Raw genomic sequence first — 533,260 nt, 5'->3', positions numbered from 1 at the left:
TACCTAAAGAAGACCCGAGAATAAACCCTAACCCTTGTTACTAACTCCATGAGCACAGTCACAAAGTCTGAAGACTTTTCTATCAACTCCCATTGTAACGTTCCCGCCAAGGTATAACCTTGAGTGTCAGTCAGCACGACAGGTAAAGGTCCTAAGCTTAGATCACGCCTTGATAGCTAGGGTCTTGCGCTCAATCTGTAAACTTGACATGACCACGGTCACCAAACTCGCAACCGGGATACGCACCAGTTCCATCTGTACTGTCCTAGAGTAGAGGTATATTTCAACCGACTATGGGCATAGCTTTCCGGAAACCCCTCGCCGTTCAGTGTCTGCCTTGTAGCCTACCTCGGGCTCCTGCCAGAAAGAGGCACTAGTACATAGTTTCAGGAAGAGGATCCTCTTGTATCAAAAATGTTTGGTTGACCTACATAGACCCATCTACATGTAGCTTGCCTCGAGTTTTTCGAGGTACGTAAGGCAAGCAGCAGCAATGTGTGGACTCTCCCCTGATCCTAGGTAAGGGTTACATATGCTTTAGGTTATGGCCATTTGTACAGGATACGTCATGGCTGTTACTTCTGACTTTATGCAGATCAGTGGCTCTAAGGGCCGAAGTAGATGGAATACCATCCAGGATTAAGGAGACTCCTCTTCCTCCCTTGCTCTTATCACCAATTCGATCAGTCATTCATCATTTACCACTTAGTTTAAGAAGCGCCTTGGGCTGATAAGTTTAGCATTGAATTGAGCAATTATATCCCTTTCCTTCATAGCAGTGCTGTCTTGATATCTAACAAACTTCTTTGTCAATTCGGTGCGTAACGTGCCACAGGCGGTAAAAGGGAGCATTGATTTTACAAAGGGAGTGTGACAGAGCCTTTGAGTATTACTTGAAGCTGAGAGAGGTTTACAGATTGAGTGTTAGGTGTATGAGATTGGGATCAATGTACAAGGAGATCTGTCCGGTCGGTTTTATCTCCATACACCCTGGGGTCTACCGAGATCGAATGAGGACTGGCGGGTAGCGGAGGAGTAGAGGCCGGAGGAGGAACGTGGGCTACATACACTCTCAGGTTAGACTTGCAACGAAGTGGGGTTACATGTAGTCAAAAGGAAATCCTCAAGTATGCTCCCCTCACAAAGTTTTTTCAGATACAAGCTTGTTTTTGACGTGTTAATCGGCCGAATTCATAACCAGAGAAACCAGAGAATGCCCAGAATAAACCAAATCGGATTACAAACTAACAGCGGCTTTATTTAACTACGTACACCCTATTAACTTTCCTGTGAACTTCTACCAAGTGCACACGACCAAGCAGCAGAAGAACCCTAACAATTACCAGAGAAACCCAGATAAGTTTTCTTTTACATAAGAGCTTCAAAGAAAAACGGAACTCTCTTGGCCTTCGTTAGTTTGGTTTACAAGGCTACTAGCGCTCTCACGAGGCGACAACTACATCGGTCGGCCCCGACGTATTTCCTACGCCTTGAACGGATATCTGCCTTGGACTCCTCCTCCAAAGCAAACTCCTTCGGTTATATGCCTCATTATACCTTCTTCCCTCACAAAAGTACGGGAGATACTAAGGGCTTGGGAGACCCCAACTTTCTGCAAGCCACAAACGAGTGATAGCGCATGATGGTCGGTAAACCTGGGCATAAGATGTCGGTGCAAACTGTTTCAGGTTGTATTTGGTGTTTGACATCTCTTGCTGTTAACCGGTCGGTTAGAATTATTCTTTGTTTGACTTACAGTTGTGCTGTAGAGCCGAATACAAGTACTTTACTCGGCGTGGTGGTGAAACTACCTACCCTAACCCTAAGACATTGAACCGTTCTGTCGGGACGCCCCTAAGCCACCTCCCTAACACACGGCTTACATCATACACAGATTGTAAAAGCGGAGAGACCTCCGCTCGATATCTCAAGCACGCAAAAGGATAAATCACGAGAAACATGTAGAGTGGTAGAAGTAGGTACTTGCTTGCGATCTATATGTAGCTGACTTCCATTAACCTGTGCCATGGGATCTAATCTAGTTAATGAAGGATTGTTCAAAGTAACATGGTTTACCGCCAAAACTCGAAAAATTGGCTATCTCCGTCCAGGGATTACCACTTGAGTGATTGGTTGAATGGCATCGATCTGCACCAGAAGTTTCCCGTACAAGTAATTTTGATCTAGCCAATTTTTCGAGTTATGGCGGTATATGGCCATGGGCCAAGGCACAATCTAACCCTCTCCTTCCGCCATATTGCTCGCGTGCTATCGAGGAATAGAATAAAGTAGAGGAGCCCTCTTGGGGAGAGTCTAAAGAATTCACTGCCTGGCTAGAGAACTGGACGACATAGGAGGAGGGTATATGAGGTCATGACAAAGCAAAGTTGGGCTTGTGTCGCATGGGTGTAAAGTAGGTAACATTTAGGTTACCCCTCTAATCATAAACCTTTCTGATCTTAGATGCCGTTTCACCTCTAACCTCAAGTAGCCCATTTCGAGAGCTTGGTTGACGTCCATCCATATTACAAGCATTGTTTATCGGGCGGGATCGTGCGTTCCATTGCTCCCATACTACATACATCATTCGCAATGGGCCTCGGCGACTCCAGCCAATGCAAGCTCACTCGATTACAGAATGTGCAAACGAGCTGCTTGATGTTATTCCAAGACATTTGGCTACCCCCACCCCCCCTTACCCAGTGGACTGGGGTTGTCCCGACACCCGAGTGACATCTCATGATAAGCTAGCTCCAGGGTAGCGGGTGCTCGCGCCTTCTCGCTAAGGTGCGATAAATTTAGACTCCGTTTGTGTTACCTCACGCCACATTCACAAAACCCAAAATACATACATCCCATCAGAGAAGGGAAAGAAAGAAAAACGGTTTTTTATTATAAAACTCTGTGGCCCTTACATACTTGCTCTTATGACTTCACTGGATTTGCTCTCGAACCTCTGATCTGGCTATCTATCTGATGCAGCCGCCATGATCCCGGGAGATCATGTAGCCAAACCAATGGCAGGTAAGAAACTAGACCCTGCGAGCTAACCACATCTTAGTCGTTTGTTTTTATTCAATTAATTGAATATTTTTACAACTGACTTTCAGCTGATCCAAGTACCTACACAAGGAGATCAGACAAAGACCTTGCTAAGCTACCTAGCTACTAGCTACAAGAACCTCACCTTTGGCCTCTTCTCCCCCTTTGTAAATTCGCCGACATCACTCAGATAGGTATAGCGAATTTGGTATAGGAATAGGTCTCACCCCCCGGAACAGTCGGCCGAAGCCCGACTCCCGAACCAACCTCTTCGGCCCGCCTCCAGGTTTTTTTTGAGTTGATTAATCATACAGCTAGCTCACGTGCATCCCCTCTCAACATAACAATAGACGCACCTAGGGTCATTGATTTGCGAACATGACAACATTAGCCGCGATTGGACCAACGCAAATTATTAATGCGATACCCTTTCTCTGTTGACTCACTGAGAGAAAAGAATCCCTGCAACACTTTAAAAAAGCCTTTTTTTTTTCTTCTGGTTGCTATCCTTGGATCAGGGAAGTGGGGGCCGAAAGAAGGAAAAAAAAGTTCGAACCGAGAGATGCAGAAGCGTTTATTTAGAACATGCCACATGCGGGTGTGGGATCTTGTATGGGGGGGATCGGAATGGAATATTCGCCTTCTGCGAACTTCATCATGTTCGATGGGATTATGACGAATGGACCACATGGACGTCCGCCACGCCTAAAGGATAGGACGCCTTGCACTTGCGAATTGTCACAATGAGTGTTCTGTGGATGTATGTAGGTATGTATGCAGGTAACGGATCCTGAGGTGTCATATGGGAGGAGGATCTAACAGCAGTTTCTATCATTAGAACAGCACGTAGAAATCCCCACAAAGCAGTTGATTAACCCGCACCTCTTCCAATCAGGAATCACCGGCAAATTGTACCTACAATAGAGTAGAGCAGATGGAATCTATATTTATGAATCCCCCCACCCCACTCCCCCCTTAGAGATAGAGAGAGGAGAAGGGGGAAAAAAGAAGCATAGGTATTAGGTTTGATATTTCAAAAAACTCCTGTGGAATTCTTTTTTCTTTCCATTTGCTAACCAAAGTATTCCAACCCGGACCAATGATGAGACGAGAAAGTTTTAAACCCCCATATATACAAAAAAATAAAAAAAAAAAAAAAAACATTGAACGCCACTTCCCAAAATATACATTAAGTAAAAGTGAAAATAAAAAAAATATAAAAAAAAAATCATAAACTCCGTTATACCCCCAGGCAAACCGTCCAAACATAAGAAATCGATTAAGAAATAAAATAAAACCCCCTAGGATATCTAACCATAGAAAATGCACAACTAATAAAAAAGGGAAATATTAAAGAGTAGAGAGAATTGCAACAAAGGAGATAGACTCAGACAGTGAGGTGAGAACGAATTCTTGGGTTTCAAGGAGTGAGCATGAGTGAGGGAAGAATATGTAGAATACCGCTTTCAGGGCTGGAAAGTGAGTGAAAGGAAAAAGTGGTGATTTGACAAAATCGGGCTAAATTGTCGGCAACCCCGAAGATCTGAGGCGTGCACCCGTGAAAGTTGGTGAGACGACGGTAATGATTCGACTATTCGACCACACAGGATCGTGCGGAGGAAAGCAAAACCAACGGGTATGCGCCAAGCGGCTGTACCTTAAGTGTGGAAGTGTAACACAGGTAATAAATGTCACACAAAATGGCGAGGATGTGTGCGGGGGGCTGTGTCATAAGAAAGTTGCGACTGTTTCCGCGGAGACCAATCCATCCGCTCACGTAACCCTTCCATCGCCGTTTCCGTTGTACAGGCCTATCCGTGCCTCATCCTTCTCTTAAACCTTCGGAACCAATCAATGCCTTTAATTCCCTTCCTTTTTTTTCTTTTTCTTGATTTTCTTATGCAGCGACCATGTATGTCCTACATCGTCGCACAGTTCATGTGCATTGGTGAGTATTCGACTTTACGGCCATCTGCGGTGTACCAGGTCTCGAATGTGTACTCTTCTGGAGATTTTCGCGCGGAACTTCTTCTTCGGTAATGTGATTGGTGGGACGATGCTGTGGACTCTCCAGCAACCATGTTTGGTGATGGCCCGTAAAACGCCGATGCGGGGGGGTATCCTGAATACTTTGGAACAGAGCCGCTATCATTAGCGGGGGGTAATGGTGGCTGCTGTTGGTATTGCTGCTGCTGCTGCTGCTGCTGCTGCTGCTGCTGATATCGATTGAAATTGTAGACCTGATATGAATTCTGACTTGGCGATAATGGCTGTAGATATGTACTTGTGCTTGCAGGAGATGAAACTTGCGGAGGAACATGTCCATAACCATATGAAACCTCGTTTGGGGATGGCGAGTAATGACTATAAGGATCGTAGCTGGGCTCTTGTGTGTTTGGTGAGGGCGATGCTGGTTGAGTGTATGTGTAAGAAGTCTGCAGCTGCTCAATCTTGGGCGAGAAACCTCCGCTGCTACTAGGGGTTGTTGCTGGAGTGCTCACTGGGGAGTTACACCCTGGTGAGCATGCGCAAGAAGAGAGCGACGAGCGTTGGGATAGTGGAGAAGAGCAGTAGTCCATTGTGAGACGACGAATTTCAATAATTCTGGGATGTACGGGAGGCGTCAGATTGTTAAATAATTCAACAGAGACGTTGGTAGTTGGAGATGGTGGGTCTGTCTGGGGAACGTGCTAACGCGGCCCAGGAGGCTACCGGTGCCCTAATATATTCTTAACTGAACTTCTCGAAGGAGTCACAAAAGAGGGTGTATGTATGTATGTATGGACAGGGCCTTGGCAAACGAGAGAGAGTGGTACATAAGGTACATGTAGGGTAGGCAGGTAATAGGTATGGATGAATTGAATGTGGGTAGCTGGTTCTGCACATAATTAATTTCTGGGAGTAACGTGGTAGGATATTTACCAAATTGATTCGGACTTGGCCGTTTTCTGGGTTATTTTGGTTACTGGGACCTCGAGTCCTGTTTGAAATGTTCCCTATTCAGGTCCCCAGTTACTCGAACAAGGGAAAGAATTGGAGAGGGCGAGAGGGACGGGAACGGGTAGAGAGAGAGAATAGTGAACTGCGAACTGTGAGTGAGAGCTAACTAAACTGAACTGCACGGGCCTATCTCTTACTTTACCTATCCTCTAATTACATAACTCACCCCCTTCTTGCTTAAGCTGCCGGGCCCTAACCTCTCTGGTCACCTTCCTCGGTCACTCTAGTAGCCTTTCTTGGCCCACCCCCAGGCTTAAGCTGACGTCGGACCCTTGACCGAAGAGTGCAAATGCAGATCATCAACTCTCTCTGGTCCTTCTCTAAAGACAAACCACCACCCACCACTCACCACAGCCTTTCAAGGCATTTCCTCACATTTTTGGCGATGGCTGTTTGCTAAGTGCCTTGCCTGTTGGGGCCATGGTTGGCGAAGCATGGGTTGATCCCCACATGGCAGTTGAGCTTAAATGAATTTATGTGACTTGATTTCCAGCATGGAAGTACTCCTCCACCACAACCATCCAACAAACCACCCCCCCCCCCCCCCTTCTTCCGAAGATTTGGTTTTGTGCTTCGCCTCAATTCCTGGTAGATATCGCCCTCTGGGTCTGAGGGGGGGGCTATCGTTATCGACTGGCCATATGAAACGCAATGTGTGTGCGTGTGTACCTACATGTACTTACGTCCCCCTTCTCCAATGCGCCGCCGGCGGACGGCCTTCCGCCTTTTTAACGGTATTCTAGAATCAGAAATCTGGTCTTGCTTGCTTGGGCGTATCATACCATCTTAAAGATGAGCGTCTTGACTACCCCCTAATTAATCCCACGATGACCAATAGAATCGATATCCAGACTAAGCGTATATTGTAGCAGGAGCTTCATGAAAGTAAGCAAACCCAGGCGTGTCATGTTCTCACCCCCTCTCCTAGTTCTTCCGCCCCCAAAGGATTTTGACGGCGGACATGGCCCTCCAAATCCTACATTGTTGCCGTTGATTCATGGAGCTGAGTTTCTTATTATGGGTAGGTTCCTCCGAGATTGCATGCCTGGGAACCACTCGCATCTCGCGAAAGGCCCTTTTTGAGGAAAAGAAAAGAAGGATGGGAAAGAAATTCCCATCCACGAGTAGATTCTGGTGGTTCTTTGACTTGTCACGCTGGTTTCGTTGTTTCAAAGAAACTCTTGTGCCTGCGCCAGTAACCATGGGTGTGTATCGGATCGATTCCAGCTTGCGTTTCGGCGGCCGAACTCCGGTTATCGGGCGCGGGTTGCTCGGCCCCGGTGAGACGAAGATTAAACCCCGATTTTCAACGGGGACTGGCTAGGCGGAATTACTAATCAGCCTTCCTACGTACGCATCACTGCCTACTACCATGATAGTTGATAGATCGTGGCTTTCATAATGGGACTTTGCTTGTGACTTGTCTGAGCCCACAACGCTGATCAAACTAATGATTGGGTTACGGCAACCTAATGTGACTCCCCCCCTCCATCGGCATTTGGAATTATGCCTTTGTTCTAGCTCTTAAGATCCTCCTATTTAGGGACACAACAGTGTTTCCCCCTCTACCAAAATAGCCTTTTAAACTAGCTATCATCTCATAAAGCTGCATGCTAACAAACTTATGATAGGTGATAACAACGTCACTGGTTTCACTTCACAGTCCACAGTATTATAAATGGAAACTTTGCGCCCTGCCCTGCGATCGGCAATGGGCTTTGAGAGAGGGAGTCAGTCGGTCATCCCGATGACCATCACTGTGCGACTATCTATATCAAAGATCGTGGCAGAACTTTATCCAAACGCGATCAGATTCACGGCCCTAAACTGTTTCAAGCATACCAGTGGTACAAGATAATGGCTCCTTCAGCCAACTCGGTGTTTAGTCTGACGTGTTTGGATACGTCGAGTGTGCTTGTGTACTCTACTGGTGTCACCCGGCTTCTTCGAAGAACTTTCCATTCCCAGGTACAGGTACAGGAAAAAGGCTTCGCGGAAACTTTAAATATAGTATCTTCCTACCAGTTCCTGGTTGACAGGCTACCTGACTATCTCTCTATTTGCTTGTCTACCATACATACCCCCGCTACGGGAAAAAAAGATATAACATTCCGGTTGCTCATAGAATGAAACACCAGGCTGCATCATAAGTGGGTTACCATGGGCCGCTGACGCTAAAGCAAGGAAATTCCTCCCCCAGGTCACAATAGACGGGCTTGAAACTCTGTTGATTGGACCGAAATTCCAGGCCATTTCAACAACCTAGACGTGATTCCTTGCAGTTATTCAGCCCGCGGATCATGTGGTCATATGGAGATCGCCTTGCCTGCCTTACACATGTCAATAATATGCTGGTTGTTTTTGAATAACTCTACAGAGTGCTTAGTATGTTTTATTGGAGAGGGTCACTTTACCGCCGATCTACATATATAATCATGAATTATCACTCGAAACAAGGAAATGCGGTTTTTCGTGCCTAATGAATGAAAATCAAGTTTGACCAGTGTCACGATAGGGTTCCAATGTGGAACCATTATTTTTAGGATTAAGACGTGTAGAACGGGCGACTCAGCCTGGGGCCTGGGCCTATTATCGGAGCCTCAGCACTCTGGTCACGTGAAGCTATGGTATGCCTGGGACCGTTACTCAAGCAATCTTTCAGAACATCGAAAACACTTTAGAAAGTTTCTAATCTGTTAGCACCCCAATTAGGGATATCTAATACTGACGGTGTCTAGAATAAGAGGCCTTGTGGTTAGAATTAATGTTAAAATTCAGTCGGAATCATCTAAGCCTTTCCCGTACCAATTAATCTGCCTAAAGCTAATCTCCCATATTCTCTTACTACATCCGTTTCTACTAGCGAGTTACACTTGCCAGGATTCAACTTAATTTCCCATCGATCGATCAGTCATTTCAGTTCTGGAAAAAACTTGTTGGGAGAGAAAACCTATGGACAAACAGCTTATCTGGAACACTTCTTGTTTTGGAGATCGAAATATCTTCCCATGAGCTACAAGGGAGTACAAATCTCGCTAAAGAAAAGCTTCTTGAGCAAGTTTTAGTTCATTGCCAGCGATTAACTTTCTCCAGGCAAGCTAGGTTCTTTTGACTGTATTTAGTGGCCTTTGCCTGCTACAATCGTTCTCTAAATATAGGGCCACGGTCGCTTAATATTCAGCTGAACTAGGATCGAAAACTATGTTTCCTTTTTACAGATATCTGGATCCTATCAAGTTGACCAGGACCGCTAGTGAAAAGTGGCATTCAACTGACACAAAACAGCTCAGCATTCTGCAGCTGCACAGGCAAAAAAGGCGCAAATGATAAAGTACTGACGATGGTACTAGCTAGGTCAGTGATCATTTGTGATGTGGCATGACTCTTCTACTCTAAAGATATATATCTACCAGGAGGCCAGTATGCCAGTTCTTTTGTTGAGTCCTTTCATTCGGAGAAGCTTAAGCCCATATCCGGTTTTACGCCTTATTCCCGCTACGACCGGTTACGTTCGAATGACCAAAGATCTCCATGACCGGCATGAAAACCGTAACGGTCCTTTGCTTCTGTCTAATCAGCGAAGGGGATCACTCATCACCTGGCTTTCTAATGCGTTGTCCAAGTCTACTCACTTATCTACATGGTACCGCTAGACCAGTTATACTCGAGCCAAGGGATGTCTATTTCCCAGTACCAGTGTCCACGATCGCAATCTTCACGCCACTTTGTTCATTACCGTTGATCGTGGACGGTCATTTTAAAGTTATTGCCATTTTTGGTTAAAGCATGGACAAGGGTTTGTAAACCGGAAATTTAATTTCCGGGGGAAAACTTTAAAAACTTTATTTCAAGCACACCGGGCCCAAATCAGGCTATTTACAAAATAAAAGTCATGATAGTATCTGCAACGAGAAACCGGGGTTTAATGTATCAATAGGCCGAAAGAAAGAGAAAAAAGATTATGGACCCAGACCTTTACTGAGACATATACCGTAAGTGGGATTCGAGTTATCGGCTTTTGTGAAGACCAGCGTAATTCAGAGGAAGATTTTTATCCCGGTCTAAGTATGACTCCATGAAAGGCCTTATATAGATCATCAACTCGCGCAGCTGGCAACCCAAATTAATCGAGGCAACGCATATGGGATGTGTATACTCTCTTGACCTGGTGTAGAACGACACCGAGTGATCTCGTATGGACTATAAATTTTGTGTTTTGTGTGCAGCGTAGTGATCGATAAAACGAATGATTCGTGAACAAGAGGCAAAATATGCCGAACCAAGATTTGGTTTAGGTGTAAAAAAAAAAAAAAAAAAAAAAAAACAGGAAAGTACAGTGGTATGAAGAGCCAGATGAACACACTAGGGGACGTAGTGGAAGGTGCCAGACTAGACTTGTTTCACAAAGAAAACACAATATTACATATTTCCTGCTGCTTCCGTTTTTAGTGATGGGGGTGAGCCTGAGACCTCTCAGGAAACCCGTGAGACTTTTGGTCTCGAGAATTGGGAGAAAAGTCTCGAGACATCTCGAGACAGCGTGAGTTAGCATAAGCGAGGTAATACTAGTATATTTAAGGAAATAAGTGGGTCATTCTGATGAGAACACTCTCATAAAATCGTCTGTTATAATCCAATAAATTGTCAGAAAAGGAAGAGAACCCAGCAGAATGTTGACCTCAAGTATCAACTCTTTTCATATAAATTTTCATAGTATCTACAACTAGGCCTGCCTGTTGTTCTTTCCACTCGAGTTTTTATAGCAGGGTGTATTCAATACCAGACTGGATTAATGTGGTTGCAACGTTCTCATGAACCCATGAGAACGGGCTCATTATTGCTGAGAATTCTCAGACTTGGCGAGTCCGGTCTCGAGCAGTCTCACCCCAATCACTATCCGTTTTATTATCGTTTTTGAGAAGATTCTATGGCCGTGGCGAATCTATCTCTTTTTCGTGCTGTAGGTTTAGAAGGCGATATGTAGTTTGTAGATATTGGGAACACAAATGCTGTTTTTGCCAGCTCCGGCGACATCGTCTTAACTCTCAATTCCACCTCTGGAATGCAACTCAGTGCTATTTCTGTCGTAATCCCCCAACCAATCAATCCCCCATCAACCCCCTCACCCCCATCATAGCTGTCAGGATATGTAGTTCTTCTCCGAATGTAGTGTTTTAAAGAAGTTGAGAGCGTTCAGGACAACACTATCCCTCCTCGTCTCGCCCCTCAGAGAATTCGAGTGACCGGTTGTGTGCCAAGCAAGTACTGACCGGATGAGGTCACCTGCTCCTTGATATCGAAACCCAGATATTGTCCAATGGTGAAGTAAAACCTGCCGGTATATGCATGTATGGTTGGAAATCGAGTTTTATCCAAACCTTACCAGTAAATATTAACGGCACTTGGCATTTTTCGAGCCGGTTTCGAGACGGGTTCGCGAGACGTCTCGTCTCGTGGGAAGCACTCTCCAAACCCCCGCAATTGTCCCCTTAGACTAGGAGCTACAAGCTCATGCCTCGGCTCCACGATGAGATGCCCATCTCAAGTCGGCCACAGAAACATGGATATTGGAGCAGCCAGGAGTTACAGCGAGATCTTCTGCAAGAGAAGGTAGGCGCGCCTGGATTTTTTTTGTCAGTTGTCTTCATCACTACCATAGGAGCACTAATTTCAGATCATCCAGCTATAATCGACTTAACTAATATGGGCGGCGTTCTGGGAAACTTGGCTTACGAGATAATGGATGTCGTTACCGGGGCTTGAACAACAAAGAGGAACTCAATAATGCCCACAAGCTGGTAATTTGATTGAGGAGCTTTTGCGACAACTCACTCATGAAAACAAAAAAGTATTGGCTGGGTACGAGGCGCTGTGGTTGGGGGATATACGAACCAACAAGCAAAGATCCCCAGACCGCGTCGTCCATTTAATAAAAAGGTCATCATCAATCACTCTTCGAAAATTTACATAAGATACTAATAACATGGTCTAGATCTAATACCAAAACCCGAAGATATCCAGACTACGAATTGATCATTCTCATTGAGTTTGCATCGTCTTCGCCCCCAAAGCGATGCTGTCTCAACAAAATAAACCCTACCAATCAATTTTTTCCGATCTTACCTAGAGAGTTACTAGAGTTAGGTCTACTTAATAAGTAATGAGGGTTTTATTCCAAAGACTGCGGCACCTAGACCCCGGTGGAAGTCATAGGCATGAAATATCACTCGGACTTTTGCCGGAATGGAAAACATATTCGATAGAACGGATTCCAGCGTTCTATTTATCTAGTCGGGGAGCTGTGTGTTTCCCAGGATAGGTGAACGATGAAACGAAGTGTGGTCACCCCTCCCCCCCGGCGTGCAAAGACCTGCGGGGGTGGGAAGTGGGAACTAGTGGGAAGTGGGAAGTGGGAAGTGGGAAGAAAACTACTTGTATCCCTCTCGATCCTCACGCACAAACAACTGACTAATTAAGTGGTTGACTGCAAGTGCGCGCAGAATTAGCCCATTTTATCATCATTCAGGCGCGAATTCTAAGAAAGTTACGAAAGGGGAGAAACTTTCTATCTATAAAGGTACGATATGAAGCTAAATCAAGCCGGTTGTGATTCTTATTCTTAGAATCCATCGTATAAGCGAGAGGTAGAATTATTGTAGAAACAGGGGTCTAAAAACAGGGTTTAGGTGGCTGACTCGGCCAATAGGACTCTTCTCATGATTCTACAATAATTTTACCTCACGCTGTAGATTTGAAACTCTTAAGTGGTTGTAACGTACGTAAGTTCAGCCCCACACCGAATTCTGCACTTCACTCATCTCGAGAGTTATGTCCTGCTTCTAGGGTTCTAGAATGTTCTTTAATATATAGCTACCAATAACATTTATTAGGCACCAATGGCCTCTAATTCGATAAGGTATCGTGATGATGCAGACTTGGCCGACGTACTGACGCGACTTGAGACAAGTCGAAACTTTAATTCACTTCGCACCAGACTTGCACTAGTGGCGAGGCGGATACGTTTGTCTCCCATGACAATGGATCGAAACAAGAAAGCGAACTAAGATAGATGAGATGTATCGGTACCCGAGTTTTCATATAGGTACCCGAAGAACAGAATATAATGTATAATCGGTGCATAAGTTGCTAATGACTCATGCCAAGCATTAATTAATTGGAAAAATGGCAGTTATTACTCCCAGCCCGTCACGCAATGCAGAACGCAGCCTTGTAGCCTTGTACCGCCCTGCATTGAGTGACAAACATCTACCAACTTTTGAAACACGCATAATTCGACTCGAAAACATACCGTTAACGAGATGAAGTACACAGAGGTTCTCCTTGACTAGCCTAGATGCTAATAAGACAACGCACATCTCTCTCGCCTGACTCACGCAGGACTGGTTTTATGCCGACGTGTTCGCGGGGCTGAGAGAGGGCATTTCTACCCCTGACTAATGTTTGCTTCCATAGAAAGCCTCCCTCTATTTGCACAACAAGGCTGGTATATGAGTGATTCGTTATACTAGACTTCCCCATTCTAGGCGCCTTGAATCCTGTATACTCTCACTTATATAAGAGAATGCCGCGGCGCACGCCGACTGTGCCTCTTCAACCTCAACGGTCCTCTTACTATTACTTCTCCTGTTTTCTAACCACCTTGTTATCTTTCGATGATAAGCTTGTCGGATGCTAAGGGTACTTACCCCTTCTAGAATTCTCCTCAACCAGAACTGCAACCCTTGACTCCATATATCCACGAGACTCTGGACCTTGGAACATTGTTTCGCTTTTTGAAATTGGCAATGAGGTGGGATTATCCTAAGTTTTATTAGATTGTCCAAGATCAATTATTGACCCTTGAAAAATATATATATATCGGTGACGAGGATTTCTGACACAGTGAAGCACGTGAGATACTCGGCTTGCTACGGCTCTTACGTCAGTGGTTCGCAAATTTTGTTTTCATCCGATCTTCATGTTGGACGAGCGGTTAGGCGACCCCACCCATCGTCTTCATCGCTTAATCTTGAGACGAAAGCTTCTATCTGCCAAGGTCAGTCAACACCTTTTCTTCCCCGCTCAGTCGAATATCACAACTACAATAAAAAAATTCAATCTTTAATCATTTCTAACATTGTCCCGCATAGATTAAAGAAACATAGTGACACCAAAGTTTGAGAAAACAATAGGCCTAATTCGTGCCTACACATTTCTTTCAAATCCCGCCGGTTTGATTTTCTGACAGAGAGGAAGTGTTGATACCGGCTTGCAGCTTCACCACTAAAACAATCAATCAATCAATCAATCAATTATATGCAGCTCACCAGTCATCACTCGATATCAGTATACTGTTGCAATCAAGATTCGGGTTAAGCCAATGATAGGTCCATAACACCAGTCTCTTGATAGGATAATATGCACGTGCAATTATAAGATTCGCAAAACTCTCTACGGCCCTACAACAATTAACGTTTCAGTCCCGCCGGCCAAGTCTATATAGGGTCTTCATCCGGGAGTGCTTAGTGACAACGACTCTCAAGATGGTCACCCAAACACTCGACTGGTCTGTGTCAGAGTCTGGCACGGAAGCCTGCAGCTCTTCTCCCGCAATGTCGGACACGCACATTTGCCCCGGTACTTCTGTTGGGTTATATGATATACACGAGTCAGTATACTACTTGTCGCGGAGAGAGCTCGGGAGTATACGGGAGCCATTCTTTTTTTATGCCTCTCATTGAGGCAAAATACTATTATCATCATGAGAAATCACTCGCCGAATCGGTTTGATTGATTGACTACTTCATTAATTCGCCGAATCGGTTTACATGTGATGGCCTCTATCTTTCGACGTTGCTAACCAGCTCGTTAGATGAGATTGCGTTTACAACATCGCATGCATCTGGTTGGTATGTATATATCATCCGCAAGAAAAGAAAAGAGAGAAAAAAGTTCGAAGCAGACAGCACTTTTACAAACCAGTTTCAAAAACCACGCGTACTGAAATTTTCGGAACAGTAACTAGGGGAGAATCCGAGTCTGCCTCTCCTTTTGTTCTTTTCTTTTTTCACTTCTTTGAGCTCCTATTATACACTGGAGCGAGAGTGAGAAATATGAAACTAGGCCGTCTTATGCAATGAACACTTCATATGGCCATGGACCTCGGGGCAAACCAACCTCGGGCATATACTACAGCTATTGCATGTTATATTACCACCATGCATAGTCGATTTCCAAAACAATCTCGGGCAAAACATAGTGTCAGATGGTTTGTTACATACATACATACATACATACATACATACATACAGGAGGAGCCCCACATTCCTATGGCGAGTTGGTCACATATATTTGACCTCACTTGCCAGCCAGTTGAGAACGGACCTGAGTGGGGGGATAGGTACCTCTTTGAGGATCGGTATAATATCTCCCCTCACTCTCGAGCTACATACAGGATGTGAAACGCCATATATCATATCAGGTCCTACAAGGAAATTTCAATACACAAACACAAATACAGGGCCAAAGAAAGAAAAAAGATTTCGGAGATTTTAGGATCCAAACCGGCGGTCGGGGACCAGTCTTGGGTCATTCGTCCCATCTTTTTTTCTACAATACGGTGACGATCTGACATCATTTCATTAATCCAAAACCATAGCCTAGGGCATCTCACGTTTTGAAAGAATATCACAACTGATATCGAGTAACAGATGAGAGATGCAACATATAAACAAACGATTTGAGATGACTTCTTTCGGCGACCGATGATCTGATCAGGAGATATCTTTGCCTTGTATAGATGTACATACATCGAACAGGAAGAGAAAAAGCAGGAATTAAATAAATTAACCCAAGAGTTCGAAATTCAGGATGACCGGCGATTTTGCGAACAAAACGACCCAATCAAACGTTATTCACGGACATCGGGGAGGGCAGGAGAGGTGAGAAAATGTCAGAAGATAGCTTTATGTAGGTGAAAAATGATATGGGAAGCCTCTAGTCGATGACAAAGAGCTAACACCAGACAGTATATGTTGAAATAGTAATACCTATCGGTCCAAAACGAAATCACACCCCGTCACCCGACACCAGCTGCAGCTCCCAAAAAAGAACACAATAGAGCGATCGACAAAAAAAATAGCCCGCATGAGCGAGCCCGCCGATCGAACGAGATAGAAGAAAAAAAATTAAATTGTATTGTCCGCCTACCTACCTACATCCACATACATGTCTTTGTTGATTCTGCTCCACAGATTCCTCACAAGGTAGATATGATACATGGAATAGTTTAGGTAGCCAGTGCTCTGTACGACCTCGAGTATAGAGAGAGAGTGTGCTTACAGTAGGTATCACCAACTGCATAGCCACCAATAGTTCTTTCATCTCGCTACCAGTTTATTCTTGTGGTCTCGCCGTCTCTCCCCTGCCAAGGATAGTCCGAGCCATCAAGAGGTTTTTTACTCACACAGCACTGGCAAACGGCCGTTACACAACGGCCTCGGGGGAGAGACCTCTGCCTCTTGTATGCTGCGGGCTACTACTGCGACCACGGGTATGTAATGTACGCGATCAGAGTCATATCGTTATATATCGTATCGTGCAGGAGGAGCAATCATGGGGTACGAAACGAGAAGAATCCACAGCCACATAACTATACATACAATGTAGAGCGTGCATGATATATTGGATATCCTGTTAACCAGTCTCCATTGTGGCACGACGCCTCGAGAATGAAACAAGTCGAAGTTGGGGGGTGGGGGGTGGGAGGGAAAACGAATGAGAAGAAAAACAGTAAGCACCACTCACTACACTGAGCACCAGCTTGGGTGACAGAAAACCCCGGGCGCGCCCTACGTACCTACACTGGCGCGCAGCGGGTATTGCACATAGCCACAGGGTGTTCCAGTGGCCGCCTAGTGGGAGTAAGTTACAGCACTGTATCACCCCCACTAATCCCAAACGAAACGAAAAGCTTAAAGGCACAAATGGCGAATGCAAATGCCTGTTAACTTGACGCCTCCCCGTCAAAGCCTCAACCCTAGCCAAACAGCAACTCTCCAGGGAGGACCCTGACCCGGTAGAAGACGAAGAAGAACTGGAGGCAGAAGAGGGGTGAAGGAAATTAACCAGAAGGAAAGCCTCAGCCGTTCTGTTCGAGACCGGGAAACCCCTCTTCGACGTCACACATATTTCTCTCCCACCAGCGTTTGTCGTCGCTAGGTGAGGGTGGTGAGCAGCAGCAGTGTTAGTCCTGAGACGGACTGCGCCCCGGACCCCGGTGCGCACGATAGACAGTTCGCCAAAACGACGTCAACCAAGGTCCATCCAGCAACAAGTGAGACTTTCAGATGAGGTGGTTGCCGCTTGCTGGTCTGGCCATTCATTTGCTTCCGTTGCCTGAGGGCGCGCAATTCAACAACTGCAATCGATAATTAAATAAAAAATCAAATAAAAAAAAAGTTGGTGGTTTGGCCGATAGTGCTGATACCCGACCGCGATGACGCCAGATCTTCCCTTCTTGGTATCTCGGAGACGATAGCTCGAGCGTCAAGACATAACATCGTCAACGGTGGCCTCTCTCCCCGCCAGGACCCTTCCCTACATGTACATAGGTACTCTATCCAGGCAGAAAAATTGGCTGAATGACCAAAAAACGCGAGAAAAGAAATTTTGCAAAAGCGCTGGTTTAGGCTCTGATTGGCTGCCTTGGGCTCACCACCCACCCCACAGCACGTCACTACACCTCGCGCGTGAGCGTGAGGGTGTTGAGAGAGAGGTTGTTAGGTGTGTTGAGTGGGAAACAACGCGTTGCGCTCCACCCTCCAGGACCCTCTCCCCCCCTCCCTGGTAACTGTAGGTGCGCACCCGGGGATTTCCTATTATTTATCGGCCTTTCCATTCTCGCCAGCGTTGCAACCACCCTCCCCACCCTCCCTTTCACCCAATCTTCTGCCAGATTTGAGCCGCATATCTATCTAATCCTGCGGCGGGGCGCAGTGCAGCTGCTAAGTAGCAACAACAAGCAAAAGCATCAATGACAGACTGGAAACCAGGGAAACTTGATAAAGGTCATCGTCAGCAATCGAGATGGGTGAATTCACAAAAAGGGGTACATACAGGAAAAACAATATCTTTTTTTTATTTTTATTTGTTATTTTTTATTTTGTGAACAAGCTAATTAAACCCCATGTACCGAATACCTATGGGTCACTGATTTTGACTGGACTGACTGTATGTAACGCAAGTACTGAGTACCACAACCTACCCCCCAGGTATGTAGGTACTCTACCTGCCTTACCACCCAGCTAGCAGGGAGGGAGCGGAACCGTAAGGTACAATGATGAAAGACGACGATACTTCGCTAACTAATGTTTTGCGTGTTGTAACAACCTGTTTTTTTCTCGTTGCTTTCCCAACCATCAATATTCAGCCCTCACTTCTCTGTCCGGATTGAGAAGTTCGATTCTCGTCCTATTGGAACGGACAATACAGAATGGGTGCACCGCCCGTCCGCCCCGCGCGCGAGAGCTGTCAGGCATGGCATGGCGTAAAGCAGGAACAGAGCAGGACATAGAAACATACATACGCAGGCAGCAGCTAGCCAGCAGTGAGTGGCGAGAAACGGATGGAAATCGGAAAGAGAGGTGGAAATAAGGGGTGGGAGGGCGGGTATGCATATGTATGCAATCCAATCTGGGCAAGAGAGAGAGGTTTTTCTCATGCCTCTTTTTTCTCATGTCTCTTTTTTCTCGTCTCTTTTTTTTTTTTTTTTTTTTTTTTTTCCAAGAGGGACGATGGTGGGAAGCAGGCACAAAAAATCACAATCACCGGAATTGACACTCTCGCTGATTGATGGAAGGATGGAAAGATGATAGAAAGATGTCACGATGGAAAATGATGGAAGATGTGTTTTTTTTGCAAAAGAGTGTTTTTTATTCTTTTAAACCAGGAACCAAAACAAAAGAAAAAGGTCTTGCTGACTGATAACCAAACAATAAATAAAAAAAAGAACTCGATAGAGTGAATACCCTCAAGGCACCAAAAAAAAACAAAAGAAAAAACAAGCAAGCAAACTAAAAAAGTCCCAAAATCATCTCCCATATTCAACCCTAACCCTCCGCCTTTGCCATTCAAGCAAAACAAAAACAATCAAGTCTCTATCAAGAACTGTCCTTTAATCCCAACCAAGCAACTACCAGATAAAACTCTCTCTTCCCTGTATTCTCGAATCACGTTCATCGGCATTTACGCACGGACGCTGCTCTCTATTGGAAGGGTGTTGGCGGTTTGTTGTTGTTATTATGGGGAAGGAGGAAATCCCGTTCGAGGCAAAAAAAACCGCAAACAAATGCATGCAAAACCGTAAACGATATAGCCGGAGCCCTCTCAGTTTAGTGAGGCAGGCAGCACGGCTCTATCTCCTCCAGAATGGAGGAGTGTGTGGTGTAGTGGGGGGGGGGGGGGGGGAGGGCAGGATGGTTATCGTCAGGTAGGTAGTAAAACCCCCCGACAGCTCATGGTTCCCGCCATGGTGGTTTTTTTCGAAGTAGGACTTCTTCTTCCATCCCTCACTCTTCGTAGTATTGGTGGTAGTACTTTCAAGCACAACAGTAATCGAAGCCTCTTTTTGTTCAAAGAAAGGCCTCCCTTTTTTTTCCGTCGGGACCCGAGGTGTTCCATCTAGAAGTATCTAGTCTGGACCTGGGGGTTGAAGGCGACGCTCCTCCCGCTGCTCCTTGGGCTGGAGCTCAACTGCTGCTCCGCACCCTCAATCCTTCTTGGTGAAGGCGACCTCCTTGAGGAAGGAATGGGAGTAGCCTCAACCAAGCTCAAAGACGAAGTCCTCCTGGGGTCCATGCTGCCCCTTCGCCCGCTTCCGCTCCTGTGAGAGACATCACGCGCGTATGCCGAGCCCCTGTTGACTGGTGGAGGTGAAGAAGAAGTAGGAGTAGCTGCTGGAATGTACTGGACCCTCTCTCTGCTGGTCCTCAACGCGTCGTAGACATTGACGTCGACGCAGTTAGAAGGCTTTCCCTGCAACTTGTGGGTGATTGCGCGGATGAGGCCATCGACTGACTCCCAACCCTCGGGGAAAGACACCTCGATGACACCGCCGGTGGTAGAGCGCGCCTTGTCGTAAAGGTTAACGGCAATCTCAGTAGCAAGCTGGTGGCCGACGTCGCAGAGCTGACGGCTGGGCGACTTGTGAACGGCGTAGGGATCGATGCAAGCGGAGCAGGCACGGGCGTGAACGTTGAATGAGCGAAGGGAAGTTGAGAGACGACTGGAGAGTGCGTCAGTGGGAGCGGTGGGGGTGGTGGCCTGGTGGACCATAGCGCGGGAACCTGGCATGCGCATCTTGAAGATTGGTTAAAAGGTTGTTGTTTTTTGAAAGGATTGTTTGGTTAAAGTGAAGTTCTGTCTTGAAAGTGTCGAAACAGAGACAGGAAGCTGGATGAAGTGTGAACTAGTTGTATTTAACTAGAAGCTATAAGTAATAGTAGCGGTAGTAGTAAGGATGCTGTTTAGGTTCGATGTTTGGTTTACTTGGCTTGTTGATGATGATGATGCTGAAAAAAAGGATGGGTCTGTGGGGATGTGAGAGGGTTTATATCAATCTGTCTGCTGCCACCAGAGGTGAGTAGTAGTGGCTGGCGGCCAGTCGTGTGGGTCTCGCGTCGCAGCAAGCAGACGACCTGCAAGGAAAGGGATGTGTGAGTTAGTCCTCACCTACGCTGGATGTAAGTGTATGGTAGCACATACACCACTCTATAGTACATACATCAACACCCTCTGGTTGGTCAAGGATGCGGCTGCTTGGAAGCCCAGTATGACTGGAACAGCAGGCACATTACTCAAGACGAGACCCGAGCTGTGAATTAGGTCCTTCGTGAGCGACATCTTTTTTTTTTTTTTTTTGGAAAAGCAGCGGCATGACCTCGCTCACCACCACCCCCCCCCCCCCCCCCCCCAGCAGCAGCTCATCCATCACTCCCACACCAAAAGAAAAATAAAAAAAAAATAAAAAAAAAATAAAAATAAATAATCCTTCTCCCACTAAAACCATCACACACCATAACCCTCAAACACCCAGAGTCTCCAAAGAGCAAGCGCCTCCCTTTGCTGCTGCGGCACCTTCTCCCAAAAAGAGCATCTGTCATACCCCCCCCAATCGCACGCGCAGCTGCTCCTTGTGAACACAAGGCCTATTTTGCAAACTCACACACCGTGGTGGTGGTGGTGGTGGTGGGTTGCCTTGCTTGATCGCATAGAGCGAGTGAGCAAGTGTGTGATTGCCATACGTTCAAGCCACTCTAGAGATATGTACTCTGCGCCTCCCCATGATAGGTTGAGATGGGCAGACGGTATCCATTCCCCAAGAGGAATGGCCTAACGGCGTGCTTTCCCTGGGTACGTTGGTTACCGGAGGCCACCGAGAGCATACTCTACTCGTACTGTTTTCACAACTCATAGTCTATCCATCCTGGTACGTCTTTACCTACATACTTCATACATACATTTGACTGAACTGCTGCCATGCTGCTCCTGCTGCTGCTCAGTTAACGAAGCAAGCAGCACCACCAGCAGCAGCAGCAGCAGCAGGTTAAGGTAGAGTACAAGTAGTCGTAATCAATACGCCCTCTCATCTATTTTCCTTTTTCCCCTTCCACCCGCCCCCAAAATATCAAGGAAAAATAAACCCCGGAATTCAAAATATATCCCAAATGACATCCAAGGAAGGAAGGGGAAGGAAAAAGGAACACACATTCTCCGGATGCCCATGCCCGAACGTAATGTTCGACCCTTCATTTTACCCTACCCACACATACTGTCACCGTACCGTAGAATAGACCCATTCCAAACACAACTGGCAGCAGATGGGCTGGCCATGGCTTGTCCGTCGGTTCGGTCGGTCAGTCAGTTTCCTTTTCCACCGCCCCTCCGGGTCGGATCTGCTGCAAAACAAAATCACATTTCGAAGATGTGTGCCAATGATTTGTTTCCGGGTTTTCATTTCTCACCATCACTCATCTGGTTTATCCACACCCTTGGGATTGGAATCATTTTGTGAGGTATGTACCTGTGTGGCTTGGGCAGGACAACGACAGGAAATCGCGATACATGTATCGTTTTATCTATCCGCGCGGAAAGGTTTTGTTTTTGGATCGTTACCGGAAATACTCGCTACATGGTTATGGGAGATGGTAGGTTAGATGTAGCAGAGGTAGATGGCGCCTGGCGTTTTTTTTTTTGGGAAGGGAATTGTTCTGGAAACATTGAGTTTCCTTCCATGGCTGCTCTCCCACCCCCATCTAATAATAAACTAAACCAGACGAATGACAGCGGGGCATTCATCTCTCTCCACAAAATCTCCGCCAGCAACATACCCATGAGGTGTAGTAAGATAGAGCTGGGAAGATTGACGCTTTCTGGCCTGTAAACGGACGGTGAGAACCCGGGAACATTTCACTCTTCAACCTCACTCACTCACACACTTACACATTCACTCACTCACCTCACCTCATGTATGCTGCTGTACCTCGAGGCTAACTCACTATTCCCAGAGTAAACCACCACCATCAGCACCAGTACCCACCTAACCCTCTCTATCGCCGCCCAACACCTCAGAAGTAGCAGCAGAAGCAGGAAGTTCTTAATATGGAACAACCACTTGCCTTCAGAACGGCTAGACTCGCCTCACAGTCTCACTCGCTCGCTCGCTAGAGCAGAGCAGTAAAGTTACAGCACCGAGTTATCCGTCGAGACGACTCGTCTTGGAAGCGTGCAGTAAGCGGCAGGAGCAGGATTAGGAAAGGGAAGCCTCGGTTGGTTTGCCAGCCCCAGTCAGCCAGCCAAGACCAGCTTAGTTGGCTTCGCGAAAGGGAAAGGGAGAGGAGGGAGAGGAGGGAAAAAGGAAAGGTCGGCGCGCGCGCGGCCAGGACAGAACAGACAGACAGACAGCAGGTCGGAATTACCCTCCTGCTGCTGCCGCCATGCTGCCATGCTGCCATGCTGCGTACCTTCGATCTCCTCCTCCCCCCCTTACTATGTACCCACTACCCCCCCCCCCCCTCCCCCCTTCTTTCCCCTAGCCCTCCCCCGCATATGTATCGATAATGGTATTATTATTATTTAATTCTGCTATTATTTTATTTTATTTCAGAGTTTCGAATGCCGTATGTAGAGACGTAACCCGCGGTCGGTATCCTTCCTTATGCCAGCTGGACCCGTTCGGAATATGTGATATATCAAATTATTCCCGCGATACAATACCGACCGAGTCGACCCCTTCCCCTTCCCGGGCTTGAGTACATACTCACATACGTCCACTGTATCAGAAAGTAAAGTAAGGCTTGGTACCCACGAACACGACCACGAGAGAGAGAGAGAGAGAGAGAGAGAGAGAGAGAGATATTCCCTCGTCTCTCTGTAGCACACACACACGCACACACTCACAGCACACAGCTCACACGAGATGGAATCAATGGCCGTCTGTGGATCCATCTGCTTTTCAATCTACACAACCTACATACACACGTACGCTCATCATCAACCTGTAACGTATGTAGCTGTGCCTAGAACTTCTTTTTTTATGCCATTGGAATCCCGCATTCCCCATTGCTCTCTTCCCCGCCGCCTATTGGAAATACATCTTTCTCTTTTTTGCTTTTTTGCTCATACACCCTACTCTACCCCGGGGCTAACCTGCCTGGCCTGCCTGATCAATGATCCGACCTCTCGCCCTCCCCGCCGCCGAAGGGAAACTTCTTGCGGCGATTACCCCAGTTGGGGGGGAAGCATAGTATGTCGTGCAGGGACCACATCTGCTCTACATCTCTTTCCCTAGAGCATCCCATATGTACAGACAGCGCAAGACCAGAGAGAGAGAAAAAAAAATAGGTTCATTTGTATATTTTCTTTTTCTTTTACTTATTTACATACTACGCTGTGGAGGACAGACAGATCACAGACTAAGTACTCTATGCTGCTGTTTGCTCCCGAACCAGTAAGTTATTTCCCATCGGGACGCATGCTACGCTTTGGGATGGATGGGGAGAGAATGTGTGAGGGTCGAGCTGGAGGAAAGGGAAAGCAAAGAAATGCCATCCTCACATACATACATCTATTCCCGCCGCCCACACACCACCCAACCCATCCCCCCCCCCCAATCCCGCATCCGCTATGCATGCAGATAGATGGTGGATGCGCAAGGCCAAACCACCACCACCAAAACCACCCACAACCACACAACCACCGCAGAACTCAACCGAGTCAACCCTAACCAACATAAACCCCCTACCCTACGATGGAAGTAGGGTAGCGCAAAAGCAAAAGCAAAGGAGATCCTCCTGTCTGTCTGGTCTGTCCGTGGGAAATCGAAGGGCAATGCCATCCCGTCAATCACTTACTACTCCCCGACCCCTTCTTCGTTCGCGCGCTTCCCTCTCCCCCGTCTATAATACAACTGTAACCGAATTCTTGAAGGGAAATAACAAAAAGTAGAGATTTCACATCTGGCTGCTAGCTAGCCTGCTGGCTGCTCGGACCCCAGGATGATCCTTTCCTACTCTGGCCTATCGGGCTAGTTGGTAGAATAGTAGCAGGTAGGAGAACTGTAGGTACTAGGGATATCCGGATTCAAACCTCTCTTTTTTTTCTTTTCCTTCCCCGTCTTTCTTTTCCTTGAATCCCGATTCCCCTACCCTATGCCTATGTACTCCTATCATGACGATTCTCTCCTTGTCGAGTCGTCGTCCGCTGTGGTCTGGTCTGGCTGGTTGTGTAATAGAATGGGCTAGGCCACATCCACTCTCATCCATACACAGAGTAGAGCAGACAGTGTAGAACCACCGCCGCCAGCCAGCACCATGTACCACCGGCCACCGTTGAGATCCCACGAAGAGGGCGAACCAGCCCCGGCAGCCCAGCAGCCAGGAGTTCGAGTCGTTAAGCGTTACAGAATATGTACTCTCCGCCATTCCATGAATTGGCATAGCTGACTAGCAAAACCCTACATGATACCCTCTACGAGTACCTACTCACCTGCCCTACTGCCTACATAGATTACCTAAAGACCTGGGGGCGGGCGTCCCCCTCTCACCTGTTCACGATTCATGCCCTCTTTTTTTTTTTTTTTTTTCTTCTTTGGCTGTGCCATGGCCATAGCTTCGCCATGCTCCGTCGTGGGTTGTTAATTGCTCCACGTAGTATTGGGAGCTGGTACGTGCAACAACTATAAAAAAAAAAAAAAGGCTAAAGAGCCGGGTTGCTTTTAATTTTCCCCAGACTTTTCTGTGTTTTTTTTTTTTTTTTTTTTTTTTTTTCCTTTGAGTGCATACTCTCCATGATTGGGGGGCATATGTACCTACATACATACATCCATGATCAGGGCAGGTGGTAGGGGACTTGTGGCTAATGTTAGAGTTGAGTCTCGTAGCAAAAAGTCAAGCTCAACCGTCCCGCGTGCATCTCTGGCTGCATCCATCCGCGTGTGAAGTGGCTAGAGCTCCCTCTCTCTCTCTCACTCTCTCTCGGTGCGCGCCCTCTCCACATACTGAAATAATACGCTACCCTTATGTACTCTACATACCACACCACCACCACCCACCATAACCTAACCCCAACCTCTTCTTGCTCGCTCGTGGCAAGTTGCATGCGGAGCAGCGGACCACTTGTACAAAATGCTCATGTACCCTCAACCCTCCTGTTCCCATTTTAACTCGTTAGAGGAAGCTCTAACCCGTTTTTTTTTTTTTTTCTTTCCCTTCCTTCCTTCCCATCCTACCTTCCTGTCGAGTCGACAGTGGATCATCCACGAGGCTTGCAGAGGAGAGTAACCCTTTTTTCCTGGCTTGCTTGTGGTACATACGATGTTGAAGTACTTCCCAACCACCGTGTATGAGAAAGAGAGAGAGAGGGAGGGAGGGTAATACACTGAGCTAGAATAACCAGGTTAGAAGGGTGGCTTTAGCTCAGTAGGGTACCCTCCTGAAGATCTCTCTTGCTTGATGCTTGCTTGTCTGTAGCAGTGGCGGGCGGCGGATTATGTATGACCTTTTTTTTTTTTTTTTCCAATACCCGCCATAGCAGCAGTAGTAGCTGGAGCTAGCTAGCTAAGTAGAGTACTAGTAGATCAGAGAGTCAAGCGTTTTGGATCCTCTTCGTCCGATCACCTCGACCATCGTGAATGATGAATTACTCCTACTTGCGAGCGACATTGCGTGACCAGTACCTACCTACGCTATGTACTCTTCTACTTCCGCTCCTAGAGTAGCCAGCTAGCCTGTGACCAGCCGGCGGCGGCGGTGATCTGATCTTCGTGAGTTTTATAATAATAGCTGCACCGACAATCATTTCCCCCTCCACAACCTACCACCTCCCTCCCCTTCTCTCCACACTTGGGGGCCAGATCTCTGGCAGGTGGAAAGGGGGGGGGGGGGGGGGGGGGGTGGTATGGGCCGGCATGGGCAGGGGGGAAGCAGGTCAAAAAGGAAAGAAGATGCTCGCTCGCTCACACCATAACAGCGTACGAGGTACCTACGCCAGCAAAGACATCTTGACAGGGCACATCATGATGGCTAGCCACTTGCTCGCAATCGAGGGTAGGTAGGGTAAAGGGAAATCCTGATATTGCTGCTGACAAACCCTCCCCCTTCCCTCCGTGAGGGATTCGAAGGGGGAACGGATCTAATACCGGAGGAGGAAAGATAGAAGCGTGTACCTACATGAAGGGGAGGAACTTGCAGAGTATCATGTAGTCAAGCTGTCAAGCCTAGGTACTAGATACCTGTGTGCCCAGAGTAGGTACGACCGGCGGCGCAACCCATCTATGTTACCTGCCCTATCTATCACTGAATGAATTCGACGCTATGCGTCCTGTTCTAACAACAGTAATAATAGTAGTGAAGGGCACTCTAATAGATACTCATTGTAGGCATGCTAGGTACTCTATTTTCACAGAGCCAGCCAGACGTCCACTTTCGAATCGTGCTGCTCCTGCTCTATCTCTGCTTCTCTTGCTGCTTCTCTTTCTATTACCCTGACCCTGCCGGCGGCGGCCTTTCAAGTGCCCAGCCCCAGCCATAGCCAGCCAGCCCCAGTACGAGCATAGGTATATGTCGCGTCAGTTATTAATGTAGTCCGTAGGGAATAGGATCGTAACAACAATTTTCCGGGCGCTTCCATGAGCTTTACCCAAAGCGGGTTACTGTATGTAGTGAATATATAATACTTCCTTCTAGATATTCCAAACAGCACCGGGGAGGCGTTCCCATGAAACCTCAAACACATCGACAACCCCCCCCCTGGTTCCCATCCCATGTGTGGATGCTTGTTCCGAAGATCGATAGTAAACACATCTGATTTCCAGCGCTCCCCTTGCCTGGCCCAGGTCTTGAAGGGCTAAGATGTCTGTCGGCGTTCCCTGTCGCTGCTGTCGCTGTCCACGTTCCTGTTGTGTGTGGCCGGTGGGGTTCTGCTGCTTCTTGCTTGCTATGCCTTATCTTTTTTTTATCCGCACCCACCCAACCCAACCCCTCTTTCCCTCTCTCCGCTCCGGATGGACATACATAAGGAATAGGGAACATGTCGGAAAAAACACACACAGCTAACTTTTTTATAATTTTTTTCTCGATCATTCACATGTGAGCGATGAGCAACCGATTCTTGGTCGCGTTTGACATTTCAAGATCGCACGCTCACCCACCCTCTGCACTCTATCTGCTACAGAAGAGGTTCCGGGGACCTACGGGCGGTGGTGTTTTGGAGGACAGCTCACGGTGGGAAATCTGAAGGGCCGATAGATAAGGGCCGAGACACACGCAACACCAGTTGCACACGGTGTCATGAACTAGCTACCCAGCCAGCTAGGTAGCTGTTCAGCCCTAGCCCTGGCCGAGATAGAGAGCGAGAGAGTCAGAGAGTCAGAGAGTCAGAAGTGAGAAGAGGAGATGAGGATCGGGAGGATTACAATTTTGAAAGGCTTGGGTGGATGATCTGGTCTCTATTTTTTTTTTTTTTTTTTTTTTTTCTTTCTTACTCTCTCTCTCTCTGACTTTCTCGATTCCCGTATCTCTGTGTCACGGGGGGAGCAAGAACGGCGGTTTCAAAATGAGGGTTTTTCTGTCCATCCCTATTGCTCTTAATTGCTCTCTCTCTCTCTCTCTCTCTCTCTCTCTCTCATTCCCGTTCGTTCCTATGGGCCCGGGGAAGGGGGGGGCGAATTGTGGCTTGATCATATCATGGTTCTGGAAGGGCACGCAATTGTTGGCCAGATACCACCACAGATAGGGCTGCGCAATCAGGACACACAACTGGCGTGATTGGAGTGGGGAGAACGCGAGGGAAAAAACAGATACGCGTCTCTGCTTGGCTGGAACGACGGATGGGAATGGAACAAGCAAGGAAATGCGATGCAAACAAAGTTTATCTCACGCCGCGGGCTGCACTGCAGTCAACGTCGCCATCGATGCGATGGATGTGTATCAGGGGTTAATTAGTTGGTTGGTGGGGGATCCGATATATTCGACATAGGTATGTACTCTACAATACAGCCATCGTCACCCGGTAAGTGGTGGGCATACGCAATTCTTGTTTTTGTGCCTTGAGAATTCAAAACGAAACGGAAATCACGATGGGTCGAAGGTCTCTCATTACAAATTGGACAGGGCCGCGCAGGCAGGCAGGCAGGCGGGCAGCTCTGAGCTAGGTAGCGAGAGATCGCCATGACGGACTGACTGTACGTTGGTGCTGCTCTAGTACTGCAGCTGCAAAAGAAAGGGCTGAAATGTCATGTATCGTGACCTCTTGACAGCATGAGTAGCATGAGTAGCATCATCAGTAGCATGAGGTAGTAATAGTCTCTAGAGTACTATCGTGTGTGTACATGTGTCTAGTGAGGAATTCCAAAGCCACCTACGTAGTACTCGCCGACTCAACAAGTCATATCATAATTATATCCCCGGATCCACTAATATTAGCCCCCTCCATCTCCGGCCTCTAGTAAAGTACCTAGGATCTACTCTAGCTCCCTGAAGAGTCGCTACCGGGGAAACAAACGGTGTAGTGTAGGCTCTATTTCCTAAAAGGACCGTAGATCAACCCGTTACGGTCTCAGAGCAGCCACCAGGACAGCTCTGACTGGCAGCCTTACGAGCAAGCTGCTTTGTTTCTTCTGGACTGGCTGGGCTAGCTGGCTAGCTGGCAGGACATCATCTCGGATCCTCTCTTAGTAGAGCACTATCGCCTCTTTCTTCCTTTAACGTTCATGAGCCTCACTTCTTCACTTTCCTTACTCACTCACTGAGTCTTCAGAACGACGCGCGGAAACCCGAATGGCCAGGTCCATGACAGTTGCTTCTCTTGTTTTTTTTGTTTTTTTCTGCTTTGCTTGTTTTTTTTTGTTTTTTGTTCTTTTTGTTTCCTTTTTTCACCCCATGATGTTTCCAGAAACGTTTCACATGTTTACTTCTTCCTCACCAAAAATTTGTTTTCGTCCCCCTTCCCCCCCCTCCGTTTTCTTTTCGTTTGAGGAAATATCGCAAATCCTCACACCCCATCATGTTATATTAGCCTCATCCCTTATCCCCCCCCCCCCGCCTTGGCCCTGACCAGACTGCTGCCTACAAACAATTAAAAACGTGTTCGCGAAAAAAGGTTCGCGTTCTGTCATCCCCGGGCGCGGCCGCGGGCGCGCGTGACTGGCTGCTTGAGTCAGGACCAATCCAAGCCAACCCCCCATCCACGTACCCTACCCTAGCTAGCTAGAGACGGTGCGCAAGGCAAGGACATGGGCCATCATGGGCCGTGAGGATCTATGATGTGATGCGTTTTTCATCGATCTTGCGTATGTGTGGGTTGTGTGAGTGTGAGTGTGAGTGTGTTTGTTTGCCCGTCCCGTTCCCGCGGCGGGCGATTCGTTTGTGACCGAGTCTTCGTTTGTCACTGGGCGAGTGAGTAGGTAAGCAGGACAGGACAGGACAGGACAGGACGGGGGGACGGAATGGACAGGCATCGAGGGAGGGGGGCTAAAAACAGAAAATTGGCGGAATCAGCCCTAGCTGGGGAAAAAAAAAAAAAGCAAGCAACGATACGTACGTTCGTTCAAGGGAGAGAAAGAATAGAGTATTGAAATTAGTAGCGGTTTCATTTTTCATCACGGCAGCCCGTAAGCTGCTCTTTTTTTTCGTTCTCGCTTGCCGTACCGTACTGTATTAAGTAGCGTGGCTAATTATAACTGAGTAGAAGTACAGTTGATACAGTACTGTAGCCACCACCCGCTGGTTCGAGTAGTTAATAGTTACATAGCTGGTAGGTAGCTGGTGACAGGAATAGCTACATGTATATGGTAGGTAATGTCCATTGTAGAACTACGTAGCTGCTCTACTCTTTACAGCAGTCAAGCAGTCAAGCAGTCAAGCGGCCAGGTCAGGGCAGGAGAGCAGAGCTATCCATAGGCCACTCTGTCTACGTAACCGTGGTGCGCGTGTATATCTCTCTATGAATCACCAAGTATCACCCGCCCCCGGTGAACCTCCTTCACTCACCGTCGCTCACTCACTCCCCCCACTCTCCCTTCCCTTGCCCACTCCCATTTCCCATCCATTTCCCCCACAAATTTACACCGCCGCTTACCGAGGGTTAGGGCTAATTGAATCACAAACACACACACTCCCCTTTTTCAAAAGCAGCGGAAATGGATGACACACCACCCATTCCCCACAAACTGTACAAGTGTTTCACAGCATACCCCACGATACCTCTCACCCCCTTGTAGAAGTAACCCATGCCACACACCTACACACACACACACACACACACCAGACAAAAAAGCAAGCAGCAGCAAGCAACGCAAATCACTCACGTCATGCACGGTATTGTGACTCTTTCGACGTATGAGGGGGTCCCTTTTTTTCAGCTCGACTTGTTCCCCGACAATGATCGTCCCGGTGAAGGGTTCATGTGTGTGTGGAGGCCCAGAAATACCCATACTCTACTTTACACTCATACATACACCTAGATCCAAGTACACACAGGACAAACTGGACCCTTGCAGAGGATCGTGGATTCACGTGGTTGCCTGTGGTGGTGAAGACTCATAGGTTTTCGCGTTTCGCGGTAACTTTGGCGGTGGGAAAGCGGAATTGCGGTGACATTGTTGGTCAATTGCACGGCGACTGCACTGCCCATCTGCGCGTCTGCCTGGAAACTATGATGGAGATTGTGGTACCTGCTTCACCAGAATATACCCTTTTGCTGAAAAATTCAAGGTGATGACCTCGCTAATCTTTAATCTGCCCCTCTGCTGCCCCTCTGCCTGCCCCCCCGGACACTCTTCGCCTCTAATCATCCCATGCCCCATCCCATCCCATCCCATTCCATCCCATCCCATCCCATCCGTCCCGTTTCACTGCTGCTGCCTAGCACATACATGATACATACAAGTGAGGATCTAGAGCACCTACCTAGCGTAGAGTAGAGTAGAGAGGGTGGAGGAGTAGACCATGACCATTAGTGCCCTCCACAGCTGAACAAGGAGGCTTAACCACCGTCACACGGGCCCCATCCGCCGCAACCCCACGGTCATGTACAGGCGATCCCGCTGTAACTGCAACTTTAAGCTAGAGTAGAGTGCATAGCCCCAAGCCCTTCACGATGATTGCGTGATTTTGACATTTTTTTTCTTTTTTTTTTTCGCTTTGCTTGGACAACGGCCGCCGCCAGGCTGGAGGGAGGGAGGGAGGCTCTTTTCGCTAGCTCTGGCTCTATCTAGCACTGGTGTTTAGGCCGCAGCCATAGAGTACTCTGATCTACATACTGCGCCGGTACCTACATACTCTAGGCCCCCCCCCCCCTTACCTACTCAAGACCAAGCTTCCTGGGTGTGCACACACAGACAGACAGACAAACGGACAGACAGGCAGGCAAGCAGTGGGCTGTGAAGCGATCGCTCTAGAGGTACACCCTCTATTCTACACAGCACAGCCATCCAGCCATCCAGTGGCCAGTGGCCCCATCACACGACCCATCTACTGCCTGTCCTCTGTCCTGTGATCACTGATCTGATCAGATCAGTGATCACCAAGCATTGCCCAGAAGAAGCTCTGACCTCTCTGTCTGTATGTCTCTTATCGTGCCTCTATCGCGAATCCCCCCCCCCATAAGCTAAGCGAGCCCAATCGTGTGATCGCGCGCATTTTAGCCGGCGCGTACCCAATCACAAGCGCATTTCCCGCAGGGTGTGGTAGAGGAGGTACGTCGGCCAGTGGGGTGGGGGGTGGGGGGGATGCGCGCCCGGGTTATGTGGGTGAGGTATATTTAGACCCCCCCCACCTACGGATTGGAGGGATTGGAGTGGTGATGTAAGGTAAGGCAAGGCAAGGCAAGGCAAGGGTGTATGATGGATGGATATTGCAGTGTGTAGATTACATGTATGGTTTTATCGGATTGGAGGAGGAGGCTCTTAAGAGTCTACTCTAGCTGCCGTGTATGTACGTACGGACGGGACGAACAAGAAGAACAAGAACAAGATCTATCATACGGTGCGCGCCCGCGCTGGCGGTACAGAGTATGTATTTTTCACCGTACCGCATGCCACGCCCTTGCTATTATTATATCGGAAATTACAGGCACACATATCGACCGGTACGTACCGGTACCAATAGAGTTCCAAACCACAGAGCGGAAAAAAAAAAAAAAAAACCTTAACTCGGTGCTGGGATCGATACATTGTGAGCATTCCAATATCGGGGAACCCAATCGGACTGGCAGCTTCTTCTTTTTTTTTTTTTTGGGGGGGGGGGGGGGGGCAAGTCTTTTTGTTTTTGCGGCGCGCGCGCGCCTTGGGGGGAGATCTTGATGCTAGTCTTCCCGTGGGTTTGTTTTTGGATACTTATGTAGCTGAGTACCAGCGGGCGGCACGCAATGGAATGGGATCGGGGAAAAAAAAAAAAAAAACGAAATTAGAGGGTAGACCAGGCCAATCGGTGCAATTGGCATCTCTAGACAGAGGGTCAAAAATGTCGAATTGACAAAAGGTCAAGTCAAGATGCGACTCTCTCTCTCGCTGGTGTTTTGAACAGCCGCCCGCTCACCTGGTGCCTACATACCTACATGCCTTGGACCGGACTCCAAACCTTAGTTAACCTGCCCGACGGACATTCCACTGTTTCAAGGGCCGGGCCAGGACAAATTTAAAAAAAAAACACAAAAAAGCAAAAGGACAATAATGCAGTTTTCGGTTTTGACAGACGCTAGCGCGGGAGGTGTCGCAATCTGAATCATTGCACTTCACTTCGCAATCCCTCGCTCGGGTCATGTCGGGCGTCGGGCGTCGGGCGTCGGGCGGGTATGTAGGGGTAGGGTAGTAGGGGTAATGTAGGGGGGGGGGGGATGTGCAACTCGTTTACGCGCGCCAAAGGCGGCCAGCATATTGGAGCGATTAACTGCAGTACATAGTAGGGGCAGGGGCAGTGGCAGTGGCAGTGAAGCGGAGTGGAGTGGAGGGGGGGCGCGGTTAGGCCTGTACACACAGAGAGCAGATCAATACTATAGAGTCACGCAGCAGTCATGAGAAGGTATCTAGCGCCGGAGAGGTGAGCGAGCGATTCGTCCCAGATCGCGGTTGCTTGCTGCCGTAAAGTGCTCTAGAGTCTACGTCAAGCTCTAGCTACGTAAGTGACAGGCAGCACCCTGGGTCCGGCCAGACCAAGCTGCCACTCACCTCAGCATCACCAACATCACCAGCATAGCTAGCATAGCTTGAGCGGGATAACCTAGAACACTTCCATGGACATCCCCCACATCCTACGCCGTCCGATTCCTACATCACCACCTCGCTCGGGCAAAACCAAGTCTTGTTTCTATAGTGGAAGCTAGGGGAAGAGCTAGAGGGCATATCGCGATTACCGCCGGAATGGCATCCTGGAGTCGGAATCACACGCCATGCACGGGGGGGCATCCTTGGAGCGAGGCTGCGCTTTCGAGAAAGCCACATGACGCCACCTCTACATGTCTGACGTTTCCCAGGTCTGTTCCGTTCTTCCTTTCTCCCGAGAGTATCCGAAGCTGGCCGGAGCTGGCCGTATGACAGGTAGGTAGGTAGGTAGGTGTCTTTGCTATCTGCTATTAGCACTGTCAAAACGAGTTTGGTGGTTGTGGTGATAATATGTAATACTAGGCCTCAAACACACACAGTGCGATTCTTCAAACCTTAGGATTATAGCCTGCTTAGGAAACCCAAGCCTGAGATTCTCAAGTAATTACCCGAAAAAGTAATTTCAATTGCCCGGATAGGCCATCTTTCGAGAACCATACTACGAGTTGAGAACGTTTCCTGGGCCTAGCATTATGGAACGTGCTGTAATTAGACTACAACGTCTTTGCTCACTGTAAAAGGCGCCTGTTCCTTCTGTTCTCGTTAGTAGTCAATTCAATCATACCACAGTGCACGATTCTCTCCAGTCTCTTATAAGGCCGCGTCCTGAAACGGTACATGTACCTACAATCGGGGTACTTAATTTTTTATAGCTAAAGTAGCCCCCCCGAAACCACCACTTAAACTGATTGTAAAAAAAAAAAAAAATTACACGCTTCGTAGGAACATTAAAAGTCATCTAGAAGGAAACTCAGAATTTCAATCTCTGTTTTTGTGAAATTAGTTTTCTCGGATTTTTTTTTTTTGTATGGGTACGTACATAAGCTCCCCCCCCCCCAAAAAAACACATTCGATATCATTCCAAAAAATCTTTGCCAAATCTTGAAAAGCGTGGGAATTTTTTTTTTTTTTGGATGAGGGTGGGTGGTTTATTCAGGTAGCCCCCAAACATGGCTACTTTGGCTGTATGTAAAAAGGGGTATATTATAATTACCACGTAGGTGGTATATTGGCGATTTCACATCCCTAGACACAACCCCCCCCCCCCCCCCCCCAAAACCCCTGTCACACCATGTCACGGCGTGTCACGGCAACTACATAACGAACCTGCATATTTTCCAAAAAATTTCTCGTTTCGATACAGCAGATTATTCGGTACAGCAGGTAAAAATTCTATCATTTTTTCAGATTCGGATCACCAAAACCCGTTCGTTGTGGCCTTTTTTTTTTTTTTTTTTTTGGCAATTTGGTATGTATAGCGGAGGGGCAACACTGTAGGTAACACAGCTAGACAGGCACACGACACAAGTACACAGTTCACGACGACGCTCATACAGAAAATTAACCATTCCAATTCCTTCCAAATTATCCACCTTCCCTCCCTCCCTCCCTACCTCCTCCTCCACACACACATAAAAATAAGAACACACAAAAAAAAAAAAAAAAAAAAAAAAAAACAGAAAATCATCATAAACCTACACACACTTTCTAAAAAGGCCTCGTTTTTATAAATATAAAAAGAAAATCGCACTCACAGAAAAAAACAACTCACAAACTCAAAAAGAAAAAAAAGAAAAAAATCACACTCAAAAGAAAATCGAAAAAGAAATCGAAAAAGAGAAAAGATATAAAATATACACGCGCTCCCCATGCCTATATGCCTTGATGAAACCAAACCAAGCCAACCAAGCCAACCAGTTAGGAAACCCCCTCCTTACCGCCTCCAATCCAGTTCCGTTTCGATAGAATTTTTCAACGTCCATGCCATTCCTGCAGCAATACATACAAGACCCCCGCCCGCCCGCCCTCCCCCGCTTTTGTAGCTTTCAATCCCAGGTCCCGCACTCCCAACGTACAGCCGAAAAAACCTCACGTAACCCAAACTTCCTGTGAAAGAAAAGATAAAAACCGGTTGGCCAGACAGAGGTAAAGGCAAGAGTATGGAATAGTAATAATGAGAAAGATATAAAAATAAAAAAAAAAAAAACACCGTTCCAAAAAAGACGAGTGAGAAAAAAAGAAGTCAATCCTCCAAACCCAAGCGAAAAAAGCAAGCCATGTCAATGATCAATGAGAAACGAAAGAAAAAAAGCCAATGCCAAACAGCCTAATGGTAAAAGTAAAGTCCTAATGAAGAATTGTGAGAGTCGTAAGAATGAAGAAGAAAGGGGAAAACCATATTTATAAAAACCAACAAATCACATGACAAACCCAAGCGCCTCGACACCCTTCCACGCCGCCCCGACATGCCACGGCACCACGCTGCCCCGCCCCGCCATCTCCACCACGCCCTTAAACTGCCCCAACGTCACCAGATCCCTCCACGCCGCCAGCACCTCCCTCAGCACCCCGCTGCCCACCCCGGCACCGCGCACAACCTCCACGCCCAGCACAACCATGTCGTCCCCCTCCCCCGCGCCCCCGCGCTTCACAAGATACCCCATCCCGCCCCCTCCGCCAGCATCATCCAAGCCAAGCAGCAGCCCCCGCCGCCACCGATGCGCACACACCACGCCCCACACCTCATCGCCATAGTCCACCAGCGCCGACCCCGCATCCACCTCCGGCAGCAGATCCGCCGACGGCGTCCCCGCCGCGCCCCCAAACTGATCCGGCGACACGATCGAGCCCGCGCCGCCGCCGCCGCCGCCCGGCGTCGGCGTCGTCACCCCCGGCGGCGTCCCCGTGCCCTGCGCCACCAGCGGATTAAACGCCGCCGGCGCGATGTTCGGCAACACGGGGGTCACGGCCAGCGGCGGTGCAACATCGGCCGTCAGCAGCGTGAGCGTGTGCGTCAGGCTGGCCATCGAGGCGCGCGACAGGCGCGCCCAGGTGTCGATTTCGTCCGGCGGCATGGCGGGGCCGACCTTGGTGAGCATGATGCGCCAGGAGACGCGGCGCACGCGCGTGATGTCGAGCGTCCGGGCCCAGATGTCGCGGCAGACGTCGTCGAAGGGGCGCAGCACGGTGCAGTTCTTGCGGCCGAGGCAGTAGCTCTCGGTGGCCTGCAGCTCGCCCCAGGCGTCGGTCCAGGCGACGCTGACCCAGCGCTCGTCGAGGCTCTGGGCGTAGGCGATGTGCAGGATGGAGTTTTCGTGCAGGAGCGCGGGCGAGGGGTCGGTGGCGCGGAACTCGATTGTCTTTGGCGGCGAGCGGGCGAGGTATATCGATGGTGAGAATGTCTTTTGTGCCTGATATCCGGGGGTTCTAGTTAGCAAATGCACCACCGCACATCGGGGGAGGGGATTATAGATGGATCTGGGGACTATAGATGGATCTGGGGATTATAGATGGATCTGGGGGTTATCTGCACAGGCCCGGGCCTCTTCACTTCACTCCACATACCTCGTCCAGTGAGCACATCCCGTCCGTCGGCATGCAGCGATTGTACACCTCCGCCGCCAGCGCCGCCCACTCGCCCTGCCCGCGCCCCACGCCGCCCGCGCGCCTTGCCACGAACCCCGCCGGCACAATCTGCAGCACCAAGTTGTTGCGGCGCGCGCTCATCTGCACGCACCCGGCATAGACGCGGCACATGCGCACAAAGCCCGCGCAGATGTCGACCACGGCGCTCGGGTGCTCGAACGGGTTGACCACGTACACCACGATGTTCTGCAGCTCGTCGGCCACGCCGCCCGCCAGCACCGCGCCAAACTCGGCCAGCCCGTCCATCAGCGCCGCCACGCCCTTCTCCAGGCTGTCGATTATCGCCGTCTCGCCGCCGCCGCCGCCGCCGCCGCCGCCGCCGCCGCCGCCGCCGCCGTCCTTGGGCCCGCCGATGCCCAGCGCGCCGTTCGTGATGCCGGACGCGTCGAGGCGCCCGCGCACGTGCGTGCCGAAGCGCCCGGACTCGTACGAGAACGAGACGCGCTCCAGGAGGGCGTCGGCGGCGTCGTCCATGGCCCTCGACGCCGGGTGCAGGCAGAAGCCGATGACGCTCTTCGGGCCGGAGCACGGGCCGAAGCCGAACGTCTCCCAGAAGTGCAGCGCGGGCGGCAGGATCTCCAGCGCCTGCTCGGCGCGGTGGATGTGCACATGCGGCGGCGGCAGTCTGAAGATGGCCGAGTTGGCGGGCGTAGCTGGGTCGGAGGGCCGCTTGCTGAGCGTCGGCGTGTTGATGCCGCGCCTGGGCTGCGCGATGGGGCGCATGGACGCCGCTCTGCCGACCAGCAGCGGCGGCGGCGGCGGCGGCGGCTCGATCACGGCGTCGGCCACCGTCACGTATGTCTCGAGCGTGCAGCGCACGACCCCGCCGCTGCCAAACAGCGCGCGCGCAGCCTCCTCGACGACCTCCTCGTCCTTGCCCTTGCGCCGCCGCAGCAGGCACCACTCCTCGTTGTCGTCCTCGACCGCCGTCACCCAGGCACCGCCGCCACCGCCGCCGCCGCCGTCAAGCAGCGCGCCCAGCGGCTTCGACGTCCCGCTCACAACCTGCTCGCGCACCAGCTTGCTGACGGCCATGAACTCGGCCTCTCCCAGGCCCGCCAGCGAGATCGCGTCGGTCTCGAGCGTCATGGTTGAGAACACGCCCACGAGCGAGGCGTCCGTCGGGTCCGGCACCATGACCTCCCACGGCGGCGGTGCAAGCTCGCCCGGCACCTCGCCGCCCTCGCCGTCCGCACCCGCACCCGCGCCCGCACCCGTCTCCCGCTTCATCATCGTCTCCGCCACCGAGCTCTCGCCGTCGTCCTCAAACGCCCACTTCCGCTTCTTGCTCCCGCCGCCGCCGCCCCCGCCATACGCAGCCGCCAACGGGCTCGTGTAGTACCGTCCCCCGGCATCCGCCTCGTCCTCCTCCTCCGTCTCGTCGTCGGCGTCGCTCTCAACGCTGCTCTCCTCGGACCACTCGTCGTCGCTGTACTCGCCCGCATCGCACTCGTCGTCCTCCGGGCTCTCCGCCATCACCGCGTCGTCCGCCAGCACCACCTCGGCCACCTCCGGCGCCGCCGCCTCCGCGCCCTCCTCGACCACCACGGAGCGCACAAAGATCCCGCGCTTGCGCTTCTGCCCGCTGGGCGTGGGCGGCACCTTGGGCGTCTCCAGCTTGCCCCCCTGCTTGCTCTCAAACTCCTTCAGCTCCTTGTCCTTGATGCTCTCGGGCAGGAAGTAGCGTCCGCCCGGCGCGTATTTTCTATCGGCCATCTCGATCTTTGTCGTGAATGTGATGGGCGAGTAGAGCGACATTCTGCGCTTGGCTTCGCTGACGCCCCCGCTCGGGGGTGGTAGCGGTGGTGGCGGCGCGCCGTTGTTCTGCGGCGTCTTCATGGCCCCGCCGGTCGTTGGCGGCGTGGGGTGCGGCTGATTGTTGGGCGAGAGCGAGTACTCGGGCACCAGCAGGCGGATGGCCCGGTGCGGACTCAGCGGCGGCGTCTGGATGTGCGGCTCTCTCTCGGCCAGCTTGTCAGAGGCGCTGCCGCCGGAAAGCTTCGCGTCGTGGTGTCCGTCGGCTCTGCTCACGTCAATGTTGATAGTCGGCGGCTGCGCCATCATGGCTGCAGCGGGGCTGGATTCAATCACCATTTCTTCCCGCGCGTGCATGGGAATCTCCATGGTAAGGTCCATCTCGCCGCCGCCACCACCACCAGCTTGTGCATTGATATTGCTGCTGCTGCTGCCGCCCGCTCCTCCAAGATCCATATCCTCAAGTGCCATATTCACATCATCCTCCCCCATGCCCCCCAGATCGTCCCCAAAGTCCTCCAGGCCCCCTGGATTGTTGTCAAAGAATGCGAAATCGTCCTCCGTGATTGCGTGACCAAACATATCGTCGTCGTCCATGTCCCCGCCAAACAGATCCGCCTCTCCCGTCCCCCCCGCGAGACCCCCGATTGCCGCAGCATCGCTCTGTTTCCTTCCTGGCTCCGGCACCTGGTCCGCCACGCCCGGCAGCTCCGCCGTCCAGTCCAGCTCCATGTCCGTCTCTGTCGGCACCGCGCCAATGATCGCCTCTGCAGAAATCACCGTACTACTCGGCGCACTCCCGGAACTCGTCGACCCCGGCCCGCCCGTCCCGCCCGTCCCGCCCATCGGCTGCGCCGTCTGCTGCCCCCCCTCCGGCGGCGTCGGATACACGCCCGCGGGGTTCTTCTGCTCCAGCACCTTCAGCTTTGCCTTATCCTCCTTCGTGTCCATCGCCTCTGGCATCTCCACCTCCATCTCCATCTGCGCCTGCACCTGCGCCTTATCCTCCCCCTCCTCCTCCTTCTTCACCTTGACCCTCACGCTCTCCTCCTCGCGCTCCGCCGCCTGCCGCTCGGCCTCCTCCCGCTTCCGCCGCAGCGCCTTCTTCTCCTCCAGCCGCGCCTTGACCACGCGGTCGCGCTCCTCCCGTCCCGCGAGCCATTCCTCGGCCCACTCGACCGCCGAGGCCGTGGCCCACCAGTCGGCGCCGGTGTCTTTGCGCGCCCGCGGTAGCTGCTGCCCGTCTTCCGCAAACACGAGCGACGCGAGCGACATCGATAGGCTGCCGGATGCGAAGCGTCCATACTCTGGGTCAGCAAACACCGTCTTCCAGAACACGTTCTCGCCCTCAGCAGCATCTTCAGCCTGGGCCTCGTCCACGCAGGGAATAGTGTCGTCCTCGCTGGCCTTCATGAACAGCAGGGCCTCCGGCCACAGCACCTTGACGGCCATGCCCATGCCGGGGAACTCCTTGAACGGTATCCAGATCTCGATCCGTCGCCAGTCGCCCGCCTGGATTGCCTCTTCGAGCACGTTCACGGAGTCCCCCCGCCAGCCATTGCCCGGTGTGGAGAGGATGCCGCAGTCCTGTAGATACGACCTTACCGCGCCTTTCCACTTTAGCTCTTTCGCTGAAGTTGCCGGCTCTGTGGTGGGCGTGGAGGGTAGTAATCGCCCCCACTCGCCCCAGGGCGCAATGTATACGTCTCTCCCGTCCAGGCCCTCCTCCGCTCCCATACCCCGGGTCGCGCAGGACGACACTCGCCGAATTGCGGGCTGGACCTCTGTATGCGGAATTATAAGCAGCGTTCCGGAGGTGGTTAGATATGCGTCCAACGCGACCACAGTGGGCCGTATAACCTCCGGTACCACAACGGGTGTGCTGGGAAGTAGCTGTTGGTCCGCCTTGCCCGTGTCCTCCTTCTCGCCGCCGCGCTCCTCGGATATCGACAGCCGCAGGGACGCCGGCGAGACGAGTGTGCGGATGTTGAGCGGCGTGTAGCCGCTCCCGGCCGCCATCTCAAAGTGGAGGGACAGCAGCACGGCGGTGATGAAGCGCTTGTAGGCGGCAAACTGGTCTTCTGGCAGGGAGGCGTCTTCGGAAGCTCCGTCGTCGGTGATGTCGATCGCGGCAGGCGTGCTGTGCGATGAGGGAGGGAACATCCCGGACATGGGCGTTGGCGGGAAGCCAGGCGTGGCAGGACGCGATGACGAGGAGTGAAATGTTGCTGTGTGTGGGGGTTGAGGGGGTGCTAAGGCGGATGCGAGGAAGGTTCCGGATGACGATTCTGGGCGGGTATTGTTAGCATTGGTATAGTGAATTCTTAAAGGTAGATACGTAGGCAGCCTACCTCGAAGACCCCACTCATCGCGAAGTCTGGCGTCGATTCTCTTCCATTTCCCGCTCGTCTCCTCCTCTGCAATTTGGGCCTGTACCTCCCCTTCCATGCTATCGTCGCCGCAAGCATCTTTACCGTTGCCGGCGCCTCCGCTGGCGGTGTTTCCGGGTGGTGACGGGAAGCCTTCGATCTGGAATAGCCACAGTGTCACACTGTCGCGATCAGCATAAACGATGTTTCCTTCTGTGCGGAGGGTGCGTTCGGCGTGTCGAAGGGCGTTTGTTGTGTGGCGGTTTAATGACGCGGGAAGAAGTCTTGATTGCGATTGTGATTGTGATTGTGATTGTGGGAGTTGCTGTGGTTGTGGTTGTTGTGACGGTTGTGGTTGTGGTGGTTGTGGTTGTGGTGGGTTATCGTCTGACGGGCGGTAGAGGGTGTAGGGTATTCGAGAGAGGTTCTCCTGTCGGTTTTGCTATGGGTTAACATCATCACCGAGGATTGCGCAGGGAGGTGATGGGGGTGAGTAGGGAGGGGAAATGGGGGGAGGAGGAATGAGGGAGGAGGGGGAGGTATACGATCTTGAGAACGTTCGTTAGACAGGTTTCGGGGGATTCCATGCTTCTGTTCCCGAGGTCTTTGGGGTGCTATGATCCCCTGACCGTGATGTTTGCGAGTGATGGTTGGTGGTAGGTAGTTCGCGGCAAGGGTGTTCCGGGAAGGTTATTATTTGTTTTGTAGTATTTGTATTCGGTCGTAGCAGCAATAGCAGAGGTAGTGAGTGGGTGAGGTCGAGGTAGCAGTAGTAATAATAATAGTAGCACTGATATTTGTAGGGTATAATATTGCTCTATGGCGGCAGCAGTAATGGTGGGATGCTGTATAATAGTTGAGTTTGGGGTATCTATGCAATGGCTGTGAGGCTGCTGCAAGTTTTAGTCGTACAAGCAAGCACAAGTGTCTCTCTCAACCACGACCTTATTCGAGGATCGATGTGTAAGGATCGCCGCCTTGGGATGGAACAGAGTGAGGGGAGGGGGTGGTAGGGTGTATCGAGGTGCAGAAGAGCGCTGTCAGGCAACCGGTATTGTGGTTGTTGGGGGGGAGGGGCGCGTTGCTTGATCGTGATGAATGATATGGTGCTGCTGCTGCTGCTGCTGACTGGCGGTGGGCTATCTTCTTGATGCAATATACTCTTTTTTTTCTTTCTTTCCTTTCTAGAATCCCTCCTCTTATTGCTACTCTTCACCCTTTCTCTACTCCTTCTCTGCGTCTGTTGGGGTATCACGCCTCCTCTTCTTTTCCCAGTTTAACCTTCCCCAGATTTGAGGCTCTGCAATTCCTTCGACCAGTTGGTACCGATTCGATGCTATGGGTTGGGTTGGTACTTGGTACTGAGTGTGGTAGTATGTGTTACACTCTCTCTGTGTGCGCCGCTAGATGTATTGTAATTGGAACCAGGGCCCTCGCTATCAATCACGGTCAATCGCGTCTTCTCGGAAAAGGGCTTCTGCTTTGAAATCCAATTTCTCGGGAGCTGCGCGTGCAGATATGCTTTCCCCGAAAAGTAAACTAGGAATCAACAAAAGTCAAACTACAGATAGACTCGTTCCTCAGTGTCGCGACAGCAGGGTATAACCTCAAGTGCAGTGACCACAGTAGTATTCGTGGTAGTAGTAGCAGTAATAGTAGTAGTAGAAGTAGAAGTAGTGGCAGCAGTAGTAGAAGTAGTATTTGTAATAAAATCAATAGCAGAAGTAGCAGTAGTAGTAGTTGTGGAATATCCGCCAATGACCCCCGTGAACATTTTGTTCTCTCCTCCGGCACCGTAGAATCAGTAGGGCGCGGCAAACAACTGAAGTGGCCGTTGGAGTGCTATCGACGGGAACTGTATATCGGTGCAGTAGCACATTCTCTCTACCCACCGGGCAAGTGCTCGTTCAGGGCGGCGAGAGATGCCTCACACTGAGAGGCGAGTATTGTGCGTGAATGTGGTCGTCGTGGGAAGATCAGTCTGGGAGGGGGGAGGGGAGGGGGGGGTGTTTCTTTTTCTCCTTCTTCTTCACGGCGGTTTATTATCTCAAGTCGCGCAGCGCGGATAAAAACGAACGTTGAGTAAGTAGGGAAAGATTTCCAGAAGCCCAATCGAGTCAATCAATCAGTTGGGATATATGTATGTACACACGATACAGAAAAGGCCGTGGGTTGGCCCTATGCAGCTGTGTGTATGTATGGTATGGGTAGAGTAGAGTGGTTCGTTCGGTGTTGACCAACGGAAAGGACCCAGGCTTCCTGATTCTGCCCCCAAGCAAACCCACGAAGCGAAGGCTGACTGGCCCAGACTTGCACAGGGCTAGGGAAAATCCTCTGCCCCCCCCCCCCCCCCCCCCCCCCTTCTTCCACCCCATGTCGCGGAGCCGCGCCTTCCCCAGCGCCGGTACATGAGGTCGTTACTTGGGATGTACCGGTACTGTGCTCTACGCTGTGGTTATACATCCCTGGACGTACGTCACTTTGCTATTACTATTACCCGTCTGGTGGTACTGGCACTGGTAGAGAATGTTGGAGCTGGTGTGAGGATCTAGGAGCAAACAGCCAGTGTCGTCGACTCAACCAAAGCACGAGTGGGAGATATCACTTGTAGCTGGCTGGCTGGCTGGCTCAGGGTGCAAACAAACATGACGACTCATTTATTACAGTAGCGTGTGTGTCCAATGGAGTCAATGGAGATCTCGAGGTTGCATTTAAAACGCACCTCAAGATCGCACCAAGTACTCAAGTAATTGCACTACCCGGATAACAAAATCAGTATTGTGGGATTGACAATATCAATACCCATTGGTATTCGCAATAACATGATCTTATGAGGTTTGTACTAGGGTGTAGCAAAAGGTGATTAGAATCTGATAAGACAAACACGTATATACACGTATGTGTTCACCGCAACATTCACTTATCACTTACCCTCAACACCCGGTACAAGGTTCGAAATATAGCTAGAGAGCTTCGACACTGGACAAATCTTAACTGCATTTTAAGTGGTTCTAGCTTCTAAACCAGCAAAGGAGGCGCCAGTACTCTACTGCAGCTGGGCCATGTATACAGCTACATGTAGTGTACCCTCGATTCCCAAAGCTAAATTGGTTCTCAGGGTAGCTAGAGCAGTGAGATTGAAAGTATGAGATCTCCTTCGACAAGCTCGATCCTACGTGGTGCATGTAGCTTCTGCACCGCTGGTACATACGTGAGGATGTGTGGTCAAGTCAAGCATCTCACCCAACTGTTTTTGTGTCACCATAAGCTCTGAATGCAATGGTGGTACGTACTCCTACCTGGATCCGTGTGAATCGTGATGTTGGGTTGGTCCTGGTGGTAGTGGGGTTCAACCTCTTCCTAGAGCTCTGTCCATCACCGCTTTTTTGACGATGCAACATGATACATACACAAGTAGCTATCGACACTATCGATACATCACAGCAGCATCGCCATTGAGCACCCTTACTTTCCACGATACACGCCATGGCATCTTCTGATTCTTCTCGCAGCACCTGCTCCTACCAGACCCGGCGCCGATAACAGAGCGCACATAGCATGTATGTAGGTAAAACCCGATGAACCTCGAGTTCGTCCGCATCACGAGCGCTTTTACGGATCCGGAGTGGCTATACACAGCCAAGATAAAAGCAAAGACGTTGTCTTCCCACAGCTAGCTATGTAGGTGGGGGGACAGTAGAATATCAAAATTGCTATAGCGAGGAAGTGATAGCCACCGGTGATTAATTGCAATTCTTGGCTAACTACCGTTCGTTAATATATTGGACGTTACGAGAAACGTCTATAGAACAAGAATATCGACAGCGTATTGGCCGGTGACAGTGTTTGCCTATCCGCAGGGGATACGTACGGGAACTGGCAGAGCTCTGCATTTATGCGAAAGACTCTTCGTTATAAGCACTTATATATTCAGTGAAATAAGAAGAGATCATTATAATGATCCTAATCACCAATTATTAAGTGAGAAAAAGATTTGTTTGAGACATGGTCTGTCACTCGGCTATATAAACAATTTAAAACTCGATCATTGACTTTGAAGGTGAGAATGCCTGATGTTCGCACCTTCTATTTTAGATGATACAATAGACTGAAGACAAAGCTTGCGTTACATACATTTGTTTAATTTATCTGTCCACCAGCCCGTAGCCCCGCCCTTTAAATTCCGAAAAACCTTCCCTTCAGACACCCAATAGCCCTTACACAACGATGGTATAAGTAAAACAAAGTCTAACCAAATCGACCTCAAAATACTCGTATCCCAAAACGATATAAGATCTAAATCCTGGTTTGCAGGACTGAAAAAAAAGAAAAAACTCCTGGAAACTGATAAAAGACCAGCTACTATTATGAATTTATGCTGTTCCTGCGGCGAGTAATAAAAAAAGTCCAAAGCTGAAGTGATACGACTGAACAAATAAAGTGGAAAAAAAAAAAAAAAAAACTGCTCCATCCCTAAATCCAGACCCTACACGTGTAGGCTCTGAAAGGGTATTCGACATGTCCTAGGAAGGTTTGCAGGTCGCTAAATTTCGAGTTTGGGGAATTCTTTAAACCACAACTACTTCCGGGTTATGGGGATGTAGCATCTTCCGACCGGGGAGTTGAGCTCCCCGCTTCTTCTGGTGATCCTAAAAACCAACCTCCACGCTCCCATGCCCCCGGTTGATATGCAGCACCTTGCCTCGCATCCGAGTCCAGGATTCCTTCCATCAAAATCTGCAATCGCTTGAAGTCCACGGGTTTTAATATCCACCCATCAAACCCGAGCTCCATATATTCCTTGCGTCTCTCTTCGACCAGCGAGGCAGAAACTGCAAATATCGGAACACGACCATTGAGCAAATGCTTTGGCGGGATACCGCGCGTTGTATCCGATACTTCGTGGGAACGTATTCGAGTAGTGGAAGTTCCTCCATCCATGATGGGCATCTTTCAAACCTGTTAATATTCTATTTCGACTAAAGGCGCAATACTTAAAGGGGAAATACTAACCTGCATATCCATCAAGACAATATCATAGTCTTCTCCCGTTTTCGTGAATGTATCCGCACATTCGGCTCCATTAACTGTAAGGCAAACTTCGTGTCCAAGCTTTTCCATGCGCTTTCTGATGATTTTGCTATTTATAGGGTCGTCCTCCGCAACTAGAACCTTGAACTTCACTGGACCGTCTTTCACTGGGCCGTCTTTCACTAGACCGTCTTTCATTAGACCGTCCTTCACTGGACTGTCTTTCACGGGCTCCTTTTTCTTCAGGATTCGTGCAGATGACTGAACCACTGGTGTATCGAGAGCAGAATCGCTGCTAGGGATTAATGGTACTTCATCTGGTATCCGCACCGCTCTTATTGGTACTGCCGATCCCTCTACAGCCTCTTGACCGGGTTGAGATTGTAGTGATATTCTTGGAAGGTTTGGTGCGCCTGGTGGGGATGGGCTCGGTGGGCTCTTCGGCCCTGCGGTAACTGGTTTTGATGATGGTAGAGATCTAGCCGTCGATGGCCGATATGAAATAGGGGTTTCGTTTGGACTCGTGTTAAAGGGTGGGGCCGATATTGCGTGAACCAGCCTGTCAATCTCACTGCGCTCACTGCTCTGGGAGCCCAAACTTTTCATGCTGCCCATGCTGTTTTTTCTTTCCATACTCGTAGAGGGTTGCTTTTGAGGTGACGAATCTATCAACAATAACTCATTTGAGTCCTGATCTAATAACGGCGGCGTTGCACATTGGGGTTGCGGCGATGAATCTCTAATAGACATTGGTTGAGAACCGAACTCAACCTCTTCCTTCTCGGAGGGCAGTGTGAATGGAAGGCTTATCGTGAAACGAGAGCCTTTTCCCTCCTCAGATTTTAATCTCAGCTGTCCATTCATATTCCTAATTGTTCTGGCAACTACCGCTAATCCAAGCCCCAACATCTTCTGCCCCGGAATCTTTGAAAGCCCATCCAGAGTTTGGTCAACGCGAGGCTTATTAGGCATGCCCTCGATACCAGTAGGGGCACTTGACTCCTGATCCTCCTCTGTCTGCACCTGCTCAAATTCTCGGAAAAGCAAATCAAGCTTTTTGGCCGACATCCCAGCCCCAGTATCTTGAATAGCAATTTCAATTTGGCATCGATCATCGTCTGAGCTAGGCATCCATATCTCAATTTTGACCCCACCTTGATCGGTGTACTGAATCGCGTTTCCAGTGATGTTGGAAAGAGCCTGGCGTAACCGTGATTGATCTCCTTTAACGAACTTTGGTAAGCCGGGATATTCGACAATGTCTAGACTAATCTTCTTTCGCTCGATATCCGATTTAAAGATTGAAGTTGCCTCGTTGACCGTGTTGCAAAGATCGAAAATCTCATCCATTACTAGATCCTGTCCTTCCTCTGTTCGTGTGAGGTCCAAAAGATCATTGATTACATAGATCAAAGATTTTGAAGCAGTGTGTGATCTCATCAGGTTGTCTCTAGTTTCGTGGTCGAGAGGGCTCTCAAGAGCAATCTCAAGGTAATTGATTATGGCATTCAGAGGAGTTCGGACTATATTTCATTTTGAGCATTTGTACTAATAGGGTGGGGAGAGAGATTTGAGATATATCTACGTACCTTCATGAGATGCGTTGGCCAATAATAATTTTGTCAACTGGCTCTTTTGTAAAGCGGCTTCTTTCTGTCGCCAAACCTCGATAAACTTCCCATAGACCAAGCATAGAACGGCCGCCGTTTCGACTGTTCACCATGAATATTGATTAATGAGCCGTCAAGTGACCTATAGCTAATTACGCAATACAAGATAGAAATGGCTCACCTTGCTCTTCTGTCCACTCCCTGCTTTTCCCTACAACTGTTTCGCTCCAAATCCTAAAGCTTTGCCTTGGCTCCAAGCACCCTTGGGTACCCTCTCTCAAGGTCTTTTCGTACGGATTTCCAGCCCAATTTACTTGCCTTAATTGCCCTTTCCGGAAAAATACAATAAAGTCATGTCCACCAATGCTTAAAGGTACCAATAGCAGCCCGGCAATTTCAGAGAACCCTGGTGCATAGTTGAGGTCTGGAAAATCCACGGAGAGATCTTGGGAAGTGACAATAGAAGTAAAAAGACGTATGCGTAGGTATTCCACCAAAGCCAACGCTTCTTGAGAATGCTGCAAAGTACCGAGAACTTTAGTCTCCTCTCTTATCGATAGCAGTCCAAAATCAGCGTCGAAAAGTTTCAGTAGGTCGTCGGAACTTGCAACAATATACCCCCCAGGGTTTTGCTCTGTCGGAACTGTGTTGATCAACTTTCGTGCTTGGAGTCTTGATGCATAACTCAACCGCTCAATATTCCGGCTCATTGTCTCCCCGATAAGTCTGCACATTTTTCGAATGGGGAAGCTCACTCTCATCCCCTTCTGCCCATAAGTATGACAGGAAACAAGACCCCACAACTCGTCGAAAGCAGTGATAGAGATGCTCATACTTGCTCGTACAGACATATTTTTTAAGTACTTCAAATGTATCGGGCTCATGGCTCGGAGATAAGAATGAGTCATGTCCAAGGGCTTATCCAGAAACTCCTTACTTTTGCACACAAGCCTTGCAGTCTCTTGATCCCTGTCATATAAGAGACGTACTTTGTTGATCCTGTAAAGATCGCGGGCTTGCTTTGGGATATCTGAAGCTGGGAAATTCAGGCCCTTGTAAAGGTCCTTTGTGGCTCTTGGGTCAACAAGTTCAGTAACTACCCGCCCATTCCAGCTTTCGTCGAACTGATAGATCATTACACGATGGAAACCTGTAAGTTCCTTCACAACACCCACAGAAATCTTCAAGAATGCATCAAGACTTGTAGCCGAGGATAGTTGATCTTCCGGTAAAGAATGATGTCAGTATATATGATCAGAAAAAATCAAAATGGTATTGGTTTCTATAGTTACCCTGTATTTGGCTCATAAGGTTGAAAACCTCCATCGTTGCAGCTTGACCTCTCCGTTTTCTGGCACGACGTAATACCCGAAGTGGTCTGCTCATGCACAACGTACTTTCCAAGAAGTCTTCCTCCGATGGAGTTGAACCCAACGTGTCCTCTGGAATATTGAACACTTCATCTTCCGGGTTAAATAAAGGAAACAGCTGATCATCCTCAAGCTCAAACTCGCATACTATCAGGTCCGGGTTAGCGTCTGTTATGTGGATTGCACACCAGACTTTTATTCTTGTTGAGTCAGGTGCTGTGATGACTAGCGGGAAGACCTCTGGTCCCGAATTTTGTAAATCAGAAGAGTCGTCCCGAGCAAAGTCTAAATGTTCATATAGGTTTTCCGCCTGTTCCTCGGACAGAATATTGCAAAAGTCGCTGAGTGCGAATAGCTCTGCCGGTGAGTACCCGATTAACAGCTTGGAGTTCTGTTCTTGATCTTAGTGATTTCAATCGCAATCTACATCTGCAGCGATTTCTATGGGAACAAACCTCACTGGCGATCTTAACATCTAGTGCGCCACTGGCATCCTCCCGCAGTGCTAACAGTGCCCCAAATCCCTGGACGGCTCCGGGGATATGAATAGGCTCATCCTCACATCGTTGTAAAGTCTCAGCCCCAGAAACCCCAGTAACAATTGCATGGCCATCTTTTGTCATTTTGTGCTTGAATCTAGCAGTGATAAAGGTTTCTTCCTCGATCTTCTCTGATAATCGATCTCCTCTACCACCAAAAAACATTCCGCCACTCCTCGGCTCTTCGTAATCATCATCCTCGTCCTCCTCACCATTCACAGTCAAGTTATGTGCTATAGACCCCATAGAACGTTTTCTATCTGATCCTCCATCACCTAGATCCTTGATTGAGACGACTGAGGGTCGTCTATGCATCGAAAACCCTCGGGGAGACTTTGAATGACTCCTGCTATATAGGCCATGACCAAGGGATGCCTCATCTCCAAGTGGCACTCCACCACCAACGGACCCCGTTGTGCTATCGTTTGAACCCCAGAAGTTACTCGGAGATGTGGGCCTGGGTTGTACCTGTACCGGGTGCGATACGTTGACAACTGATTTGATAGGATATACTAGATCTGCGACATCTGGAGAAAGAGGTCCGAAGTCACTACCAGGTCCTGTAGTGGATGATGCTGGTGATGCATGTCCTGGGTTCTTTAAGTGAAAAGGAAATGAACCTGGCGGTGAACGTCCTCGCGGCTTTGGTGAACCGGCATCGTCATGAGCTTTCTCGGGGTCTTGGTTCGAAGAAGCTAAATTGAGCTGTACTGGTGCACCACTGGTCCGATCGTGATTGTAGGTCGTCATTGCGGGCATCGGGAAAGCCCTGGAATTGTGTATCGATTTTCAGCAGCACAATATAGAAATCACTCGATATACTGTGTGCAGAGGAGTTTATCTGGTAAACGTAAACGTGACTGTAATCGGATATAGAAAAGGCGCTTTTAGGTACAGAGAGTATAGTGAATGGATGTACAGAAGAGCTGGGCTTCTGAGGCGTTGACAAAGGTTGTATCCTATTAAGGATTTCCCCACCCTCCAATGGCGTCTTGTATGGGTTGAGGCGTAACGCCGCAAATGAACTTTAGTGACGGATATCGGGTCTCCTTTTTCTTCTCCACGCAGGCTTTCCAGTATCCAGTACCTTGGGTGGGTAGCGTTGGGGATAAAGCTACAGTAATTCTGAGGGTAAATAATATGAAAGGCTTGAGGGTCCTGGGGCTTACACGATGCTAGAACAGATTATCGCCCGAAGCTAGAATATTAAAATCAGAAAGAGACTGCGAGCTGCCCTTGGTTTCCGGTTCCAGTATCTGTGACCCGTTTGGAAGTATGTCTGGCGAAGAATAGGTTTCTTGTGAATTAAGTCTGGCGACGGCACAGTCCCCGGGTCGACACGAAAGCAGTCAAAACTCAATACAAAAACCCCGCGGTTCAGGAGATGCTCTTGGACACCTTTTTCTGCGGACATTTCGACTGCAGAACTTAGAGGGCTAACTGGGGAACTCTTCGGCCAAATGATCCGCGAACATGATGGCCAGTCGTTTCCCCGGCTATACTTTAAGAGGGATGATCATCCCTACCCCTACTAGGGCAGCGACTGGTGAGCACAAATCTAAAAGGGCAGTTTTCAGACAAAAAAAAAAGAAATTACAAAAAAAAAGGGTCTCAAAACAGAAGTGAGGTGTGATGGGGTAAGAAATAGCAAAGGGGTGTTGTTAACTTCCCTACCGTCTCTTCGGCATCCTTGGTAGAATATTAAATTCAATAGCCAGAAAAGCACACTCTACGGTTTGTTAAACAGAGCATGCCAATTCGAAAGTAAGGGCCCTGTTGATTCTTACAAGGGCTGCCACATAGCGATAACACCCTTCCCTGAACCGAGCCATTTAAATCCAAAGCCACAGGGAGACCACCCGGCTCTTGTCTGCTTGGCTCAAAATTGAATTCCCCCATGGCCATCCTAGATCAACATCGAATTTGTATTCTCCCATGCATGCCTCAAACGTGCTGTGACGTCACAGTGCCAAGGGGCTCCCAATGGTATTTCTCAAGTGCAAACAAAATCTTTACTACTACTAGCTCTATCGCCTGTAAATCATTGGCATGGTCGTGGACTTGGTGTTGAGTGCATAGATTTCCACGTGGGGTTGTGGTTTCTCGGTATGTAGATCTGGGATTGGCAATCACCGCATCTACAATCTACTCCTAAAGATGTGGCTGAGGAATAGTGTTTTCGCCACCAGAGAAGATATTACCTTAAGATTTCCTTACTCAGTCAGGGGGTGTGATAGGCTAAGGACGGGGCCTTGCAACCTTTGTCAACATGTTCGCAGATCTCGTTTGTGAGTCAAAATTCATGCTCTAGATACTCTATTTGCATAGAGTGCTTTGAGTGCTTTAGTAATTAAGGACTTTGAAATTCAATACCCTAACCCTCATAAACAAAAGAAAGTTGGTCTGTATCAGCGACCGCAGAAGACACAACAGGATTGATCAAGCATGTGGAAACCACACACACACACACCCCACCCAGAAACGGAACTGAGATCGAGCTAAACGTTGCAGCAGACCCGGATATATTTCTGCACGAGTTACCCTGCATATATCCGCCCGTCGTGGGCCAACGTCAAGTTACCCGCTTTGCATAACAGAGACCCACAAAAAACAATTTCATCATGCCGGCATGGCGCCAAGCGACAATCCACCCGCATCCCCGTTCAGACATGTCAGTGTTCTCGAAAATAAAATGCAGAACTCGTACAGCGATGGGGAAAATTATTGTAGAAGTATGGTAAGAGTCCTATTGGCCAGGGCAGCCACCTAAACCCTGTTTTTTGACCCCTGTTTCTACAATAATTTTCCCCATCGCTGTATACTAGTATCTTCCTGACGTTTTTGCTGGGCCATTATTGCATACACCCAAAATCATGAGCTTGGCGTATTTTTGTATGGCATGCAATATCAGTCGCGTCCACAAACGTCAGGAAAATATGAGTACAAAGTGGCTTTCAAGGACTCATGCATAACAACACAGACGTGGTAAGTACATCCATGCAACTCATAGGATTTCTAAAGTACCTACTACATGTAGTACCGGTCGTCGACTCTACATGTATGTACTGTACTCTACCTAGCTAGCTATCGTGGATCGTGGATCGTGGGTGCAAATATCTTCAAAGCGCATTGAGTTGGGCTCCAGAGTGGATAAGGGGTTGGCGCGCTAATCAGAAAATACAAATACATCAATTTTCTGCTTACTTTGGAGCCTCAGTAGGCCTACATTAACAAATCCGAGACCCAGGCTTCAGTCACGTTCAACTACCTCACCCATGCACAGTTGCTGTGCCTCCTACCTAGAGTTAATTTCGCTGCATACGTAGACACGAACAGAGTTAAATATGGTGCTCACCTGGCTTCAAGTAGGTTTTCCGTTCCCGAAATTTGAATCGTGCTGAGGCCTCGAGTTAATAATCAAATAATTCTGATAAGATAACCCTTACTAGGAGTTCCGTCTGGTCAGGTGCCAAGATTTATGGAAAGTCAGAGCGCTCTGCGCCTGAAAACAAAAGTATGTAAGAAATAGCTTTTTCTACATACAAACTCCTAAATACTTCAAGATTACGCGGGATTAGGAATGTCAAACCGTTAAAGAGATTAGGGGGGTTGGAATAAAAGAAAAAAAAATCTAGCAGTTTGGCTCAATGAAAAGAAGTCAATCTCGGCCTTCCCGGTATCAGCCCCCAGTCTAGTCCGGGATGCCCCCGTTCTCATTTACCTTCTCGCTAAAATTAAAAGAAACGAAAGTTCACAGATTGGCCATAGCTCCGGAAACCCTGACAGACCTTCAAGCCTTCGCTTTTGCAAAATATTATTTAACAGCCGGGTTTGCCTGAGGTTCGGTACATATGGTACGTCCCATTAAATTCATTTGACTTGATCGCTATCAAGACATTATTATACTGATGATGTTCTATTTATTGGATGGATTTCTCGAAAATGTATTCTTTTTTTAAAAAAAAAAATGCTGATACCCCATGTGAGCCACACATTAATAGCATGTGGTCCGTGGGCGAATCCCACAAGCAGAATTTTGACACTTGGCACCTCCCATTGGATTGGAGATTTGATTGCTAACACCGAACAGTTTGATTATCAGAGAAAACCTACAGCAAACCAACTTTATTAGATAGGGAATTTCCGGTATGCAGGGCCCGTATATCCCCACTTGAATGTTGGAATTCGGAAACTTCTCATTAAAACCCATAATCATTAACGACGCCAATAGCTAAGTCCACTAAGTACCTCGTTAGAGTACAAGGTTTTCCAGCACTAAGAAAGACACCCATACATACACACCTAGTAGCAGTTATCGTTGGATCTCGGATCAAGACCTCAACTACTTAACTGGAATCATATGTATTAAATTTCATAGACGTCTCCGCCACTCACTCGGATACCTCATCAATGAATCACTCGGATACCCTTTCATCGAGACAGATGATTAATCGAATGGACTTTGGAAATAGTTGAAATGTGGGTTTTCACCTTCCCACGATAGTTGCCCAATTGCGGGGGTGTCCGGCTAAAAGTGAGTAGCGGACACGTTTAATGAATTAGCAATACATCTAGAAAACCTACATATATACGCATATACTTGATTAGTACGCATGTCCTCAGTCCGGGCGGTTCGGAAGACAGGATTATTTTGTTCTTTGTAGGTCCGGGAATGTGAATGCAAGGAGAGACTTCATTGTTTTATTGCTACTGTAGGATAAGTAGGACTTCATATTCCCATACAACCCTTGGTATACACTACATATACCTATCTACTACTCGGGGCAGGTAAAAAGTACCGGACAATGCAAGTTTTGTCTCTGGGCTTTTTTTTGCAGTAGCTCACGCCTAGCACGCGCACCCATTAGTGAACCAAAAACCTGCATTATCCAGTACTTTTTACCTGCCCCGAGTAGGTACTAACACTACATATCTAAGTGACGGCTATACCTCCTCCTGGCCTTGGAGGTCAAAATTCAACATATCTTTTTGATTTTTAGCTTCCTAGTCTGGAAATCAATTCCTCGAACTGGATTAAATATTTACATGGGTTTTATGAATGCGCCCTGGGATTTTGTTCCGGGATTTTATATCTACCAAGTACTATTTTCCAAAGTTTTTTATGGACGGTAGTAGACAGCTATTGGAATATATTTTGAGTATATATGTACTATCCCTTCGTTCGTTTTGACCATAAACGCTATTGGGGGTGTTTAACTTGTTCCAGCCTTTTATCTCTAGCACACCTAACCCACACTCCGCGAACCTCTTTAGGCTCGAACTCACAGTTTGTGACCTCTTTTTCAATACATCTTTCCACTCCTAGAGGATATCCACTCCCTGTAGCAGTTAGTATTTTGAATATCAACTCGGCTATTCTATGTGAATCGCGGGCACGAACGAAGGGATAGTCTAGATTCATTATATCAGAAATAAAAGACATCGGGCTATATCTTCGTAAATATATGAGACGAGTGATAATACATGACTAAAAATGACAAATTGTCCACGCAATAGTGACTACACGCGTCATCACACTACGGCATCTCATATATCCGGCTAGTCTGAAAGAGTGACTCAATAGTAGCCCCCATGCCTAGGTTCCACTTTAATTGTCATGTTAAGACATACATCGTAGAGTAATCGTTAAGGGGATTATAATTAGCTCATGTTACGAAGCTTAAACTCTTTTATTTTTCGTCAACAACAAAGTACCTACACCTCTTTGAGCTGTCTTACACCCCCAAAGCCTTTTGTGCTAAGTACACAATGGGATCATTACGCCACCAAGCTGGTTATCATGTAAAACAGTACTAACCCACTTCAAAGTCCGGGTAACCGTATTTTGTTCCTGATCCGTGAAAAGCTTACCCCAACTTCACATCTGCAAAACATCCAATCCCCGGTACCCAGGACCTGTTACACATAAACAATGGCAAAAAAACGTTCGTTAACCGTCCTTAAGCCCTTCTATAAAAAAGAGTTATAAGCTAAAAGAGTAATGCAGCAAAATCTCGTACGGTTGCGGTGCGCCTGATCTCGATGGCGATGACGGGCTACTACAAGACATTCGTGCGGCCCCGAACTCACAGGCCTTTGTCAATGATCAAGTACGATCCAGTCGGTAAGGATATCCAGCGATTAGTCCTTAATTTGGCTTGAAAGGGTGGATACTTCTTTGCACGGGAAAACATTCAATTTGTGGAAATGGGCCGGAGGTGTGTGATCAATTACAAATGCTTATTCGGAGGTCCTAGTTCGACGAAATGTCCTTTTTCTCGAGGCGAAGCGCGGAAAGAGCGGATAGAATAGCTGAACCCCAAATATATACCTATCTGTGTATCTTTAGGGGAATGTGGTCTATGGTCAGATGTTGAGGCTGTGGGAAAAACGGATATAAAAGGTGATAAATTGTAAATACATGCATATCTTTGGAAACGGCGTCTAGAAACTACGCGCTAAACGCTACAGGGTTTAGTAGTGGGACAAATTATATATCCCCTTTTATAACGGCATGTACTGGCATCGACTTAATCCCCAGTTTGGATTCAGAAAATCACTGGTGAAACTTTTCTCCTGGCCATGGATGAGAATAAAACTGAGCATTTCATGGGTTCAGGAATCGGTATATTATCAAAGCGAGCTTTGGCAGCCGATGAGAACTTAAAAGCAAATATTATCACATTAATATTATACTAGTCTATCATCTACAAATTCCTTTTACCTCCTTTCTTCTTATCTTTAAAGCTCCTTAAGTTCTTCTTCATGTTCGGGGGTTCCTCTTTCACCTTACTATTCCTCAACGGCTCAGCTTCATCCTCCGACCATTCCTGGTCATCTTTATTTTTCTTCCCGCGGTCTTTTCGAGGGCGGTTTTGGAGTTTCTTGGTATCGTTTGTAGTCCCTCGAGTATTGCGATACCTTAAGGGTGTTTTCGGCCTGTTTGGGGTAGATGGAGTATGTTTCTCCGCCTCATTCTCAAGAACGTCAAGCATTTGAGGTCTTGGAGTGAAGGGTGTAAGAGTTCTTTTTTCAGGACAGGTGCTTCTTAAAGGCGGAATATCCACTGTATTGACGCGATCACCAGGGGACCCCTCGCTCATGATAACATCGTTGCTTTCATCATGCAGCATTCTGTTTGATGGCATGTGCTGTAAATCAAGTTTTGTGGCCTGGTTATCCCAAATGTCTAGGTTTTGCGAGCCCTTTGGCATCTCGACCTTAGGAGAATCGCTCCATGTCCGATGATCGATCTGCGTTTCGGGAATAGGCTCAGGTGATGTTAATGGGGAAAGTGATGAACTATTTGCAAAAGGGGACTCCATGATTTCGCTAGCTACGCGTGCGTAAGGGTTTTGTTTCTTCGCATTGAAATCCGGTGTATGAAGAGATATTTCCGTTGTAGGGGAAGCTTTCTTAAACACTCCAGTATGTTCATTGACAGCCCCTCCAGAATATCCCTCCAACTTTCTAGTTTGTTTGTTTGGAGAGTTATCTTGCTCTTGTTGACTAAAAACCGACTTTGATTTCCCTCTAGAGTCCCTAAGCTCTTTTAAAGCCTTATCTAGTGCTTTTGTTCTTGCCTCCAAAGCATTTATTGCACTTTCCTTCTCCATCCTACTCACCTGATTCTCTTTTTCTGATTCTTCCAGAGCTGCTCTCAGGTTTCTTTCGATAATACGAAGAGCGATTATATCTCGAGTAGTTGTTAAGATCTCAGATCTGTCGGATTTTGCGCGTTCTAATTCCTGTTCTTTAAGGATTATTTCTTCAGTGACTAGCTCTTTATCGCTCTGGAGAATATTTATTTTTTCTAAGGCCTTTGAAAGTTCATCCGCTGTGGTTCCAACGATTCTCTCAAGCGCACGATGGCTCGTATTAGACGTTTCTCTGAGTTGTGTTAAATAACTAACCGCATTCTCCAGGCGGATCTTTTCCTGTAGGAGCCCAGCGTGGGAAGCCTCAATGTCCGCATTCTGTAAAGTTAGATGATTTCAGAATATTCCAAGATATTCTTAACATACTTGTTTATTTAACTTTTCTATCTCGTTTCTAAGTTCAACTTCCTGCGGGGTCATTATCAGTAAAGGTTAGGGGAAGTTGGCGAAAAGGGGAGGGACACCTACGACGTTTGCTCTCCCAGCTAGCATGGTCTTAAATTCCTTATTGTCAGCCTCTAACTTCATCTTTTGTGCTTCGAGCGATTTTATCTGATTATGTAGCCGCGAGGTTTCCCGTTGCCGAAACATATTTGCATTTGTCTCTACCTCGATACGTTCTTTCATCTTTTGTTCCTCGGCGAGTGCCATGAACCCGGCCTTTTCTTCAACGAAACCCTCAATCTTTTTTTCTGCTTCTTTGTACCTCAAGTTGAGTGTCTCTAGTTCATATCGCAAAGTTTCAATCTCTCCATCCTTTGTCTGTGACGCGAGTATTGTATCCTGAAGGGTATCTCTTGTTATGCTAAACTCTTTTTCTAGATTGGAGTTCTTTTGCTTCAACATATTGATCGTTGCGACCATAGAAGGATCTTCTGCGGTTCGAGCTTCTAGGATACCAATGTTCTTCTTTAATGTGGAAATGCTACCCAGGTTGTTAGAATAACTTTCGAGATTTTATGGATTTTCTTTACTAACATTTCATTCAAAGTCTTTTCAACTGTATTGCCTCTCTGGACTTGAGTACTCATATCATCGCACTTCTTGAAAGCATCTTTTAACCTCAGCTCATATTCTTTTGTGATATGCCTCTTCTCGGCAGATTCAACCAATGAAACCTCATATTTTTCATGCATTCCCTTGAGTTCTGCTTCCAGATTTGTGATCCTGGAATTTAGATAGCTTATATACCCATCCGAGTATGAAAGGGCTTCTGCATTCATCTTATGTGTTTCGTGAAAAAGATCCATCATACTGACCGATGCGTTACTAACTCTTTTCTCCACACTAAGTAAAAGTTCTGTAGCATCTACATCCCGATCCCCCAACTTCTCGATAGATCTGGAACAACTATGGATCAAGTTCCTGGTAGCCTCGCCACCCTCCTCTAATCTCGTCTCCATAATATTTTGGGCCTTAACCAGTCTTTCCATTAGTTCAGGCTCGTCCTTCCCTTCAAGTGTTCCCCTGAGCTCTGCAAGTTGCTCAATTACCTCCACCTTCCCGTCCTGAATCGCTTTTAGAATAAGTTTGTTCCTTTCTCTGTCCTCCTGAATCTGGCATTCAAGACTTTGTGTACGATCCCTTTCAGCAGCCAATAAGCCTGCATTTTCTGACAGTTGATTATGAAGAAATTTTAAAGTTTCTTGAACTGTCACAAGTTAATACCATAGCTCTAACTAGGGGCGAGATATAAACTCACGTCTCCCAATCTCTTTCTGTGACTCTTTCAAGACAGCACCAGAATCCCCCCATTCTTGAATTTTCACCCCGGCCTTTTCTGTGAGATCTCTTACTTCTTTGAAGTTTTTCCGCAACTCGTCCCTATCCCAAGACAGCTGATTGATACTTTTGCTCAATTGTGTTTTCTTCTCATTTAACATATTGTAATCATTGCCTAGCCCATCCACGAACTTTTGGACCCCTAGCATTCTCTTTTTTAGTCCTGATACTGTATCTCTGTAAGTCGCAACATGGATTTCAAGTTCGGCATTCTTCTTCTCTGCGGCTTCTGTGCACAGGACCTGTGTGCTGAGAGACGACATTGTTTCACGCAATCTGTGTTCTAGAGACTGCTTCTCGGTGGTTAGTGCTGTTAAGGCCACCAATAATTTGTGTTCACCACTACTGCTTTGACCCGGCTCTTCACAAGAGACAGGTGTGTGCGAATGCAAGTGTGTTTTATAGTTGAGCTGCTGCGAGGAATTCTCGGGAATATGACGAGATTCTATAGGCATCCTTCCGTTCTTCGGTACTCCATTGCTTCCCACGCTGAGTCTGCTACTCGTGGAGGAGTGCCCATTAATTCGACCTGATCTGGCACTTGCATGCGTTTCTGAAGAGCTTATCATCCCATCTGGTAAATCCCGTATAGTACCATGGTATCGATTAATGCCTTTCGGAAGAGGCATATGCTGCTTTAGCGGTTGGTCCATGTACTCTAGGGTGTTTTTGTCTCGCCGATGTTTTTCATGATTATATACTGATTCAGGCAACCCCGGATTATGACTATTATTTGAATCTCTGCCCCGATGATCAGGTATTAAGACTTCAACTTCGGTTGGCTCAGGTTTAATGTCATCGTCCAAAATAATAACTTCAGGACTTTTGTTTCCATTTGAGGATTGATTAGCAGGGGACTCGTTTTGAGGTCTGGAAATTCCAGCTGATCTTTCATTTCCATTTGAGGATTGATTAGCAGGGGACTCGTTTTGAGGTCTGGAAATTCCAGCTGATCTTTCATGTCTTTTTCTAGGTCTTCTATCATCACTTGAGCTGGCTTCAGTAACCTTTCCTTCATTGGCTCTAATGGGTTTTCCTCTCGCTCCGGGGTCTTTCCCTCCAGATGCTGCCAGATACCCTCGTTGTCCATCTTCTCGAGGCAGCAGTCTCCCCTGATCGGATTGATCATGCTCTGAATCAGACCTAAAAGAACTAGAACTTTGCGTGCGTTTCCGTTTCTCTTTAACTGACCCCTGTAGAGGCATAGTCTTTCGCCCTCTTTCGATCGGGCGTATAGATTGGGATGGCGGTAGCATCTTCTCGCGCGGTGCGGAAGCCTCGGGGGGCAGTACCACTTGTGGGTTCAAGGGATTATGAAGTAGAGAAGGGACAGTAGTAGCAGCAGAAAATATTGGGACTTGAATTTTCATTGCTAGATGTCATTTTAAAGTGTTCGATTAGCCAACTGTGAGCTCTCGTTGTAGGTAAAAATGAAGCTCACCTTCCATCCCATCCTTGTCTTGCCTACCAACAGCACAGTCTACTCTACTCTGAAGGGCGTCATTATTCCCCATCCTCTCCCTAGTTTTGCCATTCCCATTCACTTGATTGCCCGTCTCCACAGCTGCTGCTACAGGGGGTTTTCTGCTTGTAGCGGCAAATTTGAAGCCCTGTACGATGCTGTCGATACCTGCACTCATAGGACGGTGGGACAGGAACCCGTTCCCGCCTGATACAGAGAGATTCGATATCTGTAGCGAGGACTCGGAGGAAGCTTCCTTTACTATTTCCATATTGTCAAATAAATAGGTAATAGGATAAAAGGCGATAGGGAGCTGTCAAGTATGACGAAATAATATTCGAATTCTTTATGAGGCTATATCTGATCTCAAAGGTAAAAGGCACAAGAGCTGAGAGGATGTATGTACATACATCAAAATAGAGCTGTGCTTAGTTGCCATGTAACACTGACCTAAATCTACATTGTATGTACACACATGCCCATATGTAGTATGTACTTTGAAATACGGTATAAATCAGCATGGCCAGTACCATAAGTCCTACGTATATATATACATGGGGTAATATACGTCACACCCCCAATCTGTAAGGAAATAGCCAGGTTAGGACACAGGATATGATATTGTACGTAGATGTACATGTTGTTATTCATACATGTATGTACCTACGTGTTAATATTTACGGTTATGTAAAACTCAAATACTACAATGAAAAGGGAAGAGAAACAGGAGCCTGCACAAAAAAAAAGTTGAAACAACGATAATAATAATGATGATATGATCAAACAAAAGGAATTCGTTTTGCGGCAACAACACAAGGATTGAGAATCTTCAAACCAAGAAGGAGTTAGAGAAGGACAAAATTGAAAGGTGAAGAAACTACTCGGACAAAGTATGAATATAGAACCAAAGAAAACAGAATAATAACGCCAGTCCCCAACCTTCAACATACACCAAAAGGGAACAAAAACCATTTAGACAAATTGAAAATCCAGGACAATAAAAAGAGCAAGAAATAAACTACAAAAGCCAGGTTTATTGGAGCTTAATACGTCACCAAATCAGTCACATGACATTATAGCCCAACGTCTTGCATCTGAGGTACCAGTTCCCCATATGCACATTCCACCCTCACCTGCGCGCTTCATCCCTCACCCATCAAGTTCCAGGCCAACCACCAATTTCCCCACACCTTTGACTCTCCCAACTTCCTTCACAGCTTCTTCTCCTCCCTTCAGGATACTATCCAACCACTCTCTTTCCTTTGCGCCCACAACAGCTGGGTCCAACACAACAGGCATTTCGGGCCCTTGTTGTGGCGGTTCTGTCTTTCTCAAGACAGAGCGATACCACTCACCACGACTATTTGGCGTGGCAGAAGAGGATGAGTGTGTTAGCATTGGAGGCGCGAAGATATCGATAAGGTTTTCCGATGTCTGCGCCACGAGGCGATCAAGATATTCACGCTCATGAAGAAGCGTCTGTGGGTCTACTGGGGCATGCGCGCCGTGTGGGGCGGATGGAGACATGAAAGCTCCCCCAGAGGTGTAAAGATGGTGCTCATTGTGTGTGGTAAGAAGACGAGTGTGCTCAGACTATTCAGGGGAAGTCAGTCATTAGTAAAGAGAAGAGACGCAGGATGAGGGGATAAGTACATCGTCTGATTTCCTTCGACCAAGGCAGGTGGAGCAGGCGGAACCCATATTATTCAAGTGAATGTGATTATATTACCGAGATGTAATGGTATTAAAGAGGTGGTAGTCGCAATGGTGATATGTGGACGTAGGTCGACTGAGATAGGGGATTCGTGCGGAGATGACAAATTTCCCGAAACCTTAAACTGCAACTGAAGAGGCGAGAGACTTCACTGACAATTAAGTAGTCCAGACTCTAGTTAAGAACGAAACGGACAGCCGCGTCTACGTATCGAAAGGAGATATCCGATTATCGCAATGTTGCCGTTTTTATCAAGATATTGAACAGCTGGTAGCCGTCACTATAAATTAAAGTTGCCAACCACGGTTTGTTATGATTATTACTTCGATACTGTTTATGATTCCCCGCGTCGTCGTCTTCGTCTCCGAAGAGATGTTGAATAGAGGATGTAGATATTATGTAGGCACGGCACTGTAGATGTTTAATGCCGAGACGCCGAGTGAGCAACCGTTGACTAAAGGGGGGTAAGAGTGCAAAGCAATTAATCCCGACGATGGCCCGCGTGACGTGACGGCAAAAACACGGGTGGCTGGATGGATGGTTACGATAGATGATAAAGTGAGGAGAAACGAGGGGAAACGAGGGGAAACGTTGTCTGGGATTATCAATAATAATATATTGTCACGTATACTGTAGGTACAAACACGGCGCTCAGCTGGCCTAATGCAATGAAGCAGATGTTGGTTCATGTTGTTGTAGGTATCGCAAGTATTTCGCACCGGTTACTACTCGTTTATTCGAATTCAAACCGTGGTTATATGCAACAGTGATCCCGAGGCTAACTTACATATATGTACTTACCGGTAAGAAGGGGGATTGCAATCAAGTCCGCCGTATCTTTGCCCTCTTAAAGCGTCGCGATGAAGATGGTCGTTGAGTGTCTGCTCTATCTATGGTTATCGTCCCGTCTCTCTGTTGCGGTGGAGTCTAGAGTAATGTTGCCCATCATATGAACCCTTCACTTTCCCGTTCCCGCATCCGGCTTCCCCTCTGATTGCTCGTCGGTATGCGATGTATGCAGGTAATATTTAGCTCACAAGGGTACCGTGGTTCCCGAGTCCGCGATCTCACTGCTTTTTCTCAATTTTGGAACATAGATTTGCTTTGATACGATGGCCTTGCGCGGGGTTTTCTTAAGTACCCTTTGGTAGGGTATTTCGTAAATTTCAGGCTGTCGGTGGCCTTCACAACTCGACCGTTCATGTGCTACTCAAGTGGACAACACTGAGGTGGGGGGATCTGTGCGCAGGGCTACAGGTTCGAAGTGGTTAGTTGGGGTGAAATGGTGGCCGCTCTCTCTTTACCTCTTTGAGATGCAGAACCTGGGGCTGTATGCGGCTCTGCTGCATTAGACGTCATCACCGTTATACCAAAATTAGAATGTACTTACTAGCTGTATTGTAGGTACTTTGAGTACATGTAGGTACATAAAGCATCATAACAGTAACCTGTAGGTACATGTAGGTACGTCTCTGAGCACTATCAATACTACATGTAGTACCCATATCCTACGCACCTAGGCTGTCTAAGGTCGATGGCAATTAATAACGATGACTAAGCAACTGAATTTGGAGTTTTAAGCTCGGGTGCCAGTCGACTTCAATGTTCCACAACGCTTCTTGTATACATATGTATATAATAATAAGATGCGATGGAATGTTTTTAAAATGGAAAGTGTATCATTTATAACCTCAATCTCAAGTCAATACATCATTAAAAATTTGATTGGCAGGGTCCTGATCGGAATCATGAGGAATCACTCGGGATTCTTCACACTCACTTAATGTATGCAGATCTATGTACAGCGACAGGTAATAAGTGATGGAACGGGCTGAGACACAGTGATACCTGTTTTGGGTAAAACGCCACCAACATACGGTGTTTGCAGGTATAACTGTATCTCAGGGCGTTCCATCACTTATTACCCACCGCTGTACGGCAGGAAGCCAATATTTTATATCTCAGCATATAAACATGAAAATTATCAACATGAATTATTATATTATTCGCTAGTCATTTTATTTATATCCACAGAATGCGATAAAAGTCTAGGAATAAGACTACATGTATCTTTATAGGAATTTATACGCTTCCATAGTTTTTAGGTCACGGATTGGGGAGACGTTGTGGTACATGTATCTCCAAGTTATCAGTTTACTACATGTACTATCACCTACATGTAACCCCCCTTCATCATCCTATCTCAACATAATCAGCACCATAAATCATCCTCATAATCTTATGTCTTTCTTCCCTGCACCGCACCGCCCGTTCTCTGAGGAGAGGCATCCTCCACCGAACCCGCCAGCCATCATAGTACCAACAACTCAACGTCGTAGAGCTGAGTCCCTCATAACAATCAACTCATTGAAAATTCCATCAAAAGATTCATCAAAAGAGTCATCAAAAGCTTCATCAAAAGATTCAGCAAATGCTCCATCGAAAGATTCTTTAAAAAATTCATCAAAAACCTCATCGAAGGCCTCATCAAAATTGTCATCTAAGGCTTCATCAACACAATCTCCAACAATTGCTTCAAAAATGTCTTTCACTCGCTCTAGAGCCCCCTCTACCGTCAACTCAACTATCTCTATAGCCTCTCCTACCCCTACGTTGGATTGCTTGGAGATTGTCTCAGTGACTCCATCCTCTACCGTCACATCCTCTTATATCTCGCTGGTTCTACATGTGCAGAATCCATTTGCAGATAGCGCTGGCATCACTCAGAATGCCGTTTTCCTCCGCCAAGAGGAAACCTCCCCTTGGTACATACCTCCTGTACCTGTAGACGACATCCCCACAAATTTTCCTATTCATTCCACTGCAGATTCTCCGGCACAGGTTCCTGACGAGTTTGGAAATCTCTCCAAGATCGTCTCCATGACCCCACAATCAATCATATTAAACGCTAATTTTGGCAATCCTTGGTATGTCCTTGAGATTCAAGAGATAAGCGACGGTGACCCATATTTTGCTCTGGTTGCGACATACTCCTACCAACTACTGTTGTCGAGTTTGAAATGCCCATCTCAACTAGGCATACGGACGTCCGAAGAAGACGATGAAGAACAGACAATTTGTGGCTTATACGAGCGTCACAGTCTAGCCTACCACGTAGAAAAACTGGGGAAATTGTCTCGTGTTGGTTATCTAGGAGAAGAGGATGTAGGAGATAACTCGAGGCGTGTATTCATCAAAATGCTGGACGTGGATGATGAAGTCAGGAAGAGAGAAGAATCCGCCGACCGAGATATAGCTCTTGACTTAATGCGTCAAGCAGACAAAATCTACAACGAAATAACTCTGTTGGACAAAATTCCTCTCCATCCTCATATCATGTCACCGATTGGATACGTCACTTTGGGAGGCGAGGAAGAAGGGGACAAGGATGGGGACAAGGTCGTCGGATATATTAGTGATTACTACAGGAATGGCCGACTGAGTGACTATTTGTTTCTTCCCAGTCTACCTGGCATGCCACGGGTCGCTAGGAAAATCAAACTTATCCAGAAAGCGAAATGGGCCTACCAGATTGTAAGCGCCGTAAAACATCTCCAGAGAATGGCTCAGAAATCACTGGGGGACGGAGAGCGTGGATTTGGCTTGGAAAGGTTCATGATCGATGAATATTTACAACTCCATCTCATCGGATTTGGAGATGATGAAAAAGTCTCAAGATTATCATGGAGAGTCCCCCCAGAGGCACGTATCAGGGGTGAATGGGATGTCACCGTGGAAAAATCTGGCGCGAAAAACAAAGTTGAGTGGAATAAGTTAATATGGAAGCGTAATAATTATGTTCGCTTGATGTTTGAAAAAGAAAACTTGGTAGAGTTGAAGGATATTAAGGATTTTGTCCCTAAATCACCCTCTGCTCTTTGCTCTACTATCAACTGTATTCCGGGCAATATCTGTAATAGCAGCAGAAGAGAAGACAACAATATCGATTGGGATCATGCCAGTACAGAGGATATTAGGAAGGGAATTAATCGGAGGAAACAGTACTTCAAGGACTGGTCTGCCTTTAAAGAATGGCGTGCTATCCCCGGAGCTCTCGAAATGGTTGAAACATACTCTGTCGGAATTATGCTATGGCTCCTATTTGAGCAGATCCCTCTCGAAACCCTGAAAGATGGAGAAGATATCCCGATAACCTGGACAGAGAGTGAAAGTTGGACGCAGTGCGGGCCGATTCCCCTGAAATGGCGAGAAATCGTCGAGGCTTGTGTGAGAGTCAATCCATCAGACAGAGTAGGCTTGGATGAAGTTCTGTCAACCTTTGTGAAGGAGGTGGGGAAACGCTGGGATGTAGGTTGGGCAATGGGATGATGCTTTGACACAAAATCGCATGGAAGTGTCGGTACGAAAACGGAGTCTAGGGTAAATTGCCGAAACCATTGTGTGGTGGAATGTGTCGGAGGAGTACTTAGGGCTTTGAAATTACAGTACCACTGTAAGAGATAACTAGTGGTAAGAGATTTCTTTAACACAACGCTATTTGGAGCTTTTAGAACCAGAATCCTGAATATCCACGTCTAACTGAGGGTATAGTTTAGTCGCTTCCAAGCAGACCAATCCCTATGTTTGCAAAGATTAGTAATAATGAAGTTTTATACCACAATCTGAAGTTTCTTTGATATGAGATCAAGCTCTTCACTTTCTCACCTCCTCTGCAGACCTAAAGTCTAGCTAAGATCTCGCGGCTGTAATAGTTAGTTTGATTTTATGAGATTGCTCGAGTTTGAAGACTGGCTTCTCTAAACAATTGGAAAATGGAGGATTATATTTTGATCTCATAAAACCTCATCCTTGTGGACCTGCCTTTTTCTTCTTGACTGAAGTACATGCAGTACATACATGTATGCATGTATGTGAGAATGAAGTGGCAAATTACATGTATATTGCACTATGAAACGTTACAATTTGAGGATCTGTTGATATGCATGTACGTGTACTATATGTGTAAATGCTTGAATGAGCTTGTCAGTTCCTAGTTTCTTTTCGGGGCTTGCGTGGGGCATTTTGCTGGGAGTGCTACGATTTTCGATCAATTGAGTTCGTCCACTAATAATTGACCTTTAACCTTATCTAAGCTGTTCGTGATATTTCTTGGCAAGAATTATTATGAACGAGATTGGCGAGTCGGTAATGATAACCGAGTGCATGTCTAACCCCACTTTAGCACTTAGTTCTTAGTTACAGCATCAATCAGCTCTAGATATGCCTCCTTCCACCGACGTCGCTTCCTTCCATACTTATCTCTCTTCTGCACACCGTATTGTCGCTTTATGTGGTGCTGGTCTCTCAGCATCCTCGGGACTGCCCACCTTCCGTGGTGCCGGCGGTATGTGGAGGAGTTATGATGTTACGCGCCTTGCGACGCCTGAGGCATTCAGGACGGATCCTGGATTAGTGTGGCAGGTGTGGAAGCTTGCATGTTTACTGCCGAGAACTCTATCTCATATTCTGGTGATATTAGTTCTACTCAATGCGCAGACATATGGCATTGCAAGTCGCACCGAACAAAGCGCATTATGCATTGGCAGAATTGGCGAGAAAACATCCGGCGTTTTTGACTTTGACACAAAACGTAGACGGTAAGTCCATACGTATAACGAAAGATGGTGTTATATTACTATCACAGGATTAATCAAATAATTTAATTGTCATGCTGTCCAACAGGGCTTTCGGTAAGGGCCAATCATCCGAATGATTCGATTCGTTATCTTCATGGATCTTTGTTTGCGCTCAGATGTTCTGGGTATCTCTGTGATTATGTGGACGATCAGAACTTTGTCGATCCAATTGTTCCCTCACTTGCGGTGCCTATGGCGAAAAAGACGGTTGAACAAAGAGCACCAGGACCTGCCAGCGGACAGTCAGACGGTGGAACCCCAACCAAAGAAACCCTTGTGTACGACGAAAGCGTAGAACTTCAGGCCTTACAGCTCTCAGATTTGCCCATGTGCCCAAAATGTAAGTAATGGGGCCGCCTCCATCTTTATATCCAACGAATTAATAACAAACATGTGAGCAGGTCAACGAAATATCCTACGACCAGGAGTCGTGTGGTTTGGCGAGCACCTTGATCCAGATATGATGGACGGGATCGAACATTGGCTGGAACAACCGGCTGATCTCTGCATTGTTATAGGAACCAGTGGATTGGTATATCCAGCTGCAGGGTGTGTTCTTTCTACCTAGACGTCTTCCCTTTGGGCCTTGGCATATGTTTTTATATGCAAGCTGACTACCTTCGAAACTCAATAGATATGCACAGAGAGTTAAAGAGTTAGGAGGTAAAGTCGCGATTGTCGACCTTGATGTAAGCAAAGGCGGCTGGAGTAGCAATGCGTTTGACTGGGTATTTGAAGGGGATGCAGCTAAGGTATGTATACGAGCTTCCCATCATATTATCATATGATCATGAAGTTTGAAAATCTCTGATATATGTGGGCACTAGATTGTGCCGGAGATACTTAAACCCTTAATTGGAGATATGTAATGCAGTACAATACTGTATTTGCCCATTTGTGCTTTTATCATGAATACATGTGGTAATCCATAAGGCAATATTTTTTTTGAAAAATTTCAATCGAGAGAAAAGTTGACATGTACTCGCGCATGGCATGCCTGTAGAAAACCCTACATGCACAGTGCAAAAGATGATTGAGCCTACGTGCCGTACCTTGCCTACTAGAACGGGCTACTACTGGTAGTGGCTTGCTAGAGTACATGTACTACATTTGAAAAGGCCTAAAAGCTACACCGGTGCTGTCAACTGTCGGCCGAGAATCTACCCATCCGTTGCGCAATATACCTCTCGCGCGAGTAGGTAAAGTAGTCTTATCGAGATTCGTGATCAGGAACAAAGAAAAGTCCTGTATGTAGTTATGACGCAGCCCATTCTTCGCCCAAATCGGACGCGTTAATACCGAAACACGGGGAGATTATTTTTCCGACTCCATCTCATCTAGGGTACAAGATCTACTACCTGCTTGTAAGGATTGGTTGCGGGTTACAGCCAATCAGCACCAAGTTCTGCTGGATCAACCCGAATTCGTCCTTGAAGTAGCCGCTTTAGTTGCCGATCTGGATTATTGGGACTAATAACAACAATCGCAAAGTTAGTCGCTATCAACAGGTTCCACAAATGCGCTTACTATTTTTCTTCAAAAGTCATGACGTTTATGTTAACGAAAATCTGCATAGAGGTTGATGTCCAGTGGCTCTTGTGTGTGAACCCTTGCGCTGCCCTTGTTGTATCCAATTAACCTCTTTTTTAGACTGCTCTGGGCTCTCACGTGCAATATGGACATCAAGGCTCTGAGTATAATAGAGACTATGAGGCCACCGAATCCTTTTCTTGTAAATCAATAGTGTACACCACTACTATTCCCTCTTTATCCCCATAATATATTCATCTACGGCCGTTGCTGCTGCTGCTGTAGAATCCAACAACACGGCATGGCTGCGCTTCCTACACCAAAAGGAATACCAGGTCGTTGGCCTTCGACCCCCGGGGTTTCTAATACACAGAATTACTCCTTCCCGGAGGCGGGATCCCTCGCAGCAGATTCCGATTTAGAGGCCGGTTTAGCACCTATTACACTTAACGAGGATACTCGGCGGCATTCAAATCAAACCGGGTCAGATCAAACAATTGTGAATGATTATTCCGGGACAGAAACAAAGGGAAATGATCCCACAAACTATTCTAGTGCATCTAGTAGTCTTCATGACCTTGCAAACATGACCACCACACAGCCCATCCGTCCAGCACCCGCTCGTAGAGAGTCCACACAAGTAGGACCAGCAACTGGGGAAGAAGAAATCTTTCGCATTCTCTCACGGCGGAGAACTAACGCCTCCTCGCATCATGAAGAGTTGCAGGAATCTAAACAAGAAATTGAGCAGCTTCTTTCATCTATATTCGGAAGTTCTCGTAAAAGCGATTCTCAGGAAGAGAAAACTCGTCATCTTGGTGTTGTCTTTAAGAACTTGACCGTAAAGGGCCAAGGATTAGGGGCCAGCATCCAGCCAACCAATGGAGGGCTACTTTTGGGTCCTTTCAGGGCACTCTGGGGGCTTCTTTCTAAGGGTTCTAAGGCTGGATTTGGGAAGCCACCAATCAGGACTTTGCTCAATAGTTTTACAGGATGCGTTAGACCTGGTGAGATGTTGTTAGTATTAGGGAGGCCAGGATCTGGTGAGCACAACCCGTACTGATAAGTGACTGAATTACGCACTAACAATGATAAAAGGTTGCTCGACATTTTTGAAGGTTGTCGGTAACCAGAGAAATGGCTATGAGAGTATTTCGGGCGACGTTCTTTATGGTGGAGTTGAGAGCAGCGAGATGGCCAAAAGGTTTCGTGGCGAAGTCCTCTACAATCCTGAAGAAGGTATTATCATGAGATATTATCAATAGGAGCATGCCTCTAACTTATTTTTATTAGATCTACATTATGCTACATTAACTGTAAAGGAAACCCTAAAGTTCGCTCTTGAGACGCGTACGCCAGGGAAGGCTTCCCGGCAGGAGGGCGAGACTCGAAAAGACTATGTCAACGAATTTCTTCGTGTCGTCAGCAAACTATTTTGGATTGAACACACCCTTGACACAAAAGTAGGGAACGAACTTATCCGTGGTGTCTCTGGTGGTGAAAAGAAACGAGTTTCTATTGCAGAGGCAATAGTCACTAAAGCCTCTTGCCAATGTTGGGACAATTCCACTAAAGGACTAGATGCCAGCACGGCAATAGAATATGTGGAATCGCTTCGCACTTTGAGTAACATGGCAAACATTTCCACCCTGGTTGCACTATACCAGGCAGGGGAGAGTTTATATAAACTTTTCGACAAAGTCATCCTTATTGATGAAGGGAGGTGTGCTTACTTTGGACCTACCGAGAATGCGAAGGCCCATTTTGAGAGTTTGGGTTTCGTTTGTCACCCTCGATGGACAACTGCAGATTTCCTGACCTCTGTCACCGACAAACACGAGCGACAAATCAAAGAGGGGTGGGAAGATAGAGTCCCACGTACAGCAGAGGAACTAGAAGCTGCATATGTTGCGTCTGAGGTTGCTGCGCATACTAGGAGAGATATCGAAGAGTTCGAAAGTACTCTCGAGGAGCAAAAGAAAGAAAGGAGTAAGGAGATGTCTAAGGAAACTAAAACCAAAAATTACACCATTTCATTTCCTAAACAGATTATCGCTTGCACAAAGCGACAGGTTAAGGTGATGAGAGGTGACCCACTGAGTTTGGGGGGTAAATGGGGAGGAATTCTGTTTCAAAGTTTAATCGTTGGGTCTCTGTTTTATAATTTGCCTAAGAATGCGGCCGGAGTGTTCCCTCGCGGAGGTGTCCTGGTAAGTTGTGACTTTTCTGACTCCACACGGCTTGGACTCATTGAAAACAGTTTTTTACCCTTTTATTCAACGCCTTGCTAGCTCTAGCAGAACTCACGGCGGCGTTCGATTCTATTCCGATCTTGATGAAACATAAGAGCTTGTATGATCCTATCTTTCAAAGAACTATAAAACTACATAATATATACTGACAAAGTTTATAGCTCATTTTATCGCCCATCCGCATATGCCATAGCTTTGGTCCTTGTTGATTTACCCCTCTGCTTTGTTCAGGTTTTCATATGGAACATAGTCATTTACTTCATGGCCGGATTGCAACGCACCGCGTCCCAATTTTTCATTAGTTTATTGATTATATTCTTCGTTACACTGTCGATGTATTCGTTTTTTAGAATGCTTGGGGCATTCTCTTCAAATTTGGATGCTGCTACTAGGATCACTGGCGTCTCAATTCAAGCATTGGTTGTCTACACAGGTAAGGCGATCCAGTATGCTGATATGGAATTAGCTATGCTCACGTTGTCATAGGCTATCTTATCCCGCCCTCATCTATGCATCCATGGTTCTCTTGGATAAGGTGGATCAATCCTATTCAGTATGGATTTGAGGCTCTCATGGCCAATGAGTTCTACAATCTGGAGATCGAGTGTGTGCCGCCGTATCTGGTACCAGTTGGTCCCGGTGTTCAGCCACAGTATCAATCTTGTCTTTTGCAAGGCGGTCGGCCCGGATCCACCACTGTGAACGGTGCAGATTACATACAATCGCAGTTTACCTATTCAAGATCACACTTATGGAGAAACGTCGGATTTATCATAGCATTTTGGCTTTTCTTCGTTTTTATGACAGCAGTGGGTTTGGAATTGAAGAAGCCGAATAAGGGTGGAGGAGCTGTCACTGTATTCAAGAGAGGACAAGCGCCAACGCATGTTGAGAATGCTATGAATAAGGGTAACTCCGTGGATGAAGAGGTTGCAGAGAAAGAAGTTGGCAGGATCGGCAATGAGGAAAGTAATAATCGCACCGAGGAGGCTGCAGTCGCAAAGAATGATACAATTTTTACCTGGCAGGGAGTTACATATACTATTCCAGTTAAAAATGGACACAGGACACTTTTACAGGATGTCCAAGGATATGTTAAACCTGGGAGACTCACTGCCTTGATGGGAGAATCAGGCGCCGGAAAAACCACTCTTCTGTATGATTCTTATACCTTTTTACCAAAAACTTACTAACGAAATATCAGCAATACTTTGGCTCAGCGCATCAACTTTGGTGTGGTTGAAGGCGCTTTCCTAGTTGATGGCCAGCCTCTTCCTCTCTCATTTGCTCGCGCTACTGGTTTTGCGGAACAACAGGATGTTCACGAGCCGACTGCGACTGTAAGAGAAGCCTTACGGTTCTCTGCTTTACTAAGACAGCCAAAGGAGGTATCTACTGAGGAGAAGTATGATTATGTCGAAGTATGCACCCAATAAAGTGGGAGATAAAAAGGAATACGAGCTAATTGGGTCTAGAAAATAATTCATCTTCTTGAGATGGACGAGCTCGCAGGGGCCACAGTTGGAACTCAGGGCAATGGCTTGAACCAAGAGCAGAGAAAGCGGTTGACTATTGGTGTGGAACTTGCGAGTAAACCGGAACTTCTCATGTTTCTCGACGAGGTAAGCCATCAGCAGGTACATTGCGGACAAAGGCCACATTCTAATAATATCGCAGCCAACTTCAGGTCTTGACTCGAATGCGGCGTTTAATGTGATACGATTTTTGAGGAAGCTTGCGGATTCGGGCCAGGCCATTCTTTGCACCATTCATCAACCGAGTGCAGTCCTTTTTGAGAATTTTGACGATTTGATTCTTCTGAAGAAGGGTGGACGCGTTGTCTATCACGGAGAGCTTGGGCAGGATTCTCAAAAGATGATCAAGTATTTCGAAGGCAACGGCGCGCCTAAGTGCCCTAAGGATAAAAACCCTGCGGAATATATGCTCGAAGCAATTGGTGCTGGAGATCCCAATCGGAAGGAGAAGGACTGGGGTGAAGTCTGGTCAAACTCCAACGAATACAGCGAGCGGGCACGTGAAATTGAACAAATTGTTTCGGATCGACGTTCTAAAGCCGATTCTTCAACACGAGATGACCGCGAGTTCGCTATGCCTTGGTTCACACAGGTTTTGGCGGTTGTGAAAAGAACGTTTGTGTCGTACTGGAGAGCACCGGAATACGTCATTGGAAAGTTTGCACTCCACATTTTCACAGGTCTTTTCAATGCCTTTACTTTCTACAAGCTTGGAAATACTTCGATCGATATGCAATCTCGACTCTTCAGTGTGTTCATGGTGCTCACCATATCCCCACCACTTATTCAACAGTTGCAGCCGAAATATTTGCATTTAAGGGATCTTTTCATGGCCCGAGAAAGCTCTTCAAAAATCTATCACTGGTCCGCCTTTGTAATCGCTGCTATTCTAGTAGAAATACCCTACTCGATTGTAGCTGGAACTCTGTTTTTTGTTTCCTGGTTTTTTCCTGTCGGGTTCCCAAGAGATAGTTTTACTGTTGGGTACACGTGGATGCTACTAATGCTGTAAGTTTGACCTAGTTATTTCATTGTCTACAGCGTGTTTGGAGAACCACAGAGCTAACGATACAATAGGTTTGAACTATACTATGTCGGCTTTGGTCAAGCTATCGCCTCGTTTTCGCCGAACGAACTCCTTGCCAGTTTGCTTGTGCCGGTATTTTTCCTCTTCGTCGTTTCATTCTGTGGTGTTGTCGTACCGTTTGCTGGTATTCCAAAATTCTGGCATTTCGTATATCGCGTCAGCCCATTTACCTACCTAGTCGAAGGCTTCTTGGGTGTCCTCGTCCACGACGTGCCTGTTAGATGTTCTGAAAACGAATTGGCGAGGATCCCGAAACCACCTGGGCAATCGTGTGAGAACTATACTACTGCATTTATTAGGCAAGCTGGAGGGTATGTTCAGGAGGTTGGGAATGAGTGCAGGTTTTGCCAATATTCTGATGGAGATGAATTCGTAAGTTTTCTTTCCATAATTACAACCACAGTGGCGCTTGTTTTTATTATACTAACATGCATATTTTAGGCAAGAAACTTTAATATCTATTATAGCTATCACTGGAGAAATTTTGGTATTTTCTGGGCTTTCATAGTCTTTAATTTTGCGGTCGTATTCATTTGCACTTGGTTATACTTAGGTGGTTTGAAGAAGATGCTGAAACGGGGCAAGAAGGTAGCGAAGAAGTGAAAAGAAAAAAAAGAAAAAAAAATATAGTTGGCAGTATACTTTGTACGCCTTTTCAAGGCCCCTCTTTTCCTTTGTTTTTTCATAAAAATACCCTTTTTAATGGCGGATAACACTTCCTTTATGTATGTACTACTACAATACACATTCATGTAATAATAAGATACCACGATCCAACTGAGACCTCGCTTGTATGCACATTAACAAGTCATTATATAGGCGGTAGAAACGGGTTTAGAGATTAACAGATGTGATATTATTATCATTGTCCAGAGTATCATAAATCATTGACATGAGGATCAAGCCCGCATTGCTTAGTCATCGTTGTGCTTTGTGCTCTCTCAAACCAATTAAAATGATTGCTATGAGTCTGGGACAAAATCACTTCGACCTGGGTAGCGAAACTATTAAGTCTCAATTAATATCCAAACCATATTCAGTGAGAGCGGCTCAGCCGCAAAGCTATGTAAATGTGCGAGAAAGGAAAACTGCGCAGCGGCTTGAGAGCCCGACTTCGAGCACTTGGAGAGGACGAGCCGTAATTCTTGAATAGTGTTTAATAATTACTATGGATCGAGACTCACTAAGGCGATTTTGTATGGGTGATCCGAGAGTAGAACATCTCAACCCTCTCATTCCAAGTTTGCTTCTGATCAAATGATACTTCCCTTTTGTGCGATTCTTTCTGTCAGATGAAATTCTTTCGCCCCTTTCTGGGAGCTATGCTGCCGCTCTCTCAATACTGCCAAGCTGTTGCAACTTGAGTACTAAAAAGACCGTTTTGGCGACACATTAAAATGTTTGGTGATGTTTCATGACTCCTCGAGTCATAATTGAGTAAACAAGTAGAGTAAAAAGAGATAACGGGCCCTAATCCGGGATTGAACCGGAGACCTCCTGCATTTAAGCTAACCCAAAGCAGGAATCATACCGCTAGACCATCAGGGCTTAATAGCATCGAGTAAATACAACAAATAAATAATATATCAAATTTGGAAATACGTTTATCCCTGCCCGTTGACAACGGAATGAACTCAAAATAATGATACTCTAACTACTAATACTCTCTACAGTAACAGTACTAGCCTATTTTTTTAATCCCACTAAAAAGGAAGTTGAAGTCAATCTCTCGTAGTGACATTTATCGCCTTCCAAAAGCATTATTTGCTTCTGCCGCTCTCCTCCTCTGACGCTGTTCCTCAGTTTCGGTATTAGTATATCTTCCTGGGACTTCACGACTGTACCCCACACCCCTCTCCCTCTCCCTCTCCCTATCATCACTAACCCTATCCTTGAGGACTCTTGCCCTACTTCCTAATCCCACCGTGGAAGCTGACCCGGGTCCTGAGGCCGTCTCTGCATCGCGCCTGAAAAGATATAGAATATCTTTCATGCTCAGCTTCGCAGCCTTTGCCTTTCCAAGTCCACCATCTCCATCTCCAAATGCAGCTTTGGCAAGGTCTCTTTTTTGCTCTTGAAGCTTCAAGATACGTTCCTCAACAGAGTTAGCGACAGTGAGCTTGTAGACAACTACATCTGTCATCTGACCAATACGATGGACACGATCGATAGCTTGCTCCTCAATGAACTAAACCCAGAAAGATAAGTTAGTGCTAGTATGGTTGATCAAATGGGTATGTGTACTAACAGGATTCCAGAACGGTTCCAATATAACCACCCTACAAGCAGCGATGAGGTTTAGACCTAGGGCCCCGCATTTCAAACTGCACAGAAGTACGCCACAGAATTCCTTTTCTACTCCTTTCTTATTTGCGTACTCGCCCTCTCCCCTCAACCTTCGCAGACTGGCCTCACGATCATCATTCTTCATACTCCCATCGTATCTTGCAAACGCAATACCCTCCCTGTGGAGGAAGGGTTCGATTAGGTCCAGCATACTTGTAAACTGACTAAACACGATTGTTTTGTTGTCTTCTTTCAACTCTTTCTTAAGAATTTGTAAGAGCCGCTTGATTTTCGTTGATATGACAAGGTTAGAATATTCATCTTCCTCCGAGTAATCCTCATCCTCATCCTCATCATCGTCGATGAATGAATCGACAACTCTGGGGCGTCGTCGTGTTTTCGGCTTGATTGGACCATCATCATCTGATGTGTCGGTCCCTTCTTCTGCCTGGCTGCCTCCATCGTCCTCGCTATCGTAATGCCGGGGTTTCGTATCTTCATCATCCTCATCTTCATCATCGTCCACCTCTTCTGCTTGGCTTCCTTCGTCGTCGTCATCGTTTATAAGCGTTTTTCCCCTTTCCTCCCTGGTACCGTTGCCGTAGTCGCCATCGTCCTCTTCATCTTCATCATCGCTGTCAAGAACCACTAATCTGCCTCTTTTGTTCTTCACATTACCATCTTTCTTTATGGTTTCCTCTCCACCTTCTCTTGATGCCTTCTCTAGCGCCTTGAGATCTTCTCTGCAATCCCTACACCTAGGTTCTCCCTTTCGTGTCTCCTCCTTAGTCAATGCTGAGAAACAAACATCACATTTCCTGGCGTCGACACTTAGTCCACCAATTAGGCCTGCAAGATCATCATCCAGAGCTTCGTCCTGCACTAATGATTTCGGTGCTTTCTTCCGTGGTGTAGTTAGACCAAGCCCAGAATCCTTGTCCTTAACAATTTTCCCAGCAACGAGAGTTGGATGGTTACAGGCTGCATGTATTAGTTTGGGAGATATTAACTCTAGTTGGCGAGAACATACCTTGTCGTAATCTTAGAAGCAGGAGCAAAGCGCTCGTCATATTGACACCCCCTAACCCTCTACCAACACCGAACCCGCTGAGCATCTTCTCAAGATTCTCCTCCGTCCTTGCTTCCAATTTTTCGTAAAACTCTTTCTCTTTTTCATCGAATTCAGTCACTACACTCTCAACCTTCCTCTTAACCATCTTCATCTTGTTTTCACCACCTGCAGCCTCTAGCTTATCACCATCTGACCTCAGCACGTCTTTAGTTCTCCTCAACATAATAGCGCCCAATACCACTCTGAGTCGTTCAATAGCTACCCCTTCACGTCCTTGACCCATAGGTCTTGCGATCTGCTCTTTCCACACACCAAGGTCATCGAAAGGCGCAACCTTTAGGAACTTGATTAGACTCTGCAATTCTTCGATCTTGTTTTGCAAAGGTGTGCCTGTAAGGCACCACCTAAATCTTGCCCGGAGAGCACAGCATGCCAATGATCCTTTCGCAAGTCTATTTTTGATTGTGTGCGCTTCATCGAGCACAATCCTCCACCAACGTAGCCCAAAACATCCAACGGGTCTTCCATTTCCTTCGGTATCCTTATGCTCAGAACGAATGACATCATATGTGGTAATAACGACATCGTATTTCCGTAGTAAAGCCGGGTCTTTGGCCCGTGATGGGCCGTGATGGACGCGAACACGCATTTTGTGAGAATCTTCGGTGCGTCTTTCAATTTCAGCTTCCCATTGCTTTATCAAAGCCAAAGGTGCAATAACAAGAGTCCCTTTCTCGAGGTCGGACGGAAGTTTTACGGCTGCTTTTTTAGAGTCTGGGGAGAGGGAAGAATTCCCGGCGATTGGATGCGAAGGATGTGTATGACAGAGTATAAGGGAAATAGTTTGTATTGTTTTTCCCAAGCCCATCTGTATATAGTTAGTTTAGCAGAAATCAATAGGTATACAAACGAGGATCCATACATCATCAGCCAATATCCCACCTCTTGCCTTTCCTTCTTCTCTACCACGAAGAAATTTCAATCCTCGGATTTGATGCGGAAGTAATTTGACGTTCAAACCCTCAACTACATCAGAGCCTTCCTCTTCTTCGTCTTCATCCTCCTCCTCTTCTTGTTCGGCTTCCCCCTGCAACCCCTCACCCAATGTAACCTTTTCTTCCATCATAGAAGCTAGTTCATCATCAACCTTCTTTTCTTTTTTGCCCTTCTTCTTCCTGAGAGGAACTGAATCATTAATCCCCTCCAATAATTCCTTGATGCTTTCGGTGGTCTTCTCGTGGTCTACATAAACTCCGCCATGATATGTTCCACTGGTACCTGGCACTGCACCACCGCTAGGAATAGAATATGTAGGTAGCTTCTTCCGACCACCCTCCGAAGGAAATCCACCCGTGATCCCTGATCCAATATCGTTCCTACGGTTAACAGAATGAAACGTAGGAAATGCTTGGGGGCGTTGGATGACAACAAGCTCGTCGTCATCATCGGATTTGTTTGTTAAATCGATAGTGGGAGGGTGTCTCCAGTTCTCACGGGAGTTTTTCAGTGGCAAAGGCTGAAGGAATTCTTCGGTACGGGCTTGAACCTTTGATATGAAAGGTTTTGGAGCCTCTTAACAACAAGTTAGGATTGTAATTGATGTACATATATAAAGCCTACTAGCTAGACGAACTTACGTTGAGTCCTTACAGGATCCTGAGGGTTTCGGTAGGGAATTGGACCCAAGTTAGACTTCATGGGCGTCGTCGACCCAAATTTCGGTGTAGAGTCATATTTTGGTGTAGAGTCGAATAATCTGGGAGTAGTTCCAAATTTTGGTGTTTCAAGTGTCTTGTCCACGCCATCTAGGAAAGATGGTTCGTGAGTTGAATTGAGATTATTCCTGGGCCCGTAAGGTCCAGCCGCAGCATTCTGGGTTGAGGAGGGCTTACGGGAGGGAGGTAGGTCAGGGGGAGAGCTCATGATTGAGGTTATCTTATGAGAATATGGAAATGGTGATGTTTGTGAGAGGAGATTAGGAAGATAACAAACGTTATCGGAAGGATGTCCCCAACTTTGCTAGGTGAGTAACTTATCGCGAGGTTTCCCTGACAACAAACAAACACCGCCACAATTATCTAGAATAGGTTAGATGTGGCGCGTCAAGCCACAGAGTGCCTGTAGATCATTAACGCATCACCGAAACCGGATATAAGACAGAATATTTCCTATGATAGTACAACTGTGACTATTCACGTTACCTTTGAATCACCGCTAGGTGTAGTGTAAGAGCTCAGTAAGTACGTACATAACATGTACTTATGCCCTATATTGAACTACATACTGTGGGCGCATGTGCAGACATGTCTCTTCTACTACAATTCCGATATAAAGCATGAGACACAATTGAAACGCAATCAGGGCCAGGTGGATAGCGTCTCTTACGGCTTATTAGTGAAACTTGGTTGGAACGGGCATTTGACGCACCACCCTTTTTTTGGACTGGCTCCCGCTTTTCTGGCTGGTCATTCGTCATCGCATCCCGCCAACGTCCTAGAGATGAATATATGTATACTTCCAGTGTTAGGGAAGTTATCCACGTTGTTTGCAGGTACGGAAGTGTGTAGGTAAAGTGAGACAATATCAATATGACGTGTACGAGACTTGATCTCTTAGTTGACTACTATGCGATAGAGAGGTCTTTATATACCTATACTCTATATAACTTTTGGTAGTATATACCCAGCAGCTTCCACCATTCACTGATATGTAGTGACGGGCACATAGAGGCGGAGGAGGTTAGTAGGGTAGTTCTGGGGTAGTGCGATATTGTCATAGCTTAAGGGCTGCATACAATTAATGAATTAAACAAAAACAAAAAAAAGTGACGGACACATGTGTTTTGAGAAATCGAGTGAGCAGCTGTGAGCCAAGCCCTCATAAAATTGCTCTTAATCATTGACCTATTTCCGCTTTCCGAAATCCTCATCGGTTCTTTCCTATTAAAACTGAAAAAAGAGATGTTATTTCTCCAAAGCATCAGGCTGTAGCTTTATAAGGTTTGCTCTTCGACGCTGACCTGTCTACCTGTATGTGCACGTATATAGGTGCGCATGCTTTAGGGATGCTGGCCCTGGGGTAATTCTTTATCTCCTTTCTGGTATAATCAATTGCAACTAATGAAAATATTTCATGATGATGAAGACGATTACATGTATACTGTAGATAAAATATTTGTATTTGGTAGGGATTTTGTCAATGCTCGTTGTACACCCGCAGGAAAAAAGTGAGGAAACAACGAGTAGCGTGACAACGAGTGCGTCTAACTTGACATCCCCGCACCCGCAATACAGCCCCGCGAGTATTCCCTAGCCATGCCTTTTGACAAGTCCGGAAAGCGAAGGGAGGCTACTCTGAATGAAAACATAAAAGTTATTGAAGCCCAAGCTAGGGAAGAGTGGGAAAGGCTAGATTGGGAAAATGTATATAAAATCATTGACAGCATACCAAAGAGAATTGCAGCAGTAGTAAAGAACAAGGCAAGTCATAAAAAGTGGTAAATATAGTTCAGAGGCCGTAGTATCTATTCTGTATCTCATTGTGTAGTCATATTACTTCTATTCATTTCCATTTTCACTTTTTCATTGGGGTTCGGATTGGTTGCACTCGTTGTTTCCTCACTTTTTTCCTGCGGGTGTACATAGCCTCTGATCCGGATCTCGCTAGCCATGTCAAGCCTTTCTAAAATCTCATACGATATGAGCGCCAATTTTCCTGGAGTCTTTTACTCAGATGGTTTTCGTAGCAAAAACATAAATTTTAAACTTTTAGCTATGCCTATTCTATAGACATATTTTTTTTTCTTTATCAGCTCCCTTGCCCTGCTACTACTGCTGCGCCTCTACTTGATTCGCCTTTACTCCTCCTACCTCTTCCGCCCTCTCCTCCGCCCCCTCCGCGCCCTCTTCGTCCACCTCTCTTCGGACCATTCTCACCTCCACCTCTACTACCTCTGCTACCTCCCCTACTTCGCCCACTCTCTCTAGTAGACGCCTGTTCCGCTTTCTCCGCTTCCAATTTCACTTTCTCGCTCTCCGCCTCCCACCATCTTAGGAATTCTTGCTCTGCCTGTATCTCCTGTAAGCTACGCTTTGCAACATGATCCCTCATGATCTCCTTATGAACCTCCTCCTGAGACATAATATCTGCAAGAGAGAGATGCAATGTCGCTTCAGAACGCTGCAAACGAGGAGAAGGGGTTGGAGGAACGAAAGCCGATGCCGATTGGGGTTGGGCTTGCGCCGTAGTTGAGGTAGAAGGGGTTTTCTGCGGTGTTGATTTACGAAGGGTTGGCGATGGAGACACAGGTATATTTGCCTGGGTCGATGCACTCATTATTGATTGTGGAGGCGTGGACATAGTTCTCTGTATTTCGGCCCTCGAGGAGCCAGGGCGAGCGGCAGTGGCTCGGGATGTTGTGGGCGAAGACTCCTCCATCAGAACTTCCTTCAAGCTCACTCTGGATACGGCGGTTGGTGTTTGCCACATCTTCGGCATCGGCTTTTCGGGCGTCAAAGCGATCTCAGGCCCAGCTGGTTGTTGACTCTGTAGTTGTTGCTGCCGTTTTCGCTCTTTCTGTGATATTTTTTCTGGTGTCGAAGATGACAATCCTAATGTGATATTGGACTTTCCAGTACTCGGGGAAGCGTGACCTAAGATTTCCTTCAATGGCAACTTGTCCGGCATCATCGTTGCACGCCATGATTTTGAAGCTGGACCTTCTGGGGTGAGCGGAGTATGTTTCGGAAACGATTTGGGTGTCACGATTGGGTCAAGGGCTGGTTGACGCGCGTTTTGGGACTGCGGCGAAGCGATTGCTTTGCCCTTGGAATTGAACCAAATTCCTTCATCAGGCTTCGGAAGACTCGACGGAGGGCTTGGAATCTGAATGCTCCCGTTGCCCCGTCCCGCACTCAGTGATGCATCCTCGTCATCCATATGGAACATTAAATCTCCACCGGCGTTTGAAGGCTTCAACAGTGGTGAGTTGCTTATCGCCATCTTTCCCTCCTTACTAGATTTTCTACGCGCCTTATTCGGAAGCTGTTGCGGAGAAGATACTTCTATCGGGTAGCTACCAACCTTTTTGAGCGCAGGTACCGTTGCCGGCTCATCTTCCTGTGCGGCATAAAAGGCAATCAAGGTTTTCTTCTCTTTTGCAGAAGACTCGACCATAGATGGGTATTTCCCAAGGAGCATTTCTTCTTGTCTGCCCGCTCGAGATTTGGGGTGACAGCGGCGCTGGTTGTCTTTAATGACTTCGTCAAGCTCAGACATCAAGTCTTCGTCAAGATCGTCTAAGAGACTATGATTATTAGTTGTTATAAATATAAAATAGGCGAATGAGAAAATTACTGATTTTCCAGCATAGTCTCAATATTCAAACATATGTACTGCATGCACATATCCTTAAAACTCGTCTCTGAACAGGCAGAAACTGCCATCAACAACTGTGCCGCATTTCTTGTGTTCACTAAAAAATCAGTATACCATTTCGCCCTCAAGATATAGGATACCACTACACACCATAGTTACCCAAGACCTTCTGGCATACTTGCGACAGTCGTTCCAGCATAAGCTCATTAGCAACACTCATAACATCCATCACATAATCCAAATAATCATCTATCTTGTTCTCTTTCACACCTACTCTCACGCCATCAAACCCTTCTGGGCCCCAATCTGTATACAACCATGTCACGACTGCCTCCATGACCGGTTTACCGACGTGCTTCATATCTACCTTGATGGCCTCCCCATCTCCACGACGCCCAAGTAACCACCGCCCATCAGCACCACCGCCATAAAGAGCATCAAAGAACGGACAGCGCGCCTTCATGATGGCCGAGTGAACACGAATACTCTCACTCTTCGCCAGTTCGATGATCAAGTCAGTACTTCTGACAAACTCTTGGGTGTTCAATGCCACCTCAAAATCCTTGTTAAGACTGCGTGCTGGATAATTCATCCTGCCGACGGAGTTTTCAAGGAGGGTCAGCCCAAGAGCTGATGCGACGGCTGCAAGTTCTGTCCGAAGAACTTTGAATTTCTGGGTTTGCGCAGCGTCGGTGCCGCGCTGGTGCCATAAGTCAATGACCGTGTCGATGTAAAGGTAGTACACCAAGTTAAGCACGGTAAGTAGGTCCACACCTTTCAATATCAAGCGAGGGTTGTTACCAGAGTTCTGTTGAAATTCTAGGAAATGTCCAATTTCTCTAGAATCTGCCTCCAACAGGGTTCTAAATACTGGCGAGCGGGCAATGAGGAGAACTTTGTGTATTGGAATTTCAACGCCATGACATGTATCCGTGGAGATGGTCATATCCCACTCTACTCCCGTTCCGCGGCGTAATGGAAGTCGTATCAGGAAGTCCCGTAGTTCTTGTTCCATATCCTTCTTCATGAACCACAATACAGCATCCTGATAACCCTCCGGCCTAGGCTTTGGTCCATAGCCCCATGCATCCGATACACGGCCATTATCGCCTCCTCCAACCTCACTATTGTCCTTCAAGAAAGCTCCCCTGAACGATAGCAATCCGGCGACATCGCTCCAAAGCATCTGAGGATGTACCAGGAGTGCCACTTTCATGATATCAGTGTCCCTCCTAATTGCCGCAAAAGCGCCAAACTTATTGGTTTTCACGCTGATGATCCTCGTCAACCCAGGTACTCTATCGAACTTATATCGTCCACTCTCGGTAGTGCCGAAGCCCTTCTCTTTCATCTTAGCCCGCTTGACCCGTTTCCAAACGCTGCCAGATTCTGTGCAAACGATGATTGACCCATCCTCTCCCACATCAGCGTCTCGCACCGCCATGTGAGTTTTACGCAAACTCCACGCCCTGGTTGTGGTCCATCCAACCTTAGCTCCCTTTTCTGCGCGTTCTTTTAAACAGGACTCTACATCGAGGGTGAATGCATCGCCGGTTCTACTCAACGCGCACAAAGTATCACCGCCCCCGGTGATTTTCCGGATGAAGTTTGGTTTATTGTCGTATCGTGTTATATTCATCCCATACAATCCCACCACCCGCTCAATTGGGAAAGACAGCCTGGAGTATCCATACCCGGCCAGGATCCAAACCTCATGATTTTCAAGTAAAACAGCCGTGGCTTTGTCAATAGCTGTAACCTGTGTTATTACAGTCCCAGCCAAGAAGCTAGCCGCGACCTTCCGCGCAGTAGGCTGACTGGCCAGCGTTCTAGCATCCGAAGAGTCCAGAATCCCTAGCTGCCCCTCGTTTTTACCGAACGTGAATAGCGATGTGGCCGTGAACACGGCAGTATGTATACGAGAAGCTGCACACCCAATTACTATCTCTCGCTTCAGGCCGTTAAAGACCTGTCGTGGAGTTGTTTGGATTGGATCTTCCTTTGTGGTCTTTTGCTGGAGGGCATATCCAAGTTGGCCCCATTTGTTCCCGCCCCAAGTCCACACCTCGCCACCCTCAAGAACAGCAACGGTATGGTCAAGCCCTAGAGCAACACTCTCAACTCTCTTGGGAGGCAGAAGCGGTGGGGAAAGGGGTCGGAGTGTAAACTGTGTGGATTGCTGGTCCCCGAACCCCAAGCGCCCGCCATGACCGAATCCGCAAATGAATAGATTGCTATGTGGATCAGAGGTTAGAACTGCGGTGTGTAGCTTGGAAAGCTGAATATCGCGGAAATGTAGTGGACTGAAAAGAGTAGATGCGTCGAGGAGATCTTCGGATTTCTTATCACTATTAAAATACTTGAGCTGTGCTTGTTCCAGCAGTAACTGCCGTGGACGCTGTATCTGCGGTCTTTCCGGGTAGGATCGATCGTCCTCATCCGGAAACCCGAGTGACAAGTTCTTGTTCGACCCAAACATGAATATCTCGTCGCCACCCGCAGTTTCCGACCTGTCAACCTTCCCCAACACTTCATCATTGTCATCGTCATCCGATTGTTGGTCTTCAACAACTATTCCGCGCTCCTCTGCAAGTAGACGCTCAATTCCTTGTATTGAACCCCCAAAGACTTCGAATGGACTGTCGCCGGCATGGTCTTTGATCTTTACAATCCCCCAATTACTCGGATTATGCGCCAGGATTGACCTAACAGCTGATATATTCCCATGGTAAAGTGCACGATGCATCGCTGTCCATCCAGACTCAGCATCAGGTGCTGAAGGGTCCGTATACGGGTGCTCTAGAAGCGCATCTACGAATGGAAGCCCCTCAGGATCACTGCAGGCTAGATGCAATACATTTCTTCCCAGGCTATCCAGCTCCCGTAGCGCCTGACGTGTAATTGTACCACTGCCATTTCCGCTTGCTCCAGACTTTTTTGAAGATGTCGCTGCTGTCGTGGTTACCCCAATTCCAGTGGATGCGACACCACCACCGCCCGGTCGTGCCAGAAGACGCCGGAACTTTGCGGCGTCATTCTCGAGATAGTAGCGCCACAGATTGCTGCTCATAAGCTGGGAGAAGAGAGCTCTCCTATCGCCTGTTTCACCTGCCACTCGTGTGGGTAGGTGAAGAGGCGAGAGAAGAAAGTGAGGTGGGATTGAGAAAGATGATCTCAATCCTCTAGTTTCCTGGGGCTGTTTTCTGACCGTTCGGGATCTGGGCTCGGGAGAGCGTTGAGAGGAATCCTTTGGTGGCGTTGGGTTTACGGGAAAGTCTATTTGGGGGGGGGGGGGGGGGGTGAGGGATATATAAAGAGTCTGATGGAAAGATGAGCCCTTGTTACAATTTCGGATCTTGAAATGCAAGGGACCAGGAATACGCGTATCTATCAGTGTATCACGAAAGGTTAATCCCGCCAGGTTTTATGCACGGGGGAAAGTTGATTGGTTGTTAATAGCCCGAGCTCCATTTGAGTACATACGAGGGGTAAAATCTCTCTACTGTGATGTAGGTACATACCAGTACTAATCGCTTATCTCTGTCAATTGGGTTTGTGGAGCAGTCACTGTGGCGCAGTCACTCAACCGAGAGTGTCAACATTAAAAACCCACGAAACAATGTGCACTACAAAGAACTAAGGCCCTGGAGTAAATACATGCATAAGTACATCTTTGTTCTATAGTTACTAAGCTCTTTATGATGACTATCTACACGCAATCTATAACATTAAATATGAATCATGACAGACGACTAGGTCAGATTGAGCCATCAAGGCTGGGTCGACTTTTAAATTTTCTTAAGAGATGAAGTACTACATAGGTGCCAGTAAGCTGGCTAGACCCCAAATGTCCCTGTGATTGGGATAATACTTCTGCTTTCTAACCGAATCATACTCCACGATTAGTGAAGTACCAATCAGATTGAATCAATGAAGCAGTGTTGAATTATTCTAAGGTGATTTCACCTATTATTCTGAAGGACGCGCTGGATACTCAAGGCTTCATGATTCATGGAATAATCAGCCAGTACTAATTGGTCGCTAAATACATATTATTGAGCTAAACTGTTATAGGAAGCTTTATACAATTCTACAGGCGACCCCTCTGTCTCGATCTCCAACATTCGGGGCATTCGGGGCATTTTTCTTTCAGTCCACATTTTTTTTTCCATCTCTTGAAATTAGATACCATCCGATCATGTCCGATATAAGTTGATTCACAAGTGTTCGAGAAATATGCAGTCAGGAGTTATGACTCAAATCTTACAGTTAGTAGGGAAACTAATCGAGCGAAGTGAGGGATTTAACTAAACCAAAGCCTGCGTATCTTGTATGACATGGTCGTTCTTCTGTGATGACTCGACTTCTGAATCTAATAAGATTTATTCATATATATAAACACGCTTACGTACTAATACGAATCAACACAGAATCTCTAGATGGCCAAGTTAGATATAATCGGAGGTCTCGCCGCAGTATATCGGAGCTAAAATATCGGGGGAAAATAGAATTCTTTATGTTCCACAGTAATTTTATTTCCAAGCGATCCTGGCGCTCAAAGCAGGACTCCCGTATCCAACGGGGGTGGGGGGTTGGGAGTTAGGGTGAAAGACGAAGATCGACCACGAAAAGACTGCCAATAAAAACTTTTGATGGGGTGACTACTCGGAATTGTGTGTATTTCAGTATATCTTCTTACACAGAGAAGTACGAAGCAAAAGCTGCTAGGATTGATCATTATGATAATGAATTGGTTATTGCAAAGAATTTTGTGGAGGGGCTAATGAATGAAACATTGTATGTAAATTGGGAAAGCTTAGAAGTACATTATTCTTTGACAGTATGCAGAATGAATTTAGTGCTCTCTCATATAGATGGCTTCCTCGTAGACACATGTGTGCACGCTCACACGGAGAGTCCCTGTAGAATCCAGTCTGATTACTAGATTATTTGAATAAAGTTGGGGTTAAAAACTGCGTTTGAGCCATTTGAATGACGGTCTGAATATGGTCTGTTGTTGATACTGGTATTCTTTTTGGGAACTGTGACCGCAGGGCGGATTAGAATAAGACTACATGTACTGCTTAAGTTGAGGTCCGGGCCGGGGTGACCAGATCGGTGGAGGAGCATGTATATCTTTGCTCACCCCCTCTAATTGATAGGTTTGTAGTTTTGAGCAGTAAGATACCGTTACTATAGGGCTGATGATACGACCAAGAATTTAAATGTAGACGTATGGATTCAAAGTGTTAAGGTCGTAGCACTGATAATATGCAATCGTAACGTACATCCGATTAACAGTGTCCCCGAGAGGGGCCCAGGCCATTCAAAACGTAAGTAGAAGGTAAAAGCAAAAATGTTCTCATCAAATTCCCTTACATGCCCAAGCTCTTAAGATGTCCCGAAGGTCCGTATCTGAATGGTAGGCGGTTCGGGAGTGTTTTGGGTGTACGTGTCACAGGCGTTGCATGCAGTACGGGCCCCTCGAAGGGCCGGGGGCTTGGCAATTACCTGTGGTTATTGTTATCTGGGTTGATGTCGATAGATACGAGGTGCAGACCAATGACGAAAGCGAGAAAGAGAGAAATACCGCAAGCTGATAGCTGAAGAAACAGATGGAACAGCCTCACGTTCCCGAACTCACGAGAGATAGAAGAAGCCCCTTACTCCTGTTTAATAGGTGGCCAGATCTAACGTAACGATACCACGACCACGGTTGTTAATATCGAATCGACCGTCACTCTCATGGAAATCCCTTCGCTCAGACATCATACCCTTTCCCGGATCCCCGGGCATCGAATGATGATTGATGGAAGCTCATAAGCCATGAGGCGGAGGTTATCAAACCCAGAGATATCACTCATTTGGTCTTCATTCCTCGATGTTCAGCTTTGGGGACGAAATACTGGTGCTGATTTGAGAAGGGTTTCTGTGTCAATACTGCTGCACAAGGGATGTTCGACTAAAATTTACAAACCTCTGGGGACAATCCGGAATAAATTGACGGAAAACTTTGGGAAAAGTCCTACGGCTTTGCTACCGAGCCTGGCCCCAGTGAAAGTAGGATCTAGGAGGAGTTGGGTCATGAACGATCACTCTATATTCTCCGTCACGAACCATCACTCATGCCTAAAGTTCGGTGCTTTTATAGGGACTAGCATTCCCAAAATACTCTCTGTCACTTATTATGGCTTCTACTTAAGGAATATGAAGTAGTAGCCAGAGGTCGGCCACTTCTCGGTAAACACAGTGCTGCTCCAGCACCCCTAAAAACTTGTGCTCTGTGAGAACATGGCCCATTACGTTCTATCTAAGCGTGTCTAAGAAGCTCCGAATTAATTACATGTTTTATACTTCCATATTTCGTTAGGTCCCGCTTATTTCAATCTGGCCTGGCACTCTATTGGATAAAATCCATACCATTAATTCTCGAATAATCCACTATCCCCGTATTTGTATGTATGTGGTAAGTCCGAACCAAGGCGAATTGGCGTATCAAACTTCACGGATTCGTGCAGATACATACTGTTTCTCATCCGGAATTAAGATTTAGCGAAGCGGGGATAGTCTTAAAGACAAGGGTTTTGGACTTTAGTCAGTCATGGATTATTAACCTTCTTCACTAATAACTAGTAAACCCTTGCCAAATCCCCCGCGATCCCCGCTCCCAAGAAAATCCCCCCGCACAAGTCATCCCTTTTTAATCCTACGGCCTCAGCTACAGCATATTTTATTATTCCGCCTCAAAGCTCAATCAAACCAATCAATGACTATCAACGTTGCCATCCTTGGCTACGGCCTTTCCGCCACGACCTTTCACATCCCCTTCATCACAACCACCCCCGGCCTGGCTCTGCATTCAATTGTCCAGCGCTCCCCCACAGACACGAATTCCGCCGTAAAGGACCACCCCAGCATCAAGGCCTACAGGTCCACCGCCGAGCTCTACGCGGCCCCAGAGACAAGCGAGGTTTCCCTGGTGATTGTAACCACCAGCAACACCACCCACTTCTCGTACTGCAAGGAGGCGCTCGAGAATGGCAAGAATGTCGTCGTGGAGAAGCCCTTCACAACTTCTTCAAAGGAGGCCGACGAGCTTATTGCGCTGGCCGAAAAGGTCGGAAAGACTTTGACCGTGTTCCAGAGTAATTTACAGCCCCTCCGGTCATTGACACCAACGTATGACTAGGCTCAATACTAATAACTATGTGTAGACCGTCGTTTCGATTCCGACTTCCTCAGCCTCCGTGCTCTGCTATCAGCTACGCCATCGCCCTTCGGTAAGCTAGTCTCCATCGAATCCCACTACGACCGCTTCAAGGCCATCGAGGTCAACCCGTCCGACGCCCGTGCCTGGAAGAGGGAACAATCGTATGGCAACGGGACATTATGGGATCTGGGAACACATCTCATCGATCAGGCGCTCACCCTCTTCGGGCTCCCCGCCAGAGTATTCGGCCAGATCCGTGATGAGCGCGGGGCAAGCGTGAACCCAAAGGCAACGTGGGGAGAGGACGGGTTTCTGGACGATTTCTTCGAGGCGACGCTTTACTATGACGGGAGGGAGGAGGGCGAACGGGGGTTCGTGGTGAGGCTGGAGGCGGGGACGCAGTCGTTGAGGGAGAGGCAAGTGAGGTTTATTGTCAGAGGATCGGAGGGTGGATGGGTTAAGGTGAGCCGTTTTTTTTGTGTTAGATCTTTGGTGGGGTTTGCTAAACGTGGATTAGTATCATCTCGACCCGCAAGAAGACCAGCTCAAGGGAGGGCTGATGCCCACAGAGGCGGAATTCGGAGTCGAAGACGAATCTATTCATGGTTTGACTCTCCCGCTGTAGAACCTCTTCCTTCCAGACCAAAAAGCTAACGTTTTACTCAGGTACATTCATAACACCTGATGGCACTGCCACAAAGACGCCCTCGCAGAAGGGCAACTACGGCAAGTTCTACTCAAACCTTGTATCGGCCATCAACGGCGAAAAACAGCTCGTTGTAAAGCCGCAGGAGGCCGCCGATGTCATAAGGTTGATAGAGCTCCTTGGAGAGAGTAACAGACAAGGCAAGATATTGGGTGTTCCACGGTAAAAAAGGATGGCTGCCGCCACACTCGTTTATTAGGATACCATCCACATTAAGTTGTAGAAATCTAGATATGCTGGTCTATCAATTCGATAGTAGGTGATCTGTGTGTAAAAAGAATAAAAACGAAGCTTTTGATTTTGAAAAAAAAGTAGATGCCACAAAGATATTTTCCATTCCATGCCCTAAGTCAAAAACGCCGCCTCCCAAACGTACTGCAAAGCAAAAAACACCACAAAATCTCGCCAACCCCCCCCAGTCCAGTCACCCAGCTAGCCCGCTATCTGCCACAACCACTTCAACAATACGCAACTGCATCCCCACTACCACCACAAACCACCGTCAGAAAACACCCCACACCCCACACCCCACACCCCACAACCAACAAGAAACAACCAGAACACTCACATCTTCCTACAACACTCATTACAATCGCTCCAAAACTGGCTTGGGTGCGCTGGGTTCCAGATACGCGTGCAGTCCTGCTGGCACAGCAGCAGCGCATCAATCTTTGCCTGGCGCGCCTCCGACTTTGACTCGTTCGCGCGCTGCATCACGGGCTTCTGGTAGAACTTTTCTCCCCACGAGCCTAGCATTCCGCGCGTTGCTTGCTCCGAGTCTCGCGCTACGAGGTACCCGACGCCGCCTATGTGGTGTTAGTAAGAAGTGATACAGGAGTGGGGGGGGGGGGGGGGGCGTACGGCTGGCTTGACGGAAGGGTGGTTGTCCCTTGCGGGATGAGGGGAGGGCGGCGACATAGACAGCAAGGGTGAGGAGGAGGAGGGTGAGGGATAGGAAGCGCATTGTGGCGATAGTTGACGGTCTGATGTGGAGAGTGTAATGAACTGTAGGTAAGTATACACAGGTAAGAAGTTCGAGAGAGCCAATGATCCTCGGATATATAAGCTCAAGATCAGATCAGCAATATCGCAATTGATCCTCTGCAGAGAGGAGCATCACGCTCCTTTATAACTAAACCACCGGCATACACCGCAGGTACAAAACGTTTCCCCGCAAAATCCTTAATTAATAAATGGCATGTTTGAAGGTCATGGATCCTCTTGGTTTCAGCATTTTCCCTAAGTACCCCGCCATGCAATAAGGTACAACGGGTAAAGAACCCGGCCTAGCACAGAAGCTTCCATCAGGAACGTCCCCGATTTTGCCGGATGATCGGGATGGCGGTCCGTGGTGCAAAGGCTCGGCGGAAAGGGTTCCGCAGCTGGATAGTCCTCAGTAATAGCGGTTTCGAAATTATATGATCAGTCTTCAGTATTAGGAAAGAACGAAAGTTACATGTTAATACGGCCCGTAGAAATACAAATGAAATAGCCAGTGTGCTGGTGGGGCTGTCATATCTATAAATCGACCGATATTGCATCATAAAAGACCGTCCCGAACGCCCCAAAGAAACCAAACCAAATATACAAAGGGAACGAAAACCACCATCATCTGAGCTGCAGTCCCTTACCTGCCTGGATCGGATCTACTTCCCCTCGGTGCCCATCCAACATCTCCATTTCTCACAACGCCATTAACACTACTATCCTTCTCCTCATCCGCCGAGCGCATCGCCATCATCAGGACCGTGCGCAGCTTGTACGTTGCAAAAGCCGCCAGACATGCGATCGAAAGGAAGATTATGACGATGATGGCTATCACGTAACTACACTCATCATACACTCTGTTATCCAAACTGCCACCGTGTTGGATGCATATCTAGATCACCGACAATCTAGTTTAGCTCATCGGAAGACTAGCTTAATAAGTAATGAGGGGAAGTTGAGTTAACGTACCGTGAGGTGCTTTTCTGTGAGAGGGAGGTGACATATTTGCAATTACTTTTCTTTCATTTTTTCCTCAATAACGGGTAAATGGAGGGCAGGGATTCTCCTTCCTCTCTGATATTGTAATAGCAAGCAAGTAGGCTAGCTAGCTAGCTAGCGGTATAGTATATATAAAGCAGTCTAGATGAAACACCCAGAATCAGTCAACCAGACTAGAGCGAAAGAGAGTATATGAGTATCCTCATAATCACCTTATCTCCACAGATCCAAAGACCGTGCGTTCCAAAGACCAAAAGGTAGTACGGGAGTCCAAAGTCCAAAGTCCAAAGCTCGAATACAAAAACCAAAAAAAAAGCACTGCCGACAATCTGCAAAGATCGATCTACCGCCGTCTATTTAAGCTTAACCCGCTACTTAGAGTAGCTATCCGGCCAGCCTCAACAATAAATGTCTTCTGGTCTGTCTGCCGACGCAGGTACCGGCCGCTACGTATGTAACTAATGTATCCGAGTGAGCTGGCGTTTTAAAGCTCCGACTGCCAGTACGGTGCTGCTGCAGGGTCCGAGGAGATTAAGGAATGCGCACAGAAAAAATATAATCGGTGCGGCCTGGTGTTTATTGGCCCGTGTTTTGGAATACTGGGCTTGATAGGATGCAGATGGGTATGGGTCGAGCTGTGTGGTTGGGATCGGAATCGTGGCGGCCGCGGTGATTTGGGGGAAGTGTTTGGCCATGGACACTGAGTAGTGAGTGGATTACGATGTGGACTGGCGGTGCATGGAGGAGACGGTGTACATGAGTCTCCATACATACGGTGTCCTGAATACTTGATCATGGGACAATTGGTATCGTTGGGATTCGACAGTTGACAACAGGCGTTATACGTAGCAAGACAGTTTCGTTGTCACAGCCTATCACTCGGTTTCATGGCAGTGTTGTAATTGTTGACTCACCACCTATCATAGACGGTCACTCGCGAAAGATATATGTCTGTTCCATACAGTATTACGCGTTCTTCAATTCGTTTCTCATGACTACTTTAGCACGCTAAAAATACACCTAATTCATGTCCCTCCCTTCTACTCCCCTCTACGGCTCCATTGATGTTTCGTAGTCTCTTTTCTCTCCTTCTCTTCATAAAGAGCCTTCGCGAGCTGCTTGTATAGGAACGGTGTCCCTCCATGGAAGTTGATGCTGTGGTCGCTATCCGTGAACCACTGCACCCTCATCTTCTCCGGAGAGACACCGGCAACCATCAGGGTATCTACAAGGGCGGCACTATTCTGGAAATGGACATTATCATCGCCGGTACCATGCTGGACTAGGAATCCGCCCGCAACGTTCTTGAAGCCTCCGGGTAGGGCGACAGCGGACTCTGCGTAGCCGGCTTGGTTGTCTTCAAGGGTGCCCATGTAGCGTTCTGTATACATCGAATCATAGAAACGCCAGTCTGATACAGGGGCGGTGATCTGTGGCCGTGTCAGCAGATATACAACTATGGGGGCGAGAAGGTTTGAAACTTACTAGGCCGAGGGAAAACACCCCGCTATCGAGCTCCAGCACCTTGCTGGTCAAATACCCTCCAAAGCTCCACCCCCATATCGCAATCTTTTTCTCATCAACATAACTCTTTTTGGCCCACTGTTGCGCCGCCCAAACCTGATCCTGTGCCTCTAGCTTTCCGAGTTGCCTGTTCACAAGGGTCCTGAATGCTCTTCCTTTAAAACCAGTCCCACGGTTGTCGACCGAGAGGATGATATACTCCAACTCTGGGTCGCTAGTGACGTACGAACTCCAACCTACATTTCGACGGAAGGTCTTGCCGGTTTCTTGAGAACCGGGTCCTCCGTATATGTCAAAGAGGACCTGATACTTCTTCTTTGGGTCAAAGTTAGGGGGAAGATACTCGACTACATTTAGTTCGTACCCGTCAGGATGTTTAAGAGTACTCCAAGATACAGTAGGGAGATTGAATTCAGCTAGCTTTGTTTTAAGCGCTGCGTTGTCAGTCATGGTCTTGATTGCTACATTGGTGTTGTTGACCGAGTACAGCTCCTGATGGGGTAAATCAGGGCCTCTGTATGAGAGAATGTAGTAGGCACCACCGTCCGAGAATGAGGCCGCCCAGTACCCATCTTTGTTGGTGTCTACGAGAGCCTTTTTGCCTTTTCCATCTAGACCGACAGAGTATAGGTGGCGCTCTGTGGAGTCACGCTCGGTTGAGAGATAGTAAACGACATTTCGAGAGACATCGACCTTGACGATCGAGATGACTTCATATTCTCCAGATGTGAGGACAATTGGGGAGCCGCCAGCAACGGGATAGAGATAGAGATGGGCATATCCAGTATGATCTGAGATATCAATGTACGAGGGAGTTGAAAGACCGGGGATGTCTATTACACGAGTCAGCTTCATTGGCAACAAGTAAAATATAGGCAGACAAAGGGGCTGACATTGAATTGCAAGATTGTTATCAATCCACCCATCTGTCCCATCTCTCTCCCGGACTACACTCGACTCGGCGCTTTTAACATCTACAACAATCAACTTCTCAAGATTCTGAACTCTGTTCATTGTGCGGAAGATGACAGCTTCATGTTCTTCGGCGACCCAAGCAACCTCCGTGATCAGTAGATCTTCCGGGGCAAAAGATTCAAACTCAATTTCCTGGGGACCAGCTGCAAGGTCCGAAAGATCGAGCAGGTGAAATGTTGCAGTGGGATTGGTTTCCCCTACTTTGGGATACCGAAGTTCGAGTTCTCTGGGGTATGGAGGGGCTTTTGATTGAGAATCCATGTAGTAGGGTATGGTGTAGGTTGGTACGCCTGTTTCATTGAAGCGCAGGAATGCAAGATTTTCACCGTCTGGTGAGAACCAGAGAACCTTTGTATCACCGTAAATCTCTACTCAGTATTAGTACGGTTCAAATAGCAAAGAAATGGGCCCCATTGCTATAAAGAAACTTGCCTTCCTCGTATACCCAATCTGGAACGCCATTGAAGACGTCCACCCCGCCATCATCTGTAATCTGCGTGACAGTTCCATTAACCCACATGAACAAATTGTTCCCCCTCACATACGCAATGCTATCCCCTCTAGTATTCCAACCCGCATACTGGATATCTCCAACCTGATCGTCTACAAGCGGTTTCAAGCTCTTACTAGCCCTATTGAATATATAGTAGTCCGCAAAGAACGAATATCTGTACTGCTTCGTATAGTTTGCCGAAAACAGCACATTGTCCCCCGACGGCTGAATGTAGTAGTCGTAAAAGGTAGAAGCCGCCTCCCCTATATCTGCAGCATCCACAAATGTCTCATTGGTGCCAGTAACAATGTTGGCAAACACTAGAGAACCAGTTGTGGGATCTTGGACCACGTATGTGCCATCGCTGGAGTCGGCGATCCATTGTACAGAAGTGCTGGAGACTGAATAGTTTCCGGAGAAGATGTCGGCGAACGTTACGAGTTTCCCTATCTTACCAGGTGCTGGGGCTGCTGCTACAGAGATCGTGAGGCCGAGTACTAGTGCACCCCTGAGTGACGAGAACGTATTAAGGTACTAGACCAGTTTGTGGTTAGTTTAGGGTTTTTTTCACTGCGGGAACCTACGGCGATAGATAAAGGGCTATTAGGAGAAGCAATTGAGCCTACTGACCTTCATCTCACTATTTTCGATTAATACGCACGCTCACAGATCAATCAAAGCTCAATTGCTTGCTCACTCACGCGTGATAGCTATTCCCTCAACCAGCTATGGTGGACACAGTGTGTAGATTTACGCAGAAGAGCAGGACACGATCGCCTTTTATTCCCTTCGCCCAATACATATCAAGGAGTTCCCGAGCTCATGTTGTGATCACCGGCACTGATCACCAATACATTGCTAGCTTTACCTTCCTGAAGCAGCGATCTACTCCGATAAGTGATTTCCCTGCCAAGAGATCACTGTACTCGTCTGTTCATAGCGTTTCCGAACACGACCAATATTGCATGACATACAAAAAGGTGGATTTGGCGCTTTTTATATGGTATGCAATAGCAGTCGTGTCCGGAAACGTCATGAATTTACGAGTACAGGCAGATCATTCGCTCGCCCGCAACATGTATCGTTAGGTACATTCTGAATATAGGTACCGATTATCTGGGCATGGAGGGATAGGAAGGTGAAGTGAGTATACAAGCTACTCTGCCGCCGGACTCCGCCTTTGCTTATGGCTGTTTCTTTTACCACATGGCTCTTGAAAGTGAAAGTGCAGGAGCGGTTGGAAACGGTCTTGGCGCTCTCTATGTATTAACAGGGGTCTTATCAGACAAACCTGTTCAAGGTGAAAATGAGTTCAGAACAAGGAACTACGAGAATTGGTCAGCAACTTCTGTGTAATTGACCTCTTGACTACTTGAGAATTTCTGTACTGATAAATTCTATTCGTACTCTAGAGTTTGGAGATGTTACACAGTTCGAAATCATGAGAGGAGAATTGAAACTTGCCAAGATATTATGGTACAAATTCGCAGTCTTGGCAGAATTCTTACTATTCGTGCAGATCGGGCTAAACTATACACGCTTCCCGAAGATGTACATGCATGTACCTAGACGTAAATGATGCTAAAGAGTCCAAATCATACTGGAATAGCCTCTTCCAATCCATTCTTAATTACGAGTTATTGGACTCTTGTGGAGTGCCCAAACAACAGTCTTCTCCAACCTGTCTACGAAGCATTCCTATTCGCTAAGCAGTAATTACAAGTCAGACTATGGGTGGTAGGTATAGTATCAGGACAGAGGTTTTGGTAATATACCCCTTTTACAGCCAAAGTAGCCATGTTTGACTACCCGAAACAACCACCCAACCTCATCAAAAAAATTCTATCTCTTCAAGGATAGTTGAAAATTATCTCAAGACGAAGCTCAGAGAATTCTGGAATTTTGAGTCCAGTCTTCAGGTGTGTGCAATCTAATTTTTAAAGTCATGATTTGAGTGTTTCTGATTTTGTATGGCGTTCCTATACAAATTTTGTGTTGCAACGGCAACCAAAAGTTACTACCCCGACTGTATATTAGTCAGTAATTAATTGCGGGGTACCACTCTTGATAACAGACCACACAAATCCACTGATGGGTATGTGCGGCCATGCCAGAGTAGTTGTGCGAGCAGTGGTGAAAGAATTCTCCCCACCCGCCTGGGGTCCGCCATACCCGCCGACGGAGCCTCAGAGCCAACATCAGGCAGCGTCGACCACTCGATCCACGGCCCTATCTCGCCCACAACCTGCGGTGCATGCGATTCCCCTACCTCCCCTCGTGGATTAGGCTTACTCCAAGGCAATGTTCATCGCTCCCATATATTGAAATTGCATATGTATATAGCTCAAAATGGTAATATATAGTCGTTTGTTGCGCACAGTACCTGCATTAGCTTGCAAAACGCACAACCGGATAAATCAATCCTGACCAGGCACATGGGAATCGGTGATGGGGAAACATGTTCGGCCTTGATTCTTAAGGAGCCCCTTCGAGGACCCGAGGCAGACAGAAGCTATGATAGAAGGAAATCGAAGAACCATCTCGAGGCATGGGAACGATAGCCATCACACAGAGCTATCAATAAGGTTACGCGCCTCTGCAAATGTAGTCAACCTAATCATTAACCCGTTGTTGTTTGTTGCAAAACCTTTGAATCTTCCAGGCACCGCAAGCCATTCTAACAACAAAAATATCTTGATAGACCCCCCATCACTCGCGGGATACAAGGCGAACACCTTAGAGATTTACCCTCCCACTCGTTTCGATTGGCCTCGTAGTCTGAATCCGATTTTGCCGTGAATTCGAGCCTCCAGCTTAAGCCAATTCCCCACATCTAATGATGATCTATCAGCCCTTCCAGGCATAACCAGACTCGGGCTCTACTACTTACGTATAACCTACTTAACTCTTCTGCTGATCTGGCCGACAACTAGAAACCCATACTTCTGCCACGGATAAACAAGGCTACTCAATGTCTATCAAAAGTTGTAATGAGTCAAATCTTGATCTGGTCCTCGATGGTTTCCGTATTCTAGTACATGGGGGCCAAGTGCGAAGTGCAGTTCGACAGCTCGTAACGCGGGGTTTGGGGGGGGGGGGGGGGGGTAATTGTTTTAGTGGGCGGGGTATTCAGATGAGGGTGGCGTATGTGGAGCGGGGGGTTGCGGAGTGCGTTTGAGGTAGGCTAATTACACGACCGATGGAGTATGTACATCAGCATGCAGATTGCGGGGTGTGTGCGGCCAAATTGGAATTGTTTTCCATGACCAGCAATTGGCCTGAAGGGAAGAAGATCTCGGGAGTTTTTTCATATTGTTTCTCTTGTAAGTGTTTTTTGGTACTCCTTGTGGTTGGTTTTTGGTAGGTACCAAAGCGGAGGCTGCCACTGGGGGAGTCTGACGAGTGATTTGCTGTAAAGCAGAGGTTTCGGAGTGTAGGATCTTTGTTTGAGATCATATAGATGGTAGATAAGACTTGCAACTTTTGCAACCGGTGTCGACCCTCGCTAAAAGTGTAAAACACCTTATTAGGATGTAGATGCATGTAGTACATACCTTGATCCAGTGTGAATAAAAGCTCTTTCAGCTACCACGTTAGCTCGGCATTGCATCTAATAGTGTGCGCACATTCATATTCGATCATAAGCAGACTAGACTCATAGTGAAACAGGAATTATGTACATTAAGTTAATTATGTTGTTGGTAGAAACATTACTGTCTACTTATGTACGTATGACAAGGTAGCACAGAGTGCAACTTGCGTAACCTGGTACTTGAAAGCCCTAGAGTCCCATGGGAATAACTCAATGTGTTTGGTAGTACACACGCATCTAGGCCCCGTTCTTTCTGATCGATTGTGTTTTGTTTACCGTGTTTAGGAGGTACATAGAAAGTGCTGATCTAGCTAGCAGTGAGCATCGATCGGATCCAATCCCATAACCTATGTATTAGCATGTTCGATACGTGTGAGACATTAAGACTACATGTATATACGTAGTGGCTGTAAACATCTGGATTACCTCTTGTGGATAAAGATAAGTATGATCACTAACCAAAACCACAAAGGTTGTACGTGACTTCGCACATTGTACGTAAAATTCCATAGCTGGGTTATATGTAGTTTCATGTATAAAGTAGTGATATATGGCGTACCGTAGGTTTATATATTGAGCCCTTTTCGCCCCTCAAGTTGTCATATTAGTACTTTCTAGTTCATCACTTTATTTGAACTCTCATCTTTAGATTATCCTTAAATTACCCACTATACTACCAAATTCAGAATCCGATGGCTACAAATTCTGAGAACAGTAGAAGAATTACCAGAGCTTCCGGGATTCATCCTCGCATGATTTTCGTAGCCAGGACCACCCTACCACACGACAAAGAGGCAAATCAGCGTCCATATCTTGCTATCAAGAAGATACATAACCAAATTATAGCACTGTACGTTGTTTCATCCTATGATGATATCTAGATCTATTATTGTATCTAATTAACAATCATTCGCAGGCCCTTGACCTCGCTGGAAAAGAAGATCACCGAGAATGAGACTTACAAAGAGATCTGTATCCGCCACAAACGTAGTGAATGGGATTACTTTGCTATAGCTCCCAACACAAACATCTACAATGATAGTATCTCGCAACCTGCATTCAGCTCCGAAATACACACCTATAGCAAGGGCTGGATCGACCTCATTACCCCCATGACTATTGGAACAAAAAACATCGTTACCGCAAAGCGTGTCGACGAGATATCACAGGTCGACCTAGAGAAAATCATAGCTGCCCATGTAGCTCGGATGGGGTTTCAACAAATTGGTGGTGGTGGGTGTTTGGGTATCGGTGCTCGAGCTTCGAATTCGGTGCTGGCTCAGGGTTTTCAAAAAATCCTGAATATAACGAAAGCCCTTCTACATGCCAGTGAGAATAAGGAGGCAACACAGGGAGAAAATGAGAGGAGGTATGCGGAAGTGATCGGTATATGCAATGATTTGATTGTAACATATCCACCCTCACCCCCACACGAAGCGATAAATCCATTAGATATACCTAGCGAAATTGATCTTCATGATCAGCTCCCTACTAGGATAGGCTTGAAAAGACGGCGAAGAAGGAATACAAAGTCGAATGGGACCTGTAACGATGGTCAATCGGAAACTCGCAGAACCGACGACCCAAATGGCGGAGGCGGGCCAAGTGGAGGCGGGCCAAGTGGAAGGGGACCAAACGGAGGCGGGCATGTTACCTCCCATACTGAGAACAAACCTCGGGTGGGAAAGAGCATAGGCGGTGAAAGCAAAACTTCAGCAAAGAATGCAAGCCCTGTACACTGTGCAAACCGAAATCTCGCAAGTGAATGGACCGACGCGGATTGGCAGCTTATAGAATACGAATACGAAGACGAAGACGAAGACGACGAGACTTCTACTGAGGAAATATCGGAGGAGCCTTGGCAGCTGTTAGATTATGAACTCTCATATTGCGACTCCGAGTCAGACTCGTATATTTCTTCGTCTGAGCTTGATGGTCCGGATGTTGAGAGTTGGAGGGAGTCCTTGCCTGATCCAGCCCAAACGTCATCTACAGAGGCCGCTGTTACGGTACAGAATAATCGAATGCTCATGATTATGCGATATCTTGATGCACTGAGGACATATAGGAGGGGCGAAGAAGGAATGCTTGATTCCAGGGCCCAAGGCTCTCCAGATAAGTCTCTTTTGTCTTCAAGCGAAATGTAAGCCCCTAAACATCAGAGGTTTGATCGGATCGTACTAATCCTCTAGGCTTAAACCTGGGTGCATTATAAGTCCGCCAGAAACCAATAGTTCAGACAAATCATTCACCAGTACAGAATTATTAAGTTCTGAGAAAAGCTTGCTTTCGAACACAATGGGGAAAAGGCCACAAAAAACAGCTACCACCATAAACGCTACCTGTCCCAAATGTAAGAAAACTATCACCACCGGAACTCACGGCAGTAAATTCTCCGTTGAAGCTTTCTGCGAGAAATGCAATAATAGTGTCAATGTAAGCCTACTTCATACTCCCTTACCATTACCGCACCAACACCAAAGCTTCAATGAACAGGAGGACGGAAATGTGAATGTGCAAGACAAGTATCGAATCGGGCGGGCCTTTGGAGAAGGCTTCGACAAGTTAATCTTGGTATATAAACTTCAATCCTTGCTGATTCAATGACTTATAAGTTTGCTGACATGATTATATGGTGGTAGAAGAAGTCTCCTCAAGCCGTATTAACGAACAACTGGTACTCGGGTCTAGTAAAACGAGTGTTGATGCAAGGTAAGTGTTTTGAAATTCGGGGGTGGGGTTAGGGCCAAGTAAGCCAAGTAATAAGAAAGTAATGCGTTCAAGCGAATCTCAAAGAACGGAATGTGCTTGCGGAATCATGCTCAAAAAGTTCCGCTTTTAGGTTTGTGTTAAAAGAAGAACACACCGACGAGCAAGAACGCGATAAGATTGGGAACCGCGCAATAGTCGATGGTTGTCAGTCGGTGCTTGAGGGGGAACATGATGAGGATATTCTTTGCTTTCTGGATGAAGCAGGCTATGTGGATTTGGGTAGAGATGGTGAGTCATTTAACCATCCGCATTGTAAGAGTCTGCTGCATGCAAGCTCGACGAGCAGGCATAATTGAATGGAATCAAAGCTCACATCAACTATTTTTTTTTTCTTTCTAGAATACGGAGTTGATTGCATCGCTTTAAGAAACTCGGCGAAGAACGAGCTTTCAAGGATCGAGCACGACACTAAAACAAAACTTCCAAGTTTTCCTTCCTCTGCCTTGAGGGTTACTAATCAATTTGGACAAATATCATCCACCAATACTGCAGGTCAGTTTAACCTAATCAAAATTTATAAAATACTAAGTCTTTCAGGTCGGCAGTCGGAAACCGGAGAGGCGTGTCAACTCTTTGGTTAGTAACAATCTCAAGTCGGAGTGCGTGTATAAGTACATAAGTCTCACAAGTCACTAGACAGATCTAGAAGCAATACCTCAAAAAGCTTTGAATCCGGACCAACTGACCAGACTCAGGCCCAGCGATTCACCTCTCCCGCTCTGCAGTACGCAACGGCTATTCAAAGACGATGTGATTATCTCCTTCGTTTGATCAATCCAGCACAAAAGTCACTACCCACTATACACACCATAGCCAAAAGACTTCTCGAATACGTTTGCTCGATCAAAAAGATTTCAAGGACGGGTGGCTGGAAAGATGCTGATTGCTTGGAAACGCTTCAATGCACCATTTTTCCAAAAGAATACCTGCCGGCAAACTCGGACGTACTCATTAATCTGCTTAGAAGCTATCCGCTAACAGATGGCGACCCTGATATTCAAGCTCTTGCTAGACTTTCCCTTACAAATGATAGCGACCTGTTGCTGGAACGGATAAATTTCGCGCTTCCAAGGACTCGTGATGATTGGCTAGCAACAGACAACGTCTGGAATCAGGAAGTAGTACAGTCTACATCAGAACAACGTCTTCTTCTTCAGCAAGATGGAATGATTAAGTGGATACGTTTCTTGATGTCGACCCTTGGACTAGGAGAAGCCCATACTAGAGAGTTCATGGAAGAGGAAGGATCTTCAAAGATTGAAAAAGACTTGTTATGTCTTCTTGATAGCTTAGGAGCGAATTTTGAGTTAGCTGTTGAGAGCGGAAGTGGGAAAAGGGATGGACAAGGGTAAGAACCTGCATTTCTCATACATAGTGCAAGCATGTAATAATTTTTATTTCAGGAAAATTCCGTCTATTGAGGACTTAGAAGAGGATATATTGGAAGAGAGGGACAAGAAATTGAAATGCGAGAATGAGCAATGTCGAAGGTGTATGTTTATGGAACGAGACTGGTGCTTTTCGAATACTTCCTGTATAAATAATTGTAGTAATCCTGAGGACTGTAACTGTGGAGAAGAGTCGTGACTACGTCATAAAGATATTATCTATTTTATAAAACCCCACAAACAATATCAACGTGCATAGTCTTCGTCAATGCAATAGTATGTATAATTTCGAATATTACATTACGTACAGCGATTACCCAGTTAATTCTTCGTATGTAGTACCTACATACATATACTTTTGCGGGGTGGCTGTACTTATATACATGTAATTATGTAGACTGGAGCTGCACTACGCTTAGTAGAGTCCTAGCTAGAGTATATGTATTAAGGTAAGTTTATAAAGTATCTACAATAGTACTGGGCATGTATGGAGCGGTAAATGTGTCAAAAGTAATTTTACCAACGGTAGTAAATTATTTACCACCGGTGGTAAAATTCCCCACCGGTGGACAATTTTCATATATATTGGCATTATATGGCCCCTTTTGGCCAAAATATCTGTGCTTTTATCATAAAAATTAGGATTCTAGGTATAAATACTGATATTATTTCACCACCGGTGGTAAAATAATTTACTACCGTTGGTAAAATTACTTTTGACACATTTACCGCCCCATAGGCATGGCCCCAAAACAAACTAATTACATATCGTTCCACACTCTTTCTGTCAGCAATATTTTCTGGTTTTATTGGTCAATAAGTGCGCATTCGCTATTGAACCGGGTTCGCTATTGACCCCCAAAGTACATAATCTCGAGACCAGGGTTAGGTATTTATCCTATAATATAAAAAACACAACTCCCATATCATTGTGGACATCGCCTGTAATTTATACATTCTGATTCGGTGCCTAGGCCTCACTACCACTACTTCATCGATTTTGGTTCGGTACTTCATAGAATCTGACTTGGTACTTTCTAGCACTAATCATGGAGTATAATTCGGTTAAAAACACATTCGGGGCCTTGCCAGCTTACTGGTAACTAGTGATTTTATGATATCACCATCACCAGCTTGTCATTTGACCTTGACCTGCAGTCTGAGGTTTCATGTTGAGGCCGCATAGTGATGACTAAGCAATACTAACTAACTTTCGGCACCGCGAGTACCTACAAGTGTCAACTAAGTAAACTGTGGCCTGCAACATGGCCTCTCCAGAAGAGCCAGTCAGGAAGGCATCAGCTACAAAACCTTCTCAGATCCAAGTTATTCAGGAAATCCTTCCATCAATTAACGACTTGAAAGAAATGATGCTCGCCAACGGCTTCTCCGGTCAAGATAGTGCGCCCCAACCCCTTGAAGGGATAACCGGGAATGCAGTCAACAGACCAAGAAACTCTGAAGATTTGAACGGGCTCGGGGATAAGAGCAATGCTGAGGATAATCTGGGACCTAAAGATATGCCAGTGGAAAGTACTAGGAAGAATAAGGAAAAGAGAAAGCTCAGCTCTCAGGCTGTGGTTCTGCCAGATCAACAGACCTTGTCGTCAGATAGCTCCTGGGTCTCTGAAACAGAAGAACCCCAAAATATTCAGCCCCGTGGTAGATCAAAGAGTAGGGGTAATTCCCTTTCAAACGGCGCCTCTCAAACGAACTCGAAGAAAATGCAGAAGCTTTCACCGACCCGGCTTGGGGAGCTATTACACGATACACCAACAACATTTTCCATCCAACCGTCGTCCCAAGATCAAGTACCACCCCTCATGTCTACTGTTTCCGTTACCTCTCCAACAAGGCACAGATCTATAACAAACCCAATCACTACTTCTCCGATTGGTGCAAAGGGTTTGCCATTCGCACGACCGCAATTGTCGGCCTTGGACCGAACATTGTCTGCACCTACGGGTATGAGACGAAGTAAATCTTTCCCCAGAGCGCTACAGCTAGATACCCAGAGCTCCCCTTCAAGATTACCGCAGTTGCAACAGTACCAACATGGAAAATCAATGGGAAAAGGAGGAAACCTAATTTCCCCTCAAAGAAATGCAATGCATACAATAAAAACCTTACATTCGAGTGCTCCTAGCTCGCATTTATCACCAAAGTCTGCTTCAACTCCCTCGGCCCGCAATAGCACACCTAATCGCCGCGATTTTAACAGCCCTCTTTCTGGTCATGCTCCCACAACTACCCATCTCTTGAAATCTGCAACGCCCACTCCGTCGTCATTTCCTCCATTGCCCTTACAGACATATCTCTCACTTGCGCTCTCATCTCCTACGTCCCATGCTAAGCCAACGACGTTTCCCTCCCCGCGAGAGCCTGAACATACCCCATCAACAAGTACACATTACCCTCCTCAACATCACCCAGATGACTCGGCGGCCATTGCATTTGAACGAATAACAAATTTCCTTCTCCTACCAGGCAAACTTGAAGGGGCACTGTGGTTTGGAATGTTGGCCTGTCTCGACAGTTGGCTTTATATGTTTACGATTCTCCCACTTAGATTTGTGCGAGCTCTTGGTGTTCTGTTTGCTTTTTGGTGGGGAGGCATAAAAAGTTCCTTGAGTTGGGGGAAAGGATCACGACAAAGGAGTAATAGCTCCGCATGTGGGAGTGAAGGCAGTTCGCCTGAGGTTTCCAAAAGAGAAAGTGCAAAGGGAAAAAGGGTAAAGATCGTGTCAGATCTACAGCCAAGTCACAAGGCAGATATATTAAGAGGTTTGGTCGTATTCACGAGCTGCTGGATTCTTATGAGATTTGACGCTAGTCGAATGTATCATTCTATCAGAGGGCAGAACGGCATTAAGTTATATGTCATATATAACATGCTAGAGGTATGAATACCTATGGTTGATTTATTGAAACATTGCTTCTCAGAATTATTCTAAACAGAACTCTGCATTGTGAACTGCCCAGCTAATTCAAGTCGTGGTTTAAGATCAGCGACAGATTATGCTCTGCGGTAGGGCAAGATATTTTTGAGTGTCTTTTCTCGAAAGAAACCTTGGAAAGAGGCCCAGATGGACGCAGTAAGGTTCTGAGGCCGCTTGGATTTTTCTTACTTGCATTGGTCTACAACAGTACTCTCCCTTGATTTTCGAGACATATGATAACACTGCTAATTTCAATAGCATTGCATTCTACCGCACTTTTTTACCAAGTGATAACGCTCAATGTTGCCGTAAACTCATATTCTAATGCTCTTGGGACTCTAATACTCTCTGTCCAATTCGTTGAAATTAAATCAACAGTCTTCAAAAAATTTGAGAAAGAAAGTCTTTTCCAATTGACCTGCGCTGATGTTGTAGAACGTTTTCAACTATGGCTCATGTTGGTCATTATTGCATCACGGAATCTAGTTGAGGTTGGAGTGTGGTCGCTCGCCGGTGGTGACAGTAGCTCTAGAAGTAGTGGTGGAGTCTTGCCTAGAAGTTTTACTATTTTTCCTGAGTGGACAGGTCAGGTTATGGGCCCTTTCTTAATAGTCCTAGGCAGCGAGATGCTAGTTGATTGGTTGAAGCATGCCTATATCACCAAATTTAATAATACCAGACCAGCCGTATACGAACGGTTCTTGGACGTGCTCTGCAAAGACTATTACTCACATGTACGACCAATCCTCCATTTTATCTGATATTCCAGGCTGATAATTATCTCTTCAGGCTTTCACAGATCAAAACTTGACCAAAAGGCTCGGTTTGCCCGTGATACCATTAGCATGTCTTTTTATCCGTGCAAGCCTTCAGACTTATCAAATGTTTCTTGCGACCCACGTGCCCTTACCGCTCCCTTCGGCAACAACATCTCTCTCGGAATCCGACGTATCGCCAGTAACGACAGCCGCTCTTGCCAATTTCGACGCTATACTACGTCGCGCACTAGGCGGGTCGCCGTTCGGGGGAAGTACGGGTTCGTCACCAGAATCATCCTCAGACAACCTGTTTGCCATTGCTATGCTACTCATATTCTTCCTTGGCTTCTTCCTGGTCTGCTTGGCGGTCAAGCTTGTCCTTGGGATCTGTCTCCTCACGTTTGCGCGCAAACGCTACAAGGGTATGAAGGAGCGTGCGGGAATGAACTTTATGACTGGGGCGAGGAAGGTTGGTGGTTTTGGACTTATCGATGTTTCGGATGATCAGAAGAAGTGGATCTATGCGGATGACCCGGCGGGCGAGAGGGCGATGAAGGAGAGAGAGAGTCGACCGCTACCTAGGGAGATCAACCTAGATGATGTGAAGAGGTATAGTATGGCTGCTAAGAGGATATGGTAGTGGAGGGTCTTGTTTCCTCAAAATGACGGGAACTATAATTCTGGATAATTCTATGATTGGCGTTTTTGATTCGGTCAGTGGGGAAGGGATTGTATACGAAAAGGTTTAGAAAAAACGGATAATCGGGTACGTGTATGTAGCTACATGAATTATGATGATGATTTGATGCGTACCTGAAGTCGTTAGCAGAACTCTTAATTCTGTACCAGTAGAGAGAAGGCTGGGCACCATGCTTGAGGGGGCCCCGTTTTATGATTAGAGCCCTCATATCACCAGTGCATGTCGTTCCGATAACTCCCGTTGCAAGTTAGTAACTGTCAGGGCTATCGATAAACTTCTGAGATAGTGAAAAGAACCAGTGTAGTGTGGAAGGGCCATAGCCTTTATCGTTCACATTGTGCTACTACATACACGCGCGAGGCTCAGAGGCTTGAGTGCCTTGTAACACTAGAAGATCTCCCGTGTAACCACGCACAGGGACACAAGCACAAACACAAGCAATGCCTCATGCCCCGCCAAAGACACACAAGGCAGCCTCATGGATCCATGGACGTGCCGATCTCGCTTTCTCTTGCGGCCCTCGCCAACGTGGGCTGTTCTGTCTGTCTACATGAGGTTACGCAACACCCACCCACGCACACCCACACACCCACAGACTGTTCTTACTGGAGGCTCCATCCAAATCCATTTCCACTCTCTGCATAGAAATATTTGTTTACTGTTTACCGTTTATCCACCCCCCCCCCCCCGGGGAGCCCCGCTATCAATCCCTGTACGATAACTAATGCACCGCTCGGCCCGCTGGTGGAGCTACTGCAGGTACGGCGTTTTCTGGACCGTTGACGTCGGCTGGTTCTTGCCGTGCATGAGGTTATCAAAGACCACTACAGTGCAGTGGGGAAAGGCGGGTTATTTCGCTTTGGCATGGGCAGATCGATTCCAGAAGAGCCATTTTGCCTTGGCGTGCGAGTGATGGGGTATGATCCGTAGCTTATAGGTACATGTAGGTGGCTAACATAACCCGCACTGCTGCACTTAGGGACAAGCTCTGCTACATGTAGGCTCAGTGGACAGGGAGTTTACTGTCTATATAAACACGCCTATAGTGGCTATAACTTGTAAGTCTACAACGCAAATCTCCTAGCCCCTTCTACCATAACAACGGTTCGGCCGCTCCCTCCCCCGCACAATCCTCCGCGCTACTACTCGGACGGGTGGCACTCATCTTCCTGGCCCTGTAAGAATCTGGTGCCGAGGATCCAGAGGACCCGGGGGAGTGGAGGAAGGTTTGGGTTTCTAGCGGGGTACTGTAATTATGGGCCTTGCAGACTGTGAGCCTTGGCCTTTGAAGACTATGGGCCTTGCCTTTGGAACTTGGCAACTACGGCTCCAAAAACCCCCGGCCCGCGGCATTTCAACTCAACTCATGTCCCCGCCGCGGCCTCATCTACTACCACCAAGCAAAAAACATCCAGGCCAAGAACGATCCGTACGGAGTACCGGTGTAGTGCCTCCATGTATCCTTGTCTCGACTTTTGAGCACTGTTCCGGGGGCCAAGACACATGACGCAATGGGTAAACCGGGCGCTGTACATACAGCGATAGGAATGATCTATGGAAAAAACAGTTATATGGTGCACAGATATTTCGCCATACAATTTCACCCCCCCTGTTTTTCCATAGATCATTCCGGCCGCTGTGCATACCGACCGAGCGTTGACAGATGCAGAGATATGCAGAGAGTGTCTTGAATCTGCCGGTGCAGAGCTCGTGCTCACTCACCGGGTCTCAGATTTTGAAGGCGGGTAGGTGGGTGGGTAATTGTAGAAATGCGCACGCCCCTGGTCTAATAATCAGTTGAGACGTCGGTCACGGACAGTCACTCGCATGGTTTCTCGAAATGGGAAAAAAAAAGTATCTAGATTGCTCCCCTCTATAGCTCCTCCGACTCCAAAATATGAATAAATAAAATAAAAGGAAATAAGCGATCCATGGCTGAAAAGGCCGTGTGCTGAAAGTATATACGCATGTGGATAGATAGTAAAAAGAAAGCATCTACCACATCACCCCAATCCAGGGAGAAGAAAAAAACAAGGCAATTTTGCACTGCCCAAGCAGTGTCAAGATGAAAAGAAGTGGACAAGAAATGAACCGGCCGAACCCCTGAGAAGAAAAGTCAAGAAAGGAAATGCACAAAGGGAAAAAAAGAGTGTCGTCAAGACATGATTGCTGGGATTCAGAACATGCTGCTCCCCTTTTTGGTCAGCTTCTTCTTTCTCTCCTCCTCGTTGGAGCTGCTGCTCGAGCCAAACTTCAAGCCAAGGAAACTCTTGCGACTCCCTAGCTTCTTTTCGTCTTTTGCTGCGCCCCCTCGGCCCCCCTGGGGTGGTGGCATCATCATACCACCGCTCCCGCCGACCACTGGTGGTCTTTGGTTCCGTTGCTGCGAGGAGACCCGTTGTGGCTGTGCAGCGTTACGAGCAGCACGGGCCATGTACTCTGCACGCTCAGCTTCATAGATCCGTTTCAGTCGCTCGGTTTCACGGTTGATATCTTCCTCGCGCTTACGGCGCTCTCGGCTCTCCTCCTCGGCTAACATTTTTCGAATGGCCTCCTGCTCCTTTTCAGCATTTTCAGCAATACGACGTTTTCGCTTCTCTTCCTCCTGTAAGCGGTGGCTGTACTCGGCGTCTACATTCATGGGGGTACTGTGCCGACGCTGATGCGACTGCTGCTGTTGCTGGAACCTTGCTGCAAATGAGGCATCATTCGGTGGGGGTTTTCCATGTTGCGGGGATGTTGTAGGCGGAGACCTAGGTTCCGGAGCAGACACCGCAATGGTCGGAGTAGCCGCCGCAAGCGGCATGGAGTTCTTCCGTCTCGCTGTTCCGTTTGCCGATCCCCGAATAGGCGGGTTCAAATTAAACATTTGGTTCGTAGACTGAAACCAAATGTCCCCAATCGCCATCGCAGACAACAGTAGCACAACCTCCAACCCCTTGAGATCTTCAACCTCCACGCGCTTCAGGTTGGACTGGATAATTGTGATCTCGCCGATCCCCTTCTTCTCGCCAAGACCTAAAAACATGGCGATCGGAATGTCGGGCTCGTTTGCGCCGGCCTTCTTGCTCGCCGAGGCAGTACCAGGGAGACTAGGTAGATTTGCCGGTGAGACGAGAGAGCATCGTAATTGCGGGCGGGTCATGAGACCGCCTTCTTTGCGCCACCGGAAGGTTGCGCGCGGGAGGTGAGCAATCGCCGCAGCAGCAGACGCGGCATCGAGTTTTGAGGATGTTGGTGGGAGAAAGGAGGTTTTGGGGAGTGCAAACTCCCAGTATGTTCCGCGAAGCGCCGAGTGGTGATGTTCGAGTATGATGGTTGAGTCGGGGTTGAACAACGATATCGCAAACTCGCTTGGTAGAAGGACCTTGGGTTCTGCCGGTGTACCGCCAGGGGATGTGGCCGACGAAGGGTGGATCTCCGGTCGAGCGTTTATGGATGCGTAGAGGATGTCGGGAACAAAGGCATCGTGTAGAGTAGTGTTGTAGGCATTCTGCTCTTCGGTGGAGATGGTCTTGACGTAGGTTGCCTGAGGGGACGAGCCATTTGAACTATATGAGAGGGTAGTTATGAAGGGTTCTCGGGGCCTAGGAGCGAGATGGAATGCTGCGGGGAAATTAAGGTTAATATTGGAGATGACCTTAATAAACGTCTGGAAGGAATGGAAGGGGTGAATGGATCGATATCTGCACCGATGGATCGCAGATGGGGGGGATGGGGTAAAGTGGAGAAGGCTGAAAGCCAGGGGAGAAAGAACAAGCAAGGGACAGGAATAAGAAATCCAGAGACGAGAAAAGTGGAAGCTTACTGGGTAGGTTGATATCGAGAGGCATACTGGATTCTCCAACAATCTGCAATAATAATTACAGCAGTCGTGGTGGCTGCTGTTAAGGTACGAGTGGGGAGGTAGGCGGACCGGATCAGAAGTAAAAAGAAACAAGAAAGCTTCTGGTTAGGATTCGTGGCAGACACCTATGCAGATAGAAACATTCACAAGCACTCGGCGTCCAGAAGGCTTGGTAGGAGGGAAGACGCAGGAACAAGTGTAGTATAAGAACAATTGTGAGTGCGGCAGGTATGGGTACAGATGAGAGCACGGGTATAGTATGGCATGTATGTATGTATAGATAGCAGAATACAATGTGGTCTGCAGAACTCTGTGCGTGGGTACGAAAGAGAGAGGAAGAGGTATCAAGTAGAGCAAAGTAAGTGAGGTAAGGGAGAGCTGGGGGAGGAAGAAACAGCGTCGTATGTATGCAAAGCAAATGTGAGTACATGTAGCCTCCCCCCCACCCCCGAACGATCTTTTACCGCTTGCACCTCACAGCCTCGCCCACCATGCATTTAGTTTAAATGGGAGGGGCTTCGAGTTACAGTGCCATAGGCTCATAGTCATAGCTTCCTTCCTGTAGCTGCACCCAACACCTGCTCTACCTGCATCCTCTAGAGAGTGCCTACACACTCACATACATATTTACCTACCGTACCTACCATACCTAAAGTACTCTATCTACGCACCCTTCTCTGCAGACAAATATAGCATCACACGAAGGGGTGAAAAAGCCGCCTTAGAGGACTCTGAGACGTTACGTATGCACGAGAGACGTGCGACAGGTTGCAGAAGAGAAAGGGTTCCCTTCCGAGAGAGCCGCAACGCTGCAACTGGAACCCCGCCCTCCAAACTAGCTGGTAACGGCTAGCCCTAAACCACAAGGGAAAATGTGCCTGGCTTGGCTGGTGAGTCTCAGAACCTAAATGGCACTTCATGTCTCAGTTGGGCGAGCTCTGTGTTACCTTGAAATACGACGCTCAGTCGACTCAACAACCGGCCTTTTTTTTGGGTAAGAAAGCGTCATCATCGCCTTCCTTAATAATGCATTCTCCGGTAAATCTTTTTTATTATATGATTACTTACAGGTACTTATAGGTACTAGTAGAGTATCACTGCTTGAGACTCGGTAAATAACACTCCGGATCGTCTGCTGAGTGAACTTTAAACAAGAACGGGATAAACGGTTTGCAAACAGTACCATGAGAGTCTGCAGAAAACACCGAGTTGAAACAGTGTTTTGGGGGGGGGGGGGGGGGGGGTACTCAAACTTTATCGGCACTGGCTCCCTATTACAGATCTCCCTATTAAAGATCCCCCTATTACAGATCTCACCTATATACTGTACCTACTGCACCACTGCACCACTGGGCTTTCCGTATATCGAGTCTCATCTCCATTTCCCCATCACGATATATTCCATTACGTACTGAACCACGACAGTCCTCGACCAACCCAAATTTATGCATATGTACTTTACACACCGACTAGTTTAAACAGGGTCCGCAACGGTTAATTTCACTGTCTTGGCTTGGCTTGGGCAAAAAAGTACGTTGCCAGTGGCGCGGTTACGCGTACTTATCAAGCCAAAGAGAGGATTATGGGTCTGGAGATGTGGTGTTTACAAACATTCCAAAGACAGTCATCTTAGACAGTAAATAATAAAGAGGTGAGAATGTTCTCCGTTGCCGAGTTACACAGAGCCGCCCTCTCCCATTGAGGAAGTTCCTCGCCGGTCTTGCCGTCTCGAAAATTGGCTCGAGGGACGTCTGCAATGCAGAAATAACAAGATTGTAATGAGAACATCATGTACTCGCTATCATCCATAAGAACCTGAAATAAGACAGGGATAATTTCTATGGGAGAACGACGCCACTACATACAAATAACCCTTGTAAATGTCACTTGCATTTTCAGGTTCTTATGGACGATAGCGAGTAGTTACATATTACCGCCGCATCGCAGGGGGAGGATATTATATGAAGGAGAAGGAAGGGATGGCTAAATGGGCTTGTGTAAGTGGACAACTTAAAAGCATCTAAAACATTCCGCCTGTATGTTGCCGTTGTAGTCTGTAGATCTGTTTGTACAGTAATCTACACCGGTGGGTAAAAAATGATGGAACACGCTGAGACACAGTGATACCTGTTTTGGGTAAAACGCCACCAACATACGGTGTTTGCAGGTATAACTATATCTCAGGGCGTTCCATCACTTATTACCTGTCGCTGTACTCGAGCGTTCATTAAATGGTCGGATATCGTTGCAACCAAATCCCTACTAAGAATTCCGACCATTAAACGCACGAGTACAAACGGCTACGTTGCGCCGTGCTGGGAAGCATAATAATTCTTGGCAAGCTGGCTTTAATCTCAAACCAACTTCATGATCACTTGCTCACGATCGTCATGCAGAAGCTCGAATTTTTACAATAAGGCTAGCTTTTTGTCACTGAAAGTCAAGCAATTTAAGGAGACTCGTCACATTTATTTCATTAACAAAAGAAAAATTATTTACATGAATGAATTGTTTGAAACACTACTCCCTAAGATGGCATCCTGTTACCTCTGGCCTTCTTAGTTGACACCCTGACGATGGTGAACGGAAGAGTAGGATCGGAGGTGGCAGCCTTTCCGATCTGGAAGTTGGCAACCAAAATATCGTTTCCATCGAACGCCGCAGTAGAAGGCAATAGCATCCCTTGGCCCTCAATGCGACGAACGTGCCTGCCGGTGGTGTATGGCTTTCGGATGTCGAAGACGTCGATAAAGGCCTGGGTACCCATTGTACTATCACCGTTGACGGCATAGAGGGTATTACCACGAATGAGCATACCGTCAGGCGAGCCAATCTAGAGAAGCGAGATTTATAATTAGTATGGAAGAAAGGTACGAAAAAGCAAGGGAGATCCATGCTAATGCTTACAGTTGCGTTGCCGAAATCTACCTTGGTGATGGTCTTGGATCCTAGACACAGTCTGAAGATGGCATGGCTGTTGTAGTCCCCGATGAGAACATTCTCCTGGTCTGCGGTGACAACAATTCCGTTGGAATTGAACTGTCCAGTCTCGTGCTCGAAAGGTGCTTCGAGCTCGGCGAACGTCTCGAGCTCCTGGTCGATGTTTCCGTTTTCGAGGTGCTGGGGGGTGATGACATACAACTTAGGAAGGAAGGAATCTGTGATGAAGATATTGCCGTTCTTTGCAACGACGAGGTCGTTGAGGAGAGCACCCTCTGGAGCCTGGAACCGGTGGGTCATCTCGCGGGATTCGAGGCAGATGACGAAAACCTTTCCGGTTGCTGCACCGGCGACGATGAGCATGTTATCGTTGGTGACTTTCATTCCACTGGCGGAGGTGAGGTTAAAGTCATTTCCTGCGGGGATGAAGACCTCGACATCAGGCTTGTTGACATGACCACGCCAGATGGTACCGGTAATCCAGGAACCGGTGTAAAAGAATGGAGAACGGGCCTGACGGGCAATTCCTTCGGGGAAGGAATTGTTGCCTGGTAGAGCCCAGGCGTTGATCTTTGACTGGGCGGCAGCCGTCAAGCCGAAAAGACTGAAAAAGAGCGTGGTGATGATAGAGGCAAGCATGTTGAGAATTGTGTCTTTTGAACTTGTGGTATGTAGTAAGATGGGGAGTTCTGAGAGAAGTCAATTGCGAGGGAAGTCTTTTAGTGATGTATAGTTGACTATTTAAGTGTGCGCCCATACTAAGGGAGACAACCCACCTCTGCATATGGCGCAAAAGGAAATCAGTAGGGCCATAAATGCTCCATCTCTCGGCGTTGCAGCTTGAGTGTAGCTCCAAAAGGCGTGCATACTCCCTATCATATGAGCCCTAACCCTCCTGCATATTTGGAGCAGATGCAGTGAGACGTATTGAGTTCATGAAATCATTGAATAAGACAGAAATATTAGTTATAACTTGTCAACCCAGCTTCTTCCCTTCGTTTATCGCTATCCCCACTAAAAATTGACCGCCCCTTCCTGCACATAATATGTTGAAAGTCTTGTTGACGCTCTATTTAGAGATTTCATTTCTTTAATGAAAATTTCTAAGGATACTCTTTGACGGAATAAGGCTCTTTATCGTACATGTGTACTGTCCTTACTATTCGAGCAGGTTCTGAGACTTCCTTTTAGATTAAAGTTGATACTCTAGTTGCATAGAAAGGTTAACATAGCCCATGGGCTAACCCGTTTCTTCTGCCACTAATGTAATGGATTACTATTACAGTCTTTTCTCCTCGTGATAAGTAAATCGAGGTAAAAATAACAAGCTCGTAGCCCAAAAACCTAGCTACGTATCCTGCATGCTGCAAACAGGGCTCAATTGTGCTATCCTCCCCACCGCTACACAGGTGAACATTTTAGACCCAATTGGATTCTTCCTCCCCCAAAAAACGTCCATTAACAAAAAAGCCACCGTCTTTATGTGGGCATTGAATTTTCCACGGCTGTCTGCATACATGGGAGAGTGGAATCCGGAAGACACAACGCATCAACCCACAACAAACAAACCTCAGCTTTCTCCCCAATTGGTCTATGTAAACTTATCTTGTCTTCCTCGGCTTAAGCTTGAGATGGTACATAAGCTTCTGATGCAGGCCGGTGGTAAGTGTTCCCTGGTTGCGGCGTAGGTCTTTAGGATAATCCTGGTCGGGTTTTGGTCGCCTAGTACAGATTGGGATTCTGGAATTTGGACTTCGAATTCTCATAGGAGCGGGTGATATATACTCCGGCTTGGGCGTTCTGGAAACAAGTGGGGAGGAATAACTAAATATTAGATTCCAGAATCGGATGGCCAGCGTCGGGATTGGCTGACAGAGTCAGCGTCTAGGGCACGATCGAAGTAGTCAAGGTTATTATAGTGATATTGTGCATCGAATTTTCCAATAAGAATCCTTGCTTGCGTCTTCACTCACCACATTTCGGTGTGGATATATCAACCGCTTAGTATGAATTCCACAGCACGCAACTAACCGTGAGGTACCAGCGTTGGAAGATTTGCATGGGTACTTTGTGGTTGGGTGTAGCTATCCACTTGATGTTTCAACGTTGTGAGAGTGTTGCCCAAGGTTGGTCGTCCAAGGTCCTAAGGTACATGTAACTTGTAGATTATAGAACTTATCTGGATATGAGACGGTGCGCGTGCGCTCAATTGGCCAGATCCCGCTTATCTAAACGTTAGGGTATACGTAAGGGCTCAACTTCTCGTCTTCCCCTCCCCACAAACAGGAAATCGGAAAAACAAGGGGATCAATCGCAATATTCCCCAAAGCGAGCCTGGGAGCAGATGAGAAAGCGGGTAAAGCTTCTAAGCACTTTCTAAATTGATACGAACGAGCACGGCATCGCTTGGAATGGCAGTGGCCTTGCTACGAGTGATATATTATGATTATAATAGGGATGCATGTACAACCGCCCTCCAATTTGAAGTTGCTAACACTCACACTACCACAAACAGCGGATCAAATAGATACTGTATTAGCACGCGGTGGCTTGAAGGTGTCGTATCATTCCGAAATTCCAACCCCGAATTTCATACAGCAGCAGTATTACAGACAGCCACCATGCGTTTCATGGTTCTTCGGCGAGGATGACAACAGGTAAGTAAGCACGAATAACGTCTCAGATCAATTATGAACTAGATATAACTAAAGATCCATATCCTTAGAGCTCATTGTACTATAGGTGGCGTAATATATCCTTTTGGCGATCTTGAGTATTTGACCTACACAAATGGTGTGATAGTAGTTCGGGGATTAGGAGAGCGGTCGCTGGGTAGACATTCTTCTGGAAGGGGTCAATAGCTTGTACAGCTGAGCACAAGCCAGTCTCTGGGGACGAATCTGCGCCCCACAACCTCTGACAAGCTGTGGTCCGCGGGGGTTGAAAATAAGGTTCACTTGCTGCAGCTGTGGGCCTCTTTCTGCTCCTCCTCTGTAAGGGGTTAAGTAACTTCCACAATCATGGGGTAAATTTTAAAGCCGAATACTGTGAGGGGGTCTATCATTCCGTCGCCCCGTCTCCGGAGTCTTTGTTCCTCCATCAAAGGAGGCGAGACAATCTTAATTCTGGGCCTTGGGTACACCCGGGAGACTGGGGCCGGAGGGTTATTATTCTACCCTGCCCTGCCCTGCCCCTCCCCTCTGAATTTCTCGGTATCCCCATGAACAATTCTATAGAAACATAGGGTGGTTATCAAGTCAGCTTATGCATTACCGTAAGTGATCAGTACCTAAGTCTTTTCAATCATGAGATATCACTCGGAATTGACCACCCACCACCCGCCGTGAACGAAGACCCTGCGAGAAGCTCTAATCCTATTTAAATCCGGGAAACAGACTACAGTACTAGCACGAGTATCTAGGTCCATAAGTTTTACAACATACCCGGAACTACGCCTGGACTAGCTATAGTGAAAGTACCCACAAATACAGCCCACGCTAGCTAAGAACTAACGCTATGCTACCGTCCTCCAAGATGCTGGTTTGATCTACCACCCTCCCAACTCTCCCTGCGCACCTTTGAGTAACAGTAGCCCTCTCCCGTGCGTGGAAAATCCCAAAGTTTGCTGTGTGTGCACATCGATAGACATTATCTTCAAGGCGGCCAGGCCCATGAACAAGCTGCGCCATGGCAAGATCTGCGGTTCCCCGTACCTTGTCTTCCGGTCACTTTCTCTCTCTTTGTCCTCTAGGCTAGGGGCATATAGATGGTCGAGCACTCTTACTAAATAATCTATACGTATGCCCTTATGGCTACGTAGCTTAGTACCCAGAGAAACATGAGCCTTCACTACTAAACATACCAACCTGCCCATCTTAGGCCTGATTTATTTCCGTGATAATAGCTTTATTTTATTTCTCGCTATCGTTGCTCTCTAACTGACTAGGCCAAACCTCGGTTCCAACACGATTCTATATTGCGGTTTACTGAACTGGTTCTGGAAAAGTCTTTTTTTTTTTGGTGGGGGAGTTGGACAGTCATGAAAAATCACCCGGTTTCGACGAGGTCATGGAACAGTACTTGGTCCTCCGCATATAATTATAAGTACAAGAGGTCATACAATTCCGTCGTCTAGAGCATGTGGATAACACACTGTAGTACATAGTAAAGCGACCGATCCGGCGTGCTGAGTTCCGTCATATAGCGAGGTATGACTGTAAATAAAAAGGACAAAAAGTCAGGAACTATGTAGTTTGTTTTCAGAACCGTGGAGAAAGTTATCCACTGGGCCAATGATTTTTAGAATAATAATTACGCATGCGATTACATCCTCACAATACAAATCATTCAAAATCCTACAACGTCCCAATATAACCATATTTGATAATAATAATAATAAAAAACCCCATTAACACCGCCCACAAACCAAACAAAATAAAGCCTCAAAAAATAAACTACAAATAAAGTCAAAAATCCCAACACACACACGTCTCAACACCAAGCTCAGTTTTTGATCACCGCTTCCCCCAAATTCAACGGCCTACTAGGCAACGCCGACCTGGAGATCTTGCGTGGCATATAGTACGGTTCTCCACCCGACTTTCTCCTAATGTAGCCGGTATTAATCGCATTCTGGAGGAGGAAGTGCATCGTAGTCGGCGCACGCCATGTGCACACCACAAAGAAGCGCATCCACCCCAATTTTGTTAGCACTGGCGTGGTGGGTGCCGTATCGAGCGCATCGATAGTCCACGGTTTGGCGCGCGAAGAGATCTCCTCATGTTTGGCCGAGATCAGCATATATTGGCAACGCATAGAGAGATATTGGAATGCGATCTTTTCATCGGTGAAGAGGCCTGTAATCCATCATTAGCAAAAAGAAATAGCGAGCAGGGTAGCTAGCAGATTAACATGGAACACATACCGATATTTTCTGCATCCGCCACTCCCATTTTCCTATAGAACGCACTGAGCTTCTCTGGCTCCAGCCGCCCAGTATTCTTTGGCTTGAAGGCCGAATCCATATATTCGAAGAGGCCTTCAACCATCCCAACCAGGGCGTCACTTGGCTCGCCATCTCTCGCCATCAGCCTCGCGGGCGCCACGTCGTTGACGTAGCTGACTCTGTGGGATGTCGTATGTCTTGCCGTTGCCACGCCCATGAGGTTGCAGTCGAGGCAGAGGTTGTACTCCTCATAGCAGTCGGCGCACTTGACCCTGACCTCACCCGTCAGGTCGCCCGCGCACGCACTACACGCGAACCCACCTCTTGAAGAGCCGCGGGAGCTCCGGGGACGGCGCTCGGGTGGGTGCAGTGTATGAAGCTGATGCCATTGCTGGTGAGACTGAGTGATTCTGCCCTCGTGGTAGCAGCGCGAGCAGAGGTCATAGTCGGGGCATGTGAGACAGTGGACGCAGGGGCGGCCGGCAAGGGCTGATGAGCAGCCGTCGCAAAATCGGGCTGGCGGCGGGTTGAAGACGGGAGGGGGGAGCGGCGAAGAAAAACTGATTGCTTGTGGGGGTTGCGCAGCAGTGGTAAGAGAGCGGTCAGTGCTGAGAGGGCGGGCTTTGGACTCGTTGTAGCGCGAGCGGAGGGCGGACCAAATTCCGGTCTTGGCAGGCTTTGGGGAGGTTGACGGGGAGGGAGTAGGGACATATGCGGCAGTCGGGGGGGATAGTGGTGGGGAGGGTTGCGGGGAGAGCTGCGGGGGTGGAGAGAAGGCAACGGGACCGGGAAAGGCGCCCGGGAGTGGATAAGGGCTCTGTGGTAGTTGTAGACCTGGCGGTGGCGATTGAGGACCATCGAAAGAGACTTCTTCTAAGGCCAGAACTCGTTCAGGGACAGGCGCAGGTCCGTCGCCCCAGAAGTAAACGCTCATGTCAGGGCCCACATCTTCAACCATATCAGCGTTGTTCTCGAAGTGAGTGTCCATGTCGCTCCTTTATTGGTGTATATAAAATCGTATAGCTTATATGCAGTCCTGTTAGCACAAATCACAGAAGCCAAAGCAGAGAACAGAACAAAAAGGCAGTCAGGAAAATGGCATCTACTTATCCAAATTCTCAGACATCTTCCTGCACCTGCAAGTGGAGGGCTGAGATGCCTGTGAGTCACATTTGATTTGATTGTTGTGTTTCCCAATTGAAGATTCTGTAGAAGCACACTTTCCATCGTGGCACAGAATTCGAAGCTAGTAGCACTCTGCAACCTAGGCTGTTTAGGATAGAGATAAAGATAACCCTCGGCTTCATGCGATCTCTAGATGACCCCTTTTTTTATCTCATTTAGGCATTCTTTTCTTTCTTTTCTTCAGCAATCGGGGGGCTTTTTTGTGTTGAGCCTCAAGTCCAGGCATTGGAACGTGGTGGGTGGTGGTACAAAATTAACCTGATGAGAGCGATGAGATGAGGGATGGCGAGGATCCCTGCGTCCGAATAGGTAAAGTAGCGCAATACTGATAAGGCAAGGTACTTACATGTAGGTACTCTCGATAGCCCAGGGCGCCGCCCACATGAGCCCTACATGATCTGACATGTGTGCAAGCGTCTCATCGGGTATCACTCGGCAGCTCAGGGTATTGTGTCGTTGTTGAGATGATAATATTGATATCAAGGTCTTTAATTTCAGAGTCTTGGTTGATGATGAATGGATTCAGAGGTCTATCCACGTTATAGCCGGAGTCTGAAGAGGACAAACTGTTGGTTACTTCAACACCCTTGGTTTTGCTGCCACACACTGCTATTGTAGCCAGAGCATTAAGGCAGAGCATTAAGGCAGGACGTCAATTATGTACTAAGATCACCATGTGTCCCGTGAGTGCTCGTCAAACACAATCAATAAACAACGGTTCCACAAACCACGCAAGGGGCCGGCCTCAAGAGTCACCAAAAGTGGAACATCCCTAATTTGATTGCGGGGTTTGTAATACTGCATGTGGTACTTACTCTAAGCATTTCCATCCCATCCCCAACACCACCATCACCACCCCACCACCGCCAGCATACCTGAGATTTGTGATCATTTACAAAAGAAAAAAAAAGCCACATTCTAAATTCAGTTCACACGCACGGCACGGATGGGACGGATGGTGAGACGAACATTCTCCCCCTGCCTGCGCCTCGATGTAGGACTAGCCTGCTGACTAACTAGGGTCAGCCTCAGTAAGAGACTACCGAACCTGTAACCATGACGTGAAAGCCACTTGTACTTATCATAGCTACATGTATATACCATCAATCAAGACTCTTACATTACACTAGTAATGGCCCACCTCGCGACCACGAGTTGTACTTTGGATTATGGGTATCAATCAAGTGTTCAATAATTGTGAAAGGTCTTCAATGGGGGCCTTCGGCCCCTCCCCCCTTCCACTTCTACCTCCTACTCTCTCCAATTCACAGTTACGGGGGACCTTCGGCCCCGTTCAATCGTACTCAGAATTTTGATGTGTCGTACTTACTAAACTGCCCTAGTCTCTCTCGACCAATCAGATTGAATGAGCGTATGGTGCGCCCACGCATAAAGGTGACAAAAGGTGACAAGTCAGGTTTGGTTGGTGGAACAGGCTTGGTAGTAGGGTAACTGCAACCTCACCACACCTCAACTACACCTTTACGCACCCAAAGCTGGTAGGCAACAACACAACCAGTTTTCAAGAGTTAAATTCGTAATTCTGGGAGGTAATAGTCGATTAGCTTAAAAGTATATAGAAGAGTTAAAATGAATTTTTACATGCACAAATAGGGATAGGATTTGCATTTTCATTGTTAAAAAGGCTATAAATCATTATCTACTTAATTTAAAATTATTTTCAGGGTTCTATATTGTTAAGCTACGTCTTATTTACTATGTTCCCGAAGAGGAGAATAATATCTTGTGTGGTTGTTGTGCTCAAAATTATTTGGTGGGGGTGGTTGCTATGGGGCTGGGAATGATAGGGATGCAACATTATTGTCCCCTTACTCTATGCACCATAACTCTTCGAGTTTTCAAGATTAAGACAAGTCCTTTTCACAGTATCTAGCTGGATAACCTCCCAAAATTACGAATTTAACTCTTGAAAACTGGTTGTGTTGTTGCCTACCAGCTTTGGGTGCGTAAATGTAACGGCAGCTATGTATTTCGGCTAGGTGATGAACTGGGATAAAGGAAGGAGGTATTGTGCAGTGGAATTAGGATTTGTAATGGAGACTTCTGTTATGTTCTTTGGGTTTCTGTTATGTGAAGGTATTAGTCATCGTTGGATTATGGGTGGATATATAAGGGGGCGTTGTTTCGTGCTTTTGTCTGTTTTCCTTCTTCTCTTTCTTCTTTACGCAACCTCTGTATTTATTCTACGAATACTATTCTTTGTCCGCACTACGTCATAGGGCTCCAATCGGTTTATCATACCAGGTAGAGCCACCCATAGTCTATAGTCAAAGCATACCTTTACGTCTACGTCCACGTCTACGTCACTACCTAGGTTGTATTCTTTGGCACCACAGTCTATCGTCTACGGTCCCCGTGATACGTAGGTTGCGTCCTCTATCGCCAACCAATATAACACCATAGTTTACAATGTCGGAACATGCATCTATTGATTATCAACAACTCAGCGATAGTCTCCAAGCCCTTTTTCAAGCGCATCCACAGGTCGATGATATTGTTGGAACTGAAGCCTATGCACTTCTCCAACAGTGCCAACATGGTCTTGCTCAATACGCAACGGATTTACAAGAGGTAGAAGCGGAGGCCGAGAGGGCGAGGAGAAGGTTTGAGCAAGATCTTGCTGCTGCCCGAGCTCAACAGGCTCCTGTTGAAGCTGTCGCCCCTGTGCAAGCACCCAACGAAGACAATGTTCCACCTGCACCCCCAGTACCACCCGTTACAGATACTACCTATCGGTCGGAGAAGCTTCCAGACCCTGAGGTATTCAAGGGGGATCGTGATCGAGAGAGGTTACACCTGTTTAAGCAACAAATGAAGATTAAGCTATTGGGAAATGCCGATCGCTATCCTACACTACAGTCTAAACTATCCTATGCATTCAGCAGATTGGAAGGCGTTGCCGCCAATCAGTTTTTACAATATGTTGGCGAAGAAGGTATTGCTTTACCCTCTATGCTACGATTTTATGAGGTTTTGGATACTGCTTTCGGGGATCCCGATCGGATGCGTACGGCGAGGAGGAATCTTAGGAATATCCGTCAACGAAACCGAACGTTCGCCGATTATTTTGCTGAGTTCCAACGATATGCTGCTGAGTCGGGTATGGATGAAGTCTCTCGGATTGAGGCTTTGATGGAAGGTATTAATGCGGAACTCGATGAATCAATGATACACCATGATACTCCTGCAACGGTAAATGCTTGTGCGACACTTCTGCAACGGTTGGATAACCGTCGCAGAGCGGCAGAAGCTAAGCGAGGAGGTAAAAAACCTTGGACTACTACTACTACTCAGGCCCCTCGTCCTTCACCAGCAAGTCCTGTTTCTGCTCCCCGCGCTGCCGCCCCAGTCGCCAATGCACCTATTACTGAAAGTCACCCCTCATCCCGCCCGGGAGGTGATGTACCAATGGATCTATCTGGAGGGCGTCGTCGCCCCTCCCCTACCGAAAGAAATGCCCGCTTAGTTGAGGGCCGATGTTTTTATTGCGGAGGTGTTGGACATATGGTTAGGGATTGCCCCCAAGCGAGGGCAACTGGAAATCAACCAAGGAGGCCTGTGATGAGAGGAGCAGCGTTAACAGTGGAAGAAAATGATGGAAGCGATAACGAGTCGGCAAAAGATTTGTCCCTGCACTAAGTGGCTTAGCCCAGGGACCGTTTAAGGATTTTTCTAGGATGTGTATTTCTGGTTTTTCGGTATCAGAGGAGGAAATGGATGGAAATCAACTTGTAGTAACTTGTTCGATTTCACAGAATAAAAATTCGTTTATACCTACCTACGCCCTTATTGATACCGGAGCATCAGGATATGCTTTTATTGATGAATCTTTTGCACGCCACAACAATCTTACAATGACCCCCCTTAAAATACCCCGCCATGTAGACGTTATAGATGGAAGGCCTATTAAGTCAGGAAAAATTACCCATATTATCAATGTCTCGCTAGACATTCATGGTCATCGAGAAGTTGCGCCATGTTTTGTAACGAAGTTAGGACATTATCCGATTGTGATGGGGATACCTTGGATGCGACGACATGATGTTACGATTCGACCAAAAGAAAATCTACTTGTTTTTGACTCTCGGAGCTGTTGTCAATACTGTTCACTCAGTGGAACTGCTGTTATTGTTCATGGCATCTCGATTCCCTTACCAGAACACCATACGGTCATCGTTTCAGCAACTGAAAAATCCACTGTCGATATTGAACAACTAGTACCAAAGGAATTTCACCATCGTCTTCATATGTTCAAAGAATATGATGCTTCAATTCTCCCACCACATCGACCATCCCATGACATCGAGATAGTATTGGAAGAAGGCAAACGACCACCCTATGGACCCATATATGGCCTATCTCAAATTGAGTTAAAAGCACTACGAGAATATCTTGACGAAAATTTACCCAAAGGATTTATTCGAGCCAGTGAATCACCAGCAGGAGCACCCATACTATTCGTAAAGAAAAGCGATGGAACCCTTCGACTCTGTGTTGACTATCGAGGCCTAAATGCGATTACAATCAAAAATCGATATCCATTACCATTATTGAAAGAAACCCTGGCTAAGTTGTCAAGAGCACAATACTATACTAAATTGGATTTACGATGGGGATATAATCAAATCAGGATAGCGGAGGGAGATGAATGGAAAACAGCATTCCGAACTCGATATGGACATTTCGAATATACCGTAATGCCATTTGGATTAGCTAATGCCCCTGCCACGTTTCAGCATTGGATCAATGATATTCTACGTCCCTACCTCGATCAATTCGTAACGGCATACTTAGACGATATCCTTATCTATTCCGAGACCCTATCAGAACATAAAGAACATATTCAAAGGGTTCTAAAGGTACTTGATGAGAATCATGTTCACCTTAAACCTGAAAAATGTGAATTTATGGTTCAAGAAACAAAATACCTGGGTCTAATACTTACTCCGAATGGAAATAGAATGGACCCAAAGAAAGTCGTCGATGTTTTGGAATGGACTACACCGACAAACCTTCGTGATGTTCAAGTATTTCTAGGATTTGCAAATTTCTATCGACGATTTATTCTAGGATATTCAAAAATCGTTGCTCCGCTTACAGCTTTAACAAAGAAAAACGTTAAATTCGAATGGACGGATGAAAGGGAGGAGGCATTTCAAACTTTGAAAAAGATGTTTATAACGGCACCAATCCTAGCTCATTTTAATCCGGATCGAAAAATTATAATAGAAACCGATGCATCCGACTATGTTTCAGCAGGGATTCTATCTCAACGTGACAATGAAGGAATCCTACATCCAGTTGCTTTCTTTTCTAAGAAACATTCTCCCGCAGAATGCAACTACGAAATCTATGACAAAGAACTTTTAGCAATTATACGATGTTTTGAAGAATGGCGACATCATCTGGAGGGAGCTCAATTTCCAATTGAAGTTCTTAGCGACCATCGGAATCTTGAGTATTTTATGACAACAAAATTATTAAATCGTCGACAAGCCCGTTGGTCCGAATTTCTTTCACGTTTTGATTTCGTTATACAATTTCGGCCAGGAAAACAAGGAACAAAACCAGATGCATTGACTAGGAGGTCAGGTGACCTACCTAAAGAGGGGGATGAACGGTTGACGCATCAGAGTCAAGTGATTCTGAAGCGAAAAAATTTGGATACTAAGCTAAGTTTGTTCGCGGGTTCTTTGTCAAATGAATCCGCTGAAGGAGCGTCCACTGTAGAGGAGTTATTTTCAAAAGCTTACCGAGTGGATAGTTTCCCAAACAAGGTCCTCAATATGCTTCGGAATGGCATACGCCACTCAAACAAAATCTCACTTGCCGAATGTATGGAAGATAACAACGGTCGGCTGCTTTATCGAGGCATGCTATATGTACCAGACGACGATGACCTTCGACTAAGGCTTTTAAAAGAATACCACGACAAACCATCTGCAGGACATCCGGGTAGAGCGAAGACTCTGGAACTCCTAAGTCGAGAATATTACTGGCCACAGATGCGGAAGTTTGTCGATCAGTATATTAGGAATTGCAATGTGTGCACCCGTAGCAAGGCATCACACAATGCACCTTATGGAGTACTTCACCCCATGCCGATTCCCAATGGACCCTGGACAGATGTCTCGATGGATTTTGTGACTGATCTCCCTGAGAGTGATGGATACAATGCAATCTTGGTTGTGGTGGATAGATTAACCAAGATGCGACATTTAATACCGACGACTAAAGAGGCAAATTCAAGGGAAGTAGCGAGGCTATATATCGATAATGTTTGGAAGTTACACGGATTACCAGATACTATTGTATCCGATCGAGGAACACAGTTCGTTGCAGAATTCTGGAGGTCGCTTTGTGATCGATTGGAAATATCATCAAAATTCTCTACCGCATTCCACCCTCAAACAGATAGACAAACGGAAAGAATTAATGCCGTAATGGAACAGTACCTCCGAAGCTATGTTTCCTATCAACAGGATGATTGGGCTCGAATGTTACCAATGGCTGAATTTGCAACAAACAATCATGCCTCCGAAACAACAAAGGTCTCCCCATTCTATGCCAATTCAGGAAGAAATCCAAGAATGACTTTTGGCCCTTTGGAACATGGTCGAACGACGGCGGAGGATCAAGCGAATCATATTGCAAGGGAAATGAAGGATATAGTAGATTTCCTAAAAGAAGAGATGTTTCGAGCGCAAAGGATACAAGAAGAATCAGCCAATAGGAATCGAACTCCAGCTCCTCGATATTATTTAGGAGATAAGGTTTTCCTATCGACTCGTCATATTCTAACCAAACGACCTTCCAAGAAATTCGACTGGAAACGTATTGGACCGTATAACGTTAAACGAATGGTCAATCCCTATGCCTATGAATTAGAACTTCCTCGTTCGATGAAAATACATCCAGTATTCCACGTTTCGTTATTGTCGCCCGCAGCCAATGATCCCTTGCCCGGTCAAGAACAACTACCTCCACCTCCAGTTGAAATTGAAGGACAGGAAGAGTGGGAGGTTGAAGATATCTTGGATTCGAGGAAACGAAGAGGAAGATTTGAGTATTTGGTACGGTATATGGGATATGATGAAGCCTCCTGGCAACCACTATCGGACCTTGAGCATTCACCTAATATTGTCAAACGATTCCACGAACGTTATCCAGGAAAGCCTAAGCCTACCAGGAGGTAGGCCTTAGAGGGGGGCGTGGTCTGTAACGGCAGCTATGTATTTCGGCTAGGTGATGAACTGGGATAAAGGAAGGAGGTATTGTGCAGTGGAATTAGGATTTGTAATGGAGACTTCTGTTATGTTCTTTGGGTTTCTGTTATGTGAAGGTATTAGTCATCGTTGGATTATGGGTGGATATATAAGGGGGCGTTGTTTCGTGCTTTTGTCTGTTTTCCTTCTTCTCTTTCTTCTTTACGCAACCTCTGTATTTATTCTACGAATACTATTCTTTGTCCGCACTACGTCATAGGGCTCCAATCGGTTTATCATACCAGGTAGAGCCACCCATAGTCTATAGTCAAAGCATACCTTTACGTCTACGTCCACGTCTACGTCACTACCTAGGTTGTATTCTTTGGCACCACAGTCTATCGTCTACGGTCCCCGTGATAGTAAAGGTGTAGTTGAGGTGTGGTGAGGTTGCAGTTACCCTACTGCCAAGCCTGTTCCACTTTGTGATTGCTTGGCGCATTTTACATACTAAAATACCGAATTTCAAGCTTGAATAACTTTTTAACCAGGAGAGATATCAAAAATCTGGTTGGTAAAATTCTTCTTCATCACTAGTACTTCAATTTTACCAACCAGATTTTTCATAATTTATTTCGTTGGAAAGTTATTCTACCTCGACCTCGCCCCAATTTTTTGACTACCTTTATGATTGGGCGCACCATACATCAGAGAGTAAAGATAATGCATTAGACTACGCGACTTACTCGCAGCAGGTAACAGTACCCGAAAATGCACGTCCTAATCTGCAATTTCCATTGGAGTAGAAGTCAAAAATACACCAAAAACTTGCAGCTGCATATTCGGGTACTTCATGCCTGCCGCGAATACACTCGAGATGTGCGGCAAGGTAGTCAGTTAGGGTTAGGGTTATTACTAGCGTTGGGCAGTTTTGTGGGCTGAGTGGTCATTGACACTATGATTAGGATTCCATTTTAAGGATAATTACGTATCTGGTAACTTAAATATATATATGGGAGAACAACGATGGAAGGGCACTTATTGCCTGCCAAGTGTGAAATTACTACATGTAGCTAATGCTATTTGGTGTGCACGTGTTTTGTAACACCGAATATATTCTCTATCCAAATGAGGATGATATAGTACCTGAGTGCATGTAGGCTGTTGTTGAGAGTATGTACCCGGCTCTAAAACCGCTCTTTTGCCATAAGTGCCGATAGAAAAAAGGTTCTAGGCGAATACACGAGTACATATGCAAAATTCCGGGATGCAAGGAGAGAACCGCGTAAGTACTGTACGTCGTTCGCTGTGTGGTGACGGATCTGTACTTTGTGTTGACGGACAGCGACTCTCATCGTATAGATTGGAGATTGTATATATACGGCACGCTTTCTTGTGGTTATCTAACACAATGGTTAATTTGGGCTCACAAGATGCCACCGATAAATCCCCTATTATATAAGAGGTCGGGACAAGAAAATCTTCACAAATGGTGAGAGTCAATTGAACCGGGCCGCACATGCGGGATAGAAGACCCACTACTAAAACCTTACTCTCAGAGCGGTCAATGTTTATCCTTGGCACAGTCTTCGTCCTGCTATAAACCCAAGTCAAACTCCACCCCTTTCCCTTCTATACATATATGGCTCGCATACTTCCGTTCTTGCTCCGGCAAGGATTCAGCTGCAACTCTCTCTTCGTGGCCCCCTATTCACCCAATGCTTTTTGAATTGGGAACATGGCCTTATCCGTCGGTTCCCCCTTTTAAATCCTTTTTAGAAGGAAACCGCGAAGTTACAGTTGCAGAATTCTTTTAGGGTTAGGGTTTCTTTGTACATACCTACTAGATAAACGAAACGGTTGAAAATTTGGATATATGGTGGCCAATTAATAGCTAGCTACATGTGTATGTGTAGTGCAAGTTCAATTGCCATGGCTGTGTTTTGCGATTCATGATGCGGTGATTGAATCTGTAAACAGTCACCTTGGATTCCACATCGCCGCGCGCCCTCCTGGGTATATTAGAGACGGGGTAAGGTTTGCAATGATCGGAATGACTATAAAATAGTGCGTCTTCATGAAATCTCACTCACGTGAGTGCTATACACATTAGTATTAGTAGTAAATCCGGCATATTTAATTGCTAATTTCTAGACTTCAGCTGCGTAAATAAATTCCCATGATACCGCATATTCTAGTAAGCATGAGGGGTAGCGAACTGTTCTCAGCCAATACCCGCACGCACACCAATGGCAACACCATAGCCGAATGAGTTTAATACTACATGTACATGTACCTAGTGGTATATAATACCATATAATTACTATTATATACATTCCGGCACGAGCCGCGCTCTGACATTGATGGTTCCACGAGCCCTTGAATTGTGCGATCTAGGCTTGAAAGACTGGCCACCTTTTGTAAGTACTCCTCGTACCATATATCTCGTGATGTAGAACTCGCCCATTACTATTTACGCTATATATGAATAGTCACGAGAAAGAAAGAAAGAAAGAGAGAATTTGTGTTTTTACGTACTTATCGCGAAACCATATATACCCACATCCTGGGGACTACTGATATCCTGACCTTGAAATCGTACCTCGACGGCCAACAGAGGAGCATAGATTTATAGCTGCAAGTTCTACGGCATCCGTCACTCTAGTATAGCTTGCTGGTTTATCCCACATTCACAAAAGAAAACAAAATAAGCGTAAAATACTGGAATCTGTGTGTAGATATAACCCTAGCCCTTTATCTGAATGAGAAACCACGCCGTATCTACGTAACTTAATTGCCATAATTATTTGGAGCCAGATTATTTGTATTATATTAGTATGTTATAATATAGCAATAAAGTTAACGTAGGCCAGGGTCAAGAGCTGTAAACAACCCATGATTCTTTGTACCCTATAGTCGGATCTTCAATTTTTTATACAAGTATATACCTGCAGCATGTATAGTCAAGTCGTCACACACGGTAATTGGTGAACATCGGAGTTTAGTAGAGTGATGCACGTGCCTAAATGTAACACTGCCTACTTGTCGGGAAACCCCAGACCTGAGGTTATCAAGGTCAGGCGTTTCACATAAGCTATATTAGGCTCTAACTAAAAGGCTCGTTGTAGATGCATCGATGTCTCATCTGAAAGATGATGTGAAATTTGAGATAGCCAGTACGAAGGAGAGGGTACGAAAGCAAAAAAAATAGAAATCTACCGCACAACGTCGGATTGAAGTACGATTTGTATAGTTGCTGGGTGATGCGTACTCGGGGAGTCGAACCCCGTTCTCCCGCTTGGGAAGCGAAAATCATAACCGTTAGACCAAGTACGCTTCCTGTAATAGTTCTAAAAACATTTTATAATCAAAAGATTCATCATATATCTTCGTGAATAAAAAACTGACACCGTTACAAAAAGACTACATGTGACTACATTAGTATTCTATCCAGTAGTCTACTGCGTTCAAATCTTTGATGTCATCTTCGTTCCCCGAGACAAGCACGGGCCCAAAACATCCCATATCTCAAGTCACTCCTGCACATACCCGCAAGATAGAAGCTTCCGAAATCTATCAAGCAACGTGTCAACTTCTCAGAAGCCCATCGAATAATGCGATGGATCTATGTCTGAAGAAATGCCAAATCTTGGTATTTCCCTCTCATGTATTACAAAGTAGGCCCTGATATGTCGTTATACTGGGGCTGAAGGGAGATATATGTACGCTATTTATATCCCGGAAATACGCAGAGCTGAGAAAGTGCATCTCACACATGCTGTACTCTAATCAATTGCAAAGTTGGGCAGTTCAGGACAATTGGAAGAGAGTATTGATGCATGTAAGGATTGTAGAGTACAGATACGATGATCAGCGGCAACCTATGGACGTCCATGATTACCCCGACTTGCATCCTACTTAAAACATAAGGTTAAATCGCGATCAAAGCACACTTTGCATCTTATCACACATGCAGCACATATGGGGTGCTAATTCGATCAATACGGCCCGCTGTATCTATTATTCCCTGGTAATGATAACCTCTTCTGTTATTGAAGATCTGCAAACCACTTTTATGTAGGACTGAAACTTGGCAGATGATCATGGGGAAAATCTTCAGCCCAAATCATGGAACACCGGGCGTCACTCGTTCACGGATATCAGCTGAAAGCTGCACACCTCCAAAAACAAGTTTACCAAATGCGTCATGGGACTGCGCTTAAGAACAGCGCAGAGCCAGGTAGGTAATAGGTACGCGAGATCTTCGCAATGATCCAGTACCAGAGGAACGGGCGAGGCACTGCAGGGAAGGTGCCGGTTGGGCCAGTTCCCCGAGATGTTTGAGACACGGACAATGCGAGTCTATTCAGATGGGGGATTGGGGTTTTCCTAGGCTGATCCTCAACAAAAAAAGAATGTAGATTATCCCTAGGAAAGAGAGTATGATTTTGGATGTATGAATACCCAAATGCGTTATGATGTCTTTCGGCAGACAAGCGGCCGAATACCTGTGGTGTATCTCCTGTGAAGCCAGCTGAGTTGTTTGTCTGCTTCAGTCGATGCAAAGCTAGAAGTATTGTGCATCTGCCGGTACTCTGGGTCTGAAGCTTTGTCTACCACAGAAAGTCTAGAGAGTGCCAGTGATATCGCATCTCATTAAAGTTGTCCTTGCATGACTCTGATGTATAACTAGATGTCCCCCCCGCCAACCTGTTAGAGAGTTACGACTATTTTGCCCCTTCAGTCATTATCACAAGTATCGCTGGGAATTGGTTCTACATACACCTTATTTACCCGTTGTTGCTTTATATCGCTCACTGAAATCTGCTTATCGCGGTACCTGCACATATTAATTATTCCGAAGTCAAAAGTACCGAACTGCTCGTACCTGAATTGGGAAAACAATAGTATTAAGGCGTGCTTTTTACAATGTCTTCCACCATCTCTATCGTCGCGACGCCCCTGCCACTTGATCGGGAGCTCAAGCAGAAAAGCAAGCTATTGCTATCTATAGCCCCGACAAAAGGGCACCCACCAAGTAGCACAGCTTTCAGTCCCCCCCTAACACCCACCTCACCAACATCACTGACACTGTTCAGCGAAACATCCACAACCCCATCCTCCACAACATCATCTCCCTGTAAGAAGCGTTTGAGTTCAACAGTCAACCGAGCACCATTCCGGAAACACAACATCTGTAATTTTGTTCCGGATCTTCTGTCGTGCTGTGGTTCCAATATGAGGGGTGGTTTGTCGCCCATGAACGGGAGTGGAGACGGTAGTCGTGTAGGGACACCACTACCACGGTTCTTTGGTGAGTCCCGTTGATTTTTGCATTACTTTACATAACGCTCCTTCTGCTTCCATCCGGTCACACCCCAGTCTACCAGTACGCCTGTCACGTGCATTTTACGTCCCAGTTCCCGTCCCCTAGGGCGATCCTGGGGAACGCTCCCGCCGCTTCTTTTCACGCGAGATTTCCTAACCTCCGTCATGGATTGTACAGATAATTCCGGAAACCTGGTGAGCTTGTCCATGGTTCCGGTCATCACAGCCGACAGCCCAGATGCACTGCCAAAGTTGTTGCATAGAGTCAATCACAGGCGTTCAATATTATCGTTGGCCGTGTCGAAAGATTATGTGTATGCAGGAAGTCAGACTGGAGAGATCTTGGTGAGAACCAGCTCAATGGGTACCTTCGAATGCACTATACTGACTTGCAGCGCAGGTCTGGTCGATTGAGACATTTGAGAAAGTTGCAACCTTAGAGGGTCATCAAGGAAGTGTACTCTCACTTTGTCTAGCAGAGGATCAATCGTTACTATTTTCAAGTGCCGGCGATGCTATAATCAATGTAATAAAGAGCTCCCTCCAATGGTGTATTACAAATCACTCATGGTATTCCAGGTTTGGAATTCAACTACCTTCGAAAATCTCTACACAATATACTCCACATTCGACCTCGGAGATGTCTTTTGCGTCGCATATTCTCCACTACAGCATACCGCTTACTTCGGCGCTCAGAACACCAGCATCCAATGGTATGACCTGAAAGTAAAGGACTCACGGCCATGCCCAACCCTCACCTCCCACCCTTCACACCGCAACCACCCATTCTTTGATTCCAAAGGCCCTGGCGGTGGCGCCGCTCTTAAGCAAGAGATTTGCCCACGATCAACTACCTCTCAGCTCCTTGAGACCGACCCCGAGAACATAGTGCAGTATGCGCATTACGGGTATGTCTATTGTATGCTCCTAATCTCGCTGTCTGCGAGCTCTGAGATTGGAAAGGCGGGTCAGCAAATATTGTTGAGCGGAGGTGGAGACGGTGTGGTTAAGCTATGGAGCATCGACAGCAATACGAGCAGGATTGAGCAGATGCGGGAGTTAAGTGGTGGAGATTCAGGGGTCCTAAGTATGGTGGTTCAGGACTCTTTGCTGTATTGCGGCTTGACAGATGGTGAGATTTGCATTTGGGACCTTGACACATGCCAGTTGATCCGGAGTGTAAAGGCCCACTGCGAAGATGTGTTGACTTTGAGCATTAAGGGAAACTTTATGTTCAGCGGCAGCGCAAGTGGATATACAAGGGTATGCATCCTCATCTACAAGTTTAAACATTATAATTCGCTTATCATTCATGGCTAGAAATGGAACCAACGCTTTGAATGCGTCTCACGCTGGCAATCACACACTGGCTTGATTCTAACCTCCGCCATCACAACCCGAAATGACCGCCTAATCCTCATTACAGGGGGTAATGACGATTGCGTCGCCATCTGGGACGTCTCCGCATGTGAGCTTGACGAAAGTTCAGGATCGCAGCAAACCCAGAACGACCAGCTTCTCAGCTCTCTGAGTAAGCTAGTGTCATTCCGCACAGTTTCAAACAATCCAACTTATATGGAGGACTCTCGCCGCGGTGCGACTTACCTTAAGAGTCTTTTCAAGAGGTTTGGAGCCACCACGACGCTGTTACCAAGTGAGCCAGATCGCAATCCTATTGTATTTGCAAAATTCAATGCTGCCGTGAAGAAGAAAGGAAAAACTATTCTTTTCTACGGGCACTACGATGTTATCCAAGCAGAGGCAACGGTTGAGGAAGGCTGGTTTACGGATCCGTTTGAATTGACGGGGCAGAATGGATATCTCTACGGCCGTGGAGTATCAGACAACAAGGGTCCCTGTCTTGCAGCGTTATTCGCGGTAGGCGAGTTAGTGCAGGCACAAGAGCTGGAGTCCGATATTGTGTTTCTAATAGAGGGCGAAGAGGAGAGTGGTAGTAGGGGTTTTGCAGACGCAGTCAGGCGGAACAAGGAACTCATTGGGGATGTGGACTGGATCTTGCTGGCGAATAGTTACTGGCTTGATGATGAGGTACCATGCTTGACATATGGGCTGAGAGGGGTCATTCACGCGACTGTTGTTGTTGAGAGTGAAAAGCCGGATCTGCATTCAGGAGTGGACGGCAGTAGGCTGAACCGGGAGCCCACCATTGATTTAGTTAATCTCCTGGCAAAGTTGACAGACGAGACTGGAGCCATAAAGATTCCTGGTATTTTCTTATTATTTCTCTTGTTGCATCTGAATTAACTTACTAATAAACGGAAACCAGGTTTCTCCGAGCCTGTACGCCCCGTCACTGCAGCGGAAGAGGAGATGTATTCTGCAATAACCACTGCTCTATGCAATAAACCCAATTGGTCACACCTCACCGCCGAAGGTATCAAAGATCACCTCATGTCCAAATGGCGATTCCCTTCTCTTACAATCCATCGTGTCTCCGTGTCCGGACCCTCAAACGCAACCATCATACCACGATCCGCCTCGGCGGCCATCTCACTTCGCATCGTTCCGGATCAGGAGCTCAGCGTCATCAAAAACTGCCTGGTTGAATATCTCAACAGCGAATATAAGCGTTTCGGGAGTGGTAATAAGCTCAAGATCAGCATTGATCACGAAGCAGAGCCTTGGCTAGGTGATCCTGAGAACGACGCATTTAGGACCCTAGAAAGCGCCATCATGGACGCGTGGAGCACCAGCAATACGGCCGGAGAGAAACAGCAAGTCAAGCCATTGTATATCCGCGAAGGAGGTAGTATCCCGACGGCGAGATTCTTGGAGAAAGAGTTTGGTGCGCCAGCTGCACATTTGCCGTGCGGACAAGCGAGTGATCATGCGCATTTGGATAATGAGAGATTGAGGCTGGTTAATCTTTATAAGGTATGTTTTAGTTTTCGTCTCGGCATGAGTTGTGCTTTCTTGACCGAGTGGTTGGGCGGAGTTAGGATGGGACACGTGCTAATTCGTTATCGGTGTTTAGAGCAAAGATATCCTCAAGCGTGTGTTTAAGGAGCTGCCTAAGAAATGATTGGTGCCCTAATTCCCGCGAGAATCTTGGTATCAATCTTGGTATTAGGCCAAGACAAACATACCCGTTCATGACTTGTGGTGAATTGCGAGGTGTGGTACTACACAGGCAGTTTTCCATGTTGTAAATCTCTTCTCCTATGTTTCTACTACCCCATATATTTTACCTATATCTTATTGTTATTACTTTCGTATTTGGCCGGCTATTGACTTTGGGAAAAAAAAAGAAGAATGGGCATTAGAGGTGTTGGATTTGCATGGGCATTTTGTACCTACCTGGAGGTTATTCTATGGTAGCGTTGTAAAACAGATTATCTTTCCTGAGTATTTATCCCGGCCAAGGGAGATGCACGGCATGTTCATACAGTTGTAGTTAAAGTGTGGAGATGGACCTACATACGTAGATCCTGCAGCCCTTGTTTTCATGTAAGGGTTCAATCGATCCTTGTAGGGCAGGCAAGCTGTTGACTCTAAACTAGTAGAGAGATTCGAGAAAAGGAGATGTGCTTGAAAGGGCCATTGTATCCACAAAAATGCTCGTTTGGGACGAGGGCCAAACTGACCATTCAGAACTTGACCATGGTAGAGAGCAGAGCTGGACGTCTGCACGTTGGACTATCGCCCCCTCCGGCGCCGGCAACGCACCTCCACCCCTGCAAACGGGACGTCACTAACATCCCGTTCCTATCTGCAAACCCACGCTTCAGGAAAAGCGCCCAGAATCAACTTCCTTGAGGTTTCTTGGCGCGTCGTAGTTATGCGCGGGTATCCAGCCCCGTGCGTCAGTCTGTGGCTCCGGTTTTTTGTCTTGTCAGTAGAAGTAGGCAGTAGATAGACTTGTCTCTCCCTCACCTTCTGCTTCCCCTTCCTCACTCGCACGCCATTACCTACCTCTCTTTACCCTTCTTCTACAGATCCGTCAGGAGTGAGAGTGTTAATTCTGTTTTACCCAGCTTCACGTTCCTTCTCTGTTTAACGACATCCTTACTCCGCTAGATAGTTGCTGCCCATTTCCCGTGAAAGAACAGGCAATTTTCACAAGTAGATGCCTACGATCCCTCGCGCCCGCGCTATTGGCGGAAGAAGTGGTGGGAGTTCGGCGCTGGGTAGAATAGCCGTCTTGATCGCCGGAAGTATCCCACGTTTGCGCCCACGAGATGGAAATATCCCATTCTTGGGAAAGAGGGAGTTTGAGGAAAGCCCTAATAGTCCGGATTTTTGGATGAATGTTGGCATTGCATTCGCCTTGGTCGTGCTGGGAGGAATATTTGCTGGTTTGACTTTGGGGTATGTTTTCCTTTGCTGTTTTTCCTTTGCTCTGTTTTTCTTTTAGGGAGGTTACAGGTATATTATGGGGGGTGGGGGTGGGGGTGGTTGGTGCGATTATTGATCAATTGGTCGCAATTGCTAACAATTGGTGCACTTTTTGAAGATTGATGGGACAAGATGAGATATACCTGCAGGTTATCGAGCAGAGCGGCGAAGGCGCAGAACGGATTCACGCGAAAAAGGTGCTTCGTCTTCTGAAACGCGGAAAGCATTGGGTTTTGGTTACTCTATTGTTGAGTAATGTTATCACGAATGAAACGTTACCAATCGTCTTGGATCGCAGTTTGGGTGGTGGCTGGCCGGCGGTGTTGAGTAGTACGGTCTTGATCGGTGAGTGCGCGCGCGCGATCTTGAGCCCCTTCTTGAATGGGAGCGGTTTGGGTCTCAGTAAAGTCTTTTGCACTGTGAGAATTGAATTGCTGATCTTTGCGCCGTGGAAGGAAAATAGTCATCTTTGGTGAAATTATTCCACAGTCTGCTTGTGTTCGATATGGTCTCTCAATTGGAGCTTACCTGTCACCGTATGTTGTTCCACCAACTTTCCTGCGATTTCTACTAATGTGAGCATAGATTTGTTCTTGGTTTGATGTACGTGATGTCCCCCGTCGCCTATCCCACAGCTCTTATGCTCGACTGGATTCTCGGCGAAGACCACGGAACCGTATACAAAAAAGCTGGTCTCAAGACCCTCGTCACTCTCCATAAGAGCTTGGGCCCATCGCCCTCAGATCGTCTCAACCAGGATGAAGTCACGATCATTTCCGCTGTTTTAGATCTTAAGGATAAGCCTGTTGGCTCAATCATGACACCCATCAAGGACGTATTTACAATGTCTTCAGACACAGTCCTTGATGAAGCTACAATGGACAAGATTCTATCTGCCGGTTACTCGAGAATCCCGATTCATGCGCCTGGAGAACCGACAAACTTCGTGGGTATGCTTTTGGTCAAGATTCTCATCACATACGACCCCGAGGACTGCAAGAAAGTTGGCGAGTTCCCGCTTGCAACGTTGCCAGAAACCAGAGAAGAGACTAGCTGCTTGGATATTGTCAATTTCTTCCAAGAGGGAAAGAGCCACATGGTGCTTGTTTCTGAAGCTCCTGGCGAGAACCACGGTGCATTGGGAGTCCTCACGCTTGAAGACGTCATCGAGGAGTTGATTGGAGAGTAAGACCACAACACAAACCCCCCCTACGCCTGAATATTGATTAACATCTCATAGGGAAATTATCGACGAATCCGACGTCTACATCGACGTGCACAAAGCCATCCGCCGCATCAACCCCTCCCCTCTCGCCCGTCGCTCAGTTTCTACCCACTACCGCCACACTGACACTGCCATCGCCGTTGCTTCTCTTACTGCCGCTGCTCCTGGGCTCGAGCATCACCTTGAAAACAACAACGATGTAAAGCGCAACTCCGAAGACCTTCTTGTCCATGAAGACCACCTATCATCTGACCATGAAACTGGCTCTGTTCCTCCGACTATGCGCCGTTCCAGTCAGCAAGCGTCACTTGCCGGTATCCCAGAGGACATCCTACCACAGCTAAAATTCTTAGGCCCCGCAAACCATGCTGGGAACCCGAGACAAACAAGTAGCAAGACTGTGAAGATCAAGCATTCTGATGGCAGTACTGGTACCTCTACACCGATGCAACAGACAGCTGCTGTGGTCGGTGGCAATGATAACCGTAACGGGACTCCAATGGATGGATCACTCGACCGTGTCGCACAGATAGCGGTCAAGACCCCAACCAGAACAGACAGTCTATCAGTCGGTAATAAGAGAGTGGCACGGAGTGGAAGTTTAGTTGAGAGAGTGGAGCATGTAGGGGGCGTTCCAAAAACGGTGATTGAGACAACTAGCAGTAGCGATGATGAGAGTAGTAGTGGTGAGGGTGGAAGCAGCGATAGGGGAAGGAGAAGAAAAAAGACGGAAAATACTCCGTTGTTGGGTTAGATGTAATTTTTTTTTTTTTTTTAGCTGATCTCCTCTGTTTTTCTTTGAGGGCTCTTGTTTCTATTTTTTATTAGTTCATATGCTTGCTTACTTATTGATTTGCCCTCTGATTACGAGTTGCTTTTTTGCTACCCCCTTAAAATTATAGGCTTGTCTTTTCCATGGTCGTTATAAAATGGGATCCGGTTGTTTGGCCGGTGATTGGTAGTCGTACATGTGGAAGGCTGTGGGCGAGGAGAACAAAACTGGGTGCGTTTTGCGATAGTTCTGCTTTTTACTTGTTTGCTTGTTTATTTCCTCATCTGTTGTTTATTCCCCATGCTTGGCTGTGCCATGACATGTATGTAATGCTATGATGACACCGGAAATAGCAACTGAGGATTACAAAAACGTATAACTTGTATACGAGGTATACTTAGCTAAAATCCATGAACTGTGGTAGTTATGTCCTCCTAGCCTTAACATCTTCACAGGGTTAAACAGAAGCTAAAGAGACATCTAATAACGCCAAAGGCCCAATTCATTCGACGCCGGTCAGGGCTCAGGACACGAGGGAATCGGCTCCGAGATAAGAGGGTGCTACGAGGGAGCCGAATTAAGACATGTATTACATGCCATGCATAAGTATAACGAGAGTCGGGCCTAGAGGTGGGGGTGGAGGCTTTGCCTTGCTTACCCTAGGTTTTAGTTTCCAACCCACGAGCACAAGCCACCCGAAGACCTGTGCTCGCCAGTACCACATGAAGATCTGCACTCGTCTGTGTTGAGAGGGCCCACCCTCATAAACTTGAAACGGGCGACTGCTTCTGTATCACGGGCGTAGATCTAGAAGTCTCAAAACCGCTACACCAAGCCGCTGTTACTTCCCTCGCACACAAAACAAAGGTAAATCTAGAAAAAGCAGGCCTAGATACCTCCAATAGCCATCCCCCAACTGAGCTCAGAAAGGGTCACGAAAAAAATGGAGGTGAAGAAGGGAATAGAAGAAGAGTGGTGCGAACCGAAACGTAGATATTATATCTGTTGCCTCGATCCCAATGCAATTGAAACCCCCTCTGCTTGAGTCAACATGCACCTTGAAGTCAGGATAAGAAAAAAGACCTGTATGTGTGTGTGTGTGTGTGTGTGTGTGTGTGTGTACTGTGTGTGTTGGATGGGGGCAGAAAGCATCTTGTGCTGCCGCAAAATCTTTGTTGTGACATTTGTTTGTTGATCACAGAGAATCACTCGATGCACCTGTGTTGTAGAGAATCAAACCTGGCAATTGATTGATCGATTACTCTCAATTCTCCCGGCAAAACTTTATTTTTGCCCCTTTGCACTAGCAGCGGTATTCAAATCTATTATGTAATTGGCCGCACTGGCAACCCTAACCCAATTAATAGTAGAGGGGATACCTAATAGTTTATTAAGAAGGGCCTGGTAGTAATACAGGAAGATGGGACGAGATCAGGTTGTACTAGTTGCCAGTAAGCTAGCCAGGCCCCGAATGCTCCTGTTATCAGAATAAAACTACTTTCTAACCAAATCATACCCCATGATTAGTGCCAAATCAGGCTCTATGAAGTACCGAGTCAGATTCTATGAAGTGTCGAGGCAGACTCTATAGATCTATTTAGAGGCACTGAGCCAGACTCAATGAAGTACTAAGCCAGTGAGGTATCAAACCGGAATCCATGAACTAATATTGAATTGGTAGTGCCGACAATATTGCTTATTTCACCTGTTATTAATCTTAAGGCCACGTACTGAATACCCAAGGCTCTAATATGGAGTGACATAATCTTGTCCTTGCTATTTCGCGAGTTTCTATTCTGAGAGATCTGAGCTAGCTCGACCCTTAGTAGCGTCCCAACTCGAGCAGGCTCACGATCACACTCTTTCGGTGTCATTTTACACCAGCTGGATCACAATTCTCAAAGAAGTATATATCTCCTATATATCTCCTATAATATAAAAGGTCGGGGCGAAAATTAATTTCCCAAATGACAGGCACTGATTGACCAAAAACGTACCGAAAGAAAGGATCGAAGGAAGAAAGGAAGAAAGGAAGACACAAATACCCATTTCCCTACGTGCGTCTCAGAGTTTGTTAAAGGGATGCGGCTGGCAGCCTGCTGAAAGAACAAATGGAGATAGTGAATTCTTATAAAGGGAGGATTAAGGCTTGAGGCAGGCTCCTAGGTTAATTAAGGCCTGTACACGTGAGTCCAACAAACGAACTCTCAGCATGCACACTTTCTACAAGAAAGGGTAATCGGCTTTCAGCAGGGACGACTATTAAATGAAGGGTGAATCCCCTCCTAAAGCCATGGATCCCGTCATTGTTACCAGTAACGTATTTGACAGCACTGTCAGACTTAGGCCTAATCACAACCAAATTTATTCACAGCCAAATCTCTATGCCAATGACCGATTTACCAGTTTCACACGGTACCAGGTTCGCGGTGGTAACACCGGGCTACCCCTAGTGCATAATAACGGGAGTGGTAAAATATATATTCCATATAGCCAATTCAAATCCCTACAAACTAAAACCCTCTCCCTTGCCTCATACTGTCTATGTAGCTGCCTCAGCAAAAGTTTTCTTTTCCTCCTGTTCCTTCACTCCTTCTTCGACAACCTCTTTTTTGTCCTCTACAACCGCGTCCTTCGCTACGTTTTCTTCAACTACATCCTTTTTCGCGTCTTCTACGGCCGCGTCTACTGTAGGCTGTACTTCAGTCTCTTCCTTCGGCTGCTCAACTTTGGGTTCTTCCACCTCTTTAACGCCTGCAAACTCACCTTCATCCTTCTCTACCTTAACCTTCTCGCCCTCTTCTTTCTCTTCCTTCTCGTTCTTTTTATCTTTTTTATCCTTCTTGTCCTTCTTGTCCTTCTTGTCCTTCTTGTCCTTCTTGTCCTTCTTACCCTTTTTGTCCTTCTTATCCTTCTTCTCTTCCTTCTCTTCCTTCTCTTCCTTCTCTTCCTTCTCTTCCTTCTCTTCCTTCTCTCCTCCTTCATCCTTTTCTTTCTTACCCTTCTTCTTCTTCTTTTTCTTATCCTTGACCTTCTCTGCCTCATCATCAGCCTCTGCCTCACTCTTCTCTTCCTTGTCATCATCCCCTTCCTTCTCTTTACCCTTACCCTTCTTATCCTTCTTCTTCTTGTCCTTCTTGTCCTTTTTCTTCTTGTCTTTCTTGTCCGATTCGTCCGATGACTCCTCTGCTGCATCTCGAGAAGTGTCGTCGAGGTCGAGAGCATCGGCACTCTCAACATGAACAACCTTTACAGTTGTGTCTTTGTCTTGTGAGTAAACGCGAAGACCAATACAAGCAATAGGATCCCAAGTGTCCTCATCCGTGGGGGGTTGGGCGTCGGTCGGTACTGGCGCTTCGGCTGGAGCTTCCTCGGTCTCAGATTCAGATCCAGAACCAGATGAAGAGCCAGACGAGGACCCTGACGAACTAGACGAAGACGAGGAAGAAGAAGAGGATGATCCTGACGATGAGGACGATGAAGAAGAATCAGAAGAGCCTGAGGACGACGACTCGGAGCCAGATTCGGAACCAGATTCAGAGCCAGACCCAGACTTATCGTCGTCCTTCTTCTCCTTCTTCACCTTTTTGTCTTTCTTGTCCGATTTTTCAGACTTTTCAGACTTTTCAGACTTGTCCTTTTTATCCTTTTTGTCCTTTTTGCCCTTCTTGTCTTTCTTATCCTTTTTATCCTTCTTTTCTTCCTTTTCCTCGTCGTCTTCCTTCTTCTCCTTCTTGTCCTTGACTTTTTTGTCTTTCTTCTCTTCTTTTTCATCGCACTCGTCTTTCTCCTCCTTTACCTTGGCCTCACCACGAACTCCACCTCTACCCCCGCGCACACCGCGTGACTTTTTCCGGGAGTGACCTATACCTGCACCCTCACCTGGCACATCACCTACACCCTCGCCATCATCTTGCGCTACCTCTGGTGTTTTCTTCGTTTTTTGTGATGCCTCCGCCTCCTCAACGCCCTTCTTATCTTTGGGATCAACTGCAGCTTTCGCATGAGCCAAATCATATGACATTCCAATCTGCAAGAACTTCATTCTGTTGGTCTTGCAGGTCTCCTTGATCACCTCTTGAGTTGTTTTACGGTGTGTCTTTGTGGCAGTAACCATAAATAGGACCGTGTACCTCCCTGGCTCGAGCTCCAGCTCTGCGCTGACACTTCTGGTCTTATGGATATTGGGTCGAGAACGAGTGATGTACTCTTTCTCTCCCTTTTTATGGACTCGGAAGTGGATTTTGAAGTCGTACTGGCCTTCCAAGCCTCTGAAATAACGTTCATCAAGCTAAATATAATAAGCAAACCATAATAATAAGTCACTGCAACCCTGATATATATGACAATGGGGGTGATCAAACACACCTGCGAAAGAACAAAAACCACAGGGCCCTTCTTCTTGATGGTAACTTCGAACCTAGTGGGACTGTACACCTGGGCCCATGGCACTGGAATCTTTATCCAACTGGAAGTCACTGTCCAGGACGGGTCGAAAAGGCGTGTTTGGTCGATGTGATCAAATTTATAGAGGAAATCCTTGTCTATTAGGCTATCGTTAGCAATCTGACAGAGAAAAACACATTTATATATTTTGTACTCGGGAAAGTCTTACAAGACATCCAAAATGAACCATCGTTTCCAAAACGATGGTCCAATTGCTTCATCCATTCAGGAGTCCATTCTTTCGATCCGTCGCTCCATGGTCCGGTCCATTCAGTACAGCCCCAGGGATTTCTGTATTCCACTTTAGTAAGAGTATAAAAAGGAATAGCGAATTATACATACCTAACCAGTACCAATCGCTGGCCGTTAACTTCGACGGCTTTGAGAACTGAGTAAGCATGTCCTGCCAGGATACCGGAACGATCAACTGTGCCCATGAGGTACCCAGAAAACAGGTAATCCTTATTTGCAAGCGTCAAGTCCTCTTTCCAAAAGCGATCACGATCTAGAAGATCACATGTGTCGAATTCAATCGTCACACCTCCGGTCAGGTCTTCAATGGCCTCGCTATCACAAATTCAGTACACACACAAAAAAAAAAAAACGGTTGAGAGCCTAGATTAAGATTACATACCCAGACCATCCACCTTCTACTGCACCATAGTCACCATGGGCCTTTGCGTAGGCCTTCTCCAGCAGTGGTAGCCAAGTTTCGTTAGGGTCCTGGCAACTAGCGTACACCAACGCATTGGAGCCTTTCATGAAGGTCTTCTCGTACACATCTTCTTTCCCGGACCACACAGCCTGGGTATAGCTATCGGCATCCTGATATTCTGGCCTGTTTGTGTAGAGCTGGTCGTCAACAATTGTGGAAATCCACTCGCCATCTAATTCAAACAACTGTTATTAGAATGTACTAGAACCTCTCCGGTTAGTGGAGGATTTTATTACATACCGCGCATGAAAATAAATCCATATATCCCAACAGCTTCATCTCGGGCAACACAAATCTTCTCAATAAGACCTGGCACGTTACTGATAGTTGCAACCGCAGCTAATAGCCAACAGTCTCCAGTCTAGAGAAATCAGATTATCTTAACAACCGTTTCATAGATTTACAGTCTTACAGCTCCTTGTCTAATATCTCCTGCGCTAACACCATCTTTGAAAAACTTTGGATCTTCGAAGACATCCTATACATCAATTAGCCAAGTAACTTTCACCGGGATGATCGGACTGGTTGCCTACCGCAACTCTCAAAGTACCCTCAGGATTCAACTCTGACCTGTGCTCAGGAAGCAAGCCGTCTAGACAGTATCTACCATCCCTCTTCAAATCAAAGTGAAGATCCCGATATTTCCTGTTCGCCATACGGCATTCTTTCGCAATTTTCTCCACCTTCTTCCTGCATACTTCAATAGCCTCTTCCAAGTCGCGGGTTGCTACAACAGACTTCGATGTGTGATGGATCGATGCCGCAGCAGCATCTGCAAGCTTATTGTGCGGAAGCAAAGTCTTGGACTTCGACTCCGCAGACTCGGCTTTCTTGTCGTCCTTCTTCTTGTCGTCCGGCATGGCTGACTCTGAGGAGTGTATACAGACTAAAGGTAGGCAATGATACTTTTGGATAGAGCTTTTAAATGGGAGAGGGTTGCTACTGTGTGTTCCGAAGCTCCGGCGGGGGGAATAGTGAATTTATATCTCAACGAGAACCAAACGCGCGGCAGTTTTCTTGTCGGTTAAACCCCAAGGAGCTTTTTTCAGCCTTAGCATTCTGATTGAGTACATGTACCTATAAAACCGCCCATTGAGCCACTAGGTGGTGTGTGCACAGACTGGCAATGTGTTCTGGTGCAGGCATGAGAGCTATGAGCTCTACACGTACCAGTGGGCTACACCAACTCTCAGCCCCACGGGAGATTAAGGCACAATCAAGGGACGGTCCCGACTCCCAATAGGTATCAGGGGAGCTTGGTGTGGTGATGATGCGTTTCTGCCCCCACAAAGATGCAAACATATCAAATTGGGAATAGTAGCGCTCGGTGCAACCCCAAGGGCGTAGGACGTAATGCCTACCAGCTATATGTATTGGCGCTTTACTGGCCATGATATATGATGATCAACCATAAGGTGGAAATAAACACCAATTGATGGCATGAAAGGAGGTTACATATATCGTAGAAACACAACATGTATCCTCCGCTCATCTATAGTTGATCCCTGTTCAATTCAGCCCCACCGTTACGAGCGCGGGGCACAGCTCCATGTAGCTATGGAAGAGGTTTATGCGTCAATTGGTATTTATTCCTTGCAAGAAAAGCGGGGTACTAGAAGTGGAGGGACCCGATCCGAAGCCGCCCTAGCTTACGCCCAGTTACTAATTAATTATTAGGTGTAGGAGGAGCAAACAGCCATCATAAAGAGCTCTCAGATACTTACATGTAAGTATCGTGTAGTAGGTAGCGCTATGCAATTGCGAAGTTCTTTGATGTGTTTAGGTACTCCGTTTCCCTGCTCAGCGAGATCCCTGCTGAGCGAGATTCGCATACAAATATTCCTTGGATGCAGACTCGGCGGCCAGTGTTTAGGTGGTAGAGGACCCCAAGTCTCGGTCAGCAGGGATCTCGCTGAGCAGGGAAACGGAGTATCTGTTCATATCTGTTCCAGCCGCTCTGAAGATAGGAATCAGATGACCGATGCCGAGTCGGTATCCTGCTGTGCGATGTAATTCAGATGACCGGTGCCGAGTCGATATCCTGCTGTGCAATGTAATGCAGCGCAGCTGTCTCGGGCAGAGTAATCTCTGCATAGACAGGCAACGACGTCCACTGATGTCGAGCGAGCAGTATTACAATCCACAACCACAACAGTTGCATAAAGATTAGTAAGAGGGAAATATTACAATGACTGGAAATACATAACGTCCCTGATATGGTCTCCTAAGTCATCTGGTAGGGCCCGTAAGATGCAAAGTACCCCTGGTTATTGTTATTAGCACAAACTCAAATTTAGCGATCCCAGGCTCCTGTGCGCCATACACTAACAGTGGTTTTACCATACATATGCGGTATCAATTTAGATTATCTTAATTCCCTCAAACATACGATATCCGTACCTGCTGCACAGCAGCCCAGGCACGATAATGGTTGCGGTTCTAGGAGGGCCCTTGCGGGGTTGGCCACATTCTTGGCTCTCACAATCTCACTCGGTCCTCTGCAACGCCGCAACAAAAACCCGAGAATTCATTAACTACTAACCAAATAGCATAATTAAGGTAAAATAAAATAAAAAAAGATACATAAAAAGAAGGGAGGCCCCAACTGGAGACCATCAATACATGCTCAGCCCGTATTCCCGGTCATAGCATTCCAGCCACTCCTTCAGCGCAGTAGAAAATACACCTAGGGCGTCGTTAACTTCCGGAAAATGCCTCTGTTTTTTGCCACCAAAGATATCAAAAGAATGCACAGTGTTCTTCATTAGATATCCGAATATCTTGTTTTGCGAGGTGGGCACACCACATGTGGGAATATCATGGGATATAACGTTTTGGGGAGCCCATTTTTCGCTCGATAGTACAGAGAGGGAGGTCCATGGGTCGTATTTACCCCCTAAATAGGTTAGTCACGGTTAATGATTCATATATATACTAATATTGACGGTTTTTGTTTACCAGTAAAGAATGTGTTAGAAGGGCGCATGTTCCAGCCTTCAAACTCTTCATTCACCTTTTCTACTTGTGGCTTCTTCGGAAGGAACCCTGAGGAGACTCCAGTCGGGAAGTAGCGGTAGCAAAGATCTTGCCCGTACTTCTGACTTAGATATCTTGATACGATTTGATTTGGGCCCAGGTTGACGGATTGGATGAAGCCTGTCGCAAATCCTTGTTAGAGTCCTACGGTAATGGAGTGAGCTTGATAGATGGGGTACGTACCCCATTCACTACAAATTATCCAAGCCCAAGAGATACTTGCTGAGTCCGTTCGTGCAGCGTCAAACCTATCGCAATCGATGGTCCCGTCGTTGCCAGTACCATGATACCCTTCACAGTTCTGGCCCAGGTATTTGTTGACCTGCGTTTCTTGTAAGTACATTTTCCTAGGAAATTCACTGTTTTGCTCAATCAGGCATTATTCTTACCATCCCAATAAACTTCGGCCACTGGGCCCAGCGGTCGATTACCCATTGGACGCCTTTTTCCTTCGCCCAGCCCTGAGCTCCAGCCGTCACATTAGTTTCCGGATCTGTCTCCAGATAGTCGCAAAAGTTTCTCAATCCCCATTCTATCCGCCCATTTCGTCAGCAAAAATCTCCCATTTCCATCCATACCAGAGTCACAAACCATTGCCACAACAGCATTCCATCCCCCATGCCTGCCAATTATATAGCACCAGTGACAACGCATACCCAAAGCCTCCATTCCCCACGCCCTCCGAGCCCTTCCCCAAAAACTTCCTCTTCAGCTCTGCTGCTGTTGCCGGAAGCCGTAACTGCTTATCGATCTGCTGAACCGCAGCACGCATATCTCTCGTGCAGTTTCCAAAGCCAAATTCAATAATTCCTCGCGCGATCTGTTCAAAATAGACTGACATGTCGATGCGTGCTTGGACAGGCGCCGAGGAGGCATATGCCGCGAGGAAGGTGGTAGGATATTTGGCGCGGGCAAACGCCGCCCGTGTGCCTGAGTAGCTGCCGCCAAAGATAACCCAGGGGGTGTGGTCCGGGGTCAGAGGGACAAGGGGCCAGTTTGGACGCTCGAAGGTGCGGGCGAATACCTGGCCATGCATTATATATGGTTAGTGGAGTCAATATCATACAACGTAGAGGGAGGTGTACCGGAAGGTCAGCGAGTGCTTGGGCGGTAGTTAGGTACTGCATTTGCTCTGGTGTGGTGGTGTTGGTGATATTGTAGGGCGTGGATCGGCCATAATACCTGTAAGGAAGTACAGATACTTAGACAATATTGACTATGTACAGAACCCTAAGGAATACCAAGGAGAAGTTACCTATGTTCCCACAAGATCACCATGGCATTAAACTCGCGGGCCAGATCTCTAGTGGGGGTCATATTACCCCTGAGATAATATTCAACAGCAAATAAAGAATTTGACTCGCCCCCGTCAACCACTACATGAACAACCTATTAGCTGAGCCCAATGGGAGAGGAGTATTTCTATCCAGGGAGCAGACAAAACACCGGGCCTCCAGGCTTGTAGAACTCTTCCAATACCCAGTACCTATTGTTGAAAGTAGCAGTATTATTTCCAAAGTGATCCAAAGGGAGCTGATTTCTATGAGTTAGATCATCCACTTAGTATCAATGACAACACAGAGAACACTCACGGTCACAGTCTGGGGGTCTATAAATGCTTCATTTTGTGGGGATAAATTGCCGGCGCCGTTGTCCATCACTGTAGTTGCCTCATCAAGCTCGCGGCGGTGAAGCATTGGCCATGGGTGAAGGAGAGCTTGCGCAGATTGCAGGAGCGCAAGCCCGATTAACGGGAGATGCTTGTAAAGTACGTACATTGAGGTCTACCCAGAAAGTGTTCCAGGATTCAGTATTAAATGGGGACGTTGGATCTAAGGATGTTGTTTGAGTGAATTGGGATGGGGTCTAGCAGTTATTTAACAATCCCGTATCGTTTAACACATATGGGATAGACGGCACTATATCCTAATCCATTCTATAGACCTACATGTACTGCTAGTACTTCATGGTACGGTATATAAGGGATTGGATATCCTTACCTGTACACATGTACTCATCGAGCACTAGGGTGCGTCCAATCGTGTGATGGGATGATAGCATATACCTTAGGTGTACCCGCGAATCGTCTGATCATGACATTGGCTATATGAAGGCACTGATAATAAGTCTAACATAGAAAACCCACAATACCGCCGCACTGCTGGAGCCCACCAATAGAGCATACGGGAGATATATCTAGAGGGATGTGGTTTTTATTCTACATTAAATCCAAGGTCACTGTACCAAGCAGTTGGGACAGAGTGTATGATCTTACTGATCTAGCCTCTTTGATAGCTAGTCCTGAGTATTCTGGTTGGGCGAAAGCTTAAAGCCCCGCGCGGGTCCCTGCATCTCAGATAACCTTCAGTGGTGAGTGTAGCTAGGTGTAACACTAAATGTGCTTTTAACAGCCCCAGTTGTACCTACGTATGAGAGAAGCAGCGTTCCCGGTAAACCTTATTTGAGGAATGTATCCGACGACTACATGCCCTCATTGAAATCATGTAGATTCAATTAAGATCTCTCCCCCGTAGTTTGATCTTTCTAAGAGACTCTGTTTTAGATATACGTTATAGTGTAGGTAGTTGGTGGCCTACTTTATATTTAGCTACTCTTCTATTGAGCTGGAGACTGTGGGCCCTCAGCTTCTTTGGTAATACACATGCAAGAATAGATACTGATGGATTTCCAATAGAGTGGCTTTTAATTGCATGGGGTAGTAGGGGACAGCCTAGCAAGAACTGCGTTGTAGTCCTCCGGTCGTTACTAGATACCTAGAACTAAATCTGTAGCAACCAGCCAATTTGGGGTCTGGGAGTTCTGGATTGTCAAGTTTACCGGGCATTAAAGAAAATTAAACGTAGAGATAGAATTTTAAGTCAGTACGCGGTAGAGTATATAACGTAGACAGAGCTGGAGGTGGGGAAACTATTCAGATAAATTATAAAGTAGGACGTAGAGATCGCTACTCCCTTGTCTTTGAGCTTGAAGACTTTGCCGGATATTGATGTCTTTAAAAACTGATATATATATCCAGGCGGCACAAGGCTACTATGGTAGTAGCGATGTTAGTATTTAGATGTCTGTATTTATATCAGCTTAATTCTTGTATGCGAGTGTGCTTCTGTGACTGAATTGAGATCCTGCGCATGCCATGGAACTGTGCTTATACATACATACCACCTACATATTTACTTTGCCGCTTTGACGTAAGTTATCGCTGGTGAAGGAAGCGAATTTGTTCTTTCTAGGCTTAGTCGCCACTGTATTTGATTGTTTGACTTGAATATGCTTTTTCAATGAGGCCATGGTAAGGCTTAGGAATCGGATGATTGAAGGATCGGTTGAAATTGAGGATCATGGTTGTTAACTAATTATGGACTCGCGCGGCGCAAAACTTGCTTCAATTATCATTGGTTTGTTCTCGACCGCTTAATGAGAATTCTATCACAAGACAGGTCGAGCCAACCATATGCCCGCTTCGCTCTACTGGTAGCCAAAAAATGACTTTTTGTTGGTTGTTGGCTTCTGATTTGTGTTTATCCATCACATTTTTCAGTCGATGAAGCGAGGCTAGAAGTTCTCTTTATCTTGCACAACAAATCCTGTGTCTTGCCTGTTTGATACTGTGGGCCGATCGCAGCAATGCAATTGGGATGGCATCCCGCTAGCTCCCCGCAAACCTTTGAGCTCGACATCTGCTAGGAAAGAACAATAGAGCACTGAAGTAAATAGACTATCTGGTAACTAGTTTGATATATACGGGTTACACGCGATGTAACTACCGGTGCCGGAATTGGCCTGAATTATGTAGAGTATACATAAAGTACATAAGCGTCTATGTATCTAACGCGTTTATTGCTTTGATTCAGGCAACCCATATTGTCCAGTATCGTTCAAGTGGGAAAATCTGCACGACCATGCACATTTCAGGTGCGCCCCATGGGGTTTACATATGTATAATATATCAATGTGCCTCTGCAAACACACTTCTATTTTTCTGTGATACCGAACACATCGCTGGCAATTCCAGGCGTTCAGGCCGCCATTTTATATATCATCATTGGTGTCTTCGCGACACAGAGGAGAAAATATTAAGAACAGCTAACATCTCTCCTACCAAGTAGCTGATGGAGTTTCACCAGAACTAGAAACCCCTAGCTTCATCAGCAAAAGCCCGGTACACAAACGCACTATTCTAGGTCTCGTGTGCTTTATCTTGCGCCACCCACGTGCACATCCCTCGAAGATGCCGTTAACTACTGAGCAGCTCACGTCAACCCTCAGCGAGGCCTTGTTTCATTATCGTGAGGTCCTCAACCTCAGAGAAAAAGAGAGAGACGAGGTTCTTCCTTTGAATGGAAAGTTACCCGCGACGGAGGACGACGATGCTTTGCAGGCAGAGTATCGTTACCAGTTAGAGGCCATGGATCGCTTTCTCGGCTCCGTGGACGATATGGTCGCTGCCATCAATAGACCCAACGAGTTGTCTTTGGTAAAGTACCAGGCGCAAAATCATCCCACGTGGCTCGAGCCATTTATTTATCAGAAGGATGAGTCCTTCGTAAATCCATTCACAGGCCTAATTGTCGAAGCCCCTTCGTCCAATGCTGTCTGCTCAAGACCAGGTCCCTCAACTAAAGAAGGGCCCTTGCAAGAGATACCAGCTAGCTTTTGGGAGAACTACGTAAGCTGAAAATGTTCATATATCGTAAAGTTATTGGAGCTGAATTAAGTACTACTAGGATCCGAGCTGCAATCCTTCTCTAGACGAAGACTCGGCTTGCCTCGCACAAAAAGCAAGCACGGTTCCTTCGCGTTTGAAAGATGATCAAAAATATCGATCTAAATCGTGTGACCTGGAAATTGGCGCAGATGGTCGTATGGATCCTTATGAGGCATCGATGAGATCTAGATCTATCAACGTAAGCTTTTTTACTTCTCCCAAAAATTCAAAGGAGGGTCTTTGTCCAAAAACTTAATTGTGCTAGGGAAATTACTTTCGTCCGCTCCAAGTTCACATCCCAAGCTCTGGGTTCGGGGATATAAGGCGAGAAAACGATGTTAGTCTCCCAGGTACCTGGGTCAATAGCTGGTCCAATTCGACGGACGAAGAGTTCGACGAATGTTTCCCAAAGGCACCGGTGCCTGGGTCTTCTAGTATTTCACGCACTACTTCGAAGATCTTGGGTGTAGGCCCCTGGAAGGCATGGGCGCCTCGCATGCACTCCTTCGCTGCCATTCAGTTGGAAGAAATGCAGGCAAAGAAAGCTGGTGCCAAGGCTAAAGATAGACAAAATGACATATCGAAAAAGCCGGCTGAACAATGGACAACAGCCCCCGAGACGCAAGGAATTGTAGATGAGGTTGAGAAGGCTGTCCGCTTCTCATTCCCAACTACACAATCAATTGAAATCGGAGGTAAGAACCAATTTCTCCCGGCATTTATAATCTATTTTAGATGGGATAATAATATTTGGGGTACCTATCTGAATTAATAGAAGATGGGTTTCAAGTGTTCAACGAACCTGCCGCTGAACCCCGGGTCACTCGTAATGAGCCCACTATGTCAAAAAAACATTCAATATCTTCCTCATCCTCAATAGAGACATCAAGCTCCGGAGTTTCTTCAACAGCGGAAGCAGATTGGTGGGCAGATAATGAAAGGCGAACCCCGAACTTCGAGCTTTTTGAAAGCTTCTCTGGTGAAGAGGAAACGGAACCTGCCCCACATCATATAAGTGAACCTGAGAATCCTCACCCAACAAGAAATGACTCTGCCTCAACTCAGGTGGCGGATAATCCCTTAGAAGAGCCTATTGAATCGAATAGTCAAGAATTCGAAATTCCCGAACATTCCTCTCAATATGGTTCTCATGACCAAGCCGCCGCGGATGAAGCCCTGGCAGAGAGACTGGCAGACTTTCAGGCTGATTTCCAAAGACCATCCGATCTGTTTGATGAAGAATATCGAGAATCAGACTCCTCTGCTTTCATGCGTGAGCAGTATCAACAAGATAGGGAGTTGGCAGAAATGCTCTCTGCAGGCTTAGACCCAGATATGGATCGCGAAACTCTGGAGTTGATAAAAAGACTTTCAGGAGATTCACCTCAAGACTTCCACTCGTTTCTTGATCAAGAAGCTGAGAATGAAGCCCTGATCGCTGAGCTTTCTGATTCACATGTACTACAAGATTGGGAATTGGCTAAGCGGCTGGCCGAAGACACGCCACAAGATATGAAAGAGCATCTAAGACAGCTTCAAGAACAGGAGGAGTACGCACGCCTTGCACAGGAGGCCTGGGATGAAGATGTCAGGGCAAGAGAAAGAGAAGAACTTGCCGTATTAGCTGAGATAGCTAGGTTAGAAGAGCTAGAAATACTGGAGCAATTGCGGAGAGAGCGCATGGCAGACTGTACTGCATGCTCGGAAGAGGGCGAAAAAGAAGAAATGGCAATGTTGTCTTGTAGCCATGGGTACTGCACGGGTTGCATAAGAGGTAAGATACTTCAACTATTATAAACTTGTTTATTTTCGAGATTCGGCATCTCTAACAATTGTGGGGAAATAGTTGCTTTTGAAGGCGCATTGAGGGAGAAGAAACCGTTTAGATGCTGCGACCAGGTCCCCATAGATTCTATCGCGGCACACTTCACTCAAAACTTCGTCAGAGATTATAACGATCTCATGCTTGAGCTTACTACTCCGAACGCTCTCTATTGCTCGGCGAGGAACTGTTCAAAATTCATTCCCCCCACCAGCATACGAGCCGATACTGGCACATGCCGCGCTTGTAATAGTAATACGTGTAGATATTGTCGGTCTCCTGCGCATATCGGTATCTGTCCCGCGGATGAGGACTCAACTGCAGTTCTTGGCTTGGCGAAAGAGAAGGGATGGAAACCCTGCCCCGGTTGTCAGAACATGATTGAAAGAGTTGATGGTTGTTTGCATATGACATGCACCAGGTGCCCTAACCGTACAGAATTTTGCTATAACTGTGGAAAGCTATATAGTATCTGCCCTGCCACCTGTAGCAGATGAAACTGGTTAAAATATTGTAGATACTTGTACGTAGTAGGAAGTAGTTAATGTATATAATCTTTATTTTGTCAAATTTTGGCTAGATATATTTATCAAATTTTGTCGTTTAGCAGCCATAAATATAGCTTCTGTGTATCACGTTTATACTATATCACACTTATACATGTACATGCATCCAATTTATTTGCCCAACTAAAGCCTTGAAGCCAAATATTGATCTGACAGTTGATGACGCTAGCCTAATTAAGAGATAGTATATTATTACTTAATAATTTACATGCATGTTACGAGCGCATATGACAACGTGGCCGAGTGGTTAAGGCGACAGACTCGAATTTCCAGTTCTTGTTATCTGTTGGGTTCGCCCGCATAGGTTCAAATCCTGTCGTTGTCGATATCAACTTTTTTTTGCTTCAGACTCTTTGCCGTCCTAAGGCATAGGAATAAAAAGGAAGTGGACTCCTTCCCACTCCGTTCGGTGCGTAGGAATATATTTCCGCTATCAGACTCTCATATTGCCACCTCGAAGGCCTCTGTTGGTTTTTCGTCTGAAACACCAGCTCAAATCTCATAAACTACGAGAAACCGTAGGAAATGCGATCACCTCTAGAAACCAATTCAAGTAACTTTAACGGACTTTGTGGCTTACTAGCCTCGAACTCAGGCTATTTCTTTATTCATACACTTTTGTCTCATGATATTCGTGGTTGGCAGCAAGTTTGTTCTTGAGTGCGAGATTCGCGGGTTGAACTTGCTCGGCCTTTTGCAGCTTAGATAAAGGTTCAATTATTACGGGCTCTGGGCCTTGAATTATCGAAACACGCAGCTCAGTCACAAAGCCATAAGCAAAGCCATAAGAACAGAGTCCTCACAGAAAATCGACCGCTCTGCGGTCTATAGCCTGAGACTTTTTCTTCTGGTCGAGGTATTCCGTGACAGTGCTATGACAATCACGGATCACTGCCTAAAAATTGATTTCTGTTAACTACAGCCCCAAAATGATCGTGGAACATGATGCATGTGATAACTCGCCTTGACTTTCCATATGATGGTAAGGAGGTCGCAAGCTTTGTGGATGGACTCGATGTTCTCTGGAAATGGTCGTAATTCACCCGATCTTAGGTAGAACATATTGTGACCGACACATGACATGTAAAGAACTTGGGTGAAGCGGCCTATATTCAACGTTAGGCACTTAAAGCTATAAAGATTTTGATGTAGTAACTTACCCTCGTGTAGGACGCCAACCACAACTAACTTTTTGACAGTTTCGGGGTCATAATTGACAATCTTCTTAAGGTTATTGAGGATGGCACGGCACCCAGCCAGTAACTTGGTAAGGTCTTTGTCTCTCTTTCCTTCATTAGATGTTTTGGAGTCCGAACTCGAAGATACTTCAACTACAGCGTATTCGAGGTGGCGACTGTGATATTGCCACCTTGTCTGCACAATCCCATCGTAACGCACATAGGGAGATATGAAAGGGTCAGGGTCGCTGGTATGTGCTGCCAGTATGATCTCTTTGCTATTTGGGTGATTAGCCAGAGGATCCGTGATCGAGATGAAGACATCGTTTACCGCTGCATAAATAATCCAAGATGAGCAAGACGAAGGATACAGGCGTCCATCACATGTGCGTACAAGCTGTCCCATACTCCTTCTTTCAAACCACGGTAATCCAATAAGTTTGAGGTCTGTGTAAGTAAAAAGAGACTGCGATAATTAATCAATAAGCATGAATACACGACTTTGTGTAAGATCTAGACTCGTCTGCTGGGCCATGATAATCACGTACGTGTGCTCCATCACGTTATCAATCCAGCGCTTGTCTGAGTACTCAGGTGTGCTCTTATCCCACCCGCTCTCGGTTGAATAAGCAGTTTCTATACAGTCATCCGTGGTAGCGCACTATTGGAATTAGCATCTAGGACCGCACTTGGATGCCTTAGAGAGTGGTGTTACTTTTGTATAGCTTGTGATATGATCGGCGAGCGAACAAGGGAGTTGAGGTATTGGTGGGGATTCATCAACTATTTGTTTCCACTGATCATCATCAAACAAATCTCTAAAGTCTTTGTCGTGGGCATCAATTATTGATAACGATGGAAGGTTCAGCTGGTCAATATCTGAGAATTCTTTTGCATAGTCCCGTGCTATATCTTCCAAAAATACGCCGCCTACAAGTGGGAATTTACTGTCCATGCTCTGATTGGTCTCAAACTCGGGTGTCAACGTCACTGATTCGGATGCGATACTATCATCTTCATTCTAATGAATACAGCATTTATTTTGTTAGAGTCACATAATATTTCATGAGATAATTGTGGAACTACATTTTGCTCCCCTTCTATTTCAACCTCTTTCGAACCAAGAGTCGATCCAATAGGCTTAAATCCAGCATGTGGCTGGGGAAACGAGTTCAACGTGCCGACGTTCCCGCGGACAACAGTGCCGATGGTCCCATTATTTTGATGAATCACCACCTGTGGTTTGGAAACGCGTTTCTGACGTCGTCCAGTTAGGCGGTTTTTATCCCAACAGCGGGAACGAGCCTTGTCCGATATACGACCCTAGTAGAAATAATGAGTTAATTGAATCAATACCCTCCCCCACTGAAGTAACAGACACCAAGTAGGTAATCTGAGGTTCAGTGGGACCACTGGAACGCGGAGCAGACACCCAGTAGGTAATCTGTGGTCCAGTGGTCCACCGGGACGCGGAGCAGACACCCAGTAGGTAATCTGTGGCCCGGTGGGAGCCGACGGCAAAGCAGATACCCAGTAGGTAATCTGTGGCCCGGTTGCGTCAAGTAAGGGCATTGGTTTTCCTATGAAATCGATTAAAAAGTTGGAAGACTTGAAGTGACTTACCCCCCGACTATATTTAGTCAGTAGCAACTTGGCTTTTGATAGTATGGTCACATCCTTTGTGTTGGCGACGATGTGGTTGAGAGAAGCGAGATAGTGATCCACGACTTTGTTGAAGTTGAAAGGGGTTTTGTGCTTACGTGAGCTTTGGTACTCCTCGCCTAAAAACGTCACCAGATCCCAATCGATGGGGACTTGTGAAAGAAAGTCCTCATCAATTATGACTAAAGGATGTGTCAGTAGAGCTCAAGTGGAGTATTTGCGATGGTGATTACCCGGCATCGTGGTTTTGGTGTTGAGTTTGACGTGGAAGGAGGATGCGGAGGAATGGGGAGGATCTTGGGTGCATGCGCTAGTTGTATGATCTGGCAAAAGAGGGGGGCTGGTATGTGCGCCAAGACGGTGCGCCCAAGACGTGTGCGTGCCAAGATTATGACTGCTCCGCCAAGAGCGGATTATTGCCAAGACCTCGACAATAAGAACCTACTTGACTGTGGCAACGGGTAAAAAAATAAGCCTCCAATTACGATTTGCTGGCGGAGGAGGCTTATATAAGCGTTTTGCACCCAAAAAGGGTCACTTTAGCATTACCTTGGTGTAAGCCTCCAAATCGGGTAATGCTCTGTCCCACATAAGGCATATATACGCCTTTACCTGCCCAAAAGCCTGATTTTAAGGCAAATCTTAGGTTACGTAATCATAATTAGTGGCAAAATAGGCATTATTTCGTGATATGTCTTAAACAGCGCTTATTTGAGCTCAACGCTGATTGGCTAGGAAGTATTATAGGTAGGTAATCCTGATATAGGGCTTATCTAAGCCGGGAAACTGTGGATGACTAAGCCTGTAGCTGAGCCGGGTAACTCCCTAATCTATGTAGAGGCATCCGAATCATAACTCATCTTTCCCTCCTAACCTCGTACAACCTTCCGCGCGTGATTTTGGTACGTTTCCTTCTACCTAGTACGTAATACATGTAGATACTAATCTTCGTTTTAGCCCTTTAGCCCACGATACCCTTGTTTTACTTTTACCCTTAATTAACCCTGTCGCGTCGCACGGGGCTTGACGCTTTGCACTCAGCAGTGCAACTAGCCAGCGGTGGGGTCCTACCCCCCACCAATGGGGGCGGGCATCGTGGGGCGCTTCATGGGTTCCTGTCGTTCACGGTCCTTTGGGCCCTGAACGTTCCCGACGCGTCAGGTTTGTGGTGTCAGCTTCGAGTCGACAGATAAGCGTTGTGAGCCTCTTACATGGGGACCGGGGTACTGGCTGCTTTCCTGGCGTTAGGGGATCCCTCCTGTATATCATTCTCCCAATTTTGGTGTTTACTAACCCCCGATACTGTGCCGCTTCACCCCTTTTAGATCGTTGCCTAGTCATCGGACCTGCCTTCGTACGCTTCGTACGAACGTGGCGGCATCGTCGAGAGATTAAATTTGTGGATGGAGCGGGCATCGCTTTCAGGCCAAACATGTGGAAGTTTGGTGCCTGCTCCGCGATCTAGATTAGGATCCGCGCACATAGCTGTAGTACGTCTTTTTGGGATATAGGGCTGTATTGCGCGATAATTAGGCATGTAATCTACGTACAATTAGACTCCAGGCACCGATTAGGAGGTGCATATGTATCTAGATACCCAAGCGCTCAGGTAAAAGTCGTGTTTTGGCTGTACTGCGCATCAAAACGGTGATATTACGTGAAATCGTATCGCGCGTATCGCCACTAAAGTAGGGTTAGGGTTCAAAAATATCGTTTCTTGGCGATAGGGCTCAAAAAATCGAAAAAACGACATTTCGGCTTATAATTGGGCCCGTACACTAGATTAGGGGGTATCACGACAGAATATTGCTTTTTAATCACATTTTATTGCTTTTTCCTAGACTAGGGTCGTAACGTCATGAATCGTAACAAAATCAACGCCTTTTGAGACATCAGGGGCATCAGGGGCACCAGGGGTAATTATATCGTGCATCTTGGTGGGTATTAGGGTGTGGATTCCGAGCTCAAACAGCACCACGTGGGGCTTTTTTGCCTCGAGCTCTAGTATTCCTTCCAGGCGCAGGGGCAGGTGCAAGGGTTGCGGCTTGAGCAACACCAGGCGAAATCGTCGTGGTGGTGGTGGTGGTGGTGGTGGTGGTGGTAGGCGTGGTAGGCGCAATACTAGGCGCAACCGCCCTAGGAGGTGTAATTGGTACAGCAGGCGGAATTGGTGCAGCAGGCGTAGCTGGTGCAGCAGGCACATCTTGTGCAGGGGTAGGCGCACGAGGAGTCTGCGCAATACCGGGAGTTGGCGCAATATTAGAAGTACGGGGAGCCTGCGCACGTGCAGGGGTTTCTTCGTGCGCCACTTCTGACCGCACCTCCTCTCCCCAATCGTCGTCGTTGCCCGCCAAATCTACCAAAACTTGGCCTGTATCCTCGGGTTGAGGTGCACCTCCGGAATCGTCATCGGGAAGCATAAAGAAGCGCGTGTCGTCATCAATATCGTCAAAGTCCTCGTCCCTGCCGTGCCTGACCTTTTTGCGCTTGGTTTTGGGTGGTTTGACGTGATAATGCGACAAATCAATGCCCTCCCACGCCGCCGATGCACCCAATCGGTCCCAGAATCGATTCAACGCCGTCCTATTGTAATCTGCAGAATAGGGTTTGTGGATATGCATCTTGGTAAACGTGCACATGTTGACGTAGATTACTGCACGGATTAGCGATTGACTGATCGCCCAAAGGGGGGGGTATTACCCTTCATCATGAATTGCACTCTTTTGGATGACTTTGCGATATCGACAAGGGGCTCCACCCAGTAGAATATCGACATCAGATTCTCGATATTGTAGGCTTTGGCGTAGTAGTCTCTGATTGCGTCGAGATTACGTGCAGATCGGAATAATACACCCTCCTGGGTAAGAGTCTGCTGCACGTGCTCAAAAAAACGTTCAATCGTCTGATGCTTAATCTGGTGGATACCGTTTTGGGTACGATTGCGTACTAGATTGAATATGGCGGTGTCCTTGACGAAATCGGCACCAAAAGCCGTTGAGATTAGAGAATCGATGTCATCGATCACGAATTGCCTCAGATACGTACGCCTTGCAAGGCTCTTCAGCACCCCAAAGAGGTAATCATTCGCAGGGCTGAGCTCTTCCTGATTGGCGCCTCGCTTGAATTTGGAAGAGCTCAACAAGGCCTTCTTTACCTCCGACAGAAGCCCGGTGCATTGGCTAGGGCGCTCACCGGCCAGCAAGCCGCTGAAGAAGCAGTACGCCATCTGCACATCCTCCACCTCCCAACGGCATCGATTTTTATATGTCTGGTGGCGTCACGTCAGTCAGTCAGTCAGTATCAGCGCACCTACCACCTATCACGGGGGCTATAGGCAATAGACTGTGGTGCCAAGGAATACAACCTAGGTAGTGACGTAGACGTGAACGTAGACGTAAAGGTATGCTTTGACTATGGACTATGGGGTGGCTCTGCCTGGTATGATAAACCGGTTGGAGCCCTATGACGTAGTGCGGACAAAGAATAGTATTCGTGGAATAAATACAGAGGTTGCGTAAGGAAGAAAGAGAAGAAGGAAAACAGACAAAAGTACGAGACAACGCCCCCTTATATATCCATCCATAATCCAACGATGACTAATACCTTCACGTAACAGAAACCCAAAGAACATAACAGAAATCCCCATTACAAATCCTAATTCCACTGCACAATACCTCCTTCCCTCATCCCAGTTCATCACCTAGCCGAAATACGTAGCTGCCGTTACAGACCACGCCCCCCTCTAAGGCCTACCTCCTGGTAGGCTTAGGCTTCTCTGGATAACGCTCATGGAATCGTCTAATAATTTCAGGTGAATGTTCAAGGTCCGATAGCGGTTGCCAGGAGGCTTCGTCATATCCCATATATCGTACCAAATATTCAAATCTTCCTCTTCGTTTCCTCGAATCCAAAATATCTTCGACTTCCCATTCTTCCTCCCCTTCGATTTCAACCGGAGGTGGTGGTAATCGTTGTTGTCCTGGTAAAGGATCATTCGCTTCAGGTGACAATAACGAAACATGAAATACTGGATGAATTTTCATCGACCGGGGAAGTTCCAACTCGTAAGCATAGGGATTAACGATTCGTTTAACGCTATAAGGTCCAATACGTTTCCAGTCGAATTTCTTAGAGGGTCGCTTTGTTAGAATATGACGGGTCGATAGAAAAACCTTATCTCCTAAATAATATCGAGGAGCTGGAGTTCGATTCCTATTGGCTGATTCTTCTTGTATCCTTTGCGCCCGGAACATTTCTTCTCTTAGGAAGTCCACCACATCCTTCATTTCCCTTGCAATACGGTTCGCTTGATCCTCCGCCGTCGTTCGACCATGTTCCAAAGGCCCAAATGTTATCCTAGGATTCCTTCCCGAATTAGCATAAAAGGGGGAAACTTTTGTTGTTTCGGAAACGTGGTTGTTGGTTGCAAATTCAGCCATCGGTAGCCATCGGACCCAGTCGTCTTGTTGATAGGAAACATAGCTTCGGAGGTATTGTTCCATTATGGCATTGATTCTTTCTGTCTGTCCATCTGTTTGGGGGTGGAATGCAGTAGAGAACTTTGGCGAGATTTCCAGTCGATCACAAAGGGACCTCCAAAATTCCGCAACGAACTGTGTTCCTCGATCGGATACCATAGTGTCGGGTAATCCATGTAGTTTCCAGACATTATCAATATATAGCTTTGCTACTTCTCGTGAATCCGCCTCCTTTGTCGTTGGTATCAGATGCCGCATTTTGGTTAGTCTATCTACCACGACCAAAATCGCATTATACCCATCACTCTCAGGAAGATCAGTCACAAAATCCATCGAGACGTCTGTCCAGGGCCCATCGGGGATTGGCATGGGGCGAAGTACTCCATAAGGTGCATTGTGTGATGCCTTGCTACGGATGCACACATTGCAATTCCTGATATACTGATCGACGAACTTCCGCATCTGTGGCCAGTAATATTCTCGACTTAGGAGCTCCAGAGTCTTCGCTCTACCCGGATGTCCTGCAGATGGTTTGTCATGGTGTTCTTTTAAAAGCCTTAGTCGAAGGTCATCGTCGTCTGGTACATATAGCATGCCTCGATAAAGTAGCCGACCGTTGTTATCTTCTGTACATTCGGCGAGTGAAATCTTATTCGAGTGACGAACGCCGTTCCGGAGCATAGCGAGGATCTTATTTGGGAAACTATCCACTTGGTAAGCTTTTGAAAATAACTCCTCTACAGTGGACGCTCCTTCAGCGGATTCATTTGACAAAGAACCCGCGAACAAACTTAGCTTAGTATCCAAATTTTTTCGCTTCAGAATCACTTGACTCTGATGCGTCAACCGTTCATCCCCCTCTTTAGGTAGGTCACCTGACCTCCTAGTCAATGCATCTGGTTTTGTTCCTTGTTTTCCTGGTCGAAATTGTATAACGAAATCAAAGCGTGAAAGAAATTCAGACCAACGGGCTTGTCGACGATTTAACAATTTTGTTGTCATAAAATATTCAAGATTCCGATGGTCGCTAAGAACTTCAATTGGAAATTGAGCTCCCTCCAGGTGATGTCGCCATTCTTCGAAACATCGTATAATTGCTAAAAGTTCTTTGTCGTAGATTTCGTAGTTGCATTCTGCAGGAGAATGTTTCTTGGAAAAGAAAGCAACTGGATGTAGGATTCCTTCGTTGTCACGTTGAGATAGGATTCCTGCTGAAACATAGTCGGATGCATCGGTTTCTATCACAATTTTTCGATCCGGATTAAAATGAGCTAGGATTGGCGCCGTTGTAAACATTTTTTTTAAAGTTTGAAATGCTTCCTCCCTTTCATCCGTCCAATCAAATTTAACATTCTTCTTCGTTAAGGCTGTAAGTGGAGCAACAATTTTCGAATATCCTAAAATAAATCGCCGATAGAAATTTGCAAATCCTAGAAATACTTGAACATCACGAAGATTTGTCGGTGTAGTCCATTCCAAAACATCAATAACCTTCTTTGGGTCCATTCTATTTCCATTCGGAGTAAGAATTAAACCGAGATATTTCGTTTCCTGAACCATAAATTCACATTTTTCAGGTTTAAGGTGAACATGATTCTCATCAAGTACCTTTAGAACCCTTTGAATGTGTTCTTTATGTTCTGGTAGAGTTTCGGAATAGATAAGGATATCATCTAAGTATGCCGTTACAAATTGGTCGAGATAGGGACGTAAAATATCATTGATCCAATGTTGAAATGTTGCAGGGGCATTAGCTAATCCAAATGGCATTACTGTATATTCGAAATGTCCGTATCGAGTTCGAAATGCCGTTTTCCATTCATCTCCCTCCGCTATCCTGATTTGATTATATCCCCAACGTAAATCCAATTTCGTATAGTATTTTGCTCTTGACAACTTAGCTAGGGTTTCCTTTAACAATGGTAACGGATATCGATTTTTGATTGTGATCGCATTTAGGCCTCGATAGTCAACACAAAGTCGAAGAGTTCCATCGTTTTTCTTTACGAACAATATAGGTGCTCCCGCTGGTGATTCACTGGCCCGAATGAATCCTTTAGGTAAATTTTCATCAAGATATTCCCGTAGTGCTTTCAACTCAATTTGAGACAATCCATATATAGGTCCATATGGTGGTCGTTTACCTTCTTCCAGTACTATCTCGATGTCGTGGGATGGTCGATGTGGTGGGAGAATCGAAGCGTCGTATTCTTTGAACATATGGAGACGATGGTGAAACTCTTTCGGTACTAATTGTTCAATGTTGACCGTAGATTTTTCGGTTGCTGAAATAATGACCGTATGGTGTTCCGGTAAGGGAATCGAGATACCATGAACAATGACTACAGTTCCATTGAGTGAACAGTATTGACAACAGCTTCGAGAGTCAAAAACAAGTAGATTTTCTTTTGGTCGAATCGTAACATCATGTCGTCGCATCCAAGGTATCCCCATCACAATCGGATAATGTCCTAACTTCGTTACAAAACATGGCGCAACTTCCCGATGACCATGAATGTCTAGCGAGACATCGACAATGTGGGTAATTTTTCCTGACTTAATAGGCCTTCCATCTATAACGTCTACATGGCGGGGTATTTTGAGGGGGGACATTGTAAGATTGTTGTGGCGTGCAAAAGATTCATCAATAAAAGCATATCCTGATGCTCCGGTATCAATAAGGGCGTAGGTAGGTATGAAAGAATTTTTATTCTGTGAAATCGAACAAGTTACTACAAGTTGATTTCCATCCATTTCCTCCTCTGATACCGAAAAACCAGAAATACACATCCTAGAAAAATCCTTAAATGGTCCCTGGGCTAAGCCACTTAGTGCAGGGACAAATCTTTTGCCGACTCGTTATCGCTTCCGCCATTTTCTTCCACCGTCAACGCTGCTCCTCTCATAACAGGCCTCCTTGGTTGGTTTCCCGTTGCCCTCGCTTGGGGGCAATCCCTAACCATATGTCCAACACCTCCGCAATAGAAACATCGGCCCTCAACTAAGCGGGCGTTTCTTTCGGCAGGCGTAGGGCGACGACGTCCTCCAGACAGATCCATGGGTACATCACCTCCAGGACGGAACGAGGGGTGATTCTCAGTGGCAGGTGGGTTGGCAGCAGGGGCAGCAGGACGGGGAACAGGAACAGGATTTGTTGGTGGGGGACGCGGAGCCGGGGTCGCAGTAGTAGTCCAAGGTTTTTTACTACCTCGCTTAGCTTCCGCTGCGCGTCGTCGGTTATCCAACCGTTGCAAGAGTGTTGCACAACCATCTACCGTTGCAGGAGTCTCATGGTGTATCATCGATTCGTCCAGTTCCCCATTAATTCCTTCCATCAAAGCCTCAATCCGAGAGACTTCATCCATACCCGACTCAGCAGCATACCGTTGAAATTCAGCGAAATAATCGGCAAAGGTTCGAGTGCGTTGTCTGATGTTTCGAAGATTCCTTCTAGCTGTACGCATTCGATCGGGGTCTCCAAAAGCTGTATCCAGAATCTCATAAAATCGTGTCATAGAGGGTAAGGCAATACCTTCTTCTCCCATGTACTGTAAGAACTGATTGGCAGCAGCGCCTTCCAATCTGCTGAACGCGTATGATAGTTTAGACTGTAGTGTGGGATAGCGATCGATGTTTCCTAGTAGCTTAATTTTCATTTGTTGTTTAAATAAGTGTAACCTTTCTCGATCACGATCCCCTCTGAACACGTCGGGGTCTGGGAGTTTCTCCGACCGATAGGTGGTACCTGTAACTGGGGGTGCTGGGGGTACAGGTGGAGCATTGTTTCCAATAGGTTCTTCGTCAGGGGCCACAACCTCAACAGCAGTTCGTTGAGCTCGGGCAGCAGTAAGATCTCGTTCAAACATCCTTCTTGCCCTCTCAGCTTCCGCTTCTACCTCCTGTAAATCCGTTGCGTATTGGATAAGACCATTTTGACACTGTTGAAGGAGCGCATAAGCTTCAGCTCCGACAACGTGATCGACCTGTGGATGCGCTTCAAAAAATCTTTGGAGATTATCATTGAGTTGTTGATAATCGACATGGACATGTTCCGACATTGTAGACTATGGTGTTGTATTGGTTGGCGATAGAGGACGCAACCTACGTATCACGGGGGCTATAGGCAATAGACTGTGGTGCCAAGGAATACAACCTAGGTAGTGACGTAGACGTGAACGTAGACGTAAAGGTATGCTTTGACTATGGACTATGGGGTGGCTCTGCCTGGTATGATAAACCGGTTGGAGCCCTATGACGTAGTGCGGACAAAGAATAGTATTCGTGGAATAAATACAGAGGTTGCGTAAGGAAGAAAGAGAAGAAGGAAAACAGACAAAAGTACGAGACAACGCCCCCTTATATATCCATCCATAATCCAACGATGACTAATACCTTCACGTAACAGAAACCCAAAGAACATAACAGAAATCCCCATTACAAATCCTAATTCCACTGCACAATACCTCCTTCCCTCATCCCAGTTCATCACCTAGCCGAAATACGTAGCTGCCGTTACACCACCCCCTGCACCGTACTCACGTTGATCTCGAAGATACGCACTTCCTTCTCAGCGCTGGCGTCCGAATCTGCCATATCTGGCATACTGACGAAGATTGGCGATGGTCTGGTAGGTTAGCGATGGTCTGGTAGAGTAGCGATGGTTTAGTAGACTGGCGAGGTGTGGTGTGATATCTTCGTGGAGGTTGACGATGGTTGAGGACTATCTTAAGACCGCGCTAGCCGTATTAGGCAGGTGCACGGGCCATATGAGGCTCAATGAGGCGGAAGTAGGGTGTGGTGACGTCAACATACCAGCATCAACCTCCACGAAGATATCACACCACACCTCGCCAGTCTACTAAACCATCGCTACTCTACCAGACCATCGCTAACCTACCAGACCATCGCCAATCTTCGTCAGTATGCCAGATAGGGGCCTTGATCTCGATCGATTCCTAGCATTACCTGGTAGGGCTATACACGCGTTAGGCAAGCGCAAACGTGACGGGGAGCGCCTTTGCACCCCAGATGCCGATAAGGACGACGAAGACGAGCCTCCTGCTGAGCACGAGCATCAATCTGAGCATCAATCTAAGGCAGATTTAGAGCCCGATTCTGAGCCTGATAATGACGAATATCCGGTGGTATCTGATGACGAAGGACGCCCTGATATCTTGGAAGGAAACACCGTTTGGACCGAGCAATTGGCAGAGCAAAACGCCGATATAGAGGAGGCAGAAGCACCCGTTTTGCAGGAGGCGGAGGAGGCGGAGGCACCCGGAGATGCAGAAACGGTGCCTGAACCGACGATTGCTTGGAAACCTCCTACTTCAAAGCACCCAATGAGCCCGTTTCTTTTTGCTTTTGCTGTTTGGTGTGATAGGGTTAATATTAGTCGCCCAGATTACGCTGCTTTGCTCGAGGTAATACACCTAGCACGTGACAACCCGGATGTTTGGAAACACCTCCCAAATACGCTCGACACCCTCCAAAACCATTACCAGGCACAGATACCCGCACCGCCAATCTACGAGTGCAAGATCGATCTCAGATTAGATAAGATGCCAACGGGTCAATCAGGGGCTGGTAAAGCCTATTTTTTTGACCCAATCGAGCTGACACAGACGATATTACGCTCTAAGATGAGGCAGCACATGCATTTTGGTATGGCGCAATTGGTGGAGGAGGCGTCAGAATTGTGGCACGGAGAGGCTTGGGCGGAGTCTATTCGCACGTGCAGTGGTGTATTTGCTCGATATCCTGACGGTCTTACACCCTCCTAAATTGCACCCAATTCTAAGCAAATCAAGACTGACTAATCAACAGGCTCTCCCATATTTCCTTCTGATTTTGTCACGTATCGAGAGTCCAATATGCTGCATGCTGGGCGTGTACGATGCATTTACCAAGACATGCGTACCGCACCTACCGCCGGTGCACCTACCGCCGGTGCACCTACCACCGGTGCGCCTACCACACCCAATATCGTCGTATATTTAGAGCCCGTCATGGGATACGTCGATTTGGCTGACGATATCAAGCCTTTGGTGACGCACCCACCACCCCACCCTGGAGAGTGCTTCCTAATCGAGGACATCAGGTTGATATCAGCCAATCAGATATTCGCTAGATTAGGTGAAAACGTCACATTTGATCGCGATTTCCGTGACGACAGAGACCTCGCTGAAGAGGCTGAATTGCTCGGCAGTCAAGAGGCTGCTAGAGAGGGTGCTAGGTTAGCACGTCAGGCAGCACGTCAAAACGCTGGTATGCGGGTGAATCAAGCCCAGGCACCAAATCAACGCCAGGCACCAAATCACGGTATGCCCCCACCTCCGCCTCCAAACCAAGCCTTCAACCCTACCGCATTAATCAATATACGCAGGGTAATCAACCTATCAAAACGCTCGATTAGGGCAGTACGTCTTACCCACCCAGTCAGGGCAGAGCTCGAAATCAAGGCGTACGGTAGGCAGGTGCTTGAACGTGATTTTGTATCACGTGCAGGGCAACGGCCAATCAGATGCATGCCCCAGATGACGTTTATCGACGGTTTTGGCTTATATCGCAATATGTACAGATCGCTGACAGGTGGGTGTATGGCGTATACCCCCCCCTTTGTGATTTACCGTACTGACTGATGCGCATCAGGGGTATATATGATACCGTCTAACCTACCAATCAGAGAGCGTACCAGGCTCGTTAATGTCTTTCCCCTGACGCTTGGACCACACGGTAGCGATTTGCGCGACGTTTTAGGGTGCCTGGAAACGCCCTCCAAAAAGCTCGAATCCGGGGTAATAATGCAGATTCCGTATGGCGAATCGGAGGCGCTAGTGGAGGCGTTTGTGTCGTCATTTGCGCTAGGGTATCTAGGTGATATGCCTCAGCAAAACGAATGCGCTGGCTTCCTGCGCCAAAACGCTGCTTTCGGGTGCAGAAGCTGCCTAATACCATCAAAAGAATACGGCAATTTGGACTACGATATCACCAAAAGAGGCAGATATCACCACGTGACGCTAGATATTAGGACTAAAGTGTCAGATATGCCGCCTACTAGGCGCAAAGCGCATCTCCGAGCGCTGGGTATCAACGAGCTGCCCTCCCCTGTTTTGACGTCATTAGCTCCCGCAATTGACGTGTGTAGGAGCTTTCCGCCTGACCCCCCCCATGCCGAGATGTCCGGAATAGGGCGTTTACTTCAGGATCTTTTGATCGACAATCTCCTGTTGCCCAATCAACGTGAGGCATACGCCTCCGTCTTCCGGAAGCAAGCCCTACCACCAGGCTGGTGCAGGGTGCAAAACCCCCTACGTCATCGCAATTCCTGGGATTTGAGCGAGCAAAGCAGGGCTTGTGTCATAACGGCGATGGTTTTGCGTACCTGGCTGACAAATCAACGCCTCCAACCTGCCCTATTACGTGCTATCAGAGCAGAGTATGATGCAGAATTGAGTCCTGATTTGCGCCTAAAAGAGTGCGATATCGTGACTAGGGTCTATAGCCAGTTAGCATCGAGCTACACCCTGATTACCAAGCACTGCTTGAGCGCTGATAACGTGCAGAATATGAGCTCTTCAACGCTAATTTGCCGATCTCTGTCTCTTAGGCTGATCAATTGCGCGATTAGCGCAGGTACGCGGGGCAGAGGTGGTGTGGCATCACGTGCCTCCTCCTCAGGTGCCTCTCCAGCACCCATCAACGAAGACGACGATATCTCTGAGCCTGGGAGCCAATTAGGGGGTGCTCAGCCACCAAAGGCGTCAGCTAACGTGCTCGGGGGGTGGCTGAATCGACCAAATATCCACGTTGCAGTGCATTATCACGATTACTGCAGGCAATACGCCACTATCTGGAATACCAACGTCCTAATCGGAGAGCAATATCACCGTCTTTTCAAACGTCAGGTGACACACACCAACCACAAAGACGTTGAATTGCATCTTCTCCGCCACGACGGTAGGAAAAAGACCGTTAGATTTGTCCTAGAAGGCGCTTTCGAGGAGTCAAATCCGGAGATATCACGTGCCTTTGCTGATCTCAAGAAGGTGTGCCCTACCCTAATCGAATATCTGCTACCAGTGTCTTCACACCAATATCTAGAGGAAGCAGAAACAGGGGTAGAATCAGCACCAAATCACGTCAATCCCAGGGTTTTGGGTCGAGTTCCCGCCAATTACGTCAGAAACACCGCCCTTTTACCTACCAAATCACGTGCTTCTGGCGTCTTTGACGATATTCTCCGATTAGCGTACAAAAGGGACTATTTGCGCCCAAATATCGTCGATTTGGGTGCTAAACCGTATGCTTACTACCAGCGATTCACCTTTGTCGATCCTACAGAGCAGAAACGTATAGGGTTTACCAAAGGCACATATATTACCCTAAGAGCACCAAATCAGGGCGATACACCTCCACTGGTAGGCCAAATCGAGTATATCTTCACCCACAAATTGCACCAAATCGAGCGCCTATTCGTACACGTGCAGATATATGACGACACCGGAAAATTAGACCCAATATCATCGATTCCGGTGCTCAAATCAACCAATCGGAGAGCAGTATACGGGCTACCCGCTGTATCGTCAAAACGCCTCTATATTCTGCCTTTTGACCCGTCAGAATCGTCTTTAGATAGGCGCTTTTGGTGGTGCAATTGGGACGTTAGGTTCTGCTGATTTATGCTAAAAGGGGTGCACTAAGGAGGGTGTGGTGCGCAATAGGGGTGCACTAAGGAGGGGTGTGGTGCGCAATAGGGGTGCACTAAGGAGGGGTGTGGTGCGCAATCAATAGGGGGTTGGGGTGCACTAAAAAAAGCACTGTACTGTACGATTAGTAATTGCTTAGTAATAATATAAATACGTGCTCTAATATAATACATATCCACCAATAATCATGCCGAGGTATTGATCGTTATTTAATAGAGAGGTATATATGAAATTAAATCTTAAATAACGCTTATTTTTGTAAAATCTTATTTACCCGTAAGGCTAAGATAACGTATATTAATGTAAAAGAATACTTCACGATTAAAGATTATATAGTCATTATTTTCAAAGATACCTTATATTGAAATAAGCGATCATACACCGCGTAAGCCTTTTGTGAACTAATGCTTAATCGCTGGAGTTCGTCGTTAGAGACTTGAAATTAGAATAAGCAATATACTACCCAAAACGGTGATATTTGCCTTATTTGAGCCTACCCTAATGATTATTTTTTTACTGCTTCCCGCAGTCAAGTATCCCCGTAGCAACCGACCCGGGATCTAACTCTGGCTTGGCAAGGCCGATTGATACGACCCAAAGCTCTCGTTTCTCGGAGTCTCATTGGGACTGCAGCAAACTGGATTTCTTGAGCTCATTGTTTAAAAATTTAGCTCAATCTTCCAAGCTCCCGAACAGGTCTACTAATAATACTTTGCAATCTGGAACGACCAGCTGCAGGGAATCAAAGAAATAAGTGACTACCGTCTAAGGAAACCAGTTTTTAAAAGCACCATCTTCTATACAACTTGCGCCTGTATAGCTAATGCTCTAGCTTTGTACTTCTACAACCTCATGATATCCTCACGGACACCATTGTTTCAACTCGCCCCTCTGGATCTGGTTCAGTCCCATCAACTACACGGGTTCCCCGGGGCTTGAACAGACCGGGCTAACGTGTGGAGCAAACAATGCCTCAAGTGCATCTATAAACATGCCCCACTTCAATATTCGGCCTTTTATAAATCCTAGAATCCACCATACTATATGTACTCCACTGACCACGTTCACAGCAATCACTGCGAATACCCAGTCCGAGTATTTTCTTCTATCACCAAAAAACCGCCAGTCCATGTCTTTGTTGGGGCCATGTATGACTTGGTTGCCAACCTTGGTCCAGAAATAGCAATAAAATACTGTGAAAAATGAAAGAAGCAAGCTCTCTATCGTCATCCGTTTCTGGTCCCATGCTGATAAGGTTTCAAAGACTGAGTTCAGAAGAAACAATTCAGCAAGCGCAACGGCTGAATTAAAGCTATTGAGGATCAACTCTAGCCTAACGACTGGATGGTCTGATGGAAGTATAAGAACGAAATATAGCAGTGTGCTTGCTAGCGGGAGGACCATGACAACAGTATAAAAAGTGTGGAAGAAGAATCGATTCGAGTCACTTTCGCTACTCGGAAAACTGGTGATACGGAAAAGATGGCCGTTTAATACCTCTTGGAACGTGAGTGGCATATCGGCCGAATTTGAACTATGACGACAGCCCATATGCGCATACGGGAGACGAGATTGGTCTTTCGAGATTGTATAAAGGTACATCCAGTACTATGAGTTTGAGCCATGCGCCAGTGAGATAAGATCATAAGGTAAAGGGCTCGGTCGAACTTACTGAAGTCAGCCATAGATAGATACACTGTCCTATCCATGCAAGGTCCATCAGCCGGAATGCAATTATCTTGCCACGGCCGGCGAGAACCTCAAACACGAGATATACAGACAGAAATAACGTCATGGTGAAAGCTAGGAATAAACGAACGAAGAAAAGATGTCTGCTGGACAAAAAGCTCCATGGTGATTCAACGACTCTCAAGAAGAGATCTGAATCTGTAGGTGGGATGTGATCTACCACCTGGCCGAGCAGTGGGGTGCTGTCATTCATTACTCTCAAACAGCTATCCAAACGGTGGTAGGATAATATACATGTATGGTCGCTTTGATGCTTGGAAGGAAGAATATAGGTCTCACAATAAAGCCACATATATTTCTAGATGTTTTTCCCCCTTCTCACGCTATATCTGGATACTGCGCTGCATATCGGGTATGCTCTAGCTACATGTATCTTATTAACGTTAATGCAAACTATAGAAATTCTAGAATACTGCGAAGCATTCTTATACGTACATGCAATTTATGCACTTATGTCTCTCAATTGCCTGCATCATAATAAATCACTCGCCCGAAAAGCTGCCTCGGTTGGTCGTTTTGATTGATTGATTTCATCATTAGGAGCTCAGTTCGTCGTTTCAAATGTGAGTGCATTCAACCATAGATAAATCTCAACCACTAATAAAAAGCATCTAATAATACATCATGCCTCCGAAATCGATATTACCGGGCTTGACTGATAACTCCGAGCCTTTGCCGTTCGACCCTTCAGCAGATCAATCACCCCTCTGTGTCCTTTCAACATCGCAAAGTGCAACAAACTCTTGCCATCTGCATGATTTATGTCGATAGTAGCTCCATAATCCAGGAACTTTTGAACAGCAACCTCATTACCACGCGTCACAGCGAAATGAAGTGGCGTCTGTCCGTAGCTAGTCTTAGCGGTGACATCAGCCCCCCTATCGAGCAGCAGCTGTACCACTGGGTCGTGTCCATGGCCCACGGCTTGATGAAGTGCGGAGTGACCTTGGGTGGTTTGAACAGAAACGTCGGCACCGCTTTGTAGCAAGAGCTCCACCACTCCTTCATGCCCGCGAATAGCAGCTAGGTGCAACGCGGTCTGGCCGTCGCTCGTCTGGCAGGTAATGTCGGCACCATTCTTCAGAAGAACTTTGACTGTTGATTCATCGGCGTGTGCTGCGGCCCGGTGTAATGCTGTATGACCATCACAGTCCATCGAGGTGATATCGGCGCCGTTTTCTAATAATATTGTTATGATAGCGTCGTATCCATGAATTGCCGCCGTGTGGAGTGCTGTTTGCTGATTTTTATCGAGTAGATCAACATCAGCACCGCTATCTAATAGTGCTTCAATGGCCTTCTCGAGCCCATGCCGTACTGCCCAGTGCAGCACCGTCTTCCCATCAACCTCTCCAGCAATGGATATATCGGCATTTTGTTCAAGTAGAAAGAGAATCATCGCCTCGGACCCGTAGCGGCACGCCCAATAAAGAGGACTTTGCCCCCTTCGATCCTGGGCATCGATGGAAGCACCTCTATCCAAGAGTACTGCAGCCACTGAGGGGTTCCCATATTGGGCCGTGACATGAAGAGGTGTTCCGCCAGTATACATGTTGTCTTGAGCTGTATCAGGGTCTGCACCAGCCTCGAGAAGTAGCTTTGCAATGTCGGCGTGGCCGTATTTTGCAGCCCAGTGGAGCGGTGTGTCTCCGTGAACATCCTTCCCCGTGACGTCGACACTTCGGTCCAGCAGAAGTTTGACGACACCCTTGCTACCATTCTTGACGGCTCGGTGGAGGACTTTACCAGGGCTATTGTAGACCTGGTCTTGAAAATTGATGTTTGCACCTCTTTCTAGAGCAAGGCAAGCGAGACTTTCATTGCCATGATCTACCGCCCAAGTGAGTGCAGTGACACAATTGTTTTCCTGGATGGCTCTCTCGTTGAGGAGCGGGGTAAGGGCAAGAGCATGGCGTCGATTCGTTCGAAGGAGGGAGTTGAGATCCTTGACACTAAGTCTTTGTGCAAGAAGTTTGAGGATTTCGTTTGTGATGCCGAGGGAAGTCATTTTGCTATTGAAGACAGATGGTTTGCGAGTTTGAATTTGTGAAGATTTGGAATGAGTGTATAGTTGGGGAGTCGAATGCCAGGTTTTGATGCTAATTGTCTAGGCATTGTATGGCATTACCGGTAACAGTTGATTGGTGATAGATTGGCTCCGATAAATATTATGTGCATTTATTCCCTACTTACTGGGCTCGGTATTCACCAACCCCTCGGGAGGGTGATCCGAGACGGTGGGTATGATGAGCTCACATGATAGTGTTCCGCCCAAGTCTTTTCTTCTCTTCTACAAGCCACTCTTTGCCGTACAAGTCTTCTAGAACTCGTTTCATAGAGTCGGATCCGGGGATGGAGGCACGCGGTGTGGCTGGTTTCCGGTGTCTGATATTGAGTACCCCAAGTGGAAAGTAAGGCATATCTGTAAACAAACAAGAAAGCCTCATAGAAAGAATAAATCAATTGTACGCCTTGGGTTTGAAGATACAGTCATAGACTCCGTGTAAAGAAAATTTTTACAAAATCACGTATTGTCACTCGCAACAAAGACAAATGTAAGTTTCGGCCAGGCCATTTTAATATTACTCGTGGTCTGAAGATCTCGAGTCAGATACTGTGAATGATGTATTCGACGAAGTACAATTCAATCAAATAGTGAAAGATCGCCTCTTAGACTTCTTTTTTTCAGAATGACTCACAATAATTCTTAACAAGAATGGCGGTATTTATGTCGAAGTACCAGTAAATACATACAGCACAGACAATGGAACACACGTAGTCTTTAAAAGCACAAATAATTGAGCAATAAAGCATCGGTATTATTGGCTAGATATATATACCGGAAAAGCACATATATGTAGTAGACGCTACGAGCACAGATATGGCGCTTAACAGTTGTGTCAATCATTGAAGTCACTTTTTATCTTCTTCTTCTGTGTCATTGTTGCTACACACAACACAGTGACGTTGCTCATGGCCAAGGTAAAGATAAAAATTTAGTATATTGAACATCACTGTTGATATCCCAACACATACCGTACGAAAGCAATTTCATAGTAAAAGCTACCTAATTACTAACCGCTCTCTTCCCGTAAACCCTTAACCTTTTTACTCCTCCATCTGGTATGATGACCATTTTCACATGCGTCACTACATTCCCTGATACATCCTTCAGCATTGTTGAAGGGAAAGCATGTTCTTTGTCTGCTTCGCATGGGTATGCTTCGACAATCTTTTGCCACTCGGGTGCGCTCGCGGCCACAACATGGTCGGACACAGCATTTATCGCGTAAATCTCGACAGCCTGAGGATAGTTACCGCGAAAATGAAGTGTATCAACTACAATTTCTTCAATATACCCTGGCGCGCCCTTTTAATTGGTCAAAGAATAGTCAGTTTGCATCCTGAGGACCACTTTTAGAAAAGACCCTAAAAGGCCCAGTGTTAGACAAAAGCAAAACTTACGAGCTTTACTATCACCCAGTCTATATGACCTGCCTCTCTACTCCGTTTAGTCTCCCAACCATCACCCATATCCTTGCCCCTGCCCGGGAGCAACAGGTTGTCTTTAGTACCATAGTGTTGATCACTGCAAGAGACTGCTAGTCCCCCGGATGATACATGGGCAAGGTCAATTATCGACTCTGGGTCTACGGGAAAGACCGGTACAGCGTTTCCGTAAAGGCGGAAACGAGCGATCCCTACAAACTTCTGTCAACCTTATTGCGTGCGCCCAGCACAGATCAAGATTAACGAACCTCCATCTGGGTACATGTTCAGCCTTACATGTGAGTAAGCCTTTTTTGTCGGTTCATCTAGTTTCCAAAGGTGTCGCTGGGACGGACCTGTCTCCTGTTTTGGGAGGATCTCATCCCACTGGAAACCGGTGTCAGTTACAGCCTAACCACTACGAATAGGCTTTTCATAAATAAAGGTCTAACCGTAGTGTTTGTATCAGGATGACCGCCATCGATAAATGTCCCCTCAACTGAAACTGCCGGTGCATGATTCCCGTTAAAATATGCTGTGTCGATTTCGACCCCAAGAACTGTTCCACTGGCAACTCCGAGCTATATATATATATTGTGATAAGCTCCCCAGTCCAAATAAAACCCCACGGATCCATTCTCGCCAAATTTACCTTTATTACAACCCAGTCTGCCGGTTCCTTATTATGCCTCCTGGTTTCCCATCTATGTTTAACTGAGTCAGCTGAGGAATTTTGATATTTTAAGACATAAGGTTGGGGAAATACCCATCGTACCATGCCCCCGACGGGACAAAAACTCCCGGTTTATGGACAGGCGGCGCTGGGTTGATCAAATTTTCAGCATCTGCAAAGAATTGATCGCTGAATCCGAGTACCTGGCCACCGAGTGCTGCACTAATCAAGTCTACGCCACAAGTATTCTTATTAGCTATCAGGACATGGGTACATAATCATAATTGTCGTCTAGGTAAATGAAGCTTCCTACCAATACTAGAAGACCCAAAGGTTTCTTGCACTTGAGATATATCGATACGTTGAGGCATTGTTTGATTAATTTTGTGCTTTTGAGGATGACAGGAGGTGCGGGGCTGTGGTGAAGATATATGTAGATGATCTGTAGGAAGTCTTAAGTGCTTGCTTATCGGCTGTCCCCGCGAGTCGGGTCTTGCCGCTGATATAGGCAACCAAGACCATTTAGGTTAGAGTGGATGACTAGTGTGTCTCACCGCCCCGGGAAGCTTTATGCTACTATTTCTAAAGTAGAGTATGTACCTACTGGTAGAGTACAAATGTACCTATCTAGAGTACCGCAGAATCTCAGGAATAACGAATCGGACTGGGCTGGAATACCACTTACCCATTGGTCAAGATGACCAAAAGTTACGCTTTGGGTCTGTGGGATTGAGGCTCAACAAGCATTTGACCAATCCGAAGGCCAATATTCCAGTCCAGTTCGATTCGTTATTCCTGAGATTTTGCGGTAGTAGAGTAGAAAGTATGTCACTTTGTAAATCATATGCATGTATCTGCTCTAGAGGGTAAATTGCTCACATCGCGGACCTGGAGATTACCTATGCGATCCGCGGTTGTAAATATGGAGTGGATTTGGCCGGCCCGATCAACCAGAGCGCAAATCATGACCTTTCAACGATATTTCTGCTTCCCCTCTAGCTAGGTTTTGTGGTGGGATAATCCAGCCAGCCAATGTCGCGTCCAAAAACTCCATGTATGCTAATGCGTCTACTCTATTTAAATTATCCGAATGGCAGTTTGTCGCACCCTCTGTATGTACTCTACGTGTCAAGGTGTCTAATATACTCATATTATATTATGCCAATTATACTTTATACATTCCTACTCACGGTAGAATTCTCATGTCAACAATTTAGTGAACATCCTAATATATAAAAGAATATGTTCCAAAAATGTTTCGTTAAAACCTAACCCTACACCAGGCGCCCTCACCGTTGAATGGAATACAGCAAGTATCAATCTCTTGGCTCACAAAAGGATAAGATGAGGTAGTCCCGGGGGCTGATGGGAAGGTCTACTTGCAATTGCGTAAGGGCCTGGGTACCTGTACTCGGGCTGTAGGAGATCAAATTCAGGTCCTCAAATTCTCTAATTCTAGACTGCACACATGCCTTTGGGGCGGGACAAATGGTGATCCGGGGGGTAACACCCGGAGGCACCCCTAGCAAAAGGATATCAAAGTATTTTGATCTATGCTGTGCAGTAGAGCTACATACATGTACTTGTAGTCGTCCAAATCAACGCTGTAGGCAAATTAAAATGCATCGTGAGATGTGCAGATTCCGGGGGCTTCTTAACATAGGTACCAGGCCCTTAGATCTGCACGTCTTACCAGGCCAAGGTCCTTCGGGTGCATACATGATTGGCGGAAAGTTCGGTGGCTGACTCATGTTACTTGTATAGCAATCTTAACTTTCGAATCTTCGTTAGTTTTCAATGATTAAATATACAGGTATGTAGATACACGGGTTTATAATTACGGCATTAGATATGTCACGATCACTAGCAATTCTTCTTGATAAAGTTTGGCTTGGCGGGTGCAATAGTGCGGTACTAATGTAAGTACATGTATGTACACAATGTATCCGCGGTAATCGGCATACAATTATCGGGAAGGGCCGAAACGTGGAGACAGCGAGATAGCAGGGACTCGTTGTTCGATCATTGTATTATCAGATGACGTGACGTGATAAAACTATAAAATGCGAAATTTGTCACTTCCAGACAGTTGTAGAGCTCTAGACTATCTCAGGATGAGAGAAAAATTTAGACGGCCCAGCCCATCATTGTAGTGTGCTCATATAAATTGTTTGGTCTTCTTTTGAGCTGAGGAATTCATACATACATGGTCTCTTAATTGATCTGGTCAAATCAATAGTCGCCCGCACTAAATGCCCAATATTCAGCAATTAATTCTATCAGTTATTGCAAGCGCAATACAATGCTAAACAATAACACAACAGCTTGATCTATCCTTCTGCTAGAAACAAGCGGATTTGCGAGCTTCAGGAAACAAAGAAACAAAGATGTATAAAGTACATAATATTCCACAAGAGTAGCATTTTCTGGAAGCAGAAAATATTCCCCTCACTCGGAAGATCCTCTCACTCGAAGGGTTTTCTCAGTTGAGATTTCAATCAAACGTTAAACACATAATCTTCGCGTGCCGCGAGTGTTTTGTAGCTTCCATGTTCTGCTTGTGTTTATCGTTGCTCTTTAGCTTCAAAACTGCCCGAATCTTCACCCTTTGTCCAAACCTTCTCAATGTGAATACGGTGCGTTGAGCCATTATTTGAGTCTTTTCTTTGGGGGTAATCCTCATGTTCTTGGTTTCCCATTCCACGATGAATCCGCTCAGTAAAGCAGATAGCTCTTGATCTGACATGGAGTAGTCGATTACCCACTTGTCAAGGCATTTCCATTTCACACTAATCGCAGGACCAAACCGAACAATGATATCCCACTGACCAACGCATTTGAGGCATATACAATAAAAGCCCCAAGAATTCCAAATCCACGCACGTCTCTCCACGACATCGTCTTCCAGTCTCATCTTCTTTTTGGTAAGGTCGCGGGTTTGAGATAACGCTCTTCTTATCCTTTCTGGAGCAGGCTTATTGAGTGACTGAGAAACCAAATAACACCTCGTGAGCTCTTCCCCCGCCTTAATATCTCTGTAGGAATACAGACGGATTCGTTTGATTTCCGTGCATGGATCGTTGTCCTCTATTTGGAACATATTTGGTATGCAGCTGTGATTAATAGTCATGAACACTTCACCAGTTCTGCTACTCCAGGCATCGTGATCTAGACATACCGAGAGGATAGGTTGTCCACGGCGTATGTTCTGTCTGGCAAACAAACCATAGCCAGCGTCTGTCTTGGTGTGCATCTTTCCCCAACATTTCCCCCATCCCATATCGACTGTTATTTTGTGAAAAGATAATCGGTGGATATTCGTACGTGCTTCTCGATAGCCCTCTTTGCGTTGATAGGGACCCAGATGAGCAGGACACTATAGACTCTGTTGATTGAATATAGCTTGGTATTCACATACACATTGGATAGCTAGATTAGAGTATGAAAGATCAAGACTTATTATCTGCGAATTGAGGCACTTGAATGGATGTAATCAATGGTCTATGAAAAGTGTGCCGAGTGAGGTTAGAGGTTGACGACGTTGGCTTAAGCCTTGAGGATCGACGTGTCATGCAATGGTTGAAGCTTACTCCGTGCTAGCAACTACATGTAGTGAGAAGTCACTCGGTTTCGACCACCGCCCCGGTCACAATACCGCTTAGTTGCGTGAATTGTATCACACTAATAGATTGCCCAAATGTGACCTATAAAGTGTCGTATGACCAGATTTCCGGATCGATCACTTGAGATGAGTACACGAATCCTACAACATTCAGCACACTTTTATCATAATGTATATCTGATAGAAGAATCCTTTGATACAGAGTTCGGGGTATGATAGCTTTGAGTCACAATAAATGAATTAACAATAATGACAGCTTCGAGCCACATGAGGTTGCATGCAATTAATGTATTTAAAAAAAAAAAAAAAAAAAAAAAAAAAAAAAGCCTCGAGCCACACGGCTTTTATCGAGTGATTTTTGGTGATTAAACTGCACACGTCAGCTATCTGAGCTTAAAGTGAAAATGTATCAGAACGATATTATACCTTTATGGGTCATAGATCATCCCTAGGTTGCCGTTCATAGGGTTTCTCACCCAGCTGGCCAGATTTGTATTCGCAAATAACTAGAAGTGCGATGAGCATTCGAGATTAAAACAAATAGAATGTAGATACCTGTGAATGTATAGAGTACATAGCTCATGATGATGTAAACAACAACCTTGATTAGGTAAAATAGTTTCCTCGATGTCGTCGACATGGGCAGAGCCGTGGTAACCCAGACCAAATCCCGAGACCAAATTTGCAAATCATAGATCTAGACACTCTTACCTTTCGTCATACCGTCAGTAAGCGAGCTACGGGAGATTTGCTTTTTGGTACACATTCCAGCAAATGCGTCATACATGTAGTAATATCTACGGTATGAGCCGATATCACACAGACCTGCATGAATAGCTCTTCGAATTACATCTCTGTAGCATCGCAACTCAAATTTAGTGATGTGACGAGAGAGGTGGGATGAGAAGACCAAGTTCGCTTATCGTGCATAATACTACATGTAGCAAATCTAGCGGACGGTGCCGGCCTTTGGAGAAGTGAGCTCTGTCTTCTTAGGCCTTGCTTGAATCGATGAGAGTATGTGATGCGGAGAATGAACGAACTTCTTTTGCGAAAAGCTACAGCAGTAGCAGCTGATCTGTGTTACCAACAGCTCCTTGGATTTGTATTTACGGATCTCTGGGTGTACCCTAATAAATTATGCAACTGGGCGCGGCCTTGCGGCTGATCCCCCATCCTATTGTTCGCTTTATGTGTAGTGAAACGTCATTACCCATGATTACTATTATATTGCGGGAAACACTTTTTGGGATTCTGGTTCCGACAAAAAGCAATACACTTGCAAAAGCTTATCCTAGAATCGGGCCAATAAAAGCACCACAAAAGAAGTGAATTGCAATCATTAGCAGCTTGGCGTCGTCTTGAAACACACACACGTCGTTTTGCGGTAATTTATATTGGTTGATGAAATGCTTGTTCTTGAGCTTGTGTGTCGTTGCATCGTGAGATGAGACCGATGTCGTGGGCGAGGAAGGCATAAAGGTTTGAGGGTTAAGTACATTAGTACATGTACCTACATGTAGAGTACCCTGGTTACAGTACATACATGCAGTAGAGCAGGAGATACTTGATCATGATACCAACACCATCATCTCGAATGATACCTTGTACTCTAGCTCTGCCTACCAACGCCCGATGCCGATGACCCGAGAATTGCAGTTACCAGGGGCCAAAAGGTGGGGAATACTTAGTACATTGAGTTACCGGGGAATCCTGCTGCCCTGGAGGAGAACTATGGGGAAGATCATGGATCGTGACTGGGTTTGAAGTTTCTTGGGCCCATGTGAATAGTGTGAGGCATGATTACAATCGATTAGGTTTTCCGCCTCTAATCAAGTCAACTCACGCTTTCGGACCCATCAACTGATAGTTATGATTAATTAATGGCATAAAATCATACCTATTCGATTATTCTGATTGTTTACAGGATGATATTTCAGGCCTTAGAAACCGAATTTCTTCCTAAAATTGGTCTTTCTTTAAGATCCTTGGAGGACAGATGATTATTTCCGCTGTTATTTTTCCTGGTTTTACTGTCTCTTTATACTCATGATTTAATCGATTTATTGCGAAAGACTAATCTTAATTATAATTCGAAATATCACCCCTAACCGAGTCTAATCAAATTATATACTCGATTTTTATACTCGACTATAGTCGACTCATGCCTTGCACACTACAGTATGTATGTATGTAGGTACATACATGTGCCATAAATATAGTGTGCACACCAATTTATCTAGAGCCCCTACACCGTGCAAAGTAAATAGAGGAAGCCATGCACTGACACATGTGTCCACCTATCACGTTAGATACTCTATTCCTGTTTTTAGTTGGTGGGTAGGATTTGTGATAATTTTTGCTAATAATCATATTGTTGGTACGCATAAGTATAACGGCTCTTTCCAGCCTCGAGTGCAAAGGCCCAAAGGTGACGCCGATTATCTCGATACGAAAGAGCTGAGACCTTTAAAGAATCCTTGATTCTACACTGGATCGATGCTCCGGTTCGAATCTGGTTCTAAACCCACCAACACGATACTTTTCGGACAAGCCTTGCCGATATTCAGGGATAACAGGATGGTGATATTAGTTAGAGTACAGCAAGGCAAAGGCCGAGCGGGCGAGCGGGCGGGCGGAAGCTACATAAAGTACAAACATGCGCAGTGTGCAGTTGCAAAACCCCGGTATTGTAACTCCACCTTCGTCATCAACGTTCTGGCTTAGCGCACGCCTCTGTTGCTTGTTTGCGCGTTCCAGAAGCCAGAGGAACACCAGGCCGTTGAAATCGAGAGAAATCAATAAATCGAAGTCACAAGTCAGCCGCCACCGCAAAACAGCCGCCCACCGAAACAGCTGCTGCTGCTGCCCTTCTCTTCTTTCTCCCTTCTGATCGTACCCAACCGGAAGCCGAGCAGTCCGCTGAAACCTATCTGTCTATCTGACTGTAGACCATCTGCACTCTCTAGCCGACTGACTTACACACTCACGAAGTGCTCACTAATAAGTAGAGCAGAGTACCCCTCATCCTCACCATCTTCTCCCTTTCTGTTCCTACTCCTGTTCCTACTCCTCATCCTCTCTCTCTTCTGCCTCTCCGTCCTCTGCCTCTACGCCTTATCTTATCTGAGCGACTTCATTTGGTCTCTCTTTCACTGATTCATCACCTTGAATCGTTATCTGCCTGTTGAACTGGTAGTGGCAACAGACATATCATTTTTCACTGTAAGTCAAACTCATTTCATACTTCACGTTTCCGAGGTTCTTTTCTTTTCCCTCCTTCTTTCTTTCTCTCTGTCTTCTCGGTGAGCTTTCAAGATATAATTTTTGAATTTGGAAGTTTGCACGAGGATTGGGACTTTTCCTCATGTTATCTTTCGTTGGCCCGGAATTTTTTTTTTTTTTTTTTTTTTTAGTTTTCCTTTTTTTTTTTTTTTTATCTGGTACTTTTCATTGTGGGCCCCAAGTGGCGGGGAAAAGTGTATTTGAAATCTGATTTGAGGGGCAACGTGAATTTCAATAAAACTTGGACCAGTCACACTTTCTAACCTACATAATCTCACAGACTCCATCCATCTCACAGACTTTTCTTATTTCTCAACCAGAGGGCACTTCTGTGTTCAAAGTTACAACCAGCAGTCCAGTTGAGGCTCACGAGAGAAAAAGCCCCTGCATTTACCCCTCAATCACCCGCTATCCTCCCAATCTCAACACCATGACGTCTGTACTCCCATCTGTTGCGCCCACCATACAGAAACCACCGCTTTCGCAGACTCACCCTTACACATGCAATGCTTGCCAGGTTGCATTTCGTAACAATGATCAACAGCGTACTCATTACCACACAGACTGGCAGTAAGTGGAATTTTTGGGGCTATTTCCTTTCACTGAAGTTTGCTTGTGCTGATTATTTTGCGCGCACCTTAGTCAATACAATGTGAAGCGCAAAGTTGCATCTTTGCCACCACTCTCCTCTGAGACATTTGCCGAGAAGGTGCTTAGTGCGCAGGCCAGCAACAGACTGGAACGCGAAAAAGCGTCTTTTGAAAAAAATTGCTCGGCATGCAACAAAGTTTACTATTCCCAGAATGCATATGCGAATCACCTTGGATCTATGAGACATAAGCAAAATACCGCATCGGGTTTGAACAACCTCCGCGCTGGCGGGAATGCATACACCGGCTCAAGGTCAGGACGAGTCATCGATGACAAGGATGAGACTGCTAGCGTTGTGAGCAGTACATTTTCGTTGGGCGACCCTGTTGCCACCACCACTGATGCCGATCAATCGCTCAAGGATAAAGAGAACGAGATCGCAGATGTTGAATTTGCCAATGTTGTCAAGGGTCTGAAAATCTCCTCTGATGATGCTAAAAACGATGAGACCCCCTCTCCATCTGGTGAAGAAGCCAAGACATCCGAGGAAGAACCAACGGAACTTGCGCTGGAGGCTTGTCTTTACTGCTCTTATGTCTCGCCTTCTCTAGAACTCAGCGTCTCTCATATGTCAAAGGCCCATGGGCTTTTTATTCCCGAGCGGGCTTTTCTGGTGGATTTGGAGGGCTTGATCCGTTATTTGGGTCAAAAGCTCCTCCTCGGAAACCAGTGCTTGTACTGCAACAAAACGAAGGGGGGATTGGAAGGCGTGAGGACACACATGCGGGATAAGGGTCATACTATGCTTGGATTTGAGAGTGAGGAACAGCAAGTGGAACTTGGCCAGTTTTATGACTTCCGTAGTTCTTACAGCGATGCGGAAGAGCACGAGGGTTCCGGCGACGAGGGAGAGACCGAGTCTAAACAAAGAGGCCTTAAGCCTAACTACATCGTTCGTAAAGAAGGAGAAGTTGAAGACGATGAGTGGGAGGGTGTATCCGATGGTGGATGGGAAACGGATTCTAGCGCGAGCTCTCTCGATTCAACTGAGCTTTGTGCGGTTCCCATTGACCAGAATGGCCATTCCCACAAGCATCATGGAAAGTCAGAAAAGCACCACATGCAGGATGGATGGCACAGCCATGCTCACTCCCGCGCGCACGTCCATGCCGTCTACCATGATGATTTCGAACTACATCTCCCATCTGGCCGCTCAGTGGGTCACCGCTCGCTGAACCGTTATTATCGCCAGAATCTGAGGGATCACCCATTGAACGACAAGGATGTTCGCAGGATTGCAGACACACCATACCCTCACTCAGGTGACGAAACTGAAATCGTATCGGATGACGATGAGGATGGTGGTGTTGTGGTAGCTCTTGATAGCACCGCGACACCGGCGAACAGACGAAGGTCCGCTAGGGAGGAGAAGAGATTGGCACTCATCAGCAGAGCCAATGGAGGGTTGGGTATGCTTGGTGTCAGCGATGCTACGAAGAAGGAAGTGTCGACGATGGAAAAGAAGAGTCGGGACATGGACCAGAGAGGAAGGAAACGTTACGAATGGGGAACCGAGAAGAGATCAAACAAGCAGAAGCACTACAGAGACCCGTTGCTGCAATAGATGCAGGGTTTTGTGGTTGGTACGGGCATGTTTTCTTTGTTTCGCTCATGTGTCGCTCTTTACGGGATGGTGTTTTGAGATTGGCTGGTTGTTGACTTTGGCTTCAAAGGCGATATGATCGATCCCCTTGCATTTTCTTGTGCTTATATCCCTATTTCCCGTTCATTTACCCCTTTATCTTTTCTTTCTTTCTTTCAAAGGCTATAAGCTCCTAGCTGGCTTAAGTGTCTTTTATTCTCTTCAAAAGTTTTCAATGGTCCCTGTGGTGTGTAAGTTCTTCTTTGCTTTTGCTTGCCTGCATTGTAATGGGTCTGATGAATTGATGGTTCATGATTCTGTATGCGTTTATGGTATTTTTCCGGTTTCCTTGCTATTTGTCCCCATTGGTTGGGGTTCTCAGATCGACCGACGGCGTATAGGGCGGGGGGGGGGGGTCAAGGATTGAAGATGAAGTAAATAAAGTCAATAATAGAATGGCGTTTTTATTGAGTGATGGCTTTCAAGCAGAAATAAATTCCAGGGGGGGGTAAAGTGTACTCACAAGGTATCACTCGGTGGCCCCCATGGACATGCCCGATTACCCTGTCTTGTGAGGTGAAACAACTCCATCTCCACCATAGGCTCCACGACGATTTTGCAAACTGCAGTGCAGCGCGCCTTAGCCATATTGCCAACCCAGCCTGATCACATATTTCCCAGGCCTATGGCAATGGGAGATCGACCAACCCCCCCCCCCCCAAATCTCTGCCGCCGGGGCGAGCCAACCAAGAAGCCAACCTGCAAGGAGATAAAGTGTAATGAACAAGACTAACCGCACATCCTCCCCCCTCCACATAAAAAAAAAAAAAAAAACCAACATGCGCAGGTTTATCTTTTATCTAATTGATCATGTAATCTACTCAACTTTTATCTAATAGATCACGTAAACCCTACCCAATGACTTACAGAGCCGATCGGTTTTTTTTCTGAAATATGAAATATAATGCAATTGGCACTAGCTTCCTCGCCTCCAGATCTTCTGCATGCATGGCTTTGTGAGTGAAGTGCGAAATGGAGAGTTGGTTGGATAAACAATATACTTCCCCCCCCCCCCCCCTCCCCTCCCCTTACGTGAGTAGAGAGAGGTGATGGGGATTGGGCCGCCACCCGCAGTGGGTAGGTAGGTAGGTAGGTAGGTACATGTAGGCTGTAGTAGCCGTCTATCGCTTTGAAGTAGTGTAATTGAGCTCATTGGGCCATTCATGCATGCATGCATGCCCGGCGGCGGCGGCGCACAAACGCACTTCTGAAAAAAAAACCTATTACCATCAGAGGGTAGACTTTCTTGAAAAAAAAAAAAAAAAAAAAAAAAAAAAAAAAGTAGTTCTACGCCATCGTTCTCGTGATTGGAGGAGACTCATTGTTTCCCGGTCATTCAATGGGGGAGTGGATGTCTCGGGTACGGAGGTGGAGGTGAAGGGTGAAGTGGGAATCGAACCCTAACCCTAACCAGCATGTAAATGTTTTATGGCTGACGGCGGGCTCGAGGGGATGGAGGGGAGTAGATATTGGGGGGGGGGGGGGGGGGTTATGGTCGCTGCGCATACTACTACCAGCATCCCGGTATCTAGCTATAGTACAGCCACGGCCCCTGGCTGGAGCAATGATCTTTTTCTTTCTTTTTTTCTTTTTCCCGCCATTGGATCATTGACCCCCCCTTTCTCTTTTTCCCAGTTCTACAAAACTCACTATTACTACTACTACTACTACTATTATTTTTTTTTTTTTAACCTATAACGGGGGGATCTTCTTGTTTCTCACATCTACACTTCTACCCCAAACTCAACCCAGAGCCAGAGAGAGCTAGTCCCACATCTGCCGCACATTCAAATTGACCCTCTTACCGCCCATCCACCCCTCCCACCCCTCCATGCCTGGCCACTCCGCGATACCGCCCGGACAGCTCCCCGCCACCACGCGCGGCACGGAATGCCACGCCCACCTGCTCGCGCCGCCCATGAGTACGACGTCGCCGGAGCGGACGCGGAGCACTAGCACTTGTGGCGTGGCTTCGGCGCCGGGGTGACAGGAGGTGGGGGAAGCGGGGGAGGCGGCGTCAAGCCCAACGACAAACACCGCATCACACCCCACCGACACGCTGACCAGCGGTGCGCGCGACGCCTCCGACACGTCGCGGTGCGGCGCGAGCATGTCGCCGGGCGAGTAGAGGTTTGTGATTGCGGCTTGCGGGGCGGTTGTTTCTGGCAGCTGCACGCATCCATCCACCCCCCCCCCCCCCACCTGTTAGCCCTCACACTCCTACTCCCACCACTACAGAGAAAAGGGGGGGGGGGGGGCATACGAGATCAGTGATCAACCCCGCCACATCGCGCGGAAACGCCAGCTCGGAGCCGGCAGGGTACTGCTTCAGCGTCCAGTCGTACTGCGCGCCGAGCGTGAGCCAGCGCAGTTTTTTGGCCAGCATGCGCTGCGCGGTGAGGGGGTTGTGGGTGGCGGGGTCGCGGGGGGGGAGGGGCGTGGCGGGGGGGAGGGTGAAGAAGCTTGCGGCGGCGGCGGCGGCGGTGTCGTCGTCGTCGGGGGAGGATGAGGTGGTGGTGGTGGTGGTGGGGGAAGAGGAAGAGGAAGAGGAAGCGGGCGGAGGGTAAGGCAGGGTGTAGTGCGGGTGCAGGTTCGTGGCGTGCGCGGGGTTAGAGAGGTGTCTGTGCAGCAGCGCGGACAGCAGCGCGCGCTGCGTGGCGGGCGGGAGGAGCGAGGGGATGATCTGCAGTCCTGCCCGCCCGCGCGCACATGCCTGTTAGCTATTGTGCCCCTCCCGTACTAGGCGGGGTGAGTGGTACCGGGGACGAAATCGTGCTCATAGATCGCCGCATCCCCCACCACCCCTTCCCCTTCCCCTTCCTCTTCCTCCGACCCCGCTGCCTCCTCCCCGGCCGCCGCCCGGAACGCCTTGAACGCCCTTATGGCGCGCTCGGCCGGCACGTGTCCCACGATCTTTACATGCCGCGCGTGCCACTCGCGCGCGGGCGTGTCTGCGGATGCGGCGAGGTCGAGGATGTGCGGGTCGTGGGAGAGCGCGGGGAGGGATAGCTTCTGGTAGGTTTTGTGGATGGCGCGGATGTGTGGGGGCGCGGTGTGGTGGGCGTGGGAGAGCGGCGGGGGTGCGGGTGCGGACATTGTGTGGGTGTGGTTGGTGGGGGAGGAATGGGAAGGGAGGGATGGTTGGTTGGTGGGGGAGCCGAGGCGAGGCGAGGTGAGGCTCTGTGGTGCCAAGCCGAGTGATGGGCTGTGGGTGAAGGAGAGAGGATTGCCGAGGGGCAGCTACACAGGACGGTACCTGCGCTGCCAGCCAAAGTAATTCCATCTCTATCCATCCAACTACATGTACATGTATTCCAGACCCCCCCCCGAGAATCGGCCACACAGAAGCCCGAACTCCGGATCACTCATCGCTTAATGAGCCGTTACGTAGCCCCCCCCCCCCCCCCCGTGCGGAGAGTACGTATGCTGGGTGTTGATCAATTGCAGAGGAGCGGTGATCTTGGGGGTTGATGATGAATTGTTGCCCTTGTGCCTAAAGGTCGCGATGGCATGTGTGTGTGTGTGGACGGGGCAGAGTACTCGAGAGGTACATTCTCTCAGGTACATGATGTAGGTACCAGGTACATGTATGTGGGTTGATGTCGACTGCAGCGAAATGTCTGCTTTATCGCGCGTGGAGGCTCAACTGCTCTACATACTCTAGCTGCTCAAATGCGGGCTCACACGCCCATTGGCTCGCTCCTCGGATTGAGCCCATGAACGAATACGAATTCGAATACCGTCGTGCCTGTTCCTTCAGTCCTCCTCCAATAGCCGAGGGGGGGGGGGCGGCACGGCCAGACACAGGACGAAAGAAGCTTTGGCTTTATCACTCTACTCTATCCGCGTATCCTGCCACCTACCTACATCTACAGGGACAATCCCATCCATAGACCCCCACCGGCAGATGATACTCTCACTCTTGTTTTTGCTTCCCCCGTCCGGAGAGAAGGAGGTCAAAAAGAAGGAACAGCAGCAGCAGCAGCGGCGGCGGAGTTAAAATTATCTTCACTCTGCTTAGCAGCGAGAATCTACACCCGCCAAGCTAGGGGTCAGCCTTACACACTAACCTTACCTACACGCGGGTTGGCGGGTTTGGAATGGGGTGGGCACAGGCACGGAAACACAGAACACAGGAAGAAAGTGTTTATGTGGGTGTAACCAGTTCGGCTTGGAATGTGGTACGGGAGGGGTACAGGCGGTCGGTCAGAAGTAGAAGTTGCACTGCCTGTCTTGTCTCTGTTGTGCTTGTTTCTGTCTCGACATGTGTGTGTGTGGTGGTGGTGGTGGTGGTGTGTGTAAATACCTAGAAGCACTCTAAACTGCGGGGTCGCTTCCGTCCCCATAACCCATACCCATCCACACCCAACCCTCGAGCTCTCCATGGCAGACCAGACTCGACGAATTGGCAGGCAAGATCGCAGTCTGGCGCGAACCCTATAGAGTGTCTAGATGATTTGGGGGAGGGGGGACGGCCTCGATTCGAATTCTTGAATGCGCAAATGAAGGCTGACTGGCTGCTTTTTCCCCATCACTTAGGTACGGGTTGAGGGAGGGGGGACTCTATCCCATACATACATACATACATCCTGCAGGTTCGTTCTCCAGCTGGCGTGGGAGGGGAGGGTCCTGGGACCCTGGGCCAGTCAACCACTCGTCTCGTCTCGTTGCTTTGGAGGGAGGGGGCTGAGGCGAGCTAAAAATGACTTGCAGAGAGACATCAGCCGCTGCTGCGCGTGGAAGGGGTGGAAGAAGGGAAGAAGGGGAGGGAAGAGGAAAAGGCTGGGGATGGAAAGCAAGTTAGCATGTAGGCAGAGGAGGAAGAAGAAGAAGAAGAAGAAGAAGCTAACACAGCAAAGAAGAAGAAGATCTCGAGGAAGACCTCGAGGAAGATCTCGAGGAAGATCTCGAGGAGGACCTCGAGGAAGATCTCGAGGAAGACCTCAAAGAAGACGTCTAGAAGACCAAAGAGCTGCTGGACGGACGCTCAAGAATTGCCCGCCATCCCAGGGAACCAGAAAGGGCTGTCTCGCGGAACCCGACAGAGCAGGTCTTAAAGGGCTCAATATCGAGAGGCCAGTGAATCCCAGGATTTACACGGCAAGCTGCAGACGGCCCCTGCCTGCTGCTGGACACCGCACTCGCACTCGCACTCTTTTGGTAGAGCCGAGTCGGTAGAGTACAGCACCCACAGGTTTCTTGCAGGTATCACAGAAACCCTTCCTGTTGCTGCTGTGCTGGGTTACGACGCCCCCTTTCAACCACAACCACAACCCACAACCGCAACCCACAACCTCTTAGCTGCACCACTTACCACACTTACAACAACCACAACCACAACCACTGCCAGTGCTGCTTCTCTCCCTTTTCCTTTTTTTTTTCTTTCTTTTCTTCTTTTGCCATCCCACCCCCAACATCGATAACTCTTAATCTTCTGCTTCTCTCTTCCCTCCTTCTCTTCCCCCTTCCGGTCTTTACCTGTGGTTTCTGCTGTCTGCTTTTGCCCGATCTCTCTCCCTCCCTCTCTTTTTTTTTTATCACTCTTATCTATCCGCCCGCCATCTTGGGACAGACAGATAGATGTGCTGCTGAATATCTTGTCCCCTGAACCTTTCCTCGACAGCATCCTTTCTAGGCCTAAAACATCCCCATCTTATCGCCAGCCTCCCCCCCCCCCCCCCCCCACTCCCCACCTCCCAATCTCGGAATAATATTTGACACTCTGGCTACTATCAATAATTAATTCCTATTTTTTATTATATTTTAAAGAACGCCTGCTGCTGGCAACACACTCAACCAACCAACCAACCCACTTCCTTTTCCCACCCGCTTCTCCTGCCGCCGGGGGAGCAGTCCAATCCCAGCAACCCAACATGGACCGCCTCGACCGCTCCTCGAAATGCAGCCGCCTCACCCTGCTGCTGCGCAACCTGGCCATCGCCATGGTAGCCTACGTCGCCGTCGTCGAGGTCCTCTCCATCTACCAGACGGGGTCCATCTACCCCCTCGCCAAGAAGCGCCGACCCTCCGGCGGTGAGACACCCAAGGACAACGGCCCGCTCTCGGGCGGCGTCAACTGGCGCCTGCGGCCCCAGACCCTCGTCGCAAAGATCAACGACGCCTATCTGGGCCCGCGGCCGCACGTCGACACATTCGCCAACTACACCCGCCTCGTGGAGTCGTGCCGGGGCTCGCTCAACGGCCTGGAGAAGATGAAGAACGTGCACGACTGCCTGCACTACCTGGCCTACGCGGAGAAGGACTACTTTTTCGCCCCGCAGGACCCGCCGTCGAGGGCGCTGCCCGAGTACCCGGCCATTGAGGCCGCCGCTGCACCGACGAACGAGACGATTGGGGAGTGCCCGGGCCCCGTGCAGCTGTTCCACACGTACTGGACGGGCCCGTCCACGTGGCGGGTCGAGCTGTTCATCAAGGCGTACCTGTACACGCAGAACATCCCCTGCAGCCGGCTGTACCTCTGGCTCGAGTCGGACGGGTTCCCGCGGGCTGTGGAGGACATGCTAGCCGACAAGGGCTTCGCACGGTTCCTGCCGCTCGTCGAGCGCGGGGACATCGTGCTCAAGGCGTGGAAGTTCCCCTCCCGCATCCCACTCCCGCGCGGAGCCGTAGAGGAGGACCCGGCCTACGTGGGGAGCAAGCCCGTGCGCCGCGCGAGCCCCGACGACCCAACACGGACCGTCAGGAAGGAGGTGTACATTGCGGACGGCGTTGTGCGCGACGAGGAGGACGGCAGCGAGTGGCTGGTGCTCACGGAGCGGCAGATGACGTTCCTGCCCGTGGCCGTGTCGGACGCGGTGCGCTTCATTGTGCTGCATCTGTATGGCGGCGCGTACTTTGACATGGACGTCATGCTGCTGCGCGACCTGCGCCCGCTGCTCCTGCCGCCGGACCACAGTTTTGCGGAGCGCTGGGCCGTCCACTCGCACCCGGGCGACTATAACACGGCGGTCATGTCGCTGGCGCCGAACACGTCGCTGTCGTCGTATCTTGTGCGCGGCGGGATCAGGATGGGGCTTAACTTCCACCCGAGGATTATTGGGCGCATGGCCTGGAAGGATGGGCGCAATGAGGAGTTTGTCATGTTCGAGACGGGCCTGTTCGACCCCATCTGGGGAGAGTTTAATTGGGGCCGCGAGGGCCGCTGCGCGATCCCGTGCTTTAAGGACTATGGCGTGGCGTTCTTGGGCGGTAAGGGTGCGGTGAAGGATGAGTGGGAGAGCTATGATGGGGAGCGGCTGCCGCTGATTGGCCTGGAGGAACCGACGCGCGAGCTGAAGAGGGAGGTGGAGACGTTCAGTCCCCGGCAGAGACGGGATAATGGCGAGCCGGCGTCGTCGCCGGATGAGCCGGATGTGGTGGTGGTGCCGGTGGTGGCGGCGAAGTCGAAGCCGAAACCGGGGGCGGATGGGAAGTATGGGGGCGCGCCGTATTCGCTCAAGGACGATAAGTATCCGCCGAATAATCGCACGTTGGAGAACTTCTTTAGGGGCGCTTGGAGTTATCATATCCATAACCAGGTTTGTCTTGCCCTCTGTTTCTAGTGGTTTTGGTGATTGTGGGTGGCTAATAATGTGGTGGAATATAGTGGTCAAAACACCCACAGCCAAACTCGTGGTTCGACGTGATCCAGAAGGCGCACGACGGCTTCCTCAGCGGCGAGCGCACAAACCCGTATGGCGAGAAATGGACGGGACCTACACTGCTCCCGTATGATAGGTGGCCGGAGTTTGACTGATTCCATCTTGCTATTTTTTTTTCTTTTCTTTTTTTTTCTTTCTAGTGGTTTTTTTTTTTTTATTTTATTGGGGCTTTTTTTTTTCCGTTTCATAAGGGTGTAAAAATTTATATAGGACTAGCGGTACCTTTTTTTTTTTTTTTTTAAGTTTTCGATGGGGGTTCAATTTCTTCTTTTTTTTTTTTTTTTTTTTTTTTTTGAGTGTGGAGTGTGTGTGATGGTGGTGGCAGATATTAGTGAGGAAGCGAAGCGGGGGGGCGTTTTGCATTCTGTTTTTTTCTTGTTATTACTCTTTTTTTTTTCTCTTTTCTTTCTCATATATACCCCCTTCAGTTTGGGGCAGGCAGGTGGAACTTTTTTTGTGTGTGGATGTTGATGTTGGTGATGTTGTTGTTGCAAAAGGAGCAGGCAGGCGTTGGAGCGTAAACAAGAAAGAAAGAAAGAAAGAAAGAAAGAAAGAAAGAAAGAAAAAAAGAGAATATTGGCAAAAAAGGTTTCATTTCACTACATGTAGAAGCAGAGCAGGCGGGAGGCTAGTAGTAGTAGAGACGGTTCTAATAATGAGAGAGAAAAACTGAAACGGAAAGACCCTCCTGTGGAGGTTCTTTCTGGGTTTCTCGCATATCAGGAAGAGAAATATAATGAAATGACTTTACTGCTTTAATTTACTGCCTGCTCTTGGTATCGGCTCAATTCGGCCCCTTTTTTTTTTTTTTTTTTTTTGCTTTGCTTTGCTTTGCTTTGCTTGTGTTGTGTTGTGTTGTATTTGTGCCCCGTAGAATAGAAGTAGAAAAAATAGAAAATGGTACTCGTATCGTTCGTTAGCTCGGAGGATGATGGATGGATGAATGGATGACATAAGACTGGCTGTTTTTTTGTTTGGGTGGTGGCGCTTTTTTTTTTTTTTTTTACCCGCAGATCGATCATTGACCCCCTACCACCTGTGCTACATACCACCAACCAAACAATTTTCGTTTTTTATTGTAGAAATGGGAAATGGGGGGGAGGGGGAGGGGATGGATTGTATTTTTTTTTTTTTTTTTGTTTATACTGCAATGTTTTTCCCTCCGCTCCTTTTTTTTTCGCCCATTGAAATCGCTGTCGTTGCTATACTGTTGGCTTGTGTTGGTGTTGATATTAGCTTACCTCGCGCATTCTATTACCGCCGTGATTCAATATGCATATTGTCGGTCACGCCCGTTCGATGGAGTTTTCTACGCCCCCTTTTGTGATTCTTGACTTTGCTTGGGTTTGGTAAAGAGTGCCCTTCTATATGGGGGCCGGGGAGGGGGGTGCGATATATAGCGGGGTTTTTTTTTTTTTTTTCCCTTGGGCTTTGTACTGTTGGTTCATCATCACCTTTGGCTACAGCTGGAGATTTTCACGATTCTCAGTATATCGAACTCTTATATACTCATACGGGTATATACTTATATCTTCGACATCGATATCATCACCTAACTACATCTCTCCTCTCATCACCATGCATCCCGGAAACAACTCCAATGAGTTCTCACGCTTGAGCGTGGCCATGGCGTTATCCTACCCGCGCATCCAGCGTGATGCTACTGCCACTACTACTACATCTGCCGCTGGCGGTATGCATAACCAAACAACACCATGCCCAGCCCAGACTAATACTAACCTTCTCCCCAGCACCAGTGCCAGAAACAGACGAATTCACCACCCTACTATCCGCCCTCTCCTTCACCCACGCGCGGAGCACCACCACCACCACCTCCGAAACCATCCTCGAAGCTTCTTCCAGTCCGAGCTCGGTCTCAGCACCTTTCGTCAAACCCACCGAAAAAAAACCAGATCATCACGTGGACAGAACCACCACCGTAGCGCACGGGGGCCGCCAGTTCAACCTCAGCCCACGGGCCCCGGGCCCGGCACTCGGAACTCGGGACGCCCCGGCCCCGAGAGTCAAAGTCCTCCGGAAGCCGGACTCGGGGATCCTGTTGTCGCGGTCTGGGCGGCTGTATTACGACGATGCGGCAGAAAGTGGAGCCATGTCTGTGGCTGACTCGATGGCGGCGGGGTCGGGGTCGGGGGGGAGTGGTTATGCGGGGGTGGAGATGGGCAGGAGGTGGTGCAGGGATGTGGTGGGGAGGGAGATGATGGGGGCCGAGAGGTGCGGGTGGAGGGCGGGGATGGCTCAGGGGCCGCCGGCGGGGAGGGGGCTGAGGAGCGTGAGGGGGGTGGGAATCTGAGGCGGGGGGGATGAGTGTGGTGTTAGGTAGCTGAGGGCTGGCGGTGTGTTCTTTAGCTAGTGACAGTATCTTGTTATTGATGTGTCTGTTTGTCTGTCGTTTTGAGCTCTGGCAGTTCTGCATAGGATATCTTTCTTTTACGGCGCGAGGACACCTGCTGAGATCAGGTGTCCTCAAGGCTTATCGTGTGTGGCCTGAAATCTATCATGGCTTATTGGAAACCAATCGTGTTCTAAGACCATACTCAACCTCTTTGCAAAGATCAGCTTTGGGCTCAGTTGACCTGTCTGTCTACGTGCTTTCATATATCCTTCAACTCATAAAGACTAGTTACCTACTGTTCTCTACGTTCACTTTCGTAACTTGTCCGTACCCACCTACGTAGCCAGCACAGGAGCCCAAGTACTGATAGTACCTAAACACCAGAAGCCACGCTCTGCCGGCCTATAAGATATACAACCTCCACCATGAACTGGGAAGACTGCTGGGTCCAAAAAGACACGCACACCACCACCGGCACCGGCCTCTTCGCGCGCCAACAGATCCGCCGCGGCCAGCCCATCTTCCGCACCTGCCCCGAAGCCGCCGTCAACCTGTACGTGCTGCAGCTGGTCAACCACAGCTGCATCCCCAACATGTTTGCGCTGCAGGGCCTCGACGCCGGCACGGGCCTGCTCGACTGCCGCTTCTACGCGCTGCGCGACATCGCCGCCGGCGAGGAGCTCACGCGCTGCTACGACGACCGCATGCTGCTCGAGGAGAGCGTGGCCGCGCGCAGGGCGTGGTTGGCCGACATGTGGGACTTTGAGTGTCTGTGCCCCAAGTGTGTCGGGCAGTGGGTGTACCCGTTCTGGGACTGCCCGCAAGATTGGAAGATTGATTATGCGCTGCCGGATGAGGTGCTCTCGGAGTATATGAATGGGCTGGTCAGGGCGTTTAGGGATGAGTATATGAAGCCGTGTGTGATGGAGAAGACGCGCATCATGTCACAGAGGACGCTGTTTTCGCTGCAGTGTTTCCGCGACCAGGTCAAGTTCACGGCGAGGAAGCTCAAGAAGCGGACGTTGAGCACGAGGTACAAATTTAAGATTGGTGGAAAGACCTTGCATGATTATGCTTGGAGTCAGAACTATAAGAAATTGCTGAAAAACTAAAAACAGACCCTTATCCCACAAACTCCGAGAGAGAGAGAAACAAAAGAAAAAGAAAGAGAGAGAGAGAGATTAAAAAGGGGAAAAGGATTGGAAAGTACTAGATGAAATTACCCCCCTGTTATAAAACATTTTGTGCAAGAAGGAAGAATTTAGGATTAATGAACGGAATCCCGTCGATGTGATTGATGGCTTTGAGGAAGAAGGTAATCTTGAATGTACTGTTGAGAGAATTGGCCTAAGCAATTCAAACTGTACAATATTGGAGTTGAGTATTTATTATAAGGTCGTATGTTGTATCCTGTGCATGCAATCATTAGCACAGTTTCTAATATACCATAGTCGATTATTAATCCCCATCTCTTACTCTTTCTGTCAAGCAATACAATTCGGAGATGCCTACACTGATTCACTTTTTTCTATTTCCAAGATCGACTTGATCACTTTCTGGGCCAGATTACGAATTCGAAGTCACGATACGGTAAGCTATAAACGGCGTCGCCACAATGACAAAGCCCAATATGACGCCAATGAGGAAATTCGCAGTACAAGTCCTCCTCGGCGGGGGTCTCGACAGCGGCACCTGGTGCACCCCATTGTACTGCGGCAGATTTATATTGTTGTCGCGCGCCGGGAAGCTGTACGTCGTCGCCAACGGCGGCGAATCGTACCTTACCGGCTCTGTGCTCCTGGTATAATAGTGGTTGTGCGATTGCGCTGGTTGTGTGGGTAGCTCCAACGCACCCGTCGTCGTCGTCGTCGTCGTCGTCGCCGTCATAAACTGATGCTGCTGCTGCGTCGCACCGTTTCTTCGTGAACCTGGTAAGGAATTATATTAACGGCATGCACACACCCAGCCTACGCAACGGTGACGACGGCGGGCATCTCTCACCTTCATCGTACGGCGGCGGGTCGCCAATGCCGATCCCGCGCTCGAGGTCGAGCTCGAGGTCGAGGTCGGGGTCGGCGCCGAGCGAGTCGTTGTGGTCCCACATGCGGTGCGAGCAGGCGTGGCATTTGAGCGACTCGACGTCGCCGGCGCCCGTGAAGTCGAAGGCGCAGCGGCCGGTGGTGCAGGGGCAGCGCGCGCCGGCGGGGCCGGGGAGGATCACGTTGCAGTGGCCTTTGGTGAAGTTGGACATGCGGGCTAGCATTTTGGAAAGACTCCCGATGGGCCGGACAAGATAGATGGGGAAATGAAATAAATAAATAATAAATAATGTTATTTAGAGAAGGTAGGTTTAGGACGCTATGCGTAGACCTAGAGCTGATAAGTAGTCAAAGAGAGAGAGCGGGGGGGTAAAAATGGACGCCTTGCTGCTGCTTGCTGCTTGCTGCGAGAGAAATATCTTGGCCCCTAGAGCTGGCTGCACTGGATGGAGCAGTAGAGTTACTCTCGATCGAGAGTGAACCTGGGGAAAGAGAGAAAAAAGGTATTTATTTTCCTCTGCGCGCACAACTCAAAAGTGCAGTCGATCTTTTTTTAATTTTCCCACCCCCCTTTCACTCAGTTGTTACTCTCAGCTGTTCTGCAGCTGTCTTATCCTGGCCCGCCCTGCCTGCTTGCCTTTCTCGCTTCCCAGGAGATTTATCGATTGAGACGACGTTACGGACAAGGTTGTCATACCACCACAGCCACAAGGGCTGGCTGGCTTGCTGGATTGGTAGATGTATATAAATACATTTTTTTTTGTAGGTGCTTTTCCTGCTGTGTGCATGTTACATTAAGCCTGGTGGCATGCCGGCCGCTTATTTACTTATTTGTCTTGGGTTACATGAACTGTATGTATGTAGGTAGGTAGATACATACCGCGATCGATCTTATCAGAGAGGTTTGGTTTGATGAAACCCGATGTTCTATCGGTTTCAACGGGTTTCGGAGAGATTGGTTCCTTTTGTTGTTGTTGGTGACAGTTGTACCTACTTTACATGTCCTTATATAGATTGCTTGATTTGTTGATATAATTGAAGATTGCAAAGGGGGGGGGGGAGGTTATATGACGTATGAGGTATATTACTCACCTGTTTGAGGAATGAATTTGTGTTTTGTTATTTGATATCTAGAACATATAGTTTTGATTCGGGTTTTTAATTATTATTGGTGCTTTAAATCCAACTGGAAAACTGAAAAATCGGCTTCCCGATTCTAAGGAGACGTGCTTTTAAGTATTTGTTTTTGCTTTTTTCTGTGTTACGCAAGTGTAGTAATAACAACTTCCAGCTCCACCACAGGCTATGGTATTAAGTTCAGGCCTTCACTCCAGACAGTTTGAACTGACGAACTCCTTTATCGATTGGGTGGAGAATACCGGCCGTAACACTCACTCTCTTGCCTGGTGATAGTCCTTATCTGCAGATCTAGCCACTCCTAACAATCGCATAATGGAATTGATCCTGCCAAGCATGTCTGGGAAGAACGAAACTGGTTCATACCCCAGTTTCGCTTTTGGTACAGCAACTCCTAAGTGCAGGTATATTTGTGGAGCAGTTGAGTGATGGGCTTATTGCCTAAGATAGCAACAGCCAGGCGTATTTGGTGTCAGGGTGCCATACTCAGCAGAGAATCGACCAATCAGAGGCGACTTCCAAGAACCGCCCGAAAAAGCAGTACCTGGTCTTGCAGAACTTTGGTAAAGGGCCATTCTCCTAACTATTCCATGGTCGAACTATTTCTTCGGGTCTTCAAGCTGCCACGGTGTAAGTGCTGTTAGTCCCGAGTTATTTGGATTAGAGAAACCCGTTCCCTAGTTCTACAAATTCTTGTGTCCCTGTGTGGCGTCTACGCCTAACTGGTAGTGTAGACCCATATTGAGATTCACTCCTTCCTCGAGAAGCAAAAGAGTTGTCTCTAAGAGTCTAGAAATACCGCTTCATAAATTTGCTAGCGCACTTGACGCCATCTAAGACTGGAGATCCTGTCTCAGCAATGAAGAAACAGCTACTGATCTATGACCAATTCTGGCCGCTTATATAATGTAAGTTCTCCTCTTAAGTCCTTGGCGAGTAAATTAAACTGTTCTTGGGTGTAAGAGCGCGGTTATCCTGTAGCTCGAGACATCCCCTCGTCGACCCTTCATTACAAGATTTGAGATGGAGGGGCAGATATCAGGAATCGGTTAATAAACGATGAGCCTGGATAAGACATTTCATAATCCTTGATATTTTACAGGTATCTTTGGCGAATATATCGAACCAGAAGAAATTTGTACCTGTTATAACGAGGTCGAAGTTGTTCTCCTGTATATACTAGCCTTGCAGAAGATATTCTTGGGTAGCGCAACAAATCAAGTCGAATTGCACTTCTGTGTTTCCGATAGCCATTAGACTAACAGAGACACCGAGTAGAGCCATTAAGCCAGGTAGATCTAGATTGCCGAGTTCGCATCGCTCTGATTCTGCAGAACTTGACTCTCGTCGATGAGTAGAGTCCTCCTAACTCCGACGAGCTATGTCGAGATTCGAAAAACCATATCTGAACAAGACGTATACATCTTGATGGCATCTTAGATAACTTCGTCATGGGTAGATATAGAGCCTAGCAGCTTTTCTCCAGCAATGATGTTCGCTTTCTGCTGGAATTCATGTGCCTGCCGCCAGAGGTTTCATTACGATAGAAACGACCTCATCATTGTACTGACTTTTTCCGAGGAGACGCTTTGCATACGGATTGTTGTCTCCCCTCTCTTCAAGATGGATCTTTATCTCCTCATCTTTCGCTGGAAATGAAGTAATCCTTGATATCCTCTAGAAGTGATCATTTAGTGGCGGGAATGTTGAAGTCTGTCTGGCTCATTTGAAACAAACGATTTGAAGCAAACGAAGTAGTCCATTCTCTTGTTTATTCTGACCTCATTAATTAAATGAGCTAGACAAGAATCACTCGTGAAGAGGAATGAGCTGTAGGCGGTGTCCTGCATCAGCCGTTTGTCGAATGTCTAGCCCCCCGGGACCATACATGTGTGTAGTTGAATCGTGCAAGTCTTCAACCTCTGCAGGAAGGTGTGCACGTGTCAGGAAAGATGTTTCACCAGACCAGAAAGAACGTGCTTGTTTAAGCCACGAGGTTTAAGTTGTACGTAGCCCTAACCCGATAACGGGAAGCTTAGGGTTAGGGTTCTATCGCAACCGCACCTACCCTATCTAACCCCGGAGTATACATTACCCGCCAAGGCCTCTCAAAAGTAGAGTTCCCTTACCTACATGCTTGCAAACGGTAAAGCAATGAACTCCTGCAAGAGAAACTCTAGGCTTGCTCGGGGCAGCTTCGGAAGCTTTGATTCATCAGCTAATTGTCTTAACTGCTTTGTGATTTTTTTATAATTATTACAACTATTGTGATGCTTAAGCTTATTTGCGAAATTCGAAAAAGGTAAACACCAGAAGAACGGTTGATACCAGGAATCACGACTCATCGCAGTTTGCCGAATTATGGAAAGCTGGGAATTAACCCCGCAATACAGCTTTATCAGCATCAACTTTTTTTCCTGATCATGCACTTTCTCAGCCGCGTGTGCCCATTAGTATAAATTAAACGACGTCTCATTATGCTTTTCCCTTAACTGCCCGCGTGTGACGCCTTAAAACGGGTATACAATGTACCCTCAAGCAAGTTTAAAAGTTTTTTTTTTCGCTTGCACTATGGTGGCTGGCAGGCAGGCAGGGATCTCATGTCGGCTCTTCGGCAAACGCTGGATGAATCCCCCCCCCCCCACAATCGTAGCTTCCAGGAGGATAATTATCAATCAATTGCAAAAGCCCTTCTTATATCCGGCTTTGGGAGATTAGTATATATATATCTGGACGTTATGGCACTGACAGTTATGAAAGAATCCATCAGATTAGCTGTCGACAACCTCGATAACGTCACTTTCGAATTTTTACCTCACGAAAGATGGTGGCCCACGATAGTAAAGAAGCTGGCCAATTGCCTAGTCCAGCTTCCCACGATAATGATTTTGACCTGGAGAAATCGATGCCACCCGAGTCACAGCTGGAAAATGGGCATAATGATTCGCATAGGGGAGGTGGCGGGGATGGGTCAATGAGCTCTTCGAGTTCAACATCGGCAGGTGGTGAGGAATTTGAGGTGAAATGGGAAGGTCAGGACGATCCTGGAAATCCTAGGAGTATGAGCAAGTTCAGGAAATGGCTGTGTACCTGGGTTGTGAGCTTAGGTAGTTTATGCGTGTATGTATCCTATAATGCCAATTGTGAATTCCGAATGCTAATTGAGCTGATCGATATTACAGGACATGTACTTCATCAATATACACATCTACCTATCGTCAAGTAACCGCAGAAATGCATGTCTCCCAATTGGTTGCAGTATTGGGTCTATCACTCTTCGTCGGAGGCCTAGGAATTGGGCCCATGTTCCTAGGGCCAATGTCGGAATTCTTTGGCAGACGTCCCATTTATTTAGTCTCCTTTACCTGCTTCACGATATTCCTGATACCTTGTGCATTGGCACCTCATATCGCAGTTCTGCTCATCTTCCGATTCTTTGCGGGAATGGCTGGGTCAGCATTTTTATCTGTTGCAGGCGGAACAGTTGGAGATATGTTTGCTGGTCCCGAACTAAGTGCACCAATGATGATTTATACTGCATCACCTTTTGTAAGAAAGACAAAGCCACTCCTTATATAAAAAAGGCAATAAGCTAATATTTCTCATATAGATTGGCCCTAGTCTAGGCCCATTGATAGGCGGCTTTATAAACCAGCAAACCTCATGGCGCTGGACATTCTGGGTCCTAATAATCTGGTCCTTCTTCATGCTCGCCTCCCTCTACTTCTTCGTTCCCGAAACCTACCACCCGGTCCTCCTACGCCAGCGTGCCGTCGCCCTCCGCGCCCAAACCGGTGACTCACGCTACCGCGCCCCCATCGAGAAGCTCGACCGCTCCATCACCAAGACCGTCCTCTGGTCCTGCACCCGTCCTTTCCAACTCCTCATCCATGAGGCCATGGTCTCTCTCCTATGTACTTTCACCGCAATCCTCCTCGGCGTTCTATATCTCTTCTTCCAGGCCTTCCCCCTCGTCTTCTCACACGTCTACCACTTTGACCTACAGATGATCGGCCTCACCTTCCTCGGCCTTCTTGTCGGCATGGTCTCGGGCACCCTCTCGGACCCGCTCTGGGCCAAGAATCGGAACCGTCTCGTTGCCAAGAACGGCGGTGTCTCGGAGCCAGAGTTCCGCCTCCCCCCCGCCATGGCGGGCGCTGTTCTGGTCCCTGCCGGACTGTTCTGGTTTGCGTGGACGACAGTGGAGGGCGTGCACTGGATTGTCCCGATCATTGGGAGTGTGTTCTTCGGCATGGGGACGCTGTTGGTGTTTTCAGGCGTCTTCACGTTTCTTGTCGATGCCTACCCGCTCTATGCGGCGTCTGCGCTTGCCGCAAATTCTTTTGTCAGGAGTAGCTTTGCGGCTGGGTTTCCGCTATTTTCAACGATTTTGTATCAGAGGTTAGGGTATCAATGGGCGAGCACGCTCTTGGCGTTTTTGACTGTCCTGATGGCGCCGTTTCCCGTGATATTTTTCATTTATGGAAAGCGGTTGAGGGGAAAGAGTCGGTTTGCGACTGTACAAAATTAGAAGGGTATAGGACTTGAAGAGATATTCTTGTTACTGCTTGTAATGGCGTTTTTGGGGGTTTATGTATTTAGATTATGGTTTGTATATTTATTCACGATAAATCCTTTTTTTTTAATACACGAGAATAAATGTTTAATGCACGTATAAGACATGAGGTTCAATTGTAATTAATCTATCGACTTGATACCCCATGAGATCTATGCTAGTTATTTAATTGCAAAACAAATTTTGCATGGCCCAATAATTCAGGGAGCTTCACCATAGTCATGAAACGCCCAGCTCTTGACCCAGTCGAGTGGTGTTGCCCCCATGATATCCATGATATCCCTTTCAGCACCCATCCTCAGAAGTAAGCTCATCATCTCTGTGTCCCTATTGAAAACTGCCAAGTGCATAACTGTATCTCCATAAAAACTCTGAGCATTTAGATCGACGCCGTTGTCCACTAGTAAGGTTAAAACCTCTATAGACCTTAGTTCTACTGCCGTATGAACCGGCGCATACCCTAATTCGTTCTTAAGGTTGAGATTAGCTTTTTTATCCAACAATAGACTTGCAATAGATTTGTCGCCGCTCTCTGCAGCTTTATGAAGTGGCGTATCGCCGTATTTGTCTCTTGTATTCACTTTACTACCACTTTGCAGCAGCATTTCTACCATAGTCTCAGAGCCAAACTGGGCCGCAAAATGAAGTTCCGTTCTCTCAGAGTTTCCGTAATTATTAATACTAGCTCCGCTCTCTAGAAGAATCTTAACAACGTTTTCGGAGCCACCCTGTGCTGCTTTGTGAAGCGCCTTCGAGCCTTGGTAATCCGAATCTTCAATATTGACCCCCCTCTTAATTAGCTGCTCTACTACAGACACACAGCCCTTTTTTGCTGCATACTGAAGTGGAGTTTTAAGGAATTGATTCTTCTTATTGATATCCGCACCCTTATCTATAAGCAATTCTGCAACCATACTATGTCCGTACCTTGCCGCAAGGTGGAGAGCAGTATCTCCACAAAAGTTCTGGAGATCGACCGAACCGGGGTTTATATCTATAAGATATCTTACAACCCTTTGATCTCCGGTACTTGCTGCCCAATGAATCGGAAATTCTGAGTTTAATAAAGAACGCGGGTGCATTGATTGAACACTCTTCCTCAATAAGAGCCGAAAGATCGGCTCATTTCCTTTTTTGGCAACCCGAGAAAATGTTATCTGTTGGCCTTTGGTTTCAATTGCTTTAATGTGGAAAATTGGGGTTAAAAGAGCAGCAAGATAGCGATTTGTTCGAACCAGTAAATTTATATCTTCTGACTCTAAATAAACCTTTGCAATCTTGTACAAAATGTGCTCTGGAAGCTTGAAGATTGGTGGAGTGGTACCATTACTTTCTGTGATCTTTTCGGGGGGATTGAGGCGTATTCTATCAATGAGTAACTTATTAGCTTGTAATCAGAATGTACATTTCTAGCAGTGCAGGCTTGAGGTTACCTCTTTACATCCATGCGTTGACCTTGGCGTTTATTCTCTTGGTAAGCTCTTTTTACCAACTCTGTATCCTTGATATTGACTTGAGATGCCAGCTCCGGAAAGTGGAGAGAGCTGCTTAATTCACTCAAGGAAAGAAGTTGTTTAACTGTTTCTCTATCTCCATTAAAACTAGCCACACGCAGCGGTGTGTATCCATCACGATTTCTAAGATCGATAGTTGCTCCATTTTCTACCAGCAATTTAATTATGCCGTCACATCCGAGATCTGCTGCTATGTGAAGCGGAGAGAAACCACTATTATCCTGTGGGTTTATGTTTGCACCATAGTCTATGAGGTCTTTAATGATCGGCTCCTCTTTTTTCTGCACCGCTTTATGAAGTGGTGTCTGGCCATGGATGTCCTTTGCATTGATTCTAGCTCCTTCCTCCAGTAGGAGTAAATGTACCGACTTGCCATACGCTGCTGCTATGTGGAGCGCGGTCCATCCCAAATTATTTTGCTCATTAACGTTAGCCCCACGATGAATCAAAAGTTCGATGACGTTTTGAATCCCACTTTTCACTGCTTTATGAAGTGGATTTGAACCAACAACATCCAAGTGATGAACATTTGCTCCATATTCAAGTAGTAACGCGACCAGACCCCGATCACCGTTTTCTGCAGCATAGTGAAGGGGTGTTTCGTTGCTGAAGTCTTGGCAATCAACAGAGGAGCCCTTCTCTAATAATTGTTTTGCCATTGCCTCATATCCATGTCTCGTGGCAAGATGGAGTGCAGTAACTCCGTTTTGGGGTTTATAATTGACGTTTATGTCAGTTTCGTCGAGAAGCAGCTTCAAGACCTCTTCTTTCCCCATTCTTGCTGCCCAAAGAAGTCCTGACTCAGGGTAATCACAATTTCCCTCACATTCGCAATGAAACTCTTGGTTACTGAACAGTTTAAAGAGTAAACCTTCCTCAGGTTTTGAGTTATGTCCGCGCGTCATCAAATCTTCGCGCCTCCCAATACCGATCTGATAAAGTACGGGGACAATTATGCCTGCCAGATATTCTGTCTTGAGAATTGACTCGACCTTCAGTCCTGCATATGACTCTGCAAATATTTGCATAGGTATACAAGGCAGGCGGTCTTTTCTTTCTGACCCGGAAAAGATGGCCGAGTCTTCGTCAAGCGAATATCTTGAAGACGAAAAGGCTTTCGACCCTAGAACCCTACCAACCTCAGGCTGCATCTGATGCTTGCGTTGAGTTATGCCCGGCTGATCATCTTGAGCGAGTCGGTCCAATTCGAAACCAGGCATTCTGTGAGATATGGAAAGATTATCTGGTATTAAGTTAATAGCAGATTAATGTGACAGAAGTCGCGTCTATGGTGCTGGTGCTGGTACGGTGCAGAGGCGATGGCTGATGTGATGAACTACATGATGACCGTTAGTGCTAGTTCTAAGCAACGTTTACTTTCGGGAGTGTGCGGGTCTTTGAAAATCGGTTAGTACGAATAATAGACACATGTAATGTACAAATTTCTCCATTTCACAAACCATCACTCGTCACACGTGAAACATAGGACTGAGACCATCGGGGGAAATCGGATGTTCCTGGTGCCAAGGGAATAGCCGGATATTCATCCCGGGTAAATATTTATCCGGTGGTCATGTACCTACACCCTGTGTTTCCAGTTCCACGGAACGACGGGAGGGGATTTTAACGAAGATGTGTGCTCTACCAGTGGTGGTACTACTCGCGACAAGCATGAAGTACCCGAATATGCAGCTGCAAGGTTTTGGTGTATTTTTGACTTCTATTCCAATGAAAATTGCAGATTAGGACGTGCATTTTCGGGTACTTTTTACCTGCTGCGAGTACATACTCTCTACATGTATGTACTTTACATGTAGTTAGGTGCTACACCAGCCCCAAGTCTCGACAAACAGATCCATCTTTTTCTGTTTTCATCCCATGCAGTTGCGTATGGAGGAAACTGCACCTAGGTCCCATAGGGCTGAACACGTGCACACGGTGCTGTATGTACTATACGCTACATGTGTCATGGCTTACTACAAAACCTTTTAGGTCGAATCTTACTATCTTACACTAGGAATCTATCTTGGATAAGACTCAAACACAGTCAGGCTACTGTTAAGCTCAGAGAAGAGGTTGAGCTACATAGTATGACTGTGAGTGCTATCTCTGCCGCTCTGCGCAGCTGCATGATATTCTCAGACTAGCTAAAGCAGCCTCTAAAGGTAGCTGATATCCTACTGGGGTATTTCACCGCCTGAAATTGCCCACAAAGCAAACGCCCCGGCAAGAGAATATTTGGAGCTGTTACCGAGACCTCTATTTTTTTTAAAATTTCAATATAAATCATACCCGCTAACATATACGGCCAATGAATGACACCAGTACCAATTGAATGACAAACGATGCTTATAGCTATAAGTTATAAGTTAAATATTCTATATAAACGATAAATAAATAGTTTAAAACTCTCCTCTAACTACAAAAAATATAAAATCCGCAATTCCATAGGAAGAGTTATGACATGTACGTAAGACGGCAAACCCCGATCATGGTCGACTTCCAATTACCTGCCGCGTTTCTGGATACGCGTACGAAGAAAAAAACAAATAAACACCGGTTTCCCCGCCAAACTGACAGGTACTGGCCGGTCCATTATCTTAAAGCAGAGCCAATGATGTGCATACATGTATTTATACACACTTCCTGATATCAAACGGGCCCAGCACCCACAGGTACATATTTTACCCCACACCTAACAGTGATCGATGGCACCTCCGAGTGATTCCCCATGAGGAAGAAATCTCGCATAACTCCCCATGTTTTCTGCCGTTTAACCCACCACACGTAGAGTACCGTACGTACGGCAAAGTATGTAACACATATTTTAAATTAGCCCGCAGCCGCCCTTGTGCAGCAGCAAAGGAAAAGTGAAGGTGCGTTCAGTTTTAGTTTTCCGAGGAAAATGTCCCCCGCGTGGATAGAATACCCACTTTGGTATTCTTATATCTTCTACGTATGTAGGTAGATTTAAAAAGCCCAGTGCGTCAGGCCTTATGAAACGAGAACTGCGTATGAGATTGAAGCTACGTGTGCGTGAAATGCTGACAAGTAATGAGTTGACTGGGGTTAGTTGTTGAGAAGCGGGACAAAGCCTCTAACGTAATATACGGGTTTCTTATAAATCATCCTCCGTCAAGAAAATACCAAGTACTACCAAAAGAGAAAGACCCAAGTGGCAGAACAAAGCAGATAATTACAATTAAGCATCGTTAACTGCTCAAATTCTTTAATCCCCCGGTCCTGCCGTAACTCCCACTCTTCACAAATACAAAGAAAAAGCTACCCCAAAGAATGAAACCCATGCAAAGACTGTAAAGAAACCAAGAGAAAAAGGACAAACTTTTTTTCTTATCACCCCCAAAACCCCAGGAAATGACATTAGTTGGAATAAGCAAAGGTAAAGGAAACAAAGGTATAAGGCAAGGAAAATGCAAGTCCAGACGCCGTTATCAAACAAATGAATGGTATTTCAAAAAGAACGGTGTGCCCCCCCACACGGTTTCATGCACAATGACCCCCACGTTTCAACATTGGGTGCATATCATAAAATTCTTACCCCACCATCCACCAACACCTGCACCGTCGATCCCCCTCGTTGTCGGTAATCTAGATGGCATCTGTGTCGTGTATCGTATCAGACTGTTTCCCGCTATCGCGCAGGCGCAAAACCAGGCTACAAAGCCGCCACCCCTGGTCCCGTCCGTCGGTACGCATTTGTCTAGGAGATATACCAATTAAAATATCAAACTTGCTGACCGTGTAAAATCGGCAAAAACTATTCACATAACAATCAGCTAAACAAATACCATCATTTGTTAAGATAGGATAGATTTTACATTCCCCACGATCAGCATCGGGATATCAAATACGTCTCTCTTGATGGTCCAGCAAAATGCACACTCAACCTTTCCATCCTTTGCACCAAGTCCATCCATACCCTTCGGCCCTCGATTGCCCACCGCATCTCCATCAGAATCCCCGTTCTCAGCTTTTGCCCCAGAGCCGTTTGGTTGTTTTTGCGGCCGTGGGGGTCGATACTTGAGCACTTTGCAAGTCGTCATAACAGCACCCCTACTGTCGCCGAATGCTAATCGCGCGAATTGTTCATAAAATTCGACTACCGATTCATCGTCGAGTAATTCCGCAAGGAACACAGGCTTCTTCTGCCCTCCAAGTCCTGGCTCCTCTAACGGAGGGGGCGGCAGGTTTGGTACACTGGTGTGTGTAGGAACATTTGTATTTAAGTTGGGTCTCTCCCCGAGCAAAATAGGCTTTTCCCAACCTGTAAGCATGCAAAACTCTTTTCCTACACCCACAACTTCACCTGTACGCCGACAAACAAGTGTTGGTGTACCGCAAGATTGTATGAACCGTTCGTATTCCCATAGGGTGCGCTGGAAGCATTTCTCCATAAACAACAGATCTTCCGCCTTTAACGTCTGTGTACATGCTATAAATGATGGCCTGAAACTTGCCATTGCTCGCGCTATTCGCAACAACAACGGTTTTGGGAACCTGGACTCGAGCATATGGAATAAACGGTGGTAGTGAAGGGTGTAGGGATATGGCGCGGTTATGGTTGAATATATCTGCGAAGGATCGTCGGGGAGGCGTCTTCGTCTTTGAATTTGCTGAAGCGGTTGAGAAGCCGATTGGACTTGTTGAAGAGATGAGTGCTGCGGATGCGCTGTAGTGCGATGGTTGCTGTGTTGGTAAAAGCCTGGACTACCCATTGGCCCTGTGGTGGGGGTATCTGGATATCCCCCGCCTTGTGATGTATTTTGGACGTAACCTTGCCTAGGACTCTCCACTGGCGGGCTAGGGCTTGTCAGGCTGCCCGGTCCCGCCTCAATCATGTAAGTTCCCGCAAACCCGCCACCAATGTTGCTGTGATTTCCCGCGGGGTTGTTTCTAGTATTCCCCGCCCAATTGTCATTTCCGTATCCTTGAGGAGTTTCTCCCTGGGGTGCTGCATATCCAGTGTAACTTTCACCCGCTGTTGGCATTACTGGGGAATATCCGTAGTTACTTCCCCCACTTGTACCCTCTGGTCCATCTTGAGCTGCTTGCCCACCCATCTGCCCAAGCACTCCAAACTCCAACGCACCGTATTGACTCCCAAAATTCAGGCTCGCGATATCAAAGTTGAAGAGCGCCGGATCTGATGGGTCAAACAGCGGGGCACCAGAAAAGTTCTGTTGTTGTGTTGGTGAATCTTGCAATACATTACCCGGTGATTCAATCGAGTTTGGATTTATGGTTCCATCCGGTGGCAGCATATCCCCGGTCGGCTGAGAGGGTGGCGGAGGTGCGGGTTGATATGCATAAGAAGAAGCAGTAGAGGATGGGGGTGGGACCGCAAATTCGGGAGGGCCATCGTCAACTGGGGCATCATGAAGATATTTGGCCTTCTTACGTACGCCATCATGACAGGCGTCTTGAAGGCCACGTTTGATACATCTTTGGCAAGGGCGTTCATCACCTACAAAGAAACAAAACAAAAAAAGAGAAGAAACGAACCCGTTCAGTGTTTATTCAACATATAAGAGAGGCAGGGACTATGGGGGGAATAGTGGCAATGAGGGAAAACCACGATTTGAATAGCCTGGGGATAAGCAATTCTTGTAAACGTACCACACGTGAGATGGGCTCTCTGACACGCAAAGCAAGCCCGACGAGCTTTCTTGCGCCGAGGTCGGCCAGGATCTTTGGCAGAGCCACCTACCACTGTAGGAGGTGCGGAGGGGATAGTAGGTGTCGCGGAGCCACCGGGAGCTGTCCCAGAGGCATTAGAGCACTGGTCGCCCGAGTGGGGGGAAGAAGGTTCGGTTTTCAGTTCGGATTTGACCATGGTCGCGTGCGCGCAGAGGGAGGGATTTCGACAATGTACGAGTAGGCGGGACTTGAGAGGCGTACGCAGATGACGATCGTCAATTATCAACACTCACAGCGAAGAAGCAGCGAAAAAAAAAAAAAAAAAAAGGCGCTCTGCGGACTTCCGGGAGAAGTGGTAACGGCTAAGAGGGGGTTATAGTAGATGAGAAGAGGAGGAGGTTGAGAGAAAAAGGTTTAGTGGGGACTTTGACGAACAACCTTGGTAGTGTAGCCGAGTCGGGCCTCGCTCCAACGGAAAAACAGAAGAAAGCAAGCTGAAACTGGGAAGAAAACTGGACTATGTTTTGTATTGAAGAACTGCTTGCTATCTTTATCAATTGAGAAGAAGACCAGGAGCGGTAGGAATTGTTTTTGGTGGCAGAGGCATCTCACAAGCTCTTGGCCGTTCAGCGAATTTTATACCGCCTTCGCCTGTGTTTGTTGGCAGGCTGTGATACGAGGGAATGGGTGAATGAAGATGAAGATTGAGGGGCGCAAGAAGCGGCAGATGAAGCAGAGAAATAGAAAATGATGAACGAGGGAATGAGGGGGGTTATGATGTGAGAAAGTTACAGAGATCAGAGATCAGAGGAGGGGCTGCAGGTGCTGCACTGGGAGATCATCCATCAGCAGGAACAGCAACGGCAACAGCTACAGCTACAGCTACAGCAACATTAACTGGGTGAGTGAAATAGAGAGCGAGTGAAGAGAGAGGGGTTCAAAGGTCTCTGGAAATCACTCGAAGAGGCTACGCTATGTGTAACGGTCAGCTAGGGAAAAAAGTTCAACACCGCCGTGAGAGAAAAAAAAATCTGATCATGTTCATGTAGGGCTGGCATATGTGAATCAAATCGAGACATAGGCGTCATTCATCCTACAACCGTGTCACCCTTGCCTGTTCTTTTTCCTCTCTCAGTCATATTTCTTTTTTTTCCATCGCTCTTGCATAACCTATTTTATTTACCACTTTGGCGCTCTGGCATGAGAGAGCTCGAGTCGAACCTCCTCTGGCTCCACTTGCCCTACTACTACCTACACTTTCTATTTCTAGATCTATCAAAGGAAATGGACTACCCTCATCCACTTCTTTTGTTTAGTTATATTTCCTCCACGTATTCTCTATCTATCTCTGCGTACCTCTATTCTATCCTCTAGCTAAATATATGTATACTCCTCTGCATGCAAGTTATCGATATCTAGTCTCTAATCTCCAATAACCAGCCTTAAATCTTGATCCCCAGACAGTCTCCAATCAGTCTTCAGTCCAACCAGATCTCCAGTCTCTCTCGCCTCTCTCCACCTATTGTGTAACGATTTGGTGAACTCGCTCTCGCACCCCCTGTTATTTCGTGCACGCCTGCTCATTCCCCATGCAGCTATACGGACGTACGCTCTTGCTTGTTTGCCCCACATGCCAGGACGCGGGGCAGCATCACTTGACTGTCTCCTTCCTCGACGTCATGAAATGAAATAAAATAAACCAAACCTCAGAAAGAGCTTCTTCACTAAACCCTCATGTACGATCATGATTCCTACATATTTACCTACATACATACTGTACTCTACAGGTACTGCATCGTTTCCAATTCTTCAATCCTTGCCCATTGCGCAATCTACCTACTACCACGATCATCATCCCTTCCCGCCCGTCGGTGGCCCCGGCTTTCGTCAATCACTCCGTCTTTCCCGGTTACATATAATATTATTATGATCCACATAGGTACTTACATGATGTACCCTCGTGTGTCCTCCTTTACTAACCTCCCACCCTTTCTCTGGATCTAACCAGTTGCAACCAATCAGAGTCTGGATCGAAAAACAGCTATCTATCCAACAGACTTATCAACATCACCCTACCTTAACTTCACCTCCCACAACGTACTACACCTACTACTAAACAAACATTTTTTCCTATTTTCCACGTGGGTCAGAATGGCGAAGTCGAGTCGTGTCTTCTGCTGCTCGGGGAATTACTTGCATCCCACAAAATCTTACCATGAATCTTCCAAAGAAATTAAATGAGGAAACAATACTGGCAATCCCCTCGCATTTCAGCTACAGCTACCTCCAATTATCACCACGGCAAACGACCCCGCGTCACTTTGCGCCAACATTTTATTTTTCACTGCATGCAGCTAGATTCCTCTGCTGTAGCTACCCGTCCAACCAAGCCATTGTGTGAAACCCACACCGCAACCACAAAAGAGCAAAGTCCCGAGCAAGTATTTATAACAAGAAACATTTTATACTATTGCATGGCGTACTTGACGCCTCCATGGCTGACTGGTTGGCCGTATTTCTAGAAATATGGTGTGTGGATGAGGATCGTCCGTTCGTTCGTGAGGCGACTAATCGAGTGAGGGTGGAGGGTGTGTGTTAGTTGTGCGGGTACCCGCACCTCAACGCATATATGCATAGCGGCGCCGCTTTTAATGCCTCAGCACCCCTCGAACGTGCCTCTTATGCCGTAAGGCCGCGACCGGACTGCAAGCGATCACTATGTGTATCTTCCTGATCGTTGGATACAGCTGAGGTTTTGGCCTCGCGGGCTTCCTTTCACATGTAGCGGAATCGCTCACTCGAACGAGTCGGCCTCTCCGGTCAAATGGCCGGCGGGCTCTGCCATACGCAGAAAATACCCCCAATGCCTACTTCCCCCTTTCCTGTTGTTACTCCTTGATTTCCAATCAGTCCACCGACCGACAGTCTTGAATCAATTATATTTTCTTTTCTGGCTAACGAGATATTTCCATGGGGATCTCCGTTCATCTATGCTATCGAAGGTTCTCCTCCCGCTCTCTCCTATCATATCTCTATAGTCCTCGGCATTCACGATTTCCGCGATGAAAGCTGGGCCACTCATCCTCTGGCAGCATCGAACGAGACCGAACTGAATCTCCAAAACCAAAGAGTTTCCAAGAGATAAGACGAGACACTCTGCGTCCTTCTGTCCGGGCCGCCGCAGCTTCTCTTAGCCTGTCAATTATGGTCTCGCTTTTATGCCCTATCTATTCTAAATCATCTTGCTTTTGTAGATTTTTCAGCCAAGGGGTAATCAAAATATCCACCATATTCATTTACTTGAACGTCGCTTTGCAAACTCTCTATGCAGATACTGTGTTGCACAAACTCTTGTTTCTTCGCAGACCTTGCAGAAGGCATATATATCAAATTTAGGACTTACCGGTCTGCAAACAGGACTGCAGAAGCGGAAAGAGGGAGCAATGTGGAGAAGATTCAGTAATCATCATTGGCTACTTAAAAGGGCGATAGGAGGCGAGTTTCACTTGAGACATTAGTTTCTCTCAAGGCCAACCACCATAAACGCCAAGAAGAGGCGAACTCTCTTTCAAACCGGGTTTTTAAATATGCTAAACGATGAGCGTGCAAGTACATTTGAAATAAGGTGTCGGATGCCGAGCAGATATGTTACCATATGTGAAGAAGGTTGAGTTGGTCACATGGAAATTTCACAGGTTATCACTCGATGGTACAAAGGCTTAGCAAGTTTTCCCTTTTTAAATAATCCAAGGTCATGCATGTCTCGTGATCGACCGGTAAATGAAACCATGTGATAAGCCAGCGAATTGGAAATTGATACAGAGATGTTGAGGGGAACACTCAATCAGGTTCTATATACCGAGTATTATTACACTTTGGTCTTTAGATCATCATGCGTACAGACATGTACGTAACTTGTAGGTGTTGAGTAAGTACATGATGTAGTATAAAGGTTTTAGTTTGAAGTATGAAGGCAAATAAGTGGATATGGTATTAGCAGATGATCACTGGACACGGTCTCTGGGTACCTTGCTGGTTTGCTGGCTGGAATCGTTGCATCGGCCATCATGTACATACATGCAGTTCATGTATGCTTAACGCCACCCAAACACCGGTTTTCACTGACACGTTCATCTGTTTTAGTTGTAATTTGAGCTGGGCTCTGGGATGATCTGGCTTTTATCTTCTCTTCAGTCTTTCCTAGGAACCATTCGTGAGATCCACTTATCCCTTAAATCTTCCATATATGCCCAAGACGTGTAAATCATGCCAAATCCTTCTTCTGCCTAAGTTAATTCTCAATTGAAACTAGGAAATAAGGTTTTTGGACTTCGGATGGACACGTCTCAACTGCAATTTCTCAACCAATTCTCTTGAATACGGATAGGCCATGGCCTACAAATAATTACCTTAAAATAATGAGCACATGACAGGTGGTCGGAGGTAGCTTCCATCTTCGATTTCATTATATGTTCTGTTCTATTGCCTTCTGCTGCTGAGACCTGGACCCGTTGCCGAGCGGTACTGTATATCTTTGACACATAAGTCATGAATAAGACAACGACATCCCTCCCTCCCTAATCCAACGGGAGGCACTGCTTTTTCTTCCCTGTGGTCTTGAAGATCACCCAACCCGTGTAGTACGAATTTATTGATTCCAAATCATAGAAGATCCACACATCACCTTAACCTAGGCGGGGTATGTTATACTTCATTTCGGATTGTGGTATTGAACTATGTTGGTGTCTGATGAAATAGCTGGGCAGTTATAATCACCAATATATCTATTGCAAATAACTAGAGAGATCACCCATTGATATACTCTATCAAGAATCATTGCTGTTATATCCACTGCAATAATAGGTGGGCTGATCTGGCTGATCCTTCACTCCGAAAGTCTAACAGCCTTCTTGCATCCAAGACAAACTTTTCACCTGATGGCTGAGACTGATTCACATATTGACGCCTACATGAAATTGATAGATGATATACCTGGTATACTAAGATTGAGCAACAAATTGCCAGATCCATGCGCCATGATTACGGTTAGTTTTACCCCTTCTTGTTCTTATAAAACTCTTAATGTATCTCACACTCGTGGTTCCCCGTCAGAGCATTTACATGTAATTGCTCGGCATTTTGTCAAGAACGAGTAATCAGCTAAAGCCCGAACTAGTACCGGAGGGGACATGTACAACCAATCAATATTCAACTTCGGAAAAAGGTCAGCTTAGAGATATGTACATTGATGTCTTCAGCTACATAGATCCTTCCCTCCTTCCTGGGCCCATGGGCTTCTTCTCCACCTGAAGATCAGTGGTAGAGTATATGTATCTTCTATTTTACAAATAGATATACATATACGTGGTACAAGAAAAACAGTAACTACATGCATCCCTATTGCTATATATCGATATATCCGCCCCAGATTCTTTATTCTATAGATCACCTCATGACTCATGCATTTATGTCTTTATAACATGCCCCTTTCATGTCAAAAATATGAGAAGAGATAGTTGTCCGAAACCGTGCCGATGTATGACGTTAGCAGCAATTGACACCGTATTGAGCTGGTTGACGTTGTCGGAGAATACCATTCAGACGACAGCTACTCACGTACGGAACGGTATTGATCTGAATCTGATCGATGTTTTACCATTTATTTTAATTTTAATTTAGCCTTTGGGAAGATTGGGCGCACAATGCTTGATGTAAGGGTACCCAATAGAGGTGACCACACATAGGTTCTATAATAATAACTGTCATCACTATTACATCGAGTCAAAGCAAACACAAAATCAAGCATCCAATCCAGCTGTCCAAGAGCTCGTCAACGTACCACAAGGTCCACCACCCCGATTAAATCTTCCTCTCCTGTACAATACGAAGAACACAATCCCAACCCCCATCTGCCTCAAGCTCTAGGGTATTGGATTAGTCTGCCTATATGTATACAGGAATTGTGAAACAACGTGCGCACGTACGGTAGTTTAAGTTCTTATTGGGGAATGGGAGACGGGGGGTCGATCCGGTCTAGGTAGGGTCATGTGTGACAGCCTGAATTGATTGAATGCAGTGTGACGTGACAATCACTCTACTCACTTGCTCATTGCCTCACTCAGTGTGTCAGGGGGTGAAAGGGGGTTTGGGGGTGGGGTGGAGATGATGGAGTAATGGATTCTTTACATGAAGTTCAAATGAGAGGTGTGGTGAAGTAGTGCCTGATTTGGCAGAGAAACCCTTTCTTCCACGTGCACGACACCCTCTTCCTTTTATAATTAGTCTTTATTCTCCGTAGGATAGCTGGTGTCGATGAGAAATCGAGTATATTACTCAACTATAATTCACTGATTCAATTCATCCATTCGGGCTAGCCAACACACTCAGTGGGCTTTTTATCTTCATATCATGGCGCAGGGTCATTGAGACATATAATAATAAGGCTAGGTGTTGACAGCCTAACTATTATAGGTCGAAAAGTCTTGTTAATATCTAGTCCACACACCTAGCTCGCGGGGGGGGGGGGGGGGGGGGGTATCTAGCCACTACCAAGGGAAAGATGATTGATTTGATTTAATTTACAGAAAAAAAAAGCTTCAATATATCACATGAATCAGAGGTGCTCTTGAAATTCGATAGTTACTAATCACGATTCGCTTTTCCGCTGTGAATAAGCCCCATTTTATCGGGGTGCGCATCTAGAACCCTCCTCAAGTAGGAAATCCCTTACTTACTGGTTAAAGATTACAGTTAAATGCACTTCGATATACCACGTCAGTGATGAGATTGCATTCTACACATCCCCGGCCCCTGGCTGCCCAGCTTGAGCGACAGCATCGAGTGCGATGCATGTCAGAGATATAGCCTTTGGTAAAAGCCTCTGAGAGTATAAATCTACTTTAATGCAGCATTTGTATGGATGCGAATATCAAATACGTACCTTTACAATGAAGGGAACGTCGCGTGGTTTCTGCTCATTGGTAACTGAATCACAGATAATCACTCGGCCACGTATTCTTGTTGAAATCTCCGGTTTTATCTGCAGAGGCATTATAAAAATATCATGCATATTATCCTGTCAGGCAAGGTGTCTCTAACCTGTATCTAATGGATGAAATCTCTCCTCCATCTAATCTATTCGCTTGTCTTGAAAACGGCATTTAAATATTATATATTCCAAGACCATCCATCAATTTGAGAAGGAGATACTAAGTGGCAGCGCAGACCCGCCACTTAATGTAGTAATAAAATAGCACTCCAAATGTTCACCTTTCTTTCAGGCATATTTACATAGGTTCATCCAAACATATACGCACATACGGTCAACGTGTATGGGAACACAGCGTTAACAAAAAGGTCTGTTTGTGGCATGCATTGCGGGGAATAACGGGTGCGGCGCGGCGCTGAACCTCAAACATTGGCATGGTCGGTACGTATTCATGCATGACATATGCAAGTACGTACATGCATGTACAGCTTTGGGAAGAAGCATAGGAAGGAGAATCTCGAGTACTACAATAAGTTAACACTAGTGCTTAGCTACGTACATTAGATAGAGATTGGTTCTGATAGGATAGGAGGAGCGCACATATATATGGTCTTTATAATCATGGATTATTATGCCGAGTGCGAGATCTCCATATAGCTAAAATCTTTAGTGTAGTGTAAGTGCGTATAATCCTCTCATTCCTCATTAAATACAGGAGTCAACTGATATTGGAAGACAAAGTACATGTAACAGCCAAAGTATCGGGTTGCTGGATACTTTGGGCTTCCTATCAGAATGTCTGCATGGAGTTCAGCAGGCTATGGCTCCTCGCCCACAGCGAGGTCCACAAGGTCATTCGAGGCGAGGAATAGCTAGAGATAACATTAATAAGGTATCTTGATCTTACCTGCTTCTAGCCTTTCTCAGCCTCGGGACTCTGTGAAAACGACCCAATGGGCGCCTCAAGAGGTACGTTAGACCACCTCGTAGCTCTCAGCCTTGTTTAACATCCCCCGTGACCTCATAGACTACACTTTTTAATCCGAATCAACTAGACACTTACGATGAATTCCCCATGATTTCCTCATGATCTATATATAATGATTACCATCAATCGTCCCGGGCGAGACTTCAAAGTGCTTGTATACATACATGTAGTTGTATGTAATCCAACCCGAAGATGATGTAGTGCGGCGGAACAAGTCATGTTCTTCCCTTGACCAATTAATCTGCAGGTTGCCCTTTATCGCACCGTTTAATTTCGCCCCTTTGTTCCAATCAGCTACAGGTATCTACCCGCTCTCATAGTGCTAATACCTGTGTCGTACGTACTGAGTTCAATAGAATAGTCCGCCACATATTTAATTAGGCATTCCACAAATCATCCTCACTCTATCTCGATATGAGAAACTAGTAGTATATTTCGAGTGTAGGTAATGTGGTCCATAAAGTATCCCGAGGCAAGTGATTGGTGATTCGGTCGATTCATAGTGTTGTACAGATCTAACGAGAATTATCCCTCGGTTTGCCTCGAGGAATGCGCCTCGGAGTGAGCACCTCGGCCTCGTGAACTAGCGCTGGGTATACGTCATCGAGTAATTCCGCCCTAGAGTCTAAGGGACTTCATGCTGCAGATAATTGTCCCCAGTAGACGTTATCCACTCTATAGACGCTGTAGATGACAGTTGTCACCACTAAAAGCTCGGCAGACAATTAATTTTCTGTACTAAGGCCACGGATAGTACTGGCCAGCTGGTCTAGCTAGGGAGTTTCTTAGGTTTTTAAACTACAGTAAAGGCATTTATCCTAAAGTGAGATATATATATTCAACATTGAAATATACTCGAGTGATTTTTAGTGGTATGGTGAGAACATTCATGGAGCTCTTTCCTTATCATTTCCACGTGCTAAGCCCAAAACGGCGGTAGCTTCGCTAGTATGACACGTGAGCGAGTGATTGACGATGATGGGTAACTAAATGTTTCAACCAGATGAAAGGTCGAAAACACAATTGCTAAGGACAGAGGTGAAACCATGAGTATTGAGTCTACAGCGTGACTGAAGGAATTCTATCTACGTATACGTGTATTTCTGTTCCGGCTGCCAATGATCAACCTGCTAGGCCTCCCTCCAGCCTCTCTTAGTTTGAGATATCGTTAGTTACCCGGCTTCAAAATCACACCAACCCCAATTGCCAACCAACACCATCGCAACCCAGACACATCAAAAAAAAAAAAAACCTCAATGCTCGCCAGTCGCTTTCCCTGTCTCACCAATCCTCCGTTGCGGGCATGTATTCAATTTGCAATAACCAGAAACAAATCTTCAGCCAGCGCGCATCACGAGTCAGAATCCAAAGCTAAAGCTAGCACTGTGTCGGCAAAGGCATGGCGCTTCTGGTGGAGGAAGAAAAAGAGTATAGGAAATAATGATACAACCACTGTGTCGGCAAAGGCATGGGGCCCCTGGTGGGGGAAGAAAAAGAGTATAGGAAATAATGGTACAACCACTGAAAAAACGACCCAGACAAAGAAAGGTGGGTTGATCTGGAAGAAGCTGGTACCAGCACAAGGGCAACGTGATAAGCTACCCACCAGTACTGTCAAGAAGAATTCGGGGACAAATTCGAAGAAAACACCATTGAAGAAGAAGAATGTCCCAATGATTAAGCCCGAATTGGAGGTCCCTGAAAAAGTGTTTGATGAATTAATACAAACACCAATAAATACTCCAGCTTTCGAAATAGACAGTCTAGGAAGACGGTATGAACTGCGATATATTGACTGTAAACCAGCTCCAATGACTGCCAGGTTTGTATTGATCGACCAATCTCTACATATAACAACAAATCAAAACACCACTGACATATATACATCCTCACTCCAGGATCTACCACCCAGAAGCTTCATCTAGCCTCAATAGAAACAAGATTCTCTATCTACCTTCCACAATCCCGAATAGCTTCTTCCCATCTCACGACAGCGTAATTTCGACTCTCTCCCAGATCACCTCTTCAACAATCATATATCCCGTCCCAACCGACACCGCCGAGCCCTTCCCGCAAAGCATTCAAAACCTCCTTCGTATCTATGATGCCACTACAGATAAGGCGCCGACGGCCATAATAACTTCAGGCATAGCAGCGACCACGGCCACTGCAATGGCGATGACCGAGCCAGCCATCAAAGGAATCGGTATCTGGGGCGGCATCTTTGACCTCACAAAGTCCTCCGCGACCTCAACCCGCTGGAACCGGCCTCTCGAACACTGGGAGCACCTCCCGACCAATGCACTCCCGCCAGTCCCGAAATCAACCAATTCCCTCACAATAACCAGAGATGAGTTCAAGGCGCTGCGGCGCCACTACTATCCTAACCCGGAAACGTGGTTGGACCCGTTTGCGAGCCCGTTGGCCTTTTTCATGGGATCAAACGTGGTGTTCTCGCGCATGAATTTGACCGAGGTCATGGGCGAGGGTATACGTCAGCAGATGGTGAAAATGGATAGTTATAGCGAGAGTGACTGGGAGGGGGAGGTGTATATATATCCGCGCATCGACTTGACGTTGCGGACATGGAACTCATTCCCACCGGCGACTAGGAAGGAGGATTTCCCGAAGATTCGGATTGTGGCGCCGGAGAAGGAGGAGGGGGCGGAGGAGAATGGAAATGATGTTGCCTTTGCGCAGGCAGAGAAATTTGGGAATATTGCGAAAAAGGGGCTGGCAAGTTGGTTGAAGTCAAAGCTGAGGTCAACGCCGATGGATACCTCGGCGAGTACGCCGACATTAGGTATGGAATTGGATGAAGAATCGGAGGCCATGAAAGAGGCAGAATTCGAGGCAGAAATGATGGTGAAAGTGGATACATTATCTAAGGAGGATACTGGAGTAGAGGAGGTGAATTTGATGGCACGTTGGATAAAATGGGTGTTTGAAGGGCCGTCGGCAAGAGATTAGACCTCCCTAAATACTGCATGTACTTTTATACAATTCATAGCCATCAGAAATAACTTTAGCGGTTGTTTAAATTTACTGCACAGACCAACTAGAGCTAGCATGGTTCCCGCGATCACTGTCTCTAAAGCTCTTTTTATTATTTTTGGTAACTTTAATGCCTACCAACATCAAGCATGTACATAGCTGACAGCAATTTGATCATACGGTACGTGTATGAAACAAGAACGATATTTAGAAACATCTGATGGTTAGGGTTCATTTGTATTTAGCCACCTAGTATCTATTATTTGTCCAAGCTAGGACTCTTGATGGACTAAAGTACTCATATCGATATTAGTTTAATCACATGTACTTCTAAACCTGAAGGTATAGAAATATCAGTTACCTGATACGTGTCTCTCCTGGTTCCTCTTCGTCACCTTGATTTCGTCACCAACACTGATCGTTTGCCCTATTAATTGCTCATACCCATTAGCACCAACTCTACCCATTAGGTTTTTCCTGACCTCTGAGATACTACTTACCAAATTGCTCACAAAACCCATATTTTCCAAAACAGGGACTATATGGATGCTCAGGGTTGATCCTCCTATCCTTCATCAGTTTCTTGTATACTTGCTTCTCCGGCGGCATCGCCTTCCCCGTCGCATAGTCCACATTGATACTCGTACACCTCGGCGTATTGAAGGTCATATCCAACCTCACTACCTCACCACCACCCCCCTCTTTCCCCACCTCCACCTCCGCCCATAGCTCCTCATCATACGCATCCACCCCAGAACCCATAGTGTCCACGTATATGTTCGGCCTAAATTTCGTGATATCAAAGTCCTCACCCGCACGGTTTGAGACGTCCTTCAAGGAGACGTCTGTCGCGAGAAGAATTGGTGCTACATCGGCGAAGGAAATTCCCTGTGGGTGCTGGGGAGATGGGGTGATTGTGGGGATTGTGGAACGGTGACTGGGCCCGATGTGGACAAGGTGTGCGGGGTAGTTGAGATGGGTGCTGAAGAAGAGGGAGGCTTCAGGGCCCATATCGTAGCCAGTGGTGGATGTATCACAGATGGAGATAGGGTAGGTCTTGGTTCCAGCGGGGAATGTGGGGGTTAGGGGGATGGTGATGGGCGTGCAGGAGGGGGTGGATTTGTGCGTGACGTGAAGGGAGGTGAGGTCATCGGAGAGGGAGGGTTGGAATAGACAGAGCTATGGAGTATTAGTATCAGTAATACTACTACTAATATTATATTTCTAGTTGAAACCAGGGCTAGTAGGGTATAAAAGTAAGACTGAAAGATCATTTGGGATCTGATAAGCTATTAAATATATAGCGCAGGTGATATCATTTCCCAAACGATATCTCAGGATTAATGCCCATAGCTAGACCCCGACCAACTGACTAACCTCCGGGTTATCCTTAACCGTCAAATTGACGACCTTGCCATCCTCGGGCTCCACGCGGATTAGCATAAACGTGCGATCATGTTGTAAGCCATTCGGCGTGATCGTGGCGCTAGATACAGGGATGGGGAGTATTGATTTGATGGGATGGATAAAAAGCTATCAATCCTCAGCTTAGCTATCACCCGCAACACAAAAGCTATTAGAGAAAGTAGAACTTGCCTTATCGATCTTCATGATTGCGATAATTGTTAGTTCGTGAAGGAGGTGAAAGACTTTAAAAAGCGGAGGCACCCTATGGCTAGCCGTGGCAAGCTAGCTCAGGGCTACAAGAGATGTGGGTTAGTTAGCTAGTGTGTGGGGGTTGCCAATGGCGGGGGCGGAGAAACACCTGCCAAGGAATAGGGCTTAGGGTGTTGCTAACTCTGAGGATTGCCGCTTTTGTCGATTAGTACTGCAGAGTGAAGGAGGCTAGGCCCGAGGCGATTTGCTGAGACCGCTTCTCATAGGGAAACCTCAACTCGAGCCATCCATGTAATAACGCTGATCTTATAAACGAGAAGGCTACTGATTACTGGTAGAAAAGGGCGTTATGAGACACCTATTATATCCCCCCCAAGTACTATTCGCATGTCGATAGCTGTCCTCAGTAACCAACTGGATAATAAAAGTATGTATTAGCCGCTAGGTCTGACCTGACATTCTCAACGCCAGATGGCTGCAGAATCTAACCTCTACTGTTACCCGCAGTACACCTTCGAACTCTGCCATAGAAATCACGTCGTCTTATTCATCTCACCACTACAATTCTCTTTCCAGGTAAGTCCGACTCTCATGCCACACCCTCCCCCTTACCCCGCCCCAACCACGTAGTCTAGATTCTCGGATAAACTAAGCATGGCTATTTTCATGGTGACTATGGAGAGGTCGTGGAGATGTAGTTCTGGCCCATCCGTCAACCCCTCCTATCCACCAACTTTTGGCAAACCGAAGGTTCTCAACTGGCACACCGCCCATCAACCCTCTCAATGATCATCTTCGTACCGACGAAAGCAGTTCTACATCAGTTCCAGAAGCGGATCCTTGAAACAACGGCGCTCGCAAGGAATGAAGCATAGCAGCAGCGAGATACATGACAGGATACCTCTGCCCTGTGGGCGTGCATAATGTCGGCTCTCTTCTGTTTGATGTATGACAGTCTGCGCTAATCCTGCCACCTATGTTTGCAGTGTAGTTTAGCTCCCTCATCCTAAGGGACTAGTTTTAAACATGCGTTAGCCACTTCCATAGGAAATGAAACCCTCGCGCGGAGAGTTTATCGGCGCCCTATTCAGCTCAGAAATATGTGCTAGACAGGAACCTCTCTGGACGACACGTATGTGTATCAGTTAGGGGCAGAATTGTGCCGGGACATCCACCACTGGCAAGCCCGCCAAAGGCGTGTGGACTATTAAAGCACTAGATTTTCGACAACTACAAGAGATTCCACCAACATATTTACCTCAATGCTTCATCTAATACGAAAACAAGCTCAGAAACGATGTGATAATAGAAACGGGCAATGCATACTACAGCCACTCAGCAAAAGTATTCGTGATTTAGTTTTAATGTCAGTGCGCAGTGTAGCGTACCCGTGGTGTTGATGTTATTAATGTAGAGATTCAAAACAACGAAAAATATATAATATAGTTCGTGGCTATATATAAAAGAAGAGAGGTCATTGATCTTATTCTTCATTGATTCCGGGCTCCATTGGTCACTGGGAAAGTTTTCTCTCGGGGTTTTTAATGGTCCGCCACGGTTACATATAGAGAAATGTCTTACTCCGAAATCGGAATCACGAACACTTTTGCAGAGTGGCTGTACCATCAACACCAAGGACAGAGATGGGCAGCCCAGTCCAAAGGACTGGGCTAGGCCTCTGGAATCTCAGTCCCATAGATGTGGGTCTGTTTAAAACTGCGAACCATTGTGTTGGGCAAACCATTATACTCTGTGGTGTATATTGCAAAGCCCTTGGAGCACATGCTCTCGTGGTGACCAGAGCGATGGCATAATCTTTCTTCTTCTTCTTCTTCTTCTTTTTTTTTTTTAGGTCAAACGCCTTCAAAATCAAAGGGACGCTTAGGCAGCCCCATGCCAAACCTCCCCGAAGAGTTTTCACTCACCCTAAGGGTAGCCAGGGCAGTGAGAGCCAGCTGGCGTCAAGCCTGCCTTAGGGGATTCGTCGGAGGCTTTAATTTCTCTCATTTTTCATCATCTCCTCGCTGCAGCAAGTCGATGGCGGAAAGAAGAAGAGGCATTCGGGCTTCTAAGAGATTACCCTTTTAGGTTAATCATGCTCCCACTCTCTACGGGTAGTTTTCTACGTACCGTATGAGCAATCACGACAGTAGAGGCCAGCTAGGATCGAGCCTACCACTTGGGGTCTTTTCTTTAGCCAGACGGGTTTTCACCTTTTCACCATGGGCTTGTCGTATCCAGAAGACGATGAAAAAGAAGCGCAAGCGCAAGCGCTCCCCAAAGTTATGATTAAGTAGCGAGGAGACACAGAGAGGCAGGTAGATATGAGTGATATTCCATGACTGGGCCGAGAATCTCTTTCCCAGGACACCGGCGAGTATGCCCTTGCATCAAATCTGGAAGACATATAGTACCTACATACGCTCTCTTCGCTTATTACATCGTTCAACCTGGCCAGTCTGACCAGGGTTTGCTGGCCGGGACGCGTCAAAAAGAATTTCCGATCCCTCTAGATTCCCATGTCTGGTGCTGCATAGCTGCCTGGTGTTTGTTTTTCGGGACATTATTACCGTTCTCGGTATGGTTAGCTTGAGCTGTCAACGATAATCCCACATCCACTAGCTAGCTGGCCGTTTCCCCGGGACTCCTTGTTAGTGTCCCGGCCGGTTGGTTATATGCATGATGTAGCTATTTGAGTACCCATCCACCTTCTGCTTTCGGCGCGGTTTTGATATCACCACCATAGTGCTAGCGAAATAGCAATATGTACTGAATAGGGCCGCGAGACGTAATCAAAAACTGAGTATATCTGTGGACCTCGCCGACCTCGCCTACCTTAGCTCGGTGTATCAACCTCGCATTGCATCACAACCTGCACTCCTTTTTAAACAAAGGTCACAACAGCCCCTCCGAACGACTAGTTGATTCGACAAGCCGATCTGCTAGAAGCTCCTTCTGTTCCGAGCGACTAAGATACTTTTTCAGTGAAGATTAGGTACGGGTATCTGCGAAGCGTAATGATGCTGGTCTTGTACCAGCCCAATATGAAAGACCAGGCAGGGCCCTGATATGAGATCCGGAACCCCAATGAATTGGTTCCACATGATCATTGGCCCTACCGTTATCGGTATATCGAAGAAAAAAAGTGACCGTTAGGATCGAGTTCCGCTGAGAGGCTTCCACGCTTCTTTATTTCTCATTACCTCCTCGCCGCGGCCAGAAGACAACAAAAAGAAAAAGGAAGAGGCGTGCATGAAAGCCTCCCTATGTAAAAACATCACTGTACCGGCCCTTGGAGACCGCTTCAAGGGTCGATAAAGATTGACCGGCTTCTGGGGACCTTTTATTAAGAGGCTTTCAATCCTCTCCCAAAACGGATCTACCAACACCGTTAAAAGCTGGCGGAGCTTTTCTTTATGATGCAGTCACAGGTCGGCGTTGTGGATTCTGGTGGTGGGGGATGAATGGAGGGGAGGTGTTGTTTAAATAGCTTTGCAATTGGTGGATTGGTGCCAAGGGGAATGTTAGCCAATTTTAGAGCTGTTGGGAGTGATGGCATGACTCTAGTCCCTTCCTTGGATATAAAGATCTTTTCTGGATGAAGGTTTTGATTATATGCGGGCCCATGATCATTTCTCAAAGGCGCTACTCGTAATTGGGTAGAGTACTAATTGGAGAAATACCTCGAGGAATAAAAACCACGATTTTCTAGAATACCGTCGTTAGCAATGCCTTCAACCCCGCAGTCACTATCCCCAAATGCTGTAAATTATAAAGCTACATATAATTATGTTTAACACTAGACTACTCATGCAAACTCCGTAGAAGTACAGCCCTCTTATAATGAATATAACTCCACATATAGCACCAACTCCCACGACTTTCTGGTACCGTAGCTTTCAAGGATCATGCCTGGCTAGCTAGCTATAGCGGGTCGGCCCGAGACCGCAGTGTTGGACCAGACTAGAGTATACGCAGACTCCAGAGTAGAGCAATTCCTTCGGGCCGAGCACCCCGCGTGACGGCTTTCTGGGCAGATACAAACAACCCTGCCTATCCTCGGCCCGCTGCGAACAGCACACTTTACTCCACCTGGCCGTTCCTACCAGGCTGCATCCACACTATGTCGAGCAGTACCTACTACAGCCAGCCCTCTTCACCCAGTCTCCAATTCTTCCAACCGAGCAGAGTAATCCTTGAGAATCGTCATCCAAGTAGACATGGCAGCACTGTCAATGATCCTGCACTGTCAATGATCCTGCACCTTCTTAAGCAGGACTAAGCGCGTTAAAAACCCCATACACCAAATGTTCCGCTAAGGCGCTTACCCGGCGTGGGCTGTCCACACGCTGGTATTCTCCGTGTAAGAGAGATGCAGTGGGTGCATATGCGCCCATGCATGCATTTGTCCCAGCACCACCTCAAAGCAATATAAAGAACCCTCCCCAGTCGTGGAAGCGAGCTTGGGTGGCTTTTTCATCTGGTGGGAGGGTATATAAGTGCTGCCTATGATCTCTACGCTTCCCTAGGTCGTTAGAACTCGATTAGTATACTACTCGGCCCACGAACAACAAACAAAGATATAACCACAACTGTAAAGCTGCTTGTCGACTCGACCCTACTCAAAAACTACCTTTGATTCCAAAATGGCAGATGTTCACGAAGAATCGGCGCCTATTATAGCTGATGTTAGTTCCGAACCCCCATACTGCTTGGCAAATCGTTTCTTTGTCAGCTGATCATGATAATACTCAACCTTTCAGGACGATAGTAGTTCTTCCTCTGATGATGGCTACTCATCCGGACCAAACAGCTACACCACCTCCCTAGCCTCGTCCGTATTAAACTACAAATACGAGAATGGCCGCCGCTACCACTCCTTCCGCGACGGTCAATACGTGTAAGTACTCCCCTCCAAGCAAAAAAACACTCAAAACCCAGCACTCATCCACAACCCCGTAGCCTGCCCAACGACGAAACGGAGCAAGACCGCCTAGACCTCTTTCACCACATCTTCTGCATGATTCTCGACGGCGAACTGCAACTGGCCCCAATCGGTGACAATCCCCAGCGTGTCCTCGACATCGGCACCGGCACCGGCATCTGGGCCATGGACTTCGCCGACCGCTACCCCTCGGCCACGGTCATCGCCAACGACCTCAGCCCCATCCAACCCGCCTGGGTGCCCCCAAACTGCCAGTTCGAGATTGACGACGCCGAGAGCGAGTGGTCGTACTCGTCAAAGTTTGACTTTATCCACATCCGCGCGCTCGGCGGCGCAATCACGGACTGGCCGAAGCTCTTCAGGCAGGCGTATAAGCATCTCAACCCCGGCGGGTGGATCGAGGTTGTGGAGCCGCAGCCGAGGCCGTATTGCGACGATGGCACGCTGTCGAAGGACGGGTACATGATCAAAATCTCGGACTTGTTTGCGGAGGCGCTGAATAAGATTGGGAAGATTGGGGATCCGGCGGAAAGGCAGAAGGAGTGGATGGTGGAGGCGGGGTTTGTCAATGCGGCGCATAAGATGAAGAAGTTGCCGAACAATCCGTGGCCGAAGGATCCGAAGTTGAAGGAGTTGGGGGTGTATCATTTACAGAATATGCTTGCGGGGATTGAAGCGTGAGTTTTTTGCCTCTTTTGCTTTCTTGGGGCTATCTGGAAATGCTTTTTGCTGATGGTGTGTGGTGGAAGTTATATGATGGCCCCTCTGACGAGGACAATGGGCCTGTCGACTGAAGACGCCAAGATGATATGTGATGGTGCCTGCAAGGAAGTTGCAAACAGGAAAATACACCTGTATTCGAGAGTGTAAGCTTTTCCCCGGTTTTTGCCCCTCATATACTTGTTGTTTGGTCTCTGACATTCCATTTAGTTGGATTACTACTGCTCAAAAGCCACTTGAGGACGAAGAGTAGCGGTTTTGAGTACTTGGGATGCTTGGGATGCCGGTGGTCCCTTCCGATCTGTATCTATCTAAAATAACATATATGCGGATATGGTGGTGTGTCAATGTGGAGTTCCCCTCTTATCTTGCGTTTTGCAAATATATCGATGTCTTGTAGTAGTAAGTAGCCTTGCTGTATGTAGGTACAGCTCTGCGTGATTGAGCCAGTCGGGAGGTGAGCCAATGTAAAATATTATCACAGCCCAGGCTCGGTGTGTATATACATATGTATTCTTTTGCATACTTCGCGATCGACAACATAACCCAGGCTACAACTTACAACCACTGAAGTACCTGTAACTACCGTAGCACAAAACGAGCTAGTAACCAACTAGTAACACTCAACATGCACGCTAACTACATGTACTCTCAACCCCATGCCCAGCCGCCGGCTAATTCCACATGCAGCCTCCGATTTAGACGCGGTGAGCGTGTAAATGCAAAAAAACTGCCGATAGGTACTCGACTAGCACCTAGTACAAGGTGAATATATGTAGAACACCCAAGCCATGCAACTCCCTTTAGTTGTGGGGGCCGGCCGGAATTTCAAAGTGGGGATGCCGTTGCTGTTGGTTAGGTAAGCAGTGGTCAATGATCGGTTTGCGGGTTATATGGCTCAAGCCCCATACGTCGGGTTGGAGGTTGGTAGAGATGTTGTAGCTGTGATTGGGGAGGATGGAGGTGTGGAGAAGGGGGAAGGGGTGTGTATAAGTCAATATCGTGTAGAGGTGTAGATTTGAGATTGTCACTTCTATTAATGCTAGTATTGCCAAGCTAGCGTAAAACTGCGAGCCTAGCCCAATATTACCCACATAATGACGTGAACGTGGGTTGAATAGTCCATCCCAGCGTTATACAAGCCACACCCTGTACCGGAGCTGCAAGCCGGATGTGGAAAAAGATGTAGCAACATCGGCTCCTAGGTGGAGACTCGTTGACGAACTTTCTTCTCTCTCCTGTGGCTTGTAGTCTTTTTTTTAGTATCCTCCGCGACACCATTCGGGCCCAGTTGTACTTGTCTCATCTTATGGAATGAGGGTATTGGTTTTGTTCTGTTTTGTTTGTTTTGAGGTTTGAGAAAATCGAGTGAGTGGTTGTGAGCCAAGACCCCAACAAAACGCTTTGCACGATGATTTCTTTGATTCTTCTATTCAGATATTATCGGTTTCTTTATCTATCCTCAGCTGTTCAAAGACTACCCGGTAAACGTGTAATAAATGGTTAAAGTTTATATGCTGCCCGGGTGTGGCCAAAAATATGGTGGAAGATTGGGGGGGTAATAGGCCATTTTGCCACTAACACCCACGACACTAGTATATCTTTGCAGATTTAAGTCGGTCTTGAGATAGACTTCAAAACGTCTTGCCTCATGGAGAACACTAAGATTACTCTATCCTTTCTGGCGGAGGCTCGGGGGCGACTGTTACTCACCAACCTGGAATGATATATTCTGTGCGTAAAACTCACTAAGAAATCTACCTCTTGGTACAGTCGGGGTACAGAAGTTTTGGTAACTTTTGGTTGCCGTTGCAACACAAAATTTGCATGGGAACACCATACAAAATTAGAAATACTCAAATCATGACTTTAAAAATTAGATTGCACACGCCTGAAGAATGGACTCAAAATTCTAGAATTCTCTGAACTCCGTCGTGAGATATTTTCCAACTGCCCTTGAAGAGTTGGAATTTTTTTGATGAGGTTGGGTGGTTGTTTCGGGTAGCTAAACATGGCTACTTTGGCTGTAAAATTAAAGGGTATATTACCAAAACTTCTGTCCCAGTACTATACTTTACCTTTAATCAGAAAAGGTCCTGGATCTACGTTTGATTAAAAGGTGGTGATTAGAAATCTGTTCCCTACCATTTCCTATCTCCCGCTCGGGTGGAGAGTCCAGGAGGACCCTTTGATGGCCGGGGAATTAAATAAATATATGGCATCTAACCTGACGAGCAGTCTAGTGAATTACACGCTAGCCCACTTCCAGCATCAGTCAATACCTTTTTAAGAGGCCAGCGCCAAGATGCATGGTAATCCGTAACCCTGTTAATGTCAATATCGAATTCCGCCAAGCTCAATCAGAAACGTATTTAGGGCAGGGCGGGGAACAAAAAGCTTATTTCACTAAGCTTGGCATCTAATCCACAGGAAATCTGGCATACCAGCTCTTCTTCTATTTCTTCACGGTCATCAGCCAACACCAAAGTCCGCTTCTCTAGGTACTGGACGATGACCCTTGGTCATAGAGGCCATACGTGTATTAATGACCTTTATTATTTACTAATGCTAGCGCTATTCACGCGGGTTTATAAGGGGGAGCAAGCACTTGATAAAATACGAAGCTACTGACGCGAATACTTCTGTAATCAAACGTTGTTTTGCCACATATGATAGTAGGTTCCTCTACCTTTCCAATATTAATCTTATGTATATGTACAGGTAAGAACTTTGAGATTTTCCAGGACAAACTAACGGTTACATGTAGTGCTGGCTAACGATAGTCTTTTCAGGTTTGCTTATGTATATGTGAGATTGGGGTCCGGGACATTTGAAAAGTAGTGAGGTGGCCGGCAACCGGCCAGAAGTCGAAAGACCTTCTTACGACATTAAGGATTTCTGGAAGAATTTTCTTGTGGTAGAAAGTTGGTATACAGAAGGATACTAACCACATAATTCGGGATAGAGAGCATCTCCTGGTTTGCCTCCCTATTTGCCCGTCATCTCCCCAAGATTCTCCCACAATCTCAACCAACATCTGTAGGGTACGGCCGGGTGAGACCTTAGGGACGAAATGCAGAGAAATAGGACAAAATTCGAGGGAGCTTTGGAGGTTCTCCTGTATTATTACGGATCCTCTCTTTGAGGGTGTTGTTTCTTTTTAGTATCTACTATCGAGTGCCATGAAATCTCAATGGGACCCCCAGAATGACGACGCACTTCTCGGCCGAGTCTATCCAACTCTAATTCTCTTTCCCATCCATGAGTTGACGAGAATGCAGTGCATTATAGAAACAGGTCGAATCCAGCGTTTGGACCAGTAGAGCGCTGCACCCGTTGTGTAAATCCCAACCAACCCAGTGGTCATAACTATATTATAGCACTGTGTACTCGAAAAAGAGGCCAGTTGTGGGCGGGGGTGTCGATAAAGCTACTAAAATTCTCTGTAGACATGGTGGAGACCTGTTTGTGTGGTCAGTGGACAGGGTCGTAAGGAATACCGTTACTATATACACTTTCTTTTTGCTGAGGGGGCTTAGAGTTATCTGAGAACCAAGTCATAGATCCCTGTATAAGTGATATAGTTAATTATCCCTATCCAATGGCCCATCATGTCATACTGACCTTTTTCGCGGGGTCAAAAAACGCCTTGTGCCATAAACCTCTTATCGACCATTGAGTCTCTCGTCCAAATTTCCTGTGGCGGTTAGTTCCAATAACAATTGGCCATAATCGGCGGGCTATGGGACACTATGGTATAGGTGACGTAGCGGTTTGTCTCTACGATTCTTAATCCATGTGTCAAATATGACTCGTCCCATGTTACCCAAACCGAGATCCTGGGAACTGTCAGCAACGAGTTGACTCAACGGAGGGACTCTACACGAGATACGTTCGAATCCGCTGTATGGCTGTTTGAAGATTTACAACTATATAGGGAACTAACCAGTGATGGTATATTGATATTTGGATTTCTCTAATTCGAGCTCTGTACATCACCATAGGTATTTAGACCTAGAAATCTCAGGAAATTGTATCCCACCGCTTATATAACTTTTAATGGTTTTGAGGGCTTGTATGTGGTATAATCTCTACGCAAATGTGACTTTAAGTAATCACGGGATCTAGGAACGGACATGTATGCCATCTACAAGTTTAGGTTTGTCTTATGTAGATACAACTGTGTTCAGTTCTTAAGTATCGATGGCCTTGGATCTTCCATTCCTATAAACAATTAGAATTTCTATTCTTTCAAGCGCTGCAGCCATACTACTTTGTCGAGTGATAGCCCATGATTGGATGAAACATGTCATCAACCCCCTACACTCATCCTCAGATCACCTCTTTTCAACTACCAATCACTCTTATTGTTGCTTCCCAGTCCTAACCTTTATCTCACCGCGGCATTTGTTTCAATTTTCTCTGATCTTGGCGTTAGGTTACATTCGGGCGTTTCATCCATATACTGCATACACACGGAAGGAACCGGTCCACTAACGAGGTATTCCCACAAACAAATCAATTTCTCTTGAGTGACAGAGTTTTTATCTGAACAGTAACTGACAGAAACGGGAGCATTTGTCGCATAGCTGAGTTCTGACGGATATGGATTAATGCCCATCTCTCGTCCTGCCCTCTCGTTTCCCCTCCTTGCGGGGCCATCTACTCTTATCTATCAACCCTACATTCACTACGCATGGTATCAGGACTCGAGGTCTAAAAGAACTAGACTCAATATGCCAAGGGATTTCATCTCATCCAGAGACACGATGGTCTCGGAGGTTTGAACCGGATACAGTTAGTAAAGCCGCTCGGGTTGATGACAGGTTAAAAATCAAAGTTCCAATTAGGCAGATAGGTAAACTGACTGAGTGAGTTGGTGATTTATGTGCGGGGAGTGAGACGTGGCACAAGGCGTAAAACTAAAGGAACAATTCGTGATGCGAATTAGTAGAGGTCGATATACTTACCCGCCTATGTGCTTCAACGCGGCCTAGGGAGTACAGACGTGCAAGTTTGAACAAACTGAATGGGGGTGCATGATCTGAGGGGAATTGGTAGCCACTCTATACCTTAGCTTTAAGGATTATCGAAACAGGTCATTACGTCTTTTGTGGAGATCATCCATGGTCATAGGGCAATCACTGCATACAGTAATTCAAGCCTGTCTGCAAAGCACGAATTCACAGTCAGAATGTTAACTGCGAATGCCCACTTCGATCTTCAAAGGCCCAGGCCCTGGTCTCACGGCACTCATTCACCGAATACGTCGGCCGGTATTGTATCGAGTGAGATCTCTTGATCCTCAAGTGTTTATTGGTTCTACCAGCTTCTTGACCTCAAAGCTAGGCATTGTTTCTCTTGGCATACATACTGACCTACATATAAGTAGGTGAGACGGCCGGTCATATTCATGACCATGGGATATATGTCGTGTAATCGAATGCTTCCCTGATCCAGATATGTGTCAGACTTGTCTGGATCCCACGATAGGGTAGGGACGGAGCGTAAATCCGTCTTTCCGTCAGTTTCCAGTTGATTTTCAGTGTATCAAATCAGGTGTGCAACAGAAAATGAGGGGGAAGTGTAAATCTGCAGGATTTGACGACGTCGATTGTGGTTGGGTATAAATGATCCAAACGTGACTGCTGTTTCTGATATGGAAATCCGGTTTTGGCACAAATGAAAGTGGATATGCATATAATGGCAAATTTAGAGTCCAATGGCATTATGACCATCTGTCAATATGAATTTCGACGGTAGAAACATTGAAATGTGTCTTTGTGTTCTGTTCAAGTAAGTCAGTACTCAATCATAGATACATCTCTAAGACAAAAATAAACATTCACTTTAGAAGCGCCTATTAACTCTCATCTTCCCATAGAATTAGATGAATCTACTTGGCCGTTATTACAAAGCTGAGAAGTCTTTGAAAGTTGGTAAGAATTTGAAACGAAGGTTTGGTGTGAGCCGGGAACCGCAGGGGTCCGTTAGGTAATGACATCCAGCTGGTAGATTCATAATAAATTTTCTCGACGTCTTGTCTTTGGTACTAAACGAAAACTGATTTATACCATTTCAATATAAACATGGAGGTATGTTATGTGCTCTTTTCTTACCAATCATATACGGCCGTTTCTACCTCACATATAATAGTTGCCATATTCTCTTTTCGGCTTAGCTGTGTCTCATCTCACTCGTACTAATAACCGGGATTTCAACATCCGAGGCTATCATTCTACGCAGCCATCATCTCGTTTCCTATGGTATTTGAGCACATCCAAATCTTCACTTTGGGGAAATGATACAAGCGATTCTGATCAAATACGAGGTCGAGGCCTATGTGCGCCTGTTCAATTAGGAATATGCAGTCTTCTACTAATCTCATTCGCACCAGGCGTTTCTCTCTCCATGGAAACCATAATGATTCCTTACCTACTTAAGTAAGGCACACTTTACATCCTTCATACGTAGCAAGGCAAACTCTGTATCCACGCATTATCACTCGCAGACTATACATGACTGGTCTTTGAAATCAAGTAGATCTATGTCTTTAGATTTGTCATATTTGGGTCGCTTATAGGGAAGATTAAGTGCCGGAATCATTTGTATCTACGTCGAGCGTTTTTTTCTTTGCTCGCCGACGCATCTCACTCGCATAGGCCTTTGTCTCAACCACTGAAACTAAGCTAGGATGAAGCCAGTCGGCGATTATTGTGGAATATGTGTGCGTTGAAACTACGCCACACCGGTGGGACTTGTACTCACAAAGTATATCGTATCTATAACCTTTCTAGGTCCGCCATACATACTACCATAATTACCCTATTGAAAACGTGCCCCCCCGGTAAGTCAAGTACCGGATTTATCGTTGCAGTTAACAAGGTCGGAGCGGGGCGGGGTGGGGCGGGCGAACTTTCGGGCTTCCGGGGCCCGATGCAGTGTCGAGAAGTTCGCCCTGCCACCGATTTCAATGGGATGCGGTCAAATTATTGCTATCCGAGCGAGTTTCGGCGCCACATGTCAAGTAAGCTCGGTCTACACGATAAAATGCGACAATTTTTTGTTTTTCTTGTAACATGGGAGGCGATGAATATTCGACGGATTCGAACATAAAACTGCCTCGGCGATATGATTGTCTTAGACGGAAGCCGATTGACGAATCCCGAGCCGAGCTTGGTGCCTAGGCAACTGTGCTTACCGTCATGTGCTCTCACTCGTGAGCCGGGTAAACGTGCGTTGCGGGTCTGGGTGTCAAAATTGGTTCCCTATATTAGCTGCGTGATATAGGCTGACACAGTTTAGGTTAAACACGATCATGTACCTAGAACATCCATCAGTATCTAGTAACTTAATTTGCTTTCTATGATTGAGACCCTTTAAGAAGACATCTCGTTGCATGCAATATTACCACCACCAGGCGAGTGGTTAGCTGTACGTATACTATGCCTCGGGAACTTGATAATATAATCCATCGCATGTACCATAGATCAACAGATTAGTATATAGCACATGCGGTTTGCCGAGGTCGGGCTGAAGGCGAAACAGGGCAGGCAACTGTTGGAAAAAATGCTCATCTCCCGATGGAACAGGGTAAGTGGAGGCGGGCAACTTTAAAAACCGCGCCCCTATTTTGCGTAAACAATGTGCAACACATCGATGACCTCCCAAAGCTCAAACTCAATGGATCACTATCATATATTAGCCCCAGATTTCTTCACTCTATGTAGATACCCGGGGGTGTACCTACATGCGCCACCCTGCCGCACCGCACCGCATAGCGCAGTGCAGGTGCCCTTCCCCGAACCCGACCCATGCTTTGATCTGGTCAAATCGGTACCATAAATTCAAAAGCCGCCTTTTCCGGATTAACTGACTAGGTTCCTTCCGGTTGCACGCATGCTTGGTAGAACCACAAGCGCAACTAAATCATAATCAATCATTCAAGGAATGTCTAGCCTTAGACACTTACCTACCTATTGCAGTTTCACGATTAGAGATTTTAAGGATAATATGTGTAATATCATTATCATTATGACAGCGGTGACTCCCGATCATGGTTATCGCAGTGTGTGAATACCTTTGTGCAGTGTAAAGATCACTATAATTACGAGAGTACATAGTACATATCTGCAGCCCAGGTTCATTGTAAATAGCTTAGGGGTAAGGTGTGGATTCATTCTTTTCCTACGCCTTTATTAGCCCTCAATTAATCTATCACGAAAAGTGTCAGGAGAAGTGGAAATGAAATTATTGGTGCGCTACTAATTATAATTACAATTCAGCCTATAGCAATATTCTCTTAATGTACGTACATACCTATTAAGTAGATATGTAAGGTATGTATTCATGTAAGTATGATGTGATACGTTCAAATTGTTCTGAAATCCTAAAAGCAAATCAGATGATTGCTGAATATAATACCTCTCCCCGCTATCCGTTGAATGTTGGTCAGTGCGATCAGTGCAAATGGCGGGGTACCGAAAACTCGGGGTTGGGTAATAAAAAAAACAGGATATATACCTGCATAGCATATGATTTCCTTTCACTATTCCCCTCAATGCCCATGACCACGGGGCTGAGTATCAGGCTAACTGTGGGCTTCGACATACCATAAACCCTGTTTGCAAGTAAGTGGGCCCCGGTATTGGAAGCATACGAGTTCGAAATGACCTCGTTCATGCAGCGGCTGGATCTTAAACCATGTGAACACGATCCAGCGAATCGATTGCCCCACAAACAAATGCAGTCCATCTACTCTAGCCAATGCAAGATGATGAATCGAATGATCACTCGTTGACCCTACTGCCAAGGTCGAGGATAGATAGATAGGTGGAAGAAGATAGGGTGGGTATTTCGGTACCCCTCGTTGTCGGTGTGGACGTTAACGATAATAAGGATGGCTGGTGAGGCCGGTGGGGCAGTGGATGGGGGGATGAAGTGCGTTGATGGATAGATGGATGGGATAGGTGTCCGCTCAAATGTCATATGTGTCGCGATCGACTTTGATCAGCCCGGCGGTGGCTTCATCGCCCCCATAGCACGAACCACCTTCCTGATTATCGGGAGGTGAGAACGGTAGTTAGAAGAAGAGTACCGGCCGTTGGTTCGCGCTTATCCCGCTTGCTCCCAATCATCTTGTAGGTACTCCATGTATGACTGGCACGGCGTGATCTACTCCACTGATGTGTAGAGTACATGTAGTGTACATGTGCACCACGCATTGTCCTCCTGCCCGCTTCCTGCAGCCGCGGATATATGTACATGTACATATGTATGTAGCTGATCACTAGGTAGTAATCCGACCTTCTCTCCGAGTTATGTAATTCCCAGTTACCACTTCTCGGTACCGGCACGGCTGTCAAGTGATGGACCTAGTACCATGTTTGTGATCATGAGAAGATATGCAGATAGAGTAGCATTTATGCTTTTGTGCCTTTATGAACGCTACATGTAGTTACATGTGCTCAACTCGAATTTACAGTCAAATCGAAAGAGCAGAATAATATGAACAAGAGAATAGATAACAATGCAGCACATACACAGTACGGATACATAGACAAAAAAAACTACTTCTTCCTGTAGCCTTCCCACCACCACAACCTTCCTAGTAGGCCCCTATCATGATAGAAAATACACAACGAAAAAAAAAAAAAAAAGCAGGATATACAAAAAAAGGTATGAGCTGATAAGAGGAGATAATATAGTAGTAAAGGAAATTGTAGGGATTGTGTGATAGCAGTATCCAGATAATGTAGAGGATAGCATCAAATATAAAAAGGTGTCGATGTAGAAGTTTAAGGAAAAAAGGTTCCGCGATGACGGCGATGTAAAAAAGCAAAAGACCAACTGACCGTATTAGCCCTCCCCCACCCACCCACCAAGTCCATCTATCCCATGCCTTCCCGGATATGAAAAGAAAATGCTCCTAATAGTTAAAAGAAAAAGAGAAGTGAAGTTTTTAAAACATAAGACAATATTTAAAACCAAATATAGTAAAAGCAATTCCCGCTCCCTAATGCCCAAAATGAAGAAATATCAAAAACCCAGATTATAGAAATATAAGTGGATGGAGAGAAAAAACACTCTACACCCAATAAAAATGGACAAGAAGTGAAAAGAGACACTCAGAATGTTGAAAGCGCAGCATCCCAAAAGAGCGGACCATTGATGAGTGCGAGGGTACCCACTGGTAGACTGCTCATCAGACTCGACCAATCCGCTGTTCGAGCTGACATTAAGAAAGAGCCGGGTGTCTTGAAGCTCATCGCCATAAATATAGTCATGACGACGAGACACGACCGCAGAAAAAGCCTGACAATCTTCTCGTACAACTCTAGACTCTCAGCTTCTCCAAACGCAATGCAATCGATAAGAACAGCAGTCATTGTCGTCTTCCGGTATAACGGTTTCATATCCGCTGTAAGGAAGTGCTCATCGAGAGTGCTCATACTAGAGCACTCGTAAACCGTAGGCGTCTGAGCGTCTTCCGGCGGTAAGCTGTCGAGTTCTGCGGATGTTTTCCTACGTCTCCACCACGATGTGATCTTCCATCTCCAATCCATCCAGCTACTCGACAAGACTTTTCTCTCTTGCTTTGGTGAAAGAATATCCTGGAACAGCGGGAGATCGTTGATTTGTGCCAACTTTCGTTCATCTGGCTGCGAAGTAATATCGAGATAAATTGTCTGCTTAGGGTCCTGGTGCGAGAAATATCGCGCAAAAAACCGAGGATTTGAAACACGGACTGTCAGATGAGTGGGTGTAGGAGGTGGAGTTAACTCCGGTGTTGCAAATATCGGCTCAGAGGACAGCGTTAAAGCCCGGGGTTTTGGCCGTGTCTTGGACTGGAAAGTCACAACTTCCGCAACCTTGGTTGCATTAGACTCGGGCAAAGTCAAGGTGACTAAAAGAGGTTCATTGTAAGTTTCCACCCGGCATCTGAAATAATCCAACCAGAGTTTCTGCATGCAACTGTAAACATTTTATGTCAGCGCCATACGATTTTGAATGCGATTTTTCTCGCAGAAAGAATTACAAACCTCTCCGCTTTGGTTGCGTCTCTTTGACCACTTCCAACAAGAACCTCCGGCCTTGTATATACAACGGCCTTCTTTCTGTATAATTTCCATGCCTCATACATGGTTTCAGGCACTGCCAGAAACGTGTTATATCCCCATGTAACGACAATATTTAATCCCCTCCATGTACTTCCGGTAACCATGTCAAATGATGGTGACACCGAAAAAGCCCTTGCAACCATGCTCTTCGTCCCGTCTCTAGCATGCACCACCATGTGCATATCCACCCTTGAGCCCTCACGTGAAAGATTATCCAGCGGATCCCGCACTTGGATGTGATAACTTCCTGATCGATGATTAAATGGTGAAATATGAAATGTCTTTTCCATCTCGCCTGCAAATGTATACCCTTTCCGGGCCGGTGGGTTCGCCGGATTGTCGCTATGGAGAATATAGAGATGTTTCTCGCCAAAAGTGTTGTTTACCTCTAGAACAACGAGTTTAAGCTCCTGCTGAGCCGAATAAAGATAATAATAAGAGACAGGATTGAACGAATAGCCAAAAAAGCGAGGTGTTGTGACGATGTAAGTGAATGGATATAGTGATGGGTCAATTCCCTATTTCAAAAAAGTCAGTTTCGGGGATTTTATATTAAAAGAGTCAAGTGTTCAGTCTCATACATGATGAATCAAGACAGATTCTAGCTTCTTCTCGAACGGAAGTTCTGGGTTTGTATAACCCGCCGGGTCGATAGAAAAAAAGGTGAATCGATCCCTCGATTCCCGGCCCAGCTTCAAATTCTCTGCCTTTTCTGACTGTGACTCCACCACTGAAAATAACCCTCCTACAGCACTCTTCATAGTGACCGGAAATCCGACATAGAGTAGCGGATATTTGAATGTATGTTTCTTAGGCAAGAAACGAGCGTGTGTTGTTGAACAGAAAAAGAACAACGGCCTAAACTTTCCAGGAAACTTCTCCTCCAAGTTCATCCGACTGCTCCTCACGACCATCCAAACGAACGGAGCCACCTCGAACAGACATATCCCCAGACACACCAAGGCGAAATTCCTCAAAAATCCAAATGTCAAATCCCAGATGTCGAGCAATTGGAGAGCCGAGGCGAAGACAAGGGCGACAGTCGCGGTCCTGAGAGCTCTAGTCTGGAGTAGCGGTTTGGTTGCCAGTAGAACGGACGATGCGTTGAACAACAACAACCCCCGAGTTAGGAGGTCTCCGTCGCAACACATCGATGGTAGCGGGATCAAGAGACTCCGAAAGTCTCTTGCACACTTCCTTTTCTTCCAACCACACACGCACACGCCTGATGTGAAATACTAAGATATGTATCGATAACACTAACGATATGTATGATTTCCCAGTGGGCTGGTTTTGCTCGGAGTAGTGACAGGAAGGATTTCTTGATGTGCCTCTCTTTCCAGTCAGTGTTGCCTCTGCCCCTCAGTCTGTGGTGTCTCCGGAGTGCAAGTACTGTTTTGCTGTGTCGGAAAATTTCCTGTATAGTGTTGTATCCCCGCGTAGGGTAAAAATGTGGGAGAGCCGCTTTTGTATATGTGGGAATGCCGAGAGGCCAAAGGGAGCTATCACTCCGTTGGGTTTGGGGGGGGGGGGGTGTGTGCTTGTGGCAAGTGTGTGCAGCTAGTGGTGACCCACGGGTCTCGATTGGGAGGGAGTTATACAGTTTCCGGTAGAATTATTGCGAAAGTCAGAGCTAAAAGAGTGGATTTTGTTGGTCTGTGCTCGTAGCAAAAATCTTTGAAAAGCCAATAGGACTATCGGGTCACGGGGAACCCACTTTCGCAATAATTCTACCGGAAACTGTAATCACAATGCCTGGGGGGTTTTATGTTTTATGCTGATGATGCGTGTTCGCTCGTGGTAGATTCGTTCCCTGGATGTCGCATGATATAGCTTTCTTATTCTGGCCCTTTTCCAATTCAAGGCTGTACGTGCGTCTGAGGGAAACCGCCGAGGTCTGCGTCTTGTATGTATGTATGTACGCAAAGTAAAGTAGGTAGTATATAGTAAGAATTAGATGCGTCTACTTTTATGGTCCTATTGGGACTGTGCAGAACGACCAATGAGATATTATACAGTTTAAGGTTGGTAGAGTACAGCGACGATATAGTATCGAACTGCAACTGCAACTGTATGTACTGTACTGACGATCCGGGTACTCGTAGCGGTGGAGAGCCCAGCTAGCCAAAACAGAGGGAGAGGGACAGAGGAAACAGGTCCAGATTTGATGGAATTGGGGAGAGGTGAACAATTGGACTGAGTGATCGTCGACTAATCAGTGGACAGGTCCGGGGAGAGGTCCTTGTACGGACGATATGTACGTACGTAGATAGACAAGGTAAGGTAAGGTATGGTATGGTATGGATGTACGAGGGGGGGAGGGGTGTGTGGATATGAGTGGGATGTATGTAATGCGTGTGTGAGATTCTCGTCTGGACCTTGATGCGGGGGACGAGAGCGAGGAAGACGATAGTGTCTCTCCTTCTTTGCTGCCTTCTTCTACCAGATCAATTCGGGATGTTCCTACTAATACTCGACGAGATGATGCATAATTCCAATTTGGGGTAGATTGATTTAATGATTGAATTGCGAAATGCAAGGAGTTCAGGGAGAAAGATGAGGAAGGTATGATGGTGATGATATGATATGATGATGCTGGAGGTTTCACGATACCACATATAGGATGACAATGAGGACAAATGGGAACAAAAGTACAACGCAGTGCAGGAGAATCTAGCGAGGAAGAGAACCGAACTTGAAAGCTGTCCCTCTTTCAGATTATTGAATTGTCGACAGCTGTGGGGACTTGGATCCACAGTCAATGGTCCGTCCCGGTCACAGACTGGGGAGACATTGGCAGCATTTCAAGGTACAGGGCAGCAATAGTAATAGTAGCCTGTGATAGCGTAAAGGGGGGTGTGGATGGATGGGACAGAGGCAGACTACCAGACTGACTGAATGAGGTTTGTCTGTCTGTGGGGGGGACTGACTTGTTGCTGAGGTTGGCAGGTTGGCAGAAGAAAAAAAGGGAAAACACTGGTCGTGTCCGTAAGGGAAACCATCCCCGAGCACCAAGACCGTCAGAAGCTTCAAGCATTTGTCCCTGGTGTCCCGGTATTTTGGTGTTGTTGTGGTAAACGGGGCTATATCTCAAATGGGTCCGAGATCCGAGACAAGGCTCGGAGGACGACACCTAAAGCAGGAGCCAAGATACATAGCGCCTCATTAACGGAACCGAACCTTTTCACTACAGTTTACTACCGCGTTAGTAGAAGGGGAAGGGAAAGAAAAGCACGGTCATAACTAGAGTTTTTTCTTCATGAAACGGCTGAGTTTGGGCTTTTATTTAGATGTAGATAGTTAGCTGACAAAATCTTTATTCAGTACCAGAGTTCTTCTCTACTGAGGCGCCAGACTAATATTTACTAGCAAAAAAATCACAATTGATAAGCGTAGTAGCACGTGCAGTTCTACTATTTAGTTGTGTGTACCTGGATGGATGGATGGCTGACTAGTGTCGGAGGTAGGGACTGCGGTTGTGGAGCCTGGGCGATGTGGGGGAATTATTCACACGACATTGCCTTGCTACACGACGTCGCCCTGCCTTACCATGCAATTCCTATATCAGTTCAACATCCGCAATCGAAAAGCCACCTTCCCAAATATAAGTCAGCCAGGTAAACGCTTACGGTCTCGACAACAGTTTCCACCTTGTGCTGGCTGACGATGTATGCGCAACCCACCTCTCGTTCGATTAAAGACCTCCACCACCCTCCAAAAAGCTGATCCGGATCGCTCAACCGGGGTACCTACATACATACATCAATAAAAGGGCAAAAAAGAAAATACAAGAGTACGCCCGCGGCGCCACTACAGCTGTTTAAGCTTGTGATCGTTATCCGCGATAAGGTGCATGGCTGGTAGTACCTGTGTTAGGTATCTTGACATGAGGCAGCACCACACTGAAGGATGGGGCGACAAAACTTAATCGTGAGGGGAAAGATGAACGTTTTCCTCTCGACTTGCCTACTGACGCAACTATTCCGCGATGCGTGATATTAATTATCATGTCAGGGGCCTTGGAAGTCAGCCAATTATTTTCTTTGTTCCATCTCGAGCTTTAATTAGGTGGTGGTGTGTGCAAATATTTGTATTATTATGTAGGTTTCCTGCCTGATGACGAACGAACGAACGAATACAGCTGCATGCTTTGCGAGCTGTCAGAACTCATCGCTCCGCCTAATCAAGCCCTCGGCGCCACCGCCATCATCATCTTGGGACTCGGAAAGCTCCGAGAACCCTGAACCTGAAATCTGAACATAACATGAGCCACACTCCTCCTAGCTAGAGACCAGAGCTAGTACCTGATCGATCAGTCATTCAGTACCTCTAACAACCTCCTTGCCCAAGATGAACCCCGTTTTACGGCAACCTCACCGCGCGAGCACGACATGGACCAAAACGCAAACTGTCAAACAGCAAATAACCATGATCAAAACCTACCTACCCTACGGGTCCAATCTTAAAAAGAAATAGTAAGGGATTTGAAAAGATAAAAATAAAAAAATAAATACATAATAAAAAAAAAAAAGCGTGGAGAAAAACGATTGTGAGTTTCGGCTTCTCCCCCCCAGGGTCTCTACTATCATCGCATCGCCCTGATATCGCCCTACCGTCGGCCTCGGATGACGATCCTTCCCGTCGCCTCACAATCGGGTTCCGTCCTGTTTGTTGAGGTCCTCGCTTAGGTAGGGTTCAATTGAGTATTGGAAATTAATATATTTTCATCGCCCCCATCTGCATACATCGGGGCCCCCCTGATCCCCCGGCCCTTCCTGCCCTGCCCGCACCTTTCGACATGATCGACATCCACGATGCAAAACCGTGCAAGGGAAGGGGAAGGAAAGGCTAGATACCGAGACGAGACGTCGCCGGAAGGCACTGTTTACGCTTACTTTTTCCAGCTGTCTTTTCTCCTCCTCCCTTCCCTTCCCTTCCCTTCCCTAGCTCAACTCCTGGCCTGACTGCTGCTACTGCGGCTCGTTTAGATCTCGCGGTGTTAGATTTGCCCCAATTTGATTTGATTTGATTTGCGTGCACCCCAAGGAAACGGGAAACAGGGCTGCAAGGGCTTCTCACCTCCACTCTAGCTTTTCCTCGATCCCTGGACTGTTGCTTTTTTTGTCTTGTGAGGAATGGAAACACCCCTCCCTCCCTCCATATGTCTGTCTTCCCAATTCAGGGGAAACTCCCCGAGATCTCATGGAATTGACCCACTTTAACTGCTACAGACAGAGCAGAGAGAGGTGGTACACAAAGGAATCGTCATGCAACAATGGCATTACACTGTCTTTTCTTTACTGTCTCTCAATCGACTCATATTCTGTTCCGTTCGTCGGTAACAGATTCTCGTTTGATAGTCAGTCAAGCGCAGTGGGGTCGTGCAGCCGAAGTTGGGACCGGGGAGGGAGGGGGAGGGAGGGAGGGGTGTGGTGATAGTAAACGAAACGTTTTTTCACCGCTCGCTCGCGCGAGCAAAAAACATCGACTCACTCACTAACAGACAGACACACACGCTAGAGGAATATTGACAGCGGCGCACGTGCAACTGTTTTTTATTTCGTTTCACCGCCAGAACCACAAACAATCAAGGCCCCATACCTACCTACCTCCCAGGGAAGAAAAAAGGGAAAGGATATTGGAAAGCAGTAACAACACCGACGACCGGGAGAGGCAGGCTCCAGGCGCAGCGGGTCACGACTCACAAAACCTCTCTCTTTCACTCAAACCCTTGCGGCGCGATAGTTACTCATCACCAGGAGCGATTGAGTCGACGGCAAGTCCCGCCCAAGAAATAACGACAAAATAAAAGCTAGATGGCGTGTTAATATATAAGTACACCTACCTAGATCTCAAGCTGAGACTACAGTACATACGATCTGGCCGCCGCCGCCGCCCCCATCCCTCCGGAGGTTTCCCAGAATGAAAGATGGGGGTTCGAGGTATGTGAGGTTGATGGCTGAATCTGAACCCCTTCCCGAAAGCTCAGGACCACCAAAGCGATTATTCACCATCCCCCTCACCCCGTTTTGATAAGAGGAGCAGTGCATGATTGCAATGGACCGATGAGGATTACTAACGATGTCGAAAAAAACTAAAAGAGAACAAAAACCGGCTTTTACAAATCATTGACCGGTAGATGGATTCAAACTGAGCTGACAGTTGCATATAAAACTTATATAAACACCATCTATATATATGCTCCACGCGTTCGGAGTTTAATTGGGACAGAAAAAAAAACTGCCATCCCCCCTAACTAAATAACGTTCGTACCTACATTCATATGTATGAAAAACCAGGTATGGGGTGTGACATACAGGCCATACCCAGCAAAACAAGCACTACATATTATACGCTGTACCATCTGTGGTCGGAATTCACTAGTGGTTACACCTCCCTTCCCCTCCTCTCCCAAAAGCAAGGCGATGTAACGGGATGCTATATCTCGTATATCAAGATCAGATCTCTCTCCGCCGCGGGGGACCCGAAAAATTCCGGGTGACGTTTCGTTTCGGAAGGGGACAACATGTAATTTATTATCTATATCTATATTACCGAAGAAAAACAAATGGGGTTTTTGATTTTGTTTTTTGTTTATATATATTTATATATACATATATTGATTTTCATGCAACTGTAGCTGGATGGAATGGATTGGAAATTAGGCTTGATGCATACAGTATTGTACATCTCATGTCGTGCTACTGCTACTGCTACTGCGACGAATACGTGCCTGGATTTATGGATTTAAGGTTCCAACTGCCGCGGCGGCGGCGGCGATGTGATATTGGTAATTTATGTACATGTAGTTATTGTTGGTGGCAGTAGCCGTGGTAGTGATGGTTGTTACCGTTATTTTAATTGGCTACAGCTATAGCTACATGTACTGTAGCTACAGCAGTACCGTAGCTAGTAGCTTGCTTACCTAGTAGCTACCTACATCTCTCCCTACGTTCCTAAACATAATTTTAATTATAACGAAAAGAAATTGGCATCTCCTGCGTTGCTTGCAGATCTAAAATAACACTCATCCCTCATCCCCCAGCGCCCAAAACCCAAACCCAAAAAGAAGCGTCTCGAAGCCCAAAAATAAGCGCGCCACCACCAAGAGAAAGGGCGAGAGCAACGACTGGTTACCAATCTCTCCTCCCTCCTCTCCACACTTCCCTTCCACACATCATCCAAAGGGGGAAAAACACACACACTCTCACACACACACAAATTGGTACCTGCATCTACACGCTAACGAACGCTAACCCTCTGCCCATCTCTCCACGGCAAATTACGTGTGCTGCGCGCGCGCGACCTTGACTTACTAAGGTCTTGCGGTTCCCTGACCTAGGTTCGTCTACTCCACCACATAGGGTAGACCCTTTCTTGCCAGTGCGCAGACGCAGGCAGACAGGCGGTTGCGCGTTAGAGCAGTGGAGCCGTCGTCGACGACGTTAGTTTTAACGCTCGAGCCACATATTCCAAACAGGTCCCGCACCCTTTTTCCCGTTCGAAACGGGAGGTGCAGGCAGTGGAAAGCCACCGTTGGAGGAGAAGGGGGGGTGGGAATTTTCAAGAGATTAGGGCAACAGGGACGCACCAACCCGGATTCCGACAGGACAGGCTACAAGGAACTGAGGATGGGGTTGGGTTGGGCGCGCCCCTAATATGGGTCAGTGCGGGTTGGGCTGGGTGAGTGAGTGTTCGCCGTCCATCTATCGTGCAGGAAGAAGGTCTCGCTACTATAGAGTACTCTGCTCTAGTTAGAGAGCACTAAAAGATATCGCGATGCGGTAGAGTAATAATGTTAGTGACATTGTTGTCTGTTGCTCCACTACCACCACCACCACAGCTCGACTCTACATCCAGATGGACTCCACAAATAACGAATGTTCCACTCCCCTGATTCAGCTCCACGAGCGTCACGCTCTCATTCCTGCCCCTACTTTTAGAAACACGAGAGAGGAGAGGAGAGGAAGAAACGCAGGGCGGAAGAAAGAAAAATGAACCAAAAAAAAAAGAAGGGGGGGGGAAGGCCGATCGACGCAAGGGTTGTGTGTGTGTGTGTCGCTAACATAGGTCGCGTGGTTGATGATCATCCGTCGCACAAGTAAGGTCAGGGCAGGGCAGGGGGTGCACGTAAATTCAAATTCGCTGCTCATTTGCCCGCCCTACGTACGCCGCCCATCGTTTTTCCCCACCCGCCTGCAAAGACGATTCCCGAACGAAACAAAGGGTTTCAAGCCTCATGAGCGCCCACAGAGGAAGAAGGCGCAGAAGAAGAAGGGGTAGGATTAAAAAAAAAAGGGCGCAAGAGTTATTTGTAGAATTCCTCACCCTTCTTGGGGGCTCGTTCGCATAACGACACACAGCTCGAAATCTTGGTACAATAGGGGGAGGCCGCCGCGATCCGAAGTCGCAAGTAGGAAAATCGTTCAGAACGCCTATCGTGCATGCGCCACGTGGATTTCGGGGTCGAAGAGAGGAACTGCACTGGAGCGAGGTCCCAAGAGCTTCTGCTGCATATTCGACTACCACGCCTTGTGGTCGTTGTAATAATTATTATGTATGTACCCTACATAAGAGCCCTAATGAAAGGGTCTGCTGTCAAGAGTGGGGATTGGGCGGGTAGAATCGCCTTATGATACGTCTATGGCCTCTGATTGATTAGAGTACAGCATTTACTGAAGCTATGAGTATGCATAGTAACGGCCGATACTCCTTGGAAGGGTCTTACAACCAAAAAAAAAGGCGGCAAGCATGAAATGATGCGGAAATGCAACCGGAAGATCCCATCTCAAGAGGAGAGGGAGTCTTGGAATAATGACAAATTCGGACCTCCCCAGATTTCCTTTTTTGACGATGATGGTTGTCTTGACATATCTTGCATACATCGAACATGTCGGGTTCTTTCTGGGTTTTTTCTCGTCATGATCTTCCGGGAACGAGTCAGAAACCTACATTGATTCTGATATATGCAGGTCACCCCAAACATGAGAGTGTCTGTGACCCAGGGTGGGTTCACAACTGTCAAGACTTTTTTATTTTTTTTCTCGGAAACCAGTTGCGTGATTGTAGGCGATAGGCCTCCGCTCAGCTATGGTTGGTTACCTTTAATTAATGTCAGGTAGCTTTACCAATAGGTGTTTGTATCACCCCTAGCCCTGAACGAGGGAACGTCTTGCATATCTTTGTGATTCGAAAGCATCTTTAAAAACGATGTTCCTAATCCGCGGTCTGGACTTGGCCCCCTCCCAACAACGTGATCTTTAGTTCAGTTCATCAGAGACACACAGGTACCCGGGTGATTTTCCAGCTATGCATGGATTCACTCTTCTTTTTTGGGGCGGAGCTACCCGTGAAAATCGGAAGAACAGAACCTAATCAAGCGCCGCAGCTGTATGAAAAATATCCGCGAACGTTGAACCAGTAGATGACGAGCTGCATGGGTTGTCACTCGGGGCGAAGGGCACTCTAGCCCCAAGCCAAGCCAAGAATCCCCCAAGAGAAGGGAGATTACGCACGTGTTACTGCGATAATTGCCGAGATTCGCCGTCTTGACCTTGAGGTGTTCTTTTTGTTTGTGTTATTACGAGGAGATTTCCTTTTTTTCCCCTTCCTTCTCAGCTCCGTAGTCTGTACTCTAGTAGGGATTCTTTGTGCCCTAAATATGGGTAGAGATATATATTGCAATTGCAATGGAGCTGCCAAGAGTCGTTTGGGTGCATCCTAGGGGATTGATAGGTTCCAAGGGCAACGAGGCGGATACAGGGTAACAATAAAAATCAGCTCGGACAAAAGGATGTAGAGATATGGGTCTCATATTTCTTATGGCGACTTTGTATGGTGGATAGCTCCGCTGTTAACAGCTCAATACGTACCGATATACCCCCCCCCCCCCCCCACAACCTCGTGTAGGTATTATGTACCACGTCAGTAATGACAAGGGTGGGATAGGTATGTACTAGTAGAGTACTCTAGGTACCTAACAAGTACTTGAGATTCCAACACAACTAGCGAAAAAGGCGGGCGCATCTGCACAGTACGTAGTCAGGCATAGGAATTCTATCACGCGTCGTCAGGGTCCTGCTGTAGGGAGGAGCAGATCGAGACGTTGCCGGGTGTTGTTCGCGCGTCAAAACCTCCCCCACAGTCTGTTGTAAGCAAAATTTCGTGCATCGGTACATGTAGGCACTGATCTAGAGCATCGCCTTGAAGCTGTTGTCGGAGCCGACGGAACGGGGGAGGGAGGGGTGTGAGACTGCGCGCGCACAGTACAGGTACATACACACATGTCAGACTTTATCCTTCTTCTTCTTCCTCAGCGATTGCGCATATGTCGGAAAGACTTGACATGTATCGCCTCCGGCATCTTGTTATTAACGAGTTGCAGGACGCTGTGCTAGGACGTTGAAAGAAGCTATGTCTTGCCAATGTTTGTAGCTGAAATCACGACCCGTATCGGGTTAGACCCAAAGCGAAACCCATCAAATTCCTGTCCCTTTTTTATTTTCCCAGATCCAATAATCGCCAATAATTCGGTTATTTGCGCCCCTATTGGTCGATAAGACAGCCTGTCGCCAGTCGCCCGTCACCTCCGCGTTTCGACTAACCAACTATCACTCTCCTGTCATTATCTGCAGGGCCATTTCCAGGAGAAAATAAGTAAAGTACCTCGATAGATGCCGCACCATCCGTAGAGGCTGCTGGACTACCGCTAAATCTCGAGTTATTCGGGGGGTTGCCAAGGCAAAAAGCTGAGGATCTTCACCTTTAGAGGAAGCGATCTTCAAGAAAACAGCCCTCTTTTACAGGATCTAAACTAAATCTAGTTTAGCAGGTGGCCTTGGCAACCCCCCGAATAACTCGAGATTTAGCGGTACTGCTGCTGATGATGGGTCTTTTGGGTATTTGATAGGTCTGGGATTTTCCGTGCATAAGTTTAAGCGAAAGCCCAACCATCCAATGCAAGCCGGGGGGCCTAGCTTATTAGCCTTTTCCCTGAAATTCGGGATTGATTGATTGCCATCTTGGCGGTCTTGGAAGTGAAGGTTCAAATCGTCGGGAATAGGTAGCTAGCCAAGAAAGTGAGCATGTTATTACAAAGTCAAATTAGCACTTACGAGAAAGGCCATGGGCCTAGAACAGCAGCCCAATGACCCCGGTGCGGCGGACGTATTTGTAATCATGGATTATCACTCGCTGTTGACCTCGATCGGTTTTGACTGCAACCATCGTGATGGGCGAAGATTTCGTGATGACTTGCCTTAACTGATAGTCCCGACAGTGTGTTACTGCAAGGCAAATGTTCCGTTAACCATCTTTGATCGCCGGCGCGGTGTTGATCATAGATAACAGCAGCCGCTAGTCTACGAGGCCGAGGTGCTTCGTACCCAGCTCGCGTCGAGATTCCTCCTATGCCTCCTAGATAGAGGACGGAAGATTCTGAGTATGGTCGAGTGCAAAGGAGAGACGAGGCTAGAAGGAGGTTTTGTCAAGTAGGTGTCGGGGATGGACGGTCATGTGAGCGAGAGAGCGGTTGACAGCAAACTCGCTGTCCACGGGTACATGTAGTTCCATTCCACACATACATGGCAGAGACAGACAGACAGACAGACATCGGTTAGAGACACGCAGCAGCTAGCAGCAGGACAGATGCACCATGACTGCATGTTCGACTGCGCTGCCACATGTAGGCACAGGGAGATCTGTTAAACTCAAACAGCAGCCAACGTCATCCTTCTGCACTTCCCCTTCTTCCCCTTCCTTCTTTCTTTCCTTCTTTCTCTTCTCTTGCTCTTTCCATTCCATCCCCCCCTTTCTGTTCCAGTGATCGCCAACCAAGCCATACCAAAGCATGCAAGGGCCACACAACACACCCACACACACTGAATCATGAAAACTCACTCACCCGCCCTGCAGTTCTTGGCACGCACCCCCGTGCTGTGATAGGCTCTCCACAGAACAGCCAATGGAAGCGAGGAAGTACTGCACTGCAACTGCGCCGTCTATATACAACACCCCATCATCACCACCACAAACATCTACACCTCGGACATGACGTTTCACCCCCAGCTAGAGTACGTCTCTACCACAACGACGGGCCTCTATTTTGGGCGTGGTGATACGTACGTATGCCGAAACCGATCAATCAGCTCATGGCTCGGCGGCGCGTACGAGATTACGACAGTTCGGCGTTGGGACCGTATGTCGGTCCAGATAAGTAGATCACAGCATAGCCCGCCCCGGACCCGGGGCTCGTATCAGAACGGGACCTCAGAGGGCCAAGGCTCTGGGTGTGTGATTGCATCATTCGATAGGCTTTGTCGCTATCGTAGCAAAATATTGGGATTTACCGGCCGCCTGGGCCCGGGGGCTTTGTAGATCTGGTAGGCGGGGTTATCCGTACCTGCGGGGGAAGGCTCCGGCTCCGCCCGCTGCGGTCGGGCGGTTGTAATGCGCCCGGCCGGGTAGGCCTGGGTGTCGAGTCTGCGGGCATCCGGCTCGTTTTCGGTAGTAATAGGAAGAGAGAGGAGAAGCTTTGTGGGAGTGATGGGAATGATGAGAATTAGTGAAAGAGAGAAAAGATACCACTAACACCCGGCGGGCGGCCGCTCAAGATCACAGTGCTTTTTCAGCGTACCCGACGGTAACTGCTTAGATGTATACGTAGTTGATCCACGGCCCCGAAGACCCGACTCCCTCTCTTGAATAAAGGTAAAGAAGTATCTCCATAACCGACAGGAGTTGTTTATATAGGATTTATCTACTACAATATACGAATGTTTTAATAGCTATGGGCCCTCATTGGCCATAATGGCGGAACCCCTAACCCTGTTTCCAGCATTGAAGGTTATATGGACATCAAGTGAAGGAAAACCAAACCTACTTCCGAGTTGTAAAGAGGCAGGTCTGGCCATGGTATCGGTACATAATCTACCTCCATAGCCAAGATAGTCTCCCCTTCTTGAGTGACCCGGGTGAGGTCATGATCTCCCAGCTGTAAATTCTCGATATAAACCTTTTGATCCCCCCAATAGCCTATTATATTACATGTAGTACTTGACTGTATCACCGCCTACAGAGGCGGAAATTAATTCCCAGTATACGTTATTTAGCAAGTAGTCAGCACACTATAGGAGATAAACGTCAGATCTCAATTGACGCATTATTATTTCTTTTTTTTTTACTTTAAATCACCTCTTTAATTCGAATCTTACCTCGTAAGTATACTCTACATAGAGTATATTAATCCCAGCGATATTAGACCATCCAAAGAGTAGTGGTGGTGATGAAGAGATAGCCATGTCACCAACACTTCCGAAGACTGACGGTACCATTGTGAATTTACATCATGAGATATCACTCGCACTCAAGACAGCTTGGACCCGTCCGGCCCTTATACGAACCGTCCCCATCACGCTTTATAATAACACCCCCGGCTTTAGCATAGCGCCGTATCGTATCTGTCGATGCCACTACCCCTCCCCCCCCCGGTTGTTCCCAAGGTAGGTTGATTAACAACATCCCAAGCTAGGACGCTGCGTGAGGTGATACCCCATGATCCACGCAAAAACGAAAAACAAGATGGGCTCAGGCCCTCTCCACAGTCCTCCACCGGTCATCTATAGCGTATAGGTGACGCCTCTACTTTACCAAAATTGGAAAACATAACCTTTCCCCTCTGTTAACAGCGGTAGTCACGGGTAGTATAAGTATACTCATGCCCACCCACACCCGCCCAGCCAGCCACGCACATGGCACTAGGGTCTACTACAATGCATATCGAGAAAACCGGCCCCGCAACAAAAGAAGTAACCGCCCCTCCCGAGTCTCTCAAACAGCAGCAAAGCATGGGAGGGAAAGGGGAGAATCGGGGCAACCCACCTGGCCGGGATACCCTCGCCATCCCGCCTCACCCTCTACCCCGCGCCAGACTGTGCAGCTCACCCCACCCCACCACAGATAACGAACGACCCCGCCTAGATTTTAAGGCGGTAGGAAACACCCAGTCTTGCAAAATATCACGTATGGATGGGAGAGCTATGAGGAGACAGAGTGAGGCAAACAGGCCTATAAGAGGTATATTTTAACGACATCGGGGGTATGAAGCCCTCTACTATGGATTGTAGCTTTCGAGGGGGGGTATTTATTGACGGGGCGCTGTAGCTGATGATGAGCAGCAGCAAGCAGTATCCCGTACAGTGGCGTGAAATCTGCCAAAAACAAAGCTCTTGGAACTGGAAAAAGGCCCTGCAGGGCAGGGCAGGCAATGCAGGGGTAGTTAGAGCGCGCGAGAGAGAAATGCCAGAATTACACGCAAGTAGGATTTGCACCAAATCAAAAAAAAAAAAAAAAAAAAAAAAAATGTAATGTAGTGTAGTGTAGTGTAGTGTAGGAAATAATTTAAATGAACTAAAACGAAGATTGATAATATCATGAGCCATCATATCGATTAATCAAGCTCAAAGAAGAGGTTGCCCCTAAAGAAATAGTAACAATGATCTCATCCGTGGCTATAGCAAAACTTTTTCGTTCTTTCCTTATCCTCCCGTACTAACTGGTTGGCAAGGTATAAAGGAGTAGGGTTGTAAGAGGATTGATATGCCGAAAATAATATTTCGTTGATATCAATCAGGAGACATAAAAAGAAAAATTTGAAACTACAGAAAAGGTCCCCCAGCCCCAAACAGGTAAAGAAAATGATATAATAACAGAAAATGGGGTATGCAGACCATGTACGAGGTATACTCCTCTACCCTGTTACATAAACGTGATCATGAGAGATACTATGATGCAAGAAGAGTGAAAGAATGGGAAGGATGGACACACCGCCAAGTAAGTACGCATATGCCATGCGTACGCTAGGTAGGGCACACAAGATAAGAGAGAGGATATAAAACAGAGCCGTAAACCAAAAGGAAACAGTGATGTGCAGCCAAATAAGCCGTGAATAGGGATCTGTTCACCAAGCTTTTGGAAAATGGTAAAAAAAAAACGTCCTAGTAGGGCGGTGCTGTAACGGAATACTGTGTTCGACATCAGGATATCAACGCTCGCTGCCTTATTATCGCGAAACAAACATCAAAAGTAGGAAACAAAAGAAGGGAGGGAACTGTTACCCATGGATATTAATTAACCCCACTCACACCTCCACCACCCCTGCCACCACCTGCGCCCTTACGTCGTTCCTTCTTCTTAACAATTCGTCCTCCTCTTGGCCGTTTTGGCTTCGTAGGTCCAACTTGAACTCTCGGTTGTTGTGGCTGCTGGTTTTGAACAGGCCCCGGAGGCTTCCCGTCCGCAACAACCTTGTTCACCTCATTGGTTGCGTTGGGGGTTGCTTCAACTGGCTCAACACCAGAGCTCATACCTGCATTCTGCTGACTGTCGTTTGGCCCAAAACCATACATCCACCCTGCATTCGCATAATCCATGTGCCCAGGAACCCAATGCATTGCCTGTGGGACCGGTAAACTCCCACCCATGAATGCGGAGCCCTGGCCTTCATCGTGCTGCGAGAATACGGGTGACGGCTGAGCCGAATGTTGATATTGCGTTTGTCCTGGGTACCATGGCTGTGCATTAGGATCTCGTATATTGGTATTTGGAATCATGGGAAACTGTTCAGCCCAGGGTGTCTGTGGATGACCTGGCGCCATGGGATACCCAGGTCCCCAGCTCATATTGGGTGCGCCTTCTGAAGACTCCGGATAGCCCTCATTGCCATATCCCCACCCTTCACCTTCGCCTTCACCTTCTTCTTCACCTTCCACCTCACCTTCCTCGCCGTTTTGCTCATCCCATGGCTGCTCCATTCCTATAGAGAAATCACTGCGGGAATTACGGTGCTGGTGCCGAGAATTCCAGACATTCCCCCGATCCTCGAGCCGGAGTTGCGAAAGGCCATGATCATCCTCATCGACAGGGTTGTTAGCTCTTACGAGAGTACATTCAACCGCTTTTCTTCCTCGCGTCCAGACATCTTCCAGGGTAGCACTGATACCCGTCCATTGGGGTTCTGCTACCATCGCTGCTTTATAAGAGCCCCCAGGCACGTAATCAATTGCATCGCCTCTCAGACTGGAGGTCGCTCCTTTCAGACTAGACCCAGCAGACCGTGTATTCCAACCATCCTCCTTTTTGACAACTGCCTCCTTTATTATACCAGCCCTTCCTGTCTCATCGCCATCACGGTAAAATCTCTGCCCATCCTCCCCTAGGAGTTTTTCACCATTTTCCTTTTCAGCTGTTGGCTTCGGGTTCGTCCCCGGGAAGTAAAGATGATCGCCGTCCCTTGCCGCACCGAACAAACCTAATATGGTAGATATTGGAGTACTTAACGGTAGCTTCTCGGTCCTCAATACAATACTTTCATTTGGGTTCGTCGGGAGCGGAACTGTTATACGAAGTTTGAACCCTTCTCGTGGCGGCGGTCTTTTAGGTAGAAACGGGGGGAGAACCTTTGATTTCGAAGAAACAGAAGGAGGAGGATGCGTTTGGGTCCCACCACCGTCTTCATCTGATGATATCTCGATTGGTGAATACGAGCGGTTGACTACACGTGTAGGGCCAGGATCCTGTGTCGGAGGGTTTTTATGAATATTGACTGCAGATGAATTCTGTTTGAGATTATTACTCCTTTCGAGTAGCTTCCGCCGTAACTCGGCTTGACGGGACTTGATAAACTCGGTACCCGAAAGCGGTTCTGGGGCTACATCTCCATTCTTTGCAGCTGTCGAGGTAGTAGTTGTATGGGGCGGAGGTGGCGGTGGTAATTCAATTGGTGCAGGGGGCTGACGATTTGCAATTGGGCCAACGGTTGTAGGAGGGGTGACCCTTTGCCGCTTCCCTTTTCCATCAACAATGGCAGCTTGTCCCTCAACCAGCGGTGAGGATTTCCGTTTCCGAACCCCACTCTCCAAGAGTTTACGCCTTAACTCGGCTTCTAATGCGGCAGGGGTCTTAGAAGACTTGACCTCACCCTCTTTGATTCGGGGGGATATCGGTGCAGGGGAAACAGGCAAGGCTTCTCCTCCAATTGGTGATTGTACCGGTACGGAGATTGGAGACTGTGGATGAGAAATACGAGGCAGACGTGGAGGAGGAGGGGGAGGAGGAGGAGGAGGTCTTTCAATTTGTCTCGAAAGTTTCTCGCGCAGCTCAGCAGCACTAGTTGAAGGTTTTGGTTGGGGTTTGAGTTTTGGCGAGAGTGTAGCCGTTGAACCACCGCTACTACTGCTACTACTACTTGTATTGCGTCTTGGTTCTAGTTGTTGTTTCGGTACTGGCTCGTGTTTCTTTATTTCCGGCTTTTGATGTGGCTCGGGTCGGTGGTGCTGTTGAATCTCCGACGTGGTTTTCTGTTCTCGCTGTTGTGATTTCCGACCGCAGTCTTGCGGCAGTGATGTATGAGGCTCGTCCGAAGGCAAGCCTATCGACGCCAGTAATTTATCGTAGAAGGAATCCGCGTCTGTCATCGCTTCTATTGTGTCTTCCTCTAAAGATATCCCACTATTATTCCAGAAAACTACAGCAGCAGCTCAGTCTTCCTCTAGCCCTAGGCAAAGAAGCCACTAATATTGCATTTACTTCTGTTGATACACGGAAGGAATGTTTATTGTCAGCGAAGCCCTGCCAAACGTTTGAGCTATCACAAAATAGAATTGAGGGGAAAAGAGGAGGAGATAAAGATAAAAGAGCCCGAGAAACAGAGATGGAAAGGGTCTCTTTCAACGCTGCGAGAGGATAGGTTTTGTGAACCGTTTGGGATCAACGCACCCCAACGGATCGGATAGTAAGCGAAACAAAAAAAAAATATCTATGGTATGTGAGCGACCAGGGAAGCAGAGTCGACCAGGCAGAATGTAGATGGTGAAATAAGGTAGTGTGGTGAGTAAGGCCAGGACAGAGAGCAGGAAAGAAAGAGATGATATTCACTAAGATCCTGTCGAGGGGAAGGCGCATTAATTGGGACACCAAGTGGCTTGTTCGTGCGTTGCAGTGGGGTTTCTTTGTGGCAGTGCAATGCCTACATGGTGCTGTAGCTTCTACTAGTAGTAGATGAGTCGACCTCGAATACGCGGAGATAGTATATGTACTTACCCCTCCTTTTTACGATTTCATAAGTCGGAGTTAATAGTTACAGGCGCTAGCATTCGAACATATCTTCCTCCAGCTCTTTCAGACTTAGCAAAATGGGGCTCCTATCACTTCCTCCTGAACTTCTTATCCAAATCTGCTCTTACATCCCTCTCCCTTCAGCATATTCTCTATAGCTACTCCTCGTGAACAAGCACTTGTTCCACTTGTTATACGGCCATATCACACACTCGTCATTTGTTCCATGGAGGAAACATTACTTCAAGTACCAGCATATATACACGCGTGTTTGCAGAGAAGCAGATAAATACATAGCACAAAAGCAAGATATATTGATGCGCAATGGGGACCAGGCCACAGCCCCTCTTAGTGAGCAAGGACTAGTCGGGTTTTCGATAGAACTGGAGCTTGAAGATATTAGTCGGGAAATGGCGGGGCACCTTGGCTTGCTTCCAAAGCATAAAGATATCTCAGCTAGCAGCAGCAGCAGTAGTAGTATCGACACTAGGCCTGGCGCAATCTCACTACCTCAAATTACCATCAATAGCTTGTTCACTGCACTTGAACATGTTTCCAACCTAGAGACCGGATTCCAAAGACTGAAATCTCTAGAATGCCCGCTTCCTAGTATTATCGAGATCCTGCACAGAAAATACCCACATATAGAATTTGTCCAAAAGCTCTGCCCTGTTGCGCTCATGCCAAAATCCTCATCAACATTTACCATGCCACTCGAGACAGCAGCAACATATCGAGTCTTCACAGCATATCTCTTATTCACCTCTCTCACACCTCACGATATCCTCGTGATACTATCGGATGCATTGCTAGCCAGTGAAAAAAGCACCTACTCCATGGACTCTATTAGATGTTCCCAGGAAGCCGCATTAGTGGAATATTTCCATTTTCTACTTTTATTTCTCGCCATGTATAATTTTGATTACAGAATTCGCCACCTCGAGACTTCACCCCTACTAGACAAGAATATCAGCTTCCACGCGCAGCGAATTCTCAGCTGGAGGTTGACTACATGGATCCAGGGATACTTTCGCCCAGAAAGACCTTGACATCCGTCCCTATTTAAAATCGAGAGTGATAGTATACCCCAAACAGAGCTGCCGATAGGTCTTCTGTCGGGGAGAGAATCAATGAATACTACTCCTTCCTCCACATTTCTGGAAATGGGTTCGGCGTCTGACGGGGCATCGTCTTGGCCGGCCTTAAGATCGTCTCAAACATATCCAGCTGTCGCTCAACAGCAGCAGCAAAATCCAGCATACTTCTTGACACAAGAACAGCAGAAGGTTGTAGACACAGATATTCGCGTGGGTGAACTTATGCAAGTTATAGCGTACGGTGGGACAGGAAAGACCATATGTTTGGCGGAGTATGCAAAGAAAAGGTACGGCCTCTACACACATATTGCCCAGTTTTCAAATTGATATTTTGAAGGCCTCGTAAACGTTTCCTGTATGTTACTTCCAGTAGCATCGCCGCCCTAAATGCGGAAAAGAGGTTCCCCGGCAACATTACATGTGAGTTCCGTTTCCTGAGGGATGCTATTGAAGTGCGGCCACTTACTCTGTAAAACTCATAGGTAAACCCATGTATTCCGTCGCATATGATGCTATAGTAGCGAGTGTCTAAGATTGAGGACTCCCTTCCCGATAGCGGAAAGCCTCTCAAAGAACGGCGCCATGATTATGAACTCGAGGAGATGATTAGTGTATTGGGCATGGACGAAGGAAAAATCGGATCAGCACTTGTAAACCCACAAATGCATTTGCAACTAGGCACTAGTCATGGGCGGGAACAAACAGAAATGAAAAAAATTCCTAGCGTTAAAGAAGTTGCGTTGATGGTTCAGAGAGTGTTGGTGAAGCATTGGGAATCCAAGGATGTTGAGATTGGATCGACTAGTCGTTTGTGGAAATAGACAATATGGGACTAAATAGAGATATTATAGTAGAATGGGCGAGGCACTCTGGAATGCGATGCTTAATACAAAGTATCTCCCCCATGACGCATATACTAAGATTCTACAACTCAAAGGAGGACTGCCAGATGGATCAACTATAGGGCAGGGAGATGTCGATACGTTGGCTTTCGGAGAATACGATATCATCATATGGGATAGGGCACAGGTACTTTCCCTAAGTTTTTTTCATTAGTATGGAATCAAATGAACTGATATTGTGGGTATCAGTACTTGAGTGGTAGCGTGGTAGAGATTTTTCTTCGGCAGCGCTTGCGGGCAGGCTTAATCATATTAGGTGACCCCTATCAAAGGATTCACGGCCCCGAAAGGAAGAAAGATGAAGCTTCAGATACCGAAGCCTATAAGCCGACGTATTCTTACTATCTCATGCACTCCTTTCGTTTTGGGGATGCGATTTCAGGAGTTGCCAATTACTCTTAGGATACCTAGGGGAGGACACTGCTATCAACGGTGTTAGAAAGCATGATAGTGTGGGTGTGAGCTACTCACAGATAAGCGGGAAAATTTTGGCTCAAAAATCAATTATACTCAAGCCTGGTCCTACGGAAAATGGAGGAAGTGGGAAATACACTGTAATATTCAGGCGGGATGCTGGTAGGTTCATAATCCTCTTTATTTGCAGCCCCCGGCTTCTTTGCTAACCTTTACAAATTATAAAGATCTGATTGACTATGTCATTGAATACTGTATGCTCCATTCGCATTCTGGGCATCGGATTAGTCTCGGCACGAACTGTGGCTTTAACGGGAGTAGTCTCCTCGCTCTTCTCAGAGATGCATATACTCTCTATACTGGAAAACCCATTATACATGGCGTTCTCGCAGAATACGAAACGTGGAAAGCTGTCAATTGACCTCATAGTGGCCCCGCCCTCGTCAAAGAACCTAAGCTTCAACGTAGATTTCGATCGGCAGATTTCCTCAAAGTTCTTGAGCTTTGTGAGAAGATGGTCCTTGACGACTCCTACAAGGAAACAGAGGCAGATGTTATATTTATCACTGTTCATAAAGCAAAAGGTCTTACATGGAACCGTGTTTTCGTTCCGGATAGCGTCCTTCGGTACCGTTTTAATCTTTCGGCGGAGAACCTCAACAAGAATCAGAGATACTGGTTTTCGAGGGATAAAATGTCACTACTCTATGTAGCAGTGACAAGGGCAAAGAAAGAGCTCATCATAGGGAAAGGGATTGCGAGCTGGTTGGTAGCAAAGATGGGATTATATCGATTTTATCTTAGCCCAATACAAGGGAATGGTGCTTGTCCTTCATGTCACGACTATAGGATAGAACAACATGGTACTGTCAATTGGGAGGCTAGGCCCAAACGCGAGGGTGTGGTAATTGGCTGGGAGTATCTACTCCCACAAAAAAGCTTCGGGGTTACTGCCGACAGTTACGGGAATTCGCTCCCACAGGGTCCCAGGAAAGAAGCGGTTGCTTGCGATATCTGTGCAAAAGGTTGGAACCGTATGGCGAGGGCAGCGCATATGGAGCTCAAAAAGTTCGCAAATCCAATCACGAGAGCGCTCGATGGGCCTGATAGTGCTATGAATCAAATTATCGTCCCAAACATGCGGTGGTGGCCAGCGCGCGCGCCGGCGGGGCGCCAAAATTCGAGACTGTTCAAAACTATGTATAAGATGCAGATCGAAATGGTACAAGATTGCGATGAGACTCCGTACATGCATGTCATGCCTACGCGTACGCGCCGACTGTAATAAACATATATATAGTATATGCTTGGTTATTTACATGTACTCTATTTATTTAAGCATGTACTTGACTGTTTGGGGGTTCGGACTTTCCGGTTTTTTTCCGGTATTACAATTATAATTAAGATTTAAGTATGTCAATTATGAAAAAATACCCAAGATTTACTAGTAACTACGTACATCTACATGTGCACAATTTTGTCCAGTTGTAATTACTTGTTTGGGTAAGTATTCCAAGGAATACGAATTATTTGACGGTAGGTAGTATGTATCTGTAAGTACATTCATGTATATGTAATGCAGAAACACATTAATGGCCCATAGCTAAGAATAAATGCATCCCATAAAAAACGCATTCATAGCACTACTACATGTAGTATCGTATACTAGACGATGGATAAACACTCACTTCCAAAGCCCCAGCAATCCATCAGTATCCTTCCCCCGCACCGGATCATCTTCGGGTACCTTTTTCTCCACCAAATCCCCTCCAGGGTGTTCACCGCCATAGTTCATATCCCACTTCTTTGCTCCATCCGGGTAAGCTCCTACCATCATGAAACCGTCTTTTTCACTGATACATCTATGCGCCACTCCGGCCGGAATTATAATCACATCGCCCGCTTTTACGTCCTCCTCCACACCCTCACTAGCACTCTCCTTATCGGAAACGCCGAATCGTAGCCTCGCACTTCCAGAAAACACACCGAGAGCCTCATGCGTGGTCGAGTGATAATGGGATTGGTGAAACATGGAGTAGCGCCATTGTGGAATCCAATTATTTGACCTAAAGTGGGCTTCGATTGTTTCTGCAGTGGTTTCGGGCGGAAAGGCGGAACGGTAGAGAAGGAGCGGAAAGGCAGAGTTGGGGATGAGAGATGTGGGGGATAGATTGATCGTATGTGGTTTTGGGAAAGGCATGTTGTAGGAAGTACGCTAGGCATCTATCCTTGAAGGATTGGATCGCACTTTGTGAATGGACTGCTAGCTGCTTAAATAGTACGGTTAATAAGTGACGTCATGCTTCTTTTTATGGTAATAGTTCGATTATCATGTTGGTTGTCGTTGATTAGCTAGCGGTGATGTCGACCGGCCACCCTACAGTCTCAGGATCTACTCGTTTGACATCTACTGCAACAATCGAATCACATGTGAAATTAATAAAATCACTTATATCTAGCTACAGAATCCCGAAACGAATTAAGAAATTTGCATGTTCCAGTTGGGTTGGACCATTTTCTCATGGATCGTCAATGCAAGTAATTTACCAGGTACTCATAAACGGGTGCTATTGTACTTCCCCGTGACTGAATTTGTACATGGCATGACATGATCTCTATCTTACATATGTACATGTACTTATCTCGATCTAGATACCATGGTCCTTATGTAAATCAAATTTGGTGTTTAGATCTTGGTCGGTTTTATGGCGCCATACAAACTTAATTCCGACGACCGCCAATTTAGGATATAGTCCACGCGCTACAACCTGTTGTTGCAATGATTGGGAAAGCAATGTATATATACACCTCCCCAGTACTGAAACCGAGGTGCTATCAGATCACATGTGATCACTCGACCGAGTCTCTTGGAAGAGAGATTAGCGGTTGGTATTTACCAGTGGCTACGGCTGTCTATCGGGGTACTTTAAATGGATGTTTTGAGAGACTGTAGAGAGTATTGGCCTATAACTGGAAATTTGCACGCCGAACTGGCCAATTATATACGGCTAAATAACTGGTTTTTTTTATTTTATTTTGATATCGTCATGAAAGGGAAATGCAGAAGGCAGTGTCTAGTTAAACCCAGGCGAATAAAGATAATATCTCGAAAAGCAAATTTAAAACAGACCTACATTTATCACATCAAAGAAAAGTTTAATAAAAGAAAGACATCAACTCCTGTCCCCCCATATCCCAGCAACCCTTTCTAAAATCGCAAAGTAGTCTGTCTCAATCTTCCACCGACACCCTCAGCATACATATATGGGGATAAAACAATATGCCAACATCAACTACAAGTGGCCTTTTGTCCCCAACGCTTCATAGCCGCTCAAAATCTCCCTATTCTCATGCGAATCCTCTTCAAACCCGGTGACTTCCGCAATAGCTTTCGCCAACCCCTTCTCCTTGATGAGAGCTTTCAAATCCTCGCTCTGCGAGTCATCCGAGTTCTCGTACCGCAAAGCTGCGGCAATCCCCTTGATTAGGTTGTCGTACTTCAATCCGTACTCCTCCGCCATCTTTACAGGTCCAATCAGACGGTCATCGGGAGCAAGTTTCCGCATAGGCTCACGCCCAACACGAACGACATCGTCGTGGATGTATGGGTTATGGAATCGGCTTTGGATCTTGTCGATATACTTTTCATGCTCTTTCGGGTCAAAGCCATGCTTTTTGCAAAGCGCAGCCCCAGATTCGAGCATAGCTCCCCTCACAATCTCCTCGATCCTCTTATCACCTAGCGCTTCATCAACGGTCGAGTAGCCCTTCAAGAAGCCTAGGTATGCACATATCGCATGGCCGGTGTTGAGAGTGAATAGCTTGCGTTGGACAAAGGCGATAAGGTTATCAGTCAACTGCATCCCTGGGATATTGAGCTTGGGACCCTTGAGGGCGGTCTCGTCGACAATCCATTCGTGGAAATTCTCGACACCGACTGCGAGGATACCCTCGCTTTGTTCGCTAAATGGTGGGACGATGCGGTCTACGGCGCAGTTTGGAAATCCTATCTTCTCCGCAACGTATTTCTTGTCTTCTTCTGAAGTAAGGTGTTTCAGGACTTCGTCGTGGAGTAGGGAAGATGCGCCAGTTCGATTTTCGCAGGCGATTATGTTGAGCTCGGAAGTTACGCCAGCAGCACGGCGTGCTTTCAAACCTGTTGCAATGTTGATTGCGACCTTTGGTAGTACGTTGGGACCGACGGCGGTGGTAATGATCGAAGCTTCGGTGATAATCTTTTTGACGTCTGCTTCGTTCGTTGTGAGGATTCCAGAAACATGGTCGACTGTATCTGTCTTTCCTTTGTGCTCCTGGTCGAGTATGTGGATTTTGTAGGAATGGTCCTTATTTAGGGCGGTGATGAGAGGTTCGGCGACATCGGCAAAAGTGACTTCGTAGCCTGCGTTTGCGAGAAGATCGCCAATGAAGCCACGGCCAATATTGCCTGCACCGAAGTGAAGGGCTTTCTTTCCCGCGTTTGGAGACATTGAGAAGATGGAGGAGAAAAGGTGTTTCAAATGCTTTAAAAACTTCATTGTAAGTACTCGTGCTTGTCGATACATATTTGTGTTTGAGGGTTTTACTTAGATCTGTAGAATCTGTGAGAGTAACTAACCAGGTTTTATAAGTCTCGCAAACTGATAAAGTCCAATATTATAAATCCTCGTAATAACAAAGATCTGATTCACATGTGAAATTTGTTGTCAGTGAGATGTTTTTTACACCGAATAACGCAAACAAGCCACTAAGCTTGATATCTAATTAAAATATCGCCGCACGCAGGAAGGCTTAGAAGAAGGAAAGAGAGAGGTGTTTTTACCGATGAGTTTCTTCTAATTGGTCGAACACGAAACCCTCAACGCAGTTGTCGAACGACTTTTATCTTCCGAGTCAATCGAACCAGCGATGGCGGGTGTAGGTAGGCTGTCAGAGATAGCTAAGTCAAAGGCGCCTTAGCTAAGAAAAACGATTGATGGTTTGATCTTTTTTCACTTAATCGGGTCAAGGTGGAAGTTTGGGGTATGGTCAGAGAAGATAAATAAAAAAAAGTTGTCAAGGGACCGAGAGGCCCTTAATTAACCACGAGGCCATGGGCTGATTTTCCCTTATCCCCTCCCTGCACTCGCGCAGGTACGTTGGGGTTACGTCAAGAAGACCGAATCGTTTTTTTACCGCAACGTCATTATCACTATAATCCGCGCCGGCAAGCCGTAAGCTGGAAAAGCAGGGCATTTTTTGCGCAGATTAGACAATAACTTTATGAAATTCAGAATTGTGATATCGGCTGCTGGTGAAAGACTCCAGACAGGTAAAACGGAGCTCTTGTACCTTGGCACTAGTTTATATGTACACCTAACCCTACATCGGCTGGCTCAAGTAACTGGCCTGTTATTCAAGTAACTGAGTGAAACAACCTCGCCAGTGCGTAGGTTCGTTTCCCACTTTGGACTTTGGGGGATGGTGAATTGATCACTCACCATCCTTTTTAATTTTGCTCTCTTAATTCTCGAATGAAAATTATTTTATGTGCCCCATCCGGCTGCATCTCCCAGCTACATTTTAATTGCTTTACATCTCCCATCTACCAGAATTAATAGATCATGATTCATGGTTTGAAGCGAATCCAAACGGACCCTTAGATTATGAGGCCCAGGTTCCAGGCAAGCTTGCCCGTGCAGCGCATCGTTGATCACGAACCCCAGTCCAGGGTCGCGCTGTTGATCTGTTACAAGGGTGATGACGACGTCAGCTGCTTACTTTGGCGAAGGACATCTTAGATGAACACATGTGAGACTTCGTAGGGCGGACATAGATCCTCTAGAGTATACCGTCATCGTTACCTGTTTACCCATGAGCATCGCGGGTAGATGATAATTGACATCGGCCCGTAAAGACGCCAGGGGAACGGGATGCAGCGGCTACTTTTCACTTTCCATGGCAACGGTCCCCTCACCAAAATGCAGCCTTCCCAATCATTACCCCGCAAGCGTCATTATTTATTAGTAAGCCATTTTGACAACTCGTCAAGGTGCTACCTTCCCTTCCCCAATACACATCACGAGACAAGACTTAATTTGAGCAAGAGAGTGCCAGTGAAAAGGCTTTTATAGGCCGGACTCAACACTTGCACCTCAGCACTAGATACGTAGATTTTCAATTACTGGCAATATTAATTATCCTATATACAATAGCTAAGCCTACTAGTATATAGACTGCGTATTACCTGTCTTATTTGGCATCAAATGACCACGATTAAGCTGGGCATGAGGCAGCTATTGGTTTACATAGCCTTCTTCGAATTCGCCGTCAAAAGCTAGCGTCCAGGTGAGGTAATAAGTCTTATTAAAGGGGTGGATACAAATCTATAAATTTAAACCCAGCGTTACTTGTGAGAGTGGAAATGGTACATATTATGATTGTGAAGGTATGACTGGTACGGTGGGTGGGGAGGGGGGGGGGGGATTATAACTGAGGTATCGGATGTGCCCTGGCACGGAGGTCGATCTTTCCGACGCCGAAAAATGAATAAGTGCTGCACCCGGATATAATAGTACCAAACTTCGCACCCCCGGCGCTTCCGGATAATGCTCGAGTTCAACTACAGTACTACTACTAGCGGTTAACTTACTTTTTACCCTTCGGCGATCGCGAGTACACTTATTCTTAATATATAGAGCATCTATATATATATTGACTAAATAGATACTAGTGTATAACGGGTCATGGGAAATCACTCGTTTAGCTGTTCGCGTTTGTGGGGCTGTGCCAGGAGAGTAAGGCACTAGGGCGTTTGCCTCTGTGTCGATACAGTAGCTATTATGCGTACTTGTAGCTAAGTCTCATACACATTCCCTACGAGGAGCTTCCTATAATATGTGTTGACCCGAACACACGGGTGTCACCACCCCAGGGTTCTCCACGTGCGTGCCAAACCACATGCACATGTCGTGTCAACACAAAGCCAACACAAAGTCTTTGATATAACCCTTACCGGTTTCTTTCATGCGAAGCGTTGTGACCTGTGTTTATATATCTCTTCCGGGAGTATCGATTCCTGCTTGGGCCTACCACCAAAGGGCGGGGAATTTGTGAGTGTACGGAGAACAGCGAGCTACCCGTATATACTAATGGATAGGCACGATACTACACATATTGAGCCATCTGGGATAACATCCTAGTTGGGTAATTAATTTTACAGTCAATCTGATTCGGCGTAGGTAGTGAAGGTCGAGTGATATATCATGATGAAAGATTGGTTCGGGATGATTGGTCTTCATCACGGAACTGGCACACTATATTTGCGCTTGTTTATTTCTTTAATATCTACATAGTATCTGCCTGTACTCGGCTGACACTCTTGGGAATATGACTGAAAGACAAAGTAAAGAGGTGGCCGGACGAGCGGTTTGTAAAAGCCGAGAAGCTTCTGGGGTTGGGGATGGACTATAGTTATGAAAATAGAACGAACCATTCGAAGCCTTGGTGGCTTTGGGTAAATGTTTCCTTAGGCTTTCATGGTGTGGGCGTGTATGTACATAAGTCACAACAATGGCGAAGAAAGTGCGCCGAATATGAAGCCTTCTGTCACCAAAGCTATAAGGAAGTGAAAAACATAGAGATGACGAAAGGTATGCATATATATAGGCCAAAGTATCGAGAGTATCTAGATACATGTAGTATAGAAATGTCCATGTTTTCTGCACTCCGATCATTTACCTTATGAGATGTAGCCTGTGATGATACCAAGCAACCAAAGAATACAAGCTATGCATCTCTAAAACTTTCGCTTCTTCTTTGCAGGCGCCTTCTTTTTAGCTTCCAACTCTTTCTCCAGCTCTCTTCGCTTTCTATCTGCCTTTTCGTCCTCATTCTCCTCCGGCGTTGGTTCTCTCGGCGCCGGAGGGGGTGGCGGTGGTGTCGGTGGTTTCGCAACCGTCTGTGATATACAACAAAATCAGGACATAAATGACAATAGAACTACTTGGGTGTTCATTGAGATGTTGTGAAACCAGTGTAACCGGGTGAACATCAAAACTCCCTTCCCTGCCCAAAACTCAAAGCCAAAGCTTAACCAGGAGGTCTGACAAGATCTAAGATCTTTGCTTTTCGTTTGGTTTGCGATGAAGCTTGGAAGTTTTGGTGTTCGCCCAACTTTATTGATTTTACGAGGCCTTGATAAACACTCAACCAGGAAGGGAATATAACTCACCGATGGGCCCCCTCTATCGCTCTCGGTTTTAGGTTTACCAATTCTCCCAATTCTTCCAACTACCTTCTTGACCTCTTTGGGTTGCTCTACCTCCTCGTCCTCCGTGTCATCCGGAACTACGACCGGCTTCTTTTTCCCGCCGATTACCATCTTCTGTTTCGGCTTTGAGACACTTGGGACTACGACCGTGTCCGAGTCTTCCGTTTCCTCATCTGCAGCCGTAGCCGCTGCGACGGGAGTATAACGCATTGGCTCATCGACGCTTCTTCGGGATATGGGGGGAGGACTGAGACTAGGCTTTTTAACGAATTTTCGTGGTGGAGGTAGGTCGAGGGTGTCGGAATCGGACTAAAAGATTTAGTAAAGAGACAATAATATTAAGGAGACAACTTACGGCAGTATCATCAGGTTCAGGTGTCACAGGTTTGGGTGGAGGGGAGGGCTTCTTCAATGTGAAGGCGTGATAAGGCTTTGGCGGAGGTGTTTTTTGGACCTAAAAAAATGTTAATATCATCCTTAAAGCTATTGCATGGAATTATTTCTCGGTGAATAGAGAGATATGTACCTCAAAATCATTATCCTCATCATCAGAGTCGTCAAACTTCATTCTTTTCGGCGGCGATAAGTCTCCACTGGTGCTTTCTCTCTTCGGGGAAGCTATTCTCCTTGGGGATATATCCCGCGTCAATGATCTTATTCCGTCGTCTACCCTTCTCGGTCTCTCGCTTGGCTCCCGTTTTTCAATCTTGGGCTTGTTTTCATCCCCTTCAATGGTCGTCCACCATCCTTCTACCATTCCCAGGCCCCGCACTCCCGGCGCCTCGCCGCATCGTACGCCCTCTCCGAATACCTCCTTGACTACCTCTCCTACCCGTTTCTCTCCTTCCTGGATATAGTCCTCTCTCCAGGCCTCTACCTCGAACCTCTCCAGGCCACGTCTCCTCGCCCTGCCTCCACCCAACAAGTTCTTAACATCCAAACCCTGCTCGGCGACCTGGTCCGTAAGGCGCTCTATTATCTTATCTTTATCTTTTACCACTCTCACGAGACTTTCGACCTGGTCCGCAAGCGTCGACACGACGCTTAACACCGGCAGGAGGAACAGGTTTGTAAACTCTGCGTCTGGAAGTCTGGTGAGGGTAAACACCCATTTTAGCTCTTTGAGTGGCGGGGGAAGCTCTGTAGACGTGTGGATCTGGAGGTCGCCGGTGTAGGTGGAGGTAAGCGTGACGTCTGTGTGGGCGGAGGCTGTTGATAGGGCGGATTCTAGCTTGGTAAGGAGGATCGTGAGTTGCGAGGTTTCGGTGGGGTCTATGGAGGACTGGAATGTGTCTGCAAGAGCAAGGATGGCCGGTTTTGTGGCGGTTGTGCTCCAGATATGCACAAGATCTGTAAGGAGGATGGTGTAGGTAGAGGAGGTAAAAGTAGACTGCAGGAGGAGTGGTGGGGCCCCACGGATCAGTGTGGTGAGGGGGATGGGGTGCCAGGGGGTTTTTCTGAGCGGAGGCATTTTCAACCGTCTTGAAGCAGGAAGAACAGTATCACGGGACTGTGGAAACAGTGACCTGGTGATACAGACAAGAGTTGTGGGGAATTGTTTACACACAGCGCGCGCATAGAGTTAAGGCCCCTGTAGCTAGGACTCATCTAGAGCCGCAGCAAACGCCACAGCCGCAAATTTCGCTTCACAGATGATCATTCGGTCGTTACAAATCTTCAATCTCATAACGGACATCCATCTTGCACTTCAAATTCCAAAATCCAAAGGGAAAAATATCATTTCGCCTATGCCCTTGATACCAGATATAAAAAAGAAAAACAGAAAAGACAACTCCGCGAAAAAAAGCTTTTGTATTCCCGCTTTTTTAAGACTTTTTTTTACATTTCTCCCCCCCTCCACCGTACACAGAAGGGCACCTAAAGAAAAGAGGAGTTTTCACCAGCACCAAGATAGATGAGAAGATGAGAAGAACGAAAAAGTTTTTTATTTTAATTGGTCCCCCATTGATCCCGATCCCTCTATTTCTTCTTGGCAGCGGCTTCCTTAAGGACCTGTATTGAGAAGGTTTAGTTAGTATTTCTGTTATTTTTCGCCGGATATCGATATTTGCGGGGGGAGCTCGGATGCTGACCTTCTTCACAATCTTCTGCTCCTCGATCAAGAACGCACGTACAACGCGGTCCTTGACACAGTTGGCGCAGCGAGAACCACCGTAGGCACGCTGAACGGTCTTCTGGGGCTTGGAGATTTGCGAGTACTCGCGGGGACGGAGAGCAGGAACCTGGTAGCAAGGGTTTTGTTAGTAATTGTTGTGTCAATATCTCCATAGATATTGGCTCTTTCTCCTCCGCTTCGACTGGCTGGCTGGCTGGCTGGCTGGAGGTGGGACAGCTGGGAATCGGTGCCGCGATATCTCCAATATCCAATCCATATCTTAACCTCCAACCATCATGATATGCCCTCTTTCTGCAATGTCCCAACTCAGCACAGCAAAGCCCCATCCAACCTGTCCTGCCCATTTCATCCGTCCAACCAGCCAACCAATCCAGCAGTCGAGCCAATGTCGTATCCAAAATCGAAAGAATTCATAAACTCACTCCAGGAAGCTTGATGCCACAGTCACCACACTTGGGGGCAGTTCCCCTCTTCTTGATGTGGAGGTAACGAAGCTTTCCACCCGGGGTCTTGATGACGCGGACCTTGTTGGAGCGGGTGTTGTACCTGTGAGCGGCCGACCGTTAATATTACGCCCAAAATCTGGCGCCCCGGTTCCTAATTCGTCGAGCGAGAGCACTTACGGATTCCTCCGCCTCTATTGTCAAAAGTCAGTAAAGTTTCAGTTTCCTCATCCGCCCCTCCGTTCGCGGAGGAAAAAAAAAACTCACGTAAGTCAATCTAGAGCTGGCCATTGGAAGAAATGTAAACTACTCCTGGGGTGGGTGGATGATTAGTTGAATTTTTCGTCGTTGGCGTCGAGGTTGGTCGGTGGGAGGAGATGTGAATTTTCGTGATAGTATCCAAGTAACCGCAGTGGGGGGACTTGCGTTGTGGGGCGCCACACAGAGCAAATGAGGGAATAGCAGTCACGTCAAGGGGCTGTAACCTGTGGCGTGCCAAATCGTGGCTTGCAAATGATGACTAATGTGGCTTATCCAGGCCATTTTAGCCTCAAAGCTATCCTCCTGCGCCACCTAAGTTAAAATCTCTAAACGGGTAATTTACAAAACATTAACTTCAATTTCCTCCCAATCCAGCAATCGAGACAAACAGGCGCGACCTTCTGCTTCACATCGCGTTTTTCTCCCAGTCGCCACATCGAAGTGAACACCTCCCCCCAAAGGATCATCTACCAAAACCAACTTCACCCGATACTTCAAACCAGCTTGACTCTAAATCTTAATTCCGCACTCCCTTCCTTCCCGCCATTGACCATGGCTTCTCTGCCACCACCTCCTCCCCCAGGCTGGCAAGGTGCCTCAGCTCCCGGCGCTCCTCTTCAACCTCCTCCGCCAGGCTACAGACCCCCAGCGGATCCACAGCAAGCAAAATTCGACCAGAAGAAGAAGGAATGGCTGCGGATACAGAAGAACCGATTCGGAGAGAAGAGGAAAAATGGTTTCGTTGATACTCACAAGGCGGATATGCCGCCAGAGCATCTTAGGAAGATCGTTAGAGACATTGGAGATGTTAGTCAGAAGAAGTTCTCGGCAGATAAAAGAGCTTATCTTGGTGCGTTGAAGTTTATGGTATGTTCATTTACTTTCTGTTATGAGTGACTCTCGAGATGGATAGAGACTGACGCGATTGTTTGTAGCCTCACGCGGTCTTGAAGCTCCTTGAGAATATGCCTATGCCTTGGGAGAGTGCCAGGGAGGTTAAAGTGCTCTACCACGTCAATGGATGCTTAACACTTGTGAATGAGATTCCTCGTGTCATTGAGCCCGTTTTCCACGCGCAATGGGCTACAATGTGGGTATGTATGCGACGAGAAAAGTCCGATAGAAGGCATTTCAAGCGAATGCGGTTCCCGCCGTTCGATGATGAAGAACCACCATTGTAAGTCTATATCTTCCTACCCCTAGTCTAACATGTTGACCTCGAATTGTTTCTGATAGGGTTGCTATGTTAGGTCATGGAGTGAGAATATCGAAGATGTGGAACCCCAGGAGCCCATTCAGATGGAGCTCGACGAGCACGAAGATTCACCTGTGATTGAGTGGTTCTATGATCACCGACCATTATTGGATACTCCGCATGTAAACGGGCCATCCTATAAATCATGGAATTTAGATCTTCCTCAGATGGCGACGCTGTACCGTCTTTCCCATCAGCTACTATCAGATTTGGTGGACAAGAACTATTTCTACATGTTCGACAGAAAATCATTCTTTACAGCCAAAGCCCTTAACGTCGCAATTCCTGGAGGACCTCGGTTTGAACCTCTTTACAAGGATATCGACCCTAATGATGAAGACTTTGGCGAATTCAACGCAATCGACCGTATCATCTTCCGTTCTCCTATTAGGACAGAATACAGAGTTGCCTTCCCGTATCTTTACAACTCCCTACCACGATCTGTACACCTATCATGGTACCACTACCCACAAGTCACCTATGTACGGGCCGAGGATCCCGACCTTCCAGCATTCTACTTCGACCCTGTCATCAACCCCATTTCTTCCCGTAGTGTAGCGCCCAAGAATCTTACTGTCTCACATGAGGACGAAATCTTTGGCTTCGGTAATGATGAGGACGACTTTGAGCTTCCGGAGGAGGTGGAGCCATTTATGTCGGATGAGGACCTCTACACAGATAACACGGCTTCAGCTATTGCTCTCTGGTGGGCTCCTTACCCATTCGATCGCCGTAGTGGAAAGACTGTGCGTGCAGAGGATGTGCCGCTAGTAAAGCAGTGGTATCTGGAGCATTGTCCTCAGGGCCAACCGGTGAAAGTCCGAGTTTCTTACCAGAAGCTATTGAAGACCTTTGTGTTGAATGCGCTGCATACAAAGACCCCCAAAGCACAAAATAAGCAAGATTTGTTCAGGACCCTGAAGGGGACCAAGTTCTTTCAGACGACTACTATTGATTGGGTTGAGGCTGGTTTGCAGGTGTGCAGGCAGGGATTCAATATGTTGAACCTGCTGATTCATAGGAAGAATTTGACTTATCTGCATTTAGATTGTAAGTTTCCCTTTCTCCCATGAGATATGAGTTTAGCTAACGCATCCTAGATAATTTTAACTTGAAGCCCGTTAAAACACTCACAACCAAGGAGCGAAAGAAGTCTCGCTTTGGAAACGCTTTCCATCTCATGCGTGAGATTTTGCGTTTAACAAAACTCATCGTCGACGCGCAGGTGCAATACCGTCTCGGTAACATCGATGCCTTCCAGCTCGCTGATGGTATTCTATACGCCTTCAACCATGTCGGTCAACTCACCGGTATGTACAGATATAAATATAAACTTATGCACCAGATTCGTGCATGTAAAGATCTCAAGCACCTGATCTACTATAGGTTTAACTCTGGCCCCGTCGGAAAGGGTCCTGGATGTGGTTTCTGGGCTCCCGCTTGGAGGGTGTGGCTGTTCTTCATGCGTGGTATCCTACCCTTGCTTGAAAGATGGCTTGGGAATCTCCTTGCAAGACAATTCGAGGGACGTCACTCAAAGGGTGTGGCAAAGACTGTGACCAAGCAGAGGGTAGAATCTCATTTCGACCTGGAGCTTAGAGCGGCGGTTATTCACGATATTACCGATATGATGCCTGCGGGTATGAAGTCGAACAAGGTCAACACAGTCCTGCAGCATCTTTCGGAGGCATGGCGTTGTTGGAAGAGTAACATTCCATGGAAGGTTCCCGGACTACCGGCTCCCATTGAGAATGTCATTTTGAGATATGTTAAGAGTAAGGCGGATTGGTGGATCTCTGTCGCGCATTACAACAGAGAGAGAATTAGGCGTGGCGCTACCGTAGACAAGACTGTTGCAAAGAAGAATCTTGGACGTTTGACGAGGTTGTGGCTCAAGGCTGAGCAGGAAAGACAACACAATTATATGAAGGACGGGCCTTACGTCTCCTCCGAGGAGGCAGTGGCAATCTATACTGCGGCTGTTCATTGGCTCGAGTCTAGAAAATTCTCCCCAATTCCTTTCCCTAGTGTTTCGTATAAGCACGATACAAAGATTTTAATTCTTGCCTTGGAACGTCTCAGAGAGGCGTACTCTGTCAAGGGCCGTCTTAACCAGTCTCAGCGAGAGGAATTGGCCCTTATTGAGCAGGCATATGATTCCCCCGGAACTACACTTACACGTATCAAGACTGCGCTGTTGACCCGTCGTGCATTCAAGGAAGTTGGAATTGATATGAATGACAACTATAGTAACATCAACCCTGTATACGATGTTGAGCCTATTGAGAAGATCACAGATGCATACCTTGACGCATATCTCTGGTACCAAGCTGATCAACGACATCTGTTCCCGGCATGGATCAAGCCCTCAGATTCGGAGGTGCCACCACTGCTCGTGTACAAGTGGGCACAGGGTATCAACAATCTTCACAATGTGTGGGAAAGCGCCGATGGCGAGTGCAACGTCCTTATTGAGACACAGCTATCAAAGGTCTACGAGAAGATTGATATCACTTTCCTCAATCGTTTGCTCAGGTTGATCATGGACCACAACTTGGCGGATTACATCACGGCAAAGAACAACGTAGTACTCAACTACAAGGATATGAACCATACCAATATGTACGGTCTCATCCGTGGACTTCAGTTCTCAGCCTTTGTGTTCCAGTACTATGGCATGATTCTCGACTTGTTGATTTTGGGATTGGAGAGAGCAAGTGAGATCGCTGGACCTCCACAGAGGCCGAATGAATTTTTGCAATTCCAGGACCTCAGTACCGAGACCAAGCATCCAATCAGGCTGTACACTAGATACATTGATCGCATTTGGGTGTTCTTCCGCTTCACCGCAGATGAAGCTAGAGATCTCATCCAGAGGTTTTTGACTGAGCAACCGGATCCAAATTTCGAGAATGTAATCGGATACAGAAATAAGAAGTGCTGGCCTAGAGATTCAAGAATGAGGTTGATGAGACACGATGTCAACCTTGGCCGTGCGGTGTTTTGGGATTTGAAGAATAGGCTTCCGAGATCTGTTACGACCATCGAGTGGGATGATACATTTGCGAGTGTTTACAGTCGTGATAACCCGAACTTGCTGTTCTCCATGTGCGGTTTCGAAGTCAGAATTCTTCCCAAGATCCGCAACAACAATGAGGAGTTCCCGGTCAAGGACAGTGTTTGGTCGCTCGTAGATAACAACTCCAAGGAGCGCACTGCGCACGCATTCTTGAGAGTTACTGAGGAGGATATTGCGAAGTTTAACAACAGGATTCGTCAAATTCTTATGTCCTCTGGGTCCACTACATTCACTAAGATTGCCAATAAGTGGAACTCTGCTCTCATCGCCCTGTTCACCTACTACCGTGAGGCAGCAGTCCAGACCGAGCAGCTGTTGGACACAATTGTCAAATGTGAGACCAAGATTCAAACTCGTGTTAAGATTGGTCTCAACTCCAAGATGCCTTCGCGTTTCCCGCCGGCGGTCTTTTACACCCCCAAAGAGTTGGGAGGATTGGGTATGATTTCCGGATCGCATATTCTCATTCCGACGAGTGATCGCCGATGGTCGAAACAGACGGATACCGGAATTACCCACTTCAGGAGTGGAATGACCCACGACGATGATGTCTTGATTCCTAATATCTTCAGATACATTCAACCATGGGAGAGCGAGTTCATTGATTCCGCCAGAGTGTGGTCCGAGTACGCACAGAAGAGGCAGGAGGCGAACCAACAGAATAGGCGTCTTACTTTGGAAGATCTGGAAGACAGTTGGGATAGGGGTATTCCTAGGATCAATACCTTGTTCCAGAAGGACAGGAGTACCCTGGCGTTCGACAAGGGTTGGCGTGTCAGGACTGAGTTCAAGATTTACTCTATGATGGTAGGCTGCCCTTACAGAAAGACTGGAATTCGAGCTAATATCGCGTTATAGAAATCAAATCCTTTCTGGTGGACGTCTCAGCGCCATGATGGTAAGCTGTGGAACTTGAATGCATATCGTACAGATGTTATCCAGGCCCTCGGGGGTGTTGAAACCATTTTGGAGCACACATTGTTCAAGGCGACTGCATTCCCATCCTGGGAAGGATTGTTTTGGGAGAAGGCGTCCGGTTTCGAGGAGAGCATGAAGTTCAAGAAATTGACCAATGCCCAGAGGTCTGGTTTGAATCAGATTCCCAACCGTCGGTTTACGTTGTGGTGGAGTCCTACTATCAACAGAGCAAACGTCTACATTGGTTTCCAGGTTCAATTGGATTTGACGGGTATCTTCCTTCACGGAAAGATTCCTACTTTGAAGATTTCCTTGATCCAGATTTTCAGAGCTCATTTGTGGCAGAAGATCCACGAGTCTATCTCCATGGTTCGTATAAACTCTTCTTTTAGCTTGAATATTTCTAACTTCCTTGTAGGATTTGTGTCAAGTCTTCGATCAGGAGATGGAGGCGTTGGGTATTGAGACGGTGCAGAAGGAGACTATCCATCCCAGGAAGTCCTATAAGATGAACAGTTCTTGCGCCGATATCCTTCTCTTTGCTGCCTACAAGTGGAACGTGACCCGTCCTAGTTTGCTTCACGACACCAAGGATGTCATTGAGCAAAACGCGACAAACAAGTTCTGGATTGATATCCAGTTGAGATACGGAGATTATGATTCCCACGATGTGAGCAGATATGTGCGTGCCAAGTTCTTGGATTACACCACCGACTCGCTCTCAATCTACCCTTCGCCCACCGGTGTTATGATTGCTATTGATCTGGCCTACAACTTGTACGATGCATATGGTCAGTGGTTCCCTGGTCTCAAGCAGCTCATTCAGCAGGCTATGGCAAAGATCATGAAGGCGAACCCTGCTCTGTACGTTTTGCGTGAACGTATCCGAAAGGGTCTCCAGTTGTACGCCTCTGAGAGCAACCAGGAGTTCTTAAACTCCCAGAACTACTCTGAGCTGTTCAGCAACCAGATCCAGTTGTTTATTGACGATACAAACACCTACCGTGTCACCGTCCACAAGACATTCGAGGGTAACTTGACCACCAAGCCCATCAACGGTGCCATCTTTATCCTCAACCCCAGATCTGGACAATTGTTCTTGAAGATCATTCACACCTCTGTCTGGGCTGGTCAGAAGCGTCTTGGACAGTTGGCGAAATGGAAGACTGCTGAGGAAGTGGCGGCGCTTATCCGTTCGCTCCCTGTTGAAGAGCAACCGAAGCAGCTCATTGTTACAAGAAAGGGTCTTCTGGATCCTTTGGAGGTGCATTTGCTTGATTTCCCCAACATTTCTATCAGAGCTTCCGAGCTGCAGTTGCCTTTCCAGGCGGCCATGAAGATTGAGAAGTTGGGTGATATGATTCTTCGCGCGACGGAGCCCCAGATGGTGTTGTTCAATCTGTATGACGATTGGACAAAGACCGTTTCTTCGTATACTGCCTTCTCTCGTCTCATCCTTATTCTCAGGGCACTGCACGTCAACCAGGACAAGACCAAGTTGATCCTGAGACCAGACAAGAATGTTATCACTCAGGAGCATCACATCTGGCCCACCCTCTCGGATGAAGACTGGATTAAGGTTGAAACATCCCTCAGAGACTTGATCCTGAACGACTATGGTAAAAAGAACAACGTCAACGTGTCCAGTTTGACCTCCAGCGAAGTCCGAGATATTATTCTTGGTATGGAGATCTCTGCGCCATCCATGCAGCGCCAACAGGCTGCCGAGATTGAGAAGCAGCAGCAGGAGCAGGCACAGCTCACCGCTGTAACCACACGTACTCAGAACGTCCACGGTGACGAGATGATTGTCACCACAACCTCCAACTACGAGCAGCAAGCATTCGCCTCCAAGACCGAATGGAGGAGCCGAGCCATCGCCGCAAGCAACCTGAGGACTAGGTCCAACAACATCTTCATCTCGTCCGATGATATCCCTGACAACGGCCAGTACACGTACATCATGCCTAAGAATATCCTTAAGAGGTTTATCATGATTTCGGACCTCCGCATGCAGGTCGCCGGGTATCTGTATGGTTCCTCGCCCCCCGACAACGATCAAGTAAAGGAGATCCGCTGTATTGCCATGATCCCACAGATTGGCTCTCTGAATACAGTCCAGTTGCCTCATCTCCTCCCGCAACATGATTACCTCACCAAAGAGAACGGCCTCGAGCCCCTTGGTTGGATCCACACGTGGGCACAGCCCAACGAGACCCCCTACCTGAACGCGTTCGACACCACTCAGCACGCGCGGCTGATGTCGGCGCACAAGGAATGGGACAAGAAGACCATCACCATGACCGTCGCCTTCAAGGCTGGATCCGTCTCCCTCGCTGCCTACGGGCTCACCCCCGCCGGATACGAGTGGGGCGCGCAGAACAAGGACCTGGGCAACGACATGCCCCCGGGCTTCCAGACAAACATGGGCGAGAAGTGCCAGCTGCTGCTGTCGGACAAGATCATGGGCTTCTTCCTGGTGCCCGAGAGCGGCGTGTGGAATTACAGCTTTTTGGGGGCTAGCTTCAGCTCCGAGGCGGAGAAGAGGCAGTATCATGTCAAGATTGATACACCGGGTGGCTACTATGCCGATATCCATAGGCCGCTGCATTTCCAGAATTTTGCGGAGTTGGAGGACATTTGGGTTGATCGGAGTGATAATTTTGAATAGTTTGGGTTTAGGGTAGAGGAAGGGGGGGGTAAGGATGAAAAAATAAATATATGCTGTCATGGTTGTTTTTTTTTACGTTTGTCCTTTTTTTTTTTTTTTTCTTAAAAAAAAACTAGAGATCATGAATGGTGGAATGGGTTGTATCATACGTACGAGCTGATGTGGTTTTTCTTTTTTTTTCTTGTTGCCTTTTTTTCTCTCTTGTGTTGTGTTTTTTCTGTCTTTATGGGCCGACTGGGGGCATCGTTCATGGTTTCTGGCTGTATTACTATTGATTTTTCTGCTGTGCGTTTTTTTTATATCTATTTCAAATTTTCATGTCGGTAATCATGCACGCGGCCGGATGTCTGTAGGAACAAATTGATAAGTGTTGTTTTGTTTGGCATCAGCTCTGCGAGAGAGAGTATTGTAGAAGAGTAGATGCTACATGTAGAATCCCCTGCACACATGCAGTCAGTCGTTGGTAGCGAGTGATAGTGCACAGCCACCCGCACAGGGCTTTGTTCAGTCTCGTATCAGCAAACATTTGGAAGCACGGATCTGCAGGGCGGCGCCCGGTCCACTGCCGTTGTGTAGGTGCCGCACGCACCACGCACCACGCACCACGCACCGCGCACCGCACCGCACCTCCGCCTTGCCTTCCCCGGAAACGATTCCAAATGCCACACAAGACAAGACAAGGTTGCTGCCAAGACCCCGATCTAGCGCCAACTTATTTGTCATGACGCAATCCGCGAATCGAGCTCTGGATATAAAGAGGCCAAGCTCGAGACCCTCGCAGCAAACACCAGAATCTGTAAATCCATCTTGTCAGTATCTACACTTCACACACCTCACCGCAACATTGACCTGCCTACTCTCACCCATCCTTCTATCACTACTACTCATCTTCGTGCCCGCAATGATACCAAACCTCCTCCAAAAGCTCATGCGCCCCTTCTCCAGCGCCTCCATGGGCGTCGCCGGCCCCATCGGCACCGGCATCGGGTCCATGCCCGCGCACACTGAGAAGTTGACTATCGCCGCCGGGTATGTCCCCCCCCCCCCCCGCGGCCCTCTCCCCAAGTACATGTGGCTGATTAGTGGAACAGATGCTTCTGGGGCGTGGAGCATATATACCGCCACCATTTTGGCGGCGGGAAGGGACTGCTTGATGCCCGTGTGGGCTACATTGGCGGCAACACGGAGAACCCGAGTTATCGTGCGGTGTGCTCGGGGAGTACTGGCCGTTTGTCTCTCCCTCCCTCCCTTCCCTCTCGCGCCTATACTGACCCTGCGAATTCTAGATGCGGAAGCGCTGCAAGTGCTCTACGACCCCAGCGTCGTCTCGTACGAGCGCCTGCTCGAGTTCTTCTTCCGCATGCACGACCCGACGACGGCGAACCGCCAGGGGCCCGACGTGGGGTCGCAGTACAGGAGTGCCATCTTTTATCACTCGCCGGAGCAGGAGGCGGGGGCACGGAAGGTGCTGGGCGCGGTGGAGAGGGAGTGGTTTGCCGGGAGGAGGGTGGCGACGGAGGTGCTGCCTGCCGGGAGGTGGTGGGATGCGGAGGATTATCATCAGTTGTATTTGGTGAATAGTGAGTTCTTCTTCTCTCTTTGGGGATTTTGAGGGTGGGGGTGCGGGAGTGGTGAGTGGTGAGTGGTGAGTGAATGGGATAACTAACGTGTAACTGTATAGATCCCGGTGGCTACGAGTGCCCGTCACATCATGTCAGGAGCTTCCCGGAGCTGTCGGTATTGTAGTGCTGGGGGTGCGGGTGGCTTTGTTTTTCTTTCTCTCTCTTTTTCTGTTATTGTAGACAAAAAGGTCTGCCTGTGTGTGTTATTATAACACCACATGGGATAGAATCCATTGAATTATATCTTCACCTTGACCAATCGCGAGTGTTGAGCTATGATGGCACCAAGTGTTTGCGTGATCTGGCCTGCGCGGGCTCTAGTGACAGAAAACCGCGGATCTATAAAGCTATTCTTACCCTTGAGGTGGTATTTGAATCTTTTGACTCTTGCGGATAGTTTCCTTTATATCTCCGCCGGCGTGCGCAAGGCGAAGAAAGAGAGGATCTGTCAGCGCAGGACTTCAGCACCAAAGTAAGCGGTCCCCTAATTAGTGGTAGTGTTGGTGGTGATGGGCCGATTATAGGGTGCTAATCTAACAACCAACACGCCCGGGGCGCTCCTTCATGAGATATCACTCGCACACCTAAAACTCCAGGTTGCTGGTTGTAGGTCGCAGGTCGAATGAAGGTCTTGAAGCCGGAGGGTCGCAGTCATTAGCTAGAGTTCAGTAAAGCATTCTTCGAACCCCTCGCACCTGTCACTGGTGTAAGGCTGTGGTACTCGGGAGATCTCGCTCGCTGTGACATTCATTAGGCTATGACATTGTAAATACAAAGGAAAAAGATCCCTTGCGTCGTAGTCTTTTACCGTATTTATTGGTTCTTGCCCAGTACAGAAAAAGAACAAAAAGTACTGCATTGATGGTCTGGGCCATATCTACTACTCCCACCCCTGGATTGAACCATGAACCTTAAGCCATAGCACAACCTCGCGGTGTTCCGGAAGGCGAGTGATAACCATTAGACCATCACTCACCCATGTGTGTTGTGGACTGGAAATGATATTTGACCGCCAAGTCTGGTCGGAAGCGTCTACCCAATTAGGCGTGCCAGTAGCTCGCTAATGTGGCGCTGGCTTAACCCCCTGCAATTCTGTGAGGCTGAGATCTAAACAACACCAAACCAGATCCGCACGTTCACCAACTCACCCAGAGCTATCGATATATCTCCGCCCATCCCACAACCCCACAAAAAGCTCAAGCTTCTCCGCCAAAACCCCCCCCGCAATGCTCATATCTCTCACTGTCGGCAAGGTTGATGCCGGCCTTGCAATTCTCCTCACGGAGGAGAAGCGTATGGTACAAAACACACCCCCGACCTGACTCCCCGACTCCCCGACCCCACGAGAGCTCGCCCGTCGAAAACTAACCATATCTCGTTCCACAGATCGAATTCCCCTCTGTCCTCCTCCCCGCCGGCATATCCAGCGGGTCCATAGTCGACATCCAGGTCTCGCGCAACCACACCGCGGAGGCTGCCCAGCGCGATGCGTTCCACTCGCTCCAAGAGGAGATCTACAACCTCTACGGAATCAACTCCCCCTCGCGCCCCATACTCCGCGTCCGCAATGCCACGCAAACCTCGGTGGTGCTCGAATGGGACCCGATCCAGCTCGCTACGGCAACGCTGCGCTCCCTGACCTTGTATCGGAACAACAGCAAGGCCGGGTCCATCCCGAACCCGACCACGCACACGAGCACAAAGATCTCGGGCCTGGCGGTGGATACCGAGTACTCGTTCCACCTCGTACTGCGCACCTCGGCCGGCACGTATAGCAGTGAGAAATTGACTGTCCGGACCCACAAGATGACGGATCTCTCCGGGATCACGGTGTGCCCGGGCATCATGCCCGGCGAGATCCGGGAGGAGCTGGAGGTTGTCCTTGCGAGGATTGGGGCGAAGCCGCTGCAGGACTTTGTCCGCATCGATACGACGCATTTCGTGTGCACGGAGGGCCGTGGACAGCCGTGGGAGCGGGCTACGGAGATGAATATCCCGGTTGTGAGGCCGGAGTGGCTGCTGGCGTGCGAGAAGGATGGGAGGATCGTGGGGGTCAGGCAGTTTTATCTCAGCGCAGATATATCAAAGATGCGGCAAGGACTACCGATGCGCGAGCGCGCGCAGACCGGTGCGAGTGTGGCATCTTCTGTGAATCAGCAATCCCAACACAGGCCTACGCAGTCTGTCAGCGAGATACGATCGGAAGCTGTTGTTAGCCCCCCTCCGGTCGAGACTCCGGCGAAATCTCCCTCGCCGCCGCCAGTTGCCGAGAACCCCAGGCCAGAGCCTGAGGTGAAGACCCCCGAGCCAGAGGCAAAGGTGGAAGAAAAGAGTCCGGATCTGGAGAAGGTTACGAGTGGCGATTCGGGGACACCTGAAGTGAAAGCGAAAGTGGAAGAGGGGTTCGAGGACGTTTCGCTCTAGCAGTAGAGAGTATAATGTATCAGTTATAATTAGGACCTGAGTTTCCGTCGCCTAGGCTTGAGCTTGACAGCTTTAGGTGTGCGGAAACCTGGACTATATAGCAACTTTATCCAATACCTTTTGCGTTCGCAACTAAAATTAATAATACTTTTCGCAGTTCCTACAAATACGTATTTGTGAAAAGCTGATATCTGTGGTAAACGTTTAGATTCTAATACATGTACGGATAGCTTATCTTTGGATGGTCTAGCTGTATGTAGAGTAGTAAATCATGTTCTTCATGAGGCGGTCACTCGACTTCCGCGCCTAGCGAACCACTTCCGCGATAAACTTAAATTGGTATCGTAGAGCTTGCTTAGAGCTTCTCTAGTTGCTGCGTAATTATTGCTACCATTGACGTTGATAAGCAGAAATTCAATTACTCTGCTACAGTATCGAGTATACTGGTAACAGGATTCCAGCATGGTTTATAAAGGCTTCTTCACCAGGGCGATTTAAGCTCCACGACAAACTGTGTCCATAATTTCAAGTATCTGGAGGGGACATGACTTGCGCCTGCGTTACGAGAGAATCCAACACTAATATTGTGATACCTTCACGTGTGTCCACGCAGAAACAAGAACTCCAGAGAAAAAACAGAAAAAAAAATAGTAAGAACCCGTATATTCCATCTAGAAATACGAAGTCCGGGCCCGCTTCCCCTTCCAGTTGCACAAAAGACCTCCGTCGAAAAACCCCAGCAGATACTGAAAATTCCCTTTTTCATATGTTTACAGAAGGTAAAAAGCACGCCCAGAAGTAAGAAGAAAACCCCCCTCCCTTTTTTTATTTAATGACAGAAAGAGTAGAAGACCGACAACACACTTAGGCCTTGGCCGCAGCCTTCCTGACGTCGAACCTCCTCTGCTTCCTCAGCACCATGACGCGGAATCTTTCGAAGTCGGTCAGCTGTCGTCTCCTCTCCTTGGCGACGAGCTTCTGGGCCCAGGCGGACTTGTTCCACTGGTTGTCGACCTCCTCATTCTCCCAAACCTTGGTGACCTTTCCGTTGCGGGCACCGCGAGGAAGGGACTTGCAGACAATGGGGGTCAAGATAAGGTGGGCGAGAGGAATCGAGTGGCGGACGAGTCCGGTGGAGCTAGGAGCATCGACGAGGACCTAAGGAAAGATGTCAGAATAATGCATCTGAGAGTAAAGATGAAAGCTCTAATTCGGATTTTTCTCGTATTATACGTACACGCTTGTGGTCGATGACCTCTACGATGATGGCCAGTTTACCGTTGTATGGGCCCTCCTCGATACGGACGATACGGCCGATCTGGACAAGGCTATATTCAGAAAAGAAAAAAATACGTCAGCGCCATCTTTTTTCAATAAATGAAAATTCCGCCCCTTCTCCTCCACTCGGTCGCAAGCCCAATTCTCCCCTCCACTTCCAAGACCGCCGGCATTTCCCCCCAAACCATAAAAAACCAGGAAAAATGAAAATCGGAGACATACCGCCAATTCGAGGTCTGAACTTCGGTGGACATAGTGGTTGTGGGAGGTTACCGGTTAGTCGATTGGGCTCGGGATAGTTTGTTGTATTGATGGTCGTGATCGTGAAATCGAAAAGAGCACACACTGGAAATTCGCCGGGGTTCTCTCTGCGTGGCTTGGCAGATGATTCCTGACTTGTGGGTGTGTATAACAGGGGGTGTGACGGTGGTTAGGGAAGGGTTAGACCTAGCAAACTCTTGGCGGGGCTTTAAATTCTAACTGACTTTTTTTTGCGATCAGGAACACGTCTTCCTCCTCCTTCCTGTCGCGTGAACCGTCCGCGAAAAGAAGGAGGAGGCTATCAATGTCAAGGTATGTTCACTATCTCATTATTCCCCGTTCCCCATTGCCCTGGATTTCATGTGATGAAATAATTTGCGATTGAGTGCCAACTCGGCGAGTTCACGCCTGATCTCAAATGTCGACTGGCACTTATGATATTCAATTCTTACATATTCTGATACCTTTATCCCCATCCAATCTTTCTATATCATCCTTTATTCTCTTTTCCAGTGGATCAAAGGCTAATGGTCCGTAAAGATTTCTAAACCGACAATAATGCCATGACAATCACCGCTCCACTTACTGACTTAAAAGGTTTGTCCATCTCCTGGTTTTCACCACCCACCCCATGCCTATGATGATATCTATGCACATAGATAGTATGCGATCCTTCGGGAAATGCGCTCTCTTTTTACACCAAGATCACTGAGGATATATCCTTCTACACTTTTATGCATCGAAAAGTTTTGTAGTGGACATCAGCTAATTCGAAAATCAGATAGATATAGGTTCACTCTTTTAACGACTCGATTCAGCCGGCCTGAATACGAAGAATTCTTATGCCTGTAGTAATAAAAACAAATATTTTCAAAATAAAATTTTCTCCCGTATATAATTCAGCATAATGTGATATTCAGAAGTTGCCTTTCTTTTGGTGTAGCTTAGTCCTTTTTAAACGTAGTCATAATATATTTCATGCGAAATAGGCATAATATTAAGTGCAAACGTGTTTCTCATATTGAAATGTCGTGATACTTACCTGACGAACTATTACATGTGTTAAGATTTCCTAGATAGGCAATTGCAATGAGGTTAAGCTTTCGAGAATTGTATTTGTGTGAGATTTGCCCGACAGGTATTATAAACCTAGATATAGTCGACTAGGCCATGTGTCGGACCAAATGCGAGTGAATAGGATTAACCTCTCAGGTTCGATTGATGTATTTCGAGTCGCTTTATTACCTCGCAGGATAGAGTATAGCCGCTTCCGTAGCAACGACGAATAGGGATCTTTGACAGTCAAGACAGTAGCGTCCAGGGTCGAAAGTAGAGTATCTACTGTCCTAATTGGCGGAGATATTCTGCCCTCGAACTGGCGCTTACCGTACAACTATCTCCATTTCATTCGACCATCATGTCCCCAAATCATGTCATAGTCCAGGTGCATGCACCTTGGATTAATAGAGGAATGTCAAATAGGACCCATTGGAAATATATTATTGGGTATCATATCTTGTTAATAAAGTAGATACTTCCAGTCATATTTAAATTCCTACCCTTGAAAATTGTATTGGTACACCCGGCAGTTCAAGCCCATGTTTATCACTTGACTTTGTCGCTCAATTGCAATCGCAAGCTTTTGATGGTTGCCCTGCATTATGTCTCATATGAGATGATATCATCTACCATGCACATATGTTAATTACCCTACCGTAAGTATATAAGGTTTAAAGCTCCTCATGCCAGCAATGACTCGAAGCTAAATCAAGCTGCGCATGGGATTAAGCAAACAATGACAACCATCGAAGCTTCCCAAAGCCAAGTCAAGCTCTCACTGCCACTGGTAAGCTCTTGTAATTCTAGGAGGAATGTGCTTGTCGTTAACATAATTAGGAATACCAAAAAGACTTATTCCATGAAATTGGTCAGGAAGATGAGCTTGTAATCTTAGCACGCGGACTCGGTCTCCTCCGTATCATTACGAACTTTCTCCATGCACATGATGCTGCGGGTGATAATCTTATTCTAATAGTTGGCGCTGATGAAAGAGAAAATTGGTGGATTGGAGAAGGTAAGTCCGTCTATATCATAGTTATTTTACGTGAATATATGATTTATCATTTGGTAGCATTGGCCGAGAAGGCTGCTGTATCTCAAGCCGTGAAGGCAAGGGGGTTAAGTATTGTCAATACAGAAAGCCAGACCGTTGCAGCGAGGTACCCGTCTATCCAGTCTAAAGCTGAATAGTACTAATAGCTATGGGTAAATTTAGGGAGAAATTATATGCTAAAGGTGGAATCTTCTCGGTAACGTCGAGAATATTGGTGGTGGACTTGTTATCGAGTATGACGTCAAAACGCCATTCGAATATGCGAATGGATTCTCACAATACGCAGGCTTAATTAAACCGGAGACTATTACAGGCATGGTAGTGCTCCATGCAGATAGGTAAGCCCTCTATTGATCGAGATTCTCTAAAGCACCCAATGCTCATATAAACAGAGTGATCGCAACATCTCTCGAGGCATTCATTCTTCGTATTTTCCGTCAAAAGAATAAGTCAGGTTTTATCAAAGCCTTCTCCGATAATCCTGAACCATTTTGTACAGGATTCGCCCCACTTGCAACTATGATGCGCAATCTCTTTCTTCGGAAGCCCTCACTTTGGCCACGTTTCCACGTAACTGTTGCAAAGTCACTAGAGGTGAAGCAAGCAGAGGTAGTCGAACTCGAAGTAGCAATGACAGACTCCATGCGGGAAATTCAAACTGCTGTACTCGAGTGTATCGAGGTTTCTATATCTGAGCTTAAGAAAGGCAATACTGTGCTCGATATGGAAGATTGGAATATGGACAGCGCTCTCCACAAGAGTTTTGATATTATTATACGACGACAGCTGGATCCCGTGTGGCATAGGGTTAGCTGGAAGACAAGGCAGATTGTGAACGATTTAACAGTGCTAAGGGGGATATTGCACTCTTTGTTGACCTGTGATTGCGTTACGTTTTATCAACATCTTGAGACAATCCTTGCAACGCATTCTCCACCTGCAGGGACGACTCGGCAGTCACAATCTCCATGGCTGTTTTTAGATGCTGCCCATACCATCTTCAGTGTTGCAAAATCACGGGTGTATACAGGCACTGCGAGTAAAGCCGTGATTAATAGCAACCCAATTGGAAAGATCCCGTCAACTCTCACCCCCGTATTAGAGGAACAACCAAAGTGGTCTCTGTTGACAGAGATACTCGAAGAGATTGAGAGGGAAGCTCATTTTAATCAAGTGCCCCAAGACTCAACATACGGGACTACACTCATTATGTGTAGCGATGAAAAAACATGTCGTCAAATACGGGAGTATCTACAGACTATGAACGAACGTCCCCTAGAGGATGCTGGTGATAATGATACCGATGAATCTCTCAAGAAAGAATCATCTGCAGCATTCATGATGCGCCGACGACTCCGTGGGTATCTTACTTGGAAAAGTGATTTCAGTAAAATCAGCGCCTCCCTTTTTACTGAAGATCAAAAGGCAAGACTCGGCGGTAATCCCTCTTCCGGCGGACCTCGACGACAACCAGATTCCTTTCGTGGTAAAGCACCACCTAACAAACGAAGAAGACTCCGAGGGGGAGCTAGTGCTGCATCTGGACCAGGACGCAGTGCCACCGGAGTCATTACGATTTCGGAGGACAAACCTGTAAATGTAGCGGAGTTATTTTCTGGGGTAAAACCAACGGAAGAAGAGAAGGCACTCAAGCAGGAAATCGGAGTAGATCCGTTCGATAATATGGAGGATTATTTTCAGCCCTATGAGATGGGAGACCTGATTGTAGTACATCCATATGATGGGGATATGGATGAACGCGTCCTTGAGGAGCTAAAGCCTAGGTATGTAATTATGTACGAACTAGACCCGGCATTTATAAGAAGAGTAGAGGTAAGTAATTCTAAACTAATTCTTGCATGAGCATGGTGTGGTTAATACGTTTTCGATAAGGTGTACCGGAGTTCGCACAGAGACCGTAATATCAGGGTCTATTTTATGTATTACGGGAACTCGGTAGAGGAGCAACGCTATCTTAGTACGGTGCGAAAGGAAAAAGATTCATTTACAAAACTAATCCGTGAGAAGGGGGTCAGTTTTTCCACATGGCTAGAAGGGTCGGCGATCACTAACGGATCTAACAGAACATGTCGATCACCCTTACTCTCGATTCAAAGGGTGTAGACGACCCACAAGAGGTGTTCCTCAGAACAGTCAATACTAGAATAGCGGGTGGGGGCCGCCTAGTCGCAACTGCAGAACCTCCACGGGTCATCGTTGATGTCCGTGAGTTTCGTAGTTCTCTTCCTTCACTTCTACACGGCCGCAACACCTTACTTGTGCCGTGTACCCTAACGGTGGGCGACTATATCTTATCACCCGATATATGCGTTGAAAGAAAATCAATCAAGGACTTGATCGGATCGTTTAAAGATGGGAGACTCTATAATCAGTGTGAGACAATGTTGCTACACTACAAGTCTCCGATGCTTTTGATTGAATTCGACCAGAACAAATCTTTTAACCTGGAGGTACCATCGATCATATGTTCTCACTCGAATTCAATGTTGAAGTGAAAATACGCTAATCAAAGACGTTGGGGAGATATAGCCATTTGCAGATTTAACATCTACTATTGGGCAACATGATCTTCAGTCCAAGTTGGTGCTTCTGACAATCGCGTTTCCGAGAATCAAGATTATTTGGTCATCTAGCCCTTATCAGACTGCGGAGATATTTGAGGAGCTCAAGGTAGATCGATTCCCATTATCAGAAAATTCCTTTGAATGAAATCTAATATGCCCGTGAAAAGAAAAACCAGCCAGAACCTGATCCCCTAACAGCGATCAAAATCGGTCTCGAGGACGGGGAGGACTCCACAAACCCACGTGCACATAATCAGGCGCCACTGGTAAGTATGCCTTCTCTGTCCTGTTCACATCTGGATTTTAATGGCTTTGTTTTACCTTAGGATATACTCCGAGCGATTCCCGGAATAACGTCTAAGAATTACAAGAATATCATGATGGATGTGGAAAACATCGTAGAACTCAGTAATATGGAAGAAAAAGAGATAGCTGCACTTATTGGCCCTGAAGCGGCTAGGAAGGTGTACCAATTTTTCAATAAGTCTGTGTTTGAATAAGCTTTGCGCACGTTCTACATAATCTTTATCTGTCATTATAGACTTGTAATGGCTTGAATTCTCATGTTCGATAAGTAGCTATTAGTTAGTACAAGCATAATTCAATATAGGCAAATTTGACGACTCCTTTATTCTCTCTCCAAGGCCGGCGCCCAAACCCTGCCAGAAAGTCTCGAAGTGGCAGATTATGGGATAATATGCTTTACCATTGGTACGCATAGATTGCGCATGGGCACCTGATTAAATCGAGATTGAGAATCATGGACGCCCTGCAATTTCGAGGGCGCTGTCTTCCTTAGATCTAGTAAATCCCGAGCGTGTCTCGCGTCTTAGGCCATCAATCTAGATTACCGCCATGCAAATACTCTCTCAACTTGAATTTATTCCAAATTTATGTTCGAAAATGCCACGACTACTGAAGGCAGCGTGTTGCCTACTCTGCATCATCTACTTGTACTTCAAACGAGGAAAAGGGTGGCGCCAGCAGGAAGGGCAGCAACGGAACGCTGATTCTCAAGCAAATCCCGTTTGGCGTCTCAGAGAAGCGTGCAGGGAACTTAGGAGGGACAACATCGGATAGTAGAAAAATACAAGTGGGAAGACCTGAGGGATGGAAACACGGACACGGGAACATGAACGGAACACTGCTCCTATTACAATTCTTGAATGTGCCCGAGAGGCAAACCAGGTGTGGGCGAAAGCGGTTGCGGGCAAGTACTCGAGTGGGCACGTGCCTTCAGACACCGGAGACTGCGAATCAAAGTTTTGGCGCGGCTACTCTCTGGCTTTCCTATTCGACTACCCGATATACGTCACAGGCTATCACTCGATAGTATTCGATCCCAGATCTTGCCTTTTTACCACCTGGTACACGATAATGACAACCAGCATAAAAGATATTTGTGCATAAGACTATAGTCTGAGTGTCGATCTCTATATTATCTAATGAATGCGCATATGATTAACAAATGTGTAATCGCTATCAAGAAGGCCGGGAAACCATGACACACGGAGAATAACTACACCCAAGTCTTGTTTCTAGACCTTCTCCCCACACTCCGCATGCAAAACTCCGCTCCCTGATGCACTGGGAGCAGATAACGCCAAAAACCAATGCCAATCCGGCAGAAAAAACTCGAGCGAATTAGAACACGATGGTGGTGTGAACTTCTCCGCCCGACCTAAGATTCGAACCCAGGCCGTCTTCTGCTACGGCAACTTGGAGTTTGTATTACTCCAGTTAAGCGGATCTCTTACATGTGTGTAGTGGCCAAGTTTACTGTTTTAACACATAGGGACAGCCATGTGACATAGCTGGTGTACCCAAGACCGTGTTTCTTCCCCACCAAGTGACTCCTGGCGCCCCTCGGCCGGTGGATATCAAATTCCCATCCATAGTTGAGCCCTCGGGCGCTAGTGGTTGTGGATTGGTGCTCGATGGACGGATGTTCCCCACCACACATGGGATATCACTCGGTCCCAATACCCATACCAATTCCACCGCCAGCACCACCTCTACGACAAACCCAACCACAAACTCAGCACCCAAATTCAACACCCATTACCACCCCAATCTTCACCCTTCTCCCCCTCCCCATAAAAAACACCGAAAAGAAAATCCACCCTCTATCATTACCACCATTTCCCACCCCCTAGCCAACTAAACGATAAATACACTAACCCTACATAACTACATCGGAGGCTCTTGGACATACACGTATACGATTATTGGTTTGTCAAGAAGGCGAATACAGGATAGCCCCTAGAAGAGAAAAATCAAACAATTTGTTTTCTATGGCATAATTATTGTAGAACCTGTTGATGACCATGGGAGGCTAGTGTATCATAATTGGCGGCAGCAATGATAGTTGTACAGTCGATCATTGACCCACTGTATTACTAATAGTGGACGTTTATGCTCAACATTTGAGACGACAAGTGACGTGACATTTATCTCTCATATGTTATTTTGCTAATACGCACGACATGAAATACAGAGGACCAACGTATTCTTTGCTACCATATTGCATGAACTCGATTAATCCGGCTTAGTGCATGCGCAACAATTTACATCCGGCCTTCATCTGTGTGTACCTTTAGAGCAGAAACCATGCACAGGGCGGTTGTTGAATTTTGGGGACGACACGCTTCTCACAAGTTCTCTATAGCCAGAAGAGAATGGGCGATCAATACTTACTTCCTGGAATAGCGGCCACAAATACTTGAACCCCACCACAGGAAGAAAAAGCAGGAGTCAATAAGATATGGATATGTAATTTCTATCAATGTGCCATGGATATGTTTCATCATTGTGACAAACTTAAGCCACATCCATGCGTCGATAACAATTTGCCGTTGGTGTTGTAAATATACGTAACAATACTCTACAAGGAAGGGCTATGGAAACATGGATGTAACTTACAAAACTTTGTAACTTATTTGGTAGAAGTAAACAGTTTGAAAACTTGGTTGTGCAGTATGTAGGTTAGTGAGGCAGGTTAAATCAAACTAGATACACCAGCACAACATTGAAAAATAAACTAGCACATTGTAACCAGTCTTTCCCATTGATAACTCTGTTCTAAAACGCTAACATTATACAGAAATTTCACCCCGTGCACTGCTCAAAAGAAATACTTTACTGTGAATGGTTAAAGGAAAGTGGTAAGGGGAAGGTACGGTAGAGAGAGATAGCCACCCAAGTACTTTGTGCCTTTGAGGAATACGAGCAAAGAAGGAAAACATGGTAACAAAACCCGGAATAATCAATCATCTCTGTAAACCCAATTAGCAATTGAGGCTCTAAGCTCTGAGACTTACTGTCCTCCATCTCTACCAACACCTACGTAGTCACCAAAGTTGTGGATGCTAACATCCATCCGTTCTCTTACAGTCTCACTCACAGGCTCATCAAAGCCGTGGCCATTGACTTTAACCCCGTTCATTTTCAGCACATCAGCGACATCGCCCTCATTGGCAATACCGGCGGCGACAGCTTTGATAGCGGCTTCTTTTCTTTTCATCTTTGAAGTCTCTCCACGTATACTTTCAAGCTTCTTGAAGTAGGATGGATCCACGGGAGTGACGTATTCCCCGCTAAAGACTCCAACCTCAAAGTTCTTAATATGGCTGGAGAGAGAAGAGCAGGATTCGACGAGATCTGGGAGAGTCTGGTAAATGACCGCATCTGCACCGATATGCTCCGAGATTTCTTCTTCTGTTCGACCATATGCAACCAGCTCTTTGGTATCGGCAAGGTCGATCCCGTAGATGTGGGCATTCCTATACAAGAATCTCAATGAAGGTGACATGGCTTTAATAAAACTGGGTCTTACCTGATGGGGGGTGCACAGCTGGCAAAGTAAACCTTCCTTGCACAAGCTTCCCTAGCCATATTCACGATTTCCCGACTGGTTGTTCCTCGCACGATACTGTCGTCAACAAGCAAAACGTTCTTGTCCTTGAACTCTTCTTTCATAGCATTTAACTTCCTCCTTACAGACTTCTGCCTCTCTTTTTGCCCAGGCATAATGAAGGTCCTTCCAACATAGCGATTCTTGACAAAGGCCTGGCAGTACGGAATTCCCAGCTTCTGGGAAAGACTGAGGGCTGAAACCTCCGAGGTTGTAGGGATAGGAATGACAACGTCAATCGTTTTGACAATGTCTGCGCCAAGTTTTGCTAGAACAGTATTCGCCAAGGCCAATCCCATATTCTGCCGGGATCTATAAACCGAGATACCATCGATGATGGTGTCTGGACGAGCGAAATAGACATACTCAAAGATGTCCGGGGCGTGATTGAGGATAGGATGCACCTGTCTAAAGATAGGTTTACACCCTTTCTTAATGATAACAGCCTCCCCTGTTGAGAATCTGTTAGTTTTATGATCAATTTACACATGGAAGCCTCAAATCTTACCCGGGTTGATATTACGGTGGTTAGTGAAACCGAGTTGATCCAGCGCAACACTCTCGCTGGAAAACATATAATCCATCCCACCATTAATACCATTTCTCTCTCCCAGAACAAGGGGCCTAATGCCGTAAGGATCCCTAAACCCGATGATTCCAAACCCTATTGAATGTCAGTTCCATCAGGCAAACATTCACCATGATTCCTAGGATAATTGAAAACATTACCTGCAAGCATAGCTATACAAGCATAACCACCCTGGCACCGTTGGTAGATAGCCTTCAACGCAGTGAACAAATCTTCTTCGTTGACACGGAACTTTCCAGTCTCCTGCAAGGCACTAGCGAAGATGTTCAACAGTGTCTCGCTGTCAGAATCAGTGTTGATATGTCTATGCGCTTCGTGATCAAGGTAGTCTCGTAACTCTGATGCATTAATGAGGTTGCCATTCTGTTAATCATGTTAAAATACGTCGTTTTATGCAAAGTGCAAGAAGGGGATTTACATGGGCAAAGCAGATCCCGTATGGCGAATTTACGTAGAATGGCTGGGCTTCGGCATTTGCTGAGGAGCCGGCGGTAGGATAGCGCACTGTCGACACCCCAATACCATACAGTCAGACACCGCCTCGTATAAAATTTATCCATTCGAAAGACATTTACGTGGGAAACAATAACAGTGAGTGTAGCGCTAAACAAGGAATCGGAACTTGAGGTTGGAGCGATGCAGCATGAACCACTGCGATACATCATTTCAAATACGGGGATCCATATAGGGAACAAATTCAAGGGAACCATACAATGTCCGAGCCCCATGTTCCCTGGCAAATCCATAAGCTGTTCAGGGAACCTAAAGACCTCAGAACAAAGCCCATTGCCTTTGCGAGTATAAATTCGACCCCTCTGACCGCAGGTAGCAATTCCGCAAGCATCCTGCCCTCTGTGTTGAAGAATTGGAAGACCGTTATGGATATCGGTGACGGCAGATCCATTAGGATCAGCAAGGATGATTGCGATGATTCCGCACATCTTATATATCTTGAGCCAAAGAAATATTAGTTAAGGAAGTTATTGTTGTTTAGAAGTCGCAATGGATGGAAGGGGGGTTAAGCAAGTGCACAATCAGGAAAAAGATTTCTGCAGAGTCCCTCAAGGAGACTTAGAAGTCTAACATCTTAAAAATATAAAACATTCATCATGTTGTAGCAAGAATAACAATGTGAAACACGGCAAGACAAACGAAGCAAAAAATCTAGGTTTTCAACATACCCAATTGAACTCCGAAAAAACCTGCTATTTGCCCTACTTGTCGATCAATACAGCCTACTTGCTATGTCGAGGAAGCAAGTATGTTTTCCTAAACTTGATAATAGACCGGCGGTTGCGTGCGTGCTTGTGACGGAGAGGGAGGAGAAAAGTCGCCCAACCACAAATACAACCAGATGACCTCAACCGGAAATTGTTCTCGAGCTAGGGATCGGGGGGATCAGAAGTATAAAGACAACGAGCAGACTGAAACCCAGACTTGGCTAGTAAAGACGGGAGTAAAGTCACGGTTGTAAAAGGGTTCTCTCTCGCTGCCATCTTCCCCTCTCTGAGTGTTTGTAATTTCTTCGCTCCTAGGTGGAGTAAGAAATAGGGCACTGCGCGCCGGGCAACACGCAAAAAAAAAAAATTTGTGAAAAATTCCGTAGTGCAAAACTCTTATCCACTAGCGCGCCAAGATCATCTAGGATTGATGATTGCCCCCCACCTTTCCCCCATAAACCAACCCCCCCACTCAAAAACGCGAGCAAGCGAAACATCTGGAACAATGAACCAGAAAAATTTAAATTTAATTTTTGCATGTAATAATATCCAAGAATGATTTATAATACAGCATAACAGTTAACTAAAAACATAACGTTTCACGTTCTGTGTAAAACTACATGTACACCAAAAAATAAATTCTTTAAACCTACATTCCTACATGTACATGTATGTTTGTATACATGTATCTACTGTACGTAAGCACTTATTAGTGTTGGCCCGTCCGAAGGATTTTCTTACTTCCTTGCCTTCCCACGTCCCTTGGTTGAGGCTCCACTGCTGGCTTTTGATTTTGCTGCAGGTTTGCTTCTGGTCGTTTTGGGCTTCTCATCCCCAGAAGTTCCCCCCCTTCCCTTTCCCGTTACCTTCTTCGGGACCTTGACATATTTGTCTTTGCTTATATCCATTGAGTCGTCTTCGGCCTTTTTTGCTTCTGCATCTTCTTCACCAATGGCACCTTCATCCTCGCTTTCTACAATTGCGTCCTCAATGTCAGGGACTTCCTTTTTCACAGCCTTAGGTGCAGAGTCACTGGTGGCTTTCATGAACGGCATGGGGTGAGACATCTGGTTGTATCTGTATATACGTTAGTATAAAGCTTTACATTATTTTGTGATCGAGGGATCATACAGTCTAGTAAATGAAGTTTTCGTTTGAGAGGATATGTTTAAACTGCTATCAGCCATGGGGCCAACGCCAAGCTCTACGATAGCATCCCAATCCTCCTTTGTTAAGAAGTAATCATCCATGAGTTGAATGATATCTGGAATGGCATCTTTGCCTCCAGACTCAAGGCGTCTAACAATCAAGTTGTGCAAGGTTGGTATGTAATTTTGTCGGACTTCATGACGATCTCCAGACGCACGCAGCCGAATATGCGATTGAATTTCTTTAACATAACGTCCCAGTTTGCCTAGAAGTTGTGGAATTTAGCTAATAGCATCCAAGTATTACTTGCCAAGCAGACTTACCTTGCTTGGAGTTCATTCCCAACCACTGTGTGAAGGAATGTTGAGAGCCACCGTACCCGCCATACATATATGAGGATGGTTTCACAGTCGAAAACATGCCATGAACCGGCATTAGGCTCCATTGCTGCTGTGGCCCATGAATAAGTGCGTCAACCAAATCACCATCCGAGATACTTTCAGCAGCATTATCCGCCAATTCCAGTAATTTCAAGCCTCTCTCTCTTCCCCTAAAATTACCAGCCCTTGCAGGATTGGTTTTGAGGTAATTCTCTTGAACCATGAGATACGAAAACTCGTGGTCGTTGAAATAAAGCTCTATTTTGTCATTGAGCGTCTTTTTACTGTTAGGGTTGAACATTTCGGTGCCTAAAAGTTTCTGCGCAATATCCCAAGGTTTGAGGACTACATGTTTTTCCCATGATTTAGCTCTACTTAATGTCAGTTATCACAAGATCATCACTGTCGTCGTCCTCATCGTACAGCGGTATAAGGCGAGGTTTCTTACAAATCTTTACTTTCCTCAAAACTCATACTTGATTGAGTTGTGCTGTATGTAGACAACATATTAATGATTTGCCGAATATCCGAGTGTGTTCCCTCAACAAGCTGGTCAATGACATTTCCAGGAAGCTTGATTCCTTCGCGATAAGCAATAGACATAATTCTAGAGCGGACTTCGTTGACATTTGGACGCCTAAACGGCATATCAAATGTTACATTATTGAAAGGTTTCATTTTTTGCAGTTTTCGTTCGTTGCAAATGCAAATTATGGGAATCTAGGGTAATTAGATATTGGGACTTTTGATATGACCAAGATCGAGGACATACCTGAGTTTTTCTGCATAGACCTGCAAGTTGGCCTACACCGCCGCGGTCACCGGCGGACATACCGTCCACCTCGTCCATTATCAGAACAAGCTTCTGCTTAGAGGCATCGACTTTCTGTTTGTCTCCGGCAAAGTAGCCCATGAGCGACCTATTATCAAGAACCTCACGAAAAGTTTCCTACTTTGATGTCAATTGTGATTCATCATTAATATAGAAAAGTCATTCATACCTCCATTAACTTTTTGCTTCGAGTATCACTGGCATTGGTTTCAACGACATCATAACCCTCCAACCTGGCAACTAAATGCGCAGCACTAGTCTTCCCGATACCTGGAGGACCATGAATCATGGCCACCCGAAAAACCCCGCTTCCATCTTCTCCTCTCTTTTTAAAATCAGACTTCAAGTTTTTTGGCCAGTTTCTGAGCCACTTTTGTAACTTTTCCACCTGCCCTTTATTGCCACAAATTTGATTTATTTGTGTAGGGGCATATTTAACCGTCCAAAGCTGATCAGCCTCCTTTAGAACCGCCTCTTTACTCTTTGACTTGGTCACTTTATCCATTTCTTTTGCCATTTCGCGAATTTTGGTTTCTTCAATTGCTTTTTTGGCTTCGTTTGCCTTTGCGGCTGCGTGGTCGCCACCGTTTGCAGGAAGTGTACGAATCAAGTGGAATAAACCCTCCTCTCCAATTGTTTTTAAACCATGTTGTCGGATAGTATCTAGCTTTTTTGGACCAGCATCGTCACCTAGGACTACGTAAGACGTCTTTTTAGACGGTGCTCCGGTAACTTTACTATTCGTGCGTTAGGTCATGGGTGGGGGAAATGTATGGGAGCATTACATACCCTCCATATTTCTTGACAAGTTGCTGGCCATCCTCCCTTGATAAGCTTCCTAGAACGCCTGTGAATACAAATGTTAAGCCAGTCAAACAATTCTCTTCACCCTCTGGCATTTCCACAGTTCCTTGTGCCCCTGGGCCAGCCCTTTGTTTGAAGTCCCTAAAGTTAAACTTCTTTTCTTCCCCCGAACGCGGTGGAGGCGAAGGTGCTCTAACGGTGGGGACACTATCAAGTATTTTTCTGACTTCTTCGTCCTCGATGTGTTCTTCCTTCTTCTTCTTGGGAGCGGGAGCCCGTGTCTTCTTAGCAACTGGTTTTTTAGCCTTTGACTTTAACTTTTCATCCTCTTCCTCAACCTCCTCCTCTTCTTCCTCGTCCTCGGAGGGTAAAGATCTTTTTTTCGTCCTGGTTGTAGGTTTTCTCCTTGGCTTCATTACAACTTCTTCATCTTCATCATCAGAAGGCAATTTTTTCCGCTTGCTACTTGAGGCGGCGGGTTTCCTCTTTGATTTTGTTGCTTCCGCTTTTTCGTCCTCCTTCTCTTCATCGTTTTGCTCTGCGTCGGGAACGAAATCTTCCATCTCCTCGTCCCGCTTTTCTTCTTGGTAGTCGTCCTCATGCTTTTTGAACTGGTCGGCAAAAATTCCAAGATCGATATCGTCGTCATCGTCAATGTAATTTTCTTCCTCTGGGTTTACCTCCGGCTTCACTTTTTTCGGCCTGACTGGGGCAGTCCGTACAATTTTGTTTTTGCCGTTACTCTTGAAATAGTCAGAGGTAGTTGTGGGTTCTAATTTCTCTTCTTTCTTCGCAGATTTTGCTGTTGTTTTGGGCAATGCTATTTTCGGAGTTGATTTCTTTAGAGGTTCTTCATCGTCATCATCAGAATCTGGTAATCAATCAAGACTGGTTAGATCGAGCCTGTAAAATTGAATATGTCTAAACCGTACCGACGACCCTCCGCTTTCGAGCTGCAGCTTTCTTCTAGAAAAAATCGTACTGTAAGTGCCTTGAAAACAGTTTTGATTCAATCCCGGGGGTGAGAGCTACCTTAGCAGGGGTAGATGTGTATTTGGCTTTATCATTGAGTGAAGTTTGGCTGCCTCCTTTGGGAGCAAAGAAGCTTCTGATATCGGGCATCTTTATTTTTTTCCTGTACCTTTTTTTTAGTAGGCTTGGATGGCGCGTTCTTTAAATTGTTGAAGCTTGAGCAATTGGAGGCAAATAATAAACAGACGCGTTGAGAGGTGACGCGCTCAACTTTTCTTGTGGGAGCTAGACAATTTTCTGCTTTGGGTTAGACCAGATAAGTGCAGTTACCCTGTCCTTCCGTTTCACGTTCTCCCAGAAGAAAAATATCTAGTTAGCGAACCACTTTCATTATCGACATAATCATGAGCAAAAGACCTCCCCAAAATAACTCTCACGAAATGGATAATTCCAGGAAAAGAAAACGGCCGAATACCATCACTAGCGCAGGACCTTCCGTTGATATTACTACAGCTAAGCAATTGGAAAGTTTACTAGGGGACCTTTCAAGCCAGGAGGGTTTGGAAAAGGGTAAGATGAATCAACTAATTGATTTGGGATATTTGATTGACACGCAAAAGATTAACACATAAAAATAGGCACTCATCAGTTTTATTCATTTCTTATACAATGCTCCAGAATACATAATTGCTCTGAGGAAACCTTGCAACAAAATTTGAAAATTTTAAAGCAATGGTTGGAGACCCAAAGCAAGAATGCCGGTGACAGTGAAGAGGGGGAAGGTCAAGCAAACGCATTTAGAAGCATTCTTCAAGTTTGTAGTTTTGCTGCTCAGGTATTTACAAACTGCTCCTGGCCATTTCTTCAAGGCATATCTAAACAAAACTTCACCTCAGAAACCCTACCATACAGTAATGATGTCGGTCATGTCATCTCTGACTAGTCTTGTGCGCACGTGCTCGCAAAACGATGAGCTAAAGCCATACGGGACAGTATTATGCAAAGCCATTCTTCAGCCAACCTACTTGAAAATTGTGTATCAAAATTTGAGGTCTAATCACGACCGTATCTCCACACCAACATTAAAGTTACTCACTGAAATCAATAAATTTGATTTTGGAAGTATTTGTGGATTGCTGCATTCAGCATTTGATTTTACAACCAAAGATATCACTAAAAACTTTGGAATACGAGGAGGGAAGGAGGAGGTCATGGCAGCCACGGAAGAGACCAAAAAACCTTCGGTAAGAACATCATTTGTGAGGTTCCTTCTTTCATTTTTCCAACATGGAAGCTCCTCTGTGAAAAATGAGGTGCTCCAACAACGAATATGGATTACAACACTATTCAAAAATCTCAAATACGATGCACCTTTTGTTGTGCACGAGGTCTTGGAAGCCATTGGCAAGAGGATATTGGAAGATCGTGGTATTCCTCGAGCAACCAAAACAAGCATTTTCCATGAGGGGACACTTACCTCTATTCTCGCTCTATATGATCGCACTGATGTCGTGAATCTTGAAAGAGCGGGCAAGACTGAGGAAAAAGCAGTCAAGGAACTATCACATGAATTTCTGATGAAAACATGTACCACACCCGGCAATGGTGTTTGTTTCCCGGATTCTGGATGGTATCCGTTAAAGCGTAGCGAAAACGATGAAAAACGCGCCGGTCCGCTCAGTGTACACAATCGTACCCTCGCATCGTTTATCATAAAAGTCCGTCCATATTTCGACATCCTACAACAAGATCTTTTGTTAGAAATTTTCAAAGCCTGCCCGGAACTGGTTGCGAGTTACTTTCAGAGTAATCCTCCCTTTAGCTTTGACCCAAAACTTACATCCACATGGATCGGATATTGCGCCTTCCTCACATCTATTGTGCAACTACCTACGCCAAAAAACTTTGGTATGAGCGAGTTATCTGCTGTTCCTCCACCGGTCAATATTGCCATTGAGAACGTAGTTCCAAAACCGCTCAACAAGGCCACGTTGACAAAATGCTTACAAGAAAACTCTCTTATTAAATTTTTTGTCACTCGTCTTCTCATATTTTCGTTTCAAAAACTCCGAGCTGTACTTGGTGCGATTGATGATGCGTCAAAGTCAATGGTTGACCCTTCCTCAAATTGGATCCGAGTTCGATCTGAGCTTATTGAAGAGTTTTGTAAGCGGGTACCAGATATGTCCTTCCTGGTGGGCCTAGTCCACTCTTCTTTCAAAGGCAAGAACCAAATCCAAGGAAAATTGCAAAAGGAGGCTTCCAGCAGATTACTCGCGGATTATTTTGAATTGTTACCAGAGGTTGCCACGGCCGGAAATTTTGATATCTCCACTGCTCTGGGAAACTTTTTTGCGAACAAAGATAATGTGGAGGACAGAGGATTTAGGGTCCTAGAGATGGGGCATTTATTAAGAGTTGCAGAGGATGCCTCTGACATCAAGTGGTGGAATAAAGGTTCGTTTGAAAATTTCACCTGGAACGGGTTTGGTTCTAATCAAGCATTAGGCTCAATGCAGTTTTCGCCTTTCGTTTCAATCCTCAACATATGTTGCGGCCCTGCGTCAAAAATGCCTTTAAAACAGATCAGGAAACTTCTCCGCTCTTTTATCACCCCAAGCAATTTATTTCAGAGCGACACGATAGTATCACCGCTCGAGATCCTGCTGGAAAGCCTCTCCTACATACAAGATCCACTGGCCCTCAACTTCGTCCTCTTATTTATCGATCAATGCGCAATACGTTGTATACGTACTCCCTTCAAATACACCGATGACTACGCCGAGCTCGCTCTGGAAACCATGAGATCGAAACCACTGACGGAGAAATTTCCCGCCGTAAGCCCTCTAACTATGACACTAGTGGAGCAATGGAAATTCTTCATGAAGTCGGACTCAATTCCTACCGTAAAAGACACCGCTTCAATCTGGCTTGTAAGATTTCTTGAGTCGAGTGTGATATTAGGAGAGAATAAATATGTTCTCGCTGTATTGTGCGGACGTCTCGCTACAACTTGCGAAGAGACGGGTCATTTGCATGGTAAGGCAGTATTTACAGCGCTAAAGCTTCAGCTGGAAAACGAAAAGTATTTGGAGCTCGAGCGTGGGTCCCCAAACCATATCGCACCCGCTTCTCTTAATTATTCCTTATCGACTAGAAGGTTATTCAGAGACCTGTGTCATTTCAATATTGCCAACATCGAGCGAGTAACAAAGTCTATTGAAGAAAGCGAAATTGATGTATCGCTTCTGGATGTTGCAGTCGCTCAAAAGGCCATTATCTATGTTCTAGGATCTCAGAAGATAAGCTCTAATGATTCTTGCTCGGCATTGTCCAAGTTAATGGATCTTATGGAAGCAATTCTAGTACGCCTAAAGGAAGGAGAGGATACTGCAATCTGGAACGATGCCAAGAAAATGCTTGCCACTAACGAAGACTGGGTGAAATTATTCTTGGGACTACCTACAGAGCCAAGTGAAACCTCAACAAAATTACGAGATTTTGCAAGATACGCATACTTCTCAGAAAGTAAGTTAACATAATTAATCTAAATATACTCAGTAAATACTGACCTTTCTTCTCCAAGGATATTTAAATCTCCTTGGGGCCAGTTTTGATAGTTACGAGCCAATATTAAAAGTCATCTGCGTTCAAGCACAATCTTCCATCGAAAGCCTGGGTCGTTATCTTGAGGACAACCCGGATGACCACTTTACAGAGGTATTTTGACGCAAGAGTCCTAATCTACGATATGATGTTAATTTCTTGCTAGATTCTTTCTACGTACAAGTGTGTAATCACACAACTTTTTTCTTATGAGCACATGTTGGATTTCATCAAAACTTTTATTCTCGTTGAAAGTGAACCAAGTGAGCTTAAGTTTGAGATTCTAGCATTATTATTACAACAATTATCTTCAAGGGGGCAATACCTACCCCTTAAAGATTTGGAAACTCTTTTGGCGACAGGTGATGCACCCAAAACTTTTTATGATGCTCTTGCTGGATATATACTCTCTGTGCCGAAGGAAGAGATTGAAGATCTTGATACCGAGCATTACCATATGGATTTTGAGGCCGAATTGCACGAATGGATGGTCTCACTTGATTGTGCCTTGATAAGGCAGGTCAAGTCTGTGCGCGAAACAGCCCTATATACCTTAGACACGAATTTACGCAACGGAAAAAATATTCCACATCTGGAAAGGCATTTCTCGACATTTCTAGCAAGTTTTGCGGTACCTAGGGAAGACGCTGCTGGATTTGAATGGGAGAAATCAGCAGGCTCAGAGATTAAGCAAAAGATGGAGAGACTTTTCTCTGAGATCCAAGACAAGATGTTTGAAAATCCTCCTGATGCATCTCAAACTGAGGCTTTCCTGATGGCGGCATCGCTGTTGAACTCGATGGACAAAAACCGCCTTCTTAAATTTATCACAACTGATAACCGAAGAAGCACTTTGACGGCGAATACAGCCGCACTGCTCAACGTTTTGATTCGGGGTATGAATTCAGGGGAGGCAGAGTCTGTTGAACTACGTAACTGGCTGTTAATGGTGTTTGATCACCTTACAAGGCGCTTTGCTGAGGACAAAACGCTCTCCGATAAGATTTTGGACTTCACCAAGCAACTAGGTATGTTCTCCTTCCAGATATTTCACTAGGAAAAATTCTAATGTTATCAGGGCTGTTGCTCAATCTTGGAACGATCAACCTCAATTCATCTGTACCACGACCAACACTGAACGCCGTTCTTGAAGTCAGTTTGGAAAAACATATCCATATACCGGAGGTAGTTTATTTCGCCGCCGTGATAGTTTCTCAGTTGCCGGCAAATGTAAGATACTGGTTTCTTCCTAATACACTAATAAATACTAACACTTCAATTTCGAAGGCTCTTGAGGTTGCAAAACTACTACAGATTGTTCTTGGCCATGCTCAAAATCCTCTCCTTCTACGAGATAACTACTTCGATACCCAGGAAATCTCATACCACACGGCGTTTCTTATCTACAGACTGTTTTCCATGGCCAGTTCTAGACAATCTAACGTCACTACTTTAGATGGGGTTCTGTCTCTTTATCGAGGTTCAAATAATATTATCGATGCCGCCTTATACATGATCATCAGCGATATCGAAGCGCATCTGGCGCGCAGTATTGGGGACCGAATCGCCTCCTGGATAGTTGTGGAGAGTTCAGATATACCTTTGGTTTCACGAGTACGAGGACGTCTTACAGTCACAATTGATTCAAAAACACTGGCAAGGAGCGTCTTTCAATCTTCACCCAATCGACCAATAATTCCGAAGGAAAAATTGGAACAGCTAGAATCCTTCATGACCATATCAAAAAATGAGGATCAACATTTCTCCAAGACTTATGACCTTGGGTTTATTCTACCCGCTCTCACATTTTGTCTCCATTCAGAACAACAAGTTGTCGAGATCACAACTGTCATCGAAAGACACTGCTTGGGGTTCGCCATAACAGGTCTTTGCTCCGACCGCAGCCATGTGCGTGATATGGCGATTGGATTCATTGTAACTTCAATCTCAAAGTTAGAGGTAATAATTCCCTCCGCTCCTTCCAAATAAATAACTAGATCTAACCTCACTAGAAATCGTCACATCGCGAAAAACACCAAATTCTTGAATTGCTCTGTACACTAGTCGCCTCAATCAGCGATAAAGCGAAAAAAGATGGCGAACAAGGCTTGAAGTACCCGATTCCAACCGTCCTTGGCGTCTTTTTCGCCCAGTGTGTTCAAATTGTTGTAAACCCTGGGCATTTCCTCTATGAGAAAATTATGACATTGCTTCTTCAACAAGGACCAATTATGGATCTTTACGATCTGCCCTACATCCTACAAGTCGCGAGCCCAGAAAGGGGCGATGACTACTATAAAGAGATCTCGTGGGTCCTGGGGGTACTGGTCGCAGGGTTAAAAACAACTCAAGTATAAACCTAAATCCACCATTTCTATATCGACAATACTAACCAGAACACAGGACCTAGCGATCTACCACAACCGCAAGATTTTTGGTGGCTGTCTCAATGCTTATGTTGCACCCCACTGCAGCGACAGAGCCAAAGAGAGGATCCTTGAACTCCTCTGGAACACCGCCGCCGTTGAAGGGGGTGCAACCACACTCATTACTCGTAACGCCATCATGTCCTTCATCGAGACCCAGGCATGCAGTGCCGAAAAGGATGATTTGGTTCTGTTTAAGAGACTTTCTGCTAGACTCTATGAGGCATCGTCGAAGGGGCATGTAAAGGAATGGGCAAAGGGTAATCTGGAGGCTCATCTGGAGGATATCTTCGTAAAATAGGTAGGGGGATACACAGAAATTAGTGATACCATGTGAAGCGAGAAATCTGTTACTATCGGCTCTGAGATTTGGGTAGTAATTTAGGGCTTGTGGGATTGGTGTTTTCTTTTTTTCATTTTCATGGCATTTCAATCATTGCCATGTGTTAGGATCATATTATATCACTCGAATCTCAATCATAACCAAAAAAAAAGCCATACTTATCGTTCAAGTATCAATGATACTTGCTTTATCACCCTTCGTGCTAGTGATAGGATAGTAGGTGCACTCAACCATTGGCTCTACGACATTATCAAATAAAAATCTCACACATAAACCAAATCTCGGGTGGAGTCATGATTGCACTTTCAATGACTCCTTCTGAGTCCTTCACAACGTTTGAGTCATAACACTCAACCACGAGCTTGTGTAACCCACATTAGCTTATCACGGATGGCTTACCACGTGACATGAGTCACCACGCGTCGGCCACACGGTCCCCCGCAACGCGTCTTCATTTAACGCGTCTTCCCCATGCGTGTTCCCAGGTGTCTCCCCAGGCTGCCACACTGCACCTCCGAGAGAGCTGTATATTCCCCCAGAACATCACTACTTCTTTCCCGCAAAATGTCTTCCACGCCCAGAAAACGAAAGGCCGAAGCGAGTAGCAGCACCAATGCCACCAGCACAAAGAAGAAAACTACATCTACCGCTACGGCTGCGACGGTATCCAACTTCTTCAAACCGGCATCCCAAAAGGAGCCGGAGCCAACGGCGTGGAGACTGGTCTCAAAGTCGCTGTTGGTCGGAAAGTATCAACCCAAGGGGACAGTCGGGATTGATGTAGCCGCGGCGGGGAAAGTCAAGATTGCTGGATTCGATCTGGTGAGTCAATGCCGTATCTTCTGTAGTAGATACATGTATCCGGCAGTACCGGAAAGCTAACTGGCAGCGATTAAACAGGACTCTACCCTCATCTCCACACTTTCGGGAAACAAGTTCGCCAAAGACGCTACGGACTGGAAATGGTGGGATCCGTCTGTGCCGACCCGGCTTAAATCGCTGCAAGCCGAAGGCTACCAGCTCGTCATCTTCACGAACCAGAACGGCATTCCCGACCCGGCCAAAGAGTCGGTACGCCTAACGACGTTCAAGACGAAGCTCGCGGCAATCTTTAAGACGTTGGATATACCAGGTATGTTGGTGTATGCAGCGACGGCGAATGATCAGTTTCGGAAGCCGAGGCCGGGAATGTGGGAGGAGCTCTTAGACGATCTGGACTGCGATGGGGCAGTACCGGAGAGGGCTGTTGAGTTGAAGAAAAGCTATCTAGTTGGTGATGCGGCGGGGAGAGAGGGCGACTTCTCAGATACGGATCGGTATGTGTGCCTACTTGTCCCTACAATTAAATGTCGACATACTTAACCGGCGCAGGAACTGGGCAATTAATCTCAAAATCGGGTTTCACACGCCTGAGGAATACTTTCTTTCACAAGCTCCAAAACCTATGTCCCACAGGTTTGACCCAGCACTCTACACAGCCCCTTCCACCGGTAGTAGCAGTATCGAATCTTCGTTCACCCCCAACCCCCAGTCTCAAGAGGTCGTTCTTTTATGTGGCTCTCCCGGCAGCGGCAAGTCCACGTTCTACCGGCGCCATCTCCTTCCCCACGGCTATGCGCACATCAACCAAGATACCCTCAAGACCAAGCCGCGCTGCCTTAAGACCGCGCGTGAGCACCTCTCTGCAGGCAAGAGCATTGCCATTGACAACACTAATGCTGATAGTGCCACGCGCAAGCTGTGGATTGAGCTGGCAGGCGAGTTCAGTGCGCCGATCAGGTGCGTGTACTTCATAGCAGACGAGGCACTGTGTATGCATAACGCTGCTGTGAGGGCGTTTGGTGGGGCTTTGGTGAACCCGGAGGGGAGGGAAATGTTGCCGAGGATAGCGTTTGCCGGGTTTAAAGGAAGGTTTGTAGAGCCGAAGGTGGAAGAAGGTTTTGCGGAAGTTTCTAGAGTGGCGTTTAGGTGGGAGGGTGGGGAGGAGGAGAGGGGTGTCTGGAGTAGGTTTTGGACTTAGAGCCTTCTACTTCCTCCTGTCTTTCTTTTTGTTTTAGAAGCTTTTCTAGTTTTTTTTTTTTTTTTTTTTTAGTTTTTTTTGTGCATAGTTAATGCGGATACCACTGTTTCTGTTATGCCACTCTTACTTTCTTGTATGATTTTGAAGTGGCACGTGTTATGTGTCCATCTGACAGCAATTAGTATAAAACACCTACAGTAAAGGCCCATCAACGCAAAAACTAAAAAGGAAGAAGAGAGAAGGAAACAGCCAGAGTCACATCTCCCTCTATTGGCCCAGTTCAAGGCGAAATAAGATGTCCGGTTGTTGCCATAGCTGAGGGGGGCGGCACAGTTACAGTTAGCAAGTTGACCTGAATTGCCGGGGCTTGGCCTGTCCAGTGGGGGAAATTCTGTTCCGCAAATTGCAGTTCGTTGAAGAAGTGCGCACATTCATACACAGGAGGTTGGTGGGTCATGGTGCACTTCCTCGTGGCCGATTTTCATGGAAGGGTTAGGTTTTCCTAGCTCGTCTTACCCTCACCCCCTTAAGTACATGTATTACTTCCGGGCCACTGAAAATTGTGTGGGCGAGTGTGGTCTAGGACTAGACGCCTCGTCATCGGAGGACACCGAGTGGGTTGAGTCCCCATGACCATCAGTAGGTCATGGGTTCAATCCCGGGGTGGGAGTCTATACTGAGGTGTATGTGTAATAAATGGCACCAAACCCCCTGAAAAGCATGCCCTCAGCAAGACTTTTTGTTCCTTTTGTTTCAAAATTTATTGCCATTTTTCTGGAACTGATTGTGTCCTCCTAAGATCTCCTGGTGGATTGGGTACCTATAATCTCGATCGATCTCTCTGGCTCCATAAGGGTAGCTTGGGCCCTGTTAGCTTCTTGCTTGACACTTGCTCATTACATGTACATGTAGTTACATGTAATCTCATCCTTACTTCCAGTGAGCTTGTCTTTAAACTCCATTCAATTAATGATCAGGCAGGGCGTAGGGTAAGGTTTTAGCAGTATCAGTACGGCATTGTTAAAGACAGCGGTAGTAATTTCATCCACATTTCTGTCACTGTAGATAGATGGCCCATGGCCAGCGCGTTCAGCTTACTATAATCATTGCCAGTTCCTGAAACGGTTAAGCTTAATTCAAGAGCGAGTGATAAATATATGTAGTGATTTGCAAACCAAGTATCCACCAAAGGTGTAGCTTAGAATGTAACTTTGGATAAGAACAAAAATGAACTAGTCTTTGGAGGGATTAATCCCGGGCCGGCCATGGTTATTGTCCATGTATGTGTATAACAATCTTATTCTCGTGCCGACTATTTTACAGAAATGAGATGAAGGACAAGATCCTGTTAGGCCTGAGCTAGGCTTGCTAACATAGGCCGATGAATACTTACATGTATGTAGATATATGGGAGCACACGTTAAAATATAGTGGTTGATAAACCTTAGCTCATCAGAAATACCGAGTGATATTTTGTGAGCCATCACGTGAAGAGGCTCTACCTTATCCGGAGAGGCATGGGAGTTTAGAAACACACTCGAAAGTGCTGTGGGAGGAGGTATTCCCTAGATCGAAGCAAAATCCTTCGAATCAGGCATAAAATTGGTTTTAATAGTGAAATTGTTATAGTATCTCAGTATTCCACTTTTTTTATGAGATTTTCAACTGATACACGTCCTTGGCGCGCTAGTCCATCTCCATCCTTATCTAAAGTGGAAACAACGCTCGACGCGTTGCCGCCGCGGGTCCGAGTATTGTCTGCAATCCGCGACACCTCCTCATATTATACGCAACTTTGCTTTTCCTCGGGCCCCTGGGTGTATTTATTCTCGTCGGTTTTGACGTCGGTTTTCTTACCTTGCTAGCAGTAATAAATTAACGGTGCCATGGGTATCACAGGTAAAATACACACTCACCCTTCAGCCTTATACGTAAATATTGTGCTTACCACCCCCTACAGGGCTCTACAAATGGCTCGATTCTATCAAGCGTGTAGAACACGTCAAGAAATACAACGGCCTCACCCTTGGAATCGACACCTATAGCTGGCTACACAAAGGTGCATTCTCTTGCGCCCTCGAGCTCGTCCAGGGCACACCCACAACCCGTTATGTAGACTTCTGCGTCGAGCGCATCAAGATGCTACAGTATCACGGTGTCACACCCTACCTCGTCTTTGACGGCGATTACCTCCCATCTAAAGCGGATACTGAGGCAGGCCGCGAAGAACGCCGTGAAGAGAGTAGGAAGAAGGGCCTCGAGCTGTTAAAGACGAATAAGAAGGAGGCTATGGATATACTGCAGAAGGCGGTGGATGTGACGCCAGCAATGGCGCGTGCGGTCATACAGGCATGTAAGGAGCTCGGCGTCCAGTATGTCGTTGCGCCATATGAGGCGGATGCGCAGCTGTACTATCTTGAGAAGATAGGTGTTATCGACGGCGTCATATCCGAGGACTCGGACCTACTGGTATTTGGTGTACGCCTGCTGGTGACTAAGATGGATCGTTTTGGAGACTGCGTTGAGGTTAACCGCGCGGATTTTACGAAGAATAGAGACATTACGCTAGCAGGATGGACGGATGCGGAGTTTCGTATGATGGCGATATTGTCTGGGTGCGATTATCTGCCGAGTATCAGGGGCATTGGGCTCAAAAAGGCACATGGCTACGTGCGCTCTCACAAAACAGTTGATCGTATTGTGCGTGCGATCAGGATGGAGGGGAGGATGACTGTGCCGCCAGACTATCTCGAGAAGTTCAAGCAGGCGGAACTCACATTCCTGCATCAACGGGTGTGGTGCCCGAAGGCCGAGATGATGGTGATGTGCAATGAGCCAGAGGAACCACTTACCGGGGAAGCTCTAGTATTCATCGGCGGGTATGTAGCTCACCCGATTCCTGCTTCCGCCCCGTCTTAACACCCAATAGAGTAGTAGAACCTCAATTAGCCCGCGGGATTGCACTGGGCGAACTCGACCCAATAACTAAGCTCCCTTTTGACCCCATTCCAACGACTACGCATACAACAAGAGCCTACCCATCACAGCCATGCATAACCGTAGGTCACCCCTCGTGTTATGCCTACCTGTTTCTAACCCCTTATCCTAGTGCTAACCCACCCGCAGGCCCGGCCCCGTCCCCGCCCACCCACTGCAAAGCCTGTTAGCATCGCAACATTCTTCCCAAAAACTTCAATGCCAAGGACACCACTCGCTGCAAAATCGTCAAATATTCAAGCCATTCGTAAAGCCTTCACCGCACCGAGACCATCCTCGGCATCATCATCATCGGAGTCGTCATTTTCATGTCCGCCTAAGAAGCGCGGCGCAGAGGAAGCACCCAAAACAGACACTCCAATCAAGAAGTCGCGGACGTTTGCCGCGGGTGAGAACGTGAGAGTTACGGGCGAGCGAAGCGCCTTCTTCAATACTCCAAAGCATCTGCAGTCGCGTCGCCCACTTGCCGTAACTGTGGAAACACCTACGGCCAAGAAAACAGTCGCCGAAAGCGCTCCGATTCCCCCAACCGTGGCGGACCCCGACCTGGAAAAAGCAATCCAGGCATCACTGCAGCCCGAATATCTCCCTGACATGGAGATTGAAACCGGTGTTCAGAAGGTTGCGCGCTCACTCAAAGCCGATTTTTCAAAGAGTGGTCATGGGAAACTGGCGAAGTTTGTTGAAAAGCAACGGGTTGGGGCGGTGAAGGCACGGTTGAGCACGAGTGCAGCGGGGGTAAAGAAGAACGGCGGGTTTATGCAGCAGTTTAAGAGGGCTGTCGGGACAAAGATGCAGATACCGCATACGGTAGGCGCGGGTGAAGAGAGTCAGGACAGTGCTGGCGGCGATAGTCAGGGTGCAGGCTTTGGGCTTGGCGTTGGTGTAGAGGAGAGCCAGGGCAGTGACATTGAGTGCCAAAGGGAGTTTGGACGTGGTTTGGAGACGTTTAGGTTGAAGCGGTAATGGTTTTTCATCCAGAGATTCACGAAGACTATTTTGTGCCTTTTTTGTTGTCGTTTTGTACTGAATTGGCGTTAGTCTTTTTTTGGTTGTTGGTTTCTTCTGGCGTGGGAGCGTTTTTATTCTTTCCTTTTTTTATATTCTTTGAATTGGTTAAACCAATGGGGTAATTATGAATATATCACAAACAAGTGTAATATCTCAATAAATTATAGCGATATCAGACTTCTGTCTGAATTCGTTGTTGTTAACTCCCCAAATCCGTTTGTTTCTAATTCCATACCGCACTAGAAGAGGTTACAGTAGGCATCAATGCTCAATGATACTTCTACCGTTTTTTTATGCAGTAGACGCTCGGCAGTTTAGCACGGGTAAATGACGTAATTAAACTTCTTATTGCATGCAGCAGCTTAACTCCGTAGATTAGATATACTTCCCCGCGACAGCATATCGCCGAATCTCTAATGCTTCTACCAAGAGCCAGTGTTCTAAAAACTCGTCTACTAAAAACTCGTCTACTACAACCGCTTAAATTCGCGCAACAGTCTCGAGCTATGCAGATAAAGTCGATTCCAATGTGTATGTTGCTGCACTTGTGCTCTACAGTGCGCTTGAATTAATTTGATGTAACTTAGGGACCGGGAGCCATGATAACTATGCGTATCTGGTGGTAGACGACAAGACGAAAGATGCAATGGTTGTAGACCCAGCGAACCCGCCAGAGTATGCCTTGCGCCCTTGCGATTGTCTGTTGAAGAGGGTTTAGCTGACGATGGGTGTGTAGGGTGCTACCGTACTTGGAGAAGACGCTAGCGGCGGAGGGGATTACTCTGAAGGGTATTATCAATACGCACCAGTAGGTTAAGTCTTCAGGGCGGATCGGGCTGAGTATAGCTAACTCAGACACTTGAAAGTCATTATGACCATGCCGGCGGTAATAAAGAGCTGGTGAACATCCAAGCTGCTTCTGCCTTCCAGGCTGACTGCTAACATTCTCTCTCCCGCCAGCTCAAACACTATCCGGTCCCAATCCTCGGCGGAAAAGACTGCGAGGGCGTGACAAAAATCCTCAAAGATGGCGAGACCTTCACCATTGGCAAGGGGATCAGCGTCAAGTCATTGCACACACCGTGCCATACTCAAGATAGTATCTGCTATTTTGCCCAGGATGGAGATGAGAAGGCAGTATTTACGGGGGATACTCTGTTCATTGCCGGTAAGTGGTTGTATATGTGTTGGACTAGGGAGTTTGTTCAATAATCGTGGTTGTAGGCTGTGGTAGATTCTTCGAGGGTACGCCAGAGGAGATGCACAAAGCGCTGAATGTGACGCTGGCTTCACTCCCGGACGATACGAAGGTCTACCCGGGGCATGAGTATACAAGGTCTAATATCAAGTTCGGACAGCATGTCACGGATACGGTGCCGGTGCAAAAGCTGGCAAAGTTCTGTGCAGAGAACGAACAGACACAAGGGAAATTCACCATTGGGGATGAGAAGGTGTGTGATGCTTCCCTGCTCGATTTTATGGTGGTCTAGCTTATGTTGCTTACTTATGCTGACGATTTCTAGCAACATAACGTTTTTATGAGGGTTGATGTTGGTGATATCCTTCTATAATTTGAATTTCGATGCTCTTCTGGAATGTCAGCTAATATAAACGGCGGTGTATAGGACCTGGCTGTTCAGCAAGCCACCGGTGAAATTGAACCAGTTGCGGTTATGAAGAAACTTCGGGAGATGAAGAATAGTTTCAAGTAGTTTGGTCCTTTGTTTGACCTTTGTTAAACTACTTTATCTAATTAGTCTCTAATATTTGCGTAGACCTCCTGTGAAGTCTATATTGTAGAGTTGTGCGTGAAATATGGGGGCTGGTGTGTTTAGTTTGTGTCTCGAGATTTAATCCATATCCCAGGTAGTCCATTAATGATTTACTTATAAGTTTGAACACTAGCTGGATATTTCTTAAGTTGGTATTTCGGGAGTGTTCGCATAATTTCAGCAGACCTAAGACAAGGAATCAATGTTGATATTAGGGTTAGGGGTGTGCTTTCGACTCATATGAGGCTCTGTCAACCCCGCGCCGCATAAAAATACCCCGCCATCCCATCTCGAAAGTCCATCGCAACGAAAAACCCCACCAACCATAGCACTTCCGCCCACAAATCCTCAAATCTAATAAAGCTCAACCTTAAAATTTAGCTTTTATGGATTTCCCCAAGGAAGAAGAGAAAATCCTCGAGTTCTGGAGGGAGATTGATGCCTTCAGGACCTCGGTCAAATTGTCAGAGGGGAAGACGCCGTATTCTTTTTATGACGGACCTCCGTTCTGTACTGGGTGAGTTGCTCTGAAGATAATTGTGAGCTTTGTGGCGGAAGCACTAAACGTTTTTTGATCTGGGTGTACAGATTACCGCATTATGGTACACACACCCACATTGTAGTTTTCTTGTTTGTGTACTGACTTTTGGTTCGTTTGACCGAAGGCCACTTGCTCGCCAGTACCATCAAAGATATTGTCCCCCGTTATTGGCACATGAAAGGTCACTATGTCGAGCGAAGGTTCGGTTGGGATACTCACGGTCTCCCCGTTGAGTATGAAATTGACAAAAAGCTTAACATCACCTGTAAGGACGATGTTATGAAGATGGGCATTGATAAGTACAATGCCGAGTGCAGGGCTATTGTCATGAGGTACTCCACAGAATGGAGACAAACCATCGATAGGTTGGGTCGCTGGATCGACTTCGACAATGACTACAAGGTTAGTTTGTAAATTTCTGTTAAAGATCGGGTTGCAGTTTCGGCTACTGACAAGTACTAGACCATGTACCCGACATACATGGAGTCCATATGGTGGGTTTGCAAACAGCTTTTTGACAAAGAACAAGTGTATCTTGGATACCGTGTTATGCCCTACTCAACTGCATGCACCACCCCTCTTTCCAACTTCGAATCTCAACAGAACTACAAGGATGTTCAAGACCCTGCCATAGTTGTCAGCTTCCCACTGGTAGAGGATCCCACTACCGAGCTTCTTGCTTGGACCACCACACCTTGGACGTTGCCCTCTCACACTGGAATTGCGGTCCACCCAGATTTTGAGTACATCAAGATCAATGATCAGACTTCTGGCAGAAACTACATCCTTCTCGAGTCATGTCTGAAAACTCTATACGGAGAGAAGGGGCTCAAAAAGGCAAAGTACACCATTGAGAAGAAGTATAAGGGTAAGGATATGTTAGGATGGAAGTACGAGCCGCTTTTTGACTACTTCTATGAGGATTTTAAGGAATATGGTTTCAAGGTATTGAATGCTACCTATGTCACATCGGACAGTGGTACGGGGTTGGTTCATCAAGCACCTGCATTTGGTGAGGAGGATTACAATGTCGCGATGGATGCGGGAGTCATCACGGAGAAGCGGCCTCCGCCAAACCCGGTCGATGAGTCTGGTATTTTTACTAGCCAAGTTAGAGATTTCGCTGGGCTTCACGTTAAGGTACTTCTTTCTAGCCCGCTATATATCAATGATGTATTAACATGTGAATTGAAGGCTGCAGACAAGTCTATCATTAAATATTTGAAGGAGAAAAAGAGACTCATCGTCGATGGTCAAATCACCCACAGTTATCCATTCTGTTGGCGTTCAGATACCCCTTTGATTTACCGGGCCGTTCCCGCTTGGTTCGTCCGTATCCCCAGTATCATTCCCCAGATGTTGAAGAACATTGAGGGCTCGCATTGGGTTCCTTCAAATGTGAAGGAAAACAGATTTGCAAGTTGGATTGCAAATGCTAGGGACTGGAACATCTCTCGTAATAGATATTGGGGTACACCGTTACCCATATGGGTTTCTGATGATCGTGAGGAGATTGTGTGTGTTGGAAGTGTAGAGGAACTCAGGGAGTTGAGTGGATGCGGAGAGATTCCGGATCTCCACCGCGAAAAAATTGACCATATCACCATCCCGAGCAAGAAAGGAAAAGGTGTTTTAAAGAGAGTGGAGGAGGTCTTTGATTGTTGGTTTGAGTCTGGAAGCATGCCTTACGCCAGCAAGCACTACCCTTTCGAAAACAAGGAGCAGTTTGAGGGCTCTTTCCCAGCTAACTTCATTGCCGAGGGATTGGACCAGACGCGTGGATGGTTCTACACCCTCCTTGTCCTTGGTACACATCTCTTTGGGGTCTCTCCATTCCAAAACTGCATTGTCAATGGTATTGTGCTTGCCGAGGACGGAAAGAAGATGTCCAAGCGTCTCAAGAACTATCCTGACCCTACATTGGTCATGGACAAGTACGGTTCTGATGCTCTGAGACTGTACCTCATCAACTCACCAGTTGTCAGGGCACAGCCGCTGAGGTTCAAGGAGTTGGGTGTCAAAGAGGTTGTCGCCAAGGTGCTGTTACCGCTTTGGAACAGTTACAATTTCTTCGAGCAGCAGGCACAGCTATTGAAGAAACTGACTGGTAAGGAATACAGGTTCAGCCCTGAGTCAGGTGGTAACAAGAATGTGATGGACAAATGGGTTCTGGCCAATTGCCAGAGTTACTTGAAATTTGTGAATGAAGAGATGACTGGTGAGCTCACTCAAGATTTGACTGTTAATATCCGTTGCTAATCAGATTTAAACTCTCAGCATACCGGTTGTACACCGTGGTCCCTAGAATGCTGGAAATGATCGACAACACAACCAACTGGTACATTAGATTCAACAGAAAACGTCTGAAGGGTGAATATGGCCTCGAAGACACAACACATGCTCTGAACGCACTCTTTGAGGTTCTATTTACGCTTGTGCGTGGCCTCGCCCCATTCACACCATTCTTGACAGATAACATCTACCAACGCCTGCGCCCCTACATTCCCGAGTCACTCTTACCCAAGGATTCCAGAAGTGTACATTTCTTGAGCTTCCCAGAGGTTAGAGAAGAACTGTTCGATGAGGATGTTGAGAGGAGATTTGGCAGAATGCAGAAGGTCATTGAGCTTGCACGTGTTTCCCGAGAGAGGAAAACTGTCGGCTTGAAGGTAGATAGATCCAATCACTTATAAATCACTTTTGACGCTAACCGACATTTCAGACACCTTTGAAAACACTTGTTGTCATCCACAAAGACCAACAATATCTCGACGATGTCAAGTCTCTCGAATCTTACATCACCTCTGAGCTTAACGTCCGCGATCTTGTCCTTTCATCGGACGAGGACAAGTACGGTGTACAATACAAGGCTGTTGCCGATTGGCCTGTCCTTGGAAAGAAATTGAAGAAGGATCTTCCCAAGGTCAAGCAAGCTCTCACTAAGCTAACGAGCGCTGAGGTCAAAAAATTTGTTGAAGACAAGGAAATTATAGTCGGTGGGATCACACTTGTGGCCGAGGATCTCAACGTAGTCCGCGAGCTCGGGGAGTCATCAGGGCATATGGAGACAAACACAGATAACGATGTCCTCACCATCCTTGACACAGAGCTGCACAAGGAGCTGGAGAGTGAGGGACTTGCGAGAGAAATTCTGAACCGTGTTCAGAGGTTACGAAAGAAGGCGGGTCTCGTGGCTACAGATGATGTGAAGATGGAGTATAGAATCCTCAAGGACCCGATTGGACTCGAGGAGGTCTTTGTAGAGCATGGGGATACTCTTGAGAAGGCTCTTCGAAGGCCTCTGGATAAGGCCACCATCACGCACATTGAAAAAATAAATCCAGGTGAAGATATGGACAAGATCATTATGGAGGAGGAGCAAGAGGTTTCAGAAGCCACATTCTTGCTGAGGCTTCTAAAGCTTTAGGGGTTTAGTGATTCTTAGATATATTCAATTTATTTAGAGTTCAAACGTCTTAAGGAAGCCTAAAGATTCATCGATCAAGGAAAGAAGAGAACCATGTAAAACTGGATTTCTATCATTAAAAGCACCCATGATGTATGATACCATGTAGTACAAATAACTACAACTATAATTTCCACGCCGCACCAAAGTAGGGTATGGCGCGAGACTACATTTACGCATGTGTTAAATACCGAGAATTCGAATTCTCAATACTTCTCCTCAATTTCTCGTGTAATCAGAGCCTATATGTATCTTATTGCTCGCCACGTCTTTATTCAGGGACATGCGACTCCCAACAAATAGCCTCACGATAATTACTACTGGTTTACAGCACCTAATAAAGTATTTTATCTAGAAACTAAACAGCCATGGCGAGAATCCTAGAGTAGATATATGTTAGCCTTATCCCCAGGCCCTGATTTAATTCTGCTATACCGTCGATTTCGGGCTTCCGAGTCTAGAGGATATATTGTTGTCGCTCTTAGTCACTTCCGGTATGCCAAGAGTTATATGGGTATATCAAGTCTTCTATCTATATATTGCACGATATTAAGTCGATCAAGCAACCAAGTCATGACATAAATCTAAACCACATATAGATATCCTATGTTCTATAAATAATGCCAAATGAGGATATTCCAGCGAGACAGAAGCAAAATCAACAGCTGAAAAATGATGGAGTTTTGGGCATTCATGAAGGAGCCAGTCGTGCTATGATTCTGGTACGCCAAGAGTTATATAATGCCTGTATTATAATATGTACTGTAGGTACATACATGCATAATAAAGCAACCAGTATCGTACACTTCACTTTACATTGATGTTCTCTTTTTACCTTCATATTCCCGTATCCACTAGCAACAGAACAGGACCTAGAGCCAAGAAATCCGTCACTACATGAAGGTAACGGGTATCATACGTGGTATTTAATGTAGATCCATAACCAAAACAACAAAAGGCATAGAAAGCTAAGCCTAATTAGGGTTCCACACTATTAGGCTGCAGATTTCGCATGAAAAGAGCCGTTTCCGTAACTACAAAGGTTATTCAAGATTACTTACATATAGCTAAAAATTGAAAGATAGACGAGATCGGAGATGTTTTGTCGATCTCAACACTTGTTGATCATCATTGGCCATAGCCCCATCACCAATTACACAGTCGAGTGATACTCCATGCTTAAGATATAAATGCATTGTGGTCTAAAATAATCTATTTTTGGTCGTACACGACATTACATTACATTAAAATAATCACATGCAGTGAGAAATATTCTCGCTAGTCCTTATACCTGCCCAACTCTCTATCAACAAAACCGTCCCCTTCAATGCTCTTCAGTGATGAAATGTCCTTATCTAGGCGTCTCCAGGACGAACATAGGGCAGTTAGTTATACAAATCTTCCGATAAGTTCACTGCAGATCCCTGGATTTAGGGAGCCACAGACAGAAGATAGAAAAAATGAAGAATACTACCCTCAGGCGAAACAGACAAAGAAACCTAAGAAACCCAAGAAACCGGAGAAGCCCAAGAAGCCCAAGAAGCCCAAGAAACCAAAGAAATCGATGAGAAATTACAAAAGACGGCCAGCGTTCGTGAAACAGGTAGAAAAAATAAGCAAAAACAACAAGTCGTTATACAGATATAGCAAGTGAATAATAATAATCGAAACAAAGAAGGAAGTCAGCTGTTTCCAGAACAGACGGGGTAAGGGGTATTTCTTTGAGAGTGGGTGGGGCATAAAAAATAATTCGTCCCGCCGATCTAGCCTGCTGGCTATCATGTTTGTTCAGTTCATCTTTCCAGCTTCCACATCCATCAAGTCGTCAAATGCATCATCTTTCCTTACGCCCCACCATCCACTCTTCCTCCCAACAACCATTGCAATTATTGTTAGCGAAGCAGCTCCAAGGAACAATCCATCAAACCATCGATCGACGAAGGCGGGGTCCAATGGTGCTCCAAGCGCATCACTAATCACAAAGCTCATATGTGAAGGAAGATTGCTTCTCAGTAAGAGAGCTGATGCAAGCATATAAACCGCACTGATTTGAGATACAAAAAGAGCAAAATTGGGATTGTCCCCTTTGCTTGCATGACCGATCACCCCAGGGGCTGCACGGCTTAGCATATTGAGAGTTGTCATTACGGATCCAAGTGACCCTATGATAATGACACCGGAGAAAGCAAAGCCTATCATGCGAGACCAGGCAGCACGATCAAGATGTGGGTCCCAATGCTGGGCGAGAAGAGCCACTACATTATTGATAGGGTCGCTTTGAGAGAATGAAGACCTAGATCTATGCAAAAATGGAATATGTGCTAGGGACGTAGCGAATATTCTGTATAAGCAGTAAACAGAGAAGCCGTAAGAAATAGTTGATATAAGTCGACCGAGCACTGATTTGGACCGTTGTTGTACGGTTAACCGGCGCTGAAACTCTGCAAATTCCGCTGACAATGAGGTTCGCATTGTTTCAAGACCGTTGATCTCACTAAGGAGTATCGAATGTTCTGCAATAATTAGCAATGCATACTAAGAGCCGGGTTGGAATCAAACCTTGAAGATCTGCATCCCCACGAACGGCAGAAAATACTTTGCTCATGAAGCCTTCTTGAGATGACTGTAACGTATTAGAATTTAGGTGAAAAGATATCTATGATCCAAGGCAGACAAACCTTCTTGTCTTGGATTTTGATTTCCAAGGTCCTCAGCCGTTTCCTTTTTCCATCCAACATCTCAGTCGCTGCAGTCAAACCAGCCTGGGCTCGGGAAACATCGATGTCGGTGACTGGTCTCGGTTTCGCTGTAAAGTTGTGCCATGGCGACGAGACGCAGCCAAAGCCAGCTATCTCAAACATTAGGTTAAAGAAAACATTTGGGAATATGGTGTTTCTCACAAAGTAGTGCCATTAACTAGAAGTGGTTAGTACATCTATTTTTAAGAAATCGGCGATTGGAGAACCTACGGATACCCCAATAACGCCAACTCTGGCTAAACACTCCTCCATCAGGGTGCGTGCTAGATCCCCATATAATTAGCCTCACTCTAAATCGCGAGAGATACGATACTTACATGTTCCCCAAACAATATGATCAGCTCTCCTTATGGGCAACCTATCGCCCAAACTCCAGAATACCCACAACCACCCCGCAAATGCGGCAAGTTCAGCCATAATCACATACTGTCTCCTCCAACTTCCTATACCACTCCCCCCAACAAGACTGTGTAATTCTAATAGGGGAGTAATCACAACCAAGCAGACTAACAGAACCCCGACCACAATCGGGAACCCAAGACGGCGGCTTGTCACATCGCCCCATTCACTAACTTCACACAAGATCAACTCTGCCAATACACCTGTAGCTCCAAGGGTTGTTGAAAATGTAAGTGCTGCTATCCTCTTCCGCGTGCGATTTTCGAGGTGGGAAAGGTGCCTCGCGCCTGCTCCGCATAAGACCGGAAACAGTCGTTGCAGCACGGTAAAAAAGATGAGACAAAATGTCACGATGAATAGCGACGATGAGAGCAGCTGATGTGTGCTAGATTTATGCTCCTTCGCCCAAGACGGGATACAGTCGTCTGTACAGATATCTGACAGTTCAGACGAGACATCGTCGCCGGGTAACATATCGGCGGGCTAATCTTTGCTGCACAAATTAATTATATTAAAGCCAGGGGAGATTTCTTCTTGAGCGGTAACAACTTGATTGGATAGCGATAATTAAATGCAGGTATATGTTGTGGAATAGTGAATGTCTAAAGGAATTAATTGATAGAGCTTGGGAGGTAAATATGTGTGAGTAGGGTACATGTACGTCTGTAGGTAGATGTTGGGTGGAGTAGCTGATGTTCAAGGAACAGGAGTTGGAGGGTGACGACTCCCGTGGGCGGGATGATCTTTGTGTGTTTTGTGTCGCCTCACTCCTTGCCAATTTCAGACACTGGACCCTGGTTTCACACTGGGTTCCTCGCGTGTATGCACCCCCTCTAGGCCATCAAGGCTTGGAGATTCGCGTTCAATAAGGTATTAACGACTCCTTTCCTTTCTTTCAAGAGTAGCGCAATAAAGCAAAGTACTCTAGAGTACTCTTGTACATACTGCAGATATACGGATATGTACATATGCTGCACATGTGATTTTTCCCGGACTTTAAGTGAGGGTACCTTTGCCGAACCTGCACTTACTATCTATCCGAAGATCAATACCTATCTCCCGTCGAGTTCCGCGCCTATTCTACCGAATTCATTACTTCACCCCCTCAACACTCCAGTCGAATATCTGGGCAAGTATAATTTGTTCTTGGGCATGCATTCTATCTACCTTTCATCTATACGGATCTAATAAAAATTGCTAAAATGTAGTCGGAATAAAAAAGGAAAAGGCAGGAGCTCTCCAAAGATGGCATGCCGACGCAATCAGATTCCGTGATTATAAGCGCCAAGTGATACCAAGACATGCCCAGACATGCCCAGGCATGCCCAGATATGCCAAGGTATTCCAAGAAATGCCAAGAAATAATACCATGCTACTAATTGGTAGTAGAGTCGCTAACGCCACCACCTCTGATCATTGATGTGAAGAGAGTACTTACGTCGTTTTAGAAGCATCTCCGGTTCGGCCATAATGACAACTCACGCGTGACTTTCAAAGCTTAATCAAAGACATCATGACATTTGACAGTCTTAGATACAATGAATAATAGGTATTTACGAATAAAAAAATCTAGCTTTAGGGTAAATAGAGTTGGTTCCGATCTCTTTAAGAAGCCAAGAATCCAAGAACATCCAAGACATCCAAACGGCTATCTTTTCGTTCTAACTGCCTTACTGAATTACTGCCAAGGAGCAGTAAGCGCAGAGTTTGCGTTTTGGTGGGGGTTCTTTGCATCATATCTCTTGGTTCGTCTCCCGTTTTTCTTGGACTTTTCTTGGAATTGCAGAAGTTAGACCCGGGTGGGCATATGATTGGATTTGATGACTCGATTTATTAGCTATTTGCGTGGGACATAAGAGTAATTCTTGAGATACCACATGTACATGTATTTACCCACAAGGCACTCCAAGGCTCGGCACCGTCACGGCCATCGAGAACTTGAGTGAAGTATGTAAAAAAAAAGAATGGACCCCACCAAGCTTGAACTTAATTTATGTCGTAGATTTCTGGGCGCTGCCGGGAACCTGTTGAGCCCCAAGGCAGCTTTCGAGTACAAATATGATGCCATTCCTCCCTGTTGTCCTCTTCTCTTCCTCCACTCACCAGTGTTAACAGCCCCTGTTCCTAGCCCACTATATCTATTACTATGGCTAGCAAAGAATCTGGACCCGCGAAGCCTTCTTTTTCCAGACCTGCTTATCAGCTCACTCCGGAGCAGGTTGCTCAGGAACTCCAGACAAATGTCGATACAGGCTTGTCTCCAGCTCAGGCCGAGCAAGCACTTAGCAAGTACGGTCCAAACGAATTAGATGGGGGCGAAGGGATTCCTATATGGAAGGTCTTTGTCAAACAAATTAGTAATGCTATGTATGTCACTGTTCCAATATATACTGATATAAAATGTTCATATTCTAACGGTTACTAGGATCTTGTATGTTTTCAAATTTCCCGGTCGCTTGAAATTATATATATGAATCGCTCTTATATGTCGTATTAACTGGAACTAGGGTCCTCATTCTTGCAATGGCTCTGTCTTATGGTGTCCAAGATTGGATTGAAGGTGGTGTTATCACTGCTGTTATCGCTCTCAACGTAACCATTGGTTTCTTTCAGGAATATAGAGCGTAAGTATCACTTACTCATTGACTAAAAATATGTTTAAAGCAAAACTAACAATTCACAGTGAGAAGACAATGGACTCTCTCCGAAGTCTCTCAAGCCCTACAGCTGCTGTTCTTAGAGACGGAAATGTCGAACACATCCCAAGCAAGACTGTGGTACCTGGTGATATCGTTGAATTGAAGACGGGGGACGTCGTTCCCGCAGATCTCAGACTATTTGATGTCATGAACTTCGAAACGGACGAAGCCTTACTCACTGGTGAATCACTACCAGTAATGAAGGACCCTATGTTGGATCTCAATGAGGAGACTGGGGTTGGCGACAGGATAAATATGGCCTTTTCTTCATCGACGGTTACCAAAGGACGTGCTCGTGGTATTGTCACTGGCACGGGTATGGCTACTGAGATCGGGGCAATAGCAGAATCCCTTGCTGGTAAAGACAAGAAGCCAAACCGATCAATGTCTCGTAAGAAGTACGGTACCCTTCAACCTGTCAAGGGTGCTGCTCTGAACACCTGGGATGCCATTGGCAAACTGCTTGGACTCACGGTTGGCACACCTCTTCAAAAGAAGCTGTCTAAATTGGCATATGTCCTGCTTTTTTGCGCTATCTTGCTTGCCATTATCGTATTTGGTGTTAACAAGTTTAACGTTACTCATGAAGTTACTATTTATGCTATCTCGCTTGGTATGTAACATCGGCTCACATAAACCTTTTTTTCTTCTTTTTTTGATCCTGAGGGCCGCTTTCAAAAACAAAACTAACACCATATTTAGGTATTGCCATCATTCCGGAGTCCTTAATTGCTGTCTTGACCATCACTATGGCCGTCGGCATGAAAAGAATGGTCAAACGCAAGGTTATTGTGCGCAAACTTGACGCTTTGGAAGCTCTTGGAGGTGTTACCAATATTTGCTCTGATAAGACTGGTACATTGACTCAAGGAAAAATGGTTACTCGTAAGGCTTGGATTCCGGGTATTGGAATCTATAGCGTCGACCGCACTGGCGAGGCCACCGATCCGACATCTGGTACCATTCGCCTTGGGCCTGCACCTACTGTGGCTTCGGAGGCAGACGCTGAAAAGGAATATCAAAGGAAACAGGATGAACGTGATCAAGCTCGCTCTGCTCTCGCACTGAAGTTCGCCGATGAACCTAGACCCCGAAAAAAACCCGAGATGCCAGAAGTGATGCAGGAACAAGAAAAGGGAGAAGTATCAGGGGATGATCAAGAAGTGCCTGAAGTGGGAGCGGAGCTGGAAGCCTTCTTGCAGTCCTCTGCACTTTGCAACTTGGCAACTTTACGATTTGATGAACAGAAAAGCATGTGGCAAGCTACCGGCGACCCAACAGAAGTAAGTGGTAATTCATTCTATTTCCTATTTATATATACTAACCAATATAGATTGCCCTGCAAGTTTTCGCCCACCGATTCGACTATGGGAAAAAGAAGCTTACCTCTGATGGATGGAAACAACTCGGTGAATACCCTTTCGATAGTGACGTCAAGAGAATGTCTGTCATTTTCCAGGAACCAAACGAGGGAAAATACCTTATCTTTGTCAAAGGTGCTGTTGAAAGGATTCTTGATCTCTGTACCAATGTTGGATTCGGAGAGAACACCCAGCCCATGACCGAGGAGCTTAAGGAGGAAGTCACGCGACAAATGTCATTGCTCGCTGATCAAGGATTACGTGTTTTGGCAATTGCTCGCAGAGTTGTTGAAAGCCCTCCTAAGGACTGGACCGAATTTCCCCGAGACCAGGTTGAACGAGAACTCACGCTTATGGGCCTTGCTGGGCTTTATGATCCACCACGTCTCGAGACCAAAGATGCTGTCAGAGAATGTACTGAGGCCGGTATTCAAGTTCACATGTTGACTGGAGACCATCCCGGAACTGCTCGTGCCATCGCTCGGGAGGTCGGGATCATTCCTAGAGACTTTGGATCTTTCCCTCCAGAGGTTGCCAATAGTATGGTCAAAACTGCTGCCGAGTTTGATGCTCTTACAGATGAAGAAATTGACAATCTTCCCACGCTACCGTTTGTCATTGCTCGATGTGCTCCCAACACCAAAGTTCGTATGATCGATGCCCTCCATCGAAGGAATAGATACGCAGCGATGACGGGAGATGGAGTCAATGACTCCCCTAGTTTGAAGAGAGCTGATGTCGGAATCGCAATGGGTCTTGGAGGATCTGATGTTGCGAAGTCTGCATCTGACATTGTGCTTACCGATGACAACTTTGCTAGTATCGTTAATGCCGTTGAAGAAGGAAGAAGGATGTTTGACAATATTCAAAAGTTTATTCTTCATCTTCTCGTTTCTAACGTCGGGGAAGTCATCCTTTTGATCATTGGACTTGCTTTCCAGGACAGGAACAACCTCTCGGTCTTTCCGCTTGCGCCCCTTGAGATCCTTTGGATCAACATGTTGACAAGTTCATTCCCCGCGTTTGGATTGGGATTGGAAGCTGCTTCTTCCGATATTATGAGACGACCACCGCACGACTCTAAGAGGGGTGTTTTCACAAAACAAATTCTCGTAGACATGATCGTATACGGAACGATTATGGGCTCCTTATGTCTCTGCACCTTTGTAATCATTGTCTTCGGCGTCGGCGACGGAAACCTTGGAGTAAACTGCAATGCTTCTTATACGCCAGATTGTGACCTGGTCTTCAGGGCCAGAGGCGCCGTGTTTGCGGAGCTGACTTGGTTGATTTTGGTTTCAGCGTGGGAGTTTAAGAGCATTCGCCGAAGCATGTTTAGACTCGACCCTTACCAAATAGAACACAAATTCCCATTTTTCAAGGATGTAAGTATCCAGAAATTCTTCATCTCCATGAACAGCATGCTAATTAGAGAAAAAAGATTTACGAGAACAAGTTCTTGTTTTATTCTGTCTTCATCGGCGCCTTATCGGTATTCCCAGTCGTTTACATTCCAACCTTGAACACGCAAGTGTTTAAGCATAAAGGAATTACTTGGGAGTGGGCATTGTCTATTGGCGCTGTTCCAATTTTTATTCTCGGAGTCGAACTCTGGAAATTTACCAAGCGCTACACTGGCTGGTTTAACCGTGGCGAGTCTGATAGAGTGAAAAAAGATGCTTCCCTCAGTTTGCGTCAAGGATTCTTCACGATGGCAAAGACCATCACACAGCCAAATTCAATCCGATCAAGGAGAAACTCAATGAATGGTGTTGGTTCAAGGACAACTACTATGGAGAAGAGGCCGGCAGTCGGAGACGAGTTGGTTTAATTTTTTTTGTTTGATTTCTTAAGCGATTGCTGGATTTATTATTTCCTATCTTCTTTTTTGCTTTTGCACGAGTTTTTCTATGATTTTTTGTATGAGTTTATGATGGCTATTACGAATGACTGTTATCAATCCACAGTTGATGAATTAAGGAAGCTTAGAGAGGGTTATATATATCTGTAATATAATTGAGGAAGAATTATTTGCCGATAACGTTCAGAAACCAGCCATGGGCCAAATATCAAGTACAGGAAGTGAGTTTTCGGGGAAGAAGTTGAAGATTACACGCCATATATGCAATATGCAATGGGCTGCCTGACCATTTCTAACCTTGCTGAATTTGTGGCTTTCGAGCCTAGAAAAAGTGTTCAAGTGTATACCTAGTGGGAGCTTCTTAAATTTCCTGTATCCCAAAAGTGCGTATCATATATGAGCAATATGGGTATATATAAGGCAGCATATATATCGTACTGTAGTCCCGCCGAGTAAGTATCACATCCCCCTTCGACGCTCCAGTTGGCATCAATGCCATTCCTAATTCAACATAACCCAATTAATAAGTTAACAAATAACTACATTCACAAATTGCCATAACTGTAAGGTTGCATGTAGTGTGGTCGACGAACCGGCTCAAGTCGAGCCCTGGCCATGGCTCGAGCCAACTCGACTCGTAGAAGGTTGGGTTCGTGCTCGTGGGAAAAATCTCAAGCTCTCAAGCTAATCTCAAGCTAAATGATGAATTAATTTATGAAAGAACTGGCGCCATTTCTGCTAGATTGTAGGTATTCCCGCACATGTTAAAAACTTTACCTAAGACCGGACAAAATAAGCGATAGAAAACCTACCAAAAACTATTCCACTGAGTCTGAATATCTAATAATATAAACATACAAATAGCTCAAGCTATCTCAAGTCGAGCCATCGATAGGGCTCGAGCCAACTCGGCTCGTGGCCCATCTGAGCTCGTAAGGCTTGAGAGAAAAGCTCAAGTCGAGGACTTGAGACAACTCGACTCGTCGACCGCACTAGTTGCATGCAATTAATGAATTAGACAAAAATAAACTAAAAAAAAAAAAAAACTACATTAACAAAATTAGCTGAGACAATTGAGTCGAGTGATTGCTCATGAGTGCAGATTGACTACAGGCGCCCATGCACAGCGGATAATGATTGATCTCGATCTCGCGAAAACTATTAAATAAGAAGCATATATTTACTTCCATTTTCGACCCTTCATAAACCCCTCTTCCCCTCATCCCGGGGTTGGAAGGCTAGCACCTGGTACTAAGCTAATACTTAATACATGGTGATCTAAGCTGGCAAGTTACTGTAATTAGGGATAAGTGCCCACAGTATGAGATGGCTATTAAGTATGTACATGTACATATATACTCGGTAACTGATATCTTACGGAAGAAATAATAATCCTGAAGTAATCATACACATCTAATAAGTATATAGGTATAACCTGCATATGCATGTACTCTTATAAGCTTCTGATTGGCTCATTGAGGGAGGTTTTGTTTCACTTGAAACATGTTGTGTTGGATATTAACATAGGGTATTGTGCTGGGTGGTGTTAGATTGTTAATAGGTTTTCTACTGGTTTTGGGAATTGATTAGTAGTTCGATTTTAGCGGCTTGGTGGCTGTTAAAGGGATATATTTGTAGTTTTAATTGGAGAAGTTGTCTGACCTATTCGCTGATATATGGGGGATATCAGAAAAGGCACATATCGACCAGAGCAGATCTAGATATACTCTAGTGATGGACTTTGCCTGCCAGGAGGGGTCGAGTGCCGCGCAGCGGCCTGAGAGCCCCGACTGACAGGCAAATAGAGAAAATAAGCCGCAAAGCGGCTTGCCTGTATATTAGACTAATTGATATACACATAGTACCGGCCGAAGGCCGGAAACTACTTGTATATATTATAACTACATCTCGAAGTACCGTAAGTGCTCGATATCTGTATACCGAACGAATACTTCTATTTTTCTAATATAAATATTATTTTTATCTACATGTACATACATATGTACAGTCGCCACAAAGGCTAGGTTAACTGGCCATGATCAGGTATCTCTTACATGTGCGAACAGCCTAAGATAAAAAAAATGTTTACATTCAAAGAATACACCCTACTTCTTCGGTTCGTTGTATGTCCGGAATATAAAAATTCCCGAGTATCACGAACCGAAAATTCCAGGAAAGCATCTTAGCGGGTTTCACTCGCCAATTATCAGGTCCGATTCACAGCATCTGTGGGGGTTCTGGGGGTTTGGCCTAGCCCGCAATCCTTCGTCACGAGATCCTAGCTCCGGCTGGTCTGTTCGTAAATACATGTATTCGACATCCGGCATGATGATTCACATGTCCGAATCATAATGTATCACTCGATACAATTGGCATGTATGTTTGCTTTTTTTAACCGCCCCTATTTACCCTTCACACATTTTTGTATATATCTGATCTAACTAGTGATTTTTACCTGAAAGGCTTAGAGATATTTCCTAAATTGATTCCTACATAACCTTCGGCAATTTCCGACATGCATACATATTTGAATCCCCCACTTCAGCGATTCCCCCTACCAGTCTAGATCTCAATAAGAGGCTACTGCAGTAGCACGACACGACAAACTAATTCTAAGATCCATAAGGACCAGTAGAAACCTGAATGACACTTTCGGCATCACCTTTGGCCTTCCGGAGCGATTGCGACATGTAAGTGCCCAACGCGCCCATGTCAGAGGACACCGACAACATATGAAACCCTTTTTGCGAAAACATGTGGGCTATGAAAAGTGCCAGTTTCCCAGCGTGGGGAGACAGGGCAATTCAAGTTAGCAAGACCACCAATCAATAACGTAAAGAGCTGAGCCAAATACGTGGAAACGTAATAAAAACCTAAGGCAATGGGATTGGGATTGGACAAACCTTGATCGCCATCAACACAGTAGATACCGGCCCTCTTTCCGGCCGCGGCCGCCGCATTGTAGACCTTTTCAATGGCGGCATGCAGGTTCGGATGAAACGTGTCGGAGGTTATTGGGTGTCCTATTCATCGGGATCAGCTAACGGTTCTATAGGTTTCAGATAGCGCTAGTCTTCCAAATCAAGACGCACCGATGGAGTTTCCAAGGTCGAATGGCCCAACGTAAAGGACATCGATACCGTCAACCGCTGCTATCTCATCCACCTACACTTGTTTAGAAAACACACGCGCACACACGATCTGCACTATAACTTTGAAAGACTAAGAACTTTCGAGTGGTAAGGGGGCGGGGCGAAAGCCTACGTTTTCCAAAGCTTCCTTGGTTTCAATTTGAACAATAGTGACAAGGCTGTCGTTTGCTTGTTCAAGGTAATCAACAGTCGACGAGATTCCGAAAGCTCCCATCGGACTATACTTTGAATTAGCTCATAATCGAGAACGAAGAAATGTTTTTGGATATGAAAACTTACAAAGGACTTCCAAAACCTCTGATTCCTCTTGGGGGAAACTTGGAGTATTTCACTGCAGTTCTTGCATCATCTGCACTGCTAATAAGAGGGACCATAATGCCATGGGCGCCAGCGTCCAAGGCACCTTTGAATCCAAACCGACATGATGTTAATTGGTTGTACCAACCAGTGAGGTTCCCACAAGATATATAACTCACGTTTGAACATCCATCCTTCGCAAGCAGGAATACGAACTACAGGGCTAACACTGCATCCAGCAATCGCTTGCACGGCTTCATGCATAGCGGCGTCGTCGAGATTACCATGCTCGGTATCCACGAGGACCCAGTCGACGCCGGAACGGGCAATTGAACGTGCAAGGTGCCTATAGACATATCAGTAAGTATCTATAACCATATTGAATTGGGAAAGACTTGCGTTCCAGGAAGCATCTGCCATGCGCCGAAAGAGAGGCCTCTTCCAGTTTTCAAAGTCGTACGAAGGCGATTTGCAGATTGCATTTTGTTGATATAAGAGCTTGATGGAGTTGATTGGTTATTGGTTGTCAAGTTAAAGTCTGAACTGGGTTGCTATTGTGGGGAGACGAAAATTTACTTCAAGTATGAGTGAGTATTTATATCGATTCTCGAAGAGAGATATAAACAAATTGCGGGGAAACGGCATCTAGTAACGATGGTGTAGAACAGCCCTACCTCGTCTATTCCCCAGACTTGGCAGATGTTACGAGCGCACAGGGCTTTGGATCGCTCGCTTCGGCGGAACTGGAACGCCCACCGTGTCATTGAATACACATGGCGGAACCTCAGTTACGGGTCCCCAAAAGAACAAACACAAGAACCTCATCACAGCTGGTCACTCTATTCCCAGATTGACGTCACACCAAATACACAACCTTCCAATCGTTAATGAATAAACTCGTATTTGCTAATCCTAAACCTATGCCTGGAGGATCATGTTGATAGTACGCGTGCAGTAAATGCCATCATCTGGTATGGAAGGCTTTCCGCCGGGACGACGATACTTGCATTAGTTGATATTCCCATTATCATATCAATATCTTCTTTGTCCCCGTGCTTGGTGTCGACTCTCCTGTTCGACCCAGGCGATATCTGTTCCTGTACAGCTCGGAAGCTGTACGGTGAAAATCATCTGGCCCTCCTGGGATGCATACATGTGTACCCCACACTAGACTTTCAGTCCCTCTCCCGCTCATGCTCAAAGATTATCGTCACTAGCGGCCTTTAAGCTCTAGCTGCTACTTGCATGAGAGTTATTAGACACGAAAAGTAGATCCTATCGCTTAGAACCTGTATCTGCACACACACTCCGCTGATGTCTATATTTGTTTTGTGAGGTTCGAATTCCCAGCTACAACAACATGCACTTGGGAAAGCCCAGCCAGAGCGGGATTAGTGCGCAACATCTTAGCTTGGAGCCGCATTGCCGCTATCACCAAAGTCAACTCTATGACTTGTTTCCATATGGTCATGCCCAAGGCCGCGGGGGGGAGGTGGTTAAATCCTCATAATAATTAGTCAACAAAATCCTGTGAACTTCGCATATTTTTCACTAGCTTGATTGAGTATAATTCTTACTCAATTGTTGATTGAAATGGGTCAAAAATGGGCATTTCGAACTTAAAGGTAATTTTGGTAATGGATCATGATCAATCACTCAGCAACCCGTATCATGGCTAAGCAATCGGTCTGACATGCCATCATCCTGGACAAAAAGCTGCTTAGGCTATTTGTTCGCTCTACATGCATATCTAGCTTACATCCTTGCTATGGGAATTAAACATGCAATTTGATAATTTTTGATAGTGTGACTAGTGTCAATTGCAGAAGGGGCATGAAAAACTGAATTTTGCCCGTACATTGCAATTCATAGTTTTGGTTCGCCATGTACGCAAGCACATATATCTGCGGCTTGACTGATAAAAAGCCAGCAATCGGCCATCCTGGCTGTGGGGTTAAAAACGGGTACAAGCACCTCAGGCATCCATTCATTTGTCACGGTTATCTTGTCCGGTAGATTTTCTTCCAACTTTTCGCCCGAGACTCTCGCCCTTAAGCGCGCACACCCCCAGAACCGGAAATAGGAATACGAAGACGTAGGTACTTACTTTCCTTGCTTGTTAAGGAGCTGGGTAGACAGCCAGCTTCGACCGTCCAGTACCTACACTCTGAATATGCCCTGGGAAGCAAAAAATACATATCATGCAAGACACTCGCAGTTGTTGGGGTCCTATTGGGAGCAGACGACAACTAAACCAATCATCCACATTGAACCGGCAACCAGACATGGTAGGTATAGCAGGTTTTAGTGTTTTTTTTCATTTTTTCTCCCGGTATCAACAAAAAGAAAAACGGGATTAAATGGCCTGATAGCTATAGCTAAAAGCTCCATCCAGTGTAACATACATGTAGCTAACCACCCATTGGTGGGCTCAATGAACTACGTTGTTTTCCCTTTACACTGGGTATAGGTAACTCGGAGTTCACAACGGTCAAATTAACGGTTGGAACTTAGTTGTGTGTACCTGTGCGAAAAGCAAAACGCAAAGAGATGTGACATCGCAAATCTTGAATCGGGCCATGTATGAGCGGGTGCCATTCAAAGACAAAGCTGTTTGTTTAAGCTCATTGGGTCGGAGATAATCCTGCGTCGAAAATCTTTAAAGCATGCCTTCACCTAGCTGAGGTTACAAAATTTAGGGGTGAGATATCCTGCAGCTCATTGCCCGCCCAGTAACAAAAATCGATTCTGTAAAATTATCTGCTTGAATCTAATTGGCACTGGTTCGTACGAAAAAAAAAAGCGGTTTGATACATGGCGTACTATGTGTGTTATGTGTTGTGTCGGAGCTGCATAAACCCTTAGGATTTTGGCGCTGCAAGGGCCAGTGCGAAGTCCAAGTGCTGGGGCAGCATGTGCGGTTTGTATTTTTACTCCAACTACGTATGTAGGTATCAACATACATATGTAGATATGCACGGGATACTGAGTGAGGTCTAAACCATACCACGTGCTCCCTCGCCAAAGCACTACACGGTGCGCACTGTACAGTCATCCCAAAAGAGCAAATCATAACTACAGGATTCATTTCTTTTGAAAGCGAGTGAGATGTCGTAGCTTATACGCACTGAGCTATTGACGATCATATGAGTGTGAGCTAGAGGTTACATAATTTGAAAAAGAGAAAAAGAGGGGTAGTAAAAACAAACCAAGTGCCCACTGTTTCAATATGCTAGCTGAAGCTGATCTTTACTCGGAGAAAAAATAAGGTGAGACGTTCGTCTACGGGAGTGGTGAGGAAGAGAGGTTGGAGGAAAGAGCCATCCATGTGGGACACAGTATTGATTCTCGGTGCATGAGCTCAAGACGCAGGGCCTGATCTTTCAGATCTTTGGGTGGATTTTAAGCAGGATTCGATATTTCATGCAGCCCTGCTACAAAAGTAGAGTACTCTGCGTGTCCTTGTACGTAGTTTCCTGACATGACATTTGTAAACTGGGCCGTTATTGCATACCATACAAAATCGTGGACTTGACGCGTTTTTGTATGGGATGCAATAGCAGCCCAGTCCAAAAACGTCAGGAAAATATGAGTATGTAGGTTACTCCAGAGCGGATGTTGTGCATGTATTAACCTCCGGAGCAGAACAGTTTGGGAATGAGGGGAACGCGCATAAAACCAAGCTGCTGCAAGTTTTCTGGGTATGGTACTATGTACTCGGGGCAGGCAAGAAGAACCTGAAAATGACTTTTTATGGTAACGACCTCTGATTCGCGGCTGGCAAAAAGCTACACCAAATTGAGCCCCTGCTTGCAGCTTGCATTTTCAGGTTCTTATTGCCTGCCCCGAGTATGTATATTCCCCCGCCGGTCTGCAAGTGAGCACTTCCGACATCTCCGGGGACATATATATGTCTGAGAAAACCAAGACCTAATGATGATACTGAGGATTAGGGGATCGACTACCTACACTTCGTAAGTACATACCTATCAAGTCTTACTTTCTTCAAAAGCAGAGAAGATTATGTATGTACGTACATAGTTTGGATTTAAATGTGCACTTGCGTTAGTACTTATGGCAGCTGCTGGGATATCTGATTTCGCGTGATAGACAATCCCGAAGAAAAATAACTAAAACGTATGGAGTCGCATAGTTAGTCGATCATACGCTGTGTTGGTGTTTTGGATGTCATGCTGCTGCCAAGTCACAAGAAGAAGCAAGAAGATCCACATGATCAGCCGTAAACCGATGTGTTCGAGTGATAATCCGTGACTTTTCATTCAGATAACCCAATTGCGTATTTTAGTCGCGAAGTAACAAAACTGACATAGGAGGGTCGACGCGGAATTTGACTCTCAAAGTAGAGAGGTATATACTCTCAGCCATGCATGATATGACCGAGCTAGGTTAATATTCTCTTTCAAAAAGGCTTTGATCTGATTTGTCAATATTAGCACAATAGCTGCCCAGAATCCTAATAATTTTGGAATCAAACAAGCAAACTGTAGACGTATGTGTTCAAGATAGTGGTAGCACATCGATAAATCGGAGTATTAATTGAGCCCACCAGGGATGTTATCATACTTCATGCGGTACCTCTGATCACGATCTACTTGGATAAAAATTCCAGAACTATGTAACCGAAGCCATGTTAAATTTAGTATTGGCTAGCGAGACGAGATTTTGACTTCGCAATCGCCCGAACCTTATCGCATGGTCTCATTTGTAGGAACTCCTGGCATGCGTTCGCCTGCACACTGTACTCCATGGACATGGCCAAGTAATAGCAAGCTTCACGAATCCGAAGGCTGTTTGATATGCACTCAATTCAAGGCGGATCACCGAGAAGACTAGCTCAAATACGGAGTTTACCAGCCCGTGAATAGATTGGCGTATGCCTCCACAAGAAATATGTCATAATACTCTTGGGTACGCATACAGTCATTGAATACGTACATTGTACTCTACATATAGTACATGATATGTCGATACTGTGTAATTAAGTACATACACATGTAGGTGCTTGTATCAAGTTGTATGTATATATATTCTATCCTCGTACGATCGTCCCCTAGCTACGGGCTTCGGATTCGGCGGTATTCTCATTCTTTTCTTCCCCACTCGCTGCTCCCTGGTGAACATGCTGATATCATAGCCATGTTTAATGAATACTAATCAACTGAGCGTACATCCGGATCTATATATTGCAGATTGCAAAAGCCGAAAATACTGATTGTCCATTGGGTAGACCAGAGATCCCTGTTCCCTATTTGTTCCCCACGACTTGTTCCGGCGCTAGTCAACAAAGCGTGCATTGCGCATGGAGCACTTGAGTGTATCTCACCAATGGATGAGCGCCTCTTTACCAAATAGATACAACACTTGCAGTCCTCTTAACCTACTCTGGATAATAGATTGAGATACACAGATTCGTTGTCTGGAATGTGGGCTGAGGCGGATTTATGCTCATTGGGTATTACTACACCCTTCAATCATGAATACATGTAGGTAGCTCCTAGATTCCTCTTACTATCTCTGGAGTTGATAGCTTCAAATCTTACGAGTACTGCAGGCAGAGCGAGAACATGCATATGGGAAGCAATATATCAGGAGGATTTAGCAAGCCACAAAAGACAGCTATCCCAACTCGACCTTTAATACGCCAATTTCACACTGCGAGAAGAGAAGCTCCACTAGCTAGTGGCCCCCATTCCAACGACAGACCCCGCGATACTTGGCAAGCTCATGGTTTTATTGATTCTATTAGTAACTTATTACTACCCCTCTAAAAGAAATTATACCTTCAAGCCAAACATGGATCTTCCTATGAAGATATTTATACAACACAGCACAGCTTTTTCTCGCAATACAAAACTACCTCAAGGCTGGCCCACCGACAGTAGGCGCTACTGAGCCACCGCCTGTAGCCAGACCTGTCATCTCAAACACAAGTGATACGTGGCTGAATTTCGAATTAGCTACTTCACTGACCGCACACACCAAGAAAGAAAAAACAGGGAAGCATACTCATCGCCCGCAGTCACTACTCTATCCTTGGTCTGCACGAAACCCAAGATACCGCCTTCACCCTCGCTCTGATTGCCTCCCAAATGGCCCTTCCAGCAGCCCAACTCGGTTCCAGCCCTGACATCCCATCTTCGCAGGGTCCCATCGATACCACATGAAGTGAGAATCCATCCGTCAGTTTTGACAAACTCAACCTTTACAACAGCTTCCTTGTGTCCATCCTCCAAGGTCCTCCTCACTGGGAAACCCCTCGCCGCATCGTAGATCACAATCTTGCCGTCGACGCCCGCGGAGGCAAGAAGTGGTTGAGTAGGGTGGAAGCACAGTGACTCGACAGACTCAGAATGGGTATGTAGTGATGCTATGATCTGTCCGACTTGGCCACCACCGGTGGAACCTCCACCACCAGCTTGAGGCCGCCCAGCACCTCTTCTTTGTGCTCCAGATGCGGCCTGTGTAGATGATGGGAGCCCAACGACACGCATTTCACCAGTTGCACCACCGACAACCGCGACCGCACCCGACGGGGAGACGGTGACGGAGTAGAGCCCGCCTTCGACGGCAAAGCGCTGGTCCGCATTCGTGAGCGCGACCACTGCCCGCCCGGAGTCAGTTTCCCACGCGTAGAAAGAGCCATCTTCGGAGACTGTGCAGAGTATCTTTCCGTCAGAAGTCCAAGCCCCCGCAGAGCAAGAAGCGGTGTGTGAGTAAAGCGCTTGCTTGATCTCCAGGCCCTCAGTCTCCAGGGAATAGATCCATACGCTCCCATCGTTTGCACCAAGAGCAAATAGAGGCGCCGTGGGGTGTGGTTGAATCCAGTTGATTTCCTCGACCTCTTGCGCTTCTGCGGTTTTCTTCCAATTCTCGGCTTGCGCGTAGACTTGGATTTTCCCGTCAAGCCCACCAGTAACAGCATATGAACCGTCGGGGTTGGTGAACACGGCAGCCGAGACGGAATCTTTGTGACCTGACAGCTGCACAATTGTTTTTGATTCCCGAGGGGTAATATTTGCGTCTTCTGCATTTGCGGGCATGTCGGGAGTCCAGATGTAGGCGACATCATCGCCACCCCCGGTCAGGAATATCGACGGGTCGGAAGGATGTGCAGCGATAGAGAAGATGCTATCTGAGTGTTTGTCGAAATACGCCTTTGAATCATTTGTTATCTCTAGCTCCTCGGCCTCGGCGTCGTATTCTGCGTTCTCGTCGTCCGAGTCCATGGGAATGTCGCCGTCGGCATCCTCGGGGATCTCTTCGGCTGCTTCGTCGGGGTTGAGCATTTGGGGTTCATCTTCGGGATGATCTGGTGTGGAGTCTGTAGCTGAAACGGCCATTGTGCTATGTGGGTATGAGAGGGGTTGGTTGCGGTGGTTCTAGTTTTGGTTGGTTGTGGGTGGACTTAGATGGCGGGGTTGAGGCTCTCTTCTACTTTTTTTTTTGGTGGGGAGGAGGGCAATGCTTGGCTAAGACAGCTTAGAAATGCTTTCGGACGTTCTAGTAATATTTAATGATTATTAAGATGTACCTGCAAGCTGCTAGATGGTTGGATTATAAATTGCAGGTATTTAGTATTTGAAGTTGTGAAGAGCGACCCAGCAATTATTGTGGTATCAGTTGTCTTGAATGGAGAATGTAGGGTTGGTGATCACTGGTGCTGCTATTTGGTGGAATCACAGTTGAGCACTCGCAGGGCAATTATACCCATAACAACAAATTAGGAGGAAACTAAAGAGAAAAAAGATAAAGCAAAATTCAGCAATAAAGACAACTAAAAGAAATATCTTTGCCCATAATGAAATCTAAAACTCGAACTCTAGCTGCGCATATATCATGCTAAAGAAAAGGAAAGGAATATGGAGCGGTAAATGTGTCAAAAGTAGTTTTACCAACGGTAGTAAATTATTTACCACCGGTGGTATAAGAACTGAATCTCAGTCATTGTGTCTGCACGCTATCCTACATTAGTACGTTCCCCACCAGTATAAACACTGGGTTTCGGTCTTTATGCTGCGCTATACTAAATAAGTAAATGTTCAATCATTAATGCCAAAACTTATGAAAATCTCCCACCGGTGGACAATTTTCATATATATCGGCATTATATGGCTCCTTTTGGCTAAAAGGTCTGTAAAAATTAGCATAATAGGGTATAAATACTGGTATTACTTTCACTACCGGTGGTAAAATAATTTACTACCGTTGGTAAAATTACTTTTGACTCATTTACCGCCCCATAAAGGAAAGGTTGAATAAAAAGGTTAATTAAGTCAAATTACACAGACTGAACCGATATATATATATATAGTAGTAAGACCAAAAATAAAATAGCTGACAGTTTCAATAAAACTAAGGGCCTGTTTGGTTGACACAAAAATCCATGGATTAGTTGCGGTGAAGGGTTCGCGCAACACTAAATTTGGTAGAGTGGGAAGTTCGCAGAACTTGACCTTTGCCGGCTAAACCATCACTCCTTGGCGACGGAACTTTCAGTTTTTGGCAGTGCAACTTTCAGTGTTGTTAGCAGAACATTTTTCACTTTTTGAGGGTGAACGGTCTCAACTTCCATTGAAAAATCACTCTCTCTATATAAGGGTAACACACCAAAAAATGAGAAAATGTACTAAGGGTATTCTTATAGCGAAAATATGAGCATTTACCCTTAACACTACATACTAAAAAAAGTAGCCTGCGGACCGGGCTCTTATAGGGCGAGTATTTTTATAGAGGGTACCTTTATATGGAGAGTCGACTGTAATTATTTTATTGAGCCTAATTGGCTATGGATTGCAACTAATCTATAGATTTTTGTGTCAACCGAACAGGCCCTAATTTCGAATTTCCAAAAATCCACAAGCTTAAGGCGCGCGCTCGAATCGAAAGGTTGCTAAGTCTTGGTATGGATATATATCGCTACATGCACATGTACGTACATATAATGAAGAATTAATAAAAGAACTATAAGCTTAATAATGGTTAAATGGTATGCTAGAAAATTGACAAACTTACCAAAGATCTTATTTACATATCTTAGTCAGTCCGAGGCACTTTGAAGATATGATTGTCGTGAACCTCGCCGTGGTCGTTTTGCTCTGTTCTCGGCCGCTCGTGCCGGTCCTCGTGATCCCCTAAATCGGTAATATCATGGGTGGAGATTTCTTCGCCACCATCGTCTTGTACAGTTTTCCGGGTTTTGCTGCTTAAAAGAACGATTCGATTCGATTTCGCGGAATAATAAATCGAAACTTGATGAATTAGGCAAGGAGGCCACCAGTTGGCGTGCTATTCTCCATCTATTATCTTTAATAGCTAGATATGTCTGCCCCGCCTTTGAGAAGTAATTTTATGATTTCAACACTACCAGTTTTAACTACTACATGGAGTGCTGTATTACCCCGGGAGTTCGTGATAGAGGTATACGTATCTGAATCCCTTCGGAGAAGTAGTTGGACAATTTCGACAAATTCCCTCTCCACTGCTAGATGGAGTGCTGTATTATAATTACCCTGGAAGTCCGTGATAGAGGTTTTTGCACCACTCTGCAGGAGTTTGTCTAGTTCTTTGCGGATATGCAGTATGGTAGGCTGCTGAAATATATGTTCTATGTGAAATCGAACTAGCAGAAACCTATGGCGTTTTGATGTAAATTAATGTAACTACATGTCTGTTCAACTCCTAGTTAGTGTTGGGCACGAGCCTGTTCGAGGCGGGCCACACCTAGAGCTCGAGCTGGCTCGGATTGTGCGCCCAACGAAGGCTCGGAATGTTCGAGCCCTGGAGTATGGCTCGAGCTTAGGCTCGAGCTCTCATTAATATACATGTACATGTAGTTAAAAATAGTCATCTCGATATACTTTTCATTTTTAAGAACGAACTCGGAGGATTTATCTTTGTTAAATTATCCAATTTTGCCATATAAATCAACCCATTAATAATAGTCCAAAGGCTCGAGCCTAAGCTCGAGATTTTCCAATATTGCTCCGAGCTGGCTTGGACTCGTGTGAAGGAGAGCTCGAGGTGTTCGAGCCTAAAGGTCGAGCCCAAAGCTCGATCCAGCTCGGCTCATGCCCAACACTACTCCTAGTAGAAAACAAGGGAGTATATAGCATATATTCCTTTGGCACAAGATTTCAGTGCAGAGATAATATCATTTTTGTAGTTACTCTTTTGGACGAGCCGCTTTGCACATGGGTTATCGTTTATTATCTGCTGTATATATAACTCAATGTCATTATCTTGAGCAGAAATTTTCACCTTAGTCACCGCATTGGCCTCGAGAAAGACTTGGAGGTCTTCTGGGTGTGGCCGGCTGGTGAAAAAGACACTGACACCTTCTTTCGCCAGATCAAGAAACAAAGGTAAAAGTTCCTTTCGCTGGTCGCCTTGGTCACATTCATCTAAGGCGTCGAAAATGATAAAGGTTCGATTGAAGAACTTAGATGCTATAATTAGAGCAGTGCGTAATTGCTCAACTAGTGGGTGCACTCCTTTAGGTTTTAATTCTTCATAGAGTTCAGTTACCTCTAGATTTTTGGATGCCCCTTGGTTATTGATCAACTGCTTAAGTAAACTGGTAAGAATGTTGATAGGCTTTTGGTGCTCTCTATCTGCATAATCCAGGTATATATATGCGGCAGCACAGTTTGAGCTCGAAGCAAATGATTGGGACTGGGGATAATCGATCACAGTGGAGCTATATATACACCATATTTTAAGTTACTGCATCTGAGAATCTCGCAAGCGGTTTAGAAATACCTTAAAAACGTTTTCCCTACTCAAACTATATATATGCTCGTTCATAAACCAACGGGAAAGCTACCGGGAAAGCCACCGGGAAAGCCACCGGGAAAACCACCGGGGAAACCAAACAAGGTGCACGTACTCAAGTTCAAAAACCACAATTAATGTATCTTCAGAGAATTATATTGTTTTAAAAATAAAACAATATTTTCAACACATCGGAGGGTTCAGCAGCGATTGGACCTGAGCACCAACACTCCTACGGAATTAATAAGAAAACCCCGAGTTCTTACCAACTCCATAACCACAAAGCAGGAAGAAATCGGGTTACTCTTTAATCCAGTTCTTGAATTCGGGTTTTTCAAAAAGCCATTCCCCAGTTCCGGCGTGCCTTTGACCGCTAATCTCAATGTGCTTTAAACGAGGGTCTTCGGGGTAGAGCCACTGGAGAATTTCATTTCGTTGTTTTGTGAGTTGATCACTTTCCATCTTGGACATAAATGAATCCAGTGCTGCCGTCTGGACCCGGACAAGGTCTTTCGTATCCTTAGCATCCTTTCGATTTCCTTCACATGCTTTTCTATTCCTTTGGATAGAAGCCTGAATGAAGTTAGTGTTGCTGGACATTTGTACCAACAAAGCGGATATAATTTACTATAGATTACTAACGCGTGATCGAGTTCTAAATTTAAACCCAGTTTGAAGAGACTCTTATCCCTCTCTATCCGCGATATATGCTCATAGGTTTCCTTTTCCTTCATTTTCTCTCTCCATCCATCCTTGGGCTGTAGTTTGAGCTGTAGCGATGTCAGGTTCCAGACACATCTTTCAAGTAGTCCTTTCTGGCCGTTGAGTCCTTGTGGCGCTGTAAATTCGAGTTCCGGATCGTTCTTGACTATATTCTGTAGTACAAGCGGAGTGCGGCCTCCGGCCGCCCAAATGTAGTGAGGAAATGAAGGTGCGCGGTACTACGATAGTAATTTCTTAGATTATTGCTGTCATTCTGGATTATTGGGTCATCCAAAAGTACAGACACGCACTAAACCTCAACTCCATCTCTCCTAATAGGTAATCTGTGATATATTAGCTCTAGTATGCACTCTAAGTCATTCAATGAGTAGCTTTAGTATGTACATGTAGTTCATGATAAAATGCTATCAGGGAAATTCGACCTTGATATATAAAAATATATATAGCTGTAGTTCTGTCAGTGTTTGTTCATTTATATCCATCAATTGCAATAGCTACACGCCTTTTAATATAATGCCAGTTCCCTTCCATCTCGGGAGTAGTTCTTTGTCTAATGATATGCAACTAATATTAGAAATAGTACGCAACCAATAGAAAATGTTCCTGGTGACGATGAGGAAGACTATATAGTTTAGATACGTAGAACGTGAACAAGTGAGTTGAGCTCTTCAACTAGTCTTTCAGTATGGTTCGATGCATTCATCGCCCCGTCTATATAGTCATATCCTAAATTTGCTAATTTCCCCGCGAGGTCGATCGCAGTAGCAATATTGACCACGAGTCCAAATAATTCGGCCATGATGTTGTATTTTACGCAGATAAAATCTAGAATAGAGGAAAACTAGGATTCGGTGAAGTACGAAGAGGGCTGTGTTAATACATGTAGTGATGTTGAGCTCAGCCTTAAAAAGTTATCAGGGTTGAGGACAAGTACCGGGGGGGCATGCATAAGTATGCGATTGGTTGTATTCCTAGGCCGTCATGTCAAGCCTGAACTCAACTGAATGTAGCTCCTCGCGATTTTACTACCACCTAATCCATAATAAATCACCTAGTCGTAGCTAGACACTTTTTAGTTTTTGCAATGTTTATATCACGACTTAATTCCATATATGTAGTTACATTATCGAATTTCCAAGTGAAAACTCCGTTTTAGCAAAACACCGTTAACCTGAAAACTTGTGCGTTCGGCACCACTGATTAGGCGAAACGCCTTTTTGGTTACAATAATATTTTTTTTTTTTACTATTATGTAAAAAAATTCGCTAATAGCATAACAGAACGAATATATATATTCTTCACTGTAAATGTTTTTCGTGATAGTAGATGAGAGAGTGTTAACGGAGATTTGAAAAGTAGGACCTACCTACTTCTCAACTTAACGGAGATTTCTCTGTTGAAACTCCGTTATCTCATCAAAACGGAGTATTGGAGTGGGACTCACTTTTCAGCAAACGGAGTTTCCCTCAAAACTCCGTTTTGACCCTTGAAAACTCCGTTTTCAAGCTGTTCCCGAACGCACCCTAAGTACTAGCTACATGTACCTAGCTGTAAGGCTGCTAAATCGGATTCTCAATGTTGGCTGTAACCAACCAATTGTTTTTCAGATAATGATTGGTCAACTGATACCTACATGTAGCGAGAATGAATCTTGACTACATGTACTCTATGTACATACATGTAGTACTATACCGTCAGGATGTAGTTTAAAGCCGTTTATTTGAACTCGGCCTATTATAGTATGAAAAACAAGGTAAACCATTAGAACAGCGCACTAGAGAAGATCGTTTCACCAATCCATTCCCGCCTTTCGTACTGCGTATCGTAAGTTACCACATGCATCAGAAGCTGAATACATGGTCTGACAGCGACTTACCTACACGCAATTACATTCAAGGACAATTCGATCAAAAACTGTACCAATTGGAGTATTTATCTAGTCCGCAATCAGTTTGATAATTCTCTCCGGCCCAGCTCAGCTAACAGCTCTATAAAACCTTTAGAAAGCCAGATGAGTTCCCAAGTCCACGAACACTTTACATTCCAAGCTTCTGAATTTATAAGTTAAAGATCGTTATCATACCATTCAGCACCCGGCCTCATCGAAGATTTTCTGTACTGGCACGATTGAATAATGTGAGTAATACATAAACTAAAGATCGATTCACTGCCTGGGATTTTAAACACTAGACAATGCGAGCAACATACTGTATGTATCAACGATATGGCACCGAATGATATGGGGGATTCGGTCTTTCCCCGAATTTCCCCGTTGTGACTAAGAGTGTGCTCCTACACGTGTCGAAAGCTATGGGTCTAGAGCTGGGGGCTGAAAAGATACCCCACTATAGAACGGGATTTGGCTCGATCTTCTTAATTCTTCCAGCGTATGTAGAGTAATCGTAGATTGGGTTTTCTTTTAAGCGATTTACTGGCAAGCCTTGGTTTTTAGTGGATTCCTGAGGGGTTTGTTGTTATTTACAGCCTTATGCCATAAGTACCCCAGACACCTAGGCCTCGTTCTGTGGAGTAACCACTGTTGTGGTGATTCCACTAGGCCTAGGAATATACGAGTGATGAGACATGATCGGTACCGGGGGTCGGGAGTCATACTTCTGATAGTCTCTGAAACCACTGGGTGGACTATTACTACCCCCAGATTCAGCTCGACGTTAGCTGTCCGTAGTAGCTAGCCAAAGAGCCCGGTGCTTGCGCGGGTATGTGCTATCGGTAGATTCCTAGGTATGTACCTACATGTATAGTGTGTACCTGCGCCTAGTAAGGCTGCGGCACAATCAGCCTTGCGATATAAGGCATCCAGGGCGGAAGCGATGACAACGCAGAAATAATGTGTAGGAAGTAGGGTTGTAATCGACGATGTACGGTCACTCTCTAAGTAGATAAACTGTAGATGCAGATGTTGATATACAGGCAAATATTTCAGTCCGAAATCGGGGTAGTTAGCCACCCACATACGTCATGAGGCAGTCAAGACCTCAGCTTTTCAACCAAGCAATGAGGTTGGTTCCCAAAGAAGTGCAGATATATCTAAAGTAGAAGTAACAAAAAATAAATGAGTACTCGGGCGTTCATTAAATGGTCGGATATCGTTGCAACCAAATCCCTACTAAGTATTCCGACCATTTAATAAACGCATGAGTACATATGAATCAATTGACTCGGTGTGTTAGACGATGTTCACTCGAGTCATCTCATGCGACGGGGTTGTAGCCCTGCGCCGCTGCCCGCCAAACCCCTACTACTACCACCCGGCAGTGCTTCGCAGATGTATATCGAGCTTCAAAGCACAAGTATATAAGAGCCTTCATCAACTACATGTACTCCTGGCTTTGTGTATCGGGAGGCACGCACCCGTCTATTCTCTACAAGCAGCGAATTCATTCTCGTGTCGGAACAACCTCACCCCTCTTTTGCACCCTCATCTTCTTTCCCCCACCAGCTACTCCACCAACGCAAGAGCAAAGTCAAAGTCACAACCCACCAGAACAATGGCTTCCACGACCGCCCCCTACACCCCACAGGACCCTGTCGGGGTCACAAAAGTGATCAATAACCTCCGCAGTGCTTCCAAAGCTAACTGCGGCTACTCCTGCAAGCAATCCACATTCCCCATCGCCGGCACCAACGACATCTCGGTCGACTCATGGAAGTTCCGGGAATGGGACTACAAGAGGCGGGACCTCCCCACGTACGCGCGCGGGCTCTTCACATACCATGACCCCAACACCAAGACCGACGAGATCGTCATCCGCGGCTACGACAAGTTCTTCAACATCGACGAGGTCCACCGCACAAAGTGGTCGTGGATCGAGAAGAATACAAAGGGGCCCTACGAGGTCACGGTCAAGGAGAATGGATGCATTATTTTCATCAGTGGGCTGCCGGATGGGAATCTCCTGGTTTGCAGTAAGCACTCGACGGGGGCGAGGGATGATGTGGATCTCTCGCATGCAGTGGTTGGAGAGAAGTGGGTGGATAAGCATCTGGCGAGTGTGGGCAAGATGAGGAGGGATCTGGCGAAGGCGCTGAGGGATGCGAATGCTACGGCGGTGGCGGAGCTGTGTGACGATAGCTTCGAGGAACATGTTCTGGCCTATGAGGGTGACAGAGCGGGGCTGTACCTCCACGGGATCAACCTGAACCTCCCTGAGTTTGCAACATATCCGGCGACGGAGGTCAAGGCGTTCGCAGACAAGTGGGGGTTCAAGATGATTGACTTTTTCACAAAGCAAGATGTGGAAAGCTTGAGGGAGTTTCTAGAAGAGGCTGCAGAGACAGGATCGTGGGATGGAAAGGACGTGGAGGGCTTTGTGATCCGCTGCAAGGCCCGCGATGGCCCGGAGAATGATAACTGGCCGGACTGGTTCTTCAAGTACAAGTTCGATGAGCCATACCTCATGTATCGTCAATGGCGGGAGTGTACAAAGGGGATGATCAAAGGCAAGGCTCCCAGGATCAGAGACCATGAGAAGATCACAAAGCAGTATCTTTCCTTCGCGGCAAAGTACTTCAAGGAGAACCCCGAGGCGCAACAGAAGTATGTGCAAAACCATGGTATCATCAGCCTCCGGAACGCATTCCTTGCTCACCAAGGCATCAAGGGAAGCGATATTATCAGGCAGGAAGCAGAGGGCCAAAAGGCCGAACGAGAAAGCATCAAATCAAACCTCTGTCTTGTCCCCATCGCGACCATTGGCTGCGGGAAAACCACCCTAGCTGTAGCGCTCTCAAAACTATTTGGATGGGGCCATATCCAGAACGACAATATCGCTGGGAGGGGAAACCGTGGGGCCAAATTTGCGTCGGCAATCTCAATGGAGTTATTTAAGAAGCCGGTCGTCATCGCCGACAGGAACAATCACCAGAAAAGAGAGCGGGACCAGATCTTTGCCGATGTTACTGGCGCCACTCCCGCCGCACGCTATGTCGCTCTGCACTATGTTCATGACCGTCCAGAAATGGATCCTTGGAATCTCAAGAAGCGCATTATGGCTACTACAGCAGCCCGTGTTCTTAACCGCGGGGATAACCATCAAACAATTGATGCAAGCAAGCTTCCTAGGCAAGAGCTGGATGGTATCATGCAGGGCTTCCTCAACCGATTCGAACCCCTCGATACCCAATCTCCCCCAGATGACCATTTTGATTCTTACATTGACCTCGACCCCGAAGTTGAGTCGAGGGCCAACCTGGAGATCGTTGTCAAGTTCCTGAAAGAGACATACCCGAACATCATTGATAAACTCCCTACCTCCGAAGAATACGACGCGGCTATCCAGTCTGCGATGAAGGAGTACTCTGTTGACCGCCGCCCCAAACAACAGCAGCAGGCCCAGAAGAACCAGGGGCAGAACCAGGGGCAGAACCAGGGGCAGAACCAGGGGCAGAACCAGGGAAACCAGCAGGGCCCTCCAAAGCACAAAGCAAAACCGATCGAATACTTTTCCATCAGCGTCCCCGCCGCCCAGATCAACACCATTGTTGAAAACGCCTTTGCAACACAATCGGACGGCGATGACTGGTTCTACAAGTCCCTTTGCAGCAAAGGCCGTATCCAGCCGGCGTTCCACGTCACCTTGGCCCACCGCGCAAACTTCAAAACATATCCGCAGGTTTGGGAGGCGTATGAGAAGAGGCTCGCGGGGTGTCTGGGGCGCGGTAATATGGGCGTTACTAAGGTTACGCTCGAGAAGATTATCTGGAACGGGAAGTTGATGGCGATTACGGTCAGCATTCCCGATCAGTCGATTGTGACATCGAACCTGGTCAATCATATTACGCTGGGAACGTCCTCGTCAGCTGTTAAGCCGAAGGAGTCAAATGATATGTTGAAGGCTTGGAAGGACGGTGATCAGATGCATGAGCTGGCTTTGCCGGATGGGACGGTGGTGGAGGGTGTAATAAAGGCTGTGGAGGCGAGGCATTAAGTTGGGGAACGGGGGGGACTTGTAGAGGATTTATTTCAAAAAGGGTGCGTGGGAAATAAGGATGGCTCATTTCAATTCGCATTTTTACTTGTTTTTTTCTTTTTCCTGGGCATTGGCTTGTTCGTTGTAAATTTTAGCCTAATGTAGCTGTACTTGTGAGCGCGAGTGATATCAAAAATACATGTAGTTACTTGTAAATATTAGTAGTGATGTGCTTTAATTGTTTTACCTGTTTCTAGCGGAAGATCGGAGCCTACTAGATCGTCAAAGAATAAAAAGTTCTTGCAAAAACGCGTTTCGGATGATAAGAAACTCTAGCACATCACAGCCCTAGCTTGCCCGGGAGTCATGATATGGCTCAATCATGGATTATCACTCGGGCAACGTTGTTGGCCAATGTTGGATATTTGACTTTTCAAATGATGTCGAACCCGTAAAGGTAAGCTGTCCGGACCTGTCATGTCGGCACCTGTCATTTCCATGTCGAGAGCTGTCTCTGTCATGTCGACACTTGTCCGATCCGTGACCATAGGTAAGAAAGCCATTTAACTATCGATCTCGCCCTACTTTTTCAACACCCAATGGCGGATAATGGCTTGACAGAAGTTGATTCCGAAAAGGGGGTATGCTCTGGTATTTCCTAGCTAAACCTGCAGTGCAGTATCCAGACTCCCACGGGCACTGAAAGCTAATAATATCCATAATAGAAGTATTTCTCTTCTCCGTAATATTCTCTTATCCCGGCGCGCCAAGACCGACCGAGGGGCACTTGCAGATTCTCACACACAGAGCCTCACCCTGCACACCCCACGAAAGTTTTTTTTTTCCCAGTCGTTCTTTCCTGCTCTCACACAAATACCAAATACCAATTATCACCACAAACACACCCCATTCACAGCCCACAAAAGGGCAACTACAAACCACCTGAAATAAACCTCCAATTGAAGAAAAACCTCTAATTTGTCCCCCCAAATCATGGACTACACTGTCTCCGATGCCCACTTCCTCTCCACGGCCTCCGGCCTCCTCCCCCCCGACACAATTGCGCTCCTCAGCTCCCGCACCACAAGCACACAACTCTACCTCAGCACACTCTCGCGCCTCGCGCTCCGCCCCGACCTCACCGCCCATGTCTTTTCCAGCTACGAGCCGCTCTTTCCCGACCTCTGCGCCAGATGGCGCGACACAACCACAACGGCATCGGAAATCGCATGTGCGTTTGCGCGGGTGCTGCCGCTGGCGCCGTATCTGGCGGATGTAGCGGAAGAGTTTCTGACCCCGGGGTCAATTGCGCTGGAAGATGGTCTGGAAGTGCTGCTGGCGCTGTGGAGATTGCTAGTGTTTAGGAGGGAGAGCTTTGTGAGGTTGGTACAGATGGAGAGCGTGGCGCCGCTGCTGAGGCATAAAGAGCCCGCGGTGAGGTATTTGGCGGTGAGGGTTATGTGTATATTTCTCAAGGCGTCGGACTCGACGAGGGAGAAGATGTTTGCGCAGTATGGCGTGGGCAATGAGGCAGAGGAAAAAGTGATTGGTGTCTGGGAGGGGAAGGAGATGGATTACGGGTTTTTGGTGTAGGTCTTTCCTTTCTGCAATTATCTTTATTTACAGATCGACTAACTGGCGGGATAAATCACAGTCTCATGGAGAACAAACGCCTCGAAAAACTATCCCAAGAAGTGCTAAACGCAAAACTACAGACCCTCTCACCAACCTCAGAGCGCAGAATAATCCCCACAGACGCACTATCACCACTGACCGCCGACCTCTGCGGCATCCTCACACCCCGCCTCCGCGGGCCCCCCTCAACACCCTCTAAAATAATTGATACCCCCATCACCCGCCACAACATCCATGCCACGGCCGTCTCCCTGCGCTCCTCCTCCCCAACCCTCATCACCGGCCCTGCCGGCTCCGGAAAGACCTTCCTCGTCCACCAGATTGCACACACACTCAACACACTCAACACCCTAATCTCGATCCATCTCGGTGACCAGACAGACGCAAAGCTGCTGGTGGGCGCATACACCACCGCCGACACCCCCGGCTCGTTCGAATGGCGTCCGGGCGTCTTGACGACCGCCGTGAAAGAGGGAAGATGGGTCCTTGTCGAGGACATTGACAAAGCGCCGACAGAGGTCCTCTCGGTCCTCCTCCCGCTCATGGAGCGCGGCGAGCTCGTGATCCCGAGTCGTGGGGAGACGATAGTTGCTGCGCGCGGGTTCCGGCTTATTGCGACTATGAGGACCGCTAGCACTACTAACAGTACGAAACAGGATTCACTGCACATCCTCGGTAGCCGTCTCTGGAACCGTGTGGACTATAAGCAACCGGACGAGACCGAGCTGTACACAATCGTCACCGTCCGCTTCCCCGCTCTGACCGCTGTCGCACCATCACTCCTGCGCGTCTACAATACCATCCAGCACCACTACCGCGAGCCCTCATTCTTCGCGCTCAGCAAGACATCCCTCGGCCGCCAGATCTCGCCAAGGGACCTGATAAAATGGGCCACCCGAATCGACGCCCTCTTCACCTCTGCCGGCTCCAACGGCGAAGTCATCCCCGACGGCCTGTACGACGAGATCTTCATGGAAGCCGTCGACTGCTTCGCCGGGTCCCTGCAGACCCTCGATGCGCGCCACCTCGTGATCCGCAAAATTGCAGACGAGATGCTGATCCCGCCGCAGCGCGTAGACCTCTTCCTGAACGGGCACATCCCGGCGTACAACGCCAGCGACAAGACGCTAGCCATCGGGCGCGCAAGGCTCAAGAAACGCAAGCGCAGCAAGCGCGCGCAGGCGCAGAAGCGGCCGTTTGCGACGACGAACCATGCGTTGCGGCTGCTGGAGCAGGTCGGAGTTGCAGTGCGCGGCGGGGAGCCCGTGTTGTTGGTTGGCGAGACGGGGACGGGGAAGACGACGGTGGTGCAGCAGATGGCGGATCTGTTGGGGTATGGGCTCACGGTGATGAATCTGTCGCAGCAGACGGAGAGCGGGGATCTGTTGGGCGGGTATAAACCGGTGGATGTGCGCACGCTTGCGGTCCCGCTGAAGGAGGTGTTTGAGGAGCTGTTTGAGAAGACGTTCTCGCTGAAGAGGAATAAACGCTTCTTGGAGGTGCTGGCGAAGTGTTGGGGAAAACAGCAGTGGAATAGAGTCATCACCCTCTGGGGCGAGGCCGTGAAGATGGCGGACCAGTTCTTTGCCGCTCCGACGCCAGAGGCCCAGGACGGCGAGGACCAGCCAAAGAAGAAGAGGAAGATAGATTCAATGGATAAGCCCGCTCTGCAAGCACAATGGACGCGGTTCGCGAGTGATGTCGCAACACTAGAGAGACAAAGCTCACAGATCAGTAAGAGCTTCGCATTCAGCTTCGTAGAGGGAAGTCTGGTTAAGGCCGCCCGAAACGGGGACTGGGTGCTTCTTGACGAAATAAATTTGGCAGCACCAGACACATTGGAGAGTATTGCAGATCTGCTCAAGGATGGAAAGGACGGCGATGTCAGGAGCATCCTACTCTCGGAGAAGGGCGACGTAGAGAGAGTGAAGGCGCATCCGGACTTTCGCATCTTTGCCTGTATGAACCCCGCTACCGATGTTGGAAAACGTGATCTCCCGAGCGGGCTGCGCAGTAGGTTCACGGAGCTCTATGTAGTCTCGCCGGACCAAGACTTAGGGAACCTGTTAGCGATTGTGAGGGAGTACCTTGGACCGCTTGTTGCCGGGGATGAGAGAGCTGTTGCAGACGTTGCGGGGCTCTACATGGAGGCGAAAAAGCTCTCAGAGGGACAGAGACTCGTAGACGGTGCGAACCAGAGACCGCATTTCAGCATGAGAACCCTCACGAGGACGCTCAGTTACGTAGTCGAGATTGCGGGGGTGTACGGTCTGCGCAGAAGTCTGTATGAAGGCTTCTGTATGAGCTTTCTCACCCTACTTGACCGCACTTCCGAAGCCGTGCTGCTGCCGGTGATCGAGAAGTTCATTCTGGGGAACCAGAGGAACGTTCGGAGTCTCGTCTCGCAGATCCCGAGAAGGCCTGTCGGCGCAAATGGAGAGGATTATGTGCAGTTTAAACACTACTGGATGGCGCGCGGAACCCAAGAGGTGGAGGAGCAGCCGCACTATATCATAACGCCCTTCGTCGAGCGGAACATGCTCAACCTTGTGCGTGCCACGGCCACCCGCCGCTTCCCGGTCCTCATCCAGGGCCCGACATCGAGCGGAAAGACGAGTATGATTGAGTATCTCGCGAAACGCACCGGCCACAAGTTCGTCAGGATTAACAACCACGAACACACTGATCTGCAGGAATACCTAGGAAGCTATGTCTCGGACAACACGGGCACCCTGCGCTTCCAGGAGGGAATCTTGGTGGAGGCGCTGCGCAAGGGGTACTGGATCGTTCTTGATGAGCTCAACTTGGCGCCTACCGATGTTCTCGAAGCCCTCAATAGGCTTCTCGATGACAATCGCGAGTTGATGATCCCCGAAACACAGGAAGTCGTGAGGCCGCACAAGGAGTTTATGCTCTTTGCAACACAGAACCCGCCCGGGCTGTACGGAGGGCGTAAAGTGCTCAGCAGGGCGTTTAGAAACCGATTTTTGGAGTTGCACTTTGATGACATTCCCGAGGAGGAGCTGGAGACGATTCTGCGCGAGAGATGCGGCATTGCGCCGAGCTATTGTGCCAAGATTGTAAAGGTTTATAAGGTGAGTGATATTCTGTGATGCGGCTAGATTGGTGGTTGCGGTTGCGGTCGCTGGAGCTAACAGTATCGCGTTAAAGGAACTATCGGTGCTACGACAATCAACTAGATTATTTGAGCAGAAAAACAGCTTCGCAACGCTGCGTGATCTATTCCGATGGGCAAATCGCGAAGCCGTTGGATACCAGCAGCTCGCCGACAATGGGTACATGCTCCTCGCAGAGCGCGTCCGCAAAGAGGACGAGAAACTCGCGGTGAAGAGGGTGCTCGAGGAGGTGATGCGGGTCAAGATTGACGAGGCGGCACTCTACTCGCCCGAGTCGACGCCCGAATACCAGCTCGTGATGAAGCTGGAGAGCGACGTGGTGTGGACAAAGGCGATGCGAAGGCTGTACTCGCTGGTTGCGCACTCGCTGAGGAATAATGAGCCGGTGCTGCTGGTGGGTGAGACGGGATGCGGGAAGACGACGGTGGTGCAGTTGCTGGCGGAGGCGTTTGGGAAGACGTTGAATATTGTGAATGCCCACCAGAACACGGAGACGGGGGATATCATTGGTGCGCAGAGGCCGATCAGAAACCGGACTGCGTATACGGCGCAGTTGGTGGAGGATCTGCTGGCAGTTGTGAGGGATCACTCGACGATAGAACAATATAACGCAGATGCAGACTTGCAAATGTTGCTTGAGGCATATTCCGCATTGGACAAACAGAGCTTGAACAACATTCCAGAGGATCTCAGATCCCGAATTGAGCTCAACCGGATACGAGTAAAGGCGCTATTCGAATGGAGCGACGGCAGTCTTATCCAAGCAATGAAGGAAGGGCAGTTCTTCCTGCTCGACGAAATCTCACTCGCAGACGACTCCGTTCTTGAGCGACTCAACAGCGTGCTGGAACCACAGCGTGGAATCCTGCTAGCGGAGAAGGGGCCCGAAGGGTCCGCAGTCACCGCCGTCGACGGCTTCCAATTCCTGGCCACGATGAATCCCGGCGGCGACTACGGCAAGAAAGAGCTCTCGCCCGCCCTGCGGAATCGTTTCACTGAAATCTGGGTCCCCTCCATGTCGGACTATGACGATGTCCTTCAGATTGTGCGCGCGAAGCTGTCGCCATTTGCGCTGCAGCATGCAGAGACCATTGTGAAATTTGCGCAGTGGTTCTCAGAGACCTATCATTTTGCTTCTTCCACGATCTCGATCCGTGATGTGCTGGCCTGGGCAAGGTTTATCAACATGTGCGACCCGCACAACGCCGCATTCGGGCTGTTGCACGGCGCGGCGCTTGTCTTCATTGACGGACTGGGCGCGAACCCGTCTGCGGTTCTCATGTCCACTGCCGCCGAAGACCTAGCCAAGGAGAAGCGGAAGTGCATCCTGAGGCTCTCAGAGCTGAGCAGCCATGATTTGGCGTCTATCTATGACCAGCCCTTCAGTATGGCACTCGACGACGCCAGTCTACGTCTCGGGGGCTTTTCGCTCCCACGCAAGATCGACTCTGTCGCAGACGTCTCGTTCAATCTTGAGGCGCCAACAACGGGTGTCAATGCTATGCGGGTTGTCCGCGCGATGCAGCTGCGGAAGCCAATCTTGCTTGAGGGCAGCCCCGGTGTCGGGAAAACCAGTCTAATCTCAGCCCTCGCAGCGGCGTCCGGAAACCCGCTCACTCGTATCAACTTGTCTGAGCAGACCGACTTGATGGACCTCTTTGGCTCCGATGTTCCCGTCGAGGGCGGGCAGAGCGGGGAGTTCGCATGGAGAGACGCACCGTTCCTACAGGCGATGCAGAGGGGACATTGGGTGCTCCTTGATGAGATGAACCTGGCGTCACAGTCGGTTCTAGAGGGGTTGAATGCGTGCTTGGATCATCGTGGGGAGGCATACATCTCAGAGCTGGACCGCACCTTCAAGTGTCACCCAGAGTTTTGTGTCTTTGCGGCGCAGAACCCGCATCATCAAGGTGGTGGCAGGAAGGGGCTTCCGGCGTCGTTTGTGAATAGGTTTACGATTGTTTATGTTGATACACTGAATTTGGAGGACTTGCAGTTGATTGCGACGAGACTGTATCCGGGTATCCCGCAGGATGATGTGGCGAAGGTTATTACATTTGTGGTTCTGCTTGACCGCGAGGTCTCGCAGAAACGCAGCTTTGGGAGCTTAGGTGGGCCGTGGGAGTTTAATTTGAGAGATACACTACGCTGGCTTGGGCTTTTGTCTACAACAGAGGGACTGCTCGCTTTTCAGGACCCGTCAGAGTTTGTGAATATCGTCATCAAGCAGCGGTTCCGAACCGTCGAGGACAGAGCCCGAGTTGACGAGCTGTTTGCCCAAGTATTTGGCTTCGCACCCGCAAAGCGCCATCTCTACCACCAGCTCTCAAAAGACCACTTCCAAGTCGGCCATGCCCTCCTGCCCAGAAACAGCGACGCCCAGCCAGTACCAACCCAAAAGACCACACTCCTAAAGCGCAACCTGCGGTCTCTCGAGACCATCATGACCGCAATCCAGCAGCGAACACCCGTCATCCTCGTGGGTCATTCGGGCGCGGGAAAGAGTAGCATCATAAAGCTGCTGGCAAGTGTTGCTGGCGCCGAACTTGACGAGATTGCGCTGAACAACGACATTGATACAACGGATATTGTCGGCGGGTTTGAGCAGGTGGACATCTCAAGGAGCATCTCGGCCTTGTTTGCGGAGCTGCAGCGGTTCGTCGGTGAGTCGACGATCCAGGCACTTCGCGGTGGATTCGTCCCCGGGAGTGCGGTGTTGGGGCTGTTTGATGCCGGTGCCTCAGAGGCTACATATGATATTGAGAGACTCCACCGTCTGCACACCGCCCTCACGGCCATCGCCGCCGAGTCCGGAACAGATCTATTCTCCCGCTTCATGAAACAGTGCGAGATCTTGATCTCACAAGCGCACCAAGCCTCCACCGCCCGCTTTGAATGGGTCGACGGCATGCTCATCCACGCAATTGAGCAAGGTAAGTGGCTCGTCCTCGACAACGCTAACCTGTGCAGCCCCTCCGTGCTCGACCGCCTCAATTCACTACTCGAGCTCAACGGCTACCTCGTCGTCAACGAGCACAGTGACACGAGCGGGGAGCCGAAGATCGTCCGCCCGCATGCTAACTTTAGGCTGTTCCTTACCATGGACCCGCGCCACGGCGAGTTGTCAAGAGCTATGAGAAATAGAGGAATAGAGGTGTATATGGACGCGGGGGTCATGGAACCTATGCCGCCGGCCGCGCAGGAGGATGATGTAAGGCGGGTGGAGGAGGCCCGGTGGATGGCCGATGCTACGACGACGGAGGCGTGTATGGCGGTGTATAGTGATGTTGACAGACTGGCTGCTACTTCTACTACTGACTTAGATTCTGCTGCTGATGTGTATGATGAGCTGCTGCGGGTGGTCTTTGACCATTTACCCCGCGACCAGATGAGCATCCTGAAGAGATGGAAGATGCATCTAGCTGCCGACAGGGTGGGCCCCGTCGTGGACGTAGTCAGTAGCGTAGAAGACATGAGTGCGCATCCGCGTTTGGCGGCGCTGCGTGCGGAGTTCTTGAGGACTGTGGCGGGCGAGTTGGGCCTTGGTCAGCAATTTGGTGATGCACAGGTCAGTGGCCGTGCCGTGTTTTATTCTCACTCTTCTTCGCTCTTGCTTTCGTTTGATTTGGTTAGCTTTTGATCTTGATCTTGATTTGGGGTTCCTCCTATTCCCTTCCTGAAAAAAAATAACACCAAATCATATCATTGGTTTCATAATGAAATGAATAGTGCAAAAATGGGAAAAGCTAGTTGTTTTCTTCTTTCTATATATATACTGATAGAAACTCAATAAAGCCATTAAACCCCATCCGTAACACATCTCTTCTCTCCACCGGCTCAAGAAAGAACAATGCCTCCGCCATCATCGCCCTATCAGCGATCCACGACCTCGCCCGCGAGATCCTACACATCAAGCGCGCCGAGGCCGACATCCTCCAGCGCTCGACAACAACACGCATGAAAGAGATGACTTTCCTCGAGAAGTCGGCGTCAAAATCCAAGACCTCCTCCACCATCTCCTCCTCACAATCAGCATCGTCAGGCGTAGTGGGACTCCCGCTATTCGCCTTCCTCACCGCCGTCCGCCGCTCCCTAGAAGCATGGCTGACCGAAGTGGCAATCGAAACAGACAATGTACCCCACCCCCCCTCCTTCCCCTCCCACTTCTTGTTGTACTAACAAAGGCAGAACACCCTCACACGCATAACAGAGCTCCTCTCCCTATGGCGTGACATGGTCGCCCTGAGCAGCACCCACAACCTCAACGAGAGCATCTTCCACGTGTACCTCTCGCTCCTCGAATCATGGATCCACACCTCCTCGCCCACCCTCCCGCCAGCAATACTGACCGCCACCGAGCGCGCGCTCGGCGGGTTCCGTGCGCCGCTGCGGCTCACGACGGGGTTCGCGATGGAGGCGCTGTGGGGCGCGTTAAGGCCGTCGGTACCGGCGTCTGTGGAGGGCTGGGAGGCGTATGGCCGCTTGCGCGGGATTGCAGATAGGTTTGATGCCGTGGTTGGGAAGTTACAAGGTGAGTTTTTGGTGGCGCGTCACGAGGTGTCACTCGGTCGGTGGGTTGCTGACAGGGGGGGCGCAGGTTCGTTTGAGACTGTAGCGGGGTTGAAGAGCTCGTTGATGGAGGCCCTCACAGCGGTATTGACGTCGGAAGTTGAAGTTGGGGAGTTGGAGGGGTTGGAGGGCGCGATTGTGGGGTTGGAGGAGAGGGCGGGGAGGAGCGGCGTTGCGGCGAGGGAGTCGCTGTTGAGGATGGTGTTTGACTATTTGCTCAAGTTTAAGGCACTGGGCGGAGAGAAATCGGTAAGGATAAGATGAGAGAGGCATTGTCGTTTGGGTTGGCGCTGACTGTGGGGCAGTTTAATGATACTTTGACACTCGGACATTTTGCGGGGAGAACTACGGCTAGTTTGTTGGGATATCAGGGCCAGGAGACAACACTAAGTAGGTTACCGAACCTCTAACATATATCCGGAAACTGACTATGGTCTAGGGACTGCCTACAAGCAAGTTTTGGAGGACATCTACGAATATGACTTTACCTCAACAGGCCCTCGAGGCCTACTCCAAGGACGCTTTACGCTGGAGATGCTACGCACAGGTCAAGCTGCCAAAAACTCGTTTATTGGACAGCTCAGCAAACTCAATATCGAACTCGGAGCACTTTCAAAGCAGTTCACACAATTGACGCAGCAGGTGGCTAGTGATCAACTGTTGCAGCTGAATATGCTGCTTTTATCAAATACGAAGAAGGTGCGTGTTTTTTGGACATCTTGCGGGGTTTGTTTACGGCTGACATTGTGCTAGATCTTTGAGCTCCATTCCGGGTCGTACAGCGGCGATAATTACACAATGCTCACTTCAGCGCTTGAGAACCTAGAGCTTGCACTCAACGGGGGTTCAAATGCCCATGAAGGTCTCGCTCTAGCTACAGCAACTTTAGACGTCGCATTTAAATCCGTAGTCGACGAACATCTCGCCCGCGTACTCAACTGCCTTGCTGCAATTCCACAAGCGCTCACATATTCACAAGCCCTGGAACTATCCGGAAAAGCCTGGACCCACTACGCCCTCGGATGCTTGAAGCTCTACGTGCCCAATGTCGCATTCGACCCCGCAATGAAGCGCCTCGTCCAGCGCGAGCGCTACCTCAAGCGGAAGACCGAGCTCCACAACAAGATTGCGGCCGAAAAGATCTTCGAGCTAAGGTTCACCGGCCAACAAGACAACGCCCAGACTCAAATGCTAGAGAAACGTCTCGCGGACCTCGGTGAAGAGCCGCCCAACTCGTTGGTTGTGCGTCCCGCAGAGTCGGAGATGACGCAGCTCCAGGGGGATATGATTAACCTTCTTCAAGTGGTTGTAAACACGAGTCCTCATGAGCGTTTGCTACCGTCTATTTTGGGACGTAGTGCGAGTTATAGGGATGAAGAGGCATTGTTCCAGAAGAATTTGTCACAGATCATTGAGAGGCTGCGCCGCGGATATCCGCTTTATAAGGATCTGGTTGATCCTATCCTTGGCTTCCTGTATTCCTTGAAGATGGGTCTGTCGCTTTCTGCTATGGAGGCAGATGAATCGAGCCTTGCGTTATCTCTTATTGAGCCAAGTGTTCCGGAGGTATTCAACCAGCAGGTGCTAGACGACCGGGAAGATATCAAGCTGCTGCGACTATGGCAGATTGCAGCTCACCAGAACATCGAGGGCTACGAGAACACTAAGCAGACGTCCAACAAGACCGTCCATGGCATCCTACAAGGCTTCTTCGAAGCCTGGAAAGTCAAGACCCAGAAAGAGCAAGAAGAGGCGGCCGCGAATGCAAGCTTGTACAGATACACAGGCGAGGAAGAAAACGCTGACGAGACAGAGCTTGCCGCGATGTTTCCTGCTTATGAAGATGACGAGGAGAGAGAGAAGGAAAAGGGAAAACCTGCCGGTTCTCAGCACCGAGAGCTTGCTTGCCAGATCGCCCAGTGCCATTCCGCAATCCATCTTACCGCAGAGTCAGAACCTACAAGCCTCTCATCATTGATTCAACGTGGTGTTTCTGCTCTAGTCAAATCTGTAGGAGAAGAGAGCTCTTTCTGCATCTCGCCAGGAAAGACTGAGGTATTCTTACCAGCTATTATCCTCTCTTTGAAGGAGACCTCACAATGGATCAACGGAGTGACCTCCCAAACCTATGACTTCTACACCGAGGAGAACCTAGAGCAAGCCCGGAAGTTGGTTGTGATTGTCGAGAAAGCCCACGCGCGGTTATCAGTTCTAGCCGAAGCATGGCCAGAGCATGTCACTATCCAAGATGCCATGGAGGTCTGCCAAGAGATCCTAGATCTCCCCAACTCCACTCCGATTGCACAGTCCCTGGTTAAGGTCGAAAAGCTGCACGAGCATTTGAACGAATGGCAGGGCGTTGCAAGCTCTGAATTTTCCGCCGCGGAGCACTTTGATGCTGTTACGCAACTGATCATCAGCTGGCGCCGCATCGAGCTATCAGCATGGCCACGCCTGTTTGATATCGAAGATGAAAAGTGCCGTGCAGAGGCGAACTCATGGTGGTTCTACGTTTATGAGAGCGCCATTGCGAACCCTCTTCAACTGCTCTCTGAAGGTCAAAATCTGAAAGAGCATGTTGAGCAACTCCTCACAACCCTAGTAGCTTTCATAGAGACATCTTCGATCGCCCAGTTCCCACATAGATTGCAGCTTTTAAACGCGTTTGAGCAGCATGCTCTTCGCTTGTCTGATGAGTTCCTTGCCATGAATCTGGTACAGAAGGGACTGCACAACCTTGTCGCGTACTTCTCACAATATGCATCCGAGGCTAAAGAAGCTACAGCAAAGTCTCGAAAGAAGTACCAAAAATCGATGAGTGATGTTGTCTTACTTGCCAGCTGGAAGGACACAAACATCCTAGCGCTTCGTGATAGTGCCAAACGCTCACACAAGAAGCTTTTCAGAGTTGTTAAAGGATACCGCCAGGCAATCAATCAGCCAATGGCCCCGCTTATCTTGGCCGGCATGCCTGAAGGCTCTGCCGAAAACTCTGCCACAAACGGAGTATTACCAGAGCCTAATAACGAGCTGTCTATCGATTTCGAATTAATCAAGGCAATCTACGAGAAATCCGTGAAGAAATGGACCGAGAGGCCAGCACGTCTTCAAGACCTCCCAGCAGCAGTCCAGATGATGAAGCGTGTTGCAAAGATTCCCGAAGATCGGGCCGAGACGATCAGCTTTATCGAAGACTTCTCATCTTCAATTATCTCCACAATCAAGCAACTTCAATCCGAGACTCCAGGAACCCTGAACGATGAAACTAAGGATATTGCCAAACATCTCAAGACTAGGAAACGAAAGGCCTTTGCAGATGCTCTGAAAGAACTCAAGAACATGGGTCTCAAATCAAACCTGAGTGCTGCCCTACTAGGCAAGCAAGCTACCCTTGAGCGTCTCCTGGCCATAGCAGACCCTCTTGAAAACAGCCAAACTGGCACCCAAGGCCACTCTGAAAATCACTACTTCCTTCGCATAGCAGAGATCTTACCAAAAATCCGAAAGGCAGTCGTAGAGCATTCACCAGACTTGACCAGCGCAGAAGTCGCAAGAAGTGTGGGATTCATTGAAAACTTGCTTTCCCTATCACTCGACCAGCGTTCTTCAATCTCGTCTTCACTGAAAGAACTTGAACTAGCGCAATCCTCAATGGCCAGATACAATACTCTCTCGAATTTTAACATTGGGAATGCCAACCTATATGGAAGCAAGGATCTTCAATCTTATGCCGACCTCCAGAGACGATTCCAATGGATTCCAAAGGTATTGGGCTTAGTAGCCGAACTACTAACAATTCACTCCGAGTTTAGCGGCAAGACATTCGAAACAGCCAATGAACTCATCAGTAGCGCTCAAAAGTCTGCCAATAGGGTCAATGATCGATTTTCCGCCCAAAAGCAGACCCTCGTTCACACTGGAATCTGGGAAGGTTCTGCGAAGGTTCTTCTTGAAGAAGCCCAATCAACACTTAACCTCATCGAGGGTAGCATGAAGACCATAAGAAGTGACAACCCAGAGATCGCATATACCACAACTCAAGTATTGCCATGGGTTTCTCTCACCGCCTCGGAACTCCAACCACAAACCAATGGCGCAGTGTCTGAACCTACAACGCTTCAAGCTTTAGACGCATCACTCAAGACACTCTCTGACTCGATCTTTGTTGCCCTCCAGCAGCTCAAAGAGGCTCAAGCAACCTATCCTCCCTCGATCCAAGATCCTGGATGGCTCCTTCGGCATCAATCCGCAAGCTCAGGCAGTCTGAAAGCTTTGCACACAAGCGCGATCACACGCAGGATTGACGATGTCATTACCCTTACTTCCCAACTACAGCAGTCTGATCTTTCGAACTCTCAAGCTGTTCGTGCACTTTTCGCGGCCTATCAGCCCATCATCCAAGAGTACACAGAAATCTCTTGCAGGACAGTACAGGAAGCGCTTTCACAGTATCGCTCTATCTGCAAGACCACCTATATCCTGAGTACTTCTGCATCAACATTGATTTCTAAGGGTTTCTGTATGCCCCAAGAAAAGGGCGACCCTGAAGGCGGTAACACAGATAATGTCGAAGGCGGAACTGGACTCGGCGAAGGTGAAGGTCAAGATGACATCAGTAAAGACATTAAAGCAGACGAAGATCTTTCCGAGTTGGCGCAGGAGAAAGATAAAGAGAAGAGAGATGAGGAAATTGAGGACGAGAAGGATGCAATTGACATTGAAGATGAAATGGAGGGAGAAATTGGGGATATGGCAGATAAGGAGGATGACGAAAAGGGCTCGGGTGACGAAAAGGAGGACGATGATATGGATGAAGAAACCGGTGATGTAGATGACCTAGATCCCGACGCGGTTGATGAAAAGCTCTGGGACGGAGAGGCCGATGATGATGCCCGTGACAAGGAAGGAGATGGTATGAAAGACCAGCAGAAGCAAGGAGAAGATATGGAAGCAAAGAAAGAGAACGGAAAGGAGAAACAAGGAGAGGAAATGGAGAGCAAAGAAGACGAGGATGGTGAAGAAAGTGAAGGCGAAGGCGCAGATCAGGAAGATGACGTCCGGCAGCAAGACGATAACGAAAAGACAGACGCCCATGTGCCGGAAGTCGACACACTTGACCTGCCAGAAGACATGGAACTTGATGGCGACGAAAAGAGTGGAGGAGAAGAAGAGGAGGATGATATGAAGATGGACGATCTTTCAGACGTTGACGACGAAGGGGAGGAAGTGAAGCAAGATGACAAGGGTGATAAGCAAGACAGCTTCCCTGACCTTGACGATCCCGAGAAACAAGGCGAAGAGGGAGAGCCAGAAACTGAGAACCAGGAGGAGAGACAGGAAAATGAAGGCGAGGAGAACGGTGAAGGCGAAAAGAATGATGAGGAGCCGGAGGAAGAGAACAAGGAGGAAGGAGCTGATGAGCCAGAACCGGACAGCCTCTTGACAACCCGCGACGAACAAGACGCAAAAGAGGGTGAAGAAACTGCTCCTAGCGACTTACAAGGCGTTGAAGGAGGTAATGATGAGCAAGATGCCAACGAACAAACCTCAGCTCAAAGGGAAAGCGGCGAGGATGCAAAGTCCGGCGAAACAAATGGCAAAGGAGCAGATGAAGCCCAGGCACAAGAGGAGACTACTGGACAAGCGTCAGCGCAAGAGTCTGAACGCCCTGATGAAAAATCCAACAAAAAGGATGAACAGACTGAAGCGGAGTCGTCGTTCCGCAAAGTTGGTGACATGCTCGAGAAGTGGCACCAACAGCGCCGCCAAATCCTCAACGCTAAAGAAGAAGATGAGGAGCGCCCTCAGGTTGAAAACATGGTAAGACATATATGTCCATCCATCTATGCCACTCAGAACTAACACAGAAACAGGAAATCGATGATCCCGAATTTGAACATTTGCCCAACGATGATACGAAAGCTGATACACAGGCCCTTGGTGCTGCAACCGAAGAACAAGCTCACTCTTTAGACGAGTCCATGGCGATCGATTCTGGTGCTCAAGAAGCCCAAGAAGCATTTGAAGACATGGAGCCAGAAGCAGCAGAGGATCCAGATGCGAAGGATGGCGAAGACAACGAAGCCCTTCCTGAAGCCCAACAACCAGCAGGCGATGAGCAAGAAACCCAAGCTGGTGCAATGATTGGTGAAACCAGAGAGCAACGTGCCCAACGCCAGCAGAAAACCGAAGAGACCATGGATCTCGACGAAGTTGAAGAAACCTCTGAAACTGCTCCTGTCATTGACATCAACCAAGAATCGGCACTTACTGAATTCGGCTCAACCCGTTCAAGAGAGGAAGCGCGTCAACTATGGCAACAGTACGAACAGTCAACTAAAGATCTCTCTATGGGTCTCTGCGAGCAACTTCGTCTCATCCTTGAGCCAACTCTTGCAACCAAGATGCGCGGCGATTTCAGAACTGGAAAGCGTCTCAACATGAAGCGCATCATCCCTTACATCGCGAGTCAGTACAAGAAGGACAAGATTTGGATGCGCAGGACAAAGCCAAGCAAACGCCAGTACCAAGTCATGATCGCTGTAGACGACTCCAAGTCAATGGCAGAATCGGAATCAGTGGCACTCGCATTCGAGACTGTGGCCCTGGTTGCAAAAGCACTTAGTCAGCTAGAGGTCGGGCAAATATCAATCGTTTCTTTTGGAGAAACCACTCGTCTCATCCATCCATTCGACCAGCCGTTTACTTCAGAGTCCGGTGTCAAGGTCTTTGAGCGCTTCCAGTTTGACCAGTTGAAAACAAACGTCAGAACCCTCCTCGACACTTCCATGGGCATCTTTGAAACCGCAAAAGTCAATTCCAGCGCGGATCTATGGCAACTAGAGATCATCATTTCCGACGGTGTTTGCGAAGACCACGAGACACTGAAACGCCTGGTCCGGAGAGCGCAGGAGGAGAAGATCATGATTGTGTTCGTCATCTTGGACTCTGTCAGGGATAAGAGTATCCTGCACATGAAGCAAGTGAGGTTCGAGACGGGTGCAGACGGCACACAGGAGTTGAAGATGGAAAGGTATCTAGATACTTTCCCGTTCGGGTTCTATCTTGTGGTGAACGATATCAGAGAGTTGCCGGGAGTGCTTGCGTTGGCGTTGAGGCAGTGGTTTGCGGAGGTTGCGGATGCAGGGATGTGAAGATAGATAGATAGATATTTCGTAGATAGCTTTTTTTTCCTCTGTATTTTAGAATTGTTTTTTAGAGTGTACCACCATTCTCCTTATTCTAGTTTTGTTAGATTCATTGCTAAAAGTTAGTTTCTATTGTGTAGCAAATTATCGTTTTTCTCGTTGTCCGTCACCACGTCTGGTACTTTTATAAATGACCACTAGAAGGGACACTTTATGATCAGTCAACTACCTACCAATCAACTTCCTTTAACCGTGGCAGGCCAGTGGCATAGATCGACTTCCAGAGTTCCTGGTAAGGAAGAACTCGAGACCGCTACTTCTAGTTCTGTTATATAGAGATATAAAAAGAGTGAATAGAGAGGTTTGAGAACAGTGGCTTTGACCAGCGTGAGGGGATGAACATGAGACTCATCCGGTCGGTGTACATGGTTACCCAGCTGTTGTCAAGCTTAAGGGCCGTACGTGGCCTTCATGCCCAGTATATCAAGCACCGATACCTACTGCCAACCAGATCATCTGTGAGCAAAAAAGGCCACTTGGCACCAACGTTAGGGTCGAGTGATATTCTATGGTTCAAACCCTCAGGAAGTAACATCCTGTCCGCTCTAGAGTATGTACGGGGGCTTGGTTGGTATGGTTTAGCTCCGGAGGCGAAGGACTTGCAGTGTTCCGAGTCATCATCTAAAGAATCACTCGCAAATCAAAATAGTGATTGTACCCTGCGCTGAAATTGCAATTGTCTCTTTGATTGGTTTCCCGCCATCGGAGGAATAACTTAGGCGCAATATACGCTATTTCATAAAAGTACTTAAAATAGAAACCTCTCAACCTTCCCGCCTCCCCTTCCCCTTCATTTTGAGCAACCAAATCAATCAAATACTTTAACGCCCGAATGGGTGTTTTTTTTAAGCCTTATTTTAGGCTTATATAAGCATGATATTTGCCTTTTTTGACGATTTTCTCTTATTTCTTTTTAAGGTCCTTATTAGACTATGGTCTTGATAATCTTAAAATATTTTAAGGCTTAACGAGCTTGATCAGTCTTATTTAAGGTATTTTTGAAAAATAAGGCTGAATAATGTTTATTCGTGAGATCAGCATGATAGCCTGATAGGTATGCTTTTACACTTATTCGCCATAGTGAATTTCGGAAATGAAGTTTTTATTAATACTGAATTTAATATGTACATTGATTTAAGACAATCTATTTAACCCGCCTACCTGTCTACCTGCCTACCTGCCTACCTGCCTACCTGCCTATTGACCTAGTTCGCTCAATTGGGTGCTCGATTAGGTGCTCGACTAGGTGCTCTATTTGATGCTCGATTTGCTGCTTTATTTGATGCTCGATTTGGTGCTCTATTTGGTGCTCTATTTGGTGCTCTATTTGGTGCTTGGTTCGGTGCTGCTGCTGCTGCTGCTGCTAGATTCGCTGGTTAGCCTATGTTTTTGATGATTAGGAGATGGGGGGGGGGGGGGGGGTGCTAGGAGAGTAGAGGGGACGGAGGTGATAGAGAGGTAGAGGGGACGGAGGTGACAGAGAGGTAGAGGGGACGGAGGTGACAGAGAGGTAGAGGGGAGGGTATTAAAGAACAGATGGAAGAACACGGTTTAATATTTGTTAAGTGCCTAACCCTAACCCAGCCTTAGCACCCGTAAATGCATGCCTATAGTCCTGACGAATTTTACTAATTCTTATTTATTCGATAAATCTAATACCAGAAGAGATCTTAGAAGAGCTTGATTTAGAGATAATGCTGAGCAAAATGTCATGCTTTCGCCCAAAACAGGCTTATTTTTTGCTTTTTTGAGACATATGTCTTATTTAAGGCTTTTCTACGTCTTAGAGCTCAAAATAAGGCTTAATTTTTTTATCCATTCGGGCGGTAATGTACTTACCAGGTAGAAGACTACCAACATAATATGTTCATTTTAACCCTAACCCTGTGCTAAAGCCAACCCAATTAAATCTCACTTGTACTAGAGTTATGGGATTGCAGTCATGTTCAGCAACTATTAAAGGCAGCTTTCCAAAGTTCCCCCCAGCTGCGAAATAATGTCCCCCCTGTTGAGTTATTCAAGCCACATTGAGCTTAAAATGCGTAATGGGTAAGAATTGCGGCATTGCAACAACCCTAGCCCTGCAATATCTGCATGCGGACAAATAACCTTACAGGCAGATATCCTCCTCACAGCGACCGGCATCCTGGCTCTTCGTCCCCCACGAGCTCTATTATTATTCGTGATTGGTTAGTAAAGCCGTTGACATATAACTCAGGGTCTTATTCTGGGTAGTTACATGTAGTTGGGGGCATCTCAGCCAGATCGAGCACTAAATAAAGGGCCCCGCCGCAACCCCGCCAAACTTTTTTATCTCTCCTCTGGCCAGTCAACCTCTCCCCGCGACACTCTCCTTAGACTCCCCACCAGCCAATCAGGAATACATATCTTCATAACAGCTAGAATTGCATTCACTATACAATGGCTGCTCCCACCGCCTCACAGACATACCTCAGCACCCGAGGCGGCTCCACCGGGGTATGTTTTGAATTTTCTAGCTGTTCCCCCGCCAATTCAATCGCAATTGACTAACCAGCAGCCCCAACACTGCAGTTCTCCTTCGAAGCCGCCGTGCTGAAGGGTCTCGCCAGCGACAACGGCCTCTTCATCCCCGAGGCCATCCCCTCTCTGCCCAGCGACTGGCAGACCCGCTGGTCCAAACTCTCGTTCCAGGAGCTCGCCTACGAGGTTCTCTCGCTGTACATCTCGCCGTCCGAGATCCCCGCCGAGGACCTCAAGACGCTCATCAACAAGTCGTACTCGACATTCCGCCACCCCGACATCACCCCGCTCAAGACCCTCATCCCCGAGGACAACCTGCACATTTTGGAGCTCTTCCACGGACCCACCTTTGCGTTCAAGGATGTGGCGCTGCAGTTTGTCGGGAACCTGTTTGAGTACTTTTTGGTGAGGAAGAATGCGGGCAAGAAGGAGGGCGAGAAGAGACACACTTTGACGGTCATTGGTGCCACTTCGGGCGACACTGGAAGTGCGGCCATCTATGGGCTGAGGGGAAAGAAGGATGTTAGTGTTTTCATCCTGCATCCAAAGGGCAGAGTGAGCCCCATCCAGGAGGCGCAGATGACCACTGTCCTCGACGCAAACGTCCACAACCTTGCCGTCGGCGGCACCTTTGACGACTGCCAGGTAATTCCCCTTTCCCTTCTGCTCTTCTCTACCTCCTCAGTTCCTAACAACCCCACCAGGATGCCGTCAAATCCCTCTTCTCCCACCCCGTCCTCTCCAAGACGCACAACCTCGGCGCCGTAAACTCCATCAACTGGGCCCGCATCCTCGCCCAGATCGTCTACTACTTCCACTCCTACTTCGCCCTCCTCGCCACCCTCCCCCCCAACTCAACCCCCAAGATCCGCTACGTCGTCCCCACCGGCAACTTCGGCGACATCCTCGCCGGCTACTTCGCCAAGCGCATGGGCCTGCCCATCGACCGCCTCGTCATCTCCACAAACAGCAACGACATCCTCGACCGCTTCCTCAAGACCGGCCGCTACGAGAAGCAGCCCGTCCCGCCCTCCGAAGAAGCCCAAGGCGGCCTCCCCGCCGACGGCAGCAAGGCCCACGAGGCAGGCGTAAAGGAAACCCTCTCGCCGGCAATGGACATCCTCGTGTCCAGCAACTTCGAGCGCCTCCTCTGGTACCTCGCCCTCGAGTGCGAGGCCTCCGGCAACGACCATGCCAAGGCCGGCGCCGTCGTGAAAGGCTGGATGGACGATCTCAAGGCCGTGGGCACCACGGTCGTCTCGCAGGCGGTGCTGGACGCCGCGCGCCGCGACTTTGGCTCCGAGCGGGTCAGCGACGAGGACACCACCGCGACCATCAGGAAGATCTTCACGGAGCCGCCGTCGGCGCCGTATGTGCTTGATCCGCACACGGCCGTGGGCATTGCTGCGTCGCTGAGGCTGGTGCAGCGCACCAAGGAGGAGGGTGAGAGGGATGTGCACTATGTTTCGCTGAGCACGGCGCATCCGGCGAAGTTTAACCATGCGGTGGATTTGGCGCTGGGGGGGCTGGGGACGTATGATTTTGAGAGGGACGTGAGGCCGGTGGAGTTCCGTGGGTTGGAGGCGAGGGAGAAGAGGGTGAGGTTTGTGGAGAGGGCGGATCCGGAGGTGGTCATGAAGGTGGTGTTGGAGGGGTTGGAGAGTGAGGGGAAGGAATAAGTAGATGGCAGGGTTTTGGGGTAGAGGGGGTAGAGGGGTTTTTGGCGTGACTTGTCGGAGTAGTTAGAATAAAAAAGAAATGGGATTTTTCAAATGTTTACTACTTCTACTACTACTGTTATTACTGTACTGTGTTGTTCTATGAGCTTTATGTGCTTGTGAGAAAAAGAAGTCACTTTTGCACTACGGAGGTTTCATTATCCGCATAGCTATAAACAACATGATAACCAATCACTGACACGCACCCACCGAGTGACACCCGATGACCCACCCACAACCACCCACCCACCAGCCACCACCCAAAAGAAAAGAACCCAAACAACCCAAAGCAAAGCCAAAAAAACCCCCCGCTCACCAAACCCAAAACTAATACAAATAATACCCCTGCGTCAACGGCAGCCTATCCACGGGCTCGGCGGTACACACCACGCCGTCCGCCTCCACCGTATACGTCTCCGGGTCGACCCTCATCGCCGGCATGGCGTCGTTGAGCTTCATGTGCTTCTTGCCGATGTTCCTGCACCCGCGCACGGCCTCGACGCGCTTCTTGAGGCCGTAGGACTGCACGGTGCCCGACTCGAGGGACGCCGCGGACACCCAGGTGATGGACGTGCTGGGCACGAGGGGCGCGTACATGGGCCGCCCGATGATGGGTTGCACGGACGGGATGGAGCCGTTGGCGTCGCCGATGTGGGCCCAGGCGATCAGGCCGGACTTGAGTCTGCGAGGGGGGGGGGGGGGGGGGGTTAGTTGTGGTGTGGGAGGAGGGGAGGGGGGAGGGGGGAGGGGGGAGGGGAGAAGGAGGGGCTTACACTAGGCATGGTTTTGCGCCGAATTGCGCGGGGTCCCAGAGGACGAGGTCGGCGAGTTTGCCAATTTCGACTAGAACGCACTCAGTACTGTCTCTTGATCATAATTTCTATAGCTGTAGAGCAGAGAGAGAGAGGGGAGTCTTACCGGAACCAATAAGATGGCTCATCCCCTGCGCAATCGCCGGGTTCACGGTGTACTTCGCAATGTACCGCTTGACCCTAAAGTTATCCGCGCCGGTCCCTTCATCCTCCTTGAGCGGCCCGCGCTGCACCTTATTCTTGCTCGCCGTCTTCCACGTGCGCAGCACCACCTCGCCGACACGCCCCATCGCCTGCGAGTCGCTGGACATCATCGAGATCGCGCCGAGGTCGTGGAGCACGTCTTCTGCGGCGATGGTTTCGGCCCTGATACGAGACTCGGCGAAGGCCACGTCCTCGGGGATGTTCTTCGACAGGTGGTGGCACACCATCAGCATGTCGAGATGTTCATCGAGGGTGTTGCGGGTGAATGGTCGAGTGGGGTTGGTGGACGATGGCAGGACATTGCGGTGCTGCACGACGCTGATGATGTCCGGTGCGTGGCCGCCGCCCGCGCCCTCGGTGTGGTAGGTGTGGATGGTGCGGCCCTTGAATGCGCCGATGGTCTGCTCGACGAAGCCGCTCTCGTTGAGGGTGTCGGTGTGGATGAGGCACTGGACGTCGTACTGGTCGCAGACGGACAGGCAGGCATCGATGGCCGCGGGCGTGCTGCCCCAGTCCTCGTGGAGCTTGAGGCCGACGGCGCCGGCGGCGCACTGCTCGGCGAGGCCTTGCGGCTGGCAGTCGTTGCCCTTGCCGGTGATGCCGAAGTTGAGCGGCAGGCCGTCGAGGGCCTGCAGCATCTGGCGGATGTAGGTTGCGCTGGGGGTGCAGGTTGTGGCGTTTGTGCCGGTGCTGGGCCCGGTGCCGCCGCCGAGCATGGACGTGACGCCGGAGGAGAGGGCTTCGGCCGCTTGCTGCGGGCAGATGTAGTGGATGTGGGTGTCATGGCCGCCGTAGGTGATGATTTTGCCCTCGCCGGCGATGACGTCCGTGTTGCTGCCGACGATGAGGGCGCGGTCGACGTTGTCCATGATGTCCGGGTTGCCGGACTTGCCGATGCCGACGATGTGCCCGTTCTTGACCCCGATGTCGGCTTTGTAGATGCCCGTGTAGTCGACGATGAGCGCGTTTGTGATGATGAGGTCGGCGGTCTCGCGGTCGGAGCGGCCGGACGCCTGCCCCATGCCTTCGCGGAGGGTCTTGCCGCCGCCGAACTTGCACTCGTCGCCGTAGGTGGTGTAGTCCTTCTCGACCTTGATGAAGAGCTCTGTGTCGCCGAGGCGGACGAGGTCTCCCGTCGTGGGGCCGAACATGGCGGCGTATGCCTCGCGCTCCATCGTCGTTGGGAGCACTGCTCGCTTGTCCATCGGCGCGTCGATGTGGGCAAAGCCCATCTTGGCGAGGTTGCTAACGATGCCGGCAATGTTGACACGGCTGCGGTCGACGACGCCGCTGGCGATGCGGCTGCCGCCCTGGATGATCATGTTGCCGCCAATCTCGACGATGGTGACGGTCTTGCAGTCGCCGGGCTCGAAGCGTACGGCCGTGCCGGCCGCGATGTCGAGGCGGTAGCCGTAGGCCTGGATGCGGTCGAACTCGAGGAGCGGGTTGGCCTCGATGAGGTGGTAGTGGCTGCCAACCTGCACGGGGCGGTCGCCCTTGTTGACGATGCGCAGACGGGCCTTGCGGCGGCCCGGGTTGAGCTCGATGCAGCCCTTGACGGCCACAACGGCGCCGGGCTGGCGGATAGCCTCGTATTCAGTGGTCGATGTGATGGGTGGGAAGAGGGACTCGTCGGGGATGGGGAGGAAGGAGCCGTAGAGCGCTTTCTCGATGTTTCCGTCGTCCGAGGCAATCGGGTTGTGGATGGTCACGAGGTAGGTGCCGTCGTGGAAGGTGCCCTCGACCTGGATCTCCGCCAGGGCGGCGGCAACGGGGGGGAGGACGTGCCGGCGGCCGAGCATCTGCTTGCCGGCGTTCATGAGCGCAGCGACGGTGTGTGTGCCATCGCGGATGAGCTCTTGGATGTTGTTGGCGATGAGGGCCGTGGCTTCGGTCTGGTTGAGGCGGACGCCGCGGGCGAGGCGCTTCTGAGCGAGGTAGCCGACCTGGGAGAGGAGGAGCTTGTCGAGCTGGGGGGAGGGTTAGCTATGGCTTCAATTCAATTGGAGGGCACTGTGTAGATAGATATCTCATACCTCGCGGGGAACCAAATGCATTCTGAATGAATTGATATGGGTGCAGACTCGTGAGGTTCTGGAGTCGTAGTCCGTGATCCAAGGGACGACGTTGGAATCAACGATGGATGTCAAGGAAAGGAGGGGAAAGACAGCTGCAGCTCGCCGATAAGAGGAGGATCAGCCGATAAGATAAGCAACATGTCAAAACTATGATTGATTGCCTGCAGGGATTGCTGCGCGGGGTCTGTCAACGACATGCGACACCTGATGAGCGGTGATGACTTTGGTGCGTATCGGTGTTTTGGATGGCCGTTGAGTGTTTTTCGTGTCAGGAGATTTCCCCTGACGAGCGAGGTTGAGGATTCTGGCGGGTGCCTGTATCTAATTCGTAACGTTAGTAGTAAGGCCAATGATCAGCCTGCAGGTATCTCTCGAGCCCGCTAGATGCCTGTAGCACTGATAACGACAGCACATAACCCGTCATATATGCATTTTCGTGCATTCCAGGAGCAGATACCTTATGAAAGTATTTCCGATGTGCGCAATCTGTGACATGTATAAGACAGATGGCTCTACTACTCCATGTCACTGTCAGAACCGAGTGACCTCCCATGACGCTTGCGCAGGCCCAGAGCAAGATGTACAACTACGCCCTCCGTGCTAGAGTTTTTAGCTAAGTGAGTTGAGAAGAATTTTCAGCGGGTTGGATAGAATATTTAGGTGTTTTAGGAAGAGACCTGTAATCGTTCAGCTAATAAGATGTGCAAGGCTTTTTGTCGAGTGCTCGATAAAGCAATTAAAGCATAGCTCGAAGTGATTACACGCATTGATGATGAGAGAGAAGAAAGCCAGACAGAGAGGTGTAGTTGTGACCAACAGACACGGTGTCCTCATTAGCTAGACTTGTCTCCGCTTATTTCCAAACTGCATCTGTACTTTTGTATTAGAGGGAGTCTGGCCTCGACACTGTAACTACATACTCGGAAAGAGAGGGCCTCCGCTCTCTCTCCCTGTTTCTATCCACCAGTCCATACAACACATTCTCTACGTGCTCTGTTCTTTACCTTGCTTCACAAAGATCATCTCTGAAAACACACAACACACGTGACGCCGACACCCATAGGCTATTAACCTTAACTCGTCGGGGAAACCTGAGCAGAAGGGCTTGCACTCCTCCCCACGGCTATAAAAGCCCGCCCTCTTCCTCTTCTCCTCCCTTCTTCTCCAGACATTGTCAACACCGAGGTCCTCTCCCGCAGAGGCCACACCAACCCAGCATGCCACGGGCGTCAAGGCGAAGGGAGGCACAGGGGCCACTGGGCCATGCTTCCCGGGGACCCCATACGCGGCATCCCACCGGCCACCCCAGACCAGCCGCTCCCACAGCCTTCGGCAAGCTGTGGTGCACGCAGGTCGAAAGGTGGTCGCCCCCCCCCCCCAAAACTGGCTTTCTCCCTCCCCCCTCCCCACTCGCTTTCTGTTCCCTCCGTGTGGGGGAGCACCCTTCCCCCTGTTGGTCCTTGGGCGTTGTCCGAGGGGCTGAAAGGAGGTTTTTTACCCTTGCTCTGTTCCTGTCCCTTTGCTGCCCCTGTTCCTCCGTCCCGCGAGCTTGTGTTCTCCCCACAAGGAGAGAACAAGGTCGCTTTTGACTCCTGGGTTCTGTCCGAGGAGTCGAGAGGGGTCTCTCGCTGTTCGTCCCTCCCCCGTTCCTTCCCGTCCCTGTTTTTTTGTTTCTCCCCCTTCCTTCCTTCTTCCGCCCCATTCCTTCCTCCCGTGCTTTCTTTGGGGAGCACGATCTTACCTACCCTCCAGAGACCAAAGGGGTAGCCCTTTCGTCCGAACTTTCCTGTCCCGTTGTCCCCGTGCCTTTTTTTCTTTACGGAGGGAGCATAGCCTCTATCGTCCTCTGGGTTCAATCCGAGGGGTCGAGAGGGATGCTCTGTCTTCCTAGCTTTCCCGTCCCCGTTCCCGTGCTTGTCTTTACCTGGAAGGGAGATGAGCTGTCCAGCCGTTTATATATAACCCGAGCCCCATATACAACATCGTGGCGTGGTCGAGGGGTAATAGCCTCTACTACGTTGCATGACATCGCCGGTTCAACCCGGGATGGAAGCAGTGAACAGAATGCCCAACATGGTAGCGACGCTCTTGAGGGATGATACTGATCACATAAGTCTTTTGTCACTCAGTATTTCTCTTGTTTTTTTGCGCTACTGGCGTACGGGGCACCATTATCGCCGGTAGTAATAATGGTTTGGGTGTTTTTGCGATGTGACGAGGTGGATTGCGTGCCGCCCGCCTGGGGACGGGCATTGGAGAATGGAGAATCATGAGATGTCACTCGACTTGTTGGGTTGCCAAGAAACTGGCTAGCAAGGTGTTAGAACCCCGAGATGAGAAAAGAGACACGATGAGATGGTTGTGCTCATATCAATACCCAAGTGTTAACTCGTTGCTATAATACAAACACAACCCTTCTCCCCCCGCGGCCGTCCCCAATAATTTGCCACTCTACTTATTTGTACACCTGTTATGCTCCTGGGGGCTCGAAAGGGGTAGATTTCGTTTTGAATATCCCAGAGTACTATAGTGAAATGCTGTTCCTCCCTCGGGTTGCAAGCTACGCACACGCCGTATTGATTAGAATCGAGTGAGAATCCGCGATGAAGTTGTATGAGTGCAGGTTTAATTATCCTTATGATAGTTTTCGAGGTGCCGGATCAGGCCGCATTCTACTTCTAAATGTGCTCGTTGTATTCCTGATTGTCCTGACAATGCAGGATGGCGGAGATCGAGATAAATATTGATACGTTTACAGCAAAGCAGCTCTATTCTGGTTTTGCAATTTGGGTATGTCTCGTTCTATTTCAACAGGTGATTTTTTGGCAAGCATCTGATTTTCTTGCGGTAACTACACCCACCCACTCAATAAGGCACTATTGACAGTCCTCGGGGTCACCGCACACCAATAGATACACCAAGCCCATGATTTTACACACAAAAGAAAGAAATGCGCTTTTATTCCCAGCCAACACTAATCATCTATCTATATACCCCCACACTCCCCCTCTAATTCCAGCTCTCCAAGCCCTTCAACACACACCCCTCCCCACTCCTGCTCACCACCCTCCCCACCACCGCAACAGTCTCCCCCTCCTCCCTCAGCACCCTCACAACCTCATCCACATTCTCCCTCGCCACCACCGCCACCAAGCCCAACCCCGTATTCCACGTCCTGGCAAACTCCAGGTCCGCAACATTGCCCGCCTGCTTCAACCACTTAAACATCGGCGACAGCTCATACGCGGACACATCCACCTCCGCCGCCAGATGCCCCGGCAGCATCCGCGGGATGTTCTCCGTCAGCCCCCCACCCGTGATGTGCGACAGCCCCTTAATCAAGCCCCGCGTCGACACCTTCAAGATCTGCTTAACGTAGATGCGCGTCGGGATGAGGAACTCCTCGCCGATGGTTACCGCGCTGTTCCACGGCGCCGCCGCCGTCCAGGCCAGCCCCGCGCGGTCCACAATCTTGCGGATGAGCGAGTATCCATTACTGTGGACGCCGTTGGAGGCGAGGCCGACGAGCACATCGCCCTCCACCATGGCATCCAGCTTGGGCAGGACCTGGTCGCGGTTGACGGCGCCAATGGCGCAGCCCGCGGCGTCATAGTCGCCGACCGCATACATTCCGGGCATCTCCGCGGTCTCACCGCCAATGAGCGCGCACCCGGCCTGCTTGCAGCCCTCTGCGACGCCCTCGACGAACTCGGCGGCCTCCTCGATGTTGAGCTTGGAGGTTGAGTAGTAGTCGAGGAAGAAGAGCGATGCGGCGCCCTGCGCGAGCAGGTCGTTGACGCTCATGGCGACGAGGTCGATTCCCACGGAGCGGTGCTTGCCGAGCGCGCAGGCGATCTTGAGCTTGGTGCCGACGCCGTCGATGCCCGCGACGAGCAGCGGGTCGGTCCAGCCGGCGGCGTGCAGGTCGAAGATGCCGCCGAAGCCGCCGAGTTCGGCGTCGGCGCCGGGGATGCGCGTGGATTTGACGGCCGCTTTGATGCGCTGGACGAGGGCGTTGCCGGCGTCGACGTCGACGCCCGAGTCGGCGTAGGTCATTGCCACTTCGGCGGGCTTCTGCTTGAAGGCTCTGGGGGTGGGTTAGTATAGGTTGGGTGGAATTAGAGAAGCCGGGGGGCTGACCTGTGGGCAATGTCCTTGCGGTAGAACATGGCATCGAATGAGATAGTGTTCACGCCCTCGTAGGCCTTCTTGACAGCCTCCTCGAGAGTGTCTGCGGTAGCAGTTGCGGCAATAACTCTACCACCGGCGGTCACGATCTTTCCGTCGACCAATGCTGTGCCGGCGTGGAAAATGGCGGTATCTATCATTACCCCCCCCTGCTGTCAGCGTTTCGAAACAAACGTGTGAGTTCCCATGACGCAGAACTCACCAGGCCCCACAGGTGCCAACTTGATCTCCTTGCCCTTCTCGTACGAGCCCGGGTATCCGCCAGCAGCCACCACGACGGTCGCCGCAAACTGCTTGGTGACCTCGACCTTGACAGAGTCGAGATAGCCCATCGCGCAGGCCATGAGCACCTCCGCAAGATCCGTGTCCTTGCTCAGCAGCGACATGACAGTCTGCGTCTCCGGGTCTCCAAAGCGGACATTATACTCCAGCACCTTTGGCCCATTCTTGGTCATCATCAGCCCCGTGAAGAGCATGCCTCTAAACGGATACCCCTCACGCCTCATTCCGTCCACCGTCGGCTGCAGAATCGTCCTATTGACCTCCTCCAGCACGCTCGGGCTCGCAATCCTCGTCGGCGCATAGCACCCCATGCCACCCGTGTTGGGGCCCTGATCGCCGTCAAAGATGCGCTTATGGTCCTGCGCGGGCGGCAGCGAGACAATGTGGTAGCCGTCGCTGAAGGTGAGGATGCTGAGCTCGTCGCCCTCCAGGAACTCCTCGATGACGACCTCGTCGCCGGCGGCGCCGAACTCGCGGTCGACCATGATCTCGCGCAGGCCCGCGTGCGCCTCCTCCTTGGTGGCGGGGATGAGCACGCCCTTGCCCGCGGCGATGCCGGAGGCCTTGATGACGACGTTGTGCGGCACGCTGTCGAGGTAGGCGCGGGCCGAGGCGTAGTTGGAGAAGTTGCGGTACTCGGCCGTGGGGATGGAGTGCCGCTGCATGAAGTCTTTGGAGAAGGTCTTGGAGCCCTCCATGCGTGCGGCGGCTTGCGAGGGGCCGAAGCAGGGGATGCCGACTGTGGGGTAGGAGGGGCTATATCAGCAATTGCTTCTTTCTTTCTCTGGGCCTGTAGATAGAGATGGAGAAAGCAATACCCTTGCGGAAGTGGCCCTCAATGCCGTCTACGAGCGGCGCCTCAGGGCCAGGCAGTACAAGGTCTATCTCGTTCTTGACGGCGAACTCGACGAGTTCCTTGAATGCTCCCACGCCAATGTTGACGTTAGAGACGTTCTTGAAGCCGCTGGCAGTCCCTCCATTGCCTGTATGAGCAGCAATTAGCATCTACATCTCTGTAAAACAAAGGTCTATGGCAGGTTTAAAAAAAAAGGGTAGAACAGAGAAAAACTTGCCAGGCGCAACATAGATATGCTCGACCTTTGGTGACTGCGCGAGCTTCCACACCAGGGCGTGCTCCCGGCCTCCGTTACCAACCACGAGAAGCTTCATTGTTTCTGTTTATGATCTATAGTCTGTCGTTGTTTGGTAGGAGGAGGAGGAACGGCGGGGGGCTGTTTGACGTCAGGACAGGATAGGAAGTTAATTTCGTAGTAGTGGGGCCGGTGGAGAATCAATTCAGACAGACACCCCGCAGGCTGAGAAAAGAAGTCTGTAATTTTTTCTCTCTTCCTTGTTCAGTCACGGGATCTTGAATTTACTTTTTTTCTTCTGTCAACCTGGATGTCGTCTTTTTTTTTTTCTTTGCACCGCGGGAGAGGTGGGGGGACGGGGATCTTATCGCTATCTTATCAGCGGGACAGCTGCTTATCGCTATCGCGATCATCGCGATAAAACACCCAGCACGCACCCACTCAGCTGCAGAGCCAACGCATCTGGGAAGGAAGGAAGGAAGGAAGGAACGGCCATCCCCACCATCGAATACCTATCAGATCAGCATCCTTAGTCCGCGCACCGCTATCTCCACACATCCAACCTCTACCTACAACTGCACGCACTCATGGCCTCCAAGAACGTTGAGAAGACGCGAGCCCGGCTCGAGAAACGGTACCTGCCTCCCCACCCCCCAGTGCACCTCTGGAGAGTGAGACAGAGAGCTAACGAACCCCACCAACCCGCAGCATCGAGGAAGGCGCCTACTACGAAGCTCACCAGCAGCTGCGGGTCGTCTCGCAGCGCTACGTCAAGGCGAAGGACTACAGCGCCGCCATCGAGATCCTGTCGTCGGGCGCGCAGGCACTGCTGAAAGCTGGGCAGGGCTCGAGCGGGTGTGATCTGTGTCTGCTCATGATTGAGGTGTTCAAGACGTCGAACTCGAGCCCGACGGCCGAGTTGAAGGGTGAGTGTCTATACAGCTAGCTCAATCTAATGGGAGGGATATGGAGGGATATAGACGGTGCTGATAGAATGTGGGGATGGTGGGGGGTGTAGCGCAGGTTATGCAGCTGATCGCGCTGATCAATCCCGAGGAGCCCGGGCGGAAGAGGGTCATCAATGAGACGATAGCGTATGTGCACCCTGCCACCATCTAGCTAGCTAGATCCGCGAGGAGGTTCAGTTTTGTTTCTCGGTAACTGATCATTGACCCCCATTGATTCCTCCATGCAGCTGGACATCCAAGCACGGCGAATTCCCCGCCGGCGACCCAGAACTCCACCACTTCATCGGCCACCTCTTCGCAAAAGGTACCTCCCCCCTCCCCCCTCCCCCTCCCCCTCCCCCCGTACACCCCACTAACACCCCACCCCACCAGAGGACAACGTCTACGACGCCGAAAAGCACCTAATAGTCGGCACCCGCGACAGCGCCCCCGTGCTCACCGACCTCCTCTACGCCTGGTACAGCGAAGACGAGCCGCACACCGCGCCGCAGTACATCGCGCGCGCCGTGTTCCCCTACCTGCTGATCGGCAACCTGCGCGACGCGTCGCGCTGCCTGCAGCTGTTCACGGCGCAGCTGGTGGAGCACAACAGCGGCGGGCTCGTGGTGCAGGAGGTGCAGTCGGCGACGAGCGACTTCCGCGTGTTCCCGGCCATGCCGCTGCTCAACTTCCTCGGGCTGCTGCTGCTCGCTATCCAGAGTGGCGGTGCGGACGTGTTTAGGGGGCTCAAGAGCCATTATGCGGGTGCGTTGAAGGAGGCGCAGGGGTGGGATGAGGTGTGTATTTCTTGTTCTTCTTGCTCTGTGTTTCTTTTTTGGGGGGGGCGGGGGTTGGGGGAGGGGGGGTGTAGCAGTGGCTAATAGTGGGTGTGGCGATAGATTCTGGAGCAGATTGGGGAGATATATTTCGGTATCCAGATCAGACGGTCCAGTAATTTGTTCGACATGATGGGCAACCTGTTTGGCGGGAACCCGGCGGCCGCGGCACCAGCGAGACAGATAGGCGGTGCTGCAGCGGGGAACGCAGCCCCCGCGGACCTGGATTGAGATTGAAGCACACACACACATAATTAACATGACATAGCTAGATCCCCCTCTCCCCTTCTCCCCCTCTCTCTCTCCCTCATGCTTCTCGCTATCGTGCCTCCCGCTCTCGTGTCTCGTCTACATCATGCATCCCCACAAAGCAATTGAAATAATAATTAAACATAAAAACAAAAAAACATTACTATTATATTATAAAGCTCGCTCGCTCGCTCGCTGCCAGCACCAATTCGTGATCAATTATTCTATCTATGCGTTTTGTAGCCATGCATGCAGTCCTCATTAAAAGCCCGCGCCCCACCCCACCCGCGGTAAGTAGCAGTAGGGCGATAAGGAAGGGTGAAAGAAACAAAAGAGAGAAAAGAAAAGAAAGAAGGAAAATAAAAAACAGGAAAGAAAACTTTTACACCCCGCACGCTACATACCAAGGGAAGCTGTCTGCCTCGACCCAGCCCAGCCCAGCCCAGCCCATCCAGTCCAGTCCAGTGAAGCCATTGAAATTTGACAATGTCAGTGTCAGCACTCCTCGTCCGACTCAAACATCCAGCTGTCCTGGGCCAGCGATAGCACGTGTAGTCTCAGTAGCTCTGTAGAAGAAGAAAAACCCCGACAACCAATTAGTGACCCCCGAACGAACCCAAGCACAGTGCACTGCTCCACTCCTGCTATTCCTAATTCCACGATGCGCCCAAACACCACGGAACCACGAGTCGCAGCAGTAGCAGCAGTAGCAATAGCTAGAAACCCCCGTAAAGACCAGTACTAACCTGGAAGCTTCTTATACGCATCGACCTGATGCCTCTTCACCAGCTCCGCCGCCACGCGCTGCTGCTCCGCCACTACCTCCCCACACCCACCCCGATCAGCACTGCACTGCACACACCCACACAGGCAGGATAGACTTACACTCCCTCCCAATCCCATCCAGCAGCTGCGCATGCTGCGTCGTCGTCAGCGGCACCTCCAGGTCCATGCTGCCGTCCTTGCGCCGGACCACGATGCCCTCGGGCGCGGCGGCGTCGGCGTCGGCGCCGGCGTCGGCGTGGTCGGCGGCAGCAGCGGCGGCGGGGATGCTGCTGGCGCTGGCGAGCGTGGACGGGCCGGTGCGCGAGAGGGAGCGGAAGAGCGTGCGGCGGACGTCGGTGGCGGATTTGGCGCGTGGGGGTGGGGGCGCTTTGGACATGATGTAAGGGGTGAGACTGTGGGAGGAGAGGAGAGGAGAGGAGAGGAGAGGAGAGAGGGTGGGGGGTTGTGGAGGTGGAGGTGGAGGTGGAGGTGGTGGTGAGAGGCTCTTCGCTCTGGGGAGAGAAGTGGAAAAAGAGACCGGGCGAAGAAGAAGAAGAAGAAGAAGAAGAAGACGACAGACGCTTAGACGACGCCCGGGTGTGCAGCGCCGGCGGGAATGCGCGCGTGCTTGGCGGCTCGGGTGGTCGGAGCGATCATTGGCTGGCTGGATTCGCTTTGTGGTCGTCGGCCGGGCAAGTCACGGCAAGCAGCTGGCTGACGTTCCTCTCTGTGTTTGTGTGCTCTCTGTGTGATCGCGGGCTTGCATCAACCTCTCTCCTTCTCTCGTCTTCTCTCTTCTCGTCCCCCCTCCTCTCCTCTTGTTCTGCACAAGCTGTTTGCTCTCACGCCCTATACACAAGCAGCCAGTTATACAGCTATCAAACACCCACTCACTCACTTATCTCTCTCTCAGCTATTCCAGCTCCCAGCGAGCTAGCTAGCCATGGCCTCCTCCAGCTACCCCCTCCGCCCCGTCCCCCCCCTCAACGCCCCCGTCCGGCGCCCCCAGGTACTCCCCCCTCCCACCCCCCCCCCCCCCCCCAATCAACGCTCTCTAATCCCCCCCCCCCCCCCACAGGAAATCACACACTTCTCCTTCGACGACACCCACACCCTCGTGCACTCGGCCGCCTCCCTCAAAACCTACTACCCGCCGGCGCTGCCCGCGCAGCTCTCCAACGGCTTCTCCACCTTCATCAAGCACGACCCCAGCATCGACGGGCACATCGACGGGCTGCTGAGCGCGCTGGAGCACCTCGAGCGGCGCACGGGCGAGCGCACGCGCGCCGACGTCGTCACGTGGCGCGGCATGATGACAAAGTTCATGACGGCGCCGTTTGAGGGCCGCGACGGGTGGGAGATGAATGCGGTGGTGCTAGAGGTATGTTTTCTGCGGGGGGGGGGGGGGGGGGGGAGTGGAGTGATGGGGGATGCAGAGCTAATGGGTGGGTGGGGTGTAGGGTACACTGTAGGTTGTTTCTGCGTGTGCGAGAGCGCTTGGGAGGGCTGGTTGGCTGGCTGGTTGGCTGACGGGACGGGGCGGGGTGTGTGTGAATTGTAGGTTTATCGAGGAGAACCATGCGCATGCGTACAAGCAGCAGAGTCGCGGGAACCAGAACCAGGACAGGCGCGGCGAGGAGATGAGCTACTGGGGGTACAAGTTTGAGACGCTCTCGACCATCTCGGGCAACTGGGACGAGTGTCCAAGGGAGGTGATTGAGTCGCGCGACGAGGAGGTGGTCTCGAACGAGGCGCAGTTCTGCTCCATTGTCAAGACGGGCTTTGGGGACACGCGGGTTGTGATTGGGGGTGAGGTTGATGCCGGTATGTTTTCCCTGTCAGAGCGTTAGAATTCTTTTCTCCCAATTACCAGAGAGAGAGAGAGCTGGGCGTGAGGTAGGGGGAGAGTAGTGTGTGAAAGAAAGCGAGCGAGAGAGAGGGTGCTGATACCCACAGTCTGGAACTCAAATCCCCCAAGAGACCCCAACAACCCGCCCATCTACGTCGAGCTCAAGACCTCCAAGATCATCGACCCCAACACGCGCGACGGCCTCAACTACGAGCGCAAGCTCCTGCGCTTCTGGGCGCAGTCCTTCCTGCTGGGCATCGCCAAGGTCATTGTCGGCTTCCGCGACGACAGCGGCGTGCTGCGCTCGCTCAAGACGTACGAGACGCAGGAGCTCCCCGGGATCGCGCGCCGCTCGGGCAGGAACCTGTGGGACGCGAAGGTGAGCATTGACTTTACGGCGGGGCTGCTGGCGTGGCTGAAGGAGACGATTGTTGGCGGCGGGGAGGAGGGCGTGGTGTGGAGGGTGAGATTGAGGCCGCGCGGGGATAGGATCGAGGTGGAGAGGACGGCGGAGAAGTCGTTTTTGACGGAGGGCTTTGTGAGGTGGAGAGAGGAGCTGGCGGCGAGGGGTGACACGATGGAGGAGCAGTGGTAGCGGCAGTACGAGCAGTACGGGCATCAGTATGGGTATCAGTTTGAGTATCAGGATGAGTACCATGTAGTTTTATTTTTATGCGCCATGTATTGGCAGCCATCTTCTGCTCTAGTTATTTAGTTTGCGGTATGCAGGACATCGTATCGTTTCCCACCTTGCATGTCTCTCTCTCTTTCTTTCCTGGCGAGCGATCATTTCCGCGTCACGGGCTCTCACTCGCTGCTGCCCTGCGCTGCCCGGGATGTTTCCGGCAACAGTGGGGCCCTCCCTGGCTTGGCGTTCTTGATTTGTGAGCCGTCAATCATCAACGTCATTTGTTTCGGTAATCAGATCAACGTCGACTTCAACACCACAGCCAGCCAGCCCTGCTTTCGTGAGAAGTGAGTATTTACACAGCCAATTCCCCCCCCTTCTCTCTCTACTTCTCTGAATCCCTCTCACATACCTCCCAATTGACCTCTTCATTAACACTATACTCCCAAAGTCCTAGCTCCCCCACAAAAAGAAATGTTTTCCCGCGCCGTCCCCGCCCTCCGCACCACCCTCCGCGGCCCCCCCAAACAGACCCTCCGCCGCTACACCACCGCCCCCACCCCCCCCAAATCCAACTCCACCACCCCGCTCACCCTCGGCGCGCTCGTCGCCGCCGCCGCCGCCGGCTACTACTACTACAACACCACCGCCACACCCTTTGCCAAACCCCTCCCCCCCGCAATCCCCACCCTCACCGGCGACGGCACCTGGGTCGACCTCCCCCTCATCTCCACCGAGTACCTCTCGCCCACCACCAAGCTCCTGCGCTTCGCCCTCCCCAGCGAGGACCATGTCTCGGGGCTGCACGTCGCCAGCGCCATCCTCACAAAGCACAAGGGCCCCAACGACGCCAAGCCGACCATCCGGCCCTATACTCCAATTAACGACGAGGATGTGCGCGGCCACATGGACCTGCTCGTGAAGCGCTACGAGGGCGGGCCCATGAGCACGCACCTCCACGAGATGGCGCCCGACCAGCGCCTCAGCGTCAAGGGGCCCATCCCGAAGTACGAGTGGGCGCCCAACAAGCACGAGCACGTTGTCATGATTGCCGGCGGCACGGGGATCACGCCGATGTGGCAGCTGATGAGGGCGATTTTCAAGAACCCCGAGGATAAGACGAAGGTGACGCTGGTGTTTGGGAATCGGAATGTGGATGAGATCTTGCTGAGGAAGGAGCTGGCGGAGCTCGAGAATACGTATCCGCAGAGGTTTAGGGCGTTTTATCTGTTGGATAAGGCGCCGGCGGGGGAGAACTGGGCGAGGCAGGGGTATGTGGATAAGGCGCTGCTGAAGACGGTGTGTCCGGAGCCTGGGAGCGGGAATGTTAAGATCTTTGTGAGTTTTTTCTGTCCTGGTGGGGGGTTGGGGGTTGGGGGGATGGTTGTTTGCTAACAGTGTGTGTGTGTAGGTCTGTGGACCCCCGGGACTGTACACGGCTGTCTCTGGAAGCAAGAAGTCGCCCAGTGACCAGGGAGAGCTCACGGGTATCTTGAAGGAGTTGGGATACTCGAAGGACGATGTCTACAAGTTCTAGAGGCTCTAGGGAGACTTTGCCCCGTGCTTTTTGTCTTCTCGGTTTTTTTCTTGCCTTTTTCTTTGGGCCTTTTTTTGTATCGCGTGTGCATAGATGCGTAGATACCGATTTGGCTTTGTGATGTCGAGAGGGGAGGGCAATGGCGTGAATAAATAAATGATTTCAAACGAATGCTCGAGTATGGTACAATATGCTATATATGTTTCTAGTGATGAGAGTAAGGGGGGGAGTCTTTGGCCGTGTAATGTATTTAGAGATTGTTCCTTTCTCTAGAGCACAGTACACGCCAGCCTTATAATAAACCAGACAGCACAGGAAAATCGATGATTTCTCCCTACATACATGTACTTATCCTAGAAGCACCGGCTCTTGCCCAGCGAGTATAGGATGGCCGCAAGATATATCCATTGTAAGTTAATGCTGAGTGATACCCTATGATCCAATCCAATCCCCCCCCGGTCCGCATTTTGCAGTCAATCCTCCAATCACCTTACGGCCACTTGTCGGTTAGCTACAAACAAGGAACTGTTCAGAGCGAGAGTCGTGCCTGATGATGTGCATGCTACTGAGCACGATGTCCCCGAGTACATACATGTACTAACTCTAACTGTAAACCTTGCTAGGAAGCTTAGGACACCTACGTAAGCTTTACTTTAGCCTTGACTGCGGCTCAGTCGCAGAATCTGTAATGGGATCGCAGGCTCTGTACGTGGGACCCAATCTTTGGCAAAGACCTACATTTAACTTCGTATCTACTAGCTACATGTAGCTGGTAAGATGATAGATGACCCAAGAGACGAAAGTTTCATTTTCTCAAACATTCACCATTCTCTAGGCAGATATTTATGGTTGCGCGTACCACATTTATGTAGCAGCAAGCTAGTTACTTTTCCCTTCGAGTGCTGCGTAGAAACTAACAATCGTGGACCGTTGTTATCTAAACTGTTCTATGCTTCAAGCTGCCCCCGCATCCTGTGCGGGAACATCAAAACATCACAATATGGCCTCCATCATATCATGCGTCTAGTCTAATGAGAATACCATACTTATCTTGATGCCGTTCTGAAGGATACTCTGTTGTAAACAACGACTCCAGGTATCTATTACCCTGCGTGACGCTATCAGCCAGGGAGCAGTTGCATCATGCACTATCACTCGGCCAACTACATACCCTTCCGGCACTTTCTCAGGCCATCCCACCACTTCCACAGGCGACGGACAAGATTTAAAAGATAACAATCAGGCCACTGTAGCCCATTCAAACCTTAATCGTGCCCTATCTCGTAGCCAGATAGCCCTAGAAAGTACAGTCCCGGCGCAGGCCTCCCAGGTGCCTGCCCATCCCACAGTAGATTTCGCCCACACACAAGCACATACAATCCCATACTCGTCACTTTGTCTCTTCTAATTCTTTCCCTTCTCCCACTCACCACCATAAATTCCCATACAACACTGCTTTCTCCTGTTCATCAACCAACAACAATACATCACCATCCAACCTTTTTTTACAAGCCCAAATCTTCAAACCCATCCTCAACATGTCTTCCTCTGACTCTGTCACCGCCTCCACTGGCCCCATCGTCAACAACAACGAAAACCTTGTCCAGGCCCTCGCTGAAGCCATCAACGACCAGGCCCCCCGCCAGCAAGCCGCCTGTGACAATGCCGCCGAGGCGTGTGACAAGGCCCCTGAGGCCTGCTGCAAGCAGGCCAACGAAGCAGAAGCTGCAAAACCCATCAAAGAATCCGACGAAGAAGTGAAATCCGATGGAGACTCCTGCGTCAAGTCTGCAGAGCTCTGCACCAAGGAGCCCGAAGCCTGCTGCATGAAGACCGTCGAGGAGGAAGCCAAAGACGCCAGCACCAAGGCCACCGACGAGGCCGTCACCGTCACTCCTGCTGTTGACGGAGCCGCTGAGGTCGAAATTCAAGGTACACTATCCAGCCAAACCCTCCTCCCTGCCAGCGTGGCATGGTGGAAAAAGAGAGAGTCGATCGTGGACTTCGCTGCTAACTACGGGAACAACCAAGCCGGCAACGAAGCCACCGCCTCCCCTGCTGCTGAGGAGAAGAAGGAGGAGGCCAAGGAGCTTCCCCCAGCGTATGTTGAGGAGAAGGCAGTTGAGGCTGCCAACGGTGAAGCTGTTGCTGCCATCCAGAAGATTGAGGATTTGGCCATCAGCGAGGAGGAAGACAAGTCTGTCAAGGAAGTCCCTGCCTCCGATGGTAAGTTTGTAGTTGTTTCTCCTTTCGACGAAGTCGCCCCGTGGGATGATTACATCGAATTCATAAATGTACTCGTCACAGAATTCGCTGATTCGGATATTAATTTCCCCTTTAAATTTGAAGAGGTCAAGCAGGTCACTGAAACCACTGGTGGCACTCCGGTTGAGGTTGAGAAAACCGAGAAGGTAAGATGATCTCTTCTCCCCTCAAGAATACATCTCTATTGCAAGTTACTGACAAGAGTCTCAAGGTTGCTGAGAACGGAGGATGCTGCTCATCTTGCCACTAATTGGCTCTGCCAATCACCTTTTTTTCTTCCCCCTCTAAGGATAGATTCACGGTAAGAAGGTTCAACTCTTCATTCTTGAATATAAAACTAATGCATTGCAGATTTAATGGCTTACGGGTTACGAAAATGAATTCTGCTGGTATCATGGGCTGACTTTTTTTTTCTTTCTTTTCCTTTTTCGATCTTTACCTTCATTTCAAAGTTTGTAGATATCTGCTTTGAAATGTCAGTCTTTTTTGACTGACCTTCGTGCTGTCCTATTTGACCTTTTCTTCCTAAGTGATTATCATGCATGGTTACCTCAAGCCATTATGGGTGGTGAGAGTAATAAGTGACGAAGCGTGTCGTTATCATAGCTACTACCCTGCTAAAGTTGAGTTCAATAAACATCGAGCTGGGTTTAAAAACACTTTGAATTAAATAAGGTCCAGCTGAAGGGCCTATAGCATCCATTAATTCCACCTCCATTTACCCGTCTACCTCAAAACTTACTCCTGCAATAACACAGAAACCAGCCTCTTACACAGGCTCTACTGTGAGTAACCAGGTTACACCTTTCCTCTGCGGGTACCCTTCCTCCTCCTCTTCATCCCAGCCTCTACGTTCGCCACCACCATGCGAACAAGGGCCAGAATACGATCCCGCATCTAACATCATCCCGCATCTAACATCATCCCGCCCCCGGAGTCTCGACTGCATACGAGAGGCGTGGCAGATATATAATCTCCGAAACTCCCTCCCCATCCCAGATCTACGGGACAGACGGATACGATTCGAAGGCACATCGCCTATCCCGAAGTTGAGAACTTGAGCTGAGCTGTAGTTTGCCATGGACGTTTAGCCTAGGAAGATGATCGCTCTTGCCTTTGCCCCCTGGTGTTAGCTTCCCGTCCATCACGTCAGCTTAGCTATACAATCAGGGGTCTGGGGTTCTGCCCCTATCACCGAGAAGGGTATTAAAGCCGCGGTCGTGACTCGTGGGCCCTTGGTGAGAGAAGGTGAGAAGGGAGCTCATCGGCGTTGCCGTGAAGATAGGGAATCGGATGGGTGAGGTGCCTTGGTATGATGTGTTCGCTTTATACGCTCGGGACTGTCTCATAAGGACAGTATCATATGGGGCAGTGATATTGGGGATATATGGGTTCTGGTCTTATGGCATAAAAGTGCTGATTCTTAGTTTCTACTTTGGTATGTGCAGATATACTCAAGAGTACTGACCTCGGGCCTCCTCTACTTTGGTATTTGCAGGTACGGGTTCTCCTCTCTTTCGGATTTAACTAACTCGTAGCTGATGATCAGATATCCAGCCAAGTTCTACGCTCGTCGAGGAAGGCAAGATCCAACGTACAGTAAGACACTTAAAACCAGCGTATGGTATATTCTTTGTTGTCTCAGTGCCTCCTACTAACTTTAGCATTTATCCTTTCGCTCTGCGCTATATATAAAGTGTTGGAAACTCTACTCGACCCCACTCAAATAAAGCTTAAAACACAGTACAATTTACCCCCCCCCCCCCAGACACCCCTCAAAGACGGAGAGAGGTTGCGTAGGCGGCTTGAGGCATTTAACCCACTCACTCACTCGCTCCCTCCCTCGACCCCCTCTAGGCCCCGCCCACGGGCAGTCTTGGGTGTCCATGTGCCTTCTCTACATATGTCCATTCTTGATACTTCCCTGGATATATGGCAACGGGCAAAACAAAAAGAGACCTATATATAGTGAGCCAGATCGCACGGGCAAAAAACAATCCCCGGATTACATTCCCCACCACTTTTTCTTTGTTTCGATCCCCCCCCCCCCCCCTTTTTCTTCCCCCCCCCCCCCTTTTTTACTTTGCAAAACGTGTACTACTACGTACAGGCCGGCCAAATAAGTACGAGTTACACCATGGAAAACGAACGCCCGGGGAATTTGAAGTTTAGCACCCAGGGTAGGAGATCTGTGCAACTCGTGTAATGGGGGATGAGGGGTTCTTTCGAGACCCGGTAATCATAACTACAATCCAGCTTTGATGCAATATATCTGTAAAATGAAGCGTGCCTACCACGCCTACCTGCAGCACTCTTTCCAAATAATCGCATAATTTGTTTCAATATCCATTTCTAAAGTGGCATGCTTAAATTTATATAATAAGTTTTTGAGAATAAATGGGAAAAAAAATTGCATCTACTAATGAGGAAGAGCGTAACCGATTATTAATCATGAATACCGTGGAAGGTCAATGACTGCCAATACGCCTTTTTGATAATAAACAAATACCTACGGTAAATTCATTCGAATGCAGCTAAAAGACTAAGAGACCCTAAATTAAATGCTTGGATTTGATACTTGAAGATTTTACAAGTGGCTATGGTGAGACGTGAGCTTTTGTACATACAAACTCTGATCTTAACAATGACTTCACCCCTCCGATCCAATTCCATATACACACCAGCTAGGACCAGTTAAATTCCAATAACTTTGTCTGCAGGTACTTCAAAGTTGCTCCAGAGTCATCTACTAGACCCGCCAAGGAAAGAGCGAGATCGGAAAATCTTCTTGCACTGGATATATCAGTTGCGCTATTGCCGTGTAAGCCCCCAGTATTTGATATCCGCATGAACATAAAACCGCCACAGGTATTCATACCAATGAAAGTCAACAGACCTATTCCAGGTAGATGCTACCCGCACGCACTATTATTTAGTGTTCAACATGAACTATCGGGGAAATGTGCAAACCTGTAAGCCATTGAATCTCATCGTTTGGGTACTTTTGCCCGTCGCTTCTATTTTTCGTTACATCGATAACTTCAACTAGCAAAGCTTCCGTGACTTTTGGGTCCTTGGCAATCGATAGCTGCACTAAAGTCCTAATCCATCTTGAGAGTTTCACGATATCTGCCATCGGAGACGGAACCGTATAGTTCAATATGACCTGCATGACTATCAGCTTAACCCTGCTAGGGGCCTCGCAACTAATCAAAATATCCGTAACCTTTTCGAAAATGGATATGCCTTTGTCGGTGGATAACGCTGCCTCTTCCACGATGCTTCGGAGAGTGTCCCAGTCTTTCAGCCTAGCTGCAGCTTCAAAATCGTAAGCCAGAAGAATTCCAAATTTCTGGCTTAGATCTTCAGCTTCCTGTTCTATCTTACTCCGGACAGTTTCGTTTTTGCTACGGAAATCCTGTATGTGCCGCCGGGAAACTAGATAATGCTGTAACTGGGCCTCAATGTTATCCTCAACACGTGCTAGCTCTATGCTAATACAAGCGCAAAGATAATTGCATAGTAATCTTCTGTATGAAACTTCAGCTAGTGTAGGCTCGTCGATATCATCCGGATACAGTTCCAAGAAGCGGATACAAGCTGAAATTATCCTATAGCTCCTAGATGAAGACCACTCAACAATGCCCCGAAGACCAATATTGTAAGCGTTCCGAGCGAACCAATCTAATTCCTTGATCGTAAAAACAATTTCGATATGTTTATCAGAGGTCCTGGGTTTTTGTCTTGATCGTTTTGCCTGTTCCGCGGCTTCCATGAATATAAGTATGGTTCCTACGTATGGAAGTAATAATAACCTACCCTTCTCTAAAAGTAAGCATAGTGATTCAATTGTTGCCTCAGCTTCTCTAGAGCCTTCGATTTCTGCCATTGTTAATCGAATGGCACATCTTAATATCGTGGGTATGTGGCCGATATCGGGTGCCACGAGCCCAATTTGATCGAGTACCAGCCTAAGTGCTACTAAAGCTAATTCCCGGTTTCCTGTCTCCTGCGCATCCAACGCACAGCCGTAGAGAAGACGTCTGTCGGGGTCGCTGCTTTCGCTCAGATGTTGAAGACATTTTACAGCTATCACAGATTAGAATCTATCAGGCCTGAAGTTCCCCAGCTCCACATACCTAGGTCTTTGTCCGAAGTTCTCACTGCTACCTTAAACATTAGGAAACTGGTGAATACTTCATTACGGGCTGCTTTAGGCATCTCTTGGAACGCTTCCATAGCCATTCCAAAATCTTTACTTTCAAGAGCGCATAGGATTATTTTCCTAATAAGGTTAACACAGACATGAATACTAGTGTGATTAAAAACGGGCTTACCGGGATATTTTCGCTATATTTGATCCTCCAGACGTGTCAAAAATGGAGTGTTGCGCTATTCTACACCAGGAGCCAGCAATCTGATATTTTCCCTGGGAAAAGAATGCTTCTGTGATCTTCCACAATAAAATCTGCGCAGCATGTGTAGCCTTTGGACTAAGTGCCTTGGTAAGTTTCTTCATCATGGAATCCAAGATATTTCGTAGAGAAGGTAGAATAGCCTCATCATCCGCAGCTCGATCTTGAATAGTAACCCAAAGACGTGTAACAAATGTTCTTTCTATCCAGTCATCTCGCTCTAGAACAAGAATACGTTTGATAAGGAGCTCATCTAGGCATTTGCATGCGAGACGAATGTCTTTCTTTGAAACAAGCACATGAATCCTCCCCATTATTATTTTGAAAGAATGCTCTGTAAGTTCGACAATAGACAACATCCTGGAAAGGACCTCACTGTAGCTCTGCATGTTATCTGGGCTTTCGGCATTAACCAAGTCTAATCTGAGCAGGTAGACGGTAAGGCGGGTTGGCCAGTCTTCATTCATCATATCGATAACATTCCGAGCTTTATCCAAACTTCCCTCCGTGGCATGCGCAAGATATGCCCTAGCTTTTTTAAACATTAGAAAGTTGGCCCCTCTATGAGCGCCGCGGGATCAACCTACCAAGACTATGCATGACAGCCAAACGAAGTTCCGCACCACTCTCCGAAAGAGATATGGGATCCATTTCACTAATCACATCAAAGGATCTTTGTAACCACTTTGTAGCTGCGTCAAAAACACTTTGTTGTAGTAGCTCATTTCCAATCTCGTATAGTGCATCAATCAAGTTCTCGGACATCCGCGGATCAAGAAGAGACTGCTGTTGTTCTTTTGCCTTACTGTACATGTAATCTGCCATTGAGAGATTCGACTGCCTCCATGCCAACACGGTCCGGAGAGTGAAATAGTCGCAAGACAACCTGCTGCGCGTCTGCTGATCTTCCGGCTTGAATTCAGGAGAATCACACGCCTTGGTGAGGTCCTCCTGGTACTTTGCGGCCCTTTCCATAGTTTTCCATGCCCATTTGACGTCTTGTTGATCTAGTTTACGATATCATTAGGTTTCTAAAAGCCCTAATTTAAAGACAAAGTCAACTAACCTAGACATGTTTTCCCTGCTTTGACAGCCACTCTAAATAGTCGGATAGTATTTTGAAGCTTCCGAGTGGAGGATGGGTGTGAACAATCCAGCATGAAAAAAGCCAAGAGCCGGACTAGCAAGATCAGTTTCTGTTGGTCCACTGCTAGAGAATAAGAGCGTACCATGGAGAACATCCTTCCCCTTTGATGAAAGGGAACTATCCCCATCTTCTTTAACTCTAGTAAGTGTGGTTGATAGATTCCACAACCTGGTGGCTTGGATATCTAACTCTTCAAATTCTTCGCCCAATTTTATGTTCTCACGAGTAGACGCACATTTCTCAGCAAGTTTCATAGCCGCCTCAATTCGAACATCCAGTGATGGTTCGTTCGAGTTAGATGATAAGTCACGGTATATCTCAGCAGACGAAGCTATAGAAAGAATCAGTATACACCCTTCTCAGAGTGGAGATTACAAGCGAAACACAAAACACAGGTGCTTGACCGGACAGCGACATGATCCTCTTCTGCAGCGTGGCAATAGCTGTAGCATTTGGGCCGTCGAAGGGAGGCATTGCTCATTCTACTTGGTGGAAACTCTTTCTTAGAACCGGAGACCGGTCTGAGACCAGGAGCTAAAAACAGTGTAACTTGTGAGATACTTATGGGTGCAACCTTAAGAAGGAAGCCCCCCCCCCCCCTACACACACCTTCCACCTCGTCTGGTGGGCCCATTACTGGCACAGGATCGACTACGGAGCGAAGCGTGTGAAGAACGGTGGCGGCTGGTTGACAGCTTTGGCATTGAAGTGCCGGTATATGGCCAGCCTCATACAAGGGCACTCGCATTGAAAGGGCGGGACGAAGCACGGGTCTTCGGCTGCCTGCAACTTCAACCCTTATGTGGCTGCACAGAGCACGAATAGGGGAATGAGAACCTACTCACTCGTAAGATTGACCTCCTTTTTTACTTGAATAAGGTCATAAACAGTACACAATGCTCTCTTTCCTCCCCATGTCTGCTTAATCCCCCGCTACCCCACCCACGTTATCACCGCCCTATACCACCAGCCTTGCGACTACCGTCTTTAAAGTAAGGAAAATATAGCCCATAAACAAAACATGGAAAAAAGCCAAGCATTCAACTCCAAACTAGTCTGCACTCAACGCCGTGAGAAATATGCAAATACACTTTGTAGCCTTGTGATACACCCCTTATCCTCAGCCTAATATCTCGTTGTTGACGTACATGTACAGGAGTAATCTGACAGACATCAGGGATCCCCCTTCTTCCCATCTCGCGCAGATAATCGAGGATTGGGGTATCAGCAGAAGGCCTTTGATTTAGATGGAAAACGACATAGAAAATTAGAAATTAGAGAAAGAAAAAAAGTAGACTTTTCGAAGGCGATCAATTAGTCCGTTGGTCAGTTGATCTGTTGCTCATAGCTTTTTAGGATTGATTGGCATGAAGTTTCCTATTATCAAGGCCGGTCTATCACATAGTCAGCTATAAATTTTTGGGTTTTCAATTTGAAAAATATGGCTTAAACTAACATATCGTACATATCTCTCCGGATTGTGAATGAAAAACAGCAGTGAATAAGTTTCTGCTCTGCATTCGGGTCCGGGTTTCGCAAGTGGCAGCTCGTCAACATGGCTTTTTGACTCGTATCGAACGCAATTTTACCAAACTTTTCCCAGTAGCTAACTGCGGAGTCTTCCACCACTAGCTCGTAAATTGCTAATTTTCCCTAATCGTATGAGACATATCAAATCAGCTACCATCGGGATAGGCAATGTCTCGGATCTCAAACCCGACAAATCGGAACAGAATAAAAAGAAATTAATCCTGGGAATATACATCTCGCATTTGTTCAATCGGAACATTGATTAATTCCGCAAATTCTTTGTTTCCTCTGAAAATTTCTCCGGTTCTCCGCCAGAGGCACGCCGGAACAGCCATTGACGCAAAAACTCGGTCATATTCAAGTAATGACTTTTCAAACCATTCCTCCACATGGACCAAGTCTAAATCTGTAAGTTGGTGGGTCCTTTCGCGAAATTTTGGCCTGAATTGGTTTAATTGACCCAAAATACGTTTTCGAGATGTTGGCAGCATTTCTCTGTCCATATACTGCGATAGCCTTGCATATCCCTTGACGTAGTTGAACGGCTTGAGTAGGCCAGCCTCCAGTTTTGCCTTGAGGACTTGTTTCATACGCTCTTCCGGATTGTTTTGAGATGGGTCTGCAGCGGTGAGGTAGTAGTTTTCTCGAGCTCTCTCTGTCGAGGGTTTCTGGCTTGCAGAACGGGGAACAGTCGTCATAGTGCTAGTTGAAGGCGGTTGAAGCCGTTGAGAGTGGAACGTGGTGCCACCGTTGCTTGCATCAGGTTCCCTTGAATTATGCTGATTGCTTTGAGGTGGCTCTGAGAATAAGGTTGGACTTTGATCGTTGGTAAAGATGTCCTCGGAGTAGAGGTTGCCGAGAAAATCGCTCAGTAAATTGAATTCACTGGAAACCTCTGGTGTTGAAAACATCCACTGCTGATGATATGGGTTTGTATAGCTCGACTGCTGTTGAGGAGGAGGGTGGTCCCAGTCGGTGAAGCCCAAAACTGCCAACTCGTGTCAGTCAAAAGAGAGTTTCGGCTTGGGGCTGCAACCACGTATTTATATATCAGGGACTCAACATACAGGCTTGAGAATTCCCATTCAGATTGGATCTAGGTGTCACAGAAACCGGTGATGGTGCAACAATAGAGGCCCCTGCGTTACTCCTTGAGGGTGGTATGGGGGGAGGCGGGAGCGAAACACTGGAAGATCCTATTCTCGCTTCTTTCTGCTTGTCAAGGGAGTTTGGCATGCCGTCGACCGGAGGCGCTAGCAATACCCTGGGAGGGGACGTGTGCGAGTCCTCCTGATCGTTATCCAAAGCGTTGGCAGCTTCAGTTTTTGGTTTCTTAGGTTCGCGAGGCTCGTCGTGACAGAGATGACCTATATTCCTTTTCACGCAGCGCATACATGGCCGGTCTGACAATAGATTAATCGCATTTACCACATCAGCAATTGCACACGTATAAGTTCACCAGCCCGCCATTTTGGGGAGGGAAATAGGAAATTGGGCAGCCAAAATGCGCGTTCCTTTCTGACGTACCATCATCGCATGTCATGTGTGATCTTCGGCAATACACACAAGCTATCACGCGACCATAAAATCAGTCTACGAGCCCTGGAATGTCTTCGGAGTAGGGCTATTCAGAGCAGGTTCCAAATGTCCATACCATGATTGACCTTGCGCCGTTTTTTGGGACTACGTCCCGAAGAACTTTGCCCTGGAGTTGAGGTTGTTGGCGACTGGGAACCCGAGTGCGCAGGACCCCCGGAGCCCGCAGTAACAGTAACAGTGCCTGATACTCCTCCTCCTCCAAATCCTCCAGCCAGAGAGTTTTTCTCAGCTGTGGATGGATGGGGAGTGATCACTGCAGCTCCATTACTACTGGTGGGGTGTTGAGCTTCAGTCATATGGGAAGAAAGGATTGGTTGAGGAGAATTAGTTTCAATCGATATTGAGTGTTCTGTCTCGCCGCATTCAACTGAGTGTCCTGTCCTAGAGGGACGGGTCACACTAAACAGGATGATGCGGTGATTGCTCGATCTTTGCTGCTGCTGCAATCACTCAACGTCGAGTGTCTATCGTGTAATTTTAATTTTTTTTTTTTTTTTTTCCTTTCCACCCTCCTCTTTTCTTTATTTTTTTTTCTTTCAAACTCCTTTCGTTCTTGCCACGCAGATAATCGTGGAAACCGACAGCGTGGTTGTATGTATGTATGTACGCGTGCTGTCGGTGGTGGTGGAGGCTCTGGGGCTGGCTGTAAAAGGTGTCGCACGACCAAAAAAAAAACTAAAGGTGCAGTAGGTCTTTCAGTGGGTGGACAACAGGCTGGAAAGTACCGACAAGTAGAGGGCCAAGAATGGTCTTTGGCCTGACCAGGGAAACGGGTCACCGAGTGACTGCTAACAACGTGAATTCAGAAAGCCGAACAGAAGCAAAACAAAATAAACAAACAAAATGGAAGAAGGAGAAAGAGAAGAACTTGATACGAAGCTGCTCACCAGTGGAGGGGGAGTCTACAGCCAGCTTTGTCTGAATGAAGAAAGTACCACTAGGTCCTCTACGGTACGGAGCGTGCAATTGACTAACGTAGCGAGGAAAATGTATTATGTGATGCAGCCGATGATGTACCTGCACTCATCGACGGCGCAGAAAAAAAAGAGAGCTCTATCAGCCTATTCCTAATTCCTCCAAGTCTACCGGTGAATCGTCGTCGCATGGCCCTTTCTGCAGCTGGACCCTGGTGAACTTCATTGGATCGACAAGTGCGGCTTTTTTGAGACTTTTGAGATGTTTCCTTTTTCTTGTTCGACAGCACCGCAGCAACGGTTGTTTTCTAGAGATTATAATTTGTCAATCCTGCGGCCTTATGACGTGGGGGAGGACGTTTCTATCTTGACTTAGTACGTTAAGGTTTTTTCTTGCGTGGGGATCGCTTCTCGATACTTGTTCACAGCTACAAAATGATAGGGCCGGTCACTACAGCATTAATTGACAGTCAAAAACCGAAACCGCATAAATTTATTCGCGCTTGTTCTTTAAACTCTTAGCCGCTACAGCCTCGGCTTCGGCCCGAAGGCCCCCGCCATCCACTCATCCGTAGAACTCCGAAACGCCTCCCGCAAAATTATCGTTACAATCCTATTATTTTATCATAGACCTTTTCCCCTGCGCGTTGAAAAAGAACTTCGTCAACTGCCGCCTTGCTCCTAAGAATCCATTCGTTTACTTCCTCTAAAGGCCCGCTGTTGCCTTGCATGCTAGAAAGATGTTGTTGCAACACTTTTGTAAGTGGGAGGATCTGCCGGTCTGAACTGACATCGTATGAGGATGCAACAGCGGGAATCTTGGAGCTTGAGAGGTTGATATCATTGATCCCATCTTTTACGCCTACGTCAGTTTCGGCTGCCTTCCGTAAAAGTGGATGCATCTAAATCATGAGTCATTAACGTTAGCATTGGAAATGATTAAAATGGTTGAAATGGTTGAAATTAAGCAGATGTCGCTTACCGATCGAGCCTTTTCTTTCCTGATTTTTTCTTGCGTAGCAGCGTTGTTCTTTAAATTCCTGTGAGAAGCCATATCCTGATCCATGAGTTTTTGTTCTCGCTCAATTTCTGCCTCTAGATCGGCAATCTGACGGAGCTCGGGCGCTAATATTGCTTCTAGATCTCGCTTGAAGGGTTCAGTGCTGGTCCGAGTGAGAACAAGTGAAGATATAACTTAAGCAACTCACGTTCTTTGTAAGCAACTTCTCATAATTTAAAGTCATATCTTTCCCCATAGGTGGCACAGGTATTTTAGGTAGAGCTGATTTTAATCTGGCAACGTCGGTCAGTCAGACAAACCACAATCATAGTTGTATTTGGGGTTTTAAGCTCCATACCTCCTCAATGCTCCATCCAAAACCCTTTGTGCTTCTGCCCTCTTCTTCTCGTTCCCAAAGGTCATAAGAACTGGCCTTTCCGCTACCTTCATTACTTCCAGAAACTCATCTTTTGCCTTCTCCGATAATGGCCCCCATTTGTTTTCCACGACTTCCTGAGGAATATTCCGCACCCTTGGCGTTAACATCGGCATCTTCACATACTCGGGACCTGCAGAATTAATTAGACAATCTATCATACAATAAATGGCGGTAAACAGATGCATACCATCAACTTCCTTCTCGATAATTTCCTCAGCTTTCCGTTTATTTCCAGTCTTCTTTACAGGTTCTTCGGGTTCTTGAGCAAATTTGCCTGTCGTCTTTCGGACTCGTTTCTGGGCCGCTTTTGAGCTTTCGCTGTTTACTGGGCCCACATGTTGGCGTGATGACGAAGCTGCCGCCGACTTTGCAGGTGGTTCTTTGTGTACTCTTCTAGCATTTTGCTTTGACTTTGAGATCGCCTGTGGTTTATTTCGTGCAGTCGCCTAGTTATTATAGTAATTAAATCATGTCCTTTAATTGATCAACTTGGTAATATAAGTAGGGGGTAAAAAGAAACTCACCATACTGCAGGTACAAACCTGGGGAGACGCGTCGAGGCAACGACAAAGGACTCCTGAAAAACTTGGGAGGACGTGATTGTTTTAACGCGTGACGTGGGGAGCGCCGATACCGATAGCAACTTATCACCAGTGGCTGAAATGTGGAAAAACATCCCACCAACAGTCAGTTCAGTACGTTACAACCGTGGCTTTTCACTTTTTTTCCTTGTTGTTTCGCTGACTACCAATTGCGCTCTTCTCTTGTATCTTTAGATTTCCTCCCCTCACCTTCCTTTACTCTGGATTTTCAGATCTGGGGCGTCTAAGAATTCGACACCCCCGAATTTCGACTTTTACTTTCCCCGCAAGCTCCTCACATAAACTTACCCAAATATAACGTTTTGGAATCAAAATGGTAGCCATCACGATTCGTATGCAGTACCTCCGGGGTGTAAGTCAATGTGCTATTACTTAGAGAATTTGATATTCGCTAACTTGCGAAATAAGAAACTTGCCACAATCCGCTGCGGAAAAGGCGCTGCCATCATGGCTCCTGGAGTTAAGAGAATAGCTTTAGAGTTCCCATTTAAAAATCATAACGGCGCTATGGGACCACGGTACATCCTCTTTCCCGGCATACCTTCATATCCGCCCTTGAAGGAAAATATCTAATACTAGTTACTATGGTTAGAAAGTTTTGGCAAAAGTACATGCCAACTTTAAAATACCACAATCCGGATGTCCAAATGGATGTCCATCGGTCTAGTGATCCAATGACACCCTCAACGCTCACAATTGAATTTGGTATGCGTCAATCCCCAGACAATTGACACAAAAACTAAGGAGTTTCTTTTACATATACAGATGGCGATCGAAAGGAGGTTCTTAATGTACAACACAAAGATAATACCGATATTTGCACCACCGTACTAGAGCTCACAAAGGCCACTCCAGTCCCCACATCTGAAGAAGACGCCGCACTCATGCGAGAGTATGAACAATTGAAGAAGCGTGATATACAGAAAGTGAAGAACAGGGAATCTAGGATAGCAGCGGAGAAAGAGGCGAAACGAACGGGTGCAGGAAAATCACCGTTGATGTCATAATCTCTAAATCCACATAGATATTGTACTATTACTCATTTCATCAACTTTCATTCAAGAATCGTTCGGTCCGTCAGACAGGGCATTGTTGTACATAAAACGCTGGTAGCCGCCAAGTGCAAAGAAATATGGCGTAAAAAGGAAAGTTAGGTATTCCACCACGAAAAGACCCCAAGACAGAAAAGGAGGACACCTGCGTCAGCAATGATATTCGTCCAAATAACACTATAGCGGGCAATGGTAGTCAGATAGGTTCCGAATGGGGGTGGCAAGAATCCACCAATTGTGCTAAGCCATGAACCTGGGGGGGGGCGGCCCTAATGTAAACAACAGTTAGCGAAGTCCCACGAGGCCTGTTTAGATAGAGCTATCCATACCTTCTCTAAGAAGAACCTAGAAGATTGAAGAACGAGTTCCATGGTTGTAAAATACCAAAATAACTGCTAGAGAACCAATCAATATTTTATGCTCAAAACATGTGGGTGTGAATGGTTATCAGTACCGGTTTCTCATCCATATCAAAATTCGCCGACTCCGCCCTTTGTAGTGCGCTCCCCGAAAAGCTCCATTCTGTAGATTTCACAGCCCATAGTCCCAGAAGGAGAGCGCACAGCGAATGTAAAATTCTCCACCAACTTCCCCAATCATTGCCTTGTTGTTGCGGGGGCATTCCCATAGCACCCATCATACCTTCCATACCTGGAGGCATTTGCATCCCCGGGCCCGCCATACCTGGCATACCACCACCACCAGCCATCATTTGTTGCAGCATCGCCATCATTGGATCCTCCCCTCCAGAACCACCCATACCCATACCTGGCATATTCATACCTGGTGGTGGGCCTTGATTCATACTCATAAGCATCTGCCGTAGGTCTGCATCAGAGGGTTGTTCAGAATTACGACCTGGCATCGGCGAATTAATCATATTTGCGAAAATGTTTTCTGTTTGGAGACGATCCTGCTGGCGGGCTTTGGGCTCGTAATGATGGGCGGAGATGTCAATCTCCGGGGGGTCTGGAGTAGGTTCATCCCGAGCTGGCGTCGGTTCTGGTACGGGGGTTTCATCTGCACCAGAAATGGTTAATAAAAAGGAAAGGCTAGACGAGTACGTTTTGTTTGCGATTACCTTCCTGGCGAAACGTTTGACCTTGTGTTGATGTGATACGGTTCAATCGTGCGCCAGCACTAGACTTGACTTTGGCCTGGCGGCGCTCGCGGCGTATTCGGGCCTGTTCTGCTGGGCTTAAAGGTGACGGAGGTACTTTGTAATCCATCATTGTGTATTTGTGTGATTTGCGGGTTCTGCAGTAAATATCGTATGTATGGGAGGTATTCGAACTTTTCTTATGGTCGACGTGGCGGAGAGCAGTAGAGCTACCAATAGTTGCCGGGTAAGGGTAGTAGTTATTTAAGTTAAACGTTCAAAAGTGAGATGTCAACTTAACCAAAAGATCTGTCTGTATCTATCTGAAGAAGTGAGGATAGGTGTTTGCGCTCCGAAAAGAAATGAGATAAGGATTTAAATGCTATTGCCGGTTGTACGAGCCTTTTTCAGCCCCAAGATCATGTTTAGGACACAGTTTTGTTGCAACCATTTCTCTCACCACAAACCAAATCTAATCAGATTTGCGAACCCACTTAGCTCTCGCACTTATGTACCCTGGTGTTCATCAAGACGCAGGGGAGGATATGACAGACATTAAACCTGATACAAAGACAACACTTGAGTACAGTAAAATGTAGGTACTGTAGACACTGTGTCAACAGTTGTGAAGTAACACTCTACATGTAGGTACATTACTGTTTTAGCCTCCATGCACAACACTGAGCAGCACTTTGGTGTGTTCTAGTCTGTTACATATTTACAAGGCAAATGTACGGCCTACATGTGGTTCAATGTGAGCGAGTGATCACTTGTGAGTACACATATATATATTATGTGGTTTCTGTCCTTTGTATATCGTGGAAAACATACATGTATGTGTTTATATGTACATGTAGGTACATGTAGGTATAGCTACATACTGTACTGTAGGTACCCAATGCCATGAAATGGCACAATATGAGCATTGGGTTAAACTCACCTCGCAGGATCCCTGGGCATTTGTGTGTCTGTGTAAAGCAAAGTTTACCCCCTCCATTGATCCATCAAATCACTCTCCTGTCCAGGTATAATTTTGTCGAGGACCAGAGGATTCTCTTCTTTTGGTAAACAGGGCTCAGCACATATAGATAACAGTGATGATGAATGATGGTAGCTTGTTAATAGTTTTTCCCCGCACATCAATGATAAACTCGAATTTTGGTTTGAGTTTGGGAATAATAGGGCCTACTACATCCAACTGTTCAGTGAGTGACGCAAGTTGATAATTCTCAAGATAGTGCCAAGATATTCGGTGTAGCCAACCAGCTCAACTTAGACCCTGAGCCCTATATCCAGCGCGCTTCAAAATTACTTCGACCACTGGATAGGCCAGCCCCTTCTTTTCGCGTCAACCTACCCTCGCCCATCGCTGCGCATCGCTTTGGAGATACAACAACATCTACCTCCCTCTGTCGTCAACTAATCGTCAGCCTTGTTGGACCAAATTACTCTCTCACGACTATCCTTCCACGAATTCCTCACGACATAAGAACATCCTCAGCGATACCTAACTACTTACTTGCCTATCGCTTCCAAGGCGCGCTGAGTGTCATCATTCTATTGAATCGATCTACAATAATACGAGATACATCATCATTGGGATAAGATGTCTGACTACATGGCTTCCGCGACCGGTAGCGACGATATGAAGCCTGAATTTGCCGAATATGAAAAGGCAAACCGCGCTGCTATGGAGGATCCTGACGATTTTGATGCTTGGGAAAAGCTTGTGCGCGCGGCTGAACATCTGGAGGGTGGTCTAAACAGAAACAGTTCGCCACAGGCGATTTCTGCGACGAGGAGCGTATTCGATCGGTTCCTAGCGAGGTTCCCACTGCTTTTTGGATACTGGAAAAAGTATGCAGATTTGGAGTTTACCATCGCTGGGACTGAGGCTGCTGAGATGGTACGTACCCATACGATATATACTTGATAATCAAGAGTCGCTAATTTTTATCATTGCAGGTTTACGAAAGAGGCGTCGCTAGCATTACCAACTCAGTTGATCTTTGGACAAATTACTGCGGTTTTAAGGTCGAAACCAGCCACGATCCGGATGTCATCAGAGAGTAAGTTAGGATTATTATGTTCCGCAAAGAGCATGACCAGGATTTGCTGTTTCCCTTTTATTTATCCTTCCCCTCGCCCCTCCTGCCTTAACCTCAGATGCCAGCCGATTCGAGCTGCATGCACATATTGAGGGCCTATCGGTGAGCTGTTGCAAAACTAGCCACCTTCTCTTGACTTGAGATCTCACACATAAATTCCCAGACAATCGCGTTCCTTCCTTCATGTTTGCATTTTGCGTCTCGATGGTTAGAATGAAGAGATGGACATCAAAGAACTACTGATATTTTGCCGTATTTGCTCATCCTGTCCTTGTTCCTTCACTACCTCCTCTCCCTTATCTCCACCAATCCATAGCTAACGTTTTTATCGCAGACTTTTTGAACGCGGCGCGAATAGCGTTGGTCTAGACTTCTTGGCCCATCCTTTCTGGGACAAATATATTGAATTTGAGGAGCGCCTTGAGTGTGAAGACAAAATCGTTGCTATCCTAGATCGTGTGATCCACATCCCCATGCATCAATATGCACGTTACTTCGAACGTTTCAGGCAACTCGCACAGAGCCGTCCTTTAGAGGAGCTTCTTCCCTCGGATACTTTGGCTCAGTTTAGACAGGAAGTCATCGCGGAGCCTCCGGCAGCTGTTCAAGCTGGACAACAGCAGATGAAAATTGAGAGGGGAGAACTGGAGATCGAAAGGGAAATCAGGGTTAGAATCGACAATTTCCATCTGGAAATTTTCTCAAGAACTCAAACAGAGACAACTAAAAGGTGGACATACGAATCAGAGATCAAACGTCCATACTTCCATGTCAATGAACTGGATGAACCTCAACTTGTCAACTGGAGAAAATATCTAGATTTTGAAGAAGTTGAGGGCGATTTCACCAGGATCCAGTTCTTGTATGAACGTTGCCTGGTGACCTGCGCTTTCTATGATGAATTTTGGTACCGGTATGCTAGGTGGATGTCTGCCCAAGAAGGGAAGGAAGAGGAAGTCCGGAACATCTACCAGAGGGCTAGCATGACATTTGTTCCCATCACGTAAGTATACACACTCCTCTGATGGGTGTTCGCCATGCGCTAATACCCAGTAGACGAACTGGCATTCGTCTCCAGTACGCCCACTTCGAAGAGGCCCAAGGGAGGGTTGACATGTCAAGGGCTATTCATGAAGCTGTCCTTGAACAACGTAAGTTTTGCATATATATTCTATGATCGCCCTTACTAATATTAAAATCAGTTCCCGGTCACATTGAAACTATCGTTTCCTGGGCCAATCTTGAGCGAAGACAAGGCGGCCTGGATGCTGCAATTGCCATCTACAGGGCTCAAATTGAGAGCGATAAGTGTGATATCTATGCTAAGGGTGCACTTACCGCCGAATGGGCCCGCCTTTTGTGGAAGGTCAAAGGAAATGTTGAGGAAGCTCGTCAAGTGTACCAGAAGAACCATCACTGGTACCTCGATAGCCGATACTTCTGGATCAATTACCTACAGTTTGAGATGGAACAGCCAACCAATGCAGAGATAGAGGCAGAGAATGCCGCTAGGATCCGACAGGTTGTTGATGATATTCGCAAGAAAAGTCATCTCCCACCAATGACCATTCGCGATTTGACTCATTTTTACATGGTGTATCTTCTTGAGCGTGGTGGAAAGGACTCCGCAAAGGAGTATCTGTTGCTGGATCGTGAGGTCAATGGGCAAGTACCAATTTCTCTATCGTTCCCCTAGTATTTCCTCCCCTCCCCCTCCCTCACATTCCAGGTTTTGTCATTGCAGCCCGTTGCGACGGCCCCTTTAAACACGTCAAGTTAAATCAGCAAAGGCCAAGTCTCTTAGCCAGCTCCCCCATCCTTAGGCTTGTAACCTATTTGAACCTACGACTCCTGATTTTCCCCTCTGTCCCCTTTCTTGTGTCCATTTCTAAAACCTCCTTCAACTTACCTATTTACCCCACAATACTTTATTAGTATGCTCACCAGTTCCACCGTTCCCACCCCTCATAAACCTTAAGGCCTTTAGCTAACTTCCAGTCATCTAATAAGACCATTCTCCGTGCAATCCGTAAACAAAGCCAAGCTAGCTGAAGACGGAAAAGAGTCCACAACTGATAGACGTCTTATGATGGAGAACGGCCATCCCGGTGTCGAGATTGACGAGGCTGCTATTGTAAGGGGAGAAAATCCTTACACGAAATATTTCCAGCAACAGGGTGAACAGCCAGTTCCAGCCAACAGTCAGGTGAGTTCAAACATCCTTAGAGACATAGAAGCCGACGCATTATGGAGATTGGGATTTTGTTGACCGTTGGACTGGGGCTTAGCAACCCACCCCCATTAGGTATCAGTAAAATAGTCCAACATAAACGTAATCCTCCGCACTTCTGAGTAAAATACACGTTACTTCTATTCTGAATATTTTCACGCTCTGTCCTTCTGTTTAGTCATTTTTTTTTCCTCAAAAAGGGATTAACTAGGTTCAACCCCCCCCCCCCCCCCCCGGTTCTTATTATCCTATGTGTGTGTTTTCCGTTTCTCCCTTTGCTGGTGGGGAGATGGCTGTGGTGTAAAAAACGAAATGGAATTCATGGAGATTGTTCATCCCATTTTGTACTAGTAACTTTTTGTTTCTGCTGCTTGCGATTGTTGTAGTTATACTCTTTACCTTTGCCTACTTGGAAAGGAAGGCGATGGATGATAGGGACATTAGGTACTGAAATAATATAAAAAAAAATGAACCTTTGAGTAGTTAAATTTAAACTGCTTTTCTACGCAGTTTGTCCACTGCGATCAACGAGGCCACTTGAGGCGAGCCCAGATGATGGCATTAGGGCTGTTCGGCCCATATAGATATACATGTAGACTATACTACCCTTGTGTCATATCTTCGGGTCATTTCAAGCCCCTAGTTCGAGCTTCCAAACTCCATCACCAGAAGTGACTCGCCCATCATGATCATTTCTCTAGCCAAATTTCGCTTGGCAACGGACCTGGATGCGGCGAATGGCTTGGCACTGAAAGTACTCTACCGCTAGAAATTTAGGAATTTATAATTCCTCGCGATTTTCCACTAACCGTGTGCACTTTTAAGCGGTTTTCCACGACGCCTTCCGTATCAGGCTTAAGTAACGCGAATAATTAAAGAGCGAGAAATTAAATACTTAATTATCGCTATTGTTAAGCATAGGTAATAAAATTAATGAATTAAACAAAAAAAAAAAAAAAAAAAAAAGCATGGGTAATAATTGGTTGGACATTTTATGCGAGTGACGGTTCATGTCGCAACATACATGTTGTTACGAAAAGGGAAAGGTGGCACTTCAAGTTCTACTACATACATGTGCTCCTACATGGAGTCGCCTGGCAACGGCACTAAATGCCATAAAGTACTGCATTTTAAACAACCGAACAATAATTAAAAAATATATAATTGATCCAGTAAGCGTTTGAATGCTTTTTTCTTTTTTTTGTGAGCTCGAGAGCTATCCCCAAAAAGAAAGAACTTGGTAGGAAATGGTGGATAGAAGATACTTTGTATCATGTGCTGCCAATTCCATGCAAACATTTGTATGGGAATTATAACCCTCTATAAGATCCCCTTGAATTATGCAGTTTTCCAATTTTACAATAGGCCTTTCCAGGCGACCGGTTTCTAAGTCTGGCAGGGTTCACGCTCCAAAGTGTTAATTCAAAAATATTTCGTTAGTCCCACGCCCTACTAAAATTTCCCTTGTGATAAACTCGCCCCTGCCCTTTACTCTTTGATGGTAGAATACATGACATAATAAGCTGCCTTAGTCTACAGGTATAAAATGAAAATCTTGGTTATCCGCCTTGCTAGAGCTTCGATTCCCCCACCCCATATTCATATCTCTATTTTAGCGCTGGCCCCTCTCCCTTCGAGCTCTAACCTCCCTCAATGCCCTGCTCCCGCTGAACAATGCAATCGGCGCGACAACGAGTGACGCCCCAAGAGTCTGAAAGAGGTTCCACTGAGTGTAGTACAGAAAAAATATTCCTTCAAGAGCCACCAAAGATGCAAAGAACAACGGGTGGGAGACTGGTGCTGCCCCAAGAGCTTTCGGGAGGTGCGAAAAGTTTGCGCCGAGAATTGGAAACCACTAATGATGGGTGTCAGTTTTCTCGTGAATTTCTTCTTGAAACCATTGGATAACCTACTAGTGCAAAAAGTCCAACAAGTGAGGCGATAACACTTGCTAAGAAGACCAAAGTAATGATCTTTGGAGGATTTTGGGGATCTGCTCTGAAGATGTGGTTGATCTCCTTCTTAGCCTTGTAAACAATGGCGCCTTCCCCAAGATCTTTCAACTTCTGTTTTTCGAGAAGGCCAAGAGCTGTTGCATCAAGAGCAGGTATAAGATTTCCGATAGGTAGGATAGATCCTGGAGTAGAACTGAAAGAGCCCAATGCAATCGAGAGCGAAAGCTTAGGCGAAGCGAGAAGGTGCGCAGGAATATCTTTGTGCGTCTAGTTTATGAGATATGGAGTCAGCAAAGCATAAATTCTTATAAAGGGGAGGATTACTCGTACCAACTCGACTTTAGCTTTACCAGATTCCCCTTTGATAGACAATGGGTAAAATGTCTCGAGGCCACTGGCCTCTTCCGAAACGAGAAGAAAGGCTTGGTGAGGGCGAGCAGCCTTGCTGTCCTCTTTTAGTGAAAAGGTAAGCTTAAGAGTTTCTCGCGGTGCTAGGGTGAGCGATTCTACGATTGGTTTCGTCGCGGAGAAGCTATAGTTGTCATCAGTTTGCCGCAATTGTGAATAGGAATAAGAACACAATTGTAAAACTTGGGGAATTGGAGAGCTTCGAAGAAGAAAAATAATGTAACACTAAGAGCTTTTCAAAGAAGAAATCGGAAAATCTTTACCTTCGAGACCCTTCAGTGACACCTTTACCGGAAATGGTAGCTTTACCATCCTCAAATGTCCATGTTCCAGTAGCAGCGGCCAATGTTGAAAGCGATAGGACGAAAAATGTCTTAAGAGACATATCAGCGGAAATTATTGAGCGCATTATGAGTTGAGAAGTGAGGTTGTGATTTTGGTTTGTTAAGATTCGTGTTCTCGTCTTCCACCCTTCGAGTTCAAATAAGACCCCAAAGGAAACGTGGTGTTGGACAAGGTGTACCTTGAGTTTACGCGGCTGTAACGGCCAGCGTTACCCGGCTTTCCAGAGCAATTCGGCTAGAAATCACTACCGCTCACTCGGCTCAGAATTAGGAATTTTTTGAGTTGCAATGATTTTGATCAAATCTATCGAAGGTACTATACATGCATCACTAATCTACCACTGGCGAGGAATGTATCTTGAGGCGTGGGGCGGTTTGCAATGCCTTGGCCATCCCGTGATACGTAGTATTATTATTAACTTGTATTAATTTATGATCCATTCGCGATCGACAAATTTGGTGACCTCAAACTACATGTATATACGTACATGTAGTATCGTACCCATCTCCTACTAGATATACCTACAATACTATATCATAGTAGTCTGTATACGTAAAGTACTAACTTAAGGCAACCTGATATGATATACTCTTAGCTAACATACATGTAGCTCATGCTTGAATTGCAATGACATGAGATCCGGGCCTCCGGCTTGAAGCGCGTCCAAGAATCCCATATCTCATAGTCCTATACAAGTAAGTGGTTATTAGTATAAACCCGAGTGAATTAAGCCAGTTACATGTATGTGCATGTAGCTAAACGATGCCGTAGCGCGCAATAACATGGCTGAAGTACCGTCACACAAGATTTCCGATTGTAGAACTCGACTGGCGTCTTTTACCTCCTTTCACATTTACCTGAATACATAGTCCATACCAATTACCCCAAACAACAACATGGATACTGGATCCAACAAAGGCCACCTAGAATCGAGCGCTAGTTCTCCATCTGAAAATGACTGGGAGGACATTGAAACAGGCTCGCACATATTGTCCAAAATACAACACAGACTCCCCCGTCACAGACTTCTATCCTATACCTGCTGCCTTGGTAAACAAAGGCGTGCAGTCTATCCGTATTTCTGCAATCCTGTAGTCTCGAAACTTTCCACCGAGGATGATCTGCAGACCTTTAGAAACACGGTGTTTAATTCAAGTCCATTAAATTCGGATCACGTCCTCAGCTTTAACATCACCGAAAGGCATCTTATGGGGATTTTGCCTCAGATCCCAGATAATCTGACACTGGGTTCATCCGCCACCCCCAAAGCCGCAGAACAGTCCACGAAGCTTGTGAAGAAGATCTCATTTAGTGAGCGCAACACTATTTTCACCTATGTTTGTAATCCTCTGTTTTCTCGTTGTAACAATCCTTACTGACATGTCACGATATGATAAAGAACAGTTACGAAAGTAAAAAACGGTCCCTTAGCCCACAGCCGGAGCCGGCCCGCCACAAAAATACATTTGATTCTTCCGAGTGTGGTGAAGTTGTTGATTGTTCCAGTGCCTCTCTAGTTCCATAGGATATTGCCGGATGATATCATTGTTTTGTGATTATTTTCATGTTTGACCCTTACTTACGTGCATGGCTACCTCTACCCTACGCTGAGAGGTTTTATTCAATACTGATTTATCTTCGCTTCATTTTATTATTTTTTGTTGCGGGATTGTCTTCGTTTTATGGAGGTATGTTTACCTACATGTAGTTACATACATAAATGTAGCTACAGAGCTAGAGCTGATAACGCAACCGTGATCGTCCAGAGATCAGGTGCGTGTGGAGGGAGTTTCCCACAAGATAAGCGAAAGAGCTTAGATTAGAGCAAGATGTATTAGGATTGAAGTGGTTTAGCCGAAATTCCTGTCTCTTGTTCTAACTGCCGCGCATAGGCCTATAGGGCTGAAGGATTATGAAGGGAAAAAAACGAATAGCGAAATTGATAGCTAGTAGGTCGCTCTACCACTCGCTCACTAAATATGAATTCTTTACTTTGTTCTCGTATGCCGATAAATTGGTAGAGTGGTAATGATTATGGGTAATTGCAGGGTTTACAAAGCTAGGTGATACCAGCAGCACCTGGAAACAGTTGAAGTGGGGCAGTTAAAGATCGTCACGGGAGCATTGGGCACGCAGCCCAAGCTTTACACCTTATGTGGGTATGCTCAGATGAGACAAATGCGCCGGCTACCCCACTTAAAAGAGATCTAGAAGATGTTGATGATCATGACATGATGGCGTAAATTATGAAACATGCGGGGGAAGCTTGGTATTTATTCATTTCGCACTTTTCAAATTGTAGAGTGCACGTGAATATATGTATTCATTAACCTCTCAATTGAGAACATCAACATACGTATTTATCGTAGCACAAATTATTGCAACAGACAGGTCTGAAAATAAGAGAGAAAAGGGCATCTTGTGTGGGGATCGTATGATGAAATGCTAGGGGATGAGAGGAACAAAAAGGGTACACGAAAAAAGGGAATAAAACATGATACCGAATAAAAAAAAGAACTCCAGAAAATGTTAAGATTCCACTCCCCGATGCGGATACAGATGTTACCCATAAGATGTCCAGCCCATAACAAAAAGAAAAGAACATCCGTAACCATTAACTCCGGCCTCCCATAAAGAATTTTTGCCACCCTCTACTATCCCCTTCCTAAATTCAACCGCAAGATGGACTCCCCAGCTAACCAAAAGATAAAAATAGAAAGAAAAAAGTTGTTGTCGAGAATTCAGTATGCTCTCCCTTCCATTTTTTGCAGGTGGTGCAAGTAATTTCTCAGCCGCTCATTCCCCTTCTTGAGTTCTTCCAAATAATTTGCGGCGTGTATAAGAACAGCGCTTTTGCTATATCCTCCAGTGTTCAGCTCCGGCACCATGGAACACAGCTCTTCAAAGCCTTGACGAATAAGATTTCTTCGTTTTTGCTCGCTGTGAATGTGGTTTTCTCTCTTTTGCGCTTCCGTCAAATTATCCCTTTTGGCCCCTGCAGTCTTCTTCTTAGCTGCCCTTGCAGCCGCGTCGGATTTTCGAGGTCGCGCCTTGCGGGACTTTGAAGACATATAATCGTCCATGCCATTCACGCGCCTTTTCATGGTGCCACCGGCACTCATGATAGAGGGCGATGTACTATTGTTGTCATCATCGCGATAATAAGGCGCATTTTCATCTTCCTCCTCGGTATCCTCCCCATTTCGCTCATATTTGACTTCAGCTGGGGAATTTACGGCAGTAGTCACCGCCGAATCGTTTTTTGGGAAAGCGGTATAGATTTTGGAGCGGATTTCTATATCTTTGTCAAGTTGTACAGCAGGTGGGGGCGGATGGTAGCCTGTAGGCGCGAAGTTTGTGTCGGTGCCAAAGTTAAGGAGGCTGTGGTTGTTTAGCTGCGACGGCGAATGTTCATGCTGCCGTTGATGAATATCATGGTTGTTACTGAATGGGTTGATGTCGACCTGTGGTGGAGCCATCGATGGCGCAGAAGACACGGAATTGCTCCCAAGGTACCCGTCGATGTTGGTATTCATATACCCATGATGGGAAGACAGGTCCGATGCTTGATAGTTGCTCGGGGGCATGTCAGGCCAGTACGAAGTTTCGGCGGAAATTTCCCCCGAGTATATATGTGAAGGATCTACAGAAGAGGTATTGGTATTGAAGCCGTCGATCCAGTTGTCAAATTCCGACTTCTCTTGCGTGTCCAGCAGCGGCTGTCCAACCGGGGCGGGAGGGGAGGATGACACACTGAACGCTGCAGCAAATCCATCTGGGGAAGCAACGTCAGCACAAGTGTTACGGCTAAATATTTGAAGAAAACGACACGGTAGCAGCACTTACAGAAATCGCTGTTGCTGTATGGTTGGTGGTGAGAAGAAGAAGTCATGGTGTCGTAATACTTGCTTTTGAGCTTTACTGGGTCGTGATTGTGTTGCGGAGTGTTGAGCATTTGGGAGGATTTGTAGGTGGAGAGAGTAAACGAAGATGAGGCAAGCGCGTTGGTGTACTAGCAGGCAATAGATGTGGGAAATATCCTCCTTTTCTCCACAATGTGGGGAGAAAGGGTGGGGCGGATTGGTGTGAGTGTGTGTGCGTGAGTGTGAGTGTGTGCTGCGGAGTTGAGACAGCCACACGCTATTCTAGAGTAAGAACTTCAGAGATATGGGAATTTAAGTTGAGCTTTGCCTGCGATGTGAATGGCGGTTGCTATGGGGTATGAAGTACGCTCTCGGCCACCGGCTTGCGCGATGCGAGTTAGATATTGTTGCTCATTCACTACCTAATCACGTCTCGACACTACATGTAGGTAGGTCTTGGTCTCGCCAAATTGACAGAAGCTCAAACAAGAGGTAGTCCGTTTATCTCTTCTACTATTTCTCTCTTTCGAGTTCCTTTTTATTTCTCTCTGTATATATGTACTTACTGAGTCCTTGCTGTTGATCTCGTGAACAATGACGTCCGTCGTGCTTTAGAGGTGGAACTGCATCTCTAGAAATGACAAGTCAAAGACCCGGACAGATGGATAGCTGCAGTAATGTTTATGATTGATGAGTGGCTGGATGGTCTGCTGATGGATAAAATCCGTTGACAATCTGATTGATGGAGACCGTCGAGTCTGGGTCTCTTATTTGTCTTATGTGCCTGTCCTAGATGTATCTACATCTTACATATGACCTAGATTTTGTGGCTCAAAATTTTCTGCTCTTCATTTCATTTGGGGTCAACTATCTATCCATCTGGTTTCGTTATTTACATGGAAATGTGTTCCTGAGTCTGGCAGTAGAGGGGTTGAGAAACGGGGGGTCAGAGGACAAAGCACCGTTTCTGTTTGGAGTGGAGTTCGCCGTTTTGGTGTTTCCAAAAGCTGGCACTGGCAGGTGCTCATCCTTGTCTTTGAATTACGGACCTTCACGTGTGTTGTGTAACGACCCACGTATTATCACTTCCTGGATTCGTTCCTCGGGTTCCTGCCACAGGCAGGAGAGTAGCGTGTGTACATACATGTAGGTACATACCCCCATGTAGGTAGTAGAGCACGATATTGTGTGCAGTTTTTACCAGCTACCGGCAAATAGATAATCATAAGGCTCAGTCCCTTCAAAGTAAATCTAATCCCGTTCCCAACATCCATGACTAATCTTCAACCCTGAATGAAGCCACAGCTCCGACACCATGAACTTTCAATACAATACCTGGGAGGGGCTACGCCCCCCAGACCCCCATTAAAATATAATGAAATAGAATATGAATTACTTGAAATCTTTACCCGCAAGCCATCGTGTGAACTACCTTTGTATTCCTACTTTAACCCGTTTAGCAACTAGCAATCCTATTTCCCTTGTGAAAAACAGTCAGGACTGATCTCGTACCAGTTCTCGTGAACAGTTAAACCCACTCATTATTCACCCAAGCAAAAAAAATCTAGCAACGCCAACAATCTAGCAAAGTCAACAACCTAGCAACCTAGCAACGCCAAAAAGCAATGTCCCGACCCTTTTGATGAAAACGAATGCGGCTATCTCCCCCATCCTCTCCTAGCCTCCATGGTCTTGATCTCTGACAGAATCCTGCTTTCCATGGCGCTCATATTGCTCTGCAATACCCTCTCACTGTTCGTCACTGTTTCCTTTACGTAGGACTTCATCTCCGTCTCTTTGACTAAGTCGTAGTAGAATACTTTGAATATAGCCTGGTAGTACATGTAGTTACGTTAGTAGGAACTACACTAGCACTAGAGGGGCCGAAAAACGTACTCCTATTATTCCGAGACCGACTGTTCCAACGCCAAAGGCGATTATGTACTTAATCCAGCCGTCGATACGAGTAGTAGCCTTGTTCAAACCGGCACAATCCTGATACCCAGTTAGTTTATCCCTTCGTTCGTTTTGACCATAAACGCTATTGGGGGTGTTTAACTTGTTCCAGTGACTTTTGTCTCTAGCACACCTAACCCACACTCCGCGAACATCTTTAGGCTCGAAGTCACAGTTTGTGACCTCTTTTTCAACACATCTTTCCACTCCTAGAGGATATCCACTCCCTGTAGCAGTTAGTATTTTGAATATCAACTCGGCTATTCTATCAATTTCTATGTGAATCGCAGGCACGAACGAAGGGATATCCAAATGAATGTATATTTTGAAGTTGGCTGCTCTTTGTTCTTGTAGAAGAGAATTAAAGAAAGGTGAACGATGCCCGGCTTATATACCTGTGGCTCGTTCCATGCGTCCCTGACTAACCCAATTTGGAAGGTACTTCGTTGATCACACGTGATGCTATAGAGTATACAAAATCGATTGGCTCTCGTCAAAACTCGTCCTAAATAGCGGGGAGGGGGGTTGGAATTATTAAGGATCGCATAGTGTTACGAACGATGAGGGGTTGATTGATTGATTACATATACTTAGTATGTAGTAGTACATATAGTTGATCATGAAGGATCACACAGCATCATCTACATAGTAGTCACCTTCTCAAGTGAGGACCCAAGGACTCTTTTCATTAGCAGATAAGGTTTAGATCATATCTGCAACCCTAGCCCATCTTCAAGCATTATTCAAACACGTGATGTGGAGACTTTTATTACCTAGCCGGGTAAGTGCAAGACCATACTGTCTCATCCGAATTATATGAAATTAGTCATTTCCGTTTTTTTCATGAAAAACGGCTAGATAATTTCCTTATTAGTTAACTATTTGGTTGTTTTTATTATGTGGGGGTAAGGTGGCCCAATGACTTAGACTATCATACTCTTAAAGCTACAAGTACTTCTTCTCCGCCCTACGTCTCGATCATCTTCTTCGCCTACAGCTATGAACAGCTGAATCACCGAATGAAAACTTTCAAACATACGATCATGATGAATTGGTTTTAATTGTAATGTTTTAACTCATAAACTGCTCATTGAACGGCTGACATCGTACCAAAGGATCAGTAACGGTTTGATTTGATGGAAGTGATTGGATAACCCTATTTCGACGGACCCCTGTTTTGCCATGCAATACAAGCGCTAGTTACCTTACCTACTCGATCTACACAGCACACCAAGCTTGCTTCCCCTTCTTTCTCGAGAACCTTTCTTACGCCTATTTCTTTCAAGCCCGCATGAAGCCATCTGCTCCAGCTTTAGCAGTGCTCAATAGTCATTGGGCGCTTTATCGTTAGTCATTGCGTGCCGAGTTTGAGCGTCCTCCACCTATCAATATCTGTATCACAAGCTACCGCGGCGATTGAGTAGACAACCAAAAAAAAAACCCCCAGAATAACAAATGTTCTCTTGAGGAATTACAAGCTATTCACAACAACAATGGGTACGCTCGTACGCAAACAGGAATTGAAGCATTTCGACCATAGCTTTCTCCGCCCGTTAGTTGATATCCTTACTCCTTTTTGTATCGCTATGAATGATTGAATCATCTTACTGACCCTACCGGCTTTCCGACGTACTAGGTTTCTACGAGCATATGGGCTCGGGTTTCTGTCCTATTTGAGTCCTCGACTTTTTAGTCTTCTGCTATCAAAGGCAAAGAGGAGACGCAGCAATAAACAGAGCCGTGCCCTTGCGCCCGCAGTCAGTAAAAATACCCTCCACCCTTTTTCGTATCACAGAGCTACGGAACATGAAGCGGTTGTGGAATAACAATCACTCTAATCACGATTTTATTATAAGGATTATAGGTTCTAGACATTTTCAAGAAATCCCTCGAACTACATCGATTTCCTGCGTTCTGTGGTGTCACAATCGGTGGATGGCACGTTTTGCAACCATTTTTTGACAAATTATTAGGGCACACCCCCGAATCGTCAGGTGTAGGACGATACATCAATCGCCACAGGAGCAGAATTGCAACCTTTTTAGCGTCCTCTACATCAGCTGCTGGGGCTATACAGCTGTTGAACACTTGCAAAAAATCACAGGATGCGGGAAGGACATTAGACCTTACTTTTTTTGCTGTCTCTAAAGCCCTTGATGTAATAATCGGAGAGCTATGGGCTAGGAGAAAAGCTCGCAGAGTTAGCTCTGGAAAATTTACAAATTTTGAAACAAAAATAGGAAACGCTGCAGATGCAATTGTATTTGCTGCGAGTGCTGCAGCCATCACGTTTTCATGGTTCTATCTTCCAGATAGGCTTCCTGCGTAAGTTAAAATCTTAATTCTCTTTAGGCTACTATATGTAGTTTTTGGCGAACGGTCGGAGTAAGGGTCACCTTAAGCTAACTATCTATTTGCCGTTGAAGGTCCTATAACAAATGGATTACCGATATAGCAGATGCAGACAGTCGTCTGTTAGAAACATTACGCCGTATAAGAGCTGGAGTCTTTGTATATGGCAAAGATACAGGACAAGCACCATTGCTACAATCGATGTGCGAGGATTTAGGGCTACCCAAAGTATGGGGGGACCCTGCTTTGACGAAACCAATACCTTGCGATGTAAGTTGAGTTACAAAAAGGAGCACTTCAATCACACTTTATCCACCAAGAATCTGGAGTTTAATGAATTCTGCGTCACTATAGATAGTCCATGGGGGTTACTCACCCAGCTGTGAAGCTCATGCCATATACAGATTTTGGAATGCATGGAAAGCGGGGTTTCTGATGTACCTGGGGTTAAATTTCCTTGTCAGGATACGAAATCCCAGTATCAAAGCATTACTGAGGGCCCTTGCAGATTCCGCTAAATCAGCTGCGTTTCTCGGAACATTTGTCGGGAGCTTTTGGTACGCGATTTGCCTAACGCGGACTAGACTAGGGCCTTATGTTCTCCCATGGATTGATCAGATACACCTTGATAACTACTGTGTGAGAGTGGGAAGTCTGGCATGTGGCTGGAGCATCTTAATAGAGTCTGTTCACCGTCGAACAGAGGTTGCATTTTTTATGGCACCCAAAGCCCTTGCGACTTTGTTCCCTCGCAAATATAATAGAGAAGTAGGCGTTACGCCCTCCGCTTGTCATATTGTTTACTAATTTAAGTTATGTAGTATCTTTGGATAGAAACTTTGATTTTTGCGTTGAGTAGTGGGGTGGTTTACACAACCCTGAAAGAGAATCCAGAAAGAGTGAGGGGTGTTTTTGGGAAGTTATTAAGGAGAGTGGTGGCATAGAATAAGAACGGCGTAGTTATAGATTATATTTATGATCGAGCACATATATCCTTTGATTACATGTAATTTCTTAATATAAGCTTCTGCACTTATCTCTCCCCACATCTGCTTGGTTGGGCTCTAAATAGTAACACTAGCCACATCATCACATCGGTCAATGCGTGGCGCAACCTTGTCTTAGCTCATTCGTGTCCCACAACCTGTCCTCAGCGAGTCGCTGCTCGAAAAAGAGAACACCTAGACATCCCACCATCATCACTTCTGGCACTTCGCCAGGCACTCCTTCTTCGCAACTCTATCAATATCTTTTCGTTAATCTCAACACAATCCTTTGTACGTCATACCATTAATCTACTCGCTAGAAATACCACAGAAATACCCAAAGCTCAATCTACGAATCCACGAAACAGCGAGAAAGGGAGCGCATCTAAAAGAAAAGATGGCCAGAATACGAGATATCCAAAGGACGGCCGCATTTGCATGGTCCCCTGAGGCCGCGCCCTTCATTGCTACCGGTACCCAGGCTGGAGCTGTCTCCGCTGATTTTTCCGACAATACGGTTTTGGAGCTGTGGGACCTTGATCTAGAGAATGCTCAGGGCGGGGGTGAACTTTCACCGGTAGCGTCTATCAATACCGATAGCAAGTATGAATCTGTTTCGAAACCTTTAAGGATATCCCTAGGTATGGGATTTGTCTAGGAACACTTGACTAACCGGGGATTCAAGGTTCTACGATATTGCCTGGGGAAGAGTATCAACTGAAAGGCCAAGAGGAATCATTGCTGGAGCTTTGGAAAACGGATCTTTGGATTTGTGGAGCGCTGATGCATTGCTAAGCCGTAGCGAGTATGCTAACTGATTACCCACTGAAGGATTTCCCGCTAATAATGATGTTTAGTGATCCCCTAATCTCGCGAACAACCAAGCATAGCGGGGCTATCAAGGCCCTTCAATTCAACCCTTTCAAATCTGAGCTTCTCGCTACCGCTGGCGCGAAGGGAGAGGTATACGCCCCCGACAATCCCCTTACAGAGTAAGTTACTAACGCAACCCGATAGCTCTTTGTCTGGGATCTCAACAACACAGAGAGCCCTTTCCAGCTCGGCAACAGGGCTGCTAGGGCTGATGACTTTGATTGCTTGGATTGGAACAAGAAGGTTCCCCATATTCTCGTTACTGGAGGAGGCGGGGGATTCCTTACTGTGTGGGATGTAAAAACGAAGAAAGAGTCACTCACGTTAAACAAATTCAACCGAAAAGCAGTTAGCTCAGTTGCATGGCATCCCGAGACACAAACGAAGTTGATGACAGCTATTTTGGACGATACGAACCCGGTTATTCAATTGTGGGACCTGAGGAATTCAAATGCCCCAGAAAGGGTTCGTGAAAAACTTCGTGATTCATAATGCAAGTGCTGATGAGGTGATTTAGACTCTTACGGGTCACCAAGCTGGTGTTTTGTCGCTTGCGTGGTGTAAGCAAGATACAGACTTGCTCCTATCTTGCGGCAAAGACAATAGAACGATTTGCTGGAACCCGCAGACTGGAGAAATGCTTGGCGAATTCCCCACTGTTACCAACTGGACCTTCAAGACGCAATGGAATCCTCGGAATCCAGGGCTTTCTGCTACTGCCTCTTATGACGGGAAAATTGTCATTCAAACCCTTCAAAACACAAACCCGAGTGCTTCCCCGGAGGTACCAGGCTCCGCCGGAGATGCTGATGATTTCTTCAGCAGAGCAAGCAATGCTCAAACATCATCATTTACTCTCAAACAACCGCCCAATTGGCTTCGAGTACCCGTGGGTGCTTCCTTTGGATTTGGTGGTAAACTGATTAGCTTCAGTACTTCAGAAGCCCAAACAGGACAAACGTCCCACTCTATTGTGAAGATTTCAAAGTTTGCGGTTGATTCTGGTGTCAATACCGAAACGGAAAGTTTTGAAAATGCGCTGAAGGAGGGTAATCTTGAAAAAATATGTGATCAAAAAGTAGAGAATGCCAAGACGGACCAAGAGAAGGCAGATTGGGATGTTCTAAGAACGCTTTTCAAGGAGGATACCAGGGAAAAGTTGATTGAGTATCTCGGCTTCAACGAAGATGAGATAGCAGAATTGAAGAATGAGACAGAAGCTAAAGACACTAATGGCGAAGAAGCGGATGGCGAGATCTCAGGGACTGCGGAAGCCGACGACAAGCGACTGTCTTCATTCTTTGCCGATACTGGAGCTGAGTCGGAAAACTTTCTCGCCGATCTTTCTTCAATTCAATCGACTCATAATGCCAAGACAAACAATCCTTTCCAGATTTTTACTGGTGAAGAATCTGCAGCGGACAAAAAGATCACTCGTGCAGTTGTCCTGGGACAATTTGATAAAGCTGTGGATATTTGCTTGGCGGAGAACCGTATCTCGGACGCCTTCATGCTTGCTATTTGTGGGGGTGAGAAGTGCATCGAGAAGGTAAAGACAGCATACTTTAAGGTTAAAGGACCAAACTATCTCCGGGTTTTGGCATCTATTGTTGGAAAAAATCTGTGGGATGTTGTGCATAATGCGGATTTGGCCAACTGGAAGGAAGTTATGGTTTCACTTTGCAGTTTTGCGGAGGAAAAGGATTTTACGGACCTTTGTGAGGCTTTGGGTGATCGCCTTGAAGACGAGTTACGACAAGGGCGGGGCGACAAGGAGGCCAGAAAACACGCCGCCTTTTGCTACCTGGCAGGTTCAAAGTTGGAGAAGGTCGTTGGTATCTGGATCGAAGAGTATCAAGAAAACGAAAGGTCGGGTCTGCAGGAAAACGACGGAGATTCCACGTTTTCGGTGCATGCCCGCTCTCTCCAAAGCTTCATCGAGAAAGTTACTGTCTTCAGGGAAGCAGTGAAGTTTGTGGATGAGGAAAAAAGTCTCTCTGCAAACTGGAAGTTGCAAGCCCTTTACGAGAAGTATTGCGAGTATGCAGATATCGTTGCCTCCCAAGGGCAATTGGAGGTTGCGGCTCGATATCTCGACCTTCTTCCCATTGAATATCCTGCAGCCACAGTAGCAAGGAACCGCGTAAAGGAAGCTTCTGGAAAAATCCCAAGCGTAACTGCTACTCTTCCAGTCACAGGAGGGAAGCCGCAACAGCAGCCTATCACTAGTGCGTTCGCCCAACAGCGTACCACAACTAAATCTCCATACCCACCTACGCAGCCAATGCAAGCAACTTCCGCACCGAATGTTTACCAGCCCCAAGCTCCCGCTCAGACCCCAAACATCTATACTCCTGCCGGCACGGCCCTATACAACCCTTATACCCCTAATACATCCACCACTACCCAAAATTACACCCCTCAGGCACCTACAAATCAAAACTATTCCCCTCAGGCGACAACTCAAGCTTACAATAAACCCAATATGTATCAACCAACTCAGATGAATCAGCCTACCGGTCCTTACGGCGCTGGCAGTGGTGGTAGTGGTGGGTACCAGCAATATGGCCAACCCCAAACTTTCCAGCCTCCCCCACAGAGACCTGTCCCCTCTTCAATCCCCCCTCCATCCAGGGCTACAAAGGATGTAGGTAACTGGAATGATACTCCTGAGGTTGTCAAGATCCCCCCTCGTCGTGCGGCCTCTACAACACCAGGCCCACTAACGTCTCCCTTCCCCAATGTTCCTGGTGCGCAACCTTCACCGCCTATCTCAGGTAGTTTCGGTGGACTCCCGGCCCGTGCGCCCACAGCCCCTCCTCCAAGGGGTGCTTTGCCTCCGCAACGTATCTCATCACCTGCTCAGCACTCTAGGTCCCAATCGCCGGCTCTGCAGCAACAACAACAGTCTGGGCCTTATGGTGCGCCAGTGAACCAAAGCTTCCCTCCGAATGCCGGATATACCACTTCCGCACCGCCACCTCCAAGCGGAAGATATGCTCCTACTCCTGCGGCGCCAATGTCGGTCCCTCCGGGGCGTCAAAATGCGGCTCTTCCACCTCCGCCTCAAGGGGCTGCTCTTAGTAGGGTTGGCGGCCTTTCATCAGGACCGCAGTACGCACCTCCACCGATTAGCTTTGCCCAGCCATCTGGGTCTTCCCAATACGCACCCACACCCCAACAGCCCCCCAGTATGTATGGGCCCCCTCCTGGTAGTCAGCAACCTAGCCAATATGGGCCCCCTCCTGGTAGTCAGCAACCTGGTCAATATGGACCTCCTGCTGGTAGTCAGCAACCTGGTCAATATGGACCTCCTGCTGGAAGCCAGCATGGCCACCTTGGAAATATTCAGCCTACACCGCAGTCTCATCCGCCTCCTCCTGCACAACCGACACCACCTCCGAAACCCCAGACACCAGCGCCACAAGCATCCAAATACCGTGAGTCAAAGTCCTACCCTTTCAATTCTACGCTGACATATTAATCTCCATGGTAGCTGCTGGTGACCGATCGCATATTCCCTCGCAATATGCACCCATTTATGAGCTTTTGACCGCAGATTTGGAGAGAGTAAAACAGCGGGCACCTCCAGCATTCGCCAAACAAGTCAAGGATACCGAAAAGCGCTTGAATATCCTGTTTGATCATATTAATAATGAGGAGTTGCTCTCCCCCGAAGCTTTGGAGTCTATGTTGTCACTCTCGAGAGGTTTGTTTTCAAGCCTTTATGTTGGTTTCGTTGATTATGACTAATTTCATGTAGCTCTATTTGGCCGAGATTATGCAACCGCACACTCTATTCAGGTTGATCTTGTCACAAACCGGACTGCGGAGTGTAACGTATGGATGACAGGTGTAAAGAGGTTGATAGAAATGAGTAAGGTGACTCCTGAGTAGGGTAGGTATCCTGCAAAAGAAGTACGTAAAGATTATTTTTATTTTGATCAATAGAGAAATTTATATCAGGTGGCCGGGGGGGCCTGTTTTGTTTGCTTTCTAGTAGCTGGTTTATCTTTCAAAAAAGTAAAAGGCATTGATCTGATTTGGTTTGTGTTTTGTGTTTTGTGTTTTTTACCTTCTATTGGACATATGTGTAGCCTCATTAACTGTCCCGCTAGCCTATCAACTACGTGTATTTAATGGTAAAGAATAGTTGATGGATGACGACAGAGCACATGAATAGCACCATTTGTTCTAGAACGTGAATAAGTAAAACTCCTAAAGTATATACCTACATTTATGTATGTACTTCGGGCTTAAGTGGGCTTACAATTAACTGTCTTCGCCCTGATCAGCTGAATATCGTTTTTTAATCGACATGTAATGTTCATGTAGTAAGGTCTGTTAATAGGGCGTATTTACTAAGTGTCATTTTTGACAATTGACACTTCGAAATTGACGGTTGCAAAATGCAAAATTGACACTTCCCCTCCATAGGGATATGAAATACGCAAGCCGCAAAATGGCACTTGTGGATGCCGCTTTGGAGAGTGGCGAAGCGCCAATTGTCAGAATTGACGGTTAGTAAATACGCTCTAATAATGATAAAATACATGTATGCAATTAAATCCTTAACCCTAACCCCAAATTAGGCTGCGACGAGTTCGCACTACATATACATATCAGTATTTTCTGGGTGTTAATAGCGAACGACCAAGCCAAAGACAGAGATTCAATAACCAAGTACTAGTATGTATGTACTCTAGGTACTGGTTGACAATTTTATGATCCAATGGCCCTTGTTGGTGTGGAGCCTTGAGTACATGTATCCAATGCGTAGTCTTCAGGAGAAATATTCCATAGAATTGTCGGCATCCCGAGCAATATGATTCTTCACTGACTTGGTACTTCATAGAGTCTGACTCGGTACTTTATAGCCTGATTGGGCACTAATCATAGAGTGTGGTTCGGTTAAGCCTGGCCAGCTTATTAAAAAATATATAGTAGTCATTTCCGTTAGCTTCGTCTATTCCGATTTATTTTCTTTATCCTGCATACACAGTTATGTATTTCTTTATCAAAAGTTTCTCTGGATCTAAGTCATGATACTACTTCTTTGTTTCAAACAGACTCTTTCTGAAACTTGTAGTTTATACTCGCAAATGTGAGGTCCTTCTGCAGATCTGATTTTGATTGACCAATAAGTGCGCATTCGCCATTGAACTAGGTTCGCCATTGACCCAGAAAGAACTACAGGTAAGTACTGTACCTAGAGTACACATTTGTAAAATGTACCTGCCTGTCTGCCTTGCTGTCGCGTGCTCTGCATGTCCCGGATACTGAACCGAGAAGCAGGGAATCTACGGTAACCTAAAATATATTGAGGCTACATGTACTTTACCTTATGCACCGTTGAAAAAAAAAACACCAAACAAGGCCCCTTTCCCAGCTATATCGACGAGACAACGCCTAAACAGAAGTGCACGACCCTACCCTTAGTCACAGCCCTAGATAGAAACACGCCATATCTGTCCGATACGTCACCGCCGAACTTCATCCTTTAGACGGGTTTACAGCATGGCTTCCCCGTTGACACTCGATCCGCGTCCGAGCTTTGAACCGAAAATCGTATCGCTTTACAAAGGCTTATTTAAGGTACGGGCTCGACAATCCTCACTTCGCCAAAGGTAGTCACAAGATTAAGTTAACTGGTGGAGGTCTTTTAGGAGGACGATGAGGAATACGATGAAGTGAAGTCTGAGGGTTTCTGGACAGAGTTCTTCTTGCTCAAGTGCCATGCCCCAGGCCTGAGGTCCATACTCGAACCTTTGTCACCAGATGACCTGCTTCATCTGCAGGTATGAATGGGTTCCAGGAGAGGGGGAAGCTTGTGTGGAATGGGAGGCTGACGGGTGTTAGCCGCAAACAAGACAGCTGTTTTGTCGCGCCGTCAATTGTGTCAAAGCTGGCGCCAGTCCTTCGGATGAGATTGCACTGGATGTGAGGGCACCCGTTGATTTCTTCTTTAAAAATTTACTTGTAAAGTTGGGTGTTGCGAAGAGGGCTGACAGCGATTACCACAGACGTTAAACGTATTCCTGCGAGAAGTGCTCTCAAAGAAATACACAAATCTCAGCTCAGATATCATCTCTTTGCTGACCGGGCTGGATAATGTTGATTCAATATTTACCGATTTTGTTGCTTCGCTGGATACGTGTATCAGGAGCGGACGTAGTGGTACGGCACTTTGAACTATTATGGAATAAGGTGGTCTAATTAAATAATATTGTAGTCGAAGCGCGACGGAAAGCCATACAAGTAGCTGTGTGCATAGCCTGCGGGGCCTTCCAAACTGGATTATTATCGTATTTTACACATCGGGATCTGTTTCCGGCCCTTATGAAGGTATGTATAAATTGGTGGGAGATTCGAATATTAAAGCTCATTTTTGTAGTATATAAACGACCCGGAAACAGTTGGACTTTGTTATGAGCCGTTTGTCTTGCTTGGAGTCCTGGCTAATTGTAGGTTTAAATATGCTGCTGGTATAAATAGGTTATTGATGGCGATTCCGCTAACAAATGCTAGACAACAAATTCGAATTCCAGAACCCATATCAGCTGCGGTTCGACGATTTTGTTAATGAGCCTACAATAAAGAGGATTGTGGCAGAAATAGGAAGCACTTGTGTCCGAACAAGAGCAGACTATATCTCCATTCATGACGATCTACCAGAAGGGTGGTCATTCAATAACGTACTTACATTTGTTGGTCTCACGATCTTATCCGGAGCCGGCCCAAGAAGTCGATCAACATCACCTGCGCCGGCAACAAACCCTGATGCACATAAATTATCATTCAACACGCTGTACGTCTCTAAATATCTTTGGTACATAGCAAGCTAATTTGTGATTACAGACCAGGGCCTAGGGCTGCACTTTTGCTGGCGACATATGACTTTGTCAATGCAAACAAGTTGTTTGCTTCTAACTTCGTAAATTATCAGGAATCTGATCCTAAATGTAAGCAGACTATCGGATTCTCTTTCGGCAATGTTTTTAATATGGGAGAACAGGCGAATCACCGATATGCTCTTACATATCTCTCACATCCTACCTCCTCCATCATGCACATCGTTCTCCTCGGTCCTCGCTTTACGCTCGCTTAAACCTCCTCGTTATCCGTATATTGCTAGAAGACCAGGCATTATGTAAACGGTTGACTAGTGACGAAACAAAGGCATTGGTGCGCCTATGTCGCCAAAAACAACCCCACTTGCCCGTGATGCGCACAAAACGGCCACTACTGACAGCAATAATCGACGCGGTTGTAGACGGAATCAACCACAATTTAAGGAAAAAGCTCGATGTTGATCTGTATAGTTCCTGTGTTGGAGTATTGGTTCGATCCGTATCATTTCTCATTAGAAGTAGGACTCGCCTGAGTAAGTCACTCAAAGTAACCCCCAATAGGTGTTAATATATTAACCTTTTCACTAGCATATCACTGGTCCGAGCTCTGGCGGTGTATTCTTTCTCTAATCCGCTTCTTCTCATCATACGCATCAGATCTGAAAGATCTACCCGGTATTCTAAATTTCATAGACGATCTTGTAAACCTTATTGCCCTGGCTCTTTCAGTAGGTGATGCATTTCTTCCGGGGGCTGCCGAGTATGATGACTTGTTCTACAAGCTTGTCGAGGCTGGCGATGTCCTTGTCAAGTTTCGAGATGCCTGTATGTCTCGCCTTCTATCGTCCTAACCAATGGAGAAACACAGGGCTAATAAAGACAATCCTTTCTAGATGGCCTTGAAAACCGTACCTCTAACTCCATATCCACGCTCATCTCGGTATCTGAGCATTACTATCAGTTGATCTCCGAGAACCAGACAAAGACAAAGTCAAAGAACCTTTCCCCTCAGCAGGTTAGTGAGGTTATCAAATCTGGGTATGAGACGCTTGCGATCACGAGCAAGGATGGACTGGATAGTTGGGAGCGGTATCGGGAGGCGGATGAGCGCGCATTCCTGAAGAAAGCGGCCCGGGTGGCCGTGGGTGATGTTAGAGAACTCATGGGGACTGAGTTGGAGGCTTTTGTTTAATCATCCCAGTTTTGTTATGTCGGGAAAGGTAATGGTTTGATTGTGTTTTTTGGCAGGTAATGGCAGGCATGGGGTTTATGAAGTAATGGTAGAGTGTAGAATTAAGGATTCCAATGAGAAATAAGATATTCCTTTAAATTGTTCATACCCCATTCATAGAAAATGTACATATCAAAGATAGCGAGCGCAAAGGACCTTGCTCCTTAACCATCAAATACCCAACTAAGAAAAAAAATGTTAAAACAAATAAAAAACGCCAGAACGCTAAAAGAGTGTGACAATGTCTAGAACCATAGGTAGCATAATCAATCGCAATGCAAAAATATTTACAGGAGGTTTTTGATACCTAACCAAAGATCCTCAACGTCAAGCTAGTACTGCAGTTGTTCCCCGTGCCAAGTAAGGGCCAATGATCGCACTACCACATTTACTCACTACAACCTCGGCGTCTTCAAGTCCACATCCGCATACCCCGGAGAGAAAGGCTTCGCCCCACCACCATCTGGACTCCCTAGCGGCGTAGTCCTCGAACTCACAAATGTCATCGGCTTCGGCGGGATCTCCCTTGATCTTGCCCTCTGCTCCAGCCCACTACTGGGCGACGAGCCCCTCCTTTGACCATCATACGGCATATCGGTATTGTTGTTTGAATCCGATCTAAACGAAATGTACTCCTCGTCCTTTTTACCATACGGTACCTTGCCCCTAAACTCTGCCCATATCCGGCGTATCTGCCGTCGAGACTCGCGGGTGGTGCCGAACACAACGAGCATCAGGTACCCCGTGGACGCGCTGGCAAGGTAGAATGCCCAGTCTGCCAGCTGCTCGGAGGCCGTCCAGCCTAAGTGTGGGCGTGGTGCCAGGGGCTCCTTGAGGGCCTCGATGGTTTGGGCATAGGTTAGTTGCGAGAGGAAGTAGGATGTTTGGAGGCCACCAATGACTGCGAATCCGGCTAGAAAACGGAGGAGGATGTAGCGGTCTTCACCATCAGTGGCTGAGGCGTTGGAAATTGTGCGCCGGATGCCGGTTTGGTGACCAGGCGGGTTTCTTCCGTGGCCGTTGTCGTAGCCGCGCCAGGCGCGGACTTTGTGGGTCCAGTTGGAGGTCCACATGACAAGGAGACAGCGTGCTAGAATGAGGCCCATGAAGATGCAGCCTAATGTGAGGGTTATAGCCACTGGTGTCTATGTTAGCTGGCTGACTTAGATTGTTGGTGGTGATGGGTATAGGTTACTTACTGGTACAATTTCCGAATATCAAATGAAGAGTTGGGATCTCTATTATTGGCTCCAGGTTCGTAAGGACAAGCTGAAAGATTGGAAGTATGAAGCAGAAGTATTTTGTCCCTGCCACGAACTTCTCGGATTTGAGTACTCTGGATTCAATCTCCCAGACGGAAACAAAGAGCATGAGACTCCAAAAAAAGAACAGGAGACTTTCAACGTTAAAGAAATATGTTCCTGGACTACATGTAAGCCTTTGTTTTTACTCGTCTGAATATTGTTTGTTCATATACTCACTCATTTCGAAGAGGATCTTAATAGCGACATTGGGCGAAGTCTGATAAACTATTGATGCCTCTGAATTGCGCCACTGCTCCAAGTTCATCTCGTATGTTTCGATCTGAAGCAGTGGCCAAAGCGCTATTGAAAATGACTCTTGTGTTACTGTGAGTATATTCTGCAGGAATATAGACAATGACATCAAGGAAACATCTGTATATGCAGGATCAGCAAGAGTATGTGTTTCCTCTAAAAGTGGTTAGAACTTACAGACGACTTGTTTTCCATTTAAGCGAAAGAGAAGATGTGTGAATCCAGCTGCAGCCACACTACCGCAGGTATATATGATTATAAAGGTTGCGAAAACAATGACCTCTGGGTAGAGTTCTACAGAGGGCACTTCGTTGTCTGACATTATTGCGATAAAGACAGTAAAAGAAGAGGGATGTTAAAGACTGGTGCAATACTCTTCTCCGAAGAGCATGCACTGAGTAAAGAGAGCCGAATAGCAAGAAAAATCAAATGAATGTAGTAAAGAACGTGGAATCGGCCTGCCGAGCTGTATGGAAATGAGTGACTTAGTTGGTTGTATGTAAGTTGCGCATCAATCAAGATGGCAGGCAAGCAGGTAGGTGGATGATTGTTTGGAAGATGCAAAGGGGACAGAAACTATGGTGGGGAGTTCCATTTCATTTTATTCAAAATTTGGACGTGTATTGTTGGAACATATCACCGGTTCACTAGCTCGCCGAAAATGAGCATGTGGTTTGAGATTTATACATGAACTAACTCCAGGCGAGCGAGCATGGGAAAATACTCTCACCCTAGCAAGCCTTTGGGGGTCTTCCGGTGTTCATAAAGGTACGCAGGTACATTGGTAGGCTTTGGTAAGGATTTCCGGCGAATCTTCGCCCGGTACCGGAGGTGGTTGTGGTAAAAAAAGCTCGGGTGAGGCACAGACTGGAACATCCCGAGACTATTCGAGAGGCTCTACAGTAATTCCAATTAAGGTAATCTAAGCGATTCTAAACTTTATAGTAATGACTTTTGATGGATTTAATTGATTTTACGAACCCTCATTCTCTGAGGATTGGAGTTTAGACGTAGGACGGATTGGGGAAAACTGCCGAGCCTCTGGTAATGACCGACATCTCAACGTTCGGATCTTGAAATGTAGAGAGCAAACAGGTATACTATCTGACCTAGATCTGCTGATAATTTATCAATTGAATTTTCAATTCTCCTGTTAGTATTTATCTTTATAATTACTTGTTCTGTTATCTTCGCAAACACCGCCTAAGAAAGGAAATCATGTCAAGCAGGGTTGCGCAACGCAGGTACCAGTAATGCTTACCCGGTAGACAGAACTCCTCAGCCACCCTCCCTGACCGTACCTTAAAGTCAAAAGGACTGTTTCTCCCCGCAGTGCGCTGTGACTTCTCTCGGTTCTGGCGAGGTTCCCGGTACTACTAACCTTGGCTGAAACTCTGAAACACGCCTTTTGTGAGTATTGGCAGGAGAAATGACTGAAGCAGGACGATGACGAATTGCAAATCGAGCTTAAATCCGCTTTCTTATTAAGCTGTATCCCCTGTTGATCGCTGAATATAATGGCCTATGTGTAGGTTGAGGCTCGTGTTAGTATTGTAAACATATAATAATTATCAGATACCTCGAGTGATTTTTAATGTGGACGAGTCAGAGTCGATGATAACTCGACAATGTCTTCTTTCCTGTGTGAACTATGATGGGCAAATCACATTACTCGAATCAAACTTTAAAACCTTCGGAGAACCCTCTTTGCTGACAAACAAATGTTTCCATTGAATGCATACCATGAAGTAATCAATCAATCAATCAATTGAATGCATGTCGGTCCGGTGGATCTCGGTGAGGGAATGAGCCTAGTGTGGCTTAGCTATCGCGCCACACCTACCCATACCACCATGTCAAGTCTTAATCTTCCTAATTACAAATTCAATAATTCAATTACAATAAGATGCCTATGAATGCATACAATATCATAGCCTACAGTAGAATCATCTGGCATAAACCTTTGGAATTTCTTTCACATATTATCACTCGGACCCAAGGTACTTAGGCGTAATCTTTAGAATCCAGTTACTCCTGTTAAAATCTAATGTTACAATAAGTGAATACGGATACCAGCCCTACTCCCACTAAATTAAGTCGGCATTCCGATAGTCAATCTAAGGTAGTTAACTATCGTATTTCTTGTACAAAAAAAGGTAAAATTCAAGGAAATACGTGTTTAAAAAGCCAATTTGTATCGTTCAGTCATACCCAAACCAAAGAGAAAAAAAGACCGTATAGTTTTCGTTACCATCTCCCATTCGACGCACCATAAGGAGTAGTTCCACCAAAGCCACCGGCATATGGTGTTCTAGCGTCTTGGCCGCCGCCAGCACCATAAGGTGTCTCGTATCCTCCGTTGCCCCCCATCCCACTCATTGAGTAATCCTGTCCAGGGCTTCTCATTCCGTCACCGAAACCATCGCCACCCTCGTTCTTATTGCCTAGAGTGTCGATAACGGATGCTAACTTCTCCTGGAGATACTTGATCCCTTGCTGCATGATCTCATCGGGGGGTAGGGAACCAACAGATTCAACATCAAGGTAAAATCGGGATGGTAAAGCATCGTAGTTGAAGGGCTCGCCTTCTACGGGTGGCTCTTCCCAATCTGCATATTTGGATTTGGGCCTATTATGATGAGTATGAATGGTCCACTACTTGTTTTAAAGTGGGAATGGGATGATGTCCTTACCATTCCGCCTCTGCGCTTTCCTCATACCAGTAGTCAATATGCCTGAGTTTATTCCATGGATCGTACTCAAAGCCCATGGCCGACACAGGCGACCACTTTGCGTGCTCCTTCGCAATCCCCTTCTTCGCAATGCATTTCATTTTGAGTTCTTGCCCTTTTCTCAATTTACAAATGATAGCTCCCTGGCCCTCCTTGTCTGTCATTCATTATGCAATCAGCGCTGACATTGCCGTAAACGTGGCCGCCTCTTTAACGTACCTGTAATAACCGGAGATCCCAACTGTGCCCCCTCCGCGACCACCAAATCCCTCGCGTAGACCGTGACGTTACTCTCACCAGTGCAACGGGCGTGGAGTGTCAGGATGACTGAGCACTTCTCGCAGTACATTTCACACATGCAATCACGTGAGTAGATGAGCTTATCATCGATGTTGGTTGAGTCCAACGGTATCATGCCCAATCGATGACATAAGAATTCGTCGGGAATGACGGAGGTATTTGCTTCGATCTCCACGGTATCGATAGCTGGAACCCCGTTTCGCTGTCAGTCAACCAGTCGGCAATGAGACAACGGTGATGCGGATAACTAACCAACTGTCGGAACCTCAGCTAACATAATCCTTCGTAGCGAGTTCGCGAAGCTGCAGAAACATGTTAATAACGCTATGAGGTAGCGGGGGGAGTCCCACATACGCCAGGTCGCAGTTGGACAACACAATCTGAGCATGCTTGTTGTCGGCCTCTTTAATGGTGATTTGAGCTGTAGACACTAGTTAGCATTGCCGATTAGACCTCTCTAGCTTTAGATAGGCACATACGCCCGCGATCAGAGCCGTATAGTTGGTCGTAGTCATCCATTGTTAAAGGAGTTGGAAGTGATGGATGTGGATGCGGGTAGGAGAGCGCAAACACCTGTGGATGCAGGCCTTCACGAGTAGCGGCTCTTCGCCAAGAGTCGGTTTGTCAGAGCAGGCTTGCAGGGTTTAGGGTCCAGATATAGAGAAGTGTTTACCCGGCCTGACATGTTGATATCTAGTCTCGTGCCCATACCCTACGAGCTCGAGCAGCTTGCTGCTAGCTGCTGAGTACGAGCCTAGGAAATATCTATTCAAACTCTATTTCTATACTATGGTAGCGTTTGAATAGAAGAACGTTTAAAAAGGCATGTTTCCTGGACCCAACTATATTCCCACCCCTTGGTCCTAGGTGTCGCTTGTATCAAACATTATATTATACTCACTCAGCCATATCACAAATATTTTTTCTCGAGTCTTGGGGGAGATATAGAACACAAATCCGTAACTAATTAAAATCATTCTCATTGTCACTCTTAGGATAAATAATGACCATGTTATGTGACATCAACTCATATGTATTTACAAACCTGATCGGAGAAGGCGATATTTAGGGGGAAATTCAATTCATATTTACAAACCTGATCGGAGAAGGCGATATTTAGGGGGAAATTCAAGCTTGACCCGGACGTGGACTATACTAGTATTATAAGTATTAAAAATTTCTTTATGCAATGTTACTTTAAAGAATATTCTTCTCGGCCACTTACTCGTATAATAGCGCCCAATCATTAAGCATACATGTATATATGCATTCGAGTGGACCCCACCAACCTTTTGATATTGTAAATATCGTATCGAGAGACAGGAGTAAAAAAAGGTTTTTTAAGATCATTATTTCAGCAGATAAAAAGAGATTACTGGAAGCTATCTGACTTCTATCCTTTGTCAGTTTTCAGGGGTGAGTTGAACCGTTATTCTCAACGTCTCCATCACAAGTTATCACTCGGATATAATTGGCTCTTTTCAAACGTATTCCTTAACCTCGATAATATAGCATCGAATAGTACGTGGCATATGTTTAAACTGAGTTTGAGGATCAAATTAACGCTCGCGTTCGAGTCCTCTCCGAGGATTCCCTTGTGTATTGGCGGTACCCCACACGCGAGCGGGTACCTGCGAAGGAATTAATAGATATGGGATTGACACATATCTAGTTAACTAGCATGAAACGCCACTTGGCTTTGCGCAGTAATCTTTGGGATCTGGGAAGAAAGTGCATGAATGGTGCATGCACATGCAACACGGAACCAGAAAAGTGACGCATAAGTGCATGTTCGTATCGAACTGTAGAGTAGGTACACAACACCGAAAAACAACCTATGGGTCGCAAAGTGCATTTTTACTCCTGACTCTCACTGATAGCCTATTCAATCACAGTTAGGGCGACTGATCATACATACATGCATTCATAATTAATGCCGATCAATTACCCCAGTGTAATGATCATCTCTTTTGCAACTTCTATTCCAACTGTAGCCACAGTCTCTTTTAGGAGTGAGTGTATAACAGTATCGTCTTCGAACCCAACCAGATCCTATTTGTTTTCCAATTAGATTCAGTATTCTGCATTTTGATATTGCATGCCTCATTACCTTTGCTTGTGCCCTGGTGCCTGCAACGTCAATATTGACATTCCCAACATCGAATTCCTTCAGTTGGCGCTCCGTCAATAGACCAGGCATTTTGGTCTTAAAAACATAACCGGGATCTTGAACCTCGGCATTCTCTTCGTTTGTTTCATCCTCCTCTTCCTCTCCTGGTTCCTCAGTCCCCTTCGCCTTATCATTTGTCACTACATTGTCACCCGACTGCATTCTAGCTCGGACCTCTGATGGGCAAACATATTTGCTTTTGTTCAGGAGATTTTTCAGATCGTCGTTGAGAGGATTCCACTCGTATGTCTCAGGATCTAAAAGATCAGAGGGACTGTATTCCATTTTATACAGCATCTTTGGGCAAGATTGTATGTAATACCCTAAAAAAGTATCAATATATAGTGTCGGGATAGCCTTTTATCACCCGACAAGAAAAGCAATCTATTAACATACCCATATTGTAATATCGGTAACCCCCTTCCTTCGCCAAAGCAGCTTCCCTACACGCACTCAACTTGCCGAAACTCCATTTGACGTAGTCTTGGTGATAAATGAAGTAGACACCGCTCACAGAGTTTGGCAATAAGTCCAATACGGACATTGCTACCAACCGTCCATCAACGCGATAGCATTGATGAAATGAGCCGAGCTTCTTGTCAGAATTCCGAGGATACGTTAATGGTGATGCGCACAAAAACCGCCTGAAACCGTTCTCTGAAGTATCTTCCTTGTGAATATTTCGTTGATAGTTTTCAAATAACGCGTACCTGAGGGTGAATTAGGACTTGAGGACTTGATAAAGGTAATGTATCTATTTCTTGTCGGAAAGGAGTGACAAAAACCAGTGAGCAATCCAAGTCATACTTTTCTTCTGAGAAGTCAGATGCCTCGAGATTAATTTCTAGCCTGTGCGCAGGCTCTGGAGGCGTTTGGTGCTGTATTATAGAGTATTCAGGGGCATGAACACTCTCAATAAGGTCGAATTCATTTTTTTGTTTCTTCTTTTCTCTATTGAACACCGCATTTGTTATCAGCTATGCACAGCACCAGGAAATAGGTTGTAGTATTTATGTGCGAAGCCCTTTCGATTTTCCCCTGAGTCAGAGACTTTCTCAACAAAAGCAAACATACTCCTTGGATTTGGGAAACAGTTTTGCCGCTTCTCGTATATATTCTTCCCCGAGAATATATCGAGACCACTTATGCAAGCATTGGCGCTGATCTCGTGAAGGCTTGAATCTATGGGTATCTAATCTGCAACAAGCATTCCCGTTATTTTTTTTTTTTTTTTTTTTTTGAGCACTGGAACCTGGTACGGGAAATAAAGGCAAGGCAAATTTGCCGTTTATTGGCGATAACTTACCTGATGGTGTACTGAGGACAGCAAGTGATCTTCATATGCGGTTTGTACAGCAAAGAGCCGCTTCTGCATCAGTAATAATTTTGTATCAGCCCAATTCTTAACACGAGAAAATACATTATAAAGAAATTAAGCGGACGTTCTCACCGTCTCCAACCACGGTTAATAAGTAGCTCATAATGATGGACGGACAGTTTTTGTGCCCTGAGGTAGAAAGAGCAACCTAAGGCAGGGTTGCTGTCAGTCTAGTCCTGGTTACTGCCAATGTGTGCTGCAGCATATAAGAGAAATCAGACCGCAACAGCATCGAGTCTAGCTAATTGGACAGGGTTGCTGTGCAGGGTAAGGAATTGGCAGATTTACTTCCGAAGGATGTCTTGCAGTAACCGCATCTATTACCCGATGATGAACCTGTGTTGCTCCCCGCCCCAGGGAGGGGTGAGTGTAAGCTGGGATGTTTCTAGTGGATAATGAAGAGCACGGGGTTGAACGATTCGACGAGAAAAGAGATGTAAACGTACCCACGTAGGAGATGAGAGTGACAGGATCGTGTGCGTCGTTTGACATTGCATACATGTAGATAGGTTGGTTCTCGCGAGTGGGGGGGCTAGCTTCCGATTTGTTGAGCTTTATGAATTAAATCAATTGGAGGGGGGAACGGGTAAGACTGAGCTTGGAGGGTTTGGGGGAAAGGGAAAGGCCCTTGATGAAGAGGAAGAGGTGTAATAACACGAGAGTTGAGGCTACAACGTCAATAGTGGATCGAGAAATGGAGGATGTCGGTGAGAAGAGGTTGGATGCTGCTTTGAATTCCCGATAGAGGGGTGAAGATCGAGGAAGCTCGGGATAGAAGTGGCGGTAAGGCACAATATGTAGGCTTCCCTCGACTGCCTGTAGCTAATGAGTGGGGAAGAATATGCCCATGATGTGAGTCTAAAGGCTATCAGACAATATTGTCAAACACCACGAGGAGCTCATAATGCTACCTGTAAACCCCAGCTATCCTTACGGTGCTTATTGATTTTTCCCACATGTGCTCAATCTCCATCTTTATTGTAGATCTAACGTAGATCGAATATTGATTAAATTCTCCAATTCAAATCCTCGATGTATTATGTTATACGAACGGAAAGTAAGCCTTTGCAAGTGGTGTTTCCCTGGCACCATAGCTATCGTGGCGGAGAATATTCCATCCAGTTTTCCCGGAGCATTTGTTTTGCTTGTACATACAGCTCTGGTATACGTTTGCGGGAACAGTAGAAAGTGTCAAGTAAAATAGCTAGAACGCACACACGTTGTTCGTTGCACAAGGGAGAGAGCTTATACTACTGGAATTCCTTCTTTCCCCAGATAAGACCTCTACCAAGATATATGGTGCCAAGGCAATCACTAACAGTAAAGGAGTTGAAATAAGAAACGGGGGAAAGCAAACAAGATCGCAGTTTCGTCTACTTACCGACATGTATGTACGCATGTTGTTGTTCTTTTCATCGCGTGGTTCTTACCGAATGGTAGCGAAAAAAAGAATCAAACTCGGATGACCCCGCGGTACCCTCATCCTTGTTAGGAGTAAACTGCCCCTCTTTGTTGTTGAATTCGAACCTCAAGCCCGAGGCCGTTTCGTTGAAAACACACCCATAACCCATATGAATGCTACCATTGGGCTCTCGTGAGACCGCTCCTTCCAGATCTCTAAACCCTGCTTGCATTACTGCCCAGCCAATTCCTCCATCTCGTTTCCATCGCCAGAGTAGCTTGATTGGAGTCGACCCTCCATACATAGCACCATCATGCTTAGCGGGTACATACGAGCGGCGGCGGCGCAAAGGCATGCGCAAAGGCAAGACAGTTCGATCTCACTTTTTTAACCTACAGGCTACTACGGCAGAAGGTAATCCAACCCACGTCCGACGAGGTTCTTCCCTTCCCGTTCGAACGGAGTTGAGGGCACACTCAGTTACTCCCCATGTTAAGCAGCGTCAGGCAGCACCAGACTGCTTCTGCCTGCTTGCTGTCCATCATCTCACTGGCCGTGTTGTTCCTAGTGAGGAGTTTGGGGTTGGGGGGGGGGGGGGGGGTTGCAGGAGTGGAGGGGGGAGAAAAATCAAACCAAAGACAGTGCAAGGGCGAGGGGTGTGAGGATATTGATAGAGCACAAGAGGATAGAAGTCAGAGCAAGAGATCGAATGGAACAGATGTTGTTCATCGTGCTGCACAAAGATTAAAGTTGCACTTCCTTCCTCCTTCCCCCGTATAAAGCATGAAGGTACCTTTCCGTTCCCCTTCATGGCCATCTCCACGGACCCGCCCTTCACGCAGTATGATGTCTTCAGATCCGTAGTTCCACCAACGAAACTTTTCTCTTCTCTGCGACAAAATTTCGCTATATAGAGAATCCCATCTGTCCTCTTAGTCTTTTGTCGTCTTGACCGGTTCGCCTCGTCCACAACATATCTCTCCGCCGCGCCGGGAACCATCCGGCCCTCAAGCTCCCCCTCGTCTTGAAACAAAAGAGCATTGTTTTCAGCCCCACTTGCCAATTTATTGTGCATCGACCTGAATAGGATTTGCTTTGTGAACCTTCAACAAAAGTCCAACAAGGAAAAGGTCACGCCACTGAAACCGACTTCCCATATCTTTCTATTCCACCTAGTAGTGAAGGCCAAGTGAACTTGAGATGGCTCACAGTCGATCCATGGAGGTCGGTTCCTACTCAAGGCATTTACTGCTATATGTGCATATACTGAGATACAGTTTTTCAGGCCCGCGTTGGGAGAGTCAAGCAAAGTATGTATCCTATTCGCCAATATAAAATTCAGCGCAAACCCAGAGCCCTTCGATTTGTCGTTTTATTCTAAATTACTTGGAGACTCATTGCTCACGTTATGGAATTTCCAGGATATGCACCCGACGGATCACGTCTTGTTGCGGGTGTTGTAGCGGTTTCGTCAGATAAGAAAAAAGTTCTTGTCGTTGAATCAACAAACCGTAAGAACCACTGGGTCTTGCCCAAAGGTGGTTATGAGACGGATGAAGCCAATCCGGAAGATGCTGCAACTCGTACGAAAGCCCTTTCTTTTCTTTTTCTTCATGTCACGCCCAACCTCCGGGAGTGACGTTAACCGAACTTTATTTTCCGACGTTGCTGTGACACTGCCCTCCAGTTAAATTTTGAAAAGAGAAAAAATAAAAAATGCTAATTCAATGCGCTTTTCCGTTGACAGGCGAAGCTTGGGAAGAAGCTGGCATCACTGGAAAGGTCACGAGATCACTCGGCGAAATCAAGGATCCCCGCCCAGTAGTGCCCGAAAAACGGGTCCAGCGCTCGTTATACTACTTCTTTGAGTTCAAGGTGGAAAAGGAAGAATCGGAATGGCCGGAGATGCACAAGCGGAGACGCACCTGGTTGACCTACGAGGAGGCCACCAAGTGTTTCAAGGTGATGGGTAGACCTGAGCTACAAGAAGCAGTCGACCGCAGCAGCGTCAGTCGGTAGTCGATGCTCGAATTGGTCGCACACGCAATACGGGCCAAATTGAGTATATCTTAGGCTTATCGGGAGAAGAAGAAAGAGCTTGGCAATATCTAACTCTATTGAAGGCTATTTTTGTTTCTGTTTTATGTGGGGCGTTTTTCTATTTCGTGCTTTCTTTCAGAGTTCTTAGATTCCAAACAGCATTCAGCACTCGAGTTCCATCCCGACAAGTACACTCGAGTCCGCAAAAGATTTGGAAGGCAGTGGCGTGTGGTGTTTCTGACTCCATTTTGTTCAATGTTAGCTTCCTTGATCTATGATGTTTGTTTTTGTTTTTGTTTCCCAATATAAAAGTTTGCAGCGAACATTCACATAGCGGGCATGGTACTATAACCAGGTCTGAGAAAGGTGCGTACAAATTGTCGTTATATGTGTTTCAATGTTCTTGAGTATCCTTTTCATCTATCATAGAATCAAATGGTTAGATGTAGGGATAACTATGGGTTTAGTATTTAGAACTTGGTGAAACTAACTGAAGCCCCCTCATCTTTCTTGTATTAATTGGATAGGTATTTTCTTAAAACCTCACAGGGTATATACAAGTCTGAGCAAGCTTCGACCGGGTTTTTTGGCAGATACTCTTGGAATAGGCAATGCCATCAATTTCTGATTACTGGTTTGTCCCTATCATCCCGTATTTTCTCCAGGGAAATCGACCGAGATCAGCACTCGAGCTCAATGATCATAGATAGGTACGCATAAAGACATCACTTAAGTCACCTGTAGTTATTGCTTTAGCGGAGCTATTACTTCAATGGTTTCATTTGTAGATTGAGCAGTAGGTCCCTCTACTCGCAATCAAACAAAGCCAGCGCCTTCTATAAGAATATATAAAGAGAGCTCCATGGTTCTATAAATCTAACCACAACAGAAAGCATACTAAAGCTAAGACAAATGTTGTCTCTTAGCCACGTGCGCAGTTACCAGAACCGTGTCAACTATAAACTATAAATGGCTGCTGTCCAACTGTAACGGTGTTAATTAACAACCAAGAATTTTCGCTAAACAACGACTTACTCGCCAAGGCAGTTTGTTTACTTACGCCAAGAGCTAATCCCCGACTATAGATTATTTAGAGTACAGTTCACCCGCTGCAATTTGGTACTTGGACTGATCATCCGACCAACTCACATGCTACTCCGACGCTAAGTTAGTCACTGACTAGCTTTCCCGTTATTGTGAGAAGCATATTTTTAATAGGATTCTTCCTCATGCACGAAATACCCTGGGGAAAGTATATCTGGTGACTATACGTCATGGGAATTCTAGTGGTTGCGAGTCATGGGCCATCACTCGGTACATCTTTAACTAAGGGACTTGAAACATCCCTGGCTGAGTGTCGGGCAAACACTGAGAGTCATTCTCTAGAGTTATTGACATTGAGGCTAAACGTGGAAACAGCCGGTGTTCTATCTAGTTTATCACCTAGTTCAACTATCTGTTATCGGTGAATTTCACTTAGGATCGTGATCAAATGTAGTCTCGTGCCCAATCCCTTTCACCTATACTCGCCCAGATTATTACAGTCTTTTCCTCATACAAAATAGCTTCATAAAATTCTCCTATCAAACCGTTTCTAAGAGATTGAGCGCAAGGTTGGAATGACAACACTCATATCCCTCCACCTTAGTTGTATCGACGTTTCAATTTACATCTATCTCATGGGCCGAGTTATTGAGAATTTTGTTCCTTGAAATTTTGCTTCTAGCTTAAAATCGAAGGTAGAATACACGATAAGATAGAATTCCAGATAGACTAACTGTTTGATACGGCACTTGCCGTTTTCAGCTCAGCAGCGCCCTTGCCGGCAACAACAAAAGATACATGAGAAATAGGATACCAAGCTTTGAAGAGTTGTTTCACATTACTCACGGACCAAGGATGGCGGTCAGGGACCAATGGAGGGATGACTGTCTGTTTATATCTATTCCTAATAGTAATAGCGAATCCTGGTCAGCATACCTTTTCGTCATCAGACAGAGAAATCCCTTGGCCCGAATCTAAATAATCATCACAGATCTTGGGGCGATAGGTACTGAACGATATCTCGATATGATAAATCTCATCAATCCGAGCAAGAGAACAGGTATATGAATTACACAGCGTGGTGGAAAATTCTTTACGGATTCCTTCCGTCCGGCCGAGGCTTGTTGTCAACTAGTAGAGCTCTAGTTCTGTCTCCTCGGCGCCCGGACCTCTATGGTAATTCGCTGCTGTTATCAATCTTTATGATGAATAAAGTGCCTACAAAATATCACATGTAATACTCGAAACGTTTTCGTTTCGCCAAGTGAATGAATTCTCAACGGAAATCCCAGATCTCCACCTGCAAGCAAGTGGCGCAATTAAAGGCCTGCTCAAATCTCTGCATAAAATCGATCCTTAATTCGATCTGCTGGAGTAGGCGGTAAAAACCCGGTCAAATATCACCGGATATATTACAAATTATGCAAAATGTTACCTTTTCGGGGTGCCTGGATGTCTGTGTTAGTAACGTATCAACAGGGAAAAAATAAAGTTTAAGCTAGAGACTTGTTAATTAGAAATACATAAAAACACCCATTCTCAGCTTGGCCTCCAGCAACGTCATTAACCCAGGTCTTAGTTTTCAATGGGCTGGCCGCCCTCCTCTGAGTTCTCGTATTTCTCATGATCAATCAACTCTTTCTCAATTCCCATCACCAAGTGAGGCGTTCCGGAGTCTTAGTGGTCAATATAAGCCGAGTTTGCTTGAGCTCATGTCCACGCCTAAGTTCAACTATATGCATAGACCATATACCATGGGAAGAGCTCTGGGTCGTGGGAATCTATCCATAGATAGTCCTAATGCGGGGCCGGTGGCTGTGGGTACGGTTAGGTAAGTCTCAATATTCCGTAATATAACACCATTAAAGTTAACTGCATGCATTTTTTATACACAGTTACATGTATTTTATGTTGTGTTCTACGCCCCAGAGATCCTGCAATTACGCCAAACTCCAGGTTTGCCTCAAGCCAATTCATGTCCAACACTAACAAAAAAACGCTTTATACTCAGGGCCACTACAATCTAGTTTTCCGGGATATATCTTTCGGACAATAAAACCCCCTCTCAAGGTCAGTCCAAGTCAGGAGACGTATATAAGGGCCAGTAAGGAAGGCCAATTTCGTTGCGCTCATAATGTTGAGCGTATTCGAAAGACTGGCACTCTGCATCAAGCGCTATAAAAGTGGTGGCATTGTCGTGCTTCTAAATCCGACCTCAAAGCTGAGGTCTAGATCTGCCATAGGTGCACTTAGGTACTGTGCATCCATATTCCAACATCTGATAAGAAGCCTGATATTATCTACATGCCACCAACAGGGAGGCAACTAAGGCGACTTAACTACCAATGATTTTCTGATCCTGACTGCCGGCCCACTCAATCTGGTGCCAAGAGAGTCCCTGGGCAAGGTGCAACCACCAGAAGGTGACTAAGCTACTGCAATATAAGAAGTCTCAACTTTAGCCCTTGCGGTCTCAGTTCAGCAGCCAGCCGCCCGGTGCTTAGAGTACCCGAAAGGCACATCGCACTTGGGTTTCCCTTGATTGAACGTGCATAGGAAGCTTACTCCTTTTGCCATCCTAATCCAGGAATTATAATCAGATCATATCACATCACTCGCTTGCAAGCCGGGAGTTAAACCAATGCCTAGAGCAACAAGTTCATGTAACTTGATCATTGGTCACTATATCACTGATCTAGGGCAAGCACATGTAACAAACAGTCTGGATCGCTATGACGCAATATTTACGGTAGCTAAGGTGTTGGATGGAACGACAAACATGTCGATCAACAAATATTGGATTTTTGGTAGGTTTCTTCTCGGTGCAGTGAATAGCTTTCATTGGGAAGGACCAGATTGAAAATATTTAGCTCTTAATTCAAGCATAAAGCCTTAGCTGATGACAGGCGTACAAAATAAAAAGTCTCCAATCCCAAAAAATGGAAAGGAAAAAAGGACAAAGGAAAAGAAGCTTTTAAGCTCTTATTTACAAGCAATACTCGAGCATAAAGAACGAAAATAATGATGAGCAAAAAAACAAAAAATAAAACTATGTCAAAAAACTCCTCTGATTAACCCTCGATCACACAAAAGATTCCTAATAATTATCCGAATATCGCGCCGTACCCCTGCCTGTATGAGAAATGAAGAAAGAAAAAGAAAATGTTGCAAATAAAAAAGAGAGAGAAAGAACGGAAGTTCTAAGCATCTTGAATAAGCTCAACCGGAGGTCTCTGAGTGTGGAAAACATTAGTCGGTGCATTGATCTCAACTGGCGACCTCTCATCGCCCGAATCTGTGTAGTCGTCTACTGAGATAGCTGGCATTGACTTTCCATCCTCCTGCTCCTCAGGCTCGAACAATACTACCGAGCTCGCGCTTCTCGGCCTCCTGAACCCCCCGGGACTCGGCCCGGTCTCGTCGCTGTCTTTCTGATACGGCTTGGTATTGCAGTTCAACTTTGCAAGTGCGTGGGCCAGGTCCTCTGCAACGATGGTCGCATTTGGTGGTTCCTCATTCTTGATCTCCCATCCGTGTGGCGGGGAAGGTGGCGGGGAGATGAAGAAGAGCTTCTTGCTCTCCGGCGCCTGGAGGTGCTGGTCAACGGGCTGGATGGGTGTGTGTTCGCCGAAGTAGACACGGGTACGATCACCCATGATTGCCTCGCCATCAAGAGCCTGGCGTACAGTGATTGCATCCTCGGTGCTGGAGAAGGAGCATACGATACGGCGGAAGGACTTGAGGGGTGACCAGTAGACGACGGGGGCGGAGGAGTCAATGATTTCACGGAGCTGCTGAAGGTGCATGGGGTTGAAGGTTTCAGGGTTTACTAGATTCTAAGTGGGGGTTAGTTTGAATTCTATCTCTTCCATCAATGTTGGGATGAATGACGAGTGACTTACGGTGATGAGGAGAGTGTTGGTGGGGACGGCAGGCTGGGTAAGTGGGGGGAGACTTGAAAGATCAAGAGTGAGATGGGAGCCTCTAGATGAGGGTCTTGATCTTGTAGGGCTGGTTGGAGAAAGCTGAGGGGATTGCTGGGGAGAGTCCATTATGAAGATTGGTTTTAGGATGAAGTTGAGGTTGAGATTATTGAATGAAGGAGGTTTTCGATGGTGGTTTGTGTTTTGTGAGGATGGGTTGTGAGGGGAGGTGGGTGGGTTGTTCTTAGCGTTGCAAGAACTTGGTTGAGTTTGATGTTTTGAGAATCTGGATGGAGTCGAACGACAAGTTTTATAAGCTGTCAAGAACGAACGGCCTACGAGTCTGAGACCTCCCCGATTGATAGCTCAGCCAACGAACAGAGTCTAACCAACTTGCAAACTGTCACTTGCGCAGCAAATGTCTCTCGCTTTCTCACTCGCTCATCGGGTTTCGCAAGTGTGTGAGACCTTTAGAGAGGCGCAGCACTTTGGGTCAACAGCGCCGGAAAAGCGAAATCCCACAAGCTGCAGGCGAACGCTTGCCAAGCCCGTCTCTGTTTGTCTCTTGGGTCCCCAAATTAACGGCACCTTGCTCCGCCCTGGGGGAAATTTCACTCGAGATGGAAGGAAGGCTTTTTTTTTTTCTCTTTCCTTTTCTCTTCCTCTTGGGCATTTCTTTCTTTCCCACTTTACGGGCTGAAGGGATTGCCTTCGTGTGTGTTTGTTGTGTTCATGTTGCACGAGAGAGTAAAAAGTGCTGTTTTGTCTTGAAGCCGAGCTGCCTCCCTGAAGGCTCTTTCCCCTTAATGATTATCTATTATTGTTTACCAACGCTTCTTGATTCTTTTTTTTTCCATGGAGTGCATCTTTCCCACCGGGAACATCCACTTCACTACTTTGATAGGTAGAGCACCACTAGCTAGAGCAGGCGCGAATGCAATGCCAGCTGTAGGGTACTCTGAAATGGGACATTTGCATTGTAGAGTACAGCAAGTGGTGGGTGCCCTGTCCTCTCTTCTTACAAATCTGGGAGGGGGGGGGAAGTGAGGGGGGCCACTGGGGGGGACAGTAGATCTTGTGGTATGACCAAGTAGAGCAAAATAGAAGTAGCTACAAGAACTCGCAAGCAAACCCCATGCCCACCGACGGCGGCGGCGGAGATTCGACATATGTTCCTTTTCGTTCCGCCGAAGCTTCCAGGGTGTCCGGGGCTGCCCGGTCGGGGGTGGACCCTTATGGGACATTTCCGGATTCGAGGGGTGATTGACATCATTATTTTGCCTCCCAATCTATACTCGGCGCCACAGTCTTGGGGAGAATTTGAATTTGGGGATGAGTGGGTTGGGATGATCATTGATGGTGGCCCCCTAGTCATTGGTGGGTGGGGAAGGGGCTTGTGTCGAGGGTGGCACAGCCTGTTATTAACTACAGTTATGCGCAGTAGAGTACAGACCATTACACACTTTACGCGTTCCCCCGTGACATGCGCGACCTACTGAACCTGGCCACCGGGAGTAACAGCCTGGCCCTGGGTACATGTACCTAGCACAGTGCAACGTTGACTGTCACAACGGCGACAGACGACGGACAAACACCACCACCACCACCACAAACGCGCCTTCCAGATCTTGATCATACCCAATCTTAACAAGATTTGCCTCCGTCCGCAGCAGCACTTACCCAGGATCGTTTCGCTTTCCCGACACCTAGGAAACATCCAGTATTACGATTATTAAAAAAAAAACCTTTATACCCCTGCCCTGCCTCGCTCATTCTCAGTAACCCACAATGCTTTACGTGGACAAACACAGACCACGGTCCCTCGAGGCTTTACACGTGAGTAGTTGACCTTGTAGGGCAGGAATGAATTGAGCCTCCGCACGGACATGGCTGCAATTAGAGATACCCAAGCTGACAGCACACTCGAAAACCTCAGTACCACGAAGGCCTCTCCACAAGGCTCAAAGCACTCGTAAAGCTCACTTCTCCCACCCCCCCCCCCCCCCCCAATAAGGCTCAATACCATACCACGATACTAACCCCCCACCCCCCCTTTCCCTAGGCACAATCCGGCGATTTCCCCCACCTCCTCATCTACGGGCCCTCCGGCGCCGGCAAGAAGACCCGCATCGTCGCAACGCTCAAGGAGCTCTACGGGCCCGGCGTCGAAAAGATCAAGATCGACAGTCGCATCTTCACGACCGGCAGCAACCGCAAGATCGAGTTCACCGTCGTCGCGTCCATCTACCACCTCGAGATCACGCCCAGCGACGTGGGCAACCACGACCGCGTCGTGGTGCAGTCCCTGCTCAAGGAGGTTGCGCAGACGCAGCAGGTGGACCTCGCGGCTAAGCAGCGCTTCAAGGTCGTGGTCATCAATGAGGCCGACTCCCTCAGCCGCGATGCCCAGGCCGCGCTTAGGAGGACCATGGAGAAGTATTCGCCGAACCTCAGGCTAATTCTAATTGCGAATTCCACGGCGGGGATTATTGCGCCGATTCGCAGCCGAACGCTGCTGGTGAGGGTTGCGGCGCCGAGTATAGACGAGATGGTGGAGGTCATGAAGCATGTGGCTGGTGTGGAGAAGCTGAAGTGGGAAGAGGCCCTGGCCGTGAGGATTGCGGAGGAGAGTGGTAGGAACCTTAGGAGGGCGCTGTTAATGTTTGAGGCGGTGTACGCTCAGAAGTAAACCCCCCCCCCCTCTCACCTCATTCTGGTTACTCCACCCAACTCCCCAAACCCCAAATTCCCGAAAGAGGAGGCGTATCCGCGCTAACACAGCACCGCAGCGAGGTTGTCACCGCCAAAACACCAATCCCACCGCCCGACTACGAGTCACTCATCCAGCAGATTGCCGACGAGCTTCTCGCCGACCACACACCGCAGCGCATCCTCGCCGTCCGCGCAAAGTTCTACGACCTCCTGACGCACTGCATCCCCGCCACCGTGATCCTCAAGCTGCTCACCTTCCGCCTCATCGCAAAGATTGACGATGCGCTCAAGGCCGAGGTCATCAAGTGGAGCGCCTTCTACGAGCACAGGATACACCTGGGCAGTAAGGTCATCTTCCACCTCGAGGCGTTTGTGGCAAAGTTTTTGAGGATATTGGAGAGTTACCTGATGGGTATGGAGTTTTAGTGGTGGCTGGTGCGGAAGAGGGAGGGGGTGGGAAGAGGAGGGTTAGGAGTGGTAATGATCTTTATGACCAAAAAAAGAGGGAGGCTAAAAGGGGTTTGGGCGTAGTAGATACATAATAATGTTATTACATACAGGGCCGTAGAATGCATTTCATTTTTTTTTCTTGCATCATAATACATTAAACATACATAGAGCCCATTGGTGATTGTCGTAGCTGGTTTTAGAGGATATGCAAGCTGGATCGGAATAAGGTTGAGTTGAAGAATGAGGGGGCGGAATCTTTGTTCTCCACGATTCAGAGCACCATTGTATGCGCCTAGCTCGGGGTTTGCAGTCATGATGTGCAGTTAGAGGTTTTCCCTTCCCGCCAGAATGAATAATCCGGAGACTTTTCAGGCAGGTTCTCGCACACAAGGCTGTGGAGGGGTCAGTGTACCATGGCCAGCTTAGAATAGGAAGGTATGTCGTCGTAATGGAAATACGACAGGTCACTTGGCAGGAGGAGGTTGGAGCAGTTGAGCAAGAATCAAAAGCACAGCCTTCTAAACCACGGAATGTCACTCGGCCTTGCTACATAAACTCGTATCTCATGGGCTGTGAAGAAATGCGACTCATCACATCTCACATATGACTCTCCGCACCAGCCAACCAGGGAAGACCGGGTAGCTGTGCACTAGCTAACTGCGCACTAAGTACCAATGATCATTCCGGGCCTGTACCGCCACTCCCACTCGCACCAGCCACGGGCTCGTCTAGCCACACACCGACGTGCAACCTCTCTCAAAACCTTGACCGACGACGGACGACATTCCCGCCTGAGCAGCAGCACACCCCACACAAGATGCAGTCACTCACCCGCTCGCTCGCCTCGCTGGCGCATAAACCTTCCTTCCCCCGCCTCGGTATTGCTACCCCTCAATTGCTCACGCTGTCGAAGATCACGCTGACCTGACCCCGCCTTGGCCGGATAGTAGCCCCCACCACCACCACCATCGCGGCCGCATTCGCAGGTGTCTCGCAGTGTCGCCCATTCTCTTCCTCACAGCCCGCACTTGACTGGCTGCGTAAGAAGCTCTCCCGCCCCCGCTCCGGGTCTCTACACACAACGAAAAGCACTAACCCCACCACCGGCGCACCACAGGCCCCAAAGGCGACCCCAAGCCAGCGCAGAAGGGGCGGCCCCGCGTACCCACGGGTGGTAGTGTTCGCGGAACAACAGTAGAATGGGGTGACTACGGGATGCGTCTGAAGGACCACCACCGGCGGCTGTCTGCCATGCATCTCAAGAACGCCGAGGAGGCCATTAAGAAGAAGCTGCGTGGAATGAAGTACAAGCTCTACATGCGCGTGGCGTGCAACATTCCCGTCTACACCAAGGGAAACGAAGTGCGTATGGGTACGGGAAAGGGAAGTCATGACTTTTGGGCCACGAGGGTGGCAGTCAGTAAGATTATCTTTGAGCTGAAGGGGGAGGTACACGAGCAGATTGTGAAGGAGGCGTTTAGGTTGGCGGGAGATAAGATGCCGGGTTTGTTGGGCTCCTTTCCTTACTGATTTTGAAGGTTTAATGGGTGCGGGTGCGGGGACCTAACTAATGTGTGTACTGTTTAGGGATCTATGAGTTTGTGAGGAAGGGCGACTATCCGGTCATGGGCCTGACAAAGATGACGCCCGAGGCGGTCGAGAAGATGAACGCAAAGAAGTTCAAGTTCTATAACGTCAAGCCCACTCCCGAGAACCCAATGCCCGAGATCCTGCCATAAAGAGGATATAAATTATAACTAACTTTGAAAAAGTGTATATTACTCTTTTTTTTTCTTTCTTTTTTTTTTTTGCTGTGAATATTCAAGACAAAAATGGGTTTTCCTTTCTCCGGTGACTTGAGGTTTTGTGTTTTTGGCTTTATTTTTGTGGTTTGAGTATATTTTATCACTGGACACCTAGCTTGGTTTTGTCATGATATAGAAGCCCACATTGCAATTGGCAGCCCGCAATGGGCGGCATCGGGCGGCATCGGGCCCGGCCCCGGGTCCGTTGACTGTAAATAATCAATTTTTTGGTTTTTGTGCCAAGCCTGTTGTAAAAATGCGGAAGAAGGCCCGCACCCCGCAACCAACAGAAAGCTCGGTAGCGATGTTTATGTTTCCAACTAGACCCTGCAGCAGTTTCAGGTAAGCGTTTACCTGATCGATCCATTGCAGCAACACTATCTGACGGCGGTTGCGGGGTGTTTGCGTAGATAGGATAAGCACAACGCCGACAAGGCGAGGATGATCCCTTTCCGGGATATGCGAAAGGAAGATCTGCTCTACGTAAAGTAGAAGAACAAAGGATCAATGCGGGTGCGCGCGGTTGCTGGAGTTGTTCTGGTCGACTTTCTGAGTATTATTAGGAGCCGTGCGTACTCGAGCCTGGGCATCCTAAACCGGCTGGGAGCCGTGTAAAGCAATATGCCAGGAAGTATTTAAATAGTGAAAGGGCTGCGACCTCACTATGTTATGTTATCCCTCCAACTATCGATGTCGACGTCCCCTCGTGTACGTGTATGTAGGTGCCAGAAGCCGCAGCAAACCTCGATAAGTTATTTGTCAAAGCTTGACTTAGATCAAGTATTCTATTAGAACTAGTCAGGGATATTATAATGTCTCGGCAGATCAAGGGATAGGTACGCAGAGACCCAACCACGCAGAACTTCCTTCCGAGTGATATCTCATGATACACGCCTGCTGTTTTTACACAGGTATTCGTGGTTTGTGGCCTCAAGTGGCCTTGGGTACTGGTAAGTTCCAAAATTCTACTATATTTAGGATATCAGCTGTCAGGAAAGCTCATTCTCCCCCATGATTAAGGGCCAGCGTCAGGTCTCTTAATATGTAGCAGTACGTCAGCAATCTCGCATTCTATGACAATGAAGAATGTTGATGATCAGCCTTACAGTCCGCAGTGTGGCTCACAAGGACAGGATACCTTGCGTCTCGCCTCGAGGAATACACCCCAACCATGTCGATCGATGTGCCTTGATACATGGTGCCCTCCTCGACCCGAGGAAGATCGAGAAAATTCGAGGCATACGTCTATTCCAGATATCTACGTATAGTCGAGGCAAAACCCCTTCGAGGCGGAGAAAACTCGGTGCATCCCACCCTTCCTGTATCGATATGTCTCGTAGACCACAATTCCTAAGGTGATGGTTATATCTCATGGTTCAACCACGTCTTTTCGAGGTTCGTCTTGGCTTTGTCCTATGAGCTCAAAATAGCTTGTCAGCAGGAGCGCACAGTGAAAATAGTAGCGTGGGTAGAGCAGGCGCTTGCACGCGTTGCGTGCTTGGGGTCTTCTATTTGATTCGCTAGGTGGATGGGGTTTCATTTTGGCCCTAGTACTTCTTATAGGTATGTTGAGAGATACGTTGCAAGATGATCAATAATAAGGCTACGTGACATCAAGTAAACGATAAGATGAGTTAGCAAAAAATAACAAAAAGAAGTAAACCGTAAGTTACGTGTTCTATCATCTATAGCTAAGTCTTTTATACACAGCTATTGCTCATTAAGTTCTGCGCTCTACGTATAGCGAGGATGTTAGTGCGATCCATGAGGCCGCTCGAGGAATCTTGGGGAACCTCATTCTCGTGGGGCCTCATCTTTGACGCAGGTAGGTAAGTGTGTTTTTTTGTCGGGGAAAGGGGTTTCTTCTAGCGGTATTATGTGCTCTTATTGTAGTGGTTCAAGTAGACTCGTAAAAAATCAAGGCCATGGGGATTTCAAATTAACACTACTTCGATACAGAAATAATAATAGAGGTAAAAGACTTATATGACCTTATAGGATATCAGGTAGGATGAAGTGGAGCACTCCGTATATACGCGTAGTCCTAATTCGCGGTATTATATTGTGCAGACTTCATCACCCTAAATTTTCATTGTTAAGCCATTAACATAATGGCCCTAATCCGCTCTAGCTATTTATCCATCTTGGTCTAGCCCGTTGGCTTTGGGATAATTGGAACTCATAGTTCCCACCCGTGTGTTGAGCTGTAGTGTTGGAAAGATTGGTGAAATTCTAGCGGGATTCGTCAGCATGCTGCCTAACTACGGTAGTGATCTAGATTTTTTATGGTATTTCTGACAGTATGTGGAGTTAATTTGATATTGTCACACAATGCCGTATCACTGACGGTGCGAATTACATCGCATTTTCTCGCATTGTACTAGTACTAGTACATGCTCCGGTGTCCTAAATGATATGATGCCGCTCTACTAATTAATTAAGGGCGCGTTTGGGAACGGCCTAAACGGAGTTTAAGAGGGGTAAAAACTCCGTTGAAACTGAAAATACAGTTAGGAGAAAGGTTGATGTGTTTGGCATGCCACTTTTCAGTGCAGTTTTGACGATTTTAACGGAGTTTTGAAAAGTAGGTCTGACTTCAAAATACATGCACTAAAACCACCAAACAGTGTCCATGTTTAGCAGACCAAAACTTCGTTTAAGAATTTCTCACTTTGTCGGTTGCTAACGGGATTGTTGCTTAACGCAATTTCTAAACTTTACTTCCTCCAAACGGGCCCTCGGTGTTGAGCATGCTACCCTCGCCAGGAGGAGACAATAAAGTGTGTTTTAATCATTGGCATAGGCTGGCTAGTTTACCCGCGGGTTGAACCACTAGCGCATAGTCTGGTGTCCCAAATGATTCCGCTTTTCTGGTTAGCTAACTGTTAAACACACTACCCTCACCAATAGTAGCGAATAAAGCGCATTATAATCACTAGCCTGAGCTTGCTATCCGCGTCGTGCTAACCACACTGAATTATATTAGAATTTTATCTATAAGCTCCCGATGTGATTATAATTACAGTATGTTTTGAGTATAATTACACCCAATATTAGATTTATACCCACAGACTCCCAATGTATGACAAAACAGAAATACAACTAATCACTACCCGACGGCCTTATTGGCCTCGAAGTAGAGCTACATGTACCTAGTGCTTGGCTTCTGATTCCGGGTGCGAGTGATGAGTTGTGATCCAGATTTAGAGAAACATCCGCTCATATACGGCCAATGATGGGCTGGGGTGTTAATTAGGTCCTCGACTGATTAGTAGATTACTTAATGTGACATTCGTTAGTCTCTCATAGGAGGTGATTTGTAGGTACGGAGAAATACTAGGAGAGTGATTCTGAACTGCGTATAGTAGAGAATATTTACTTAGAGAATTCGAAATTATTTTAACTAATGGACCACTGTCTTCTTTTGTTAACAATAATACCACTGATTTTACAACTACAATTTATCACATTGAAGCATCAGTAAAGAGCGCGAGACTTTTTTGATTCACTATTTTACAAAGCTCAGCTTACACCGCCCACCCTCTAGGTCCCACCTAAACACTCGAATTCTTCAGAGTATGCCCCTTCTCCTTCAGCACACTCTCCAAATACTTACTCCTCATCTTCACCAGCGGCTCCTCCTCCATCGGCGAGCCAAACTTAATCTTTCCCGCATGGACAACCTCATCCTCCACCTTATCCAACCCCGCCACACACCTCCTCACATAACTCGTGATCATCGCCAACAACTCCACATCCACGTCCGGATCCGCATCAAACACGTTCCTCCAGATCGCCGCCGCCAGCACCGCATCCCCCTTCACCAGCCCCTCATCATACCCCGCAATCATGCCGCGGTACTGCGCATACAGGTCCTTGAGGTACTTCTTCCTCTGCCCGCCCGACGTCAGCTTGTAGTCCTGTATCATCTTGCCCTCGCTGTCGTAGAAGAAGTGGTCCACAAAGTGCTGCTGCCACGTCTGCACGTTCTCGGGCTCGAACGCGCGGAAGCGCACGACCAGCATCCACATGTGCAGCACCGTGACCTGCGCCCAGGCCACGAACGTCGGCTTGCGCTTGCAGGTCTCGTACCAGAAGCGGGCGCTGGGGGAGAGCTCGGCACCCTCGAGGTAGGCGGCTTGCGCGACGCACTCGTTGTAGAGTTCTTGCGTGACGCCGTAGGCGACGTAGGTTTCGGTGGTGCTGGGCATGAGCGAGCGGACGGACTCGGTCAGGCGGCTGACGAGGCCGGTGGTGTCAGGTGGGGGGGGCTTGACGGCTTGCGGGTCTTCGGCGGTGTTCAGTTGTTTGGAGGGGATGGCGGGGGCGGTGGTGGTAGTGGTGGCGTGGCGGAGGGTGAGAGCGAGTGGGAGGGGGGTGCGGAGGGTGAGAGGGGTGGGCTTGGTGAGTGCTCGGGGGGCCTGGGAGATGTTAGTATGCTAGCATTGAGGAGGGGGATTGGGATTGGGATTGGGATTGGGATTGTGGTGAAGACATACCGACCGGGCGAGCATTCTCAGGCAGTTCTGGGAGGCCATTGTAGTTTTTTTTATTTACCGTATTAGATGCAATGTATTAGGGTATGTGATAGCCAGACAGGACAGTCAAGATGAACGATATCAGAGTCGATATCCAGCTTCTCACTCGTCGTTCGTTCGTTGTCCAGAGATATGAAAGCTAGCGACGATAGATTTGACCTCTCTCTATGCTGCCAACTACGCCCACCCGCACCGATGTCATCCCCCACCGCCCACACTTCTTCTCCCTACACACCCAGCCAGCCAGCCAACCGGTGACTTCACCGCTCGCTTCTTTCTCCATGGCAACAACAAACGAAACTAACTAAACTCAAACCAAGCGACAGAAGCGAACAAATGATGAAGTAACCAGCACGCCCGCCCGATCGGGGGGTGTGCTCTCCCAATCATTGGCCCTCTCTCCTCTCCTCTTCTCTGGCAATGATATCTCCAGCATGTAAAAAATTTCACTGGCTGAGTGGCCGGGGTTTCCTTTTCGCCGATTGTGTGCGGAAAATAGATTTTCCGAGACAGATCACGTGACTGAGGCTCTTCATGCAAGGGCTCTCTTCCCATCCCCCCCATCGTGCACGGACACTCTCGGAGCTCTATCAATCAAACTCTTTGGCCAAACTCGGCTTTTTTGGGATGTCAAAGCCGGGTGCTATTTCAACAACAATAAAGCACTGAAAGACAGAGAGAAGGAAACACCAGCAAGAAAAGAAAAAATAGAAACCCCCGAGAGAAAAAAAGAAGAAAAAATAAAAAAACCAAACGCCTCGCCAATTCATAATTCACCTAGCCAGCTAGCTAGCTAGCTAGTAGAAAGCTAGGAACCCATAATTTATCCTACCCGCTCCCAGAAACAGCAGCGCCGACAACTGCCTTCTCCCTGAGCGTCTCCACCACAGGCGTCAACTCGCACACATACTGCGGGTCCCTCATCAATCCCGGTATCTCATCCGGCGAACGCCCATACATTTTCTACCACCAGCAACCCATCAGCACCGCTCACTACTCCCCACACAACCACCAGCACTAGCACCAGCACCGCCACCACCAACACCCCACCGAGAGAGAGAGAGGGAAAACTCACATTCCGAACATTGGCATACGTCTCCTCCCTCGCCTGATACTCCCTCAACACCTCCCCCGTCGCAAACTCCACAAACACCCTCGTATCGCGCACGCGCACCAGCACGCCATCGAGCCTAAGGTAGAATCTTGACAGCACAAACAGGCGCTCGGGGTGCACGCGGATCTTGACGCTCAGGATCGCAATGCCATTATCCGCCAGCTCGTCCTCGTAGAGCACAATCTCGTCAAAAAGCAGGATCGGGTCCGGCCGCTTGAGCCGGTCAAACGGTATCGTCTCCTCTGTCGGCGTAAACTGCGGGGTTGCCGTCTCCTACACACACACACGCACGGCGTTAGCTCCCCTCTCTTCCTCCCGCACCTGGCTAGCTAGCTAGCTGTGGTCCGAGGTCCGAGGTTTGAGGTTTGAGGTTTAACGTACCGGCACGCTCCCCCTGTAGGCAGTGGTATACGTCCAGTCGAACGGCTTCACCACCTCCCTAATATCCTCATGCACGCGCTCCCTCATCTTTGTCCAGCTCTCGCTGTAGGCCACCTTCAGCATGCTCTCGCCCGTCTTATCGACGCCGCTGAGGGCGTCGAGCGCATTGAAGGTGACGCCCCATCCACTGGCGTCGTGCTGGATGGACACGCCGTTGTTGCCAAAGATCATCTCGGGCGGGGCGATGCCGAGCGTCTGCGTCATGGCATCGATCTCGCCGGACTTGAGGATGGGCAGCTTGTGTGTTGTGATGGTCCAGCCGGCGATGGTGGTGGTCTTGCCTTGGTCGGCGGCGGTGGAGGAGGGGGTGTAGTGCGCCATGGTTGTTCGTTGGTGGTGAGGGGGTTAGTGGGTGGTGAGTGAGTGAATGGTGGGGTTGATGGTGAGGATGGTGATGGTGGTGGGGGGAGGAGGAGGCTCTATGAGGGGTTGCAGGCAGACAGGATAACTGAACGGGCAAGAACTAACTAACCCTGTTCCTTTCAGGCACCAGACGCGCAAAGGTGACAACGCGACCCTAAAGTGGTTTAACTTACGGAATAACGAGGTGAATGAGTTGAGTTCCCCGCGGAATTTGATTTCACAGAAAGAGCTGACATGCATGGAAACCTCAACCCAGAGAGAGAGAGAGAGAGGGGTTGAGGGAATTTGTTTATGTTGTACGTACAGGCAAGCATTAGTGCGTAATATTAGCAGTGCTCTAACCAATCGTCATGACACCACCCAGCAAAGTTAAGTAACTGAGAAAGAGAGAGAGAAAAGACAAGCTACCAACTCCAAGTCCCCCGCCCGCCCGCCCTAGAATACCTAGAAGGAGAGGAATGGCGGCGGGAAACTCCTGTCTAGGCCCTTGCCTCCCTAACTATTAATGAGAGAGGCCAAAGAAGATGAAGAATTAAAAAGAACCGATGGTTTAAGAAAAGTAAGTAGAAAAAAGTTATAATACAGTTACAGAAAGAAAGAAAAAGGTCGGAAAATCCATAAGGATTAAGATGCACCACAGGTCAGGCCAGAGTGGGTATAATAAGAAGCAGCTAGCTACACAGTAGCCCGCCAGCTAAAATACACCCTCTCCACAAAACCTGTGCACACGAGACGAACTATTTTATAAGTATACAATCCCACCCCCAGGTGCAGGAAGAAGAAGCCGTGGGGAAGAAAAAAGGGGGGGCGGAAAGCAAAGTCGGCCCTAGACAAGAACGATATAGCAAAAAAGCAAAGAAGAGGAATTTAAAAAAAGAAAAACCGGACCCCAACACCGATCAAGACATTAAACACGCCATCCAGAAAAAAACTAGACTACCTGATAACTGCATCTTCCAATTTGCTTCGTTTTCCGCCTCGTCTCTTCAATGCATCGAATACACCATCGATATCTTCCATCTCATCTTCGACTTGTTTTCTCTTTCTGCTGCCGGATTCAGCTGGAGCAGGGTTGTATGCACCCCTTCTCTTAGCCCTTACGGCCTCTGCTGCTGCAGTCTCCTCTTCCATCTTCCGTAGCTCCTTTCTGTGTTCAGAAGCTGTTACGTAGCGTTGTATGAGCCGGTGGTCATCGATTTGCTCCTATGATATGTTAGCAGCCCGTCAAAGGATCATGTGAGGCGAAAGAATATTACCTCGGAGTCGTTCTTCCGCTTTACAGTTTTTGGCCACACCAAGCCGTAGATTTTACTGTGTCTTTCACAGCGTTTGCATGCTCTCGGCACATACCATTTATCGTCGTGTACGAAAGCTTTCTTGCAGTCGCTACATACACACTTGGTGCCTTCAGTGTTGAGATGCCAAGACAGATAATCCCCAGGGACGCGGTTGAGCGGTGGTTCTATGACTGCCGGCGGGATCGCAGGGAGCGAAGTACGCCGAGGTGCTGGAAGTGAAGAACGCCGGGGTTTCGGTGTGCTAGTCGGCGGCCTGGGCTTCTTAGCCTTTTTTGCAGATTTGGACCTTATCAATTTCGTCTTTTTCCGTGGCTTTTTGGTAGTGGAATGCGGAATTGGCATTGTGAGAATCGAATCGTCGATTTCAGAATCAGCAATATCGGTGAATTCCGACAACTCCGAGTCTGATTCATAGATTGTAGGCTGCGTCTGGGGTGCCACGGTCATCGCAGAAAGTGGAGCTGAGAGTCCAAAGCTGAGAGTAAAACCCGGCGAGACTGATTTGACTGTGACAGACTCGTGAATCTCGTCATCGGGAATGGTGGAATCCATCGATCCTTCCCTTTCAGTCTCGGTCCTTTCGAATCCGGTCATATACTCCTCGTCTTTGATATGGATATCTCCATCCAAGTCCTTTGTTGCATCTCCATCCACCACTCCCGGTAAGGCTAGTAACGATTCCGCAACTTTCTCAGCTACTTCAACTTCCGCCTCAAGTTCCTTTGCCACCTCTATCTCAGCCGGCGTAGCAGTTTCCGTTTTTGGCGGTGTAGCAGGACCCTCCTCGGGCCCAGGACTGTGACTGTCACCCGGCGTCCCCAACTCCTCTGCTACACTCGGTGCCTCGCTCGCAGACACAGATGTCCCACGGTCACTATCCGGTGGGCTCAATACACCTCCTTTACTCTTCCTTCTCCTCCTGTCCGGAACTTCCAGGCTCGTCATAGACGCCCGCTGCTTCTTCGAAGATTGTCGAGTCACAATTGCACCGGGCACCAAGCTGTCGATATCGATCTCCTCCTCCTCTTCGCCACCGGATTGCGAGCCCGAGGCCCACCCATTCCTCATCTGCACTTCACATGTCCTGCACAAGCACTCCCTGTTCCCAACACCAAAATAATCATCTGCGTAGTTTACCGTAATCTCCTCGCCCAGCTCGATATCCCGCTCAACAATCAGTGTGACATTTTCCTTATTTGTTGTGACAAATTTCGCGTTCGGCTCACAGTCGTGATTTACAAAACGGGCCGGTCCTAGAAGAAGTGACATGCCTCCTACTCGGGAAGAATATATGATGCTGAAGTCGGCTTGCGAACCCGCAAATTCATCCTCCTCGCTGGGGGTCATGGGGACCATAGCACCCGTGAGATATTTTATAGTGTCGCCACGGTGGAAGATACGTCGAGCGATGATGCAGGCTTCCGGGGCAAGTGGGTTGTAACGATTTGTAGAGCCAACCTCAAAAGGCGAGTCGGAGGCATACATGGAGAGGTATCTGCGGGCATGTCTATATAGTAATATCTTTGTCAATTGAACTGTCGAAGTAGTCCCCAATATGGGGGCAGAGATATGGTAGAAGCGTACTTCATGAAATCGGCCTCAGCATTCGGATTCTTATAGAGCACTTTATTCAGGAACTGTTTCACTCCGTTAAGCCTATTCCACGATTCCTCCCTGTCAGTCCTGTCAGTCTTCCCGGCCAAGATGCGACTCACTCCATAAGCTTGTTCAACGCCCCCGATGTATTCTTATTCCGCACGACCTCGCACACGATAATATTAACCACGTCATCCGTCTTTATACCCCGATTCGGGTGGTAGCTATGCTTCATTTTACGGATCTTTGTCCAGTAGTAGACCTGTAAAATGGGAGGAGTATCATGTCAACAAACCTGGATTACCCCCCAAGCGCAAAAGGTGAGAATGAAAGAAAATATATGTACTTACGCGATCAACAAGCGCATCTGTCAATAAATCGTCAAACTCAGCGAGCTGGCTGAGAGTTAACTGGTACTTTGCAGGGCGCGCCATTTGAGCAGACGGCGCTCTTTGACAGGAGGGGTATGAAGTTAGTGTATATGCGTGTATGTACGTCTGTATGATGTATGTATGTATGTGAATATGTTTATTTGGTATGTATACGGTGTGTATGTATATGGTGTGTGAGTCGGAATGAAAAATAAGAAAGAGTGGTCGTAAGTGAGAGAGGGTGGGATTCAGGAGTAAAGGGAAAGGGAGATATAATACAGGAACAGGTTTGGCCAGTTGGTGGAAGGGATGTAAGGAAGGAGGGAAGGAAGAGGGATGGATACAGTATGTATGGACGGATGGAGAGTCAGGACCGCACGCCGCTATGCATGTATCGTATTTACCTCCTCTCACTCCCTTCACTTAATCACTCGCTAGCTCGCTTCACTTTCTCACAACCTCACGATCTCACGATCTCAGCCCTTCGGTCTCACTAGTTCTCACTCCCACCTGGCTTACTCCGCTAAAGGGAGCGCAAGAAGTAAAGGCGAGATAGAGGTCCTGGACAGACAGATAGAGATCAAAAGTTAAAAGACGAGAGACACGCGCCGACAAAACCAAAGCCAAACCACGCACCACCTCAAGCCAAGTAAAGCAACGCGGTGGAATACCGGAAGAACAAAATATAAATGCATGCATGACAGGGGCCCCACGGATGGAATGAATGGGGAACGGTAATCGAGATCTGCAGATTGGACAAGAGGAGCAGGAAGTGAGCAAACAAGGCTTCAGGAAGGATCTGGATTCTGGATGGCGCAAAGAAAAGAAAGGAAAGAGGAAATATCCAATCTATCACGAAAAAAAGCCAGATGCTCTCTCTTACTCGGTTGGAATCCGTGCCTGCCAGGATGCACGATGGTTGCTACGCCCTTGATCTACATGACGACTTTCTCCCCCACCACTACCTCCACACAGTAACCATCACCTCAATCATAGCCAGTGAACAACCACTGCATCGCAGGAAAGCAAGGCGGCTATGGTGTGGTACAAAGCCCATTTGTGGCTGTCGAAATGGAATCGAATGATTATCTGTCCATGTGTTTTATTTGCCGCAACTTGTTCATTTATCCTGGATAACTACTCGACAGTCCGGTGATCGAAATTCTCTTTGTGTGTTTCGAGAGTGCCCCGCGCTTTTCCCTGAACCTTATGGATCTACCCTATGTCTTGTGTCGCGCTCATCTCTCATAACTGTGTTGGTCACGAGAGTCTTTATAGACGACTCCTTAGCCGCGGATGCCATCTTAATACCGACTGTTGCCCCCTGCGGCTCTTGCCGGTGGCGTCCTCACGGTCCAATTCATCATTTCCGGGTCCAGTTGCAGCAGACCCTAAGATTCTAGCAACCGTGATGCTCGAAGGTGTGTGGGCAATGGAGGGAAAGGGCTCAATAGTTGTGGATTATATTGAGGGGTTTAAAGGAGGGTTTCGGCAGTAGGTACGCGTACTCTATGGATCCCCGTAGAAATGAAAACACCGCAATATATCATATATATGCAGTGCGCTCACCCGCAAACTCTGTATGCATCACTGCGATTACATTCGCTTCTAGAGGGTCGGCGAGAACCTCAGTGTATTCCGCGGTCGACATGTACGCGGCGATCTCAGCCCTGAGACACCCGAAGTCTCGTCCATCGCTAGCTCCACAAAGCACAAAACCACCCCATAAGTGTTACCACCCTCAATTTTAGTGAAAGTAAGCCTTCCCTATCGTTTTCTACTCGATAGAAAACAAAATCGAAATTTCCTGTTTCACGAGTGACAGACCATGACGCGAGTGCTACCTCATGATTCTGACCCTGAAAGGGCATAGTCCGTTGGTATACAAAAGGACCACTGGGATCTAAGTCAGAGTTGTTACATCCGTAGCGGTGCATGGAAGAGAGTGTGAAATGAGATAGATATGGATTAATGTCTCTAACCTGGTCTGGTTCTTGAACTTCAAAGCTCTGAAAATTTGAAATGTTAGAACGAAAACTCTTTAATATAGTCATATAGTCGACACCCAATTAGGATATTGTGGTACATGAAGTAATGAAGAACATAAAATACTTGCAGAGTTAAGGCAATCACTATCGCAGTAGAGGATATGGTTATTAAAAGAATAGGAACCTACAGTTGATATGTAGGTATCATTGGAACCGTCATTCCTCTATTTGTCCCAGAAACTTCCATCGGCCCGGTGCTCTTAGTAGATGTACTGCATCATAAATAGCAGGATTATTAGCACATAAGGTTGTGACATCTTGCTATCTTCCAACCACTTGCTCGTTTAGCCCGCTGATATCCCCTTGCACGTGACCTTGTGGTTAACATCGTCCACAGCACTCTAACCGCATCCGGTAACGTCATACAGAAACTTTGAATCTCCTCCATCATCTCGCAAAGTTCCGCCCGAACCTCGCTCCAACGAAATCCTCAAGAAGATGTTCGCAACCAGGCCCTTGGGCATGATCCAATTGAAGGCACGTGTTTCCCCCTTCCCAAGTCGAGCACCAGATCTGACCTACCTTCTCTTCACAGTCGATGCTCACATGCATCGACAATTCCGGCGCCGCACTCGTCGAATGCGCACAAGTACTGAAGCGGAAGAAGCCTGCTGGCATTGGTATCTCTCTCTTCGCACAACACATTCTGCTACGTTACCTAACACCGCCCAGGTGACAAGATTGTCGTGGTTATCCAGAAACAGCGGTCCCTCGGGCACGACTTGTCTGCAGCTGCACAGGCGGCTGTCAAGGTTAGGCGTGGAGATGTGTGCCATGCGGTTGTTGTGAGGACAAAGAAGAAGTACAGGAGACCGGACGGGAGCTACATTCGATTTGACGATAATGCGTGTGTGTTGGTCAACAAGAGCGGGGATCCTTTGGGAACAAGGCTGAACAGTGGGCTCATCCTTTTCTTTCTGTTCTAAGTCGGAGAGAGTGAGAGCTTGAGTGGGGGCTAACTAACCACGTGCGCATAGGTGTCGTTGGAGAGGAGCTTAGGCGTAAGAAGTGGTCAAAGATCTTGTCTTTGGCTCCAATGAACGTATAGGTTATTTTTCTACTATTCTCACACCACCATTGTACAGCATTCAACTCAGCAAAATGAATTTATTTGCATATCCGACCAATTTGCATTGCAATCTATTATAAAGTCTGTTCTTGTCACCTTATCAGAAGTTTTCCATACGCCACCCTTGTATTAAATCATAAATCATCAAAGTCCCAATAAAGTCCAATAAAGGAAGCAACAACCCAAATGTCCTACCCGCCCATTCCTTTGCCCAGCCATACTATGTGCAAGTACTCATCCCACCGATGAAATATAATAAAAATAATAAAAATAATAAAAATAAAAAGGCCTATTTCCCGTAGTTCTCGTGAATCTGTCCACAAGTGCAGCACACGTGGAACAACCTCTATACGTCATCATTAGCATACTATTTCCACTACCCCATAGAATATCATCAAAAACGTACCATCTTCGTGTCCTCTGTTCTCTGCTGACTCTGGAAGAATACTGCCTCGGTCTCGTTGCAGTAAGGGCAGGGCTTGCTCGCTCTCGGCAATGTTGGGTCACTTCCGACATCCGTAGTGACACCGGCAGTCTCACCAGCTGATCCTCCGAGAACGTTACGGAAGACACAGTAGTTAGACGCGGCCTCAGTTGCCTGGCAGGTACGGCAACGGTAAAGGAGTGTGTTATTTAGACGGTCCTCGTGCGGGTAGAGCATGTTGCTACTATAGGGGAGTCAATAAGGAGCTCCTAGGAATGCTTGTGAGGAAGATGTATGTACCATTCGCGACAGAAACGGAAGGCGACCTTCTCATGACGCGCTTTGCGAGTCTCAGGAGCAGGAGTTCCAGTTTCAGACATGCCTATTTGGATTTATAGAAGAATGAAATTGGTTGTGAAGTTTAGAAACGAGTGATTCGGGTTGTATATAATGGTTGGTCGAGAAACGAAGGTGCACGAGTGAGAGTTCACGGCTTGAGATGGAGTGGTAGAAGATGGGAGATCGATGAGGAAGATCAATGACCACAGACTCGGAAGCTTAAGCCTCACTCATCCATTCAATGTGGCTTGGCGAACCACAACCCACAATGTGGCTTAGTCACCCGGCATTAGCCTCACCACGAAAAGTTTCAACAGCGTCTTCACGATACGTTCAACTCTCTCCGACCCACGTCAATTCCACTATCCTACACACACCCTGGTCCGTCTCCTGCGCAAAAGGAAACATCATCATACACAATGGCTCTCGCATCCAGGTGCTGTGCACGTCTCGCCCGTTCCGCCGTCGCTTCCCCATCTCTCAGACTCGCACCTTTTGCTGCGGCACCTCGGCGATGGAACTCTACCGCCCCTGCTGATCCCAAGCTCTCTGGCATTGTCGATCAGATTTCCGGTCTGACACTGTTGGAGACCGCTGACCTGGTTTCCTTGTTGAAGGTGCGCACTTTCGCTGTCAATTGAGGCCTACGAGGCCCTTTTCGATATCCCCCCACATCATATATATGCCCCACCTTTCACCCCGCCAAGGTTGTTTCGAATTGTTGCTGTTATTGACACAACTTCCGCCACTACAGACTCGCCTCAACATCCCCGACGTTGCGCTTCAGTCTTTCGCACCAGCGGCTGGTGGTGCGGCTGCTCCTGCTGCCGCCGCGCCAGAGGAGGCCGCTGAGGAGCCGGTCCAGGAGAAGACCATGTTCAACCTGAAGCTCCAGTCATTCGACGCCGCAGCGAAACCCAAGATCATTAAGGAGGTTAAGTCTCTCCTCGGCCTGTCACTTGTCGAGTCGAAGAAGTTTGTCGAGTCCGTGCCAAAGATGCTGAAGGAGGGACTTGTCAAGGAGGAGGCCGAGAAGATAGCGAAGACATTGAAGGATCTTGGTGCTGTTGCGGTTTTGGAGTAAGGGAGCGAAAAGATGTTTATTGACAGGATTTGGGTGTAAATATACATTTAGAAAGAGCAAACCCCGTGATCAAAAGTCGGGCATACCGTTCTTGGGCCCAATTGTACAAAGTCTTTTCCCCAAGGTTTTTTTTAATGCTCGGTATTCGTTCCGCCCCTTAAGTTCGAATCCTACTGTACAGGTAGCTATAGAATATAGAAGATATGAAGAAGTAAGAGATGTAAAGTTACAAACTACCCTAGCCTAGAACGCCACACAAACCAAAGGTCCCTCAGTACATGTAGCTACATGTAAGATATAGTAATAGCAGTTGGGAACATAAGAAAAACCCAAAATAACAAACAATACATCATCATTATCGAATGCCCTTAGGATATCCTCAAGACACCACATGGCGTATTCTCTCCTCAATGAATGGCGGGTTGCAAGTCTTAGTTTGTCTAGGCGATTGAAGAAGCCAATGTCTGGTTCTCTTCGCGCATGATCTCGTAGTCGTCTGAATTCAGATCGCTTGTTTGGTCCCACGCCTTTTCGAATTCTGGGTTGTGGCCTTCCCACTCCGGGTATCCCACCGCCCAGATGTTTTCGCGCAGACGTTTGTGCTGCACAATGTCAGTCAGTGGTCAGCGATAACCCACAAACTTCCACCTGGAAGAAAGACTTACACGCTCTCTGTCTTCTTCCATTCGCTGCTGGATGATCGCATCGTCGAATTTCCTCTTCGTGGCCGGACCCCTGCCCTCACCGCCAGGTTCCTCGTCGTCGTCATCGTAGATACTTCCGGCCGGAGATGCAATCGCAGCCCTATCGTTTCTCAACGGCTTAGCCAATTCCCAGACATGAAGACATAAGGAAACAAGCAAGAGACATACTTATGCTCAGCCTCCCTTTCCGACAACATCTCACCCACTTCCTGCATCATACTATTCTCCACAACTCCCTTATCCCCTAGGCTCTGAAGAATCTACCAACTCTGTCAATATACCTCCTTGCGCGATTCCCGTAGTGAAATAACAAACCTTCCTAACAGTTCCCACATTTGCGGCGCCCTCTGGATCGTTTGGAACAACGGTATCGACAATCTGTATGAGATCTCTCTGGATCATCTTCACGTAGCCCCGGTACTCCGTCTTCATGCTCATATCACAAAGAACCTCAATGAAGTAGAGCATGTTGACGCGGGTGTTCATAGTACACTCCTCCTAGCTTCCAATTAACTCTAACTACTCTCATAGTTAATGAAAATTGGGTGGAAAATAACATACAGATTGAAGTTGCTCTAGAATAACACTGAATAGGTCCTCGTCGAGCTCTCGGTTTCTCAGCGCGAATTGCGCACATTGTTTCGACGCGCCGGCAGAAGCATTAAGGCGCGAAAGGAGGCGTGTAAACTGAAGACGGCAGTTGAAAGGATCATCGGTGGACGCCATGGTAAAATCAAAGCTACCACCGGTTGTTTCGTTGTAGAGCTGTTGGCTCTCAGGTTGTCCGTGATGTTTAGGATCTTCGGACATGTTGCGCTAAGGGTTAGGGTATATGAGCTTATCTGATAAGGGCTATTGAATACTGTCTAGGGTGTCGTAATCCGGTTTGATGACTTTTGTGGAGCTTTGTGGTTATACGGGGTTGAGACTTCTTTTTGGACCTCACAGTTAGGCTGGGTGGGAGGCTATTAGGGTACGGGCTAGCTGGTGTCAAGCACCGCATTCCGTGGCCTTGCCATACAATGGGATGTAGGATCTAAACGTTACATACATGTCTTCCTCTTTCCGTAACATTCTTGAGTGTTTTGAAAGAGCTGAAACTCTGCATTACGGGCGGTATAGAGATCTAGTATGAGCAAGAGTATACCAAATAATTCCGTCGTATCTAGATGTGCCCAGCTATATGAATATTTCAACTAGACTATATCTCTATATCTGACACTTTCGCATCACCTCGTGTGGTTCAGATGTGTGTAGATTCATGCGTGTTCTAGGTCAGTTAGATTTGGTCAATGATGGCGGCTACATCATTAGGATTTGGCTACTAACGTCGGGGGTGACTATAGAACAAAACTGCATTGTCCATAAAGGAGTAGATTTAGCTTTGCATATCTTTGTGGAATAAGACCTGGGGGATTTGTAGGTTTGGTCGGAGAATCTTTACATTTATATGCACCGCTTGCATGTCACTTTCAATCAAACGGCTTCCATTTGTTAGGGTAGCACAAGACGATGACGAAGTACCTTTATTAAGGGTACTTTATTTCGAGCTTTAGGTCTCGTTATTTTCCAACTAGGGTTTCTCTTGTATTCCGGCCTAATTTCTGAATAGCAACATACAGTTCTATCCACTTTTCGGGGGAGAGTACACTTCCTACGCCATTCATGAACGGCTTAGATTAGAGTGGATGTTGAGCGAGTGATATTCTATGAACTGAATTAAAAGGTGTGTGCCAGGTCATTGCTTCCAGCCAAGCCAATTAGCTTGCATTTAGCCTTTGAAACAATTGCATGGTCTGTTACATAACCTATTACGGATACACGTAATGATGTATATAGTGATATATATTCCTGAGGATTACGTGGGTCCGGCGACCAAAATCTTACATACTTACATGTACTCCAAATCTTACTAGAACTACATGTAACTGCATGTACTCTTGGGGGGAGGTGTCAACATCGAAATAGCACTCCTACAACCAAGACAAAAATCAGAGATACTGATATTCCTTAACTACTCTCACCATTAGCAGAAAACCGGTGTAAACTACTTTTAATTCTATTTTTCTAGAATCACCTAACCAATCCAGATATCTACGAAGTTGAAGATTTGGCTGGTCATAGAGGTAGTGCTGAAGACAGATTCTTTTTGGGCATACTAGCTGGTCACAATTGGACATGAACGATGTGGTACTGGGTTTAAAGATAGATTTGAAGATGGAATGAAGAGTATCTCTCATGGATTTGGTATAGTTACATGTGCTTGGTGGGCTAGCATATGAGGAGCAGTCGATATACTATTTTATGAAATTTTCATAGTTTGCCAGGTTGATGATTTTGAGAGTTCTAAGGAGTGGCATAGATAAAAGTGTATGTAATCATAGGCCCCACCTCACCGTATTGGGTACTTGATTGTTGTACGAAACCAAATATTCAAGTGCACGTAGCAGACCAAAAAACAACTAGAAGTATACAGATCTAAATGTATTAGGCAATGGCCTTGAGCTGCTAGTTACTGGAAACAGGGAGTATAAACTAGAAGGTGCTTTATGTTCGAGATGCTTGCTCATTGTCTCCGGGATATGTGCACAAGGAGGGACGTCTTCAAAAGTTGGTTCCTTTTTGGAGTGGCACCCATTATTTTCAGATTCAGCTGACTATTGCTCCTTAAATTTGTACGTACATACATATTTGCTATAGGTCTGTCCCAATCGTTTTTGGTACAAATATGTAGCCATTTTTGGGTTAATCTCAGTGTTCGTGAAAGTGTGGCTAATAACATCATCGCCAGGACAAGAAAGAAGAAGATAAAAGAAATATGTACTCCCTTCTCGAAAAGAAAAAAGAAAATCCATCCATCCCGAAACAAACAAGCAAAACTTTTTGGCTGTACATGAATACAGGCATCGCAGTTTTTTAAACGTCTTCATCACTTACGCTCTCATCCTCATCACCACTGACTTCCTGGTTCTCCCTCTCCTTCTTGTCCATCAGAGCCTGCAACTCAGCGTCATCGTTCTCGGTGACCGCCTTTGGTGCCATTCGCACAACGCAACTTCCACCGGCCGCAGTAATGCTCTTCTCGATTTCGACGATAGCCTCTTCAAGGACCTGGATTCCGGTATTCTTGTCCAAGCATTGCGAGGTCAAAACGTATAGCGGGGGGGAGACCAATTTGACCTTTACTGGAGTCTCGGGTGTGTTCTTGGCCTCCGCTTTTCGGAGGGCCTCCTTGACGGCGTCGATTCCCTCATATCCAAAGCATGTAACCTCAACATCGGCACGGACCTTGGTTGGCTGGGGTGTAAGACGCTTTGAAATGTAGGTGGTAAGCTCAGCGCGGACAGCGTCAGATGGGAATTCAATGCCTTCCCAGACATCAGGGTTGCTATTATAGTTATGTTAGAAGAATTTCGAAAAATGTGTTAACAAAGGGTTCTCACGTAATGGAGAACTTGAAGGCATCAACAGCGTGTCCGTATTTTTTCATCAATGGCCAGCCGATGCTCTCATAGAGCTGTTCGATAGGCTCCTTGGTCTTTTCGGCGACATGTCGCAGAATGGAGTGAACCATCTTTGACTTGTTGAATCGCTCTTCGCACTTGACGACATCCTCCGCAGAGACACGACGCTTGGAAAGATCGATGTAACCTGCATTATCATCTCATGTGTCAGTGATCCCTTGCCACCTTTAGATTCAAAGGAAATTTTTTGATAGCATACCCTTCTCTTTGTCAACACGCAAGACAACAACGACTTCGTTCCGGCCGACACGGATAAGCTTCTGAATGGACCTGATACGTCTTCGAGAAAGCTCGCTGAGAAGAATCATTCCATCGATGTTGTCGTACTCAAGGAGCTTGACATAGGCACCCATCTCGGCGATCTATGGCACATGAGCCCTCTAGACTATTTAAGAGACACCACCCAGTGAGAATAGAATCATACCTGTTTTACGTTGACCATAACATAGCTATCCACTTCTGGATACTTCTCGGGGTAGTAGCGCGAGTTTGTGAGCGACATGATTTTTGGGTGAGAAAAGCGGATATGCGGCTTTGGTTTCTGGTTTCTGGTTTTCGTGGGATGATAACCACAGTATTTGCGACACAAATAGTCGGAGATGGTTGAGTTTAATGCAGTACTTGTTGAGGGCTAAACGTGATGTTTTGATGTTGGTTTGGGAGGGGCTCGGTGGGGGGGTGGGGTGTGGTTGTTGTTAAGAGGGAGTCATCCCACCATTGAATTTTCTTTTTGGAGAGCCTCACTGTCATTCTAGCGTTAAACACAAACAGCTGAAAATAATGGAATACGTCACCGAAGGCTGGAATTGCACTTGTTTAGAGCGTTTTATTTCTGCCGCCTGTAGTTTGATGGCGAAGCCGGGAAGCAAAGTGTCGCGATACATATATTCAGCGCATGCGCGCAGTGTATGTAGTGTGAAATAAGACACAGTATCGTACCTACATGCACACACATGTGGGTTTACTATTTATCGACACATTACTTGAATTAGACATTGTTCCCGCAGCGTAAATCTCACGTACTTCCCCCCAAGGAATGACAGACACTGCAGCCGATATTGATGGCACTGTACATATAGTAGGTATTACATGCAGGCCTGTCGCTCATATATGTGCGGTAATGATTGATACTATTAGGGACCCTAGGCCCTGATCCTTCTGTTAAACCTCGAAGCCTAGCCTCCGCCGTTTACTCAAAATGAGACCGTACAAGAAAGAAAAGAAAAGAAAAGAAACCACTTGCGCTACAATTGAAACTGTTTATACTAACCTAACGCTTTGCCAATCTCCTAACCTTAATTTCTATATCCCCAATCTGTGGTTAATAAAGTAGCTCTCAGCTTCAGAGTAACTGAACATACCAAGCTCTCCCGTCCATTCCTCAAGTTCTTTCACAACAGCTTCCAAATCGCCGACTCTCTCATCAAGCACATCGACCTGGTTCTTATACTTTTCGATATCCGCGTCTGTAGGCGCCTCTCATCAGATGCCCCTTCTTCCCTGTGAGCAGGATTAATTACATTTTTGGGTCAAATACTCGCTATCAGTCTGCAGCCCTTCAGCCGCATTTGCCATAGCCTGGTACCGCTCCTTTGCGTGGAGATTGATACGGTTCAGGAGGTCCAGATCTCCTATGGTTGCTTCTGTATCTGCGCGTATCACATTCTCTAGACTCTATTGAAAGTCAGCCCAGACTTGTGTACTGGAAAAGAAATCAGTAGCATACGGCCAGCACATCATTCACACTGTTTGAGGTCTTTTGAGCAGCCATGGGGGTAATATTGTTTATTGTTTGTGAGTAAGTACAGAGCATGCCCGAGGCTCGTAGCCCCCTGTCATGGTAACCCCACATCCTTCTATCCATGCGCCAAGGCGCTCATCATCGTGTGCCAAAATTTTCGACTCAAGAGTGGGAGAAATATTGAACATCTAAATCCCACCACCACCATCACCTTAATCCCAACATCAACACTACCACCTCTAAATACAATTTCTATAGGTTCTCTACCATTCAGGCAAAATCACCTAAGCCTACCAGAAATGTTCCGCCGTGCTCTCCTCCAGCAATCCCGCCAGTTCTCATCTAGGACATTTGCCGCCGCGGCGAAGCCATCATTCTCAATCGTCCTTCCATCCATCCGACAATGCGCCCCTACACTATCCCGGGGCCGTTTTATGTCCACAGAGGCTTCATCAGAGAAGGCTACCGAAGAGTCAAAGCCTGAAGCTGCTGCCGCTGCCTCAAACGGTAACGGAAATGGAGATCTTAAGGCTGAATTGGAGGCTTTAAAGAAGGAGCTGGAGAAGAAGACCGAGGAGGCAAAGGACTTTAAAGTAACTTCACCCACAATCACCACCTCCGGAATCACCAATTGGACCCGTACTGATTCAATCGGAAACAGGATAAATTCACCCGCACTGTCGCCGACTTCCGTAACCTCCAGGACCGCACCGAGCGTGACATGAAGGCTGCCAAGGACTACGCTATTCAAAAGTTCGCCAAAGACCTTGTTGACAGCGTCGACAACCTCGACCGTGCCCTCTCGGCTGTTCCCGAAGAGAGCCGAGCTGACGCCGAGAACAAGAAGGAGCTCGTGGATCTCTACAATGGGTTGAAGATGACAGAGGGCATTTTGTTGAACACGCTGAAGAAGCACGGATTGGAGAAGATCGACCCTATTGGTGAGGCGTTCGACCCCAACAGACATGAGGCCATGTTCCAGGTACCGATGGCCGACAAGGAGCCTGGTTCGGTATTCCATGTGCAGCAAACTGGTTTCACATTGAACGGGCGAACTATTAGGGTATGTTACTATCAACCAATTGCTTCAGATTAGAACTTGAACTAATGATTCTGGATATAGGCTGCCAAGGTCGGCGTTGTAGCGAGCGCGTAAGAGGTTCTGTTGAGGTCTTACTTGCTTCTGGGGCGTATCTGATAGGTTGTGGAACCAAAAAATAATGTCGGGTTTTCTTTTCCTTTTTTTTCTCTTTTGTATTTCTATATGGTTTCTTACTTCTCTTCTCTACTTCTGGTGTCTATATTGATGTAAAGTATAGTGTTCACATCTCCCTCCTCCTCTTAACTATTCGTCTCACTGGGTAAAAGACATATTGTCGACTGTAAATATAAAACGGGTTATCATCGGTCAACTAGGGAAATTTCCATGCTTGCTGAAGAGTGCAATAAGTGCAGTGATCTCTTGTTATAACAATTATACTGAGGCCAATTGACCGACTATACGATTCAGTTCGAATAACCAACGGACTACGGCTTATTATGAGAGGAAGTTAGATAGTTGAGTCACTCGGGCTTTTTTCAGTTTATAGACCATCCATGACCTGTAAGAGAACTATAACTCTGGGTGTACTGAAGTACTACGTACAGCACGAACAATTCATAGACGTACGATGAATATGAGAAAACACGTCCTTCCTCCTTTGGGGTCCTCTCCCCCTTTTCCGTCATGAAATATCACTCTGAACCCTGATTTCTTTTTCTTTCTCTATCTCCATCTTTTACGCAATTATTACCTTTTCTGACTTCTCTTCTTGAGTTTTATATGCTTCTTTTGGCTTTCAAATCTGTCATTGTTATTGCTCATCATCCTCCTTTTGTGGGGTCTGTAGCAATACCAGTGGGGACCTAGGAGAGTGTATCCGAGAGTACTCCTGGCCGGAAAATTCGGAGGTCGAGTCTAGTTCAATTGAATTCGGCCTATGAATTAAACATCTAAGAGCCCCGCCTGGAAGCTATCCAATTCATGAATTCAACAGCTCAAATCATAACCCCAACCGGGATTTTGATTTGCAGAAGTTTTGACTGTTTGGTTCAAAATTATGGACGGTCTGAGAATAAAAAAACACATCCTATTCTGTGCTCAACATCTATCCAGACCCTTTACTATCCACAGTCATCCATTGCCCTACAATCAAGTTAACGCCTCATTACCACCTACCTGTGCCCGTGATCAACATTCGAGTTCAATAGTACTGTCACAACACTAACAAAACTATAGTATTGGACGAATACGATGAAAAAGATAAACCGATTAAAGAATTATATTAGAGAACTACTTTAAAGGGAGAAAGATTCAGAACCACTTTCGTCTAGATATCTAGACTCCGCTCAACTGCCCAACCTATCATTGCCAGCATTACCCGCCCAAATACCGCAGGAGGCCCTAAAAATTACAACCAGAGTAAACGATAATTTTCGTTACTTAAAATAAAGTTTACCGAGAATTGTAATTTCCACACTGGCGTTCTTACAAAAGTACCCTAAACAAATTTGTTACAGCCATTAAATCTTCAGAGATGATAAAGGAAACACTCTCCGCCCAAGGTCTTTGAAACACGGACATGGTAATATTTTTAGCTCGTTCGGATTCATCGAGACAAAGGGCTAGAATAGAAGAAGACTGGATGGACCAAATATCTTCACCCGCCAGGACTTGATGTACATGAGCTATCTTCTATGTTGTGTACGATCCAATATTTCCCCTCGATCTTATTCTACGGGAGAATGTCAATTTACCATGAAGGTGGTACTCTAAATGAAGGGATTTATTTGATATATCTAGAGATGGTGCATGTAGAATTTTATATATATAACAAAGGTAGTATTCTGGAGGAAAGAATTTGCAATAAATTAAAGACGTACGTGACGGGACTCTCTAACCAGGTCTGCTCACACCTCCTACCCACGGATCGAAGTTGACTGTGGGCTTGGTGTCGCAAATGATATGGCTCCGCTGGGTAATCTATACTCTTCGACCGTAATCACGGATGCTGCAAGACCGGACTTTGACATATATGGTCACCTAGATCTATATAGGATGTCAATATAAGCTGTAACATAAGAAGCATGAAGTCAAAAACGGCATTTTCACCAACACCAGGACGGGATCATGAATTCCTAACCAGAAAAGAATGATCTGTTCGGCATAACTAGCTGGTGCAGCTTGGGTCAACGTACTAGTAAATTTCATTTGGTTAAGGTGATCGTACGACCGAAAATTTGGAAATTTTATTGGAATGTTTCAAGAGACTGCATAAATCAATTTGTTTCAGTGCTATTCGGGGCAGGATTAGGCAAGAGTTTTCTGGAGGCAAGAGGTGCAGAGAGAGGTGCTTCACATATAGCTTACAGCACGATTGTAGGCGGATTCCCGAAAGTATCTCCGTCACTAATAAAGGAAAAACGGCAAGATACCTTTTAAATCCACGTAATCTACATGTACCTTTTATGATGATGTAGCTACAGACTAGACGGGACAAAGTACATGTAATATGCTTACATGTATGTACAGCCGCATTCGAAAAGTTTTGGCACCTCCGGGCTAAACTCACGAGGCAGTCCTTTCTACTTTGCAATTCTAATATTCGAGACCGTTATCAGAGAGAGCTACAATGTCTCTATTGCGTTCATACCTATCAATAAGTTGAGTATACGCGAGTGCCATGGTTGTTGGTGGGCTACAATTCATGAACGACTCAATATAGTAGGGTGCCAGTACTTTTCGAATGCGGCTGTACATGCACTTGATTTTCGACATGACCTGTCTGACATGCGGTCCCGTTGTCTTTTTCAAGGCTATATCCAACAACGAAAGCAAAAGTAGGACTCAATATACGGGCGCTACCCATATAGTGACCCAAAATATGGAATAAAACTTCTCTTCCTTAAGCTTTGCACACCATCCTCTTTCCACGTGTACTATTTATGCTATCCCTGTATCTCCATCAGCACATCTACTTGAAATATGGATGCCGGTATATCTTGGGAGGCCTATGGCCAGTCAAAGAAAAACTCTGCGGTACCTAATAGGTTGGGAGGGGGGAGTTACACGGCTTAGGCTCACTACTGTAAGTTCTTCATTCTGGTAACTTTGACAACTCGTTGGCTTACCAGGACACAAACAAACATATAGTCGTTTATCCGGACTATACAAATCCGGGGATATTCACGGTCCCATTTACTCCCACAGAGTGCAGCAAGTCATGCGTATAGTAAGGCTATATGTAGTCTGAATTAGAGTACTTGACACCCACACCTAGCGCAAGGAAGGTGGCACATTGCAGTACCGCATCGCATAAAAAACTGCATCCCTTGATTACACACCAAACACGCCTCGTGGGATATTCGTCCCTTCTCCGCTCAAGGGAGTGGGGAGGTGCAAATAAAGTTTCGGACGTTTTTTGTGTCGGGTTTCGTACATGCAACCCATGAAACCAGGTGTTGTGCCGCGGGTGATTATGCATGATCCTGCCAATGATTTGCGCCAACAGAGGGTTAGGGTTGTTGGATGTCGCAGAGCCGCTAAAGTTCAACTCCAACCAGGTACTGTCCCGCAGCGCCGGCTCACCCAAACCCCGATCCAGGAACGAAAATTCGAGATGCGGCTGTATTCGTCAAAAATACTGTACGAGGCCTCTGCTTGGGGAGGAGTAGGGGGCGCACAGTCAATTTTTCGTGTTCGTCAGGTCTCTGCGCTTGGACAATGGCATAGAAGGAGAAATTTATCTTCAAGTCTGTCTCTGTCTATTACTAAGATATATATATACAAATAAAAGATTGCATGCACTGATACTTACAGTCTGGCACTCCCACAGAGTCCTCAATTGAGCTCGAGAACCAGCAATTCCCCACGGACAGCTGGACAAATCTCCCCCCGCACATAGCCTCCGCGCTCCCTCGAAAGCTACACCTACAGCCCTCACATCCCATTGCCATAACCCGCAAGCTCATCGAGTCCCGCTTCCCCGCTGCCACCTACAAGCCCTACAATGACCTCTCCCCCATTGTGTCTGTTCACCAAAACTTTGACTCCCTCGGCTTCCCACTTGAGCATCCTGGACGTAGCAAGACCGACACCTACTATGTCAACGCTTCCACCGTGTTACGCACCCACACGAGCGCTCACCAAGCCGACACATTCCGAGCACAGGAAAGCGATGGATTCCTCATATCTGCGGATGTCTACCGCCGCGATGCGATCGATAGAAGTCACTACCCGGTGTTCCATCAAATGGAGGGCGCGCGCATGTGGTCACGGGACGAGTACGGCGGAAATGTAGCTGCTGCTGTCTGGGCCGACTTTGAGAAGCTCCCGAAACACGACATGGTCATTGAGGACCCCAACCCTACCATACACCCTGAGAGGAACCCCCTGCAGGCTTCACATACAGCAGAGGAGGCCGGAGCTATCGCGGCACATCTCAAGCGGAGCTTGGAGAACGTTGTCGTGGAAGTCTTTGGGCAGGCAAAGAAGGCCGCTATTGCAGCGGGGGAGGAAAAGGGTGACGAAGAGCCATTGAGGGTGAGGTGGATCGAGGCTTACTTCCCGTTCACGAGTCCTTCATGGGAACTTGAAGTGTTCTGGCAGGGTGACTGGCTGGAGCTCCTGGGGTGCGGCGTTGTACAGCAGCATCTTCCCACAAACGCTGGTATGCAGCACTACCATACCAACCCCAACAAAGCAAAACTAACTGTTGTGCAGGCGTCCCCTCAAAGCTAGGTTGGGCTTTTGGAGTTGGTCTTGAGCGTGTCGCAATGCTACTCTTTGGAATCCCCGATATCAGACTGTTCTGGAGTCACGACCCCCGCTTCTTGGAACAGTTCTCGGAGGGTAAGATTAATCGCTTTGTGCCCTTCTCGAAACACCCGCCTTGTTTCAAGGATATTGCTTTCTGGCTCAAGAGCTCCAGCAGTGCCGCTGGTGGAGGTGTTGGTGCGGGTTTCCATGAGAATGATATGATGGAATGCGTACGCGGTGTTGCAGGAGATCTTGTGGAGGATGTTAGGCTGGTATGTACCCTCCCACTCCCACTTAGAAGAACAATGGGATAGACTGGTAACTTACATGCGCGGCGGGTGGATAGGTTGATGAATTCACACACCCTAAAACGGGCAGGAAGAGCGTGTGCTTTAGGATCAACTACAGAAGCCTGGAGAGGACCCTGACGAACGAGGAGATCAACAAGCTGCAGGAAGACGTGAGGACTGCCGTTGTTGAGAAGCTAGGCGTGGAACTCCGGTAAGCACCCGGGGGTTACTACCTAAACACTTTTTACTTTCTACTACCATGGGGGATGTGAGAATCTCCTCTCAAAATAAAGACCTAGCGTGAACCAGCACCGAGTGACAAGCCATGATCTTGCCCTCTCCCTTCCTCCAAAACCTAAACGAGAGCCTATCTGATGAGTTGTCAACTCGCCCAGTGATCAACTTGCCCAGTGATCATGAGTGGAACAAAAAAATAAAAAAGCCTCAACCAAGCCACACATAATGACGTTATGACCAACCTAACAAACTAAGCGGCGCTCAAGCCTCCCGTGTGGGGGTTTGCGTAGGGGTTCAAGACCTCGGGACTCAGATCGCGCGCAGGGAGGGGGGAGAATGTCTGTGCTGTTTATCGCTAACCTGACTCGTTAGATCGATGTCTTAATTTAACCTACTCTACATATATCCCGAGATAGGGTGATGCGATGCGATTGATAAGATGACGGCCAAGAGTTCGTGAGACCCTCTCATCCATTGCCTAAATGTACCTAGAGTATATGTGGGCACTAGTCCTGCGTGATGAAGCCCTTTGCTCCAGAGTAGAGCACCTAGACTACAGTACTCTACATGTACCTACTCTAGCAGTATGTACCTAAATGCACATCACATGTAGGTAGAGCACTAGCCAGGAACGACCAGACATCTATCTCTCCTCAATTAACTGAACAATACGCTGAGGCGATGGCTTTTTGTTTTTGAGCATACATGATAGTTGAACAGAAAAAAAAAAAGTATAAAAAAAAAGTAGAGCCCATAATAGCCAATAAATAGTTACTACAGCAATATATCCCTGATATCAAAATATCGATCAAGATCATGACAATATTGCAATCCAATCCAATCCAATCCAATCCACACCTCCCAAAAAAAAGAACAGAAAAGGAAACATAAAACGAACGCCAGAGATAAAAAGAAGAAAAAAATAGCTGATAACCAAGATACACATATTTCCCAAATAAACCAAAGGTAAGTATTTCTACTACAGCCAGATAGACAGCCAGCCAGACTCCCCCCTCCCTTAAGCTTCCCACAAGAAAGAAAGAAATAATAATAACGAGAAAAGTAAAAAAAAAATATATCACTCAGAAGAATAAGATAAAAAAAATAGACCATCAGCAAAAGAACGGGAGGAAAAACCATTACAACAACCCAACCCAACCTGAAGCCCTAATACCCATCCAAGCTCTTCGGCTTCAAGGCCACCAAGATCCACTCCTCCCACTTCCGCTTCACAAACATCACCGCACGATACTCGGCGCCCCGTCCATCGTTCTTCTCCCCGAGCAGCACCTCGGTATATATCCACACAAAGACCAGCACCCACCCCGCCGCCGCCACCACGCCCGCCAGGAACGGCCCAAACAGGTGCACCAGCACCAGGCGGACGGGGTCAAAGTCGTCAGGCGACGGCAGCGTCGACGTGGGCTGCGGATATATCAGGCGCATGTGCACTAACAGCAGCTGTGGAAGATATGGCGTCGGTGGGTGTGTGGCCAGTGTCTTGGGGAGGAAGAAGCTTCGGATGGGGTAGGTTATAAGGACGGCGAGGAGGACGAGGAGGGCGTAGAGGGAGCAGACGAGGCAGAGGAAGGGGTTGATAAAGGCGAGATAGACCTAAAGTGGGGGTGAGTGAGGTTAGCTATATGCTACATGTATTCAACCCTCTCTCCCTTGTTTGATTTTTGTTCCAATATGGTGATTGGGTGTTTGGGGGGGTATATATATGATGTGGGGTAGCTAGCTAGCTAGCTGGCTGGGGGTATGTGGATGCAGAGTGATTCTTCATGATGAAGAACCGTGGTATTTAACCACCATCCACAACCACGACCATCACCACAAACCAAACCACCACCCACCAACTAGCGCCGGGGAACACATGGAAAAACTCAACGTTTCTCTGAGTCCTTACCAAAACGCGCCAAACATATGACGATGTCTCTCTTGTCCCAGATCCACCAACATTCTCAATGTCGCCCAACGACTCAATTGACCGCGGCCTCTGCTGTCTGATATGGATCACAGTCGCTGTCGCAGCAGGAGGTGATGCGACACGCTCCACCACCACCACCGCCGGCCTTGAATCGCCGTCGGCGTATTCTTGCTGTCTTCCTTGCTGCTGATGCTGCTGCTGCTGCTGTTGATGCTGCTGCTCTTGCGTCTTTCCCACCGAGAAAGTGACGGCCAGGTTGTTGGGCACCGCCGCGGCTACGACCCCACCACCATTACCAATTCCATGTCCTCCATATCCTCCAACACTACAACCTCGTCCACTACCACCACAACTACATTTCCCTCCTTCTCCGCCACCACCACCACAGCTACCTCCGTTGCCACAGCTCCCACCTTCACCCCCGATCCCAGGCTGAAACTGCACCAATCCCTCGGATCGCGCCGCTTCAGCCGAGCTCTGGATCTCGTGTGACCGCCCGTCAACAGCGACATCAGGGCTCTGGTTCGGATGGGCCGCCAGGCCTGGCGGCGACTGAGAATTAGGCGTCATGCAGGGAGCGGCAGGGTGGGTGTGTGAGTTGTGTGGGTGGGTAGATAGGTAGGGTATGGTAAGATGAGTGCAAGCAAGCAAGCAGAACGCGACCGACGGGGGTGGTGGCGGACTTGACGGACGAAACAGACAATACGATATGAGCTACGATTCAAAGATTCCAGAAAACCGATCAACCCTGGGAACAAGAATGCAGCGGGCGGGTGGGAGGGATGAGGATGGGGGGGCAAGGGACCATTTCCTTCCTTCCAGAGTGCGGAAGGGGGGGGGGGGGGGGGGGGGGGGGTACAAGAAGGTAAGTTCTTCGTTTTTTTTTCTTTCCTTCCTAAGATAAAAAAAGAATGGGCCAGAGGGGGGGTTCAAAAAGGATTCGGAGGGGGAGGGAAAAAGGGAAAAGGAAGAGAGAGGATGGGGGACCAAAAAAACTCTCTCTCTTCTCCTCCCCCCTTCCCTTCCCTCCCTTTCACGGCCATGTCTGGTATGTGTGGGAAGCACACACAGCGCCGAGAGAAAACCAAGAGATCCATACAACCCAACAGCGCCGTGGCCAAGGCGGTGGTGAGAATTTCCGCACATATGCCAAACCTCTGGGCGCTGGGCAGCCTGGGCGTTGCGGCAACCAGACCGCATGCGAACAACAAACTCGGAGCTTGCGGCTGCTGTCTTAACTATGCTGGGCATCTACCACCGCAACACCACCCCCCACAACCACTACAACCTCTACTGGAACAACAACCACCGCAGCAAACCGAATTCAGTACTTACCCAGAGGTACTTAATAATGAGAGAATTAGTACATCCATGGCGGCAATATTAACAGTTGCAATAATAACAATAATAATAACAAGCAGCCAAGAGGTGTTACAGTCAAAACAGGTATGTGCTCTATCTACTATCTATCACCCAAGTATCTCCTACTAGGTAAGGTACTGTTATGGTACTGGTCTTGGTTTAAAAGTGATCGTGATTCCTTTTTTCTTCTCCCTCTCTCAATAGTTGTACATACACGCTTCAGCCAAATCTTTCAATGAAAAGAAAAAGAACACACACAAAGTAGGTAATAGTAAACAAAAAAGAAAAAGAATACTGAGAAAAGTAAAAAGATAAAGAAAATAATGACTCCCCAAGCGCCATGCGGACATTTGAAACAACGAGATAGCATTCTGTGTAGAACTCCCCTGTACCGAGTTCCCTTCACCTCAATAATGCTTTTCCTAACAAGTTTGAACAAACTCAGATACCCTCCCCCCCTACCAGTTTCGTTAATTTCCGTCATCAATCTTTACGACACCCAGTTATTTTCAGGCTCGCTGCTGCTGTGCCCACTACCTAATCTACCTAATCCAACCAGCTCTTCGACTCAAGAAAAAAATTCCGAAAAATTACATGAACACCAAAAAAAAAAAAGAGGATAAAAGAAAACACATGAAGACAAAGTAAACTAACACAAACGGTGAGTAAATAAAACAAAGGGAAGAAAGAATTTTAGGGCAGTAAGGTACGATAATAACAGAGGAGCTTCAGTCATAAACCATGTATTGCCCCCCAATAACTACCGTAAAAAATATTTTTTATTATTGGGAGGCAGACGCAGCTTATAGCACTACCTTGCCTGAAAACCGTACATACCAACGAAGTAAAAAAATGCTTTAATCCGTATCCAAAAACATCGCTACCATCGATCATCCGCGCTCGAAACAGTCGAGATTAAAGATCGCGGCTTTTTAGTAGCTCTCAAAACTCAATTGTCGCCTGAGGGTGCACTAGAAATTCCATTGGGACCTTCAGTGTTTTGCCCCTTGCCTGAGGGATCCCTTTCTGAATCACCCATCTCCTCATTATCATAATCCTCGTCTAGTTCGACCTTCCTAGCAGGTGGCTCGATAATTTCTTTCCGGTCCTCTCGGGGGGCTTCCGACATTCTTAATGCCTCTGTTCTTGACTCTGTCATAGGAGGGAGTTGCTGGTGACTAATCGGGGGAAGGGAGTTTGACGTGTGATGGTTTTGCTGGATATTTATCTGAGAGGGAAGCGATGGCTGACTGTGATGATATTCCCCTCCCCCCGGCCTTTCTGAGGAACTTCGCCTTCTAGACTCTTGATGTGGAGAAGAGATACGAACAGGCGGAGATGGTCGATGATGGTGGATATCATCCAACCTAGCTTTGTTCTCGTCTGATGCCGGCTTCTTGATGTGCTGTGCCTCTTCCTCCTCCCATTCCCTTGGTCTTTTGCCGTAATGAAGCTTCTCATCCCGGTCACTACCTCGTTCACCCCGTTCGCGCGCCGCTGCTTCCGCTGCCATTGTGGCCGAGGCTGGTGGTGGTGCGCCACCAGCGATGCCGCCCTGCGAAGATGAATGGTGAGGGTAACCTGTGTTTGGTGAGGGGAGGTGCTCGTCAACAATGGGTTTAACCTCCGGTGGAGGGCTGTTATGAGCACCATACGGTGGAAGGGTCATTGGATTACCATTCGACGCAGGTGGCAATATCACTTGTGAATTATGGTGGGGATTAAGAATACGACCAGGAGGTGGCTGCTGCTGCTGCTGGCTTTGTTGAGAAGGCTGGAATGGACCTGATTGGGATGGGTGGCTCGGGAATTTTGGCGACGGTGACAGCGGCCTTCTAAGGTGGTGCCTGTTTTCATCAACACGCCCACGCATGAGGTCAGGGCTATGGTCCATGTGTCGTTGCGGCGGTGGTGGGGGTGGGGGTGGCGGGCCGGACTGGTCCACAGGACGGTATGGTGATGGCTGTTGTTGAGGTTGCTGCAACTGTTGCTGTTGGTGTTGAGGGAGCTGGGGGAGTGGAGGGGGAGGGTGCTGTTGCGCTCGAGCTTGAGGGGGGCCTTGGGGTGCCTGTGAACCCCATTGTGGCCCTGGAGGACCGCCAACTCCTGCAGCCTGATAAGCCTGAGGATGCACATCCTGTGGAGGCGGCGCAGATGCTTGATGAGCTACACCAGATGACTGGCCATTTCTCAATAGCTGGAGGCGAGCTTTGATATGTTGGTTTTTGGGGTCCAGCTCAGCTGCGCGTTGGTAGGCATCAAGAGCATCGTTTGTCTGGTTGTTACATGATTCATACTAGGGTAACGTGTTAGTGAGGCTCAGTTTGTAGTAGAAATGAAGTGATTCGTACCAGCGTCCCCAAATCGTACCAAACCTCGGATATGTAGGGGTTCAGCCTAATTGCGCGGGAGTACGCATCTAAAGCGTCACGGTACTGGTTGATCTGATAGTAGAGAACACCAATAGAGCACCAGAATGTTGGGTTGCGGCCATCGCGATAGACAGCTTGTTGATAAGCTTCATACGCCTTGGGGTATTTCTGCTGAGACATGTAGCATCGTCCAAGGAGGTACCAACTTTGGGCATCCGAGTTGTCTTTGCGCGTGGTCAGTTATATCTTTCAAATAATTAATTCTGGCATAAAATGCATACCAGCGCTCACTGATTTCTCAAGGTACTCAATGGCAAGCTGTTGGCTATCAAAGTTGTTACTTTGCTGATGATGAAGCCAGCCAAGTTGCTGCAGGACCTTGGCATGGTTGGGATCTGATTCAAGAACACGCATGTATGCGTCTTTCGCGGCATTATACTATGATGACAAATGTCAGCCTCAAATACGCAATCAATCTTGTCAATTGGAGCCGCTAACATCTTTCTGCTGTTCATATACATGTCCGATCTGAAACCAGATGTCCTCCTCAGTCAACGGGCGGGGCGGGTCATTGACGATGTAGCGGAAACACTGAATTTTAGGTTAGCGCATTTGTGTGCCAAGATTTAAGGGTTCAATGTGGGGGTTAACTCACCTCAAGACTCTGTTGATATTTACGCTGCTGCTTATAAATTATACCCAATCTGAAATAGATTTCGTTTGCCTTCTCAAAGTTCGGCTCCATGCGCATCACTTGTGAGAATGCCTCTTCAGCATGTTCAAGAGACCCATAGCGATCGTACAGAATTCCAATTCCGTACCAAAGTTTCGGTTCCTAGAAAAAGGGGTTAATATGTTTGAGCGCAGTTGTAACCATGACGTGAATATAATTAATATAATTACTTTTGGGTCGCGAAGATGATACAAGGCCTGTTGATAGGCTGAATAAGCTTTTTGCAGATCATCCATCATCAAGTAGCAATGTCCCAAAGAGCCCCAGATATCGCCATTGTTTCCATCCAAGTTCAAGATGCTCTGAAGATATTCTACTGCCTTTGAGAACTGCTCTTTCGTGCGAAGAATGCACGAGATGGAATTCATCGCCGGGATAGAGTAAGGATTCTGGCGAAGCGCGTTCTCGTATGCGGCCATTGCACGGTCCAAATCGCCCATCAACTCCGTCAGGCTTCCTGCGTGGGGGTAAGTCGGGGGTCACGAAGAAGGATGATCATTTTTCGAGGGAAATTTCGGGGCGCTTACCGATTTGAAGCCATACTGTTTCATTTACATGCTGCAGATTCTGGAATGCTGTTGGCCGTGCCTGTTGTTGTTGTTGCTGCTGGATCGGCTGCGGTGGGTGACCGTTTGCTTGATGTAGCGGCTGGGATTGCCCATGACCAGGCGAGGTGGTATGGCTCGCCATCCTTTGATTCAATCAGATGGATTTACGAGTGTTGATGTCCTAACTTATGATAAATTAAGAGTGTTGAGGATGGGTTTATCGTGAAGGCGACGTTAAGTTGGGGTCGTTGACAAATCTACAGGGGCGAAAATCGATGTTGCGTATACTTGACGAAAGTATATTACGGGGAATTTTAATCGATAAAATTTATTTCGGGACACGCGGGTGGTGGTGCGATCACTTTCAACTCTAACGGGGGGGGGATCGGCCGGGTAGAACTATCTATTAGTGTCAGGGGCGGTTGTAAGCTTCACGGGGGATGTAGGGCGAAAGACGGGAAGCCACGACTACACAGGACCAAACACCTAGTATAATGGGGGGGTGGGGATGAGTGTTGTGGGGAAAGGATGTAATGATGACAGAGTATAGTGATGGAGGTAGTGGAGATGGTAATGGGCAAGCGGAAATGTCAAAGGTGATGGTGATGGGGGGCGTGATGGGGGGGGGGGGGGGGGTGATGATGATGATGATGGGGCTCAACCGTACCACAGAGCAACGGGCTATAGCGTATGCGTGTATTTATTCTCTTTTTCTCTCTCGGATCCCTCCTTTCTGTCCTTCAACCTGTTCGGACGGAACAACAGACCAGACTTCTCTCGAAGAATATCAAATGCGTTGAGGAATGAGAGACAGATGTTACAGATGATCGCGACGCGACAAGAGTTAGGGAGGGAAGAGCGATGACGGCTGCGTAGTGTGTACTAGTAGGAGAGGGAGAGTGATGGATAGAGATTGGGGGGGGGAGTTTTGTTGAGTAGTAGTGAGTAGTGAATTACTACTGACAACGTTGGCACTGGTAGTAGTGGTGGTGGTGGTGGTGGTGGTGGTGGTGGTGATAGAAGAAAGTAGGGGAGTTAATAGTACGGTATGGTGGTAGTGGTAGTGGTAGTGGTGGCAGTAGTAGCGGAGTCTTAGAAAGCCCCAAGCAACAGACAGACAGACACACACACACGCAAGAGGCGAGGGGAGCGAAGAGGGTAAGAGGAGAGAGGAAAAGAGAGAGTGAGAGTGGGAGGGAGAGAGTGAGAGCGGAGCAGCAGAAGCAAGCAAGCAAGCAGCAGCAGCAGCAACAAGCAGCAACAAGCAGCAGCAGACTGCAGCAACGACAGGACGCACGGCGGTGAGGTTGGCGGAAGAGTGGTATCGAAAAAAAGGCTCGGGGAGGGTGGTAGCACAGAACGGCAGTACTGCAGGCGGCAGGGAAGAGCGAAAGGGCGGAGAGAGACAGAGGCAGCAGCCACCCTCCCACTTCTTCCCTCCCACACCGCATCCTGCTCGTCTGGGTGAAACTCGCACAGCTATCTTGGCATGCATGCCTTCTTAGCGCAGACTTCAGGGATTTACAGAAGAAGGGGGTGCGGTGTGCTGCAGTGCTGCACCGGATTTTCTGTTTTTTGTCTGCATGCCTGTCGCTGTATGTATGTCCTGCACCACCATACACACCAAGCTATCATAGCGCAACTCTTGATGCCCCACATTGGGTCTTCCCACCCACGAGGGTTAACGAACGAACAGCCAAAAACAAAACGTCGAACCCATACCCACATCTACACCCACACTGTTACACACCCACCCAGTCCTCACACTCCCATCATAGACCACCACCCTATGGATAGATACTCTGCGAGTCACTCTCTCACCCCTACCCTACCATACATGTACCTATGTGGTACTCTACTCTACCATTTTACTCTACCCTACATGCCCTACAATAAATTATTAATACCCTCCATACCCTCACCTTCCTCCCTCACCCCCCAGTACCCATCGAAGATCATCCTTCCCTTCAGGCAAGAGCACCCCCTCGACCCAATGGTACTTTTTCCATAGGTCTTCCTCCCACACCTCCCCCCCCCCCCCCCCCCAAAATGCAACACATGGTCGGCACCCACTCTTTGCTTCTATGAGCGCTCTCAGCGCTTTGATCACATTCGGGGATTATTGTTTTTCTGGGAGTAGGTACAGGTCCTGCAAGTCGCAAGACTGCAACATTCGGATGCTTACTTTTTATATCTGCCGCCACCCGCTTCCATCTAAAAGGACCGATCGTAGTCACGTGTAGATATCCCATATTAGACTTTGCTACCTACATTTCGGATAGAGGCGATTCGTGGTTGTGGTGGTGTTGCTACAATGTGTGTCGCAGAACACTGTTGTGGTGGTTGATCCTTTGGTGAGCTGAAAATAACGAAACGGGAGACTGCAGAGACACAAACAAATCTCTTGGGGAGGGGAAGGGGGTGTGGTGGTAATGGTAATGGTGGTGGTGGTGGGTGCTGAAGTGCAGTGTTCGGATCGACTCGCCGCCTGATGGATGTTGTCGCGAGGCCGGGGTGGTGGCGCCGGGCGCTCTAACGCTTGGCATATCTCGTGTAAACCCTAACCCAGGGCTAGTGCACAACCGGGTCGGGCAGAAGCAAGGGATTGAGGCTCTGTCGGGTATCCTTGCGCTGACGACACACGAGTGGTCGCTTCCGCTCCGCTGCGAGTCTGTGACAAAGCACACGTCAACATCATCTCTTGGGTGCGCTAAAAACAACATCGGGAAACCCCCTTCTTTACGCATTCCTTCAGATTCTCTCTCCACCATGGGGAAAATCCCAACACACCCTTTTTTTTTTTCTCGCTAATTTTTCCAGTGTTTTTTTTTTTTCTTTCATTTCAAAATCTCAATTCTCTTTTTTTTTTTTTCCTCCTCTCGCTTTATCTTTTTTCTTTTTATCCAAAAAATTAGTAGGGTCATTAACAAACAAAGATGTCGAATTAAGGTTTCGTTGTTGCCAAGGTCATCTGAAACTTTCTATTCGTTATCCCGATGTCCAAACATAACAACCCTTTCTTTTTACTTTTCGCTCCGCTCCCTTGAATTTCTCCGAAGGTTCAGCGAACCTTAATTATCTAAACTGAAAGACCTCACCCTTCAAATATCCCCCCAAAACACATTCACTCTGATTGTTTTCATATAAGTTGTTAACCCTCTATGACGTAAGCCACGTGAGGAAGGTTTATGGGTGAGACGATGATGGCTGCAAGATATCTTCCTCGGTTGCTAGGGTTCACAACAAAAATAATCTTCGGGCTTTAGGGTAACCTAACACAGAATCATGGAAACAAGCTCGTTCCACCCCCCACCCATCGAAAATAATATTTTGTTCTCTGCTCTACCTATCTGCACTTACATATTACCGGGGGGAAACGTTGTTCTTGTGTTCGGACTTACGGAAGATCAGGCATACCCTATCGGTATCACCCAGAGTGTCTGATCTTACCTCCCCCCCCCCCCCCACACCCCACTCTGGTTGAATGAATACTATCCTTGCTGGCACCAACAGACGATGATATCGCCATACCGACGACCAACACTGCGACATTGCTTCTCCGTGGTAGAGTATCCATCTCTTCGTACTAGTATTCCGGTGGAGGAAGGGGGGAGGGGATGGCACTCGTGCTTTCTTAACCATCGACATCATCAGTACCAGCGGCTGTAGGAACAAGGTTGTAAAAGAACCGCCCACGATCGGTAGATATGTGTTTTCCAATCTGAGCCTGCGCTTTCTCATTCTCGAGACCAAGACTCTCCTCTTTTGCCCATAGAACACCATGTATCAGCACCATCTCCTAGGTAAAATCTCACTGGCGCCAACAATCCCACTTCTTCGCGTGGCAATTATCGTAATTCAATCACGGGGTTGAGGGTGTAGTGGGAAAAAGGGCTAGGCAGAAACGCCTGCCTAAGGAAGGATGCTCGAAAAAATGTCCTGTGCTCTCTATCCCAGGAGGCGTATATGCACGTGTATTCTTACTTCTCCCGTGGAATTGGGGGAGGAGGGAAGAGGTCCGCCTTGCCTTGCCTTACTTGACGCAGCGAGCCATTCGAGCAGAGCAGCAAAGCAGAGCATGATTATTTAATCCACCCTCCCGGGCTGCGTGCATGTAGTATGTTGTAACTGATCAACACCCGTCCAATTTTGGGCCCTTTATGTGGTTATTTTTTCGCTCCAATGTCCGGGCTATCCTTCGATCGGAAATCGAAGTGAATCGATGATACCCGAGAACGACCTAATCACCCGGCCCAGAGTACCTAGGAGTAGGTCCTTGGTACCTTGCCCTAGCTCTGGCTAAGGCTTGTTGTGTTCTGAGTTACTGGGCAAATTCCGGGGTTTGCGCGCCCGGTAACCACAGCTCCTCTACGGTCGGTTGCATCGTGGGGAAAGAGAAAGGGACAAAAAAATAAAAATAAAGAAGCCAACCCAAATCCATCGGCCAGATGCGACATTTTTTTTTCTAATCATGGATGGAAGAAGAAGAAGGAAAGTATCGGTGGGTGGTAGATGTGTACTGTATGTAGGGTAGGTACACATCGGTATATATCCATCCCACGGATTTTACGCAATGGGAACCTTGGAGCACAAGCCGACCGAGAGTTCCGTCCGTCTGTCTGTCTCTGCTCTGTCTGCCTGCCTGCCTGCCTGTCTGTTCTATCTGTGGGCCTCCGGCTCCCTCCACCAACGCTCCCCCCCTGAAGCGGGGTACCTATCATAACCGCCTCCTGCCATGCACATGGAAAACAACGCAGAATAATTGAAGGGTCCAATGGCAATGGCTCCCTAGGAAATTGGCCACTTTCGTCGTCCTGGTACCTCCCCTAGCTAGACAAGAAGTGAGATCTAATCCGTATCGCGCCCAACGACCCGGCCCGACCAAATCCAAATAAGATTATCCCATTTCCACATATGAACGAAGCGAAATAATAAGGGATCCCATCCCCCCCCTTTGCATCACGGAGGATCACTCGAGGTTTTACGTAAGTTGGGAATGATCTAGATTTTCGTTCAGCCCCATCAGAGTGACAGACCCGGGTCTGCGTCCATCAATGACGCACAAAGATTTAGACTCCATGCCGTGTGATCGGGTTCGGGAGGGAGTGGGGTTTTACATACGGAGTCTTCAATTTGGAGCAGCGGCGCTGAGCGCCCCCCCTCCCATCCCCTCCCCCCTTTCTGTCGAGGGGGACTGACTGACTGCTTTGACCGCCGCAGCAGCGCACTTTACAGAGCCTCTAGCGCCACCAATCTTGGGACATCCGCAGTGTTTGCACGTACCGGGTGTGCACGTAAAGTACGGAGACACCCCCATGTCCATTTTTTCATTGGTTGATTTTTGTGTCAACGCCATGGGTAGCAACCAAAGCAACCAATGGTGCCGGATGATTTTTACTGAGACTTATGTGGGAAAAAAATACCGAGACGTTCTCATATATTTTCACTTAAAAAATCGAATTTAATCGTTAAAAATACAAACAAAAAACCAGTAGTATCTCCCCTGCCTACCGCATCATCTGCATATCATTTCAGGCCGCCAGACTCTGTTGAGGGTTGTTATTTGGTGAAATTGTGATTGAACAGGAGTCAAATTGAGATGATGGAGGTTGCGTTGCAAAAGCTGGCAACGGGCTACCTCAAATACTTGCTTGGCTGCCAAGTGTCACTTTAATTCATATCAGCCCAATCAGAGTTCTTTCCAAACCCTCATTTTTAAAAATTCCCCAAAAAGGGGTTCTCAGTACTTACCCTTAACCCCCGGTACATCGTTTGCACACCCCGATCTGGGAAGGCGCAGGGATGCGTTCCACACGGGATTGGCATCGATCCTGTTGGTGGTTCTGGAGACGTTGCCAAGCATTCTCGCATCACATCAAGACTTCCGCTCAAGAAGTGATGATATAGCTACATATATGTAATGTAGTAACGAATGCAGCAACATCAGTGGGGTGCATACATAAAAAAGGTTTCTTCCTTCGAAAACGAGGCCGACCAAAAAAGTTTAATGTAACTTCACTTCCCCGGTTTCATATCCGGGAAGCCTAAGCTTGGTGGATTTGCGCCGTGAAAAGCGAAACAAGTTGCAGAACTTAAATATATATCCATTGCAAAGCTTGAGTGCCACAAGTTGCTGAAGGAGGCTCCGTGTAGTACCAAATAGGTAGGTATGTCTACAGTCGCAACTCGATATGCCGGAACTCAATACACCGGATCCCTTGCTGTCCCGTACGAGATCCTCTGAGAATATGATTTTTCCTACTGCAAAATCAATTTGCTATCCCGGATTTTTTGCTATCCCGTACGAAATCCTTAGAATCTTGGCAATCCGGCATATCGAGTTGCAACTGTAGTTAGCTAGCCAGCCAGCCATGTATCACCAAATTTAGTAGCCTGGAGTAATAATTGTACAGAATATTACTATAACCCACTCGATCTACATTAATCAATGCCTGCCAGATTCAAAACATCGTCTCACGCCCGTCCGCCGCCCGTCTGTCCGTCCGTAGGCACATACCCTACTACGTACAACCTATATATCACGGGAATGGAGCAAGAGACCCTTTCTGTGTCTGGCGGGCAGAAACACGTGGTAGATGGACAAAGACCTTTTTCTTCCCTTTCTTTCTTTCTTTCTCAGTATGAAAAGGATTATATGCATGATGAAGCCACTTCTGGGGTGTTTACGGTTGGATGCAGTGAGAGAGGTATGTCCTTTTCTTTCTTGGGGGGATGGTGGTATCAAGGGGCATTATGATCTTCCTTTGAGCGAGGGCTGGGGGTGCACTGTTGTGGTATTCCCAGGGACTCACATGGAGTCGGTGCATACAGTATCGATTGTATTATTGACAGACGTCTACATACAGTACGGTAGGTAGATGTCAGGGATGAAGGAGGCGAGCTTACAGCCAGGCACGCACATACGGTAGGAAAGATCTAATTCCGTCATGATAACCCAGCTGCAGATGCCTGTGTTTGGTTTTAGCTTCCAGCAAGCAAAACGTGGGACGTTGTTCGATCGCATTTACTATAGTTTGGCACTCTGTGTATGTACTCTGAAGTAGGTGTACCGCGGTAAAAAAAAAAAGGTGTTGCAGGGATGGAACCATGGCCCCAAACATTATCTATACATGTAGCCTACATGTACCCACCGAGAGAGAGTGGTCCGTAGTGGGTAAAGCAGCAGCATACTGTGGATTACATGTAGGTACATACAAACCTGTGCTCATGCGTGGTCGATGGATTGGTCCAAACTCACATGCCCAACTGATCTTGTGAATCGTGCAGTCGATTTCGGCGCGCCGGGGGGTTTCCGAGCTCCATCAGCGTGAGAAGTGTCCTTTCCTCTCCTCCCCTTTGCTTTATTTTACCATGGCAATGCGAGTATGACATGTCCTCTAGCGAGAGATCCGGGAGGGGGCAGAAAGACTTCTTGAGTGAGAATCCCCTTTAGAGTTCAGCCTCAAAAGCCGATCTTGTTGAGAAATGGCTTAAGGTACCATGTAGGCATGGACCTACATAAAGATCTCATCCCCGTCCAGCCCTGCAAATTCTCCGTTCTAAGCCGATGGAGGGTGTACATGTAGGTAGGTACTCTAGACTCGTACTCTAGAGTATGTAATGTAGGTACCTTCTCCAGGGCGGATATTGAAATGTGTGATGATCATTGCCCGTCAGCAGGGCATCAAATCATCCCTTCCAAAGCCGTCTTGGCGAGAGACTCTGAAGAGAAAGCTCGTCTCTGGCTGTCTGCTGTTGCAGGTTAGGCTATTCCCTGTTCCTAATCTAAACCCAATCCATACCTTAGGCTCAACAACGCCCCCCCATCACAATCCCCAATCCCTCACAACAACCCTCGGCCACCCGCTCGCTCCCACCTCTCTAGAATACATCCCCCCCCCCCCAGTCTCCCAGTCCTGTCTAAGGTTCCCGCTGTCTGTCGTCACTTGCGAACCAGCAACATCCAGCACAGGAAAAGCACACAGACTGACCAGCAATGCCGCGGCCAGCAACAAGCGCTGTGATACCTGCTGGCCAGTAACTAATTCAAACCTACATCATACCTCTCCCGAAGAACGAAAAGAACAGTTACGGTACCTTACAATCTACAATCTACAAACGAAAGTGTGACGATCAGCAATACGACCTTCCCCATCCCATCCCCATCCCTCTATTTTCTTCATTTCCTTACAGAATAATAAAACTTCCTCTCCCGACCAATAAATTCAGTACCAAAGAAACATAACGAAATTAAACAAGAAAAAAAAAAAAAACAGTGTGATTTATATTATATACTATAATAACCCTTACCATGAGCGACATTAGGGTTTTTGTCACGTTCCCCGAAACGTCAACCGTCTTTGCTGGGGAGAAGCTCGAGTGCAAAATCACCTTTAAGAACGTCTCGTCAGTGCCCGGATCTAGCCGAGGGGGAGGAGGAGGAGGAGCAGCTCCACCGCTACATCTACAGAAGCCGACAGGAAACGTCTATGGCCTCCCAGCAACGAATGGAAGCTTGGTAGCACCTGGAGGAGGAGGAGCTGGAGTAGGAGCAGCGGTAGTAGGTGGACGTCCGAGTAGCAGAGCTGGGACATCACAACTTCCGGCAACAACGGCGCGCTCGGGTGCCGTGAGTCCGAGGATTCCTGCAGGGACCGGCCGGCCGACTTCGGCGCACAAACCGTCGCTTTCGCTGAGCGTACCCGCGGGTAAGGTTCCGCCTACATCTCCGGTGTCTGCTTCGACTACCAATGGCGGGATTGGGCATAAGCACAAGAGATCGATATCCATAGTTTCGATAGGGTCCGAGGCTGGGGGGCTGGAAACCGGAGGTCGCGAAGATTCGAGATCACCAAATACGCAGGGGAGGGCGAGGAGTCATGGGAGATCTGCTTCGCTGCACACATTGCCTAGAAGATCACCCATGCTGAATGGGTTTACCCCAACCTCAGGTATGCATCCCGCGAACATGGTTCCGCTGCTATCGTGAAAGTCGCTGACAATTCTATAGCTATATCCCCTCAATCACCATTCCGACCCTCCCAGTCTAGCACTCCCATAGCAGAAGCACAAACGCCGGGCGCCTTTTCCTTTGCTCCCCGGACACCTATTACACCTACAACACCTAAAACACCTGGCGGCTTCAAACCTACACATTCGCAATCGAAATCAATACACAAGGCCTACAAGTTCCCACCCGGCCCGACCCCACTCCTCATCACTACGGAAAGCTTGTCATCGGATGAGTCCACCTCAGAAAGCCAGCCGCAACCTGTGCGGAAGGTTTCACATATCGCTCTCCGGAGCCCTACGGACGACACAGATCCTGACCGTGCACAGAGCCGAGTGATATCTGCGCACAGTGTGGGCGGTGAAACACCGCGATCAAGCGGGGAATTCTATTCAATGTCGAATAGCACGACAGAGACGCTAGTCTCGGAATATGACCCCCGGGCAGCGGTGCGCACCGTTAAGCAGACGCATAGTAGGCGGCATAGTTTATTGGCCATTGGCCCGCGATCATCGGAATCGCTGATGATGGGCTATGCACAGGTATCTGGGACATTCACGTTGGATGGGTCGCTAATACAGACCAGCATATTCGATGATGTAAAACGACGGGGAGTGGTTGGGCAAATGGGAGGTGGAGTAATAGGGCTGGAAACCAATAAGAGTGATGGTGGATTCTTGAGTGGGTTTGGATGGAGCAGTTTTGGCGGCGGGTTCGGTGGGCTTCTAGGAGGCAATAATATGAGCTCCATCGCCGAGATGAAAACAATAGCCAGTGAATAGACCCTTCCCCGACTAATTATCGCGGGAACGCAAATGTTGACCAAAAATAGGCTCAAAATCGATTCCCATACTGTCAACACCACAATCTATCCTCTTTGTCGATTTGCGGTTGGCAGCGGGCGAAAGTAGAACATATACGTACAGCTTTACCCTGCCAAAGGGGATCCCACCTTCCCACCGGGGAAAGGCCATTAAAGTGACCTATAATCTGGTGATTGGAACACAGCGGCCCGGGAAGGGAGTTCAGCAACCGAAAGTCGTTGAGATCCCTTTCCGGGTGATTCCTCATGTAGAACGTAAGTCTTGATATATCTCGATCCAGTATAATGATATCCATCTAATGTATAACAGCGGGTGGCTATTTACATACTCACGACCTCATGTCCCCCGTTATTCTTCTCCGCGATGAAGCCACTATATCTTGCGTCGAGGAGCAAAAAGCTCTAACACCCCCGGACCCATCCGCCCCCAAGAAACCGGCCAAACAAGAATCTTCACTAGATGACTTCCTCTCATATGTTGATAGACTACTAGCGCCTCAGGACTATAATAATTTCCAAAACCCACTCGGTATATTATCACCATCGGTACCCATGATGTCAAAACGAATGTCAATGTGGGAGGAGATGCCAATAAGCTCCAAAGACGCAATTGAATTTGCGGTTCTGCGGGGTGCTGGAGGATCTACGGATGCCACACAATTCGAGATTGCGAGGAATGGGAGAAAGGTGGCTAGCCTGACATTGGCACGGCCAGCCTATAAGCTTGGAGAGACCATAACTGCTGTTATCGATTTCTCGAAAGCCAAGATCCCCTGTTACCATGTAAGTCCATCACCTATCTAGCTATAATTTGTGCTTTAAGCTACTCTTGGTATTGACAACTCGCTAGATCAACGTATCTCTTGAGACTTCCGAAACCGTGACCCCTTCTATCGCCCTCCGCTCCCCATCTAGCATTCACCGCGCTACCCGCAAAATCCACTCGCAACACTCTGAGTCAACCCTTTTCGCAAAGCGCGTTGTCTTCACACCCACAATCCCCCCAAGCGCAACCCCCGAGTTTAGCACATCCGGCGTATCGAATAACTGGACGCTCCGCCTCGAGTTCGTCACCCCAGTGCTCTCTGCGCGACTCAACCCCAACGGCGGGGAAGAGGCCGTGGCCGACGATCTTCTGGAGCTGACCCACGCAGATGATCGCGGCGAGCTGTTTGAGGCCCGCCAAGGGCTGCTGGTCGAGAGCTTTGATGCGAGTGTCCCTGTCAAGGTGTATCCTAATGCGGCGGAGGTGGCCTGCGGAGGCAGCGTGGGCACGCAGACAACCGCGGCCGCAAAGGTCGGGTATGTTGTATGAAATTTGATCTTCCTTGCTAGGAATCCTCTTTCCCACTCATCCTCTAGTTTGTGTCTTTATATATTTCTTTCTTTTTTCTATTGTGATTTGATCTGCATGTTGCTTCTTCTTTGGGTTACTTGAATCTGGGGGCTGAGGGCTGGCGGGTATGGGGGGAATGGGTGGGTGGGTGGGTAGGGATGGGGGACGGGTCAGGTTGAGAGGGGGCTGCGGGAAGCTTCTTCTTATGGCGAATTTTACTTTTATGGGCTCTTTTTTTTTTATTTCTTTCTGTCCGGTTCTGTCGTGCATGTGTGCATTTTTTTTCTTTTTTGTAACACTTTTTTTTTTTTTTTTTTTTTTTTTTTTTCAGATCGATGGACCATTTTTATGTATGGATAATTTAGTGGATTCATAAATGGGGAAAAACAGCAACGAACAGAAGTTTCTATGGATGAGTGTGATATTGGGGTTCTCTTTTTTTTTTTATTCTTTCCTCTCTCCTCTTACTATATTGTACTGTTGTTGTCGTGGCGGTATAGGCTCAGTCGGCGGCCTTTTGTATGATGATGTCGATGATGGAGGGCGAGGACTCTTGTGCGAGATGAGAGAGAGAGAGAGAGAGACATTGTTGGAGTTTTTATCGTTTTGGTTTTATGGTTCTGATGGGCGCATATAAATGTCACGTCACACAGAGAAGTACCACCTACCTGCGTGTGGTTCTACTCAACCCAACACAGCTCTGCTACCTACATAGAGTACATACATGTACCTACCTTGAGCTTACAGAGATGGGGGAGTAGCAGTAGCAGGACGCACGGCAGCACTTGCCTTCTCCCATGTTGGGTCGCTGTGCATCTCGAGAAATGACTGGTTTGCCAGTAGAGTAGGTACCCTCCAGACGTTACCCATGATGATGACGATGATCATGATGATGAACCCTGAGTCTACTCTATTTGCAGCATGCCGGCCCGTGAATTCAAAGCACGACAAATCCTCACATCCATATGTACTCTAGGATCTGCACGCATATGTAGCTATGCGAAAAGAGAGCCCTACGTACGATGATAACCATGGCTGCCCCCGGGCCCATTGGTAGCCGTGATCTTATCGGCGCACGTTGGCTATCGATGTTCGTTTCGTTTCACATTTTGTGCTGGCGGGCTGGCTGGCGGTAGGGCTACATGGAAATATGTACCATCCATGGTACTCTACTTCCAGCAAATAGCCACTCTTCTCTGCTGCTGCTTCACTACTCTAACCCCCCCCCCCCCCCCCCCTCCTTTTCTCTTTGACACCCCCCCACACCTGCTGTGCGTTTTCGGGTTTTCGGGACATACCCTTCTGCTGCTCCTGCTGGGGCGGGCAACCCGTCGTGTGCGCACCGCTGCAATGCGCTGTGGTAAAAATACCCCCCATTACTGCTCTGGAGTAGAGTAGAGTACCACCGTTGGTGTTGTGTTCTGGTAGTTGTGTTGCAAACCGGGCTCGGTTGTGTTGTCGAGTCACGTTTTGGAGCACACTCACTCAGACTCTCACCTTACTCACCTCTTGTGCTCTCTACCAAGAGTGCTTTAATTCTCCCCACCCATCCCCCCGATGTGCCGCATGTAGAGGTAGAGTAGAGTAATACATACTCTACTCTCCCCGCCGCCCCCCCGGCCATCGGTGGGAAATCGACAGCTACATGTAAATCTACATAGAGTACCTACTCTGCTCTCCCTTGGCATGACTTACCTTACCAGTCCCGGCTGGAATCTGGTATGGTGGATGATTCGCATGCTTAAATTGCAGTCTGTTTCGCTACTCTGCTAGCATGTAGGTATATGTGGGCAGGGTGCATGCGATAACGACTACGACTGAAAGTGCACTACGGTAGGTACCCAACTGGCGATGGATGGATGATGATCATGGAACCCGATGGAACAGACAGACAGACCTCCCGAGGGGCCGAGTGATTGCCTGTGAAGTGTGTGCGGCTCTTACGGCACACTCTAAGAGGGATTCGGAACCAGGCCGAGGAGGGCACGGCGAGGGAGAAAAAAAGTGTTAGCGTTGCGGTGGTTAGGTTGGGCTAGGGGTAGAGCAGCACCCCTCCACCCAACCCACCCTGGCCACCCTGGCTAGAGTGAGGACTAATCGAGGGCGCCACTTATTGGACCCCTCATCTCGACCCCACCATACATACAATCTTTTTTCTCTCTCTGCTGCTGCTGCTCGGAACTCTACGAGAAAAAGTCGAGAAAAAGTTGTTTGGAAATGTCTGCATCAAAGGTTCTTTTGCTGGGGAGCGGGTTTGTGGCGAAGCCGACGTTGGATATTTTGGCCAATGCTGGAATCCAGGTTACTGTTGGTGAGTTTTTTTTCTCTTTCTTTATGGGGAGTTTGTTTGGTTTGTTTAGTGTTGGTGGGAATTGGGCTTGCTTGGACGGATTGCTGACGCATTGGTGGTGCAATTGTAGCTTGCAGGACCCTCGAGAAGGCTCAGGAGTTTGCCAAGGGTGTTGAGAACGCTTTCCCAATCTCCCTCGACGTCTCAAACACCAGTGCTCTTGACGCTGAGGTTGCTAAGCACGATCTCGTCATCAGGTATTTACTTACTTACCTCTCCCCTCAATTCTCCTCAATTCTTCCCAATTCAATTCTATAAGTATCTCCCATAGCTAACACACAACCCCCCCCCCCCCCCAGCTTGATCCCATACACCCACCACGTGCAGGTCATCAACTCGGCCATCAAGAACAAGAAGCATGTCGTAACAACCTCCTACGTCTCCCCCGCCATGGCCGAGCTCGACGCCGCCGCCAAGGAGGCCGGTATCACCGTCATGAACGAGATCGGCCTCGACCCCGGTATCGACCACCTCTACGCCGTCAAGATGATCGACGAGGTGCACAACGCCGGCGGCAAGATCCTCTCCTTCCTCTCCTACTGCGGTGGGCTACCCGCCCCCGAGGTCTCCGGCAACCCGCTCGGATACAAGTTCTCGTGGTCCTCCCGCGGTGTGCTCCTCGCCCTCCGCAACAGCGCAAAGTACTACAAGGACGGCAAGATCGAGGAGATTGCAGGCGAGAAGCTCATGGAGGCCGCCAAGCCCTACCATATCTACCCTGGCTTTGCCTTCGTCGCGTACCCCAACCGTGACTCGTCGCCGTACAAGGAGCGCTATGGAATCCCAGAGGCGGAGACCATCATCCGTGGTACGCTCCGCTATGCAGGCTTCCCCGAGTTTGTGCGCACGTTGGTGGATATCGGGTTCTTGTCGGATGAGCCGGCCGACTTCTTGAAGGAGTCGATCCCGTGGAAGACGGCGGTGGCCAAGATCTTGGGATCGAGCTCCGAGAAGGAGGAGGATCTTGTCTGGGCCATTGGCAGCAAGACTAAGTTTGCCGACAACGAGGAGAAGAACCGCATCATTGCCGGAATGAAGTGGCTTGGTCTGTTCAGCGAGGACAAGACTATCCCCCGCGGTAACCCGCTGGATACGTTGTGTGCTACGCTGGAGCAGAAGATGGAGTATGGGCCGGGCGAGAGGGACATGGTTATGCTCCAGCACAAGTTTTTGATTGAGCTTGCTGATGGAAAGAAGGTATGAATTCCCCACCTTTATGCTTTTTTGAATTGCTTTGCTGACAGGAGTAGGAAACTCGCACTTCTACCCTCATCGAGTACGGTGACCCCAACGGCTACAGCGCCATGGCCCGCCTTGTCGGTGTCCCCTGCGCTGTCGCCGTCAAGCAGGTTCTTAACGGAACCATCTCTGAGCGGGGTGTGTTGGCGCCTATGAACGCTAAGATCAACGGCCCGTTGATCAAGGAGCTCAAGGAGGAGTACGGCATCGAGTGCATTGAGGCCACTGTTGCTTAGATGGGATATCTCGTCCTTGTGCATGTGCTTTATTAGCTTGTATCCTGTATTTAGAAATCAAAAAACTGTTGCTATAGATCCTTGGTGTGGACTGTGATGTGATGCGATGTGTGAGCGATGCATTGTGTTGTGTTTATGTGTTGTGCAGGCTCACAGCAGATCACTCGGCAACACAGAAGCCTCGCGATCTAATCAGATCATCATGCGATAAGATAAGGCCACATCCCGGTCGCTAGCTGCACGACGTCCCATTTGCTAATTTATTTTCACCTCGAACATTTTCTCTCCATCCCACACAATCTCAAATCCCAAACATCCACACAACAAAATGGCGAAAAAACGCAGATCAACCGCATCAAAGGGGCCCTCGGGCCCGCGCGAACTTAACCCCGAAGACGCAAAGATCGCAGCCTTCAGTACGTTGCCCAATTTCAATTCCAATTTGCTCACAGGCAGAGGATTGTATGCTAATTGGTAACCCACAGATACATGGGAGGACATTCCAGACGAGGAAGACGAGTTCCACATCTCGCGCGACAAGGTCCTCCTCGAGGGTGAGAACGTGGGCCGCCGCAGGGTCGACGAGTACGGCGAGGTCAGCGACGAGGAGGTGCTGGCGCTGGATAACTACATGGACGACTCTGAGGGCGAATCTGAAGGCTCTGAGGGCTCTGAGAACTCCGAGGACGAAGAAGAAGAGGAGAGGGCTCCGAAGAGTAAAAACAAGGGATCATCCAAGAAGCAGCAGCAGCAACAAGAAGACACAGACGACTCGGACGCCGCCCCCACAGACAACGAAGACGAAGACGCAGAGGGCTGGGGCACGTCAAAGAAGGACTACTATGGCGGCGACACTATCGCCACGGAACAAGACGCCGCGCTTGAGGCCGCTGAGGCACTACGGTTGCAGGCGAAGCACGCCGCGGCACTCACGGAGGCTGACTACGGCTTCGACGAGGCCGACTGGGCGGCGCCGGAGCCCAAGAAGGAGCTCGTCGTCGGGCAGAGCCTCGTCGTGACGGAGGAGCTGCCCACGGCGGTTCCGGAAGACCTGAGTGCGGAGGAGCGCACCAAGCTGCTCGAGGCGCGGCACCCGGAGTTCCGGCTGCTCGCGGAGGAGTTTGTGGAGCTGCGGGCGCTGCACGGGGCGCTGGGGCTGAGCGCGGCGGCGGCGGAGGCGGTGGGCGAGACGGTGAGGAGCTCGGTGGCGGTGGTGAAGTTCCGCGCGCTGAGCGCGTATCTGGGCGTGCTGAGTATGTATTTTGCGGTGCTGAGTAGTCCTGAGACGGCGCAGACGCAGGGGGCGAGGCTGAGGGAGCATGGCGTGATGGAGGGGCTGGTGAAGTGTCGGAAGATGTGGGAGGCCGTGAAGGATCTCGAGGTGGAGGCGATTAGGAGCGAGGGCGGGGAGAGGAAGAGGAAGAGCGCGGTGGCGGTGGCGGGTGCGGGTGCGGGTGCGGCGGAGAAGAAGGCGCTGAAGGCGGAGAAGAAGGCGCTGAAGGCGGAGAAGAAGAAGAAGGAGCCGAAGAGGAAGAGGGCGAAGCTCTCGCCCGCGTTCACCGACTCCGACTCGGACTCTGACTCTGCGCCCGCCGCAAAGACAGCCGGCAGCAGCAAGAAGACCAAGAAGTCTGCCCCCATCTCCGACCTCTCGGACCTCACCGCCCTCGCCACATCCTTCCGCCCCACAACTACAACCAAGAAAGCCTCCAAAAAGACCCCCGAGACATCCACCTCCACAGCGGGGGCCCACGACACAGCAGACTTCGGCGACGACAGCACCCTCGGCGCCCTCGACGCCGAGCAGAAGGCCGCCCGCCGCCGCAACCTCCGCTTCTACACCTCGCAGATCGTGTCCAAGTCCGCCAAGCGCGACGCCGCCGGCCAGTCCGCCGGCGGCGACACGGACCTGCCGCACCGCGAGCGCAGGAAGGAGAAGGAGCTGCGGCTGGCCGCTGAGGCGGCGCGCCGCCGGAACGACGGCGCGGACCTCAGCGATGGGGAGCCGGACGAGGAGGATGTGCGTGTTGCGAAGCAGATGCGCGAGCAGGAGGAGGGCAGCGATAATGAGTATTATGATATGCTGGCGGGAAAGGCGAGGCAGAAGAAGGCGCAGAAGCAGGCGTGGCATGAGGCGGAGAAGGTCGGTGGGGAGGTGAGGGTTGTGGAGGAGGTGGCGGCGGATGGGAAGAGGGCGGTTGGGTATGTGATTGAGAAGAATAAGGGGCTGACGCCGCATCGGAAGAAGGATGTGAGGAATCCGAGGGTCAAGAAGAGGAAGAAGTATGAGGCGGCGAAGAAGAAGTTGGGCAGTAAGAAGGCGGTGTATAAGGGCGGGCTGCAGGGGAGCTATGGCGGTGAGATGACGGGTATTAAGAAGAACTTGGTCAAGAGTGTCAAGTTTAAGTAATGGGTGGGTAGGGTACTGGGGGTAGAAGTGTATATACTAGCTCCATAGGTATAATTAAAAGTTTGCGGGTCTCGGGATAGACTGTTATTGTTTTTAGGATTTTACTTGCTCTTTGGGTTTGTGAAGCGATTGTGATTTTGATTTTTGCTGTGAGTTGCTTTTCTGGAATGAACGTTACCCATATCCAGTCAGATTGAATGTAACCGCTGTAAAATCTCTGGCATGAACATCTGATAATTATACAGATATACCGGGTATGCAACATTGGGCCAGGTTTCGAGTCTTTTCTTTTTGGGCTATTGATGAATTTGCTTTTTGGTATTTTATGATTGAAGATTTGCAAATACCTGTATTGATACTACCTATTCGGGAGTCAGCCAAAAAAGTCTCATGAGCGGCCTAGCTCTGATTCATATACAATGTTGTTGGTCCTATTCTTTCCGCCCTTATTTAGTATAATTAGGTGTTTGAATCCATCGATCGGTTGTAATAGGGGAATGCCCCCAATTCTACTCTGGTAGACGCTTGTTGAGCATATATATTATATAGAGTAATGACTTCTCTTCCCTATTTATTTTCTCAACCCACAGATGCCGGCCACTGACCCGATCCGCTTTCACAGTAGGCGGTGGTGTCGATACCAGTCGGCCCAGCATTGCCCCGAAACCGGCGGACCTCCCAACCCTACATGTATAGGTTATGTAGCGTTATTCTCCTGTACCATAGTCTAGGTGTTTCATATATATATATGTCCTCCGCCTGGCGGATTGTCCTCCACACCATGGCGGAACCTGAACCTGGGCTAGAGGGGTTCATGGGTTATCACTCGGTATAGGGGTGCTACTCCTGAGGGCATCAAGTACAGGCTCTTTCAATGGTGGGGCTGGTAAATCACCTCCTGTCGTGAAATTCTATAGCTCAGAAGGGTTGGAAATGGCGGGTTGGCTCCTAGCTTCTGACAGTGGTAGCACTGGTAGGGTCGATCTTGGGGCTTGTTTGGGCTTGTTGGTGTGGTGGGGGTTTGTATTTTAGGTAGGTCTTGCCAGAGACTGGTCAATCCCCTCGAGCGGGAGGTCAATGATCTTGCCTGGCCGTGAGATCAAAAGATTAGATAACACAAACCAAAGTGGGCGCCAAGATCAGATCTCGGGGTGTCGTTGACGGCGAGGCTTGCTTGCTTGCTTGCTTGCTTGATTGATTGATAATTCATTCGTGTATTGACGACGGGGGCTTAGAATAGGTGTTAAAACACGTCTCAACGGCTACGTGGTCGGACTCGATGAAGCATATGTGCTAGTTTCAAGACCTATAAGTTAAGCTGCGGCAACCCACTTAATCCACTCATCATCACTCTCAATTTTCCTGAATCCGAGCATTTAGCACCGTACCACAGCCCTCTCTAGACCTAAGATAATGAGACCTCGATCACCAACGGCCTAAGAACATGTAGCTGTAGAATGCCTTACTGGGTTTTTTGCTACCGTTTTGCCTATTGCCAAGCTAGCTTGAGGATTGAAGAATAGCCACCGAGATGGTGCTTCATGGGGTGTCACTCGGTGACCTTACTACCACTGCCAGCCACTACAACGACCACCCGGCACTGACACGACACGACGCACACAACATACAGCCCAACATCCAAGTAGCTACATGTAGACACTGTCATCAGTACCAGAAGGACTACTAACATGGTGCGGACAAGGGCTAACTGGACGTTACTGACATGACCTATCGCGCCATAGATGAGGCACACCTATAGATACAGGGGTGAGGTAGTCCCCCCTGTAGGAAATGAAAGGCCCATAGGACTGGTTTAGTCATGTCTCTGTGACGCTATCATAGATACATGTAGTTCACTATCAGGCACAGAGCGTACTGGAGTATCTTAAGATGCGCTATATGGGCCCTAGATCACACATAGTATGAAATCCACCAGATTGTGGAATGAGGCCCATAGGACTAATCTTTGCGCTACTATCATAGATAGTTCACCATCAAGCCCAGAGTGTACTGGTGCGTCTCAAGATGCGCTACATGGCCGGCTCGACTGCCTGGCTCAAACATGCTAGGGCAGACCACTAGCTTATACAATACAAGGTCCTGGGTTCAAACCAGGGGTGGGGGGTAGTAGCGCATATAAGACGCTGCAGTCAGTACCTTTTGTAAAAAAAAAACCTTCTGTTCTTTTTTTCTTTTTTCTTTTTATTGTTTTCTCAGCGTAAGGTTCGAGTAGAATCTCTATTTTGGATCATAGCGGACTGTCGTTTTAATTTTACATCATGTGTTGTTATTGCAGAGCACCGAAAAACTGTGTCTTTTTAGACCTTTAATTCCATATGTCAATGGGTGGGCTTCGGGGTAAAGGCTACAGGTTGACCCTCTTGCAATGGACGTTATTGCCAGAGATGCGATGCTGTTGCGGCAGGATGTGATGCTCCAGCGACCGCGAATGCGAGTGATACTATATGATTCAACACAAAAGATACAGCACTATTTTTTTCTTTCCTTTCTGGGGCCTGTCTGGCGCGGGTAGTACATACAATACCAAGTACATGTATGTACGAGTCAGTACGACCCTCGAGGAGTTCGTGAGCGCCGTTCAAAGCCCCCAAAAACGGAGCAAAAAAAAAAAAAAAAGGAAATTCCATGTCCAAAACAGCAAAAAAGGAGAGGCATCCCGCTCTGCTCCTTTTACCCAGTCACACAGTGTATGTTTTCCCACCAAGTCTGGGAGGTTCGAACTATCGGCCTCGGCCCCTCTGGGCGACACTTCAGCTGCTTTAGAGCATATCTAACGTGGCGGTTGGTGGATGGGAGAGGAGTTCTAATATCTGATCTTGAGGCTGGATCGCAACACTATGCCTGAATGTCGCCCGCCCATTCTTGACCGCTAGGTGCGCAATAGATATCGGCACCTAATTGATATTAAATGCTAGCGAGCTCCTTCCAGTTAATGTTTAACGATATAAATGTGTATATAGATAGAGGGCATTCTTGTTCTTGATGGATCGGAGGGAATTGGGGTGTAGGCCTCGGAGAGCATAGTTATTGGGAGTTCAGAGCTTACCCGATGAGAAGTACACATGCATACATGTTATTCACTTCTTAATATCCATGTATATACGTATATATTTACTTTTCATTTTGTGGTGTCACTCTTTTAAATCATGGACTATCACTCGCCTCCTGTCTTCGCGTGCATTTGGCTAGGAGATGCCCTCAGGACGAAGAATTGTAGGGTGGAGATGATTATACTGTTGAAAGTATATTTAATAAGCGCGTTCTAGTAAGCGATAAAACTCGTTCTATTGCCGAATAGACCATCTTTGAGATTCTGTCGAATAGAGCCGGGGGGGAATCTGTTTGTTCCCTCGGAGGGGTTTATTCGATAGATACTTGTATACTTCCCTCCATTTTTCTATCCGTGGAGAGAATACCTTGCCAACGCAAAAAATAGTACCAAAAAAGATGGCTTCACGATGCCTAATTTGTATTTTAGGCCACGGGAAGTGGTTGATGGTAGATAATTTTCGAATTCCCTTAAAACGCCATGAGCGCTAGTAGTGAGTCGGTAGCATGCTTCCGTCCTCTACCGCGGTCTACCTCCTCCACGCACTTCCTCTACCCCCCCCCCCCCCACTGCTCCTCCACCTCCCCCTCCACCGCTGCCCTCTACCCCCCTCCCCTTCCCCCAACTGCTCTCACCCTCCTCCACTGCTTCGTGTTAGATTATTTAATTAGATTTATTATTTAATTATATAGGCCTTTTTAAATTTTTATTATGTGCGCCGCAGATACAGAGTTCCGTCAGTATCATTGGGTATCATTGATTTTTGCGGCGTGGCTATTTAATTAGATTTATTACTTAATTATATGTCCTTTTTAATCCAGCATCATTGATTTTTTGGTGGGGTGCGCTGGCGAAAAGACTGCATCGTAGTACATATTAGATGCATGCCCATAGGTAGGTCTGGTCTCTGCGCAGCTATATATCACAGATAGTCCATCACCAAGCGCAGAAAGCACATATACTGGAGATGCACTATGGACTCTAGTAGGTTACATATGTCCAACGGATTGCAGAAGAATTCCCATAGGGGGGCCAAGTCTCTGCGTTGCTATCATAGATAGCTCGCAATCAGGCGCAGACTGGAGTATTCTAAGATGCGATACACGGACTCTGGACCACGCATCCCGTGATGTATTGGATGCCCAACGAAAGGGTCCTAGGTCTACTTTGGAATGGCAGGCCATCCTCCAACATGTGATATTGGGAATTTTACGCACGACCGGCCTAGCCAGAGGTTACAGCAGGCTTGGAGACTTTACTTCACGAGCAAAATGATTTACAAACTTTGAACAATTAATACAAGAAGAAGCAACTTTTGGATTAATATACAGCATGCAGAACACCACACTATCCACCATCTAAAAAGGGATATACAGGGAAGCAACAGAAAAATAAAATAAAAAAGAAGAGAATCTAGGGGGGCAAAGAGGGGGGGGGCAACTACTCCTCAATGCCCATAAACTCCTCCTCCTCCTCCCCCCCACTCTCCCCGCCGCTCTCCCCCCCCTTCGCCGCCTCTGCAGCAGCCCTCCGCTTACTCGCCTCCACCGCGCCCCTCTTCCTGTCCATCCTCTGCCTCTCATACCCGCTCTTCGTACTGATCCTCGCAGCCCCCTTCGCCTCCGTCCCCGCCCTCGCCTTGACGCCCTTCCTCTTCAGCTCCCTCCTCTCCCTCCTCCCCACCTTCGGCAGCGCATCCAAGAGCCACCTCCCCACCCTCCCCTCCCCCCTCCCCTGCTCCCCCTGCGACACCGCAATCACGTTCGCAATCCCCTTCACATAGCGCACGTCCTCCTCCGTATAATACGTGACAGCCTCGCCGCCCTCCCTGCCCGCCCGCCCCGTGCGCCCCACGCGGTGTATATACGCCACCACGGTCGTCGGGATGTCGTAGTTGACCACCAGCCGCACGCCCTTGAAGTCGACGCCGCGCGCAAGCAGGTCCGTCGTGATGAGCACCCAGACGTCGCCGCGGCGGAAGCGGCCCATGACGTCCTCGCGCGCCGTGTCGGTGAGCGAGGCGTGCAGCACGGCGATGCGCCCCGGCGTCGGCAGGTCGTACTGGATCTCGTTGTAGAGCGCCTGCGCGCGCGGGATGCTCTGCACGAAGAGGAGCGCGGGCGGCACGAAGCGGGTGGTGAAGAGCTGGCGCAGGGCGAGGAGCTTGCCGGGCTCGGTGGCGGTGTAGAGGAGTGTTTGCTTGACGGTGGGGAGGGAGGTGTCTTTCACGCCGACGATCAGGCGGAGGATTGTCGCGGTGGGAGCGGGCGCGGGCGCGGGTGCTGGTGGCTCAGGAGCGGTTTCGGGGGTCTTCTTGGACTTTTTGGACTTTTTGGGCTTTGGAGAGGCGGCGGTGGGCTCGTCGAGGGTTGTGGTGGGGGCCGCGGGGGGGGCGCTGGAGGAGGGGAGCATCATGCTGCGCGCAATCTCCTCCGTCCCACTGCTGATGGTGGCGCTCCACAGGCTCGTCCTCAGCCCGCCATCCTTCTCCGCGCCCTCCTTCAGCGCCCGCCAGATGCCCAGCGTCTGGTCGCGGAACAGCTCATCCAGGAGCACATCGGCCTCATCCAGCACCAGCCTCCGGACGCCCGCAAACTCGCCCCTCTTCCCCCCCCCTTCCTCCTCCTCCTTCTTCTCCTCGGCCCCAATGGCATGCAGCAGCAGCAGCGGCGTGGACACCAAGATGTCGCTCTTCACACTGATGCCCGCCTCCTCGCCCTTCGCCGACGTCCCCGCCATCCCCTTGCGCATCAGCGACACGCGCACGCCCGTCCCCACAGACAGCTTCCGCACCTCATTGACAATCTGCGCCGCCAGCTCCTTCGTCGGCGCCAGCACCACCGCGCGCACCCCGCGCTCACCACCACCACCACCACCGCCCTCCTTCCGCGCCGACAGGATCCAGTCCAGCAGCGGCACAACATACGCCAGCGTCTTCCCCGACCCCGTCGGCGCACACGTCAGCAGGTCCGCCCCCCCCGACGCCTGCTGCTCCTTCATCAGCACAGGCAGCGCGCCCATCTGCACCTCCGTCGGCGCCGCGTACCCCTGCGCCAGGATGTTCTCGTACACGCGCCGCGAGAGCGCATACCCGTGCGCGCGCGAGCGCAGCTGCGCGAACGACGTGAGCGGCGGGATCAGCAGCTGGGCGTGCTTGTTCTTCTTCTTCTTTTTGGGCTTCTTCGCGCCGTCTTCGTCTTCGTCGTCGTCGTCGTTGGCGGCGGGGTCGGTGAGGAGCGTGTATTTGAGCTTGTGCGCCCACATCAGCTTCCTTACGGCGTCGTCGTCGTCCTCCTCGACTACCTCTAGTCCGTCATTCTCTTTCTTTGCCGCCTCATCCTTGGCCTTTTCTGCCTCCTCATCATCCTCCCCCCCGTCGGTGTCGTCCATGGACAGGTCGCCGTCTGCGTCCGCGACTTTGGGCTTCTTCTTCTTCGTGTTTGCGGCGTCGCCGAAGAAGTCGAGCTCCTTGGGCACCGACAGGTCGTCCTGCTCGCGGGAACGCTTCTTGGGTGCGGTGGTGGTGGTGGTGGGTTTGCTGCGGGCTGTGGTGATGTGGGAGCCGCCCGTGGCGCCTTTGGCGAGGGTGCTGCCGCGCGAGAGGAGGCGGAAGATATCGGCCATGCTGGGGGGGTGTTTGTTTCTGTGGATTGTGTTTGTGGTGGAGTGGTGAGGATGGCGATGGTGAAGATGGTGGTGGTGGTGGTGGTGGTGGTGGTGGTGGTGGTGGTGTGTTGGCGTGCGGTGGGCGGGCGGGTTGCGGTGGGTGAGATTGAAGCAAAAAGTTTTTGCCAAGCTGGGAGGTTCCGGCGCTAGCGTGCGTGGGGCGAGTGATGCGGCGTGATGCGGCGTGATGCGGCGTGATGGGGCGTCATGGGGCGTCACTCGGGGTGAATCATTGATGCTGATCATGAGTGCATGGTTGTGCGCTGATAATAGCGAGCTCACAGGTAGCAAGCCAAGATTCTAGAGATGCAGAGCTGACACCTCAGGGCTGCTAGGGATCTCACAGTGGGTGCCTCCTGCTTAGCCAGGCATGTAATTCGTGGGCTTTTATTCCTACGCTGGAGCAACTGACTGTAGACTGACTTACAACACGGAGGGCATACAAGGTAATCGTATACTCGTAGAGAGACCATAACCCCCGTCAAAGCAATCAATACCAAGAAACCCTCAGATATTAGGCGAACCCCCCCACCCATGCCCCCAATCCCTCAAATATCTCACATCTCCCTTATCCTACCGGTTTCTGGGTACAATTAAACCAAGGGTTAATTAGCCAGATACCCACCGCCACCCAACTCCGTGACATAGGATGGGGATTACAAATGCCCTTCCTAAAAGCCATCCATGACTCAAGACCCGGTCGGTCGGTTGGATGGTTCTGAAGGTACTACTGGCGAGATAATCTGAGACGGGGCCACCACACTGCTTTTGGCATTGGGCCAGTATGTGCGGTGGTGAGGAGGGCTTATACCACCCTCTCCGCTCATGTGCCGGACTGTAGGCATGTAGTGCAGCCTTATAAGCTAGGTCCTAGCTAGGTCCCGTCCGTAGTTATGGCCTGTCTAGCTGGCGGGGCCGTGTCATTTGGGATGAGTGGTCTCTTGTCTGGTCGTCTGGTCATAGGATTTGCACTGAACCTCTCAGGGGGAGGGAGCCATGTGTAGTGGGGTTATATACCGTTCCCTTATGTACTGCGGACCCACTATGACGTGCCCTCTGCCCCTCTGCCCCTCTGCCCCTCTGCCTCTCCACCCATCACCCTCCCTATCCCCATCCTCACCCCCTCTCACCCTCGCACACACAATCACACACCATCACCCTCCCTATCCCCATCCTCACCCCCCCTCACCCTCACACACACAATCACACACCATCACCATCACCGGCACAAGCACATCACCAAAAAGCACACCACGAAACACAAGTCCCAGAAACCACACACCCAAATCTATTCCGGCCCGCCAACCTAACATACTAGTAGTTACTCAGGTACATACATGTACAGTGGTATTTATATCTGCCCTCCCCTTCCTATCCTATCCTCCATCCATCTTTTAGCAGCTAGCAGCAAAAGGAAAAAAAAAAAAAAAAAACGAAAAAGAAAAAAGAAAAAAGGTCCACCCATCCAGTAGCCCAAAAAGGAAATTCGTAAAGTCCCTCCGCTCCCTCCCTGCCTTGTCCTTTCCACAAAAAAACAAAGAAAAAGAAAAGAAAAAAGAAAGAAAAAAAAGATACCCAGTGATTCTCAGCCCTAGAAATATATACTAAAAAAGAAAGCAAAAAAAAAAAGTAAGAAAGCCCCCCTTCCGCTCCTCCGCTCCGCCGCGAGTATAATAAAGATAACGAAAAAATAGATGGTATCCCATTCCCCTACCCATTCTCCTACTCCACTCCCGCCCAAATGAAGAGGGACTAAATAGATGATACATAGGAAAGCGAAGAACCCCCCCCAAAAAGCCAAGCCCGATCCGATATACAAAAAGCAAGGAGAAACCAAGGTAGCAAGTATAGCAAAGTAGTTAAAAAAGTCCGACAAGTAGGCGCATCCGCGCAGCCCCCCATTAAAACACACAACAAAAAAAGCAAAAAAAAGAGTACAGAGAGCACAAAACACAACTGCATTATCTCTCTCTATGCATACCTCACACTCTGCCCCTGAGTATAACTCGGCGGCGGCACCGGCGGGATCCCTTGTCCCTGCTGTCCCTGCTGTCCCTGCGGTCCCTGCGGCCCCCCGGGATACCCTCTATTACTAGCCCCACTCCTATTGCTACTGCGGCTCCTATTATTACTTGGTCTACGACCCACTGGCGGCGGTGGCATCGGATACAGCTGTGGCTGCTGCTGCCTCCACCTCGGATCATGCGCGGGCACGAACCCTCCCTGTGCCGGTATCTTCTTCTGCGGCCTCCTTCTACACCTTGAGTAGCAGCAGCTGAGCAGCGACAAGAGAATGACGGCACCGATGGCACTCCCAACGCCGATAACCACGTTCCTATTCCTGTTGATCCAGCTGCGCACCTCGCCGAGTGCGCTGGCCCCCGTGCATACACCGTTCTTGCATGTGCCGTCGCCGGCGCAGGGCGTGCCGTCGAGGAAGTTCTGCTGCATGCCGAAACAGGTGTTGGCGCCGAATTCGGGCGAGGAGCAGGTAAGTTGGCAGTTGGTGTTGTCGCAGGATGAGGTGTCGTTGGCGTTGGAGTACTGGCCCATGATTGTCTGGCACTGCTGGTCGCGAGAAGTGCATTGGCCGCTGGCGCATCTGAGATTGGTGCCACAGTCCGTGCCGTCGTTGGCGATAACGTCGGTGGGGCAGGTGGAGGCGTTTCCGGAGCATGTCTCGGCGGGGTCGCAAGGGCCGTTACTGGCGCGGCAGATGGTGTTCGCGGAGGCAAATTGGCATCCACGGCAGCAGTCTTCGTTGGCGTCACTGTGGGGGTGGTCAGCAAAAACACGCCATGTAGATATCCGGTGAGCGGGGAACATACTCGCACACAGCAGTATCGACAAACTTGCAGGTGGTAGGGTTACAGCAGGAATTGTTCCCGCAGCCGTCAGTACCACCACAATCGCAGTCCTCGCCAGCCTCAACAATCCCATTACCGCACTCGTTCTCGGTGATGATCTGGACGTCTTTGTTGGACGTCAGACAGGTCGTGTTGACACTACGGCGTTTGAAGGCCGAACATATATTACCCACCGAGCAACTAATAAGACTTGTAAGCAATCATAATGCCCTCAAATGATGCATATATATATATATATACGTACGGACTAAACTGCTCAATCTGGTCACTCGTTGACGGATTCATCAGATATTTCCCACCAGCATCGCAGGTGGTGGAACTCAACGGGCAGCACTGCGACGCCGATACCGTACTACTCGCTGCGCATGTGGTGCTGGTACAATCGTGCACCGCGCCCATAGTATGTCCAATCTCATGGGCAATAACCTTCCACTCGGTCGACGTCCTTGCAATAACATTGGCCCCACTAACGGTCGATGTGTCCTGCGTCTGCGCATCCATAACACACAGCTGCCCAAGCCAAGCCAAACCCACAGACGCTCCAGTCTCGCAAGTGGTCAGAAGCGTCCACAGCGCATTCGAGTCGGAGCGGGTTCCGCGCCAGGCCGAGAAGAGGTTCAGTCGGTCCTCGATTGTGATGTTGTTGGAGCAGGGAACATTCCATTCTGCTGTCGACGGCGCCGTGCCCGGGCAGTTTGCGTCCGTAATGACGAGCGTAGAGAGACCAAGCGTAATGTTGAACGTCCTCTCGAACAAATCCGAACTACCTGCAAGTCAGTCATTGACACCCCCCAAAAACCAAACCCTGCCCGCCAAGAAGATAAAAAATAACTAAAAAAAGAAAAAAGAAAAAAACTCACGCCGAGTTGATCTGCGAAATGATATTGGCCCTAGCCAGCTCGGTGGTCGAAAACTCCGCTGTGTAAGTACAATCGGTGGCGACGCCGATCAGTGCCACCTGCCGAGTCGTAGGACACCCATCCGTGCTTCCAATAGTGGTCCTCAGATTGACCCCCGCAGAATTCCCCGAGCCACCATAATATCCATCCCCGCCATCCACGCTCTGCCGCTTCGTCAGCCCGCCCCTAAACATGCTCTCCAGCCCAAACCCGCCCCATCCGGCCCTCGGAATTGGGTCGAGAATCATCTTATTAATCGGGTTTCCCGGCTGCACATTAAACCCCAGGCGATCCGACGGACACATTACATCCAGCTCCCCGTCCCCCACGCCATACCCTCGGCCCACAATCCCCTCCACATCACGGCCCGCCAAGCCCTGGAACTGAAACCCGCTCTGCACATCCGAGTCCCTAAACACCACCATGCGCTCCGCCGCATCGCGCCCGTCCTCCACCTCAATCTCCGGATCCAGCGCATGCCGCGTCTGCAGGTAGCTCTCCGCGAGCTGTATATGGTGCGCGTCGTGGCCGAGTGTGAATGCGCCCTCAAACAGCGGGGACTCGCCGTCGCGGCGGACCATGATGCGCGCCCAGCCGCTGTGGTACCAGCCGTCAACATCGCGGAGCCACGAGTCGCCCTTGTAGACCTTGTAGTCGCGCGCGAGGATGGGTTCGGTGTGGCGGACGGTGCCGTCGGCGTTGTGGTACTCGACCTGGGCGTTGGATGAGAGGATGTCGTGGTTGGGGGCGAGGGTGAACTTGACGTCTTGCTCGCCGGCGTGCAGCTGGAAGGTTAGTGTGAAGGAGCTGTGCGACTGGATGCGCTGCGAGGGCGTCTGGATCTCGGCGTTGTCGATGTAGGTGATGTAGGTTACGGGATTTCGGTGTTGCGAATGGCCTAGATTGGGGTATTATTAGTTTCCGCGGGCGGTTGGAGGGAGTTGGTGGTGGTACCTAGGACTGTGGAGGCCAAGAGCTGGAGACCCGTGAGGGCCCAGCATAATCGTGGTGGTAGGCGCATGTTCTATTGTATGTCTGTCCTTCCTGTCTGTCCTTTAATTCAAATCCTGAATAGTGGTAAAGGAATGGTAGGTTGTAGATAGGTAGAGGTGGGTAGAAGTACGTGGTATAGTAGGTGGTAAATAGGTAATGTAGGCAGTAGTGGGTATAATAGAATAGATGTGTGTGGGGCGTTAAGAAGAAACCGGCGTTAATATTATTACCCTTTGGATGCAGGTATGACCAGTCGGGACTAGCAAGGTTTGCAGTCGGACGCAGGCAGCTTGTAGCCGAGCAGCAGTGAGCGGCGGGAAGGCGAAGTAAAGATCGACTGATTGATCGATTGATAAGTGATGATGATGAGAGGAAGAGGGAGGGGGTCCCTCTAGTGAGCGAGTGAGCGAGTGAGTGGGTGAGAGGGTGAGCGAGTGAGCGAGTGGTGAGTGGGTGGGTGGTGGTGGTGGGTTGGATGGCTGTATATCTGTCTGTATACGTTTTGTAGACCGTCGACGTCGTTACGAAACAAACAACGGAGCCTCTCTCTCTGTGTCTCTGCTCCGTGGGGGATGACAATCGTTGGATGATATGTACCCGGGGTAATCTTGATTAGGGACGCTGACTGTAGAGTACCAGCAGCAGTAGTGGTAGTAATAAAACTAACAACCTTTCTTCCCCAGTACAGCAAACAAGAAATAAATAAAAAGAATAAAACAATCAATTAAAGAACATGAATATGGGTACAAGTCAGCTCTTTCGTCTCACTCGTCCAAATCTCGTTCGAGTATCTCTCTCTCCCAAAACGAAACAAAATCCCGGGGAACGGAAGAGGGAGGGGTGTGGGGGATAGAGGGAGGGATGAATCCAGTGGTGGGGGGGGAGGGAAGAGGGGGGGGGTGAACAATGGAAATATCTGTGAATGGGAAGGAAGAGACGAACGAGCGGAAAAAGAGGAACGAGGAAGGAGTGTGTATGTAAAAAAGAGGTCAAGAGAGAGAGAGAAAGAGTGAGCGGCGGCGAAAGAAAGTACAGTAATCACAAAAAAAAAGGTTGGTTATTATGCCTTCTCTCTCAACCTTACAAAACGAAACGAACGAGCGAATCAAGACGAGGTGCAGCTGCGGAAAATCGGATTGCAGCAGTGCAAGGTTGTGGGTTATTGAAGAAAGAAAGACACAGGCAGGCACACGCTCTGGGGAGGGAGAGGGCGTGAGAGCAGCAGAGCAGGGCAGGGCAGGGCAGGGCAGGGACGCAATAGAGTAAGGTAGGTTGACAAGATCGTCTTAAACCCTTAAACAGGAAAAGGGAGGCGCCCTGTCTCGGTCGAAACACGCGTCCATCATGGAGAAAGAACCCCTGCTTCTTTGATTCTTTCTGTCTTTCTTTTCTTGCCCTTCTCTGCCAGCCAAGAAAGGACGCAAGATCTGACAGACGGACACGGACTGGACTGACAGACAGACAGATAGACGTTGTTGTCGCCAAACTTAGTTCTTTTGCTTTTGGTAGAAAAAAGAAAGAGGCAGAGGTTGAAATTACATAGAGACCCCGACCTCTCCCTCTCCAGTTTCATAGCAAGTTCATAGCTAATATGGCCCGAGTGTAAATGTAGAGAGAGTGTTTCCCATCATCCCTTGGCCTACTTTTCTCGTCAGTTAGGTATGTCCCTTCAAGATGACGGCTGCACCCTGTCACACCCACACCCACGATCACTACCTCCACCACCATCATCATCATCACCGCCCCTCCTCCTCCCCATAAGGCAGAGCGAGACCGAGAGAAATAGGTATCACGTACCCGTACATACCATACACCCTCTCGCCTCTCACCTCGCATCATCACCTTCGTTGAGAGAGAGAAGCCAGCCTGCTTAATTGCTTGCGTGCAGTAAGAGGAGGGAGGCTCTTAGCCTATGCTTGGTCACAGCGCTCGCTGACGCGTCTCTTCTGCGCCAACCCGGCAACTCGGCCAACCCTACATATCACAACCCAAATAACCCACAACCCACAACCCACAACCCAACCCTACATGATCCTCTTCCTCGACATACATACACCTACCAACCCACTTCGGACGGCTGCGTCACTTCCGAACCCCAACCCTCTAATAACATAACATACGCATACAAACAAAAAAAAAATCCAAAACAGAAACTCTGGGTCCGCCCAGTTGGGAATCAGAATTACCTATCTTCCTTCCTGACAACACGAAATGACCGAGAACGGGATCGCACTAGTTCTTTCTCCATGTGAAGATTGGAGGTGCAGAGACAGAGACATGTCAGAAAACGTCCACCCCCCCCCCCCCCCAACAACGGTCATAAGACCCTTTTAACTCCGCATAGCAAAGGTAATATCAACACCATTACGACGCAACTCTTGGTGCTCTCTTGGGGCCAAGGTAAAAAGCTAAGGTAAGGTAAGGACGACAAGGACAACAACGACAACGACAACGACAAAAACATAATTTCAAAGCACTGGCCAAGCTATGGTGATATCATGACTCTATGGCAAATAAGAAAATGCACTAGCACTGCCTACGCACAAGGTATAATAAACTACCTACAGGGAAAGGAGAAAAAATCTGCTCTGGCTCTAGCTCTGCGGAATAATAATAACCATAATTATAACGGACCGACATGGGGAGGGAAATAAAGAGGGAAAAGCTGCCCTGTAAGAAAAAAAAAAGGGTTTTACATTGTGCTCTACTGAGCATGCGCAACATACTCTATGAGGTAGGGAGGAACGGAGGGATAGTGCTTAGCTAGAGCTAAGCCGTATTAAAACCCCTCGAGTCTCACGGGCTTCGGCACTAGGGGGGGGTTCTGGAAATGACCGACTGGCCAACTTCACCTCCTTACGCACCTACATAAATACGTACCTATAACTCCCACCCTGCAGCTCCCCCCCAATCGCACTTATCGTATATACAATACACCCAGCCATCCACCCAGACCAAACCAGAGACACTCTCCAAAATTAGAACCCTTAAATTTACTCCTACCTACCTAGTACATACCTCCCAAAAAGCATATATATACCCTCGACCATCCAGTCCGATTCAAAATGCTTCGCTAACTCCCCCCCCCCCCCCCCAAATCCTTCCCCTCTGGGATAAAAGGCTAATTGCACTTTTGCACACTGCACTTTCCGACCGGAGTTCCGGCACCGACCGGGACCTGGGATGGGAAGGGAAGGGAAGGGTCCATGGATGGGTGGGTACTCCCGTGTTTTAGATTTGTAAAGTAGAAGCAGGAGGAGGAGGAGGAGGAGGAGGGGAGGGGAGGGGGCCGGGGGATGAAGCATAAATAAACATAGAGTATGTAATCTACTGGAAATCGGCTGGGGGGGTTCGTGGTGGTATGTAGATACGTAGGGTTGTGGGTGGGGCTAGGGAAAGGGTGCGAGTGATAAATGGTGATTGCAACCGTGTGATTGGGTGTGAAGATGAGAGTGGGTGGCCGGGTGGGGTAGGGTGAGTGAGTAAGTGAGTGAGTTGTTATGATGAAAGAGTCACCGCGAGAAGAGTGCGTGGCAGCTGGATGCTGCTGATTATTCCATTCTCGATCTCTCTCTCTCCTCCTTGTGAAAAAAAAGGACTCCAAATCTCCCACAACATCATACATCGATCCCCACCTAGTACCTACTGCACTTAACTCGAACCAGCACACCCCACTCCTCCTACTCCTCCCGTACCGGACCCCAGCTGCAGCGCAGCGTGTTCCGAATTAATGCCAACTAATCGTCCCAAACATGCTTCACCTCCGGACATCACGGCCCACGCCTCGGCGTCAAGAGTTGGCACGGTCTCGGCGCCGAGCTATAGCGCGTCACGCCAGGCCGATGAAACTGGCCGATATACGAGCACCTGCTTAGCTGGGAAGGGCCGGGCCGGTGGCGAGATGAGATGCCATGATGCCGAGTATAGTTGTTACGAGCATCTGAAATGAAATGAGGCGAGGGAAAGTGGTAATGATTACTACATGCCACCCGTAGCTGTAATCTCTAAAGAACGATATGGCCCGCCTCTGAAGTAGATTCTGAGCTGCCACATACGGATTAAGAAGGATCCAAGACGTCGCCCAGCCATGGTGAAATAGCCCCCCCACTAGCTTGTAGTATGTTCGTATATGTATACACTTCACCCATATAATCATGCCAGCACAGTAGAGTACCTAGAACAACTCCCCCCAGCTGCAGGTATATAGAGTAGGTACATTGCGAGACGTATCACCTCGTACCCGTATACTTAGGGTATCAGACCAATGGTTCTATTGTATTGTAGGTACTCCCGGTCTCTTGGTCTCTTGGTACCTACCAAACAGACAACTCGGATACACTCTCCCTCTCTCCCCGTCCTCGGAACCCACCACCACCACCACCACCACCACCACCACCACCACCACCACCACCACCACTCCATCCATACCAAGGAAAAAAATCTGTATGCTGTGATTCGCCAAGACAAGCACACTGCCACATTGGCGCTTTTTTTTTCTTTCAGAGGATGTGGCCACGGGCTTGGCGGGCTGGGCTGCGGCTTTGTTATGGCCGTAAAGTGCAGTGAGAGGGTTCTGGTTCCTGCAGGTGCAGAGATGTTGGGTTTGTGTTGTGGTTCGTGTACTGTGGGCGGAGTGAAGTACAGGTACTTGTAGGTACACAGAACTGTAGGGGGGAAACCCGGAGCCTTCATTCACAGACTTGTTACTAGCTATAGTTACATGTAGCAAGTATAAAGTCTGTAGCACCTATTCCTTATATCTACATCCATCTAATCTAATCAGTACTAATTGGCCATTGCAATGTCATGTAGCATGTAGCTGACACAACATCGATACCGCAATACGAGATCTAGTCCTAAGCATACACACGCACATGATAAGATGAAATTTTAACTATAAAGCTTATATCGAAACCAACGTCACCCCAGCCATCAAGTCACCAATCCCAGATCCAAAAGTCACCACAGGAAAGAAAAGCATACGTACGCTTCGTATTATAACGCATGTACCTACATTCGTCACTTCGGCCCCGGAGCCAGCCTAGTCCCCGACTCGATCGGCGGGCTCTCACAACGTGGGCTCTAAACAAAGAACAAGAAGAAGGAAAACAAAAACCAGTGGACCCATAACCATAACCATACCAGGTAGGTAGGTAGGTAGGTAGGTAGGTAGGTAGGTAGGTAGGAGGACCCCACGTTAGCCCCGGGCCCGACGCCTTACAGCTAGCTAGCTAGCTTATCGCCGAAAAAAAAAAGTTGAAACCCTAGACGGACGCGCAACATATATCGTACTCTACCCGGCCTTCCTAGCTCGCGGGGGAATGAAGGGGTTTTTTTTTTTTTTTTTTTACATGTGAGGTGAATAAACGAGGAGAACAAGGCAGTGCAATTTTTTTACATACATACATACATACATTGGTCCGCTGTGTAAAAGCTACATGTAAAGTATATCGCAGAGCCAGCCAGATCCCAGAGCCTTACCAGCGATCGACAAGCCATCCACCCAGATCTGACAGCTGACGGATGAAAGATGACGAGGCCCACGCCCCCCCAACCCCCCCCCACGTTTCTATAACGGAGCACAAATCATGAAACGGCCCGCTGAGGCCTTAAGGTTGGCCCGAGGCCGCTGGTGTGGTGTGCGGTGTGTGGTGTGCGGGAGGTGGCCGGGGGAATTCAAGCTTACACCTTTTTTGGGGCTGTTCCCACGTACCAGGTGGGCTGCAGCTGGAGTTGAAACCGGGGCGTTGGTGTGCGTCTTTTTGTTTGTGGTGGTTTCATTGTTTGCTGGTTTGGTGGCGTCACAGGGTGTCACTCGGTTAGTGACGGGATTGCTACATAGAAGAAATCCTGGCGGCGATAACTCTTGTATTTGCCGATAAGATTGGTGGGTGGATGGGGTGTATTGATATATAGCAATGGATAAGCCCAGCTATGTAGTCTCGAGATCGTGATGAGGACTCGAGGTTTCCCGCGGCACAGAAAGAAAGAAAAGAAAGAAAGAAGCTTTATAACTATTATGGGACATGTCGACAGCTGCAGCGTATATAAGATGAACTGACCAAGCAGCCTCAGCCCATTTCACGAAGGGGCCCAAGCCACTGGTAGTGGTATAACAATAACTCGAACCATAGGTTTTTGATGGAGAATTGCTGGCTTGAATACTCCAGGCAGCCGCTGTGTATGGACGTTCGTGGCTCTTGAGACTTGCTGCAGCGGTCTCTTGAGGAGTCTCACTAGCTTACCGTTGAAATCTTTCCCAACTGGCGAGCTCGGGCTCGAGATATCTCATCTCATCTCCATCATTACTGATATCGGACAATTATAAACAGCCGCACTGTCCAGGCGGGATTTTCTAGACACTGCCCTCCTACCGGATAAGAGCCTTTTGAAAGAGCTAAACTGCCACCTACTCTACTCGAGTCGACCATCGACGTTGATACTACATGTATGCAGGGAAACAAAACTCCCAAACCCCCTGGATCAGGGTTCGGTCGTAAGTGGTCAGAACCAGGTTGACGAATCCCAAGCCCAAGCCGTGTGGTTGCGCATTATATACCGCTGGTTCGGTATGCATGCGTAGTGCACATGTACTGCAGGTCTTAAATTGCATAAGTAGAACATGTCCTCCTTCGTGACAGAGCCATCCATCCTATTACCTGTTGGGTCTTCCTAGTACATCGGGCCCTCTACAAATTCGACAAGGCACAACGAATGGCCTTTATTCACCACATGTATGTACTCGTCATGTCATTGTATAGATCTACCCTAGATTGTAAGAGATTCGATACCTACAAATAAACATAGGCTTATAATTATCAAGGCGCGCTTCAATGCTCCACTGCACTGCACTGCCGAGAAAACAGGAAGAGCCTCAGTACCTCTGTTTGCACACCGACGTCATGGCACCAAGCTTTTCGGCTCTGGCCGATTATCCCAGTCACTGTCACTGGCACTGGCACCGCGCATGTGCCCCCTTCTCAGAAGGGCCCACCCAACTTGGCTTGTTTGTCTCCCAGCGCAGCTGCGCAGAAAAAAACACTCAGGCTCTCTGTCAGCCAATTATCCCCCCGGCCATCGCGAAACCAGCTCTGCTCTGGTTCTGTGTGGCTTGAGACAGACAGAAATACGGGGCTGAGTGAGAAAGAATTGGGCCTGAGCTCGCGCGTTAATTGCATACGCTCGCTTCCGGGGCCATGGCGAATCAACCAGCGCAACGGCAACGGCAGCGAAAAACACAAAACACAAAACACGCGCACTGACCGCAGCCTGCATCCCGTGACCGGACCGGTGCGAGATATCCGCCACTGACCAGGGCGTGACTGTAGCTACACACCCACTGATAAAGACGGCGACGGTCAGGGCTGGAGTGCTTTTCACCTCGCCTCTCTCTCTCTCTGTTGAGGTCTTCATATCTAACTGTCGGGCAGAATACCCTCTCTCTCTCTGTCTGTCCGTCTACTTGCTCTTGGCGATAGCTTGATAGCTTGATAGCTTGATACACCCCCCCGCCGCCTCATCGTTTGTCGTGGCTAGTGCCCTCTCCCAGCCCAGCATGTCCACCCCCGAACCCGAACCCGAGCCCGCCACCGCCAAAGCAGCGCCAGCCCCAGCCCCAGCGCCCCCACCAACACCACCATCCCCCACCACCACCACCACCCCGCCCACCCCGCCATCACCCGCTCCCTCCCCCACCGCCCCCGCCCGCTCCCGCGCCGAAAGCATCTCCCTAGCACTCTCCCACTACCGCCGCGCGCTCGCCCTACACACCCACTCCCCCAGCACGCACCCCAAGCCCATCGTCCTGCAGCTCGCCAAGCGCCACAACATCCCCGAGTCCACGCTGCGCCGGCACATCAAGACGCCCGGCCACCGCAGCACGGCCGAGGCCAACCGGCAGAAGCAGCTGCTGACGCCCGACGAGGAGGCGTCGCTCGTGGCGCGCGCGCTCCAGGGCCCCGGCGTCGACAGGGGCCGCTGCTATGAGCTGGCGCACGAGATCCTGCATAGGCGCGAGCCGGGCAAGAGGGTGGGCAAGGACTGGTTCTATCGGTTCTTGAAGAGGCATCCGGAGTGTGGGTATAGTAGTGGCAGGGATGGGGAGGCCGCCGCGGCGGCGAGGAAGAGGGCGGGGAGGCCGAGGAAGAAGGGGGGTGTGGCGGCTGGGGTTGCTGCTGCTGCTGCTGCTGCTGCTGTGGAGATGCCGGAATGACGTGCGGGGTGGGGTGGGGTGGGGTGGGGTGGCTGGCGTAGAGGGGGGTGCTTACTTCTATAGGGTCCTAAATACGTTTTTTTTTTCTTTTTTGCATGCTTTCTTTTTCTCTTTCTCTCGCTCCGACGTTACCATACTCTACCGGCCTGTAAGACCGTTAACAGCAACTGCGGTTCGTAGGGGAGGGTGTTATCTACTTAGTTGAAGCTGTGGAGTTTCCCAGCAGTCGTCTGTACTAAATACATCCATCATCACCATCATCATCATTAGTTAGTTAGGTAGTCAGTGGGCTATGTAGTTAGTTCGGGGGGGCAGTCTTGAATTACATTGCTTCGATTCTAAGTTTGGTTCTTCTTTTTTTCCCTTTCCTCTACATACCTTATCCATACCTTCAATCGCAATACCATGCCTTCAATGACAATATCAAAAGCCCTTCCTAAATTCTCGCAACCCTCCCACCGCCTAGATCTATATATCAGTCCGCCATGCCGTGAAGCGGCGCGCAGGGCCTATGATCAGACAAGTGTGGATTCAACGACGGACCAGAACCGCAGTATCCATCACACCCCACTAGCAGCTGTCCCTCCTTTTACCTCTCTCTCTCTCCCCTGGGCACACACGGCGACGAAGGATGTGGGTACATGTTAAGTCGCCTGCCAATATGTGCTCTTCGAGTAGGAGTAGTAGTAGTAGTAGTAGTAGTAGTAGTCTCGGTGTGAAGAGACAGCTCTAGCTACGATACTACTATATAGGTCATGGGTGATCACTCGCAGAGAGCACCTCCCGCTTGGTGGCTGGGTCTTGGTTTGGAGGGTCTTTCGATTAAGGAGCAAGCTGTCGAGACGGGTATTTCCACAATTGTCTTCCCCGCCTAAGTGGTCCTTCATTAGGCATTGTGGGCATAGCTACGAACAGATCGATGTTAATGAAGTTTCTTTAAAGACCTGTGCGGTGCTCTTGGTGTGTCTGTGGCTAGCTTCTGGCCCGTGATACTCTCCGGTTCTACGCTGTCCCTAGGTAAGAGCGGGGTGGTAACATTGCGGTGATAGATACTCCTTTGGCTCTTCGGTTTTGTCTAGAAACTAACGGAGTGGTGTAGTAATTCATGAAGAGAGCTTAGGAGATGACGGGGCTGTACCCTGGAGAGTAGCGGGAGAGGCGGCATAGTGTTGTTCATAGAGTATCACTCGGGCCGCTAACTACATTGGGATTAATTGGTTAAACTGATTCTAGCTACAACGGGTGGAGATAATAATCAAGCAATTATTATCGATCGTTTCCTAAAGATCCTAGAGGTGAAAAAAAGCAGGGAAAGCCGCCCGGGAAATCTTCGATAAGGCGATGGATGATCATATATATTCTAGAGGAATGTGATCTTGACGGCACAGCATCTTGGAGCGGCGGCCCCCAACCACCACACCACCCTGGAGGCAAGATTGCGTCGACATCATGAGGCATAAAGAAATAAATGATACATAACCAGAATCAGGGTTTTACTCTCATGCAGATATCTATCAATGGCGCTGGGGCGAGCGGGGCAAGTGGGGGCGCATACATATGCTAAAGAGCTCCTTGAGCTCCCAAAGCAGACCTTCACAGAATGGACGTAGGTACGATGATGCGATATGATCCCCTTCTAAAATATTTGGCTGAAGACTTTTCAGTATTTACCCATCCCATAGCAGCCCATGAACCCCAAAAAATCTGAACCGACGCGAAAAATAAGAAGATAAATATCCACAAAAAACAGAAAGAGAGAACGCTTTTTTTTTTTTAAATCAACCCCGGGGCTATGCCTCCCCCCCCCAACCCAATCACAACCTGTTCATGAAAAGTGTTTCACATCAAAAGTTTTTGTTAATTATTTTGTTTTGATATTTTTTTTTCTCTTTCACAAAGCAGGCCCGCGGTGATTGATTGGGAAAAAAAAAAAGAAATCGTTGAACAGGAAGAAAATTTGAGAAATTGCGTTTAACCGACAAGTTCTACAACACCACCAGCCTCCTTGATCTTCTTCTCGGCAAGGGCAGAGACGTATCTGGCCTTGACGATGACGGGAGCGTTAGGGAGCCTTCCCTTTCCGAGGATCTTTGAGTATCCGAGGGCGAGGAGGTCGATGACGGGGGCGGCGGCGGAAGTACCCTTAAGGTACTTCTCGCGGGACTCGGCGGGGACGAGGGACCACAGCTGCCATAATGTCAGCATTTATTGATGTATAGCTGGGCGAGGGGAGAAGGAAGAAAACCGACCTTGTCAAGGTTGATGACGGGCTTCCAGAAGTGGTTCTGCTGCTTGTGGAAGTACCTCATACCGACCTTACCGAAGTAACCAGGATGGTACTTGTCCAAGTTGGTTCTGTGGTGGTGCTGACCACCAGCCATACCACGACCTCCGGGATCTATAGCGATTCAAAAGTCCATTCGTCAGCGAGTTGTGCGTATTTGGTTGGAATTGGTGATATAGGGCGGGGGGAACAAAAAGTCCGTATCGAGGTGGTGCAAAAAGAACTCACGTTTTCTGTGCTTTCCTACACGACCGTGACCGGCACTGACGTGCCCACGGTGCTTTCTGGTCTTGGTCAATCTTGTCTATACCCACACCCAAACCGCCTTCGTTAGCCTTCAATTCACCAATTTCCCCAGTTCATTATTCATTCCCCCCCCGCTCATTTCTTCCCGTCCCAATTGTTTTTTTTCGGCCTTCCACCAAGAATGTCCCCGCGAAAATCCTCCCGTAAAACAAACGAAAAATAACAGGGTTTTTTTTTTGGAGATAATGCGTACCGGCATGTTTGTTTCTGTCCTCGGAAGTCGATGAGGTTGTTGGTGATTGCCGAAATTGTGTGTTGTCGTAGTCGATGATTGAGAGCCCGATTCAAAGTTCACACAGCAACCAGCGTGTGTGGGTGCTAGGGCTTAAAAGTGGCCTTGGCGCACGCTTTGGGTTGTGGAGCAGTCACAGACTCACAGCCGCCGGCATCACGTAAACATTTAACTTGAAATGATCGAACCTCCTCTTTCTTAACATCATGTTCATTTCCCCACATAACTTTAGGGAGCTATCCCACAAGAAGTTCGCACTAGCGGTATCGAGTTATATCTGAGGAATGGAGTGTACTATTAGGGGTAACGGGATCGACAGCTTCACTTAAGTTCAGGACAAAGTCTGACCCTTTCTTTTAAAGTTGCAATTGATGCATATCTAAACCTTTATGTACCTCGGAAATATAACGCATGTTGTTGCTGAGATATGTTGCAATTATTAACTGCCCCGAAGGTCGCGAAGGTTTAATTAAAACAACTTGCAATCTACCAGCTCTCAAGCGTCATTTCATCATACTTCACATATGCTGTAGTCTTTACAATTCTCTGTGATTGTCATTTTCATAAAGCTTGATATAGGCGAAGAAATTTCGACGCACTGAGTTCCTCGGGTAGGACGTAAGATTTGAAAGATGGATTGGATTTTTTCGGATGAAAGGCTTCACGGCATTATGATTACTTGTTTAGGTCGGGATACCGGAGGAACAGTTTCCGAATCTATCAATCTTCGGAATCTCTGATATCACAATTATCAAGGAGGAGAAAATTACTCAGGAATTATTTGCATTGACTCAGCGCCTTCAAGCCCACAAAGAGATACAAAGACACTTCTAACACCGCCAAAAATTGCAAAAAAAGAACACGGGCTGCTACTGCTTGTAGATATCATAAATGGTTCCAACAACAATAAACTAGATGAACAGACAAAGGAAACTAAAAGGCTGCTAGAGAATTGAAAACCCGGTGATGTTCCCTCGCGTGAAATTCCCTCACGCAATTTTGATCCCACACTTCTGGTACTTTCATTTATTTCGACCCGCGACTAGTGACTTCAATTAGTGTTCTGCTAAAGCCTTATAAAGATTGGGGTAGCTTACGTTTCATGAACGGTAATGATAATGGCATCTACAACGCTAGGGTCACTCAGTGTTGATGTGTCACCAAGCTGATCCTCTTCACCACTGAGAATCTTTCTCAAGATTCTTCGCATGATCTTTCCTGATCGTGTCTTGGGGAGATCATCGACAACGTATACCGCCTTAGGTGCAGCGAAAGGACCAATGGATTTTCGGACCTGGAGGGTCAGACTCTTGCGCATTTCGACCGAGTTTGAGAATGAATCTTTGAGCGATACGAAGGCGTTGACGGTTTGACCAGTCAAATCATCAGCAATACCGACGACGGCAGCTTCGGCAACGGCCTCGTGGTGGATGAGAGCGGCCTCAATCTCGGCTGTAGAGAGACGGTGGCCAGAGACGTTAACGACATCATCGACACGGCCGCGAATCCAGTAGTAGCCCTCGTGGTCACGTCCAGCACCGTCTCCGGTGAAGTAGTAACCCTTGTAAACATTAAGGTAGGTCTCCATGTATCTCTGATGGGATGCCCAGACGGTCCTGGCCATTGAAGGCCATGGCTGCTTGATGGCCAATACACCCTCAACATCGTTTCCGTGAAGCTCTTCACCAGAGACAGGGTCAATGATGGCAGGCTCGATACCGAAGAATGGCAGCGAGGCAGATCCGGGTTTAGTTGGTGTAACACCGCCAAGAGGGGTAATGACATGTGAACCTGTCTCGGTTTGCCAGTATGTCTACATACAGTTAGTGCGGGTAAAAAATATTATTAAGGGTAGGGGAAACATACGTCGACAATGTGGCACTCCTCATGTCCAACCTTCTCGTGGTACCATTTCCATACGTCCTCAGCAATGGGCTCACCGACTGATCCCAAAACCCTCAATGATTTCATCTCCCTGTTGATGTGGTGGTCACCAGCACGCTTCAATAGTCTAAGGGCTGTGGGAGCGACGTAGAACTGGGTGATTCCGTGTTTCTCGATAATATCCCAGTATCTTGAGAAGTTGGGGTAGGCTGGAGTTCCCTCAAAGACGAGAGTGGTAACACCGAGAAGCAAAGGCGCATATACTGCGTATGTGTGTCCGGTAATCCAGCCGACGTCTCCCGCAGTTCCCATCTTGTCGCCTGGGTGGAGATCGAAAACGTACTTTCCAGTCATCGCTGCTCCCAAAAGGTAACCAGCAGTGGTGTGCATAACACCCTTTGGCTTACCAGTAGAGCCAGAAGTGTACAACAAGAACAATGGGTCCTCTGCGTCCATGAGAGCGGGAGCACAGTATCCGGGGTACTTGTTGACCTCCTCGTGCCACCACAAATCACGGCCCTTTTGCATGGGGACCTCAGCACCAGTGCGACGGAAGACAATAACGTTCTTGACCTCAGGGCACTGCTTCAAGGCGTCGTCGACAATGCGCTTGGTTCCGATGACCTTACCACCACGCTTTCCCTCGTCAGAGGTAATGACGACCTTTGATCCGGCATCCTTAACACGATCACGGAGAGACTCCGCCGAGAAACCCGCGAATACTACTGAGTGAACAGCACCGATTCTGACAATGGCCATGAAGGCAATGAGAGCCTCCGGAATCATGGGAAGGTAAATCGCAACAGTGTCTCCCTTCTTCACGCCCATCTGCTTGAGAACAAACGCCAATTTGCAAACCTCGCGGAGAAGCTCGCTGTAGGTAATGATACGGCCTTCTGAGGGCTCGTCAGCCTCGTAGATGATGGCTGGTCGGTTGGGGTCCTTGAACGCCCATCGATCGACACAGTTGTAACAAGCGTTCAAACGACCCTCGAGGAACCAGGAAACATCGCCGTGTTGAAAAGATCCATTTCGGACGGTCTGGAATGGGATGTCCCAGTGGAGGAGCTCCCGTGCCTTCTCACCCCAGAACTTGTCAGGGTTCTCGATGGACTCCTTGTATTGTACTTGGTACTCCTCAAGTGTCAAATGAGGTTTTGAGGGATGTTTCCTTTATGGATAAGAACATTAACGATATGTTGCTTTAACGAGGGCATTTGATGGATACTTACTGGTAGTATTTCTCCGGTACTGAGTACTTCTCGACATTGTGGGCCTCGATGACCACCGGGGTGGGTGCAATGCTTCCTTCCGACATCTCTAGTTTCCTTTGTTCGATTGAAGAGTTTTTCCTTAGGGGATAATAGCTTTCTTATTATGTCCTTCTTCTTCTGTTGATGAGTAGATGCTGGAGAAGAGAGAACTGGAATGGAAAGGAAACCCCGTAGATCACAGTCCTCTTGTTATACTCGTGGACACGGGCGAACGGATAGTGTGCAAAAGCCACGTCTCTTGGGTTCAGGTCCCCAGTTATAAAGAACGAGAGGGTCCAAGACCAGTCCCAAGACCAGTCCCAAATCGCCCCGCCGCATTACCCAAAAGCCTTAAGCTCGGTAAACAACCTCGGGGTCCGACTACTAACCTACACTACCAGTGATAGCCCGCCAATCATAATTAGCGTGATTCTACTTCCTTCCAAAGGCAGGCAGGGCAGCAAACCGCAGACTGTGGGGAGAAAGCTCGCCCATCCCCATCTGTCTCGATTCTCGATTTAGATTTGCCTAGGTACATAGTTGTGTTAGTCAAAAAACAACTCGCTGAAACAAATGACGATTGGCGGGGTTTTACGAAGGTGCGGGGGAGGCGCGCTAAGCATCCCATTGCTCTGTCTCAACCCTCCCACCTCTCGGACCAAAGGTAGGCACGTTCCACCTTCCACACCGGGGGAAAGGAACCATTTGGTTTTGCTTTTATTCTATGCAGTATTTCAGCATTATCTTTCACTCGATGAGGCGGCGAAGACAAGAGATACAGTTGCCCTCCGCTATACCGAATGCCAAAAAAGCCACAGATCTGCTATAACGAACTGGTTTTGGTGATCCGAATCCGAATTTCACAGAAAATGATAGAATTTTACCTGCACCGAATAATCTGCTGTATCGAACGAGAAATTTTGGAATATGCAGGTTCGTTATAACGGAGGTCGACTGTACTATGTTTATGCCCCTTCAGGAGAATGCGGTGTAACAAACCTACTCCAAGAGCCTCAGCTATTGAGCCGTGTCTATGGAAACGCCGGCTTAGTGGAGCACCTAGGCACTCTAGAGTACCTTAGAGTGCATGCAAGCTTAGATTTTGGCTTGTATGCAGACCAGTCCAGCACGCCAACAGAGCAGCAGGTACTTGGATGTAGGTACAGACGTATGTAGGTACCTGTACCCCATGGGAAACCATTTGAGCCTTGGCTGCGGGTTACAGGATGTTATTATTCTGCAGCTGTCGGGGCCAAAGGCCGTTTAAAAAACACGCCCGCACAAAGTCTCTAGTTGAAGATGTTAAGGAATCCACATCTTGAGGCATGTGCCTCTATCTAAGCATATACTTTACTTTTGTTGAGATTAGGTACAGGGACTCTAGCTGCTAGAGTGGGGGCATAGATAGAGCGAGATATGAGGCAAAGGGAAGTTCCAATCAACACTAATAGTCACTCCAGAGACACGGCAGCAGTGTACTGAGTACTCTACATATTCACGGCCGGGCTGCTCCATGTTTCATTTCGGGTCAAGTTTCGATCATGATTCATTTATTCTCCGGATAACTGATCTGCCCTTCTGTGTTAGGGTTTCGGTTATGATAAGAATAAGAACAAGCAACAGTAGGTAATCAAGTAGCCGATTGCGAGTGCCACTGAAAATGCGTCCTCAAACCGCCTCGGTCCAAACTCGGAAAGCTTGCGGGAAGACGACGATAACGGCCCCCCCGCCAAGTAACCCCGGACATCCGGGGAGTGATTTTCTGGGGAAATGGAAGCTAGAGAAACCGATATGGGGAAGCGGGATAAAGGGAAGTCTAGACAACGCGAAATGATTCCTGATAACGAAAAAACACCGGTAGTCGCGTCTTTCCTGGGCCAGCCAATCTCACGATGCCATATCAACTTGGGGGCGTTGTGTAACATAACGGCGGGTGGATGAGCATCGGGGTGGTAATGAGCATCTCATCTTGAATTCCGCATAGGTTACCCGGACAGGCTACTGGACGTTCCTCATGGGCCGTGATTAATGGGGAGCGTATAAACAAACAAACTACACACAACAAGAACCATAGTGAGCTCCTCTGCCTTGGAGAAACATTGCAACTCCACACTCTCTCTCCGCGAATTGACTCACAATAACTAATCATCCCGATTCCCATAAAATCTGCTCTCGGTCATTTCCTCCGGAAGAATTGACAGTGCCGCTCAAAACAATATCCGGGACTGCTTCAAGGCTCGGCTATATGGAGATGCTGTATATAACCATGGTTCGTGTCCCAACAAAAAATGGTATCGAAATGAGGGGCAAGAGTCTTTGTATTGAGAAGGAGAGAGTGACTGATTGCTCGATCGATATACAGCTCATTGAGAAGCTAGCTTGGCGTGATACACAGCCCTATTTGATCGATTAATACCCACTCTAGAGCGATAACGATAACGACTGATCAGATTGCCTAGAACATACCATTAGCTTAGGAGCTTGGCGCAGTAAACCACACACAGGCGACGGTCTAAAGTGAACTTTAGAAGTCTATGGCATTCCGACAAGCTCAACTAAAGGAGGATCAACAACTGACCGTTAACTCCCATACGGGCATGTGGTTTTAAGGGGCGCGATAATGTGGGATAATAACCATAGTTTTATCCTCTAACGGTTACAGCCCGAGAATCAGCCCTAATCCGATATGCGTTAAGGCAGTACACCTTCTCTTCGTCGCTCAAAGGTTATAAGAATGAAGTTATATATATAGTCAAAACTATATTCTAATTCATTGTCATACTATCAATCTGCAACAGCGGATATATAATTACCCGTTGGCCGAAAGTCCCTCCGGAAAAATATTAAGATGATTCTGCTTTTAAATCGATTTCGGCCAGATAAATGAGGGAAAATCTGCTTTTGCCTGAAGTTAGTTACAGGCAAAAAAAGAAAAGAAAAAAAGGAAGAAAGAAGAAAACTGCTCTCAAGCGAAGCGCGCTACCTCCTCCCTCGTTTGATATAAAACCCGCGAGAGCCGTTGGAAATGAGAGGGTGTATTCTCTAAAGGAAGCGAGAGAACGGAACATGCCGCTATTGATATAAAGCAAGAGGCAAGGACCAGGTAACATGCAGACCCAGGCCTACCTACATACTCTACTTTAGATAGGACCCTAGCCAAGCATTGTGGGGAAAACGTGGTCGGGTATGAGACAGACTTGGGGTTAGGTACATTTATGCAGAAGCCATAGTTTTCCTTGTTGAAAATCACATCCACGTGCTTTCTTTGACTAGCCGCACATAGTACCTGAGTAAAAGATGCGATGAGCCTAGGAAAAATTGGTGAGCACTGCCACCGAATAGACAAAACTCCAACTAATAATGTGTTAGCGCTAATATTCCATCTGAAAGTACGGGGAGGTCGCCGAGCGCATACTTTCCACTACCAACTGTTTACTGCTTACAGCGTATACATGTCAATATTCTTGGGCCGAACAATGATAGACTTCAGTGAGTACGACGGGGCCGGTATTCGAACTCTGAACATTTCGAGCCGACAGTCGTGACGAAATGTGAAGATTATATATATAAGACTTAAGCTCACATCACCCCATTGTAGTCGAAAGTGACGCGACAGTATTCAGATGGTATGGTCTTTCGCCCTCCTTACATTTTATGCTAGGACCAAAAGCAATTAATGTACATGTAGCAGAAAAATGGATTAGAATTCAATCATAAGAGTTCTTACTAGGGAAAAAGTGACGCCCTGGGGCAAACTGATTACCGTCCCCTTGGCTTGGCTTTTTGCTAAACATCGGATGTCAAGACAGACTCAGCCACGCCTGTATGGGCTAGGAATGAGGTTAACTTTAGGAAGACTGAGTACCGAGAGTGTCTACTAGAAGAGTATTTGTGATAGATTTATCTTCCTCGGTGACAAAAAGAAAACTATTTATTGAACTGGATAATGAGAGTAGAAAACTAAGGCGGTATTGATGACGTTGTTGAAGCTTAAAACCTTGTAACCATGTACGTAGCTTCTTATCCCATGGCACCACCTACATGTATAGAGTTTTTGCAAAACACTCTTTAGTAGTATCTTGGTAAGTTCGGTGGGCTTCATGGACATTTACCAAAGAGACTTATTGATATATTCATATCAATTTTGGGGAGATGAGATATAGAAACGATACTGTGTGGATGGGCGTCAACATCACCCGATTTCTGTCGAAACTGGCGGTATGAATCTTTCTACTTCTTCCTTGGCGCCCCGCCGGTAACTTATTTCACCTAGAAGCCGACCTTCACCGGGTAACCGATCAGTGAAGTGAGTCCTGTGTAACCTCTGTATCCTCCTGAGTTGAAGAGTTTTTCTATTCGTTGTAGGCCAGTTTTGATTACTATTCAGTCCGGAATACAGCCAAACCAATCATTGAGATGGGGAGAAGCCGTGAAAAGGAAAAGGAGAACTTCAACAAGAGGGTGGAGGATGCGAGGAGAGACCTTGATAGTGGGCGCATTAAGACAATTAGGGAGGCAGCGGACGTGCATGGAATAGCCTACACTACCCTTCAAAACAGATTAGCTGGTTCTAGAACGCGTCAAGATGCTCATACGGACCAGCAAAACCTTACTCCTATCGAGGAAACAGCTATCAAAAAATGGATCCTGAAATTAGATGATTGGGGTTTTCCGCCTGTAACGGCAGCCATGTGGTTTGGTTATGCGAGGTGTTAGGGTATGAAGAGGAAGGGTTATATAGTGTGGTTGGGATTTGTATAGTGGGTTTCTATTATGTTCTTTCTGTTTCTATTATGGAGGGTATGAGTCAGCATTGGGATTGGGTATGGATATATAAGGGGGGCGTTGTTTTGTGATTTCTTGTTTCTCTTTTCTTTCCTTTTCTCTTTACGCAACCTCTGTATTGTACAGTTACGAATACTATTTGGTTCGCGCTATGTCATAGGGTTTACCCGGTACACTAGACCAGGTACAACCATCCACAGTCCACAGTCCCTGTTCTTGCCTTAGGTGTACCCTTCGGCCCCATAGTCCATAGTCCACGAATCTCCTACGTCCACGTCTTCGCCTCGGTTGTATTCCTTGGCTTCATAGTCCCTACGTCCACAGTCCCCGTTACACCGCCCCGACACCAATATGTGAAGGATATGGCTTTAGATTTCCTCAGAAGTCATGGAATTCGAAAACCCAAGCTAGGCAAGAACTGGTTAACACGGTTTCTCGCTCGTCATCCTGATTTAGCTTCTAAATTTTCAACCCGTCTGGACAAACAACGCTCGTATGCCAGTAATCCTGCGGTTTTGAAAGATTTTTTTACACAGGTATGGGAGTTCCAATGTTGTGTCACACTACGCTAACAAATTGTATAGCTTCGGCGCGTAGTTGTGACACATAATATACTTCCTGACGATACCTACAATATGGACGAAAAAGGGTTTTTAATGGGGAGGTCTGCTCGCGTAAAAGTGATCTGTAGGAGGGGCAAAAAAAGAAACTTCAAAACTCAGGATGGAGCTCGGGAGCTAATCACAGTTATCGAAACTGTTTCAGCTGGGGGTTTCGCACTTCCGCTGTAACGGGGACTATGGGCGTGGGAACTATGAAGCCAAGGAATACAACCGAGGCGAAGACGTAGACGTAGGAGGTTCGTGGACTATGGACTATGGGGCCAAACGATACACCTAAGGCAAGAACGGGGACTGTGGACTATGGATGGTTGTACCTGGTCTAGTATACCGGTTAAACCCTATGACGTAGCGCGAACCAAATAATATTCGTAACTGTAAAGTACAGAGGTTGCATAAAGAGAAAAGAAAAGAGAAAGAAACAAAGAATCACAAGACAACGCCCCCCTTATATATCCATACCCAATCCTAATGCTGATTCATACCCTCACATAACAGAAACAGAAAGAACATAATAGAAACCCACTGTACAAATCCCAACCACATTATATAACCCTTCCTCTTCGTACCCCAACACCTCGCATAACCAAACCACATGGCTGCCGTTACAGACCACTCCCCCCTCTAATGCCTACCTCCTGGTAGGCTTAGGCTTCCGTGGGTAACGTTCATGGAATCGTTTAACAATATCGGGCGAATGTTCGACGTCCGACAATGGTTGCCAAGAAGCTTCATTATATCCGACATACTTCACTAGATATTCGAATCTCCCCCGGCGCTTCCTCGAATCCAAAATATCTTCAACCTCCCACTCCTCCTGTCCTTCGATTTCAACTGGGGGTGGAGGTAGTTGTTCCTGACCGGGCAAGGGATCATTGACTGCGGGCGACAATAACGAAACGTGGAATACCGGATATATTTTCATCGAACGAGGAAGTTCTAATTCATAGGCATAGGGATTGACAATTCGTTTCACAACATACGGTCCAATACGTTTCCAATCGAGTTTCTTCGATAGTCGTTTGGTGAGGAAATGGCTGGTCGATAAGAAAACTTTATCCCTTACACGATAGTGAGGTGCTGGAGTCCGATGTATATTGGCGGACTCTTCTTGAATCCTTTGCGTTCGAAATAATTCATCCTTTAGAAAATCTAATATATCCTTCATCTCCCTTGCAATACTATTGGCCTGATCCTCCGCTGTCGTCCTACCATGTTCCAAAGGACCAAGAGACATTCTTGGATTCCTCCCTAAGTTGGCTTAAAATGGAGAGATTCTCGTCGTTTCCGAAGCATGGTTATTTGTTGCAAACTCGGCCATTGGCAACCATCGAACCCAGTCGTCCTGTTGATAAGAAACATAACTTCGAAGGTATTGTTCCATCACAGCATTGATTCTTTCCGTTTGTCCATCCGTCTGGGGGTGAAACGCTGTAGAGAATTTTGGCGATATTTCCAAACGATCGCAAAGGGACCTCCAGAATTCCGCAACAAATTGTGTTCCTCGATCAGATACCATAGTTTCAGGGAGTCCATGTAATTTCCAAACATTATCGATATACAACCTCGCTACTCCTTTTGAATCCGCCTCTTTAGTTGTAGGGATCAGATGTCGCATCTTGGTTAGTCGATCCACTACCACCAATATCGCATTATATCCATCGCTTTCCGGAAGGTCAGTAACGAAATCCATTGATACGTCCCTCCATGGTCCATCGGGTATTGGCATAGGTCGAAGTACCCCATAAGGTGCATTGCGTGGTGCCTTGCTACGGGCACACACATTGCAATTCCTAACGTACTGGTCGACATATTTTCGCATCTGTGGCCAGTAGTACTCTCAATTCAGGAGTTCCAAAGTCTTCGCTCTGCCTGGATGGCCTGCCGATGGTTTATCATGATGTTCCTTTAGGAGTCTTGGCCGAAGATCGTTGTCATCCGGTACATAAAGTGCACCACGATAAAGTAGCCGACCGTTATTGTCTTCCGTACATTCGGCAAGCGAAATCTTATTCGAGTAACGGACGCTATTCCGAAGCATTACAAGGACTTTGTTCGGGAAACTGTCAACTTGATAAGCATTTGAAAACAACTCTTCTACAGTGGACATTCCTTCAGCGGATTCATTTGAAAAAGAACCCGCGAACAAACTTAGCTTTGCATCTAAATTTTTTCGCTTCAACACCACTTGACTCTGATGGGTCAACCGTTCATCCCCTTCTTTAGGCAGGTAACCCGACCTCCTAGTCAATGCATCTGGTTTCGCCCCTTGTTTTCCTGGTCTAAATTGAATAACGAAATCAAAACGTGAAAGAAATTCCGACCAACGGGCTTGTCGACGGTTTAATAACTTTGTTGACATGAAATATTCGAGGTTCCGATGGTCGCTAAGAACTTCAATTGGGAATTGTGCCCCCTCTAAATGATGTCGCCATTCCTCAAAACATCGTACGATTGCCAGGAGTTCTTTGTCATAGATCTCATAGTTACATTCCGCAGGGGAATGTTTCTTAGAGAAGAAAGCGACTGGATGTAGAATTCCTTCGTCGTCACGTTGGGACAGGATTCCAGCAGAAACATAGTCGGATGCATCGGTTTCTACGACGATTTTCCGATCCGGATCAAAGTGCATTAGTATGGGTGCCGTTGTGAATATTTTTTTTAATGTCTGGAATGCTTCCTCCCTTTCATCCGTCCATTCGAATTTGACATTTTTCTTGGTCAGAGCTGTAAGCGGAGCAACAATTTTTGAATATCTCAAAATAAACCGTCGATAGAAATTTGCAAATCCCAAAAATACCTGAACATCATGGAGATTCCTTGGTGTGGACCATTCTAATATGTCAACAACTTTCTTCGGATCCATCCTATTCCCATCCGGAGTGAGAATAATGCCGAGATATTTCGTTTCCTGGACCATAAATTCACATTTTTCAGGTTTAAGGTGAACATGATTCTCATCAAGTACCTTCAAAACCTTCTGGACGTGATCCTTATGTTCTGACAAAGTTTCCGAATAAATTAGGATATCA

The 533,260-nt window shown here is 47.6% G+C and overlaps 133 protein-coding genes across 133 annotated transcripts; 58 read left to right on the top strand and 75 right to left on the bottom strand.

Annotated features, from left to right (window-relative positions):
* Positions 1–4,961: 4,961 nt before the first annotated feature.
* On the bottom strand, positions 4,962–5,621 carry H6S33_000430 (uncharacterized protein; the record flags this gene model as incomplete). Its single annotated transcript, XM_044831807.1, has 1 exon — positions 4,962–5,621. One exon carries the CDS (start codon positions 5,619–5,621, stop codon positions 4,962–4,964), a length of 660 nt encoding a protein of 219 aa, XP_044699989.1.
* Positions 5,622–19,722: 14,101 nt separating this feature from the next.
* On the bottom strand, positions 19,723–20,400 carry H6S33_000429 (uncharacterized protein; the record flags this gene model as incomplete). Its single annotated transcript, XM_044831805.1, has 1 exon — positions 19,723–20,400. The coding sequence occupies one exon, from the start codon at positions 20,398–20,400 to the stop codon at positions 19,723–19,725; it is 678 nt and encodes a 225-aa protein (XP_044699988.1).
* A 15,714-nt stretch (positions 20,401–36,114) lies between these two features.
* Positions 36,115–42,053, bottom strand: H6S33_000428 (uncharacterized protein; the record flags this gene model as incomplete). Its single annotated transcript, XM_044831804.1, has 4 exons — positions 36,115–37,107; positions 37,262–41,385; positions 41,449–41,896; positions 42,012–42,053. The coding sequence occupies 4 exons, from the start codon at positions 42,051–42,053 to the stop codon at positions 36,115–36,117; spliced, it is 5,607 nt and encodes a 1,868-aa protein (XP_044699987.1).
* Positions 42,054–46,056: 4,003 nt separating this feature from the next.
* H6S33_000427 (uncharacterized protein) lies at positions 46,057–50,766 on the bottom strand (the record flags this gene model as incomplete). The annotated part of the gene is made up of 6 exons (XM_044831803.1): positions 46,057–46,416; positions 46,480–48,020; positions 48,087–48,209; positions 48,289–49,329; positions 49,400–49,868; positions 49,933–50,766. 6 exons carry the CDS (start codon positions 50,764–50,766, stop codon positions 46,057–46,059), a joined length of 4,368 nt encoding a protein of 1,455 aa, XP_044699986.1.
* Positions 50,767–52,980: 2,214 nt separating this feature from the next.
* Positions 52,981–53,594, top strand: H6S33_000426 (uncharacterized protein; the record flags this gene model as incomplete). The annotated part of the gene is made up of 4 exons (XM_044831802.1): positions 52,981–53,001; positions 53,237–53,381; positions 53,466–53,530; positions 53,580–53,594. 4 exons carry the CDS (start codon positions 52,981–52,983, stop codon positions 53,592–53,594), a joined length of 246 nt encoding a protein of 81 aa, XP_044699985.1.
* Positions 53,595–56,723: 3,129 nt separating this feature from the next.
* H6S33_000425 (uncharacterized protein) lies at positions 56,724–61,189 on the bottom strand (the record flags this gene model as incomplete). Its single annotated transcript, XM_044831801.1, has 6 exons — positions 56,724–57,992; positions 58,041–58,082; positions 58,143–58,599; positions 58,653–59,325; positions 59,377–60,828; positions 60,898–61,189. 6 exons carry the CDS (start codon positions 61,187–61,189, stop codon positions 56,724–56,726), a joined length of 4,185 nt encoding a protein of 1,394 aa, XP_044699984.1.
* Positions 61,190–62,067: 878 nt separating this feature from the next.
* H6S33_000424 (uncharacterized protein) lies at positions 62,068–62,619 on the bottom strand (the record flags this gene model as incomplete). Its single annotated transcript, XM_044831800.1, has 2 exons — positions 62,068–62,511; positions 62,572–62,619. The coding sequence occupies 2 exons, from the start codon at positions 62,617–62,619 to the stop codon at positions 62,068–62,070; spliced, it is 492 nt and encodes a 163-aa protein (XP_044699983.1).
* Positions 62,620–64,873: 2,254 nt separating this feature from the next.
* H6S33_000423 (uncharacterized protein) lies at positions 64,874–66,961 on the top strand (the record flags this gene model as incomplete). Its single annotated transcript, XM_044831799.1, has 1 exon — positions 64,874–66,961. The coding sequence occupies one exon, from the start codon at positions 64,874–64,876 to the stop codon at positions 66,959–66,961; it is 2,088 nt and encodes a 695-aa protein (XP_044699982.1).
* Positions 66,962–67,852: 891 nt separating this feature from the next.
* On the top strand, positions 67,853–69,137 carry H6S33_000422 (uncharacterized protein; the record flags this gene model as incomplete). The annotated part of the gene is made up of 6 exons (XM_044831798.1): positions 67,853–68,053; positions 68,112–68,229; positions 68,315–68,608; positions 68,670–68,817; positions 68,903–69,020; positions 69,096–69,137. The coding sequence occupies 6 exons, from the start codon at positions 67,853–67,855 to the stop codon at positions 69,135–69,137; spliced, it is 921 nt and encodes a 306-aa protein (XP_044699981.1).
* Positions 69,138–70,099: 962 nt separating this feature from the next.
* H6S33_000421 (uncharacterized protein) lies at positions 70,100–75,275 on the top strand (the record flags this gene model as incomplete). Its single annotated transcript, XM_044831797.1, has 11 exons — positions 70,100–70,841; positions 70,897–71,037; positions 71,092–72,008; positions 72,059–72,150; positions 72,212–72,483; positions 72,537–73,206; positions 73,255–73,471; positions 73,526–73,672; positions 73,728–74,593; positions 74,663–75,044; positions 75,114–75,275. 11 exons carry the CDS (start codon positions 70,100–70,102, stop codon positions 75,273–75,275), a joined length of 4,608 nt encoding a protein of 1,535 aa, XP_044699980.1.
* Positions 75,276–76,413: 1,138 nt separating this feature from the next.
* H6S33_000420 (uncharacterized protein) lies at positions 76,414–79,953 on the bottom strand (the record flags this gene model as incomplete). Its single annotated transcript, XM_044831796.1, has 7 exons — positions 76,414–76,464; positions 76,558–76,860; positions 76,921–77,939; positions 77,989–78,898; positions 78,953–79,602; positions 79,668–79,835; positions 79,923–79,953. 7 exons carry the CDS (start codon positions 79,951–79,953, stop codon positions 76,414–76,416), a joined length of 3,132 nt encoding a protein of 1,043 aa, XP_044699979.1.
* Positions 79,954–81,837: 1,884 nt separating this feature from the next.
* H6S33_000419 (uncharacterized protein) lies at positions 81,838–86,476 on the bottom strand (the record flags this gene model as incomplete). Its single annotated transcript, XM_044831794.1, has 3 exons — positions 81,838–83,335; positions 83,386–83,503; positions 83,557–86,476. 3 exons carry the CDS (start codon positions 86,474–86,476, stop codon positions 81,838–81,840), a joined length of 4,536 nt encoding a protein of 1,511 aa, XP_044699978.1.
* Positions 86,477–90,172: 3,696 nt separating this feature from the next.
* On the top strand, positions 90,173–91,488 carry H6S33_000418 (uncharacterized protein; the record flags this gene model as incomplete). The annotated part of the gene is made up of 4 exons (XM_044831793.1): positions 90,173–90,551; positions 90,621–91,078; positions 91,134–91,221; positions 91,283–91,488. The coding sequence occupies 4 exons, from the start codon at positions 90,173–90,175 to the stop codon at positions 91,486–91,488; spliced, it is 1,131 nt and encodes a 376-aa protein (XP_044699977.1).
* A 398-nt stretch (positions 91,489–91,886) lies between these two features.
* H6S33_000417 (uncharacterized protein) lies at positions 91,887–92,286 on the bottom strand (the record flags this gene model as incomplete). The annotated part of the gene is made up of 2 exons (XM_044831792.1): positions 91,887–92,128; positions 92,184–92,286. 2 exons carry the CDS (start codon positions 92,284–92,286, stop codon positions 91,887–91,889), a joined length of 345 nt encoding a protein of 114 aa, XP_044699976.1.
* Positions 92,287–94,348: 2,062 nt separating this feature from the next.
* On the bottom strand, positions 94,349–96,936 carry H6S33_000416 (uncharacterized protein; the record flags this gene model as incomplete). Its single annotated transcript, XM_044831791.1, has 5 exons — positions 94,349–94,738; positions 94,794–95,665; positions 95,726–96,175; positions 96,240–96,834; positions 96,931–96,936. 5 exons carry the CDS (start codon positions 96,934–96,936, stop codon positions 94,349–94,351), a joined length of 2,313 nt encoding a protein of 770 aa, XP_044699975.1.
* A 3,648-nt stretch (positions 96,937–100,584) lies between these two features.
* Positions 100,585–104,016, top strand: H6S33_000415 (uncharacterized protein; the record flags this gene model as incomplete). The annotated part of the gene is made up of 6 exons (XM_044831790.1): positions 100,585–100,742; positions 100,809–102,035; positions 102,085–102,466; positions 102,535–102,604; positions 102,677–102,892; positions 103,586–104,016. 6 exons carry the CDS (start codon positions 100,585–100,587, stop codon positions 104,014–104,016), a joined length of 2,484 nt encoding a protein of 827 aa, XP_044699974.1.
* Positions 104,017–105,317: 1,301 nt separating this feature from the next.
* On the top strand, positions 105,318–106,033 carry H6S33_000414 (uncharacterized protein; the record flags this gene model as incomplete). Its single annotated transcript, XM_044831789.1, has 2 exons — positions 105,318–105,726; positions 105,783–106,033. The coding sequence occupies 2 exons, from the start codon at positions 105,318–105,320 to the stop codon at positions 106,031–106,033; spliced, it is 660 nt and encodes a 219-aa protein (XP_044699973.1).
* Positions 106,034–107,873: 1,840 nt separating this feature from the next.
* H6S33_000413 (uncharacterized protein) lies at positions 107,874–108,389 on the top strand (the record flags this gene model as incomplete). The annotated part of the gene is made up of 1 exon (XM_044831788.1): positions 107,874–108,389. The coding sequence occupies one exon, from the start codon at positions 107,874–107,876 to the stop codon at positions 108,387–108,389; it is 516 nt and encodes a 171-aa protein (XP_044699972.1).
* Positions 108,390–110,625: 2,236 nt separating this feature from the next.
* On the bottom strand, positions 110,626–112,282 carry H6S33_000412 (uncharacterized protein; the record flags this gene model as incomplete). The annotated part of the gene is made up of 2 exons (XM_044831787.1): positions 110,626–112,055; positions 112,258–112,282. 2 exons carry the CDS (start codon positions 112,280–112,282, stop codon positions 110,626–110,628), a joined length of 1,455 nt encoding a protein of 484 aa, XP_044699971.1.
* Positions 112,283–114,823: 2,541 nt separating this feature from the next.
* Positions 114,824–115,875, bottom strand: H6S33_000411 (uncharacterized protein; the record flags this gene model as incomplete). Its single annotated transcript, XM_044831786.1, has 2 exons — positions 114,824–115,129; positions 115,204–115,875. The coding sequence occupies 2 exons, from the start codon at positions 115,873–115,875 to the stop codon at positions 114,824–114,826; spliced, it is 978 nt and encodes a 325-aa protein (XP_044699970.1).
* A 3,864-nt stretch (positions 115,876–119,739) lies between these two features.
* H6S33_000410 (uncharacterized protein) lies at positions 119,740–121,169 on the bottom strand (the record flags this gene model as incomplete). The annotated part of the gene is made up of 2 exons (XM_044831785.1): positions 119,740–120,092; positions 120,161–121,169. The coding sequence occupies 2 exons, from the start codon at positions 121,167–121,169 to the stop codon at positions 119,740–119,742; spliced, it is 1,362 nt and encodes a 453-aa protein (XP_044699969.1).
* A 2,627-nt stretch (positions 121,170–123,796) lies between these two features.
* Positions 123,797–125,026, top strand: H6S33_000409 (uncharacterized protein; the record flags this gene model as incomplete). Its single annotated transcript, XM_044831783.1, has 1 exon — positions 123,797–125,026. The coding sequence occupies one exon, from the start codon at positions 123,797–123,799 to the stop codon at positions 125,024–125,026; it is 1,230 nt and encodes a 409-aa protein (XP_044699968.1).
* Positions 125,027–125,100: 74 nt separating this feature from the next.
* H6S33_000408 (uncharacterized protein) lies at positions 125,101–128,583 on the top strand (the record flags this gene model as incomplete). The annotated part of the gene is made up of 1 exon (XM_044831782.1): positions 125,101–128,583. One exon carries the CDS (start codon positions 125,101–125,103, stop codon positions 128,581–128,583), a length of 3,483 nt encoding a protein of 1,160 aa, XP_044699967.1.
* Positions 128,584–133,205: 4,622 nt separating this feature from the next.
* H6S33_000407 (uncharacterized protein) lies at positions 133,206–133,787 on the bottom strand (the record flags this gene model as incomplete). The annotated part of the gene is made up of 4 exons (XM_044831781.1): positions 133,206–133,281; positions 133,376–133,432; positions 133,481–133,590; positions 133,665–133,787. The coding sequence occupies 4 exons, from the start codon at positions 133,785–133,787 to the stop codon at positions 133,206–133,208; spliced, it is 366 nt and encodes a 121-aa protein (XP_044699966.1).
* Positions 133,788–133,851: 64 nt separating this feature from the next.
* On the top strand, positions 133,852–136,963 carry H6S33_000406 (uncharacterized protein; the record flags this gene model as incomplete). The annotated part of the gene is made up of 7 exons (XM_044831780.1): positions 133,852–133,906; positions 134,099–134,265; positions 134,321–134,446; positions 134,500–135,183; positions 135,241–136,147; positions 136,208–136,815; positions 136,916–136,963. The coding sequence occupies 7 exons, from the start codon at positions 133,852–133,854 to the stop codon at positions 136,961–136,963; spliced, it is 2,595 nt and encodes an 864-aa protein (XP_044699965.1).
* Positions 136,964–138,007: 1,044 nt separating this feature from the next.
* On the top strand, positions 138,008–140,255 carry H6S33_000405 (uncharacterized protein; the record flags this gene model as incomplete). The annotated part of the gene is made up of 5 exons (XM_044831779.1): positions 138,008–138,249; positions 138,395–138,621; positions 138,740–138,812; positions 138,862–139,461; positions 139,517–140,255. The coding sequence occupies 5 exons, from the start codon at positions 138,008–138,010 to the stop codon at positions 140,253–140,255; spliced, it is 1,881 nt and encodes a 626-aa protein (XP_044699964.1).
* A 2,560-nt stretch (positions 140,256–142,815) lies between these two features.
* H6S33_000404 (uncharacterized protein) lies at positions 142,816–146,294 on the bottom strand (the record flags this gene model as incomplete). Its single annotated transcript, XM_044831778.1, has 10 exons — positions 142,816–142,961; positions 143,040–143,309; positions 143,382–144,564; positions 144,642–144,817; positions 144,889–145,010; positions 145,062–145,286; positions 145,354–145,606; positions 145,675–145,795; positions 145,847–145,912; positions 145,968–146,294. 10 exons carry the CDS (start codon positions 146,292–146,294, stop codon positions 142,816–142,818), a joined length of 2,889 nt encoding a protein of 962 aa, XP_044699963.1.
* A 1,755-nt stretch (positions 146,295–148,049) lies between these two features.
* On the bottom strand, positions 148,050–150,248 carry H6S33_000403 (uncharacterized protein; the record flags this gene model as incomplete). Its single annotated transcript, XM_044831777.1, has 9 exons — positions 148,050–148,330; positions 148,393–148,590; positions 148,654–148,792; positions 148,860–149,002; positions 149,062–149,494; positions 149,556–149,652; positions 149,726–149,846; positions 149,910–150,003; positions 150,063–150,248. The coding sequence occupies 9 exons, from the start codon at positions 150,246–150,248 to the stop codon at positions 148,050–148,052; spliced, it is 1,692 nt and encodes a 563-aa protein (XP_044699962.1).
* A 2,471-nt stretch (positions 150,249–152,719) lies between these two features.
* Positions 152,720–155,515, top strand: H6S33_000402 (uncharacterized protein; the record flags this gene model as incomplete). The annotated part of the gene is made up of 5 exons (XM_044831776.1): positions 152,720–153,157; positions 153,216–153,395; positions 153,462–153,891; positions 153,972–154,970; positions 155,043–155,515. The coding sequence occupies 5 exons, from the start codon at positions 152,720–152,722 to the stop codon at positions 155,513–155,515; spliced, it is 2,520 nt and encodes an 839-aa protein (XP_044699961.1).
* An 868-nt stretch (positions 155,516–156,383) lies between these two features.
* On the bottom strand, positions 156,384–158,664 carry H6S33_000401 (uncharacterized protein; the record flags this gene model as incomplete). Its single annotated transcript, XM_044831775.1, has 9 exons — positions 156,384–156,479; positions 156,548–156,690; positions 156,745–157,040; positions 157,094–157,228; positions 157,311–157,423; positions 157,478–157,783; positions 157,849–158,085; positions 158,386–158,606; positions 158,658–158,664. 9 exons carry the CDS (start codon positions 158,662–158,664, stop codon positions 156,384–156,386), a joined length of 1,554 nt encoding a protein of 517 aa, XP_044699960.1.
* Positions 158,665–160,388: 1,724 nt separating this feature from the next.
* Positions 160,389–161,650, bottom strand: H6S33_000400 (uncharacterized protein; the record flags this gene model as incomplete). Its single annotated transcript, XM_044831774.1, has 2 exons — positions 160,389–161,077; positions 161,125–161,650. 2 exons carry the CDS (start codon positions 161,648–161,650, stop codon positions 160,389–160,391), a joined length of 1,215 nt encoding a protein of 404 aa, XP_044699959.1.
* A 523-nt stretch (positions 161,651–162,173) lies between these two features.
* H6S33_000399 (uncharacterized protein) lies at positions 162,174–165,656 on the bottom strand (the record flags this gene model as incomplete). The annotated part of the gene is made up of 1 exon (XM_044831771.1): positions 162,174–165,656. The coding sequence occupies one exon, from the start codon at positions 165,654–165,656 to the stop codon at positions 162,174–162,176; it is 3,483 nt and encodes a 1,160-aa protein (XP_044699958.1).
* A 74-nt stretch (positions 165,657–165,730) lies between these two features.
* On the bottom strand, positions 165,731–166,960 carry H6S33_000398 (uncharacterized protein; the record flags this gene model as incomplete). Its single annotated transcript, XM_044831770.1, has 1 exon — positions 165,731–166,960. One exon carries the CDS (start codon positions 166,958–166,960, stop codon positions 165,731–165,733), a length of 1,230 nt encoding a protein of 409 aa, XP_044699957.1.
* An 864-nt stretch (positions 166,961–167,824) lies between these two features.
* Positions 167,825–171,580, top strand: H6S33_000397 (uncharacterized protein; the record flags this gene model as incomplete). The annotated part of the gene is made up of 3 exons (XM_044831769.1): positions 167,825–168,668; positions 168,729–169,370; positions 169,554–171,580. The coding sequence occupies 3 exons, from the start codon at positions 167,825–167,827 to the stop codon at positions 171,578–171,580; spliced, it is 3,513 nt and encodes a 1,170-aa protein (XP_044699956.1).
* A 2,401-nt stretch (positions 171,581–173,981) lies between these two features.
* H6S33_000396 (uncharacterized protein) lies at positions 173,982–175,367 on the bottom strand (the record flags this gene model as incomplete). Its single annotated transcript, XM_044831768.1, has 1 exon — positions 173,982–175,367. The coding sequence occupies one exon, from the start codon at positions 175,365–175,367 to the stop codon at positions 173,982–173,984; it is 1,386 nt and encodes a 461-aa protein (XP_044699955.1).
* A 1,059-nt stretch (positions 175,368–176,426) lies between these two features.
* Positions 176,427–177,892, bottom strand: H6S33_000395 (uncharacterized protein; the record flags this gene model as incomplete). The annotated part of the gene is made up of 7 exons (XM_044831767.1): positions 176,427–176,729; positions 176,825–177,060; positions 177,118–177,235; positions 177,301–177,429; positions 177,501–177,552; positions 177,615–177,753; positions 177,835–177,892. The coding sequence occupies 7 exons, from the start codon at positions 177,890–177,892 to the stop codon at positions 176,427–176,429; spliced, it is 1,035 nt and encodes a 344-aa protein (XP_044699954.1).
* A 2,123-nt stretch (positions 177,893–180,015) lies between these two features.
* Positions 180,016–180,621, bottom strand: H6S33_000394 (uncharacterized protein; the record flags this gene model as incomplete). Its single annotated transcript, XM_044831766.1, has 1 exon — positions 180,016–180,621. One exon carries the CDS (start codon positions 180,619–180,621, stop codon positions 180,016–180,018), a length of 606 nt encoding a protein of 201 aa, XP_044699953.1.
* A 4,237-nt stretch (positions 180,622–184,858) lies between these two features.
* Positions 184,859–186,643, top strand: H6S33_000393 (uncharacterized protein; the record flags this gene model as incomplete). The annotated part of the gene is made up of 2 exons (XM_044831765.1): positions 184,859–184,998; positions 185,071–186,643. The coding sequence occupies 2 exons, from the start codon at positions 184,859–184,861 to the stop codon at positions 186,641–186,643; spliced, it is 1,713 nt and encodes a 570-aa protein (XP_044699952.1).
* Positions 186,644–188,485: 1,842 nt separating this feature from the next.
* H6S33_000392 (uncharacterized protein) lies at positions 188,486–189,817 on the bottom strand (the record flags this gene model as incomplete). Its single annotated transcript, XM_044831764.1, has 3 exons — positions 188,486–188,890; positions 188,985–189,412; positions 189,481–189,817. 3 exons carry the CDS (start codon positions 189,815–189,817, stop codon positions 188,486–188,488), a joined length of 1,170 nt encoding a protein of 389 aa, XP_044699951.1.
* Positions 189,818–192,594: 2,777 nt separating this feature from the next.
* H6S33_000391 (uncharacterized protein) lies at positions 192,595–194,477 on the top strand (the record flags this gene model as incomplete). The annotated part of the gene is made up of 2 exons (XM_044831763.1): positions 192,595–194,259; positions 194,328–194,477. The coding sequence occupies 2 exons, from the start codon at positions 192,595–192,597 to the stop codon at positions 194,475–194,477; spliced, it is 1,815 nt and encodes a 604-aa protein (XP_044699950.1).
* Positions 194,478–195,960: 1,483 nt separating this feature from the next.
* H6S33_000390 (uncharacterized protein) lies at positions 195,961–196,693 on the top strand (the record flags this gene model as incomplete). Its single annotated transcript, XM_044831762.1, has 2 exons — positions 195,961–196,075; positions 196,134–196,693. 2 exons carry the CDS (start codon positions 195,961–195,963, stop codon positions 196,691–196,693), a joined length of 675 nt encoding a protein of 224 aa, XP_044699949.1.
* Positions 196,694–197,160: 467 nt separating this feature from the next.
* H6S33_000389 (uncharacterized protein) lies at positions 197,161–197,847 on the top strand (the record flags this gene model as incomplete). The annotated part of the gene is made up of 1 exon (XM_044831760.1): positions 197,161–197,847. The coding sequence occupies one exon, from the start codon at positions 197,161–197,163 to the stop codon at positions 197,845–197,847; it is 687 nt and encodes a 228-aa protein (XP_044699948.1).
* A 437-nt stretch (positions 197,848–198,284) lies between these two features.
* H6S33_000388 (uncharacterized protein) lies at positions 198,285–198,998 on the bottom strand (the record flags this gene model as incomplete). Its single annotated transcript, XM_044831759.1, has 2 exons — positions 198,285–198,663; positions 198,712–198,998. 2 exons carry the CDS (start codon positions 198,996–198,998, stop codon positions 198,285–198,287), a joined length of 666 nt encoding a protein of 221 aa, XP_044699947.1.
* A 3,737-nt stretch (positions 198,999–202,735) lies between these two features.
* On the top strand, positions 202,736–204,442 carry H6S33_000387 (uncharacterized protein; the record flags this gene model as incomplete). Its single annotated transcript, XM_044831758.1, has 3 exons — positions 202,736–203,031; positions 203,094–203,460; positions 203,522–204,442. 3 exons carry the CDS (start codon positions 202,736–202,738, stop codon positions 204,440–204,442), a joined length of 1,584 nt encoding a protein of 527 aa, XP_044699946.1.
* Positions 204,443–204,687: 245 nt separating this feature from the next.
* On the bottom strand, positions 204,688–207,221 carry H6S33_000386 (uncharacterized protein; the record flags this gene model as incomplete). Its single annotated transcript, XM_044831757.1, has 3 exons — positions 204,688–205,739; positions 205,812–205,852; positions 205,921–207,221. 3 exons carry the CDS (start codon positions 207,219–207,221, stop codon positions 204,688–204,690), a joined length of 2,394 nt encoding a protein of 797 aa, XP_044699945.1.
* Positions 207,222–209,746: 2,525 nt separating this feature from the next.
* On the bottom strand, positions 209,747–211,855 carry H6S33_000385 (uncharacterized protein; the record flags this gene model as incomplete). The annotated part of the gene is made up of 4 exons (XM_044831756.1): positions 209,747–209,779; positions 209,841–210,286; positions 210,329–211,486; positions 211,639–211,855. The coding sequence occupies 4 exons, from the start codon at positions 211,853–211,855 to the stop codon at positions 209,747–209,749; spliced, it is 1,854 nt and encodes a 617-aa protein (XP_044699944.1).
* Positions 211,856–220,891: 9,036 nt separating this feature from the next.
* H6S33_000384 (uncharacterized protein) lies at positions 220,892–222,605 on the top strand (the record flags this gene model as incomplete). Its single annotated transcript, XM_044831755.1, has 2 exons — positions 220,892–221,457; positions 221,534–222,605. The coding sequence occupies 2 exons, from the start codon at positions 220,892–220,894 to the stop codon at positions 222,603–222,605; spliced, it is 1,638 nt and encodes a 545-aa protein (XP_044699943.1).
* A 377-nt stretch (positions 222,606–222,982) lies between these two features.
* H6S33_000383 (uncharacterized protein) lies at positions 222,983–224,072 on the bottom strand (the record flags this gene model as incomplete). The annotated part of the gene is made up of 3 exons (XM_044831754.1): positions 222,983–223,056; positions 223,130–223,808; positions 224,007–224,072. The coding sequence occupies 3 exons, from the start codon at positions 224,070–224,072 to the stop codon at positions 222,983–222,985; spliced, it is 819 nt and encodes a 272-aa protein (XP_044699942.1).
* A 4,820-nt stretch (positions 224,073–228,892) lies between these two features.
* H6S33_000382 (uncharacterized protein) lies at positions 228,893–230,164 on the top strand (the record flags this gene model as incomplete). Its single annotated transcript, XM_044831753.1, has 5 exons — positions 228,893–228,934; positions 229,010–229,146; positions 229,209–229,868; positions 229,941–230,057; positions 230,122–230,164. The coding sequence occupies 5 exons, from the start codon at positions 228,893–228,895 to the stop codon at positions 230,162–230,164; spliced, it is 999 nt and encodes a 332-aa protein (XP_044699941.1).
* Positions 230,165–240,038: 9,874 nt separating this feature from the next.
* On the bottom strand, positions 240,039–242,182 carry H6S33_000381 (uncharacterized protein; the record flags this gene model as incomplete). The annotated part of the gene is made up of 3 exons (XM_044831752.1): positions 240,039–240,885; positions 240,954–241,549; positions 241,613–242,182. 3 exons carry the CDS (start codon positions 242,180–242,182, stop codon positions 240,039–240,041), a joined length of 2,013 nt encoding a protein of 670 aa, XP_044699940.1.
* A 4,601-nt stretch (positions 242,183–246,783) lies between these two features.
* Positions 246,784–247,081, bottom strand: H6S33_000380 (uncharacterized protein; the record flags this gene model as incomplete). Its single annotated transcript, XM_044831751.1, has 2 exons — positions 246,784–246,843; positions 246,908–247,081. The coding sequence occupies 2 exons, from the start codon at positions 247,079–247,081 to the stop codon at positions 246,784–246,786; spliced, it is 234 nt and encodes a 77-aa protein (XP_044699939.1).
* Positions 247,082–251,613: 4,532 nt separating this feature from the next.
* On the bottom strand, positions 251,614–252,211 carry H6S33_000379 (uncharacterized protein; the record flags this gene model as incomplete). The annotated part of the gene is made up of 6 exons (XM_044831749.1): positions 251,614–251,638; positions 251,697–251,739; positions 251,794–251,809; positions 251,906–251,942; positions 252,009–252,097; positions 252,146–252,211. 6 exons carry the CDS (start codon positions 252,209–252,211, stop codon positions 251,614–251,616), a joined length of 276 nt encoding a protein of 91 aa, XP_044699938.1.
* A 3,942-nt stretch (positions 252,212–256,153) lies between these two features.
* H6S33_000378 (uncharacterized protein) lies at positions 256,154–258,502 on the bottom strand (the record flags this gene model as incomplete). Its single annotated transcript, XM_044831748.1, has 4 exons — positions 256,154–256,614; positions 256,675–256,791; positions 256,858–257,749; positions 257,888–258,502. The coding sequence occupies 4 exons, from the start codon at positions 258,500–258,502 to the stop codon at positions 256,154–256,156; spliced, it is 2,085 nt and encodes a 694-aa protein (XP_044699937.1).
* Positions 258,503–259,459: 957 nt separating this feature from the next.
* H6S33_000377 (uncharacterized protein) lies at positions 259,460–260,191 on the top strand (the record flags this gene model as incomplete). Its single annotated transcript, XM_044831747.1, has 1 exon — positions 259,460–260,191. One exon carries the CDS (start codon positions 259,460–259,462, stop codon positions 260,189–260,191), a length of 732 nt encoding a protein of 243 aa, XP_044699936.1.
* Positions 260,192–260,272: 81 nt separating this feature from the next.
* H6S33_000376 (uncharacterized protein) lies at positions 260,273–262,840 on the top strand (the record flags this gene model as incomplete). The annotated part of the gene is made up of 10 exons (XM_044831746.1): positions 260,273–260,526; positions 260,577–260,659; positions 260,722–260,731; positions 260,796–260,996; positions 261,091–261,268; positions 261,331–261,473; positions 261,524–261,593; positions 261,657–261,717; positions 261,783–261,809; positions 262,038–262,840. The coding sequence occupies 10 exons, from the start codon at positions 260,273–260,275 to the stop codon at positions 262,838–262,840; spliced, it is 1,830 nt and encodes a 609-aa protein (XP_044699935.1).
* A 399-nt stretch (positions 262,841–263,239) lies between these two features.
* H6S33_000375 (uncharacterized protein) lies at positions 263,240–263,755 on the bottom strand (the record flags this gene model as incomplete). The annotated part of the gene is made up of 1 exon (XM_044831745.1): positions 263,240–263,755. The coding sequence occupies one exon, from the start codon at positions 263,753–263,755 to the stop codon at positions 263,240–263,242; it is 516 nt and encodes a 171-aa protein (XP_044699934.1).
* Positions 263,756–264,848: 1,093 nt separating this feature from the next.
* H6S33_000374 (uncharacterized protein) lies at positions 264,849–266,042 on the bottom strand (the record flags this gene model as incomplete). The annotated part of the gene is made up of 1 exon (XM_044831744.1): positions 264,849–266,042. One exon carries the CDS (start codon positions 266,040–266,042, stop codon positions 264,849–264,851), a length of 1,194 nt encoding a protein of 397 aa, XP_044699933.1.
* Positions 266,043–269,329: 3,287 nt separating this feature from the next.
* H6S33_000373 (uncharacterized protein) lies at positions 269,330–271,274 on the bottom strand (the record flags this gene model as incomplete). Its single annotated transcript, XM_044831743.1, has 4 exons — positions 269,330–269,491; positions 269,765–270,112; positions 270,159–270,257; positions 270,330–271,274. 4 exons carry the CDS (start codon positions 271,272–271,274, stop codon positions 269,330–269,332), a joined length of 1,554 nt encoding a protein of 517 aa, XP_044699932.1.
* Positions 271,275–271,783: 509 nt separating this feature from the next.
* H6S33_000372 (uncharacterized protein) lies at positions 271,784–272,674 on the bottom strand (the record flags this gene model as incomplete). The annotated part of the gene is made up of 5 exons (XM_044831742.1): positions 271,784–271,816; positions 271,897–272,046; positions 272,363–272,486; positions 272,564–272,577; positions 272,651–272,674. The coding sequence occupies 5 exons, from the start codon at positions 272,672–272,674 to the stop codon at positions 271,784–271,786; spliced, it is 345 nt and encodes a 114-aa protein (XP_044699931.1).
* Positions 272,675–273,196: 522 nt separating this feature from the next.
* Positions 273,197–280,567, top strand: H6S33_000371 (uncharacterized protein; the record flags this gene model as incomplete). The annotated part of the gene is made up of 6 exons (XM_044831741.1): positions 273,197–273,511; positions 273,580–273,821; positions 273,895–274,949; positions 275,000–277,785; positions 277,837–278,265; positions 278,315–280,567. The coding sequence occupies 6 exons, from the start codon at positions 273,197–273,199 to the stop codon at positions 280,565–280,567; spliced, it is 7,080 nt and encodes a 2,359-aa protein (XP_044699930.1).
* Positions 280,568–281,468: 901 nt separating this feature from the next.
* On the top strand, positions 281,469–282,313 carry H6S33_000370 (uncharacterized protein; the record flags this gene model as incomplete). The annotated part of the gene is made up of 4 exons (XM_044831740.1): positions 281,469–281,596; positions 281,659–281,795; positions 281,854–282,147; positions 282,249–282,313. The coding sequence occupies 4 exons, from the start codon at positions 281,469–281,471 to the stop codon at positions 282,311–282,313; spliced, it is 624 nt and encodes a 207-aa protein (XP_044699929.1).
* A 1,102-nt stretch (positions 282,314–283,415) lies between these two features.
* Positions 283,416–284,613, top strand: H6S33_000369 (uncharacterized protein; the record flags this gene model as incomplete). The annotated part of the gene is made up of 2 exons (XM_044831738.1): positions 283,416–283,487; positions 283,576–284,613. 2 exons carry the CDS (start codon positions 283,416–283,418, stop codon positions 284,611–284,613), a joined length of 1,110 nt encoding a protein of 369 aa, XP_044699928.1.
* An 864-nt stretch (positions 284,614–285,477) lies between these two features.
* On the bottom strand, positions 285,478–286,145 carry H6S33_000368 (uncharacterized protein; the record flags this gene model as incomplete). Its single annotated transcript, XM_044831737.1, has 3 exons — positions 285,478–285,771; positions 285,851–285,941; positions 286,114–286,145. The coding sequence occupies 3 exons, from the start codon at positions 286,143–286,145 to the stop codon at positions 285,478–285,480; spliced, it is 417 nt and encodes a 138-aa protein (XP_044699927.1).
* Positions 286,146–287,947: 1,802 nt separating this feature from the next.
* Positions 287,948–291,350, top strand: H6S33_000367 (uncharacterized protein; the record flags this gene model as incomplete). Its single annotated transcript, XM_044831736.1, has 10 exons — positions 287,948–287,998; positions 288,049–288,226; positions 288,284–288,371; positions 288,448–288,603; positions 288,658–290,098; positions 290,159–290,296; positions 290,350–290,736; positions 290,816–290,956; positions 291,018–291,116; positions 291,177–291,350. 10 exons carry the CDS (start codon positions 287,948–287,950, stop codon positions 291,348–291,350), a joined length of 2,853 nt encoding a protein of 950 aa, XP_044699926.1.
* A 2,765-nt stretch (positions 291,351–294,115) lies between these two features.
* On the bottom strand, positions 294,116–296,293 carry H6S33_000366 (uncharacterized protein; the record flags this gene model as incomplete). The annotated part of the gene is made up of 7 exons (XM_044831735.1): positions 294,116–294,125; positions 294,171–294,632; positions 294,686–295,214; positions 295,272–295,427; positions 295,493–295,715; positions 295,771–295,856; positions 296,065–296,293. The coding sequence occupies 7 exons, from the start codon at positions 296,291–296,293 to the stop codon at positions 294,116–294,118; spliced, it is 1,695 nt and encodes a 564-aa protein (XP_044699925.1).
* A 1,016-nt stretch (positions 296,294–297,309) lies between these two features.
* On the bottom strand, positions 297,310–300,859 carry H6S33_000365 (uncharacterized protein; the record flags this gene model as incomplete). Its single annotated transcript, XM_044831734.1, has 9 exons — positions 297,310–297,649; positions 297,704–297,986; positions 298,045–298,472; positions 298,550–298,821; positions 298,874–299,050; positions 299,103–299,670; positions 299,723–300,608; positions 300,670–300,703; positions 300,770–300,859. 9 exons carry the CDS (start codon positions 300,857–300,859, stop codon positions 297,310–297,312), a joined length of 3,078 nt encoding a protein of 1,025 aa, XP_044699924.1.
* Positions 300,860–301,464: 605 nt separating this feature from the next.
* On the top strand, positions 301,465–307,042 carry H6S33_000364 (uncharacterized protein; the record flags this gene model as incomplete). The annotated part of the gene is made up of 8 exons (XM_044831733.1): positions 301,465–303,166; positions 303,218–304,237; positions 304,296–304,429; positions 304,482–305,343; positions 305,394–305,545; positions 305,603–306,274; positions 306,328–306,666; positions 306,719–307,042. The coding sequence occupies 8 exons, from the start codon at positions 301,465–301,467 to the stop codon at positions 307,040–307,042; spliced, it is 5,205 nt and encodes a 1,734-aa protein (XP_044699923.1).
* A 606-nt stretch (positions 307,043–307,648) lies between these two features.
* Positions 307,649–309,104, top strand: H6S33_000363 (uncharacterized protein; the record flags this gene model as incomplete). Its single annotated transcript, XM_044831732.1, has 5 exons — positions 307,649–307,906; positions 307,985–308,400; positions 308,456–308,754; positions 308,810–308,824; positions 308,881–309,104. The coding sequence occupies 5 exons, from the start codon at positions 307,649–307,651 to the stop codon at positions 309,102–309,104; spliced, it is 1,212 nt and encodes a 403-aa protein (XP_044699922.1).
* A 1,886-nt stretch (positions 309,105–310,990) lies between these two features.
* H6S33_000362 (uncharacterized protein) lies at positions 310,991–313,067 on the top strand (the record flags this gene model as incomplete). The annotated part of the gene is made up of 4 exons (XM_044831731.1): positions 310,991–311,003; positions 311,065–311,983; positions 312,034–312,163; positions 312,231–313,067. 4 exons carry the CDS (start codon positions 310,991–310,993, stop codon positions 313,065–313,067), a joined length of 1,899 nt encoding a protein of 632 aa, XP_044699921.1.
* A 461-nt stretch (positions 313,068–313,528) lies between these two features.
* H6S33_000361 (uncharacterized protein) lies at positions 313,529–314,824 on the top strand (the record flags this gene model as incomplete). Its single annotated transcript, XM_044831730.1, has 8 exons — positions 313,529–313,643; positions 313,700–313,787; positions 313,849–313,920; positions 313,979–314,012; positions 314,073–314,280; positions 314,337–314,563; positions 314,636–314,662; positions 314,738–314,824. 8 exons carry the CDS (start codon positions 313,529–313,531, stop codon positions 314,822–314,824), a joined length of 858 nt encoding a protein of 285 aa, XP_044699920.1.
* A 446-nt stretch (positions 314,825–315,270) lies between these two features.
* On the top strand, positions 315,271–318,852 carry H6S33_000360 (uncharacterized protein; the record flags this gene model as incomplete). The annotated part of the gene is made up of 7 exons (XM_044831729.1): positions 315,271–315,401; positions 315,473–315,486; positions 315,550–315,827; positions 315,888–316,565; positions 316,620–317,643; positions 317,703–318,094; positions 318,148–318,852. The coding sequence occupies 7 exons, from the start codon at positions 315,271–315,273 to the stop codon at positions 318,850–318,852; spliced, it is 3,222 nt and encodes a 1,073-aa protein (XP_044699919.1).
* A 1,827-nt stretch (positions 318,853–320,679) lies between these two features.
* On the bottom strand, positions 320,680–322,523 carry H6S33_000359 (uncharacterized protein; the record flags this gene model as incomplete). Its single annotated transcript, XM_044831727.1, has 6 exons — positions 320,680–321,404; positions 321,451–321,514; positions 321,570–321,739; positions 321,792–321,807; positions 321,861–321,913; positions 321,968–322,523. 6 exons carry the CDS (start codon positions 322,521–322,523, stop codon positions 320,680–320,682), a joined length of 1,584 nt encoding a protein of 527 aa, XP_044699918.1.
* Positions 322,524–324,195: 1,672 nt separating this feature from the next.
* H6S33_000358 (uncharacterized protein) lies at positions 324,196–327,940 on the top strand (the record flags this gene model as incomplete). Its single annotated transcript, XM_044831726.1, has 7 exons — positions 324,196–324,416; positions 324,475–324,480; positions 324,557–324,673; positions 324,733–325,361; positions 325,451–326,031; positions 326,082–327,494; positions 327,551–327,940. 7 exons carry the CDS (start codon positions 324,196–324,198, stop codon positions 327,938–327,940), a joined length of 3,357 nt encoding a protein of 1,118 aa, XP_044699917.1.
* Positions 327,941–330,582: 2,642 nt separating this feature from the next.
* Positions 330,583–331,901, bottom strand: H6S33_000357 (uncharacterized protein; the record flags this gene model as incomplete). The annotated part of the gene is made up of 7 exons (XM_044831725.1): positions 330,583–330,731; positions 330,874–330,993; positions 331,063–331,135; positions 331,235–331,340; positions 331,402–331,525; positions 331,599–331,765; positions 331,819–331,901. The coding sequence occupies 7 exons, from the start codon at positions 331,899–331,901 to the stop codon at positions 330,583–330,585; spliced, it is 822 nt and encodes a 273-aa protein (XP_044699916.1).
* A 5,392-nt stretch (positions 331,902–337,293) lies between these two features.
* On the bottom strand, positions 337,294–338,780 carry H6S33_000356 (uncharacterized protein; the record flags this gene model as incomplete). Its single annotated transcript, XM_044831724.1, has 2 exons — positions 337,294–337,381; positions 337,447–338,780. 2 exons carry the CDS (start codon positions 338,778–338,780, stop codon positions 337,294–337,296), a joined length of 1,422 nt encoding a protein of 473 aa, XP_044699915.1.
* Positions 338,781–342,510: 3,730 nt separating this feature from the next.
* H6S33_000355 (uncharacterized protein) lies at positions 342,511–343,732 on the bottom strand (the record flags this gene model as incomplete). Its single annotated transcript, XM_044831723.1, has 3 exons — positions 342,511–342,783; positions 342,853–342,893; positions 343,573–343,732. The coding sequence occupies 3 exons, from the start codon at positions 343,730–343,732 to the stop codon at positions 342,511–342,513; spliced, it is 474 nt and encodes a 157-aa protein (XP_044699914.1).
* Positions 343,733–344,311: 579 nt separating this feature from the next.
* Positions 344,312–345,914, bottom strand: H6S33_000354 (uncharacterized protein; the record flags this gene model as incomplete). The annotated part of the gene is made up of 11 exons (XM_044831722.1): positions 344,312–344,324; positions 344,378–344,418; positions 344,709–344,748; positions 344,810–344,847; positions 344,918–344,930; positions 345,017–345,051; positions 345,142–345,211; positions 345,366–345,392; positions 345,547–345,582; positions 345,703–345,717; positions 345,910–345,914. The coding sequence occupies 11 exons, from the start codon at positions 345,912–345,914 to the stop codon at positions 344,312–344,314; spliced, it is 333 nt and encodes a 110-aa protein (XP_044699913.1).
* A 528-nt stretch (positions 345,915–346,442) lies between these two features.
* H6S33_000353 (uncharacterized protein) lies at positions 346,443–348,881 on the top strand (the record flags this gene model as incomplete). The annotated part of the gene is made up of 1 exon (XM_044831721.1): positions 346,443–348,881. The coding sequence occupies one exon, from the start codon at positions 346,443–346,445 to the stop codon at positions 348,879–348,881; it is 2,439 nt and encodes an 812-aa protein (XP_044699912.1).
* A 975-nt stretch (positions 348,882–349,856) lies between these two features.
* Positions 349,857–365,358, top strand: H6S33_000352 (uncharacterized protein; the record flags this gene model as incomplete). Its single annotated transcript, XM_044831720.1, has 10 exons — positions 349,857–350,452; positions 350,518–353,593; positions 353,670–357,203; positions 357,431–357,769; positions 357,824–358,166; positions 358,233–358,453; positions 358,510–358,594; positions 358,644–358,903; positions 358,958–364,024; positions 364,078–365,358. 10 exons carry the CDS (start codon positions 349,857–349,859, stop codon positions 365,356–365,358), a joined length of 14,802 nt encoding a protein of 4,933 aa, XP_044699911.1.
* A 2,475-nt stretch (positions 365,359–367,833) lies between these two features.
* H6S33_000351 (uncharacterized protein) lies at positions 367,834–369,593 on the top strand (the record flags this gene model as incomplete). The annotated part of the gene is made up of 3 exons (XM_044831719.1): positions 367,834–367,890; positions 367,966–368,559; positions 368,619–369,593. 3 exons carry the CDS (start codon positions 367,834–367,836, stop codon positions 369,591–369,593), a joined length of 1,626 nt encoding a protein of 541 aa, XP_044699910.1.
* A 366-nt stretch (positions 369,594–369,959) lies between these two features.
* Positions 369,960–372,705, bottom strand: H6S33_000350 (uncharacterized protein; the record flags this gene model as incomplete). Its single annotated transcript, XM_044831718.1, has 4 exons — positions 369,960–370,314; positions 370,406–370,475; positions 370,551–372,618; positions 372,685–372,705. The coding sequence occupies 4 exons, from the start codon at positions 372,703–372,705 to the stop codon at positions 369,960–369,962; spliced, it is 2,514 nt and encodes an 837-aa protein (XP_044699909.1).
* Positions 372,706–375,735: 3,030 nt separating this feature from the next.
* Positions 375,736–378,366, bottom strand: H6S33_000349 (uncharacterized protein; the record flags this gene model as incomplete). The annotated part of the gene is made up of 5 exons (XM_044831716.1): positions 375,736–376,813; positions 376,867–377,047; positions 377,117–377,935; positions 378,015–378,179; positions 378,270–378,366. The coding sequence occupies 5 exons, from the start codon at positions 378,364–378,366 to the stop codon at positions 375,736–375,738; spliced, it is 2,340 nt and encodes a 779-aa protein (XP_044699908.1).
* Positions 378,367–378,874: 508 nt separating this feature from the next.
* Positions 378,875–380,301, top strand: H6S33_000348 (uncharacterized protein; the record flags this gene model as incomplete). The annotated part of the gene is made up of 6 exons (XM_044831715.1): positions 378,875–378,921; positions 378,996–379,213; positions 379,306–379,381; positions 379,483–379,559; positions 379,628–380,031; positions 380,134–380,301. The coding sequence occupies 6 exons, from the start codon at positions 378,875–378,877 to the stop codon at positions 380,299–380,301; spliced, it is 990 nt and encodes a 329-aa protein (XP_044699907.1).
* A 759-nt stretch (positions 380,302–381,060) lies between these two features.
* H6S33_000347 (uncharacterized protein) lies at positions 381,061–381,481 on the bottom strand (the record flags this gene model as incomplete). Its single annotated transcript, XM_044831714.1, has 2 exons — positions 381,061–381,137; positions 381,205–381,481. 2 exons carry the CDS (start codon positions 381,479–381,481, stop codon positions 381,061–381,063), a joined length of 354 nt encoding a protein of 117 aa, XP_044699906.1.
* Positions 381,482–382,027: 546 nt separating this feature from the next.
* H6S33_000346 (uncharacterized protein) lies at positions 382,028–383,528 on the top strand (the record flags this gene model as incomplete). Its single annotated transcript, XM_044831713.1, has 5 exons — positions 382,028–382,093; positions 382,163–382,465; positions 382,545–382,552; positions 382,646–382,908; positions 383,041–383,528. 5 exons carry the CDS (start codon positions 382,028–382,030, stop codon positions 383,526–383,528), a joined length of 1,128 nt encoding a protein of 375 aa, XP_044699905.1.
* Positions 383,529–384,035: 507 nt separating this feature from the next.
* H6S33_000345 (uncharacterized protein) lies at positions 384,036–385,098 on the top strand (the record flags this gene model as incomplete). The annotated part of the gene is made up of 2 exons (XM_044831712.1): positions 384,036–384,899; positions 384,973–385,098. The coding sequence occupies 2 exons, from the start codon at positions 384,036–384,038 to the stop codon at positions 385,096–385,098; spliced, it is 990 nt and encodes a 329-aa protein (XP_044699904.1).
* Positions 385,099–386,636: 1,538 nt separating this feature from the next.
* On the top strand, positions 386,637–387,613 carry H6S33_000344 (uncharacterized protein; the record flags this gene model as incomplete). Its single annotated transcript, XM_044831711.1, has 4 exons — positions 386,637–387,030; positions 387,130–387,324; positions 387,406–387,509; positions 387,575–387,613. The coding sequence occupies 4 exons, from the start codon at positions 386,637–386,639 to the stop codon at positions 387,611–387,613; spliced, it is 732 nt and encodes a 243-aa protein (XP_044699903.1).
* Positions 387,614–388,364: 751 nt separating this feature from the next.
* H6S33_000343 (uncharacterized protein) lies at positions 388,365–389,030 on the bottom strand (the record flags this gene model as incomplete). Its single annotated transcript, XM_044831710.1, has 5 exons — positions 388,365–388,401; positions 388,478–388,496; positions 388,670–388,762; positions 388,832–388,877; positions 388,962–389,030. The coding sequence occupies 5 exons, from the start codon at positions 389,028–389,030 to the stop codon at positions 388,365–388,367; spliced, it is 264 nt and encodes an 87-aa protein (XP_044699902.1).
* Positions 389,031–390,295: 1,265 nt separating this feature from the next.
* Positions 390,296–393,399, bottom strand: H6S33_000342 (uncharacterized protein; the record flags this gene model as incomplete). Its single annotated transcript, XM_044831709.1, has 8 exons — positions 390,296–391,131; positions 391,183–391,452; positions 391,503–391,648; positions 391,701–392,310; positions 392,366–392,785; positions 392,845–392,958; positions 393,008–393,256; positions 393,312–393,399. 8 exons carry the CDS (start codon positions 393,397–393,399, stop codon positions 390,296–390,298), a joined length of 2,733 nt encoding a protein of 910 aa, XP_044699901.1.
* Positions 393,400–394,267: 868 nt separating this feature from the next.
* On the bottom strand, positions 394,268–396,350 carry H6S33_000341 (uncharacterized protein; the record flags this gene model as incomplete). Its single annotated transcript, XM_044831708.1, has 6 exons — positions 394,268–394,319; positions 394,382–394,578; positions 394,689–395,443; positions 395,523–395,858; positions 395,983–396,024; positions 396,110–396,350. The coding sequence occupies 6 exons, from the start codon at positions 396,348–396,350 to the stop codon at positions 394,268–394,270; spliced, it is 1,623 nt and encodes a 540-aa protein (XP_044699900.1).
* A 1,223-nt stretch (positions 396,351–397,573) lies between these two features.
* On the bottom strand, positions 397,574–398,934 carry H6S33_000340 (uncharacterized protein; the record flags this gene model as incomplete). The annotated part of the gene is made up of 6 exons (XM_044831707.1): positions 397,574–397,870; positions 397,951–398,115; positions 398,177–398,261; positions 398,327–398,537; positions 398,595–398,853; positions 398,932–398,934. The coding sequence occupies 6 exons, from the start codon at positions 398,932–398,934 to the stop codon at positions 397,574–397,576; spliced, it is 1,020 nt and encodes a 339-aa protein (XP_044699899.1).
* A 388-nt stretch (positions 398,935–399,322) lies between these two features.
* On the top strand, positions 399,323–400,016 carry H6S33_000339 (uncharacterized protein; the record flags this gene model as incomplete). The annotated part of the gene is made up of 6 exons (XM_044831705.1): positions 399,323–399,361; positions 399,418–399,527; positions 399,602–399,714; positions 399,775–399,800; positions 399,865–399,901; positions 399,961–400,016. The coding sequence occupies 6 exons, from the start codon at positions 399,323–399,325 to the stop codon at positions 400,014–400,016; spliced, it is 381 nt and encodes a 126-aa protein (XP_044699898.1).
* A 466-nt stretch (positions 400,017–400,482) lies between these two features.
* H6S33_000338 (uncharacterized protein) lies at positions 400,483–401,293 on the bottom strand (the record flags this gene model as incomplete). The annotated part of the gene is made up of 2 exons (XM_044831704.1): positions 400,483–401,081; positions 401,143–401,293. The coding sequence occupies 2 exons, from the start codon at positions 401,291–401,293 to the stop codon at positions 400,483–400,485; spliced, it is 750 nt and encodes a 249-aa protein (XP_044699897.1).
* Positions 401,294–402,766: 1,473 nt separating this feature from the next.
* H6S33_000337 (uncharacterized protein) lies at positions 402,767–405,537 on the top strand (the record flags this gene model as incomplete). The annotated part of the gene is made up of 6 exons (XM_044831703.1): positions 402,767–403,066; positions 403,126–403,229; positions 403,603–404,271; positions 404,325–404,419; positions 404,471–404,933; positions 405,279–405,537. The coding sequence occupies 6 exons, from the start codon at positions 402,767–402,769 to the stop codon at positions 405,535–405,537; spliced, it is 1,890 nt and encodes a 629-aa protein (XP_044699896.1).
* A 1,573-nt stretch (positions 405,538–407,110) lies between these two features.
* H6S33_000336 (uncharacterized protein) lies at positions 407,111–408,270 on the bottom strand (the record flags this gene model as incomplete). The annotated part of the gene is made up of 4 exons (XM_044831702.1): positions 407,111–407,353; positions 407,412–407,720; positions 407,784–407,985; positions 408,125–408,270. 4 exons carry the CDS (start codon positions 408,268–408,270, stop codon positions 407,111–407,113), a joined length of 900 nt encoding a protein of 299 aa, XP_044699895.1.
* An 832-nt stretch (positions 408,271–409,102) lies between these two features.
* H6S33_000335 (uncharacterized protein) lies at positions 409,103–409,731 on the top strand (the record flags this gene model as incomplete). Its single annotated transcript, XM_044831701.1, has 2 exons — positions 409,103–409,543; positions 409,606–409,731. The coding sequence occupies 2 exons, from the start codon at positions 409,103–409,105 to the stop codon at positions 409,729–409,731; spliced, it is 567 nt and encodes a 188-aa protein (XP_044699894.1).
* Positions 409,732–410,947: 1,216 nt separating this feature from the next.
* On the bottom strand, positions 410,948–412,161 carry H6S33_000334 (uncharacterized protein; the record flags this gene model as incomplete). Its single annotated transcript, XM_044831700.1, has 2 exons — positions 410,948–411,981; positions 412,053–412,161. 2 exons carry the CDS (start codon positions 412,159–412,161, stop codon positions 410,948–410,950), a joined length of 1,143 nt encoding a protein of 380 aa, XP_044699893.1.
* A 5,599-nt stretch (positions 412,162–417,760) lies between these two features.
* H6S33_000333 (uncharacterized protein) lies at positions 417,761–422,133 on the top strand (the record flags this gene model as incomplete). The annotated part of the gene is made up of 7 exons (XM_044831699.1): positions 417,761–417,966; positions 418,049–418,168; positions 418,221–418,326; positions 418,381–418,701; positions 418,754–421,676; positions 421,733–421,945; positions 422,000–422,133. 7 exons carry the CDS (start codon positions 417,761–417,763, stop codon positions 422,131–422,133), a joined length of 4,023 nt encoding a protein of 1,340 aa, XP_044699892.1.
* Positions 422,134–423,753: 1,620 nt separating this feature from the next.
* On the top strand, positions 423,754–426,279 carry H6S33_000332 (uncharacterized protein; the record flags this gene model as incomplete). Its single annotated transcript, XM_044831698.1, has 10 exons — positions 423,754–423,831; positions 423,903–424,034; positions 424,096–424,176; positions 424,260–424,413; positions 424,469–424,581; positions 424,631–424,700; positions 424,765–425,044; positions 425,095–425,198; positions 425,781–425,912; positions 425,981–426,279. 10 exons carry the CDS (start codon positions 423,754–423,756, stop codon positions 426,277–426,279), a joined length of 1,443 nt encoding a protein of 480 aa, XP_044699891.1.
* Positions 426,280–426,713: 434 nt separating this feature from the next.
* H6S33_000331 (uncharacterized protein) lies at positions 426,714–428,196 on the bottom strand (the record flags this gene model as incomplete). Its single annotated transcript, XM_044831697.1, has 4 exons — positions 426,714–427,456; positions 427,518–427,739; positions 427,800–427,994; positions 428,052–428,196. 4 exons carry the CDS (start codon positions 428,194–428,196, stop codon positions 426,714–426,716), a joined length of 1,305 nt encoding a protein of 434 aa, XP_044699890.1.
* Positions 428,197–428,757: 561 nt separating this feature from the next.
* On the bottom strand, positions 428,758–429,619 carry H6S33_000330 (uncharacterized protein; the record flags this gene model as incomplete). Its single annotated transcript, XM_044831696.1, has 7 exons — positions 428,758–428,771; positions 428,856–428,915; positions 428,984–428,992; positions 429,136–429,191; positions 429,256–429,340; positions 429,454–429,523; positions 429,617–429,619. The coding sequence occupies 7 exons, from the start codon at positions 429,617–429,619 to the stop codon at positions 428,758–428,760; spliced, it is 297 nt and encodes a 98-aa protein (XP_044699889.1).
* A 502-nt stretch (positions 429,620–430,121) lies between these two features.
* Positions 430,122–431,425, bottom strand: H6S33_000329 (uncharacterized protein; the record flags this gene model as incomplete). Its single annotated transcript, XM_044831694.1, has 6 exons — positions 430,122–430,503; positions 430,568–430,763; positions 430,826–431,092; positions 431,159–431,208; positions 431,261–431,327; positions 431,386–431,425. 6 exons carry the CDS (start codon positions 431,423–431,425, stop codon positions 430,122–430,124), a joined length of 1,002 nt encoding a protein of 333 aa, XP_044699888.1.
* A 1,425-nt stretch (positions 431,426–432,850) lies between these two features.
* H6S33_000328 (uncharacterized protein) lies at positions 432,851–433,620 on the bottom strand (the record flags this gene model as incomplete). Its single annotated transcript, XM_044831693.1, has 3 exons — positions 432,851–432,958; positions 433,017–433,399; positions 433,473–433,620. 3 exons carry the CDS (start codon positions 433,618–433,620, stop codon positions 432,851–432,853), a joined length of 639 nt encoding a protein of 212 aa, XP_044699887.1.
* A 1,502-nt stretch (positions 433,621–435,122) lies between these two features.
* Positions 435,123–435,870, bottom strand: H6S33_000327 (uncharacterized protein; the record flags this gene model as incomplete). Its single annotated transcript, XM_044831692.1, has 5 exons — positions 435,123–435,276; positions 435,366–435,440; positions 435,507–435,548; positions 435,706–435,768; positions 435,836–435,870. The coding sequence occupies 5 exons, from the start codon at positions 435,868–435,870 to the stop codon at positions 435,123–435,125; spliced, it is 369 nt and encodes a 122-aa protein (XP_044699886.1).
* A 1,394-nt stretch (positions 435,871–437,264) lies between these two features.
* H6S33_000326 (uncharacterized protein) lies at positions 437,265–437,875 on the top strand (the record flags this gene model as incomplete). Its single annotated transcript, XM_044831691.1, has 2 exons — positions 437,265–437,439; positions 437,604–437,875. 2 exons carry the CDS (start codon positions 437,265–437,267, stop codon positions 437,873–437,875), a joined length of 447 nt encoding a protein of 148 aa, XP_044699885.1.
* A 4,265-nt stretch (positions 437,876–442,140) lies between these two features.
* Positions 442,141–442,992, bottom strand: H6S33_000325 (uncharacterized protein; the record flags this gene model as incomplete). Its single annotated transcript, XM_044831690.1, has 2 exons — positions 442,141–442,776; positions 442,843–442,992. The coding sequence occupies 2 exons, from the start codon at positions 442,990–442,992 to the stop codon at positions 442,141–442,143; spliced, it is 786 nt and encodes a 261-aa protein (XP_044699884.1).
* Positions 442,993–444,651: 1,659 nt separating this feature from the next.
* Positions 444,652–446,001, top strand: H6S33_000324 (uncharacterized protein; the record flags this gene model as incomplete). The annotated part of the gene is made up of 4 exons (XM_044831689.1): positions 444,652–444,699; positions 444,800–444,835; positions 444,926–445,548; positions 445,653–446,001. 4 exons carry the CDS (start codon positions 444,652–444,654, stop codon positions 445,999–446,001), a joined length of 1,056 nt encoding a protein of 351 aa, XP_044699883.1.
* Positions 446,002–446,842: 841 nt separating this feature from the next.
* Positions 446,843–447,764, top strand: H6S33_000323 (uncharacterized protein; the record flags this gene model as incomplete). The annotated part of the gene is made up of 4 exons (XM_044831688.1): positions 446,843–446,903; positions 446,976–447,065; positions 447,143–447,529; positions 447,613–447,764. The coding sequence occupies 4 exons, from the start codon at positions 446,843–446,845 to the stop codon at positions 447,762–447,764; spliced, it is 690 nt and encodes a 229-aa protein (XP_044699882.1).
* A 3,620-nt stretch (positions 447,765–451,384) lies between these two features.
* On the bottom strand, positions 451,385–452,368 carry H6S33_000322 (uncharacterized protein; the record flags this gene model as incomplete). The annotated part of the gene is made up of 2 exons (XM_044831687.1): positions 451,385–452,251; positions 452,330–452,368. The coding sequence occupies 2 exons, from the start codon at positions 452,366–452,368 to the stop codon at positions 451,385–451,387; spliced, it is 906 nt and encodes a 301-aa protein (XP_044699881.1).
* Positions 452,369–453,196: 828 nt separating this feature from the next.
* H6S33_000321 (uncharacterized protein) lies at positions 453,197–454,244 on the bottom strand (the record flags this gene model as incomplete). The annotated part of the gene is made up of 3 exons (XM_044831686.1): positions 453,197–453,331; positions 453,444–453,755; positions 453,864–454,244. 3 exons carry the CDS (start codon positions 454,242–454,244, stop codon positions 453,197–453,199), a joined length of 828 nt encoding a protein of 275 aa, XP_044699880.1.
* Positions 454,245–455,222: 978 nt separating this feature from the next.
* Positions 455,223–457,614, bottom strand: H6S33_000320 (uncharacterized protein; the record flags this gene model as incomplete). The annotated part of the gene is made up of 5 exons (XM_044831685.1): positions 455,223–455,489; positions 455,543–457,091; positions 457,169–457,258; positions 457,300–457,442; positions 457,531–457,614. 5 exons carry the CDS (start codon positions 457,612–457,614, stop codon positions 455,223–455,225), a joined length of 2,133 nt encoding a protein of 710 aa, XP_044699879.1.
* A 2,523-nt stretch (positions 457,615–460,137) lies between these two features.
* Positions 460,138–460,647, top strand: H6S33_000319 (uncharacterized protein; the record flags this gene model as incomplete). Its single annotated transcript, XM_044831683.1, has 3 exons — positions 460,138–460,219; positions 460,272–460,496; positions 460,577–460,647. The coding sequence occupies 3 exons, from the start codon at positions 460,138–460,140 to the stop codon at positions 460,645–460,647; spliced, it is 378 nt and encodes a 125-aa protein (XP_044699878.1).
* A 310-nt stretch (positions 460,648–460,957) lies between these two features.
* H6S33_000318 (uncharacterized protein) lies at positions 460,958–461,472 on the bottom strand (the record flags this gene model as incomplete). The annotated part of the gene is made up of 3 exons (XM_044831682.1): positions 460,958–461,014; positions 461,075–461,336; positions 461,393–461,472. The coding sequence occupies 3 exons, from the start codon at positions 461,470–461,472 to the stop codon at positions 460,958–460,960; spliced, it is 399 nt and encodes a 132-aa protein (XP_044699877.1).
* A 378-nt stretch (positions 461,473–461,850) lies between these two features.
* On the top strand, positions 461,851–462,515 carry H6S33_000317 (uncharacterized protein; the record flags this gene model as incomplete). The annotated part of the gene is made up of 2 exons (XM_044831681.1): positions 461,851–462,048; positions 462,186–462,515. 2 exons carry the CDS (start codon positions 461,851–461,853, stop codon positions 462,513–462,515), a joined length of 528 nt encoding a protein of 175 aa, XP_044699876.1.
* A 440-nt stretch (positions 462,516–462,955) lies between these two features.
* On the bottom strand, positions 462,956–464,029 carry H6S33_000316 (uncharacterized protein; the record flags this gene model as incomplete). Its single annotated transcript, XM_044831680.1, has 5 exons — positions 462,956–463,117; positions 463,181–463,319; positions 463,388–463,479; positions 463,535–463,717; positions 463,781–464,029. 5 exons carry the CDS (start codon positions 464,027–464,029, stop codon positions 462,956–462,958), a joined length of 825 nt encoding a protein of 274 aa, XP_044699875.1.
* Positions 464,030–466,135: 2,106 nt separating this feature from the next.
* On the bottom strand, positions 466,136–467,245 carry H6S33_000315 (uncharacterized protein; the record flags this gene model as incomplete). The annotated part of the gene is made up of 4 exons (XM_044831679.1): positions 466,136–466,607; positions 466,663–466,870; positions 466,943–467,105; positions 467,168–467,245. 4 exons carry the CDS (start codon positions 467,243–467,245, stop codon positions 466,136–466,138), a joined length of 921 nt encoding a protein of 306 aa, XP_044699874.1.
* Positions 467,246–468,013: 768 nt separating this feature from the next.
* H6S33_000314 (uncharacterized protein) lies at positions 468,014–468,514 on the bottom strand (the record flags this gene model as incomplete). Its single annotated transcript, XM_044831678.1, has 4 exons — positions 468,014–468,045; positions 468,105–468,209; positions 468,264–468,417; positions 468,470–468,514. The coding sequence occupies 4 exons, from the start codon at positions 468,512–468,514 to the stop codon at positions 468,014–468,016; spliced, it is 336 nt and encodes a 111-aa protein (XP_044699873.1).
* A 269-nt stretch (positions 468,515–468,783) lies between these two features.
* On the top strand, positions 468,784–469,640 carry H6S33_000313 (uncharacterized protein; the record flags this gene model as incomplete). Its single annotated transcript, XM_044831677.1, has 3 exons — positions 468,784–469,077; positions 469,146–469,547; positions 469,608–469,640. 3 exons carry the CDS (start codon positions 468,784–468,786, stop codon positions 469,638–469,640), a joined length of 729 nt encoding a protein of 242 aa, XP_044699872.1.
* Positions 469,641–473,142: 3,502 nt separating this feature from the next.
* Positions 473,143–474,786, top strand: H6S33_000312 (uncharacterized protein; the record flags this gene model as incomplete). Its single annotated transcript, XM_044831676.1, has 4 exons — positions 473,143–473,275; positions 473,359–474,192; positions 474,246–474,553; positions 474,628–474,786. The coding sequence occupies 4 exons, from the start codon at positions 473,143–473,145 to the stop codon at positions 474,784–474,786; spliced, it is 1,434 nt and encodes a 477-aa protein (XP_044699871.1).
* Positions 474,787–475,975: 1,189 nt separating this feature from the next.
* On the bottom strand, positions 475,976–477,308 carry H6S33_000311 (uncharacterized protein; the record flags this gene model as incomplete). The annotated part of the gene is made up of 2 exons (XM_044831675.1): positions 475,976–476,422; positions 476,718–477,308. 2 exons carry the CDS (start codon positions 477,306–477,308, stop codon positions 475,976–475,978), a joined length of 1,038 nt encoding a protein of 345 aa, XP_044699870.1.
* Positions 477,309–479,049: 1,741 nt separating this feature from the next.
* Positions 479,050–481,895, bottom strand: H6S33_000310 (uncharacterized protein; the record flags this gene model as incomplete). Its single annotated transcript, XM_044831674.1, has 8 exons — positions 479,050–479,681; positions 479,778–480,396; positions 480,452–480,696; positions 480,754–480,910; positions 480,971–481,063; positions 481,128–481,307; positions 481,376–481,662; positions 481,733–481,895. The coding sequence occupies 8 exons, from the start codon at positions 481,893–481,895 to the stop codon at positions 479,050–479,052; spliced, it is 2,376 nt and encodes a 791-aa protein (XP_044699869.1).
* An 8,169-nt stretch (positions 481,896–490,064) lies between these two features.
* H6S33_000309 (uncharacterized protein) lies at positions 490,065–492,901 on the top strand (the record flags this gene model as incomplete). The annotated part of the gene is made up of 5 exons (XM_044831672.1): positions 490,065–490,704; positions 490,764–491,537; positions 491,596–491,841; positions 491,897–492,369; positions 492,437–492,901. 5 exons carry the CDS (start codon positions 490,065–490,067, stop codon positions 492,899–492,901), a joined length of 2,598 nt encoding a protein of 865 aa, XP_044699868.1.
* A 2,238-nt stretch (positions 492,902–495,139) lies between these two features.
* H6S33_000308 (uncharacterized protein) lies at positions 495,140–496,747 on the top strand (the record flags this gene model as incomplete). Its single annotated transcript, XM_044831671.1, has 4 exons — positions 495,140–495,233; positions 495,343–495,469; positions 495,572–496,469; positions 496,523–496,747. 4 exons carry the CDS (start codon positions 495,140–495,142, stop codon positions 496,745–496,747), a joined length of 1,344 nt encoding a protein of 447 aa, XP_044699867.1.
* Positions 496,748–497,075: 328 nt separating this feature from the next.
* Positions 497,076–499,157, top strand: H6S33_000307 (uncharacterized protein; the record flags this gene model as incomplete). Its single annotated transcript, XM_044831670.1, has 2 exons — positions 497,076–497,163; positions 497,233–499,157. The coding sequence occupies 2 exons, from the start codon at positions 497,076–497,078 to the stop codon at positions 499,155–499,157; spliced, it is 2,013 nt and encodes a 670-aa protein (XP_044699866.1).
* A 4,510-nt stretch (positions 499,158–503,667) lies between these two features.
* Positions 503,668–505,851, bottom strand: H6S33_000306 (uncharacterized protein; the record flags this gene model as incomplete). The annotated part of the gene is made up of 1 exon (XM_044831669.1): positions 503,668–505,851. One exon carries the CDS (start codon positions 505,849–505,851, stop codon positions 503,668–503,670), a length of 2,184 nt encoding a protein of 727 aa, XP_044699865.1.
* A 2,013-nt stretch (positions 505,852–507,864) lies between these two features.
* H6S33_000305 (uncharacterized protein) lies at positions 507,865–510,680 on the bottom strand (the record flags this gene model as incomplete). Its single annotated transcript, XM_044831668.1, has 5 exons — positions 507,865–508,663; positions 508,722–508,940; positions 509,005–509,523; positions 509,621–510,557; positions 510,614–510,680. 5 exons carry the CDS (start codon positions 510,678–510,680, stop codon positions 507,865–507,867), a joined length of 2,541 nt encoding a protein of 846 aa, XP_044699864.1.
* Positions 510,681–518,207: 7,527 nt separating this feature from the next.
* Positions 518,208–518,864, top strand: H6S33_000304 (uncharacterized protein; the record flags this gene model as incomplete). Its single annotated transcript, XM_044831667.1, has 1 exon — positions 518,208–518,864. One exon carries the CDS (start codon positions 518,208–518,210, stop codon positions 518,862–518,864), a length of 657 nt encoding a protein of 218 aa, XP_044699863.1.
* Positions 518,865–519,619: 755 nt separating this feature from the next.
* On the top strand, positions 519,620–520,031 carry H6S33_000303 (uncharacterized protein; the record flags this gene model as incomplete). Its single annotated transcript, XM_044831666.1, has 3 exons — positions 519,620–519,710; positions 519,807–519,881; positions 519,964–520,031. 3 exons carry the CDS (start codon positions 519,620–519,622, stop codon positions 520,029–520,031), a joined length of 234 nt encoding a protein of 77 aa, XP_044699862.1.
* An 804-nt stretch (positions 520,032–520,835) lies between these two features.
* Positions 520,836–521,653, bottom strand: H6S33_000302 (uncharacterized protein; the record flags this gene model as incomplete). The annotated part of the gene is made up of 4 exons (XM_044831665.1): positions 520,836–521,051; positions 521,114–521,262; positions 521,377–521,452; positions 521,648–521,653. 4 exons carry the CDS (start codon positions 521,651–521,653, stop codon positions 520,836–520,838), a joined length of 447 nt encoding a protein of 148 aa, XP_044699861.1.
* A 1,059-nt stretch (positions 521,654–522,712) lies between these two features.
* H6S33_000301 (uncharacterized protein) lies at positions 522,713–524,888 on the bottom strand (the record flags this gene model as incomplete). Its single annotated transcript, XM_044831664.1, has 4 exons — positions 522,713–522,728; positions 522,784–523,499; positions 523,553–524,741; positions 524,803–524,888. The coding sequence occupies 4 exons, from the start codon at positions 524,886–524,888 to the stop codon at positions 522,713–522,715; spliced, it is 2,007 nt and encodes a 668-aa protein (XP_044699860.1).
* A 4,351-nt stretch (positions 524,889–529,239) lies between these two features.
* On the top strand, positions 529,240–529,539 carry H6S33_000300 (uncharacterized protein; the record flags this gene model as incomplete). Its single annotated transcript, XM_044831663.1, has 1 exon — positions 529,240–529,539. The coding sequence occupies one exon, from the start codon at positions 529,240–529,242 to the stop codon at positions 529,537–529,539; it is 300 nt and encodes a 99-aa protein (XP_044699859.1).
* Positions 529,540–530,859: 1,320 nt separating this feature from the next.
* H6S33_000299 (uncharacterized protein) lies at positions 530,860–531,465 on the bottom strand (the record flags this gene model as incomplete). The annotated part of the gene is made up of 1 exon (XM_044831660.1): positions 530,860–531,465. One exon carries the CDS (start codon positions 531,463–531,465, stop codon positions 530,860–530,862), a length of 606 nt encoding a protein of 201 aa, XP_044699858.1.
* A 24-nt stretch (positions 531,466–531,489) lies between these two features.
* On the bottom strand, positions 531,490–531,957 carry H6S33_000298 (uncharacterized protein; the record flags this gene model as incomplete). Its single annotated transcript, XM_044831659.1, has 1 exon — positions 531,490–531,957. The coding sequence occupies one exon, from the start codon at positions 531,955–531,957 to the stop codon at positions 531,490–531,492; it is 468 nt and encodes a 155-aa protein (XP_044699857.1).
* Between the last annotated feature and the right edge of the window lie 1,303 nt (positions 531,958–533,260).

Source organism: Morchella sextelata (genome assembly GCF_020137385.1).
Source record: "Morchella sextelata strain SCLS chromosome Unknown scls_1, whole genome shotgun sequence".
Lineage (NCBI taxonomy): Eukaryota > Fungi > Ascomycota > Pezizomycetes > Pezizales > Morchellaceae > Morchella > Morchella sextelata.
The sequence above is the reverse complement of the archived record's forward strand: the minus strand, read 5'-3'. Positions and strand labels throughout refer to the sequence as shown.